Source organism: Pantherophis guttatus, chromosome 18, assembly GCF_059756535.1.
Source record: "Pantherophis guttatus breed Tessera chromosome 18, ASM5975653v1, whole genome shotgun sequence".
Classification (NCBI taxonomy): domain Eukaryota; kingdom Metazoa; phylum Chordata; class Lepidosauria; order Squamata; family Colubridae; genus Pantherophis; species Pantherophis guttatus.
The window spans coordinates 14,695,341-15,266,329 of NC_142080.1; the positions used below are offsets into that span (position 1 = coordinate 14,695,341).

Here is a 570,989-nt window from a genome sequence, read left to right on the forward strand (position 1 = left end):
AACAATGATTGGAAAGTAATCAAGGAGAGAAGCAATTAAGGAGAAACTTCCTAACAGTGAGGACAATTAACCAGTGGAACAACTTGCCACCAGAAACCGTGGGTGCTCCATCACTGGAGCTTTTTAAAAAGAGACTGGACAGCCACTTGTCTGAAATGTTTTAGGTTCTCCTGCTTGAGCAGAGGGATGGACTAGAAGATCTCCAAGGTCCCTTCCAGCTCTATTCTAATTCTAATTCAGTTGCCAAGGTTGAAAATCACTGGATAGACTCTGGCTCCTTGCAGTGAGGCTGGCTCTTGCTCTCTTTCAAATCAAGAGAAGGAGGGACTGTCCTACGCTGGGGACCCCGGGGTCTCTCTTGTCCTGATGCTGCTTAACATCTTCACACAGGTGCTGGCAGGAGTCACTCCTCAAGCTAATTCCGAGACAAGATTTATCCACATCTTGTTTACAACTTGTTTCCGCTTCTCTTACCAGCTATGTTTGAAGAACACCTGGAAATGTGTCCAGAAATTGGAACTGGTGGGGGACATCCGTAGGGAGTCGACCTCCAAAGCACCAGAAGGCAGGACAAGAACTAACAGGTAGAAGGTCATTAAAGAGAGAACCCAATCTGGAACTAAGGAGAAATTTCCTGAAATTTACAACAATCAAAATCGATGCAACCGCTTCCCTCCAGAAATCGTGGCTGCTCCAACACTGGAGGTTTTCAAGAAGACTTTGAACCACCATTTGTCTGGAATGGTATAGGGCCGTGATGGCAAACCTATGGCACATGTGCCAGAAGTGGCACCCAGAGCCATCTCTCCGGGCACGCGAACCATCGCCCGTTGCTCTTCCGGGTTCCAGCGCGCCTGCCGGCTGGTCTTCATGCATGCGGGAGCACCAGAAACTGAAAGAGAGAGCAGCTGCCTGATGTGCATGCGCATGCCAGGAAGATCTTCCGGTTTCTGGCATGCACATGCGCAACTGCCAGATGTTCTTCATGCGCACATCCGTGCCAGAAACCAGAAGACAGGGTGGCCGGCGCACATGCGCACACTGGAAACTGAAATATCATCTTCCCGGCGTGCGCATGTGCACCATGCGGCTGCTCTTCCGGTTTCTGGCATGTGCCCCCGTTTTGGCACTCGGTGCCGAAAAGGTTCACCAACACTGGTGTAGATTCTCCTGCTCAAACAGGGTTGGACTAGAAGACCTAAGAAGGCTCAAACATAGGATGAACGGTTGCAGGAACTGGGCCTGGCTAGTCTAGGGAAGAGAAGGACTAGGGGAGACAGGAGAGCATCTTCCAGAATTTGAGGGGCTGCCCCAGAGAGGAGGAGGGGGGTCCAGCTGTTTTCCAAAGCCCCCGAAGGCCAGACAAGGAATAATGGATGGAAACTGAACAAGGACAACCTAGAAATAAGGAGAAATTTTCTGACAGCGAGAACAATCAACCCATGGAACAGAAGTTGCCTTCACAAACTATGGGAGCTTCATCCCTGGAAGCTTTCAAGAAGAGAGTGGGCTGCCAACTGTCAGAAATGGTGTAGGGTCTCCTGCTTGGGGGGGGGGGTTGGATTAGATGACCTCCAAGGTCCCTTCCAATTCTGTTAATCTGTAATCTGCAATATGAAGAATGGTTGCAAGAACTGGGCATGGGTAGTCTAGCAAAGAGAAGGACTAGGGGAGACAGGATAGCCATCTTCCAATATCTGAGGAGCTGCCACAGAGAGGAGGAAAGAGGTCAAGCTATTTTCTAAAGCACCTGAAGGCCAGACAAGGAATAATGGATGGAAACTGACCAAGGAGAGATTCAACCTGGAAATAAGGAGGAGTTTCCTGACAGTGAGAACAATCAACCCATGGAACAGAAGTTGCCTTCGGAAGTTGTGGGAGCTTCATCACTGGAGGCTTTCAAGAAGAGGCCGGACTGTCAGAAATGGTGTAGTAGGGTCTCCTGCTTGGGTGGGGGGTTGGACTAGATGGCCTCCAAGGTCCCTTCCAACTCTGTTTTTCTGCATTCTGAGGCCAAATGCCACTGCCACACAGCTGGTGCCAGGAGCCCATGATGCTCTCCTGAAAGATTTGCCCAGGGTGCCAATGGCCAGCGGGTGCAATTCAGAGGGTTGATGCTTCTTAGGAACCACCTGCCTTCAGGAGAAGGCCTTCCGAAGGTGCACCCATGCCCTGAAGGTTGGCAGGTGAATGGTGCAGGTGAATCTTCTGTCAGGGAGATGCCGGGCTCTGGAATGCAGACTGTCATGGCAGCCGCTCTGTTCTTCTGCTCCCTTCCCTAGTCTTGGCCTCGCAAGCTGTGTTGAGTGTTGGAAAGCAGAGGTCCTCAACTTACGGCCACAATTGGGGATCAGAGTTTCCATTGCCAAGCAAGCCGGTTATTAAGTGAGTTACTCCCAATTTCACCTTTGTTAAGTAAGTCTCTGCCGCTGTTAAGTGAATCACACGGTTGTTAAGTGAATTCAAGTTTCCCCATTGACTTTACTTGTCAGAAGGGGAGGAGGGGCAAGGTCGCAAATGGCAGTCACGTGACCCCAGAATGCTGTGATCGTTGTAAACATGCGCCAGGTGCCAAACACCCGAATTTTCATCCTGTGACTGGGAATGGTCATAAGCAGTGGTGAAATCCATTTTTTTTTCACTACTGGTTCTGTGGGCGTGGCTTGATGGGCGTGGCAGGGGAAGGATACTGCAAAATCCCCATTCCCACCCCACTCTGGGACCAGCCAGAGGTGGTATTTGCCAGTTCTCTGAACTACTCAAAATTTCCGCTACGGGTTCTCCAGAACCTGTCAGAACCTGCTGGATTTCATAAGTCATTTTTTTCAGTGCCATAATTTCAAACACTCTCTCAAAGCAAGGTTGTAAGTTGAGGACAACATAAATGGCCGAGTATTATTTCAATAAAAAATGAATCAAATGTCTCACTTCTAACAGTTTTTTTCTGACATGGGTTTAAATCAGATTTTATTTATTTATTCATTTGGTTTCTATAGCCGCCCGTCTCAGTCCTGACTCTATGAATCATTCACCATCTCCCGTATATAAAAACAGACATATTATTACCCAAAAAAAGAAATATGCTTTTTAGGTGTGAATGAGGAGGGGTTTGGGGATTCAACCCCCTGATCGCTTAATGCCTGCTGGGTGTCTTTTGTGCTCGTTCCCACAATCCGAGGCTACACAATGAAGGGAGAACTGTTCGTGTTTCCTGCTCTGTTCCTTCGCGAGTCTCTCCCACATTTCTATCACTGTGAGTCATCTTTTTTCAGCCCCAAAATGTTTTTCCAGGTAAAAAAAATGCCCTGAGAGAGCTGATCTCCAGTGTTTACTCAGGGTAAATTTTTTGGAAGCTGCAAACTCACTAACCGGCTGTGCAGACGGGCACCCAAGTCCTTTGATTCACAGCCACAATGGGGATCAGAATCTGTGTTGCTGAGCGAGGCGGTTGTTTAGTGAATCACTTGGTCCTTAAGCAAATCCAGTTCCCCTCCCCCCGCCCCCGATTTTGCTTGCGGGGAAACCAGCTGAGAAAGTCCCAAAATGGGGATCATGTGATCCTGGGAAGCTGCAACTGTTAGTGTAGACACATGCTGGTTACCAGCTGCATGAATTTTGACTGCATCTGTGGGGAATGCTGCGACAGTCGTAAGGGTGAGGATCAGCCACAGGTTGACATTTTTCAGTGGTCTTCAGATGGTCAATAAATAAATGGTTGTAAGTCAAGGACTTCCTGTACAGTACATGCAAGGTGGAGAATTCTGGGAGTTGAAGTCCACCCGTCTTAAAGTTGCCAAGATTGAGATTTATTGTGTGATCCATTTTCACAATCCACAAAGTGGCTGCAATCCACAAAAATGCCCTGCAAACACACACACACACAGGGTTTTCCCTTCTTCTGGGGTTTTCAGCTTCAGATTATTTTATGTACACTGAGAGCGTATGCACCAAGACACATTCCTCGTGTGTCCAATCACACTTGGCCAATAAAAATTCTATTATTCTATTCTATTCTATTCTATTCTAGATTCAAACTTTGCTCTGTTCCTGCAGGTTGCAGATGGCTTCATCTGCTCTTTGGTGGGGAGGGGGCCACCCCACGCATTGGAAACCTATCCAGGCACTCCCTGGCTGAAAAGAGGGCCCAGGGAATTTGGGGGGAGGACGCCAATCAGTGGAGCTGCTTGCCTCCTGGGGTTGTGGGTGCTCCTATCACTGGAGGTTTTCAAGGACAGCCGTTTGTCCAGTCTGAGATGGAATAAAGTCCCCTGAACAGGGGGTTGGACTAGATCACCTCCCAGGTTCCTTCCATGATTTTATGATATACGAGATCTTATTTATTTGTATTCATTTCTTTCGTTCCTATCCATATTTATATTTATATCTGCTATCTTGTACATGTTTAACAAACTAATAAATACAAATCTTCTCTCCTCTCCTGTCTGGATCAGGGTTCTCCAAACTTTAACCCTTGTGAACTTCAACTCCCAGAAGTCCCCAGTCAGCTGCGGGTCTAAATCATCTATGCGGGTCTCCAGTCCAGGCTTGGCCCCGCCCCATGACCAGGGAGGGGCGGCCTGCCACGCCCCCCTCAACTAGCCAATGCGCGGCCGGAGAAAGCCATTGGGAGAGGCGGAGGGGGCGTGGCTTCCTCAAACTGGCCAATCGCGCGGCGGCCCGGGCTCCATTCATAGTTTTTCAAGCGACTTTCCGCTGCAGGGAAGGGAGCGGACGCCGCAGCCCTGATTTGCAGGCACCTTCGCCCGCAAGCGCCCCCTGGAGGTCAGCCGCAGATGATGCGGGGCGCTCGGCTGCCCACAGGGGCCGCGTCCAACTGGAAGGTCCCCCGTCCGGGCGGCCCCGGACCCTCCAGCGGGGGGGGGGGTCCTGCCTTCCCGGAGGGCGCGGAGTGGGGTGGACCGGCCGCGCGTGGCGCTCCCCTCCTCAACACGCGTGCGGCGTGGAAGCCGTGGGGCGAAGCCGTCGCTCTTCCCTGCCTCGGGCTCCTGGCCGGCCAGAGGCTCCCACGAGCCTGATCCACGCGGGGTCGCTTCCTCCGGCTTTCTGGTTCACCCCCGGCGGCAGATTGGGAATCGCAGGGCTGGAAGGGACCTTAGAGGTCGTCTAGTCCAACCCCCTACCCAAGGCAGGAGACGTTATTCCGTCGCGGACAACTAAATGGCCCTCCACTCTTTCCTTAAAGAGGAGTCCAGCCCCACGGCGGTGCCGCTTCCCCCTGGGCTTTTAAAGGGGTTCCCCCATCTAGGGGTAGATGCCACCATTTCTTGGCCTTTGCGGCTGCCTCCAGACGGTCTGGGGGTCGTTGACAAAAACCTAACCAAGGGGGAGAGAAATGAGTCACATGCCCCACTCCCTTCTCCCCAGGGCCGGATTTAGATTGAAAGAGGCCCTCGGCTATTCCACTTACGAGGCCCTTTCACCAGTGGTGGGATTCAATTATTTAACAACAGGTTCTGTGGGCGTGGCTTAGTTGGTGTGGCTTGGCAATCATGTGACTGGGTGGGTGTGGCTAGCTGGTCACGTGACTAGGCGTGGGTAGCTCGTCATGTGACCGGGTGGGCGTGGCTATGTGCATAGACTTTTTTCAGAGGGCTGAAAAAAGTCATTTCTGACTGGGCCTCGCACTTTTGACCGGTCCTCACACTTATGACCATCCTCACATTTATGCCCGTGCAGCTTTCTTAACAACCATGTCACTCATTTCACAACTGCTTCTCTTCACCATGGTGACAAGATAGGGCAAAAACGTAAAATGTGAGGACAGTCGTAAGTTCGAGGACTGGTCAAAAGTGCGAGGACCAATCAAAAATAACTTTTTCAGCCCTCTGAGTAGTCCATATGCACAAAAGGATACAGCAATAGAGAGGGATGAAGGGAAATTAGAGTAGGAGTGAGGGTAAGAGAGGGAGGAAGAGAGGAGGAGAAGGAGAAAGGAAGAGGAAGTAGGGAGGAGAAGAAGAGGGGGAGGAAGAGAAAGTAAGAAGGAAAGAAAAGAGAGAGGTGGTAGGTTTGAGGAGAAAGATGGCTGTACAATAAAAAAGATGAAAGGGAAGAAAGCCAACCCCAAACAAATATAAAGATATTAAGATAAAGAATGAATTGTTAAACTTTAAAGAATAAAAAAGAACAAATATGAATAAATAACAATAATTAGAAATACACATACAAACATACAATGTATTTTCTTTGAACAGAGTATTTGGCCGGTTCACAAATTTAAACTGTTTAGTCATTTCAATTAAATTTACAATTTCTATATTTCCTTTTTGCCATATTTATTCCTCATCTATTTTTGTAAAAAACCAATATTACCCTTTATCCTCATCTCTAATCTTAATCAAATTCAATTTTTCCCTTCTATTCTATATTATACCCCTTCCCATTGTCATCTATTTTTATATCCATCCTCACATTGGTTAATTATGTAATATTACAATTGTTTAATACAAATTCAACATTTTAATATAAATCAATTAGTTATATAACTACCTTTTTTGTATATTAATCAATATGAACATGAATATTCCAATTATTTCCATGCAATCCACTTTCTTACAAATCCATTAATTATATTTACCAATAATAATAAACCAAATAATTTCCCCCATACATTCCTCCAAACAACTTAACCATTTCTGCTTTCAACACAATATACAATTAATAGTATCTCAATTATCACAATTCCCTAGTTAAATAGAGCTTTTTTTCTTTTGTGTTTTAAAATCCTGAACTCTCCTCTTTTTCCCTAAATTTCCCATTGTTTGCACCTACCTTTTTTGGTGAGGAAAAAGAAAAGAATTCTGCCTGCCTAATTTTCCAACCTTGCAGCAACAGCAAAGCAGTTTCAGTTTCGTTTCTCAGCATAGCTAGGGGGAAAAAAATCAGCACTCTTTGCAAGGAAGCAAAGAGCCGGGAGGCCAATTAGCCTATGCTGAAGCTCCGTGGGCCAATAAAATTACAAAAAAAAGCACCGAACCCTTTGTTAAATTGCTGGCTCCCCCGCCCCTCGCCCACCACTATTTATTGGCAATAAATAGTGGTGCGGAGGGGCGGGGCAAGCCAGCAATTTAACAAAGGGTTCAGCTGCACCACTGGCTCTAGGGCGGCCCTTTGAAGCCCCGTGGCAAGAATTTGAAGTTTTTTTTTCCTCTAGCCATCGGAAGCAGCAATAGATGGGGAGTGGGCGGGGTAAGCGAACGGCCGGCGATCCAACAGAGCAGAGAGTGAGGGTGAGTGAAGGCGTGGAAGCTGCTTTCTCCATCCTACTCCCTTGTGTCCGGAGCCGGTGGGGAACCACGTGGCAGCCCACGTGGATCCCAGGCAGCGGAACTCAGGGTAGGGAAGGGGTGGGCAATTGTGGCTCTTTTACAACCTGTGGACTTCAACTTCCAGAATTCCTGAGACAGCTTGGCTGTCTCAGGAATTCTGGAAGTTGAAGTCCACAGGTTGTAAAAGAGCCACAATTGCCCACCCCTGGCTACGGTAGGCTGGCGCCGCGCGGGTGGGAGTCAAGGGGCGGGCGAGCCAGCAATTTAACAAAGGGTTCAGCCGAACACCCTAGAACCCCCAGAATCCCACCACTGTGTAGGCCCCTCTTGATCTTGAGGCCCTAGGCTGAAGCCTAGTTAGCCTATAGGAAAATCCGGCCCTGCTTCTCCCCTATTGATCTGCCAAGCTTTTGCCCTGCCCTTCCTAAACTGTGCTTTCGCAGGAGGGGGGGGCTAACTAATGGCACCTGGGGTGCCTGTAACTTCTACCAATTTTCTGGGAAACCTTCATTAGTTAAAATTTAGAACAGGGCTTTCCAATCTTGGCAAGGGGTGAGCTTCAACTCCCAGAATTCTCCAGCCAGCATCCTTGAAGAGTGGTGGGCTCCAGGGCTGGCTGGGGAATTCTGGGAGTTGAAATCCCCCCACCCCCCTTCAAGTTGCCAAGGGGTGAGAAATGCTGCTTTAGTCTAGAAGGAGAAAAAAAAACTACATCCCCCATCATCCCCCGAGCACCAACAATACCCACACTGCAACGGATGGACCCATTGCCTCCCGCTGCCGACTTCTCCCTGACCGCAGGAGAGGTGCCAACTTTTTCTGGCAGATGAGAAGTTACTCCCTGGCTGAATTCGAAAGCACTTCTTCTTTGACCAGGCCCAAAATGCTGCCTTGATGTCCCGTGTTTGGGCAGAAAGGCGGGGCACCTCTTGACACGCTCATGAAAACAGTAATCATCATTTCAGGCAGAGAAAATTCCTGCCAGCCCAGCTGGGCAAGACCAGGCATGACAAGAACTCTGCCTGCCTCCTTTTGGCTCTGCTGTTAGCAACCATGGCTCCCCTGGGCCAGATCCTAGAAGGCTCCTTGATCCTTGTAGGGGGGCAAAACAAACCCAGAGTCCTGCATCCAGTTTTGGTCACCACACTATAAAAAAAGATGTGGAGACTCTAGAAAAAGTGCAGAGAAGAGCAACCAGGATGATGAGGGGACTGGAGGCTCAAACATATGATGAACGGTTGCAGGAACTGGGCCCGGCTAGTCTAGGGAAGAGAAGGACCAGGGGAGACAGGAGAGCATCTTCTGGTATTTGAGGGGCTGCCCCAGAGAGGAGGAAGGGGGTCCAGCTATTTTCCAAAGCACCTGAAGGCCAGACAAGGAAGAATGGACGGAAACTGACCAAGGAGAGATTTAATTAAGGAGGAATTTTCTGACAGAACAATCAACCCATGGAACAGAAGTTGCCTTCGGAAGTTGTGGGAGCTTCATCCCTGGAGGCTTCCAAGAAGAGACTGGACTTCCATTTGTCAGAAATGGTGTAGGGCCTCCTGCTTGGGTGGGGGGTTGGACTAGATGACCAACAAGACCCCTTCCAAGTCTGTTTATCTATCTACACATTATGGCCCGTCCATTGGGCTTAGTTTGAAAGTTGAATTCTGGGTGCTTCTGCATGAAATCAATTTCCACGCCAAATTTCTTCAGCATGCGAACTGTAAAGTAGATCTGATTTTTTTAAAAAAAGAAACATTCACTTTGATGCGGTCCAGCTCTAAATGACTCAGTGGGGTTCCCAGTACATTAGACGAGGTGTGTCCAACCCTGGCAATGTTAAGACTTGCGGACTTCAACTCCCAGAATTCCCCAGCCAGCACACTGAAGGGGAGTTGAAGTCTGCAGGTCCTAGCATTGCCAGGATGGACATCCCTCCACCAGGCAATATAGAAACCAAATAAGAACCAACCTAATGGAATCTCCCCAAGCGTGCAAAAGTGGGACTTTGGGCCAATCACCAGGAGACAGTGAGTTCTAGTCCCGCCTTGGGCATGGAAGTCAACCGGGTGACTTTGGGCCAGTCCTTCTCTCCACCTCACAGGGTTGCTGTTCTGAGGAAAATTGAAGGAGGGAAGAGTATATATTCACCCCCTTGAGTTCTTTGTAAAAAAAAAATAAAGCCGGAAGATCAATAAAACCAGAAAGGTTGCATGTAAAGGTGGGTGGGATTCATAGCTGTTCCCTGGGGTTTGTGCACAACCTGGTGCCTGAAAGCCGTAGCCCTGCCCTCGTCTTTCCTCTGCCCCCGGCACTTGCAGCTCTCCCGGTTTCCCCCCCCTCCTCAAAATCTTTGCATGTCAGAGGCGGAAAGTGCAAAACACTTTATAATGACTGGGATAAACGTCATCATGTACAGGGCTCACAGGCAGCCTCTGGATTAATAGTCCCGGTGCAGCAGGGAGCCTCTCTTGCCTCCACCGCCTCCCTTTCCTAGAGGAGCCCAACAAAAGCTGGATCTTTGCCCAGCATTTCCCGTAGGAGAGCCCTGGAGATCTACTCCAACCTGCTCCACCGAAAAATGTGGGGAGCCAAGTTAGACGTTTGGCAGTGGAAGAGCCTTTGCAAACAGCCTCTCCAAATCTTCTTGATTCTTACAGATACAGATGAACAGAGTTGGACGGGAGCTTGTAGGTCAACTGGTCCAACCCCTCACCCATGCAGGAGACCCTACACCATTTTTGACAGATGGCAGCCCAGCTTCATCTTGAAAGCCTCCAATGATGAAGCTCCCACAACTTCCGAAGGCAGCTTCCGTTCCATGGGTTGATTGATCTCACAATCAGAAAATGTCTCCTTATTTCCAGGTTGAATCTCTCCTTGGTCAGTTTCCATCCATTATTCCTTGTCTGGCCTTCAGGTGCTTTGGAGAATAGCTTGACCCCCCTTCCTCCTCCCTGTGGCAGCCCCTCAAATACCGGAAGATGCTCTCCTGTCTCCCCTGGTCCTTCTCTTCCCTAGACTAGCCAGGCCCAGTTCCTGCAACCGTTCATCGTATGTTTTAGCCTCCAGTCCCCTCATCATCCTGGTTGCTCTTCTCTGCACTTTTTCTAGAGTCTCACCATCTTTTTTATAGTGTAACAACCAAAACTGGATGCAGGATTCTAGGCATGGTCTTCCTAGAGTGGTATTAGTACCTTACTTGATCTGGATTGAATCCCTCAGTTAATGCATTTTAGGATTGCATTGGCTTTTTGGCTGCCGCTGCACACTCTTGGCTCCTATTTAGCTGCTTGCCCACTAAGACTCCCAAGATCCCTCTCACAGTCACTGCTTTTAAGCCTGGTTTCACCCAGTCTGTATGTGCACTTCGGGTTTTTCTTGCCTAAGTGTAGGATTCAGTCTTCTGCTGGGCTGGAGTGGCACACAGGGAGTCCTTGACTTAAGTTACAACCATTCATTTAGCAGCCACTCGAAGTTACAACAGCACTGAAAAAGGGGACTTACAACCAGTCCTCGCACTTTCAACCGTCGTAGCATCTCTTTGGTCATGTGCTCAGAACTTGCTCACTTGGCAACCAGCGTATGTTTATCATGGTTGCAGCAGCCCCAGATCACGTGATCTCCATTTGCGACCTTCCCAGCCAGCTTCTGACAATGGGGGAAGCCAAATTCACTTAATGGCCACATGATTCGCTTAATAACAACAGTGATTTGCTTAACAACCATGGCAAAAAAGGGTCATAAAATTGGGCGCGTCTGACTAAACAATTGCCTTGCTTACCAATGAAAATGTACCAAATTTTACCAGACTTTATTTCTGCAGACGGTGGTGTTTTTGGTTCTGTTCACCCCAGGAGGCAGTACAGACCAGTTTTCAGAGGTTGGGGCAGAGTTTCCAAACCTTGGACCAAAAGGGCTTTTTTCAGGAGGCAACTGGACTTTCTTCTTTTTCCTTGAAGACATTTTGCTTCTCATCCAAGAAGCTTCTTCAGCTCTGATTGGATGGTGGGGGGGGGATGGAAGGGTTTATATCCCTTGAAGCAGAGGAGGGCTTCACGTAATTTAACAACTGGTTCACCCAGTATTAAATATGTGAACGTGCGCATGTTCACTCTCGTTTCACTCTCGTGCGCGCCTTCTGTGCATGTGCTTTGCTCATGTGTGCAGCTTAAAACTGCAGCTAAATAGGATGTCATAGCACCTGGGCAGGGGCCCACCCACACACAGATCGCAACTATCAGGTCGCCCGAACCGGCTGAATCCGGCCTTGAAGACAGCTGGTCAGTTGCATCCTTTAAGAGCAGGGTGTCAAACTCAAGGCCCTCAGGCCGGATTCGGCCTGCGATGTGGTTGGATCCAGCCTGCAGGGCCATCCTGGTCCACCACGTCACTTCAGCCCAGGCTACCCAATGCAAAGAGGAAATATGCCAGCAGTTTGGGGAGTGGCGTCAAGCTGGTCACGCCTACTCATCTGGCCACACCCAACCCAGTGGTGGGATTCTGCCGGTTCTAGGGGGTTCGGCAGAACTGTTTGTTAAATTGCTGGCTCACCCGGCCCCTTGCCCCGCCCCTCCACACCACTATTTATTCCCACCACTATTTAGAGCCAGCAATTTAACAAACGGTTTGGTGTTTTTTTGTAATTTTATTGGCCTGCGGAGCTTCAGCATAGGCTAATTAGCCCTTGATTAGATCGGCCTCCTGACTCTCAGCTGATTTGCTCTCAGCTGTTTTGCTCAGGGCTCTGCTGCTTGCTGGAGCAGATTTTTCCCCCCTAGCTATGCTGAAAAACGAAAGTGAAAGTAAAGCAGGCTGTTGGCTTTGCTGTTGCTGCAAGCGTTGGAAAATTAGGCAGATTTCTTTTCTTTTTCATCACCAAAAAAGGTAGGTGCAAACAATGGGAAATTTAGGGCAAAAGAGGAGAGTTCAAGATTTTAAAACACAAAAGAAAAAAAGCTCTATTTAACTAGGGAATTGTAATAATTGAGATACTATTAATTGTATATTGTGTTGAAAGCAGAAATGGTTAAGTTGTGGTTTGGAGGAATATATGGGGGAAATTATTTGGTTTTTTATTATTATTGGTAAATATAATTAATTGATTTGTAAGAAATTGGATTGCATGGAAATAATTGGAATATTCATGTTCATATTGATTAATATACAAAAAAGGTAGTTATATAACTAATTGATTTATATTAAAATGTTGAATTTGTATTAAACAATTGTAATATTACATAATTAACCAATGTGAGGATGGATATAAAAATAGATGACAATGGGAAGGGGTATAATATAGAATAGAAGGGAAAAATTGAATTTGATTAAGATTAGAGATGAGGATGAAGGGTAATATTGGTTATTTACAAAAATAGATGAGGAATAAATATGGCAAAAAGGAAATACAGAAATTGTAAATTTAATTGAAATGACTAAACACAGTTTAAATTTGTGAACCAGCCAAATATTCTGTTCAAAGAAAATACATTGTATGTTTGTATGTGTGTTTCTAATTATTGTTATTTATTCATATTTGTTCTAATTTCCCTTCATCCCTCTCTATTGCTGTATCCTTTTATGCATATGGACTACTCAGAGGGCTGAAAAAGTTATTTCTGACTGGTCCTCGCACCTTTGACCAGTCCTCGAACTTACGACGGTCCTCACATTTTACGTTTTTGCCCTATCTTGTCACCATGGTGAAGAGATGCAGTTGTGAAATGAGTGACACAGTTGTTAAGAATGCCGCAACGGGCATAAATGTGAGGATGGTCATAAGTGCGAGGACCGGTCAAAAGTGCGAGGACCAGTCAGAAATGACTTTTTTCAGCCCTCTGTAGTCCCTATGCAGATAGCCACGCCCACTGGTCACATGACCAGCTAGCCACACCCACCCGGTCACATGACCACCAAGCCACACCCCAACTAAGCCACGCCCACAGAACCGGTTGTTAAAAAAATTGAATCCCACCACTGACCCAACCAGTCAGCCATGCCTGGTCAGTCCCCCTTGCCCCCGAGCTCAACCACAGCCCTGATGTGGCCCTCAATGAAATTGAGTTTGACACCCCTGTTTTAGAGAGTCGTTGAGGCCGTTTGGAGGTTCATCTGTGTCCTCAGGGTCACCCGAGTGGTGCAAAAGAGTGTTGAGCCTTCCTGGCTGCAGGATGGACACCCTTCAAATGGTGCAGGAGTATGAACGGAGTTCCAGAAAAGTTTCAGACTATGGGAATTATTTGCGCTTCAGTTTGAGATGCAGACAACACAGACTCATCCCCAACAGCCTCTGCCGACTTCAACAGGGCAGAAAAAGCAGCCAAGAAGGCTCCACACCCATTTGCACTACTGCAAGAGATTTAAAGCCTTCCCTTCCCCACCATCCAGCCAGAGCTGAAGAAGCTTCTTGGAAGAGAAGTGAAAGGTCTTCAAAGAAAAACAAGGAAGTCCAGCTGCCTCCTGAAAAAGCAATCTTGACCTGGATGACAGAGAATCACCGTCAGAGGTGGCAGGTTCTGACCAGTTCTGGAGAACCTGTAGCGGAAATTTTGAGTAGTTCAGAGAACCGGTAAATATCACCTTTGACTGGTCCCACCACCATCTATTCCCAGCTGATCGGGAGGAAATGGGGATTTTGCAGTAACCTTCCCCTGCCACGCCCACCAGGCCAGTAGTAAAAAAAATTTGAATCCTACCACTGATCGCCATAGACATTTAACCTTGGACCTTTGAAGAAATGTGGACTTCGGTACCCAGAATTCCAGGCTGGGTGGGGGAACTCTGGGAGTTGAAGTTCGTAAGTCTTAAAGTTGGCAGGTTTGGAGACCCCAGATTTAATTGGAGGTCTCTTCTTGCTGTTTAATTCCAGACAGTGTTTTATTGACCAAGTTTAGGATTCAACATGCTGTGTGAATGCACCAAAACTCACAATTTTAAAATGTTATATATTATAATCTGTCTTTCGTAGCCTCCGTTAAAATTATTAGACTTAGCACTCGCATTTACTTAAGTAAAACCTACTTGGTTTAATTACCTATAAATATGGCCCTACAAAACTCAGAAAAATTCTTTTCTCTGGTTTTGCTTTTCCCACTAGGTGGCGCCAGCCTCCATGTTTTGGGGGGTTCTGCTTTTTTTAAAAAAAATATTATTTAATTCATAAATATTAAATATATAGAAAATATATTAAATAAATACGAGGGATTTCATGGCGGCCATATGTGTGATCTCTGGATGAAAAGACACAATGGTCTTTTTTTTAAATTTATTTATATCCCACTTTTATTATTTTTACAAATAATTCAAGGCAACGAACACACCTTCCTCCTATTTTTCCCACACCAACAACCCTGCCAGGTAGGCTGGGCTGAGAGAGAGAGAGAGAGAGAGGGACTGACCCAAAGTCACCCAGTTGACTTTTATGCCCAAGGCAGGATTTGAACTCAGCGCTTTTGAACGCGCTGTTTTAACCACTAGAACAAACTGGCTCTCTTTAAATATAACATGTATTGCAACGAGCCTGCAGAGTAGACCACTATGAGAGTCTTGCCTTGCTGCTTAGTAGGAAGAAACTAGGAAAGACAAATTTGCCTTCAAAAGTTAGGACAAAATACATTTGATGAGACCTAGTCAAACAAAGAGGGGGATCAGAAGGAAGGGGGGGCACGATAACAGTGTTCCTATACTTGAGGCACTGACCCAGAGAAGATGGGGTCAGCCTCTTCTCCATACAACCTCCACCTGACCATACAAGAAGTAATGGCTGGCTGCTTCCGGTTGGCACCGCAGGCTCCGTGGACGGTCTTTTAAGACCGCCAGCCCTGCATAAAAGCCGCTTTGACAGCACAAATCAGCTGTCTAGTGGCTGAAAAACTCTCCTTCGGGAAAAGAAGGAGAGGAGAGCCGGTGGGCGAGAGTCAGGGCCGGATTTAGATGAAAAGAGGCCTTAGGCTATTCCACTTATGAGGCCCTTTCACCTATAGTGAAAGTGTAATTTTAATTTTGCTAACAATTTGAATGTAGGCCCCTCTTGATCTTGAGGCCCTAGGCTGAAGCCTAGTTAGCCTATAGGAAAATCCGGCCCTGGCGAGGGTAGAGCTCCCCGAAAGTCCTCTGGAACATTTCCAGAGGCTTGGAGGGTGAGAGCTCCTCAGCCAGCCCGCCAAGAAGCTCCAGAGCCAGGACGACTCTGCGAAAGCAGAGCGAGAAGCCATGATCCGATCCTGCTTTTAAAAGTGAGTTAGATTGATTTCAAGCGCAGGCAGAGCGGAAAACAGGAGAACAAGCCTTAAAAGTACAGAGCTTAACTCCGAAGATACTTTGTTTCAATTTGAATCTTAAGCTGGAGCGGAAGATGGCGTCTTTGTTATGGTTTTGAAAGTGAAAGCCAGAAACAAAAGTGCTTGAGAACTTTGCGCTGGGAGAGTGGATTAGCTGCCTATTAACTGCTGGGAACTGAGAGTTTGTGGAGGAAAGAGGAAAAAAAAACTACTCTGCCTGGCAAATTAGAGACTATAAATTACAAACATCTTTAAAGATTTTGTGGCTTTTAAAGAAAAAAAGGAGGGGAGGGGGAAAAAAGGCTTCTAGACAAGTGAAACCAGGAGTTGTTAAAGGAGGGGGAGGTTCTCCAGTTGTGTCAGTGATGACACAGAAAGCACAACTTCCGGCTGATTCACAGAGCCAGACTCAGAGTCAAGATGCAGCACTTAATGATTTTAAAGAAGTTATGAAAGAAGCCATGAATAACCAAGCCACAGCAATGAATAACTTAACACTACTTGTGGAAGGGAAATTTAAGAAAATTGAGGAGGATATAAGTTCGATCAAGGAAGCGGTTGCAGAGGAACATGATAAAATAAGAGATGATATTGTTTTTGCTGTATCAGGATTATCAAACCTTGTTATCCAGCTTGATGGGAAAGTTGAAGAAATTAATGAAGCCAACTTAAATTTGGAAAGCAAAATGGGTGATGTCATGACCAGAACAGAGAAAGTGGATGATGAATTGGTAATGTTACAATACAGATCCATGGAGTTTGCTCTGAGATTGAGAGGCCTGAAGGAAAATAGCAAAGAAAATTTAAAAGACATTTGTGCTGATGCTATGGCAGAGATAATTAAAGAAAGACCAGAAGATGTGGCAATCCAAATTGATAAAATTTACAGGGTTAATTCCTGGTTGGCAAAACAAAGACAGCTGCCAAGAGATGTGGTGATTTATTTTACAACTAGGAGGATCAGAAATGAAATCCTACAAGCTTCTTACAAGAATAAAGTTCAGGTGGCTGGGCAAGAGGTGGTGGTTTTGAAAGAGATTCCTCCAAAGATGGTGAGAAGTAGAAAAGACTTTGGCTTCCTGGTAAATGAGTTGAGAAATCAACAAGTGGCATACAGATGGGATGTTCCAATTGGTCTAATAGTGACTTATAATGGAGAAAGATACCGGTTAAGCACAGTTTGGAAGGCAAAAGATTTTTATGTAAATGTTTTAAAGGCTGGATACCCACCCTCACCGGGGGGGAGGAAAGGAAGAAAATGGAGATGTTACAACAAGAAAAAGATGGAAAACAGATACAAACCTACGCTGAAGTTGCAGCTGGAGGAATTATCATGGAAGAAGATTTGGATCTTGGGGGTTTACCCCCAACTTTGGAACCACCTAAGAAGGGAGAGCCGAAAGTACAACGACTGACCCGATCAACTTATAAATTGCAACAACAACAATCAAAAAGGCAACAATCTCAAGATTTATCTCAAGAAGTCCAAAAAACAGAAGCAGTGGGGGGGGCTAGACCGAAGAGTAAGGTGGAGGAGGAGCTTCAGCTGATGCTCACAAGGCTTCGAAAGGCTAAAGATGGCAACTAAATTCCTATCTTGGAATGTCAATGGCCTAAACTCATCACAAAAAAGAAAGAAAGTATTTCATTACTTGAAACAATTTAACAATGATGTTATTTGCTTGCAAGAAACACATGTTAGAATATCAGACCAAAAATATTTGATAAATTCAAGATTAGGTACAAATTTTGTGGCATCAGCGCCAGAGAAGAAAAATGGACTAGTCATATATGTAAGGAAAGGACTATCAGCTAATTTAATTGAGGCAGATGATCAAGGGAGATATATTGCAATTGAATTATTAACACAGACTGGAAAAATGCTTTTTATTGGAATATATGCCCCTAATCAGCAACAAGACAAGTTTTATAAATTTTTACATACTAAAATAATACAATGGGACTATAAATCTTTTATATTAATGGGTGATTGGAATGGAGTAATTGACACGCAGAAAGATAAAAAAAGCTTATCAAAGATTTCAACACGTGCAAAACTACCTAAATCTTTTTTTGATATGATGGAAGATATAGAACTGAGAGATATCTGGAGAGAACGTAACCTGGAGGAAAAAGATTTTACTTTTTTTTCTGATAGACATCAATCCTTCTCCGGGATTGATTTTATACTAACCACAAATGATTTTATTTCCAGGGTGAAGAAGACGAAGATATGTCCAAGAACTTTAACTGATCATAGTCCGGTTTGGGTGGAATTTGAACAGGAGAGGGGAGAAAGGAGGTCTTGAAGGTTAAATGAAAACTTATTCAGATATGAAGAAAATGTAAAAGAGCTTAAAAAACAAATGAAATATTTTTTTGTTATGAATAAGAGTACTCCTATGGAAATGGTCTGGGATGCTAGCAAGGCTTATATGAGGGGTATCTTAATACATATGAACAATAAATATAGACTAAAACAACAAAAGAAGCGTAAAGAGATAGAGGAAGAAATAAAAAAGAAAGAACAATTACTTATATCTAATCCAGGAGATAAGAAAGTAAAAGAAACAATAAATATACTGTGAGGGCAATTTAATATGTTAATGGCTGATCAGGTGGCAACTAGTTTACAATATGCTAAACATAATACATTTTGTAATTCCAATAAACCAGGTAGGTGGTTGGCCTACATGTTGAGGAAAAAACAGAAATCACGAGTCATTAGTAAGATAGAATATAGAGGTAAGAAAGTTTACCAACAGAATATAATTAAAAAGGCTTTTTTTGAATTTTATACAAAGTTATATGCTAGTGACTCAATACAAGGTATAGATATAGATAGATATTTAAAGGAAGGGAATATTTTGGAATTAACGTTGGAACAGAGGGAAGGATTGAATCAACCAATAACTTCTGAGGAGATCGTTGCGGCAATTAAGCAGTTAATTTACAACTTGAAATAGTAGAGCCGCTTAGAGCTCTATTTTGTAAAATTCAATTAGGGGGAGGAGTTCCACCCTCCTGGAGAACAGCTTTTGTTTCATTGATTCCGAAGGAAGATCAAAACTATCAAACCTGAAAATTTTAGGCCAATTTCACTTTTGAACACGGATTATAAAATCTTTGCTAAGATATTAGCGAATAGATTAATGCCAGTTATGCAACAAGTTATTCACAATGACCAATCAGGTTTTATAAAAGGGAGGCAGATGAAATATAATGTTAGACAAATTATAAACTTATTGGAATATTTGGAAAAAAATAACCAGGTCCCTGCAGCGTTCATATTCTTGGATGCAGAGAAAGCATTTGATCGATTGAACTGGCAATTCCTGTTTAAAATAATAGAAAAAATGCACTTTGGGGAGTATTTCATACATTCACTTAGAGCAATATATCAGGAACAAATAGCACAAATAATAATTAATGGAGGTTTAACAGATGTGTTTAAAATTGAGAAAGGTACGAGGCAGGGTTGTCCCTTGTCGCCATTGTTGTTTATTTTAACTTTAGAAGTTTGTTGAATAAGTTACGTGATTCTGATAAAATAAAAGGAATTGTAATTAGACAGCAGGATTATAGACTAAGAGCGTTTGCAGATGACCTGGTTCTTACTTTATCTCAGCCTATAGAAGCGGCTTCCTATATGCTGGACATAGTAGCTCAATATGGCAAAGTATCTGGATTTAAAGTAAATCTTCACAAGACAAAGATGATAACTAAAAATACGTCCATAACTCAAAGAGAAGATTTAGGGAGAATAACGGGGTTTGAAGTAGTTAAAAAGGTTAAATATCTAGGAGTATATATTGCAGCCTCAAACACGAAATTGTTTAAAAATAATTATGAAATTCTTTGGCAAAAAGTACAGAAAGAAATGGAAAAATGGAAAAAGTTACAATTATCATTACTGGGAAGGATAGCAGCAATAAAAATGAATGTACTACCTAGGTTTTTATTTTTATTCCAAATGATACCAGTGCTTAAAAAAGATGGAAATCTGATGGAATGGCAGAAAGGGGTTAATACTTTTATTTGGGCTGGGAAGAAACCAAGAGTGAAACTGAAAATTATACAGGACGCCTAATTTAAGATTGTATTATGAAGCAGCAGCTTTATCACAAATTAGTGATTGGTTTAACTTAACTGAAGAAAGAATGTTAAACATAGAAGGTTATGATTTGTTATATGGATGGCATGCTTATTTGTTATATGAAAAAAAAGTGGATAAAGTGTTTAAGGGTCATATACTCAGAAATGCATTGTTGAGGGTTTGGAAAAAGTACCAATATAAGCTGAACTATAAGATACCTATATGGGCAAATCCCAGACATGCAATAGAAAATATAAGTATAGAGCAAAAAATAGAGGTGATTACTTATAAAGAGCTTCTTCTTTTGGAAAGGGGTAAGTTTAAGGTGACCAGACGTCCCGCTTTTGGCGGGACAGTCCCGATTTTTAGCAATTTGTCCCACGTCCCGTGGCGTTTTAAAGAAGTCCCGATTTTTCATTCTGCCTCCTGAGTCCCGGCTGCCTCCTGAGTCCCAGTTGATGGCTAGAGGAAAAAAAACTGTTTAAACTCTTGCTGTGGGGCTTCAAAGGGCCGCCCTACAGCTGTTCTGTGTTAAAAGAAAACAAATGAGTAGACCCATGCCTGCAAAAATAGAAAAAACAGCCCCTTACAGCTTCCGTGTAGGTCAATTAGCACGTTGATTAGCTCAGCTTCCCCACTCTCAGCTGATTTGCTCTCAACTGTTTTGTGCAGGGCTCTTGCTGCTTGCTAAATTGCTGCAGCAGATTTTTTTTTCTCCTTGTGCAAACCAAGCTCAAAACAAAACTGAAAGTGAAACAGGCTGTTGGCTTGTTTGCTGCAATTTGGAAAATTAGGCTGCAGATTTCTTTTCTTTTTCCGCACCAAAAAAGGTAGGTGCAAACAATGGGAAATTTGGGGCAAAAGAGGAGAGTTCAAGATTTTAAAACACAAAAGAAAAAAAAACTCTATTTAACTAGGGAATTGTAATAATTGAGATACTATTAATTGTATATTGTGTTGAAAGCAGAAATGGTTAAGTTGTGGTTTGGAGGAATATATGGGGGAAATTATTTGGTTTTTTATTATTATTGGTAAATATAATTAATTGATTTGTAAGAAATTGGATTGCATGGAAATAATTGGAATATTCATGTTCATATTGATTAATATAAAAAAAGATAGTTATCGTTGTATTTTATTGTTGTGAGCCGCCCTGAGTCCATTGTGAGATAGGGTGGCATATAAGCCGAATAAAATGAATAAAATAAATAAATATAACTAATTGATTTATATTAAAATGTTGAATTTGTATTAAACAACTGTATTACATAATTACATAATTAACCAATGTGAGGATGGATATAAAAATAGATGACAATGGGAAGGGGTATAATATAGAATAGAAGGGAAAAATTGAATTTGATTAAGATTAGAGATGAGGATGAAGGGTAATATTGGTTTTTTACAAAAATAGATGAGGAATAAATATGGCAAAAAGGAAATATAGAAATTGTAAATTTAATTGAAATGACTAAACACTGTTTAAATTTGTGAACCGGCCAAATACTCTGTTCAAAGAAAATACATTGTATGTTTGTATGTGTGTTTCTAATTATTGCTATTTATTCATATTCGTTCTCTTTTATTCTTTAAAGTTTAACAATTCATTCTTTATCTTAATATCTTTATATTTGTTTGGGGTTGGCTTTCTTCCCTTTCATCTTTTTTATTGTACAGCCATCTTTCTCCTCAAACCTACCACCTCTCTTTTCTTTCCTTCTTACTTTCTCTTCCTCACACCCTCTTCTTCTCCCTACTTCCTCTTCCTTTCTCCTTCTCCTCCTCTTCCTCCCTCTCTTACCCTCACTCCTACTCTAATTTCCCTTCCCTTCCTTCATCCCCCTCTATTGCTGTATCCTTTTGTGCATATGGACTACTCAGAGGGCTGAAAAAGTTTTTTTGACTGGTCCTCGCACTTTTGACCAGTCCTCGAACTTACGACTGTCCTCACATTTTACATTTTTGCCCTATCTTGTCATCATGGTGAAGAGAAGCAGTTGTGAAATGAGTGACATGGTTGTTAAGAATGCTGCACGGGCATAAATGTGAGGATGGTCATAAGTGTGAGGACCAGTCAAAAGTGTGAGGACCTGTCAGAAGTGACTTTTTTCAGCCCTCTGGTTAGTCCGTTTGTGCATATGGACTACTCAGAGGGCTGAAAAAGTTATTTTTGACTGGTCCTCGCACTTTTGACCAGTCCTCGAACTTACGACTGTCCTCACATTTTACGTTTTTTGCGCTATCTTGTCACCATGGTGAAGAGAAGCAGTTGTGAAATGAGTGACATGGTTGTTAAGAATGCTGCACGGGCATAAATGTGAGGATGGTCATAAGTGTGAGGACCAGTCAAAAGTGCGAGGACCTGTCAGAAGTGACTTTTTTCAGCCCTCTGAGTAGTCCCTATGCACATAGCCATGGCCACCCGGTCACATGACCAGCTAGCCATGCCCACCCAGTCACATGAACTCCAAGCCACGCCCACAAAATAAGCCACGCCCACAATGGTGTCCCTCTTTACCAATGTTAAAATCTGGTCACCGTAGGTAAATTGCAACTGAAATCTCTAGATGAATTAAAAGAAGAAGGGATAATCTACACTTGGTTTCAGTATGGTCAGCTTCAAGCTAGATGGAGGGAGGATCAAAAAATTGGGGTTATGCAAAATGAGGAAAATCTGGTGAAACAGATTAGAGATCAAAGTCAGATGCATATTAAAAGGTTGTATAATGCATTATTGGAAATAGATTCAGAAACGGAATTGGTTAAGGATTGTATGATTAAATGGGCACAAAAATTTCAGGAACCAGTGATGATGGAAATGTGGGAAAAGATTTGGGTCAGAAACGTTAAATTTACGCAAGCACAAAATCTGAGAGAGAATTTTTATAAAATGTTTTATAGATGGCACTTAGATCCTAAAAAATTATCATGTATGTACTCGAATTTGCAAGCTAGATGTTGGAGATGTGAATGTAATGATGCAACCTATTAATATATGGTGGACCTGTAAGAAAATCAAGGCATTTTGGATAAAAATTTGGTGGGTGATGCAGAACATTTTGAAAAGAAGGTTGAAATTTACTCCTCAATTGTTTCTATTGGGCATAACTACGGACTGCACAGTATCAAAGACTAAATTGACTTTGAACTTAATATCAGCAGCTAGGCTGTTGGTACCTCAATATTGGAAGAAGGACTCTTTGCCTACTATTGAAGAGTGGATATTGAAAGTAACAAACCTAGCAGAAATGGCGAAAATCTCAGCGTATTTGAAGGATCACACGCAAGAAAGATACGTATCGGAATGGAGAAGATGGATTGATTATATTCAAAATAAGTATCAGACAAGAAAATATCAAATAGCTTATGAATGAATGTTAGTATTAGAAGTATTAGGTTATCTATAGTGGAGTTAAGGTTTCAGGGGGGGAGTTAGTACTTTGAGGATAAGTAGATTAATCTAGTTTATGATTGATTAAATGAAATACCTTGTATTTTGCTCTGGGAAGACTGGGGGGGAGGGTGGAATGAGGGGGGGAAAGGGTGGGGGGAACATGGGGGGGAAGAAAATTTTTGTATTTTTTTTGTAAAACTTTTTAATCATAAAAGAAGTAATGGCTGGAAGCTCACCAAGGAGAGAAGCAACCTTGAACTAATAAGGAGAAATGTCTTGACAGTGAGAACAATTAACCAATGGAAGACCGGCTTCCCTCCAGAAGTTGTGAGTGCTCCCAGCACTGGAGATTTTGTGACAGAACAACAGGGAGGGACCTTGGAGGTCTTCTAGTCCAACCTCCTGCTCAAGCAAGCGATCCTATACCAATTCAGACCAATCTCTTCTTAACAACGCATCTACAACTTCTGGAGGGAAGCTCTTCCACTGATTGATTGTTCTCCCTGTCAAGAAATTTCTCCTTAGTTCAGGTTGCTTGTCTCCTGATTAGGTTCTATCCGTTGCCTCCAGGTGCTTTGCAGAACAGGTTGACCCTTTTCTCGGTGGCAGCCCCTCAAATACTGGAATACTGCTATCATGTCACCTAGTCCTTCTCTCTTTTTTTTTTTTTATTGCAAAAGTTTTACAATTACATTTTCACCCCTTTTTTTCCACCACCCCCTCCCCAAACTTCCCATCCTCCCTAACCCTCCCTAACCCTCCCCCCCCAGACTTCCCTATTATGTACTCATAACTAATAACACTGATATATAAGCTTGAACCCATCCCTCCCCCTGTATAATTTTTCCTCTTTGTCTCTTTACATTAAAATATTTCTAATACATTATTTTCAAATAAAAGCTATTTGATACTTTCTAGTTTGGTATTTGTTCTGAACATATTCTATCCACCTTTTCCATTCCCATTCATAAGTCTCTTGTGAACAGTCTTTTAAATATGCTGAAATCTTCGCCATCTCTGCAAAACTAGCCATCTTCAAAGTCCATTCCTCGATAGTGGGCAAAGCTTCATTCTTCCAGTATTTACCTATCAACAATCTTGCTGCTGTTATCATATACAATATCAGTTTTGTTTCACCCCGTGTAAAACCCTTAACTATACCCAGTAAAAACAACTGTGGAGAAAATTGAATTTTTTTCCTCAAAACATTCTGCATGACCCACCAAATTTTTATCCAAAAAGCCTTAACTTTCCTACAGGTCCACCAAACATGATAATACGTAGCATCCAAACATTCGCATCTCCAACATTTTGGCTGAACATTAGGGTACATACATGACAACTTTTTAGGATCTAAATGCCATCTATAAAACATTTTATAAAAATTTTCTCTCAGGTTTTGCGACTGTGTAAATTTAACATTCTGAACCCAAATTTTTTCCCAAGTTTCCAGCATCACTGGTTCTTCAAAATTCTGTGCCCACTTAATCATACAATCTTTAACTAATTCCGTTTCTGAATCTCTTTCTAACAAAACATTATAAAGCCTTTTAATATGCATTGGACCTTTCTCTCTTATATGTCTAACCAATTCTTCCTCATGCAACATAATACCAGTTTTTTGGTCCTCTTTCCATCTCAGTTGTAGTTGATTGTATTGTAACCAAGTTAAATTAAACCCTTCATCCAACAGTGTCTGTAATGTCTTCAGCTGCCATCTGCCCGCATCTGTAAAAAGAACCTCTTTATATAAAAACCCCCCGAGTGACATTATATTTGTATTCCACAAAGTATGACCAAGATCCAGCCATAGCGGTATTTTGTAATCCCATTTGAGTCGGTGCTTCTTCCAAACTCTCATCAAAAAGTCTCTAAGTATATGACTTTTAAATACTTTATCTACTTTATCGTCGTAAAATAAATAAGCATGCCATCCAAATTCAAGATCAAAACTTTCTGCATTCAATATTCCAGTCTTTTTACTTCCAAACCAATCACTTGTTAAAGTTAAAGCTGCTGCATCATAATATAACTGTAGGTTTGGGAGTTTAAGGCCTCCTCTTTCTGGAACATCTTGCATAATTTTCAATTTCACTCTCGGCTTCTTCTCGTTCCAGACAAACTTATTCACACCAGACTGCCAAACTTTCAGTTGTTTATCACTTTTAAGCACTGGAATCATTTGAAACAAAAACAGAAAACTTGGCAAAATATTCATCTTAACTGCTGCTATTCTTCCAAGTAGAGACAGCTGCAGTTTTTTCCAAGTCTCCATGTCTTTCTGCACCTAGTCCTTCTCTTCATTAAATTAGACATACCTAATTCCAACAACCGTTCTTCAAATGTTTGAGCCTCCAGCCCTTCATCCTCTTGGCTGCTCTTCTCTGCACTCTTTCCAGAATCTCAACATCTTTTTTGCATGGTGATGACCAGAGAGGTCAAGGGCAAGGGTGAAATCCAGCAGGTTCTGACAGGTTCTGGAGAACCGGTAGTGGAAATTTTGGGCAGTTCGGGGAACCGGCAAATCTGGCTGGCCCCCGAGTGGGGTGGGAATGGAGATTTTGCAGTATCCTTCCCCTGCCACGTCCACCATGCCACAGCCACAGAACTGGTAGTAAAAAAAATTGGATTTCACCACTGGTCAAGGGGGTCCTAAGCGATGGGCAGGGAGGCAAACCTCTTGCTTTCACACCCAGCCCTCTCCCTCAGTCTCCAGCTGCCACACACACCCCAACTCAGTGGTGAAATGCAAATTTTTTTGCTACCGGTTCTGTGGGCGTGGCTTGGTGGGCGTGGCTTGGGGGGGTCATATGACTGTGTGGGCATGGCTAACTGCTTTTTCTACTTTTTAAAGCATATTTACTACCTATTCGCCCGAACCGGTAGTAAAAAAATGCTTTAAAAAGGTTTTTAAAAGGTTCCAACGATCATGCAGCACAGCTGTGATCATCAGAACCTCTTTTTTTTTACTTTTTAAAGCATTTTTAAAACCTGGGGGTGCAGAACGGATGGCCCGGCCTTGTCTCCCTTTGCCGAGATCCCCAGCGCTCCAGACCAGGTGGGACAGCCCTTTGCGCCTGGGTTCCGCAGGGGTCTCCGTGGCAATGGAGGCAGAGGTCACAGAGGGAGAGAGCCGGACATCGGCCCCCCAGCCCCAGAAGCACCATCAGCCATGGCCAAGGGGAGAGAGATGGCGCGGGTCAAACAGGCAGGCCCACAAAAGACCCCAGGTCAGCCCTCGCCAGGGCGGGGGGCACCAGGGCCTCTTGGGGAGGTTGGCACCAGCTTTCCCAGCCCCAGTAGTGGGCAGACCAGCGGCCCAGGACTGGGGGGCCAAAGTCCCAGACAATTGGGGCGGAGGCTGGGACCCTCGGGGTCAAGGGCAAGCCAGCTCTTGAGCTTGTCAGCTTCTCCGAAGGGGCGAGAAGGGCTTCTTCTGTTTCTCAGAATGGAAGGGTACTTCTGGGGTCCCCCATTATTTCAAACCATGCCCCTTCCAGACGTCTCCCCTTGGGCAGCTGAAGACTCTTGAGGGGAGGCAGGGAGAGGGGAGATGGCGCTTCTCGGCATGAGTTGCCAGCAAGACAGCCATAGCACTTGGACTTATATACCTCTTCACAGTGCTTTGCAGCCCTATCTAAGTGGTTTTACAGAGTCAGCAGGTTGATAATCTGGGTCCTCTTTTATCAACCTGGGAAGGATGGAAGGCTGAGTCAACCTTGAGCCAGTCAGGATCGAGTTGCTGGCAGAGTCAGCCTGAAATACTGCATTCTCACCACTGCGCCACCACGGTTCAAGATGCCCACTTAGCAGTGGTGAAATCTAAAAATTGTCGCTACCGGTTCTGTGGGCGTGACTTGGTGGGCTTGATGGGCGTGGCAGGGGAAGGATACTGCAAAATCTCCATTCCCACCCCACTCTGGGACCAGCCAGAGGTGATATTTGGCAGTTCTCCGAACTACTCAAAATTTCCGCTACCGGTTCTCCAGAACCTGTCAGAACCTGCTGGATTTCACCCGTGCCTCTTAGGGAAGACATCCCTATTCTGCTTCATCCATGCCATATGCCTGGAGATCTGGCACAGAAAGCACCATAAGGAATCCAGGTTCCCATGCTCCCCAGCCAAACAGTAGCCTGGCTAGGCAGAGAGAGCTGAATGGGGCTCTCTGGGCAACATTCGGTGGCATTTATGCCCCCTCTCAACCTTGCTATGGTGTAGGGTCTGCTTGGGTGGGGGGTTGGACTAGATGACCTACAAGGTCCCTTCCAACTCTGTTAATCTGTATCTGTATCTGCTAGCTCTGCCTTGATCCAGAGCAGGGCTCTCCAAACTTGGCAACGTTAAGACATGTGGACTTCAACTCCCAGAATTCCCCAGCCAGCATAGTTGGCCGTATAATTCCCCATTCCAATTCTAGGAGTCGAAATCCACACGTCTTCAAAGTTGCCAAGTTTGGAGAGTCCTGCTTCAGAGCATCACCTGCTGGGTGGGATAGTGCCTAGGAAGGTGGAGGGGTGGGATGGATTACAGTGACGCAGCAATTTCCCAGGAAGAAGGGAGCAGGTGACAAGGAGGAGGGCGAGACGAGAGGCAGCACAGCCCGAAGACGAAGCGGCTTAGGAGAGCCACTCCCTAGAATCTCCCAGAGTAAACTTTAGAGTAAAAGGTCTGTAAAAATTCTCAGTCCTCCAGGTCCTGGTTGTCCCAAAGGTGCTTTTTCAGGTTTTTTTTTTTTTTTTTTTGAAAACTATCAGAGCTGAAGACATTTCTTGGATGAGAAGCAAAATGTCTCCAAAGAAAAAGCAGAAAGTCCAGTTGCCTCCTGAAAAAAGCTCCTTTGGGACAACCAGGACCTGGAGGACCGAAAATCTCTATAGATTTTTAGTTATGCAATTTGGGATGGACACTCTTGGAATGGTGTGGGAACAGGAATGGATTTCCAGAGGAAAAAAATTGCAGACTACAGGAACCGTTTGCACCATTCAGGTGACCCTGAGGACAGAGACAAACCTCCCTCAATGACCGCCTAAAAGGATGCAAACGGCCAGCTGTCTGCAAGGGCTATAAATCCTTCCCTTCCCCACCATCCTGTTAGAGCTGAAGAAGCTTCTTGGATGAGAAGCGAAACGTCTTCAAAGAAAAAAACCAGAAAGTCCAGTTGCCTCCTGAAAAAGCCCCTTTGGGATATCTTAGAGTAGTAAAAGTTTAATAGCAAAGGAACCCTGGTGGCACAGTGGTTAAAGTACTGCATTGCAGACAAACTCTGCCCACAGTCTGGGTGTTTGATCCTGATGGGGTTCAGGCTTGCCTCTGCCTTCCATCCTTCCGAGGTCAGTAAAATGAGGACCCAGATTCTTGGGGGCAAGATGCAAATAAAGCTTTGACATTGTCAAAGCCCAGAGAGTCTCTAAAGCACTAGGGGGCGGTATAATCCAAGCCTACAATGCTATTGCTATTTAGTCCGGCAAGAGTCTGCCAATTGTGTGCAAGGAAATAAAGAACCAGAGCCCGGATGGACTGTCCTCTGTCGTTCTTGGGCTGGGCCCGGCTCCTGCCCTCTTCCAATCGCTGCCCCCTCTTCCCAGGCAGGCCTGGAAGGAGCCAAGGTGATGGAAGCACCCAAGGCCCCCAAGAACCCCACCAGCGGCCGAGGCCTCTTCAACACCAACATGGGACCACTGCAGCGCCAGCTGCGCCTGGGCGAATACAACCTGCTCAAGTGCGCTGCCATGTTTGAAAGCGACTTCGTCCAGGTAAGAGGGCAGGGGGCAGAAGCAGCCGGGGAGGTAGCCGTGGCCCCATCCAGCCCCCCAGGAAGCAGCCATGCTCAGGAATACTGGATTTAGGAGCATTCGTTTAGCAACCTTTCAAAGTTAGGACGGTGCTGAAAAATGTGACCAGTCCTCCCACTTACAACCGTTGCAGTCTTCCAATATCTAAGGGGTTGCCCCAAAGAAGAGAGGGTCACCCTATTCTCCAGAAGGCAAGATGAGAAACTAATCAACCGGGAATTAAGGAGAAACTTCCTAACAGTGAGGACAATTAACCAGTGGAACAGCTTGCCACCGGAAGTTGTGGGTGCTCCAGCACTGGAGGTTTTTAAGAAGAAACTGGACATCCACTTGTCTGAAATGGTCTAGGGTCTCCTGCTTGCACAGGGGGTTGGACTAGAAGGCCTCCAAAGTCCCTCGCAACTCTGTTCTGTTCTCTTCATTGCAGTGTCCCCACACTCACCTGATCACAATTTTTGCACCTGGCCTGCATTGATGGCATCCCAACATCCCAACATCCCACCCAGCCGCTGGGTGAGATCATCCGTGGTTTTGGGGTGCGATGCCATCTGTACGCTGATGACACTCAGCTGTACATCTCCACCCCAGACCACCCCAATGATGCCCTCGAAGTGATGTCCCAGTGTCTGGAGGCCGTGCGGGTCTGGATGGGGAGGAACAGGCTTCGGCTCAACCCTTCCAAGACCGAGTGGCTGTGGATGCCGGCGTCCCGGTATAGCCAGCTGGTGCCATCGCTGGCTATTGGGGGTGAATCATTGGCCCCCACGGAAAGGGCCCGCAACTTGGGCGTTCTCCTGGACACACGGCTGTCTTTAGAAGAGCATATGACGGCCATGGCCAGGGGGTCTTTTTATCAGGTTCGCCTGATACGCCAGTTGCGCCCCTTTCTGGACTCCTTGTGCACAGTCACTCATGCCTTGGTTACGTCACGCCTGGACTACTGTAACGCTCTCTACATGGGGCTCCCCCTGAGGAGCACCCGGAGGCTCCAGCTGGTGCAGAATGCGGCCGCGCGGGTGATTATGGGAGCGACGTGGGCTCCCACGTAACACCTCTCCTGCGCGAGCTACATTGGCTCCCGGTGGTCTTCCGGGTGCGCTTTAAGGTGTTGGTTCTCATCTTTAAAGCGCTCCATGGCTTAGGGCCAGGGTATTTGCGAGACCGCCTGCTGCTACCTATAACCTCCCACCGGCCAATACGCTCTCACAGAGAGGGCCTCCTCGGGGTGCCGTCGGTCAGGCAATGTCGGCTGGCGGCCCCCAGGGGGCGAGCCTTCTCTGTGGGGGCACCCGCCCTGTGGAATGAGCTGCCTCCTGGAATACGATTGATCCCGGACCTCCGGACCTTCCGTAAAGCCCTGAAGACATTTTTATTTCATCAAGCCGGCCTAGCCTAAATGGTTTTTAATTGGGATTTTAAATTTTATGGATTTGGGGTTTTAAATTTGGGTAGCCAATGATTTAATTCTTTTAATTATCTTAACTTTTGCATTTGTATGTTTTTTAATTTTGGCTGTTCACCGCCCTGAGTCCCTTCTGGGAGAAGGGCGGTATACAAATTAAATAAATAAATAAATAAAATAAATAAACATCCTGGAATCACATGATTCCCCCAATTACTGGTTTCCAACAAGCAAAGTCAGTGGAAAAAATCAGATTCATTTAATGATGGCATGATTCACTTAACAACATTATAAAAAAAATTCTAGTGCAGTCACACAATGACTCACTTTAACAATTTCATCACTCAGTGACGGAGGTTCCCGTTGCGGTCGTAAGTCAAGGACTATCTGCAGAGGGAGCCACAATTCCCCACTTGCCATGGCCAGATCCCGTCACTTCCTTCCGGCTGCTCTCCCTCCCCACAGATAGCAGTGATCCTCCATGAGGTCTCCCAGGTGATCTCTTAGCTTCCCCAACCTGCAGGACAGGGATCCCAAAGGAGCAGCTCTCCCAAGGAAAGGACAGCGAGGGGCCAAGGATGCCTCACGGAAAGGGGTCCGAGAGGGGCCATGTTGTGACCGAGGCCCAAATAGTGATTACTTTTATTAAAACAGCTGAGAATTAATTCATTCTCAGCTTAGTCCAAAACAAAATTCTTAATAACCAGTCTGTCAGCCTTATCACCAACTTTTCATGTCTTTGGCCACCGGCCAAAGCTTTTCTTGGCAAAAACTCCACAAAGTTCAAGAGACGCTGACAAGAAGCACTGGAATCAACGTTGCTTTTCTACAAAGAACCCAATGGCTCATTGCTGCTCTTTTAAGCCTTATGGGAGGGGCCAATCATCTCCTGGCTTTACTCCCGAGTCGTCCTTTTTGCTTTAGCTGCTCTTGCCTTCTGGCAGCTCTTCGCATGCGTGCACTAGGAACAGGCTCCTCTTGTTCCTCTCCCTTTCTGCTATCCGCCTCTGGAGGCTCCGGAAGCCGTGCATCGCTCCCAGATGGCCCTGGCCCCACCTCTGCCTCTGACGCAGAGCCCTCATCCGGGCCTTCCCCAGCCTCCAGGACTGGCTCATTGTCCTCCCCAGCCTCCTTACTGTCCGCTGCCAGGTCCGCAGGTTGCTGGTGGACCACTAGAAGCCGATGATACCAGGCATTCTTGGCAAACTGCTTGGCAAGTGTGGGCAGGGAGACGGGTGAATCCTGCCCTGCCAAGGTTGCAACTGGGGTTACCCCTTGAGCCAGAAAGCAGGAAAATTTGGGACTGATCCAGGGAGGTTTTTGGGGGTTTTTTACATTAGAATAAGTTGGGCTGCAGAACAGATTGCCACTGGATATGAGGCTGGCATTCCCTGGGGTGGTTTTGAAGGAGGTTTCCTTGCTTCCAGGATGGGAGATTGTCAGAATGCCATCCGGGGGTGGAGGGGGCTTGTTTACCCTGAAACCTAGCCTGGACCCCTGAGACCCTCTGGGACCCCGGCTCAATCATGGCATTTGTGCAATGTGAATTTTAGTTTTAGTTTTAGTTTGACTTTTTTCTTCTTTTGATGGAAAACAGGACAGGACAGTGCTAAGTTGCATTAACAGAGGGATACAATCAAGATCAAGGGACGTACTAACTCCACTCTATAAAGCCTTTAGTAAGGCCACACCTGGAATCCTGCATCCAGTTTTGGTCACCACACTATAAAAAAACAACCAACCCATGGAACAGAGGCTGCCTTCGGAAGTTGTGGGAGCTTCATCCCTGGAGGCTGGACTAGAGGACCTCCAAGGTCCCTTCCAACTCTGTTATTCTGTTATTCAGAAGTTGTGGGAGCTCCATCCCTGGAGGCTTTCAAGAGGAGACTGGGCTGCCCTCTGTCAGAAATGGTGCAGGGTCTCCTGCTTGGGGGGGTGGGGGTTGGACTAGATGACCCACAACTCTGTTAATCTGTTAAATCTGTTAAGGTAGTCCTCAACGTATGACCACAAGTTAGTCTGAAATTTTTAGCAGTTGTTAAGTGAGTTTTGCCCCATTTTATGACCTTTTTCACCACCGTTGTTAAGCAAAACTGCAGTCGTTAAGTGAATCTGGCTTCCTCACTGACTTGGCTTGTCGGAAGCCAGCTGGGAAGGTTACAAAGGACGACCAGATGACCCCAGGATGCTGCAACCCTCCCAAATCCATGCCAGTGGCCAAGTGCCCTAATTTTGATCATGTCAGCCATGGGGGATGCTGCAATGGTTGTGTGGAAAACAGGCATAGAGGTCCCTGTTTTCAATGCTGTTTTAACTTTGGTCACTAAGCGAATGGTTGTAAGCCGAGGACTACCTGTTCTGTGTTTCTCAACCTTGGCCACATGGGCGGACTTCATCTCCTACTCAGGAAGGCAAGAAAAAAAAGGGGATGATTCCAACCACGGTTTGCAGGCCGCCCCCCTCTGTGTCTTTCAGGTCAGCAAGCAAGGTGGCATTCTCGATGTGCACAATCAGGTGCAGCAGGTGCGTGTCGCCATTGCAGCCACCAGCCCGGGCCTTCCGGTGCCCGACATTCTCCTGCTGGCCCGGCCGGTCCTCCTCCCTCAACAGCTGCCACCCAACCTGCAGCACAGGTATCGCCCCCGTGCTCGGAACAGGAAGTTTGAGCTCACCAGGTAAGGCTCTCCGGCCATCTCTCCCCTCCCTTCTTTGGGCTGGGCTGCGTTTTCGTGGTCCCTCCCTTGGCCGTGCCTTCGTTGTACTCCGAAGCAATTAGGACCGGCTTTGGGAAGAGATGCTCACCACGCCTGGCAGGAAAACTCTTCGGCCAGCTTTGCCAAAGCTTGGAACTCCTGGAGCTTGTTAAGAGGGACTCAAACGCTAGTGGACTCGCTACTTGTAGGGGCTTTGGACAGCATAATGCTGTGGTCATTTGGAACGGTCACTCACCAAATGGATGCAAGTCAGGGGCTGCCTGTGGGGTCCCTGGGGCTCTCTGAGATTGGTGGTTTTCTTTTGCAGGCGTTTCATTGCCAAAGTAGGTAACTTCATCAGTGCAAGAAGGGAGTGGGGTTTGTGGAGAGGAGGAGGAGGAGGAGGAGGACTATGGGATCCTTATTATTCTTGATTGTTTTCTTGCAGACGTTTTAGGACCCAACTAGTGAACAACATCAGTGCTAGAAGGTAGAGGGATTTGTTCTCTCAGTGTTGGCAGGAGTGTTACTTTCTTCTTGGTGATTCTTTCATCTGAGTTGGTAGTTCCTTGATTGGGGTAAAAAAGAGTAAACACCCCTCAATTCCAGTACGATGTTATCTTAGGTTAGGTTATGAAACCACTAAGCTCAGAGAGCACCCAGGACCTCACAATTGCTGCCATCCTCCTCCTCCTCCTCTCTGCCAACCCCCCTCCCTTCTAGCACTGATGATGTTCCCTAGTTGGGTCATGAAACGACTGCAGGAAAATAGCCCAGCTCAGAGAGCACCGAGGACCCCAGAGTCCAATCCTGAGCTACAAAGACTCTCTTTACCACAGCATCTAAGCCCCAGCAAATAAATCAATGAGATAAACAGGATGGAGGGAGGTGGCCCAGGGCAAGCCCCCCCCCCCCCGTTGCATGAGCCAGTTGCAGGCCCCTCCCCACAGTCTTCCCTCCCCCCTTAGGCTCCTTCCGTTGTGCTTCGTCAAAATCACCATCCACGACCAGGAGAAGAAGCAGCTGCGATTCAAGATGGTGACCGGCCGCACCTTCTACCTCCAGCTTTGTCCCCCAGCAGACAACCAGAAGGACAACTTTGACTTGTGGGTCAAGGTGGTCCATCTCCTTCGGCCCCCCTCGGACATTAACCAGGATAAGTGGCGCCAAGACCCATGGAAGTCTGGGGATTTAGCCCCCCAAGCAACCATCGTGAGTTGGCAAACTGGCTGGGGAGTTTTGGGAGATCTGGAGGGCGCCTGCTTGGAGAAGGCTGCTCTGGACCAGCCCTCTTGGGGGGAGGGTCCCCCCCACCACATCACTTCTCTTCTGCCCTGACAGAGTTCTGCCACCCAGGCCTCGGAGGAGAGGGAGATCTCCATCGCAGAAGTGCTGAGCACCCTGCAGGAAGAGATCCTGGACAGCCCTGGCAACACAATGGACTTCCTGGACACTCCCAGCGTCTCCACAAGCCCCACCCCGACCTTGGTGGCCATCCAAGAGAGGCTGGAGAGCCCTTTCCCTCTGGAGGCCCACAGCTCCATGGAGGAGCCCTGGAGGGAAAGGAAGAAGGAGAACTCCATGGCGCTGTTACCCATCAGCAGAAACGAGACCAAAGATGCTCCGAAGGAGACCCCGGAGGTGGCCCACGGGGCAGGAGCTCAAAGGTACCTCATGGAAACTGCCAGATGAGGGTCAAATGCGGGGGGGGCGGTGTCCCCCTCGGGGCACTCTGGCTGTTTTCCTGCAGACGTTTCATAACCCAGCTAGGTAACAACATCAGGCCAGAAAACATAACCTTTAATGGGCAAGCAGGGATTAAGACCAGACAAACAATCCTATGGAAAACAATACTCCAATCAAGGAACTCCCAAGGAGAAACAACCCCACCCCAATACTGGCAGGGCAAGGTACTGTCATCTAAACAGCTAAAGAGGCAACAAATCCCACACTTAATAGCACTGATGATGTTACTTAGTTGGGTAATGAAACGTCTGCATGAAAACAACCAAGTTCAGAGAGCACCAAGGACCCCACAGTCCTCCTCCTCCTCTTCCTCCCTTTCTCCTCCTCCTTCACTCCAGACACCCCACTCCCTTCTAGCACTGATGATGTCACTTAGCTGGGGAATTCTGGGAGTTGAAGTCCACATACCTTGCAAAGCTGAACCTTTTGCTTCGCATTCTATTTATTCTCTGTGTGCATTTATTTCCATTATTCCTGCTCTTCCCCCCTTCAGCAATCAGCTTTCAACTCAGAATTCAAACCATCAACCTTCCCTGTTTCAGCAAAGCCTCCCACCATCCCTTACCCTGCGTCTGTCCTAACTCCACAAATGAGCAGCAAACCTTTTTTTCCCTCCGTGTGTTTCGGAACGACACGATGAAGGGCAAAAAGGGCACCGTCCACTGCACCCTGGCTGGATGTCCGGCAGCACCAGTGGGCGAATTGGTGAGTGGGCCAGCATGGGAACGAGACGGGTGGGAGTTCTGATGAAAACCGTTCCTCTTGCAGAAAAAGCAAACCCCGAAGCAAGTCGAGCCGATCTCGCCGAAGCCATTCGTCCAAGAGAGGTAAGCAAGGCTGCCGGACTCAGAATCGCAGAATCACAAAGTTGGAAGGGGGCTTGGAGGTCTTCTAGTCCAGCCCTCTGCTCAAACAGGAGACCCTGCACCAGGGATGGTTAACCTTTTTGGCACTGAGTGCCAAAACTGGAGTGCGTGCATGGGCACGTGCCGGACTGCCGGACCCCGGAAGAGAGCAGCTGGCCGGTGCATATGCACGCCTGACCAGCTGTCCAGCGCATGCGCATGATGGAACCCAGAAGAGCACCTGGCGATGGCGCACGTGCATGCCACCTCTGGCATGCACACCATAGGTTCACCATCACGGCTCCACACCAGTCATGGAACCACCAAGGAGAAAACCACAGCCCACTAACACTGGCAGGGCAAACAATTGGATATAAACAGGGAGCAAACTCCACTCCTTTCTAACACTGAAGATGTTACCTAGTGGGGTAATGAAACATCTGCAAGAAAGCCACCAAGTTCAGAGAGCACCAAGGACTCCACAGTCCTCCTTCTCCTCCTCCTCTTCCCTCCTTCACTCCACTACACTCAGCCCCAAGGATAGCACAGTTGTCCTCTTCCTCTCTTCAAACCCCACTCCTTTCTAGCACTGATGATGTTACCTAGTCAGGTAATGAAAGGTCTGCAAGAAAACCACCAAGCTCAGGGAACACCAAGAAACCCACAATCTTCCTCCTCCTCCTCTGTCAGAGTTTGTTGCAAAATCAAATCCAGAAGCACACACAGATAAACTGATGCAGCAGGATTCATTAAGTTCTTTATATACACAATAACACATGAAGTAAGTTTACAATGCCAACAACAGATTCACAGTCTCATTTCAGCTCAGATCTGCAGACAAGTTCACACACACACACTGGTTTCAGTTTCTCTTTTCTCTGCACAGACTCAGAAGCTGCAGACTAAGACACGCCCTGGCTCCAGTCTGTCTCAGCTTCCAATTGGCTGATTTAGTTACTATGCCTATTCATTGGCTGACCTTGTTACCATGTCTTCCCAGTCATTAATATTCTGACTTTCTCCTCCTCCCCCTCCCTCTCCTCCTCTCCACATATCACACCCCCTTCTAGCACTGATGATGTTATCTAGTTGGCTCATGAAAGGTCTGCAAGAAAACAGCCAAGCTCAGAGAAGACCAAGAACCCCACAATCTTCCTCCCTCCCTCCCTCCCTCCCTCCCCTACAAACCCCACTCCCTTCTGGCACTGATGATGTTACCTAGTTGGGTCATGAAAGGCCTGTGAGAAAACAGCCAAGCCCAGAGAGCACCAAGGATCCCCCAGTTCAACCTGGAGCTACAGATCTTCTCTTCTCTTGTCTCTTCTCTTCCCTTCCTCTCCAGTTGTGAGCCAGGCTTCCAGGAAAATCTCCTCCCTCATGGGCTCCTTCTCTGGGACCAGCCAGAAGGTCCCCAAGAGTTCCCGCAGCAGCCGGAAGCCCTCTACCAGCAAAGAAAGAAAACGCTGAGCAGCCCCCTCCCCACAATCCCCTTGAGAAAAACCAGAGGCCTGAACCAGACAAAAAACCAGGCCTCTTTCCTTTCTTGAATAAAGGAAATCATTAGTAAAGATGATGGCTAGAAACACATTGCGGATACCTTGTCGATGGTCCTGTCTTGTAGAGCAGTGGGAGTTGAGTTCTGGGAGTTGAAGTCCACCTGTTTGAAATTTACCCAATTTGAAGAACACAGACTTAAAAAACAGCCTGATGTCTGATGTGGGAGTCAGGCATCACTTCCTGTTCTTAAGCAAAGGGGGTGGGCTGTGTCCCCCAAACTTTGAGGGTTTTGCTTGCATCCCACCCTCAAGATGAGCAACCTTTTCTCTGTGCTTTGCCCTAGTTAGTAAGGGTCAGGCAACACCTTTGTTAGTACAATAGGTCAGCTCAACAGAGCAAGCATCCCACTTGATTTACACTGAGCCCAGAAATCTGGAAATCCAGCATCTGTCCCGGCCAGTTTCCCTGACTTTTGACCTCAACGACCTCTCGCTAGTACCCTGGCACTTCCAGGTGAGGCAGCTGCCCTCTTAGAGGAACGCAAAGTGAACAGACATTTTTGTCCTGGGATTTTCGTTGGCCGAGAGCTACCGAAAGCAGCTTGCTCTGTCCGTCTGTGAAGGCCACTTAAGCACAAAGGAGCCAGGTTGGATGTGATGGAGGCGCCCAAGCTGTCGCCTCCCAGGAAGTGGGTTGCCACCGGGCAAGATCACAATGCCCTCCATATGTTGCGGGACGATGGACGGGCCCCACCACAATGGGCACCACAGACGGGCTGGGGAAAGCGACAGCATGTTCACACTTTCCCCCCTGATTAATCGGCCTGCTCCCTCTTACAAACACACACAGACGGCCTCAGACCCCCCCTCCGGTCGGGAATGGGGAGGGGGAGACAGTGAGGGGTGGCGAGCAGCAGAAGGAGAGGCTGCGGCAGCCTGGAACTGGCCTTCTGGCGGGTCCCCAGAGCCCTTTCCATGGGGGGGGGAGGAGGAATGGGGATCGATTCCCTGCGTCCCCAGGAGGCTGTCCAAATGCAGAGCAACTAAGTGATCCTGGATTTTGCAGCAGCAGCAGGGCATTTGGGGGAGGGGGGGCTGTCTTTCTAGGAAAGGGTGGGGTGCTTTTAAGGGTGCAGATACAGACCATCAGGTCCCCCCCCCACCTTCTTGGAAAAGCTCTTTTGCCCATCAAAGTAGTGGCAGTTTCTCAGGAACAGTCAGCCAGATCAATTGGGCAGCTCAGCTTCACAACATCGTCTCTGGCAAAAATCTGAAAATGGACAAACCCCAATTTGGATCCCTGGTGCATTGGATGAATTTGGTGGCGTAATCTCCATCTTCAAGGTTTTTAAATCCTGCCAATCTGGAGAATGGCAGGTTTACATCTTTGGTTACTCGGCCCACTGACACCACCGGATGGTTTTCTGTAAAACGTCACATTATCCTAGCCTATGAATCATAAATACAAAGACCTCCAAACAGAAATAGAATGGCTGTGGCAAAGGAAAGCAAAGGTAATCCTGATAATATGTCATCATAGATGCCTTGAGTGCAATCGCAGCACATCTGGAGCACCACTTGAACATTTTCGACATTGACAAATTCACTTATTAGTCAATTGCAAAAGGCAGCTGTCAACTTGCAAAGCTTTCAAGTTGCCATGAGCAGGAGGGAGGGAGGGAGAACTGAGATCTTTCGGAAACTTGACAGCAGCTTTATTAGAACATACCTGTAATACTGTCAAAGATCCCCATCAGCCTATCCCAGCTCCTTGGGAAGGACTCAATGGGTGGACAAAAATACCAAATCCAGCCTGAACATCTGGGTGATTGACCGACAATAAATAATAATAATAATAATAATAATAATAATAATAATAATAATAATAATCCAAAGTGTACAATTTATTGATATCGCTGTACCAGTAGACGCCAGAGTCGAAGAAAAAGAACTGGAAAAAAATCACAAAATATGATGTTATTATGGATGAAACATATGACAGTGATACCCATTGTCATCGGGGCACTTGGTACCATGTCCAAGAATTTTACAAAACACATCAAGAAATTGCAGCTTCCTGCAATAAAACCAGCAGAACTGCAAAAAAAAGTGCACTACTCGGAACATCATATATTTTAAGAAGGTACTTGCTTGATCCCTAGGATGCTGGCAGCAACCCATATCAACCATTAGCACCAGTCAATGGTATTTGTGACCCATTTTTAAATGTTCATTTGACTGAGTTTCATGTTTAATGAATAAAAGAGATAAAATAATAATAACAACAACAACAACAACAACAACAACAACCTTACATCCTTCAATGATGCCTTTAATACCCTTGTACACCAACATCCATCTGTTTGAGATCCTTGGGAAGGACATGAAAAATGAACAAAAGTGCAAAACTCAGTCTAAACATCTGGCTGACTGTGCAACAAACCATAATAATACTGATGATTTAAATGAGATGTTATTGGCAAAAATGGAAGGAAAAGACTTAACTTCATGACATTTCTTCACCTCTTTTAAAGTCTGCATCAGAGGATTCCAGTGGAATCCTTTCCTTCTTGCTGACCCACAAATAATAGCGATAGCAGTTAGACTTATCTACTGCTTCACCGTGCTTCACAGCCCTCTCTAAGCGATTCACAGAGTCAACCTCTTGCTCCCAACAATCTGGCTCCTCATTTTACCCACCTCGGAAGGATAGAAGGCTGAGTCAACCTTGAGCGGGTCAGGATCGAACTGCTGGCAGTCAGCAGATTTAACCTGCAATGCTGCATTCTAACAGGAAGGAAGGAAAGGAAGGAAGGAAGGAAGGAAGGAAGGAAGGAAGGAAGGAAGGAAGGAAGGAAGGAAGGAAGGAAGGAAGGAAGGAAAATAGCAGTAGCTTTCCAGCCCTCTCTAAGCAGTTTACAGAGTCAGCATATTTCCCCCCAACAATCTGGGTCCTCATTTTACCGACCTCAGAAGGATGGAAGGCGGAGTCAACTTTGAGCCTGGTGAAAACTGCCGAACTGCTGGCAATCAGCAGTCAACAAAAGTAGCCTGCTCAACTGCACTCTAACCACTGCGCCACCACGGCTCAAATAGTGCTCAACGTTTTAAAATATTTATATTTATAACTTTCTATTTCTACCGATAACTTTCTATGGCACTTTAGATGTTCTGCGTGCCTTTGCTTGTCATGTTTTCAAAAGATTTCATAAAGCGCCAAAATTCATTATCTCCGTCTTGCTGTTAAAATATTTCCACATTCGCCAACGCAGTTCACCAGGTCAGTGCAAGACCCCACTGTGTCATTCACACAACCTGATGAAAGTGTGAGCTGCCTATCCTGTTGGCCTCTGAAAGATACCGGGGCATTTAGAGGCACTGCGTATAAAAGGGAATTTGGCCACATGCTGATAGCTGGAGATGCTTTGCGCATGGACCGTTGTTGTGCACACTATCGCAACAGCTTAGACAGACAAACAGCCACAGAATTTGGATACTGTGTTTAACAATTCAGCTTTGTTCTGTTTTCATAGTAATAATAATAATAATAATAATTTTATTTCTATACCGCCCTTCTCCCGAAGGACTCAGGGCGGTGTACAGCCTATTTAAAAACACAGACAAAACAATGATATAAAATTTAAAATAATTAAATAAGTGGCTCAAATTTAAAACCCCAATAAATTTAAATACCCCAATTTAAAACTATTGTGTTGATAGTCCGGCCTGGCGGAACAACAGGGTCTTCAATGCGCAGCGAAACACCCGGAGGTCGGAGATCTTACGAATTTCCGGGGGCAGTTCATTCCACAGGGCTGGGTCTCCCACAGAGAAGGCCCTCCCCCTGGGTGTCGCCAGCCGACATAACTTGGCTGATGGCACCCTGAGGAGGCCCTCTCTGTGGGAACGGACTGGTCGGTGGGAGGCTATTGGTGGCAGAAGACGGTCTCGGAGGTACCCGGGTCCTATGCCATGGAGCGCTTTAAAGGAGGAGGAGGCGCTTTAACCACCAGGAGCCAGTGCAGCTCGCGCAGGAGGGGTGTCACATGGGCATAACGGGTTGCGCCCATAACCACCCGCGCGGCCACATTCTGGACCAGCTGGAGCCTCCGAGTGCTCTTCAAGGGGAGCCCCATGTAGAGAGCATTACAATAGTCCAACCGGGAGGTGACAAGGGCATGAGTGACCGTGCGCAAGGCGTCCCGGTCCAGAAAGGGCTGCAACTGGCGAATCAGGCGAACCTGATAAAAGGCCCCCCTGGCCACGGCCGTCATGTGCTCTTCTAAAGACAGCCGTGCATCCAGGAGGACACCCAGATTGCGAGCCCTCTCTGTGGGGGGCAAAGATTCACCCCCAATAGTCAGCAATGGCACCTGCTGACTATATCGGGGCGCCGGAAGCCACAGCCACTCGGTCTTGGAGGGGTTGAGTCTGAGCCTGTTCCTCCCCATCCAGACCCGCACGGCCTCCAGGCAGTGGGACATCACATCAAGGGCATCGTTGGGGTGGTCTGGGGTGGAGATGTACAGCTGAGTATCGTCAGCGTACAGATGACACTTCACCCCAAAACCACGGATGATCTCACCCAGCGGCTTCACATAAATGTTGAAGAGGAGGGGCGAGAGGACCGACCCTTGCGGCACTCCCCATGCGAGATGCCTCGAGGTCGACCTCTGCCCCCCTGCCAACACGAACTGCGAGCGGTCGGAGAGGAAGGAGGAGAACCACCGCAAAACGGTGCCCCCTATTCCTAACCCCCTCAACCGCTGCAGCATGATACCATGGTCGATGGTATCAAAAGCCGCTGAGAGGTCTAATAGGACCAGGACAGAGGAACAACCCCTGTCCCGAGCCCTCCAGAGATCATCCACCAACGCGACCAATGCCGTTTCTGTGCTGTACCCCCGCCTGAAGCCCGACTGGTACGGGTCTAGATAGATAGCTTCATCCAGGTGCCGGGGAAGTTGTCGTGCCACCACGCTCTCAACAACCTTCGCCACAAAACGAAGGTTGGAGACTGGACGATAGTTGGCTAATTCAGCCGGGTCCAGGGAAGGCTTCTTGAGGAGGGGCCTCACTACTGCCTCTTTCAAGGCAGCAGGAAAGGCACCCTCACCCAGAGAAGCACCTATAATCCCCTGGAGCCAGCCTCGTGTAACCTCCCGGGAGGCCAGTACCAACCAGGAGGGACACGGGTCCAATAAACACGTGGCGGCACTAATCTTACCCAGGACCCTGTCCACATCCTCAGGAGTCACAGGATCAAACTCCTCCCAGATAACATTCTCAAGACCTGCCCCGGTCTCCTCCCGTGGACTCATCCAATCGGAGTCCAAGCCATCCCGAAACCGAGCAACTTTATCGTGCAGGAATTGCACAAAATCCTCAGCACGACCCTGCAAGGGATCTTCCCGCACTCCCCCCCGAAGAAGGGAGTGGGTCACCCTAAACAGGGCGGCTGGGCGGTTCTCTGCAGATGCGATAAGAGCGGAAAAATGGTTAGATTTTGCCGCTTTTATCGCCACTAGGTAGGTCTTGATATAAGACCTCACCTGTGTCCGGTCGGAATCGGATTGACTAGTCCTCCAAATGCTCTCTAGGCGTCTTTTCCGACGCTTCATCTCTCTCAGCTCCTCAGAGAACCAAGGAGCCAACTGAGATCGGCATCGGGTCAGAGGCCACAAAGGCACGACGCGGTCCAAAGCTCCAGCGGCCGCCCTTTCCCAGGCGGCCACCAGCTCTTCAGTCGAGTCGTGTGTTAGAGTCTCAGGAAACGGCCCAAGCTCCGTCAGGAACCTTTCAGGATCCATCAGGCGCCTGGGACGGAACCATCTGGTCGGTTCCGTCTCCCTGCGGTGGGGGGAGGCGGTAGGAAAGTCTAGTTGAAGGAGTGAATGATCTGTCCATGACAAGGGTTTAATATCTAGGTCCCCTCTACCAAGATCATTCAACCACTGACCAGAGATAAAAATCAGGTCCAGAGTGTGTCCCCCTATGTGAGTGAGGCCTTGAACTAACTGGGTCAGGTCCAAGGCCGTCATGGAAGCCATGAACTCCCGAGCCACCTCTGACGCCTCACCTGCGGATGGGAGGTTGAAATCCCCCATGACAATAAGTCTGGGGGTATCAACCGCCACCCTGGCAATGACGTCGAGTAGCTCGGGCAGGGTCGCTGCCACGTGGCAGGGAGCCAGGTATGTAGTCAGCAAACCCATCTGCACCGCACGGCCCCACTTCACACAAAGGGACTCACATCCGGCTATCTGAGGAACAGTGGTCTCCCTCGGACAAAGACTCTCCCTAATGATCACCGCCGCGCCCCCACCCCTCCCCTGGGCCCTTGGCTGATGAAATGCACGGAAACCTGGCGGGCACATCTCTACGAGGGGGACCCCCCCCTCTTGGCCCAACCAGGTCTCCGTAATACCTGCCAGGTCTGCACCCCCCTCCAAAATAAGATCACAGATGAGGGGGGGTGTCGAGTCCTGCCGGAGCTCGCCATCAATGGGGTGTGTGGGAGACGAAGGAGTGGAGATAAGCAGCCGCAGAGAACACACAAACAGTTCCTGGATAGCAGCATTCAGGGCAATGATTGATGACGTTGCTGGGCCTCTCCGATTCTGCTGTCCTCGCTGCTCGCAGGGGGCTTATTAACCACCGACCTGGCATTACATAACATCAGCCGCGGACCCTGGGCCTGAGGCTCTACACAACCCAGGACACGAGTCACACATTGGGGGCCGGAGTGCGCAATCGCTCGGAGACAGCGCGTGCGCACCCCCAACACTTGATATGACCCCCTGCGCCCGTCATACCTGCCCCTCCCACTCATGATTTCAATTACACAGCCCTTTCTATCGTCCCCCTGCCCCCCAGTTAAATTTCCTTTCGCGACCCCTCTGCTGCAGCTAACCAACCCATCATCCCGCACAGTCGCTATCTGGACCCCCCCAGGTCCACTTTTACAACCCCCACCCGTCCTCCCGGGTCCCCTTAAAATTTTCCTTAAAAATTTAGCTAAAAAACCCCTCAGCCCCCTCTTTGCTGCATGCCATCTCTCGGGGTCCCAAAGCCCGTCATCAAGATAGGCCCTCGATAATGTGGAGGGCCAGGCCTGCGAGAGGGGGGAGTCTCGCAGCGCAAGAAGGTCGGTTTTTTGGAGCATCAACCGAGCCAAAGATGGGAAAAGAAAAGCCAGTCCGGGAATCTGTCATAGTCCAAGGGATAACTGAGCGTAAAGGTCACAAAATATCCATTTATAGGGCTGGACTCCACTGTCCTCTCACGACAGGGAGAAGGTCCATGTTCTAGTAGAGCAAAGAGGAAGATTTTTCAAGCAACTTGCTTACATTTCTTGGCGTTTTCATTTTGTTTTTGTTTTTCTCATTTTAGTTTAACAGATTAACTTCCGAAGGCAACTTCTGTTCCATGGGTTGATTGTTCTCACTGTCAGAAAATGTCTCCTTATTTCCAGGTTGAATCTCTACTTATTCAGTTTCCATCCATTCTTCCTTGTCTGACGTTCAAAAGTGCCTTGGAAAATAGCTTGACCCCCTTCCTCCTCTCTGGGGAAGCCCGTCAGATATTGGAAGATGCTCTCCTGTCTCCCCTGGGCCTTCTCTTCACTGGACCAGCCAGGCCCAGTTCCTGCAATTGTTCCTCGTATGTTTTAGTCTCCAGTCCCCTCATCATCCTGGTTGCTCTTCTCTGCACTTTTTCTAGAGTCTCAACATCTTTTTTATAGTGTGGTGACCAAAACAAGATGCAGGATTCCAGGTGTGGCCTTACTAGGGCTTTCTAGAGTGGTATTATGACCTCCCTTGATCTTGATTGTATCCCTCAGTTAATGCAATTTAGGCTTGCATTGGCTTTTTTGGCTGCTGGCTCCTATTTAGCTGGTTGCCCACTAAGACTCCCAAGATCCCTCTCACAGTCACTGTTCTTAAGCCTGGTTTCACCCAGTTGATATGTGTACTTTGGGTTTTTCTTGCCTAAGTGTAGGACTTTGCTTTTCTCTACATTGAATTTCACTTTGTTATTTATTTGTTTGCTTATTTATTGTGATCCCACCTTTATTATTTCTATAAATAACTTATTTTCTCACAAAAACTCTGTGGTACCCAGGCATTGTTTACTTAAGACAATCTCCCAGGATTTAATCTTACAGAGACAGGATAAAATATAAATGCATTTCAAACTGCTGTAAAGATGGCCGGAAGTCACTTCTTTATAATTTTTTTTAAAATTTCTTCTTTCACTTCTTTCGTTTTTACTTATCACTTTCCTCTTCTCTTTTTCTTTAGATGTGTATGAATTTTACTTTGGGGGGAAAAAACTCCTTCTTTAATAAAAAAATAATCATTTTAAAAATCATCATCTGCCAGAACATGAGAGCTGTTTCCACCAGTCTTTTTTTAAAATACTGAAATCCAGTAAATGCAAACATTAGCAGCCAAATTGGGCTGTCTAATTGTACTCTACAGTTGTTGCCCAAACAGGGGGTCTGACTAGAAGACCTTCAAGGTCCCTTCCAACTCTGCTAATGTGGGGAGTTGTTAAAGAAGATGTTAAGTAATATTATTATATTATTATATATCAATATTATATTATAATATATTATAATATATATATCAATATATTATATTATAATATATTATTATATTATCAATATTATTGTGATGAATGCTATAACAAATAAGTGGATTATTTATTTATTTATTTATTTATTTATTTATTTATTTATTTATTTATTGAATTTCTATACCGCCCTTCTCCCAAAGGACTCAGGGTGGTGAACAGATTAAGATTTCATATTCATATTATATATATATATATATATATATATATATATATATATATATATATATATATATATATATTTTTATAAACAGTAAATAATAAATTGAGTCAACTTGGTGTATCTGCTAAGACCTTGGCATAGAATTTAGATGTTTATGCTAGCCCTGCTTGTTGAAACAGAAAGGTCTTCAGGGCATGTCGGAAAGTGCGAAGATCTGGGATTATTCGTATTCCAGGGGGTATTTTGTTCCAAAGAGTAGGTGCCCCCACAGAGAAGGGTCTCTCCCTTGGAACTACTAGACGACATTGTTTTAATGATGGTACTATGAGTAGGCCTACTCTGTGAGAGCGTATTGGTTGGTGGGAGGTTATCGGTTGCAGCAGGTGGTCTCATAAGTACTCAGGTCCTAAGCCATGGAGCACTTTAAAGGTAAGAACCAACACCTTGAAGCGGACTCGGAAGGCCACCGGAAGCCAGTGCAGCTTGCGTAGAAGAGGTGTTACATGTGAGCGCCATGTTGCTCCCATAATTACTTGCGCGGCCGCATTCTGGACCAGTTGGAGCTTCCAGGTGCACTTCAAGGGGAGCCCCATGTAGAGAGCATTGCAGTAGTCAAGTTGGGAAATGACGAGGGCTTGAGTGACTGTGCGTAATGAGTCCCGGTCTAGAAAGGGACACAATTGGCGAATCAGGCGAACCTGATAGAAAGCTCCTCTGGCCACGGCTTATGACTGTTTAAAAACAACTGTACCCAGATCACACACTGTTTGATGGAAATTGAATGTTATATAAATAAAATAAATAAAAGTGGGGGAGACCCCTTCCAATTCTGCTAATCTGTATTCTGGTCACTGCACGTTATATTTTTACCGGGGTCGCTTTCACCCTGTTGCAAAGAGCCTTGAAATCCACAGACTCACAATGAGAGGAATACAGGGAGTTGTTACTTGCAACAGTTTGTTTAGTCACCATTCAAAGTTACGATGACATTGAAAAAAGTGGCTTATGATCATTTTTCACATTTACAACAGTTGCAGCATCCCCATGGTCACATGATCAAATTTCAGACCCTTGGCAACTGGCATGTACTTATGACGGTTGCAATGTCCCAAAGTCATGTGAGCCCCTTTTGTGGGCAAATCATTGGGGAAGTCAGATTCACTGAACAACCGTTTTGCTAACTTAAGAGCGGCAGGGATTCACTTAACACCTGTGGGAAGAAAGGTTGTAAAATGGGGCAAAACTCACTTAATAATTGTCTCGCTTAGCAACAGAAATGTTGGGCTCAATTGTGGTCGTAAATTGATGACTCCCAGTACATAACACTGCACCATGGTGGCGAAGTGGTGAGAGTGCAGTACTGCAGGCTACTTCTGCTGACTGCCGGCTGCCAGCAATTTGGCAGTTCGACTCACCGGCTCAAAGTTGACTCAGCCTTCTGTCCTTCCAAGGTCAGTAAAATGAGGACCCAGATTGTTGGGGGCAAGAGGCTGACTCTCTCAATTTCTTTTTTTGTTTATCAGTCATATTTTTTTAACTAATATCTTAGTTTTGTCTTTATTTATTTTCATCTCTGCCACTTCTCCATATTCCTCAATTTTCCTTATCAATTTAGAACCAGTTTCTAAGGGTTCTTCTAATATAAATACTAGGTTGTCAGCAAATGCTTGGAGTTTATACATTTCATTTTTAATTTCCAGCCCCTTTATCTCTCTGTCAAGTCCAATATTCCTGGCTAGAACTTCTAATGCTAAGATAAATAGTTATGGGGAGAATGGACAGCCTTGTTTATATGCTGCCCTGAGTCTTCAGAGAGGGGCGGCATATAAATTGAATTAATTAAATTAAATTAAATTAAATTGTTTTGTTCCTTTTTGTATACTAAAGCTTTCTGTCACTTCTCCATTTTCCATCATTTAGCTTTCTGTTGAGAGTAAATTGCCTTTACTGTGTTTATAAATTTCCCACCAAATTCCATAAAGTTTATTTGTTGCAGCATAAATTGCCAATTTATATTGTCAAATGCCATAGAAAGTTATCAATATAAATATTTTAAAACGTTGAGCATTATTTGAGCCGCAGTGGTGAGAGTGCAGTACTGCAGGCTACTTCTATTGACTGCTGATTGCCAGCAGTTTAGCAGTTTGAATCTCATCAGGCTCAAAGTTGACTCATCCTTCTGAGGTGGGTAAAATGAGGACCCAGATTGTTGGAGGCAAGAGGCTCCGCTTAGAGAGGGCTGGAAAGCACTTATATAAGTCTAAATGCTATTGCTATTTTTCCTTCCTTCCTTCCTTCCTTCCTTCCTTCCTTCCTTCCTTCCTTCCTTCCTTCCTTCCTTCCTTTAAAATGCAGCATTACATACTAACTCTGCCCACAATTAGGAGTTCAATCCTGACCAGCTCAAGGTTGACTCAGCCTTCCTTCCTTCCTTCCTTCCTTCCTTCCTTCCTTTAAAATGCAGCATTACATACTAACTCTGCCCACAATTAGGAGTTCAATCCTGACCAGCTCAAGGTTGACTCAGCCTTCCTTCCTTCCTTCCGAGGTCAGTAAAATGAGGACCCAGATTACTGGGGACAACAGGCTGACTCTGTAAACTGTTTAGAGAGGGCTGTGAAGCACCGTGAAGTGGGATATAAGTCTAAGGGCTGTTGCTATAAACTCCCCCAGCCATGCTGCAACCACCGTTTTGGCAGGATCCGCCAGCAGGTTGGACGGGCAGCCTCAGTCTGACTCGTGCGCCTTCAGCTCAGAAGGAGCCAGGAGGGAGGATGGCTCGGCCTCCTCCCTTTCTTTAAAGCGTGTCCAGGCATGTCCCCGTGGGCCCTCCTCCACCTCCCCCCAGAACTACCATCCCCATCCGTCATAAACAAGAGCGCAGCTGTTGCCATGGCCGAGTATCAAAAGCATTGCAGCCTTTGGCCCTTTGAGATGGTCGGGGCTGCCAGGAGGGGGCGGTGGAAGAGGATGGGGCTCCTGGGGGCAGAGGAATGGTGGCGGGAGTGGGGGGGGGAATGACAAAACACATGCAAAATGCACAGCCTTCCAGAGGGTCTTTTCATCAGGGCTTCGTCCTTGGGAGCAGCTGGTTGCCAAGCTTCTCTGGCGAGGAAGCAGCGTGTGGCAAAGACAGCATCCAACGCAGCTCGTGGTGAAGTTTCTCTGGGGTGCCTGCACAAAATGGACTTGTCTCTTTTGCCAAGGGGCTGCTACTCTCCCTTCCTGGCACATTCCTGGGTTATGCCTCCCTTTTGATCTCCTTCTATGCTGGGCCCAATGGGTTGACACCCGTGTTTTTTCAAACATGGCCACTTGAAGATGAGTGGACTTCAACTCCCAGAGTTCCCCAATCAGCCTGGAGTTGAAGTCTATACCTCTTAAAGCATGCTGAGTAGGGAATTCTGGGAGTTGGAGTCCATCCATCTTCTGGCTGGGGAATTCTGGGTGTTGAAGATCACTTGTAGGAGATGACCAGGTGGAGGCAGAGGGAGGGGCCAAACAAGTCATAAGTCTCGACTCCCTTCGGGCCCACAAGAGATCTAAGTCCGGCCCTCCTTGAATTCCGTCTTATCTGCCGCCAGTTTGCTTTGACCGTTACGAGTTCAGATTCTTGTAGAGAACTTGAGCTTGCAATAAATCTTTATGTTCATTTGAACTGCCTGGATTTCCTGATTTAACAGATTAACAGAGTTGGAAGGGACCTGGTAGGTCATCTAGTCCAACCCCCTGCCCAAGCAGGAGGCCCTACACCATTTCTGACAGATGGCAGCCCAGTCTCTTCTCGAAAGCCTCCAGGGATGAAGCTCCCACAACTTCCAAAGGCAGCTTCTGTTCCATCAGTTGATGGTTCTCACTGTCAGGAAATTCCTCCTTATTTCTAGGTTGAATCTCTCCTTGTTCAGTTTCCATCCATTCTTCCTTGTCTGGCTTTCGGATGCTTTGGAAAATAGCTTGACCCCCCTTCCTCCTCTCTGGGGCAGCCCTTCAGATACTGGAAGATGCTCTCCTGTCTCCCCTGGTCCTTCTCTTCACTGGACTAGCCAGGCCCAGTTCCTGCAACCGTTCATCGTAAGTTTTAGCCTCCAGTCCCCTCATCATCCTGGTTGCTCTTCTCTGCACTCTTTCTAGAGTCTCAACCTCTTTTTTATAGTGTGGTGACCAAAACTGGATGCAGGACTCTAGGTGTGGCCTTACTAGGGCTTTTCCTGCCCTTGACACCATTCATCTTCAAGTGGACAAATTTGAAAAACACCACATTCGCTTTTAAAGAATGTGACAGATAGTCTTTAGTGCTCTTGAATGACTTACACGTAAGTCCTCGACTTACGACCACAATTGAGCCCAAAATGTATGTTGTTGAGTGAGACATTTGTTAAGTGAGTCTTGCCCCATTTTACAGCCTTTCTTGTCACCGTTGTTAAGTGAACCATTGCAGTGGTTAAGTTAGTGACACGGTTGTTAAGTGAATTTGGCTTTGCTTGTCAGAAGGCCGCAAAAGGGGATCATGTGACCCCAGGACACTGCAACCGTCATAAATATGAGTCAGTTGCCAAGCATCTGAATTTGGATCACGTGACTGGGGATGCTGAAATGGTCATAAGTGTGAAAAATGGTCATAAGTCAGTTTTTTCAATGCTGTTGTAATTTTGGCAGTCACTAAATGAACTGTTGCAAATAGAGGACTGCCTGTAATGATAATTGTTTGGTAGTGGAAATGAGGAAGGTCATAAATTAGAATAGAATGAAATAATGGAATGAAAATAGAATAGAAATAATGGAAGGGAGGAGAGGAGAGAAGAGAACTAGAAGGGACCTTGGAGATCTTCTAGTCCAGCCCCCTGCTCAAGCAGGAGAACCTATACCAGGGGTGAAATCTATTTACCTTTCTTACCAGTTCAGAAGTGCATGTGTGCACGCAGATCTTCTGCGCATGTGCAGAGGGTAAAAAACAGGTTACTTTCTGGTTAAAACCAGGAAGTAATGACGACCAGGCAGGTGGGCAGAGCCTCGTGCTGCCATCGCTACCAGTTCTCCGCACCACCCACCACCATTGCTACCAGTTTAGTCGAACCAGTCCGAACCGGTAGCATTGCACCCCTGACCTATCCCATTTCAGATAAGTAACTGTCCAGTCTCTTCTTAAAAACCTCCGGTGTGTTGTGGCCCGCCAGCGGCCTGCGCAGATTGTTGCTGATCCCGATGACGAGGAGGCTGGTGTGGTGCTGCGCTAGCAGCCTGTGCAGCCGGCGCTCGAGTCGGACAGTGAGGAGGCTGGAGAAGATGTGGTGCCAGAGGCAGAGATTCAGCCAGGCCCTTCAGAACCTCCAGAGGCTCCTTTAAGTGAAGAAGATGAAGAGGAGGAGCCTCTTCTCAATGCACGGGTGCGCAGAGCTGCCAAAAGGCAGGAGTGGCTCCTCAGGAGGAGGCCTTCTCGAGAGTAAGGCTTGGGGCTAATTGGCCACGCCCTTAGCCTATTTAAGAAAGAACGCAGCTTGTAACAAGCTGCAGGAAACAACTTTAGTTCGCTAATTATCGCATTGGGATTTCTCTGCAACCTTGCTTCTGGGCTTTCGGCCAACTCCAGTAAGACTCTGACTATCTTATCTGTGGAATTGTGGCAGGCTATTAAGAACGCTTATTAACAGCCGGCATTTGCTAAAACTGCGTTATTTGAGTAAACTAAGTTTTGTTCAGAGTTTGTGTGTGCTGTGTTTTTTGGGATCCATAGCTGGGGCAGGAGACGGTGTTGGAGTGCCCATGATTTCTGGAGGCAAGCTGCTCCACAACAGGTTTAGCAACAGAAGCACAAGATGACGCTGGAAAGGCCTCCATTCTTCACAAGAGTTTCCCAACTGCGCCAAGGAGTGATAGCAGACCCGCAACCCTGCCAGCCCCTCCTGCCTTTAGTGGTGTGGTTTGTGGCAGGAAAAAAAACGCAATGTCCTTGCTGTATCTCTGGGGCTGAACCGCGTTTCTTATGGCCTTTGCTGGAACCAAACTCTGAAAGATAGCACCCATGGAGGTGTGTGTGTGTGTGTGTGAGAAGGGCGGCATATAAATTGAACCAATAAATAAATAAATAAACTACAATGGGTAGCTTCCCAGAAAGTAGGGAGCACATTTCAAGGAGGAGAGGGGGACCAAGACAAGAGGCAGCATAGCCCAGAGCTGAATCAAAGAAAAAGAGGAAAAAAGATGGGATAGACACCAGGGGTGAAACCGGTTTGGACCGGGTCGCCCAATCCGGTAGTGATGGCAATGGGTGGTTCAGAGAACCAGTAGCAAAAATCCCCCCCCCCACCATGCCCAGCTGAGCTGCACAATCATCAGAGGCTTTTTTTTTTAAACTTTTAAAAGCATTTTTTTTACAACCTCTTCGGCCAAAAAAATGTTTTTAAAAGTTAAAAAAAAGCCTCTGACGATCCCAGCTGAGTTGCCTGATCGTCAGAGGCCTTTAAAAGAAAGAAAAACCTCTTTGGCCAAAGAGGTTGTAGAAAAAATGCTTTTAAAAGTTAAAAAAAAAAAGTTGGCCATGCCCATCCAGTCACATTACCCCATCCCCACCCCCAAGCCACGCCCACAGAACCGGTAGTAACAAATTTTACATTTCACCACTGATAGACACTACCGAGAATCTCCCAGGTGTAGGTCTGTTAGGGTAAGAAAAATAAAGATTTAGTCTGGCAAGATTCTGTCTGTGGGGTCCTTGGTGCTCTCTGAGCTTGGTTGTTTTCTTGCAGACGTTTCATTACCCAACTAGGTAACATCAGCAGTGCTAGAAGGGAGTGGGATTTATGGAATGGAGGAGGAGGAGGAGCACGATGGGGTCTCTGGTGCTCTCTGAGGTTACTGGTTTTCTTGCGGACATTTCCTTACCCAACTATGTACTGGTAACATCATCACTGTTAGAAGGGAGGCAGGTTGTGGAGAAGAGGAGGAGGAGGAGGAGGACTTGTGGCTCGGTGATCTTTGAGCTTGGGGTTTTCTTGCAGACATTGCATTACCCAACTATGTAACATTATCAGTGCTAGAAGGGAGTGGGGTGCACAGAGCGGAGGAGGACCTAGCGGTCCTTGGTGCTCTCTGAGCTTGGGTTTTCTTGCAGATGTTTCATTACCCAACTATGAAACATCATCAGTGCTAGAAGGGAGGGGGGTTGTGGAGAGGAGGAGAAGGAGGAGGACTGTAGAGTCCTGGTGCTCTCTGAGCGTTAGTTTCTTGCAGATCTTTCATTACCAAACTAGATAACATCATCAGTTGCAGAGATGAAGTTACCTAGTTTGGTAATGAAAGATCCACAAGACAGCAACCAAGCTCTGAGAGCACCAGGGACCCATATAAATATGTCTCCACTGACCTGGAAAGGAAGGAGCTGTGTGTGTGTGAATGGCAACAACAAGTGGAAGAAAATACTCACTCAGACGCTATGAGGAAAAGGGGGCACACTTGCTTGGAAGGATTCTTGAGATCCAACAATTCATTCTACGTGGCCTGTTCTCCAATTGTACATTCAGACTTATGACCTGTTGCGCCTCCATCAGACAAACCGGTAGCTCTCATATGACCTCTAATAACACTAAAGTTGAGTTCTGGTGGTCCTGGTGGTCTGGAACTCAGCAGGTTCTATCTAGCGGCAGTCGTGGTCTGTAGGCCGTATCACGGCTTCAGCTCTTGACGTTCATTCCATAAATCTGATTCAACGAATCAAGGTTTTGCATAATGTCTAAAGCAGGGTCGACTTCATGCCTTGGGGAACCATCCCACCCTTAGCATGCCTTTTTTCCCAACCAGGTACCCTCCCAATTTTGGACTGCCTGTGCATTATGGATGTTGTCACCCTATGGCACCTGGAAAACAAGATCCAGATACAAAGCAAGGTGAATTAAATACTGTTGCCAGGGGGAAGACTCTTCAAGAAGATCTTCCTCAGTGTTTTCTCAACCTTGGCAGCTTTAAGATGCGTGGACTTCAACTCCCAGAATTCTGAAAATTGGACTCCACCTAGGGAGTCAAGGTCAGCATCAGGGCAACCTGAGAGCTCCGAGGGGGAGGAGGAAATGGAGCTGGCAGAGAGAGAGAGAGAGGCAGAGGCTGAGCCTGGGCCGGCCGTCAGCCCTCAGATGGAGAGTCAACAGTCCCCAGGTCTGGAGGTGGCTGATGAGGAAGAGGAGGAACAGCTGGGTCCAGTGCCTGACGCACCAATGCGCGGAAGGCAGAGGAGAGGAGAGCAGTGGAAATCTATGGGCCGGTCCTTGGGACGGAAGAGTCACCGCTGCTAGCGAAGCCCCACCCTAGTTCTGGGGATAAAAGGCAGGGGGTGGAGAGGAATAGATGTGGCAGACAACTATTCATCTTTTGGCTGGACGGACTTGCTAGCCGGCGTTGAGAGAGAAACTTTTTGCCGGGGCTGCTGGCGCTCCTAAAAAAAGGAATCTTTGAGTTCACTTCAGAGGGTTTGTCGTGTTTGGGGAGCTGGGTCAGAACACACTGGTTCTGGATAATAACGGTACGATGATGCCTTCCGTGGCACCTTGGTTACATTCAATAGCATCTCATCGTGTTTAAGGATGGAACGGGCCCAGGTAACTTCAGGACACACCTGGGCAGAGAAGAAGCAGCTCACCCCTGGCTTGATGGAGGCTGGCGGAGCGGCAGAGGCCTCCTCCAGGCCTATTTTTCCACTCCTGCGATTTCTTCACGCTTTGGAGTGCGAGATTTGATTAGGCTGCTCGTAACGGGCGTGTGACTATCCATTACTGCTCAGGAAATTACCAGCTGCCACCCAGCGCCAGAAATAAAATGGGTGGAGGGATTTTTAAGGAGAGGGGGGAAACTGCAGGGGGGGATTGTTGTCTCTCGCCGCCCACCCCTTTGGCGATCAAATTAGGCTCATCTGCATGGAAGAGTTTAATATTTTGCCAGTCCGGCTTACAAAATAAATAATAAATAGCGATCGAATCTGCTCTGCACTCACCGAACAAGAGACGTACACGAAAATGCACACATACAGAAGGGCATGTTTTCCTTTCTTTTTCCCACCCTCCTGAAACCTTCTTCCCCAAACCAAAGTGCATCAACACTGTAAATAAATAACATCTTGAAAAAAAATAAATACATCAAATAAATACATCAATAGAGGGTGGGTCTTGATGTCAAGAAGGTGGGCTCCATTGTGCAGCTAGAAACGACGACGAATTCGGCTTTGCGGTGGGACTGCCATGATTTCAGCGGTGGGATGAAGGCCAGGGTGTTTGGGGGGGGGCTGCAGGATCGGGGTGCAGTCTCTCGGGTGGGCCTCAGTGTGGGAATTGGGGCACCCCCAGCCCCCTTGTGGCTCCTGAACTACCACGAATAATGCAACCAATGATGGAAGCGCCTTGCCTGAAATTAGTTACTTGAACAGAAATTAAGTTTAAATGAAACCAAATCAGAGTTAATTCTCATCCAAGCTTCATTCCTTTCTTAGTCCCAACCCTACCTCCAATCTCTTGAGAGAAACCTGTAACTTAAGGAGGAGCTCCCCAACCGCCACTCATAGTCTTCGACTTACAACCACAATTGCAGCCAGAGTTTCCATTGTTAAACAAGACAGTGGCGCCACAAGTGAGTTACACCTGATTTTACAACCGTTCTTTTTTAGCAACTCACTGCAGTTGTTAAGTGGATTATGAGGTCATTAAGTGAATCCCCTATTGAAAAGCCTGTTGGAAGCCTGTTGGGAAGGTCATGTGACCCCAGGATGCTGCAGCCATCATAAATACATGCGCCCAGAGCTTGGTCACATGACTGTAGGGAAAATCCTCTGATGGTCGTAAGTGCAAGGACCAATCATAAACCACTATATTTCAATAAACTCAAACAGCTGCTAAGTGAATGGTCATAAGTCAAGGACTACCTGGACTTGCAGACAGAAGGCCCTCAGCCTCTTAAGGGCTGGGAAAGCCTCTCCCATTCTCCACCACCACCACCCACCACAGGCCACCTGCCCTAAACGAGCAAAGGGGTCACCTCAGATTGAGGCAGCACTAGTAAGTGTGTTTGTGTGCATATGTGTTGTGTTGTTAAAAAGGCCAAAGGCCCTTGTGGCAACTTCAAAACCAACATCTTGCACAGGGAGATTTGTGCCGTGATTAGAAGATCTGCAAGAATAAAGTCAGAGGGTTCTTCTGCTTTGTCTGTGTTGGTTTCTTTGACCCCCAAGTAACCCATTTTTAACGCTATAACTAAATCCACCATCTAGGGACACTTTCCCAACCCTGCTCACTTAAAGATGGGTGGACTTCAACTCCCAGAATTGAAGAGAGAATTGAAGACTTCAACTCTGGGAGTTGAAGTCCACCGATCTTCAAGTGAGCAAGGTTGGATAATGTTGATCTCAGAGATACAGGAAGCTTCTCTTTAAATTTCTGGATTTTTTCCCCCACTTGCTAATTTCCACATTATTATGTTCAAGTATTAAAGATATGCACACAATGACAGAAGGTTGTTTAGGCTGCGTTTCAACACACTGGAGATGGAGAGCAATCAAAACTCCAAATGTGTAGAACCCATCAGGAGATGCTTCGCAACCCAGCATCTTGAGGGAATGACAATGTGAGGGCCTTGATTACAGATTTCTGGGGCGAAAGGAAACCAAAGTCCTTGTCTCCTTTAAGTTCATGGTGGAACTGGAGAATTCTGGGCAGCTTCTTCTCAAGCGGAAGGTGGAGAAGGTCCATTGAGTTAGGATCACTCCAGCACTTATGAGAAGCTCCATTTAGTAGCTGGAACGGGAAGGCAGAAATGATGGGAGAGAGAGAGCCAGAAGTGGGTTCTCCTAGAAGGTTGTTCTGTAGACCAAAATCCAGAGAGAGCATTCATGATTTACTTTTGACGATGTGGGTCACACAGGCAAGCCTAATCCCCAAGGTGCCTGAGACTCAGACATCCAGGACGTGGTTCAGATACGAGATGTAGCAGATAGCCAGCCGCAAAATCTCAATTTTGGACAGCTTCTTATCTGGAGGGAGGGTGGGCAAGAGCTTCCGGAGTTCGGCAAAGGCCATGTTGAAGGCCTCAACGCGGATCCTCTCTCGCGTGGCGTGGGCCGTCCGATACTTAGCCGTGGCTCGCCGCCGACGCCGTCGTTCCTCACGGCTGAGGTGCTGAAGGTCCTTCTTCATGTGATCACTGGACTCGGCCCCCCGGGATTGGCCACACAGACTGAGGGACCCGGTGTCTTCTACAGGTCCACCCCGGCCACCCCCACAATCGCTGAAGACCGACTCCGTCTCCGAATGGGTGGGTTGGAGGTCAATCTCGGTCTGGTCTGAATTGAGCATAGTGGCTGAGAAGACCAAGGGGCAGCCTGGTTGTGGGGTGAAGAGAGAGGAGAAGGGAAGGGAAGGGCTTTGGATAATCCCTACAGGAGGATAGGCAGGATGGGCTTTGGAATCCACCTCAAATTTTCCACGCGATTCACTCTCATGAAATTATGGGAGCCCACCAGAGATATTTGGATGGTGCAGAAATTCTGGATTGATCTGGGCACTTTGACCGTCTACCTGAAAGGATGAGAGAAACAACATGGCAGCAATAATATACATATACTGTACATATTGAAACCTATGCCTATTGAAAGCAATGTCACAGGGCCACCATTATGTCAGTTTGCTCACACAAGTCCCCTTGAGGTGAACAGGGTTTATACATATATAAATAATGCCAATCTCAAATAGATCCACAGTTGGAGTTGATCCTTTGACCTAAGAATCCTGGATCTCTGTGATCCACCTCTCTACAAGAAAATGACACCAGTCCTGAAAATGGAACCCAGCTTGGTGGGTGTCCCAACTTTCAAACCTGCTGCGATGCTTCGAAACGTTCTTCAGAAGACACACAAACACCAGAACATTCACGACACAAGCGATGGTGGCTTGTCCTTCCATAATCTCTGTCTCTAACCCAGTGATTCTCAACCGTGGCAACTTTAAGAAGTATGGACTTCAACTCCAGGAATTCTAATATTTTGCCTAATCCCAACACTGTCACAATCGCTTCTTTAATATCAAGGATGGGGCAGATCTGATTGGCCATTGTCCTTGATGGAAGCAACCCTACCTGGTTCCTCAGTCTCCAGGTTTTAATGATAATATAAGATAAAGCAGGGGTCTCCAACCTTGGCAAGTTTAAAACCTGTGGACTTCAACTCCCAGAATCCCAGACTTCAACTCCCAGAAGCAAAGCTGGCTGAGGAATTCTGGGAGTTGAAATCCACAGGTCTTAAACTTGCCAAGGTTGGAGACCCCTGAGATAAAGGACGGAACACTCCCTGAAACAGAATGGGGAGGAAGGCACAACCCATAAGCTGCCAATGGAGGAGGACCAAGGTGGCCACCCTTCTTCATTGTAAGAAAGTACAGGAAGTCCTCGACTTACGGGCCACAGTTGAGCCCTAAACGTCTACTGCTGAGCCAGACAGTTGTTAAGTGATTTTTTTCCCCTCTCCATTTTATGGTCTTTCTTCCCACAGTTGCTGCGGGAATCACTACACTTGTTAAGTTAGCAACACGGTTGTTAAATGAATCTGTAAGTTTTGAATGGTCACTAAACAAACTGTTGTAAATTGAGGACTACCTGTGAGAAGACATGAACGTTTCTGACAGCTGCTCTGGTTCCTGGGAGGCCCTCTCCAGCGGCTCAGCTCTTAACTGCCCAACTGTTGCTTGAAACCCTGCCTAGTGGGCGGAGATGTTGACGAGAGCCGGGCATGTTTGTGCAGCAGGTGAGAAAGGAGAAGGCCGGCCCAGGGTGGGGGGTGGGGAGTGGCAATGGCGACCAGGTGTCCCCTGGACTGGAAGACACCGTCCTCCTCGTTTCCTCCACCGTGACAAATCCCCATCTTCAGGTCTGAGCATGGGAAGGACCCTTGCTTAAAAGTCTAAGTGGGCCTTGCTGCATAATTCACCTCCCATCTTTTGAGCTCCAGGAATTGACTTCAGAAATTGAACAATTGTCGCATCTCCTTTTCCACCCAACCTTCTCCTTCTCTCTCCCTTTCCTCTCTCTTTTTCTCCCATTCTCTCTTTCTTTCTCCCTTTCCCCCCTTCTCTTTTTCTCTTTCTCTGTTTCTTCTCTCTCCCTCTCTCTTTCTCTTTCTTTCTCTCTCTTCCTCTCTTCCTTTCTTTCTTTTTCTCCCTCTTTTTCTTTTTCTTTCTCTTTCTTTCTCTCTCCTTTCTCTCCCTTTTTCCATCTTGTTTTCCCTCTCTCCCTCTCTTTCTTTCTTTCTCTTTCATTTTTCTTTCTCTGTTTCTTTCTCTCTCCTTTCTCCCTCTCCCTCCCTCCCTCTCTCTTTTTCTCCCTTTCCTTCCCATGCCTATTCACAGAAACGCAGACCTCCCTATCCCATTTTCCAAACAGTTCAAACAACCGTCACCAACATGTGATTCTTAATGGATCTTCTAGATCTACAAAAGCCCAACGCTGGTCAACATTTTCATAAACAAGCTAGATGAGGGGACACAAAGGATCGCCATGCAATCTGTGGATCACACACAACTGGACAACTGTGGATCACACACAACAGCATTGCTAATACCTCAGAAAAGGGGTGCAGGATTCAAAAGGATCTTGATAGAATTGAATTTTGGATCCTATCCAACAAAATGCTTTCAAGAAATGTGAAGTTTGACTGTAATGGGCAGGAAAAACCAGACTCCAGGTACAAACCCCCAAGCCCCCAAAATTTTAATCTTAGATTGTCTACTGTTGACCTCACCCCATTCCTAAGAGGTCTGTAAGGGGCATAAGAGCACCAGCGTGCCTCCCATCCTGTCCTAATATTCCTTTTTACTTCCTCTTTTCATGTATTCAAATTATGTTTATACTTTGACCTGTTATCTTATATATGCTTGACAAATGAACTTATGATTATGAAGTTGGACAATCATCATCTTAGCACATCTCCACTTTAAGGGAGGTCAGGCTGTCCTGGAAGACCATTTAAGCCTCAGCCAGGAATACGTGACAGCTGCCAAAATTGGGATTTGGGTATGGACACACCTGGTCGCCACAACACAAAAAGGACACTGAGGAACTAGGGAGAGTGCAGAAAAGAGCAGCAAAGATACTAAACCATTTGGAGGCTAAATCCTACAAAAATACAGCTAAGAGAACTTGGGGTGTTCAACTAAAAGAATAGGCTGATCTTTGGCCACAAGAAAGATTTGATCCATAGAAAGAAGAGAAGGCTAAGAGGGGGCCTGAGATTCAGTCTTCCAGTCCTTGAAGATCTGGTCCAGAAAATGGGGGAGGGGATTTATTCTCCACAGCCCCCCAAGAACAAGATAAGAACCACTGGATGGAGAAAAAAACTTTTTGACTGGGAAAACACTGAATGGTGGAACAGCCGCTCTCTTTGAAGACACAACGCTTTGGTCCCTGGAGGTTTTCAAGAAAAGATTTGATGGCTCTTTGGAGAGGGTTGGATTAGATGACCTCCGAAGTCCCTTCCTGCCTTAAGAGTCTAAACGTGTTTGGAAAGGTGGCCGGTTCAGTGCATGCCTCGGCTTTCAAAGCAGCGCAGGAGGTACACAAGCCACAGATCAAAGGGGAGCCAGAACAGGGACCGCAAAAGAGGGGAGGGGTTGTTTAGGGGTCTACAACATGAATTAGGATAACGGCAAGTAGAGTTGACTCCTCTGAATAGCTGGGAGAACTGCTTGGCCTCTGATCTCAAATGTGGGTGCCGGGACGTTTGCATTTATGGTGGTGTAGATTTGAAGATATTCCCTTTCTGGCATTAGAGAATAGCCAGCATTGAGCTTGGACAGAATTAAGCTCCATAAGGCGCACAAAAAATTGAGCTGAAATGCCATTTTTTTGCCAAATCTCTCCAAAGGGAGTATGTACTAGTCCCTGGGACTTAGTTTTTAATACACCAAAGTCTGAAAATGATCTTTAGTTGTGTGAAAGTTTACCCATAAGAAGGGGAGGGAAAGGAAAGGGGGGGGAAGGAAAGGGGAAAAAAGGAAAGGAAAGGGGGAGGAGGGAGGAATTAAGGAGGGAGAAGAAGGAAGGAAGGAAGAAAGGAAGGAAGGAAGGAAGGGAATGGAAAAGAAAGGAAAGGAAAGGGGAGGAGGGCGGAATTAAGGAGGGAGAAGAAGGAAGGAAGGAAGGAAGAAAGGAAGGAAGGAAGGGAATGGAAAAGAAAGGAAAGGAAAGGGGAGGAGGGCGGAATTAAAAAGGGAGAAGAAGGAAGGAAGGAAGGAAAGGGGAGGAGGGAGGAATTAATGAGGGAGAAGAAAGGAAAGGAAAGGAAAGGAAAGGAAAGGAAAGGAAAGGAAAGGAAAGGAAAGGAAAGGAAAGGAAAGGAAAGGAAAGGAAAGGAAAGGAAAGGAAAGGAAAGGAAAGGAAAGGAAAGGAAAGCTCAGATACTCTACTGAATTTCAGATTAATTCCCTAGTCCAACTTCTGCGTTTTGAATCAGAACTAAAAATCTAGCTACAATTTGCTCTGCTCTGACTGCTTTTTGCTTCTTGGGTAAGATTCTGCAGAATGGTGGCACCAACCTGGCATCCTGCGTTGGGCAGGAAGTAAAGGCACCCAAAGGGCTTATCACCCATCTCCTCCACAGAGAAATGACCCCCCTCCCCCAACTCTTTCAATACATTTATTTAGGCACCCCCTTGCCTCTCACTCACTCAAGGCACCCAAGAGCCAACCCCTTGCCCATCGGCAGGACGAGCCCAAAGTAAACCCACCAGAATGTAGAACTCCCGCCTTCTCCTGAAACCAGGCAAGAAAATTTGGACCTTTGTACTTTTACATCCTTCCAGGCTGAAGACCCCGCATCCTCACCGGGGTGGGGGGGAGAGATGCCCCTAGGGCTAGTGAGGGGTCTTCCTCGCCTGTGCTGCCATCCTGCTCAGCACAAAAAAACGGGGCAGCCCTTGGTGGCTTTCAAGACGCTCCCAAGTGCAGAGTTTGCCCAGTTCTGGAGCTTGTTGGGAGAAAACTGATGAGGCCTCTGCTCTCCATCCGGGCTGCCTCTCGGCCTTGGGGGTGTTAGAGTTCAAAGGAGAGCTAGCAGAGAGCCCAGGCCCCGTTGCCTTCTCTTCCTGCGCCCGATTCAGTTCCTTTTGCCCGTTGCCCGGTCTTCCCCCAGAAGGGCCAGCAAGGGGATGGCTGCTCGCTGGCGGATTCAGCTGCTCCCCTGGAAAGGTCTAGTAAACCAAACAGCTGCCTCTTCTTTAGACTTCTCTTTTCTTACCTCTCCTGCCCCTCCGTCTGCACACAGGAGTCAATTAGCAGGGTGGGCATTCAAGGGATCAGCTTTCCCTTAAACGGCTGCAGAGCTCTCTCACTAGCAACCCCAGAGAAAGGGGAAGGAAGGAGAGAAGAAGGAGAAGGGGGAAGAAGGGAAGGGTTCGGGTGGAAAAGAAGGGTAGCCGGCCACGTACCTAAATCCTAACGGAGTCGCCGCCTTCCATTCACTACCTCGGTGAGATCAATGAACGGGGCTTTTCCCCCGCTCTTCCTTCTGAACGCGTCAAAGGGGAAAGCGGGTTGTTTCGATTCAGATTTTTCTCTCTCTCTTTTGCCTTCCCGACAGCTATTTTGGGTGCATTTGGTTCTACCGAACCGGAGCGCGAGGTTTCTCCGACGGTCTCCCTTTTGCAAAAGTACCGAGAAGAAAACTTCTTGCTCTGCCTGTTGCGGTGCGCGCTGGCTCTCCGCTGCCCGTCCTGCCTCTGTTTCCCTGCTGGGGAGCCCGTGGCATCCTCCAGATGTGCAAGGAAGGAAGAAAAGGGAGGAAAGGAGGGAGGGGGGAAGGAAGGAAGGAAGGAAGGAAAGAAAGAAAGAAAGAAAGAAAGAAAGAAAGAAAGAAAGAAAGAAGAATGAGAAGTAGGGATGGAAAGGAGGTAGAGAGGGAGGGAGAAAGGAAGGGAGGGAGGGACGGAGGAAGGAAAGGAAGGAAAGGAGGAAGGGAGGAAGAGAAAGAAAGAAAGAAGAAGTAGGGATGGAAAGGTGGTAGGGAGGAAGGAAGGAAGGAAAGGAAGGAAAGAAAGGAGGGAAGGAGGAAGGGAAAAAAGCCGTACCGGGGTGGGCAGCGGGGAGAAGCGCAATTCCAGCCTTACCTCCGCGCTCCGCTCTCCTCCTCCGAGGTAGATCCGGGGCCGGGCAGCGGCTGCCGCTCCTCACGCCCTGCTGGCCGGTCCTGCAGCGCCGGGCGGTGGGCGAGCGCCTTGGCCCCGGGGCCGTCCGGAGGCGGCCTCCATCGCGCCAGCCGCCCCGCGCCCTCCGGCAGGTGCTCTGCGCGGACACCGGGGGCGCACCTGGAGGCGCGCGCCATTTATCGGCCGCCTGGCCGCGCGCGGGCCCGGGGGGCCGCTTCCCATTGGACGCCCGGGTGACCCCCCCCGCCCCAACCCGGGATGCCATTGGCTGCGGGAGGGGCCCGGGGCGGGGTAGGGGCCCGCGGGGAGCCGAGACAGCTGGTCCCCATGCATTTTTCATGCGGGGGGCGCCGCGCCTGGCCTCGCCTAGTCTGGGGGGGGGGCGCTGGGGAGGAGGGCAGGTTTCCGCGAGCTTTTCCACCCCCCCTCAGGGAAGCCCCTCCGCCCCCCCACCCCCTCCCACTCCTCTGCTGGCTGCTGCTCCGAGGCCGCCTCTGCAAGGGAGACCCCTTGATTCCACCCCCCCACCCCCACCCCGGACGGAGCTCCAGAAGGTACGGTAAGAAGGGCTAACAACAGCCCTGCAAGGGAGCTCTGGGGTGCTTGGACGCCCTGGATGGGTGAAAGGGCACGTGATGCCCCCTTGAGTTTAAAGGCGGTGCCTTGTAACCGCTTAGCGGCTGCCCCGCTGAACGACCCAGGAAGCGGCAAAAGCGAAGGCAAAAGAGCCTTGGACTGCGGAGGGAAATTGCAGGATAGAACAGAATAACAGAGTTGGAAGGGACCTTGGAGGTCTTCTAGTCCATCCCTCTGCTTAGGCAGGAAACCCTTCACCACTTCAGACAAAGGGTTACCCAACCTCTTCTTAAAAACGCCCAGGGTTGGAGCCTTCGCAACTTCTGCAGGCAAGTCGTTTCACTGATGAATTGTTCTCACTGCCTTCCTTGCCTTCCTTCTGCTCCTCCGCCATCTCGAGCAACTCACAACTTCCAAAGCGCACAGCATCACAATACATGTCCCAAAGAACAGGTGTGGCTCCCTCCAGCCTTTGATCCCATCTGTAGGCTGAAATTGGTTCAACTTCTCCAATGCATTGAGTTGGCATTGCCTGTTGCTCTGTCTGTCTATCCACCCTTCCTTCCTTCCTTCCATCCATCCCTCCAAGTAGGGATTACCTTATCTGTCTGTTTACTTACCTACCTACCTATCTTCTTATCCCACATATTACTTTAACCTTAAACCAGTTTCCTTAAGGGTCCCTCGCCTCCAGCCCTCAAAATGGGACCGTCCTCACATCGGAGGTAGCTGAGGCGTCTCCCAAGCAATTTTAATTCCAATTTCTACTTCTCCTAGCCCAGCACTTTCGTGAGATGTTTTGCAAATAGAATGAATAAATGCTCTTTCCCCCGCTTTTTAGTTGCTCCGTGTTCCGTGCAACCCTTGTTTCCTGCAATCCCCGGAAAAGACACAATACAGTAAGAAACAAGGTTAAAACAGCCCCGGAGAAAAAATTCTCAGCCCACCTTAAATATCCTGTGATGCTGAATTGTTTTTTTAGCTGTTCAAATAGTCCTCATCTGTCGTTCCTCGCTGCCTTAGTGACATTCAGGGGGTCGATTTTGACAACTTTTTAGCCAGTTGAGTTTCCTGCTTCTTTGCAGAAATGTGTGAGTTTAACCATCTGAATGTCTCTGTGTTATTATCTTCTGTTAATTCCAGGCATCAGATTTTTTTAAAAAAATAAAGATTAATGTATTTTTTAAACGGAAGGATTACAAGCCACCAAAAACCAAGGTGTAGGAGAAACTGAAGAAAGGAGAAGGAGAAACCTGGCGGAGAAGAAAGCAGGTTAGCTGCTCAGTAGGGGGAAAAGAGAACTAGGATCAAAGCATATTTCCCATAAGATTCAAGGGAGTCCACTGAAATTTCCAATTCCCAGGATGTAAATCGGGAAGCTGAATTGCAGGGTTGCAAAAGGCTGGTATTACATCACCCGTATTAGTGTGTAAAAAAATCACCAACACTGTTGGGGGCGGGGGTGTCCCAGCCCGCTCTCTATTTTACACAGCAGCCTGGTCTCCAAATATCAGCTGCTGCAATTTGCACTTGTATATTTTTTTACTAGAGGTTAAGAAGTTGTACACCGAGTACCCAACTCATTTCTCTATTGCTCAGCGACCAAATGGGGCTTGTTGGTTCGGTTCACACAACATCCAGTCAAAGCTAGAAGGGGGAAAGGGTCATGATGTGTCTGGAATGGTATAGAATCTCCTGCTTGAGTAGGGGGCTGGACTAGAAGACCTCCGAGGTCCCTTCCAACTATGTTATTCTATAATCCCACATCAATTCATCGGTGGAATGGCTTCCCTCCCAAAGTTATGGGTGCTACAACACTGGAGGCTTTTAAGAGACTGGAAAGTCACTTGTCTGGAATGGTAGGGTCTCCTGCTTGAGCAGGGGGCTGGACTAGAAGACCACCCAGGTCCCTTCCAACTTTCTTATTCTATAATCCCACATCAATTCATCGCTGGAATGGCTTGCCTCCAGAAGTTGTGGCTGCTCCATCACTGGAGGCTTTGAAGAAGAGATTGGACAGCCATGTTTCTGGAATGGCGTAAGGTCTCCTGCTTGAACAGGGGGCTGGACTAGAAGACCTCCGAGGTCCCTTCCAACCCTGTTATTTTATTCTAGCTCTACTGTTGGATTCCCTAAGCCATTATCTTAAACCACAGTGCAGCTGATTTGGTGCAGCATTGTGTGTTCTCTGAATGCCAAAACTCAGCACGGTTAATCTGGATTGAGGGTTTAGCTCATTTCATGGATTTATCCAGGATGATCAAATTGGGGTCAGAGGTGAATTAGGTATGTAAGTGAGCTTCCCATAACCATGTTGCCTTTGCTTGTGAAAGCCACAAAACTTTCCTTTTTGCAAAGGATAATTACAGCAAGATTATTATACGCCCAAAGGTGGAAAGAATTCACACGACCCACAATAGAGGGATGGTTGGTGAAGGTGATGGAACTTGCTGGCTTCTTTGATCAGACAAAAGCCAATATCTACATTTATTGCTAACTGGAAACTTCTTATAGACTTTTAATGTTAAAACAGAAAACAATGAACTTTTGATTTAAGATGATTAGACAGAAATTGAGAGGCATGTTGTAACTGAGTAGCAAGCAGTAAATTTTATAATTCTACTTATAACTGCTCTAAAGGAGATCAGAAGCTGTTTCTTTGCACTTTTTCTTTTTTAATTTTCTTTTCCTTTGTGGGCCCTCCATCACTGGGGGGTTTTAAGAAGAGACTGGAATGTTATAGGTTCTCCTGCTTGAGCAAGGGGCTGGACTAGAAGACCTCCAAGATCCCTCCCAGCTCTATTTTTATTCTATTCTATTCTATTCCTTGCACTTTTAACTTCCTCTCTGATTTCTTTCCTCTGCTTTGCTTTTTCACTTTGCATTCATTTTTAAACTTCTTTTAAAAACAAATCTTTAATTAAAAAAAATTCAAAGCTGCAGAACTTCTCCATGACTGCTTTGTTTATTTGTTTACCTCCCAGCTTTATTAATTGCTCTGGAAATGCAGCCTCCTGTGGCATTTTTGTCTTAATAAGAGTGTTGCCCAGCTGTGGGTTTTGGATCCATTTCTCCCATGCCCACAGGCTACCTTGGCTTGGTTTTAGTTCAAGCGCACACATCCAACAAGGAAAAGCGTCCTGTCTCCCCAGATAAGGGTGTCGGATTTCTAAAGCTGCAGACCAGTCAGTGCAGCTTGCTTTCGAGTAACCCCATTGGAGGGTGCCCAGTCCATACTGCTGGCCTTCCATGGACGGGAGCGATTCCATTTGGAGGAAATTTGGGGCATTGTGCCTCTCCATCTGAGAAGGCCCCGTGCGCGTACCTAATGGTGTGGCAGCCGACCGTGTGGCAATTGTGCCCACACAAATGCCATCTGCCTTTAGAACACAACTCCTATTTATACCTTGGAGCTAAATTTGCTGTCCTGGTGGAGAGGCGCCCATCGGCAGAACCCAGAGGGCCTCATCCTGCTTGCGATTCTCTCGTATCTTAGGGAAGGCAGAGGAGGAGAAGGCAGGGAGGGGGCAGGGAGGGATGGCACCAGAGAGGGAACATTTGGCAAGAGACGAGATGACATATTGTCGGTCCCACCAGGGACCTCGGCTGGCCTGGTCTTGTCAGGCAAAGCAGACGGCATTAACCCTCCAAGGACTGGCGGTGCCTCCCTCTTCAAGCCTTGAACCTCCTTTGAAATTCAGGAACAGCAGCTGGGAGGGAATCCGATTATTACTCTCACCATCATCATCATTATTGATCTGGGTTCATATTAATAATAATAGTTCGTTTTTATCGTGTGGTATGGAAGATGACCAACCTCAAATCATTTGTCCAGAGTTTCATCGTGTCTCCTGCCTGAGCAGGGGGTTGGACTAGAAGACCTCTGAGGTCCCTCTGTTAGTCTGTATTCTACTCAATAGAGACCTCTTGGCTTCACTTTCACTCTGAATTTCGGAGAGCTGTAAAAACTGGGTTGCTCTGCAAAACATGGAAGCGCAAAGTGGATCTAGCTACGGGATCTGGAAAGGCAGGGCGTAATAAAACCAAATTATGATGGGGAGAGAACTTAGAAGTGACCGCAAAACAGGTCGCCCCCCCCTCCAAAGCTGGGTTCAAATGTAGTCATAAATCACTGTCAGACGGGGGGGGAGAGTTTGGCACGCTCTGTCAGAGTGTGGCAAGGCCATCTAACATCTTCATTAATGAGTTGGGGGCTGCAGGAGGGGGGGAGGGAGGAGGAGCTGGAGAATAAGCTGTCAAAACATCCTGTTGAGACATAAGAGGCGCAAGCTGGATCAAGAGGAAGAGGAGGAAGAGGAAGTTTGCCCCATTAAGTCAGTTGTTGAGACGCCCTTAACAGAATAAAAGAAGAACAGAATTGGAAGGGACCTTGGAGGTCATCTAGCCCAACCCTCTGCTCAAGCAGGAGACCCCACACCACTTCAGACAAGTGGCTGTCCAGTCTTCTTCAAAGCCTCCAGGGATGGATCTCCCACAACTTCTGGTGGCACAACTTCTGATGAATGGCTCTCACTGTCAGGAAATTTCTCCTTAGTTCCAGGTTCCTTGATCAATTTCCATCGTCTCTTCTCTTCCCTTCTGCTGCTTTGGAGAATATAGGTTGAGCCTCCTCTTCTGTGGGGCAGCCCCATAAATATTGGAAAGCTGCTATCCTGCACCCCGGGTCCTCCTTTTTCACTAGACTGACCACACCCAATTCCAGCAACCCTTCTTCATAGGTTTTCCTTTCCAGCCCTTCTTGCGATGGGGAGATCTCAAGCCAACCTTGAAGAACAGAGTTGGAAGGGACCTTGGAGGGCATCTAGTCCAGCCCCCTGCCCAAGCAGGAGACCCTACGCCATCCTGGACAACTGGCTGCCGTTCTCTTCTCGAAAGCCTCCAGCACGGAGCCCTGGGGCGCGTGGATCGCCCCCGAGGACCCAGCCGCCTCGTCTGCTCGCTTGGATGGCTTTGCGGGAGCGGCGGGCGGGCACCTCCAAAGCCGCCGGCGGGCCTCGGGACGGGCCTCGGGGCTCTGCCTTACACAAAAAAGGGGGCGCCCCCCTCAAGAGAGCCGCCCCGCCCACAGAGGCCTCTGCCCCGCGGACTCGCATTCGCCCCGGGCTTGGTCCGCTTGGACCGGCTCTCCCACTCGCTCAGGCGGCCGCCCGGCTCCGGCTCCGGCTCCGGCTCCGGCTCGCCCCAATCTGTTGCGGGCGCTGGGCCGCCGGCTGGGTGGGCGCGCGGCGACCCCTCCTCCCCCCCGTCCCCGGTCGCCCCCGGCCTCGGGCGCTTTGTTCCCGCCGCAGCCCCGGAGCGGGAGCTGCTCCCCCCCGCCCCCCTTGAGCCGGGCATAATCGGATCCGGGCTAATTAGGCGGGGTCTCCTCCTCCTCCTCTCGGCCAGCGGCGGGGGTCCCTCTCCATCTGTCCCGCCGCCTTTGTGGCCGCCCATCTGTCGAGCGCCAGGCCTGCGCCGGCCCGGGGCTCCCCCCGCCCCCCCCGCCCGTCTGCTCGGCTCCCTCTCCAGGAGAACCCCCCCCCCCACGGCCGCCCCTCGCCCGGCTCCGGCGGAGGAGAAGCCCAAGGGGGGTGAGGGGTCGGTGGACCCCGAAGTCCTTGGTAGCCAGGACACCCAGAGGCCGGCCAAACGGGCCCAGCCGGGGGGGGGAGGGAGGGGGAGAGAGGGAGGGTGCTGAAGGAAAATGATTCAGGCTGAATTGAATTAGTAACTTTATTTTACTTATTGTTTTATTTTATTTCTTATTTATTTTATTTTATTATTTACTGTATCTTATCTCGTCTTATTTTATGTTATTATTTTATTTTATTTTATTATTTTATTTATTTCATTTCATTTATTTTATTTATTTATTTTAGCTTAGCTTAGTTTCGTTTAACTTCTCTTCCCTTCTCTTATTGAATGTTTTATCATTCTTTATTTTGATTGGACCACCGTTTGTCTGAAAGGGGTTTCCTGCTTGAGGAGGGGGTTGGACTAGAAGACCTCTAAGGCCCCTCTCCACTGTTATACTGTTTCTATTGTGGTTTCTGCAGAATGGTTTACATTGCTTAGCATAGAACAATTGACCAGTGGAACAGCATGCCACCAGGTGTTGTGGGTGCTTCATCCCTGGAGGCTTTCAAGAAGAGACTGGACAGCCACTTGTCTGAAATGGAATAGGGTCTCCAGCTTGAACAGGGGGTTGGACTAGAAGACCTCCAAGGTCCCTCCCAACTCTGTTATTCTGTTATTTGGCCAAGGGTGATTAGACACCCGGGGTATTTGTCTTCATAAGGCATCTCCTGGACACCTGGCAGGTTGGGTTTATGCCAGTGCTTCTCAAGTTTAGCCATTTTAAGAGGTGTGGATTTCAATTCCCAGAATTCCCCTCCCCACATTCTGGGAAGTAAAATCGCTGAGCAAGGCTGGTTTATTCGTCTCTTCGCTGGGGCAATTCTTATTCCTGCAGATCAAGCTTGTTGGCGTCCAATTCATTCTGCTGCTTTTTCCCTGTCACAACAACCCTGTGGGGTAGGCTGGGTCCAGAGAGGATGACCAGAACCATCAGGAATATTTTCATGGTCAAGGATGATCATTTTGGCTTAGAGATGGGCCTTAATTGAGCCCTTCCTTCCTTCCTTCTTTCTTCCCTCCCTCCCTCCCTCCCTCCCTCCCACCCCTCCCCCTTCCTTTTCTTCCTTCCTTCCTTCCTTCCTTCCTTTCTTTCCTACTTTTCTTTATTCTCCTTCCTTCCTTCTTTCCCTCCTTCCTCCCTTCCTTTTCTTTACTCTCCTTTCTTTCCTTCCTCTCTTCTTCCCTCCCTCCCTCCCTCCTTTTCTTTACTCTCCTTCCTTCCTTCCCTTTTTCGTCACTTTGTTTTCTTTCTCCTCCTTCTCCTTCTCCTTCCCTTTCCCCTTCCTTCCTTCCCTCCTTCCGCCCTTTTTCTTTTCCTTCCTTCCTTCCTCTCTTCTTTTTCTTTATTCTCCTTCAACTCCTTCAACTCCTACCCTCAAAAGACGCTATAGAGCACTGCACACCGAAACAACTAGACACAAGGACAGTTTTTTCCCAAACACCATCGCTCTGCTCAACAAATAATTCCCTCAACACTCTCAAACTACTTACTAAGTCTGCACTACTAATAATCTTCTCATCGTTCCCACCACCCATCTCCTCCCACTTATGACTGTGTGACTGTAAGTTTGTTGCTGGTGTCCTTACGATTTATATTGATATTCTTTCCTGATTGCTTATTTGTACCCTATGACATCATTAAGTGTTGTGCCTTATGATTCTTGATGAACGCAACTTTTCTTTTATGTACCCTGAGAGTATATGCACCAAAGACAAATTCCTTGTGTGTCCAATCACACTTGGCCAATAAAAAATTCTATTCTATTCTTCCTTCCCTTTTTCCTCCCTTTGTTCCCTTTCCCTCCCTCCCTCCCTCCCTCCCTCCTTCCTTCCTTCCTTCCTTCCCAGTCTGCAAAGCCAAGATTCAACAAAACGCCTGCTGGATTATTAACCATCCCCTTCCCCCTCCTCCTCCTCCTCCTCCTCCACCACCACCGCCCCCATATGTTCCCCCTCAGGGCAAAGGGGGGGGGCAGCTGCCGCTTTCTCTCCACCCCACTTTTCTTCTGCCTCCAGGGAAGCAGCTGAGTTCAAAGGTGGGGGGGGAGGGCTGCACCTTGGCCAGTTTCATACAACCACAAATGCCCAACTAGCATCCTTTGGCGGCTTCTCCAAAGCATCCCGGTGAGAACCTGGTTTGTTTTGCATTAGGCAAACGGGGGGGTGGTTTTCAAACAGTTAAGAGCTGATTTCACCCCTAAAAGTACCCTAAGGCCACCCTTCACCTGCCTAGTGTGCAAAGCCTGGCATCTCTCTTAAACCCGGGTTAAACAACCGAAAGGCTGTATTTATTATTATTTATCAATGCAATTTGTATTTGCATCCCATGTTCCACCTAAGCCAGCCTTTCTCAGACTGACCTGGGGAGTCACACAGGGCTCTTCTGCGCTGGGGCAGAGATTTTGACTAGGAAAACAGGATGGGAGATCCATGGGACCCCCAACGAGGCCCCTCGGATTATCTACCCACACAAACCACCTTTGACCAGGATCAGATGTCAGCAATTCAGGTAGCCCTCGACTTACGACCATTCATTTGGTGTCCTTTCCAAGTTACAACGGCACTGAAAAAAGTGACTTATGACCTGTTTTCACACTTAGTGACCATTGCAGCATCCCTGGGATCATGTGATGAAAATTTGGATGCTTGGCAACTGGCTCATAATTATGACGGTTGCAATGTCCCAGGGTCACATAATCCCCTTTTGTGACTTTCTGATAAATAAAATCAGTAGCTCAAGGGAGGTCCTAACTAACACCACTCTATAAAGCCTCCGTAAGGCCACACCTAGAGTCCTGCATCCAGTTTTGGTCACCACACTGTAAAAAAAGATGTGGAGACTCTAGAAAAAGTGCAGAGAAGAGCAACCAGGATGATGAGGGGACTGGAGGCTCAAACATACAAAGAACGGTTGCAGGAACTGGGCCTGGCTAGTCCAGTGAAGAGAAGGCCCAGGGGAGACATGATAGCAGTGCTCCAATACTTGATGAGGTGCCACAGAGAGGAGGAAGGGGGTCAACTGATTTCTTAAGCACCCAAAGGCCAGATAAGGAAGAATGGATGGAAACTGACCAAGGAGAGATTCAACCTGGAAATAAGGAGGAGTTTCCTGACAGTGAGAACAATCAACCCATGGAACAGAAGTTGCCTTCAGAAGTTGTGGGAGCTTCATCACTGGAGGCTTTCAAGGAGAGACCGGACTGCCATCTGTCAGAAATGATGTAGGCTCTCCTGCTTGGGCAGGGGGTTGGACTAGATGACCTACAAGGTCCCTTCCAACTCTGTTAATCTGTTATCTTAACAATCGTGTTAGTAACTGAAGTGATTTATTTAATAACCGTCTTGCTTACCAATGGAAATTGTAGGCTCCATTGTGGTCGTAAGTCAAGAACTATCTGTGCCCCAAACAGAAGTATAGGAATCAGAGCTTGAGGTAAGAACTGAGCCACCATCCCGGGGACAAAAGAAAACTAGGTTTGCCAGCCATCTGAGGTGAGGCTGCCAGTGATCTCCCCCCTGCAACCTCCAGGGACCTGTCCTTCCTTCCTCTCCTCTGGAGACCCCACAGGTGGTGAGCAAAAAGACTTGTTTACTTTCAAGGTAACTTTTGCTGAAAGTTGCATCATGGCCAGGTGTGGATGGGGGAGGCCTGGGGGGGGGAGAGCGGGCATTGTGACTGTATTTCCCGAATTTTCTTCCCCTTGTGGAAATGGGGATTGGAACAAACCTGTTAGATCACAGTTAGAGTGATCCACACAGAGGAATTCAGCCTTTGGGACTGTATTTGGGTGAGGAAATAGGGAAACTGATTCAGATTATATACCACTTCTTGGAAAAAAAATAGCCTACTGAACCATCGCAGTCAGCTGCTGACTTCATCAAGATGCGAGAAACGAGAGCAAGTGAACAATTTCACAGCTGTGACTCAGGAAAAATGAATCTAGAGCTTGCACTGAATTGGAAAGGAGTCCGTTTCACTTGGAGCGCTTACGTTTAGATGAATTTTTGTAAAAAGTTTGGCAATTTTTTTTTATCCAAAAAGAAGCATAAAATATTCAGTTTTAACTGCCTAATGCACGAAAGCCAATCTGTTTTCTTTAGGTTTGTTTCTTTGCTGGGAAACAAGCAAACTTTTTTTTAAAGACATAGAGAAATAATATGATTTAAATCCTTTCTTTTAGTACTGCAGTACTGAAAAAGAAGAAGAAGAAAAAGTGGCGGAAAACTAACCATCCATCTAGCATATATTAGAATGTCTTCTGATGATGGATTTCTTCCCGAGGGATTTGAACAGAAAGCATACAAGTTCACAATAAATAACTAATGCTCTCGATTAGGTGAACAGATTATAAATACAGGGATACATAGAAGATAAAATGGTTCCTCAAATTCAGTATAAATAAATATAGATTGATGCCGAAATCATGATTTTTCAGTGGCTGCAGTTCCCTTAAAATTTGGGAGCCCTCTCCATATATTTAATAATTTAGAATAACAAAATAACAAGTGTTGGAAGGGACCTCGGAGGTCTTCTAATCCAGGGTTTTCCAACCTTGGCAACTTTAAACCTGGCGGACTTCAACTCCCAAAATTCCCCGGCTGGGGAATTCTGGGAGTTGAAGTCCGCCAGGCTTAAAGTTGCCAAGGTTGGAAAACCCTGTTCTAGTCCAACCCCCTGCTGGAGCAGGAGACCCCGTATCATTCCAGTCTCTTCTTAAAAACCTCCAGTAAATTTGATTTAATCTCACGTTTTATCTTGTTATTTTACTTGGTTGTAAGCTGCCTACAGGTGAGTCTTGCTGAGATGGGGAGCATATGCATTATAAGAAAATATATATAAAATCTGTAAATGCTTTTTCTCATCCAAAACATTCCACAAAGACAGAAGCGATTCTATTTTCTTTTTTTCAAAGCGAAAGGAAAGGATTTCTCCAGTGCCTGTGTCCCGTCCACCTAACCCTCTGCCCCCCCCTCCCAGCGCTGGCACTTTGTCTCAAAGGTTTTATTTCCTTTCCTTTCTCGTCCTAAACAGCAGAAGGCCTTGACAGGTTGCAAGAATGGGCTTCGCAGCCTTTTGTAAAGAAAATTGTTGACTTTCTGCCTCCTCCCCCCCTTCCCAGCCTATAATTCTTGCTGCCACTGCTAATTATCCAAGCAGAGCCAGCCGGGATGAAGGGAATTCTCCCTTGAGCCCCAGTACCGGGTCACAGAATTATGTGAAATGGCAGGAGGAGGAGATGGAGGAAAAAGCGTGCAAAAAGCCAGTTAAATTAGATTGTGTGTCTTTGCGAAGGAGAGAGCGAGAGATGTAAATATAACCACTTGCTAGTTGCATGTTACACAACCTTCCATTGATCCCAGGAAGTGGAAACAGTCCGTAGTCCAGAAAATGGAGTTGTTGGACATTTGGAGAGCTTTTGCAAAAAATAAAAATAGAGCAAATTTGCCAAAAGGAAGGATTTGCAGCAGACTGAAAATGAAATTGCAATCATAGCTGTGCTAATCCATTGCAAGGGTGGAGGGGAGGCGGGATTATAAAAATCTGAGTTTTTGTTTTTCGATTGGGATCAACTAAAGTAGCACAACAGGATATGGCAGATTTGCAGCCCCCGAGAAATCGTTTGGAGAATTGAGATCAAAAATTAAAAGCTTGGCTTGGTTCACACCGAGGATGTTTGCAAACTGGGTTATCGAAACACAAGTGTGTGTTGAACTTGCTGTATGGAAAAAACAGAAACTCTCTTCTTCAGGGGGTCCTCAAATGATGGAGCCCTAAACTTCTATTGCTGAGAGACAGTTGTTAAGTGAGTTTTGCCCCATTTTAGGACCCTTCTTGCCACAGTTGTTAAGTGAACCACTACAGTTGTTAAATTAGTCACATGGTTGTTAAGTGAATCTGGCTTCCTAAATGACTTTGTTTGTCAGAAGGTCTCAAAAAGGGAATCACAGGATCCCCAGGATGTGGCAACCGTCATAAATACATGCCAGTGGCCAAGCATCTGAATTTTCATCACTGAATTCTCATGGGGATGCTGCAGCAGTTGTACAATGTGTAAAACGGTCAAAAGTTACTTTCTTCAGTGCTGCTATAACTTAAAATGGTCACTAAATGAATGGCTGTAAGTTGAGGACTACCTGTATTAAAAATGGAGGGATTCCAAGGAAAGAGAGAGACACAGAATCAATGGTAGGTTTCAAAAAATTTTACTACCGGTTCTGTGGGTGTGGCTTGGTGGGCGTGGCACAGGAAGGATACTGTAAAATCTCCATTCCCACCCCAATCCAGGGGAAGGTTACTGCAAAATCCCCATTTCCTCCCAATCAGCTGGGACTCGGGAGGCAGAGAATAGATGGGGGTGGGGCCAGTCAGAATTTTTACTACCAGTTCTCTGAACTACTCAAAATTTCCGCTACTGGTTCTCCAGAACTGGTCAGAACCTGCTGAAACCCACCTCTGCACAGAATCGCTTTTAAGTGATTTGATAGAGACCAGCAAAGACATTCAAGTCCCTCAAGGAGCGTTAGACCAAACATGGTGTTTTTTCCTACAAGATTCTACCTGGATCTGGGATTGTTGCAGTGTTCAACACAGCCTCTAAATCTTGTTGAGAGCAATAGCAAGAAAATTTAGACTTATATCCCACTTCACAGTCCTTTTACAGCCCTCTCTAAGCGGTTTGCAGAGTCAGCATATTTCCCCCCAATAATCTGGGTCCTCATTTCACCGACCTTGGAAGGGCGGAAGGCTGAGTCAACCTTGAGCCGGTCAGGATTGAACTGCTGGCAGTCGGCAGATTTAACCTGGAACACTGCATTCTAACCACTGGGCCACCATGGTCTCAAAAGCTCCAAGCTCCGGACCTAAACCAGGATTAATGACGCCACTCATGTGGGGGCTAACACATGATTCTTTTATGTTATTTTAGTTCATTTTATTTTAATTCATTTTATTTTAGTTCATTTTATCTCAGTTCATTTTATTTAGTGTCATTTAAATTCCGCCTTTATTATATTTCCTGCCTGAGCAGGGGATTGAACTAGAAGACCTCCAAAGTCCCTTCCAATCCTATTGTTCTATATTCTAAGAGTCTAACTTTGTTCACCATGAGTGCATTTGATGGAAGAATCATACAGGGTCAACCTAATCTCCAAAGCACCTGAGGGCAGGAGAAGAAGTAATGAACGGAAACCTATCAAAGACAGATCCAATCCAGAAGTCAGGAGAAATTTCCTGCAACAATTGATCAGTAGAATAACTTCTCTCCAGGAGTTGTGGGTGCTCCCTCACTGGACTTTACAAGAAGAGAATGGGCAGGCATTTGTCTAGAATGGCATAGGGTCTCCTGCATAGAATAGAATAGAATAGAATAGAATAGAATAGAATAGAATAGAATAGAATAGAATAGAATAGAATAGAATAGAATTCTTTATTGGCCAAGTGTGATTGGACACACAAGGAATTTGTCTTTGGTGCATACGCTCTCAGTGTACATAAAAGACAAGATACATTCATCAAGAATCATAAGGTACAACACTTAATGATAGTCATAGGGTACAAATAAGCAATCAAATCATACTAGGAAACAATCAATATAAATCAGCAACAAGTTACAGTCATACAGTCATAAGTGGGAGGAGATGGGTGATAGGAACGATGAGAAGATTAATAGTAAATATTTTAAGTATATATTTTGTATAAATATACAAAAGTATGAAGGCTATTGCTTAACGCATTGTAAGCCGCCCTGAGTCTCCGGAGAAGGGCAGCATATAAATAAAAATAAAATAAAATAAATAAAATAAATAAATAATAGTAGTGCAGCCTTAGTGAATAGTTTGACAGTGTTGAGGGAATTATTTGTTTAGCAGAGTGACGGTGTTCGGGGAAAAACTGTCCTTGTGTCTAGTTGTTCTGGTGTGCAGTGCTCTATAGCGTCGTTTTGAGGGTAGGAGTTGAAACAGTTTATGTCCAGGATGTGAGGGGTCTGTAGATATTTTCCCAGCCCTCTTTTTGATTCGTGCAGAATACAGGTCCTCAATGGAAGGCAGGTTGGTAGCCATGGTTTTTTCTGCAGAGGGCTTTGGGCAGGGGGTTGGATTAGAGGACCACCAAAGTCCCTTCCAACTCTGTATTCTATTCTGTATGTTGCTGTGACCAAAACACTCTTTAGATTCACACATCTAGAAGCACACTCTAGCCAGGCATGCAGACTGGGTCCTTACTACCAGGGTAGAAGGTAACCAGCTTGCTTGTAGCTCAGGATATTTGGTGAACCTAGCCTGAAAGTACCAATTTGCCACCCTTTTCAAGATGCCAACCCCAGGCACCCACAGAGCCATCTCTTGAGGCCGAGGGGTAGCATCTGGTCGGTGACTGAGTGAAGGCAGCAGTGAGACAAAATGGCTCCTCACCTGGGACTCACCCAGCAGCTGGTCTCAAGTTAAAGGCAACTCCCCCAGGAAGCCGAGACAGCACACATGGGCCAGGAATCCTCAGCAATTGATATTTACCCAGAAATATCAGGAAGACCCCAATTCTTGTAAAATTGTGCCCCTTGCAGCTGTTGAGGGAAAGGAGCTTGGAGAAGAGGTGGTGTGAAGTAAGGGTCAAGTAGTCTATAGAGCTTCTCCATCATCCAGGTCTTGGTTGTCTCAAAGGTGCTTTTTCAGGAGGCAACTGGACTTTCTTGGTTTTTCTTTTGAAGACATTTCACTTCTCATCCAAGAAGCTTCTTCAGCTCTAACTAGGATGGAGGGGAATGGAATGGTTTATATCCCTTGCAGACAGCTGGTAATCTTTTAGAGCAGGGGTGTCAAACCCACCCTGAGGACACAGATAAGCCTTCAAGTGCTTCAACAACCCTCTGGAACAGGGGTGTTGGGCTCACATCGTCACGTGACATATCACGACTTTCCCCCCCCTTCGCTAAACTGGGCGTGGCCAGCGCATGGCACATCCAGCCCATGGGCCATGGGTTTGACACCCCTGTTCTAAAAAGATGCAAAGGACTCAGCTGTCTGCAAGGAATATAAACCCTTCCATTCCCCCACCATCCAGTCAGAGCTGAAGAAGCTTCTTGGATGAGAAACAAAACGTCTTCAAAGAAAAAAACAAGGAAGTCCAGTTGCCTCCTGAAAAAAGCCCCTTTGGGTTAAGAGTAGTTTCCCACCCCCTCTTCACTCCTTCTAAACTGCTGGTTTTCAAACTTGGCCATTTGAAGAGGCATGGACTTCCCCATGGGGGAATTCTATGAGTTGAAGTCCACACACATCTTTAAGTGGCCAAGTTTGAAAGACCGCTTGAAAATAAATAAATTGGCAGTCATGCAAGCTGGGTCTATCCATCATTAAGTCAGGTATGGTTAGCGAAGGAGCAGTTGGTTGGCTTCACACTTCAAAATTATAAATGACCACAGGGTCATTAGGCCAGAACTGGACAAGGTCTACGATGGCTCAGCATGGTTTTTGTGGTCAGCCAAGAAGACCACAGCTTGTCCACCAGTTAAGAAAGTCCACATCATGGGGAAACTTGTGGTTTCACTCAAAGATTGGGCAATCATTTGTCTGAAATGGTATAAGCTTTCTGCTTAAGCAAGGGGTTGGATGAGGAGACCTCTAAAACAGGGGTCTCCAACCTTGGCAACTTTAAGACTGGTGGATTTCAACTCCCAGAATTCCCAGCAAAGCTGGCTGAGGAATTCTGGGAGTTGAAGTTCACCAGTCTTAAAGTTGCCAAGGTTGGAGACCCCTGCTCTAAAATCCCATGCAACTCTCTGTTATTCTGTTATCTCACCCCCTCCCTCAGGTCTCAAGGGGTGAAGTTCTTCTCTGGCATGATGGAGACATCTTTCCAGCTTTCTGTCTGAGGAAAGACACCCCGAAATCATTCCTTCTGAAGGGGAAACTGAGATAAATGAATTCAGTGATGAAAAGATGTGTAACACGAATCACCGCAGCCTCCATCTTCTTGCACCTCCATGATCGATTTAGCTCTCACGCTCTTAACCAACCAAACAAATGAAAAAATTATAAGCGTTTATGGGAATAAGTAGAAGAACAGGACTCTCTTCCTGCCTTCCTTCAGCTTGGCCATTTAGCTCAGCCTGGCCTTCAACCAGCTTTTGGGCAACTGCCCACCCCAGCACTCCAAAAGCTGGAAACGCCAAACCCTTGTGTAGAAGCCCTTGTGCTCGGCCACCCTCCGATGCTGAACAAGGATGGGGCCACCATCCATAAAGTGCTCGTCCTTCAGAAGAAAGTCTGGGAGGGAGGGAGAAGCAACCGAATCTGCTTTGGGGTCTGTTCCAGGCCTGGCCACTTTTCAGCTTCAGCCTGTCCCTCCTCTGTTGTGGGGCTTCCAGCCGGGGACAGAAGCTACCGAGCAGTCCGTGGGGAGGCCGCTTGGCCTTGGTTGAGTGTGAGAGGAACGGGCAGCAGCTGCTGCTTCCCATCCTTGCCAGCAACTGGATCCAAGAGAAGGAGGGAGCTGCAGAGCGGTGAGAAGGACGAGGCTGTAGCTCCAAAGGAAGGGAACCTTGGTCTCTTCCCTCCAAAAGCCATCGTATCTGAGGACATCGTGAATAAGGAAAGATTGCAGAAAGGAGAATGAAGGAGAAGGGTTGAAGGGGAGGGCCAGGGGCGACAGAATAATAGAACAAGGGTTGGAAGGGACTTTGGAGGTCTTCTAGTCCAACCACCTTCTAAAGCAGGAGACCCCATTCCAGACCAATGGCTGTCCAATCTCTTCTTAAAAACCTCCAGTGGTGAAGCACTCACAACTTCTGAAGGCAAGTCTTCCTAACCCTAACTTTGGATAGATTGACTCCAGGACCATAAGCTTGAGGAACTCCACTGCCAATGTCAAGATGGCCTCCTGAAGGTAGCTTGGGCAGGGAGGATGGTACAGTAGCAACACCCCAACTGATTCTACAAGCCAGTTTTGGGAACAGGTGTTGTGGCTTATCTGCTGCCAGCCCCTCCAGCAGCTGAATCAGAGGAGGAGGAGGAGGCGGCGGCGTGGGAGTCAAGGTCACCATCAGGGCAACCTGAGAGCTCCGAGGGGGAAGAGGGAGTGGAGCTGGCAGAGAGAGAGAGAGACAGAGAGACAGAGACAGAGAGACAGAGACGGAGCCTGGGCCGTCTGTCAGCCCTCAGATGGAGAGTCAACAGTCCCCAGGTCTGGAGGTGGCTGATGAGGAAGAGAAGGAACAGCTGGGTCCAGTGCCTGACGCACGGATGCACAGAAGGCAGAGGAAAGGAGAGGAGTGGAAATCTATGGGCCGGTCCTTGGGACGGAAGAGCCACCGCTGCTAGTGGAGCCCCGCCCTAGCTTTGGGGATAAAAGGCAAGGGGTGCAGATGAATAGATTTGGCAGACAACTATTCATCTCCCAGCTGGCTAGACTTGTTAGCCAGCACTGAGAGAGAAACTTTTTGCTGGGGCTGCTAGCACTCCTAAAAAAGCAATCATTGATTTAACTAAAGAGGGTTTGTCGTGTTTGGGGAGCTGGGTCAGAACACAAGGTCTCACAGCTGGAGACTTCGGGAACATGGTCCCTGAAGGTCAGGATTCTTCAATGACCACTGCCGCCCAACTACCCTGCCATGAATACTCGGTGCCAAACAAACAAACACAACTGGACACATCTCTGAGAAGTGGGGGGGGGGCACAGTAGCTTTCAACCTGGTTTGTGGTTTAGCATGGGGGAAATAGGCAAGCTATTACGGTTTGCTCAAGGAATCAAGGCAACCATTGAATGCAGTCAACTCTCTCTCCAGTTCTCACGTAGATGTCACAGATCGATCTTGCCATGCTGACCATGTTGGTTCTGGCTGCAGAAGGATGCCAATAAGCCAGCTAACTCACATCCTCACAATCTGAGGTACAGAAAACTACCCATGAGTTGCAACATACCTCCCCAGAGAGACTTACGATCCTTTTGAAGGTCCGATGACCGTCCCACCCCCTGGGGTCACGTGATTGCATTTTGGGGGGCTTGGCTACTGACCCACATTTATGGCTATTTGTAGCATCCATACTCATGTGATCGTGTTTTATATTTTTTTGCAGGAAACAGACATTTATTCTGATTTCTGGGGAAAAAAAAGTCTATTGGCTAAAATGGGCTCGCTTAACAACTGCCGCAAAACAGGTTGCAAAATCAGGCAGGGCCATCTGGTGATCCACTTAACAGCAGGCACGACTTTCAACTGTAACTCCAGCCTCAATGGCGGTCGTAAGTTGAGGACTACCTGTCTCTCAAGAATCCGGAGCCCAATTCCTTTCCAAACACAGACTCAGCTAGCAATATAAAATAATATGGACTTTCAAATGGTTAAGTCTTTAAAGCTAAATTTCGGCATTGTTGATGGGTTTAATCTAATTTGTCCTCTTCTTCAGCAAAACCAGCCAGCCACATTTAAACGAGCACGTTGGGCACACACTCCGTTTAATTGTGGAACGCCAGAACATTGGCACAGAAGTACGCACTTCCTGCAAACGTTGTCTCCAAGAAATACGGGCACAGTCACAACTGGACCAATGGGCCACGGGCAGAAATGGCTTGGCCCAGCAGTGTAATGGGTCAGGATATCACCTGTTCATTTTCAACACAGAGAAATGTATGTGTCTCCATATTAGGCAGCCTTCCCCTTTCTCAGTGTTTCTCAACCTTAGCTGCTGGAAGACGGGTGGACTTCCACTCCCAGAATTCCCGAGCCAGCCATGTTGAAGTCCACCCAGCTGGCTGGGGAATTCTGGGAGTGGAAGTCCACCCGTCTTCCAGCAGCTAAGGTTGAGAAACACGGCTATCTGCTGTTTTCCAGATGTGCCAGGTTGCATTGGAAGACGACTTTTACAGATTAACAGAGTTGGAAAAGACCTTGTAGGTCATCTAGTCCAACCCTCCCCCCCCCAAGCAGGAGGCCCTACACCATTTCTGACAAGAGGGCCGTCCAGTCTCTTCTTGGAAGCCTCTAGTGATGAAGTTCCCACAACTTCTGAAGGCAACTTCTGTTCCATGGGTTGATTGTTCTGTCAGAAAATTCCTCCTTATTTCTAGGTTGAATCTCTCCTTGTTCAGTTTCCATCCATTATTCCTTGTCTGACCTTTGGGTGCCTTGGAAAACAGCTCCTCACACTCTCTGTGGCAGCCCCTCAAATACCGGATCTCCTGTCTCCCCTGGTCCTTCTCTTCACTAGACCAACCAGGCCCAGTTCCTGCAACTGTTCATCGTCTGTTTGAGCCTCCGGTCCCCTCATCATCCTGGTTGCTCTTCTCTGCACTCTTTCCAGAGTCTCAACCTCTTTTTTATAGTGTGGTGACCAAAACTGGATGCAGGATTCTAGGTGTGGCCTTACTAAGGCTTTACAGAATGGTATTAGTACCTCACTTGATCTTGATTGTATCCCTCTGTTAAACTGACTGCGGTAGCACCTCCGCAGATGAAACCCCCCCTCCCCAAAATCTCTCCACCCCCAGCCCCCAAATTCTTAAACTTCTCAGGTAGCCGAGCAAATAAGTGGGAGGGATCAACAAATTTAATCTGTAAATTAAGGGGTGGGTGACGGTTTTCAATCAAAACAGGCTATTTATATTGTATGTACAAAAAAAACAGAACCCAAGTTTTCTTTAAAAAAAAAAAAAAGGATAGTTTACACCCATTTCCAACTTTCCTGCATCCCCCGGGTTGTTTTTTTTTCCACCTTGATCTATGTAAATCAAAAGAGTCAAGCAAATTTATCCAGACCTTCAAAATTAAAAAAAAAAGGAAAAGTGAGAAAATACAAGGTTGAAGGTCCACAAATGCTCCGCAGAGAGTCTCCTTGGATGGCCAACTCTTCGCCGCTCTCAAGAGGGTGTCGGGACCCCCGTGCTGTGTGCCCCATTTGTGCTGGGCCGCTGGATGGAGGAGGGTCCGAGAGACCAAAGAAAGCCCCCCCTCCCCCAATTAATCCGTGCCTTGCCAGCATTGTGTTTCGCTACACCCGCCATGCGTCTCTCTCTCTCTCAACGGGGTGATGATGAACGTGTTCCTTCAAGACCCACAACTCCACGGGACTCAAAGAGAGGGTCCGGCTGTGCCAAATTCAATATTTTTCTTGTTTGCAGCGCTTAAGAGTTCCCGGCACAGGTTTATCAATAGGCCACTGCTTCAGAGTCCCCCGGCGTGGAAAACAGCACGTGGGCTTTGGCGTTGATGAAGTAGGTGGCCACGAATGAGACAATGAGGATGACCAGGCCCAGCATCAGCGTGATGATCTGCAACAAGGTTACAGTCATACAGTCATAAGTGGAAGGAGATGGGTGGTGGGAATAATGAGAAGATTAATAGTAGTGCAGACTTAGTAACTAGTTTGAGAGTGTTGTGGGAATTATTGGTTGAGCAGAGTGATGGCATTCGGGAAAAAACTGTCCTTGTGTCTAGTCGTTCTGGTGTGCAGTGCTCTATGGCGTCATTTTGAGGGTAGGGCTAGAGCAGGAGTCCTCAAACTACGTCCTGCAGAAGCCATTAATCCATCCCGCGTGGGACCATGAGGCTGCCCCACCCACATCTCCCCACCTACCCACTTGCTCCCACCCGCCTTCTGGAGGACGAGGCCAAAAACGGGCCCATTTTTGGGTGGCAGAGTGGTCCTGTTACTCTCCCCAGCCTCCAGAGAGAGAGAGAGAGAGAGAAGGAGGGAGGGGGGAGACACACACACCCAAACAGAAGTGCCTCCCCTGCCCCCAAGGCAGCCACATCCCTTCACTAACTTGCTCTCCATCCCCAGGAGCAAAACAAATTGAAGTTTAATTTGTGCATATTGCTTAATGGATTGCTAAATTGGCCACGCCTACCCAGTCACATGACCACCTAGCCACACCCACCCAGCTGGTCTGCTGGTCCCCCAACAGTCTGAGGGTCCATGAATTGGCCCCGTTTAAAAAGTGTAAGGACCCCTGCTTTATAGAGCATCCCAAGTTGCGATGGCACTGAAAAAATGTGACTTATGACCGTTGCAACCTCTCTATGGTCACGTGACTTATATTGGGATGCTTGGGAACTGGCTCACACTTGTGACGGTTGCAGGGTCTCCCCGGGGGGGGGGGGGTTTGTCATGTGGTCCCCTTTTGCGACCTTCTGACAAGCAAAGTCAATGGGGGAGCCAGATTCACTTAACAACTGTGTCATTAACTCAACACCTGCAATGATTCACTTAACAACCATGGCAAGAAAGGTCGTAAAATGGGGCAAAACTCACTAAACCACCATCTTGCTTAGCGATGGAAATTTTGGGTTCAAGTGTGGTTGTAAGTCTGTATACGCATTTCTATGACTGCAACTGAGAAGCACCGAGATTCCCTTCTATAGGAGCCGTGGGTCAAGGCCGACATGGCCAGCCCGATCTCAAAAAAGCATCCAAAACCCCCAAGCTCAAATCTGCTCCCACCCTTTGGCCTTCTGAGAGGTCTTGAAGACGGGGCGATGCCAACTAACCCAGAGCCCCAGGGGGTGTGGCCCATTGGAGGTGGCTGATGGAATGAGAGGATGCCCTCCCTTCTCCCTGAACGCCCTTGGCTCCCTCCCTCCTTCCCTCCCTCCCTCTTTTTAAGCGGTTTCTTAAATTTAAGATCTTGATTGTTTTAATGTTTTCTGTAAGTCACTTAGAGTTGCTTATGAGTAGCATCAGGGGTGAAATCCAGCAGGTTCTGACAGGTTCTGGAGAACCGGTAGCGGAAAGTTTGAGCAGTTTGGAGAACCGGCAAATACCACCTCTGGCTGGCCCCAGGAGTGGGGTGGGAAGGGAGATTTTGCAGTATCCTTCCCCTGCCATGCACACCAAGCCACGCCCACCAAGCCACACCCACAGAACTGATAGTAAAAAAACTTGGATTTCACCACTGGATGGCATGCAAGATAGATACATTAGGTAGGTAGGTAGAGAAAGAAAAAGAGAGAGAGAGCATAGATAGAGAGACAGATGAAATAAATGATGGGGCAGAGATAGAGATAGAAAAAGATAAAATAGATTATAGAGATAAATTAAAAAAAGAGCTAAAGATAAGGGATAAAGATATAGATAAAATAGAGACATACACTCAGAGATATGATGATACGGGATGGATGGATGGCTACATATAGATAGGTAGGGAGGGAGTGAGAGAGAGAGAGGGAGGGAGGGAGGGACGGGCGGACAGGCAGGCAGCCAGACAGACTCAAGGGTTAGAAAGCTCCTATATTTTAGCAAACCGACCAATCCAACCCTGTTTAGCACCTCACCTCCAGTTCTTTGCTGGCGATCAAGAAGATGCGTCCATGAAGCTCCTTCCAGCGACTCTCCGTCCAGGTTGAAAACTCGGTGGATCCCCACTGTTGGAGCTCAAAGGCCGGAGAGGAGGCCACCGTGCGGCGGACAGTCGACCTGACGCAGAAGGGCTTGCGGGGAGAGCTGGCATTGGGGTACGGGGAGCCCTGCACCCACATGTATTCGTACAACTGCGGGAAAGAAAACACAGGAGGAATGGAAGCAAAGCCCGGTTATTCACGTGTCACTTTGAACATGAAAGCTTTAGCATTAAAGTTTGAGCCTTGATAGTACAGGGGTTTAGTGCACCCTGTTATTAACACAGCTGCCTGCAATTTCTGCTGGTTCGAATCTCTCCAAGGCTCAAGGTTGACTCAGCCTTCCATCCTTTCTAAGGTAGGTGAAATGAGGACCCAGTTTGTGGGGGCAATAAGCTGACTTTGTATAAAATATACAAAAGAATGAAGGCTATTGCTTAACGCACTGTAAGCCGCCCTGAGTCTCCGGAGAAGGGCGGCATATAAATCAAATTAAAAAAAATAAAATAAAAAATAAAATAATAAAGGGTTCTGCTGATTTCTTGTTGTCGGTTTCTATTTTCCATTGTTTTGAACCTCAGCTGCTGAATGGGGGTGTGGTTTTATAGCTCTGATTTTGTTTTTACTGTTCTTAGCCACCGAGAGTCAGAAATTTGGGAGAGGTGATATAAATGAAATAAATGAAATGCATGAATGAATAAATGAATGAAAGCCAAGCAATTGCTTTGGTATTAATCTTCCATAGATAGATTTGCAAAAATTGCCTTTTTCCAGATAAACCCTTAAGGTGCATGCAGAAAAAAACCACCATGCCTGCAGAGCCAGACTTCTTAATGTTTATACAGGTGGATCTCAGATTCAGATGAACAGAGTTGGAAGGGACCTGGTAGGTCATCTAGTCCAACCCCCCGCCCAAGCAGGAGGCCCTACACCATTTCTGACAGATGGCAGCCCAGTCTCTTCTTGAAAGCCTCCAGTGATGGAGCTCCCACAACTTCTGAAGGCAACTTATCTAGGTGCTTATTATCATATGTGGTGGGCATGTATGAAAGCAAGAAAATATTGTACGAAAACACATGCATGATTGGAAAAGATGATTAAGCAGCACATAGATTTAAAACTAGAAATATTTTTTTAGGTGTAATACCAGGAAGCTGTGACAAAGGGACTATATCCTATGGCACACGAACTATGGCACGTGTGCCACAGGTGGCACGCGGAGCCATATCTGTGGGCACACGAGCGTTGCCCTAGCCCAGGTCCAGCCAGCTGATTTTTGGGCCTTCCGGAAGTCAGGAAATGGGCCATTTCTGGCCTCCAGAGGGCATCCAGGGGGGTGGGGAAAGCCATTTTCACCTTCCCCAGGGTCTTAGAAAGCCTCTGGAGCCAGGGGAGAGTGAAAAATGGGCCTTCTGGTCCCACCGGAAGTTGGGAAATGGGCTGTTTCTGGCTTCCAGAGGGCCTCCAGAGGGTGGGGAAGGCCCTTTTTGCCCTCCCCAGGCTCCTAGAAAGGCTCTGGCGCCTGGGGAAAAACGGGCCTACTGGGCCCACCATGCCATTGCGTGCCAAAAGTGTGCGGGGGGGTGTCACACGCATATGCACAGGGGGTGGGGGGTTGGCGGACGCATTGAATTATGGGTGTGGGCACGCCCCACCACTTTTGGCACGCGACAGCAAAAAGGTTAGCCATCACTGGACTATATATCTAATGCTGCATGTATGGACAGCAGCAAGAATTGTATTTGCACAATATTGGAAAAAACAAGAACACCCCACCAGGTGAAAACATAATTCGGAAAACATTGGATTGTGCAGAGATGGATAGATTGACATTGAAAATAAGAGAGATACAGAGTATTATTTAACGTGGAATAGGTTTTATCAATGGTTAGAGATAAGAGGTAGAAATTAGATGAAGAAAGAGCATTGTGATGTTCAAGTAAAATATGAATGTTGTTTATAAGGGTGTCAATATAATCAATAGGATTATAAATAAGCTAATATAATTATAAATATGATTAGAATTATTTTGTTGAATTATTACCAACAGTATATGTGTTACTTTTCCTTTTTTCCTTTTGTAAAATGGTATGCCCGGACAACATACTGTATTCAAAATACTTATATATAAATTTAAAAAAACTTGATATAAAAACTGGCTGTGTGGTATTAACAGCCTCACCTGAGACCTTCTCCAGATGCCTCCAAATCTTAGGGTGGTGGCATCTGAGGAGGTAAGAGGTGGGGCAGCCTTCCCCAAGGTTTCACCATTAAGTTTTCACCAGACGGCTTGTTTATTTTCCAGATTTTTTTAAAAAAACAGTATATGTTTATTTATTTTTCCTGGTGATGATTTTATCTAGTGCTGGATGAGGAGACTCACATCTTCCTTGGAATCTTTGCAATGCTCCTTGGTGATGTTGTCTCCCAGGCGAGTCCCAGTGAGGTTGGCCAAGACATACTGGACCAGGCTGGTGGCGTTGACAGGACTGGAGACGGCAATGTAGTACTGGAGGGGCTCATCGCCTGGGGAGGGGACAGAAAAGGGTGGGGGAAGTCCAAAGGGTACCCTCAGGCGGTAGCCTTCACCCCTGAAGATATCCCCCCTCCCTCTCTCATTCTCTTTTTCTCTTTCGTTTTCTCTCTCATTCTCTCCCCTCCTTTTTCTCTCTTTCATTCTCTCTCTTGGTTCTTTCTCTCTCATTCTGCCCCTCCCCCTCTCATTCTCTCTTTTCTTATTCTTTTTCTTTCTTTCTTCTTTCTCTCTCGGTCCTTTTTTTCTTCCCCTCCCCCTCTCATTCTCTCTTTTCTTTTTCTTTTTCTTTCTTTCTTCTCTCTCTTGGTTCTTTCCCTCTCATTCTTCCCCGGCCCCTCTCATTCTCTCTTTTCTTATTCTTTCTCTTTCTTTATTCTCTTTCTTGGCTCTTCTCTCTTTCTCCTCTCTTTCTTTCTTTCTGTCATTCTCTCTCTCTCTCTCTCTCTCTCTCTCACGGACACACAGACAGGCCTCACCCAGAGGCCCTTTAAAATCTGGCCTCGTGATGGCCTGGAACCAGGAGTTGTTGGACTGGATCAGGAAACCATACAACATGCGAGTGACCTGGAAGACAAAGGCAAATTGTCCAGCTGGGAAGGTTCAAAGAGCAGCGCCTACTAAACAGTAGTAAACTACTAAACTGTAAACTACTCCTGTAAACTTACTACTGTAAACTACTCGTAAATTTTTTTATTACTAGTAAAAATTGGAGGAAATTACTCAACAGAAGCAAAAGCTGTTTGTTCAAGATGCAATAAGATCTCCTCCCTTGAGCAGAGGGTTGGACTAGAAGACCTCCAAGATCCCTTCCAGCCCTCAGATTCTATGAGATCCGGCTATATATTAAGTGGCCCCATGGATCCTGACGAGACGGGTGGGGTACTCAAGTGTCCCCCAACACCCAAGGAAAGGGGGCGGATGGGTGGCAGGAGAGTGGGCATTCATCAGACGCCGGGTGACCTACCCAGAGAGCGGAGGGAAGGGCATGCCAACTTAGGACCGGCCCCTTCCGTGCCTCCCCCTCCAGAGACCCCATCAGCACCTACCGTGAGTGGATCTGCCTGAATTGACGAGGCGTCGCCCCCTCCTCCGGCCATCTTGTAGAGCGTGCGGCCCACCACGGTGGCTACGGCAGCTAAGGACTGGGAGAAAGAATGGAGGGTCAAGGCAGGCTGGACAGCCCTCCCCCTCTGGGCCCTTCCTTCACACAGCGGCTGCTGCGGCCGTCAGTGCCAAGACAACCACAGCCAGCCAGAGAATCCGAGTTCGCTCCTCCCAGCGCTCCCCACTTGACAGAGGGGCCCAGCCCACCTTCGCTGTGTCCGTCACGTAGTTCAGGGCCTGCTCTGGGCTCAGCCCCTGGGGGTAATTCAGCCGGATGTTCTCGGGGGTGTCGTAGAGGCTCTGGTAGTACCTGCGGGAGGGAGGGAGGGAAGGAGGAGCTGCGATGGTCTGGGGAAGGGGGCAGGGAGGAGGGGAGATTGGGGTCCTTGGGGGAGCAGGTTTGGGGAGGGATCCCTTGGGGTTGGAGATGGATCTGGGCTTGGGCAGAAACCCAGCCTCCCCCCCCATCCCCCTCCCTCCGGCAACCCCTCCTCAAAGGACGATTCACCCCCTTCCTTCTTCGTGGCAGGAGCATCATTATTAAAATTTTAATTTTAATTATCGTAATTAACTTGGCCCTTTGGTGGCTTTGCCTGTTTGATGAGCTGAGGCTTTTTATTAGAAAGCAAAAGGGGGGGGAAGGGGCGAGAGACTTTGGCAAACAACACCCCCAAATCTGACAAGGAGGCCAGTCCCAGGTCCTACCACCTTGCTGGCTGGGGAATTCTGGGACTTCAGCTCCAGGAGTCTTGAAGTCGCTAAGATTGAAAAAAAACATTGCCCACCTAGACATACAGGTAGGCCTTGACTTATGACTGCAATGGACTCAAATTTCTGCCGCTAAGCAAGACAGTCGTTAAGTGAGCTTTGTGCCAGTTGACAAATGTTCTGCCGTAATTGTTAAAGCGAATCACTGCGGTCGTCAAATTAGCCTGACGTACACCATTAAGCGAACCCAGCTTCCCCCATTGACTTTGCTTGTCAGGTCACAAAAGGGGAACACGTGACCCGTCCCACTCCCCTGGGGACACTGCAACCGTCATAAAGGTGAGTTGGTTCCGAAGCCTCTTAAATTTTGATCATGTGACCAGTGGGGGAGGGGAGGCTGCAACAGTCATAAGTGTGAAAAAAGGGCCCCAAGTCCCTTTTTTCGGGGCCACTGTGACTTTTGGTCACCGAGGGAACTGCCGTAAGTTGAAACCACCTGTAGCCAGCATCTGGATTTTACACACAGAGACAGAGGGAGCCAGACCCCCTTTCCCCTCCCCTCTTTTGCTTTGTTTCCCAGCGGCCCTGCAAGAGCAGCTGCTCCTCCCTTCTGCAGGCTTGCTAACCCCTGGCTGCTGGCCAGCCGCCGGAGACGTTGTGCGAGGCGAAAGTGGGTTTCTCCCGCTTGTCAGAACAATTACGCTGCGGCCCTTTAACTGCGCTGTCTGTCTTCCCTCTGCCCCCCCCCCAGCAACCCCCCCCCTCTCCCCCAGTGGCTGCTACCTTCTTCTCCGGCACCCGCCCCTCTCGGGCTTTTGCTGAGCTCCAGGTAAATTGGGGTCTCGGCTTCACCTCCGTTAGTCAAGACTGCGAGGATCCCCCAAATGGGGAAACTGGAGGTTTTTTAAGAAGAGGCTGATATTCCACAGGGCCTCCTGCTAGAGCAGGGGGTTGGACTAGAAGACCTCCAAGGTCCCTTCTGGCTCTATTCTGATTGCAACCTATTCCCCAAGCCACCTGAAGGCAGAAGCAGCAGCAACCGATGGAAACTCATCAAGGGGAGAAGCAACCTAGAACTAAGGAGAAACTTCCTGACAGTGAGAACAATTAACCAAAGGAACAGCTTGCCACCAGAAGTTGTGGGTGCTCCATCATTGGTCTGATATTCCACAGGGCCTCCTGCTAGAGCAGGGGATTGGACTAGAAGACCTTCAAGGTCCCCTCCGGCTCTATTCTGATGGAGAGGCTTCTGAGTTCTGGCCTTCTGCGTCTTGTCTCCAGCTTGGCCACAAGTGTGGACTCACTTCTACACTCACCAGTTCTTAGTTACCAGTTCTTAGTCACATACTCCCCCCGCGCTTACGACGACAAGAAGTTCTCATTCAGGAGTATAGTAAGATCCTGTTAAATTCCTCTCTACCATACATGGATACATTCCTGATCTCTTAAGATGCCGATTAAAGTCAAGAAACCCACCAATCTTGACAGCGCGTAAGTTGATGGCCGATCATCAGAACACCACACAAAAGTGGATGGAGGCGTGGAACAACTGTTCCCCCCAAGATGTCTCCGAGCATATCAGTCCTAGTAGTAGACCTCCAGGATTTAGCCTACCCCGACACATATGGGTGACATATAATAGAATTCGAACAACTCATGGGGTGTGTGCTGACTCCCTGTATAAATGGGGAAAGACACCTTCAGCACAATGTGATTGCGGGGCCCCTCGACAGACTATCCAGCATATAGTGAGGGAATGCCCTAACAGAAGGTATCCAGGAGATTCTAGGGACCTCCTCTGCATAACAACGGCAGCTACTGACTGGATCTCCAAACTCGACATTAAACTTTGAAATGTTATTTCTGTTTTCCTTTTAGGTTTTCTTACTGCTTTTTTATTGTTTTAATTGTTTTTAACCTGTAAAAATGAAGTGTTTTAATACTGTGTGTGACCAACCATACGCTAAATAAATAAATCTACACTCACCTGCCTTCTATGGGTTTCATAGATTTCAGGTACTCCTCGACTTACAACCAAACACTTAGTGACCGTTCAAAGTTAACAACGGTGCTGAAAAAACTGACTTATGACCGATTTTCACAGTGACCATCTTCCCAGCATCCCCACGGTCATGTGATCAATATTCAGATGCTTGGCCACTGATTCCTACTTATGACGGTTGCTGTGTCACGGGGTGTGTGTGTGTGTGTGTGTGTGTGTCTCGTGATCCCTTTTGTGACGTTCTGATGGTGTGGAAGACAGATTCACTTTACAACCAGGCTACTAACTTATTAACTGCAGTGGTTCACTTAACAACCAAGGCAAAAAAGGTCGTAAAACAGAGCAAAACTCACTTAACAGCAGAAACGTTGGGCCCAATTGTGGTTGTGAGTCGAGGGCTGCCTATACAGCCGGGGTTTCCAAACTCGGCAACCTTGAAGACCTGCGGACTTCACCTTCCAGAATTCCTCGGCCTCCAGCCAGAGCCTTAAAAAGTTGCCACGCTTGGAGATTTCTGGACTGCTGAAAAGGATCCCTGGTTACCTGTTCTCGAAGTGGGAGGAGTGGTCAGCCAGGACGATCCCAGGAATCTGTTGGGCCCTCAGGAATCGCTGGAAGGAGGAAGGCGGGAGGGGCTGGCTGGCTTCGATCCCACTCATCACCACACTGGTGTTTTTGCTGCTCTTGTTCAAGGCTTCCATCATCCTCTGGACGTTTTGCTAAGAGCACCAGGGAAAGAGCGGCTCAGTTACGCCACGAATTCAGAACGCAGACAAAGTTTTACTTTTACAAGTGGAGGCAAAGATCCCAGGATAATGTTGCAGGATCCAATCTGACTCAGTTTCACAGCTACTCAAGATTGTTGGCCAAACAGGGACAAAAACAGCCGGGGGGAAAAAAAGGAAAAGATTGAAGTCTGGGAAATGGACTCCTTGTCAGTCAATAAGAGTGCTGATTTACTGCCAGTTTACGAGGTACTTATTAATGACTTCATAGCCAGCCATCAACACCTTATTTAACGAGAGAGGGGGGGGAGGGAGGGAGGGAGGGGAGAGAGAAGGAGAGGGAGGGAGAGTGTGAGAGAGAGAGAGAATGGGAGAGGGAGAGGAGTTCTTCAAGGAGGACTCCAGCACAAGCCCGAAAACTTGGTAGAATAAATCTTTGGTCCTTGTGACTGACTCAGATTGCATCATGAAATTTTCCTTACTATAGGGGAAAAAAACCATCCCACAGCCCCCTCTGGGGCAGTTTACTGATGCTTTATTTAAGATTTTCACGTTCACCCAAATGGGCAGTCTTGAAGACATGGTGCCAAGATAGGCTGCAGCCCAACCCGAGTGTTGCTGAGCACCACGGAGGGCTCCCAGACAGAAGTTCTCAAGGGCCATTCAGAACGGAGGATGGTGGGGAGGCAGAGCTAAGAGCCGGCGGCTGCCGGAGCGGCGGCTGTGACAATGCAGTGGCGGTGGCCATGTGGTACCCTCAGCGGGACTTCACTGGACCCTGGTGGTGGCAGGGACTGCCTGCGGAGGCCAGTGGTGGACGGAGTCGGTGCTGAGGAGGTCGATGGCGGTGTCGGCGTCCGGAATGGCGGCTGCTAAGGCGGCGGCAGTGGGAGCGGTGGAAGCCAGAAGGCCGTGAGCGAGAGAGCAGGGGCTTGCCTGGCAGCTATTCCAGCTGAACTCCCTGGGTGACCGCAGGGTGCTGACCCATTTTGTGAGGGTCAGCCTTAGGCCGTCCCTGAGGGCCCCCTCCCTGTTTTGGGATTGGGAGGGCTGAGCCGGAGGTGTTGCGGACTATGGAAGAGCTGAGGGTGGCTTAAGGGGACTGAAAGATGGCTGTGGTGACTACCTTGGGGTGTTTTGCCCTGGATACCTCACTGCTTTGCTCCCCCCCTCTCCTTATTTCATCTCTTCTGCCCCTGTTTTGGCCTGGTGTCAGGCCTTACTGTGATCGCCTGCCATCCAGGTTTCTTTCCTGTTTGCCAGAAAGAGTCCTCCTACTTTTGTGTCATCTTGGTCTCTCTGGACTTGTCTACTGTGGGGCCGCCATGGACTGCCCTTGTTCCTGAATTTAATGACTGGTTTATTCCATCTGTCCCTCCTTACAGTATGGAGAGATGCGTCCTAGCCATGGACTATTTATTTATTTATTTACTTATTTTATTGAATTTATATACCACCCTACTCCCGAAGGACTCAGGGCGGTGAACAGCCATAGAATAAAACATATAAATACAAAATTTAAAATAAGATAAAATAAATAATTTGGCTGAACAAATTTAAAACCCTAATAATTTAAAACCAAATTTAACATTTCCATTTAAAAAGGGGAAAGACTTAGGTCAGGCCAGGCCTGGGCAGACTATACCCAGTTACTGAATGTATTTGTCGGCAGAACTCCTTAAACTGCGAGATTCCCCCCAACTCTATTGAGGGCCTACCTCGATGACGGGTTTTGGAACCCCGAGAGATGGCACGCAACAAAGAGGAATTTGAGGGGTTTTTGGCAAGAGGGTGTTAGGGTTTTAAAGAAAAAGGCTTTGCATTCTTTTTTAACCAGGTTATTAGGGGCACCAGGGAGGGGGTGGGGCGTGGGTTTGGGGGGTAACCCACAAGGGACTGGGCTTAGCCCGACAGAGGGCTCTGTGATTGGGGGTGCGGGGTCGGGGGTCGAGGAGGGGGCTAGTTTCTGTACTAATGAGGGCTGTTCCATCGGCACTGTGTGTGGGAGGGGCAGATACGGCGGGAGCAGAGGGCCATATCATGTTAGGGGAGTGCGCACTCGCTATCTTCGAGTGATTGCGCGCTCCAGCCCCCAATGCTCTTCTTATTCCCTGGGTTGCACAGATCCTCAGGGCCTGAGCCTTCGGTTGATGTTGTGCAATGCCAGGTCCGTGGTAAATAAAGCCCCGCTCATTTGTGATCTTGTTCAGGAGGGGGGAGCGGACCTGGCGGGTATTACGGAGACCTGGTTGGGCCTGGAGGGGGGGTCCCCCTCATTGAAATGTGCTCACCAGGTTTCCGGCATTCCATCAGCCGAGGTCTCAGGGGAGGGGCGGGGGGGTGACGGTTGTTATCAAGGAAGGTCTTGGTCCGAGGGAGACCACTGTGCCTCAGATAGCCGGATGTGAGTCCCTCCTTGTGAAGTGGGGCCGTGGGGGGCAGATGAGCTTGCTGGTCACGTACCTGGCTCCCTGCCATGTGGCAGTGGCCTTGCCTGAGCTGCTCAACGTGATAGCCGAGGTGGCGGTTGATACCCCCAGGTTTATGGTCATGGGGGATTTCAACCTGCCATCTATCGGTGAAACGTCTGAGGCGGCTCGGGAGTTTATGGCTTCCATGACGGCCATGGACCTGACCCAGTTAGTTCATGGCCCCACTCACACGGGGGGACACACTCTGGACCTGGTTTTTGTCTCTGGCCAGTGGTTGATATAGGGGATATTGTGATCGAGCCCTTGTCATGGTCAGATCATTCTCTCCTTTGACTTGACCTTCAAACCGCTACACCCCGCCGCAAGGAAGCAGAACTGATTAGGTGGTTCCACCCCAGGCGCCTGATGGACCCAGAGAGGTTCCAGACGGAGCTTGGGCCATTCCCTGAGGTTCTGGCTCATGACGTGGCTGAAAACCTGGTGGCCGCCTGTGATAGGGTGGCCGCTGGAGCTTTGGACCATGTCATGCCTTTGCGGCCTCTGACCCAGTGCCGATCCCAGGTGGCTCCCTGGTTCTCCGAGGAGCTGAGGGAAATGAAGCGCCGGAAAAGACACCTAGAGAGCGGTTGGAGGGCCAGCCGGTCCGAATCTGACCGAACACTGGTGAGGTCTCATATTAAGACCTACCTAGTGGCAATAAAAGCGGCAAAGTCTGACTACTTTTCCGCTCTTATTGCGTCTGCAGATAATCGCCCAGCTGCCCTGTTTAGGGTGACCTGCTCCCTGCTCCATCTGGGAGTGCGGGAAGACCCCTTGGAGGGTAGAGCTGAGGATTTTGTACAGTATCTGCATGAAAAAATCGCTCAGATTCGGGAAGGCTTGGACTCTGACGGGACAGATTCAGATGGGGTGATGGAGGAAGGTCTTGAGAGTGTTATCTGGGAGGAGTTTGACCTGGTGACTCCCGAAGACGTGGACAGGATTCTGGGTAGACTTAGCACGGCCACATGTTTATTGGACCCATGTCCCTCCTGGTTAGTGCTGGCTTCCCGGGAAGTGACACGAGGCTGGTTCCAGGGGATTATAAATGCTTCCTTGGGTGAGGGTGCCTTTCCCGCCGCCTTGAAAGAGGCGGTGGTGAGGCCCCTCCTCAAGAAGCCCTCTCTGGACCCGGCTGCTTTAGTGAATTATCGTCCAGTCTCCAACCTTCGCTTTGTTGTGAAGGTTGTTGAGAATGTGGTGGCGCGACAGTTCCCCCAGTACCTGGATGAAGCGGTCTATCTTGATCCATTCCAGGCAGGTTTCAGACCTGGGCACAGCACGGAAACGGCATTGGTCGCATTGGTTGATGATCTCTGGAGGGCTCGGGATAGGGGTTTTTCCTCTATCCTGGTCCTATTAGATCTCTCAGCGGCTTTTGATACCATCGACCATGGTATCATGCTGCACCGGTTAGAGGGGTTAGGAGTGGGAGGCACCATGTTGCGGTGGTTCTCCTCCTTTCTCTCTGACTGGTCGCAGTTTGTGTTGACGGGAGGCCAGAGGTCGACCTCGAGGTGCCTCATGTGTGGGGTGCCGCAAGGGTCGGTCCTCTCGCCTCTTCTGTTCAACATTTATGTGAAGCCGCTGGGTGAGATCATCCGTGGTTTTGGGGTGCAGTTCCACCAGGATGCTGATGACACCTAGCTGTACATCTCCACCCCGAACCACCCCAACGATGCCCTTGAAGTGATGTCCCGGTGTCTGGAGGCCGTGCGGATCTGGATGGGGAGAAACAGATTCAAGCTCAACCCGTCCAAAACCGAGTGGCTGTGGCTTCCGGCGTCCCGATATAGTCAGGTGGTGCCATCTCTGACTACTGGGGGTGAGTCATTGGCCCCCACGGAGAGGGCTCGCAACTTGGCTGTCCTCCTGGATGCACGGCTGTCCTTAGAAGAACACGTAACGGCCATGGCCAGGGTTTTTTTTTATAAGGTTCGCCTGATCCGCCAGTTGCATTCCTTTCTGGATTGGGACTCCCTACGCACGGTCACTCATGCCCTCGTCACTTCCCACCTGGACTATTGTAATGCTCTCTACATGGGGCTCCCCCTGAAGAGCACCTGGAGGCTCCAACTGGTCCAGAATGCGGCCGCACGGGTGGTTATGGGAGCGTCATGGCGCTCCCATGTAACACCTCTCCTGCGCAAGCTGCACTGGCTTCCTGTGGTCCTTCGGGTGCGATTCAAGGTATTCGTTACCACCTTTAGAGCGCTCCATGTCTTAGGATCCGGGTATTTACAAGACCGCCTGCTGCTACCAATAGCCTCCCACTGGCCAACTTGCTCCCACAGAGAGGGGCTCCTCCGGATGCCGTCGGCCAAGCAATGTTGGCTGGCGACCCCCCAGGAGGAGAGCCTTCTCTGTGGGGGCTCCTGCCCTCTGGAACGAATTGCCCCCTGAGATGTGGAGGATTCCCAACTTGCGCACCTTCCGCCGGGCCCTCAAGACGCTTTTATTTCAACAAGCCGGGCTGGCCTAATTTTTAAATTTTATTTGTTAATTCTTTTTTAAACATTTAAATTGGATTGTTTATTTTAATTATGGGCTAAACTATTTAATATTTTTAAACTGTTTTTTAAATTTTATATTTGTGGGTTTTATGCTGGCTGTACACTGCCCTGAGTCCCTTTGGGAGAAGGGTGGTATATAAATTAAATAAATGAATGAATGAATGAATGAATGAATAAATAAGAGTAGAAGAGTACCATCTCCCCAAGGTTCGTTTTGGCCAAAGATGAGAAGTAAGGAACGGTCCCAAAGACCTCTTGGAAAATGTGGGAACTGAGAAAGTTTGGAGGAAAGCAAGGGGAGGGGGCATTGGATGGCTGTTGCCCGGGAGAAGGGATGCAGCCCCCGAGAGGAAAGGAAACACAAGGGCTTGGGAGACACAGGAGAAGGCCACCCTGGTTGGAAGGTGCTGGTGAGGAGCATCAACTGGATCTGACCAGGAGCAGAAAGGCAGCCTTTGCATGTTGAGGAAGAAGGTCACAGGTTCTCCCACTAGCTGAGGGAGCAAAGGCAGCAGCACAGCAGAGGGGACCACCTTCAGGCAGGAAATGGCCTGGGAGGAGGAGGAGGAGGAGGAGGAGGAGGAGGAGGAGGAGGAGGAGGAGGAGGAGGAGGAGGAGGAAGAAAAGGACCGTGGAGTTCTTGGTGCTCTCTGAGCTTGGTGGTTTTCTTGAAGATGTTTCATTACCCAACTAGGTAATATTATCAGTGATAGAAAGGAGGTGGAGGAGGAGGAGGAGGAGAACTGTGGGGTCCTTGGTACTCTCTGAGCTTGGCTGACATTTCATGACCCAACTAGGGAACATCATCAGTGCTAGAAGGGTTTGTGGAGGGAGGGAGGGAGGGGAGGAGGAGAACAACTATGGGGTTGTTGGGGCTTTCTGAGCCTGGTGGTTTTCTTGCAGATGTTTCATTGCCCAAGTAGATAACATCTTCAGTGCTAGAGGGGTGTGTGTGGAGTGGAGGAGGAGATGCTGACCCTCGGGTGAGGGACACTTTCTACAGTGGCAAAAAAAAAAAGAAGAAGAAGAAGAAAGAGGAAAGCCAGTGTCTGTCAACGTGTCCTCAGTGACGTGAGGAGCAGAACGGGCCATGTGGCGTTCAGCAGAGATGCCAGGGACATCAGAGCCGAAGCTGGCCGTGCTGGATCAGACCCCTGGCCCACCTAACCCAGCCATCTGCTCCGGCCGTGGCCAACCAACTGTCCGAGGAAGCCCACGAGCCTCCCAGCAGATGGCCGTCGGACACTGTCCTGCTGCAGTCAAGGCCCGGAGCCATGGATCCATAAGGACCCGTCGGAAGCCAACATCACCATCTTTCTTGTGAGCAGGGAAGGAAGGAAGGAAGGAAGGAAGGAAGGAAGGAAGGAAGGAAGGAAGGAAGGAAGGAAGGAAGGACGGACCAGGCAGCCAAGCAAACTCCCCTACCTCAATCTCGGGGGTCTTTCGCGAGACGGGATCCGTGTGCATCCACAGGGAGGCGTTACTCCGGAGCGCAACCTGCAACAGACGGAGCACGATGAGCACATGTGCAAGATTGCCTGGGATTTTTTTTTCCCAACGGAGCCTCCCACGGGCAGCAAAGGCAGAGCCAGAGACAGGCTGGAAGTCCTCACTGAGGGAAAGCAACTTCCCCAGGTTAACAGGGGGCGGCAACTTTTTTAAAAAATCAGCTGTTGCCAAATCTGACACACAACACACACGGATGCATCCACACACTGCGATTTGCACTGAATTGGCACAAGGAGGAGCAAAGGTAAACCATTTATATTACCCTATTTTTTGGATTATAAAACACACTTTCCCCCCCCCTAAAAGAGGCTGAAAATTTGGGTGCATTTTATACTCCGAATGTAGCTTTTTCAAAGCTTTTTTTCAGTCCTAATGAGATGCTAGCGAGTGAAGCGATCTCCGTGGTTTGCCTGCTTTTCTCATTGCTGCTCCCTCTCAGCTGTGCTTTAGAAGCTGATTTTTATCCCCAAGTAGGGGATAAAAAGTGCACAAGTGTGCTCACAATCAGCAAACTAATGTGCTGAAGCTGACCAGACTAAGGACGCTAGCCAGATGAATACCTGGTAGGCAGATTTTTCCCCCTATTTTCCTTCCCAAAAACTAAGCTGCGTCTTATACTCCGAAAAATACAGTGCATGTGTGTAAATTCCTGGCATATATTTTGAAATGAACTCAAGAGTTTGCTCTGTTGGGGCAAGCAAGGCACGTTCGGTTGGAAGCTCTTTTGTTTCAACTGAATCATTCTGTGGTGGGTAATGCTGGAATCAAAAACGCTAAATAATCTCCCGTGAATTATCCCAAAACAGAGCCAAAGAGAGACGACGGCTAAATCCCTTAATCTACCTAATCTGCAGTAAATCTAATCTCCTGTCGCCTGTTTTTCCCAAAACAACATCCCTGTGAAGTGGGTTGGGTCGAGAGAGAGGGACCGGCCCAAAGTCACCTACATGGATTTCATGCCTAATGCTGGACTAGAACTCCCAGTCTCCTGGTGATTGGCCCAAAGTCATCCAGCCGGCTTTCATGCTTAAGGCTGGACTAGAACTCCCAGTCTCCTGGTGATTGGCCCAAAGTCACCCACTTGGATTTCATGCCTAAGGCTGGACTAGAACTCCCAGTCTCCTGGTGATTGGCCCAAAGTCACCCAGCCGGCTTTCATGCTTAAGGCTGGACTAGAACTCCCAGTCTCCTGGTGATTGGCCCAAAGTCACCTACATGGATTTCATGCCTAAGGCTGGACTAGAACTCCCAGTTTTCTGGTGATTGGCCCAAAGTCACCCACTTGGATTTCATGCTTTAGGGAGGACAAGAACTCACAACCTGTTGCTTTCTAGGCCAGCGCCTAGAAGGACCAAGACCCTATCGGAGGCCTTAGATTTACAAGCAGAAGTGCCATGCTGGTTCTAAATTTAAGACACTGTCATTTGCAATGAAGATATTCTGCACTCTATTCTGTGAGGCTTCCACCCGTCTCCCGTCTGGGCATTGTCATGTTTCAAAGACCCAACTCTCTGTGTAGCTCTCTTCCAGTCCCAGGTTCCAAAATTGGGAAATGACAGCCAACACCCCAAACACAGCCAGGTGAAGACACCAAACAGCCTCGGCTGGGCTCTTCTCACCTGGCTCAACTCCAGGAAGGAGTCGATGTTCTCCAGCTTGATGGGAAAGCGGTCGTTCTGCATATCATACACCATGCGGGAGCTGCCGATGTAGTCGAAGGTCTCCTGAGGAGGGGAGGGAAATCCAGAAAGGGTCCTCTCAAAAAAGGGACAGAGTAATCCAGCCACAGCAAGGAACGGCCCCGTTAATCTGCCACGTTTATTTATTTCTATCCTGGCTCCATTATTTTTGCAAATAACTCAAAATGGTGAACAGAGGCATAGAATCAGGATCACGTGAAGTGCTAATGTCACTTTATAAGGTCTTGGTAAGGCCACACTTGGAATCCTGCATCCAGTTTTGGTCGCCATGATATAAAAAAGAAGTTGAGACTCTAGAAAAAGTGCAGAGAAGAGTAACCAGGATGATGAGGGGACTGGAGGCTCAAACATACAATGAAGAACGGTTGCAGAAACTGGGCCTGGCTAGTCTAGTGAAGAGAAGGACCAGGGGAGACAGGAGAGCATCTTCCAATATTTGAGGGGCTGCCATAGAGAGGAGGAAGGAGGTCAAGGTATTTTCCAAGGCACCTGAAGGCTGAATAAGAAGCGATGGATGGAAACTGATCAAGGAGAGAAGCAACCTGGAACTAAGAAGAAATTTCCTGGCAGTGACAATAATCAGTGGAAAGACTTGCCTCCAGAAGTTGTGGATGCCCCATCTATGGAGCTTTTTAAGAAGAGATTGGATAACCATTTGTCTGAAGTGGTGCAGGGTTTCCTGCCTAAGCAGGGGGTTGGACTAGAAGACCTCCAAGGTCCCTTCCAACGCTGTTATTCTATATTCCATATTCAACACACCTCCTTACTCCTATTTTCCCAATAACGACAACCCTGTGAGGTGGGCTGGGCTGAGAGGCAGTGACTGACCCAAAGTTACCCAGCCAGCTTTTGTGGCTAAGGTGAGACTAGAACTCACTGTCTCGCGGTGATTGGCCAGGATTTCTGTTGCTAAGCAAGAGGGGGGGGGTTCTTAAGCGAGTCACACCAATCCAGTTTACGACTTCTTCTTCTTGCACAATCACAACTGTACAAGGCCAAATTGTGCGGCCCTCTCAGGAAAAGCACCACTGCCAATCCCCCAACACATCAGTGGTGGAAACAACAGGAGGAGGAATTGTTTTACAGAAGCTCCTGTAAAGTTGACAGCGCTGCTCGAACTCAGCTCCCCCACCCACCCACCCAACTCATGCCTGGAGGGGGACATCAGCTGCTAACCACCCCCCTCCTCCCCCTCCCCCCTCCCCTCTTCAAATATCCTCTTGGCTTTCGGCAGCTGCCGTTGCTCCAAATTAACTGCCTTTTTGCTTCAGTGTGCACATATATTTTTAATCCGCTCCACGTGACTCCGTGTTTGGAGATGGAGGGCCTGCGTGTGCCAGTTGCTAGGGGGACGGGCGAGGGAGAAGGGTCTTTTCCTGCCCCCGTGGGGATACCGCACTGCCCACAGCTGCTGCCCACGGGCTGCAGGAAACGGCCTTTCCGGCTACACATTCTGAAAAGTCCAACTGGCTTTGGCTCGTCTGCCTGCTGCTCCCAGGAATGTTCCTTTCCCCAAAACAAGTGGCTTTTCCTCAATTGTTTCAATTGTTGTCCCAGCACCCTCAAATGAAGAAATCACAGGCAGTCCTTGAGTTACAACCACTCGCTCAATGACCAAAGTTACAGCAGCACTTTAAAGGGTTGTGCTTGCGACTGTTTTTCACATTTACGACCGTTGCTGCGTCCCCGTGGTCACCGGATCAAAATTTGGAAACTTGGCTACTGACTCATATCTATGACAGTTGCATGATCTCTTTTTGTGACCTTCTGACCAGCAAAGTCAATGGAGGAACCCGGACTCGCTTAACGACCGTGTTGCTTAACAACTGCAGCAGGAAAGATCATAGGCGGCCAGCAAAGGCGGACTTAGCTGTCTTGCTAAGCAATGGAAACGTTGGGCTCAGTTGTGGTCGTAACTTGAGGACTGCCTGTACCCACTTTTTCCCCCCAGGGTTAGGATGCACAATAAACCCTCAAGCTTCCCTTCCAGAGAGATCCGTCTCTTGCACTCTGCCCCGATTTGCTGCAGCCCGAGATGCTCTCAATGAGCCGGGCTTCCATTTCCCAGAATCCCCTGGGCCTGCCTGCCAGCTGCTGGGAATTCTGGGAAGTGAAGTTGGGCATTTCCTGTTTCAGGAAAGCTGTGATGCCTCTTTAAGATATCGATGCACTTCCCACGTTTGTTTCCCAGATGTTATGCAAGGTGGAGAATGTAGGTTGAGATCTCTTTAAGGCAGCCGGCGTGGCTGGCTGGGGAATTCTGGGAATGGAAGTCCGCCCATCTTAATAGGTGCTGGGGTTGAGAAACGCTGCTCTAAATATCGAGATTTGTTTTGGAGCCTAACAGTTTTCTCAAGCTGAGCTATTTAAAGGTGGGTGGATTTCAACTCTCAGGTTAATATTGCTAGTTTCTGGGCAAGATCTGTTTAATTTGCATATATTTTAACTTTGCGTTTTATATTTTAAAGTTTGTCATATGGTATGCTTCATTTTGTGATGCTTCTGGTAGAAATTAACAAACTCCCCATGCGGCCTGGGGAATTCTGGGAGTTGAAGTCCATCCCTTTTCAAATTGCCCAGGTTGAGAAACGCTGATTTCAACCATCTCCCCCAAAAACCCTGCCAGCTCTTCCTATTTACTTACTCCCGAACCTTCTCACCCATCCCTGGCTAATTCTGCAGTGGAGCTGGGATTAGCGGCATCTGCCTCTCTCTCTCTCTCTCTTGAGCTGTTTCATTCATTTCCCAGGGGAAATTCTGCCCTTGCCGAGCGTGATATTTCCTAGCTGAGAGCGACAAAGCCCTCCAATGCAAATCTTATTTCCCAAGTCAGCTTTCTCTGCTTTGCAAACACCATGGAAATTGGTTCCAACGAGACGTGCAACGGTGGACGGGGCGCATGGTCACTCCACGAGATTTCAGAAAAGCAAGACCTTCCAGGTCCAGCCACAGGTTCCAGGGACTGAATCATTTTTATCTGCTCTGGGTTGTTGTTTTTTTTATGATCAATGACGTTAATGTTTTAATAAGAAGAGCAACAAAAATGATTAGTGGGCTGGAGGCTGAAACATATGAAGAGCGATTGCTGGAATTGGGTATGTCTGGTCTAATGAAAAGAAGGAGTAGGGGTGACATGATAGCACTCTTCCAATATCTGAGGGGCTGCCACAGAGAGGAGGGGGTCAAGCTATTTTTCCAAACACCTGAAGGCAGGACAAGAAGCAATGGATGGAAACTAACAAAGGAGAGAGGCGACCTGGAGGAGGAATTTCCTGACAGTTAGAACAATTAATCAGTGGAACAGCTTCCCTCCAGAAGTTCTGAATGCTATTAAGAAGACTGGACAACCATTTGTCTGAAATGGTGGGATTCAAGTAATTTAACAACTGGTTCTCTGCCCTAATGATTTCCTCCAACAATCAGTTTTCCAAACTGCTCATAAAGTTAACAACTGGTTCTCCCGAAGTGGTGCGAACTGGCTGAATCCCATCACTGGTGTAGGGTCTCCTGCTGGACTATATGACCTCCAAGGTCCCTTCCAACTCTGTTCCTCTGTTATTATTTTGAAACTGCCCAGAGTTGTTGGATACGAGATAGGCAGCAAATAAATTTCATAAACAAACAAAACAAATAAATCAGAGATCTGTTTCAAACTGCAGAGAGCAGGAAAAAAAAGAGAGAGAGAGAGGGAGAACTTACCCCCTGGAAGAAGGCAAACATGATGTTTTTGGGCAGCGACTGAACATCAGGGATTTTATGGATGGCTTCAGCTGCAGCGAGGAGGGTGACAAAGGAAGCCACGGCACTCTCTGCCCCGGGGGCCACGTTCCAGAAAAAAGAGTGGCTGTCGATCTGCCAGGAAGAAAAGCAAAGAAGACGGTCCGGCCAGTTCGGAGACTCTGCCAGCGTTTCTCTCCCCAAAGTCAGCCTGGCAGTTTCTGTGCCTGGTTCAAAGCGCCGGCTTCATGCCCAGATGGCAGCCGTTCAGCCCCCAAATCTATTTTTCATTCGTTTGCTGGAAGTATAGGGTCGAAATCCACCCGGCAGGTTATGCATTTTGGACCCGTTTCGCAAAGGGAGGGGAAAGCTATTATTGTTGCAATAGATATGTCAGGATAACGTGTGTCTTTGTTTTTCATCCTTTAAACTTACTTTCTTTTTTTAATGTGTTCGTTTAGTTTGTTTTATCTTTGCAATTTCCCCCCATTTGGGGTTTTTGTATTTTAATTTTCTGAATCAAATTGAAATTAAAAATTTATCCGGCGTGTCGAAACGAGCTCATGTAGATTTTCAGAAACGGCAGCTGGTGCCTGAAGAGACTGACCTCTGCACTAAGACTTCCATTGAGTCCTCAGAGGGCCACGGCTGGAGGGAGCTGCCCCTCCTTCTAGTCACCTCATCAAGCAAGACCTGGGGGAAAATGGCCCCCCAGCTGTGCCTTTTTGAGCTCCTCCTCTTTATATAGATGGGGACCGGAGGCTAAAATGTTTGAATTATGCTTGCAGAATTGGGCATGTCTAGTTTAATGAAAAGAAGGTGACATGATAGCAGTCTTCCAGTATTTGAGGGGCTGCCATAAACAAGAGGGCAGTCAAACTATTCTTCAAAGCACCAGAAGGAAGGACAAGAATTAATGGATGGAAACTCATCAAGGAGAGAAGCAATCTGGAACTAAGGAGAAATTGCCTGACAGTGAGAACAATTAACCAGTAGAACAGCTTGCCACCAGAAGTTGTGGGTGCTCCAACACTTTAAAGAAGAAATTGGAGAGACATTTGTCCAGAATGGTGTAAGGTTCCCTGGTTGACTAAGGGGTTGGGCTAGACGACCTCCAAGGTCCCTTTCAGTTCAGCTATTTTTCTGCTTGCTTTTTCAACTTAAAACACTGCCCTGCTCCACATTGGCTCGTTCCTGGCATAAAAAAAAAGAAATACAGGCAGTCCCCAATTTACGACCACAATTGAGCCTAACATTTCTGTTATTCGGTGGGACATTTGTTAGGTAGGTTTTGCCCGTTTTTGCAATTCTTCTTGCCTCCGTTAAGCGATTCACTGCAGTTAAGATGTGTGTCTTAACAACATGGGTTGTTAAGTGAATCTGGCTTTTTCCTGTTGACTCTGCTCATCAGGTCGCCAAAGGGGATCACGTGACAGCCCCTCCCTCCAGGACTCTGCAATATGTCAATATGAACCCATTACCAAGGGTGCGGATTGTGATCACGTGACCCGGGGGGTGGGGGGCTTAAGTGTGAAAAGCAGTCAGAAGTCACTTTTTTTCCAGTGCTGTTGTAACTTCGAAAGGTCACTAAACTGTTGTAATTTGAGGACTCTCTGCATGATGTTTATAATCTGCGTAATTTGTCATTTTAGGCCAGCCTTGCTCAATCTCCTTGAGGAACTAGAAGTCCCACTTCCAGAATTCCTAAATCATGCTGGCTGGAGATTTCTGGGGGTGGGCTGTCTGGAAGGTGCCCAGGCTGCCAAAAACTATTTTGGGCGTTTTAAATTGACACCCTATTTCCACCTCCTTTTTGGAATCTGGCCTTCAAAGCAGTTCCAAGTGGGGGTAAAAAATACACCTTCCAAGTTATATTAAAACAAGGAAAAGAAAAACAAAGGAGCGCGATCATTTCACGCAAGAATTCCCGAATTCCCCAAGGCTGCCTTTGCTTCCCAATGCAGAAAAGAGGGGGCTTCCTGCTTTCTCTCAGCCCAGCCCACCTCACAGGGTTGTTGTTGTACGAAACATAGGAAGAGGAAGGCGTATTAGATTGTGTTCGCTGCCTTGAATTGTTCACAAAAGAAATAAAGGCGGGATATAAATAATAAGTAAATGAAAGAAGAAAATTAAACTGGATTCCCCCGGCCCAGCCCAGCCACACTTACTCGAGAGGAAGCAATGATGACACTTTTCGGATCCAGCTTCTCTGAATTGTTCACCGGCCGCACCGTGCTCCAGATGTTATAATCGGCGAGAGGATCACAGACCACTTCTGAATAGAATAGAATTCTTTATTGGCCAAATGTGGTTGGACACACAAGGAATTTGTCTTCGGTGCATAAACTCTCAGTGTACATAACAAAAAAGACATTCATCAAGAATCATAAGCTACAACACTTAGTGATAGTCATAGGATACTAAATAAGCAATCAAATCATACTAGCAAACTAAATAAAATAATATAAAGGGTAAAGATACAAGCAACAAGGTTACAGTCATAAGAAGAGAAGGAGATGGTGATAGGAAGGCTGAGAAGAAGAATAGTAACAGTCTTAGTGAATAGTTTGACAGTGTTGAGGGAATTATTCGTTTAGCAGAGTGATGGCGTTGGGGAAAAAACTGTCCTTGTGTCTAGTCGTTCTGGTGTGCAGTGCTCTATAGCCTCGTTTTGAGGGTAGGGGTTGAAGGAGTTTGTGTTCAGGATGTGAGGGGTCTGTAGGTATTTTCCCGGCCCTCTTTTGGATTCGTGCAGTAGACAGGTCCTCCATGGAAGGCAGCGAGCGTGACACCACTGCCCATTTCATGAGCCCGGGAAGTGCCACCCACCCAGCACCAGCCATGGGGGACTTGTGGGGCTCCACTTTAGCTCTTCAGCGAGAGTTTTGCCAGCTGCCCAGAGTGCCACAAGCAGAAAGGCCATCCGGAAATGCTGAAAACAGCCAGCTCGATCTTGTTCCCCAAAAGCCAGAAATCATGGCAAACAGGGTGCAGGGAGTGCTTGACATACAACCACAACTGAGACTGGAACCTCTGTCACTAAGTGATGCGGTCATTAAGCGAGTCATGTCTGATTTTAAGGTTATTGTGCAGTGATTAAGTGAACTTGGCTTCCCTCATTGATTTTACTTGTTGGAAGCCAGAACAGAACAGAACAGAACAGAACAGAACAGAACAGAACAGAACAGAACAACATGGTTATGGGAAGTTTCATCTCTGGCCCCAATTTGATCATCCTGGACATACTGATGTGTTCATGAAATGAGCTAAACCCTCAATTCAGATTAAGTTTTGGCATTCAGAGAATACACAATGCTGCACCAAATCAGCTGCACTATGGTTTAAGATGATGTCTTAGTTCATCCACAGGGAATCCAACAGTAGAGTTAGAATAAAACTACAAGGTTGGAATGGATCTTGGAGGTCTTCCAGTCCAGCCCCCTGCTCAAGCAGGAGAGCTTACGCCATTCCAGATACATGGCCGTCCAAGCTCTTCTTCAAAGCCTCCAGTGATGGAGCAGCCACAACTTCTGAACAACCCAACAATTCTGAACAACTTCCAATAACTTTGAAAGGTTGCTAAGTGCAATAGATAAGGCAGAATATCCCCAAGAATAGGGGTCTTCTAAGAAAGAATGGCTTGACTCAGGGCAGCCCCGGAATTTCGCTTCGACTTCCAGAGTCCCTCCAGGTGTGGTATGGAATTACAATTTAATACAACAGAAGAGAGACCTTCCTAAAACCACTGGCTACAATCCTATAATCCCAATTGGATGGATGGCTCCATCTCTATTTAATCTATACATTTCTGATATACCACCCATGATATCAAAAAAGTTATCTTATGCTGATGACCTGGCATTAGCATATAGCCACAAGGACATCGAAACTACAGAAGGCGTACTTACAGCTGACCTTACAACTTTGAGCACATACTTCCACCAATGGAGGTTAATCCCAAGTGTAAGTAAAACAGTTACATCATGTTTTCACCTCAATAACAAATTGGCAAAAAGAGAACTCAATGTATACCTAAATAACAAACTGCTCCCATACGAGGCAACACTAAAATACCTGGGGGTCACCTTAGGCAGGACTCTGTCATTTAAGAAACATATCCAGAATATGGCTGCCAAGGTTAACAGCAGAAATAACATCCTACAAAAACTATGCGGAACAACTTGGGGAGCTTCAGCCCCAACTCTCCGATGTGCAGCGGAATACTGGGCACCTGTATGGATAAACAGCTCACATACAGGACTTATTGATATTCAACTTAATCATACGATGAGGCTAATTACTGGGTGCATAAAATCTATACCTAGTTACTGGTTACCAGTTCTTAGTCACATACTCCCCCCGCGCTTACGACGACAAGAAGCTCTCATTCGGGAGTATAGTAAGATCCTATTAAATTCCTCTCTACCATACATGGATACATTCCTGATCTCTTAAGATGCCGATTAAAGTCAAGAAACCCACCAATCTTGACAGCGCGTAAGTTGATGGCCGATCATCAGAACACCACACAAAAGTGGATGGAGGCGTGGAACAACTGTTCCCCCCAAGATGTCTCCGAGCATATCAGTCCTAGTAGTAGACCTCCAGGATTTAGCCTACCCCGACACATATGGGTGACATATAATAGAATTCGAACAACTCATGGGGTGTGTGCTGACTCCCTGTATAAATGGGGAAAGACACCTTCAGCACAATGTGATTGCGGGGCCCCTCGACAGACTATCCAGCATATAGTGAGGGAATGCCCTAACAGAAGGTATCCAGGAGATTCTAGGGACCTCCTCTGCATAACAACGGCAGCTACTGACTGGATCTCCAAACTCGACATTAAACTTTGAAATGTTATTTCTGTTTTCCTTTTAGGTTTTCTTACTGCTTTTTTATTGTTTTAATTGTTTTTAACCTGTAAAAATGAAGTGTTTTAATACTGTGTGTGACCAACCATACGCTAAATAAATAAATATAATCCCAATGAAAGAATGCTAAAACCTATTTCTGCCTAAGCTTCCCCACTCTAGGGAGTTCGCCCTCGGCATGCTTGAGCAGCCCTTTATTATTATTATTATTATTATTATTATTATTAATTAAATTTGTATACCGCCCGACTCCCGAAGGACTCAGGGCGGTGAACAGCCATAAAATAAAACATATAGATACAAAATTTAAAATAGAGATAAAACAGATTAAATAAATTTGGCTGAACCATTTTAAAACCCCAATAATTTAAAACCAAATTTAAAATTCCCATTTAAAAGAGGAAAATTCAGGTCAGGCCAGCTTGATGAAATAGGAAGGTCTTGAGCGCGCGACGGAAGGAGCGCAGATCCGGGATCCTCCGTATCTCCGGGGGGAGCTCATTCCAGATGGTAGGTGCCCCCACAGAGAAGGCTCTCCCCCTGGGGGCCGCCAGTCGACACTGTTTGGCTGACGGCACCCGGAGGAGTCCCTCTCTATGAGAGCGTACTGGTCGGTGGGAGGCTATTGGTGGCAGCAGGCGGTCCTGCAAATAACCAAGTCCTAAGCCATGGAGCGCTCTGAAGGTGATAACCAAGACCTTGAAGCGCACTCGGAAGACCACCGGGAGCCAGTGCAGCTCGCGCAGGAGGGGTGTTACATGGGAACGCCAAGTCGCTCCCATCACCACCCGCACGGCCGCACTCTGCGCCAGTTGGAGCCTCCGAGTGCTCCTCAAGGGGAGCCCCATGGAGAGAGCGTTACAATAGTCCAGACGGGAGGTGACGAGGGGACGAGCCCTTGGTGCGAGGTAGGCTGGACATTCTTGCCTTGAGTTCGAGGCCCGGCCCACCCCAACCTCCACCCTTCTGGGCTCACCTGGGTTGAGGCTGAAGGTGCTCTGAATGAGGCTGCGGCGCATACAAGTTACGGTGCTGGTGACGGCGTGCATGTGGGAGGACAGCTGCATGGCGCAAAGTGGGTATTCCGGCCCAGAACCGTTTTGAGGAGTGTTGTATTTCCGGTAGCACTAAGAAGCAAGCAGGGAGATTTCAATTGGTAGAAAAAGCAGGGTGGATTTGATTTAAATCGAGTTGATTTAAATCACAATTTAAATCATGATTTAAATCACTAGTAAAAAGGGTTGATTTAAATCAACTCAATTTAAATCATAATTTTTAAAGAGCAACTGTCATCTCTGCTCCTCCTTTGACCCACCGTTGACTCACCGATAGTCCCAGGGTTGCAGAATATACAGCCTCCTGCTACAGAACCAAGCTCCATTTCATGCTGAATAAACTAAATTATTTATGTATCTTAAATAGAAAACTATCTTACGATAGATTTTTACCCCAAAAGTTTTTTATTAAAATAAATTCGATAAAAATCAAAAAAATCCAATTTAAATAAAAAAAATTAGATTTAAATAAAAAAAATCTGATTTTTTTGATTTTTTTTTTAAAAAAAATCATTGATTTTTATCCACCCTGAGAAAAAGGCAGTTAAACACGCAATTAAGTATCAATTTAGTACAGGTAGTCCTCGACTTATGACCACAATCGAGCCCAAAATTTCTGTTGCTAAGCGAGACCATGGTTGAGTTTGGCCCCATTCAACAACCTTTCTTCCCTCAGCTGTTAAGTGAATCTCTTGCAGCTGTTAAGTTAGCAACACGGTTGTTAAGTGAATCTGGTTTCCCTATGGACTTTACTTGCCAGAAGGTCGCAAAAGGGGATCATGTAACTCCAGGACAGTGCCGTCATAAATAGGAATCAGTTGCCAAGCTTCTGAATTGTGACCACGTGACCATGGAGATGCTGCAACCATTGTTCAGTGTGAAAAATGGTCATAAGTCAATTTTTCAGTGCCATTGCAACAATAGCAATAGCACTTAGACTTAGGCTTCACAGCCCTCTCTAAGCGGTTTACAGAGTCAGCCTCTTGCCCCCAAAAATCTGGGTCCTCATTTTACCAACCTCAGAAGGATGGAAGGCTGAGTCAACTTTTAGGAAGGAAGGAAGGAAGGAAGGAAGGAAGGAAGGAAGGAAGGAAGGAAGGAAGAAAGAAGAAAGAAAGAAAGGAAGGAAGGAAGGAAGGAAGGAAGGAAGGAAGGAAGGAAGGAAGGAAGGAAGGAAGAGCAGTGGCACTTAGATTTATACGCCTCTTCACAGTGCTTTCCAGCCCTTTCTGAGCAGTTTTACAGTCAGCCTATCACCCCCAACAATCTGGCTCCTCATTTTACCCACCTCGGAAGGACGGAAGGCTGAGTCAACCTGGAGCCTGGGGAGATTCGAACTTCCAAACTGCAGGCAGCCGGCAGACAGCAGGAGGAACCTGCGGTACTGCACTCTAACCACTGGGCCCATTGTAACTTCAAACAGTCACCAAATTCTTCTAAGTTGAGGACTACCTATACTAACTTCAATACTTTACTTGCCTGCTTTAAAACATTCCCCCCGTCCATCCTGCTGCAGGGAAGTTGGGCAGAGTTTCCACGAAATCCAGTACCTGCTTGATAACCTCGCTTTCGTTTCCATCTTGAAGGAGGAAGATGGGGAAGCCAAAGTCCAGGTACGAGAGGCTGTTCCCCAGGTAGTTCCACTTGGTCATGCTGCAGTGGGCGTACTCTGGGCCGTAGCTGCTGTTGTAGACCCCTGAAGGAAGGAGAGGAGAGGCAGAGGAGGGGGGTTAACCCGTGAAATCACGGTCGCCTGAAAAGCGGCTTCTGGGACAAGGAGAGCCATCTGTGCCCAGATGTGGAAATCATGGCCTGGCTCTGAGCTAGGAAGATTTCCCGAAGACTTCTCCACGTTTGACTGAAAAATTAAGTCAAGTCTCGGGGAGGGCCAGTAAAACGAATTAAAAGTCAGGGGCTGTGAAGAAAAAAGAGGAATGGGCAGAAGTGAGAGTGGAAAGGAAGTAGGAAAACTGGGAAAGGGGCAGGAATCAAAGCAAGTGGAGACCATTGAAACCAAAGCCTGCTAGTGGCACACACGGCTACAGGCATCCCTCGGAAGGCAGCAGAACCCAGAACTAAGCGAGGTTACGGTGGCAGACCTCGGGTTTACTGCATAGGAATGATAAACACCTGCTCTTCACCGGATCTTTTTTTCCCATTCTGCTTAAATTTTGTGTCTTTTATAATATTTTTATTATTATTTTTTAATATTAATAACAGGGGAAGGGAGGGAGGGAAGGAAGAGAAAGAGAGAAAGAAAAAGGAGAAAGATGGAGGAAGGAAGGAAGGGACAGGGAGGATGGAAAGGGGGAGGGAATAAGGGAAGGAAGGAGAAAGACGGAGGGAGGGAAGGAAGGGAGAGAAAGAAAAAGGAAGGAGAAAGACAGAAAGGAAGGAAAAGAGGAAGGAAAGGGGAGGGAGGAGAGATAGGGAGAAAGGAAGGAGAAGAGGAAAGGAAGGAGAAAGTGACAGGGAAGGAGGATGGAAAGGGGGAGGGAGGGAGAGAAGGAAGGAAGGAAGGAAGGAAGGAAGGAAGGAAGGAAGGAAGGAGAAAGAGACGGAGGGAGGAAGGAAATATTGTGAATCATGCTGTGTCTTCTATAGCTGGGATACTTTCCTGTGGTGTCCTTAACATTCCTCCAAATTAGTGTGACTCTATTCCTACATGCAACACCAACATCATGTGCCTTAACAATGGCGCTGTTTGTGGCCTTTCACAGCAGAGGGAGAACAAGAGCCCCCTTGTTGTTTTCTGTCTTTTTTTCCCAGGCTCACATTCCCAACTGCCTGACACTTGCCCACCAGGCTTCCTCACGCATCCCTGAGCCTCTTCTGGCATCCTAAACCTCCGCAGCCCTCCAAACAACACGAGGACAAATGGACACGGTCTTAAAAGAAATCCCCCCAAGGGTTTCTGAATGGGTTCGATTCCTCTTAGCAGCAGCAACACTTTTTCAGCCCAAATCTCTGCAAAAGAAGGACCTTTCTCACTTTCTCAGTTTAAGAATATAAAACGCCAATGAAAATAATAGGAAAGTGGCGAAAGGAAGGAGAGAGAAATGGGAAGAAGTAAAGCATCGACTTCCAAGTGTTTTTCAGCACAGTAAAATGCAGAATAGAATTATAGGCTTTTACTTTCCCAGCTTAAAGAAGACCGGCCATTTCTATAAAAGCAGATTAACAGTAAAACCCAAAGACAAATCCCCCCCCCCAATTCTGGAGCACAAAGTCCAGGAAGCAGTTTCCAGGTAGAAACGAAGCTGGGGGTCTGCTTTTCTCTAAATCAGGCAACCCTGGCAATTTTAAGACCTGTGGACTTCAATTCCCAGAATTCCTCAGCCAGCCCTGATGGCTGGGGAATTCTGGGAGCTGAAGTTCATGAACACTGGGCCCTACCTAAGAAAATGAAATTCAATGTAGAGAAAAGTAAAGTCCTACACTTAGGCAAGAAAAACCTAAAGTGCACATACAGACTGGGTGAAACCAGGCTTCAGACCAGTGACTGTGAGAGGGATCTTGGGAGTCTTAGTGGGCAATCAGCTAAATAGGAGCCAGCCGTGTGCAGCGGCAGCCAAAAAAGCCAATGCAATCCTAAATTGCATTAACTGAGGGATACAATCAAGATCAAGGGAGGTCATAATACCACTCTATAAAGCCCTAGTAAGGCCACACCTAGAGTCCTGCATCCAGTTTTGGTCACCACACTATAAAAAAGAGGTTGAGACTCTAGAAAGAGTGCAGAGAAGAGCAACCAGGATGATGAGGGGGCTGGAGGCTAAAACATACGATGAACGGTTGCAGGAACTGGGCCTGGCTAGTCCAGTGAAGAGAAGGACCAGGGGAGACAGGAGAGCATCTTCCAGTATTTGAGGGGCTGCCCCAGAGAGGAGGAAGGTGGTCAAGCTATTTTCCAAGACACCTGAAGGCCAGACAAGGAATAATGGATGGAAACTGAACAAGGAGAGATTTAACCTGGAAATAAGGAGGAATTTTCTGACAGTGAGATCAACCCATGGAAGAAAAGCTGCCTTCGGAAGTTCTGGGAGCTTCACTGGAGAGATGAACTGCCATGTCTCAGAAATGGTGTGTGTGTGTGTGTGTGGGGGTGGACTAGATGACCTCCCAGATCCCTTCCAACTCAGTTATTCTATATTCAATGGAACAGAAGTTGCCTTCAGAAGTTGTGGGAGCTTCATCATTGGAGGTTTTCAAGAAGAGATTGGACTGCCATCTGTCAGAAATGGTGTAGGGTCTCCTGCTTGAGCAGGGGTTAGACTAGATGACCTATGAGGTACCTTCTGTTAATCTAATCTAATCTAATCTAATCTAATCTAATCTAATCTAATCGTATCATTTAAAGAAAATCCATTTAAAGAAGGATTTAGAGTCATTAAGGGACCGCTCTCCTTGAGTTGGATCAGAAGTCAGCCAGCCCAGAGCCCACCCAGGGAAGGACCTGAGAGGCGAGCTGGAAGGGCCCAGAGAGACCAAAGCTGGCTTCCTCCTCACCGTAGCCATCATTGGGACACTGAAGACCAGGAGAAAAGCCTTCGGCTGGGCTGGTCTCAGAGACGGCCACGGCTACGCCTGCGATCCGAGTGCTGCCCTTCAGTTTCTCCATCACCTGCCTGTTAAAAAGAACCACGTTGTGAAAAGATATAACTGGACAGTGTTGCATGTAGTCCTTGACTTACAACAGTTCATTTTAGTGTAACTTATTCAAAGGTACAACAGCACTGGAAAAAAGGGACCTATGGCCGTTTTTCAGTTACAATTTTGGTGTCCCCCCACAGCCACGTGATCCGAATTCAGGCACTTGGTGATGGACTCATATTTATGATGGTCACTGCATCCCCTTTTGCGACCTTCTGACAAGCAAAGTCAATGGGGAAGCCAGATTCGCTTTACAACTGTGTTACTTAACAATGGCAGTGATTCACTTAACAGCGGTGGCGAGAAAAGTTGTAAAATGGGGCAAAACTCACTTAACAATGGTCTCACTCAACAACAGAAATTTTGGACTCAATTGTGGTCATAACTCGAGGACCGCCTGTATTTATCGGCTACCATAGCACCAAGGGGATGAAAGATAACAATGCAGAATTGTTTTCCATAATGTGGAATAAATCACAGGTTTCCAAGTGTATTTTCCATCTTTGACTTTTGCCCAGCAGCGTTTTCAAGGGACTGGAAAGAGAGAATTGGTGCCCACGCAGGTAGTCCTTGACTTACAGCCTGTTTAGTGACTGTTGGAAGAGCCCTGAAAAATGTGACTTATGACCGTTTTGTCACACTTAACGGCCGTTGCAGCATCCTCATGGTCACGCAATCCAAATTCGGATGCTCGGCAACTGGTGCATATTTTATGACGGTTGTCTTGTTAGCAACAGAAATGTTGGGCTTGATTGTGGTTGTAAGTCGAGGGCCACCTGTATACCCAGTTCTCACACTTACGACCTTCATAGCATTCCCCATGGTCACAGGATCAAAATTCGGACGCTTGGCAATCAGCAGGCATTCAAGGCAGCATCCCGGGGTCACGTGATCGCCACTTGCGACCTTCCCAGCCGACTTCCAACAACAAAGTCAAGGGGGGGGGGAATGGATTCGCTTAACAACCTTGTGACCTGCTTAACAACCGCAGCGGTTTGCTTAACAAAGGTGGCAAAAAAGGTGCTAAATTGGATGCGGCTCACTTCATGACCGCCTCACTTAGCAGTGGAAATTCTGGTCCCAAATGTGGGCATAAAGCAAGGACGACTTGTATCTTGTATGCTGCATCCTAAAAGGGCAGCAGCTGAACTCAACTATTCAGCGACGCCAAGCCCAGATTCATGGCTTGTATTCACCCCAAAGCGTGGCAGAGCCCAGCTAAGAAATCGGGAGAGAGCTCTATTCATTTATCGCAGGCGTCTGCTTGGAAAAGTAGAAGAACACAAAGAGAAGTTCTTCAACCAAAACAGCAGGTGCCAAGGGATAAGAAGCCATGTTTTTCTTTACAGCTGGCAAGTATCTCCTGGGGCTGAGAGGCTGAAGTCAAACGATGTGTTTGGTCACTGGGTACCAGAAGAGCATCTGGCCAGATGTTTTCTGCAGAAGCTGCAGATTCAGGGGAAAAAAAGAAAATTCGTTCTTCCCGGAATGGTGGGTTTTTTTGTGGGTGGGAAGAGGGAAATTCCCACTTACCCTGTAAAAAGCTTCCCATCCAGCAGTACCATGTAAGGGGAGTGGAGGCCATCTGACAGCACCCACTTCAGGTCAGACTCCTTCTCTGCCACGTGGATGACTCCGGTGTCTCCGAACATAGAGGCTGTGAGGAAAGAGAGGCCGAGGACATTGGGGGGGGGGGGAACAAATAACACACCCCACACCCAGAACCAGCAGCCTCTGAACTAGCAGCTCCCTCCTTCCAGAACAAGTTCTATAGCACCCAGAGCCATTTCGTGATGGAGAGGCCTCTTTTCAGGGTCCTGCAAGCTTAAGGTACTCATGTATCGCCCCACAGGGCAGTCTCCCCAAACTTGGCCAATTGTCCCCATTTAGGGGCGAAGGATAAAATAGCTGCCCTTAGTGTCTGCAAATAACCCATTTGGTTTTTGAATACAAATCCAGAAAATGAACCACGGTTGTTGGTACCACCCCTTTTATCGATGTGGCACCGTCCCAGCTATAACCCAATCACCCTCCGAGCCCCTGAATGACTAAATAAAGACTGGTTTTGTCCAGCCCCAAACAATACAGTATCTTGAAGACTTTCAGGGCAGTGGTGGAGTTCAATTTTTTTAACTACCGGTTCTGTGGGTGTGGCTTGGTGGGCGTAGCAGGGGAAGGATACAGCAAAATCTCCATTCCTTCCCCACTCTGGGGCCAGCCAGAGGTGGTATTTGCTGGTTCTCTGAACTATTCAAAATTTCCACTACCAGTTCTCCAGAACCTGTCAGAACCTGCTGGATTTCACCCGTTTCTAGGGATGACCTCTCTATCTCCACTCCTGCACCCCTCTACAAACACGCTTCTAAAAATCGGCAAATTTTCACTACAAAACATTTTACAGGTGGTTCTTGCCTTAAAAGTATTTGTTTAGCGACCATACAAAGTTACAACATCCCTGAAAAAAGTGACATGGTATCCCCCCATGTCACGCGATCAAAATTCAGATGTTTGGCAACTGGTTCATATTTATGACGGTCTCAGTGTCCCGGGGTCACGTGATCCCCTTTTGCAACCTTCTTGACAAGCAAAGTCAACGGGGAAGCCAGATTCACTTAACAACCGGCTCACTATCTTAACAACTGCAGTTGTAAAGTGCAGTTGTGCAACTTCACAACTGTGGCAAGAAAGGTCATAAAAAGAGAACAGAAGCACTGAGGTCATACATTGACTCAGTGTTTTGGAACTGTGTTGGCATGACGTAGAGCAGGGCTCTCCAACCTTGGCATCTTTAAGACTTGTGGACTTCAATTCCCAGAGTTCCTCAGCATAGCATAGTTGGCTGGAGAATTCTGGGAGTTGAAGTCCACAAGTCTTAAAGATGCCAAGGTTGGAGACCCTTGACGTAGAGGGCTCTGGGGACCAGCAAAACGGGTTTGGAGCTGCAGGTAGCCTATCTGTGTCCCATACCTGCCTGGCCTATTTACTAGATCTGGGTGTCTGGGTGACTGGGAGCCCCCCCCTCCCCCCCGCAGAAATATTCCTTCAACATAGCACTCACACTGGCAGCCTATTTGATGAGTGGCATTCAGGAGACGGACGCAGGTGGCTGTTCTGTTCAGCGGGATGTAGATTTTCGTCTCCACAGAATTGCACCAGCCTGAACCTGTACAAAAACAGTGATGGATTTAATGGGATTTTTGTGTTTTTTAGAAAAAAGAAAAAAAAGGGCCTAGAAAACAGGAATATCCTGCTCTGGTGCTGGCAAGGCAGACCAGATCGACCAAGGTTCATGCAGGCTTGGTGGATTTCAACTGCCAGCATTTACAGCAGCTGAATGCAAAGTCCAATGCCTTGCCCTAGGCCCAACTTCCATTCCTTAGTGAGTTTGAAGCAAGGAGACGGGTGGAAGGAAAGGTCCAGGCGGGGTGGAGGTGGAAGGGAAAATAGGACAGTCATGTAAAGAAAAGTATCACCAGCATAAATACATTAGTTGCAGTCATTTGGCTAAGGGAGACTTCGGCTTTAAGTCAACCATTAAACCTCGTTTCATAACTCTCTGGCTCCAAATTGAGCAATGAAGGTTTCTGAGATTCTGCCCAGATTGAAGGCATAAAACTGGAACTGAATCGGAGTGGAATTTCTTCCATGACAGAAATCATGTATCAAAACAACTGAGTGCAGTACAAATACCCCAAGTTGTGCAAGTTGTAACTGACACCAGCTGCCTTTTCCTCATTATTTACATTCTACTTAGAGTATTAAGTACAGTATTAAGACTCACTATTTACATTCTACTTACAGTATTAAGGCCATCTCTTTACAAAAAAAGAAAGTTAAACCTCAGTCTGTTACCAAGATACAAGTTTGTGCTCAACCAATTTTCCTTTATCTTCCTCCTAAGAGAAAATGAATTTTAGAGCAAAGGTCTCCAACCTTGGCAACTTTAAGACTTGTGGATTTCAACTCCCAGAGCAAAGCTGGCTGAGGAACTCTGGGAGGTGAAGTCCACAAGTCTTAAAGTTGCCAAGGTCATAGAGTACTTCCCTAAGATACTGAAGCTAGGAAACCTCTCCTCTCCCCCACTGGGTTCTTATGATGATAAATAGAAATGGAGGTGGCTCTAATCACTATCATCACCTCCCTATTACATCACAGTAAACTCCTGGGAAGAAAGGATATAATACAATAATAAAAATCATATTAAAAATGAGCCCATGTTTATAAACTTAGTAAAAATCCACATATTGCAAGGAGACCATTTGCAAATACAACAGCAAATCTGGACCCAAAAAGAAAAAAGAAAAAAAAAAAAGAAGAGGAGGGGCACTGCTAAAGACCATTATTTTTATCCCATCTTTATTAGTTTATAAGTAACTCAAGGCAGTGAACTTACTGCAGAGAATACTGTTTCATCCTTTCTCCACAATAACAACAACCCTGTGATATACCCTCCCACCCGCAACAGCCCTGCGAGGTAGGCTGGCCCGAGGGTGTGTGTGTGTGTGTGTGTGTGTGTGTGTGTGAGAGAGAGAGAGAGAGAGAGAGAGAAGGACTGGCCCAAAGTCACCGTTTGCCCCCTAGAACCAGACCCCGTAGAGACCCTCGCTCGTTGCCTTGTTCAACAGCCAGACCGCTCCGGCTGTGCATCATGGGAGCTGGAGTCCAGCCCCTCCGGAGGGCAACTGCTCCGCCACCCAGAGTTCCGGCCCTCCGGGGCCCCCCATTCCGTCCCACCAGGCCCGGGTCGCCTCACCGGGCGCCAGGGCGCACAGGACGATCCCGCGAAGGAGCCACAGCCTCGCCGCCGCCTTCATCCTCCGGCCGCTGCAAGGGGCCGCTTCCTCCTCCTCTTCAACAGCCGCCATCTTGCCGGCAACTTCCGCTTCCTCTCCGAGCGGGCTCTCTAGGGCGGCGGGCGCTTCTCTATGGTCCCGGGCGGCGGTTCTTTCCGGTTCCCGTGAGAAGAGCGTCGACTTGGCGGTCTTCCTCCTCCTCCTCCCGCTAGGGGCCGCAGAGCCGCGCCGCTCTTTCCCCGTCGCTGGTCCCTAGCCGGAAGCGGAAGTGGGGGAGTGAGAGCCGTCCCGGCAGCGGTGACGTGGAGGCGGCGGCAGCTGAGGAGGCGACGGGGCGCTGCGGAGATGCTCACCAAGTTCGAGACCAAATCAGCCCGCGTGAAAGGTAGGCCGAGCGTCCGAGGGGTGGCCTGAGCGGCGTTAGGACGGAGGTCTCCCACTGGCTTGGAAAACCGCTATGGGGGTCCCAATCAGGGCCCTGCGGGAGGGACCGTTGAACCCTGAATTAGGACTCTCCTTTTATCTTCGGGTATTCCAGGGTTTGAAGATGGGTGGACTACAACTCCCAGAATCCCCCAGCCTGCATGCTTTAAAATGGGTGGACTACAACTCCCAGAATCCCCCAGCCTGCATGCATTAAGATGGGTGGACTACAACTCCCAGAATCCTCCAGGCAGCTATGCTGCAAAAAGGGTGGACTACAACTCCCAGAATCCCCCAGCCTGCATGCATTAAGATGGGTGGACTACAACTCCCAGAATCCCTCAGCCTGCATGCTTTAAAATGGGTGGACTACAACTCCCAGAATCCCCCAGCCTGCATGCATTAAGATGGGTGGAATACAACTCCCAGAATCCTCCAGGCAGCTGAGCTGGCTGGGGGAATTCTGGGAATTGCAGTCCACCCATCTTCAAGGAGCCCAGCTGGAGAAAGACTGGGTTATTCAGGTTAAATCTCCCCGTTCCCCTCCCCAGAGGGCTCCGGAAGGCTAGCTGCAACAGAGCAATGAACAAAGCATCAAAATCATCTAAAGCAGGTTTTACAGAGGATTGGAAACCCCTAAGCTTCATGCATAGAAAGGTTTTGTGGGAGGAGGGTTTTGTAGTCAGAAGGCCGCGTTCTTGGTTGAGTTTCCCAAGGCCAAAATGTTGCTTTTGTGCATATGGATTCAATAAATGCCTAGCATGGTAAAACCTTTATTTTCGTCAATGTCTATTGCCGCTGATGTGGCAGCTTATAATGGCAAAACTATACAACCATTAAAACATTGAAAAACATTAAATAAATTAATAAAGTGTTCCTGCTTTTTTTTTTTTAATTTGATTTATATGCCGCCCTTCTCCAGAGACTCAGGGCGGCTTACAATGCGCTAAGCAATAGCCTTCATTCTTTTGTATATTTATACAAAGTCAGCTTATTGCCCCCACAAACTGGGTCCTCATTTAACCTACCTTAGAAAGGATGGAAGGCTGAGTCAACCTTGAGCCTTGGCGAGATTCGAACCTGCAGTAATTGCAGGCAGCTGTTCTTAATAACAGGGTGCATTAGACCACTGTACTACCAAGGCTCTTCTTTGACACCTGCTTCCACAGGTGTCAAAGTAGGTGGAAAGTTATGGGGATTTGGGGCATCAAACTTATCTGTAGACTGAAGACACTGTAATTTTGCAAAGATACTGTCAGCCGTCCCAACGTGCCTAGCTAGCAAGAGGCCATGGCTACAAAGAGTGTATTTTACTAAGCAAATTGGTTACAATATAGCCCAGGGATCTGCAACCTTAAATACTCAAAGAGCCATTTGGACCCCTTTCCCACAGAAAAGAAAACACCGGGAGCCACAAAACCTGGGTGGGTTTGGCCGACTCGATGTCACTCACTTCCACCAGTCACATGACACCGTAGCTACGCCTACCCAGCCAGTCATTAGAGCAGAGAACCAGTTGTTAAAAAACACCAGGAACCACAAAATCATTTTGACATATCTCTGTCTCCCCTCCCTCCCTCTCCCCCCCCTCTCTATATCTCCCTGTCTCTGCCCTGGCCGCTTCTCCATCCCCCACTGTTGCCCTTACCTTCTCAGGCCAGGCGAGGAGTGACTGGGAGGGGAAGGCGAGGGGCAGAGCCAGCCAGTGGTGGGATCACCTGACAGGGAGCCACAGCTGAGGGCCAAAGAGCCACATGTGGCTCCAGAGCCACAGGTTGCTGACCCCTGGCATAGCCTAAAGGTTCCTGCCCAAAAGCATCTGATTCACTTTTCCATTTCTCCCCCCTTAGTTATCTGTTGCTGTTAATCACATTCAGACAGATTGTTTTGGTAACAGTCCCTGGCTTGGCAGGCAAGATAGTGTTGCATTCCGTGATGTGACCTTGGAACTGTCGGTGGCTCTCGCAGGATGGCACGAGTGATTTCGATTATGACAGACTGGCATGTAGCAAAGCCTAGCTTGCAGGTTGACAAATATGCCCTGATGGAGAGTTAAAGAATTCTTATAACTGGATTCACAAACTATACGAGATCTGTTGCTCCCCACCTGACCTGTGTTGTGGGAATTCAACCTCAGTCAAGACTTGGCACAGATTGTAGGAAATGCCAGTACTGTATTAACAGATGCAAGGCTCTTAACCCGGTGTTCCTTTGGATCCAAGCTGGAAAGATAGATTAGTATCTCTTTATCTATGCATAAGAGAGGTCTCCCATGGATACAAGGTAAAAAAACCCACTTTATATACAGGTCACTTTATATAGAGTTCAAAGTTGCGTACAGATCTTGCCTCTGGCCATCTTCAGATCTTGGAGTATAGTTCTTATCAGAATGTCACATTCTTGCTTGTTATTTCAAAGAACTAGAATCATTAATCAAAGGTGCTGCTAGCTACTGAAAAAAGCTAGCAGCACCCCTCTCCTGCTCCCATCAGGTTTCTTCTCTTTCTTCATAGAAAAGTTGTATGTTTATCCTTGGCTTACCATCACTCATTTAGTGACCCCTCAAAGTTAGAACAGAGCCGCCCCCAAAGGTGCTTCTGACCTGTTTCTGATGTCCAGAGGACCTCCCCCCCCCCACTCACATAGAGAGTTACGAAGGTGCTTGACAACCAGCCTGCATTTATAGCTGTATGCATACAATTATGGTCCAATAATTATGCTTTTATGATATTTTTGCTCAAAACCAGCATTTTCTTCTGGTTTTCAGCAAAAATGGCCCATTGCAAATAATGGATTCACTTTACCATCACGACGGCCGCTTAGCAAGTCAACACTGCTGCAAAACAGGTCATTAAAAATGGGTCCAGTCATGTGACCCCACGTTGCGACCATCACAAATTACAACTCTAGTGGGAAGGCTCCATTACGATCATAAGTCAAGGACTACCCGTACTTTATATTAAATGTTGTACAGGTTTTCTGCGTGCATGTGGAAGATAAAGACAGCAGCCGACTTCCAAGTAACAAGTATTGTTTTCACCTCTGTTTTCAGGGCTGAGCTTCCACCCTAAGAGGCCTTGGATCCTCACGAGTTTGCACAATGGAGTGATCCAGCTCTGGGACTATCGGATGTGCACCCTCATTGACAAATTCGACGAACATGATGGTAAGCACTGGCTGTGTGCATGTAAGCCGGGCCGCTTGCCTGTAAAACGTGAGAGGCTGCCCTAAATTTGCCATGCAACAAATACATTGCATGTTTTGCTATTGGGGACCTCATTTTCTTTTTTCAGTAGCTTTTCAGTAGCAATATCGTTGCTTCCAATTCTCTCTTCTTCTTCTTCTTCTTTTTTTTTTTGTATTTTAATTTACTGATAATCTTTTTAGTGTAAGAAAGGAACACAAGCCAGACTCCTTATGGATTGGAATAGTACCGTATTTTTCGAAGTATAAGACACACCTACCTTTTTTAGTGAGGAAAAGAAGAAAAAGAAATCTCCTTTTGCCTCCTTCCAGCAAACAGGAAACAGCCTGCTTTACTTTCATTTTCGTTTTCAGCATAGCTTGATTAGCACAAGGAAAAAAAATCTGCTCCAGCAATTTACCTCTTTGCAGCAAGCTACAGAGCCCTGCGCAAAACAGCTGAGAGCAAAACAGCTGAGAGTTGGGAGGCCGATCCAATCAACTTGTGCTAATTAGGCTGTGCTGAAGCTGAAAGGAGCTGTTTTTTCTTGTTTGCTTGCAAAGAGGTAAACTGCTGGGAGGCAGAGGCCAAAGGATGGGGGCCACTGGGTGGGAGGGGCTACATTCGGTGTATAAGATGCACCTAAATTTTCACCCCCTTTTAGGGGGGGGAAAGGTGCGACTTATACTCCAAAAAATACGGTATATAAACTTCAGTAAATAATACTTTATAAATAAATACTTTAGCTTTTTGTTATTTTTTTTGGTATACCACTGACAACCAGAATTGATCGAACCAATGAAAAACCTAATCACAGCCCAGAGTTCTGTTTATAATAGATTTTGTTAAAAAGCCAAATTTAATAGCTCTTCTAAATTCATTAATTAAGGAAATTTATATGGGCATCTAATTCATAGTGACTCCAGACACATCCAAAAATAAAATCCCAAATACAAAACCTGATGAACCCAATGAACATAACATAATAGAGTTGTAGATAGTTAAGAGCCGTGGTGGCACAGTGGTTAGAGTGCAGTACTGCAGGCTACTGCTGCCTGCTGCTTGCAATTTGGCAGTTCGAATCTCACCAGGCTCAAGGTTGACTCAACCATCTGAGGTGGGTAAAATGAGGACCACTTAGAGAAGGCTGTAAAGCGGTTTATAAGTGTAAGTGCTATTGCTAGATAATCTGATTTTAAGAGGAACTTTTTGCAAGCTATTTTAAAGATGAAGGCTGCTCTTTGGGCCCCATAAATGACCCCACCCCCCCAGGATAGGGAGCTGACATCAGCCTGCCTTGCTGGGTCTTATTGGATGGGATCAAGTCTGGCCAAGATTGAGTCTGCAGAACTGGAGAAGTAAACTACTGTAAGCAAAGAAGACCCTGTAATAGATGAATTTCATTCTTCTTTATTGAGTTTCATTCAGCAGAGAGAAGGAGTGAGCAAGACGATGCCAGAAGAAAAGAAAAATCACAAGATCACAAAAACAAGGGGGAGAATATTACTATTGTAAGATTAAGCTAAGCAATTTTTTCCCTTCATAGAGAAAACAGTGAAAAGTTTTATCGCATCCCTTGATTCCTCGGTGACTCTGAGTATTTTATGTTTGCCTTCTAGGACCTGTCAGGGGGATCGATTTCCACAAGCAACAGCCGCTCTTCGTCTCTGGAGGGGATGACTATAAAATCAAGGTAATTTTAGGTGGGGGCAGTTGTTGGGGTTGGAATGGTTTACGAGGGGATGGAGAATTCTTTAAAAATCGGTTGAAAGAAAACAGGATGGTGGCCTGAAGAAACAGAAGCTGTGGTGGCGCAGTGGTTAGAATGCAGGATTGCAGGCTGAGTCTGCCGACTGCCAGCAGTTCGATCCTGACCGGCTCAAGGTTGACTCAGCCTTCCGTCCTTCCGAGGTGGATAAAATGAGGACTCAGATTGTTGGGGGAAATAGACTGACTCTGTAAACCACTTAGGGCTGTGAAACACTGTGAAGCGGGATATAAGTCTAAGGGCTATTGCTATTTCTGATCGACCCCCTAAGTTGACCAATTCAGCTGCTGCTTTCCCTTGAGTACAGGTAATCCTCAGTTTATAACAGTTCATTTAGTGACCATTCAAAGTTAACATTGACACTGACAAAAGTGAGATGACCATTTTTCACATGACCGTTGCTGCATCCCAATAACCATATGATCAAAATTCAGATGCTTAGCAACGGGCTCGTATTTATGACGGTTGCAGTGTCCCTGGGTCATGAGAATCCCCTTTTGCGACCTTCTGACAAAGTCAATGAGGAAGCCAGATTCACTTAATAATGGTGTTACTAACTGCAGTGGTTCGTTTAACAACTGTGGCAAGAAAGGTGGTAAAACAGGGTAAAATTCACTTACAGTCAGGTCCAGAAATATTGGGACATTGACACAATTCTAACATCTTTGGCTCTATACACCACCACAATGGAGTTGGAATGAAACAAACACAATGTGCGTTAACTGCAGACTGTCAGCTTTAATTTGAGGGTATGTACATCCAACTCAGGTGAACGGTGTAGGACTTACAGCAGTTTGTATATGTGCCTCCCACTTGTTAAGGGACCAAAAGTAATGGGACAATTGGCTTCTCAGCTGTTCCATCATGGTTCCATGATATTCCCTCAATATCCCAATTACAATGTGCAGATAAAAGGCCCGGAGTTCATTTCAAGTGTGCTATTTGCATTTGGAATCTGTTGCTGTCAACTCTCAAGATGAGATCCAAAGAGCTGTCACTATCAGTGAAGCAAGCCATCATTAGGCTGAAGAAACAAAACAAACCCATCAGAGAGATAGCAAGAACATTAGGCATGGCCAAAACGACTGTTTGAAACATTCTCAAAAAGAAGGAATGCACCGGTGAGCTCAGCAACACCAAAAGACCTGGGAGACCACGGAAAACAAGTGTGGTGGATGACCGAAGAATTCTTTCCCTGGTGAAGAAAACACCCTTCACAACAGTTGGCCAGATCAAGAACACTCTCCAGGAGGTAGGTGTATGTGTGTCGAAGTCAACAATCGAGAAGACTTCACCAGAGTGAATACAGAGGGTTCACCACAAGATGTAAACCATTGGTGAGCCTCAAAAACAGAAAGGCCAGATTAGAGTTTGCCAAACAACATCTAACAAAGCCTTCACAGTTCTGGAACAAAATCCTATGGACAGATGAGACCAAGATCAACTTGTACCAGAGGGATGGGAAGAGAAGAGTATGGAGAAGGAAAGGAATTGCTCATGATCCTAAGCATACCACCTCATCAGTGAAGTATGGTGGTGGTAGTGTCATGGCGTGGGCATGTGTGGCTGCCAATGGAACCGGTTCTCTTGTATTTATTGATGATGTGACTGCTGACAAAAGCAGCAGGATGAATTCTGAAGTGTTTCGGGCAATATTATCTGCTCACATTCAGCCAAATGCTGCAGAACTCATTGGACGGCGCTTCACAGTGCAGATGGACAATGACCCAAAGCATACTGCAAAAGCAACCAAAGAGTTTTTGAAGGGACAGAAGTGGAATGTTATGCAATGGCCAAGTCAATCACCTGACCTGAATCCCATTGAGCATGCATTTCACTTGCTGAAGACAAAACTGAAGGGAAAATGCCCCAAGAACAAGCAGGAACTGAAGACAGTTGCAGTAGAGGCCTGGCAGAGCATCACCAGGGATGAAAGCCAGCGTCTGGTGATGTCTATGCGTTCCAGACTTCAGGCTGTGATTGACTGCAAAGGATTTGCAACCAAGTATTAAGGGAAAGTTTGATTTATGATTATTATTCTGTCCCATTACTTTTGGTCCCTTAACAAGTGGGAGGCACATATACAAACTGCTGTAAGTCCTACACCGTTCACCTGAGTTGGATGTACATACCCTCAAATTAAAGCTGACAGTCTGCAGTTAACGCACATTGTGTTTGTTTCATTCCAACTCCATTGTGGTGGTGTATAGAGCCAAAGATGTTAGAATTGTGTTGATGTCCCAATATTTCTGGACCTGACTGTAGCAATCTCTTTTGCTTAGCCATGGAAATTTCATGGTCAATTGTGGTCGTAAAGCAAGGACTACCCTGTTTCCCCAAAAATAGGACATCCCCTGATAATAAGCCCAATTGGGCTTTTGAACGCATGCGCTAAAATAACCCCCCGAAAATAAGGCCTCCCCAAAAATATTTAAATACAGAGCTGGAAATCAGGTAAGATGGCAAGAGGAGCCCCATCTTGCTCCATGTGCCCCAAAATAATATAGACCTCCCCGAAAATGAGGGCAAGCACTTATTTTGGGGTTCAAAAAAATATAAGACAGGGTCTTATTTTTGGGAAAACACGGTACATGTATCCACAAAGATTGAGACAGGTATGTAAGGAGGAAGTGTAGGTAGAACATTTCTTGAGGGACTGCGTGGAATCATGTGATATCTATAATTATTTTTTGGAGTATAAGAGACACTTTTTCCCCCCTAAAAGAGGATGAAAATTTGGGTGCATCTTATACACCAAATGTAGCCAAAAACGTGAGGCACAGAGGCAGTGATGGTCTGTGGCCATCGCTGCAGCCTGGAACAGCTGATTGGGGGTATTCTGGGAGGCCGATCCAACCGCCAATCAGCTGCTTGTGCTGAATCAGGCTGCAACAATGTGCTGAAACTGACCTGGCTGTTTGCTGTTTGCTGCTTGCTGCAAGGACTCAGAGTTTGCAGCAGCAATCACCTCCAGAAAGCACACACAAGTAACTGATTCAGCAGGATTCAATAACTTCTCTTTATATATAATATACAGTTGCAAGAAAAAGTATGTGAACCCCTTGGGATTACGTGGAGTTTTGCATGAATTGGTCATAAAATGTGCTCTGAACTTCATCTAAGTCACAACAATAGAAAAACACAGTCTGCTTAAAATAATACTACACAAACATTAGATGTTGCCATGGTTTAATTGAACATAACATGTAAACATTCACAGTGCAGGGAGGAAAAAGTATGTGAACCTTTGGACTTAATAACTGGTTGACCCTCCTTTGGCAGCAATAACCTCAACCAAACGTTTCCTGTAGTTGCAGATCAGACCTGCACAACGATCTGGAGTAATTTTGGACCATTCCTCTTCACAAAACTGTTTCAGTGTAGCAATATTCTTGGGATGTCTGGTGTGAATCGCTCTCTTAAGGTCATGCCACAGCATTCCAATCGGGTTGAGGTCAGGACTCTGACTGGGCCACTCCAGAAGGTGTATTCTGTGCTGTTGAAGCCATTTTTTTGTTGAATTACTTGTATGCTTTGGGTCATTGTCCTGTTGCATCACCCATCCTCTGCGGAGCATCAGTTGGCGGACAGATGGTCGTACGTTTTCCTGCAAAATGTCTTGATAAACTCTGGAATTCATTTTCCCATCAATGACAACAATCCGTCCAGGCCCTGAGGCAGCAAAGCAGCCCCAAACCATGATGCTCCCTCCGCCATGTTTTACAGTGGGGATGAGGTTTTGATGTTGGTGTGCTGTGCCTTTTTTTCTCCACACATAGTATTGTGTGTTCTTCCCAAACAACTCAATTTTGGTTTCATCTGTCCACAGTATATTTTGCCAGTAGTGCTGTGGAACATCCAGGTGCTCTTTTGCAAACTTCAAACGTGCTGCAATATTTTTTTTGGACAGCAATGGCTTCCTCCGTGGTGTCCTCCCATGTACTCCATTCTTGTTTAATGTTTTCCTTATTGTAGATGTGTCAACAAAAATGTTAGCATGGGCCAGAGATTTCTGTAGGTCTTTAGCTGACACTCTAGGATTCTTCTTTACCTCATGAAGCATTCTGCGCTGTGCTCTTGCAGTCATTTTTACAGGACGACCACACCTAGGGAGAGTAGCAACAGTGCTAAACTTTCTCCATTTGTAGACAGTCTGTCTTACTGTGGACACATGAACATCAAGGCTTTTGGAGATACTTTTGTAACCCTTTCCAGCTTCATGCAAGTCAACAATTCTTGATCGTAGGTCTTCTGAGAGCTCTTTTCTGCGAGGCATGGTTCACATCAGACAGTGCTTCTTGAAACCAGTAAACCCAAAACAGGTGTGTGTTTTTAAAGGGCAGGACAGCTGTCAGCAACACATCCAATATCTTCACACTGATTGGAGTCAAGGTTGGCTCACTCCTGGCTCCAATTAGCTCTTGGAGAAGTCATTAGGCTAGGGACTCACATACTTTTTCCTCCCTGCACTGTGAATGTTTACATGTTATGTTCAATTAAACCATGGCAACATCTAATGTTTGTGTAGTATTATTTTAAGCAGACTGTGTTTTTCTATTGTTGTGACTTAGATGAAGTTCAGAGCACATTTTATTACCAATTCATGCAAAACTCCACGTAATCCCAAGGGGTTCACATACTTTTTCTTGCAACTGTAACACATGGGGTAAATATACAATACCAAAAGCAGGTTTTCCAACATGGTAGTAAATACAAGCAAAACACAAGCAGAGGAGAGGCGTTTCAGTTTTGAGCAGCAGACTAATTTAGAGCTCAGCACAGACTCAGAGCTGCAGAGCTAAGCCACACCCAGGCTTCTTGCTGTCTCCTTCCTTGTTGCTCACACAGCAAATCCTGTTTCAGTTTCCCAACAGCCTTCAACTCTCTCACACACTGACAGGACACTAGCCAGATGAATACCAATGAATGGTGGTAGGCAGAGGCAGATTTTTTTTTTCTCCTCCCCAAAAACTAAGGTGCGTCTTATACTCCGGAATGTCTTATACCCCGAAAAATACAGTAATTAAATAATGAAGAAACGGCAATCTAGGATTCACTCTGTTCACGTCTCTGCTTTTCTCCTCAAGGTCTGGAATTACAAACTGCGCCGTTGTCTCTTCACTCTGCTGGGGCACCTGGATTACATCCGCACCACCTTCTTTCACCACGTGAGTCCAGTTGAGGCTGCCGTCCTGTTTATGCCATTTTCTCCCTGAGCTGAGCTGCTGCGTTTCAGAAAGCACCAGAGGCTGGGAGGCTCCCTTGCTGTGGTCCTGCCTGCTGACCGAAAGAAAACTGCCTCCTGTCCCTTCTTTCTAGGAATATCCCTGGATCCTCAGTGCGTCCGATGATCAGACCATTCGGGTGTGGAACTGGCAGTCCAGAACCTGCGTTTGGTAAACTTCAGCCCCAAACAATCATTTCCAAATTAAAATTGTTTTTGTTAGGTGGTTCGCGGATGTTTCTCTTGCCCCCTCCGGCTGTTGTTGGTCAGCACATCACATGTCCTAAACAGCAGAATGGTTGTGTGAGGACTGCAGCTAGGGAGGGTGGAAATGTGTTAATACCACTTGGTAAGGCCACACCTAGAGTATTGCATCCAGTCTTGGCTGCCATAATGTAAAACGTTTGTTGAGATTCTAGAAAGAGTGCAGAGAAGAGCAACAAAGAGTGATGCTGGTGAGCCAATTGCCAAGTTCCCAAAATGCAGTCACATCACTGTCTGGGGTAGGGGGGTGGGATGCAGCCATTGTAACTCTGGGACCTGGTCATAAGTAGCTCTTAAGATATCCGTCATAACGTTGACCGACTGCTTAGCAACCAGTCAGTAAATGAGGACTGCCTCTACTACCTTAGCTTTCCTAACGCTCCTTTCCAGTGTCCAGAGCTTACCAGGTGTACGGTCTCTGACCTGCAGCTGCTTTGAAGGGAACTCCCGAGGATGTGAGGTCCTTGGTGCTCCCTGAGCTTGGTGGTTTTCATGGGCGATGTTTCCTCGTTTTGCTAATGAAACATCTGGAAGAGTACAGCCAAGATCAAAGAACACCAAGGACCCAACAGTTCAATTCTGAACTACAAAATGTTCTCTTCTATTCATGATGTTTGCCTTGAATCTCAAGAGGACCAATTGCTGCATTTTTTCCCCTTTCTGTCTAGCGTATTGACCGGACATAACCATTATGTGATGTGTGCCCAGTTCCATCCTTCCGAGGACCTGGTCGTGTCTGCCAGTTTGGACCAGACTGTGCGAGTTTGGGATATTTCTGGTGAGCTGCTCAGGTCAAGGCGGGTATCCAGCAGCGGGACTGTGCTAAGAACTGCAGTTGCTGTGAAACCAGAGCGAGACTGGAGCGAAAGAGAAACCGGAGGGGAGATTGACAGCAGGGGTATAGCAGGGCTCCCAAATTAGCTAGAGGCTGGAGTTTTACTGAACTTCCTTTCTTGACCCTGTGGGAGGGGTTGGTGAGCCCCCTCAATGTTAGGAAACTTAAATTTCTCACTGATTGTAGGATGACCGCTCTCCAATTCACGATGAAACAGATTTTAAAAAGACGGAGTGTGTGTGAAGAAGGAAATTGGAGTTCAGATGTAGAGTAAAAAAAGTGAAAAAATGGGGGTGGGCAGTCTAGAGGGGGAGAGAAAAATGGTAGATCTTTTAGAAATACCTCTCTTTTTTTCTGCAGGGTTAACTATAGAGCTTTCTATCAGGAAGAGATTCTGGTTAAACCAGTCTTCCCGAAACTTGGCCATTTTAATGTATGTGGATGTCAGTTCCCAAAATTCCCCCAGCTAGCATGAATTCTGGGAGTTGAAATCCACGGACCTTAAAATCACCAAGTTTGCGAAACAACACCAGGTAACGCAGACAATAAACACCACTGTCCTGGGTGATATGTAAGATGGCTGGGTGGATTTGTCTGGTGGGAAAACTTTGTCCCTGTGTCAAAGGAGGATGGAAGGTATTCTGAAGTTGATCTCCTTTTGATCAACATTTGTCCAGAATGGCATGGGATCTTCTGCTTGAGCAGGGGGTTGGACTAGAAGACCTCCAAGGTCCCTTCCACCTCTACTCCTCTGTATTCCTTTGATCAGCAACAACCCCAGACTTAGACTGTGGTGCAGTCTTGTGGAGACAGAGCCTATAGGCCTTTTGGCTTCGACATCTGTTGCACCTGGAGGTTTCCAGGATGGGTCCAGCTCTTCTTGAGAGGACAGTGTTCTCTTAACAGTGTCAGAGAAGAGTTGAAATCAGATTGCTGGAGAGGACCCTGGCTGGCCTGGCTTCCCAGGGATATGTGAGCACCCAGAATGCTCAGCAAATCTAAGCGTGGGAATTCCCAACCATGGCAATTTCCAGGTGGGTGGACGGACTTCAGCTCCCAAAATTCTCATCAATGATTATGCTGTAGATTAGAATTCTGGGATTTGAAGTTGCCAAGTTTGGGAAATGCTGTGTTGTGGCCTGTTGGTGGCTGGCCCCTCCAGCAGCCGAATCGGAGGAAGAGGAGGAGGCGTGGGAATCAGGGTCAGCCTCAAGGCAACCTGGGAGCTCCCAGGGGGAAGAGGGAATAATGGAATTGGCAGAGAGAGAGAGACGCAGGCAGAGAGAGGTGGAGCCTGGGCCGTCTGTCAGCCCTCAGATGGAGAGTCAGCAGCCCCCAGGTTTAGAGGTGGCTGATGAGGAAGAGGAGGAACAGCTGGGTCCAGTGCCTGACATGCAGATGCACAGAAGGCAGAGGAGAGGAGAGCAGTGGAAATCTATGGGCCGATCCTTGGGACAGAAGAGCCACCGCTAGCAAAGCCCCACCCTAGCTGTGGGGATAAAAGGCAGGGGGTGGAGAGGAATAGACGGGGCAGACAACTATTCCTCTCCCTGCTGGAGAGATTTGTTAGCCCGCGGTGAGAGAGAAACTTTTTGCCGGGGCTGCTGGTGCTCCTAATAAAGGAATCTTTGAGTTCACTGCAGAGGGTTGGTTGTGTTGGAGGAGCTGGGTCAGAACATGCTGATTTAGAGGGAAGGAGATTTAGTCCTCGGTGAGTTTGTGTGTGTGTGTGTGTGTGCTGCCTGCTGCTTTCTCAACTGCAGTTCTTGGCCTAGTGGGTTGCTGGGGTTTTTGTGGCACACATTCAGAGATGACCCAGCTGTGTCGGGGGAGGGGAGGGGGTGGCGAAGAGGCTGCGCTTGGCATGAGTCCGTCGCTTCCTCCGCCAGCACCCATGCGGTGAGCTTTGCCGGTTCTCTCAGCAGAGCCCAAACCCCTGAAATGGCTTCAAAGGCCTGGAAATGTTTCCCGGGGTTTTCGCACTTCTGGAGTTGCTGAATTGATGGATGCTTTCACGGTCTTTGCACCCCGAACTGGGTTCAACCGAGAGTATCCATACAGCAGCTCTTCTAAAAAGTCTCTGGAGTTTTCCAGTCATCCAGGTCATGGTTGTCCCAAAGGTTTCGCTCCTCATCCGAGAAAGTTCTTCAGTTCTGAAGCTTCTGGAACTGAAGAAGCTCCTTAGATGAGAAGCGAAATGTCTTCAAGAAAAAACGAAGTCCAGTTTGGGACAGTGTCTCTTCTAAGCAGGAAGGTCTTGTGTGAAAATCAGCTTGATAGAAGCTTCCTATAATTTTAATTCCTGGCTAAATAAAGCTGGAAGCATCACCGTTTCAGCTAACGGGGGTGTTTGGGACTGAGTCTCAACCATGTGATTCGCTTAACGACGGCAGTAAAAATGGTAAAGATAAAATCAGATCAACTCATGTGATGATTCCACTTACGACTGGACAAACTTACGATGGAAATTCTAGTTCCAATTGTGATTGTAAGTTGATGGCTGCCTATAATTTTTTTCAGCTAAGTTAGCATCAGGATGGGGGGGGGGCACAACCCAACCCTATCGGAACCTGTAAAATTACTGCCAATTGGCAACACTGAATGAGCTGGGGAGTTTTAAAAACCATCCAGTGGAAGTCACTCCATTCAGGGTGTTTCATCATTACTTTTCACTCGATGTTTTCATCTGGGCCTCGTTTCCTGACATGCCGTTCGACAACCACCAAAAGGGTTGATGCCCTCCTTTTAGGATACAGGTAGTTCTCAACTTACAACCACAACTGAGCCCAATGTTTCTGCTGCAAAGCGAGACATTTGTTAAGTGAGTTTTGCCCCCATTTTATGACTTTTTTTGCCACAGTTGTTAAGTGAATATGGCTTCCCCATTGACTTTGCTTGTCAGAAGGTTGCAAAAGGCGATCTCTTGATACCCTCCCACCCCCGGGATGTTGCAACTGTCATAAACGTGAGTCAGTTGCCAAGAATCCAAATTCTGACTGCGTGACTGTGGAGATGCTGCGAACAGTTGTAAGTGTGAAAAAATGGTCCCAAGTGACTTTTTTTCCAGTGCCTTTGCAACTTCAGTCATTAAATGAATGGTTGTAAATTGAGGACTATCTGTATTTTATTCTGCAATAAAAAAGCTACTCTCTTAGATTCATGGCACTTTGCGCCCCATTCTGAAGTCTCTTGAGATTTCCAAAACTTTCGGTCTATCTTGACAAAAGAGACCAGTTAGAACAGAGTTCCCCAACTTTTCCGGGTTGGCGGCCAGGAGCGGGGGAAGGAGGGGATGATTTTGTGTGCGTGTACGTGCATGTGTGCCCACGACATTCATGGCGATGCTCGCACAAGGGGACATGTGTGCACACTAAAGCACCCACCGCACATGCACTGGCCAGCCCCTCACGCGTCCCAGTGGCAATTGGCCCGTGACCTGGTAGTGGGCCGTGGTCCACAGGTTGGAGATCCCTGAGTTAAGACGATTGCAATGGCTCAGACCAGCTCTCCACTTCACTCGTAGGGCCGGGGGGGGGGGGCTGCTCCTGCTGAGAGAGACGGTAAAGAAAACCAATTTGAGTCTGTCTTCCGGGGGCCTTTTGCATGCAAAATTGTATGCAACGTAACAATGAAGCCGTTTGCTTGTCAAACTAACTGTGACTTTCCAGGATTGGTGAAATAACCTCTTTTAACTCTCTGCATTCTTTCCTCTAATCCCGAAGTTGGTCCTTCCCTTGAGCGGGAAGACAGGCGGAGTGACATCCCAGCTGTTAAAAACAAGCAGGGTGCTTTCCTTCGTAACAAAACGGCTGGACCTCCGCGGCTGCGATCTTAACCGAGAGCTTCTGGTCCTGAAGATCTGGGCTTGGCGTCATTCGATTGGGCTGGGAAAGAGGGACGTCCTGCAAGCTGGGCATTATGGGGCAGGGGTGCCCAATCTTGGCCGCTTGAAGACTTGTGGGCTTCAACTCCCCGCTTGGCTGGCTGGGGGAATTCTGGGAAGTCTCCCAAGTGACCATGGTTGGACACCCCTGACCCCCCAAATAACGAAAGGAGCCTGGTGGGGTGTGGCCTAACCCTCTCTCTGGCTCTAACCTTCTGCTTTGGTCTGAGATTTTAGCATTGCTTTTAACATCCTCTGACTATCTACAGGCCTGGCTCATCCGTCTCCTCTTAACAGCTCCACCCCTGTCTAATTTCTTCCCGTCCCCCCTGTCCTCCGCCTTGTATCTGCCCCTTTTTCTCTCTCCCTCCTCTCTCCCTCCTCGTTCATCCAACCCCCACCCCCACATGCCAGAGCTGGTTCATTCTGTACGTGTTTCCATTCCCTCTTGATTTGTGTAGTAACCTCAGAAATTTTCCATCCGTTGCTCAGTTCTCTCGGATCAACCTGACAGCTTTTACGTGCCTTGATTTCTCCCAGAGCAGGTATCTGTGTGGTTCCTCCTACTCTTGACTCTGCTTCTCTGTGGATCCTGGATTTGCACAATCCCTTCTTGGAAGGGCCTCTCTGATACATTCACCCCCACCATCATGTTCACAGTAAACCCTTTCCTTCTCTTTTTTTCTCCTCTCAATGTCTGGAAGCTTCGTTGCACTTGGCATCCATCAACTGCCCATAGTGGTTTATCTTTTCAGCCTCCTCCTCCAGGGGATTCAACCTCACTTGAGCCTAAATTGGGGGCTTCCCTTTCCTGATTGCAGGGGTTGAGTGGCTTTGCTTGGTGAATTTCAAATCCACTTAGAAACCCCTTTTCCCTTGGACAGAGGTTCATTCGAGCGATTCGGTCGGGGACCTCTCTTCTCCATTGTCTGTTCAGAAAGAAAATGAGCATTTCCTTCCATCCTTCGCTACTTTCATCTTTATTTATTAACGTGATCTTTACTTCCTCTGCCCCACAAATTCCCTCTCCTGCCTCAAGGTCTAAGAAAGAAGAATTTATCTCCCGGAGCTGTGGAGTCCGAGGTCCGGGGCATCACCGGCGTGGACCTTTTTGGCACCACGGACGCTGTGGTGAAGCACGTCCTTGAGGTACTCTGGGGTTGGAGATAGGGTGGGTGGGGGAGGAGGAGGAGGGTACCCTCCTGTTAGAATTATTTATATATAAAAAAGCGAAAACCACTCACGCATCATCACGAAATCTCCAGAACCGTAAAGCCTACAAACTTGAAATTTGCCACGTATGTTCCTCTTGGCTTCTAGGTGCTCACTAAGAAAGGATTTTTCGAAATGACCATCAGAGCATTTGTATTTCCTATATTATTATGATAACACGTTCTGATGCTAATTAGTTAGACGTTCTACTCCCCCTCCCGACTTGAAAATAACTCTGGAGAGAATGGGATAGCATAGAACAGGCTTCTGTGGGGCACGGCTGAGGGAGAGAAGGTGAGAGGAGAGGCCTCGTAACTACTCATTCATTTTCAAGCTGTAAGCGTTGATTTATGAAGCCTGATCACATAGTTCCGTAGCGAAGCACGGATATCTAGCTAGTTGGGAAATAAAAGGAATCGTTGACAGACCTTTTTTGAGTGATTGACGTTAGGGGTGGACCTCAAAGGCTAATCAGGAATCCAGCTGTGTTGGTACCAACCCATTGGGTAGGGAATCTGCACACCTGCAGTTTTGGGGAGAAGATGAACTCAAGGTCTTAGACCAGGGGTGTCTCACAGCGGCCATTTTAAGATTTTTGCCCGAATTCTCCAGCCGGCAGCGATAACTGCGTATCTTACGTAGCAGTCCTGCTTTGCAGCATGGTTTATGAGATCTGCTCCCCCATCCAACACCCTTATTTTGAAGCTCTCTTTCTGTGTATCTTGTTTTAGGGACACGATCGTGGAGTCAACTGGGCGGCTTTCCACCCCACCATGCCCCTCATTGTCTCAGGGGCTGATGACCGGCAAGTCAAGATCTGGAGGATGAATGGTAAGCCCATGTCGTCATCACCCCCCCGTTTCTCCCCCCCCCCCAAAGTGCAGAACGTAAGGCTCCAGATCTGTGGGCACGTCTACCCTTCGCCACTCAGCTGGGCTCTTGCCTCGTTTCAGTCTCAAGAGAGTCTGGGGATTTGGGCATTCGGCCGTGGTCTGCGTGAGGAGGAGGAGGAGGAGGAGGGCTCAGCTGCTGCAGAACAAACCTGGTCTGGTGTTGGGGGGAGGGGGGGAAACAAACACTGCAAAATTAGTTTTTCTGCTCCCCAAAAGCGTGTGAAGGTAGCCTTCGACTTAAGAACCTCTGTTTGAAGTTACAATGGCACTGAAAAAAAATAGCTTACAGGCCAGTCCTCACCCTTACGACTATCACAATGTCCCCAGTGGTCATGTAGTTGCCGTCTGTGAGTTTCCCAGCTGGCTTCCGACAAGCAAACTCCGTGGGGAAGGTCCCAGGTTGTGGTTCCAGGATGCCTGATTAACCAGGGGGATCTGCTTAACAGCTGCTGCAAAGAAGGTGGTAAAATCTGTTTTTCAGTCTATATTGTGGTTGTAAGTCAAGGTCCACCTGTAGGAGCTGCTTGTGCTACAGGCAGCCCTTGACTTACGACCACAATTGAACTCCAAATTTCCATTGCTGTGGGGTTTGCTCCACCTTAACGACCCTCTTTTGGCGCAGTTGTTAAGCGAATCAGATGGTCATTAAGCGAACCCAGCTTCCTCCGTTGAGTTTGCTGGCTGGAGGCTGCCTGGGAAGGTCCCAGACGGTTATTACATGATTCTCCCCCTCCCCCCCCCCCCAGGGCAGTGCCACCGTTGTTAAACACATGCCGGTTGTTGAGTGCCCCAATTTTGATCACGTGACTGTGGGAGAATGCTGAACACCAATCCTAAATCAGTTTTCTCAGTGCCGTTGTAACTTCGAATGGGGGGATAAGTTGAGGACTACCTGTACTGGAATTGAAAGGATGGAAGGAAGGAACTCTGCCCAAAACTTGTCCTTCTCCTTTAGCTGGTGGCTGGGGAACTCTGGGAGTTGAAGTCCGCCAGGCTTAAAGTTGCCAAGGCTGGAGACCCCTGCTTTATGGAATCTGGAAGTCCTGCAGAAGTAGCGGGCAGGGCAGGATGGGGGTTCCCACGTACCTCTTACCAGAACAGTCCAACATAGCTTCCCAACTGCTGGGCATCACAGCCCTTCTTTGCCTTTCCCTTCACGGTCTTCCACTGACCGCTGTCCTTCCCTCCCCCGTCAGAGTCCAAAGCCTGGGAAGTGGACACCTGCCGCGGCCATTACAACAATGTTTCCTGCGCCGTCTTCCACCCTCGGCAGGAGCTCATCCTGAGCAATTCAGAGGACAAGAGCATCCGAGTCTGGGATATGTCCAAACGGTAAGCGCCCTTGGCATCCGGGCCCTCTCCCCCGTGCCATCCCATCCCATGGGGACCCCAAACTGCTGGACTACTTAGGATCTGCAGGTGGACTTAGCAGAAGAGGGCCTCTGGGCAAAGAGCTGGTGGCTGTTCAGCTGTGAGTAGCGATTGGGTGGGTAGTGAATGGGGAAGTGGTTAAGGTGCTGGCCTAGAAACTAGGAGACGGTGAGTTCTAGTCCTGCCCATTCACCAGGAGATAGTGAGTTGCAGTCCTGTTTTTAACATGACAGCTGGCTGGGTGACTTTGGGCCACTCACCAAGAGATGACTAGGAGACTGTGACTTCTTCTCCTGCCTTGGACATGAAATCCCAGCAATTCTTCCTGGCCAATGGGCTTCTAACCCTTTGCCCCTTGCCCTTCAGCTTGGCCTATTTGCCGAGAAACCGTTTATTTCACCCCACCACCATTGCCTCCACACCTGGACTCCGAGCTGATTCCTCATGGACAGTTCGGCTGCTGCCTGCCCCCGATCCTGTCTGCTTGATGCCGAACGGGCAGTTTGGCTGCCTCCCCGCCAGCCTCTTGCCCCCTCCCTCACCGCCAGGAGCTACACACAGACAGTGTTTGCCTGCCTGCCTCCCAATTGGTCTCTTCCGTAACTTGTCAGCAATTATATCCCCCTTCCAGCCCCCTTGGTCACCCTTCCCAGCCCCATCGTTGCCACCTGCCACTCGATTGGCTGGCGGCTTTTTATCCCGTGGAGTGAAACTCCGGGACAAACGGTGTCTCGGCGAATGGGCTGAGCCAAAGGGCCAGAGGCCCATTGGCCAGGGAGAATTGCCGGGGGAGGGCCAGCGGAGGAGGAAAGCTGGCTGGGAATGGGCTGAGACTGGAGGCGAAGGAGACATGGTCAAGGGTGGGAGCCTGAAGGTCCTAGACCCACCAGGAGATGGTGACTTCTAGTCCCACGTTAGGCCTGAAAGCTGACTGGGTGACTTTGGGTCCAGATATCTTTAAAAGTGGCTAATTTTGAGAAACACTTGATCAAGATCAGTTTCCAGCCCTTGAATCCTGAAACTTCATTGGCTTTCGAGACCGTCATTCCCCCCACAGATCTGGAGAGGCTAATGGATGCTCTTGGTCCATCTTCTTTGCTCCTCCTTTTATCCATCCCTAAATCCCAAGCCAAACCATTCACTGCCAGTTTGTTTTTCTCTGCTTCCTTCCCTCCATCGCCAGAACGGGCGTTCAGACCTTCCGCAGGGATCACGACCGCTTCTGGGTGTTGGCAGCTCATCCGAATCTCAACCTCTTCGCGGCAGGTAAAGGATCTGTGGGTGGCCCTCAGGTGGGGCGGTGAGCCTGAAAGGGAAGTCCGGGGGGGTTGCCACACCTGTTCCCCACATTACAGAAGCCCTCGACTGAACAACCATTTGTTTAGTGACCAGAGTTATGACGGCGCTGAATAACTGGAACTTGCTCTTACGACCTGGTGCCTAGCAACCGCCCACATTTATGACGGTTGTAGCGTCCCATGTCCTGTAATCATCGTTTGTAACCTTCCCAGCCAACTGACAACGTCAATGAGGACACTGGCAAAAAAGATTGCAAGTTGCAGTCACATGATGTCTCATTTTACAATGCTGGCAAAAAAAGGATGTAAAATCAAGTGTGGTCACATGACGCCTCACTTAATGACTCTAACCCACTGAACAACAAATATTCCTGTACAATTGTGGTTTGTAAATCGAGGGCTACCTGAGGAAGAGGAGGACTCGGGGGTCCTTGTTGCTCTCTGAGCTTGGTCATTTCCTTGCAGACTTCATTACCTTACTAGGTAACATCATCAATGCTAGAAAGGAGAGGGGCTTCCTCTCTGCCCTGTCAGTATTGTTCAGGGTGTCCTTGGTTCTTTGGTTAGACTGTTATTTACTATTCAGTTGTTTATCGGATCTGGTAGTTCCTTGATTGGGGAAATATCTCCAGCTCCCAGAACGTGACAAACCTTCTGTATTTAAATCAATGATCCCTTTATTAGGAGCGCCAGCAGCCCTGGCAAAAAGTTTCTCTCTCAATGCTGGCTAACAAGTCTGTCCGGCCGGGAGAGGAATAGTTGTCTGCCCCATCTATTCCTCTCCGCCCCCTGCCTTTTATCCCCACAGCTAGGGTGGGGCTTCGCTAGCAGCGGTGGCTCTTCCGTCCCAAGGACCGGCCCATAGATTTCCCCTGCTCTCCTCTCCTCTGCCTTCTGCGCATCCACACATCAGGCACTGGGCCCAGCTGTTCCTCCTCTTCCTCATCAGCCACCTCCAGACCTGGGGGCTGTTGACTCTCCATCTGAGGGCTGACGGACGGCCCAGGCTCAGCCTCTGCCTCTCTCTCTCTCTCTCTCTCTCAGCTCCATTCCCTCTTCCCCCTCGGAGCGCCCAGGTTGCCCTGATGCTGACCCTGACTCCCACGCCTCCTCCTCCTCCTCTGATTCGGCTGCTGGAGGGGCCGTCAGCCAATGGGCCACAACAAAGTGTTTACTGCTGACCCTCTTCCCTCCCAGCATGGGTGATTTTATCTTGTTTGGGTAATGAAATGTTGGTTAGCAAACAGCCAAGCTCAGAGAGCACCAAGGGCCCCCGCAAACCTGGCTGAAGAGACTCATGAAGGCTGTTGTGTTCCTTACGTAAAGTGGCAGCCATTCACGGCCCTTCTGGAAGTTTCTATGGTTGTTGGAAACTCCTGTTGTTCTCCAGGTCATGACGGAGGGATGATCGTCTTCAAGCTGGAGCGCGAGAGGCCGGCTTATGCCGTGCATGGCAACATGCTCTACTACGTCAAGGACCGCTTCCTCCGCCAGCTGGACTTCAACAGCTCCAAAGATGTGGCCGTGATGCAGTTGAGAAGGTGAGGGGGGAGGGGCGTCTTTCCTTCCTTCCTTCCTTCGTCAGGGGTCTTCCTCCTCCCTTGAGGACAGAGGAGGGGGATTCCCTGCCCCCTTTTCAGCCCTTTTGTTTCCCATCCTTTTCGCCCGTCTGGGACCCTCCTTGCGCCTTGATGAGTAGAAGGTGAGTAGAATTTCCAGCTGCTGGGATATAGAATGCAAGTAGTCCTCGACCTACGTCAGTTCATTTAGTGACCGTTCAAAGTTACAACAGCAATGGGAAAAGTGACTTATGACCATTTTTCACACTTACAACCGTTGCAACATCCCCAGGGTCACACGATTTACATTTGGATGCTTGACAACAACTCAACATTTATGACGGTCACAGCATTCTGGAGTCCTGTGACTCCCTTTTGTGACCTGACAAGGGAAGCCAATGGGGAAGCCAGATTCACTTAACAACCAGGTTACTATCTTAGCAATGGCAGTGATTCATTTAACAGCTGTGGCAAGGGAAGTCGTAAAACGGGACAAAACTCACTTAACAAATGTCTCACTTAGGAAGGTAAATTTTAGGCTCAGTTGTTGTAACCTGAGGACTAACGCATAAAAAATAGTCTTGTAGGACTTTGACTCAGAATGACTCAGCCTGGAATTAAGGCATTTTTAATAGAAGGAAGAGCAGACAGAGAAAAGAAAATGATAAAACCACAGACAAAAATGCCGTGTATTGCAGCATGTATTGCAAGTAGTCCTCAACTTATGGCCGTAATGGAGCTGGCCTGCTTATGGTCATAAGTCATGACAGTGTATAAAGCTGGTCGTCCTGCGACCGGCTTGATTTTATGACCTTTTTTGTGGCAGTCGTTAAGTAAATCAGCAGGATTGTGAAGTGAACAGCGTGATCGTTCAAACAACCCTTTTTTATTTTTGGATGAAAATCAGATATAAATAAATGCTGTTTTAGGGCAAAAAAGGCCCTGGGATGATGCCCACAACCGTAAATATGTTCTGGTTGCTGGGGTTAAAATGCAGCCAGGTGACCGCAGGAGGGGGGGTGGCTGATGGGACTTTGGATCCTGATCATAAGATACTTTTGGAGGGCCCATCGCAGCTTCTAAGGGCCCCTGACTGATGGTTGTAAACTTGACTTCCTTTGTTTAATGGCAGGCTTTAGGGTTAGGCCTCAACAGCACTGAAAAAAGTGATTTATGACTTTAGCATCAGACCCCTAATTGTCTCTGTTGCTTTTCTCTGCACACCATCCGTGGAAAACCCATCCTATTCTTCCCCAAAGCAAAAAGTCCAGAATTTCTATTTCCTAATTTGGGGGGGGGGGAACTCTCTTCCATAAATAGGCAGGGAGGCAGTGCTCTCTCTCTCTGTGTGTGTGTGTACATATACACAGCACTGCTGTAATGTGTATGCATGTGTATGTGTATATATATATATGTATATGTGTGTGTGTATATATGTGTGTGTATGTCTATGTGTATGTATATGCATGTATATAGATATGCTGTTTGTGTATGTGTGTGTGTATATGGTATATATATATAGAGAGAGAGAGAGAGAAAGAGAGAATAGAATAGAATGCAGGATAGGATAGGATAGAATAGAATATTCTTTATTGGCCAAGTGTGATTGGACACACAAGGAATTTGTCTTTGATGCATTATTTATTTATTTATTTATTTTATTTATTTTATAAAATTTGTATGCCGCCCTATCTCCAAGGACTCAGGGCGGCTCACAATGACAATCGACCAAGTGACTGTTAAAAACAAAAAATAAAAAAGTTTTTTTAAAAAATTAAAATATACTACCCCATCAGTCCAGAATGTACTTTTATGTACACTGAGAGCATACTCTCTCAGTGTACATAAAAGAAGAAAAAAGATACATTCGTCAAGAATCATAAGGTACAACGCTTAATGATAGTCAAAGGGTACAAATAAGCAGTCAAATCATACTAGGAAACTAAATCAAACAATTTAAAATGTAAGGATACAAGCAACAAGTAGAAAAGGAGAAGGGTAATAGGAAGGATGAGAAGAATAATAGTAACACAATCTTAGATAGATATGCATACAGACACACATGCACATAGTGCTGTATATGTACTGTACACATACAGAGCCTCCCTGCCTATCCACGGAAGAGGGTTTTATATTTCCCTGAACCTTTTCATCTCTGGATTGCTGTAGAAGCCCCCAGAGGACGGCAGCTGAAAGGCGATGAGGGAGGGTGGGCCAGGCTGGAGGAAGAGCAGATGCTTAAGCGGTTCTGAGTAGGCAGATGGGAGCCCAGCTGAGGCTCCGGTCTGGCTCTGTGCCCCCCGTCCTCTTCCCCAGCCAACCAGGAGATGCTCTTTCTGGAGCGTGTTCAGCCCAGGGGGCTTTGTCCTCCTTCCCTTCCCAACATTCTGTTTGGGTGGGGGTCCCCTAAAATTGTCAGTCTATCTTGGGGAGACGAGAGCGCAGATTTATGACTTATTTGTTTATTAAACTTTTATGCTGCCTGTCTTGCCTAGAAGCAATTCTAGGCTGCTTACAAATTAAAAACAACAAAATGAAACATTTTAAACATTAAAACCATAAAGATTAACAGTAACGTTGAGTTAAAATTGACAAAAGATGGGCAGGAAGGGAGCCTTCTGCCTAGCTGTGTGTGTGTGTGTGTGTGTGTGTGTGTGTGTGTGTGTGTGTGTGTCTTAGTTCATTAAGCACATTCAGAGTGACACCTCCCCATCATGACCTCCGGCCTGTTCTGACCCAGCTCCCCAAACACGACAAACCCTCTGAAGTGAACTCAAAGATTGCTTTTTTAGGAGCTCCAGCAGCCCAGGCAAAAAGTTTCTCTCTCACCGCGGGCTAACAAATCTCTCCAGCAGGGAGAGGAATAGTTGTCTGCCCCGTCTATTCCTCTCCGCCCCCTGCCTTTTATCCCCAGAGCTAGGGTGGCGCCTCGCTAGCAGCGGTGACTCTTCCGTCCCAAGGACCGGCCCATAGATTTCCACTGCTCTCCTCTCCTCTGCCTTCTGCGCATCCACACATCAGGCACTGGGCCCAGCTGTTCCTCCTCTTCCTCATCAGCCACCTCCAGACCTGGGGACTGTTGACTCTCCATTTGAGGGCTGACGGACGGCTCAGGCTCCGCCTCTCTCTCTCTCTCTCTGCCAGCTCCATTTCCTCCTCCCCCTCGGAGCTCTCAGGCTGCCCTGACTTCCACGCCTCGTCTTCCTCCTCTGATTCGGCTACTGGAGGTTTTTAAGAAGAGATTGGACAGCCACTTATCTGGAATGGTCTAGGGTCTCCTGATTGTACAGGGGGTTGGGCTAGATGACCTCTGAGTCCCTTATAACTGTGTTCAGTTCTAAATTGGCATCTTGAGGCCCGTGCTCCCACCTAGAGCAGGCTCCACTTCTGATCTTCGTCTCCTCTCTCTCTCTCTCTCTCTCTTTCTCTTTCTCTTTCTCTTTCTCTCTCTCTCTCTCTCTCTCTCTCTTTCTCTTTCTCTTTCTCTCCTATAGTGGCTCCAAGTTTCCCGTCTTCAACATGTCCTACAACCCAGCTGAGAATGCTGTGCTCCTCTGTACGGTAGGTGGGAGACATCCGGCTGGGCAAGATGGCTTAACAACTGTCTTGGTCAGCACTGTAAATGTTTGCCTGAATTGTGGTCGTAAGTTGCCCTGTCCAAGCACTCTTCTCTAGGCGGGAGTGCTCTGAATTGGATGGACTACAACTCTCAAGAGCTCCGGCTTTTTGAAGATTTGAGATCCTCCTCCACCTTTTTCAAAACTTACGTGACCTTCATTCTCCAATCCAAGTGGATTATATTTTTCTGCAAAACATGGATAATAAATTCATTAACGGAAATCGGCAAGGTTGGAAACCAACTCTGGCCATGCTGGTCCTCTTCCATTGAAAACTGAATGGAGAGTCACCCCTTGCTGCTGTTTTATTCATTTAGTCACTTTTTTAAATTTGTTGGCTGCCCATCTCGTTTCCAAGAGACTACATAAAAAATATTTAAAATCATCAGAGATAAAACCCTCCTGAACCCAATAAAGCGAATTTACCGACAGTGTTTTCTCTCCGCAGAGGCCGAGCAACCTGGAGAACAGCACCTACGACCTCTACACCATTCCCAAGGATGCGGATTCCCAGAACCCCGATGGTGAGCTCCGTCTGTGCCATGCCGTCTATTCCCTCCCCCCCACCTCAATAAAGCTTTTCCCCTCCCCTCCCACTCGCCCCCGGATCCCGGGGAGCCCAAATGAGATTGGCAGCCCGTCGGACGTGAAAAATTCATGCCCGTCTCTGTTTTTTTACGAGGGGGAAATATATATTTTATAAATCCGTTATTAAGCAGCGATCTGTCCTGCCTTGTCACCCAGCAGGCTGTTCTGCTGGCCTGCTTCCCTCGGCGGATTTCTTCACAAGGCCCCACAAATCTCTCCCAGGCAGGGGCTGGAGGCTTCGGAAGCGGCTGTAAAAGTGCCCAGTCTTCATTTTGCTCCCTTCTGGCAGCTTCCGGATCAAACCTGCCCGTCTGCAAATCAAAATGAGTTGCTGGAGCGTCTGCCTAATCAGCAGGCCATTCCACCAGGGAGTTCCCGTCCCACCTGGGTCCCCCCTGCCTCTGACGTCAGCACAGGAAACGCTGCTGCAGCAGGGACCCAGCCGGGCCCTTCCCTCCCTTTCCCCAGATTTAGAAAACCCAGTCATGCCAATAGCTGTCCTTGGGTCTCTTCTCCCATCTTTTCCTCCCCCCCCACCCCCGTTTCTCTTTATCTCTCTGTGAAGGCACAAGACTGTTTTAATTTATTTTAATTTACAAAAGTCCTATCCCATTTTTTCTCCTCCCGCCCCGCACAAAACCTCATTTTATTTTATATTAGCAATAGCCCTTAGACTTGTATACCACTTCGCAGTGCTTTTACAGCCCTCTCTAAGCGGTTTACAAAGTCAGCACATTGCCCCTAACCATCTGGCTCCTCATTTTACCAACCTTGGTAGGATGGAGAGCTGAGTCAACCTTGAGTCTTTACTCAAGTCTTCCTCCCACCTTCTCCCCCCCCCCCCCCGTGAAGGCACAAAACCTAATTTTATTTTTATCTTATTTTATTGAAGTCCTTTTCCTATCTTCTCTTCCCACCCCCTCTTTCCCCCCCCCCACTCTCTTGGCACAAAACCTTATTTTACTTTTATTTTATTGTATTATGGTATTTTCTCCCATTTTTCTCACTCCCATCTGTCTCCCTCTCTCCCTCTCCCTCTCCCTCCCTCTCTCTCTCCCTTTCTGTGAAGGCGCAAAACCTCTTACTTTATTTTTTGCACGTTGGCCTTGCTCACAGCCAACTGGGGCCTCTGGCGCAGGTTTTGAGAGTGCTTTTGAACCTCATCCCTGTCCTGGGGTGATTGTGGCACGCGTGACATGAATGTTTGGCCGGATTCAACCCATGCAGATGCCAGCTCCTTCCCCCTTCAGTCTGAGGAGTCAGTCGGTCTCGTGGCTCCGGCTATCACGCCTGCAAAATAGCAGCCTGAAACCGAACAGCTGTGTGTGTGTGTGTGTGTGTGTGTGTGTGTGTAGGCAGCAGGGGCCAGACCTTGTGTGACTGCCTGTTCCTTGCTTGCCTTTCCAGCACCGGAAGGGAAACGCTCCTCGGGGCTGACAGCCGTCTGGGTCGCCCGGAACCGCTTTGCCGTCTTGGACCGGATGCACTCGGTAAGGGCTGAGCTCCCAGGGGATCCCAAGATTCCTCCTGGGCAGAGCAGCGGCTCCCTCTTCTGCCTAAGTCCTCCACTTACGACTGTTCATTTAGACATCGTTTGAAGTTACAAAGGCACCGACTTACAACCAGTTTTTAGAGCTATGGCCATTGCAGCATTCCCACGGTCACCAGGTCCAAATCTGCTTGGCAACTGACTTCTATTAATGACGGTTGCAGATCCCAGTGTTCTCGGGTCATGTGATCCCCTCTTGTGACTTTCTGTCAATGGGGACGCCTGATTCGCTTAATGACAGCATGATTCACTTAACAACTGCACTGATTCGCTTAACAACCAGGACAAAGATCATAAAATCGGGCACGGCTCCCTTATCATCCACCTTGCTTAGCAATGGAAAATCCTGGTCCCAATTTGGTTGTAACTGGAGGACTACCCGTATTTAGGCTGTTGGTTTGAGCTCCGAGCTTGGCAAATTGGTTGCAAATGTTTTGTCACCTTTTGAGGAGATGTCAGTGCGTTTTGAGTTGTGTAATTGCGAAGCTCGGAGCTCAAACCAACAGCCTAACTACCAACCTGAGCTACTAATATTGAAACACATTTTGATGACCTGCATAGCTCATATTTTGTTCCACCTAGTTTATGCTTAAGTGTTTTGTGGGCAGAAGGGTTTGTTCCTGCTTGCCTTCCCATCCCTCCTATGTGGCCCTCTTCACTGTTGTGACCCAGCTCCCAAACACGACAAGCCCTTTGTATCCATCTAAACGTTCCCTTTATTAGGAGCACCAGCAGCCTCTCTCTCTCTCTCTCTCTCTCTCTCTCATTCTCACAGCAGGTCTCTAAGTCCTGTGAAAAGTGTAGCTCGCTCCCTTTCCCCCTGAACTGGCCCAATACACCTGGAGTCTCTCTCTCTCTCTCTCTTCTCCTCTCCCCCACCCCCATTTGCAAAGGTCCTGGAAGGTGCGCTCGCTTTCTTCCAGCAGCAGACACACACGCACGCACGGGCTTGGAAGGCACTGCAGATTCCAAGAAGAATTCTGATAATTTCCAGACAGGATTCGGAAGTGCAGGCTATCAGTCGCTGTCCGGCAGGGAGAGGAATAGTTGTCTACCACATCTGTTCATCTCCGCCCCCTGCCTTTTATCCCCAGAGCTAGGGTGGAGCTTCACTAGCAGCAGTGGCTCTTCCGTCCCAAGGACCAGCCCATAGATTTCCCCTGCTCTCCTCTCCTCTGCCTTCTGCGCATCCACATGTCAGGCACTGGGCCCAGCTGTTCCTCCTCTTCCTCATCAGCCACTTCTAGACCTGGGGGCTGTTGACTCTCCATCTGAGGGCTGACGGACGGCCCAGGCTCCGTCTCTGTCTCTGTCTCTGTCTCTCTCTCTCTCTCTCTCTCTCTCTCTCTCTGCCAGCTACATTCCCTCTTCCCCTTCGGAGCTCTCAGGTTGCCTTGATGCTGACCTTGACTGCCATGCCGCCTCCTCCTCCTCTGATTCAGCTGCTGGAGGGGCTGGTGGCCAATGGGCCACAGCATTCACTTTCTTCCTCTGCTCAAACCGTGACAGATCCTCATCAAGAACCTAAAGAACGAAATCACGAAGAAGGTCCAGGTGCCCAACTGCGATGAGATCTTCTACGCCGGCACCGGGAATCTGTTGCTGAGGGATGCCGATTCCATCACTCTCTTCGATGTCCAGCAGAAACGGTGAGAGACCTTCAAGGGGAGACCTGGGAGTTGACAGCGAGGTAGATTTAAGGGGGTAGATCAAGGTTTCTCAGCTTTAGCAACTTTAAGATGTGTTTCGATCATTCGCAGCATCGTCCCAGGGGACCTTCAGATCTTTCTAATGTACCAAGTTTCCCAAGGCCCTCCACGTTCCCTCTTTTCTCCAGGGGGTATCCAGCCTGGTGCAATTTTTGGATGCCGGACTTTAGGCATACGTTGAGATGTAGCCAGCAAGCCGCAATCGACATCCGTTCACAGCTGTTCCAAATCTGATTTTTGTAGTACCTCTTCATTAGTGATGAGGTCACAGTATGAGACACAGGATTCTTCTCAAGCAGACTTGTTGGAAATCATTTAATTATTTAATTGTCTTGGTTGTACATTTCCATGTTTCACCAGCATTTATTGCATGGAATGGGCCATCTTGCCACAGGACAATTTAACAATTCAATTTAATTATTTAAATTGAATTAACTAGACACAAGGATAGTTTTTTCCCCGAATGCCATCATTCTGCTTAACAACTAATTCCCACAACACTGTCAAATAATTTACTAAAAGTGTATTACTATTATTCTTCTCTTCCTTACTAGTATCTATCTCTTCCCACTTATTACTATAACCATGTTGCTTGTATCTTTCAATTTATATTGCTTTTACTTATTTCCTAGTATGATTTGATAGCTTATTAGTTACCTTGACTATCAGTAAGTGTTGTATCTTTTTATTCTTGTATTTTATTCTCCTTATTTGCACTGAGAGCACATACACCAAAGACAAATTCCAATAAAGAATTCTATTCTATTCTATTCTATTCTATTCTATTCTATTCTATTCTATTCTATTCTATTCTATTCTATTCTATACTATACTATACTATACTATACTATATATAAAATACATGACAAACATTTTATTTTTTGTCATTCACATTTCACTCTGGTCTTCCTTTTGCGCCCCCCTCCTTTTTTTTAAAATGATTCTATTCCTCCATTTCTTTGATATTAGTGTAACTCTTGTCTTATGGCCACCACAAATCATCATAGCCTCTATATTGCAGTGGGTATAACCAATTGGATTCAGCGACCTTAAAATATCAGCAATGCTTTCATTTGAGTTTGAAGCCTGGCGAGGGGAGCTCTGAGTAACCGGGGACTTGTGCTCGGTCTGTAGAGAGAGATTGAAAAAGCTTGTTTTGAGCAGAAGCAGAATTTAGCTGCCCGAGACTCAAGGCTGTCTTCAGAGTAGTAAGGAAAGAGACGTTCTGTGCTTCTCCTGGTAAGGCAGAAAAGGATTCACGCCTCCGTACTAAGAGCCTCTTCTGGCTTTGCAGGACTCTGGCTTCGGTTAAGATCTCCAAGGTGAAATACGTCATCTGGTCAGCAGACATGTCCCACGTGGCTCTCCTGGCGAAGCACGGTAAGAGGAGGCCTTGCCTGCCTCTCAGCAACCAGGCTTTAAAAAGTAGAATAACAAAGTTGGAAGGGACTTTGGAGGTCTTCTAGTCCAACCCCCCTGAAGCTCAAGCAGGAGACCCTTTCAGGCCAATGGCTGTCCAATCTCTTCTTAAAAAAACCTCCAGTGATGGAGCAGCCACAACTTCTGGAGGGAAGCCGTCCCACTGATTGTGGCTTCACGCAGTGCCTCTAGCCAGAAAGACAGACAGCCCCATGATGGCCCCTGAAGCTCACCTGCCTGGAAGTGGGGGCCTCCCCACTGTTTTCAGATTGTTATCCTTGACACAACGGTAGGAGGCAGGACCACTTCGGGAAGGCTTCTGGAGACGATGGTAATTTTTCCAGGAAATTTCTCCTTAGTTCTAGATTGGTTCTCTCCTTGATTAGTTTCCATCCATTGCTGCTTGTCCTGCCCTCTGGTGCTTCGGAGAATAGGTTGGCTCCCCTCTTCTTTGGGGTAGCCCCTCAGATATGGGAAGGCTGCTATCATACCTAGATCAAGCCTGATCTAGGGAAATGGCTGGTTATAATTTTGATGAATGCATACAAATATATACTCACCTTGGTTGGATACAATCCAGTTACCATATTTTTCAGACTATAAGACGCACTGGACTATAAGACACACCTAAGTTTACAGGAGGAAAACAAGAAAAAAAATAGTTTTTGGCCTCCGCATGTCAGATTTTCGCCTTCCCAGCCCCCCAGAAGCCCTCTGCAGTGCTCTGCACGGCCCATTTTTGCCATAAACGCGCCTGTTTTTAGCCTCTGGGAGCCTGGGAGGGCAAAAACACGACGCACGGAGGGTTCGAGAGGCCAAAAACACCCATATTCGGTCTATAAGACGTACCTAAATTTTCACCCACTTTTAAGGGGAAAAAAGATGTGGCTTATACTCCAAAAAATACGGTATTTATTCTCTGCTCTGTAAGTGGCTAGGAATCTACCTTCCCCTCCTGCTGGTCGGGCCTGGAGAATTCTCTGCCAACCTGGAGGGCAACCGGGCAATGTCAGAGGCTTGGCTTGATTTCCTCTCTCTCTCTCTCTCTCTCTCTCTCTCTCTCTCTCTCTCTCTCTCTCTCTCTCTCTCTCCCCCCGCGTGGGCTTTTTCTCCCCCAGCGATCATGATCTGCAACCGGAAACTGGAGTCACTGTGCAACATCCACGAGAACATCCGGGTCAAGAGCGGCGCCTGGGATGAGAGCGGCGTCTTCATTTACACCACGAGCAACCACATCAAATATGCCGTCACCACCGGGTAAGTGCCCTGTGCAAAGTGTGTGTACACACACACACACAAACACACATACACCAGGCTGGCCTCCTCTCTCAGGTCCCCCAAAGCAGCGTCTTCCAAGGGGCCACACTGATACAAGATTTGCCTTGGACAGGGGGCTGGACTAGAAGATCTCCAAGGTCCCTTTCAGCCCTGGGATTTCACAGGTAGTCCTCAACTTACAACCATTTGTTTAGTGACTGTTCAAAGTTGCAACAGCCCTGAAAAAAGTGACTTATGACCTGTTTTCACACAACCAACATCCTTGTGGTCAGATAATACAGGTGGTCCTCCCCCTATGACCATAACGGAGCCCAAAATTTCTGTTGCTAAGTGAGGCATTTGTTAAGCGAGTTTTGCCCCATTTTATGACCGTTCTTGCCACAGTTAATAAGTGAATCAATGCAGTTGTTAAGTTAGTCACCCGGTTGTTAAGTGGTTTCCCCACTGACTTTGCTTGTCAGAAAGTCATAAAAGGGGAATAGGTGACCTTGGGACACAGCAAAGGTGAGAAATATGAGCCAGTTGCCAAGCATCTGAATTTTGATCACATGGGGATGCTGCAAAGGTCGTAACTGTGAAAAACGGCCATAAGTCACTTTTTTCAGTGCCGTTGTAACTTTGAACGGTCACTAAAAGAACTGTCGTAAATTGAAGACTACTTGTAAAAATTCAGGCGCTTGGCAACTGGCATGTATTTATGACGGTTGCAGCATCCTGATTTCACACCATTTGCAACCTTCCTAACTGACTTTGAACAAGCCCAAATCAACGGGAAAGCCAAATTTGCTTAACAACTGCATGATTCACTTAACAATGGTATGATTCACTTAACAACTGTGGCAAAAAAAGGTTGTAAAATGGGGCAAAATTCCCTTAACAATTGCTTTGTTTGAGCCCTGCTGGCCCAGTGGTTAGAATGTAGGATTGCAGACTAATTCTGCTGACTGCCAGCAGTTTGATCCTGACCAGCTCAGGGTTGACTTAATCCTTCCGTCCTTCTGAAGTTGGTAAAATGAGGACCCAGATTGTTGGGGGAAAATATGCTGACTCTGTAAACTGCTTAGAGTGGGCTGTAAAAGCACTGTGAAGCGGTGTATAAGTCTAAGTGCTTAGGAGTGGAAATTTTTGGCCTGATTTGTGGTTGTAAATCCAGGATTACGTATATAAGATCTCCCGCCTTGGGCAGGGGGTTGCACAAGAAGACCTCCCAAGTCCCTTCCAGCCCTGCGACTCTATGACTGTGCCTCGCTTCCCTCCTGGGAGAAATAATTCTCCCTCTCTCTTCACATCAAAGCCATGTCTTCCCTTCCTTCCTCCTTCCAGGGACCACGGGATCATCCGCACGCTGGACCTGCCCATCTACGTGACACGCGTGAAGGGCAACAATGTTTACTGCCTCGACCGCGAATGCCGGCCCCGCGTCCTCACCATTGACCCCACGGAGTTCAAGTTCAAGCTGGCCCTGATCAACCGGAAGTACGACGAGGTGGGTTGGGGAAGGACGATGGTTTTGTAGAATTTGCCTTTCCCCCCCCCACTTCTTTGTCTACTGTGTTGTATTTCAGTGGGGCTGTTGGGGTCCCAAGGTGGCTTTTATAGCCCAAAGTGACTCACAGGATTCTGAGAATCTTAGTAAGGCATCTTAGACTCCTGGAGAAAATATAAGTCTAGCAAAGAAAGTAACTTAATACGCTAAAGCAGTGTTTCTCAACCTGGGCAACTTTAAGATGTGTGAACTACAACTCCCAGAATTCCCCAGCCAGTATAGTCCACACATCTTAAAGTTCCCCAGGTTTAGAAACACTGCACTAAAGAATGACTTTTGGGGGGGATGATCGTTAGAATTAAGGATTTTAAATCCCTCTACCACATGTCAAGCCAGGAATTTATTTTAGAACTGGTTTCACACACACAAAATCCATTCCTGCTTTCTTGATCAAACTTCTTTTAATCACCTAATTTAGCTAATTTGGGAGGAAAAGTCCCGTTTTGTCTTTGCTTTATTAAACCATTTGAAGGGATAAACTCTTGATGGATTTTCAGATAACCCACCTGTGACCTCAGTTTATTGGACGAAATATAGAGCGAGGTGTAAAATCTAAACCTAGATTTTTGGTTTCACTCTGTAGGTCCTGCACATGGTGCGTAACGCCAAGCTGGTGGGCCAGTCCATCATCGCCTACCTGCAGAAGAAGGGCTATCCCGAAGTGGCGCTGCATTTCGTGAAGGACGAGAAGACGCGGTTCAGCCTGGCTCTGGAATGCGGCAACATTGAGGTGGGTTTCTGCGCCCTGATCCCTCTAGGCATCTCCACGGAAGAGAAGGGATGGCAGGCGTAAAAGGCAGAGGGCTGACAGGTGCCTCTGTTTCCATCAGGATTCTTGGGGGTGGGCAGTGCTCCGCTTCAGGGCTTGTGCAAGCAAATTATAATAGCTTAATTTTAATCTGCTTTTATAATAGTTTTTATATCTCTGTTTTTACTGTATTGGGGAGCCAGTTTGTCTCGTGGTTAAACCACCAGGCTAAAAGCCAGGAGACTGCGAGTTCTAGTCCTGCCTTTTTCCTGCTTGGTGACTTTGGGCCAATGAAAGGGAAGGGGAGGGGAGGGGAGGAGAGGAGAGGAGAGGAGAGGAGAGGAGAGGAGAGGAGAGGAGAGGAAAGAAGGGAAGGGAGGGGAAGGGAAGGGAAGGGAAAGAAAGGGAAGGGAGGGAAGGAAAGGAAAGGAAAGAGGAAGGAAAGGAAGGAAGGGAAGGAACAGGAGAGAGGAAGAAAGAAGGAAACGGAGGGAGGCAGGAAGTCCTTCTCCTACTCTCAATTTTGCTTGTCCTAAAACCATTGACTTCATCATCCCCAGCCCACCATTTAAGGTCAACCATCCCACCTGGTTTGCGCAGTAAAAAAGGGGCTCCTGGAACATTTCTTTTCTCCAAGAGTATAATTTACTAGACCAACATGGTTACAGAAGTAACAAAGCCAATTCTGGTATTTTCACGCACAAATAGTGTAGTTAACTTTCCCTTTTCCCCTTGCCTTCCCCCCTGCTATTATTTACTGTCCAATCAGCTGCATGGGAAACTGGGCTCTTCATCTCACAGCCATTCCCGGGAGGCCGGCATTGTCTCGGGCTCCAAGCTGGCGTTCTTTGCATTCCTTTGCCCCCCTCTCCTCACCCCCCCCCCCACATTCCTACCCATTCCCTCCCACCTTTGCTATTGTCAGGCTTTGAAGTGAGCTGAATTGCAGCCATGACAGCCCGGGTCATTTTTCCTTTCATCCTGGGTGGAGGGGCCATGACTTTAGCAAGGCAGGCATTCCCTGCGCCCCCTTCTGAGGCTTCCCCCGTGTCTCCTCAGATTGCTCTGGAGGCGGCCAAAGCTCTGGACGACAAGAACTGCTGGGAGAAGCTGGGAGAGGTGGCTCTGCTCCAAGGGAACCACCAGATCGTGGAGATGTGCTACCAGCGCACCAAGAACTTCGACAAGCTCTCCTTCCTCTACCTGATCACGGGCAATCTGGAAAAGCTGCGCAAGATGATGAGGATCGGTGAGTTTTGGGGCCTTGCGATGCTCCTCCCACTGGCCATGCGGGCTAGAAATTGGGAAGGGGGGGTTGGTTTCATGGGGGGGTTATAATGCGAGGTTTCTTAACCATAGCCATTTGAAGATAGGTGGACTTCAACTCCCAGAATTCCCGCGCCCCCATCAGCATATTTTGAGAGTTGAGAATGCTGGGAGTTGAAGTCCACCCATCTTGAAGTGGCCAAGGTTGAGAAATACAGTCTAATGCCTGGCTGTAATGGGCCATGCTAGCCACCAACTGGCTGCCTCCCAGGAATCTGACAACCTTAGGAGATGCCATGGCATCCAGGAATTTCTTAGCATTTTGTGCTGCCTTAGTGAGGGGTTCCAACGATAAAGAGCATCAGGCTGCCCATTGCTGAAAAACTTGGTTCCCTTTGCCCAGCCTGGCAGAGGGCATGGAGGGCTTGGAGCAGAGCAGGAGGGGAAGACGGGCAGCCTTGCCCCAAAGGAGCCGAAGGGGGCTCTGGCAGACAGGCAGGAGTCCTGACCCTCTTTTTCCTCGCAGCCGAAATCCGGAAAGACATGAGCGGCCACTACCAGAATGCCCTCTACCTGGGCGACCTTGCCGAAAGGGTGAGGATCCTGAAGAACTGTGGGCAGAGTAAGTAAGCCAGCGACCCTGGTTGGGCTCCTCACCCCAAGTGGCTCCCGGGTGCCCCCACACTCTTCCCTCACCCGGCCTCCTGCTTCCTGGCTTCCCCTGCAGAGTCCCTGGCCTACCTCACGGCTGCTACCCACGGCCTGGAGGAGGAAGCGGAGAGCCTGAAGGAGACCTTTGATCCCGAGAAGGAGGTGGTGAGTGGGGGGCTGGGGGGTCGGGGGAAGCGGGAAGGGGTTGCTGCTGCTGCCCCAGAAGAGCCCAGGCAGGTTGCAGCTGAGGAGGGGGTGGCTTTCTTCTGGGTGAAACGCTCTCTGTGGCTTTCTTAGCTCCATGGGAAGGACCTTCTCAAACAGCTCTTTCCAGGCAGTCCTTGACTTACAACAGTTCGCTTAGTGACCGTTTGAAGTTACAACGGCACTGAAAACAGTGACCACCATTTTTCACATAACTAGCATCCCTGTGGTCACATGATCCAAATTCAGACGCTTGGCAACTGACTCATATTTATGCAGACTCATGCAGAGTCCCCGGGGTGTGTGTGTGTGTGTGTGTGTGTGTGTGTGTGTCACATGACACCCTTTTGCAACCTTCTGACAAGCAAAGTCCGTGGGGAAGCCAGGTTCACTTAACAACCATGTCACTAACAACGGCTGCGATCCACTTAACAACAGTGGCAAGAAAAGTCACAAAATGGGGCAAAGCTCACTTAACAAATACCTCACTTAGCAACATAAATTTAGCTACATCAGTTGTGGTTGTAAGTTGAGGACCACCTGTACTGATTTATTTATTTATGGGTGGGGGGGAACAGGTGGGAGAAAATGTGTTGGATCTCTTTGCCGCCTTTGAGTTTTTTGTAAAAAATGATAAAAATGGGATACAAATGAACAAATTAAATAAACCGCGAGCTAATAAATTTTACAACCTCTTTTTGCAGCAGTCACTAAACGCTACGGGATGTTTTTCCCCCCAAAAAAACGAATATAAAGACCAATTTTTTGGCCAAAACATCCTTATTAAGGTCACCTGTTTATGGGAATCTGCAAATAGCCGTCAAGACAGGCTGGTTGCCAAGCACCCAAAATGTCCTGTGGGCCCCCCCCTCAATAATTCATAGTTGCAACAGCACTGAAAAAAGTGACTTATGACTCTTTTTTCATACTTATGACCATTGCAGCGTCCCCAGGCTCTCGTGATCCCCATTGGCAACCTTCTGACAAGCGGAATAGGTGGGGAAGCCAGATTCACTTAACAAGCGTCTTACTAATTTAGGAGCTGCAGTGAGTCGCTTAACAACTGGGGCAAGGAAGTTCGTATAGTGGAGCAAAACTCACTCAACAACTGTCTTGCTTTGCAACAAATTTTGGGCTCAATTGTGGTCGTGAGTTGAGCAACACCAGTACCTATTGGAGGGGTCTGTCGTAACTTCAAAGAGTCGCTAAGTGACCGGTCGTACGTCAAGGACTATCTATAGCTGGACATGGGTGGTGTTATAACCCAGGTGGTCAAGGCAAGTCTTTAGAGCAGGGGTCTCCAACCTTGGCAACTTTAAGTCTGGCGGACTTCAATTCCCAGAATTCCCCAGCCAGGCCTAAAGTTGCCAAGGTTGGAGACCCCTGCTTTAGAGAGTCCTTTATTGCTGTGGCCCCCAAAACCTTTTGGGCACCATGTTTTTTTCGCGGACCGGAGGGTGCCAGGTTTTGTATGCTGCTTGCATCCCGTGAATGGGCTTCATTTGTTTGCGTGGCCCAGTTGCTGGCATGCCACAGCCCGGTGCCAATCCATGGACCGGGGGTCGGGGACCCCTGTTTTATTGCTGTTATGTATTTATTTAATTTTTTATCCTGCCCTTCGCCCGAAGGACTCAGGGCGGTGAACAGTCAAAATAAACATATATATAAAAATGTGAAATAGAAGCAATTTAAAATAATTAAGCCAATTTGGCTCATCAGTTAAGTTAAGATCTTCAGAATAAAATTTACACAATTAGAAAAAAAAAGTTATGCCAGCCCGGCTTGGTGAAAGAGGAAGGTCTTAAGTGCACGACGGAAAGTGCGAAGATCTGGGATCATTCGTATCCCTGGGGGTATTCTGTTCCAAAGTGTAGGTGCCCCCACAGAGAAGGCTCTCCCCCTGGGAACCACCAGTCGACATTGCTTTAGTGACGGTACCCTGAGAAGGCCCACTCTGTGGGAGCGTACTGGTTGGTGGGAGGTTATCGGTTGCAGAAGGTGGTCTCGTAGGTACTCAGGTCCTAAGCCATGGAGCACTTTAAAGGTAAGAACCAACACCTTGAAATGCACTCAGAAGGCCATTGGGAGCCAGTGCAGCTCGCGTAGGAGAGGTGTTACATGTAAGCGCCATGTTGCTCCCAATATCACCCGCGCAGCCGCATTCTGGACCAGTTGGAGCCTCCGCGTGCACCTCAAGGGGAGCCCCATGTAGAGAGCATTACAGTAGTTATGTTAGTAGTTTGTTCAACAAACAGCCTTACAATGACCAGTAAGGCTCCACCTCACGCTCCCCTGAAGCCAGCCACCTTCAGTCCCCCAAAGAACAGCCCAAGTATTAGCCCAAGTCCACAAGGCAAAGTCCAGGCACAAGACAAATGGCCGTCCTCGGGGCCAAGACAAGATACCAGGCAAAGGCAGTTCTGAAGGTAGAGCAAAGCAGAGGGCAAAGGGCAGTCTGCAAGGCCAGGGCAAGACTAACGGCAGCCCTCCAAGCAAGGCAAAAGGCACGAGTCGAGGTGGGGGAGCATAATCCAAAACAAACCATGGTTCCTGGCCAGGACTAAACTCCCCATGGCTTCTCCTTTTAAGTCACTCCACTCCGGGTGCTCCTCGTGAGGAGGGGGGGGTGGCCTCCTCCCGAGTAGCCTTGCAGCCCTTCTCTGGCCTTGGCCAAACTCTGCTCTCTGTGCTCTCGGATCAGTGGAGGAGGCAGCTGTTCCTCATCGGAGGGTATCAGCCTATCAGCACCACTGCCTGTCCAGGGGTGGGATTCAACTGGTTCGGGCAAACCGGATGCTAATTTTACATCTGGTTTGTTGAACCCTTAGTAGCAAGGACTGGCCAGCCCCGCCCTGCCCCGCCCTTCCCAGGAGTCTCCACACGGCCCGTTTTGGATGCTGGGTAAGTGCAGAAGCTCTGGGAGGGCGAAAAACGGGGCTTCCGGAAGTCTGGAAACGGGCCCGTTTCTGGCCTCCGGAGGCCAGGGGAGGCTGTTTTTGCCCTCCCAGAGCTTCAAAACCTCCGGAGCATGGGGAGGCTGAAAACGCTCCCCTCCTTCCACCCAGCAACCGGGCAGAGAACCTGTTACTAAAATTTTTGAATCCCACCCCTGTGCCTGTCAGCAGCGATTGTCCCCTGTGTCTCTGCAGGCAGGCAGCTCTCTGGTCGACCACCTCCCACAATGCCTGAGGGGCCTGGGGCAGCATCGTCCTCAGCCCCTGGCCTCTGCAAATGTGCCAAGGGAGATGTGTCACCTCTGTCGGACGATCCGGTTCCAACTCCTCCTCCTCCTCCTCCGGACCGGGCTCTGATGGGACCATGATAGCTGCCCCCTCTAGGAGCTCTGAAGGTCCTCCTGTTCCTTCTTCCTTCAGATCCCAGAGATTGACCCCAACGCCCGCTTGCTCCAGCCGCCAGCTCCCATCATGCCCTTGGACACCAACTGGCCTCTGCTGACTGTCTCCAAGGGCTTCTTCGAGGGCACCATCGCCAGCAAAGGTCAGCAGGTCCAGCCCCCTCTCCCAATCCTCGCGGGCCACCCGCAGCTTATGGGCCGAGGGGGGTTGTGGCCGCTTTTGGCGGCCCAGATGCCTGAGCTGCTCTCTTCCCCCCTCCCCAGGCAAAGGAGGCGCCTTGGCGGCCGACATCGATATCGACACCGTGGGCACCGAAGGCTGGGGAGAAGATGCCGAGCTGCAGCTGGATGAAGGTGAGGGTGAGGGGGGCACGTCTCGGGAAGGAACCCCAAATTCTGGCCATGGACTGGGCATCTGGACACGTGCAAAGTGCATTTCTTCTTATGTCGGTGGCTGTTTCTTAATTGCAATCATGAAACTACTGCTGGTGTTTTCCTCAAGTTTGGAAGGAGTTCGTATGCTGACAAACGTAAAAGTGGAAAGGAATACGGTATCTGTTTGCATGTATTTTGGATGTCAATATTGCCATGTTTTTCTCCGGTTAGAATGGATTTTTCCCTCCTAAAATGATAGCATAATATTTAGCCTACTGGCAAAAGGTGTAGGTGACAGTTTTAAATTTACATTAAATAGTTTTTTTTATTTTTACTGAATTTATTTCTACAGAAATAGTCTATGGATTAGACTATTCCATTAGCAGTAATTTTAAATAAAAATACATACTAAAAGTAAATAATGTGCCATTAACATGTATTATGTATGATCAGTAACATATCAGTAGCATACATGTTATTGTCATTAATATATATATATTTTAAAAGTTTTCATGAAGTATTTTCTGTGAGACATCTTTTAATTGGGATCTTTTGACTGACTAGTTCAGTGTTTCTCAAACTGCCACTTTCAGAGGGGTGGACTTCAACTCCCAGAATTCCCCAGGCAGCTGAGCTGGCTAGGGAATTCTGGGAGTTGAAGTCGACCCATATGAAAGTGGCCAAGTTTGAGAAACACAGATCTAGTTCTTTTGAACCATATTTTCCACAGCAGAAACAGTCGAGATTCATCCTTTAGTGCAGCCTTGAAAATCTGTTTATTTTAACTGCAGAGACGTAGCCCTTAATTATTATTTTTAAAATCCCTTTCTTTTTTTGTGTTCAGATGGCTTTGTGGATGCCGGAGAAGGCTTTGGCGAGGACGGCTTGGCCAAAGGCCAGGAGGAAGGAGGCGGATGGGATATTGAGGAAGACCTGGATCTTCCTCCGGAACTGGTAAATTAGCCCAGTTGGTACAACGGGGGGATCTGTGGGCTACACTTTCCTAAGGCCACATGTGATCGTGATCTTAGTGGATTGTTTTTAAAATCCTCCTCCCTCTTCAAGGGTTCGGACTACAATCCCCATCTTCCCCAAGAGCCGGGACAAGGCAGGACTCTGAATGACGACGTCCTCATTGTGTGTGTTTGTGTGTACGTGTGTGTGGGGAGTGTTGCTTGGTGATAGACACATGGGGTATTGCTGCAAGAGCAGCTGTCGGCATTACTCCTTCTAGCTCTTTTCTCTTACTGGCTGTTTTTCCTTTCTTTCCTTTCTTTTCTTTTTTCTTTTTGTTATTTTCCAGTTTTATTCAATTGTTATTGCAAGACAAAAGAACACAAAAGAAGGGTCAGAAAATTGAGAGGAAGAAGGAGAAGGATGGGAAGAGAGGAATAGGAATAGAATAGAGCAGGAAGAGACCTTGGAGGTCTTCTAGACTAGCCCCCTGCTCAAGCGATACCATTTCAGACAGGTGACTGTCTAGACCAGGGGTGTCAAACGCGATTTCATTGAGGGCCGCATCAGGGTTGCGTTTACCTCGTGCCGGGGTGGGCGTGGCTGGAGTGGGTGTGGCCGGAATGGCGTGGCCAGCTTGACGTCACTCGTGTTGGGGGCATCTGTGGTGGCCCGAGTGCTCTGCCAGCAAAAACAGGCTGCTGAGCTCCATTATCAGCTGCGACGGCCTCCTGCTGCCCTCTGCCAGTGAAAACGGAGCTCGGGGATGGGAGGGGCGCACACGCCCCCCCCCCCGCCCCCCAAAGCTCTGTTTTCACTGGCAGAAGGCGGCAGGAGGCCGTCGCAGTCATAAACAGAGCCTGGGATGGCCACACACGGTCCATCCGAGCTCCATTTTCACTGGCAGAGGCACCCTAGGCTGGTCCTTTGCTATTTCCAGGGTGGCCCCACAGGCCAGTCCTAAGCACCCCCGCGGGCCAGATCCACCCCCCCGACACCCCTGGTCTAGACTCTTCTTAGAAACCTCCAGTGATGGAGCGCCCACAATTTCTGGTGGCAAGCTGTTCCACTGGTTAATTGTCCTCACTGTTAGGAAGTTTCTCCTCAATTCTAGGTTGCTTCTCTTTTTGGTTAGTTTCCAACCATTGCTTCTTGTCCTGCCTTCTGATGCTTTGGAGAATAATTTGACCTCTTCTTTGTGGAATGCTGCTGTCATGTCCCCCCTAATTCTTCTTTTCTCTGGACTAGCCAAACCCAAATCCTGCAGCCGTTCTTCGTATGTTTTAGTCTCCAGGCCTTTGGTCATCTTAGTCGCTCTTCTCTGAACTTTTTCCAAAGTCTCAACATCTTTTTTGTAGTGTGGTGACCAGAACTGGGTGCAGTACTCCAGGTGTGGCCTTACTAAGCCTTTATAAAGCGGCACTAAAGGCTTCATGTGATCTTGATTCTATGCCTCTGTTTATACAACCCAGGATTGCATTAGCAAAAACACCTGCAATTTCCAACTTATTTCAGTGCCGTAACTACCAGTCCTTGACTTACAACCACAATTGAGCCCAAAATTTGTTAGGCATTTATTAAGCGAGCTTTGCTCTATTTTACAACCTTTCTTGGCACAGTTGCTAAGTGAATCACTGCGGTTGTTAAGTTAGTGACAAGGTTGCTAAGTGGATCATGACCACATGACCGGGGGATCATCATAAACACGAGTCACTTGCCAAGCGCCCGAATTTTGATCATGTCATCATGAAAAGGCTGCCACGGTCGTAAGTGTGAAAAACGGTCATAAGCCACTTTTTTCAGTGACATTGTAACTTCAAATGGTCCCTAAATGAATGTTGTAAGACGAGAATTATCTGTAAGTACCAAAGTATAAGTATAAGTATAAGTATAATTTTATTTCTATACCGCCCTTCTCCCGAAGGACTCAGGGCACTGTACAGCCATCTTTTTTCCTCCTCCTAGGATGTCCCTGCAGGTCCCACGGGCGAAGCGGAAGAGGGATTCTTCGTACCACCCACCAAAGGCACCAGCCCTGCCCAGGTGGGAAAACTCTTGGCAGATCCAGGGAGCCCCTCTTCCCCCCCCCCAAAGCGGATTTAGAACCACCATAGATCCCACTGAGAAACCCCAGACGGAGCTGGGGAAAATTGGTCCCTGCAAGAGGAGATCCTGTCTCAGACCAAGGCTTGGAGGGTCCCTGCCTTTCTCAGAGCCCCTCATCTTCCTCCAGATGGATTCGGCAGCTGCTGGCTTGTTTAGGGGTTTCAAAAGGCTTTGGCCATGGCAGAGGAGTCCAGAGTCTTAACTGGGGGGTTCCGAGGGCTCTCTGGGCTGGGTGGTTTTCCTGAAGACTTGCCTCTCTCCTCAAGAAAGCAGAACTCTTGAAACAGGCAGCATTATTTCAAAAGGAACTTTTAATGGGAGAGAGGATAGCAAGAAAAGCAAGGCAGGATCTTGCCCTGTCTTTCGGACTATAAGACGCACCAGGTTTTTGAAGAGGAAAACAAGGGGGGGGGGAAGTTCTTGCCCTCCCCAGCCGCTGGAGCACTCTGCAGGCCTCCCAAACCCTCTGGGTGCCCCGTTTTTGCAAAAATGGGCCTGTTTTTGGCAAAAATGGGACATGCAATGCACAGTTTTGGGAAGCCAAAAATGGCTGTATTCGGAGTATAAGACGCCTCAACATTTCCACCCTCTTTTAGGGGGGAAAAAGTGCATCTGAAAAGTACGGTAAATTCCAGCTCAAAACCATTAGGTTAAAAGTTGTAGGAAACCCCCCCCCCCGCCCTTCTGTCCAGTCCGAGGTGAGCCAGTCTCCAGGTGCGAAGTTGTGGTGGGAACCTTGAGCTGAGAAGGTAATAAGCCGTTTTGAGGTGCCGCTTGCTCATTTCTCCCGAGCTGAGGCAAAACAGGTGGTCCCAGGCCTATCCCTTCCCCCTCCCATTCCCAGGAAGGTACCTCAAAGCAAGAGAAGGACCAGAGACAGGGAAAGGTTGTAAACTGGCATTGGGGAGGGGAGGCCCTCCCACTAGAATGGCAGCATCCCATTAGGGATCTATGGGGACCTGACAGTGGGGTCCTGAGGGCTTTCGGAGCTGGGTTGTTTTCCTGAAGACGTTTCATGACCCAACCAAGTAACATCATCAGTGCTACTAAGTGTGGAGCTTGCTCCCTGTTTCTGTACTTGTTAGTACTGATGATGTTACCTAGTATAATAATGAAATGTTTGCAAAAAAAACAACTAAGTTCAGAGAGCATCAGTATTGAGGGAGGGAGGGAGGGAGGGAAGGAAGGAAGGAAGGAAGGGAGATCACTGATGATGTTACCTGTTGAGTAATGAAATGCCTGTAAAAACCCCACAGTCTCCTCCACCGCCTCCTCCATTTCACAAACCCCCCTCCCTTCTAGCACTGATGACATTCTCTAGTTGGGTCATGAAATGTCTGCAAGCAAACCAACAAGCTTGGAGAGCACCAAACACCGCACGGTTCAGTCCTGAACTACAACTATTCTCTTCTATTAGAATTTTAACTTTCTCTGCCAAGAATAAATCTTATTTTTTTAAGATTGAGTTATAGAGCTGGTTTTCCTGAAAATGGTGTATTTCTAACCTCTTTTTTTCTCCTTCAGGTCTGGTGCAACAATTCCCAACTGCCGGTGGATCACATCCTGGCCGGCTCTTTTGAGACCGCCATGAGGGTACGTTCTCTAGGGTATTTATCCAGGTTGGGTGGAAATTGGCCATTCTGGACTTGTGCAGTGCGTTGATATTTGTAAGTGGGGTTTGGATGTTGTCTTCATTGGAAAAAACTTTTGAGGCAAGAACTCAGTGATGGCTAACCTTTTTGTCATTGCGTACCAGGAGGGGAGGGGACAGGGGAGGTGTGTGTGTGTGCGTGCCAACACCCATAATTCTATGCACCCCCGCCCTGCACATGTGCGCACAACCCCTTCTCCCTCCCCCCCCCCCCCTGGCACGTGATGGCTATGTAGGCCCGTTTTTCTTTCTCACTTGGCTCCAGCTCCTCTCTATGCATCTGAGGAAGGCGAAACAACCTTCCTTCCCGAGTTGGGAAATGGGCCATTTTAGGTCTCCAGAGGGCCTCCGAGGGAGTGGGGAAGGCTGTTTTCGCCCTCCCCAGATGCATAGAGAGGAGCTGGAGCCAGGTGAGAAAGAAAAACGGGCCTTCCCCACCACCCCCAGGCCCTCTGGAGGCAGGAAACAGCCTGTTTCCCTACTTCTGGTGGGCCCAGAAGGCCCGAAAATCAGCTGACCGGCGCGCACATGCACCCCAGAGCTTAGCTGGCATGCCAGGTGGCACACTTGCCATAGGTTCCCCATCACAGCAAGAACTAGATGATTGTCAAACTACTCATGCTCCTTAAGACTTGTGGACTTCAATTCCCAGAATTCCCCAACCAGTTTAGCTGACTGGGGAATTCTGGGAGTTGAAGTCCACACGTCTTACAATCACCAAGTTGGACAAACACTGCCCTCTGGAGGCTGGGGAGGACTCCTAGTGAGGCAGCCTTGAGCTGCACCAGTGATATTCCCGTCTGTTTTCTCCACAGCTCCTCCATGACCAGGTGGGCGTGGTCACATTCGAACCCTACAAGCAGCTCTTCCTGCAGACCTACGCCCGGGGCCGAACCACCTACCAGGCTTTGCCCAGCCTGCCCTCCATGTATGGATATCCTCATCGCAACTGGTACGTGGCAAGCCGAGCGCCCGGCTGTCCTGGCATTCTTTGGGGTGCCAGCTGGTGGTTGCAGGGCCTGCTCTTTGCATCAGGAGACAGAAGGAAAATGGGGTGTGTTTGTCCTGGACTGAAGACCCCACCGGCCTTTTGGTTTTATTTTATTTTCCAGGTAGTCCTGGACTTATAACAATTCATTTAGTGACCATTCAAAGTTACTAAGGCACTAAAGTGGGGAACTGGGAACCGTTTTGGATTCGGGGAGAAGATTGCAGCGCTTCAGGAAGAAAAGCATTTTCAGGCGGAAGAGCTGCAATCCTCTCCCTGAATCCAAAACGGTTCCCAGTTCCCTGCTGCACATTGCAGGGGAACTGGCCACCCGCCACCTGAAACGCGGCTCTGATTATTACGTTGGGGAACCCGGGAAGCGGTGGCTGGAAAGGAGGGGCGTTTTTCTTTAGAAGCTCTCGTTCGGCTCACTCGGCTCCTGGGCGCAGAGGGCTTAGGCAGCAGCTCCTACATTGCGGGGGAGTGAAGTCATTGTGGCCATTGCCTGCCCTAAGCTGCCTGCTGGGTGGCCAGAGGGGTGACCAGCCGCAAATCGTGGCACCTGCCTTGTTCCCCGAAACTGACAGGCAGATTCCCCCCCCGGACCGTCCCGAAGAGGGTTGTTCCTGACCCAGATCCCTGCCGCCTGGAACTGCCCGAAAATGGCCGAAGGGTGGGGGCCGGCGGGTGGGTGGGGCTACATTCGGTGTATAAGATGCACCCAGATTTTCACCCCCTTTTTTGGGGTAAAAAGGTGCATCTTATACACTGAAAAATATGGTAATCAAAGTTCAGATGCTTGGCAACTGACTCATAGTTACGATGGTTGCACGGCTCCGGGGTGCGATCTTCTCACGAGCAAAGTCAATGGGGGATGTATTAAGTTAACAATATCTGCTATGATTCATTTAACAACTGTGGCAAAGAGAGGTTGTAAAATGAAGCAAAATCCACTTAACAAATGTCTCATTTAGCAGCAGAAATCGGGGGTTCAATTGCGGTCATAAGTCAAGGACTACCTGAGCATTAGTTTTTGTTTGTGAGGAACCTGTTCTTGGCAGAATTTTAGGACTGAGATTGTTCCAACCCTTTTTGAGCCTCCCGGCTTCTGTACGGGGCCAGCGCTCACCTCCCTCTTTGCAATGTCCCCCCTCCAGGAAAGATGCCGGGGTGAAAAACGCCGTCCCGGCTGTGGGCCTGAAGCTGAACGACCTGATCCAGCGCCTGCAGCTCTGCTACCAGCTCACCACGGCCGGCAAGTTTGAGGAGGCCGTGGAGAAATTCCGCTCCGTCCTGCTCAGCGTTCCGCTGGTGGTGGTGGATAACAAGCAGGAGATTGCCGAGGTGCCCATCGCTCCCTTTCGCCAGTCGGGCTATTACCTATTAATACTTAATAAATTTAAGCCAGCCGTGTGCTGCAGCTGCCAAAAAGGCCAATGCAATCCTAGGCTGCATTAATCGAGGGATAGAATCAATATTACATAAAGGGTTAATACCACTCTATGATGCCTTGGTAAGGCCACACTTGGAATTCTGCATCCAGTTTTGGCCGCCATGATGTAAAAAAGACGTTGAGACTCTAGAAAGTGTGCAGAGAAGAGCAACAAAGATTAAAACAAAAAACAAAGGGACTAAAATATACGATGAACGGTTGCAGGAACTGGGCCTGGCTAGTCTAGTGAAGAGAAGGACCAGGGGAGACATGGGAGCATCTTCCAATATCTGTGGGGCTGCCCAGAGAGGAGGAAGGGGGTCCAGCTATTCTCCAAAGCACCTGAAGGCCAGACAAGGAACAATGGATGGAAACTGAACAAGGAGAGATTCAGCCTGGAAATGAGGAGGAATTTCCTGGCAGTTACAATTAGTGGAACAACTTGCCTCCAGAAGTTGTGGGAGCTCCAACAGTGGAGGCTTTTAAGAAGAGACTGGTCAGCCACTGAAATAGTATAGGGTTTCCTGGTTGTGTAGGGGGTTGGACTAGAAGACCTCCAAGGTCCCTTCCAACTCTGTTATTCTGTTCTATAAAATGGGGGAGGGGGAAGGATGTCCAGCAAGGAGGCCAGGTGGTGCCCATCGTCTCGGCCTGGAGACGATGTGCTGTCTTTCAAAATTGCCCAGCAGCAAGATCATCCAATGGATGTTTTGCAGTGCCAACCAGGTGCCATGGACATTTGTCACTCAGCCACAACCTTCACACAGCCATGACCTCCATCGGTCTCTGCCAAATCATCTGTGACCCAGCTAGGAATGGGGGTCCCGTCCCCAATTTGGTGTTCTTGTTGAAGCAGAGCTTTCGTGGTCTGGAAGTGGGACCTGTCAGATCAGTCCAACCCCAGAGACTGATGGACCCTGAGGATCATAAGAACATCTGTGTAGTCCTGCTGAGACCCCAGTTGCTGACTGGAATGCCGTGTTTCCCTGAAAATAAGACCCTGTCTTAAATTTTTTTGAACTCCAAAATAAGCACTTGGCCTTATTTTCAAGGAGGTCTTATTATTTTGGGGAGCATGGAGGAAACCAGAGGAAATGGCGGGACCGGCTGCACATGAGTTTAAATAGTTTTGGGGAGGGCTTATTTTCAAGGGAGGGCTTATTTTAGTGCATGCGCTCAAAAACCCAATTGGGCTTATCATCAGGGGAGGTCTTATTTTAGGGGAAACAGGGTAGTAGGCAAATGTGAACTGGGGCAAACTTGTCTGTTAGATCCATTAAAATGGTTGCAACAATTATAAATCCTAGGGCTGGAAGGGACCTTGAAGGTCTTCTAGTCCAACCTCCCCTACTCAAGCAGGAGATCCTAAACCATTCCGAACACATGGCTGTCTAATCTCTTTTTAACAACCTCCAGTGAAGCAGCACCTACAACCTCTGGAGGCCACTGGTTAATTGTCCCCATTGTCAGGACAATTTCTCCTTAGTTCTAGGTTGGAGCTCTCTCTGATTAGCTTCCACCCATTTCTTCTTCTTCTTGTCCCTGTGAAATCCCCTCCCCTCCCCAAGACAAAGAGGTCCTTCACCTGCTGGTATCTCATTTCCCCCTCCCCTCCCCTCCCCCCAAGGCTTGTGACAGAAGCACCCCCTCTTTGCAGATTTTCATTCGTTGTGACTCTCTTGCCTTGCAGGCCCAGCAGCTAATTGCCATCTGCCGGGAGTACATTGTGGGGCTGTCCATGGAGCTGGAGAGGAAGAAGCTGCCCAAAGATACCCTGGAGGAACAGAAGCGCATTTGTGAGGTGGGTGCAGGGCACAGGTGTCCACAAGTCTTAAAAGTTGCCAAGTTGAAAAACACTGATCCAGAAGAGCAGGCAGAGCTGAGGGTGGAGTTAAGCGAATCATCAGCCTAGAATCGTTGAGTTCCCATCAAACGGTCTAAACCCAACCCCCATGAATTGTGTTGATTCTTATCTGGCATCAATTGAGCGTTGAACCTTAGTTGACTAGATCCTCATGTAGAAGCTCAGGCAATAAATCTTTTAAACCGCAACTTCATGGATGGTCCTGATCCTTTGCGCCTGACAGTCAGTTGGCTGGCCAACGTGGGGTTCCCAAGGTGGGAGGGGTCAGGTCTCCAGCTGCTTTGGGGGATTCTGGGGCTGTTGGACTCCTCTTCCTGGCCAAAACTATGGAGAAGCAGATCCTGCATTGATCCTGGAGCCTCTGCATCTGAGACCCCCTCCCCTTTCCTGCAATCATCCCCTCCCCTTTCTGAACACATGCTGTCCCCTGCAGATGGCCGCCTACTTCACCCACGCCAACCTACAGCCTGTCCACATGATCCTGGTCCTCCGAACGGCCCTCAACCTCTTCTTCAAGCTCAAGAACTTCAAGACGGCCGCCACCTTCGCTCGCCGTCTCTTGGAGCTCGGCCCCAAGCCCGAAGTGGCCCAGCAGGTGGGTGCCCCAAGGGAAGGGGCGATAAGTAAGAGGCCGGCGGGGGTCTCCAGAGGGAAGTGGGAAGCCTCTCGGGTGTCAGGGTTCCGACCGATGCCCTAATGAAAGCAGGAGCCTCAAGCCAGTTTTCAAGAAAAATCCAGTTGTTTCTTAGGAGCGCCATGTCTGCAGGGACCTAGTGAAGGCAGCTCTGACCCCACTCAGTTCGTGCCTTGCCTCTGACCCTGTTCCCCCCTTCCCCCAAAGTGTGTCATCAGTCACATTCCCCAATGAAGCAATTTCACAGGGTCGTAGAAGTCACTCCCTCCGGCTGTTATGGGTCTCTGTGGAGATGGCCTTGACTTTGGCTGGCTAGGATGTATTTTGTTTTGACTGAGGTGTAAATTCCTCGATGCAGCTGCGAAGCTCGATCCCCCCCCCCATCCCCCTGCCTATGGCAACTTGGGAGCAGGTTAGGGAAGCTTTGCGAGTTGACATGGGGGGCTTTTCTTTCAACTCATGGAAGGTACTTGAGTGGGAGGCCTAGAAGGGGAGCGTGTATGTGGGAACGGAGAATCTCACGTTATTCCGAAGAGGGATTGCGCAGCTAAAAGAGGTGAAGTGGGGATCACATTCCCCCCACCATGTTCTGGCAGATTAAAGCGTGGGTGGGTGGTTTGCATGCCTCCCAGGCTCACTTTCTGTGAGAGAAGTTTGATCTGAATTAGGCAGACGGGCAGCTGTAGACGGAGATACAAGGAAATAGAAACCAACAGACATAATAGAAAATATTTGTAGCCCGGGTTTTAGATTTTGGCAGAGGTTTGTTCACCAAGCTTGCTTCAGTTTAATTTCTGATGAAGTTACCTACTCTGGTAACGAATCTTTTAGAAACTACTGTATTTTTCAGAGTATAAGACACACTTTTTTCCCCCTAAAAGAGAGTGAAAATTTGGGTGCGTCTTATACACCGAATGTAGTCCTGCCCACCCACTGGCCCCCACCCTTTTGGAGCTTTTGAAGGCTGCAAATGCAGCCTCCCAAACAGAGAGCCTCTCAAGCAGAACTTTTTTTTTTTTCTTATTTTCCTCCCCTAAAAATAAGGTGCATCTTATACTCCGGAGTGTCTTATACTCTGAAAAATACAGTACATTGAAACAAACTTGGAAAGCAAACCACCACCACAAACAGACATAGATAGATGATATGGAAGGATGGATGGATGGATGGATGGATGGATGGATGGATGGATGATAGATAGATAGATAGATAGATAGATAGATAGATAGATAGATAGGGGGTAGGTTGATGGATGGATGATGGTGGATAGACAGAGAGACTGACTGACTGACTGACTGACAGACAGACAGACATAAGGGAGGGAAAGAAAGAATGAAAAAGAAAGAAAAAAGGAAGGATGGAAGGAAAGAGAAAGAAAAAGAAAAAAAGTTGGAGGGAGGGAAGGAAGGAAGGAAGGAAGGAAAGAAAGAAAAAGAAAGAAGAAAGAAAGAAAGAAAGAAAGAAAGAAAGAAAGAAAGAAAGAAAGAAAGAAAGAAAGATTCTCTTTAAAAAGGGCTCTTCCAAGCAAAGTGTTCCAGTGTTCCAGGTACCCTTCTCAGTCACCCCATCCCAAAAGGAGAATCCTGTCAATCCTGTGCAGCACCCCTTGCTGGTGGGAGCCCCACTGGGTAGCGAATGAGGGTGGGTAGTGGAGGAACGCAGAGCAGCCGCCATTTCAGGGCCCCCTTTTCACCTCCCACCCTCCTCCAGACCCGGAAGATCCTCTCGGCCTGCGAGAAGAATCCCAGCGACGCTCACCAGCTCAACTACGACATGCACAATCCTTTCGACATCTGTGCTGCCTCCTTCCGGCCCATCTACCGGGGCAAACCGGTGGAGAAGTGCCCGCTCAGCGGGGCCTGCTATTCGCCCGAGTTCCGTGGCCAGATCTGCAGAGTCACAACTGTAAGTTGTTTGCTTTTTCTATCATCTCTTTGGACACATCCCTCGGGGCGGGGCTTCTCAGCTTTGGTGCCTTTCAGGCCTCTGGACTTCAACTCCCAGAATTCCCCATCCAGCATGATTTATGATCCACAGAACTCCTCAATCAGCATGATTTATATATCTCTGTAAGCTGTCCGGAGTCACTGACTTGGCTGTTCTGATCCGGATCCTAAATACAACAAACCCTCTGAAGTGAACTCAAAGATTGCTTTTTTAGGAGCTCCAGCAGCCCAGGCAAAAAGTTTCTCTCTCACCGCGGGCTAACAAATCTCTCCAGCAGGGAGAGGAATAGTTGTCTGCCCCGTCTATTCCTCTCCGCCCCCTGCCTTTTATCCCCAGAACTAGGGTGGGGCTTTGCTAGCAGCGGTGACTCTTCCGTCCCAAGGATCGGCCCATAGATTTCCACTGCTCTCCTCTCCTCTGCCTTCTGCGCATCCACACATCAGGCACTGGGCCCAGCTGTTCCTCCTCTTCCTCATCAGCCACCTCCAGACCTGGGGGCTGTTGACTCTCCATTTGAGGGCTGACGGACGGCTCAGGCTCAGCCTCTCTCTCTTTCTCTCTCTCTCTCTGCCAGCTCCATTCTCTCTTCCCCCTCAGAGGTCTCAGGCTGCCCTGATGCTGACCCTGACTCCCACGCCTCCTCCTCCTACTCTGAGTTGGCTGCTGGAGGGGTCTGCAGGCAACAACAACAGACATGTAAATTTTCTTAAATAAACTAACTCCCAGAATTCTCCAGCCACCATGCTTAGCACATTTATAAGTCTTAAAGTCGCCAAGGTTGAGAACCAGCCAGCCAGCCCTGCCTTAAAAATGAGAAACATTGCACTTAAAGCATCTTCTGGCTTACTACCAGCTTGCAAGTCATCGATTGTGGCCTATATTACAAACCAGAAGGGAAAGTATTGTAACACCTTCCACTGGATGGTCTAAATGGCCTCTGAGTAATTCTCTCACCTCTTCTCGTGACTTGAACATGCAGGCAAAATCTGATATTTTGAAAAAAATTGCCAGCTTCCCTTCCTGTAATAATCTTTGGAGGCTAAAGCATATGAAGGGCCTGGCTAGTCTAGTGAAGAGAAGGACCAGGGGAGACATGAGAGCATCTTCCGATTTGAGGGGCTGCCACAGAGAGGAGGAAGGGGGTCAAGGTATTCTCCAAAGCACCGGAAGGCCAGACAAGGAACAATGGATGGAAGCTGATCAAGGAGAGATTCAACCTGGAAATAAGGAGAAATTTCCTGACAGAATAATCAACCCACGGAACAGAAGTTGCCTTCGGAAGTTGTGGGAGCTTCATCCCCGGAGGCTTTCAAGAAGAAATTGGAATGCCCATTTGTCAAAAATGGTGTAGGATCTCCTGATTGGATGGCGGGTTGGACTAGATGACCTACAAGGTCCCTTCCTTGTAGGTCATCTACTGTTTGAGTCCTTCGCTCTACCCACCTAGGGTAGAGTTTAGCAGGTGGGGACTCTCAACTAAACCCCTATTTTGGTATCACCAGAGATTTAACTTCAGAGACACACAATTGTGTTAATCCACAATTGGCAGCCCTCTCCATCGCACCAAGCTAAAACCAATGCATGATGTAGGCTGGTGGGTGAACTACATCAATAGCATCCATATTGTAGGAAGGTTACCCCTAACAAGATTTACCCTCAACGTTACATGCCTTCGGGGTTCAGAGAAGAAGGTTGCCAAATCTGTAAAGGGAGAATTTTTAAAAAAATTGGGGGACCACTAACAATGCCTCCTTTGGTTGCAGGTGACGGAAATCGGCAAAGATGTCATTGGCTTGAGGATTAGCCCTCTGCAGTTCCGCTGAGGTTGACCCAGTCTTGCAGCCCCCCCTCATTTCCATCTTGGGCGGTTGTCCAGTGGCCCCCCCACCCCCCGAATGTTCGCTTTTTCTATCATCTCCTGTAGCATTTCAGATGGGACCCGGTACCTTCTGGGAGATCGAGATATTGAGCCTGTTCCACCATTTTCCAGTTATAACATCTTCTCAATCTTGACAACTTGAAGATGTGTCAACTTCGATAGTCCACACATCTTGAAGTTGAGAAACATTGATTTAGATGCCTGTTGGGCTTAAAGCTGGAAGAAACTCCCCAGGTATGGTCTTAGGAAGAGACAGAAAATTTGGGGGTGTCTTGTTTCGTATGCTGAACGGGCCCCAAACCCCACTGCTTCTTCCATCTTTTGTTATTTTCCTCTCCTCCCACACCCATCCTGCTTCTTTTTACGTTTTCAGACTCAATAAAGACAAACTAGTTAAGGAAAAAAGAGTGTATTTGTTTGCTTCAGAGCGGTTCCATCTGCGTGAAAAAGCTGCACAGATTTGGACAAAACTGGAAGAAAAGACCCAAGTTTTTCCCAATTGATCCACCACCACCCCCTTCTTCCTCCCCCCCCCCAATGGGGTAACATGGACCATTCCTTCAGGGTTTGGCCCCAGGGTTTCTCCAGAAGCCGAGGATGAGGGGATTTTCCTGCAGTTCTTCTCCACACCAAACAACCAGGTGGGGTAGCGTAGCCGGAAGAGAAAGTCTCCATGTCACTAGTGAATGTCCATGATGGGAGAGTGGAGATTTTTAGCGGAGGAGTGGCCTAAATTCAACACCGTCACCTTGTTGGTGTTCCCCTTGTGGAGGTGGACAACATCAGAAGAAGCAGGCTTGATGGCATTTGTGGTCTCAAGGCACAAAAACCAACTGTTGGCTGTGTGTTTGCCAATAAAGTGGTGTAACACATTCATCACAGCTAGCCTTAATTGCAAGATTGTCCTTCCCATGTAGCTCTCGTCTGTTGTGAACTTGTGTGTGTGGGAACCCTCTATTCTGTAGTGACCTTCACGAGAACTTAACTGGGTTGGGTGTGGGAATGGGGAAAGCTACAGGACAGGGAATTCCAGAAGTGCTCCAGTTGCGACATTTCCGGACATCATTCTGGGTAACCTAAGAGAGAGGAGAGCTTTAAACGGTCCAGTCTCTTGTCAAAGCAAGTTAGATGGTGCCCTCCTGCTACCTGGGTAGAAGGTGGCAGACTGTCCGAACAGAGGGAGTCCTCATGGTGCCTCCTTCCCTCGTCCTCACTGAGACTGGTCACCAAAGGCGGGCACTGTCTTGTCAGTCTGGGGGTTTTCCACCTCGAGGGACTGGTAGGGGGCTTTGCGGATGCATTCCACGAAGAGCAGGAAGGACATCAAGAACCAGAAGAGGAAGTTCACCCAAGCAGTTGCCTGAAGGCAGGGAAAAGAGAAGAGTTGGTGGTGGGAACGGAAAGGAGGAGAAGATCGGAGGAGACCTTGGAGGTCCACCACTCCAACCGAAGGCCTCCGGTTCATTTAGCTCCCCTGAAAGTGGGTGAGTCCTGGTGGATCTGCTCCATCCCAGGTCTCAGGCTTTGGATGGCTTCCTAAAATGAGAAGGATGTTCCAGAGTGGGATCGCCAACCTTGACAACTTTAAGACTTGTGGACTTCAACTCCCAGAGTTCCTCAGCCAGCAAAGCTTTAAGACTTGTGGACTTGTTCCTGGGTGAGAAAAGTTGGCTGAGGAACTCTGGGAGTTGAAGTCCACAAGTCTTAAAGTTGCCAAAGTTGGAGACCCCTGTTCTAGAGAGGAAGGTTGGATCCCAGTTGTGGAGGGACCCTTATTCAGACAGAGGAATACTGGCTAGGCAATACAGATAGTCCTCGATTTACGACTACAATTGAACCTAAAATTTCTGTTGCTAAGTGAGATTGTTGTTAAGTGAGTTTTGCCCCATTTTACAACTTTTCTTGACACAGTTGTTAAGCGAATCACTGCAAGTGTTGTGTTAGTAACATGGTTGTTAAGTGAATGGGGCTTCCCCACTGATTTTGCTCGTCAGGCGGTCGCAAAAGTGAGATCACGTGACCCCCGAGACACTAACCGTCATAAATAGGAGGTTCCACGCATCTGAATTTTGATCACATTAACCATTGGGATTGCAATGGTGGTTGTGTGTCAAAGAATGGTCATTTTTTTTCAGTGCCGTTGTAACTTTGAACGGTCACTAAAAGAATGGTTGTAAGTCGAAGACTGCCTATAGTACTCAAGACAACAATGATCGCAATTCTATATGAGGGCTCAGGATGAAGATGGATGGACGGATTGATTTATATGCAGCCCATCTCATGTCAAGTGAGCGGGCAGCTTACAAACATTAAAAAGCAAAGGGTACAAAATATTAAAATATCAAATAAACAACTGAATCTAGAGGCGGAGCTCTCGCCTCACAATCAGGAGGCTGTGAGTTCAATCCTAGGTAGAGGCAGATATTTCTCTCTGGGCACACTGAGATGAGAATATATCTGCTGAACAAAACTCCGCATTGGTGACAGGAAGGGCAGCCGCCAGTAAACATTTTGCTAGCTCCATTCAGTTGCCCAGATTCTACCCCGCAAGGGATGATGGGGTCGTTAAAAGATGATGATGAATTGAAATAAATTTCAAAAACAATAGTTAATTTTCAATATACCACCACCATTTAGCCCAAAATTCCTGTTGCTAAGTGAGACAGCGGTTCCGAGTTCTGCCTCTTTTTCCAACTTTTTTTTTGCCACTGTTGTTAAGTGAATCACTGCAGTTGTTTATTTAGTAGCATGGTTGTTAAGTGAATCTGGCTTCCCCATTGACTTTCCTTGGGCAAAGGTCACAAAAGGGGGATCACTGCAACCATCATAAGTACATGCCAGTTGCCAAGCGTCCGAATTTTGATCAGGTGACCACGGGGAAGCCATCTTTTAAGCCTTCTAGAGCAGTGGTCACCAACTGGTGGTCCACAGAAAAATTATTTGCATTTTTTTATATTGCACTAAATCAGGGATCCTGAAACTACGGCCCCTGGACAGGATACGTGCAATGAACGTTTGTGTTGCTGCAGAGAGTCTCCCCCTTTCGGGATCTTTTTGTGTGGGTCGGAGGGGGGCAGAAATTCCGACTCGGGGTCTGCTTCGGCCTCCTGGTGTGGGGCTTTGGGCGAAGGCTGGAGGGAAGTGCCTCTGGTGGCAAAGAGCCGGAGGGCCTTGTTCCAGTGGGACTGCCTCATGGCCTGGAACTGACTGACCATCTCAGCCCACTGAGCCTCCAGGCGCCGGTACCTGGCCTTGCACTCCCGCAGGTCTTCCCTCTGCTTGGAAAGCCTATGCTCCTAGTCCTCAGTGAGGTGCTTCTTCTTGGTCAGATGCAATTTGAACTGAGCAGCTGTTTTGCCAACTCTTTCTCGTGGTGGCTGCTTAGCTCCAACAATTGCTTCCTGTTGGGGCCCTAAGGAGCCCGGGCAGGCAGGCAAGGAGGGGCTGGGAGGGGAGGGGCGAGTAGAGGCTGGCAAAGTACCCCTCGATGTGAGTGACATATAATTGGCCACACCCACTCAGTCACATGACCACCTAGCCACGCCCACCCAGCCGGTCAACAGGCAGATCATATTAGTGATCCATTGGATTTAAAATTATGAATTTAGTGGTCCCTGAGGTCCGAAAGGTTGGTGACCCTTATTCTAGAGGGCATGAAAACCCGCCTATTCCCCACACGGTGGGCTGAGGATGGGGGTCCCCGGCATGGGTGGTCTGGCACATGGTGGGCACGATCTGATTGGTTTTATATTCTTTTTGTTATAGTTGTGAACTGCCTGGGATTACGGGGCGAGACAGGCAGCCTTTTAAGTTTTGAAAAAAATAAGACATTTTGGATGTTCAGGTGAGGCCTTTGTGTTCTCCTGCACAGAGGAAGCAAGGACAGGTGCAAGGGGATGAATTAAGAAATCTGCTTACCTGGGCAGCGTAGAGGTTGTTGTAGAACTTTCCAGGATGATAAGGCTTGACCCAGGGGCGTTGCTGAGCCTCTTGGCAGCTGGACAGAAGGAAATAAGGGGTTTACAATGTACTCTTTCTGGACTACAGGTAAGAACAGGCCTTTGAGGTTGAACGACTACTCCTGCTCCAACTCTCCAATGCACCCGAGGGAAGGCAAGACAAGAAGTAATGAGTAGAAGATTATTAAAGAGAGAAGCAACCTGGAACTAAGGAGAAACTTCCTGACAGTGAGGACAATTAACCAGTGGAATGTGTTGACTTCAGAAGTTGTGGGGGATCCATCACTGGAGGTCTGTAGAGATTCTCAAGTCATCTACTTATCTACTCAGGTGACCCTGAGGACACAGATAAACCTCCAAGTGCTTCAACGACCCTCTAAAAGGATGCAAACAACCAGCTGTCTGCAAGGAATATAAACCCTAACCCAGGGGTCTGTAATCTTAAACACTGAAAAGAGCCATTTGGACCCATTTCCCACATAGAAGAAAACACCGGGAGCCACAAAAACCCTTCCCGTGCCTGACTATTTCTTGAGCGGCCACAAAACTAGCATATATAGTTGAATTAAACATTCCGTTTTCTTCTGAAATTTTTATTTTCTTGGCTTTATCCATGGCTGGCCTACCGGGGGTTGAAAAGCTCAATAAATTGTGTGCCGGTGGGTATCATATACTGGCGGTTGTGACGCATATTGAGTGACAGGGAGCTGCAGCAGAGGAGTGAAAGAGCCACATGCGGCTCCAGAGCTGCAGGTTGCTGACCCTTGCCCTAACTCTTCCATTCCACACCAGCCAGCCAGAGCTGAAGAAGCTTCTTGGATGAGAAGAGAAACGTCTTCAAAAGAAAAAAACAAGGAAGTCCAGTTGCCTCCTGAAAAAGCACCTTTGGGATAACCATCACTGGAGGTTTTTAAGAAGAGACTGGACAACCGTTTGTCTGAGATGGGATAAGGCCGGGGTGTCAAACTCGAGGCCTGCGGGCCAGATCCATCCCACGGGTTGCTTAGATCTGGCCCATGGGGCCGGCCTGGAAATATCAAAGGACTGGCCCTCGGTGCCTTCCAGGAGCTGCAGTGGGAACAGCTGCCGGCCAGAGAGTGGCTCTGGGAGCAGGAGCCTGCAGCCTCGGCAGGCCAGTGGCTGCCGGCAGAAAGGCCCTGGCGCCTTAGTGACGGCCTATCTAGTCAACAACAACCGGGGGAAGCACCAATGCACTCTTGGTGGGCGGGCTGGACTTTGGGGCGCGGAAAGTGGGCGTGTGTTGGGCTGCTTCTTCTCAGGGAAACCTGGTGGCCCTTTGCCTCCCCTGGCTTCTCTCCCTTCCCTCTCCCAGGTGCAATGGCCTTTGCTCCTTTGAACAAGCCTTTCTTTGCCTTTCCCCGGGCAAAGGTTGGAGATGCATATAAGCAGGCGCCTCGTCTCTTTGGGGCGAGGGGAGGAGTGGCTGGGAGGGGAGGGGAGGGGCGATCAGTGGTGGGATTCAGCCAAACTGCACAAAAAGTTAGCTACTGGTTCTAGTGAACCGGCTGAATCCCACCCTTGCATCTGGAGAAGTTGTCAGTTCATTTATGCTCTGCTTCTGTACTAAAGAGTTGAGCCCCACAGCAGCTCTACGTGTCTTTATCTCTACATTATGGAACTGAGACTATTTGTGCCAGGAAGTAAATCTCCCTTTGTCTGGAATAGCTGTTGTGAATGCAAAGGTTGGCGCCGCAGGGACAGAGACGGGGAAATGGCGAGCTCCGCTGAGCCCTGCCAAATCCCCTCTGCTAAGCTGCCGCCGATAGGTCTGCGAACCTCCGCTGTCTTGTAGGGACAGGGGGACAAGAAGGAACGCCTTGGGCGGCCGAGAGGAACAGGCAGGTTCCTCGGGGCCGGAGGCTTCTCCTTCACGCCAGCGGCAGCGGAACAGCAGCCATGGCGGCTGCCCTGAAACCGCGGCAACCAACTCTGTTATTCTATTACGACTAGTAGTACTACCGTACTACTACTGCACTATTTGATGACAATCACTGCATCCTCACAACACAGGTAACCAGGTCAGCTAAAGGCCTACCAGGACCATTTCCACCACAGGCAAAGCTCCGTTAGCTTTCTTTGCGGTTCAGCAGGCGGGGCAAATAATCCGACCTGTTTGCTTGCTTAATGGTCAAGGTCCTATGTGAAGCCAGGAAAAGGGTTTGTTCCCTAATCAGGTAAACATGTTGTGCGAATGCAGCCCAAAGAAATCCTCGCTTCTCGCTCAGCCCCTCCTCTGCCTGGGTCCTTACCTTGCTGCCGCTTTGGATTTCTGAATGGAGCCACAGAAGAAATCCATGCCAACGCGGAGAATGCAGGCGGAGACGAGAAGGAAGAAGAGGAGGGTGGCTGAGACCACCAAGGAGGTCCTGATCCAGGTGTGGACCCTGCAGGAGAGCAGGAGAAGCAGCGTCAGGACCCAGGATGCCGCCCTGCCCCCCTCCCCGTCCCAGCCCCCTCCCGGCCCCTCACTCACAAGTGCCCATCACCGAAGCACAAGCTGTAGAGGCCGCGGAGCAGAGAGACCAGGTTGAAGATGGCCGTCAGCCCAGAGATGGCAGAAATGAAGTAGCAGAGCGAGGGAGGGCTGGAACTCAGGAGGATCAGCGTCCCGTTGTAGTCCACTGAACCGTACAGAATGCACTTGCCGCCAAAGCCCCCCTGAGAAAGAAAGAGGGGGGGGCAGAAGAGGGGTGACAGGTCTGCTGGCCGAAAAAAGGGAGTCCTGGTGTTGACCCCCCGTCCCAGTAGAGGGTGGGCAGCCACAACCCAACACTCTGGAGAATGGAGAATGGCTGGAGGTGGTTGCTCCATCCATTCTTTTTCTATTTTTGTTTTTCTTTTATCCTGCCTTTCTTATTTGTATTAATAACTCAAAGCAGCGAGCATATCCATCACACCTTCCTCCTCCAATTTTCCCCACCACAACAACCCTGTGAGGTGGACGGAGAGGGAGAGCTGGCCAGTCACCCAGCTGGCTTTCATGCCCAAGGTGGGATCAGAACTCACAGCCGCCTGGTGATAGGCCCAAAGTCACCCAGCCGGCTTTCATGCCTAAGGCGGTACTAGAACTCACTATCTCAGAGCAGAGCTGGCTGGGGAATTCTGGGAGTTGAAGTCCTCATGTCTTAAAGTCGCCAAGGTTGGAGACCCCTGCCCTAGGCAAAACAAATCCTATGTTTTCAACTCCCCACCCACCTCCGAAGGCCCTTAATAAAGGTAACATTATGCAGGTAGTCCTCGAGTTAGAACAGTTCACTTAGTGACCATTCAAAGTGAACAACGGTGTTGAAAAAAGTGACCTTTGTAGCAGCCACACATGATCATGTGATTAAAATTTGGGCGCTTGGCCACTGGTTCATATTTATGACAGTTTCAATGTCATGTGGTCCCCTATTGTGACCGTCTGATGAGCAAAGTCAGTGGGGAAGCCACTTTGCAACCGTGTGACTAACTTATCCACTGCAGTGATTCACTTAACAACGGTGGCAAGAATGGTCGTAAAATGGGGCAAAAACTCACTTAAGAAATATTTCACTCAAAATCAGAAATGCTGGATTCAATTGTGGATGTAAGTCAAGGGCTGTCTGTACTTTCCCCAGACCTGAACCCAGAGCCCCTGCCTGTCTTCCCCTGTGCCTTAGCAGGGGTCTCCAACCTTGGCAACTTTATGACTTGTGTACTTCAACTCCCAGAATTCCTCAGCCAGCATGCGCCTTAGAGCATGGCACAGCCTGTGGGCTAGACCAGAGCCCCCCAACCTTTGGGGGAAAAGAGGGGATGGTTTTGTGGGAGGGGCAGGCAGGTGTGCGTGGACACGCCCATGACATTCACAGCAACACTCACGTGAGTATGGGGTGGGGCCCCCAGGTTGGGGACCCCTGGGCTAGACCTCCCTGGCCAGGTGGCCTGAAATAAATTCCCCCCCTTGAGGGGGTTTCTGCATTTCTCCCCTCCAGGGAGGCTCTGAGCCACACCTGGGGTCTCTCCAGCCTCGAGGGTACCTGGCTGGGAGGGGAAGGAGGTCTGGGGGGGAGGAACAGGTAGGATCACCCAAACCTTGGTAAATAAAGAGCCTTGGTGGTGCAGCGGACTAAAGTGCTGTTAAGTAGCACCAGCTGCCTGCAATTACTGTGAGTTCAAATCTCACCAGGCTCAAGGTTGACTCAGCCTTCCATCCTTCCAAGGTAAGTAAAATGAGGACCCGGATTTTGGGGGCAATAAACTGACTTTGTATTAAAAAGAACACCGCTGGGGGGGGGAGGGGGGGCGAAAGCCCTACTAAGCAGTTATATACAAAAGGATGAAGGCTGTTGCTTAACGCATTATAAGCCGCCCTGAGTCTCCGGAAAAGGGCGGCATATAAATCGAACCAATAAATAAATAAATAAACCTTATGACCACAAAGGAGTCCACAATTTCCACTGCTAAGCGAGACAGCTGCTCAGCCCATTTTGCTCCCTTTTCCAACCTTTCTGGCCACAGTCAGTCGTTAAGTGAAGCACCGCAGTTCTTAAATGATCACACAGTTGTTAAGGGAGTCTGGCTTCCCCATTGACTTTGCTTGGCGAAAGAGGGCAAAAGGGGAACACGGGACCCAGCCCGCAGGGAGCCTGGAGAGATGCCGCGACCGTCGTAAGTGTGAAACATGGTCCCAGTCCCTCCCCCCGTCCCCCGGGGCCCTTGTAACTTGGAGCGGGGGCTAAAGGAAGGGCGAGCCGGCGGGGCGGTCGGTTCTCCGGGCCCCGTGGGCGGCGCTGCCCTCGAGCGAGGAAGGAGAGCGCGAGAGGCGGGCGGGGCCCGGCTTGCTTCCCACCCTCCCCTGCCCACCCCGGGACGGCGGCGGCCCCCCTGGCGGCTGACCTGGGCGAGGCCGAGGGCGGCGGCGCAGCCGAGGGCGGCGAGCAGGGCGGCGGCGTTGAGCGCCACCTCCAGCAGCAGCCAGCCGGACGGGCGCGCCATCTTCGCGCTGGGACCGGGGCCAGGCAGCGCCCCGCCTTCCGCGTCAGCAGCGCCCCGGCCACTCGGAGCTCAGCTGCCCCTGCGGCGCCCTGGCGGCGGGTTTTGTCCGACGGGCGCCCGCTTGCCCCGCGGCTGGGATCCGCTGCGCGCCGCGAAGGTCCCGGGTTTAGGGGAACCCCGACTTCCGCGGGTGCAAAGGCCGCCGGCTGGACAAAGGATGGCTTGGCCATTGGCCCCGGGAAATCAGGAGGGATTTTTCTGACCGTCAGAACCGTCCACCCGTGGAACAGAAGCTGCCTTCGGAAGTTGTGGAGCTTCACTGGAGAGATGGACTGCCATGGTGGAGGGCCTCCTGCTTGGGTGGGGGGTTGGACTGGATGACCTCCAAGGTCCCTTCCAACTCTGTTATTCTATATTCAATGGAACAGAAGTTGCCTTCGGAAGTTGTGGGAGCTTCATCCCTGGACGCTTTCAAGAAGAGATTGGACTGCCATCTGTCAGAAATGGTGTAGGGCCTCCTGCTTGGGGGGGGGGGGTTGGACTAGATGACCTCCAAGGTCCCTTCCAACTGTTAAATCTGTTTGAAAAAAACCCAGGGCTTGGCAAACTACTTAGGTAGAACAAATCAGGGTTTGGCAGGAGAGACCAGCCTGAGCCTATCCAAAGGGGGCCAGTGGAGGTGGGTGGGAAAGCATGCAACTGTAGGAGCTGGAGAAATCCCATTTTGTTGCCAAAAAAAAGCTTCATTTTGCTCACTTCTGTTTTTCTGACGTTTTTCTTTTGAACCATCCTTGCCCTAAAATTCCCAGAAGATTTATGGAGAACTCCAACCAGGCCAGGGTTTGACTTCCCTTTTTCTGTTGCAGATAAATTAGCTAGAAAGTTTTGCATACTTAATTGCCAGCCTTCTCAGTTAGGGACAGGGCCAGAGGCTGGAATGCTTTAGTAACGAACGGATTGGCTGGGAGGGCCATTCTTTACTAGCGGTATTCTATTTATTTATTGCTCCTTTAATCCCCATGGTTTGCTAATGACCATGGCTTAGTTTTGCAAATGTGTATAAAAGCTGCAACAGCAATTGGTGTATTGGGTGGCTCTTGATTTGTGATTTAGTCCGGAGAACACATTTCTCTGTGTTGCATTTAATAAAGAGGTTGCAATTTATACAAGATTTGTAGCTCAGTGTTGAACTGTGGGGTCCTTGGTGCTCTCTGTGCTTGGTGGTTTTCTTGCAAATGTTTTATTACCCAACTTGGTAACATCATCAGTGTTAAAAGAAAGCGTCTTCAAGAAAACGAAGCTGAGAGAACACCAAGGACCACCCAGGTTGCAATTTCCCAGCTTGTGTGATAAATGGCTACTCTGCACCAGGGAAAAATCAGATCCAGTATTCGTGGTTTGGCCAATCCAAACACCTCTGCAATTTCAATCTTTCTCAACCTTGCAACTTTAAGATGGACTTTTAAGAATTTTGCAACTTTAAGAATTTTGGGAGTTGAATTCCTCCCCCTCCCCCTCCCACCAATCTTAAAGTTACCAAGTTTTATAAATGCCAAACTAGATCTCGGACAGGCTATAGAAGGGGGTGAAAATTGCAAAGATAAAAGGATCGTAAGCTACTCCATCTGCATTTTAGCCTATCAGGCAGTCTGGAATATATTCTAACTGGCTTCCTTAAATTCCCAGTCAGCAAGGCCTGTCCATTTTAGCAGCATCTTTTGCAAACAGGCAAGAGTGACAGAAAAGGAGAAACCGCATCTCCTGCCCCACCCCCAAGCCTTTTCCTAGCACAAACAGGAAATTCAATTTCTCTTATTTTTCTTTGCAAAACTGCTCATTCAAAGAAACCGTTTCCGTTTTACAACTGGAAGAAGAAACAGGTTCAAATGATTCCCATCGTTTATTTTTAGTGTACTTTCCAAACGGATCAAGGATTGGCCTTGGCCCATCCGTGGCTCTTTCTGACCCCCTCTAAAATACCCACAATTTTCAGAGTCATTATTATTTCAGACAACGTTCAACTCTTCCTCCTGGGTTTTAGCAAGTAATACAAAAAAATGTAAAATCTGCCTAAATGAGAAGACTGATATAATTTGATTTGATCAATTTGGTGTGATTTCTGTTACAAAATTCCTGGATATGCATCTATAATAATAGCCTGTAGAATTGATTGTGATATGTCTGGCCAGCCTGCAAATTAAGTAAACATCTGGGCTTGGAGCTGTGGGAAACAGAAAGTAGTTAGGGCCCACAATCATATTTATGATTTAAACTGCTCTCTGAGTTTTCCCACTGCTTTAAGAATAAGCTATAGGTTGCCCAAGGAAATAAAAACAAAAAACAACCTCCACAGGTCTGGAAATGTTTGATGGTATGTGTGTATGTATGTAATCATTTCCAAACCTGCAGGAAGGATGAGACCCTCTAACAACAGTACACAAAAAGTTATTTAGAAAATGGAGCTCATTGGCTTGTGAAAAGCTCCCTGAAATAATTTGGTTTGCATGGAGGAAGCATTAAATGATATTTTTATATGTGAAATTGGTGTATACAAAAAGTCTGATTGCAATACAAAGGTGAATGTGTGTGTGTGAGATGTCCCGAAGCTCATAAGGAGTGATAAGGCGAAGTGATCTTGAGACCTGTGAATGCCTGTGTGTTGAGGATGTGGGAGATGAATTTGTGGGGAAAAATGACTGTGAGTTGTTGAGACTAGAGAGAAATGCAGAAGGTTGTGTTGTTGAAAGGATGCTGAGAGGTGAAAGGAGGTGAGAATTCCATGATATAGAATGGATCTAGCCCAATAACTCAAAAGACAAGTAATTATAAGTTTCAGGTATCTTTTATTTCTAGCCTGGCTTGTTCCAGACCTATCACGCATAGCACTTACTGACATCAGATCTTTTCATTTACAGGTACGTTCCTGGATCTCCACGTGGGGAGAGATCTTATACCCAGGGGGAGGAGCCTAAAGGTAAGGTGTGGTTAAGGGGATGATGGGATGTGTGATCGATTAACCCTTGCATGGCCCTGGGCCTGTGATTATGGTGAAGTTAGACATTTACCCTGACAAAACCCCCTCTAAATGTCTAACAGGGTACGGGTACATGGTATTTACATACATACACGTCATATACATAATTACGTATGAACACATATTTTAGACATGAAATATGAGTGTTGCTTATGCGGTAGGGGTTTAGTTAGTATTGCAGAATTTGCTCCTCGGTATCACAATGAACAGCCTTAATGAAACCTATCTCTGAGAATTGCCTTACATGTTTGCACTTGATATCAATGTGCCTCGATCGTTGACCCACGGCATCAGCTTTTGATATCTCTATAGCTGCCTTGTTGTCTTCGTGGATGATTATTGGGTATGATGGCTCATCCCAAATGTTACTAAGTAAGTTGTCAAACCACACCAGGTTATTTGCGGCCTTGGATAGGCAGACGAATTCTTCTGTGGTGGAAGTGGCCACTAGTTTCTGCTTTCCTGTGTACCAATGAATGGGACTTCTATTGAGGAATAGTACATAACCTGAGGTGCTCTTTCTGCTTTTGATGTCCCCCGCCCAGTCAGCGTCGGCAAAGCAGGTCAGTCTTGGTTTAGTGGAAGTCTCTGGTTCAAGGCATAGCTGTGCATTGATGCTGTATTTGAGGTATCTGAGCAACTTCTTGATGGCGTCCCAGTGAGAAATAGTGGGCTTGCTTACGTGTCTGGATAGTAAATTGACCGCCAGAGCAATGTCAGGTCTAGTCCAATTAGCTATGTACAATAGTGACCCAATGGTAGACCTGTACAATTTGTTGTCGCTGAAGGGTTCGGACTCATCATACATACTTTTCAGAAAGTCTGGCTGCATGGGTGTATCACTGGGCTTTGCCTCTGACATGTTGCATTTGGACAGTAGCTCAATGATCTTCTCCTTTTGTGAAAGTCTGAATCCTTTATTAGTCTTAGCTACGTGGACTTCTAGGTACTTGTCAATTTTACCTAGCGATTTTAATGAGAAGTGACTTCCCAATTCAGAGGCAAACTTATTGCATTTTTCTTTGTGTTTGCCCATGTACAAAATATCGTCCACGTACACAAGTATGCCCTCGAATAAGTCATTTTCTCTTTTTGTAAAAAAACATTTGTCAGCAGAGGTGGCTGTAAAGCCCATGGAGTTGAGGGCTTTGGCTAAGCAGTCGTACCACCTCTTGCCTGATTGTTTGAGTCCATACAAACTTTTATTCAGGAGCCAAGTGTTGCTTTCTCCCTTGTTGTACCCTGGAGGTGCCTTAATGTATATTTCTTTGTCCAAATCAACATGGAGATATGCAGTCTGCACATCGAACTGGAATACTTCAAGTCCCAGAACAGTTGCTATTACTAGTGCGCTTTTAACACTTTCAGCTCTGACGGTAGGTGAGTATGTGTCCGTGTAATCCTCTGGGTACTTCTGAGCAAACCCCTGTGCGACCAGCCTCGCCTTGTATAGAGCTTTGTTGTTTTCTAGTGTTTTGATTCTGAACACCCATTTTGTCCCAAGTGGTTTCTTGTTTTCTGGAACTTGGGCCGGTGAGTACACATGGAGGTCTTTGAGGCTGTCCATTTTCCTTTCCATGGCTAATTTCCATTTTTCTCTTTCTTCTTGTGGAAGATTGAGTATGTCTTTATAGGAGTTAGGTGTGGCGTTGTTGCTATGAATGGTCATTACGTAATCCTCTAGCCTTTTTGGTAGCTTATTTCTATTTCCCCTTACAGGCCTACTTGGGGGGGGGGGTCTGCCTCGTGCATGAGCTCGGCCTCTTTGTTCGTTAGGCTGTCTAGTTTCAGAGTGGGGTGTCTGTCCTTCCACTCTTTTTTTTTTTTATTGAAAAAGTTTTTCAAATACAGATTTTTCCCCCTTTTTTTCTCCCCCCCTTCTCCCTAACCCCCCTCTCCACCCCTCCCCCTGTGACTTCTTCAAAGTAAGATCCAAATTCATAACAGATTATATAGTACTTTACCATCCCCTTACTCCATCGCATGCTGCGAAGAGGGGGTTGAGGGGTTTTTTATTTAAATTTTTAAAGAAAATTTTAAGGGGACCCGGGAGGAAGGGAGGGGGTTGTGAAAGTGGACCTGGGGGGTCCAGATAGCTACTGAGCGGGGTGACAGGCTGATTGGCTGCAGCAGAGGGGTCGGGAAAGAAAATTTATCTGGGGAGCAGGGGGATAATAAGAAGGGCAATATAATTGAAATAATGAGTGGGAGGGGCAGGTATGACGGGCGCAGGGGACCATATCATGTGCTGGGGGTGCGCATACGCTGTTTACGAGCAATTGCGCACTCCGGTCCCCAATGCGCGCCTCGTGGCCTGGGTTGTGCAGAGTCTCAGGCCCAGGGTCCACGGCTGATGTTATGTAATGCCAGGTCGGTTGTCAATAAAGCCCCCCTCATCTGTGATCTTACATTGGAGGGGGGTGCGGACCTGGCAGGTATTACGGAGACCTGGTTGGGCCAAGAGGGGGGGTCCCCCTCGTTGAAATGTGCCCACCAGGTTTTCGTGCATTTCATCAGCCAAGGGCCCAGGGGAGGGGTGGTGATTATTAGGGAGAGTCTTTGTCCGAGGGAGACCACTGTTCCTCAGATAGCCGGATGTGAGTCCCTCTTTGTGAAGTGGGGCCGTGGGGTGCAGATGGGTTTGCTGACTGCGTACCTGGCTCCCTGCCACGTGGCAGCGACCCTACCCGAGCTACTCGACGTCATCGCCGGGGTGGCAGTGGAAACCCCCGGACTTGTTGTCATGGGGGATTTCAATCTTCCATCCGCGGTTGAGACGTCAGAGGTGGCTCGGGAGTTCATGGCTTCCATGACGGCCATGGACCTGACCCAGTTAGTTCAAGGCCCCACTCACATAGGAGGACACACTCTGGACTTGATTTTCATCTCTGGTCAGTGGTTGAATGATCTTGGTAGAGGGGACTTAGACATTAAACCCTTGTCATGGACAGATCATTCGCTCCTTCACTTGGACTTTCCTACCGCTTCCCCCTGCCGCAGGGAGATGGAACCGACTAAATGGTTCCGTCCCAGGCGCCTGATGGATCCAGAAAGGTTCCTGACGGAGCTTGGGCCGTTTCCTGAGACTCTGACACATGACTCGACTGAAGAGCTGGTGGCCGCCTGGGAGAGTGCGGCCGCCAGAGCTTTGGATCGTGTCGTGCCTTTGCGGCCTCTGACCCGATGCCGATCTCAGTTGGCTCCTTGGTTCTCTGAGGAGCTGAGAGAGATGAAGCGTCGGAAAAGACGCCTAGAGAGCATTTGGAGGACTAGTCATTCTGATTCCGACCGGACACAGGTGAGGTCTTATATCAAGACCTACCTAGTGGCGATAAAAGCGGCAAAATCTAGCCATTTTTCCGCTCTTTTTTATCGCATCTGCAGAGAACCGCCCAGCCGCCCTGTTTAGGGTGACCCACTCCCTTCTTCAGGGGGGAGTGTGGGAGGATCCCTTGCAGGGTCGAGCTGAGGATTTTGTGCAATTCCTGCACGATAAAGTTACTCGGATTTGGGAAGGCTTGGACTCCGACTGGATGAGTCCGGGGGAGGAGACGAGGGTAGGTCTTGAGAATATTATCTGGGAGGAGTTTGATCCTGTGGCTCCCGGGGATGTGGACAGGGTTCTGGGTAGGATTAGTGCCGCCACATGTTTATTGGACCCGTGTCCCTCCTGGTTGGTACTGGCCTCCCGGGAAGTTACACGAGGCTGGCTCCAGGGGATTATAACTGCTTCTCTGAGTGAGGGTGCCTTTCCCACCGCCTTGAAAGAGGCGGTGGTGAGGCCCCTCCTCAAGAAGCCTTCCCTGGACCCGGCTGAATTAGTTAACTATCGTCCGGTCTCCAACCTTCGTTTTGTGGCGAAGGTTGTTGAGAGTGTGGTGGCACGACAACTGCCCAGGCACCTGGATGAAGCTATCTATCTAGATCCGTACCAGTCGGGCTTCAGGCAGGGGCACAGCACAGAAACGGCATTGGTCGCGTTGGTGGATGATCTCTGGAGGGCCCGGGACAGGGGTTGCTCCTCTGTCCTAGTCCTATTAGATCTCTCAGCGGCTTTTGATACCATCGACCATGGTATCATGCTGCAGCGGTTGAAGCGGTTAGGAATAGGGGGCACCATTTTGCGGTGGTTCTCTTCCTTCCTCTCCGGCCGCTCGCAGTTCGTGTTGGCAGGGGGGCAGAGGTTGACCTCGAGGCATCTCGCATGGGGAGTGCCACAAGGGTCGGTCCTCTCGCCTCTTCTGTTCAACATTTATGTGAAGCCGCTGGGTGAGATCATCTGTGATTTTGGGGTGAAGTGCCACCTGTACGTTGACGACACTCAGCTGTACATCTCCACCCCAGACCACCCCAACGATGCCCTTGATGTGATGTCTCGCTGCCTGGAGGCCGTGCGGGTCTGGATGGGGAGGAACAGGCTCAGACTCAACCCTTCCAAGACCGAGTGGCTGTGGTTACCGGCGTCCCGATATAGTCAGCAGATGCCATCGCTGACTATTGGGGGTGAATCTTTGCCCACCACAGAGAGGGCTCGCAATCTGGGTGTCCTCCTGGACGCACGGCTGTCTTTAGAAGAGCATATGACAGCCGTGGCCAGGGGGGCCTTTTATCAGGTTCGCCTGATCCGCCAGTTGCAGCCCTTTCTGGACCGGGACGCCTTGCGCACGGTCACTCATGCCCTTGTCACCTCCCGGCTGGACTATTGTAATGCTCTCTACATGGGGCTCCCCTTGAAGAGCACTCGGAGGCTCCAACTGGTCCAGAATGCGGCCGCGCAGGTGGTTAAGGGCGCACCTCGTTGTGCCCGCGTGACACCCCTCCTGCGCGAGCTGCACTGGCTCCCAGTGGTCTTCCGGGTGCGATTCAAGGTGTTGGTTACCACCTTTAAAGCGCTCCATGGCACAGGACCCGGGTACCTTCGAGACCGTCTTCTGCCACCAATAGCCTCCCACCGACCAGTCCGTTCCCACAGAGAGGGTCTCCTCAGGGTGCCATCAGCCAAGTTATGTCAGCTGGCGACACCCAGGGGGAGGGCCTTCTCTGTGGGAGCCCCAACCCTGTGGAATGAACTGCCCCCGGAAATACGTAAGATCTCCGACCTCCGGGTGTTCCGCTGCGCACTGAAGACCCTGTTGTTCCGCCAGGCAGGGCTGTCAATATAATAATTTTAAATTGGGGTATTTTAATTTTGGGGTTTTAAATCGGCCAAATCTATTTAATTATTTTAATTTTTAATTATTGTTGTGTCTTGTGTTTTTAAACTGGCTGTACACCGCCCTGAGTCCTTCGGGAGAAGGGCGGTATAGAAATAAAATTATTATTATTATTATTATTATTATTATTATTATTATTATTATTATTATTATTATTATTATTATTATTATTCCCCAAATACTGACGCTTTCTTTCTAATAATATTATTATATCCCCCTTTTACTATACATTTCAAAATAACATTCTACTATAACATTATGTGATAACTTCTGGTTTAGCATAGTAATATTATTATAACTCCCCATTTAGCAATAATCTGCCCTTTTTCTCCTCCCCATACATATTTCTCTTAAATCAAAACTTATATGTATATTAATATAACATTTCAAAACAACCTTCCACTTTAAAACTATATAATAAATCCTAATTTAACGTTTAATCTTTTGTGTATATTAATATAACATTTCAAAGCAGCCTTCAACTATAAAACTATATAATAAATCCTAATTTAACATTTATTCAGCTCATAGTCTATCCATTTCCTCCACTCCCATAAGTATATCTCTTAAACATCCCTTTTCTTAAACTAAACAATCAGTAAACTAACCTGTCTCCACCCACTTCCCTACAAAATTTCCATACATAACAATTCTTAATATCTTTATTCTTCTGCCCACCCTACTAAAAAAAAATTATTCCCTTATATAGATAAAATCAATAGCTTTAAACTTGTAATCCAAACCTACAATCTGGAACGAGCTCCCCCCGGAGATACGGAGGATCCCGGATCTGCGCACCTTCCGCCGCGCGCTTAAAACGTTTTTATTTCATCAAGCTGGCCTGGCCTAAATCTTCTCCCTTTTAAAATTTTAAAATTTAAATTTTAAATACTAATTTTAATTTGTTTAATTATGGGATATTTTTAAAATTGAGCTAAATTGTTTAATCTGTTTTAATCTATTTTAAATTTTGTATTCCTGTGTTTTATCCTTTGGCTGTTCACCGCCCTGAGTCCTTCGGGAGAAGGGCGGTATAGAAATCTAATAAATAATAATAATAATAATAATAATAATAATAATAATAATAATAATAATAATAATAATAATAATATAATGTCTTCTTTGATGTCTTTCCACTGGATTGTTAACTCCATCACCCATATTAGGGTAACATAACATCCTAATTCCAACAGAATGTTCAGAATCCTCAGTTATCATCTGCCCCCATCAATAATAAATATCTTCATGTATATAAAAAAAAGAAAACAACCACCCGAGTGACATTATAATTGTATTCCATATAGTATCTGTAGTAGTGGCTTTCTTCAGGATTATTAATTCCCACCATCATAATGGGGTAACAACCAGATCTTCTGCGTGCCCCAGCGTAGCTCTCTTGCCATATAACTCAGCATAAACGTAATACATTTATCAAAGAATCCAAAATAGATAATTCCAATCCAACAATTTAAGGCCCTTTTCACATCCCAAAATTACGGCATTGTAGAGGTCTGTCACTCTCCTCAGGATAATATTAACCAATACTTCGCCTCAACTGTCTTTTCATGTATTCAGTCATCTTTTAGATAACTGGCTTCACTGTTGCCTAGTTTAAAAAATTTTGTTTTTGTGAGACCTATTTCTTTTTTTCTTGACTTTTTGTGGGTTTGATCTCCATCCTAATTTCCTTTCTACGAGTTGTATATCAGCTGTTCGGTTTTCATTCTGATTTATGACTTGATCTTGTTGGTTTTGCTTTTGTGGCTTAGATTGCCATTCATATTTCTTTTCTATAAGTTGTGTATCAACTAATTGATTTCCTTGCTTGTCTGTGATTGATGAGTCATCACATTAGAATCCGATACCGCTTCTCTCTTATTTATAGGTAATCCAACTGAGACATCTAAAGAATCCAAAGGCGATTCATCTACAAAGGCCTCTGTAGCTCGATGTTTTTCCTTTATTTCCAACTCCTTCTGCTTATCTTGTGTTGTGCATAAGAATGTTGAGCTCATTTTCAGAATCTTATGATGAAATTCTTCCGCTTTTTCAACAGTATTTAATTGGTATCTTTCTCCTTGATATCTCAATATTATGCCAACTGGAACATCCTACCTAAATAAAATATTTTGTTTTTTAAGCTCAGTCACCAGGAATCCAAATTTCTTTCTATCCAATAACATCTTGGGCGGTAACTCTTTATATATCCAAATCTTTCTTCCAAACAGTTGCAAAGTAGAGTTAAAGGATTTTTGCACAATATTATTTCTTATTTCTTTATCTGTAAAGTAAATCACCACATCTCTGGGCAGTTGCCTTTGCTTTGCAATCCAAGAATTTACTCTATAGACTCTGTCAATCCTGCAAAATACTTCCTCAGGGTGAACCTTTAAGATCCCAGCCAGAATTTCAGCAGATATTTTCCTTAAATCATCTCTGTTATTTTCCTGTAATCCTCTCAGTCTAATCGCAAATTCTGTGAAACTATGTTGCATCATTAAAACTTCTTTTTCAATCCGTTGTTTTATATTTTCTACATTGCAAGTCTTATGATCAGCTTCCATTTTAGATTTTTCTTCTAAGCTATTGTCTTGGGTGTTTATCAAATCATTTTCAATTCTTTGTATTTTATTGTCCAAATTATAAATCTTGTCATCAATTTCCTCCATTTTAGACTCTAATAAATTAATATTTGTATCCAACTTCATAGCAATTTCTGAAAAACCGTTAGTCACTTTTACAATCTTTTGTTGCAAATTATCATACTTTAATTGTACCAATTCTTTAATTTCCTGCTTAAATTTTTCAAAATTCTGGTTCACAATCTCATCCCTTCTTACAATCTCCTCCAAAAGAAATTCAATTATATTAAAATCAGTTTTCTGAGTCTGTAGGTTTAAAACTTGTTCATGTAGTTTGTAGATGGGGGAATCCCCCCCCCCCACTACTTGTTTGTCTGGCTTTGTTAGTCTAAACGCCATACTTCCACACAGACAAACTCTTTTTTAAGAAAAGAAAAGAGAAGAAAAGAAAGCTTCTTTCCAAACAAGATCAGTATCAAATCTCCAGGAAAAAGAAAACATAAAAGTAGAACTTTTTCTTCAATTGTAGCCAGCAGTATTTATTCCGCTACTTTGTGGCTTATTAAGAAACAGAAGGACTTTCCCTTTCAGCTTTCCCTGCTCAATCCTCGGCAGTTGCCATTTTAAAATTCTTTTTTGCTTTCTTCAATATCTTTTATAAAGTAACTGAAAATACTTGCGATTTAGGGTCACAGGTCCAGATCTCATCCTCTTTAATTAATCTGTTAATTTTCTTTAAAAGGCTTGTTCTCGTTGCCTGGCTCTGCAAAAAAGCAGAGGTCTCCCAAAGCCCGGAGCAGCGGCGAGGGAAATAGGGAGCCTCATCCGCTTCGCCCCCAGGAGTAAAAAAAAAAACTCTGGGGGCTTCGCGGAGAGCTCTACCTGCCCTCACCTGCTCTATCTCACATTTCCTTATGGAAATGGAGTTTTTTGAGCCGCCTTTCCGTTGTAAAGGCGGCTCTTTACAGGCGATGGGGCTGGCGGTCCCAAGGGACCGTCTGGCAGCGACGGAGAGCCCTTCCTTCCACTCTTTTGTGCTTATTTTGTGATGTTTGGTTTTGTCTGTTTTAGCTTCCTTTGTTTTCTCTGTGGTTAGTTCCTCTTCCCTCTGACCATGGCTGTGTGTGTCTTTGTTGATGAGGATGTCATTGGAGTGGAGCTTTGACCAGTTTGAGTTTTCGTGAAAGTCAGCGGATCTGGAGACTATAAACCTGTTGTTGTTATCTATGAACCTATATCCTTTAGTCCCTGGCTCATACCCCACGAATTTCAGTCTCTTAGAAATTTTGTCCCCTTTCCTTCTCAGTTGCCTAGGTATGTGTACATCTGCTGGGGCGCCAAATATATGTAGGTGAGCCAGATTAGATTTTCTCTTATACAGCATTTCATATGGTGTTTTGTTAATGGAGCTTGACCACAACCTATAGTTAGAATAGAATAGAATAGTGCAGCGCCTCTGACCAAAAAGATTGTCCCAGTTCTGCGTCCTCCAAAACGCACCTCATCATAGTTTGGAGCATCCCGTTTTTCTTTTCTACGACCCCATTCTGGAATGGCGAAAAAGACGAAGAGGAGTAATGCACTATGCCCTGCTCCCTTAACCATCTTGTGAATTCCTTGGCCATAAACTCTGACCCCCTGTCGGTCATTATCTGTTTTATTTTTGTGTTGTGCTGTAACTCTATTCTTTTGTGGAATTCCTTGAATCTTTGTGATACCTCGCTGTTGTGAATAGACGTACCCATATCTGCTGTAATCATCCACAATAGTTAGAAAGAACCTCTTTCTATGTCTGATAGAAGGCCTGAATGGCCCTATTAAATCCATATGTATCAGTTGGAAAGGAGACTTGGTGGTTCGTTCTGACCTTTTTGGCCTAGCCTTGACCTTAATCTTTGAGCACTTACAAACTGAACACTCTAGATAGTTTGCACAATTTTTTAATTTGAGTCCTTCAGTACATTCTAGCATCTTCTTTACAACAGGGAAGCTGATGTGTCCCAGCCTCCTGTGGAGGAGGTGGGCACAGTTGTCATGCATGGGCTTCCCAATAGATACAACATTCTTGCTGGGTTGTTTACAGTTGGTGATTCCCTGGTGTACCCCCTCTGACTCTGTGTTTCCCTCTTCCTCATTGACCGTGTTCATGTTAATGCTCCCTTCGTTGCCCGTGTCAGGTGTGAAGTAGGGTAGGCCCTCTAGTATGGCCACCTTCCCGATCTTATTTCCTTGCTTGAGCACATGTACTTTCCCATCCCTGAACACTACCTCACTGTCTGTGTCACGTGTGAGTTTGGTGGTGGCTAACACGTTATAGGATATCTCAGGTACATACAATACCCCCTCTATTTCTCCAATTTGTGGAATGTGCACGTTCCCCTTCCCTACTACTTGGACACTACTCTGATTGGCTACCTTTAGCTTGAAGTCTGTCTCAGTGAGTGAACTAAATAGTTTCGGGTTACATGTGGTGTGGTTAGTGGCCCCTGAGTCTAGGAGCCACATGTCCCTTCTTGTCTTTTGTCTGGTATCTGGGTTATCACATCTAAAACCATACATGTAGCCTGGGTGACTGTCCCTAGAGCTATCCCTACGTTCATGTTGTCTTCTGGGGTTGGGTGACCACCCACGCCCTCGCTCTCTGAATGGTCTGCGCTCTGGTGACCGCCTCCCTCTGCTGTCACTATAACATCTGTCTCTGTTGTTCCTGGGGCAGTCCCTCTTTAAATGGTTCCTGGACCCACAGGAGAAACACTCTGGGTTGTTTTTTGACCTATCCTGAAATTCAACTCTTTATTGGTCTGGGTTCTCTCCTGGATAGGTGGCGGTCCCTTCTCAGGCTATCCTCAGCTATTAACCTGTTTGTTAGTGTGCCTAGCGATATGTGTTCTATGCTGAGGCTATCCAACTGGGTTACGAAGTTGTTCCAGCTGCTATCTAATGAGTTGATAATAATACTCATCATACTTTCTTCTGTTATTATCTCTCCTCTTTGCATGAGCTCAGCCCTGGTTGCATTTAACTTCAATGTGCTCGCTCATGGGAACCCCTGGTCTATGTCTGGCTGAGTGGAATTCCCTAGATATCCTAGTTCCGTGATGGCGAACCTATGGCACGCGTGCCACAGGTGGCACGCGGAGCCATATTAGTGGGCACGCCAGCTCAGCTCTCGGGCGCATGCGCGCGCTAGCCAGCTGATTTTTGGGCCTTCTGGGCCCACCAGAAGTAGGGAAACAGGCTGTTTCCTGCCCCTGGGGGGGCGGGGAGGCCCGTTTTTCTTTCTTACCTAGCTCCAGATCCTCTCTGTGTATCTGGGAACGGCGAAAACAGCCTTTCCCACTCCCTTGAAGGCCCTATGGAGGCTGAAAGGGCCCATTTCCCCACTCCCGGTGGGACAGGAAGTGACGTTTTTTCCTGTCCCCAGCCTCCAGAGACTCCTAGAGAGGCTCCTAGAGAGGCTCCTAGAGACTCCTAGAGAGGTTCTGGAGGCTGGGGACAGCAAAAAATGTCACTTCCTGTCCCACCGAGAGTTGGGAAATGAGCCCTTTCAACCTCCGTAAGGCTTCCAAGGGAGTGGGAAAGGCTGTTTTCGCCGTTCCCAGATACACAGAGAGGATCTGGAGCCAGGTAAGAAAGAAAAACGGGCCTACCAGGCCATCATGTGCCAAGAGGGGGGGGGGAGGGGGTTGCACACACATGCGCGTGGGCACGTGCGCGCGCAACCCTCCCCCGCCCCCCCTCTCCTGGCACGCGTTGGCAAAAAGGTTAGCCATCACTGTCCTAGTTGTTGTGGCTCTACTCTGGCTGTAGAACAAACTATACAATTTTTGAATTACCTCAGACACAGTTAGGTTATTACCAATGGTGGGTACCATAGTTGAAGGAATGGTAGTTAACAGTATATAAAAAGCTTTATGGTGAACACAGTCAATTTCTAAGGACCAAGGCTTTTGTGGAGGTCTGTTAATTAGAAAGAGTGCATTTTCCTTCATAAAAGCAACTTGCAACTGTTAACTCCACTCTGTAAGATTACCTCCATCAATTTGTAATTTTGGTAGATTAATAGACATTGTCCCTGAATTGCTATAGTAAGTACTTACTGGAGGCAACTGTCCATGGTCCAGGATGTGAGCAAACTCACAATAAGGCAATGGTATGTTTGATGCTAGTCTGAACTGACTTGTCTCTATGTTCCTTGCTTCTCTTGTTACAGGAGGCGATTGAGCATGCGCGAAGCCCATTTCATGCCGGAGGCCGTCGGAGGAGGAGTTCGCTGCTGTGGCTCCCAGGCCTAGGCCTGCTGGTGGGAGGCTGCACTCACCCCTGGTGGGTCCGAAGTCTTCCCTGGACGGTGGGCACCATTGCTGGGTGGCTGGATCCCTGGCGAAGAACGGGAGAAGATTGGGAGGCGAGGCGGTCGCAGGTTGAGGATCCCTGAAGCTCGGCAGTGCGGTGATGGCGGCAGACATAAGTCGAGGATCTCCGGGACTCGGCGGCGCAGCGGCGACAACGGTGGGTCCTGGTCCGTGTCCGCTGGTCTCCGAGCGAGCAGGGAAGCCTGGTGGTGGTCGTGGAGCTGGTAGGTAGCCGGTTCGCCCTTCCACTCTGGGGCCTCGCGTTGTTGGTGTGTTGGGTGGCGAGTTCGAATCCTGCGGTTGAGTAATCCTGTAGGTGGTCGGGTTTTGGTGCTCGTTTCCGGAGCGTGTCGGTTCTCTGAGGCTTGGCTGGGTCGATGCTTCGACTCTGGTGGCCAGCCCATTGTTTTGCGTGTCGGTGTAGTTTGTGTTTGGCGCGGGAGGCTTGAATGCGGAGTCAAATGCTGCCGCTAAAGTCTCTATTGCCTTTTCTACTTCGAGCTCACTGGGTGAGCTCCTGTGGGCTTGGGTTCTTTCTTCTAGGTTGTCTTCAGGTTGTTCCCCATTTGTTTTGGGGTCCTCGTTGTTTCGCGCCGTTAGGTTTAAATCTCGGCTTCCCATTGGCTGCTGGCCATCCCAAGATGGCCACCGGGAGCATGGCGCAGAATTGAAATAGTCCATGTCCGGTGCTTCAGCTTGGGAATCCCTCTCCCTTACCGGACTGGCGTCTTCATGGTTTCGTTACTGGCTGATCATCGCTGCTCCATGGCTGTCTAGGAGGCCTTGGAGTTTCGTGATGAGCTCCATTTTGCTGCTCCATTTCCATCACCTTCAGTATGGTTGCCCTGAATTCGTCTCTTTCTGGTGGCTCCTCTCTTTCACAGTTGCTTGCTTTTGCTCATGGCCTTTCGCTTCTGATGAGTGGGTCCGGATTGCAGTCCTGCTCATCCTCAGTTGTCTCCATCATTGTTGTGGCCTTTTCAATTGCTTGCAGCCATCTGTTTGGAATGGGATCTCGTGATTCTTCTGTTTTCAGCTTCAGGATGAATCACTGATTCTGCCATTAATCTGAGTTATGGGCAACCATCCTCTGCTACCATACTGATATAGAATGGATCTAGCCCAATAACTCAAAAGACAAGTAATTATAAGTTTCAGGTATCTTTTATTTCTAGCCTGGCTTGTTCCAGGCCTATCACGCATAGCACTTACTGACATCAGATCTTTTCATTTACAGGTACGTTCCTGGATCTCCACGTGGGGAGAGATCTTATACCCAGGGGGAGGACCCTAAAGGTAAGGTGTGGTTAAGGGGATGATGGGATGTGTGATCAGTTAACACTTGCATGGCTGTGGGCCTGTGATTATGGTGAAGTTAGACATTTACCCTGACATTCTATGTAGTTTAAACATTTTTTCTCCCTGTATTTCCTTTCCCCCATCTCCCTTGGAGGAGAGAAGCAGGAAAAAGGGGGGCTGCGGGCTGGTTCTCTGCTGAACCAGCCTGAGAAAGGCGGGATAAAGGGTGATATCTGATACCTGCCTTTGCAGTTTCACTGTTTTTGGCTCAGAATGCAAAAACCATCTCTGCTGTGAACCAAATCTTTACCCTTGCCTTGCCAAATGATGTTTGGATTACCACGTTTGGACAGAATGGGGGGAAATTCCAGAATATGAAACTAAAGACATGTTTGTAAAGAACTGTATACATGGCCTCTATTCTTCTTTATCTTACCTCAGAATCAAAGGACTCCTAGCTCAAACCCTACCTCTCGATTTTGCTGTTCATAAGTTCCAGCCTGGTGATTGGGTCCTGATAAAACCTGATGTGAGGACAAACTTAGCCAAGCCTGGGACAAGTCCTACCAAGTCCTGCTGACTACTGAAACAGCAGTCCAACCTAAAGACAAAGGGTGGACCACTACACCCGTGTAAAAGGACCAGTGGGAGAACTTAAAGAGTGGCAAGTGATTCCTGAAGAAGACCTGCTGAGAATAAACTTTTCCAAAAACTGGTGTGGTCATTGTGGTATGAATGGGTTTTGTTTGATTTTTCTTGTTGCAGGAGTAGCAACTTTTTGGACTTTCCAGCCTGAGTGGTGGCCTCTCTTATTCCATCTGAAGATCCCAACAGCAGCTGTGCAACTTCACACTCTCCAGATTGTGTTGGTCCCGTGATTGTAACTGTATCACTGAATGTTATTGTTATTCTTGTTGTAATGGTGAACTTATACACACCTGTGGGGAATAATGGGACACTGTGCTTGTGTAAATGTGCAAGGGATGGCTCCCCATAGAAACTCTATTCCTATGTATATATCTATCCTACACTGGAGAATTGAGGCATTGAATCAGATCAGCCTGACTTGAATACAGTAGTCCTAGGAGATAGTGATATCATGATCCCTGAAGAGATAGAATGGATTGATTTAATGCAATGGTTCAATATTTGGGACTAATTTTCTTATGCATAGGACTAATATGAGAATATAATGCAATGATCAGTGTGAAAAATTATATTACACGTAAGGGTGTTTTCTTTGCTTATTGTTACTTTTCAGTCTGAATTAACCTGACACAACCTAGTAACCCATTTGAAAATATACCTAGACTGAGTGGGTTATGGATAATATAAGTGGCTTATATTGGATAAATGGAAAATTTGCCTATGTGCAGTTGCCTAGCCGATGGTATGAAGCATGTGTACTAGGAACTGTGAAATCTATTTTTCTTCCTTTTTCTACTGCCCATACCACAAGGTGAAAGACTGGGTGTACCTATTTATGTAGATGTAGGCCACAGAAAGATGAGTGGCCTCCAGAAATAATAGTTCAGGTATACGGACCAGCCACCTGGGCAGAAGATGGTATAGAACTCCCTTTATATGCTGAATAGAATTGTAAGGTTACAGCCAATGATTGCAATGATACCTAATACAACTGTTAGTGCTCTAAATTTCTTAGTTAAACAGCACTCTGTTGAAAACAGCAATATCCCAGAATAGACTTCCTGTACACTATTTGTTAGCAAAAGTAGATGTGTGTGGAAAAATTAATCTCACAAATTTTGTTTGCAAAATTGATGATTGTTAACTCTTGGAGGTCTCCTTCTTCTCCCTTGTCTCATTCCTTTAATCCAAAGAATAGTCACATGATTCCCGCGATGGAAAGCATTCCATTATTTAAATAAAAAGTGTGGAATGAAGGGAAACAATAATAAGGATATAATAAATAATACTAGAATATGATATACTGGTATACTAGATTCTGTAACCATTAGGTTCCTGTAATACATATATGCCTTTATATTTGTATCTCCTGTAACAAACATATTCTGTTATTAGGCCTCTGTAATGTATCTGGTATTTGTCAAACCCTTGCCATTTGACCTGAACCCATATCGATCTTCTCCCTGTTTTTTCTTGTGCCATCTAAAAGCATGGTACGTATCTCAGTTGAAACTAGCCATCAACAAAGGGATAATTTACACCTCAGCCCTAATTTATGTTTGATCTGGATAGACTCCTACTTTCCAGGGCCAGGGGGCCAAAGTGGCCAATTGAGTAAACAAAGAAATGCTCAAGATGACTAATTGGGAAGTTTCTATTCCCCCTTGCAGGGCAACAAGGAATGCACGGGCCTGGATTGGGAGGCCAGAGTTGGGTACTAAGCTGACGTCTCTGAGGGTATAAAAGGACGCCATACCTTCCCCAAGGTGTGGCTATCTCCTCGCATGCATTGTATCTGTATGTTCTGGATATAGTTCCACCCAGTATTTTGTTTTTGGCCATAAATAAAAACTGATTTTTTGCAAGCCTCGTCTTGAGTCTCTCTCTTTGGCATTCTGGGGACTCAAGTATATTTTGGGACCTTACACTCCAATGTTGGGAACTGAATTCCAAGAATAAATTCAGGAAATATTTTTTTATCTTTCAGCAGGAAGGCAAAAGCAAAACTGCTGTGGTTTTGAATCTAGTTTTTTTCTTTAAAAAAAAAATGATTTATATGCCGCCCTTCTCCGGAGACTCAGGGTGGCTTACAATGCGTTAAGCAATAGCCTTCATACTTTTTGTATATTTATACAAAATCAGCTTATTGCCCCCACAAACTGGGTCCTCAATTTACCTAACTTAGAAAGGATGGAAGGCTGAGTCAACCTCGAGCCTTGGCGAGATTCGAACTTACTGTAATTGCAGACAGCTGGTGTTAATCACAATGTTATCAGTCTGCTGAGCCACCAGGCCCGTCTTTTGGGGGGAAATCAGCAGAGAATGGGCCCCCCCTTATTTCAACTGGATCTCTTTCCAAAGTTTTTCAAGTCAATTTAGCTTAGCTAAAAAGGTTTCCATTAGCAAATCACACATATTTCCTGTCCCTTAAAAAATAAAACACTAAAAGCCAATTCTTTTGCTTTTTCTCCTTCTGCCCCACAAAAATTCAAACAATGACCCAAACCTCCAGCAAAAATCCTGCCTCCCTCCACCCCCACCCTTTTTTTTTTTTTTTGGCAGGTTGGGCTTCTGGTCAACATATGAGAGTTTTATTGGTTAAGTACCAATCTTATCATTCCATTTTATTACAAAATTGAGAGAAGGACAAATAAGCACATGGCTGGGGAATTCACTCCCTCTGAATTTTTAAAGGGGCTTGGTTATTCCAAGGGGGTAGCCTCAGATTTCCATGCTGCAATCTCTCGGGGGCCCTTCCAACGGATTGGGGACAAGTCCTGGATGGAAGTGGCCCCAGGGTATTGGTGGTGGGTTTCTGGGTGTGGGGCACCAGGAGCTCCCAAACAGATGTTCCTGCTTGGAAAAAACCCATTGCTCAGAGAGGTAAGTAGAGGGAATAGTCCGAGTGGCCCCACTTTTTCGCGGGCTTGCTGGTCCGTCCAATCATGGGCAGCTTCTGGGCGTAGCGCGAGACGTGGGTGGGGCCATGGTGTTGTAAGAAACAGGTCTGGAAGAGGCGCCCCTGGCACCGGCGCTCCACTTGGCGCCCCGCGATAACAAAACTGAAGTGGGGCGCCCCCTGCAGGGAAAACCGGCACTTCTGGAAGACATCCCGGGCGACGGGCCGGTGACCCTGCTGGCGCAGGGCACTGCGGGAACGGGCCAGACTGGTTGAGTGATGCAAGGCAGGCCGGCTGGCTGAAAAGTCCACGCGGGGGCTCTCCTCTTCCCGAGGACTGACAGTGGCGCTGGCGGTCAGCTGGGGCATCTTGCGCACGGCGTCCCCGGTGCCGAAGGCTGGCTGCTCCTTCTTGGTGTCATTGGTCTTGGGAGGGCTGGCGGGCATTGGCCCCGCTGGGCACAGCCCCGAGCCGGTGCCGAAACGGGTGGCCAGGCTATCCCCGAAGAAGTAGTAGAGCTCCTGGTAAATCTCATTGAGCGAGACAGCCGGGGGGCTGGCAGGGATGCCCACCCCAACCTGCGGCCCCCCGCTGCCCAGCTGCAGCAGGTGGCTGGCAATGCCGAAGCCGAACTCCACCTGAGCATCCTGGAGGGGGCTGAGCCAAGGCACACCGTCCCGCGGGCGCCCCTCGGGACCTGCACCGTCAGCCTGGACGGGGACCGAGAGGGCCTGGGCCTTCATCTTGAGAAGCCGCTCGACGGCCACCTGTGGGGAGACCCAGGATTGGCATAATTTAAACACCATAATTGCCCCCCAACTCCAGGCACTAGTTCGTTCTCAAGGCATCCAGTTTATGCACCGTTCTGCTGAAAAGAATTCAAGGCAGCCCCTGATTTGTTTAGCATGTGGCATTTCATACATCATGGGTGGCATGTCATACTTTTCGACCTGTAGACTTCAACTCCCAGAATTCCTGAGCCGGCATGGCCCTTTGAATGGCTGCCCCAGGAATTCTGGGAGTTGAAGTCTACGGGTCGTAAATGGGCTGTAATTCCCCACCCTTGTCCTGTATGGATGTGCGATATGTATTAATTTAGATTAATATTAGATTAAAAAATTAATTTTTAATATATTTAATAACTAATATTTAATATATTAATATAATATAATATAATATAATATAATATAATATAATATAATATAATATAATATAATATAATATAATATAATATAATATAATATATATTTAATAATAATAATTATTATTATTATAGTTTATTGAATAGCCCGAAGGCCTTTTCAAACAAAACAGAAAAGAAAAAGGGAAAAAGATAAAACAGTTACAAAAATAGCAATCTAAAAATATATGATAGATGACATTAAAATTTTACAATATCAAATTTCAATAGCTAAGTTGTCAAGACTAGATAACCCAAATAGGATAGCTCCTCTCTAACTCAGCTCATCTTCCTTACAATCGATAAATTTTTTTTTGATATAACTGGCTCGTATTGCCGTCATTCTTTTAAGGTATCGAGTGATCGCTCTTACCAGGGGAGGAGAGTCAGCCCTCAACAGAAATGCTAATTTTTGGTTTATATTCCAGTGGGGAAATTTATTTATAATTGGGGACAGATATTGTTTTCTTACTTCTTGATAGAGACTACATTCGAATATTATATGTGCCGTGTCCTCCACGACGTTTACCCCACATATGCATATTCTTTTGTCATACGGGATTTTCCGATAACGGCCGAATCTAACGTTGGTATCTAGAAGTTCGAATCTAAACTTAACAAATAACTGTCTCTCCACTGATGGCATTTCTAAATGTAAATACTTTTCCAGAGTGAAAGTTGTTTTAACTGCTGTCAGCAGTTTAAGGGAATGATTAGTTGAAAGGGTTGCCATGTCTATTTGCCCATGTATATCTTTAATCCGTTACTTAACTTGGTTCAGTGTGTCACACAACGGGAACCCTACGCCATATCGGTTCAATATTTCTGACAGCCGGGTTAGCCAGGTATTTAATAATAAAACTAAACCCTTAGATTAAAAACAACAACAACAATGAAATAATTCAGATACCAACGTTTAGGGCGTCTAATCATTGAAGCACCGCATCGTTTATATGAACAAAATCAGATGCAGCCAATGTGTTCTGACCCAGCTCCTCCAACACAACCAACCCTCTGCAGTGAACTCAAAGATTCCTTTATTAGGAGCACCAGCAGCCCTGGCAAAAAGTTTCTCTCTCACCACGGGCTAACAAGTATGTTCGGCCGGGAGAGGAATCGTTGTCTGCCCCGTCTATTCCTCTCCACCCCCTGCCTTTTATCCCCACAGCTAGGGCGGGGCTTTGCTAGCAGCGGTGGCTCTTCCGTCCCAAGGATCGGCCCATAGATTTCCACTGCTCTCCTCTCCTCTGCCTTCTGTGCATCTGCATGTCAGGCACTGGACCCAGCTGTTCCTCCTCTTCCTCATCAGCCACCTCCAGACCTGGGGACTGTTGACTCTCCATCTGAGGGCTGACGGACGGCTCAGGCTCCGCCTCTCTCTCTTTCTCTCTCTCTCTCTGCCAGCTCCATTCCCTCCTCCCCCTCGGAGCTCCCAGGTTGCCCTGATGCTGACCCTGACTCCCACGCCTCCTCCTTCTCCTCCTCTGATTCGGCTGCTGGAGGGGCCAGAGGGTGACAAGCCACAACACAATGATCCCTTTTTTACAATGATCCCTCCTTCCCTCCCTTGACTAGATCAAGCAAAAAACTAGTCCCCAACATATGATGCTTTATTTAAGGACCATTGGAGATTACAGTGTTGCTGAAAACAGTGACTTGTGAGATCCTCTCACATTTACAGGTATTTCTTGACTTACAACTAGTGACAGTTCAATGTTACAACAGCATAGAAAAAGTGACAATAGCGATAGCACTTAGACTTATATACCGCTTCACAGTGCTTTCCAGTCCTCTCTAAGTGGTTTACAGAGTCAGCCTCTTGACCCCAACAATCTGGGTCCTCATTTTACCAACCTCAGAGGGAAGGACGGAAGGCTGAGTCAACCTGGAGCCTGGTGAGATTCGAACTGCCAAATTGCAGGCAGCTGGCAGTCAGCAGAAGTAGCCTGCAGTACTGCACTCTGACCACTGCGGCTCAAAACAATATGACCATTTTTCACACTTATGACCGTTGCAGCATCCCTAGGGTCACAGGGTCAAAATTCAGGCGCTTGGAAGCTGGTTCGTATTTATGACGGGAGCAGCATCCTGAGATTACGTAACTACCATTCGTGACCTTCCCAGCCAGCTCCCGATAAGCAAAATCAATGGGGAAAGTTGGATGCATTTAATGACCACAGCAAAAAACGATTGTAAAATCAGGTGTGTCTCCCTTATTAATTGAATCCCTGAGCCATGGCAATTGTAGTTGTAAATCGAGGACTGCAGTTCTTGTCTGCTTAGAATAATCCTCTGGCTGGGAGAGGGCCATCGGAACTTGTAATGGTCACTAACCAAATGGTCTTAAGTCGGGGACTACCAGCAAATGTTGCAGTTCTTACAAAACACTCTGGCTGCAGTTGCCACCATGAGACTCACCAGAATGGCCCCGTAGACCTTGTGTCCATCAGCCTTGACCTGAGCGTTGGACACCGAATAATCATCCAGCACCACCTGCAGGTTGGACCAATAGGTCGAGAGATGGGGGTACAGGACCCGTTGCACCGCCTGAAGGGGGAAGAGGCCCATAAGAGATCAGCACCCACCAGGGAGGCACCCCAAAACCACCAATGAGGCAAGCAACAACTTACCTCCCATCCCAAGGCATGGAGCCCCACCACGGCCCCATAGTGTGAGCAGAGGGGTCGGACAGGGTCAGCCAACACCTTCTGGAGGGTGAGCAGGATCTGATGGTACAAGCTGCTCACCAGATCCCCGTGAGTCCTGAGAAAGTGGGAAGAAAATCCAATCTTAATTAGCCAGGCTTAATAGCAGGAACTGTGAGAGGGATCTTGGAGTCTTAGTGGACAACCACTTAAATAGGAGCCAGCCGTGTGCAGCGGCAAACTGAATGACCTGCGTAGATCATTCAAGAGCACTAGAGAATAATTGCCACATTCTTTAAAAGTGAGGACACATCATTCAAAGTGGTGTTTTGCAAACTTTACAGACCCCTCACATCCTGGACATAAACGGTTTCAACTCCTGCCCTCAAAACGACACTATAGAGCACTGCACACCAGAATGACTAGACACAAGGACAGTTTTTTCCCGAACGATTACTCTGCTAAACAATAATTCCCTCAACACTGTAGAACTATTTACGAAGTCTGCACTACTATTAATCTTCTCATCGTTCCTATCACCCATCTCCTCCCACTTATGACTGTATGACTATAACCGTTGCTAGTACCCTTATGATTTATATTGATATTGTTTCCTGATTGCTTATTTGTTCCCTTAATGACTATCATTAAGTGTTGTACCTTATTCTTGATGAACATATCTTTTATTTTATGTACACCGAGAGTGTATGCACCAAAGACAAATTCCTTGTGTGTCCAATCACACTTGGCCAATAAAAATTCTATTCTATTCTATTCTATTCTATTCTATTCTATTCTATTCTATTCTATTCTATTCTATTCTTCACTTGAAGATGAATGATGTCAAGGGCAGGAAAAGCCCTAGTAAGACCACACCTAGAATCCTGCATCCAATTTGGTCACCACACGATAAAAAAGATGGTGAGACTCTAGAAAGAGTGCAGAGAAGAGCAACCAGGATGATGAGGGGACTGGAGGCTAAAACATACGATGAACGATTGCAGGAACTGGGCCTGGCTAGTCTAGTGAAGAGAAGGACCAGGGGTGACATGATAGCAGTGCTCCAATACTTGATGAGGTGCCACAGAGAGGAGGAAGGGGGTCAAGCTATTTTCCAAAATACCCGAAGGCCAGACAAGGAATAATGATGGAAACTGAACAAGGAGAGATTCAACCTGGAAATAAGGAGGAATTTCCTGACAGTCAATCAAGCGATGGAACGGAAGCTGCCTTCGGAAGTTGTGGGAGCTTCATCCTTGGAGGCTTTCAAGAAGAGACTGGACTTCCATCTGTCAGAAATGGTGTAGGGCTTCCAGCTTGGGCAGGGAGTTGGACTAGATGACCTACCAGGTCCCTTCCAACTCTGTTAATCTGTTATGCACAATCTAAATAACCTTGGCTTAATCCTGGCTGCCTCCCATTGGTGAGTTGACACACAGCCTCAAACCAGGATTTCTCAACCGTGGCGGCTTGAAGAAGCGTGGACTTCAACTCCCAGAATTCCCCAGCCAGGCTCGCCAAGAAGCCTCCTCAGCTTCCCAGCCTTCTCAGCAGTGTTTTCTCAACCTTGGCCACTTTAAGATGTTTGGACTTTAAATCCCAGAATTCCCCAGCCTGCTGGGAGGGCCCTTGGTGCTCTCTGAGCTTGGTTGTTTTCTTGAAGACATTTCATTACCAAACTAGGTAACATAATCAGTGCTAGTACTGCTTTCACTATGTATTTGTTAAGTATCACCGCCTTAAACTACCCTGTTTTCCTGAAAAAAAAGACCTATCCCCCAAATAAGCCCTACTTAAGAGTTTGCACAGCCAGGTGGCTGCCCATTCCATCTGGATGCTTGCGGTACCATGGCCAGAAGGCAAGGTGCGGGGGGAGCTGCCCCACACACACTGCACCAGCTTACCTCAGGGCCCCCACAGCCAGGCCATCCATGCCACTATCTATCCACTAGCAGTCGTGTGCAGCATTAGCCCACATGGCCGCTGGCCCACTCCTTCTGGCTTGTTCGTGGCCACCACGGAGCAGGCGGTTGAGTGGTGTGTTGGTGCCACACCTGCTAGGCAAGGCAGGTGTCAGGGCAAGGATGGCCTGGATGAGGAGACCCTGAGGTAAGCCGGTGCAGGGCGCATGGGGCAGATCCACTCTCCCTTCCTTGCCTTGTGGCCCTGGCATCGTTCCGTTGTGGCTGTGAGCCATCAGAAGAAGTGGGCTGGTGGCCACGTGGGGTCCTGCTGGATGGGGCTGCTGCCTCGAGGTGAGGGAAGTGTTAGAGCATGGGTGGCCTGGCTGCGGGGGCCTTGAGGTAAGCAGTGTGGGGTGCATGGGGCAGCTCCACTCCCCTGCCTCGTGGTGGCACTGGGGTGCCACGCGGCTCCTGGCCTGCCACGAGTAAGCAGGAGTGGGCCTCCCGTACATGGAAAAAAATAAGACACCCCCCCAAAAAATAAACCCTAGTGTTTATTTTGGGGCCCAAAAGAAAATAAGACTCAGTCTTATTTTCAGGGAAACACGGTTATCGAGCTTGAATTTGACATATTTTATTTAGCTCTCTTATTATACTATTCTATCTACTATTCTATCAGGTTCGCCTGATACGCCAGTTACGTCCCTTTCTGGATGGGGACTCCCTATGCACGGTCACTCATGCCCTTGTTACCTCTCGCCTGGACTACTGCAATGCTCTCTACATGGGGCTCCCCTTGAGGAGCACTCGGAAGTTCCAGCTGGTCCAGAATGCGGCCGCGCGGGTAATTATGGGGGCGACATGGTGCTCCCATGTGACACCTCTCCTGCGCTAGCTGCACTGGCTTCCAGTGGTCTTCCGGTGCGCTTCAAGGTATTGGTTCTCACCTTTAAAGCGCTCCATGGCTTAGGGCCCTGTTATTTATGAGACCACCTTCTGCCACCGATAACCTCCCACCGGCCAACTCGGTCCCACAGAGAGGGCCTCCTCAGGGTGCTGTCGGTCAAGCAATGTCGACTGACGACCCCCAGGGGGAGACCCTTCTCTGTTGGGGCACCCGCCCTCTGGAACGAGCTACCTCCAGGAATACGACTAATCCCACACCTCCATACCTTCCGTCGAGCTTTGAAGACCTTCCTATTTCAGCAAGCTGAAATAGGAGCCTTGATAGTACAGGGGTTTAGTGCACCCTGTTATTAAGACCAGCTGCCTGCAATTTCTGCTGGTTCGAATCTCTCCAAGGCTCAAGGTTGACTCAGCCTTCCATCCTTTCTAAGGTAGGTGAAATGAGGACCCAGTTTGTGGGGGCAATAAGCTGACTTTGTATAAAACATACAAAAGAATGAAGGCTATTGCTTAACGCACTGTAAGCTGCCCTGAGTCTCCGGAGAAGGGCGGCATATAAATCAAATTAAAAAAAAAAAAAAAAAAAGCTGGGCTGGCTTAAAATTTTAATGGGTTATTTTAAGGGTAATGGGTTTTAATTTTGGGGAAGCCAATTCGATTTAATTCTGCTTTTAAATTATTTTAAATTTTATATTGTATGTATTTTAATTTTGGCTGTTCACTGCCCTGAGTCCTTCGGGAGAAGGGTGGTATACAAATTTAAATAATAAATAAATAAATAAATACCCATTTATACCTTTCCTTTCTCTTTCCTATGTAAGGGGGTTTTTCGCGCTCGCTACATTCTTAAGGTGGGGGGAAGAGATAGTGAGGATTGTTTTGACCAGGTGACTTTCTTTCCCGTGGGAACAGAGGCTGCTCCTGGTGAGAATGGAGGGTGGAGTTTGAAGACACCAGGAAATGTGGATTCAGTGTTTATTGGAGAACGTGACTTTTGTGGGAAGTTTCTAACTTGCAATATTATGTGGTGTAATTCCCGTTTGTGTCAGATCCAGAATTACAACAGACTTTGCCAATTTGATGACTACCCAAATAAAAAAAAATCATTTTATCTAAATAAAAGAAATTTGTTTTGGAAGATGGACTTTGCTTATTTCTTTTTGAATGGGTTTCATCACTTGGAAACCTGACATTGGTATAACTTGCTAAAATCTCCCCTGGCAGAATTTTACATCCACCAGGTTACAACATTCGCCACTGGCTGAATTCCCCAGCTTGGGCCGTCATAAACTGTGAGATACTGAATCACCTTGAAATTATGGCCCCAGCCTTAATCTTTACAGCAACCTGTGGTTGCCCACAGCTTTGGCATAGCCCAAGAAATCTTCCCCAGAGAGAGGACAAATAAATTCATATTTGTTTGCAAAATTTCATTCACCGATGATGTTTCCTACTTGGGTCATGAAATGTCTGCAAGAAAACAAGCTCAGAAAGCACCAAGGACTCCACAGTCCTTCTCCTCCTCCTCTCATTATCTAGCACTGATGATGTTACCTAGTATGGTAATGAAACGTCTGCAAGAAAACCACCAAACTGGGAGAGCACCAAGGGCCCCACAAACAGCAATGAGTCAGATGGACTCCAGGACAATGGGCATAGTGTTGAAAGAAATTTAAAGCATATTGTTTGCAAACCCTATTCCTTTCCAGCACTGACGGTGTAACCTAGTTGGATAATGAAATGTCTACATGAAAACAAGCAGAGAGCACCAAGGACCCCACAGTTTAACCCTGAGCTACGGAGAATTTTCTTCCAATTTTGATTTCAGGCCTTCTACTGAGGCCTCCGACCCTCTGTGGTCTGTGGCCAGCAATTGCAAGCATGGGGCTCCAAGTCAGCTGGACCAGTGGTCTCGGGGACATTACCAGAAGATCTGGCCCAAGAGCAGGGCCGCATAGTCACGCAGAGTCCAGTGGTCGTTCAGGGGGTTGATGGAGGCTGCCAAAGGTTCCAGGACACAGTACATGACGCTGGCGATGAGGCTCTTGACGTAAGACCCCAGGCACAAGTAGGGGTTCTGGATGAGGCTCTTGGCCATGTGCAGAAGGCGGTTGAGTTGCTCCAGGTCGTGGCTCACCGACTTGACCTGTAAAGGAAGCCAGAGAGCAAACATCTCACCCAAGGCAGACTCCAGAAGCCTTCCCGAAGTGGTCCTGCCTCCTACCGTTGTGTCAAGGATAACAATCTGAAAACAGTGGGGAGGCCCCCACTTCCAGGCAGGTGAGCTTCAGGGGCCATCATGGGGCTGGCTGTCTTTCTGGCTAGAGGCACTGCGTGAAGCCACAATCAGTGGGACGGCTTCCCTCCAGAAGTTGTGGCTGCTCCATCACTGGAGGTTTTTTTAAGAAGAGATTGGACAGCCATTGGCCTGAAAGGGTCTCTTGCTTGAGCTTCAGGGGGTTGGACTAGAACAGGGGTCTGCAACCTTATATACTCAAAGAGCCATTTGGACCCGTTTCCCACAGAAAACATTGGGAGCCACAAAACCTGGGTGGGCGTGGCCAACTCAATGTCACTCACTTCCACCTGTCACATGACCCTCCCCAAGCCACGCCTACCCAGCCGGTCATTAGGGCAGAGAACCAGTTGTTAAAAAACACCGGGAACCACAAAATCCTTTTGACACATCTCTCTCTCCCTTCTCTCCCTCTCTCTCTTCCTCTCTCTCTGTATCTCCCTGTCTCTGCTCTGGCCACTTCTCCATCCCCCACCGTCACCCTTACCTTCTCAGGCCAGGCGAGGAGTGACTGGGAGGGGAGGGCGAGGGGTGGGGCCAGCCAGTATTGGGATCACCTGACAGGGAGCCACAGCAGAGGGCCCAAAGAGCCACATGCGGCTCCGGAGCCGTAGGTTGCTGACCCCTGGACTAGAAGATCTCCAAGACCCTTCCAGCCCTATATAATTAAATCTTTAAAGCAATTTAAATACAAGAGTAACCACAAAGGAGGCTGCATGCTATTGATTTATTTCCTCCAAGGGATATGGGTATAAATGATCTGGAATCGGAGATAAATTATCTTCCAGAATAGTTGAACCTCACACTAGTGAGCGTAAAAGATTGGTCGGTTGACTTTCTCCACAAAGAGTCTCTTTTCTGTTTTAAGGCCACCTAAGCACCCATCGTTCCTGTCAAGATTGAACTGCTTTGCTTCTTTCAATATTCCTTATTTTGGGTTCACTAGATGGACAGTTGACATCTTGATCCTTACGGAAATATCGGGTTGCATCCCATAATTTTCTATAAAACAGAACACTATTGGTGGCTAAAGTCAACTTCCAAAAAGTCGTGTTATGTGTATAAAAAAGGAAACATTTCTGATTTTCGATACTGCAAAGTTAAACTAAAATGGTAAATGATCTTGGTCAGGTCCTCATGAATGGAGAAGGAGGAGCAATTTATAAATGAATGAATGAATGACGCAGTCTTCACTCACCCCACTCACGATGTAGACAAAGTAAGGCAGGAGAGCCGCAATCTTTGAATTGGTCTGTAAATCCTGGAGGGCAACCTAGGCAGGAAGGAGAGAGAAGGGTTCAACTTGTTGGCATTGGTCAACATTTGTAACAGATTAACAGAATTGATCCAACCCCCCACCCAAGCAGGAGACCCTACACCATTTCTGAGAGATGGCAGTCCAGTCTCTTCTTGAAAGCCTCCAGGGATGAAGCTCCCACAACTTCTGAAGGCAACTTCTGTTCCATGGGTGGATTGTTTTGTCAGAAAATTTCTCTGAGAACTGAATGTTTCACGGGTGGGTCCCCAAAATGGCCGCCCAGTAGAGGTGGGATCAGCCACGGGGACCAATTTGAGGGTTGTTGCAGATGGGCCCACCATCTGCAAATCCCTTCGTTTTCCTCCGACTCCTGTCCTCTCGTATCAGCAGAAGCCCCTGACTCACCTTCATCAGCTGAGGGTCATCGCCCAGTACGGCTCGAGTCACATGCTGGTAATATTTCAACAGGTCGTCTGTCAGCACGGAGACGGCATTGGGCACTGGAAACAGAAACGAAGAGGAGATCTTGGAACCCCAAAAAGGAAGTGATAGGGTAGAGTGGGAAACCAATAGACTCTACCAGTTGAATTACAGTTCCCATGATCCCCCATCTCTTCACAGAGGAAGCTGCTGAGAAATATTCTGAGATTCTCCATTTGTGCAATAAAGCATTCACTGCACACCTGAAGTATCCCAGTTTTATATATCTGGTCACACAACTCACCAATGTTTTTCAACCCAGGCAGCTTTAGGATGTATGGACTTCAACTCCCACAATCCCCCAGCCAGTATGCTTCAAAATGGGTGGACTTGAACTCCCAGAATTCCTCAGTCAGCCCAATGCTGGGAGTTGAAGTCCACACATCCTAAAGTTGGCTAGATGGAGAAATGCTCCAATAAATGACCTCTGATGAACGACGTAAAAAAAATTTGCAATTGTTGCTCTCAGACTCTGGAAAATAAATATTGTCATCCCTGATTGTGCTGGCCCATTTCAAGAAGTACAACCAAACCCGTGTTAACAATCCTTACCTGAGCCTTGTGCCTCAAGGTTACCTTTCCCATCCAGGTAAGAGACGTGAACTAGGAGAGAAGAGAGAACCAGTAGCAGAGACGCTGCCCAGAAACAGACGGGAAGTTAGCAAACACCGTCCGAGTGGGTGGCAGAGACGTTTGAACCTTTGATGAGATGCGTTCAGAGGCCAGCAGGGGATTGGGACCCCTGGCCCATTAAACCCCTTTCCTTTGACAGCAGGGATGTCCAACCTTGGCAACTTTTAAGACCAGTGGACTTCAACTCCCAGAGTTCCCCAGCCTGCATATTAAAAAAAAATCCCTGCAGTTATTAAGAGAATCACACGGTCGTTAAGCAAATCCAGCTTCCCCCGCTGACTTTGCTTATCAGACTGGACAGCCCCTTGTCTGAAATAGTATAGGTTTTCCTGCTTGAGCAGGGGGTTGGACTAGATGATCTACAAGGTCCCTTCCAACTCTGTTATTCTACTCTATTCTATAACCAGTGGAACAGTTTGCCTCTAGAAGTTGTGGGGGCTTCATCACTGGAGGTTTTTAAGAAGAGACTGGACAGCCACTTATCTGAAATAGTACAAGGTCTCCTGCTTGAGCAGGGGTTGGACTAGAAGACCTCCAAGGTCCCTTCCAGCTCAATTCTGATTATCAGAAGTTGGCTGGGAAGGTTGGAAATTCATTAAAATGCTGACTGCCGAGCGCCCAAGTGTGGATCATGTGACCAGGGGATCTTGCGATGGTAAGTCTGAGGACCATTTATGCCTTTCCAGTTGTAGCTTTGAATAGTTCCCTGATATTTTCAAAAAAAATTTTTGCATTTTATATTGACAAACTAGTAAAAAATGTAAACGGCAACCATGAACAGTCGCTAAATGAATGATTGTAAGTTGGTGAAATCTGGTTTTATCAACAACCCAGACATATTTTACTAACCTTTTGTTCCTGGGCCACCCACGTAATGAAGCACACCTTGAGCTGCGATCTAAGCTAGACAAAGGGGAAGGCAAGGCCGTTTCACCCCAGGAAGACGGTTCCATAGTCAGTAAGTGACCGGGAGATCACCAGATGGCCTCCCATCCCCCTTCTGTTCTGACCCAGCTCCTCAAACACGCAAATCCTCTGAAGTGAACTCAAAAAAACGGCTTTATTAGGAGCGCCAGCAGCCCCGGAAAAAAGTTTCTCTCTCATCGCAGGCTAACAAGTGTGTCCGGCAGGAGATGAATCGTTGTCTGCCATATCTATTCATCTCCGCCCCCTGCCTTTTATCCCCAGAGCTAGGGTGGCGCCTCGCTAGCAGTGGTGGCTCTTCCATCCCAAGGACCGGCCCATAGATTTCCCCTGCTCTCCTCTCCTCTGCCTTCTTTGCATTTGTGCGTCAGGCACTGGACCCAGCTGTTCCTCCTCTTCCTCATCAGCCACTTCCAGACCTGGGGACTGTTGACTCTCCATCTGAGGGCTGACGGACGGCCCAGGCTCTGCCTCTGTCTCTCTCTTTCTCTACCAGCTCCATTTCCTCCTCCCCCTCGGAGCTCTCAGGTTGCCCTGATGCTGACCCTGACTCCTACGCCTCCTCCTCCTCCTCCTCCTCCTCCTCTGATTCGGCTGCTGATGGGGCCAGTGGCCAACAGGCCACAACACCTTCTTTCTCCCCCTGGCCTACCTCTCACCGCTGTCTCCACACAATCCTTTGGTATGTTGGTGGCCAACGCGACCTCTACCAGGTTGACCTCACGGTCTTCTTGGAAGTAAAGTTCTCCTTCCTTAATGGCCCGGAAGGGCAGAGGGTCCGGAGAGCCATGGCCACACACCACCTGCAACAGCCACAGCCACATGCTCAGCATTGCTCCAGGTCAGGGGTCTCCAAAGTTGCTCACTTTATGACTTGTGGATTTCAACACCCATGGCTGGCTGAGGAATTCTGGGTGTTGAAGTCCACAAGTAGTTTGGAATTTTACTGCCTAGGCAGGTAGACTTCAACTTACGACCACAATCGAGCCCAACATTTCTGTTGCTAACCGAGACAGTTGTTAAGTGAGCTCTGCCCTGTTTTACGACCTTCCTTGCCACAGTTGTTAAGTGAATCACTGCAGTTGTTAATTTAGTCACACGGTTCTTAAGCGAATCCGGCTTCCCCGTCGACTTTGCTTGTCAGAAGGTCACAAAAGAGGATCACAGGATCCCTGGACAGTGCAAGGGTCATAAATACAAATCAGTTGCCAAGCATCTGAATTTGGATCACGTGACCACGGGGCGACTGCAACGGTCATAGGTGTGAAAAAGGGTCAATTTTTTCCACTGCCTTTCTAACGGTCATTAAATGAACTGTTGCAAGTTGAGAATCTACCATGTTTCCCTGAAAATAAGACCCTGTCTTATATTTTTTGAACCCCGAAATAAGCGCTTGGCCTTATTTTTGTGGAGGTCCTATTATTTTGGGACACATGGAGGAAACCAGAGGAAATGGCGGGGACCGGCTACGCGTGTGTTTAAATATTTTCGGGGAGGGCTTATTTTCAGGGAAACCGTGTATGTGTCCCTTACTATGGTAGAATGCAATTTGGCATCTGTGTGGACAAATCCCCTCCCGTGGCCCCGGAGCCCAACTCACTTCCACGTTGCTCCATCGGAGAGACCGGTTGAAGTCTTCCACCGTCAGCTTCCGCCGTTTGGTGTGTTTCATGAACTGGGAACTGTTCTAAAGCGAGGCAAGGAGGAGTAGGATGTAAACACAGAGCCTCCCACCATGCAGCCCGTCAGGTTAAGCACTGCACAGTTGCCCTTCGTGAGGGCTCCTGCCTTCCAGATGTGCCGATGAGCAATCAGAAAGCGATCAACAGGTGGGCCAGCTGTCAGGTCCCATAGATCCCCATCGGAATGCTGCCATTCTGTTGGGGAAGCGGCCTGGGTGGGGGAGGGGCATCTGTTTTGTCTCAGCTCCGGAGTCTCCAGCAAGAGACGCCTGGGAACAACTTCTTATTGGCTGCGTTTCTCAAAACATCTTCACACCTGCGGATTGGCTTATTCAACATCAGACTGAGGGGAGGAGTTTCTAACTGTTTTAACCTAACGGAATTGCGCAGGAATCTTCAGATCCTGTTTCCTTTGCCTTGCTATCACTTTCCTTTCAATAAAAGTTTCCTTCTGAAATGCCAGTTGTTTCAAGAGTTCCACTTTCTTGAGTGGAGAGGAGAGGCAGGACCTTACAAGTCCTTGCTGCTCCGAGCTATGATATTCCTGTCCTATTCTAGGACGTGGCCTTGCAGCCAGATGGGTGGCAAAGAAATGAAAGAAAGAAATAGCTAAATAAATGCAGGTAGTCCTTGACGTACAACCACAATTGTGACCGAAATTTCTGTTGATAAGCGAGACAGTTGTTAAGTAAATTATTTTGGCCCATTTTATGACCTTGCCACAATTGTTCAGTGAATCATTGCAGTTGTTAATTTAGTAACACGGTTGTTAAGTGAATCTGGCTTTCCCCCTCGACATTGCTCATCAGAAAATCGCAAAGGGAGATCACATGACCCTCGGACACCACAGACGTTGTAAATAGGAGTCAGTGGCCAAGCGCCTGAATTTTGATCATGTGACAGTGGTCATTAAGTGTGAAAACAGTCATAAGTCACTTTTTTCACTGCTCCTGTAACTTTGAACGGTCACTAAGTGAACTGTTGTAAGTTGAGGACTACCTGTAAGAGCATAAAACACACTCAGCTTGTTTCTTCTGGGGATCATTAAAGGAAAATACCCTAAAAAGATTAAATATTTGATCATTTATATTACTACAGCAGCGAGAATTGTACTCGCACAAGCCTGGAAAATGTCCACTACACCGGACAGATGGTGTAATAATCCGGAAAAGTTTTGAATGTGCAGAAATGGACAAACTTACTATAGAATTAAATAATAAGGAAGACTCGGAATATTACTCAGCTTGGGAAAACTGGTATCCATGGATAGAAATTAAAAATAGGAAATGTATAGAATAAAATAAGATATAAATTGTGTTTATATATATCTGATTAAGTAGGAATATTTGGGAATATATGAACAAAGTTAAGAATTGTGTACTGCCAGAATGACGTTAAATTACTACAGATGTATTTTTGTCATAGATGTATTTTTACTTGCATTTTAATATTTTAAATATTAATAAAGGTTTATTTTAAATTTTAAAAAAAACACTCAGCTTGCGTTAGCAGAGGACTTGTGTTCATAGCATGCAACACCTAAATAAAAAAAACCCATATTATAGGCAGTAATATTACAAGTGTTCCTTAACTTAAAACCATAGTGGAGCCTGCCCACTACAGTCACAAGTTGTCATGGTGGTAACACAACTCACGTAAAGTAAAGACTGTGGTCATAAAAGGAATCCACTGTTCACGGTCGGCTGATTTTGTCAAAAACCCAAAGTAAAATCAAACTGCAGGACACTAGAAACAGCAGAAGTGCAGGCCAGATGCTGAGCCCTAGGTAGACAGGCATAGGACTGTGGGGGGACAAGTGGTGGCTATAAGTACTTTCAGAGGTTTCTGTTGTAAATTCAAATAGTCATTAATAGCAATAGCCCTTAAGACTTATATACTGCTTCAGTGCTTTATAGCCCTCTGTAAGCGGTTTATAGAGTCAGACTCTTGCCCCCAACAATCTGGGTCCTCATTTTACCAACCTCGGATGGAAGGAGGGAAGGCTGAGTCAACCTTGAGCCTGGTGAGATTCGAACTGCCAAACTGCAAACCGCTGGCAGTCAGCAAAAGTAGCCTGCAGTACTGCACTCTAACCACTGCGCCACTGCAGCTATCATTTTAATAGAATAGAATAATGATAGAATATAAGGAACGCGGTGGCTCAGTGGCTAAGACGCTGAGCTTGTCGATCAAAAGGTCGGCAGTTCAGCTGTTCGAATCCCTAGTGCTGCGTAATGGGGTGAGTTCCCGTGACTTGTCCCAGCTTCTGCCAACCTAGCAGTTTGAAAGTTCGAAAAGCACATAAAAAATGCAAGTAGAAAAATAGGAAGCACCTTTGGTGGGAGGGGAACAGCGTTCCGTGAGCCTTTGGCATTGCCGGCCACATGACCACGGAGACGTCTTTGGACAGCGCTAGCTCTTCGGCTTTAAAACAGAGATGAGCACCGCCCCCTAGAGTCGGGAACGACTAGCACAGATGTGTGAGGGGAACCTTTACTTTTACCATTAATGATAGAATAATATGGGGTAGGGGTAGGGGTAGGGGTAGGGGTAGGGGTAGGGGTAGGGAATGGAATGGAATGGAATGGAATGGAATGGAATAGAATAGAATAGAATAGAATAGAATAGAATAGAATAGAATAGAATAGAATAGAATAGAATAGAATAGAAAATGTGGAATAGAACAGAATAGAAAGAATAGAATAGAATAGAGAATAGAATAGAATAGAATAGAATAGAATAGAATAGAATAGAATAGAATAGAATATGCGGAATAGAACAGAATAGAATAGAAAGAATAGAATAGAATAGAATATGCGGAATAGAACAGAATAGAATAGAAAATGTGGAATAGAACAGAATAGAATAGAAAGAATAGAATAAAATAGAATAGAATAGAATAGAATAGAATATGTGGAATAGAACAGAATAGAATAGAATAGAAAGAATAGAATAGAATAGAATAGAATAGAACAGAAAATGTGGAATAGAACAAATAGAAAATGTGGAATAGAATAGAATAGAAAGAATAGAATAGAATAGAATAGAATAGAATAGAATAGAATAGAATAGAATAGAATATGCGGAATAGAACAGAATAGAATAGAATAGAAAATGTGGAATAGAACAGAATAGAATAGAATAGAAAGACTAGAATAGAATAGAAAGACTAGAATAGAATAGAATATGCGGAATAGAAAGAATAGAATAGAATAGAAAGAATAGAATAGAATAGAATAGAATAGAATATGCGGAATAGAACAGAATAGAATAGAATAGAAAATGTGGAATAGAACAGAATAGAATAGAATAGAATTCTTTATTGGCCAAGTATGATTAGACACACAAGGAATTTGTCTCCAGTGCAGAAGCTCTCAGTGTACATACAACAATAGTCATCGTAAAAACACATTCAACATTAGATACAATACTTAGTCATGGATACTAAATAAGCAATCAACATAAATCATACTAATGTGCTTCCCCGAAAATAAGACTGGGTCTTATAATTTTTTGGACCAAAAGTCCCATTAGGTCTTATTTTCGGGGCATGTCTTATTTTGCAGCCACCTGTTTTTCTTATTATGTCTTATTAAGCAGCCGGTCATAAATCGAGGACTACCTGTTCCTTCTAACAGGTAGGTTCCTTCTAACCCAATTACTGTAGGTTCCTTCTAACCCAATTACTGTATCCTAGAACTGCGGCCCTCACCTGGGTTGCTTCTCGCAGACGGTAGCAGACATCTTCTGCCAGCAGAGCGGCCACCTCGTCGGTCAGCTCCACGCCCGCACTTTCAGCCATCAGCCGGACTGATTCCCGCGGGATCTCCACAAAGCGCCGTTCTTCCCGTTCAGACATGATGTCGGTCCTGGGAGGAAGGAGTGGAGCCCCACAGCTGTCACACAAAACAGAAGTTGGACACCGCTTTAAAAAAATGCTTTAGTAAGACCACAGTTGGAATGCTGTGTCCAGTTTTGGTCGCCACAGTGCAGAAAAATGTTGAGATTCTAGAAAGAGCACAGAGAAGAGCAACTAAGGATGATTAGGGGGCTGGAGGCTGAAATATATGAAGAATGGTTGCAGTAACTGGGTATGGCCAGTCTAGAGAAAAGAAGGACTAGGGAGGGCATGATAGCCTTCTTCCAAAGAAGGGGGTGGGGGTCAACCTATTCTGCAGACCAGGAGTCACCAACTGGTGGTCTGTGGACCACTGGTGGTCCACGAGAAAATTTTGGTGGTCCACAGAAAAATTATTTGCATTTTTTATATTGCACTAAATCAAGGGTCCTCAAACTATAGCCCCTGGGCCAGATACGTGCAATGAACGCTTGTATTATTGCAGGGAGTCTCCTCCTTTGGGGTCTTTTTGTGCGTGTCGGAAGCAGCAGAAATTCCGACTCGGGGTCTGCTTCGGCTTCGTGGTGTGGGGCTTTGGGCGAAGGCTGGAGGGAAGCGCTGCTGGTGGTGAAGAGCCGGAGGGCCTCGTTCCAGTGGGACTGCCTCATGGCCTGGAACTGGCTGACCATCTCAGCCCACTGAGCCTACAGTCACCAGTACCTGGCCTTGCATTCCCACAGGTTTCCCTCTGCTTGGAAAGCCTATGCTCTTAGTCCTCAGTGAGGTGCTTCTGCTGAGCCTCCTTCTTGGTCAGATGCAATTTGAACTGAGCAGCTGTTTTGCCAACTCTTTCTCGTGGTGGCTGCTTAGCTCCAACAATTGCTTCCTGTTGGGGCCCTAAGGAGCCCGGGCAGGCAGGCAAGGAGGGGCTGGGAGGGGAGGGGCGAGTAGAGGCTGGCAAGGCGTCCCTCGACGTGAGTGACATATAATTGGCCACACCCACTCAGTCACATGACCACCTAGCCACGCCCACCCAGCCGGTCAACAGGCAGATCATATTAGTGATCCGTTGGATTTAAAATTATGAATTTAGTGGTCCTTGAGGTCCAAAAGGTTGGGGACCCCTGCTCCAGAGCACCTGAAGGTAGGACAAAAAGCAACATGTGGAAACTAATCAAAGAGAGAAGCAACCTGGAACTAAGGAGAAACTTCCTGAGAGGGAGAACAATTAACCAGTGGAACTGCTTGTCTCCAGAAATTGTGGGTGGTCCATCACTGGAGGATTTTTTTTAAAGAAGAGACTGTCTGAAATGGTACAGGGTCTCCTGCTTGAGCAGAGGGTTGGACTAGATGACTTCCAAAGTCCCTTCCAGCCTTGTTAAAATCACTCTGTGGGAAAGATGGACTGGGTGCCACAATGTAATTTTCACATTCATGCAAAACGAAGCAGAATTCTCATTCTTAACTCCCCTGTTCCCAGACATCTGGTGACAAAGAAGACTCAGGACTCTGGACTCTTGGCTGAGCAAGCAGGAGCTGCAGGCCTACTGGAGGAAATGGTGTTTACCCCTCACAAATGCACAAAGACTGAAAATGAAAGCTTCCATCCCATGAGGATATTTTTTAACACAACAATGTCTGCCCATCCCAAGTCCTTGGGAGGGACTCGATAGATGGATAAAAATGACAAATCCAATCTGAACACCTGGCTGACTCGGCAACCAACCACAATGCAGGCAGTCCTCAACTGACGACCATAACTGGGATCCTTGCTAAGGAAGGCAGTTGTTAAATGAGTCATAAAATCTGATTTTATGATCTTTTTTTGCCCTGGTCGTTATGTGACTCACTGAGGTTGTTAAGCGAACCAAGTGGTTGTTGAGCCAATTCGCCTTCCCCAAGTGACTTGGCTTATTGGAAGCTGGACGGGAAAGTCACAAATGGCGAGCAAGCGATTCTGAGACCCTGCGACCATCCTCAATACAGGCCAGTTGCCCAAATTTGGATGCTGAAATGGTCCTAAGTACAAGGACCGGTGACTGTTTTCCATGCCACTTCAAAGAGTCACTAAATGAGTGGTTGTAAATTCAGCACTACCTGCGTTACACCTCTCAGCTGCTGTCTCCCAAGGACAGAGAGGGGGGAGAAAGAAAGAAAGGAGAGAAAGGAGGGAGGGAGGAAAGAATAGAATAGAATATTCTTTATTGGCCAGATGTGATTGGACACACAAGGAATTTGTCTCTGGTGTAGAAGCTCTCAGTGCACATACAAACACCAAGTGATAAATCATGATCATAATCATAAAATACAGGAGGAACAGAGAAAAAAGAAAGAGAGAGAGAGAGAGAGAGAGAGAGAGAGAGAGAGAGAGAAAGAAAGAAAGAAAGAAAGAAAGAAAGAAAGAAAGAAAGAAAGAAAGAAAGAAAGAAAGAAAGAAAGAAAGAAAGGCTGGAGAGGGGGGATCACATCCCTCCCAAATGCGATGGGGAAATGAAATCCTGGCGCAAAGCCAGCAAGGGGGCAGCAATTGGGGGTGGGGGGAGCAGGAAAGAGGCGCCACTCACCTTCAGCCCCGTCGGGGCGGCTCCAGCAGCAGCAGCAGCAGCGCCAGCCGCGAAGAGGGCTCGCTGATCCCCGCGCTCCGATTGGCCGATTCTGGGAGACTTACGGCCACGTGATCAGGTAAGGGCAGAAGCCGCCTCTGCCAGAAGTTTGTCACGTGTCAGTTCCTCTTAAAGGGGCAGGGCGCTCCTCAACTAACCTATCTGTGTAAGGCAGCGTTTCCCATCCTCCTCTACTTTAAGATGGCTGGGGCGTTCTGGGAGTTGAAGTCCACCCATCTTAAAGCGGCCTTGATGGGGAATATTGGTAAAAACAAAGTATTTTTCACTGTCTCCCCATCTTTCCAATTAGTCAATCATTTTAATTGCATTAGATCGTTTAATCTTCTCCTCCAACCAGACCTGGGGCAGAAACGGAACAGGCTCCAAAGGCCATAGAGACTCCACCGGGCGCCTAGAACGCCCCCAGAGCCGTAGAGAAAGCGAGGCCGTCGGAAGTCCAGAGCGCCCTTTCTCCTCGGTGCTTTAGCGCGCTTAAAGCCGCCGCCCCCCGCGACCCGGAAGCAGACTCGCGGATTGCGCGGGAGCGACGGTTGGAGCGCGAGTAGGTGAGAGTCCGGGGGGGGCGGGCGGCGGGGCTGTCGCGGCCGCTGGGGCAGGGGGCGCCTTCGCGGGGTCAGAGGTCAAGAGGGAAGTGTGGGGGAGGGAGAGCGCGGGCGCGGGAGGCCGAGCTCGTCACTAAAAGAGGAGGGGGGGGAAAGAATCACGTCGATGGGGTCTTCTATGGGGAATCGTCCCACAGGCCCCGATAATAAGTAATTTTTATAGAGTATTATAAAATTATACTATGCAATTCTGTGCGATGATGATGTATAAGCATATATGCAAGAAATATATTTAGAAATATAGGCCTATGTATGTGTGTGTGTATGTATAATATTTAAAATCTTATATATATGCTTATACATATGTCTGGGTTTGTGTTTATATTTAATTTAATGATTTAAACTTATTTGTCGCCTTTCTTGCCGCGGGGCTCACCACACCGAAAGGAAGAACTCAAAAGTGGAAACTAAGCAGAAGTAAAATAATAAGAGCAATAAAATAAACAATGACAAAGAAAATATGAGAATACCTCAATACAATGATAAAAAGACGTATGTGATATGTGTGTGTACATATATAATTAGTAATGTGTGTGTGCATATGTATAATATATACGTATACACACACAATATCTAACTTTGTATATGCGTGTGGGTGTATAATATGTGTATGTGGGGGTGCATAATAATTGCATATATGATGTATATATATAATTAATATAATTATGTGTATAATGATAATGATATATATAATTATGTGGGTGATTATAATTATGTGGATAGGGATATACAGTGGGGCAATAAAGTATTCAGTCAGCCACCAATTGTGCAAGTTCGCCCACTTAAAAACATGAGAGAGGCCTGTAATTGTCATCATACGTAGACCTAAACTATGAGAGACAAAATGAGAAAACAAATCCAGACAATCACATTGTCTTATTTGGAAAGAATTTATTTGCAAATTATGGTGGAAATAAGTATTTGGTCACCTACAAACAAGCAAGATTTCTGGCTCTCACAGACCTGTAACTTCTTCTTTAAGAGGCTCCTCTGTCTTCCACTCATTACCTGTATTAATGGCACCTGTTTGAACTTGTTATCAGTATAAAAGACACCTGTCCACAACCTCAAACAGTCACACTCCAAACTCCACTGTGGTGAAGACCAAAGAGCTGTCGAAGGACACCAGAAACAAAATTGTAGACCTACACCAGGCTGGGAAGACTCAGTCTGCAATAGTCAAGCAGCTTGGTGTGAAGAAATCAACTGGGAGCAATAATTAGAAAATGGAAGACATACAAGACCACTGATAATCTCTCTCGATCTGGGGCTCCATGCAAGATCTCACCCTGTGGGGTCAAAATGATCACAAGAACGGTGAGCAAAAATCCCAGAACCACATGCCTAGTGAATGACCTGCAGAGAGCTGGGATCAATGTAACAAAGGCTACCATCAGTAACACACTACGCCGCCAGGGACTCAGATCCTGCAGTGCCAGACGTGTCCCCCTGCTTAAGCCAGTACATGTCCGGGCCCGTCTGAAGTTTGCTAGAGAGCATTTGGATGATCCAAAGAGGATTGGGAGAATGTCATATGGTCAGAAGTAGAACTGTTTGGTAGAAACACAACTCGTGTTTGGAGGAGAGAGAATGCTGAGTTGCTTACAGAAAAAGTTTGACCTCTGTCATTGCCAACAAAGGATATATAACAAAGTATTGAGATGAACTTTTGATATTGACCAAATACTTATTTTCCACCATAATTTGCAAATAAATTCTTTCCAAATCAGACAATGTGATTGTCTGGATTTGTTTTCTCATTTTGTCTCCCATAGTTGAGGTCTACGTATGATGACAATTACAGGCCTCTCTCATCTTTTTAAGTGGGAGAACTTGCACAATTGGTGGCTGACTAAATACTTTTTTGCCCCACTGTATGTGTATATATAAAACTGTGTGCATTGTGTGTGTGTGTGTGTGTGTGCATGGGTGGGTAGACTCTTTAAGGTGGCCGGGTTTGTAGAACCTCCTTGCAAAAGGTAAAAGGGAAGAATCCTTGCAAGAGAAGCTGCCTAAAGTTATGCAGGGTGAAGAAAGTCCCGGGTGGAGCTCTATCGATGGCCCAGGGGAGCTAATACGGCAGTGGGGAGAGTTTGGAGGAAAGCCACGGACCCCGCAAGGACCAGGGCGGTGCCTGAGGGTACCCTGGGAGGCCATAGGAGAGCCTTGAACCAGGTGGCAGAAGCCACATTGCTCTGCACTCCGACCATTAGACTAAGGGGCCCTTTGAAGCTTCTGGTTGCCTCCAAGGGCTGCCCCAGGTAGAGAGTGTGATACGTAAACTTGACTTTCAGGAGACTTTCCACAAGGGTTATGTAAATGGCCATCGCTGTGGTGATTGTCATAAGTCACTTGTGTCCGCCTTCATTCTTTGAAGGGCGAGAGCAAGGAAAGGAAATGTAAGCTTAATGCTGAACATTATTCTAATCTATTTAGTAATGAATGCTTTAATGTCTTAATTACTTTTTATTTGTTTCATATCTTATAAGCCATCCAGAGTCACCTAGTGAGCCAGATGGGTGGGACAGGAGTTCAGTAAATAAAATGAAATGAAAAAAATACTTGTAAGATGAATAAAACCAAGAGGAAACAAAGCCAGCTCAGGAGGGATGGCCAGAGGCATCTGACCCATTTCTTAATTTGTTGCAGCCCCGTTAACTGGTTTGGCCCTGAAGGCATCTGTGCGAGGTCAGAGCTTCACTTTTACAGTTAATAAAAAACATTCATGATCGTGTTTATCTATGGGGAGAAAAACATTCAGCCACAGTAGCACAGAGCAGGGGTGGGCAACTAGGACGCCTTTCTGTGGGCTTCTTTTTTCAGCCTTGCCCGCCAGCCCCATGGCCGGATTAAGGATTGTCCCATGGCATGGGTTTTCTGTCCTTCCCACCAAAGTTGTGCAGTGAACTGGCAGTCCTCGACATACAACCATAATGGAGCCTTCCTATTACAGTTGCATGTCATAACAAGCAATCCATCAGGTCTTATGACCTTGTTTTGCAGTGGTTTTAAGCAAATCTCTGTAGCTGTTAAAGCTAAGGGATGCTGTTTTGCCAAAAACCAGAAACACAGGAAGTCCTTGATTTGCGATCACAATTGAGCCCCAAATTCCTGTTGCTAAGTGAGACAGCTATTAATTGAATTTTGCCAATTGTACAACCTTTCTTGCCGTGGTTGTTCAGTGAATCACTGCAGTTGTTAAGTAACACAATTAAATGACTGTCAGCTGCCACCTCACTCGCTTGTGCAGTGACAGTCTGCCATCAGCTGTGGGGAGGGTGGATGCTTGGGGGGGAAAGTGAAAGTAACATCTGCTTGGGGAAAGCAAAAGTAACTGCTGTATCCCTCCCCCACCCCAAAGATGCTGTTTCAAGGCCACCTGGCTGGGAGAAGAATGCAGCTACATACCAACCTCCGCTTGAAGTGACCGTTCTCAAAACATCTTGCTTGAACCTGATTGGTCGGGGGGGGGGCAACTGATGGGAGGTAGCTAAGGGAGGGAAAAATTGAGTTTAGGGATTCTGGTGCACAATTCTCAGGTCTGGCTATGCACCACTGCAACACCCTTGACTTCTAATCAAGCTGTACCTTTCTCAACAAATGGAGCCAAGGGTCGTTTCTGTTTAGAGGTTGAAATGCTGGCTGGTCTGACGATCTGGCTTCCCCATTGATTTTGCCTTGTCAGAAGGTCACAAAGGGGGTCACGTGACCCTGGGGATCCTGCAACCCTCATAAATCCATGCCACTTGCCAAGCGTCCAAATTTTGATCACGTGACCACGGGGATGCTGCAACGACTGTGAAAACGGTCATAAGTCACTTTTTTCAGTGCTGTTAACAGGATCGCCTGTAAGTGCCTGTTTTCGGCAACACTATTGTAGAACACAGTCACCTGACTGCAAACCACTTTAAATGCCACCGGGTTCCTGAGTTCACATGACCAGAGAGGGTGCCCGACTATTAGAACTTTGAATCTTGGTTGTCGGTCCCCTTTTCTGGGCCAGTTGTGGTCATAAGTCGAGGACTACTGTAATTGATCGCTCTTGCCCTTAAACAGAAATTGCCCAATGAGATTTGCAAAGTAGCCGGACTAGCCTTATAGTAACTCCACACCAGAGTTTCTCATAGTAACGGACGTAGGGAGATGTAATAGGATATCTTGAAACAGTTTCTAGGTGCTTCTTCCTTACATGAGCTTTAAACTTCATTATGCTTGGCTGGAAGAAGTGAGGAGGAGACTGGCAAATGCACAGGGTAGGAAGAAATTCCACTTACCTTACCTACCAGTTGTTCTTGCATATTTCTGGCAGCTGCTCTTAGTATTATTGTAGGCAACTTAGTCTTCGATTCGGCTGCATTGAGTCTGGCTAGATGTTAGAAAATCCAAGTACCATTCCCAGGTCATTGCACTTGAGGGATCTAGCACCTATGCTAGATCCCTCAAGTTTCAGGAGGCAACTGGACTTTCTTTTTTTTTCCGCTTCCCATCCAAGAAGCTTCTTCACCTCTGACTGGATGGTGGGCAACTCTGCCCCCTTTACGACCCATGGCCTTCAACTCCCAAAGTTCCTGCTGGCTCAGGAGCTCTGGGAGTTGAAGTCCACAGGTCGTAAAGGGTCCTTCCATTCCCCACCATCCAGTCAGAGGTGAAGAAGCTTCTTGGATGGGAAGCGGAAAAAAGAAGAAAGTCCAGTTGCCTCCTGAAAAAGCCCTTTTGGGACACCCACGACCTGGATGATGGCCGAGAATCTCCAGAGATGCCCATCCCTGATGCAGCAGATGGTGCTGTTGTGTTACTTTGCTATCTCTCCTGACCACAACATTGCTTTGTTTAGTTGCATCTTAATGTATAAACACACACACACACCCTTGGAAATAATCCTCTTCTCAGAAATGAGAGCAGCCATGCAGGAATCCCCACAAGGCTGCTGCTCTTTCTGATACGGGGTTAGAGCTTCGTAAAATGAAAGTGTTCGGAGACCAGATTTTCAGAAGTTGGCATTAATTTTATTTTGATGCTTTTTTTTATAGCACCCGTATTTTGCCAAGCCCAGGTGAATTGTTGCATCATGCACTGAAGTGGCTTATGACCGTTTTTCACACTTGCAATCCCCGTGATCTGCTGATCAAAACCCAGGCCCTTGGCAACCAGCTCGCATTTATGACGGTGGCAGAGTCCTGGGGCCGTGGTGATATTCAGCCGCTTTAGACCGGTTCAGGTGAACCGGTAGCAGTGGGCCCACCCCACCCACCCGCCCAGGCGCTATGCTGTCCTATTTAGCCACGTTTTCTAACTGCGCTCTTGTGTGCAAGCCACCCGCGCAAGCAAAGCGCCACCTCACATTTTCAGCACACAGCGAACCGGTAGTAAAATTCTGTGAAACCCAGCTCTGTCCTTGGGTCCTGTGATTGATTCCCTTTGTGACCTCCTGCCAACAAAGTCGACGGGGAAGCCAAATTAATTAACAGCCACGTTACGAACTTTGAACTACGGTGATTCGCTTAACAACTGTGGCAAGAAAGGGCCTAAAATGATGCAGAGCTCACTTAACAGCTGTCTTGCCAGCAATGGACATTTTGGGCTCAATTGGGGCCGTAAGTCGAGGACTGCCTGTATGCACAATGGATGGGTTGATTCTGCATAGGATGGCTGGTCCTGCAGCTGCAGGTAAATCTTCAGTTTACAATGAGAATTGAGCCCAAAATCTCTGTTGCTAAATGAGACTGAAGTGAATTTTGCCCATTTTTATACGACTGTTCTTGCCACGGTTGTTAAGTGAATCACTGCAGGTGTTAAGTTAGTCACACGGTTGCTAAGTGATTCCACCTTTCCCGTCAATTTAGCTTGTGAGAAGATTGCCAAAGGGGATCACGGGACTCTGACACTGCAACCGTCCTAAAGATGAGTCAGCTGCCAAGCACTTGAATTTGGATCACGGGACTGAGGGAATGCTGCAATAGTGGTGAAGTAAGAAACGGTCGTAAGTCACTTTTTTTAGTGCCATTGTAACTTTGAGCGGTCATTTAATGCCCTGTTATAATTCAAGGACTACTGTACTTAGCTGCTAAGTAACAGAAGGATTTCTAGGGCATTGTCAGCATCTTTTTTTTTTTTTTTTTTTATTGTAAAAGTTTTACAATTACATTTTCACCCCATTTTCACCCCCCTAACCCATCCCAAACTCCCCAACCCACCCTCCCTAACCCCCCCTAACCCTCCCCTCCCCCCCGGACTTCCATAGAGTATACCCCATCATTGTCCCCTTTATATAAAAAAAAACCTTGAACTTTAAACCCCCCCATCCCCCATATCATTTTTCATCTTCACATAGTTCAAATATTTCTATCTTAATGTAATATAATACTATCAGTAAAAAGCTATTTGATACTTCCTAGTTTGATATTTGTTCTGCACATAATCTATCCATTTTTTCCATTCACATTCATAAGTCTCTTGTGAGCGGTCTGCACTGTCAGCATCTTGATCTGGACTTCAAAGCCCCTTGCGTGAGTCTGGCGGAGAGAGAGAGCATCAGTTGCATTTTCCACTTAGTTTCCAAATGCAACCCCTTGTAAATTGCCATGTAGTAGCCTCACACCTTAGCAGGATCGCTTTGCTTTTTTCTCACACGATCTGGCTTCCGTCTGCGGAAAGGTTCCCATTCTTCCTTCAGATTGTGAATCAACTTGTCTAATTTTCCCTTCCTCAAAGGGAAACCAGTAAAACCGGTTGAGGAGACAAATCTCGCCTGTGTAAACTCAAGTCAGTGACAAGAGACACGGTGCAGCCTCTGTTACTAATATGCTAGAGTGAGTAACCGTGTCGCTGCCAGTGTTTAAAGTTTGAAAGTAGTTTGTTTTTCCAGCTTCTAAAAATCATAAAATTGGAAGGGACACCTACTGCAACCCCCTTGGCTTAGTGCAGGATCTTAACCAAAGCAGGGGCGGGGTCTCCAAACTAGGCAACTTTTAAGACTTGTGGACTTCAATGCCCAGAATTCCTCAGCCAACAAGGTCTTAAAAGTTGCCGAATTTGGAGAGAAAAATAATTTGATTTATGCTCAGGGATAGTCATTAAACTCTTGCTATTTCTCATTACAGGTAGTCCTCGACTTACGACCACAATTGAGCCCCAGATTTCCATTGCTAAGCAAGATAGTTGAGTGAGTTTTGTCCCGTTGTATGACCTTTCTTGCCACAGTTGTTAAGTGAATCACTGCAGGTGTTAAGCGAGTCACACGGTTGTTATGTGAATTCAGCTTCCCCGTTGACTTTGTCCAAAAAGGGGGTGCTATGACCCCAAGACACACTGCAGCCATCATAACTATGAGTCAGTTGCCAAACATTTTAATTTTGATCACGTGATCCTGGCGTTGCTGTAGCAGTTGTGCGAAAAGTGTTCATAAATCACTTTTTCTTTAGTGCCGTCGTTAAGCTTGAACGGTCACTAAAGGAACTATTGTAAGTGAAGGATTACCTGTGCTGTATGGCAGCCAGCTTCCTAGTAGGGCAGGGGTGTCAAACTTGATTTCATTGAGGGCCGCATGTGTTTGACCTGGGTGGGGGGGCAGGTGGACTGGCCAGGGTGGGCGTGGCCAGCTCGATGTCATTCAAGACTCCCATTTTTTGCCACAACGGCCTCCTGCAGCCCTCTGCCAGTGAAAATGGAGCTTGGGGAGGCTGTGCACAGCCCGCTTGGGCTACATTTTAGGCCGTGATGGCCTCCTGCAGCCTTCAACCAGCGAAAATGGAGCTCAGGAGTGCCACGCACAGCCTCCTGAGCCCCCTTTTCTCCGGCAGAGAGTTGCAGGCTGTCGCAACTCAAAACAGAGCCCAGGAGGGCTGCACATGGCCCTCCCGAGCTCCCTTTTCTCTGGCAGAGGCCCCGCGGGCCGGTCCTTCAGTGTTTCCAGGGCGGCCCCCCCCCCGGGCCTTGAGTTTGACACCCCTGGAGTAGGGGGATGCACCCTTCATCAGACAGCCTGTTCTTGTCAACTCTTGCTGGCAGGAATTTTTCCTAGCATCTGATCCAGATCTCCTCCCCTGTGGTTCAGCCCATGGGGCCTGGGTGTGCCCTTTCCTGTCGGCTGCTATCGGCCTTTCCTTCTGCTGCTAATCCTGCCCAGGTCCTTCAGCTGTTCCTCGCGGAACCTGGTTTTCCGTCTTCTCGCCATCTTTGGTGTGGTAGCTCTTGGCTGCACAAGCTTCCGCTTGTTAATGTCCTTGTGTAGATCGCAGTGCCCCAACCTGAAGTGAACAGGCAGGCCTTGACTTAACAACCGCACTGGAACCCAAAATTTCTTTTGCTAAGTGACAGTCGTTAAGTGAGTTTTGCCCCGTTTTACAACCTTTCTTGTCACAGTTGTTAAGTGAATCACGGCAGCTGTTAACTTAGTAACATGGTAGATAAGTAAATCTGGCTTCTTCCATTGGCTTTGCTTGTCAGAAAGCTGCAAAAGGGGGAAAATATTGGATCACGTGACTCTGGGACCCTGCAACCTTAATAATGCCAAGCATCCAAATTTTGATCACGTGACCACAGGGATGCTGCAATGGTGGTCAGTGCAAAAAATTTTCATGGGTTACTTTTTTCAGGGCCCGTTGTAACCTCGAACTGTCACTAAAGGAACTGTTGTAAGTCAAGGACTGCCTGTATAAGTAGAGCCTGGTCAAGAGGTTCCTAAGTCCCTTTAAAAATTGTTAGCAATATTTATCTTACAGTTTGAATGTTTTTTAATGCTGTAAGCCAGGGGTCTCCAAACTTGGCAACTTTAAGCCTGGTGGACTTCAACTCCCAGAATTCCCCAGCCAGGCTTAAAGTTGCCAAGGTTGGAGACCCCTGCAGTGTAAGCCACCCAGAATCACTTAGAAATGAGATGGGCGGCAAATAAGTTTAATCAATAAATTGTGAAATAAATGACAGAATAGAGCAAAACTATTTCAGGTGAATCAAATCAGCCTGAATGGGTATTGGAATGCAGCTGTTGCATATGGGATGGGCTCTTACCTGTCGGAACATGCTCCCTTCCCGCTCAAGCAGATGATTATTAGTAAAGTTGTGAATAGCGCAGAGCTTAGGACAGAGCTGAACTGGGACTCCATTGTGGAGATAATTAGGATCTATGTGTGTGTCAGCCTCCGCTTTTATATTACTTGCTTGCTACGGCTGCCATTGTAACGGGGGGAGGGGGGACTGTCTGGATGTCGGGGGGGGGGGAAGTGAGCTGGTGGAGTGAATTGGAGAAAGTTTTCCTCAGCGCTTTCTCTGCAGCTGGGAGGCGTGCTGATAACCAGTCAAGGTCAACCATCCTGGCATACCAGAAGGATGGGGCCATCGGAAGCTGCACCCCACATGACACCCTGGGGGGATGTGGATTGGATAATCCTGACTGGACCTTTGGGGGGAGGGTTTTAGGGATGTTTTCTATATGTGATTTTCACACCTATTGCCTCAGATCTTGCTTTTCTTCGGTTGCATTCAGTTCATACTCAGTAAAAGTACCTCTCTCTATGAAAATGGAGTTGGGGGTTTTCTTTCTTGAGTACTGAAAGGAGGCATACCTGACAGTGTTTTGGATGCTTTGCTGATGTCCAGGTATATTATGTCCATGGCATACCCTCAATCAAAGTAGCAACTGTATAGATAAGACAGTTGGGTTGTCCTGGGATCACCAACATGATGTTTAATCATCTGCTGAAGGATCTGACCTAAAAGAGACTTCAAGCTGACATACTTTTCCTGGTCCTCTTCCTTTCTGTTTTTAAAAATAGAGATATTGTATTTGCTCTCCTTTAATCCTCTCACAAGTTCTCAAAGGTTATGCTTGGCAGATTGGCTGACACTTCTACTAACTAGCTCCTTCAGGTTGACATTCATCTGGCTCTGGAGACTAGAATTTGTTTACAGTCACTACATTAAATTAGCTAAATTCTCCTTGCCCGTCCCGAACTGCTCCTGTCCCTCTCTTACTAATGGCACAATTGCATCCAGCAAAGCTTTGTTTCTGAGATTAGGCATAAAATAGGAATTAAGTCCAACCTGTAGACTTTCAAATCCCACTATTCCTGAGCCAGCACCAGATGTCACGGCTGCCATTCGGCTGAGCTACGCCTCGCACACTGACAGCCTGACTTTAGTAATGGGGGAAGGAGGCAGGGAGGGAACCACGAGGAATCCAAACCAAGCTGTGCTGGTCCTGTGAGAAGGAACCATGTTACCAAGGACGTGCCGAAGGAATGCAGAATCAGCAAGCCCTCAAAATGAGGGACTATCACCCAAACAATTTGTTAAAACCTCATTGGACTGTCACTGTGGCCGGGGGAAAGGGAAAATTAACTGTAATGTTTGCACGCGAAAACCTCAGATCCAGCTTTGCTTCTGCTTAGGGTGGATAAAAATCAATGATTTTTTTTTTAAAAAAAATAAAATCGGATTTTTAAAAAATTTAAATCAGATTTTTTTCTATTTAAATTGGATTTTTTTTTATTTTTATCAAATTTATTTTAATAAAATGCTTTCGGACTAAAAATCTATCTAAAGATAGATTTTTAAGTTACATTCATAATTTAGTTTATTCAGCATGAAATGGAGCTTAGTTATGTAGTATGAGGCTGTATATTCTGCAATATTGGGACTGTCAGTCAATAGCAGGACAGAGGAGGAGCCACTGTGGGACAGAGACGACAGTTGCTCTTTAAAAATTATAATTTAAATTGAGTTGATTTAAATCAAGCCTTTTTACTAGTGATTTAAATCATGATTTAAATCAACTTGATTTAAATCAATTCCACCCTGCTTCTGCTGTAATCACTTTGGTTCTAATAGTTAGTTTATTTGATTTGTATACCGCCCTACTCCCGAAGGACTCAGGGCGGTGAACAGCCAACAATAAAATACATAGATACAAAAAATTTAAAAACCAGATAAAATCAAATTAAATCATTTTGGCCCAGACAGATTAAAACACTCCAATAATTTAAAAACAGATTAAAATTTACATATTTAAAAAGGGAAGAGATCAGGCCAAGCCCGCCTGATGGAATAAAAAGGTCTTCACAGCACGGCGGAAGGTGCCCAGATCCGGGATCCTCCGTATCTCCGGGGGGAGCCCATTCCAGATGGTAGGTGCCCCCACAGAGAAGGCTCTTCCCCTAGGGGCCGCCAGTCGACACTGTTTGGCTGACGGCACCCGGAGGAGTCCCTCTGTATGAGAGCGTACTGGCCGGTGGGAGGCTATTGGTGGTAGCAGGCGATCCCGTAGATAACCAGGTCCTAAGCCATAAAGTATGTTCTGGGCTAAACATGAGTCTTTCTTTTCTGACTGACACTCGATCTCTTGCTTCCCAGCCAGGGCAAGGCAGCAGCCGACATGACAACCAGCCAGAAGCACCGGGACTTTGTGGCTGAGCCGATGGGCGAGAAGCCGGTTGGCACGTTAGCGGGGATTGGAGATGTCCTTGGCAAGAGGCTGGAAGACAAAGGGTTTGACAAGGTATCCTTTGAGCCCCTAAATCTGAAAGCCAAACCAGGATCGTAGCTGCAGAGAGGCCGATGCCGTTTTCGTTTCCTGGGTAAATCATTCTGAGCCCTTGAGAAATGTTAGTGGGGTCCCTGTAACTTTGGGGGAAGCAGCCTCGCTTTTCTACGGTCTGTCCCAGGGGAAGAGCCGATCGTGGCCCAACCGGAAGAGCCAGTCTGGAGAGACCTAGAACTAAGCCAGAGACAAGAGGTTGGTCAATGCTTCGCCCATCCTGTTCCCAGGCTGCCCCCAGGAGACCCGGGGTAAAAGTGTAGTGCCTCCATTTCCAGTGCAAACTCACTTATTTGATAAATTCATATAGCCACACATAGCTGACTCTGGGTGACTGAAAACCTTTATAAAAAAAACTCTGCATAATAAAGACCTGTTTTTTAAAAAACCAGCCACCCTGCAAGGCGGCAACAGCACAATCAAATCAGTCACTTGATTGGCTCCTCTCCATTTGGGGCCCCAGGGGACCACCGGTAGAACCACGTTTTTAGAGCCTCGGAAAAAGCAGCAGGGTGGGGGCCAAAGTGCCTACAGCAGGACTAGAACTCACCGTCTCCTGGTGATTAGCCCACAATCACCCAGCTGGCTTTCATGCCTAAGGCAGGACAAGAACTTGCCGTCTCCTGGTGATGGAGCTAAAGTCAGCTTGCCATCTTTCATACCTAAAGCAGAATTAGAACTCACGATGAAAAGCGGAGATCTTCACAGTTCTGGGGTACCAGAACCTTTATTTGCTTTATTCATTGTATTTATTGACCTACTAAATTCCTGCGCTGCCCATCTCGCTATCCAACGACTCTTTAGCCTCCCCGTGGCTTTGTTTTACATCAGGGGTGTCAAACTCGATTTCATTGAGGGCCGCATCAGGGTTGTGTTTGACTTCGGGGGGGGCATGGCCAGCTCGATGTCACTCATGTGGGGGGCACTTGTGGTGGCTGAGGGATCTGCAGCCCTCGGCCAGTGAAAACAGAGCTCAGGAGGGCCACATACAGCTCTCCCGGACTCCGTTTTCACTGGCAGAGGCTCCGCAGGCCGATCCTTCACTGTTTCTAGGGTGGCCCCACAGGCCGGACCCAGCCCGAGGGCCTTGAGTTTGACACCCCTGTTTTGCGCTCTGACACCAATCCCTTTTGCTCACTGCCTTCCCTTTCTTTCCTTTCCCTTCCCCTCCCTTGCACCCAGGCATACGTAGTGCTGGGCCAGTTCTTGGTGCTGAAGAAGGACGAAGACCTCTTCCGCGAATGGCTGAAGGATACGTGTGGAGCCAACGCCAAACAATCCAGAGACTGTCACGGGTGCCTGCGCGAGTGGTGTGACGCCTTCTTGTGAAGGTGGCGGGTCAAAGCCGGGTGGGGGCTCTGAGGGCTTCTGTAGGTAGCTGACCGTTGATCCATTCCCTGATCCTCTTCCGCAGAAACTCCCTCTCGGCTTTGCAGCATGCCCCAGGCTCCTTTCGGGATCTCCCTCTGAAAACTAGACAAAAACGATTGCGCCTTTTTAATCCCCCTCAACCCCGGCCCCTCCAAAGAGGGAATCGAGAAGGGCACCGTGTTCCGGTCTTGACCCCTGACTGGTTTTCCCCTTTTGTAGCTTCGTCTGTTGAATTCTTCCTTAGCACTTCCCTGCTGAATTCTCGCCTTTCCTGGGCTTGCAGTTTAAAACTCCTGGTTCCAAAAAAATTGAGATTTGTATTATGAAAATTGGGCAGAGGTTCTTGGTCTCTTCTCAGATCTCTGGGTAACTTGACACCAGTGTGGTTGAACGTCAGGAACCCAAATAACATTGCCATGTTTTTAAATCAATAAAAATCAGCTGTGTTTAAAATCCGGGGTGCTTGAAAAGTTATTGCGGGGGGGGGGTGTCTGCTTGTCAGCAGCATGCCTGAGGGTTACTGGAAGAGGTGTGGGTTGGGGGTAGATCCCATGTAGGGGTGTGTGGCAAGTCTGCCCCCCCACTCCCGGTTGCATCAGTCGCTGAGTTGAAAGAAAATTTGGGAGTTGCTCTCTTAATCTCACTATACAATAGGGGTGATCAACCTTTGCAAGATCTGTGGACTTCAACTCCCAGAATAGCTGGTTGGGGAATGCTGGGAGTTAAAGTCCACAAGTGATAATATTGCCAAGGATGGAATGACATCCACATGGAGGGAAGTAGGCAGTGGGGTGCCACAAGGCTTTGTCTTAGGTCCAGGACTCTTCAATATCTTCATAAACGACTTCGAGAAAAGAAGAGGAACTCATCAAATTTGCGGATGACACTAAGCTGGCAGGTATAGCCAACACCCCAGAAGACAAGCTCAAGGTCCGGATGGATCTCGACAGACTTGGAACACTGGGCCCTTTCTAACAAAATGAAATTCAGTTTAGATAAAAGGGAAGTCTTATTCTTGGGCAAGAAAAGCCAACTGTGTAGATACAGACTAGGTAAAATTTGGCTTAACTGTGGAAGGGACCTTGGAGTCCTAATGGACAAGGATTTAAATAGGAGCCAGCCGTGTGCAGCAGCTGCCCAAAAAAGCCAACACAGTTCTAGGCTGCATCAACAGAGGGATAGAATCAAGATCACGTGAAGGGTTAATACCGCTCTATAAAGCCTTGGGAAGGCCACACTTGGAATTCTGCATCCAGTTTTGGTCGCCATGATGTAAAAAAGATGTTGAGACTCTAGTCTAGAAAGAGTGCAGAGAAGAGCAACAAAGAGGATTAAGGGACTGGAGGCTAAAATATACGACGAATGGTTGCAGGAATTGGGTATAGGTAGCCTTGTGAAAAGAAGGACCAGGGGAGACAGGAGAGCAGTCTCCCAACATTTGAGGGGCTGCCACAGAGAGGAGGAAGGGGGTCCAGCTATTCTCCAAAGCACCAGAAGGCTGAATAAGCAGCAACGAATGGAAACTGATCAAGGAGAAGCAACCTAGAACTAAGGAGAGATTTCCATACAGTGAGTAGAATTAATCAGTGGAAAGGTTTCCCTCCAGAAGTTGTGGGGGCTCCATCACTGGAGAGAAGCGACAACCATTTGTCTGAAATGGTCTAAGGCAGAGGTCTTCAAACTTGGCAGCTTTAAGACTTGTGGACTTCAATTCCCAGAATTCTCCAGCCAGCTATGGTATGCTGGCTGGAGAATTCTGGGACTTGAAGTCCACAAGTCTTAAAGTTTGAAGACCTCTGGTCTAAGGTCTCCTGCTGGAGCAGGGGGCTGGATAGAAGACCTCCGGGGTCCCTTCCAACTATTATTCTACAGCCCCTCCCTCCCGGGAATCCGGACTACATGCATTTCACCGCAAAGAGGCTTAGCCCGGTTTCCGTCCCTCCTGCCTTTGCACGTGCAAAGGATCCCAACAGCCGCATTTACGCAAGACAGGCAGCTTCACAAAATCAAACCAGGGTTAACACAGAATCGGGGTTGGACCTCTCCTAGCCCAACCTTGCTCCAGCAGGAGACCTTATATAAGCGTTGCAATTGACCAGGTCGTTTGGAGGCGAGCCGGCGGGGGGGTTGCATCCCTCCCCAGAGCCGGCCGCTTTTGCGCGCAGGGAAGCCGAGCTCGCAAAGGCTACGAGCGGTGAGGACTGCAGCGGGGCGCCCGGGGGCGCCTGAGCTGCGTGCCGAGCACTGACCCAACAAAACAGGGGGCGGGCGGAAAGGAGGCCCCGCCCCCTTTCCCGGGTGGGGAGTGGGCAGCCGGGGGGGCGGGGGAGGCGCTGCAGCTTGTCGGTGCCGCCGGCGGCTCAGTCGCTTTGGAGGATGGCGGCGGCGACGGCGACCGCGCTTCTCGGGCTGCTGCTGCTGCTGGCGGCGCCCGCCGCGCTGGCGGCTCCGGGCTGGGCTGTGCCGGTGGACGTGCGCGGGGACTCGGTGCGGGAGGCGGCCCGCTTCGCCCTGGCCGAGGCTTTCCCCCAAGGGCATCCCCGAGGACTGTGGGCGCTGCGCGGAGCCAGGACGCAGGTCAGCCGCCGGGACAGCGCTTGCGGGGGGCGCCAGGTTGGAGTTGCGCGCAGCCCAAGCCGGGGAAGGAGGGGAGGGGGGGAGGGGGCGACTACTGGACGGGCTAGGGGGGGGTCTTTCCCCCCTCTTAGAAAATGGCTCTCCAAACTAGACCAGGGGGAGCCCCTCAATCTGGGCATTGCGGACTACACTTTCCATGAGCCCTTGCCAGCGCTTGAGCTGGTGGGAGTTGCGGTCCAAAGGGCCAGGCTCCCTTCCCTTCCAAGGCACCGAGACCCTTCCCTTGCTCCAGGATCTGCCTGGACCCCCATCCGGCCTAAAGTCTATTCAAAGCATGGGCAGAAGAATATGAATGTTCTCCTCTTTGCCCCCCACCAAGTACATTCTAAATCGGGGGTGTCCACTCTGGGGAGCTTGAAGAGCTGCAGACTTCAACTCCCAGAGTCCCCCAGCCAGCCAAGCTTGGCTGCCTGGGGAATTCTGGGAGTTGAAATCCTCAGGTCTTCAAGTTCCCCAGAGTGGACACCCCTGCTCTTGAGGAATTAGAGCCAATATCATTTGCATCCTTAGTGATGCAGGACGGAGAAGTTTTGCATCTGAAAAAAAAGTGCCGTCTCTTAATAGCCTGATGCTGAAGCCATACCGTATAACTTCGCACACCCCTGGTCTCCACAGAACTTGGATTCCAATGCCCATCATCTTTGGATCAGCCTCTTGGAATTAGAAGGCTTGTGACCCCCGTTTATCTGGCGAAAGCTCCTTGGAAAAGAGAGAGGGAAGAGGGTGCCAGGAGCTTCCTGCCCCCCCCCCTCCAATTGCCTGAAATGAAGCCCGGGATTCAGAATAATGTTGCTGGAGCTGTTGACTCCAATTAACGTTGATTTGGGTTCAGAGCTGAGCCTGGAGGATGGCCTTTTCACGGGCTTTGGATGTGTTATGTAAGAGGATTAAATCATTGACTAAATGCCACATGCGCCTCAGCTGACCAGCCAGCCAAAGAGTCCCTAAGCTGGTTGACCTCCTTTTTCTCTTCTTTTTTTTTTAGGGCAGGATTCCTGAGGTTCTGTTTTGTTTTATGGATTTTATTTTACTATATTTTATTATTTTGTGCTGTTTCATTTTAGTTCATTTTAGCAATAGCCCTTAGATATACCGCTTCACGGTGCTTTTACAGCCCTCTCTAAGCGGTTTACAGAATCAGTCTCTTGCCCCCAACAATCTGGGTCCTCATTTGACCCACCTCGGAAGAATGGAAGGCTGAGTCAACCTTGAGCCAGTGAGAATTGAACTGCTGGCAGCCGGCAGAATTAGCCTGCAATACTACATTGTGCACCAGGGCAGAGAAGGGAAGGGAAGGAAAGGGAGGAAGGGAAGGAAGAAAGGAAGGAAGGAATACCAATAGTACTTAGATTTATATACCGCTTCACAGTGCTTTTACAGCCCTCTCTGAGCAGTTTACAGAATCAGCCTCTTGCCCCCAACAATTTTACCGACCTCAGAAGGACAGAAGGCTGAGTCAATTTTGAGCTGGTGAGAATGTATGCTCAGTCTCTGAGCAGGGACTGAATTCCCCCCGTACCTTTGATAGTAGAGCTGGAATCATGCCTTAATTTTTTTTAAAAAATGGGTGTCTTTAGATGATAGCCTTTGTGTGCGGTCCCCTGAGCATGGACAGAGTGCTTTCCCCCTTGACTTTGAGCAGTTGTGGATGAGCAACTGGCACTGGAGGATTAGACCAAACATGGTGTTTTTTTCTGCAAGATTCTACCTGGATCTGGGATTGTTGTAGTGTTCAACACAGCCTCTAAATCTTGTTGAGAGCAATAGCAAGAAAACTTACTTATCTACCGCTTCACAGTGCTTCACAGCCCTCTCTAAACAGTTTACAGAGTCAGTATATTTCCCCCCAACAATCTGATCCTCATTTCACCCACCTTGGAAGGGCGGAAGGCTGAGTCAACCTTGAGCCGGTCAGGATCGAACTGCTGGCAGTTGGCAGATTTAACCTGCAATGCTGCATTCTAACCACTGGGCCACCATGGTCTCAAAAGCTCCAGGCTCCAGACCTAAACCAGGATTAACGACGCCACTCGTGTGGGGGCTAACACATGATTCTTTTATGTTATTTTAGTTCATTTTAGTTCCTTTTATTTTAGTTCCTTTTCTAGTTCATGTTAGCTCAGTTCATTTTATTTGGTGTCATTTAAATCCCACCTTTATTATATTTCCTGCCTGAGCAGGGGGTTGGACTAGAAGACCTCCAAGGTCCCTTCCAACTCTGTTATTTTATGTTTTTAAAAGCTGCTTGAGGTTGCAAACATACCTAATACTCCTTCCTCCTCCTATTTTCCCCATAAAACAACAAAAACAACTCTGTGAGGTGGACTGGACTGAGACAGAGAGGGACTGGCCCAAGGTCACCCAGCCAACTTTTACGGCTAGGGCAGGACTAAAACTCATGGTCGCCTGGTGCCTTATGCATCTAGCATGAGAGCCTTGCAGGCACAGAAACAACCTATTCAGTGACTGCATTTTACAACTGGATCCCAAAGATCCAGTTCTGGGCGGGAATGTCAACATCTTAATGGAGGTGAAATCGCAGCATTTTCTCTCTGGCTTCTCCCAGGTTTCTGCTGGTCTTTGCAAAAGTTGTGAGCTCTTTAAAGCTCCCAGAAGAAGGGATGGAGGAGGCCAGAGGGGGAGGGGGAGCAAAACAGTCTTGGGCAAGAACAGCCCCTCCTGTTCAATTCTTACCAAACCTGCTTCACCTCCTTTTTCCAAAGCTTTGGTTCTTTCTCAGAATAACAAAAGTTGGAAAGGACCTTGGAGATCTTCTAGTCCCATGATGGCGAACCTATGGCACGCGTGCCACAGCTGGCACACGGAACCATATTTGTGGGCATGCGAGCATTGCCCTGGCTTAGCTCCAGCGCGCATGCACATGCCGGCCAGCTAATTTTCGGGCCTTCCGGGCCCACCAGAAGTCAGGAAACGGGGCATTTCTGGCCTCCGGGGGGAGAGGGGGGAAGGCGGTTTTCACCCACTCCAGGCTCCAAGAAAGCTTGGGCAGGGCTACCTTTTTGCCATCGTGTGCCAAAAGCGGAGGGAGTGTAGGGGGGAGCACACGCATATGCGGGGGGCAAGGTGTGGGGGGCATTGAATTATGGGTGTGGGCACGCGTGCGAGTCCCCCACCACATCATATTCTGTCCTAGACAAGTGGCTGTCCAGTCTCTTCTTAAAAGCCTCCAGCGGACTCACAAATTCTGGATAGAATAAATAAGAATAAGAATAGGAATGGAATGGAATGGAATAGTATAGAATGTTGGAAGGGATCTTGGAGGTCTTCTAGTCCAACCTCCTGCTCAAGCAGGAGACACTACACCATTCCAGACAAATGGCTGTCCAGTCTCTTCTTAAAAGCCTCCAGTGATGGAGCAGCCACAACTTCTGGAGGGAAGCTGTTTCATTGATTGATTGCTTTTGATCTCAGAAAACTTCTCATTAATTTCTTAATTCCCGGTGTTTTTTCTTGAGAACAGGTGGTGAATGGAGTCAAACACTACTTGGATGTCGTCCTGCTCCAGAGTCTGTGCAAGAGGGGTGAGATTGCAGGCTGCAACAATGCTTCGGGGTCTCATCCTCTAGGAAAACCAGAACACGTGGTAAGCAGGGACCCTCCCAAAGCATTCGATTTCAATTAAGAGGATGGCTATGATTATATAAATCACCTTATCAGCGTGATAGGCACTGTATAAATTTAGTAAATAAATAACAGTTTTCATAATAGTACTTATCATTAATAGTCAAAACTATTTTGACATAACAGTCAAAAATAATAGTGTTGACTAATTTTTCAAAGCACCAAGTTTTTGCATCGTTCCATTGAAAATGGTTTGGGCTGGTCAGAAGTTAGGGCAGCCCTGATTGCTTTTGCAGAAGGACCAGGGGTGACATGATAGCACTCTTGAGGGGCTGCCCCAAAGGAGAGGGGGGGGTCAACCTATTCTCCAAAGCCCCTGAAGGCAAGGCAAGACAAGCAAAGGATGGAAACTAACCAAGGAGAGAAGCAACCTGGAATTAAGGAGAAACTTCCTAACGGTGAGAGCAATTAACCAGTGGAACAGCTTGCCACCAGAAGTTGTGGGTGCTCCATTATGGCAGGAGGTTTTTAAGAGACTGGACAGCCATTTGTCCAGGATGGTATAGGGTCTCCTGCTTGAACGGGGCTGGACTAGTAGACCTCCAAGGTCCCTTCCAACTCTGTTATTCTGTATTCTGTAACCTTCACACTTCTATGGACAGGGCATTAGATATAGAGCATAGAATCCTAGAATCAGAAGGGACCTTGTAGTCCAGCCCCCTGTTCAATCTCTTCTTTAAAATCTCCAGTGATGGAGCACCCATAAATTCCATTGATCAATTGTTCTCACTGTCAGGACATTTCTCCTTACTTCTAGGTTGGATCTCTCTTTGATAATCTTCCGTGAGGTGAGACTCATGGATCTCGGAGAAGGTCCAGCATATGCTGCGCAAGGATTCCGAGCTAGGGCCTCGCTTGGCTCCTCCTTCCAGGCTAGCTGACAGCCTCCCAACACCCAGAGAGTCAGGACGTTGGACGAGAGAGAGTTCCCACCAAGGCTTCCCTGGGTGGCTGTGATGAAGTTGAGCAACCCTGATTTGGATTGTTAGTAAATCCAATTTCCAATTCCGCCCCTTGTGCATTTCTGACTCATGGCTCTTCTCGCCACCCAGTCCTGCCACTTCGAGGTTTGGAGCCAGCCCTGGGCAAGCAACAAGAATCTGCTTAAGCAAGACTGCCATCCCACCGGTAAGTCAGCTCTCAGGCTGCCTGCAGCACCAAGCGGGCGCCAGATCTCTGCCAGCCTCAGCGGATTCCCCGAGCGTCTGCTTTGCCTCACAAATCAGGGCTGGGAAAAGAAAGGGGAAAGTGGGAAATTGCCTGAAGGCATTCAGAGCAAGAGAGAGAAGTTGGGATCCTGCATCAGGCCAGGTGGTTTTAAACCCTGGCTTGCTAAACAAGCCCTTGTGGCTCGGGCGGGCTTGCACATTGTGCTGACCCACAATACGGGTGGTGAATTTGGGCTTAGTGCATGGTGAATTCCTGTAATTTTGGTTCGCTCGATAGGTAGTCCTTGACTTACAACCATTCATTTAGTGATGGTTTGAAGTTACAACGGCACTGAAAAAAATGACTTTAGGACCATTTTTCACACTTACGACCCTTGCAGCATCCCTGTGGTCACATGATCAAAATTTGCACGCTTGATGGGTCACGTGATTCCCTTTTGCGACCTTCTGAGAAGTAAAGTCAATGGGGAAGCCAGATTCACTTCACTTAACCGTGTTATTAAGCTAACAAACTGCAGTGGTTCACTTAACAAGTGTGGCAAAAAGGTCATAATATGGGGCAGAATTCACCTAACAACTGTCTCACTCAGCAATAGAAATTTTGGACTCCATTGTGGTCATATGTTGAGTGCATAAGTCTTACGTCATGAGGTCATGTCACTTTTTTAGTGCTGTTGCAACCTCGGTCACTTAGCGAATGGTTATATGTTGAGGACTCCCTTTACTGGGCCTCTGATAGGGGTCAGAAGGATTTGCCCTAAAGCTGGAGTGGTGATGTCCAAGCTTGACCACTTTAAGACCTGTGGACTTCAACTCCCAGAATTCCCCAGCCTGCATGCCTGGCTGAGGAATTCTGGGAGTTAAAGTCCCCAAAGTTATCAATGGTGGACAACCCCCTCCCCCCGGCTGTAACGGCTGTTTGGCCGAAGGGTCCCGCTTTGACCTTGGTGAGGGGGGCTGTTTGGGGCAAAAGAGAATGACAACCAAAATTTCCTTTTGTAATATTTCTCCCCTCCCCCTCCGTTCTTCCCGGCAGAACCATTGGCTGAAATCCAGGCGTCCATGCTGGGTCCATGGGAGACGTTTCCTCTGACCGGCCCTTTTGTGGGCGCAGCTGGGACACCTTTGAGGCAGATGGAATCTCTCCAGGTGGGCGATGCTTTTCCCCTGGAGAATACACTAGAGACTTATGACCGCACCCGGGACATCCTTAGGGCATCATTAAGCAAGGCATCACGAGACCACCGGACCTGATTTTATTACTGTTTTTTAAAAGGGGCATTAAATGAATCATGCCTCTTTCTGGGCACAGTGAAAATATATCTGCTGAACAAAAACTCCGTATTGGTAACAGGAAGGGCATCCGGCCAGTAAACATTCTGCTAGCTCCATTCAATTACCCAGACACCACCAAGCAAAGGATTATGGGGTCGTTAAAAGGAGATGACGATTAAATGAATCATGCATTCATTAAATAAATTGCATGATCATTAAGTGAATCCAGCTTCCCCCATTGATTTTGATGGTCGGAATCTGGCTGGGAAGATCATACATTGGGATCATGTGATTGTGAGATTCTGCAACCGTTGTAAATATAAATTTTGCCTGGCACCCAAATCTTGATCATGTTAATCACGGGGTGGTACAACAGTCGTAACTTTTGAGGATGGGTCAAAAGTCACTTTTTCCTGTTGTAACTTTGAACTGTCGTAAAACAAACGGTCGTAAGTCGAGGAGCACCTGCATCAGCATGGCTTGCCAGACTGGCTTCCTCCGAGGACAGGACTCTGCTCTCTTTCTCCCTTTGGCTCCCAAAAAGACGGAGGAGACTGTCCACTGAAACTGGAAGGGGTGCATGGGCTATGTTGTCTTTTCTTCTGCTGAATTTTTCCTTTTGCAGAGGAGACTGGGAGGGGGAGGTGTCTGGTGTAGCAGATCCTCCTTCGCGAGGAATTCAGTTCCTCCACACCCCATTTGTGCCCCCACCCCCCAAATTGTCAAGGCTACAATCTTTGCTGCTTTGGGGCGAGGTAGATTTTCAAATTTTCAGCGTTTAAACCCCAGTGGCTCCTTCCCAGCTCAGGCCAGTTTCTCCCATTGGAAGGCATCGTACAACAAATCAAGGACTTGGAAGTCCGTCTGCCAACCTCTTCTTGAGGGTCCCAGAGTCCCCTGTTCTCTGGTGACATCACAGCCCCACCCTTTACGCAGGGTGGGAAACCTGAGGGTGGCCCCCAGCCCAGGCCAAAAAATGGCTGCTTGCTCTCCCTCTTTGGAGCCTCCGTTCCCTTAAATTTCTGCCAAGGGCTGGCCTGCTGCAGCCGGGGTGTGGCCAGGCCCGTGGTGGGGTCAGTAGTGGTTGTCCTCCATGTCTCTGGTTCTCATCCTGGGGGTCTCTTCCTTCCACAGAACGCCTCCGCCCACCTGGTCTCCCTCTTCAAGGACTTTCTGACAACCTACAAGAAGAGCTACCTGGACGAAAGAGGTGATTTCCGAACAGGGGGCGTTGGGGAGGGACTGGTTACCCTTTGCAGTTGGGGGGCGGCAGGCCCCATGGCACAATTTCAAGTGCAGGCATGTGCAGTGCATGACCCACTTTCAAAACAGAACTCCAGTCATGTCCAGTCACGCCCAAATCTCTAAATCAGTGAGATGGACAGCATAAAAAACCAGAGAGATGATAGAGATGGATGGATGGAGACAGAGAGACAGAATATAGCTAGATGATAAAGAAAGTGAAAAGGAAGGAAGGAAGGAAAAAGAAAGGAAAGAGAAGAAGAAAGAAAGAAGAAAAATAGAAAGAAAAAGATAGATAGAAGATAGATAATGTGACGGTAAAGGTTCCCCTCACACATATGTGCTAGTCGTTCCTGACTCTAGGGGGCGGTGCTCATCTCCATTTCAAAGCCGAAGAGCCAGTGCTGTCCAAAGACGTCTCGGTGGTCATGTGGCTGGCATGACTCAACGCCAAAGGCACACGGAATGCTGTTCCCTTCCCACCAAAGGTGGTCCCTATTTTTCAACCTAGCAGTGCTTTCGAACTGCTGGGTTGGCAGAAGCTGGGACAAGGAACGGGAACTCACCCCGTTACGCGGCACTAGAGATTCGAACCGCCGAACTGCCGACCTTTCGATCCACAAGCTCAGCATCTTAGCCACTGAACCACCGTGTCCCTAAGAAGATAGATAGATGATAGATAAAGTGAAAGAGAAAAATAGTGAGGATAGAAGGAAAGATAAAGACAGACGATATAGATGCTAGAAGTGAAAGAAAGGAAAAGAGATAATAAAGACAGAATATAGATAATGAAAAGGAAGTGAAAGAAAGATGATAGATAGATAGATAGATAGATAGATAGATAGATAGATAGATAGATACATAGATAAAAGTTTTTTGAAGTGAGGCTCGATCAGCCCCGAGAGCCAGTTTGGTCTAGTGGTTAAGGCACCAGCTTAGAAAGCAGTGGGACATGAGTTCAAGTCCTGCCTTAGCCCCGAAAGCCAATCACTAGGAGACTATGAGTTCTAGTTCTGCCTTTAGGCATGAAAGCCAGCAGAGTGACTTTGGGTCAGTTCCTCCCTCTCAGCCCAGCCTACCTCACAGGGCTGTTGGGGTGGGGAAAATAGGAGGAGGGAGGTGTGTTGGATAGGTTTGCCACCTTGAGCTATTTGTAAAGATAATAAAGATCAGGCTCCAAATATATAAACAATATTTGGGTGCTTGTGAAGCAGCAGGTATTTATAATGGTCGGAGCATCCCAGTTTGCTAGCTGACTTCCAACAAGCAGCGGCAATAGGGGTAGCTGGATTCACTTAGCGGCCATGTGATTCGTTTAGCAATGATTCATTTAGTGATTCTCTTGATAACCATGGCAAAAAAAGAAACAGTAAAATTGGGCACAGAGTGCTTAACTAAGTACTGAGTAACTCAAAATTCTGATCCCATTTTGGTCGTAAGTCGAGGATGATTCCAGGGGGTCATGGGCTCTCTAGTCCAGGGGTCTTCAACCGTGGCAACTTGAAGACTTGTGGACTTCAACTTAAAGTTAAAGTCCACAAGTCTTCAAGTTGCCACGGTTGGTCTAGTCCTAATTAGGGGCTGTTTCCACGGGCTGCTTTGTTTCAGAGACCCAAAGGCGCTTCCGCATTTTTGCCGAGAACCTGGAGAAGGCCCGTCTCTATCAGGAACTGGATCAGGGCACCGCAGAATACGGAGTCACCAAATTTAGCGACCTGACAGGTAGGTGAGAAGTTTGCTTTCTGGTTTCTTTTCTGGATGGCAAAAGTTGCTGGTAAAGTGGACGAATATTTTGCATGTGTATTAGGGGTGAAATGCTCCCGGTTCGGACTGGATTGCCCGATCCGGTAGCGATGGTGGCGGGTGGTTCGGAGAACCAGTAGCAAAAATCCCTGCCCCCCCCCCCCCGCCACACCATGCCCAGCTGAGCCGTATAATCATCAGAGGCTTTTTTTTTTTTTTTTACTTTTAAAAGCATTTTTTCTACAACTACTTCCCCCGAAAAAATACTTTTAAAAATAAAAAAAAAGCCTCTGATGATCGCGCGGCTCAGCTGGGATTGTCAGAGGCTTTTCAAAGCATTTTTTTCTGCAACCTCTTCCCCGGAAGAGGTTGCAGAAAAAAAATGCTTTAAAAGTCTCTCTGACCATCCCAGCTGAGTTGACTGATCGTCAGAGAGACTTTTCAAAGCATTTTTTTCTGCAACCTCTTCTGGGGAAGACATGGTTAAAAAAATGCTTTGAAAAGCCTCTGACCATTCCAGCTGTGTTCCTGATCGGCAGAGGCTTTTCAAAGCATTTTTTTGCATTTGCAGAAAAAATGCTTTGAAAAGTTAAAAAAAAAAAGTTGGCCATGTCCACCCTGTCACATTACACCCCCCACCAAGCCACGCCCACAGAGCCGGTAGTAACAAATTTTACATTTCACCCCTAATGTGGATCCAAATGTACTCCGTGCGAAACTGCCCATCTCATCTGCAGGCCATTATTTCTCAATCAAAACAGCCAGGAATGGTATACATTGTGGATGTAACATAGAATAGAATGAATGAGCTGGAAGAGACCTTGGAGGTCTTCTAGTCCAGCCCCTTGCTCAAGCAGAAGAACCGATACTATTTCAGATAAGTGACTGTCTAGTCTCTTCTTAAAAATATCCAGTGATGGAGCAGCCACAGTTTCTGGTGGCGAGCTGTTCCACTGGTTAATTGTCCTCACTGTTAGGAAGTTTCTCCTTAGTTCCAGGTTGCTTCTCTCTGGTTAGTTTCCATCCATTGTTTCTTGTCTTGCTTTCTGGTGCTTTGGAGAATAATTCGACCCCGTCTTCTTTGTGGCAGCCCCTCAAATTTTGGAAACGCTGCCATCATATTCCCCCCAGTCCTTCTCTAGACTGGCCAAACCCAAATCCTGCATAGTTCTTCATATGTTTTTGTCTCCAGACCCTTAATTTTTTTAGTTGCTCTTCACTGAACTTTTTCCAAAGTCTCAACATCTATTTTGTAATGTGGGGACCAAAACTGGATACGGTATTCCAGGTGTGGCCCTTACTAGGGTTTTATAAAGCATTACTAATACTTCATGTGATCTTGATTCTATGCCTCTATTTATACAATCCAGGATTGTATTCGCTTTTTTGGCTGCTGCTGCACACGGCTGGCTCGTGTTTAAGCGATTGTCCACTAGGACTCCAAGGTCCCTCTCACAGTTCCTGTTTTTGAATTCCTGTTGCTATTTTATTCAGCATTTTTTAAAAAAACTTTTGGGCTGGCTGCAGTTGATCTGTCCAAATAGGATAGAAATAATAGAAGAACACAGAATAGAATACTTTATTTGGCCAAGGAATTTTTCTCCAGCGCAGGAACTCTCAGTGTACATGCAAAGCAACAGAGTACAGCTAGTCCTTGACTTACAACACTTCACTTAATGACCGTTCGAAGGTACAACGGCATTGAAAATGTGACCTATGACCATTTTTCACACTTATGACCTTTGCAGCATCCCCATGGTCATATGATTGACATGTGGATGCTTGGCAACTAACTCACATTTATGACGGTTGCAGTGTGCCGGGGTCACATGATCCGTTTTGTGACCTTCTGACAAGCAAACTCAATGGAGGAAGCCAAATTCACTTAACAACCATGTCACTAACTTAACAATTGCAGTGATTCACTTAACAAATGTGGCAAGAGAAGTCATAAAATGGGACAAAGCTCGTTTAACAAATTTCTCACTTAGCAACAAATTTTGGGCTCAATTGTGGTCGTAATTTGAGGACTGCCTTTAACAATAACTGTCATAATAATACCAATAAGAGGGAACACTTTAATTATGCTGTCAGCCTCATTTTAGTCCTGTCTATCAAGACTGTGGTGCTTAGTTGTGGCTTTGTGTGTTGTGTGTTGGATAGATCCCTTAATTGTAGATAGATGCACCTACGTAGTCTGTTTCTGGGGAAAAAATAAACAGGTAGTCCTCGAATTATGACCAGTTACTTAGCCTCAATGTATGGCCTGCCATTTGCAATGTCCTGTGGTCGTGTGATTTATGATGTTTTTATCAGAAATTTCTGGTTTCTGGCATAAAATATCCCATAGGGAAAATACGTTCATTGAATGACTCCCACATTCACTTTACGGCCACTGGAAAATAGGTCATAAAATCAGGCACAGTAATGCATTGTAAGCCGCCCTGAGTCTCCGGAGAAGGGCGGCATATAAATTGAACTAATAAATAAGTAAGTAAGTAAGTAAATAAGTAAGTAAGTAAGTAAAAGGATGACCACTTAACAACCACGGACACTTAGGACCAAAACCGCAGGCTGAATTAAGGTCATAATTGATTGATTCTTGAGCCGGAAATCACAAAGGATTCCGGTTGAGTTTCAGGAAATGTTAGTTAAATTTGTTTGCTGTCCAACTGGCCGCGAGGTTAATTATTTAATTTTGGCAGTTTGGAGATGTCTCTCTCAGAGAAGCTGTGCCAAAGTTGGGGTCTCTTTCCAGCATAATCCTGCAATTCATTTTGGTCGTCCCCCCACTCATAACATGTAACAGTAACAGAGTTGGAAGGGATCTTGGAGGTCATCTAGTCCACCCCCTGCTCACGCAGGAGACCTGTACTAGGGATTCAAACTGCCAACCTTTCTGATCGACAAGCTCAGTGTCCTAGTCACTGAGCCACCTAGTCAGGGTTGAGTGGATCTCTTCAGCCGCTGACTCCACTTATTATTCCTGCCTGGCATGTTTTAAATTTGCTAAGTCAATATAATGTCGGTCCACGATGACCTGGAGTCATGATTTGATTGAAAAGTAAGGCCTGACTTCCTTTCCAATGAGAAGGTGGAACTTTTGCTGTTGAAAATGTTTTAGAGATTCACAAGCGTGAAGTGGAAATCCTCTAGACTTCCTTGGAGATTTTTAAATGCCTGCCTTGTTTTTTTAAAAAAAATCTATTTCAAATTAAGGTGGCTCAGACTCTTGTCTTATTCTTATTTAGAATGAGAACAAGATTTATTCATTAAACCAGTGTTAGGCAAATCATGACACTGAGTGCAAAACCCAGTCTAAAAGATATAAGTTGCAGGTATATGTAGGAACAGGATTTGGGAGAGCAAAAGGCAGAGTTTTCTACTTTTATCAGGAAGAACAGATTCAGTATGTTTCCCTTTGGTACAGATGTCAAAGTCTTCGGAGAAAGGCGGCATACAAGTTGAACAAATAAATAAAATAAAGAAATGTCATGGTCATTTTGCAAACTTTTGTTTTGAGACATGTGGACATTTTCTCATGCTTTTAATATTTGATATGCCTCAAGGGTTGATATTTTCCTGCTTTTGTTTTGCTTGTTATTGCTTGCTGTTATGTTCTTCTAATTTTCAATTATTATTTTTTTGTAATTTTTGTTAATTTGTTTTTGGTAGATAGTTAGGTTTGAGGGATCTTTTGTAGTTTTTATCTTTTTTAAAAAATACCACTTTCAATAAAATAAACCTTAAAAAATAGTCGTAGCATAAATGGGTGGAAGAACATTAAAGAGAGAGCCAACCGAGAATTAAGGATAAATTCCCAGACACTGAGAACAACCAAATGGTGAAATGGCTTCTCTCAAGAAGTTGGGGTGCTCCATCACTGGAGGTCTTCAAGAAGAGACTGGACAGCCATTTGTCTGGAATGGTATAGGGTCTACTGTTTGAGTAGGGGGTGGACTAGAAGACCTCTGGATCCCCTTCCAGCCCTAGATTTAGATCAGGGATCTGCAACCTTAAATACTCAAAGAGCCATTTGGACCCGTTTTCCCACAGAAAAGAAAACACTGGGAGCCACAAAACCCTTCCCGTGCCTGACTATTTCTTGAGTGGCCACAAAACTAGCATATGTAGTTGAATTAAACGTTCTGTTTTCTTCTGAAATTTTTCTTTTCTTGGATTTATCCATGGTTGGTCTACCGGGGATTGAAAAGCTCAATAAATTGTGTGCCGGCAGGTTTCGCAAATTGGTTGTGATGCATATTTTGAGTGACAGGGAGCCGCAGCAGAGGGGTGAAAGAGCCACATGCGGCTCCAGAGCCGCAGGTTGCTGACCCCTGGTTTAGATAGATAGATAGATAGACAGACAGACAAAGTAAAGGATGGATGGATGGATGGGTGGATAGATGGATTGTCTGTCTATCTATCTACCCATCCATCCATCATTACTTCATCTGCTGTCTATATCTATCTATCTATTTTATCTGTTTGTCTGACGTGATAGATGAGAGAGATGATGGGTGGCTTGCTTCCTGGAGTTGTGGACAATGGATGGTGCAGGGTCTCCTGCTTGAGCAGGGGGTTGGACTAGAAGACCTCCAAGTTCCTTTCCAACCCTATGATTCTATCTTCTATGGAAATGGAGAACGAGGTTTGGGGCAGGATTCGTCACTCATGGTCTGCTTCTCTTCTTCCAGAGGAAGAGTTCCGTTCCAGGTACCTGAATCCACTGCTGACAAAGCTACCTGGCCGGCCCATGAAAGTGGCCTCCATCCCAAATGGTTCGTTTCCTGAGGAATGGGACTGGCGGGATCATGGAGCTGTCACAGGGGTCAAAAACCAGGTGGGTCTTCCTAGGCTAGGTCCTCTGGACAAACAGTTGGATGGATTCTGAGATGGGGTCCTGGGTGGGGCTGGTGGTCGTTCTGCCTAGGTGGTGATGCCTGTCTGTTTGGTCAATAGGGCGTCCAACCTTGGCAACTTCTTGTGGACTTCAACTCCCAGAATTCCCTAACCTGAACAGCTTGATCCTCCTTGAATTAAGCTCGATGTCTCTTTAGGACCGTGTTTCTAAACCATAGCAACTTCAAGATGGGTGGACTTCAATTTCTCTAGCTTTACTGGCTGGGGAATTCTGGATGTTGAAGTCCACCTGTCCTCCAGTGGCCTTCTCCTGCTTGAGAAACACTAGTGCCAAAATTGAAACGTGGGCAGCTACGTGCCTCTTCATTTCAACTTGTCATTAGAGTTAGGAGAGTGGGGATGTTGACTACTAATGGGTTACTTCGGAGAAATGAAACTTAATGCAGTTCCATGAGAGTTTGTGAGACTCTGGAAACCTTTCAAGGTCAGATCAAAAGGTGTGCAGAAGAAGTCAGATGGTTCCCACAACAAAGAGAACTTTTTAATACTGTCTACATCAGGGGTGTCAAACCTGCGCCCTCACGATGGCGTCACATGACATATCGAGACTTCTATCCCCTTCGTGAAACTGGGCGGGGCCAACACGTGACGCATCCGGCCCGTGGGCTGCAAGTTTGACACCCCTGGTCTACAAGGAAGCCTGGGGGTTGGGCTGGGAAAATCATTGTTTAATACTGGGGGATTCTGGGAGTTAAAGTCCACCCGTCTTTCAGTGGCTAAGGTTGAGAAACATGGTTCGGGCTGGAGAATTCTGGGAGTTGAAGTCCACCATTTTCAAGTGGCCAAGGTTTAGGAGCACTGCTTCTAAAGCTTGGATGGGGCTTTTCTGATGCTGTTTGTGTTGTCTCTTCTTCTCTCTGCAGGGCGAGTGTGGCTCCTGCTGGGCCTTTTCCGTAACGGGCAACATAGAAGGACAGTGGTACCTTCACAAGGGTAACTTGCTCTCCCTCTCTGAGCAAGGTAAGTGAGGAGTTGGGTTCACAATCTGCTGGGGGGGGGGTTGCCCTGTTGGAAAAGATAGATCCACCCCAGTGCCGTGCTTTGTGGCAGCTTCTCACCTCGACTGGTGATGTTCACCCATACTAACAGGCAGTGGTGAAATCCAATTTTTTTTTACTACTGGTTCTGTGGGCGTGGCTTGGTGAGGGGAAGGATACTGCAAATTCTCCATTCCCAGCCCACTCCGGGGAAGGATACTGCAAAATCCCCATTCCCACCCCAGTCGGGGGCCAGCCAGAGGGTGGTATTTGCCGGTTCTCCAAACTACTAAAAATTTCTGCTACCGGTTCTCTGAACTGCTAAAAATTTCCGCTACCAGTTCTCCAGAACCTGTCAGAACCTGCTGGATTTCACCCCTGCTAATGGAGAAATGCAATTAAAGAATCCAATATTTAATGTTACATGTAATAACAGCGGCTAGAATTACGTATGCACAAAATTGGAAAAATGGAATACCCACAGAGGAAATGGTAAGAAAGAAAACATTAGATGGATTAGATGGAAGTTAAAGACAAAGGAGAAGTATGTTACAACCATGGATACAATAGATACAAGTATGTTGTATAATATCAAGTTTTTATTCTTTTTTCTATAGACTATACTGTATGAGTTCCAGGTATATTTGTAAAGAAAGAAACAGACATTCTGCGAGCTCCGGTACTAGGAACTAGATTTCCTTCAACCGGGTATTTTCCTACGTAAACCAAGTTTTTCAAATTGCAGCAGAGCTCAGTGAAATCATAGTGGATGTGATTTCACTGAGCTACGGCTGCAATTTGAAAAACTTGGTTTACGTAGGAAAATACCCGGTTGAAGAAAAATACATACCGTATTTTCTGGCGTATAAGACGACTTTTTAACACATGAAAATCTTCTCAAAAGTCGGGTGTCGTTCTCCTGTAACCAGGCAGACCAGCCCGAAAGGCTCTGACGAGCCTTAAATGGCTCTGGTGATCCAAGCTCTGACGATCTGCTAATCAGGCAACTCAGCTGGGATCGCCAGAGCCATGGAGAAGGGAAAAACTTTTCCCCCTCCAGCTTGCTTACCTTAGCTCAGTGGTTGGGGGTCAAACAACCCTTTCACAGGGGTCGCCTAAGACAGTGGTCACCAACCGGTGGTCCTTTGGTGGTCCGCGGAGAAATTTTTGTATTTTTGCATTTTTGCAGGTGGTGCAATACAGAAAAACGAGCGCAGCCCTCGCCATCCGGAATGAATGGTGCTGTTGTGGCGGTGGGGGAGGGGGCGGCAGAAGCGGGAAGAAGCGGCGTTTGCGATGGCTGGAAGCTGTGGGAGTGAAGCACTACTTTCATTTGTACGGCAACAGCATTCCGCCTTGGTATATTTGTGCCAGCCAGTGGCGCAAGGCAGCCCTCCTCTCCTGCTGCCTGGGACTCAGAGTGGTAAATGGCGTCTGATCCGGAGAGCAGCTGGATTTTGCTCCCTAATCCGGATGCCAGATCGGCCCCCTGCAAGCTCTCGTCTCTCGAGGAGCGCTCCCTGAAGCGGGGCTGGAAACTTTGGTTGGGCTGCTTGAGAGAGGAAAGCTTGCAGGGGGGCGATCTGGTGTCTGCAATGGAGAGCAAAATCCGGCTTCTTCTCTCTGCTGAAAGTGCAGCATCAGGATTCTGCCTTGGTATATTTGCGGCGCCTTGGTATATTTGCGGTGCAGCCCTCCTCTCCTGATGCTTGGGACTCGGAGCGGTAAATGGTGACTGATCCGAGGAGCAGTCGGATTTTGCTCTCCATTGCAGATGCCAGATCGGCCCCCTGCAAGCTCTCATCTCTGGAGGAGCCCAACCAAAGTTCCCAGTGCCACTTCAGGGAGCGCTCCTCGAAAGATGAGAACTCGCAGGAGGCCGATCTGGCATCCGCAATGGAGAGCAAAATCCAGCTGCTCCCCAGACTAGTCACCATTTACCGCTCTGAGTCCCAAGCAGCAGGAAACGAAGGCTGCCTTGCGCCGCAAATATACCAAGGCAGAATCCTGATGCTGCACTTTCAGCAGAGAAATGAGGGCTGCCTTGGCCATCGGCTGGCGCAAATATACCAAGGCGAATGCTCATGCCACACAAGTTCAAGTAGTGCTTCGCTCCCACACTTCTTCCGGCCCTCAGTCTCTCAGGGAGATGCTTGACTTCCTCTCAGCCCCAAGACACCGGCTGGCCCATGAGATGAAAGAGAGAGAGAGAGAGAGAGAAAGAGAGAGAATCAGAATGAGACAGAGAGAGAAAGAGACAAAGAATGAAAGAGAGAATGAGAGAGAGAGAATCAGAATGAGACAGAGAGAGAAAGAGACAAAGAATGAAAGAGAGAGAAAGACAGAATGAGAGAAAGAGACAGAGTGAATCAGAGAGAGAGAGAGAGACAGAAAGAGACAGAGAATCAAAGAATCAGAGAGAGAGAGAGACAAAATGAAAGAAAATCAGAATGAGAGAGAGAGAGTGGGGAGAGAGAGAGAGAAAGAGGGGGAGAGAGAAAGAGAATGAGAGAGAAAGAGTGGGAGAGAGAAAGAGAAAGGGGGAGAGAAAGAGAAAGAGTGGGGGGAGAGAGAGAAAGGGACAGAGAAAGAGAGAATGAGAATGAAAAAAAAAAAAGGAAAGCACATATTTTTGATGGTTTTAGGAATAACTTTATCGTTGGGGGTCACCACAACATGAGGAACTGTATTAAAGGGTCGCGGCATCAGGAAGGTTGAGAACAGGAATTTTATTTTAACAGGAAAATTCGGGGGTCATCTTATACGCCCAGTTGTCTTATACGCCGGAAAATACGGTACTTTTAAAACCTACGACAAGAGGTTTAATTCTGAGGTTTTCGCAGGTATTTGTATGTAGGTTTTTGGTTATTTGGGTTTTCTCCCGCGTAAAATTGGAAGTCGCCAAAGTACTTCCAATTTTACACAGGAGAAAACCCAAATAACCAAAGACCTACACACATACGCACATATATATATTATATATATGTATAATATATATACACACACTGCTCAAATAAAGGGAACACAAAAATAAGATATCCTAGATCTGAATGAATGAAATATTCGTAGTAAATACTTTGTTCATTACATACTTGAATGTGCTGACAACAAAATCACACAAAAATTATCAATGGAAATCAAATTTATCAACCCGTGGAGGTCTGGATGTGGAGTTACACTCAAAATTAAAGTGGAAAAAAACACTACAGGCGGATCCAACTTTGATGTAATGTCCTTAAAACAAGTCAAAATGAGGCTCAGTAGTGTGTGTGGCCTCCACGTGCCTGTATGACCTCCCTACAACGCCTGGGCATGCTCCTGATGAGGTGGCGGATGATCTCCTGAGGGATCTCCTCCCACACCTGGACTAAAGCATCCTCCAACTCCTGGACAGTCTGTGGTGGAACGTGGCATTGGTGGATGGAACGAGACATGATGTCCCAGATGTGCCCAATTGGATTCAGGTCTGAGGAACGGGCGGGTCAGTCCGTAGCATCAATGCCTTCATCTTGCAGGAACTGCTGATACACTCCAGCCACATGAGGTCTAGCATTGTTGTGCATTAGGAGGAACCCAGCATATGGTCTCACAAGGGTTTGAGGATCTCATCTCGATACCTAATGGCAGTCAGGCTACCTCTGGCGAGCACATGGAGGGCTGTGCGGCCCCCCAAAGAAATGCCACCCCACACCATTACTGACCCACTGCCAAACCGGTTATGCTGGAGGATGTTGTAGGCAGCAGAACGTTCTCCACGGTGTCTCCAGACCCTGTCATGTCTGTCACATGTGCTCAGTGTGAACCTGCTTACATCTGTGAAGAGTACAGGGCACCAGTGGCGAAGTTGCCTATCTTGGTGTTCTCTGGCAAATGCCAAACGTCCTGCACGGTGTTGGGCTGTAAACACAACCCCCACCTGTCGGGCCCTCATACCACCCTCATGGAGTCTGTTTCTGACCATTTGAGCAGACACATGCACATTTGTGGCCCGCTGGAAGTCATTTTGCCGGGCTCTGGCAGTGCTCCTCCTGTCCCTCCTTGCACAAAGGCGGAGGTAGCGGTCCTGATGCTGGGTTGTTGCCCTCCTAGGGCCTCCTCCACATCTCCTGATGTACTGGCCTGTCTCCTGGTAGTGCCTCCATGCTCTGGACACTACGCTGACAGACACAGCAAACCTTCTTGCCACAGCTCGCATTGATGTGCCATCCTGGATGAGCTGCACTACCTGAGCCACTTGTGTGGGTTGTAGCCTCTGTCTCATGCTACCACTAGAGTGACAGCACCGCCAGCATTCAAAAGTGACCAAACCATCAGCCAGAAAGCACAGGAACTGAGAAGTGGTCTGTGGTCACCACCTGCAGAACCACTCCTTTGTTGGGGATGTCTTGCTAACTGCCTATGCTTTCCACCTGTTGTCTATTCCATTTGCACAACAGCATGTGAAATTGATTGTCAATCAGTGTTGCTACCTAAGTGGACAGTTTGATTTCACAGAAGTGTGATTGACTTGGAGTTACATTGTGTTGTTTAAGTGTTCCCTTTATTTTTTTGAGCAGTGTGTATACATACACACACACACACACACACACACATATATATATGTATATATATATTAGTATATATTATAGTGTGTGTTTGTGTGTACATAAATATATATATATATATGTACACACACACATCTTTAGGCAGGTTCTTCCTACGTAAACCAAGATTTTTATGCAGCCCTAGTTCAGTGAAATCCCAATCCACTAGTTTCTAGGCTTTTTTTTTCCTCCAGCAGCCAGCAAGCTCCCAATGGGTCTCCCAATGGGCAACAGGGAGCTTGCTGGCTGCTGGAGGAAAAAAGAAAAAGCCTAGAAACTAGTGGATTGGGATTTCACTGAACTAGGGCTGCATAAAAATCTTGGTTTACGTAGGAAGAACCTGGCTAAAGAAAAATACACATAAAAACCTACGAAAAGAAAAGAAAACATATATATATTATAGTATATATTATAATATATATATATATATATATATAAGGAAGCTCTGTGTCCTGAGCAGCCATTGGGCAACAGGCTTTGTGAAGACTCAGCAACTCTTTCGGGTCATGTCATTGCTACTGACAACAAATGTTGCTGTTGTTAGTGTTGGTCTGACGTGGAGGACCTAAAGAAGGTCTCAGAGCCAGAGGCAACAAGAATGGGATTCAGTTGCCTTCAGCCTGAGGGAGAAGGACCATCTGAGGTCACCCAGGTGTCTTCTGTATCTGGAACTTGAGTTCCCACCCTGCTCAGAGGCCAGCCCCTTCCCCACTGGACCCCCTTGGAGTCTGATGGGGCAAGAATCCCCTAGGAAACCTCTAGACTGGAGTTCTGACCCAAATCTGGGTTTCCAGCTGTGAAGCCTGTCCCTTCCCCATTACACCATGTTGGCCCTGATAATCATTAACAAAATAAATGAAGCCCTTCTCCACCCTTCTTGGCCTTCTTGACATGTTCAGAAGCTCTACAACCTTATGCCCTTTGAGCAATGGCTAGGTAGGCCCGTTGCAGCTCCCCATAGCTTAGAGCCCCCAAGGTGTAAGCTCAGCCCTTATAGGAAAGGCCATGTTGGATGTAGCTGTCTCCCCAGCAGAGTTCCTGAACCATAGCAGCTTTAAGGTGGGTGGACTTCAACTCACAGAATTCCCCAGCCAGCTGAGCCATCTTAATTCACCCAAATTGTTGAGATATTCAGAAACATTGCCTAGGAGGTAGTCCATTTGCCTGCACCCATCTCCAGCATCCACTTGATCTTCATCCGACCTTCTCCCTCTACAGAGCTGGTGGACTGTGACCTTATAGACAAAGCCTGTGGAGGCGGCTTGCCTTCTAACGCCTACGAGGCTATTGAGAAGTTGGGTAAGTCTGTGGGGTCCTTGGTGCTCTCTGAGCTTGGTTGCTTTCTTGCAGATGTTTCACTACCCAACTGGGTATCATCAGTGCTGGAATGGACTGGGATTTTAGGAGAGGAGGAGGAGGAGGAGAGCTGTGGGGTCCTTGGTGCTCTCTGAGCTTGGTGGTTTTCTTGCAGACATTTCACTAATTATGTAACATCATCAGTGCTGGAAGGGAGTGGAATTTTAGGAGAAGAGGAAGAGAAGGACTGTAGGGGCCTTGGTGCTCTCTGAGCTTGGTTGCTTTCATGCAGATGTTCCATTGCCCAACTGAATATCACCAGTGCTGGAAGGGATTGGGATTTTAGGAGAAGAAGAAAAAGAGGAGGAGGATTAGGGTGTCCTTGGTGCTCTCTGAACTTGGTTGTTTTCTTGCAGATGTTTCATTAACTGTACTGGGAGGGGAGGCAGTTTGAGAAGTAGAACAAGAGTAGGAGGAAGAGGCTAAATTGGCCTTTGCTTCAGCCCGAACTCTGGGACTTTTTAAGCAGAGAACAAGGCCAGGCTTTCTGGGCAACTCAGTGAAACAGGTTTAGGTTTAGGTTTAGGTTTATTTGATTTGTATACCGCCCTACTCCCGAAGGACTCAGGGCGGTGAACAGCCAACAATAAAATACATAAATACACAAAATTTAAAAACCCGATAAAATCAAATTAAATTATTTGGCCCAGACAAATTAAAATGCCCCAATAATTTAAAAACAGATTAAAATTTACGTATTTAAAAAGGGAAGAGATCAGGCCAAGCCCGCTTGATGGAATAAAAAGGTTTTCACAGCACGGCGGAAGGAGCGCAGATCCGGGATCCTCCGTATCTCCGGGGGGAGCTCATTCCAGATGGTAGGTGCCCCCACAGAGAAGGCTCTCCCCCTAGGGGCCGCCAGTCGACACTGTTTGGCTGACGGCACCCGGAGGAGTCCCTCCCTCAAATTGTTTTGTGTGGTGTTTTGCTGAGTGGGCAGTCCTGGACTGGTGATTTTGAGGCCATCAACTTGTGAAGCTTCTGCTACCCAGTTTTTTCAAGCAAAAGTCTGCTTTGTCCTTTTGGGTATCATGTGAGGTTAATAGTTGGTGGGTCAAAATTAAGGGGGGGGGGGTAAGGATGAGTATTTCACAACCACAATTAAGCCCAAAATTTCTGTTGTTAAGTGAGACATCTGTTCAGTGAGTTCTGCCCCCATTTTACGACCTTCCTTGCCACACTTGTTAAGTGAAACGCTGCAGTGGATAAGTTAGAAACAAGGTTGGTAAGTGAATCCGGCTTTCCTCGTTGATTTTGCTTGTCAAAAGGTCGCCCAAGGGACGCAGCAACGGTCATAAGTATGAGCCATTTGCCAAGCAGCTGAGCTTTCATGTGACCTTGAAGATGCTGTAATGATCATCAGGGTGAAAAACAATCATAAGTCACTTTTTCCAGTGCCGTTGTAACTTTGAACGGTCACTAAATGAACTGTTGTAAGTCGAGGACTAGCTGTATTCTAGTGTATTGCGCTTTTTTCTTCTCAGACTTAAAAATAAGAATTGCATGACAACCTTTGGAAGCTGGATCCAAGACCTGAGGTTGTTCAAATGTTTGGGACTTGGTTTTCCTAATGATAAGGGAAGAATTTTCCCTGTTTTCAACATGGCTCTAAAGCAGGGGTCTCCAACCTTGGCAGCTTTAAGCCTGGAGGACTTTAACTCCAGCTGGCTGGGGAATTCTGGGAATTGAAGTCCTCCAGGCTTAAAGTTGCCAAGGTTGGAGACCCCTACTCTAATGTCTGTTTGCTTCCCAACTGTAGCCTCTGTTTCCCCTCTGATTTTCCCAAGTTCCTTCTGGAACCTTCCTTGATGAGGTTTCTGCCTTGCATTCCTCCAGGGGGCTTGGAGACCGAGGGAGATTACAGCTACCAAGGTTTCGAACAAAACTGTGGCTTCTCCAAGGAGAAAGTGGCCGTTTACATCAACAGCAGCGTGGCCATCTCCCAGGACGAGAGCGGTGCGTTCTACGTCTTTTGCTTAGTTAGCTTTTGGGAAAGAAATTGTTTACAAAGTAAAAACAGTACAATCTTTTTTTTAAAAAAGAAAGTAAAGTAAAAGAAAAATGATAAACAGAATAGAAATGGAAAGGAAAGGAAAAGGAAGGAGAAAAGGAAGGAAGGGAAAGGAAGGGAAAAGGAAAAAGAAGAAGAAAAAGGGGAAGGGAAGGAATTAAAAAAAGGAAGGGAAGGAAAGGAAAAAGGGAAGGAAAATAGAAAGAAGGGGGGAAGGGAAGAGAAGTGAAGTGAAAGGAAAGGAAAGGCTTAACTTATGATTACAATATCATTATAATTCCGTTCACAATTTTGATCATAAATTGAGGACTACCTATATAAGTGATGTAACCCCTGCAGTGCACGTATATCCACACTTGTAAGGAGTTTTCACTTGAAATGAATGATGTGTGAGAGATTTTCTGTTATGGGGGAAAGGGTGGGACCTCAGGCAGCCCCCTCCCCTTCCTTAGGTGCCCCTCCGTCTTACCTATGCTCCTTTCTTCTTGGACAGAGATTGCAGCTTGGCTGGCCAAGAACGGTCCCATCTCCATTGCTCTGAACGCCTTTGCTATGCAGGTGAGAGACTCCCAATCAATCAATCAATCAATCGATCAATCAGAATAGAGCTGGAAGGGACCATGGAGGTCTTCTAGTCCAACCCCCTGCTCAAGCAGGAGATCCTATACCATTTCAGACAGGTAGCTGGTCCAGTCTCTTCTTAAAAACCTCCAGTGTTGGACCACCCACAACTTCTGAATGCAAGCTATTTCACTGTTTTAATTGTTCTCACTGTCAGGCAATTTCTCCTTAGTTCCAGGTTGCTTCTCTCCTTGATTCGTTTCCATCCATTGTCTTGCCTTCTGGTGCTTTGGAGAATAAATAGACCCCCTTCTCTCTGTGGCAGCCCCTCAAATATTGGAAGACTGCCATCAAATCCCCCCTAGTCCTTCTCTAGACTGGCTAAAGCCAAATCCTGCAGCCGTTCTTCATATGTTTCTGTCTCCAGGCCCTTTATCTTTTTAGTCGCCCTTCTCTGAACTTTTTCCAAAGTCTCAACATCTTTTTTTAGTACGGTGACCAAAACTGGATGCAGTATTCCAGCTGTGGTCTTACTAAGACTTTAAAAAGTGGTACTAATACTTGGCGGCGGCTGCAGACTGCTCATTTTTAAGTGATTGTCCACTAGGACTCCAAGGTCCCTCTCACCAGTTATTGTTTTGAGCCAGGTCTCGCCTAATTTGTACTTATACCTTTGATTTTTCCTGCCTAAATGTTAAACTTTGCTTTTCTCCTCATTAAAATTCATTTTGTTGGATAGGGCCCATTGTTCAAGTCTGTCAAGATCTTTTTTGGATCCTGAGCTTGTCTTCAGCACCAAAAGATGCTGAGACCCTAGAAAGTCTGCAGAGAAAATAGTTAGATGGTTAGGGGACTGGAGGCTAAAACATATGAAGAACAGTTGCAGGGAATGAGTATGTCTAGTCTAAGAAAGAGAAGGATTAGGGATGAGCTCATAACTGTGTTCCAATATTTGAAGGGCTGCCACAAGAAGAAGGGGCCCACCTATTCACCAAATCTCCAGAGGGCAGGACAAGAAATAATAGGTGGGAGTATTTTTTTTAAAGACATATCCAACCTAGAATTAAGGAGAAATTTCCTAACAATGAGAACAATTAACCAGTGGAACGGCTTGCCTTGGGAAGTTGTGGGTGCTCCATCTTTGGAGATTTTAAAGAAGAGACTGGACAGCCACTTGTCTGGAATGGGGGGTAAAGGTGTGTAACCTTAGGAACTTTTAAGACTTGTGGACTTCAACTCCCAGAGTTCCCCAGCCAGGGAAGTTGAAGTCCACATGTCTTAAAGTTCCAAGGTTGGACATCTGCTTGAGCAGGGGATTGGAGTAGGACCTCCAAAGCCTTCCAACTCTCGGTATTCTGTGGTCTCGCTTGTCATAATTACATGTTAATTTGCTTTTTTCTTCTTTCTCTCTCTCCAGTTCTACCGTAAAGGCATTTCCCACCCCTTCTTCGTGCTCTGTAATCCCTGGATGATCGACCATGCCGTTCTCTTGGTGGGCTACGGCACACGTGAGTGGCTGTTTTGGGTTGAGAAAATCCTGTGGGCCGTCTGTGTTCGTGTGTCTTTATTTCTGCTTCTTTATTCTGGATTTTTCTTTCTGAACCTCCTTTTTTTTTTTTTTAACTCCTCCTGTGTGCTTTTGATTCTCTTCCCTGAGATGGCAGAACTGGGCCACCCCTTTGGAAATGATGCTTCGGAGGAGCTGCCCAAGCTCGTTTGGAGCTGATAGATTTGAACAAAGCATTTCAGGGTGGAAAAACACAAAATGGCCCTTCCTCTCCTTCCCCTGGCAGATGGAACCCAGAATAAATTAAAATGTTTATTTTGAAACACGTGAGTTTATTTTTGGAGCATGAATGCTACTGAACAGAAGTGGATTCCTTTCATGCGATTACTTTGGACATTGCATTCAATACGGAGGAAACCATTTTCACCCTGAATGTATGTCAGCTATCTGCAAAACACAGTAGGAAGATCCCTTTCGGAGTAGGATCTCTTTGATTCAGTGTTTCACAATCTTGGCAACTTTAAGAAGGGTGGCTTTTAATTCCCAGAATTCCCCAGCTAGCATGCTTCAAGATGCCTGACTTCAACTCCCAGAATTCCCCAGCCAGCCGTTCTTCCTGGGGGATTTGAGAGTTGAAGTCCACCCCTCTTAAAGTTGCTATGGTTGAGAAACACTGTCTAGTCCAACATGTTGAATTCTGGATGGGATTTCTACTTCTCACAACTCCATTTGGCTCATTTGAGGATTATGGGAGTTGTGATCAGCCTTTCCCATGAGCCTGCTCTGCTTTCTTCTCTGAGTCGGTCCCTGGAAGCAAATAGCAGGCAGGGCCATTTCTTGACAGTTGTGTCTTCTTCCCACAGGTGGCCGAATTCCCTTCTGGGCGATCAAGAACAGCTGGGGTGGAAACTGGGGGGAGAAGGTATGGGACCCCTCCTCTTCCCCGTCCTTATCAGTGGAGGGAAGGGTGGGAGGAGAGAGTCCTCCAATGGGACTCTGCTACTACAGGTAGCCCTCAACTTACAACCATTTGTTTAGTGACTGTTCAGTTACAACGGCAGTGAAAAAAGTGCCTTATGACCGTTTTTGACAGGACCACTGCAGCATCCCTGGTCAGAATTCATATGCTTGGCAACTGGCATGTACTTACGACAGTTGCAGTGTCCGGGGTCACGTGATCCCCTTTTGCGACCTTCTGGCAAGCAAGGCCAGATTCACTTAACCAAACGTGTTACTAATTTTAACCATGGCCATGCTTCGCTTAACAACTGTTGCAAGACAGTCGTAAAGTGGGACAAAACCTTACTCGACAACTGGTTTGCTAAGCAGTGAAAAAGTTGGCCGTAAGTCGAGGACTACCTGGCTGTAGGCCACTCCTCCTTCTGAGCTTTGAACCGCTTGTCTCCTCTCCTACAGGGCTACTACTACTTGTACCGTGGGAGCCACTCCTGTGGCATGAACACCATGTGCAGCTCTGCGGTGGTAAACTAGCCAGCTTCGTCCTCTCAGTCGCCTCTTTAGTGCTGGTAATGGTATCTGGGCAGCATCTGCTGTGGAGTCCCACCAGTTCCGGCAGAGCCTGGCAGGCGTCCCCCGTGGGAAGCTGCAGCCCAGAGAAGTGGAGCTGATGCCACAGGATAGAACCTCCACACCACACCCACTTCTCCTGGGTCCAGAATCGGCAATGGCGTATTTCTCGACTCTATACCTGTGTGGAATACGCATCGCCCCTCTCCGTGAATCGGCCTTTGACCTCTTCTCTCACCACTTCCACCAAAGTGATTTTTCAATCGTTTTTCTCCTTGTGGGCTGCAGACCTGCAAGATCCTAAGTTTGCTTTGTTTTAACTTTGATTAATGTGTGTGTGTCAGCAAGTGATTATGATTCTGTGTATTGTTTGAGCAAAACAGGATTGAAAAGGCAGCTAATCCTTGACTTACAACCACAATTGGGAACTGATTTTTCGTTGCTAAGTGAGACAAATGTTAAGCGAGTCATGCCTGATTTTACTAGCTTTTTGCCCAGGGCTGCTTAAGCAAAACACTGTAGTTGTTAAATGAATCAGGTGGTCATTAAGTGAATCCAGCTTTCCCCCTTTAACTTTGCTTGTTGGAGGCTGGCTGGGAAAGTCGCAGATGGCGATCACAGGACCCTGAGCTGCTGCAACCGTTGTAAAAATGGACCCAATTTGGGTGCCACAGACCCAAATTTTGATCACATGACCCCGGGGATGCTTGCAGCATGAATAAGACACTTTTTTTCAGTGTTTTGAGTGGCTGCCACACAAATGGTCATAAGTCGAGGACTACCCACAGCTAAATTTAAGAGTTCCTATAAGACGAGTTGGGTGTCAAACAAATCTATTAAATAAATACATTAAAATAGTATTAATGCAAACTTTTGGAACTCTGAGCTGATCCTTGGAGCTCCAACCTCAACAATTATTTTTCATTCATTTAAGTTTTCAGATGACAGTTCCTGCTTTTGTGCAGGAAGGTGACTTAATAAGTTATGGAGGACAGAATAAATTATATTCTCATTTAATTACAGGGGAGAGTCCTGATTGAGAACTTCTGCCAGAAGTATAGAGGTGTCTGTAGTGTGCTAGTTGAACGTGTGGTCTGACTTCTTGTAATTTAACTTAAAAAAAAAATCTGTATTAGAGGGATGTTCTGAGAAATTCCTCTTCCTTGCGAGAGCCCCTTTTAGGAGCTCTGTCAGTAGGTCAACATCAGTATTCTTTGCTTTGCTTTGAGACCCAATAAAATGCACTTGTAACAAAAATATCTTAATCAAAACACCGGCCTCCTTTTTTCCTTCTACTCCTTTCTTACCTTCTGCTGCAATCATAAACGGGGTAGTTTCCTGAGCCTGAAGAGCTACGAGATATTTGCAAGGTGTTTGCAAGGTGCCTGGGGTTGTGTTGGGGTGTTGCCTGAGCTGTCCTTGCAGGACTTGGAGAAGAAGAGGTTTGGGGACCTACAAAAGGTCTCCAAGTTCTTATTTTTAGTCCTGGTATCCCCAGGCTGTCAACCTGCTCAAGAAAATAATTTTGGCAGTATTGCAATTTAAAGTAATCTAAAATTGGTCGAGCTCAACTTGGGCAATGGATGTTTCTTTTCTTCTGGGCCTCTGCAGGATTTCCCCCCAAAACAGAGCCTGTTTCCAGCTGTTTCTTAGTAGGATCTCCAAGGACCATTAAGTCTGCCTTAAGTGAGACTCCAGCGTTTGCACGTAGAGTAACTGACACAGTGGCAACTGCCAAACATGTATGCACTGAACCATCCCAGAAGGGCTGTGACGGTGGAATCTTGACTTAATCACTGTTACTCTTACTATAATTTGGTTTGCACGATCTAGATCCAGAGGGTTGTCTTTTGGCTTTTAATTTTGGCTTTGTTGAACCAAGCAAAATATCACAGATGAAAGGAAGAAAAGATAGAGAACAAAAATACAAATCTTTTGTGGTCTTAAGAAGAGATACCTTTTAAACATCCATAAATTATGAGATTCTTTAAAACTCAGAACAATGCTCCAAATTTTGAAATACCATTAAAGCAAATAGATGTACCCTGTTTCCCTGAAAATAAGCCCTCCCTGAAAATATTTAAAGGCAGAGCTGGAAATCAGGTAAGACGGCAAGAGGAGCCCCATCTTGCTCCATGCGCCCCAAAATAATAAGACCTCCCTGAAAATAAGGCCAAGTGTTTATTTCGGGGTTAAAAAAAAGTTTTATTTTTGGGGAAACATGCTATTAGTTATTTCACTCGGCCTTCCATCCTTCCAAAGTGGGTAAAATGAGGACCCAGATTGTTGGGGGAATATGCTGACTGTAAACAGCTTAGAGGGGGCTGTAACAAGGCAATGTAAAGCGGGATATAAGTAAGTGCTATTGCTATATGATGAAAGCATAATGTACATCCCAAATCAAGTGACAGGTGATATTGTCCCCAAAACTGGTCTCTTGCTTGGTGTCGAAGCTGATAGGTCCCCGGACACAAGGTGTGATACAGAATGATACTTTTATTTTGATACCAAGATAAAAGGACCCTGATTCGAAAAGCTAACCAAAGGCCCAGATTAGAATCTTACAGCAATTTTTATAGTGAAGGGATGGTCACATTCAACCCTTTGCCCTTCCCCTTGTAGGAAGTTAGCACCCTTTCCCTTTCCTGGAAGAGTGAAATATTTTAGGAAATATGAAAAAGGCGGAATATTATATTTCCCTGGGATAAGCATGTTTTGAAGCAGCTCCCATCTTCCTGCCCCCCACCCTTTGTCAATGGGCCATTAAGGCCTGGGCCAGTCTATTCTACATAACAAAGATCTGCCTCCTTCAGGCAGAGCCATAGTAGGAATTGCCAAAGATCCAACAAAGATAGGATTAGCCCTCTACACAATAGCAGCAGAAACTCACCACATGTGACCTGGGAAGCACATGTGACCATCAGACAGCAAGGCTAGCTAAGACCCCAACCCCCCTGGGAGTCTGACAACCAATCAGGATACTCTTTTGGGGCCCCAAGAAATGCAGAGCCAGAGAGAGCATAAAAACCCGAGGATTTACTGTATCTGCCCCTTTTCTGTTCAGGAACTCAAGCCATGTGATCCTGTCCACCATTAAACCATCTTTCCAAGCAGTCTCCATGTTTCCAGTGTCTTTTTCCCCACTTGGAGCAGAACCTAGAAGGATGTTTCTTCCAACACCCTAATAATGCATGCATAACAGATAATATTGATTGGTTATTTGGATTTCAGCCCCCCTAACCTTTTATGCTAAATAGCTAAATGTTGCATCACCTGTTTTTCACTCCAGGTCACGGGTATTTTGCAAAGTGTGCCAGATATTTGGTTTTCGGGTTTTTTCTTATAAGTGAGCTATTCTTGTGTCTAATATCCTGGCTAGTGGTCTTCTAACAGGTAAAGTGCTATTACAGAGCAGCTCAAGGCAGTACCCCCACCCACCCTCCCTCCGCATAGAAAAGTAAAAGCAGTTTTAAGTCTTTGTCTGAGGCAGCACCCCCGCCACTCCCCGTGACCCCCCCCCTTCTGCAGTGAGAGAAGACAGGAAAGAGCAAAGCTCTTAATTGTTTGTTGTAAGGCAAAGAAATGAAGACAAGAAAAAATGTTTTATCAGAATTCATATTCCTCAGTCTCCTGTCCATTCCATCCACACCTGGGTCCTATCTCCACATGTGACCTTTCCTCTGATCCCCAGGGCCTCATCTGGACATACATTCAATCACCTGATCCTTCAATCCTCTTGGGTTGGGCAAGGAACAAGGAACAGGAGTTGAGTTCAAAGCGTGAAACGTTTATTACATGCAACCTATACATAAGAATCTGATCTACTAACAGGGAAGCCAATTGGTGCTAGATAAGGTGTTATGTATGTATCTATTTTATGCGGGAAATTCAAATGTGCAGTGAATTCTGATTGGTTCATGGTTGCCTCTGAAAAATATATAAAGAGGGCTGTTGCCTGTGTTTCTTTGCTGAAGTCTCACCCGGAATTAAAGAGCTGTTGTCACTAGCTTGCTTGTGCCTCTCGTTATTCCCGCGCTACAACATTGGCGACGAAGGTGGGATTGAGGCCACAAGAAGCAAACTAAAAGAGCTCGGACTTCCAGCCAGGATAACGAGTGGACTATGGAGACATATTGCGATGTCTGCCTACGTCCCGCCCAAACCTTTCGATCCGACCCGAGAGAAGGGATCGTATCTGACCAGGTTCAAGTGCTCCCTGGAAGCAAGCGAGATGCAAGGGCTCTCAGTGAACCGAAAAAGAGCCCTGTTCTTAAGCCACTGCGGGCCAGACGTTTTTGAGATGGCCGAGTCCCTCTGCGAGCCAACCCCAGTCCAGACGGTCTCCTGGGACGTCCTTCAAGCAAATCTGAAAGCCCACTACGCTCCAGTTCCTTCGAAATTTGTACAGTGCTACGAACTCCGGCAACGTGTACAAAGGGAAGGAGAACCGGTCAGCGCATATGTGGCCGCACTTCGAAAAGCCGCAACACATTGTGACTACAGAGATCTAGACGATGCGCTACTCGAGCAATTGATTTGTGGCGTTAGAGACACTCGACTACAGAGGCGCTTACTGGCCAAGCCAGATCTAACGCTAGACGGTGCGCTTGACGAAGCCAGAGCACACGAAGCGTCTACAAAAGCCTCTGAAGCACTACAGCGGCCATTGCCAAGCAAAGACGGCCCGAAAACAGCCCCCGTCCACAGAGAGGAGGCGCGAACCAGCACGGAGGAAGAGTCGGACAAGGACGTCTTCCACACGGAGAAGAAAAAGAGTGAGCAAAGCTGCCGCCACGAGAACTGTTCTAGCTGTGGCGGGGATCACGAGAGACAATAGTGTAAATACAGAGACGCCATTTGCAGGCGTTGCGATAGGAAAGGCCACCTAGCACGAGTTTGCAGAGCTCAATTTCCGCGTAGTCGCAAGCCACGTGACTACCGCGACCAACCAGAACCGGCTCATTCAAAACAGCCAATCAAAGATGACAGAGCGAGAAAACAGCGCGAATCTCAAAAGCGGGAGACCTACAGCACGCGAATCGGCCAAGCCAGCACAACCGACGATGAGAAAGTCTACACAAAAGTAGAAATCGAAGGCAGACCGTGCGAAATGGAAATCGACACCGGGTCTACACTGTCAATCAAATGTCCTGGACAACACTCAAAGCGCTCCTGCCTAAGTTCCAGAAAGCCCAGCTGTCTCGACAGAAAGTTCGCCTCCTCGGCTACCAGGGAAACCGAGTTCCCGTAGAAGGCGTGGGCACGTTCCGGGTCACCTACGGTGAGTTCCAGAAAGAGCTGCCCCTGACCATCGTAAGCAAGCCACTACCAAGTCTTCTGGGCATGGCATGGTTCCGAGCCCTCGGCATGGGCTTCACGGGCGTCCACAGCATCGGTGGGCCATCCCTCAAAGAAAACCTTCTTCACGAGTTTCGGGACGTTTTTGAGGAGACGCTAGGCAAGTACGTGGGGACCCCTATCTCCTTTAATTTAGACCCCAACGTAGCGCCAATCAGGCTAAAATCAAGACGGGTTCCATTTGCTTTAAAGCCCAAAATTGATGCAGAGATCGACAAGCTCATTAAGCAAGGGGTGTTAGTTCCCGTAGATCATGCTAAGTGGGAAACCCCAATAGTCACACCAGTTAAATTGGACGGATCAATTAGAATTTGCACTGACTATAAGTGTTTGATCAATAAGGCGTTGCAGCAGAGCGCCTATCCCGTTCCGATCGTCCACCATCTACTACACTCCCTGGGGCCTGGCAAGCTGTTCGCAAAATTAGACCTTGCGCAGGCGTACCAGCAGCTGCCAGTAGATGACGCTACGGCAGAATCGCAGACCACAGTAACTCACAGAGGTGCCTTTAAATGCACTAGACTACAGTTTGGGGTTAGCATCGCCCCAGGGCTCTTCCAGAGTACCATGGAGCGCCTTCTACAAGGCCTCCCAGGAGTCGTCCCTTATTTCGACGACATCCTAATTAGTGGCCAAGACGAGACACAGTTAGGAAATAGGGTTAGACAAGTTCTAACCAGATTCAGAGAAGCGGGACTCAAACTCAAACGAGCAAAATGCAAAATAGCAGTTCCATCAGTGGAATTCTTAGGCTACCAAATCGACGGCACAGGCATTCACCCCACAGAAAGCAAAGTCAGGGCCATCCAGAACGCGCTCACCCCTAAATCGAAGCCCAAACTGCAGGCCTTCTTGGGGCTTCTTAATTTCTACACCATGTTTTTAAAACACAAAGCCACCATTGCGGAGCCACTGCACAGGCTCCTTGGAAAAAATGTTCCCTGGGTGTGGGGCAAACGAGAAGCGGCTGCATTCGACGCAGTAAAGAAACTTTTGTCTGAGGACAGTTTCCTCATCCAATACAATTCAGAACTACCTCTAGTATTGGTGTGTGACACTTCCCCCTTTGGTATAGGTGCAGTTTTAAGCCATAGACTGCCGAATGGGTTAGAGGCGCCCATCGCCTATTACTCTCGCAGTTTATCTAGTGCTGAAAGGAACTACAGCCAGCTGGACAGGGAGGCATTAGCGGCTGTAGCTGGGGTCAAAAAATTTCACGAATACTTGTTTGGCCGAACTTTTGAACTCATTACGGACCACCAGCCTCTTTTGGGACTTTTGGCTGGAGATAAACCGACCCCGGCTGCTCTTTCTCCCTGGATGACCAGATGGTCCATTTTCTTAGCTGCCTAGTCCTACAGACTGCTCCACCGGCCGGGCAGAACTCTGGGACATGCTGACACCCTCAGCCGATGCCCCTTGCCCGAACTGTTAGACAACCTGACTCCAGAAGCCCCAGTTTTACTCATTGACGTTGTGTCCCCGGGCCCCATTTCTTCAAGCGAGGTGGCAAAGGCTTCTGCCAGGGACTCTGTTTTGTGCACTGTAATGGGCTGGGTAATGCGGGGTTGGCCTACCAAGGTGACAGTGGGGATTTTCAATTGTACTTTAACAAGAAAAATGAACTGTCATTGTTGGGGTGTTGCTTATTGTGGGGAGACAGGGTGGTCATTCCTTCGCGGTTAAGGCACAGGGTTTTAGAAATGCTGCATGAGGGACACCCTGGTATTGTTCGCATGAAAGGCCTAGCTTGTAGTTATGTTTGGTGGCCACATCTCGACCAAGATGTCACTGAGTGGGTGGGGAAGTGCAGGCCCTGCCAGGAATCCCGTCCAGATCCTCCTATAGCTCCCGTTTGGGAATGGGAAAAAACAAAGGGACCGTGGGGGAGGATTCACATCGATTTCGCTGGCCCGTTCCATGGCCAGAACTTTCTAATCATTGTAGATGCATATTCTAAGTGGCTCGAGATTGCCTTAATGCCATCTACCACTTCTGAGGCCGTAATTAAAGTACTCAGAAAACTGTTTGTAACACACGGGTTGCCGGACACCCTGGTATCTGACAATGGGCCCCAATTCACGGCGACTCAATTTGAGGGCTACCTGGCCGAGTTAGGCATAAGACATGCATTATCCGCTCCTTTTCATCCGGCTTCAAATGGCCTTGTAGAGAGATTTGTGAGAACGGCCAAGGAAGCTCTTTCCCGGCTCGATGCAGGGGACTGGTAGGCTAGGATAGATGAGTTCTTAGCTGTACAGCACGCCACCCCGTGCCCCACCTCGAGCCGCAGCCCAGCCGAGATTTTAATGGGCCGAAAGCTAAGGTGCATTCTCAATCGATTGCATCCCAATTACTCCCCCGATGGCTTCAAGGGGGAAGGGGGAGGACTAAGACAATTCCAAGTGGGAATACCAGTATTTGCCAGAAACTACATCAACTGGGCCATTGTGGGTAGAGGGAACCATCGTAGGAATTACCAGTCCAAAATCATACACAGTAGATATAGGGCATGGTAAAATTTGGAGGAAACATATAGATCAATTGCGTAAACGATTACAACACGAAAACTCATTTACTGTGAGTCCTAACTACCAAAGTTTTCCTGACACAGCTACCTCAAGCCCGAGTAAGCCGGAATACTTATCTGGCAACCCAGAGTTCCAGCGCCGCCCCAGCGAGTCAACACTCCCAGCCGGGGATAGCCACACCTCCGGAGAAATCCAGGAGGTTCCATTGGCGGAGCCGGGAGAGATGGGAGGTCCCTCTGACTGGCTCGACGCCTCGCCAACAACTGAACTGCGCAGGTTAACCAGAACCAAGAAATGCCCTAGTCACCTGCATGATTTTGTATGTAAATATGTAAATAGATAGGATAAGTGCCTTCTGGGAGTGGAGGGGTGTTATGTATGTATCTATTTTGTGCGGGAAATTCAAATGTGCAGTGAATTCTGATTGGTTCATGGTTGCCTCTGAAAAGTATATAAAGAGGACTGTTGCCTGTGTTTCTTTGCTGAAGTCTCACCCTGAATTAAAGAGCTGTTGTCACTAACTTGCTTGTGCCTCTCGTTATTCCCGCACTACAACATAAGGATCAATGAAATTAGTGGTTTATATGTAACATTTTTGAAGGCAGCTCAGAATCTGATAAATCCAATGAAACTCTGAACACAAGGCTACTGATAATCAGTTTTTATTTTATGCAGAAAGCAAAAAGACTGGACGGCCTTTTTGTCTCTCACCATAACAGAGCAGGCAGAGAGAAAAGAAGGTGTGCGCAACAAAAACTTTTTTCAGTTACAAGCAAGGTTACTTGGCAGAATTATTTTTCACAAGAAGTTACTTTGCTAGGCTAAGCTTGGCAATTCGCCTAGAAGTTTTATCTCTACAGTTGGCACCTTAGAATGGCGCTTCTTTCAACAGCAATTAAGAAAAGCTGAATTAGGTTACACTCTGTGTATGCTCTAAGCCTTTCAGCTCTTTCAGCTTCAGGGACCCTTTCAGTTTATAGTTTAAAGCAATGTTTCTCAGCATTAAGAATGTGGACTTAAATTCAGAGCAGGCTGGGGAATTCTGGGAGTTGAAGCCCCCCTTCCCCACTCTTAAAGCATGCTGGCTGGGGGATTCTGGGAGCTGAAGTCCACCCATCTTAAAGCATGCTGGCTGGGGGATTCTGGGAGTTGAAGTTCTCCCATCTTAAAGCTTGCTGGCTGGGGAATTCTGGGAGTTGAAATTCTCCCATCTTAAAGCATGCTGGCTGGGGGATTCTGGGAGTTGAAGTCCACCCATCTTAAAGCATGCTGGCTAGGGAATTCTGGGAGTTGAAGCCCCCCTTCCCCACTCTTAAAGCATGCTGGCTGGGGGATTCTGGGAGCTGAAGTCCACCCATCTTAAAGCATGCTGGCTGGGGGATTCTGGGAGTTGAAGTTCTCCCATCTTAAAGCTTGCTGGCTGGGGAATTCTGGGAGTTGAAGTTCTCCCATCTTAAAGCATGCTGGCTGGGGGATTCTGGGAGTTGAAGTCCACCCATCTTAAAGCATGCTGGCTAGGGAATTCTGGGAGTTGAGGTCCACCCATCTTAAAGCATGCTGGCTGGGGAATTCTGAGAGTTGAAGTTCTCCCATCTTAAAGCTTGCTGGCTGGGGGATTCTGGGAGTTGAGGTCCACCCATCTTAAAGCATGCTGGCTGGGGAATTCTGGGAGTTGAAGTTCTCCCATCTTAAAGCTTGCTGGCTGGGGGATTCTGGGAGTGGAAGTCCATCCCTCTTGAAATGGCCCGGAAACTCTGCCTCCAGCCACCTCAGAAAGGGCTGCTCCATAACTACAACTCCCCTCCCAACCAGACCCCCACCGTCCCGTATTAGCAACTGGCTGAGCCTCCCCGGGGTCCTTCACCCGAGGCGGAACGGCTCCCTCTGCAGCCCTGCGGCCCGGCAGGACCGATTAAACCGCTGTACCCGGAAGTAGGTCCCTCAGAACCGGAAGCCGGAAGTCACGCTTCTCTCGTTTCGTAGGAGACGCGAGGCGGTGGTCCCTAAGCAGGTACGGTGGGCAGAGCCGGGCTGGGGGGGGGGCTGGGAGGCCGGGTATTTTCACGGGGATTGCGGGTGGGGCTCCGCGGGGCTGTTGGCCGCCCGTGAGCCGGTTTGGAAGCCGGGGAAGTCCAGGGATATGGGAAAGGGGGCTTCCGCTGTGCCTGCGGGACTCGCTGCTACTTTGATGGGGCCCGTTTGGAGTCGGGATGGTCGGATAATTGTTAGGAGAGTTCGGGTCCCGAAGACGGTGAGGAAGGGGAGCTTGCCCTCTGCACGTGTCCTTGGCCTCCTTTGTTGTTGTTGCTATTCTTCGTGAACCAATTCTAACAAATCCTTAATAAATTCTAATCCTAACTGAATGGCAAATACCATGGACTGGTGCTGATGGTTGCTGCCAGCGTCCTAAGGATCAACCAAGTACCTTCTTAAGATGTACCATGTTCCACGCAGTTTTTTGCAGTTCCGCTGGTGTTATTGCAGGAAGCGGCAATTTGTTGATGTATCTTATAAAATTCTTGGACATGGTATCAAGTGCTACGATGACAACGGGTGTCACTGTTACATGTTTCAGCCATAGCCGTGTAGTTTCGATGGCCAGGTTGCGATAGTTCATGATTTTTTCCAGTTCTTTTTCTTCGACTCTGGTGTCTCCTGGTACCGTGATGTCAATAAATTGTAATTTTTATTTTTATTTTTACTTTTACTTTTATTATTATTATTTTGCTTTGTACACTCAGTGCTTTTGTAGCTGAGACAAATTCCTTGTGTGTCTAATCACACTTGGCCAAATAAAATATTCAATTCAATTCATTGGTTAATCCATTCTTTGTTGTTGTATTCCTGTACTCTCAGGTTATGTAAAACTGGTACAAAAAATGTGGAAAATGTCATTAACAGAGCAATGACTCAATGGTGATTAAAAAGTAATCATAATCATCATGGGGAATATGGGGAATAACATCTCTTTCTTAAAAAAAAATGATTTATATGCCGCCCTTCTCCGGAGACTCAGGGTGGCTTAGAAGGCGTTAAGCAATAGCCTTCTAGACTATTGTATATTTTATACAAAGTCAGCTTATTGCCCCCACCATCTGGGTCCTCATTTTACCTACCTTAGAAAGGATGGAAGGCTGAGTCAACCTTGAGCCTGGTGAGAATTGAACTCACAGTAATTGCAGGCAGCTGGAAGTTAAATGCTACCTTTAATAGTAGCATAATCTGCTGCGCCACTCAGACTCTCTTAATGATGAGGCTTTTAAAAATCTAATAATTTCCTCTTCATCCCCATCCCCCAGCTCCTCCACAAGTGTGAATGAACCAAGGAGTGAAATCAGCACTGGATCCACATTCCTTCATCTGCAACGACATTGGCTGGTCCTGGAAACAGGTCTGTCTCTTGAATCTCCAAACTGAAGGAATGTCTACAGGTAGTCCTCGATTTACAACTGTAATTGAGCCCAAAATTTTGTTGCTATGCGAGACATCTGTTAAGAGAATTTTATGATCTTTCTTGCCACCGTTCTTAAATGAATCATTGCTGTGATTAAGTTAGTCACAGTTGTTAAGTGAATCTGGTTTCGCTATTGACTTTGCTTGTCAAAAGGTCAGGAAAAGGGATCACGTGTCCTTGGAACACTGCAACCGTCATAAATACGAGTCAGTGGTCAAGTGTTCAAATTTTGATCATGTGACCATCAAGCTGCTGCCCAGTCATATGTGTGGGAAATGGTCCTAAGTCACTTTTTTCACTGCCGTTGTAACTTTGAAGATCACTAAACGAACTGATGTATGTCAAGGACTACCTGTATTTCTTTATCTTTTTAAAAAAATTATGTATAGGCTTGAATAAATCTTTGCTGCGACAACATAAGGTTATGATCCTTTGCTCCTGCAAATAGAGGGCAGAGCTCCTTACCTTTAAGCTCCAGAGAAACAACCGGAAATATTCAGTGGAGCCTGAGGAGCAGCTCTAAAAGTTGCCATCAACATATTACTTTTGTTGCATACTACATATTATTTTTTAAAAATGGAGCTGCCTTTTAGTGTGATTTTAGTTTAATTAAAGGATTTTTTAAATTAATTAAAGAATTAAAGAATTTTTTGCCCTGACCTTGCCCAATGTAAGTAGTGAGCTGTCTGCAGGTCAGGTCAAGTGTCCAAAGCTGCTTGCTTTCTCCCTTTCGAAAGTCAATTTTTAATGGCATTTTGCAGCCTTCAGCATTGTGGACGCATCCTGGAAGCAATTCATTTTGGCACAGAAATTCTTTACGGTGGCTAACAGAACATCATGTCCCAGGCGACCAAACGCAAACACGTGGTCAAAGAAGTGCTAGAGGAATATGTGATTCCTTCAGAGAGGCAGCAGATTGTCCGGGTAAGACTGTTTAACCTAACCTAGTTAGCCGGAATCTCTCAAAGCTTTATGTAGACATCTTTATGTAGACACCCAGAGCAGGGGTGTCAAACTCAAGGCCCGGGGGGGTGGATCCGGCCCACGGGGTGGTTAGATCTGGCCCACAGGGCCACCCTGGAAACAGTGAAGGACCAGCCCACGGTGCCTCTGCCAGCAAAAATGGAGTTCAGGAGGGCCGCGGGCAGCCCTCCCGAGCTCTGTTTTCAGAGGCTGTTACAGCAGAAAACTGAGCTTGGGAGCCTGTTTTTGCTGGCAGAGCGCTCGGGCCACCACAGGCATCCCCGACACAAGTGGCATTGAGCTGGCCATGCCCACCCAGGCCACACACCCACTGGCCCCCCAAGGTGAGTAAACAATCCTGATGCGGCCCTCAATGAAATCGAGTTTGACACCCCTGGTCTAGAGGCTGCATAAGAGCCCACTAAGATTTTCCCTCGGCCTCTAAAAATTTTGTAAGAATTGGGTGTGCTTTCAAGAATAGTTGCTGTCTGGTGTTGTTGAATGCCAGTGTGTCACCCGATATTGTGGCATGTCATCCTTGACACGTGTCATAGATTCACCATCCGTGGTCTAGCTGGGTCTCAATGTGCCATGCGAATAGCCACAAACCAGTCCTGAGTTCTTACTGGCAAGTTTGCTCTGTCCCTCCAGGTGCTCGGGACACCAGGAAACAACCTCCATGAAGTGGAGACCCCTGAGGGGACGCGGTTCCTGGTCAGCATGCCCAACAAGTTCCGTAAGAACATCTGGATCAAGAGAGGTGAGTGGCTGGGGGTCCTGGCATTTGCAGGAGGGAAAGTGGACCTCCCTGTTCCCCTGTTCCCCCTGTCACAGCTGTCTGTCTTTCCTCCCTCCCTCCCTCCCTCCCTCCAGGAGATTTCTTACTGGTTGATCCCATCGAAGAAGGGGAGAAAGTAAAAGCAGAAATCAGTTTTGTCCTTTACAAGGACCACGTTCAGTACCTTAAGAAGGAAGGATATTGGTGAGTAGCTATATTTTGTAAGACTCCCACAGTTGCCTTATTGAAGTGATGGGTGATGAAGTGATGAAGAAATAAAAATAAATAAATAGAGAGAGTACAGTCTTGTTCAGGTACTTAGTAAAGAAAGACCCTTGATTCCATTTGGCTGAAGTGATTTTACTAAGGCTAATTGGTTGCAGTGAAAGAATGGCTAGATCTGAATATTCCTGTGCAAAAGGTTATACTTTTCCCCTTTTCCCTGGCCTTCCCACCCACCCACCCTGACCAGTTCATCACTGTCCAGTAGTCATTTAGATCAGGGGTCACCAACCTTTCGGACCTCAGGGTCCACTAAGTTCATAATTTTAAATCCCGCGGACCACTCATGATATGCCTAATGACCGGCTGGGTGGTCATGTGACTGGGTGGGCGTGGCCAACTCCTTACCTCCCCGTCCGGGCTCCTTAGGGCCCCAACAGGAAGCAGTTGCTGAAGCTAAGCAGCCACCATGAGAAAGAGTTGGCAAAACAGCTCAGTTCAAATTGGATCTGACTGAGAAGGAGGCTCAGCAGAAGCACCTCACTGAGGACTAGGAGCATAGGCTTTCCAAGTAGAGGGAAGACCTGTGGGAGTGCAAGGCCAGGTACTGGCACCTGGAGGCTCAGTGGGCTGAGATGGTCAGTCAGTTCCAGGCCATGAGGCAGTCCCACTGGAACAAGGCCCTCCGGCTTCTTCCCCACCAGTGGCACTTCCCTCCAGCCTTTGCCCAAAGCCCCACACCAGGAGGCTGAAGCAGACCCCAAGTCGGAATTTCTGCCCCCCTCCGACCCACACAAAAAGACCCCAAAGGGGGAGACTCTCTGCAGCAATACAAACATTCATTGCATGTATCTGGCCCAGAGGCCATAGTTTGAGGACCCCTGATTTAGTGCAATATAAGAAATGCAAATAATTTTTCTGCAGACCACCAAAACTTTCTCGTGGACCACCAGTGGTCCAAGGACCACTAGTTGGTGACCGCTGATTTAGATGGTTTGGGAATGGCTTGGGTGTTTGGCACAATCGGGACTTCCTAAGCACGGTCACTCAGGCACTCATCACTTCCCGCCTGGACTACTGCAATGCTCTCTACATGGGGCTCCCCTTGGGGTGCACCCAGGGGCTCCAGTTGGTCAAGAATGTGGCTGCGCGGGGGATTATGGGAGCGACGGGGCGCTCCCATGTGATACCTCTCCTGCGCGAGCTGCACTGGCTTCCTGTGGTCTTCCGGGTGCGCTTCAAGGTGTTGGTGACCACCTTTAAAGCGCTCCATGGCTTAGGGCCAGGGTATTTACGAGACCGCCTTCTGCCGCCAATAGCCTCCCACCGGCCAGTTCACTCACACAGAGGGGGCCTCCTCAGGGTGCCGTCGGCCAGACAATGTCGGCTAGTGACCCCCAGGGGGACAGCCTTCTCTGTGGCGGCACCTGCCCTCTGGAACAACCTACCCCCAGAGATACGCACGATACCAGACCTCCGGACTTTTCGTCAGGCCCTGAAAACACATCTATTCCATCTAGCCGGGCTGGCTTGACCCCATCCTTACGCTCAAATCCCCCTGCAACTCAGACTAAGCTGAGCATAACCAAGCCCCCACCCAAACAGAACACACCCCCAGCCAATCAGAGCACAACCAACCCCCCATCCAATCAGAGCACAGCCAAGCCCCTAACCAATCAGAACACACCTCCACCCAATCAGAACACAGCCAAGTCCCCACCCAATCAGCTCACACCCCCACTAGCAGTTAAAAGGAAGAGACAGCTGAGATCTCACATTGCTCCTGGAAGCACGAAGCCGAGAACACCAGCCTGAAGATGACGAATGAGACTTCGTCGAAACGTCGCCAAGACACTTCCAATTTTACGTGGGAGAAGACCCGAATAACCAAAGACCTACATACAAACACCTGCGAAAACCTGAGAAAACAAATATATATATATATATATATATATAAATTCCACATTCCATTCTCAAGCCAGGTGTCCTTGAAGCCTGGCATTTTCTAGTACTGGCACCTCTGGTTTCCATCAAGGCTGTTACCTCCCCTCCCCTCCCCCCCTTCCCATTCTCATCTCTATTCTCTACATTCCATTACTCCTTCCTTCCCCCTTGCATCTTAAGACAGGATGCCAGCAAAGCGGAGAAGTTGAAGGTGGCAGATCTGACAGGCATCTTCTGGAGGGAAAGGAGAGGAAATAGTTTATGTGCCCATTTTCCTTATAACATCTTTGAGTGGAAGGATCTGTTTTCTTAATAATTTTATCAAAGGAACAGAACAGAAAGCGTTGGAAGGGACCTTGAGCAGGGGTGAAATGCTCGCAGTTTGGACCGGATCGCCCAATCCGGTAGCGATGGCGGCGGGTGGTCCAGAGAACCGGTAGCAAAAATTCCTCCCGCCCCAATGAGTCGCACGATCATCAGAGACTTTTTTTTCTTTAAACTTTTAAAAGCATTTTTTTTACAACCTCTTCCGACCAAAAAATGCTTTTAAAAGTAAAAAAAAAGCCTCTGATGATTATGCGGCTCAACTGGGATCCTCAGAGGCTTTTCAAAGCATTTTTTTCTGCAACCTCTTGGCCGAAGAGGTGGTAAAAAAATGCTTTGAAAAGTCTCTGATGATCCCAGCTGAGTTGCCTGATTGCCAGAGGCTTTTCAAAGCATTAGAAAAAATGCTTTGAAAAGTTAAAAAAAAAAAAGTTGGCCACACCCACCCAGTCACATTACCCTCCCCACCAAGCCACGCCCACAGAACCCATAGTAACACATTTTACATTTCACCCCTGCTTTGGAAGTCTTCTAGTCCAACCCTCTGCTAAGCAGGAAACCTTAAATAAAAAGAATATAAGGGATCTTCACTCCAGCTTCTCGGTTTGAGACATGGAAATTCTGAAGTGTGAAATAATTTTTACAAACCATCCTACCACATTATGTTGACACTTTATATATTTTTTTCCCCCTGCAGGCCTGATGCTTTCTTAGGAGACGTAAAAGGAACTCAAAGCAATACTAAAGAAAGGTAAAGGTGAACAAGATGGGGATGAGAACTGGTTAGGGGTAGTGGTTATGATGGTGGTCTAGAGACTAGGAGATGGTGAGTTCTAGTTCCACCTTAGCCATGAAAGCTGGCTAGGTGACTTTGGGCCAATCACCAAGAGACAGGGAGTTCTAGTTCCACCTTAACCATGAAAGCTGGCTAGGTGACTTTGGGCCAATCACCGGGAGACAGGGAGTTCTAGTCCCACTTTAGGCATGAAAGCCAGCTAGGTAACTTTGGTCCAGTCTCTTTCTTAGCCCAACCCACCTCACAGGGTAGTTGTTACGTGGAAAATAGGAGGAGGAAGGATTGTGTATATGTATATATATATTTGTTTATGTAAGTTTTCACGGGTATGTATGTGTGTATATTTAATATTTCGGGTTTCTTAAATATTAAATATTGAGTTTTTGTGTTCCTTGATGCGCAATACAAAAACAAGAACACACATCATCATTAGTTCAACACATAAATACAACAGGACACAATATTAATTTTAATAACACAAAAACAGTTGCAAAAATAGAACATCTCAATGGCAGAATAATCAGAGAAGCAATTGAAATAAAAAAAGACCATATTGCATGAATAAACGGGATGACACTTCACGTCTGCCTACTATTTGGAAACCTGCTCTCATAGATAGACGAATCTTAACACCAAATATAAAACATAGACCAAACATTAATCAAAAAACAAATCCCAACCAAATCATATTCAAACCAGCCACAAAGATGAAGCCCTGCCACCTAGTGGAGAAAAACTGACCATACACCCGAAGCCAAGCCAATAAACACATATTGGGACTCCCAACCAATCAGAATGAAAAGGTGGAGCCATCCCAGAATACCAGCACCAGATTTGAAATAGCAACGGCAGTTACTGCAAAAGACTGCTGACATAAGCCTGATGATGGCAGATGGGATTCTGTCGAAACGTCGCTTCTACCCTTTTAGGGATATATCCACAATTACACAGGAAGAAACCCGAAATATTAAATACACACACACACACACACACACACACACACACATATATATATATATATGTAGGTCTTTGGTTATTCGGGTCTTCTCCCACGTAAAATTGGAAGTGTCTTGGCGACGTTTCGACGAAGTCTCATTCGTCATCTTCAGGCTGGTGTTCTCGGCTTCGAAGCCGAGAACACCAGCCTGAAGATGACGAATGAGACTTCGTCGAAACGTCGCCAAGACACTTCCAATTTTACGTGGGAGAAGACCCGAATAACCAAAGACCTACATACAAACACCCTTCTCCGGAGACTCAGGGCGGCTTACAATGCGCTAAGCAATATGTTCATTCCTTTGTATTGCTTATCAAGTAATAAAGTAATATCGAGTAATAAAGGCAGGATAAAAATTCCAATAAATAAAATGGGAGACCTGGACATGTGGGGATGGCACATGCCCAGAAGGGAAGAAATTGCTGAAAATTATCAATATTTTATGTTAAGATTTTGAAAAAAGACACTTCAGGATTCAGGAGGTAGCCTTGGTATTTAGAACAATGTAGCAATAACTGACGTTTTATTTCAAATGCCGATGCTCAATTGTTTAAAAACCCTTAAATCTCCATTGATGGATTTCTGATTAGTATGATCTTAAGCTTAATTATTATAATAATCATAACCTAAAGTAGTTTTACAATTCTGCCATTTCTCTTTATCCTCCACTGCCTAAGTCTGTGGTGAAAATTTGGCAGAAAGTTGCCTATTTTAAGTAGCTTTTGCTCTTAAAGTTATTAAACCTGAAAAACAATACACTAGCATGGTAAAATTATTATTAATATTGCTTGCTTTAAGATCGGACATTTAAAAATCTTTCGCCTGAATTATAATTGGATGAAATTTAACTCACTTTAAAAGTGTGATAGAAATAATTGAGATGGAATGTTTGAAGGGTTTTTTTTCCCTTCCTCCCCCAAACCACACTCCCCCCCCATCTTTCTAGTAGAGAGGGGGTACAAAGCACCCCTCAGTCATCTGGAGAAGAGGATTCTGAAGATGATGATACCGACCTGTTTGTGAACACAAACCGAATAACTTACAACTTTATGGAGAGCGAGGAGAGCAGCGACTCGGAGGAAGAAGAAAAATAACCACCCGATTTACTGAGCAGAGCAAACCCTGAAATCCTGGTGTAGCCGGAAGGAACGTGGCTTGAGGGTCTCAGCCAAAGTGAGCATGGACTATTAGATGGTGTTCCTTTAGGGCAGGGGTCTCTAAAGATGGCAACTTTAAGACTTGTGGACTTCAGCTGGCTGAGGAATTCTGGGAGTTGAAGTCCACAAGTCTTAAAGTTGCCATCTTTAGAGACCCCTGCTTTAGGGGTTTAGGACCCCCAACTCAGCCTCCCAACGGACTACCAGAGACCCTCTGGTGAGATGACATTAACATCAGAAGGGGGCGTAGTTGAAATTCTCTGGTTCATCATTTTATTTTATTTTTGCATTCTTCTTCTCAGGGTTTTTGAGAATGGGTTACTCCAATTCCCACAGTTAAAAGTGCTGCCTCTAAAGTGCCCTCCAATTTTTGACTCTCGGGGCCAATTTTGGGCTGTTTGGGGTTTGAAGGCTTCGATTTTTTAAGTGCTGGAGGTGGCCGCGTGAAATGTGCAACAACCTGTTGCAGATTTAAAGAGAGGAAGGTGTTCCTCGTTCAGTGCATTGGCTTCTCTCTACTGGCTGTGTTGCCTGTACTCTTAATTCTCTCCATTTCTCTTGCCTTTATTTAATAAACGCGTACTCCAAATGCAGCGAGCAAATAAATCCGTGATTTTATTCCGCCATTTTTGTGGGAACGGGCGTGAAATCTCTCCAGTTTACAAAAGGGGGAAATGATTTGGCTTTCATTAGTCCTGTGGTTAAGCAGCTTAATCTTGGCATCATTGAGCTGCATAAATACCTATTTTCTATTTTTTTCTTAAAAAAATAATCTCTGAATTGGAAAATGAAAGGACAGATAGTCCTCAACTTACGACCATAATAGCTCCCGCTGCCTTAAGAAAGTTCAAAACGTTCTTAAGGATCCATTTCATCCTGGGCACCCTTTTTTTGAACTATTACCATCTGGCAGACGGTACAGGACAATAAAAACAAGGACAAATAGGCTGAAAAACTGCTTCTATCTCAGAGCAGTATCTATATTGAATTCTACTGTAGAGTGCAATATTAACGCAATATCGGGTTTTCAATTCAATTGCATACAGGAAGTGTTTTTGTTTTATTTTTATAGTTATAATGTACACTGAGGATGGCATTTAATTTCATTGTACCAGGTGCAATGACAATAAAGTTAACTAACAATCGAGCCCAACGTTTACGTTGCTAAGTGAGAAATTTGCCAAGTGAGTTTTTGCCCCATTTTATGACTTTTCTTGCCACATTTATTAAGTGAATCGTTGCAGTTCTTAAATTGGTAACGTGGTTGTTAAGTGAATCTGGTTTCCCCATTGACTTTGTCAGAAAGTCGCAAAATGACCCTGGGACACTGCAACTGTCATAAATGTGAGTCAGTTGTGAAGTACCCCAATTTTGTTCATGTGACCATGGGGATGCTGCAACAGTCATTAAGTGTGAAAAATGGTCATTAAATCACTTTTTTCAGTAGTGTTGTAACTTTCAACGGTTACTAAATGAACTGTTGTAAGTCAAAGACTACCAGTAAAAGTTCCTTGCCTTACAGGTAGTCCTCAACTTACAACCATTCATTTAATGACTGCTCGAAGTTACAACGGCACTGAAAAAAGTGACTTATGACCGACCCCCATTACGTGATCAAAATTCAGGTGCTTGGCATGCAGGTGTTTCAAGATGGAGTCACATGACCAGCATTTGCAATCTTCCCAGCCAGTTTCTGACCAACAAAGTCAATGGAGAAAGCGGAATTCGCTTAACCACCACATGAGTCACTTAACAAAAGTGATTTACAACTGGCAAAAAAAGCCAGTTGTAAATTCAGGCACATCTCAGTGCTTTGCTTAGCAACAGAAATTCTGGTTTGCAATTGTGGTTAAATTGCAAACCTGTAAATTACCTGTAGAACAGACACGAGGACCCAGCTATTAAAAGTTGTAAATGGCAGCGGTGATTTGTTTCACCTTTTCTCCAAGTATTCCTAACAGCAGAATAATTTTCTTGACATTTCTAACCACTAGAAGAGAATACTTACAGCTCAGGGCTGAATTGTGGGTGCCTTGGTGCTGAGTTTGGTGGTTTTCCTGCAGAAGTTTCATTATCCATCCGAAGCACTGATGATGTTACCTAATTGGGTAATGAAACGTCTGCAAGAAAACCACCAACCTCAGAGAGCACCAAGGACCCCTGTACTATACAGTATATATAAATCCATTTAATGTGGAGTGATGTGAAACACAATTGGTTGTGTTTGCATAATGCTAACTCAGTTACGTGAATCAGTTTATTCAGTTAACCCAGTTTTCTGCTTTCACACAGTAACACAAACCTGCCATGAAATTGGGTAACTCATCCCTCCAGCCAAACAGCCACTAGAATCCAGGCTGCAGAAAAAGCTGTAGTTCCTTCTTTAACCTCACAGGAAAAGTCCGCTCAATGTATTCTCTCCCGCACCCCAAAAACTTCAAAACTATTCCTCCGCTGAATGCAGAAAGAAAAGGCTTCGACATAATGAGGTCTCGGCTATTTTTATTACAGCGATTTGGTTTCACACAGAGATACAAAAGTTGCTTTAAAACTCAGCCCCACAACTATATACACGGAAGGCCGGTGAGTACAGGCCCGGTGAACAAGATTCCCACCGAGAGCAACAGATGGAGACGATCTTTGCGCATCCCGCAAGGAGAACGGCATCCAAAGCGTTCCCACCAGCGACAGGAAGTTGGTGCTTCACTTTGTGATGGTGTTTCTGGAGAGAAAGAACACAATTAGTGAAAGTCTTCTCCACCCACCCAACCGGGAAAGATCCTTCGGTTGAGTTTCTTCTCAGGATGTCCTAACCAAGAGTGTCCAACCCTTGCCATTTTTAAAGACTTGTGACTTCAACTCCATGTCAGCTGGGGAATTCTGGGAGTTGAAGTCCGTAAGTCTTAAAAGTCTGTAGAGATTCTCCATCAACCGGATCATGGTTGTCCCAAAGATGCTTTTTCGGGAGGCAACTGGACTTTGTTTTTTTTCTTTGAAGACGTTTCGCTTCTCATCCAAGAAGCTTCTTCAGTTCTGACAGTCTTCAAAAGAAAAAACAAAGTTCAGTTGCCTCCTGTAAAAAGCACCTTTGGGACATAAGTCTTAAAGTTGCCAAGATTGGAAACTTCTGGCTTAGAACATCATCCTGAAGGTGGTTCTCTCCAGGGATGTGAGAACCACATCTGGAGTCTTGGACCAACCAGTGAGGAACCCACAAAATTGGGAGAATCTAGTTTGGAAGATGAGTAGAAAGAGATGAGATCCTGAGATGTCAAGTTAGAGGAATGACTAGAAGAGATTCCAGATGTAAATAGACGTCCCTCAAATTCCTTTTCCTGCAGGGGGGCCTTAACTAAATTAAAGGAGGAATAAGCACCACCTGGTATGGTCTTTTCCCCATAATTTTCTGCTTCACTCCCAACAAAAGCAAATTCAGGAAGGAATGGTAGAGGGCACCCAGCCAGCCATCTGATGGCTTGACTTTGGAGAAGACCATCGCTTCTCAGGGACTATTAAAACCAGCCCCCTCATACGTGCTCCCCACACATCCTTACGCGTTCATGCTCTTCCCACTGCCACTGAGCACGATGTACGGCGTCTTCTGGGCTTTCTGCTTCTCCTGTAGCAAAGCCACCGTCCCCAGTGGGGTGTCGCTAGAGCTCATCTTCTTCAAGAGCTGGAAAACACAGAGAGAGCATGGCAACTGATATTCCCTGCATCCTCACAGCTAATGTTGACTTTGGCACGCAACCCAGGAAGGTGTAAAAAGAGTTCTCCTTCTCAACTTACGAATGAGTCCAGACTGAGCCCTCAACTCCTCGGGGGTGGACTTGGTGCTCTTTGCATCACGTTTCTTAACCTTTTAAGAGGCGTGGACTTCAACTTCCAGAAATCTGGGACTTGAAGGCCATACGTCTTAAAATTGCCAAAGATGAGAAACTGTCAGGTCCCTTGGCTTCAAGAAAGTCCTTAAGAAGAAGATGGTTGTTTCATCAGGCCATGAAATCCGTCACATTAGGGCTGCTCCCTCTGTCACGGAATGGGGCTTCCCTTTGGAGCTCAGGATGCTTGTACTCCTGATGGCCCAAAGATGATTTTTAAAGAGCAACTGGACTTTCTTATTATTTTTTTTTCACTTGAAAATGTTTCGCTTCTCATCCAAGAAGCTTCATCAGTTCAAGGAAAAGATGCCTTTTGTCCAGTTGCCTTTTGAAAAGCACCTTTGGGACAACCATGACCTGAATGATGGAGAACCTCCGCAGACAGACATGTGCTCCGGATGCTTACAATTTAGTGCTTAGATTAATGGCCTCTTAATCTGAATTTTTGAAAGCTGAGAATGGTACTGTTGTGACCTGTGGCCCTCCAGCAGCCGAATCAGAGGAGGAGGAGGAGGAGGAGGAGGTGTGGGAGTCAGGGTCAGCATCAAGGCAACCTGAGAGCTCCGGGACTTCTGGTTGGCGCCACAGAAATATAGACAGGGAATTAGCAGACTCTTCGGAGCCCCATGAAAACCCCATCTGCCAAGCTCCCGCCGGTAGGTCTTTGGACCTACCCTGTCCTGTAGGGACAGGGGGATAGAGAGGGACCCCTCGGACGGCCGAGAGGAACGGGCAGGTTCCTCGGGGCCGGAGGCTTGCCCTCTGTGCCGGTGGAATGGCGGCCATGGCGGCTGCCCTGAGACTGCAGCAACTGGGATACAAGAATGTGCAAGAGGAGAAGCGGAGAGCGGAGCCGGGAGTTTGTATGCCGGGTGAGTGGACATCAACCGAGGCAGGAACTACCCACAAACGCTGAATTACAATTAGTCTGCCCCAGCCTTAACAGCGGCTGAGAACTATTGGGGCACAAAGACAAAAGACCTGTTGGTGGATAACATAAATTACTGACTTTTTGGAAATGTTTGATCACAGATCTGGATATATTTTTTCTTTACTTTTTGGTGGATAAATGAGATTGGACTGTTTGGGAGAGAGGAAGGAGAAGAGGAAATAATTATGCCTTCAAAAGCAAAGGAAAAAGACAAACGGAGACGGAAAAAATGGTTGCCAGATGAAAAGTGAAAGTCTAAATTCCAGGCTGCTTGTTACTTGAAAAGAGAAACTTTGTTGCTTGTTATTTAAACTTGACTATTTTGAGGAAAAGATTTAGAGAACTTGATTTAGGATACATAATATGTTCACTGGAGGATTTATTGAAGATTAGAAAGAAATTAAATGGAACAATGAAAACTGAACTAATAAACATGGCAACCAAAGAAGGGTGTGGCAACAGAAGATGGACATGATGATACCATATATGGAATAGCTTCAGAATTAACTTTGTAGAACTCATAACTTTGATGACATTGAAATGGAAAAGATACATATTTGGACAGACTGGAGAAAGGAATAATGGAATATATTATGTAAAAAGAATATATTATGTAACAAGACAACAAAATATTATATTTTGATTTAAATGAATGTAACGGTTTCTGGGTGGTTGAATAATGCTAGGAGATACTTTTTTTCTTTTTCTTTTTCTTCTCTATGCTCTCTATTTCTTTCTTTTAGTATCTTTCTCTTTGTTTCTTTTCCCCTCTCTATTTTCTTTTTTAATCCATTTGACTTCTTTTGTTATATTTCTACTCTCTTCCTTTTTTCTTTTCCTTTTTTAGTGTTGCCTGTTTTTTGTATTTCTTTTATTGTAATTATTATTATAGCGATTACTCTCCTTTTTATTCTATTATTATTCTCATATAAATATCTAAACAATTTGATTAAGAAATAAGAGCATAAATGATTGAAGAAAAACATGTTTTTGGATGTTCTAATGCCTTTCTTAAACTTTGAATTTTTAACTAGCACTACCTACAGATTTAATAATCTGGAAGAAAATGTTTACCTTTAAAGGCGCTGGATGTTAAAAAGAATTATTTATAGAATTAAGAACCATAAAAAATTTATTTTAAAGTGTTTCAAAATGTTTCCTATTTAAAATAAGAAATAAGCATGGAATAGGAGAAAACTTAAGAGAGAATAGGAGATAAGATATTTATTGAAATATACTTTTATCTTAAATTGGTAAGAGATATGGAGGAGAATAGATTGGAAAACAATATTGGTAACACATTCCGAGGTAATTTGGAGCTAAACAACTGAATAAGAGATAAATGTTATGAATTAGTTAAATAAAGGATTTTAGGAGTGGAGGAAAGCATGATTCTGGAAATCAGTGAAAGCAAAGTTGTGACCCAGTTTTACAAATAAGGTAGGAGAGGAGGAAAGCATCATACTGGAGAACAGTTAAAGTAAACTGGGAACCAGTTAAAAATAAAAATAAGAGTTAAGAGTGGAGGAAAGCATACGCTGGGTAACAGTTAAAGCAAAACTGAACTAGCCAAAAATAAAAAGTTAGGAGTGGAGGAGACTATACCTGGGGATCAATTGAAATAAAGTTGTGAACCAGTTTTATAATAATTTAGGAGAAGTTAAGGAGAAAGTTGGTGTGCAGTTAAAATTATACTGTGAACCAGCTAAAATAATTAAGGTAAGGAGTGGAGGAAAGCATTGCTGGAAAGCAGCTGATTAAGATGCGAACCAGCTAAAAAATAAATTTAGGAGGAAGTGGAAGAGATTTTACTGGAGAATAGTAGCTAAACTGTGAACCAGTTTATTATTTATTTATTTATTTATTTATTTATTTATTTATTTATTTTTTATTTTATTTATTTTATTTTATTTTATTTTATTATTTTATTTTATTTTATTTTATTTTATTTTATTTTATTTTATTTTATTATTTTATTTTATTTATTTTATTTTATTTTATTTTATTTTATTTTATTTTATTTTATTTTATTTTATTTTATTTTATTTTATTTTATTTTATTTTATTTTATTTTATTTTATTTTATTTTATTTTATTTTATTTTATTTTATTTTATTTTATTATTTTATTTTATTTTATTTTATTTTATTTTATTTTATTTTATTTCTATACCGCCCTTCTCCCGAAGGACTCAGGGCGGTGTACAGCCTAATTAAAAACACAAAGACAGACAAAATTTAAAAATAATTAAAATTATTAAATAATAGGCCCAATTTATAAAACCCCAAATTTAAAACTTATTTTTTTTTATTTTATTTTACTTCAAATTTATATACTGCCCTTCTTCCTGGGAACTCAGGGCGGTGTACAGCCAGATTAAAAACATATAATATAAACATTAAGAACAGATTAAAAGGAAATATCTCAATTTGTCCAAGAATTTAAAAAAGATACAAATTTAAAATCATTTAAAAGGATTTGTTAGGCCAGCCCGGCTTGTTGGAAAAGGAAAATTTTAAGGGCCCGGCGGAAGGCACGGAGGTCTTGGATACTCCTTATCTCTGGGGGCAGCTGATTCCAGAGGGTGGGTGCCCCCACAGAGAAGGTCCTCCCCCTGGGGGCCACCAGCCTGCATTGCTTGGCTGATGGCACCCCGAGGAGGCCCTCTCTGTGGGAGCGCATGGGTCGATGGAAGGTCGTCGGTGGCAGAAGGCGGTCTCGGAGATCACTAGGTCCTATGCCATGGAGCGCTTTAAAGGTGGTAACCAACACCTTGAAGCGCACCCGGAAGACCACTGGGAGCCAGTGCAGCTCGCGCAGGAGCAGTGTTATGCGGGAGCGCCATGCAGCTCCCGTAATTACCCGCGTGGCCGCATTCTGGACCAGTTGGAGCCTCCGGGTGCTCCTCAAGGGGAGCCCCATGTAGAGAGTGTTGCAGTAGTCCAGGCGAGAGGTGACGAGGGCATGAGTGACTGTGCACACGGAATCCCGATCAAGAAAGGGACGCAACTGGCGAATCAGGTGAACCTGACAAAAGGTCCCCCTGGCAACAGCCGTCAGATGTTCCTCCAAAGACAGCTGCGTATCCAGGAGGACACCCAGATTGCGCGCCCTCTCAACGGGGGCCAAAGACTCGCCCCCAATAGTCAGCGATGGAGTCAGCTGACTATATCGGGATGCTGGGAACCACAGCCACTCAGTCTTGGAAGGGTTGAGCTTGAGCTTGTTCCTCCCCATCCAGATCCGTACAGCCTCCAGGCACTGGGCCATCACTTCAAGGGCATCGCTGGGGTGGCCTGGGGTGGAGATGTACAGTTGGGTGTCGTCAGCGTACTGGTGGTATCTCACCCCAAAGCCACGGATGATCTCACCCAGCGGCTTCACATAAATGTTGAACAGAAGGGGCGAGAGGACTGACCCTTGCGGCACTCCACGGATGAGAGGCCTCGAGGTCGACCTCTGCTCCCCTGCCAACAAGAACTGCGACCGGTCTGAGAAAGGAGGAGAATCACCGTAACACGGTGCCCCCCATCCCCAACTCTTCCAACCGGTGCAGCATGATATCATGGTTGATGGTATCAAAAACCGCTGAGAGATCTAATAGGACCAGAACAGAGAAGCAACCCCTGTCCCGAGCCCTCCAGAGATCATCAACCAACGCGACCAATGCCGTTTCCGTGCTTTGCCCACCAGGCCTGAAACCCGACTGGAACTGGTCTAGATAGGACGTTTCCTCCAGGAATTGTGGGAACTGTCATGCGACCACACTCTCAACAACCTTCGCCACAAAGCGAAGGTTGGAGACAGGACGATAGTTAGCCAATACTGCCGGATCCAGGGAGGCCTCACCACCGCCTCTTTCAAGGTAGCGGGGAAGTGACCCTCACTCAACGAAGCGTTGATAATTCCCTGGAGCCAGCCTCGTGAGACCTCCCGGGAAGCCAGTACTAACCAGGAGGGACACGGGTCCAGTAAACATGTGGTCACATTAAGTCTCCCCAAAATCCTGTCCACGTCATCCGGAGTCACAGAGTCAAACTCTTCCCAGATAACATTCTCAAGACTATTCCTCATCATCCTGCCCGGATCTACTCAGTCAGAGTCCAAACCCTGCCGGATCTGAGCGATTTTGTCATACAGATATCGTCCGAAATCCTCAGCCCTGCCCTCCAGAGGGTCCTCCCGCACTCCCGGTTGAAGCAGGGAGCGGGTCACTCTGAACAGGGCCGCCGGACGATTCTCTGATGACGCAATAAGAGCGGAAAAGTAATTGGACTTCGCCGCTTTTATCGCCACTAGGTAGGTCTTAATATGCGACCTTACCAGTGTTCGATCAGATTCGGTGAGACTGGCCCTCCAACCACTCTCCAGGCGTCTTTTCCGGCGCTTCATCTCCCTCAGCTCCTCAGTAAACCAAGGAGCCGCGAGGGATCGGGACCGGGTCAGAGGCCGCAAAGGCATGACTCGATCTAAGGCTCCGCTAGCGGCCTGATCCCAGGCCGCCACCAGGTCCCCGACCGAGTCCTGAGCTAGAACCTCAGGAAATGGCCCAACCTCCATCTGGAATCTATCAGAATCCATCAGGTGCCTGAGGCAGACCCATCTTGTAGGCTCCGCCTCCCTGCGGCGGGGTGTAGCAGTTCGAAGATCTAGGCGAAGGAGCGAGTGGTCAGACCATGACAAGGGTTCCATGTCTATATCCCCTATAACAAGGCCACTCAACCACTGGCCAGAGACAAAAATCAAGTCCAGAGTGTGACCCCCCCCCCCCCGTGAGTGGGGCCATGAACTAACTGGGTCAGGTCCATGGCCGTCATGGAAGCCATGAACTCCCGTGCCATCTCAGACATCTCACCAACGGATGGCAGGTTGAAATCACCCATGACCATAAGCCTGGGTGTATCAACTGCCACCGTGGTTATCACGTCGAGTAGCTCGGGCAGGGCCGTTGCCACGCGGCAGGGAGCCAGGTACGTGAGAAACAGGCCCATCTGAACCCCATGACCCCATCTCACAAAGAGGGTTTCACATCCGGCAATCTGTGGCACAGTGGTTTCCCTCGAACCAAGATCTTCTTTAATGATAACCGCCACCCCCCCGCCCCTCCCCTGCGCCCTCGGCTGATGAAATGCTCTGAAGCCCGGTGGGCACATCTCAACCAGGGGAACCCCTCCCTCCGGGCCGAACCAGGTCTCGTTCCCCCCTCCTCTATAAGATCATAAATGAGGGGGGCCTTATTAACCACAGACCTGGCATTGCATAACATCAGCTGGAGGCCCAGGTCCTGAGTATCTAAGCCACCTAGTATCTGAGTGGAGTCTTGGGGACCGGGGTGCGCAATTGCTCTCAAATAGTGAGTGCGCACCCCCAACACATGATATGGTCCCGTACTCCCGCCATATCTGCCCCTCCCATTCACCGTGCTGATGGAAAATTCCTCTTCCGGATGGTCCTCCAGCCCCTCCTCAATCCCTCGACTCGCACCCTCCAGGCCGTCCCCCTGTGCTGGGCTCGGCTCTGACCTTCGTGGGTTCGTCCCTCCAAACCCCTTGGTCTTCCTCCCAGTTCCCCTTAAAAAATCATTTTTTCCATCCCTCCTCCCGGGTCCCCTTAAAAATTTCATTAAGAATTTGCGTAGAAAACCCCTCAACCCCCTCTTTGTGCATGCCATCTCTCGGGGTTCCAAAGCCCGTCATCAAGATAAGCCCTCGATAACGTGGAGGGCCAGGCCCGCGAGAGGGGGGAGTCTCGCAGTGCGAAATCCCATTTAAAACCAATTAAAATCTTTACATTGATAGCCCAGTCTGGCGGAACAGCATGGTTTTGAGGGCACAGCGAAACACACAGAGATCAGAGATTTTACAAATTTCTGGGGGCAGATCATTCCAAAGAGCAGGGGCTCCCACAGAGAAGGCCCTCCTCCTGGGTGTCGCCAGCCGACATAATTTGGCCGATGGCACCCTGAGGAGACCCTCTCTGTGGGAGCGAACTGGCCGGTGGGAGGCTACTGGTTTAAATAAATACAGACAGGAGTATTGGAAAATACAGCTGGGAAATAGATATTTAAACTATGAACCAGTTAAAAATTAGATTCAATAAAATATGAGAATAAACTTGAAGTAAAAAAAAATAAAGTATTGTGGAAGTAACAAACTATAGAAGGAAATGTTGATTGTTTATGAAATGACTTTAAGAGAGGAGGAAAATACTTTTTGTTAAGATTATGGATATTAGATGTCATTTAAGAGAAGTAAAATATAGATTTGAGGTAATGGGTTTTAGGATTGAGGAATATATATGAAATATTGATTGTTAAAATGATAAAAGATTTAGAACGGTGTTTATTGTTTGAATTTTGGGTGTAATAGTAGAATGATAAATGTTTAGAATAAGATTTTTTTTTCTTTTTTTTTAAGATGTAAATGGATAAAATTTGGAGCAAAATTGATTGAGGGAATGTGAATAATTGTACTCAATTTATGCCGGATCAAACCCTTGCTCTAAAAAGATGTATTTTATGTTTTATGTTTAAAAAAAAAAAAAGAAAAATAATTTTGGGGAAAAAAAAAAGGCAACCTGAGAGCTCCGAGGGGGAAGAGGGAATGGAGCTGGTAGAGAGAGAGAGAGACAGAGGCAGAGCCTGGGCTGTCCGTTAGCCCTCAGATGGAGAGTCAGCAGGCCCCAGGTCTGGACGCGCCTGATGAGGAAGAGGAGGAACAGCTGGGGCCAGTGCGTAGAAGGCAGAGGAGAGCAGTGGAAATCTATGGTCTGGTCCTAAGGATGGAAGAGCCACTGCTGCTAGCAAAGCTCCACCCTAGCTCTGGGGATAAAAGGCAGGGGCCGGAGGTGTGGCAGGCAACTATTTATCTCCCTGCTGGACAGACTTGTTAGCCTGCAGTGTGAGAGAGAGAGAGACTTTTTGTTCGGGCTGCTGGTGTTCCTAATAAAGGAATCTGTTGAGTTAACTTCAGGGGGTTGGTCATGTTTGGGGAGCTGGGTCGGAACAGGTACTCTGTTCAAAGCCACCTTCAACTGGAGAGAGTCTGTCTGGATGAAGGGATGGATACGACTGGCTGCTCCACAGAAAGACTTCACCTGCCCCTTCCTCCCCATCACTCACCGCTTCCTCGTCCAGTTTCTTCATGCGCCGTTCGGTCTTCATCTTCCCAGAACCTTTGCCGTGGAAGCGGTGAGACAGCTGGCGGAAGGCCTGGGACACGAAGACACCCGGTTAAAAGGAAGACAGAGCCCCCTGCAACCTCCAGTAGCGTGGGCATTGAGGCAAAGGAAAAAGGCTACGGCTTTTGGTCTACATAGTGACATGATGAATTTGGTCTAAGGGTAAAGGCAATGGGCTACAAACCAGGTGATGTGGGTTCTAGTCCTGCCTTAGGCATGAAGTGGGCCAGTGGTGGGTTGCCCCCGGTTCGCACCAGTTCTATAGAACCGGTAGTAAAACCGGCGGGAGGCTCCACCCACCGACCCGATCAAAATGCTTCTGCGCATGCGCAGAAGAGCATGTGGCTCCGTTGCGAACCGGTAGTAAAGGTAAGTAGAACCCACCCTTGCTTTGGGCCACTCACTAGGAGACATGAGATCTAGTCCAGCCAACTGGATTGATTTTGTATGGAAAATAGGCCGAGGAAGCTGTGTTAGGTATGTCTGCCAGCTTGAATTAGTTGTGAAGTAATAAAGGCAGGATAAAAATCAAATAAGAAACACAGATAAATAGACAGCTCCAAACCATTTTGATCTTTTAAAGAAGTATCCACGAAGTCCTAAAAATCTGATTCTTACAATAAGAGTGGATTCATTTGGAATAAAAACAACAAAAACAACAGCAGCAGCATTATAGGAGCAGAGGTTCTGCCCTGGGAGGAAGGGAAAGTGTTAAATCCACTCTCCTTTGGAAAAGACCCCTGGGGTGGGGGTGGGGGGTTCCCAGTACCTCCTTGGGTGTGAGTTTGCGTCCTGTCTCGTCCACGTATTCGATCTTCACGTCCGGTTTGTAGCCATCTTTTTCCTTGAAGTCCTGAGTGAATCCCCGATATTCCTCTCGCCGGCTGTATTTATCATCGATGGCCCTGGGGATGGGACGATAGTCAGCCGTCTCAACTTCCCTGGCCATCCCATTGGTTGAGCCAAGGCAAAGGAGGGAGCAGATGCTGGATGTAACACTCCCTCCGCATAATACACCTCTCATTTCTGTACACACAACGCAGGTATAGTCCTCGACTTACGGCAACAATTGGGAAGAAACTTTCTGTTGCTAACCAAAGGAGGTTTAAAGGAGCGACACCTGATTTTACAACATTGTTTGCAGTGTTTTTTTTTATTGCAAAAGTTTTACAATTACATTTTCACCCCTTTCCCCCCCCCACCCACCCCAAACTTCCCAACCTCCCTAACCCTCCCCTCCCCCCAGACTTCCCTATATTATACTCATATCTGGTAAAAAAAACAAAAAAAAACCCCTTAATATAAAACTTGTGTAAAAACTTGAACCCCTCCCTCCCCTTTATAATTTTTCTTTTTACCCTCATTACATTAAAATATTTCTAATACATTATTTTCAAATAAAAGCTATTTGATACTTTCTAGTTTGATATTTGTTCTGAACATATTCTATCCACCTTTTCCATTCCCATTCATAAGTCTCTTGTGAACAATCTTTTAAGTATGCTGAAATCTTCGCCATCTCTGTAAAACTGGCCATCTTCAAAGTCCATTCCTCAATAGTGGGCAAAGCTTCATTTTTCCAATATTTACCTATCAACAATCTTGCTGCTGTTATCATATACAATATCAGTTTTGTTTCACCCAATGTAAAACCCTTAACTATACCCAATAAAAACAATTGTGGAGAGAATTGAATTTTTTTCTTCAACACATTCTGCATGACCCACCAAATTTTTATCCAAAAAGCCTTAACTTTCCTACAGGTCCACCAAACATGATAATACGTAGCATCCAAACATTCACATCTCCAACATTTTGGCTGAACATTAGGGTACATACATGACAACTTTTTGGGATCTAAATGCCATCTATAAAACATTTTATAGAAATTTTCCCTCAAGTTCTGCGACTGTGTAAATTTAACATTCTGAACCCAAATTTTTTCCCATGTTTCCAACATCACTGGTTCTTCAAAATTTTGTGCCCACTTAATCATACAATCTTTAACTAATTCAGTTTCTGAATCCCTTTCTAACAAAACATTATAAAGCCTTTTGATATGCATTGGACCTTTCTCTTTTATATGTCTAACCAATTCTTCCTCGTGCAACATAATACCAATTTTTTGGTCCTCTTTCCATCTCAATTGTAATTGATTATATTGTAACCAAGTTAAATTAATCCCTTCGTCCAACAGTGTCTGCAATGTCTTCAGCTGCCATCTGCCCGCATCTGTAAAAAGAACCTCTTTGTATAAACCCCCCCCGAGTGACATTATATTTGTATTCCACAAAATATGACCAAGATCCAGCCATAGCGGTATTTTATAATCCCATTTGAATCGGTGCTTCTTCCAAACTCTCATCAAAGAGTCTCTAAGTATATGGCTTTTAAATACTTTATCAACTTTGTCATCATAAAATAAGTAAGCATGCCATCCAAATTCAAGATCAAAACTTTCTGCATTCAATATTCCAGCCTTTTTCCTTCCAAACCAATCACTTGTTAAAGTTAAAGCTGCTGCATCATAATATAACTGTAGGTTTGGAAGTTTAAGACCTCCTCTTTCTGGAACATCTTGCATAATTTTCAATTTCACTCTCGGCTTTTTCTCGTTCCAGACAAACTTATTCACTCCAGTTTGCCAGACTTTCAATTGTTTATCACTTTTAAGCACCGGAATCATTTGAAACAAAAAAAGAAATCTTGGCAAAATGTTCATCTTAACTGCTGCTATTCTTCCAAGTAGAGACAGCTGCAGTTTTTTCCAAGTCTCCATGTCTTTCTGCACCTCTCGCCACAACACCTCATAATTATTTTGAAACAATTTCATGTTTGATTCTGCAACCTGAACTCCTAGATATTTTACCTTTGGTACAATCTCAAAACCTGCCCTCCTTTCAAGCTCATGTTTACGATCTTGTGTCATGTTTTTAGCTATCATTTTAGTCTTTTTTGGATTCAGTCTAAAACCTGAAACTTTACCATAGTCTTGTATAATGTCCTTCATCAGGATTATTGATTCCATTGGTTGTGATAGGGTAACAACCAGATCGTCTGCAAATGCCTTTATTCTGTAATCCTCTTGTCTAATCATTATACCTTTCAGGATTATTAGAGTCCCGTATTGTATTTAGCAAGACTTCTAGTGTTAAAATAAATAAAAGTGGGGACAACGGACATCCCTGTCTTGTTCCTTTTTCAATTTTGAACTCTGTTGTCAAACTTCCATTAATAATGATCTGTGCCTTTTGCTCTTGGTAAATTGCTGAAATCGCCTGTATAAATTGATCCCCAAAGTCCATCTTTTTTAAAGTCTTTAGTAGAAAATTCCAATCCACTCTATCAAAGGCCTTCTCTGCATCCAAAAAGACCAGCACTGCAGGAATCTGTTTATTCTTCTCAAGATATTCCAATAAATCTATTACTTGCCTTGCATTATCCTTCATGTATCTGCCCTCGATAAATCCCGCTTGATCATCATGAATCACCTTTTGGATTACTGGCATCAACCTGTTGGCTAATACTTTTATAGTCTGTATTCAAAAGAGATATTGGTCTGTAGTTCTCTGGTTTTTTAGGACCGACTTGTTCTTTTGGTATCAAAGATATATAAGCTGTTGTCCATGATGGGGGTATTTTACCCCCTTGCTGAATATTGCAAAATAAATCTCTGAGTTGTTCCACCATTTCAGCTTGCAAAGTTTTGTAATACACTGCGGTCAAACCATCCGTGCCAGGAGCTTTGGCTGTTTTTAACTGTTTAATTGCTACTATTATCTCCTCCTCTGTTATAGGATAATTCATTCTTTCCTTTTGTTGAACAGTAATTTTTGTAACTCTTTTATCGTTTAAATATTTTTCTATAAGTCCATTCTGCACCTCCTCTTTGGCATATAGTTTGGTATAATAGTCCACAAAAGCTTCTTTAATTAATTTTTGTTGAAAAATTTCTTTCCCTCCAATATCAATACTATCAATAGCCGTATACTCTGTCTTTTCCTCAATGTGTAAGCCAACCATCTGCCCGGTTTATTAGCGTTACAAAATGTATTGTGCTTCGCATATTGTATGTTTGTTGCAACTTGTTCCGCCATAAGCATTTGGAATTGGTCTTTCAAGAGTTTTATAGCACCGCATATTCTTTCATCTGTTGGATTTTTAATAAGTAACTGTTCTTTATTCTTTATTTCTATTTCCAATTCAGATCTTTTCTTTTGTCGAATCAGTCTATGTTTAGAGTTCATATAAGCACCCCTCTCATATAAGCTTTACTTGCATCCCACACAATTTCTATTGGGGTACCTTTATTCAAATTTATTTCAAAAAATTCTTTCAAGTGCTTTTTAAGTTCTGTTGTGTTTTTTTCATATCTGAACAAGTTCTCATTTAATCTCCAAGAACGTCTCTCAATCTTATCCATCTCAATTTCTATCCATACTGGGCTATGGTCAGTCAAAATTCTTGGAAAAATCTTTGTTCTTTTTGTCTTGACAAGTAAATCATCTGACAACAAAATGAAATCAATCCTAGAGAAGGATCTATGTCTATCTGAAAAAAAAGTATAGTCCAGTTCTTTTGGGTTATGTATTCTCCAAATATCTTTTAGTTCCAAATCTTTCATATCAAAAAAGGTCTGAGGTAACCTAATCCTAGATTTCGCTGAACTCCTTTTGTCTAATTTAGAGTCTATTACTCCATTCCAGTCTCCCATGATTAAAATAGATCTATAGTCCCATTGTAGTATTTTAGTATGTAACATTTTATAGAAATAATCCTGTTGTTGGTTGGGAGCATAAATTCCTATCAAAAGAATTTGGCCATATGTTGTAAGTAATTCAATTGCTACAAACCTACCATCTTCATCTGTTTCTATAACTTTAGTCGTAAATTTCTTATTTACATAGATAACCACACCATTCTTTTTTTGCAACGTTGAAGATATAAAATGTATTCCTAGTTTGGAGTTTATCAAGTATTTTTGATCTTGAACTGTAATATGCGTTTCTTGTAGACAAATTATATCATTATTAAATTGTTTCAAATATGTAAATAATTTCTTCCTTTTCTGTGCTGAATTCAACCCATTCACATTCCAAGATAAACACTTAAGCGTCATCTTCATCTTTCTGGAGCAAAGAGCAGAATAACCGAATATCATCCAAAATCTTCGGAGTCGCTCCCCCCATGGCTCCAGTCTCTTGTATAGTAGTCTTAGCTCCCTTCTTGTCTTGTCTTTCCTGTTGTTGTTGTTGCTTTTGTTTAAGTAACTTAGATTGAGCTCGAGTTATACGTTGATCCTTAACTTCGATCATCCGAACCGGGTCCAAGATTGGAGAAGATTCCAGCAAAGGCTCATCCAGAAAACCTCCTTCTGCGCCTTGCATTTCCTCTGGTTCCTGCTTAGACTGTTCTTGCAATTCTCGTTGAGGTTGCTTCTCATCACTCTCCTTAATCTCCAAAACTGTAGATGTACGTGGGGATGGTGTTCTTTCCTTAAGAGTAGTAGTGTAGAAGTGCTCTGCCTTCTCCACGGTGTTCAAACGATATCTTTCTCCCTTGTATCTCAAAATTATACCAACTGGGGCGTCCCACCGAAATGGTATCTGTTGATTTTGCAATTCTTTAACAAGAAAGCCAAATTCTTTTCTGGTTTTCAACATTTTAGGAGGTAATTCTTTATAAATTCCAATTCGTGAGCCCCCCACTTGCACAGAGGTGTAAAAGGATTTTTGCAGGATGTCATTTCTTATTTCTCTGTCTGTAAAATATATGACCACATCTCTGGGCAATTGTCTTTGTCTGGCCACCCAAGAATTCACTCTGTAAATTTTATCTATTTTGTGAAAAACCACATCAGGATTAACTTTTAAAATCTTAGCCAGAGCCTCAGAACAAACCTGTCTCAAATCCTGTCTATCCTCTTCTCGAATTCCTCGAAGCCGTATTGCAAACTCCATTGCCCTGAATTGTACCATCACGATTTCGTTTTCAACTCTCTGCATTTTATTGTCAACATCAGCAATTTTATAATCATTATCTTTCATCTTAACATTAACTTCTGATTTAAATTCTTCAACTTTAGAATCAACTTTAATAATAAATTCTGCCAGGCCAGACGCGACTTCTGATATTTTTTGGGTCACCTTGTTTTGATTCTGTTTCACCATATCTTTAACTTCATTAATTTCCTGCATAAATTCCTGGTGTGACTTTTGAAGTTTATCATCCAAAATTTTAGAAATAAATTCTTTTAAATCTCCCACGTCAAAATCTTTTTTCTGAGTCTGTGTCTGTTGTTCAGGGGGAGGCTGTGTTTTATGTGTGGGAGATCCACCTCCTGTTGCCTTCGCTTCCTGCTTCTTTGAGGCCATCCTGCCACGTAGGCTAGTTTTACTAAAAAGGGAAGTTCTTCTTCCTCTCCCACCTCCACAAAGACTTCTGAAAAAGTCCCCCAGATTTAATCAAATAAGAACTAAAGTAAAGCAAAGTCCAGTATTGAAAAAGGAGAAATTTCTCTCTTATTTCTCTTGTTACAAGCGAAGCAACTTCGTAACAGTTTAGAAACTTTGTGACAAAGCAAGATGAGTTCAGCAATCCACACTCGCCAGCTCGTTAACTCTGAGGCTAAGCGCCATGTTTTTACAGTTCACTTTCACTCATCCGCATTTTTTCACTCAGATTAGAAAGCCAAAAAAACTCTAATACTTGCGATTCCGAGTTTCAGGGTTCAAATAAAAATATGCTGCTTATTAAGGCTGGTTCCTTTCCTTTCAGTTTGAAGTTTCCTGTAGCCGGCTTGTTCTGCAAAGCAGACTTGTCCCACGCCGCCCGGAGTTCCAGCAGGTTGAACGGGAGCCGCTCCTGTTCCCTCCCCTATTCCCTGGGGGGGTTGCAGGGGCTCAACCTGTGCCCTGCGATCTCTCTTCAAAAATCCTAAGGATTTTGAAGTTTTCGAGCAGCTTCTTAGTCGCGAAGCGGCTCTACAAGCGGTGGGGCTGGCGGAGCTTCAAAAGGCACCGCCGCCGCCGAAGACGAGGAAACCGGAAGTCAACATTGTTTGCAGTGTTGTTAAAAGTCAGTCACTGCAAGTGAGTCATGGGGTCATTAAACGAATCCGGCTTCCCCCACTGACTTTTTCGGTTGGAAGCTGGCTAGGAAGGTCACAAAAGATGATAATGTGACCCCGGGATGGATGCCGCCACCGTTCTAAATACATGCTGGTTGCCGAGCATCTGAATTTTGATCCTATGAAGACTGTGGAGATGCTACATCCAATCTAAGTGTGAGGACCAGTTGTAAGCAGAGGTGGGCTGCACATAATTTAACAACCAGTTCGTCTAGTGCAGAACCTAAAATGTGAGCGTGCGCCTTCCGTGCTGCTTCAAACATACAGCAATTTCATGCATGCAGCTTCCAGCACACCTTCTCGGGCAGCTGCGGTGACTAAAGCGGGCAAGGCGCGGAAATCAGCTGGGCTGCGTGGGCAGGGCGAGCGAGCCAGAAAGTGAGATATATAGAACGGGATAGTGCTGGGACAGGTGGGTGTGCCCAGCCGGTGGTTGGAACTACCGTTTCGCTTGAAACGGTCCAAACCGGCAGCAGCCCAGCTCTGGTTGTAAGTCCCTTTACTCACTGCTGTTTTTAACTTTGAATGGTCCCTAAATGAAGGGTTGTAAGCCGAGGACTACTCCTGGTCCAGCGAGAACCATCTCTGCCCTCTACACTTAACTGTTTACTTAGTTATTTGGCCAAGTGTGGTTAGACACACAAAAGGAATTTGCCTTTTTGTGGAATGACAGAACAGAATAAGCGTACAGCCAATAAAAGGGAGAAGTAGAAAATAATAAAAGAGATAAGTAATAATATCGCATAAATAATAAATGATAAAATAATTTTAAATAATGAAATAATAAGTGAATGAATAATGAATATAAATATGAAATGAAATATGAGATGTATGAATCATAAAACGGTGCCAGGAAGACCTTCTCTCTCTATGCCCACTTACATCTTGTCCTCAATGCAATAAACGGCCGAGGGCAGCGACTTGTTGGGCGCCTTCACCCGTGCCACCTTCTGCACCGTGGTCTCCAGCAAGCCTGGTGAAAGAAGACCAAGGGAAAAAACCAGCCAGTATTCCATCCATCCAGCAACGGATCAACCAAGGGAGGGTGGGTGCAGGTTGAGAGAAGGCTGAGCAAGGAAGGGCCTTCTCCTGGTCTGAACCCAGGGCATCCTCCTGCTTACCTTTGTTCTGGCACAGCAACAAAGCGGCAGCCAGGCCCCGGTTGACGATGGGTTCCTCATCCAGGATGGTGGTGGACGAGGTGGAGAACTGCAGACCAGAGGAAGACAGGTTTGATCATGGGTAGCCCTTTAAACAAGCCAACATCAACCTCCAGGTTTCCTTGGCCAGCTGGACCATGGTTGAGGACTCTGAGAGTTGAAGCCATGCATCCGGAGCAGCGTTTCTCAATCTTGGCAACTTGAAGGTGGGTGGACTTCAACTCCCAGAGTTCCCCAGGCAGCAGCAGAGAATTCTGGAAGTTACTCAGCTTAAAGGGGGTGAGATTGAGAAGCAGTGACCTTTAATCTAGCCTGGTGTTTTTCAATCTTGGCAACTTGAAGGTGGGTGGACTTCAATTCCCAGGCAGCCTTTGAGACCCCCCCCCCAAACCCCACTTACATCCTGCTGGTGCTTCTCTTCATCCAGGTTGACCATGCTCCAGCCAATGTTCTCCTCGCCATCCGAGTCGGAGCCTCCGGTGGCTGACCTCTCGTCGTCACGTTCAAAGTCCTGGGAGGGGGGGGTGAGGAAGGGAGACGTGAGGAAGGGCTGTCGCAAGGACCCTGGCTGGCCACGCAAGGAAACCACTGGTTTGAACCAGCTGGAGCTTCCAGATCCTTTCCAAGGGCAGCCCCATGTGCCACTCACTGCAGTAGTCAAGATGGGAGGTGACTGTGACTAATGCCATGCCGCTTAAAAATGTATCCCTCAGCCCTGCTTTTTAACCTAGTTTCCCCACTCCAGAAGGTTTTACCAGAAGTTCTTCCTGCTCCTCCCGGTTCCCAGCCAGCCCGTAGGTGGGGATCTCTCCCAGTGTGCGGCAGAATTCAGAGGTGGCGTTGAAGACAATGGCCCCCTTCTTCTCGAGCTCAGCATCATCCTCCTGGCTCCGGCTGCGCCCCAGGGTCCGCACGATTTCGATCACCTGGAAAGGCCAGGAAAGGGAGGTTAGCTTCCCTTTGTGGATCATCACAGTGTGTTGTAGTCTGTCAGCCGCCAGCCCCTGCAGCAGCCAAATCAGAGGAGGAGGAGGAGGAGGCGCGGGAGTCATGGTCAGCATCAAGGTAACCTGGGAGCTCCGAGGGGGAAGAGGGAATGGAGCTGGCAGAGAGAAAGAAGCGGAGCCTGGGCCGGCCATAAGCCCTCAGATGGAGAGTCAACAGCCCCCAGGTCTGGAGGTGGCTGATGAAGAAGAGGAGGAACAGCTGGGCCCAGTGTCTGACACACAGATGTACAGAAGGCAGAGGAGAGGAGAGCAGTGGAAATCTATGGGCCGGTCCTTGGGACGGAAGAGCCACCGCTGTTAGCAAAGCCCCACCCTAGACAGCCACTGGTAGCCTGCACTTCTGAATCGTGTCTGGAAATTATCAGAATTCTTCCTGGAATCTGCAGCGTCTTCAGTGTGTGTGTCTGTCTGTGTGTGTGTGTGTGTGTGTGTCTGCTGCTGGAAGAAAGCGTGTGCACCTTCCAGGACTTCCTTTGCAAATTGGGGGGGGGGAGGGGGGAGGGAGAGAGAGACTGACTGACTGACTGACTCACTCACTCCCGGTGTGTTGGGCCAGTTCAAGGGGAAAGGGAGCAAGCGTCACTTTCCAAAGGACTTAGAGACTTTGCAGCCTGCTATGAAAGAGAGAGAGAGAGAGCGGCTGCTGATGCTCCTAATAAAGGGAACGTTTCATTAATTACAAAGGGTTTTCTGACCCGGCTCCCAAACACAACAAGCTTGTCAACCAACAGGTCCAACGCACACTTGGGGCAGTTTGAAATATTGAGAAAAAGGCTCAGGACCGGTGGGAGGGAGAGCCACTTCATTGTGCCCCCACTTCACATGGCAAAGGCACCAGTGACTGCCCCACATGGGGGCAGAGCTGTGGCCTTCTTTGCAGGCCCCTCACCTTTTCACCACTGTCCTTCAACTGCTGGATCTGCCTCAGCTTCCGCCCCTTCTCCAGCTGTTTCTGCAGCTCCATCTCGGCCTCATCTTCCTCCAGCACAGGGGGAGAGTCGGGGCCTTCCATGGCATCCTCTGGCCACACAGGGAAAGACAGTCCGGTTTGAACTCAACTCTCTTCTCTCCAGCCCTAGAGGGCTACTCCTTTTAAATCCAGGCCAGACCCAGGTTCCTTGTTGGTTTAAAACCAGCAATGCTCAACAAGGGCTGCCAGAGAGATAATCGTGGTTTCCCCAACAGTGGTGGGATTCAAAAATTTTTACTACCAGTTCTGTAGGCGTGGCTTGGTGGGCAAGGCAGGGGAAGGTTACTGCAAAATCCCCATTCCTTCCCGATCAGCTGGGACTCAGAAGGCAGAGAATAGATGGGGGCGGGGCCAGTCAGATGTGGTATTTACTGGTTCTCCAAACTACTCAAAATTTCTGCTACCAGTTCTCCAGAACTTGTCAGCACCTGCTGAATACCACCTCTGGTCCCCAGTACTTCCTGAGCTTGGCTGTTTTCTTCCAGACATTTCATTATCCAACTAGGTAACACCATCAGTGTGAATGAGTGGTGAGTTTGTCCATTTATATATAGTAGCTTGCCCCGCCAATGTTGGGGGTCGGGGTTGGTTTTTCTCCTTGGAGGTTCCATGTTTAGGCTACTGTTTTCTGCCTCTTTGTCTGGTGTTAACCCCTGCTTATCTAGGTAGGGATATTTCTGGTCTGATGATGTTACCTAGTTGGAAATGTTTGCACAAAGACCAGCGACCTCCAGGGACACCAAAGTTCAACCACAGTTTAACCCTGAGCTACAGAGATTGTCCTCTACCAAAAATAGAAGACAATGCCTCCTTCCTTCCCACTAATCAATCATCCTCATCATAGCACTTAGACTTATATCCCGCTTCATGGTGCTTTACAGCCCTCTTTAAGCGGTTTACAGAGTTGGCCTCTTGCCCCCAATAATCTGGGTCCTCATTTTATCCACCTCGGAAGGACGGAAGGCAGAGTCAACCTTGAGCCGGTCAGGATTGAGCTGCTGGCAGTCGTCACAGTCAGCCTGCAATCCTGCATTCTAAGGACTGCGCCATCACGGCTCTTACATCAAGATTTAATCCACTCCAGGTGCCGTCTTGGTTCCCCAAGCATTTTAATTTCAGCGATCCTCACCATCCTCACTGCTGATCTCCATTTTTTCTACACGGATGTCATCTGACTGGATCAGCTGCTCTCCTGCTCCATTTCTGCTGGGGACCAGGGATCCCTCCTCTTCCTCCTCCTCCTCTTCTTCTTCCTCTTTCACAGGCGCCCGCCGCTTACCCCGGCCCCGGGTCCTAGGGAGGCAGGACAAAGTGGGTCAGGCCTGACAAGAAGGGGCCGAAGAAACTTCCCTCCCATGATCAAGATGGGGCTGACCTGGGTTAAGGTCTTAACACCGTAACTGTTCTGACCCAGCTCCCCAAACAGGACAAACCCTCTGAAGTGAACTCAAAGATTCGTTGGTCAGGAGCACCAGCAGCCCCAGCAAAAAGTTTCTCTCTCAACGCAGACTAATAAGTCTGTCCGGCCGGGAGAGGAATAGTTGTCTGCCCCATCTATTCCTCTCCGCCCCCTGCCTTTTATCCCCACAGCTAGGGCGGGGCTTCGCTAGCAGCGGTGGCTCTTCCGTCCCAAGGACCGGCCCATAGATTTCCACTGCTCTCCTCTCCTCTGCCTTCTGTGCATCTGCATGTCAGGCACTGGACCCAGCTGTTCCTCTTCTTCCTCATCAGCCACCTCCAGATCTGGGGGCTGTTGACTCTCCATCTGAGGGCTGACGGATGGCCCAGGCTCTGCCTCTGCCTCTCTCTCTCTCTGTGCCAGCTCCATTCCCTCCTCCCCCTCAGAGCTCCCAGGTTGCCTTGAGGCTGACCCTGACTCCCACGCCTCCTCCTCCTTCTCCTCTGATTCGGCTGCTGGAGGGGCCGGGGGCCAACAGGCCACAACAGTAACACCTTAACTGCAACCCACACTGGCTCAGGAGGTTGTGTGAACACAGCTGCTGGGATCAAGCATCCACGTGTGTGCAAGGGAGAGAATGGCATGGAGACACAACTGTTCCCTGCTGCCAGCTTTCTGGCCTGAAGCAACACAACAGCAGGCGTGAAAGGGCAGCTACATAATGGCTGTGTTCACACAGGTTTCACTGTTTACTGAAGATGAGATTATCTCGTGGTCCGATTGTGCAAACTCGAATGTGGGTGAATTTCCAAGACAGGGAGTGGGATTTCAAAGCAGCAGATCCTGGGACTGTTCCTCTGCCCCCCCCCCTGCCCCCCAGGCAGCCACGTAGCTGACCCTGACCTGGACCCGAAATCCCGCTCATTGCTCTCGATGCCGAAGGGCAGCAGCTCGTCAGCCTTGACCGGCTTCTCCTTCTTGCGTATCTTCTTCACCCGTCGCCTCGTCTTCTTGAAAGTGGTCTGCAGGCCGGAGGAGGGAGTGGGGGAAAAGGCAGGCTAAGAGTCCAGCAGGACGGTCCCTTTGGCTAGGCCTACTGCTACCCAAACGGCCCCACTGGCCTCCCAGCCCCTCCAAGGTAGGGAACCCAGGCAGCCCGGAACCCCATCCAGGCTGGGCCCCTTTCCCAACCCCACCAGCCCAGGGCTTTTCCTCTGGCTGTCAGCCTCTGGAGTCTGCCTCCCCCAGCACGGGGGTCTCACCCACCCTACCATCTCTTCGGGGGTGTAGTACTCCGAGGCCAAGTGGACGCTGGGCAGGTCCAGCGACTGGGCCCGACTCTGCAGGCTGTCCCGGATGTTCTGCAGCTCCCGTTCCCGGGAGCCGTCCGCCATGCCCACCGCGTCCAGCTTGAAGGACTTCTTCCTCTCCCCTTCGATCTCTTCGTCGTACTTGGAGAGGACGCCCCTGTGCTTGAACTGAGGGAAGAAAGCGAGGGTCACAGAGGGTTTGGGGCGAGGGGCCCAAGGCAACCAGCCGGGCTCTGCCTTTTTGCCCCAAACATGACTGCAAAATGGCGGCTCGGCTGGACATGCAGGCCCTTGGCTGGGCTCACGTAGCAGATCCAGCGAGAAACCACAATTTGCAAACCCCAAAGGCCGGGTTCACACCCAAATTAAACAAACCATGTTATACGCAACAATGAATGTTTGACTGTCCCATTAGATCCTGGCAGACGGGATTGGCTGTGGGTTCCCTCTGTGAGGGGCTTACGTTTGAGCCGTTGTGGCGCAATGGTTAGGATGCAGGACTGCAGACTAACTCTCGGCTCACTGCCAGCAGTTCAATCCTGACTGGCTAAAGGTTGACTCAGCCTCCCGTCCTTCCCAGGTCGGTAAAATGGGGACCCAGATTGTTGGGGGCAAGAAGCTGACTCTGTAAACCACTTAGAGAGGGCTGTAAAAGCACCATGAAGCGATAAATAAGTCTAAGGGCTACTGCTATTTTCTTTCCTCCCTCCCTCCCTCTCCTGTCTATCAGGGGAATTGTGGGAGTTGAAGTCCACACGTCTTAAAGCGGTCGAAGTGGAGAAACATGATTTACTCCATCAAATTTGTTGAAGCTGCCGGGGACCCTAGGAAGAGGACGGAGGGGGACTTACAACCACCATGTCGTCCACGCTCTCCTCTTCTTCGTAGGGTTTGTACTCCGGCTTCTTTTTGCGCAGCTCCACATTCTTCTTGGCCTTCTCCTTGTCCACCATGTTGACGTTCACCAGAATATCGCCACCTTTCTCCTCCAAGACACCTAAAGGGACGCCAATCCTAGTCAGCTGGAGGAGACCACCAGGTGCCACACCTGCAGGGTCAGCTCTGGAGTGGGGAGGAGAGGCTCTGAGGGGTTCCTACCTTTGTCTTTGAGGGTCAGAATGACCGTCTGCCCTTCCTGGAAGGAATCAATGGTGTGCTCCACAGTCAGGCCTTTGAGATCCTGGGCGCTATAGCCCATCTGTTGGGAGTCAGAGAGTAGAAACAGGCATCAGAAGGCATGGAGGGAAATCCCCAGCTTGGGGAAGGATAGAAACGGTGGTGGCAAATCAAGGAGCTGCCCAAAAGACGTCCTCAAAAGATTCTTCAGCAGGAAGAATTTATTTTTTAATTTTTATGAATGAATGGTCTTTGTTGGCCAAGTGTTGTGACCCTGACTCCCAAGCCTGTCCTAACAGAGGAAGAGGACTCAGCAGGTGATGGGGAGGAACTGACAAGGCCTCCCTCTCCAGGACCCAAGAGGAAGGCCAAGAGGAACAGCCTGGGATATGCCAGGAGGAAAGCATATCGGAACAACAACAGATAGGGAGCGAGGATGATGAATCCTGGTTTGATCCCAGGCAGCGTCGGAGGGAGAAGCGTGCGCAGCAACGAAAGAGGCGTGGGAGGGCCAGAGATTGAGCTGAGTCACTGAGCCACACCCCACAAGGAATAAAAGTGGGTGGGATTGCTCTTCAGGCTTTGTGACGGTCAAAGTTAAAAACCTGAGAGTCACATCGCGTTACCTGAAATCTGGCTTGTGCATATTTGGATTGGACCTTGGCTAACTCTTGCTTGGTGGATTACTTTTTGCTACTGAACCGGACTGAGGATAAACTCTCTCTTACTGACTGTGAGTGAAAACTGACTTGGCAGGCATTTCGCAGTTTACTGCCAAAACTCTTACTTGCAAGGGTTTCTAGTCTGATTGCTCAATAAAATCTTGGCAGGTGTGCCTGGTTGTGTGTTTGCCTGTGTGAGGAAGGGGGACAGAACACCAAGTGTGATTGGACATACAAGCAGTGGTGGGTTGCCCCCGGTTGCGAACTGGTAGTAAAACTGGTGGGAGGCTCCGCCCACTGACCCAGACGTCATCATGTGTGATCTGCACATGCGCAGAAGAGTGCCTGCGGGTGCAATGCGAACTGGTAGTAAAGGTAAGTAGAACCCATCCCTGCATACAAGGAATTGGCCTCTGGTGTATAAACTCTCAGTGTACGTACAAACAACAAAGTAATAGATCACAAGACACCAATAGGAGAAGGTATTAGGAAAGAGGAGAAGGATAATAGTGATACAACCCTACTACATGAGTAAAAATCCTTAGGCTGTTGGAAGTAGGTGTTCAGCAGAGTGATGGTACGGAGGGAAAAAACTGTCTTTGTGTCTCGTATCCCACCTTAATTATTTTTACAAATGACTCAAGGTAGCGAATATATCCAACACTCCTTTCTATTTTTCACACAACAACCCTGCGAGGTGGGTTGGCCAAGAGAGGCGTTCTTCACGTCTGACAGGTAGATTGTAAACACCATTCTGAGGCCTCCTGTCTAAAGCATATCTGGAACGGCTCAAGCTGCCCTTTATTTGTCCCTTGGATCTAGAGAGCGGACAGCAAGAAGGAGAAAGCCTTCTTTTCTTCGCAGAGGTGAAGGCGAAAAGCGCCTTTGCCAACTGAAGAGTCAATTCAATCCAGATTTTTGCTTAGCGTCATGGTCGCTAAGCGGATCGCACTTGACTTGACTCGATTTTACAATGCCGGTGTCATCGTGGTCATTGAGTGAATCACGATGTCAATAAGCAAAAAGGACACAAATTGCAGTAACATGACCGTGAGATGCTACCACCAGTTGTAAAGGTGGAGCCACTTGTCAGGTGCCCAAAATATGATCATGCAACCACTTGGGCCATGTGAGTGTAGGGCGTGTGTGTGTCAGTTGCCACTTGGAGGAAGGGTTGCAAGTAACTTTTGGGAGGTCCATCGTAACTTTGAACAGTCGTTAAGCGACCATTCGTTAAATGAGAACGGGGTTTTCTTCCACTTCTTACCTTCTTCTTCTGCCCAAATTCCTCCTCCACGAGGTTGCTGATGCCGAATTCCTGGTCCATCTCCTCCAAGAGCTTGGCCTGTTTGAGGAACACAAAACATGAGTGGTGGGGAGGGGCTGTTCCAAGCATCCTGAGGAAGGTGTTGCAGTGCGTGCTCGACTTAGGATCACGATTAGGACTGGGACATCTATCACTCAAGATGTCAGCTGCCCCAGCTTGATTAGTTAAGAAAAGAGAGGCTTTCGAGGCCGTGCTTTGCCAAATGTTAAACTGTGCTAAAGCCAAGTGGTTGCAGTAGAAGCAAAGCCGGATCTAAGGTTTTCGCGTCCAAAGCATCTGGTTAACTTTTCCCTTGTTTCCACCTTCAGCCTGTTCCTGTCTTTGAGGGCTGTTTGGTTCTGCATTCCACAGTGAGACCCTGGAATGGCCGGCTTTCATGGTGGGGGGGTGGTAGTTCCGATGCTTAGTTTTGATTCCTCTCATGCTGCTAACCCCTCCCCCCCTTATCCCACCCTGCAGCTCTCCCTGCACCCCGCAAGGATGGAAGGCTGCTAGCAGGCAATGCACAGTGTAGGAGGATGGCAGTCCTGACAAAGGCGAAGTGCTAAAGTGAGTCATCAGCTAAACGGATCTCATTTTATCATCTGTTTTTGCCACGGTCATTAAGTGAACCACACCAGTCATTAAGTGAATCATGCAGTCGCTAAGGAAAGTCGGCTTTCCCCATTGACTTTGCTTGTTGGAAGCCGGCTGGGAAGTTGAATAATCATGATCCCAGGTAACATTGGGATGCTGCAACGGTCGTAAATATATGCAGCGGACAAACCTCTGAAGTTTGCTCAGGTGGCCACAGGGATGCTGCAACGGTCGTAAGTGTGAGGAATGGTCATACATTCCTTTTTTCAGCACCGTTGTAACTTCAAACAGAAGCTAACTGAATGATTGTTAAGTCAAAGACTGCCAGTAGGAGTTTAATTTGGGGAAATGCAACAGAGGCAGTCCTTGACTTACAACAAACAGTTCCTTTGGTGACCGTTTGAAGTTCCGACGGTGCTGGAAAAAAGTGATCAGTCCTCCCACTTAAGACCCTTGCAGCATCCCCATGGTCATGTGATCCAAATGTGGGCGCTCGGCAACTGGCATGTACTTATGACGGTTGCAGTGTCCTGGGAGGGTCATGTGATCCTGTTTTGGGACCTTCTGACAATCAAAGTTGGTGGGGAAGCCGGATTCACTTAATTGTGTCACTAACTTAGCAGTGATTCACTTAACAACTGTGGCAAGAAAGGTGGTAAAATAGGGAAAAACTCACTGGACAACTGTCTTGCTTAGCAATGGAAATTTTGGGCTCATTTGTGGCCATAGGTCGAGGATTACCTGTGGATAAGCAATTCTCGGTCCTGGGGCAGAGCGCTGACCCGTTCTGGGTTCCTCACCCCATCTAAAGCGGAGAACAACATGCTGCCCCCCAAGTTCCTCAGGAATGGCTGAAAGTGACACTCCTGAAGGACACTCAGCCCTCACTTTCAAGACTGATGGCAGCCACTATAGAACAGGGGTCTCAGCCATAGCTACGTTAAGACTTGTGGACTTCAACTCCCAGAATTTTGGGGGTTGATGTCCACAAGTCTTACAGTTGCCATGGTTGGAGACCCTTGCTGTAGAACAGGGGTTCCCAACCTTTTCTATACCCCTAGAACACTTCTGATATATTCTCGCACCCCTTTGCAAAAGTAACCACCAGGTATGAGTTATGCATATGCACTTTTATGCATATATGAATTATGTATATACATTATAATTTTGAAACTTCTAAGCCCAAGTTTTTGCACCCCCTGGAATCTTGTCTCACACCCCCGGCTGGGCACCCCTGCAGTAGAATCATAGAATCCTAGGGCTGGAAAGGGACCTTGGAGGTCTTCTAGTCCAACCTCCTGCTCAAGGCAGGAGACCTCATACGGTTGTCCAATCTTTTCTTGCAAACCTCCAGGGATTAAAAAAGCTACTGACACCCACCCTCTTCTCTGCCATCTCTTTCTCCAACTGCAGCTTCCGGCTTCTCTCAATCCAGGCAGCCGTGTCGTCCAGCCAGGGGTCATCTTCGCCCAGGGATTTGACTTTCCTAAAGACACAAAGAGAGCAGCCTCTTACGGAAAGCTCTGGTCCTGGCACTGAGATGACCAGGGAAGACCCAATTCCAGAAAACAGATCTGGATAAGAAACAACATACGTAGAGTAAGCCAACCACAGGCAGTCCTCCACTTACAGCAGCTTGTTTAATGACCGTTCAAAGTTACAACGGCACTCAAAAAAGTGGCTTACAACGGTTTTTCACACTTATGACCATTGCAGCATCCCCTCCATGGTCATGTGATCAAAATTCAGGCGCTTGGCAACTGACTCATAGTTATGACTATATGTCCCGGGGTCGCATGACCCCCTTTTGCAACCTTCTGACCAACAAAGTCAATGGGGAAGCCAGATTCACTTAACAACCATGTGACCAACTTAACAACTGCAGTGATTCACTTTACAACCGGGGCAAGAAAGGTTGTAAAATGGGGCAAAATTCCCTTAACTAATGTCTCGCTTAGCCACATAAACTGTGGGCTCAATTGTGGTCGTAAGTTGAGGACTGCCTGTAATTTAGAAGCCGTTTTCAAATAGTCAAATAGTGAAGAGTCGAAAGGCTACCCAAGTTTCTGGTTTAAAAGCCGCTTCTCCTTGGCGGCGGCTAGTTTCTCCCGGATCTCCTCTCGCTGCCTGAGGGCGATCGGGTTGATGACCTCCGCAGCCACCGGGTCCTCCTTGCTGCCAGTCTCTGCAGGGGGAGGAGAAGACAATAGGGAGACCAAGACTTTACTCTGAGCTGGACCAGCTTAAAGGAACACTAAAGCCAGTGGCGGGACTCAGACGGTTCAGGCAAACTGGTGGCTGGCCCCGCCTCTCCCCTCCCCTTCCAAGAGTCCCCACGTGCCCCATTTTGGTTCCCAGGTAAGTGCAGGGAAGCCTCCTAGGCCCAAAATGGGGCGTGGGGGTGGACGACAGGTCCCCCCGCCACGGCCCATTTTTCCTCCGTGTGTGTGTGTGTGTGTGTGTGTGCAGGAGGCCGAGTGCTGCATGTCACACACCCACCATGGCCATGCCCACCCAGCTGGTCCTTAGGGCAGAGAACAGGTTGTTAAATTATTTGAATCCCACCACTGGATGGAACCCAGCACTGTCCAAACTCCACGAGACGCAAAGACACAAGCTGTTAGGCTCAAGGACAAAGTAAGTCAACCAAACTCTGTTTTTATAGCAGCTGTCTCTGCAAACGCCCAGGCCCTTAACTGTGGCTCTGTTCACTCTCCCAAACAAGGAAATCAGTTTTGCCTCAGCTGCTTTGTGAACTCAGCTTGCATCCTCCGCCACAGGGCAAAGAGGTGAGGTGGCCATTTAACAGGAAACGGGATATGGAGACTTCTAACCTTCTGTCGAGAGGTTTTCTTCTTTGCTTTTACTTCCTTGCCTTTCCACTTTAAAGCGGGCATCACAACGGTGCTATTTTCAAAAAAGCACCTGGACTTTCTTGCTTTGCTTTGAAGATGTTTCGCTTCTCATCCAAGAAGCTTCTTCAGCTCTGACTGGATGGTCACTTCTTGGATGGGAAGCGAAACGTCTTCAAAGCAAAACAAGGAAGTCCAGTTGCTTTTTTGAAAAAAGCACCTTTGGGACCTGGATGACAGTGAATCTCCATAGACATTTAAAGTGAGCAGTTAAAAAAAGAGAACACTGGCAATTCTAGAAGCCCTTGACTGATTTTACAAGGAAAGCAACTGAAAGCAGAATGAAGCTGTCCAGCCCAGACCCAAAGTTGTTCCCAGTTTAGTGAGAAAATCTGTTAAATGGCTGCTGAAGCAGAGAAAATACCCCATGAAAAAATTCCTACAAGCTCTAAAGGAAGATTTTAGCTACCACACAGTAAAAAAAATCAGGGATACTCCATCTCGGGTTAGATGAAATAGTGCAGAATTTGTCACAGGCATCTGAAGAACATAAGCAAAAGACAAATGAACCGAAGTTTCAGTGGCAAAGGACAGAAGATGGAAGGCCAACCTACCTTTTTTGATTGTGTGGATCTCCAGAGGCTTCAACCCAAGTTTAGCTCGAAGTTTACTATCGGGAGAGAGAGAGAGGGAGAAAAAAGCAACAAAATGCATGTAATTTTGTGTACTCGTTGTTGAACCAGACAACAGAATCTCTGTGGGGTCCCTGGTGCTTCCTGAGTTGGGTTGTTTTCTTGAAAACATTTCATTTCCCAACAAGGTAACACCATCAGTGCTAGGAGGAGGTGGGGTTTCATCAAACACATGCACAAAGCGAACCGGTAGTAAAGCCAGTTAGAACCCGCCACTGCCTTCAAACACTGATGATGTTCCTTAGTTGGGTCATGAAATGTCTTCAAGGAAACAATCAAGCTCAGAGAGCATCAAGGACACCCACAGTCCTTCTCCTCTCCTCCGCAAACCCCAGTTCTAGCATTGATGATGTTACCTAGTTGGGTCATGAAATGTCTGCAAGGAACCAACCAACCTCAGAGAGCACCAAGGACCCACAATCCTCCTCTTGTCCTAAACCTACCCTCCCTTCTAGCACTCATGATGTTCCCTAGTTGGGTCAGGAAATGCTTGCAAGAAAACCACCAAGCTCAGAGAGCACCAAGGACCCCCCAGTTCAACCTTGACCTACGAATCTTCTCTTCTATTGGAACAGAATCTCATCAGCAGATGAAGACAGATCTCAAGGTGACTAAAGGAGCTAGTCAGACTTTTTTTTTTTATAAAAAAGTAACAGATTTCTGTGAGAAAATCCAAGACCATTCTTACGGTCTTTCAGGAAAAGGATTGAGCTTGGAGGTGGGAAGTACCGTATTTTTTGGATTATAAAACAGCCTAAGGACGCTAGCCAGATGAATTCTTGGTAGGCAGATTTTCCCCCCATTTTCCTCCTCAAAAACTAAGCTGCATCTTATACTCCGGTCGGCAGCCGCTTTTCCGAAGTGCAGATAAGCAGCCTCTGCTCCCCTCTTCTCTTCCTCCCATTGCCACCAACTGCACCCCAGACTGACCCATTCCTGAAGCCCCATGTGGATTTGCTGCCAGCCTGATCCCCGCAGCCCCCGTAAGCTTGCAGAGAATTTAGCTACAAGAAGGATGCCAGAGATATAAACCTGGTGGAATGCCAATTTCCCAATGAATTTAATTCACTCACTTTGTCTCCTCAATGCTGAGCGAAGCGTCTCCTCCGGAGGATGACTTTGAGCTAACAGCTATTTGGGAATGAAAACAGGAAGTGAAATTAGTCAGCACCCAGTAAGTGAGTTGTGAGTTGGCAACTATCTCATGGTGGGTTTTTTGCATAACTTGATCCCCAAAACAATCAGATTTCAGTTTCTTTTGGGAGTTTTGAGAATGAGCTAGTCTGAAGAGAAAACCACAATGCTTGCACAGTTGGCACCTTGGATACATCCACCAAGGAAACCATTCTGAAACAGATGTCCTACCTGAGGAATTACAATGCAATTTGAATATTCAATTTTAAAGGCTAGGAATATTCTCAGTTCAGCAACCTCTTCCACAGTTTAATTAATTTAATTTATCAGCACACCAGTTTTGATTGCACGCACTGATTTGCTCAAATCCACTTTGGCTGTCAATTTAGATCTTGCAGTATAAGCTGGAATTTTCGCAGCACGGAATGTTTTAAGCTGACAAAGGCAAACTCAGGGATGAAAATAGGTCCCACCCCAAAAAAACAGGACTGGGGAAGGGTGGGAGGGACTTTACAACCCGTGGACATGGCTGGCTCAGGAATTCTGGGAATTGCAGTCCACTATTATTTATTTATTTATTTATTTATTTATTTATTTATTTATTTATTTATTTATTTATTGAATTTGTATACCGCCCTACTCCCGAAGGACTCAGGGCGGTGAACAGCCATGGAATAAAACATATAAATACAAAATTTAAAACAGATTAAAACAAATTAAATAATTTGGCTGAACAAATTTAAAACCCCAATAGTTTTAAAACCAAATTTAAAATTTCCATTTAAAAAGGGGAGAGACTTAGGTCAGGCCGGCTTGATGAAATAGGAAGGTCTTGAGCGCGCGACGGAAGGTGCGCAGATCCGGGATCCTCCGTATCTCCGGGGGGAGCTCATTCCAGATGGTAGGTGCCCCCACAGAGAAGGCTCTCCCCCTGGGGGCCGCCAGTCGACATTGTTTGGCGACGGCACCCGGAGGAGCCCCTCTCTATGGGAGCGTACTGGTTGATGGGAGGCTATTGGTGGTAGCAGGTGGTCCTGTAAATAACCAGGTCCTAAGCCATGGAGCGCTCTAAAGGTGGTAACCAAAACCTTGAAGCGCACCCGGAAGACCACCGGGAGCCAGTGCAGCTCGCGCAGGAGAGGTGTTACATGGGAGCGCCACGTCGTTCCCGTCACCACCCGCGCGGCCACACTCTGCGCCAGTTGGAGCCTCCAAGTGCTCCTCAAGGGGAGCCCCATGTAGAGAGCGTTACAATAGTCCAGGCGGGAGGTGACGAGGGCATGAGTGACTGTGCGTAAGGAGTCCCGATCTAGAAAGGGACACAACTGGCGAATCAGGCGAACCTGATGAAAAATCCTCCCGGTCACGGCCGTCACATGCTCTTCTAAAGACAGCCGTGAGTCCAAGAGGACACCCAAGTTGCGAGCCCTTTCCGTGGGGGCCAATGATTCGCCCCCAATAGTCAGCGATGGTGTCAACTGACTATATCGGGACATCGGAAACCACAGCCACTCGGTCTTGGATGGGTTGAGCCTGAGCCTGTTCCTCCCCATCCAGATCCGTACGGCCTCCAGGCACCGGGACATCACTTCAAGGGCATCGTTGGGGTGGCCGGGGGTGGAGATGTACAGCTGGGTGTCGTCAGCGTACTGATGGTACTCCACCCCGAAACCACGGATGATCTCACCCAGAGGCTTCACATAAATGTTGAACAAAAGGGGCGAGAGGACCAATCCTTGTGGCACCCCACATATAAGGGGCCTCGGGGTCGACCTCTGCCCCCTCATCAACAGACTGCGACCGGTCGGAGGGAAAGGAGGAGAACCACCGTAGTACGGTACCTCCCACCCCCAACTCTTCCAACCGGTGCAGCATGATACCATGGTCGATGGTATCAAAAGCCGCTGAGAGATCTAACAGGACCAGGACAGAGGAGCACCCCCTGTCCGGAGCCCTCCAGAGATCATCCACCAACGCGACCAATGCCGTTTCCGTGCTGTACCCAGGCCTGAAGCCTGACTGGAACGGATCTAGATACGTCGTTTCATCCAGGTACTGGGGGAGCTGTCGCGCAAGCACACTCTCAACAACCTTCGCCACAAAGCGGAGTTTGGAGACTGGACGATAGTTAGCCAATACTGCCGGGTCCAGGGAAGGCTTCTTGAGGAGAGGTCTCACCACCACCTCTTTCAAGGCGGCGGGAAAGACACCCTCGCCCAATGAAGCAGTTATAATCCCCTGGAGCCAGCCTCGTGTCATCTCCCGTCCCAAAGGAGCCATAGTTGCCCACCCCTTTTCTTCCCTCAACTGCCTTTGAGCACAGCCTCAATGACTTAAAACCACTTTCCCATTATGGGATTTGGCTCATGGGAGAAAATGAGTATTTGCCACCATCATTTTTAATGCAAAAACAATTTTTTAAAAAAGAATTACAGTAGAATGAGCTGGGTGGGACCTTGGAGGTCTTCTAGTCCAGCCCCCTGCTCAAGTAGGAGAACCTATGCTATTTTAGATAAGTGACTGTCTAGACTCTTCTTAAAAACATCCAGTGTTGGAGCACCCACGATTTCTGGAGGCAATTTAATTTAACATAGCAATAGCATTTAGACTTATATAAATGCTTTCCAGCCCTCTCTAAGCAGTTTACAGAGTCAGCCTTTTGCCCCCAACAATCTGGGTCCTCATTTTACCCGCCTGGGAAGGATGGAAGGCTGAGTCAACCTTGAAATTTAATTTAATATAGTGTACAACAGAGACAAGTGCAGACAGTCCTTGACCTATGACCACAATTGAGCCCAAAATGTCTGTTGCTAAGTAAGACTGTTGCTAAGTGAGTTTTTCCCCATTTTACAACCTTGCTTGCCGCAGTTGTTAAGCGAATTACTGCAGCTGTAACGTTAGTAAAACGGCTGTTAAGTGAATCAGGCTTCCCACATTGACTTTGCTTGTCAGAAGGCCGCAAAAGGGGATCACTTGACCGCCCACCCCCTCCCCTGGAGATACTGCGACCGTCATAAGTACACGCCAATTGCCAAGCGTCCAAATTTTGACCATGGGGATGCTGCAAAGTCATGTGAAAGACGGTCGTAAATCACTTTTTTTCAGTGCCGTGGTAACAGTCACCGAACAAACTATTTGTACCTTGAGGACTACCTGTAACCAGAGGTGGTAATCAGCAGTTTGTACTGGTTAAGCTGAACCGGTAGCGGAAATCGCGTGTGAGCCCGCCCACCTGCCCCGGCTCTGTGCCATCTATTGAGGCACGTTTTTGAGGCCGGGCGCAGGTGTGGAAGGCGTGCAAGTGCACCGAACTGGTGGTAAGAATATTGGAAACCCAAAGCTGCCTGTAACATCCTGGAATATTTACAGATAGTTCAACTCCTGTTAACCTCCAAATCAGAGGTCTTCAAACTTCAAGCTACGCTGATTGGAGAATTCTGGGAGTTGAAGTCCACAAGTCTTAACGCTGCCAAGTTTGAAGACCTCTGCTCCAGATTAATCTGGCTCGTTCAAAATTCAGGAATTCTGTGGAAAATGGGAGCATAAATCCTCTGATTTATTTATTTATTTATTACATGTATTTATATGCCACCATTCTCCCGAAGGACTCAGGGTGGCGAACACAAGTTACGAAACAAGTACAATAAAATCATTATTTAATCCAAATAATTAATTAGTAGTAAATAATAAAGCTCGGAATCAGTCTCAGCCTATTTATTTGAAAAGCCAAGTCTTCAAGTCCCAGCCATCCGGAGCTCAGTAGGTAATTCATTCCAGAGGGTGGGAGAACCCACAGAGAACGCCCTACCCCTGGGCACAGCAAGGCGGCATTGGCTCACCGTCGGAACCCTGAGGAGAGCGGCCCTATGTGAGCGAACAGGACGGTGAGAGGCAGGCAGGCAGAAGGTCATGCAAATATCCCGGACGTAAATCATGAAGGGCCTTATAGGTGAGGACTAGCACCTTGAAGTGGACCCAGAGAACCACTGGTAACCAGTGCAGCTCACTTAGGAGGAGTGTTATATGGGAGTAACGAGGAGCTCCAGTAAAAACCCGTGCGGCTGCATTCTGGATCAGCTGGAGTCTCCGGGTGCATCTCAGGGGCAGGCCCATGTAGAGGGAATTGCAGTAATCCAAGTGGGAAGTAACCAGGGCATGAGTGACTGTGCGAAGGTCATCTCAGTCCAGGAAAGGGCGCAATTGGCGCACCAGGCGAACCTGTGCGAAGGCCTCCCTGGTCACAGCCATTAGATGGTCTTCTAGGGACAGCCGAGCATCCAGGAGGTCACCCAAGTTGCGAGCCCTATCAACGGGTGCAAGTTTTTCCCCATCTATCAAAAGTGATGGAGCCTCTGAAACCCGAGATGCCGGCATCCACAGCCACTCAGTCTTAGAGGGATTGAGTTTGAGTCTGTTTCTGCCCATCCAGGCTCGTACCTCCTCCAGGCAACGGGACATCACGGAAAGGGCATCTCTGGGCTGGTCTGGGTGGAGATGTCTAATTGGGTATCATCAGCATATTGATGATATCTCACTCGAAAGCCATCATAAATCCTCTGATGCCACCTGTCTGAAGTCAGAAGCGAGTCCTTGTGCATTTCCTGGGAAAAGAAGGGGAGGGAGAGCCCTCTGGCATCCCAAGTGCCAGGCACTTACATCCTGGTCAATAATTCATGAGCATCTTTGCACACAAAGGCATAATGGAGTCTCCTCTAAGATAATGGAGGCTCCCAAGAGCTTGTCTCAGGGGGAGAAAAGCGAGGCTTCAGCAAGTAGCTGGAGAAAGACGACTCGGCTGCTTTCAATAGGATTTGCAGAAATAAATCCATTTGGAAAGCTTGCAACTCAATATGTTGTGGGAACTCAACTAAGTCCTGGATAGTAAGGACTTTAAGGCTAAGCAGGTGGTGTGAACCTGGGATCCGAAGGAAATACAAGAAGTCCTCGACTCACACAATGGCAATTGAGCCCCAAATTTATGTTGCTAAATGAAACATTTGTGAAATGAAATTTCAGGCCCTTGGGGCTGCCCTGGAAACAGCAAAGGACCAGCCTGTGGTACCTCTGCCAGTGGAAACAGAGCCCAGGAGGCTGCGAACTGCCCTCCCGAGCTCTGTTTTCGGTGGCAGAGGGTTGCAAGAGGCAGTTGCAGCTGAAAATGGAGCTCGGGAACTCGTTTCTGCTGGCAGAGCACTTGGCCCACCACAGGCACCCACGACACAGGTGACATCGAGCTGGCCACGCCCACTCCAGCCACATCCACCCCGAGTTCAAACACAACCCAGATGCGGCCCTCAATGAAATTGAGTTTGACACCCCTGATGCACAATGACTCCGAGCAGTGTACAGCAATTAAAAGCCACAATTAAAAGCCACAAAGCCACAAAGAAAAATCATGGAGTGTGTGGAAATGGATAAGCTTACGAAGGAGATACAAAAAAAAGAGGAAACAGAACACTACCTAGTCTGGGAGAGATGGTTTAAATGGTTGGAGGAAAAGGGAAAAAAGGACATGGAAAGATTAACTAACGGTTGAATTATGAGGAGAAATATAAGAACAAATGGGAAGAAACAAAAATTGTGGAAAGGAAATTGGGGACACGTTTATGTCTAATGTAAATAAAACAATTAGAATAATAAAATATATTATAGTGGTATATATTAGAAATATATGTGTAAAAGATATACTAGGATAAGAGAGAGAAAATGTATAAGTATGGATTACCGATGTGAAATTGTTAAAAAGAAGAAAGGGTTAATATTTCTTTTTTTTTTTTTTAAAAAAGCCACAATTAAAACTCCCCACCAACCTCACCTGCCTCTTTCAAACAAGCCAGTTGATTGGCTCCGTATCAACCGTGTATGAGTGTGTCTGTGTGCGTTCATAAATCTGCTGACAGAGCACGGTGGGGGCCATCTTATCTCTGGGGGAGGGACATGCCAGAGGGAGGGAGCCACTATGGTGAGGACCCTCTTTTCTTGCCCTATGAGATGTGTTTCTTTAATAGGGGGGACCCTCAAGGCATCCTGCCTTTGTGCTCAGGTGAGCCAGGCCTAGAGGCAATTCCTCAAATAACCTGGCCCCAAGACACATAGGGCAGGGGTGTCAAACTCACAGCCCATAGGCCAGATGCGTCATGCGCTGGCCACGCCCACCCATTTTAGCGAAGGGGGGGGAATCGCGATATGTCATGTGACGATGTGAGTTTGACACCCTGGATGTAAGTAGGGCTTTAAAAGTGATAAATCAGCACCTTAAATTGTACCCAGAAGCAAACTGGCAACCAGGGTGGATAAAAATCAATGATTATTTTTTACAAAAAAATAAAAAAAATCAGATTTTTTAAAAAATTAAATCAGATTTTTTTTATTTTAATCAAATTTATTTTAATAAAATGCTTTTTAGAGTAAAAATATTTAAAGAATAGTTTTCTATTTAAGATACATTAATAATTTAGTTTATTCAGCATGAAATGGAGCTTAGTTATGTAGCATGAGGCTGCATATTCTGCAAAATTTACAACTCATTCAATGAATCCAAACTCTGCAAGCTAAATAGGAAACCTTAATTTTGTTTGCAAATAATAATATTAAAGATTCTAGGTATCAGCAAGAATGAGTCCTTACATTTAAAGAGCACCTGTCATTTCAGATCCATCATGGCGGTGCCTGTTAGTGGGCATCCACTCACCTGCTGCCTGCCATGTGATGCCCTCAGCTTGTTGTGTCACTGCCACAACACCCGCTGTCCCATTAAAGTGAATGGGACTGTTGGTGAGTCAAATCAAGCCTTTTTACTAGTGATTTAAGTCACAATTTAAATCGTGACTTAAATCAACTTGATTTAAATTTAAATTGGTTGCTGGCAACCAATACAGCTCCCTCTAAAGAAGTGCAAATTTGGGACTCGCAAAAAACTATGCCAGATGCTGCATTTTGAGCCAACTGAAGCTTCCGGATACTCTTCAAGGGCAGCCCCAGGTAGAGGGCATTATAATAGTCCAAATGAGAGATCATGGACCTATTGGCCCAGCTAAGAGTTACAGCTAAAGCACTTTCACCAGGCCTCGTATGCACGAGAACATTTTTCTCCGTGAGTCAGCCAATTCATTCATGCGTCAGCACCACCGGAGAGCAGTCAAATCAACATATGCAAAGCAGTTAACAATTATACCTGACCAGAAAAATGGCAAGCAACTTTCTTGCAATTGCAGTTCCTAATGATGCCTTAGGGCGGGGATCCCCAAACTTGGCAACTTTTAAGACTTGTGGAGTTCAACTCCCAGAATTCCTCAGCCAGTGCAATCTGGGAGTTGAAGTTCACGAGTCTTAAAGTTGCCAAGCTTGGGGTCCCTGTTGCCATGGGGCAACCCCTAAATCTTTCTTCCATCAGCCACTTTTTGATCTATCTATTCATTGCTGATTCTCAGCCATTGATCCTCTTGCTTTCCAAATAATAATAATAATCATCACAAAGAGCAAACGCAAGAAAAAAGTCATTCTCACAGCTTTGAAATCAGGGGAGGGTAGAGCAGCTGCAGCCCTCCCCAAGGAGCAAGGCTGGCCGGGGAATTCTGAGAGTTGAAGTCCATCATCTTAAGGTTGCCAAAGATGAGGAAAAAGGGCTGTAGGCAGTGCTTCATAGGGCACCAACAGAAGAGGGCCATCAATCTAATAAATCACACACAGGTAGTCCTTGACTTACAGCAGGTCGCATAGTGAACGTTCAAAGTTACAACGGAGCTGGAAAAAGTGACTTATGACCTTTTTCACACTTACGACCATTGTGACATCACCATGGTCCCGTGATCAAAATTAAGACACTTGGCAACTGATTTGTATTTACAATGGTTGCAGTTTCCTGGGGGTCATATGATCTGCCTTTGCGACCTCCTGGCAAGGGAAGTCAGTGGGGGAAGCCAGATTCATTTAAAAAATCATGCTATTAACTTAACAATTGCATTGATTCACTTAACAACTGGGGCAAATTAACAAATGTCTCACTTAGCAGAAATGGTGGGCTCCATTGTGGTCGGAAGTTGAGGACTACCTGTATAACCGATGACAATTCCAATCATCCCTCGAGGCAAAGCAACACTAACACACAAGCCATTTGGATAGGTACAACAATTCGTTTAGTGACCATTTGAAGTTGCAATGGCGTTGAAATGACTTCTGACTGTTTTTCACAGTTACCACTGTTGCAGCATCTACATGATCAGGTGATCAAAACTCACGACATTTAGCAACTGACTCATGCAGTGTCCCGGGATCTTGTGATCCCATTTTGTAATCACCTGAGAAACTAGATTCACTGAACAACCAGGTTATTGACTCATCAACGGCAGTGATTCACTTTACGACAGTGGCAGAAAAGGTCGTAAAACAGGGCAAGACTCAACTTATCCACTGTCTCGCTTAAGGATCAAAACGTTGGGCTCAATTGTGACCTTAAGAGGAGGATTGCCGATACTCCCTGCCCGTTCACGTCACCCCTGCGAGGTAGGCCGCCCCCCACTCTTCCCCCTCCAGAGTCGCACCTGCGCCCTCGTGGCCCTCCTCCCGCTTCTCTCTCTGGCTCCGCCGCCCCGTCTCGCCGTCCTGCCCGGCGGCGGCGCTGCTGCGGCTGCCCCGGGCGGAGGAAGAGGAGGCGGCCTCATCCCCGCCGCCGCCCCGCCGCCCGCTCCGTTCGCCCCGGCTCCGGCTCCTCTTGCTCCGCCGTTCGCTGCCGCCGCCTCCGCCGCCGCGGTGCTTGTGCTTCTTGTGCTCCCGGTGGCGGGACGAGGAGGAGGACGCGGCGCCGGCCGCCGAGGAAGACGAGGCCGCGGGCGGCGCGGAGTCTTCGGTGGCCTCGCTGCGGTCGCGGTGCCGCTTGGAAGAGCCCATTGCGAGAAAATGGCGGCTCCTCCTCCCGCACCCCACACACACACCGCCGAGGACCGCGCAGAACGGCGCTTCCTCGTTGCCGGCAGACCACTTCCGGGGCCAGAGTGCCACTTCCGGTCCGTGCGGAAACGCCTTCCGCCGGCGGTCTTGTTCCCTAAATAATGGGTTCCTACGCAAGGCTTGGTTCCTCTTTTGCTGCCTCTAAGTCTCCGCTGAGTGTTTCGGGGGCAGGCGGGAAGATTTTCTTTAAGAAGGAATGGGATATTAGCCTAATTCCTCCTTCGTTTTCTGTGTTGTTTCTCTGTGTCATATATACGCAATTTATTTTTTTATTTATGTATCTATCTTGTCATGTTTATGTGGTGTAATATTGGAGGTGGTAGCCCTTTAAGAGCTGTATGCAAGAAATTTCACTTTTAATATATGCCAATTAGTGTACATTCAAAGTGACAATAAAGTTATTCTGTTCTGTTCTGTTCCCTTCCCTTATTCTTATTCCATTCCATTCCATTCCATATTTATTCTCTCTTCTCTTCTTTTCTCTGCCTTCTTCTGAATTGAATACATTGAATTCCAACTCTATTGTTCTATTTTCTACTCTGAATCATAGACTCGGCACTGTTTTTTAAAACTTGCCCACTTTAAAATGGACTTCAGTTCCAAGCATGGTGGCTGGGAGATTCTTGGGGGTTGAAATCCATACATCTAAAAGTTGCTAAAGTTAGAAAAACATTGAGGTAGAGGCAAATGACAATAAAGTTTATTTATTTATTTATTTTATTTAAATGGGCTGTGTTGCTGTAATATGATAATCTGCAAAAAAAAAATCTCAGTTCTGAGATTAATGAAAGTTTAGCATTTTCTGACACTGCATCTGCTAACCTTGTACCAGACACAGGTAAAGCTGGTATGTGAATGCAATCTTTGTTTGATTTATGTTCACATTTCATTGGGAGCAAGCATGAACTAATTAGAATGTGAGAGTATATGGTTAATTGAACACCAACAGATGAGAATATTGGCAGCTCAGGGTTGAGCTGTGGGAACATTACTAGTGTTAGAAGGAAGTGGGCTTTACAAAGGGAGAGGAGGAGGACTGTGGGGTCCTTGATTCTCTCAGAGCTTGATGGTTTCCTTGCAGATATTTCATTACCCAACTAGATAACATGAATGCGTACAGGACACCAGAATAAAAATGCGGTTGATTAGTTGGTGCTTTTCAGAAGGCTGTTGAACTCGGCCACTGAAATTTATTTTGAAGGTGAATTTTCACTGGACAGAAGTATAAATTCCACACTCTAATTCTCTTTCCTTTAAATATGTCCAACTAAAGACACAGATGATCTTCATTAATCTTGTTACAGGGTTTTTCCCTCTGTAGGAAGTTAGCACCCATCCCTTTCCTGGAAGAGTGAAATATTTTGGGAAATATGAAAAAGGCAGATTATATTTCCCTGGGTGAGAAATATGAGAAGCATATTTTGCAGACAGGGCAGCTCCCACCTTCCTGCCCCCCACCCTTTGTCAATGGGCCATTAAGGCCTGGGCCAGTCTATTCTACATAACAAAGATCTACCTCCTTCAGGCAGAGCCATAGTAGGAATTGCCAAAGATAGGATTAGCCCTCTACACAATAGCAGCAGAAACTCACCACATGTGACCTGGGAAGCACATGTGACCATCAGCCAGCAAGGCCCCCACCCCCTGGAAGTCTGACAACCAATCAGGATACTCTTTCGGGGCCCCAAGAAATGCAGAGCCAGAGAGCATAAAAACCCAAGGATTTACTGTATCTGCCCCCTTTTCTGTTCAGGAACTCAAGCCATGTGATCCTGTCCACCATTAAACCATCTTTCCAAGCAGTCTCCATGTCTCCAGTGTCTTTTTCCCCACTTGGAGCGGAACCTAGAAGGATGTTTCTTCCAACACCTCCTTTCAGTGGTTAATAGGTCAAGCCTGTGCTTAAAATGGATGAAGGAAGGAAAATGAAGAGGTCAAAGATCACTGCCGAGTGGGAAGGAGTCTAAACAGGAGTGTCCAAATTTGGCCATTTTAAGACTTGCGGACTTCAACTCCTAGAATTTCCCAGCCAGTTTTAAAGTCGCCATTGGGCATCCCTGTTCTAGAGGTTTATTTTTATGCAATAGGCTGTATTTTAGTCTTGTAAGGACTTTGGAAATTTACTCTGAAAAGTGTGATATAAATTACTGCAAAAATGTTATTTTATTTAGAAGACACCACAAGACTCTTGAGTTATTTTAATGTTTTTGCATGCAACACCTTGTAAGTATTCCAATAAATTAATCAGCTACCATTAGTGGCACTCCTGCCCTTAAAGCCCCGCCCACTCCTGCAGAAAATAACGTCATCGGCCCCGCCCACCCCGGGAGATTCCAGGAACCCCGGAAGAGTTGCGGGGGCGAGGGGGAGGAGTGGCACGTGGCGCTTGGGCGGGGTTGCTTGTTTTGGGGCTGGTAGTCCAGGATGTTTATTTTACACTCTGTCCACGCCCAGAGGCACCTCTCCCAAAAACGAGGCGGCACTTTCTTTCCTCCCTCTCCCCACCCACTCACGTGTGTGTGGGGGGCGACTCTCCCCTCTTGCCCACTTCTCGCCCAAGATGCCCGCCAAGGCATTCCAATAGCCGCGACGCCAAGCACCTGCCCTTTCCCAAGATGGCCGCGGCTCCGAGCTCCATTAGCCGCGCCCAGCGCCCTTCCTGAACATGGCCGCCGCGGCGTTCAATAGCCGCGACGCCCGCCCGTCCTCAATATGGCCGCCGCAGCGTTTAATAGCCGCGACGCCCAACATGGCGTCCACTCGGGCGGCGCCTCTCCGGTTCCAGTCACAAAGATGGCGCTTTCCGCCTCGCCGCGCCCACGGGTTGGAACGGGGTCGGTAGGTCAGGGAGGCCCGGATGTCGCCTCTCTCTCTCTCTCTCTCTCTCTCTCTCTCTCTCTGGGTAGGAGGCGCCGGTTGCCCGGATGTTCCTGTTGCTGCGGCGGCGGCGGCGCCCGTGGTCGGGTCGTCACCGGGGGGGCGCGGAGCGGCTGGGCCCAATATGGCTTCCCCGGCGGCCCTGAGGAGAAAGTGAGAGGGGGCGAGGCGGGCGGGGTCGGAAAATGGGAGGAGCCAGAGGCCTAATTGGGGAGGGGGCGTCCGAGGAAGGGAGGGGCCGGCCCCGCCCCGTGGCCCTGGGGCAGGCAGGCATTCCTCGGGGGGTGCGGGGGAGAGGGCCGGACCCCCCCCCCCGTGGCTTGAGCTGCTGCGGGTGGGGGGAGGGGGGCTGGAAAGGGTCTGGCACATTCCTAATTGGGAAGGGGGAGGTCCACCCTCCCCCATATTGAAGTTATCCCTTCCTTGCAGGGCGGGGCGGTGCTTCTCCGGCTCTCCCCAGGGAGGGGCTGCGGGGTGGTGGTGGTGGAGGAAGACCTCGGGGGGTCTTTGGGGCTGGAGGGGAGGGGGCGTATTGCGGGGGGCGTGAGCTTCGCAGGCCTGCCTCTGAGCCCTCCAGGTGGGTCAGGCCAGACTGAATGGGGGAGGGGGGGAGAGGCTGCTGGGTCACGGTGGGCACAAGAGGCCTGGTCTCCACCAGTTGTCTGCCTTGCCAGACAGTCCTCTGGACCCCCAAAGCCAGGAAATGGACTGGGTGGGTGGCAGGACCGAATTTGGGGATTCTCAGAGGGGATTTGTTGCTGGGGGAGGGGAGGAAAGCTGTGAGAGGGAGGAAAATAATCACAATATTTTAAGCCAGGGGTCTCCAACTTGGGGACTTCATTCCCAGGATTCCCCCATTCAAGCGATAGATAAGTCCTCGACTTAACAGCCACGGTTGAGCTCAACATTTCCGTTGTTAAGCCAGACAAGGGTTAAAGTGAGTTTTACCCTGTTGTGTGATCTTCCTTGCCACAGTTGTTAAATGCGTCATTGCAGTTGTTAAGTGAGAAACGTTGTTAATGTGAATCTAGCTTCCCCCTTGACTTTGCTGGTTAGAGGGTCGCAAAAGGGGATCGCGTGACCCCAGGACACTGCAACCGTCATAAGCATGTTGTCGAGCGTCTGAATTTTAATCACGTGACCATGGGGGATGCTCCAGTGGTCATTAAGTGTGAAAAACGGTCATAAGTCACTTTTTTCAGGGCCGTTGTAACTTTGAATGGCCACTAAGTGAACGGTTGTAAATCGAGGACTTCCTCTGTGCTGGCTGGGGAATTCTGAGAATTGAAGTCCACAAGTCTTAAAAGTGGCCAAGGTTGGAAATGTCAGTTTTAGATCATTGATCTCTTAGCCGATCAAACGGTAGATCAGCTGCCTTGATGAATGCAACCGGGCCCATCGTTTGCAGGTCTAGTTTTCTTGGTTGGGTGGTTGGGAAAGGTTTGTTTCAGTGGGTTTCTGTTTTAAATCAATTGGAAATTGTTTCGGGTTTAAAGAAGAGTTCAGCATTTAGAGAGGCATCTTGTGGAAAGGGGAAATAGGGTTTTGTCAACACACAGCCTCTTGCACTGATGATGTTACCTAGTTGGGTCATGAAATGTCTGCAGCAAAGCAAGCAAGTTCAAGGATCCCACAGTCCTCCTCCTCCTCCCCTCTTCTAGCACTGATTGTGTTATTTAATTGGTTAATGTTAGTTGCGGCACCAAGGACTCCACAATTCTTCCTCCTCCCCCTCCTCCCGATAAACCCCCCCTCTCTTCACTGATGATGTTCCCTACTTGGGTCATTAAATGTCTGCAAGAAAACAACTAAGCTCAGAGAACAAGGACCCCAAAAGCTGCACAATTAAGGAGGCTCCTGTAAGCAAGAAAAGTTTTTGAATACCCTTTATGAAATATTCTTTACAGACTGATACATAAGCCAACCGCTACCATATTCTAAATACAGTAGCCTCAATTATCTTCATTCTTACCCTATGATTATCCCTTCAGCTACTTTTGAGTGACTGAAAAACTTAGCCTACATTCAGCCTGGGGAGAGGGACTCTCTTGCCTGTGGTCAGGGGAGAGGAAAGAAAGAATAGAATACCAAAGTAAAAGAGTTGGAAGGGACCTCGGAGGTCTCCTGCTCAAGCAGGAGATCCATTCCAACTGTCCAATATCTTCTTAAAAACCTCCTGTGGTGGAGCTCCTATAACTCCAGGAGGTAAGAAACTCAACTGAAGTTTGCAGATCAATTTGGGGGCTCTTATTCATACCATTTTTTCTTTTTTGCAGCATGAAAGAGAGAGTGAGGACACCTGTTTTGGCTGTGAGGCATGGACTGAAATATAACTCTAGGAGAAATCTTACACTATTAAGAGCCACATATGAAATCTCTTTGCCGGGGCAGGGACTATTCTCTTTAAAAAATGATTTAAAAATTTGTGTGTTCATACCTGATCCTTTGTGCCCTATCACTTATGCAAGACATGGCCAAGCAGGAATCTCAGAGAATAACAAAGACATAAGGTTAGTGTGCCATAGTTCTCATAAGCTAAAGTATCTCAAGGGCTGCTATATAACACAAGAGGTCTTCAAACTTGGCAGCTTTAAGACTTGTGAACTTCAATTCCCAGAATTCTCCAGCCAGCTATGCTTTGCTGGAGAATTCTGGAGTCGAAGCCCCCAAGTCTTAAAGCTGCCAAGTTTGAAGACCTCTGATATAACATAACCAGTGATTCATTAACATAAATAGAGCACAATGCTTGCCTTTACCTTCCTGTTGACTGACCTGCCTTAGAGACGAATTGAGTTTTCAGGGCTGTGGAGAAGTTAAGTCTCTAACAGGAGATCTCTTTGAGAACTTTTGAGAGAGACTTTTAAAATGACACCTTGATCACCTTAACTGAAACATGTGGAATGCAGTTTGTGGCTTGCTTTTTAGCTTCTTGTGCATATTTGAAGAAAATGATTTGGGTTAAACGGGGGATTCTCGGTGCTCTCTGAGCTTGGTTGTTTTCTTGCAGACGTTTCATGACCCAACTACCCTGTTTCCCCCCAAATAAGACATCCCCTGATAATAAGCCCAATCGGGCTTTTGAGCGCATGGCAATAAGGCCAAGTGCTTATTTCAGGGTTCAAAAAAATATAAGGCAGGCTCTTATTTTTGGGGAAACACGTTAGGTAGCTTCATCAATGCTGGAAAGGAGTGGGCAGGGGTGCTATTCAGCAGGTTCTGACAGGTTCTGGAGAACCGGTAGCGGAAATTTTGAGTAGTTCGGAGAACCGGCAAACACCACTGGCTGGCCCCAGAGTGGGGTGGGAATGGGGATTTTGCAGTATCCTTCTCCTGCCACACCTACCAAGCCACGCCCACAGAAGCGGTAGTAAAAAAATTTGAATTCCACCACTGGGAGGGGGAGTTGTGGAGAGGAGGAGTAAGAGTAGGAAGAGGAGAACTTGGTGCTCCCTGAGCTTGTTTCTTTTCTTGAGGACATTTCATGATCCAACTAGGGAACTTCATCAGTATTAGAAGGGAGTGGGTTTACAGAGTGAAGGAGAAGGGGAGGAGGAAGGAGGAAGGGAGAAGAAGGGAGGAGAGTGATGGGAGAATGAGGAGGACTGTGGGGTCCTTGATGCTCTCTGAGCTTGGTTGTTTTCTTGCAGACATTTCATGACCCAACTAGGTAACATCATCAGTGCTAGAAGGGAGTAGGGTTTGTGGAGTGGAGGAGGAAAAGGAAGATTGTGAGGTCCTTGCTGTTCTCTGATCTCGGTTGTTTTCTTGCAGGCGTTTCATGACCCAACTAGGTAACATCAGTGTTCAAAGGGAATGGGGTCTCATCTCTGTTTATATACAACTGGCAAGGCAAACCAGTGGAAACATCTGCCAGAAAGCAACTGACCTCAGGGAGCCCCTGCTTATTTGAAGACAGGCCTGTTTGGTGAAATGAGAGTTTTTGGACCCTTCCGTGAACTAGGGACATTGATTGGAAAAACCTCTGCGATTCATTGCAGGGAATTTTAAACTAGGCGTTTTCAAAGGCCAGCTCACCACACAGAAATATTGTGACTTTTTGGCATGTAAGTGTCCTTCCTCCAGTTCTCAGTATGGCCCTGCACGACCCACCTTTTTCTCAGGCGTACCGTAAACCTCGTTTCAAAGAATTGCGAAGATGCACAGTGTCAAAAGGGGAGCCTCCTCTTTGGTGTGCGAACATGTCGGATCCATTGTCCTTTCTTGCCAGAGAAGTGAATCTGGAACGCTTGTTAAGAGTGGGTAGGAAGGCTGCTTGAAAAAGACTGAACTATTTTGAGTTTAGATATATTATCTCAGTAATCCTGCAGGCAGATTGGCATAATTGGCATAATTACCTCTTGCTCGGAGTGAAGGGCCTTAAACTTTAAAGTGTAGGCCATTTATTTTTTAAAATGAAACCATAACATGAAACCATTTCATAAAATGAAATACATATTTGTTTGTGAAACAGACGGATTATTTGTATTCACCGGTGACTGTTTGGCACTGAAAAAAGTGACTTAGAACCATTTTTCACAGTTACGACGGTTGCAGCATTCCCGTGGTCACATGATCAAAATTCGGCCTCTTGGTGATTGGCTCATATTTATGATGGTTGCAGTCTCCTGGGGTCATGTGATCCCCTTTTGCGACCTCCTGACAAGGCAGATTCATTTAACAACTGTGTGACTAACGGGGAAATATTTACACAATCTGAAGAGAAACCAGAGTTTGCAAATGGCTCTTATATGTGGTGACTTGTCTGGAAGACTGGAGAAGGACCTCCACACGGGCTGTGGGAACGCGACCTGGAGCATTTGCTGATACGGCTGATATGTGGGGAACTTATCAGCACAGGGTGCTGTTGGAATCTGCTCCCGGGGTCTCCTCCTTGAGCAAGGTCCCTCCCAGCTCTATTCTGATTCAAATGTGTGTGAAATGGTTGAACCAAGCAGGCAGGTCCCTGGCCCGGAATTCTTGCTTGTATTTTTTCAATTAAAAAAAAAAAAATCAGATTTTTTTGAACAAAAATCTTTATTTTTCTGTTCCTGGCTTCTCCCTCCCCCTCCCCAAAAGTATTTTTAAACTTACTCCTTAAGTGCCTTTGGCACCAAAAGAGCCGTTCCTGTCCAAGAAATATTCTTCAGCATGTCAGTTGGGCCTTGATCCAAGAAAAATGGTAATAAAAGAGTCGTATTTTAATTGCATTCAAAAAACTTTCTAGGGTTGGCCTTTTCCTGCCTTCTCCTTACCAACTTAGAGCCTTGGAGGGTCTTTCTTCCTGCTTTCCCCAGAGTCCTAGAACCCCCGTCCCCAAACGAGGCCGGGGAACAGAAGACAGGAGGTAATTGTGGGGCCCTTGGTGCTCCCTGAGCTGGGCGGTTTTCATGCAGACGTTTCATGACCCAATTAGATAACAACATCAGTGCTAGAAGGGAGAGGGGTTTGAGAAGGAGGCAGAGGACAACAACTCTGGGATCCTTGAGCGTTTGTTTCCTCGCACACATTTCATTGCCAAACTAGGCAACTTCATTAGCGCTTAAACAGAGTGCCAACCTCCCCTCTCTTCTAACATTGATAATGTTTCCTAGTTGGGTCATGAAACGTCTGCAAGAAAATCACCAAGCTCAGAGAGCCCCAAGGACCCCTCAGTCCTCCTCCTCCTCTCTGCAAACTCCGCTCCCTTCTAGCACTGATGGTTTAGGGGCCTCCAACCTTGGCAACTTTAAGACTTGTGGGCTTCACTCCCAGAGTTCCTCAGCCAGCTTTGCTTTGCTGCCTGAGGAATTTTGGGAGTTGAAGTCCACAAGTCTTAAAAGTTGCCAAGGTTGGAGACATCTGCCCTAGTTGGGTCACAGAACATCTGGAAGAAAACCACCAAGCTCAGTTAGCCACCGAGGACTCCACAGTTTCAACCCCGAGCTACACATTATCCTCTTCTGGAGAGAACTCTGAATAGTTCACGGGCGTCCCTTGCTTCAGAGGAAGTGGAGGGAAATCCGCCAGTTGCACTCCATGCCAATTGGCTCCTGAGTGCAGCCTTTGACAGTGCCATCTGCCATCTGTGAAGGCTTTGTGATGGCATCAGGTATCGGGCCCACTTTGCTCCAGTTGTTCTTGTCCGTTGAAATGCTGGTGGGTTGGATTGCCGTTGGTTCTGGCAACGAAGCTGTCCTTTTGGGGGGAGGGGTCTCTGCAGGTCTGTTCAGATGTCTGCAAGGAAGCAACCGTGCTCAGAGAGCCCCAAGGACCTCATCTTCCTCCTCCTCACAAACCCCACGCGCTTCTAGCACTACCTAGTTGTGTCATGAAACATCTGCAAGAAAACCACCAGGCTTAGAGAGCACCAAGGACCCCACAGCCCTCCTCCCCACTCTGTCTCTCTGTCTCTCACTGTTTGACTCTGTCTGTCTCTCTGTCTCTCTTATCTCTCACTCTCCCTTTGTCTGTCTGTCTCTCTCTCTGCAAACCCCCCTCCCTTCTAGTTCTGACGATATTACCTAGTTGGATCATGAAGCATCTGCAAGAAAGCCACCAAGCTCAGAGAGCCCCAAGGACCCCACAGTCGTCCTCCTCCTCCTCTCTGCAAACCCCCCTCCCTTCTAGTTCTGATGATATTACCTGGTTGGGCCATGAAACGTCTGCTTGGCTTACCAAGCTCAGAGGGCACCAAGGACCCCACAGATTAAGTCACTATTACGCAAAACAATTCAGGGCAGCCAGTTGGCTCTTCTTACCCCTGTTCAGCCCGAATTGCAGCCTAAGGTGCTACCAGGGGCCCGTGGCTCTGATCCGAACTTGCTTTCCTCTCTTCCAGTGCCCCAGGTGAAGGAAACCCGCCATCCCCTCAGTTCCCCTGGATGCTGGGCGGCCGAGGCCGGTTCTCGCAGTCGCTCAAGATGGCGACCTTGAAACGGAGCCACCAGCAAGCCTGGCCGGAGGAGGAGGGGGACCAGGAGCACGGCCTCTACAGCCTGCACCGCATGTTTGACATCGTGGGCACCCACCTGACTCACCGCGACGTCCGAGTGCTGTCTTTCCTCTTCGTGGATGTCATCGATGACTATGAACGGGGCATGATCCGCAGCGGGCGGGACTTCCTCCTGGCGCTGGAGCGTCAGGGCCGCTGCGACGAAACCAACTTCCGCCAGGTGCTGCAGCTGTTGCGGATCATCACCCGCCACGACCTGTTGCCCTACATCACGTTGAAGAGGAGGAAGGCTGGTAGGTCGCCTCCTGCTTGGCTTTCTAAGGGTGGGTGTGCGTGTAGACCAGACATGTCGAACACAAGCCCCGCGAGCCAGATCCGGCCCGTGGTGTGTTTAGATCTGGTCCGCAAGCAGTCAAGTAGGAGGAAGTGATTGAGTAATTACCTCCTCACTTCTTTGGGGGACTTCTCAGTGGCAGCAGCGCCAGGAGAGGATGAGCACTGGGAGCCACTCTAATGCATGGAGCCGTAACCTCAGGGGGGAGGGTTTGGGGGGGCAGGCATGGCTCAAGCGCCCTCCGCCTGAGAGCCAATGACTGGTGAGAGAAGGAAAGTGAAAGGACAGAAGGCACTCAGGACGTGGGCTTCTTCAGTTCTCGCCCCTCCCTGCCTCGCCGCCTTTCCCTCCTCCTCCTCTTTTGTCTCTGCGGCACTTTCTTTCAAGTAGCCGCTCGCCTTGCAGACTTTTCCCCAAAGATGGGAAGAAACGCAAGACGGGAGTCTGGCACACGGCAGGCCTGGGTCAAAACTAATCAAGAAACCTGAGCTAATATAGCAATAGCAATAGCCCTTAGACTTATCTACCGCTTCACGGTGCTTTTACAGCCCTCTCACAGAGCAGAGATATTACATGGGTGTAACAAGGGATGTCTTTAACTCTGCTACTTCGCTTTAGACCAACTGAAGCTTCCAGAGGGTCCTCAAGGGCAGCCCCTCTCTTGCAATAGCAACAGCCCTTAGACTTACCCACCGCTTCACAGTTCTTTTACAGCCCTCTTTAAGCGGTTTACAGAGTCAGCCTCTTGCCCCCAGCAATCTGAGTCCTCATTTTACCCACCTCGGAAAGGATGGAAGGCTGAGTCAGCCTTGAGAATTGAACCTCTGGCAGTCGGCAGTCAGCTTGCAATCCAGCATTCTAATCACTGTGAAGGAAGGAACAAGGAAGGAAAGGAAGGAAGGGTGGAAGGAAGGAAATGAAAAGGAAGGAAACAGGATGGATGGATGAATGATGGAAGGAAGGAAGGAAGGTGCTTTCCAGCCCTCTCCAAACAGTTTTCAGAGTCAGCCTCTTGCCCCCAACAACCCGGGTCCTCATTTTACCCAGCTTGGATGGAAGGATGGAAGGCTGAGTCAACCTGGAGCCTGGTGAGATTCGAACTGCCAGACTGCTGGCAGCCGGCAGTCAGCAGAAGTAGCCTGCAGTACTGCATTCTAACCACTGTGCCACCACGGCTCAGTTACATGCAACTGGCCCTTTGAGGGCAACCATAATGCTGATGCGGCCCTCAGTGAAATCGAGTTTGACACCCCTGGTGTTAAAAGCAGCTCTGTTCGTTTGTGGATGTCTGCAGGGAGTCCTCCATTTACGACTACAATTGGGAACGGAAACAGGACGGCTCTTAAGTGAGTCGCTCACCTGATTTGGTGAACTATTTATTTATTTATTTATTTGTTTATTTATTTGTTTATTTATTTTATTCAATTTGAATCCCGCCCTTTTCCTAGTGGACTCAGGGCGGTGCACAGCCAGAACTAAAACACATACCAATGCAAAATTTAAAATTTTTAAAAGAATTATATGACTTTGGCCAAAATTTAAGCATTCAAACTAAAACCCATTGACAATTTAAAAGGCTAAAAAAAAGGGGGGGGGTTCACGCAAGCCCTGCTTGATGGAAAAGAAAAGTTTTTAGGGCACAGCGAAAGACCCGGAGATCCGATATCCTTCATATCTCCAGGGGCAAATCGTTCCAGAGGGCAGGAGCTGCCACAGAGAAGGCCCTCCCCCTGGGGTCGCCAGCCAAAATTGCCTGGCTGACGCACCCTGAGGAGTCCCTCTCTGTGGGAGCGTACTGGTCGGTGGGAGGCTATCGGTGGCAGAAGGCGGTCCTGCAAATACCCAGGTCCTATGCCATGGAGCGCTTTAAAGGTGGTAACCAACACCTTGAAGTGCACTCGGAAGACCACTGGAAGCCAATGCAGCTCACGCAGGAGATTATGGCCCCCTCGCTCCCATAATCCTCCGCGCGGCCACATTCTGCACCAGTTGGAGCCTCCGGGTGCTCCTCAAGGGGAGCTCCATGTAGAGAGCATTACAATAGTCCAGGCGGGAAGTGACGAGTGCCTGAGTGACTGTGCGTAAGGAGTCCCGATCCAGAAAGGGACGCAACTGGCGAATCAGGCGAACCTGATAAAAATCCCCCTGGCCACGGCCGTCACATGCTCTTCTAAAGACAGCCGTGCATCCAGGAGGACACCCAAGTTGCAAGTCCTGTCCATGGGGGCCAATGACTCGCCCCCAATAGCCAGCGATGGCACCAGCTGGCTATATCGGGACGCCGGAAGCCACAGCCACTCGGTCTTGGAAGGGTTTGAGTCGAAGCCTGTTTCTCCCCATCCAGATCCGCACGGCCTCCAGGCACTGGGACATCACTTCAAGGGCATCGTTGGGATGGCCTGGGGTGGAGATGTACAGCTGAGTATCGTCAGCATACTGATGGAACTCCACCCCAAAGCCACGGATGATCTCATCCAGCGGCTTCACATAAATGTTGAACAGAAGGGGCGAGAGAACCGACCCCTGCGGCATGGTTGTTAAGTGAATGCCTGAAGCTGTTAGGTGACTCGTGGTCATTAAGCGGATCTGCCTCTCCCCTTGGGCTTTGCTTGTGGAAGCTGACTGGGATGGTCAATCACATGACCTTTGAACTCTGTAACCATCCTAAATACATGCTGGCTGCCAACTCCCCGTATTTTGATTATGTAACTATGAGGACGTTGCGACGGTCACAATGCAAGGACCAGTTGTAAGTAACTTTTTTCTGTGCCGTTATAAGTTTTGAATTGCAACCATTGCTAAAGTAATAGTTGTAACTCGAGGGCTACCTGTGCAGCATTGACCAAGCTGGCTGGGGAATTCTGGGAGTTGAAGTCCAGAGAAGTTAAAGTGGCCCAGGTTGGGAACCGTTGCACTGAGCCATTCATGGAGATTTCTTGCAGGTTTGCCAAGCAGACAAATGGCCATGTGTAGCCACCCAAAAGGCGTCGGGCAACTTGTGCAGTGACATTTTTGCGTTATTTCACTGTGTTAGACAACTTACTCACCCATCTGATCCTTCAGCTGAATTCCACCCCACTGCTTTTAAGAAACTTAAAAAAAAAATAACCCAATCCTGTGAAGTTTGGTCTATTGCAGGGGTCTCCAACCTTGGCCACTTTAAGACTTGTAGACTTCAACTCCCAGAGTTCCTCAGCCAGCAAAGCAGGGGTCTCAGACAAAGCTGGCTGAGGGATTCTGGGAGTTGAAGTCCACAAGTCTTAAAGTGGGCAGAGTTGGAGACCCCTGATCTATTGCTTCATCCAGGGCCGGATTTAGATGAAAAGAGGCCCTCGGCTATTCCACTTATGAGGCCCTTTCACCAGTGGTGGGATTCAATTATTTAACAACAGGTTCTGTGGGCGTGGCTTAGTTGGTGTGGCTTGGCAATCATGTGACTGGGTGGGTGTGGCTAGCTGGTCACGTGACTAGGCGTGGGTAGCTCGTCATGTGACCGGGTGGGCGTGGCTATGTGCATAGACTTTTTTCAGAGGGCTGAAAAAAGTCATTTCTGACTGGGCCTCGCACTTTTGACCGGTCCTCACACTTATGACCATCCTCACATTTATGCCTATGCAGCTTTCTTAACAACCATGTCACTCATTTCACAACTGCTTCTCTTCACCATGGTGACAAGATAGGGCAAAAACGTAAAATGTGAGGACAGTCGTAAGTTCGAGGACTGGTCAAAAGTGCGAGGACCAGTCAAAAATAACTTTTTCAGCCCTCTGAGTAGTCCATATGCACAAAAGGACTAACCAGAGGGCTGAAAAAAGTCATCTTTTCTACAGCAATAGAGAGGGATGAAGGAAGGGAAGGGAAATTAAAGTAGGAGGGAGGATAAGAGAGGGAGGAAGAGAGGAGGAGAAGGAGAAAGGAAGAGGAAGTAGGGAGGAGAAGAAGAGGGGGAGGAAGAGAAAGTAAGAAGGAAAGAAAAGAGAGAGGTGGTAGGTTTGAGGAGAAAGATTGCTGTACAATAAAAAAGATGAAAGGGAAGAAAGCCAACCCCAAACAAATATAAAGATATTAAAGAATGAATTGTTAAACTTTAAAGAATAAAAGAGAACAATTATGAATAAATAACAATAATTAGAAACACACATACAAACATACAATGTATTTTCTTTGAACAGAGTATTTGCCCGGTTCACAAATTTAAACAGTGTTTAGTCATTTCAATTAAATTTACAATTTCTATATTTCCTTTTTGCCGTATTTATTCCTCATCTATTTTTGTAAAAAACCAATATTACCCTTCATCCTCATCTCTAATCTTAATCAAATTCAATTTTTCCCTTCTATTCTATATTATACTCCTTCCCATTGTCATCTATTTTTATATCCATCCTCACATTGGTTAATTATGTAATATTAGTTGTTTAATATAAATTCAACATTTTAATATAAATCAATTAGTTATATAACTACCTTTTTTGTATATTAATCAATATGAACATGAATATTCCAATTATTTCCATGCAATCCAATTTCTTACAAATCCATTAATTATATTTACTAATAATAATAAACCAAATAATTTCCCCCATACATTCCTCCAAACCACAACTTAACCATTTCTGCTTTCAACACAATATACAATTAATAGTATCTCAATTATCACAATTCCCTAGTTAAATAGAGCTTTTTTTCTTTTGTGTTTTAAAATCCTGAACTCTCCTCTTTTTCCCTAAATTTCCCATTGTTTGCACCTACCTTTTTTGGTGAGGAAAAAGAAAAGAATTCTGCCTGCCTAATTTTCCAACCTTGCAGCAACAGCAAAGCAGTTTCAGTTTCGTTTCTCAGCATAGCTAGGGGGAAAAAAATCAGCACTCTTTGCAAGGAAGCAAAGAGCCGGGAGGCCAATTAGCCTATGCTGAAGCTCCATGGGCCAATAAAATTACAAAAAAAAGCACCGAACCCTTTGTTAAATTGCTGGCTCCCCCGCCCCTCGCCCACCACTATTTATTGGCAATAAATAGTGGTGCGGAGGGGCGGGGCAAGCCAGCAATTTAACAAAGGGTTCAGCTGCACCACTGGCTCTAGGGCGGCCCTTTGAAGCCCCGCGGCAAGAATTTGAAGTTTTTTTTTCCCTCTAGCCATCGGAGGCAGCAATAGATGGGGAGTGGGCGGGGTAAGCAAACGGCCGGCGATCCAACAGAGCAGAGAGTGAGGGTGAGTGAAGGCGTGGAAGCTGCTTTCTCCATCCTACTCTCTTGCGTCCGGAGCCGGTGGGGAACCACGTGGCAGCCCATGTGGATCCCAGGCAGCGGAACTCAGGCTAGGGAAGGGGTGGGCAATTGTGACAGCTTGGCTGTCTCAGGAATTCTGGGAGTTGAAGGCCACAGGTTGTAAAAGAGCCACAATTGCCCACCCCTTGCTACGGTAGGCTGGCGCCGCGCGGGTGGGAGTCGAGGGGCGGGCGAGCCAGCAATTTAACAAAGGGTTTGGCCGAACACCCTAGAACCCCCAGAATCCCACCACTGTGTAGGCCCCTCTTGATCTTGAGGCCCTAGGCTGAAGCCTAGTTAGCCTATAGGAAAATCCGGCCCTGGCTTCATCCCAGGTTTATCTGCATGGCTGGAAGTGTTTTCTCAGCCCTGGTTCTGCTTAATAGACATTTATTTACTCTGTTTTTGCAGTTTAAAGCTTGAATATAATGAAAAATTCTGCATCTGATCTTTTTTTTTAAAAAAAAGAAGTGTAATTTAAAACTCACTTCTCTTCCTCTTCTGGGGTAGAAACTTCCTATTGGCATTCCCAGAAGGCATCCACATTAAAGCTTCTAGGTATACAGGTAGTCCTCGATTTACAATGGTTCATTTACTGACCATTCAAAGTTGCAATGGCCCTGAAAAAAAGTGACTTATGACCATTTTTCACACTTAACAACCGTTGCAGCATCCTCCATGGTCACCTGAGTTACATTCAGATGCTCGGCAACTGGTTCACATTTATGACGGTTGCAGTGTCCCGGCCTCACGCTTTTGTGACCTTCTAACAAGCAAAGCCAATGGGGAAGCCCGACTCGCTTAACAACCAGTTTACCCACTTTATCAATTGCAGTGATTCACTTAACAACTTTGTCAAGGAAGGTTGTAAAATGGGGCAAAACTCACTTAAGGACTGTCTCACTTAGCAACAGAAATGTTGGGCTCAATTGTCGTAAGTGGAGGACTACCTGTGTTTCAAATTATATTTTTATATTGTTGACAGTTTGTCTTTCACACGTTGTTTTTTCCTTTCTCCCTCTTCAGTATGTCCGGACCTTGTAGATAAGTATCTCGAAGAGACTTCGATCCGCTATGTGACACCCCGAGCTCATAGCAATACGGAGCATGTCCCTCTGCACCAACACAAATCTGGTGAGATTTTCATACGTGTCCCCACCTTCCAAAGCTGCATCTCTGGATGCTGAAATGTTTGTACGCTTTGGTTTGTACATCTTGGCTTAAAAGGTCACCTCTTGCAGTGGTGAGACCAGACTTGGTCACCACAATAAGAAAAAAAAAGATGTGGAGATTCTAAAAAGAGTGCAGAGAAGAGCAGCAAAGATGATTAGGGGGCTGGAGGCTAAAACATAAGATGAACAGCTGCAGCAGGGGTGAAATCCAGCAGGTTCTGACAGGTTCTGGAGAACCGGTAGCGGAAATTTTGAGCAGTTCGGAGAACCGGCAAATGCCATCTCTGGCTGGCCCCAGAGTGGGGTAGGAATGGAGATTTTGCAGTATCCTTCCCCCAGAGTGGGGTAGGAATGGAGATTTTGCAGTATCCTTCCCCCAGGAGTGGGGAGGGAATGGGGATTTTGCAGTATCTTTCCCCAGGAGTGGGGAGGGAATGTGGGTTTTGCAATATCCTTCCCCTGCCACACCCACCAAGCTACGCCCACAGGACCGGTAGTAAAAAAAATGGATTTCACTACTGGGCTGCAGGAATTAGTTTTGGCCAATCTAGAGAAAAGAAGAGTTAGGGGTGACTTGATAGCAGCATTCCAGTACCTGAGAAGCTGCCACAAAGAAGAGAGGGTCAAGCTATTTTCCAAAGCACCAGAAGGCAGGACAAGAAGTAACGGATGGACACTAATCAAGGAGAGAAGCAACCTGGAATTTAGGAGAAACTTCCTAACAGGGAGGACAATTAACCAGTGGAACAGCTTGCCACCAGAAGTTGTGGATGCTCCAACACTGGAGGCTTTTTAGAAGACATTTGGACAACCACTTATCTGAAATGGTAGTATAGGTTCTCCTCTTCGAGCAAGGAGTTGGACTAGAAGACCTCCAAGGTCCCTTCCAACTCTTATTGTTATTGTCTATGGTGACAATAGACAATATTGTCTCCCATAGGTGTTTGGTTTATATAGCCATTAAACGAATGGTTGTAAATTGGGGACTCGCCTCTAGTTAAATTTTGGGGTGTCTGCCTATATTTGTATGTTCTGGTTCTTACGGAGGTTGAAGTTTTTTGAAGATCTTGAATAGGAAAGTGAGGCTTTCAGTGTCGAGCCCTAAAGCCAAAGTTCCATTGCCTCTTGAGCTCCTTAATCTCCATAATACAAAATCTAGGACATTAATTTGCAGTATTGTTATGGGGGATTGTTGTGTGTTGGACCCGGTCTTTGGGTGTTAAGTGAATTTCGTTGATTGGGTATACTGTGTATACACGTACAATGACAATAAAATTATTATTATATTTATTATTTAATAAATGGGAGGGGGTCTTTAATTGGTTTGTCCTGTGGTTATAGTAATCAGTTGTGTTTGAGAGGTTTCTGATGTGTGGCAGTGTCATCCTTTAGGTTGATAAAGTTACCTGGGCATCCATTTTGTGGGAAGATGCCATCCAGGTGGTCTGTTTCCTTGTCTCTGTCTATTAATAGGACTTAGAGGAAACTCTGATTGCCACTTGTTCTGTCATGGGCAGGAAAACACTTGCAGGGAAACTCAAGCAAAATATTCCTTTCCTTTCAGCAGAAACGAGAGAGAGAGAGAGAGAGGAGAATTGGGAAGGGGAGGAAAGGAAATGGGAAGGAACAAAATTGGAGAGAGACAGGATGAAGGAATAAGGTGACTGAACAGGGGAGAACAGGGGAGATTGTTATGGCGTATGTGTGTTAAATTGTGGACGCAAACAGGACCTCCCAACCAGGCACTACAGTCTCCAAGAAGGAGACCCGCATCCATTTGCAACCCCAACCCAATTTCTAGGTAACTATTCAATGGTTAACGATGCCAGCTTGCCAGCTGGCTCACCCCGTTGTGTGCCACGGAGGCCCAAGCACTGCACAATGGGGTGAGTTCCTGTCCTCGCCTCAGCTCCTGCCCACCTAGCTGTTTGAAAGCAAGCAAATGCGAGCAGATCAACAGGTACCACTTCAGTGGGAGGGTAACAGCGTTCCATGTGCCTTTGGCGTATAGCCATGCTGGCCATGGAAATTTGTCTTTAAACATTGGCCCCCTCGGCCAAGAAACAGATATGACCACCACGCCTGAGAGTCGGACCCAACTGGACAGGGAAGCCTTCACCTTTATTTAGGAAATAAAATCCTGGCTCCTCCTGAGTACACCTGGTCCACATTGGGACAGACTCTGCAGTAGGTGCCTGCGTCTGTCACTTTTTTAAATCTGTGGATTCCTGGATGCAAAACCTCCCATTTGAAGAAAATGTTGTTGAAGGTTTCTGGGAATCATTAGTTCTGTGTTCCAGTGATAGTGGCTGAAAAATGGGGCTCCGGGGGGGGGGGGGGGGAGGTGTTTGCTCACCACTGAAGGTGGCCGATGGGGTAAGAAGACCCCCCCACCCTCCATCCCATCCGGCTCTCAGCCCTCTTGGTTTTGCTTTAGAATGGTTCTTCATAGTATTTTAACTCCGTTGTTTTAGCCTTAATCTATTTTCTTCTTTGCTTGTTTTAATTTTAATCGATTTTTTTGTTGCTTCTTTTATAACTTCTAAGCCAAACGAGATCACCTTGTAAGGAGGCACGAGTGGCATAAAACTTTAATAAATAAATAAAAAATTGGGTGAAGTTGGTTGTTGAAAGCGGCTTCTCCCATGTTTGTTATGACTTAGATTGTTCTCAGGTGACCAATTTTGATTTGGTTCTTTTATTTTACTTTTACTCTTTATTTTACTTTGGTGGGTGATACAGACGAGAACAGCATGGCTGAAATTTGCGTAGGGATTTCTATCTGATAAGCCTCCCTCCCCCCCCCCGCATGCACCTTTCTTTTTTGGGGGGGCAGTTCCTGGAGTCCCCTGCAACGATTTAACCAGGTTTGAGAAGCAGTGCTCTTAAGAGTGCTGGTCTCAGTGAACGGGCACTGTCAACCTGGGTGTCTTTCTTGTTGATTTCACCCACATCAGCAATAAACCGTGCATCCCCTTTTACAAACGTGATGAACCTGGCTAGTTTTAGATTATTGTGGGTAACCTGTTGTTCCGATCGAAGTCATTCCCAAATCCTGAACTTGGTCTTCTCTGGTGCATTAACTGTTGCTAGGACAAGCAGTCCTTCACAAAGGGTTGTGTGGTCTTATTTATTTAACTAAAGGATTTGTACGGACATACCATAAAACAGAATCCTGGGCAGCTCACGACCACAATAATAAAAAAAGAAGCCAGATTACGAAACCCATAAAACGCAACCGCAAGCCCTGAATCATCCTGCTTGAGCAGGGGGTTGGACTAGAAGACCTCCAGGGTCCCTTCAGCCCTATGATTCTAACGGTATGTTCTACATTGCCAGCTTTCAGCAGTATATTTGCCAAACTGCCTTCTTGTCATTTTTTTTAGGTAGGAAATACATGCAAATTTTTTTTAGTGCCCCTTTAAAAAAAAAAAAAAACAGTGTCCAAGACACCTGGGCAGAAAAACCATTGCAATGGTATGTGAGAATGGCCCGGGAAGGCTCAGCTTGGAAAACCGGCATGTAAGGGTATTTCAGCCCATAAAATTAAGGGGGTGTGGGGATTGTTTTGGAAGAGACCTAACTTGGTTTTCCAAAGAGTAAAAGGAAAGGAAAAGAGGGCTTTTCAGTCTTGCAAAATTCTGTTAATATAATGCGGTGTTTCTTAACCTTAGCAATTTTAGGATAGGTGGACTTCAACTCCCAGAATTCCCCAGCCAGCAAAGCAAATTCTGGAAGTTGAAGTCCACCCACCTTAAAGTTGAACAAGGTTGAGAAACTTAGTGCTATACTCCTGAACTACACTGGACTATACTCTGGACTACCTCACAGGGCTAACAGGAATGACTATACTATAAAGCCTGGCCCCAAGTCACCCGACCTCTTCCATGCCTTTGGGAGAACTAGAACTCATCCTCTCCCAGTCTGTCTCTCCTCTACAGTAGTGGCCAGAATTGTGGGAACCTTTTGGGAAAAGTGTATTTTCTAAAACTAGCTAAGAACACCACTTTTTTTGTAGTAGTAGTGCCATAAAATTATATATCAATGAAAAGATAATTGAATCAAGAATGTAATGCAATAACTTTTATGAAGGATTTGCTAATAGAATAGCAGTTACAATATAAAGAAGAAAAGTGAAACATGTAGAAAAAATGAGATATACAAAAATTATCACCATGTCAGTTAATCCTTAGTTGGGTAACCTTTAGTATGAATGACGGCTTACAACGTCTTCCCATGGAGGGAACCAAGTCTTTGAGTTCTGCAGCTGTTACAATATGAAACCAAGATTGAATGATGGCTTCTATTAACTGGGTTTTATTGCTGGGTCGCTTCTGACTAACAAGTTTCTTTAGTCGGCTCCATAGATTTTCAATTGGGTTAAGAAGGTCTGGGCTATTCCCAGGCCATTCCAGCAGTGGAATAGGATTATCTTGAAACTCCAAAAAAAAAAAAAAAAAAAAAAGTGTTATTATCCATCAAACCTCAAAAATACACTTTTCCCAAGTTTTCCACAATTTTGGCCACTGCTGTATATCACCTTAACCGCTAAATCAGACCATCCAACTTAATTTCCGTGTCACCCAAAGCAAACCTCGCCTGGCTTTGAACTCTCTTACATTTGTTTTTGTTTGTTTTTTTAAATAAAGTTTTATTACACACATATTAAAACATTGGACACGGTGTAACCGTCCTGGCATTCTTTTTGCCATACATACTAAAATGAAAAATAATTATCATATATACCTTATTACTTATATACAATTTCTGTTCAGTATTTACATATCTAAAGACATCCTCCTCCTATCTATATTAGTTATACATTTGTTTTATCCATTATCATTCTATTGTAGTTACATAACTTTAATTCTCCATTTTATGAATTCTAGTCAGTTCTTGTTTTTCGACCCTCTTTTCTGTTCCAACCATTGATACATTTTGTTCCATCTCTCGTGGTATTCTGACTCGCCTTTATTTTTCAATTCCAAGGTTAATCTATCCATTTCCGCACATGTCAAAAAAATTTTCATCACTTCATCTTCTAGAGGAGTTTCCTTATTTTTCCAATTTTGGGCAAAACTCATTCTTGCTACTGTTATAATATGTCTTATTAAGTAAGTTACCCCTTTATTGTATTTCCCATTTATGATTCCCAATAGGAATAGTTCTGATTTATATTCTATTTCGTCTCCAAGTATTTCCACCAACCATAAATCAATCTTCCGCCAATACTCCTGTGCTTTTTTTACATAACTATCATATGTGGTGGTTATGTAAGCTCTTTGACGTTTGTGTGTCCCACAGTGCCTCCCCACCACCCGTTGGTCTGCTGCTCCTCTTCGGGTCCCCAGATCTGCACCAAGAGGTCCGGCCGGGGAAGGGCGCTGCTCAGCAACCAGCGGAAAAGGAGGAAGTCCGTCACGCCGGATCCGAAGGACAAACAGACCTGTGGTGAGGTTCCCGACAACCACACTTTACGCGGGACCCTCAGGGCTGCACACCCATTTGCCACCAGATCCATCAGCTTCCTCAAAACGGCATAGAATCATGGGGCTGGAAGGACCCCGCTGGTCTTCTAGTCCCAACCCCCTGCAGATGACAGAGCTCAGTATGGGGAAAGGCTAAGCATGGCTGCCAACAAGTTGTTGCTACACCTCCCAGCGTGTAGGAACCCAGCGTGAAGCAGGAGGAGCCCTTCTTCCCTCTCTCCCTTTCCAGGATTCTCTCTCTTAAAAAAAAAAAAAGACTTTATTAAGTTTCAGCAAAAAAATAAAAGAGAAGAAAATAGCAAAAGTGAGAGAGAGAGAAAAGAAAGGCAGGAAAGAAAGAAGGTTAGGAGTGCGAACAAGGAAAAGGAAGGACAACATAGGAGTGACTCCTGATTTTCTTCAGGTGAGGTTCAAATAGCCACTGTAGAAACCTGTTACTTTAAGGGGAACGATGGTACGCCAGTAGTTCCATAATCGTAAACACTTCTAATCGTCAACTCCTGAAATTAAAAGTTTTGTTTCTTTCTGTTTCAAATTTTAAAAAATGGTTTTTTCAAGTAAGATCAAAGCTAGAGAAAGTCTTTAATCAAAATTAAAGAGATTATCCGCCCAGACTAATTTGCTGAGAAGGGTGGTTCTAGAAATCAAATAAAATAAATTGCCAATTTTGCCATCTCTGCTAATTCCATTAACTTTACCATCCATTCTTCCATTGTGAGAATAAGTCCTTCTCTCCCTCCAACAGTTCTGAAAGCAAAATAAAATGCTGGAGAAAACCACAGAGAAGATTTGATGGCTGGTGTTGTGTTCATAGCATGGAGTACATACTAGACTAAATTAAAGTATTTTTCAGTAGAGAGCTAGTTTGGTCTAATGGTGAAGGTGCTGGCCTAAAAACAGGGAGATTGTAGTTCTGCTTTAGGCATGGCCCAGTCTCTCTCAGCCCAACCCACCTCACAGGGTTGTTGTGCAGAAAATAGGAGGAAGGAACATGTTCACTGCCCTGAGTTATTTATAAAAACAATACCAGGTAATCCTCGACTTACGACCACAATGGAGCCCCAAATTTCCATTGCTAAATGAGACAGTTATTAAGTGAGTTTTGCTCCAGTTTATGACCTTTCTTGCCACAATTGTTAAATTGTTAAGTAAGTAACATGGTTATTAAGTGAATCTGGCTTCCCCATTGAGACTTGGCTTGCAAGAAGGTCGCAAAGGGGAATCACCTGACGCTGGGAGACACTGCAAACGTCATAAATACAAGTCAGTTGCTAAGCATCCGAATTTTGATCACATGATCATGGGGATGCTGCAAGTGTCGGGTGAAAAATGGCCATAAATCATTTTTTTCAGTGCTGTTGTAACTTTGAGCAGTCACTAAAGAAACCAGGGGTGGGCTTCAAAAATTTTAGCAAGGGGTTCTCTGCCCAGTTGCTGGGTGGGCGTGGTCATGGTGGGTGTTGCCTAGTCAGCCTGCACCACGACCGTGTGTGTGTGTGTTTTTGCCCTCCCTGGGCTCCAGAGGCTTTCCTTGAGCCTCCAGGAGGGCGAAAACAGCCTCCCCAGGCTCTGGAGGCCCTCTGGAGGCCAGAAACAGGCCCATTTCCGGCCTTCCCAAACCTCCAGTAGGCCCGTTTTTCCCCTCCCCGAGCCCCTGCACGCACCCAGCACTGCATCCAAAATAGGCCACGGGACTCCTGGGAGGGGTGGGATGGGCGGGGCCAGCCAGGAGTGGCATTTTGGGGTTCTCCAAACTGCACAGAATCTTAGCTAAAGTTTCTCCCAAACCCCAGCAAACCCCCAGCAGCCCCACCCCTGAAACAAACTGTTGTAAATTGAGTCTAGAAATTAGGAGACTGTAGTCCCGCTTTAGGCTGTTCTTCCCAGCCCGGTTGCCACTTAACGCTCCTGCCGGTGTCTCCGCCCCCCCCCCCTGCAGATATCCGCCTCCGAGTCCGGGCCGAATACTGCCAGCACGAGACGGCCCTGGAGGGCAACGTCTTCTCCAACAAGCAGGACCCCCTGGAGCGCCAGTTTGAACGTTTCAGCCAGGCCAACACGATCCTGAAGTCGCGGGATCTGGGCTCCATCATCTGTGACATCAAGTTCTCGGAGCTGACGTACCTGGACGCCTTCTGGCGCGACTACATCAACGGCTCCTTGCTGGAGGCCCTGAAGGGCGTCTTCATCACAGACTCGCTCAAGCAAGCCGTGGGCCACGAGGCCATTAAACTCCTGGTCAACGTGGACGAAGAGGATTACGAGGTGGGCCGGCAGAAACTCCTGAGGAACTTGATGCTGCAGACGGCCCCTTGAACCCCGGCGGTGGATAATTCATTGTGGATTTTTTTCTCCTTTTTCTTCCTTCCCTGCCTTTCCTCAGGCTCTCGTTGGGAGGAATATTTTTCTTTCTTTCTTTTATTTTCCTTAAAAAAAAGAAGAGAGAGGGGGGGGGGGGATAATATCTCCGAGGAACGAAATCGGTCACGGATACTGAATAAGTCTTTTCCGTAGGAGGATACACTGTTTTTCCCCTTCTTCCCCCAGGGGGGAACTGGAAACGAGGAGCCGGAGAGGCCTGTCTCGCACCCCTGCCTCGAAGGAGCCCCCTTTTCCTGGGCTCGCTGAGCAATTGGGGGACCCCCGAAAGGTGCTCGGCGGTTCTTTTCTTATCGCCTGCCCTCTTGTGCTGTCCGACTTTTCTGTTGTTTCGGTATTGTTGCCATCGATTCGCTCGCCCGCCGTCGCCCCCTCCCAGTGGATCTCTACACGAAACCCCCGAAGGCAGGCCCTTAATTCCTCCCTTCCTATTAAAGAAGCTGTTCTCGTCATTAGGTCCCCGTTCCTGTCTCTCTGCGAGGGAAGGGGACGGAAAGGGAGGCCTTGGCTCATGGGGAGGGGAGGGGGCTCTGCCTCCCCATCCGTGGTCTTTTGTTTTCTAATTTCCACTCGGCTGCTTCCCCTCTGTAACAATGGTTTTAAAGCAGGGGGGCTCCGATTTAATCACAGTTTGGCAAGGGGTAGGGCTGGGAACGTGTTTCGATGGAGGGGGTCTCATGTGAAGCTCAGCCAAGGTAGGGCACGCGATGTGGATCCAAAGACGAGGGTGAGCTACAGCTGCTGCTCTGAACCCCACTTCGGTGGGGTGGGAGATTTCCTTGTGGGTCAAATAGGACGGGGCTCTCCAACCTTGGCAGCTTTTAAGACGAGCGGACTTCAACTCCCAGGATTCCCCAACCTTAAAGTCGCCACGGTTGGAGAGCCCTGAGATCGGGGACCCCCCTCTGGCTAAGGAGCTCCTCCGAGACCCTCTCTTGGCTCTGCCCTCCCTGCCCTCCATCCCGCCTGTGCCTTTTCCTCTCACTCTGCGGCCTCCAGAGATGAACGAGAAGGGCCTTCCCTCCTCAGCCAGGCAACCTCCGAGGACAGCTGCCCACCTGGGATGGAAAGGAAGACCTCTGCCAGCTAGAGAAGAAGAGGGGGCCGAGCTTAGGAGGGAGGAACACCCCTGTGTGGCCGGGCCCAACTTTTGTGGGATCCTGTTGGTTTAGCTCAGCGGTCTTCAACTTTGGTAACTGTTAAGCCTTGTGGACTTCAACTCCCAGAATTCCTCAGCCAGCTGCTGGCTGAGCAATTCTAGGAGTTGAAGTCCACAAGTCTTAAAGTTACCAAGGTTGAAGATCCCTGGTTTAGCTGACTGGTCTGTTTCTCCGGTGGTTTCTCCCCCCACCCCATCTTGACTTCCCCACCAGTGGGGCAAAACCAAATAGCTCGGAAGACGCTTGGAGTGGGGACAGACATACACCAGCCCTTGCTTCCCATGGTGCTGAGCGCTGGTTACATCTAAATTTTCGCTTTCTTTGGGGAGACGGCCAGGTAGTCAGCTGTGGGGGTTACGTTTTTGGTAGCCCCACAGGCCTTGGCAAGGGGTCTCTTATCCCCCCCCCCCCACCCTCCAGGCCTGTCTCTCTTTTCCCTATCAGCTGCAGGGAGGCTGGGGATATGCTGGGGCTCCATCAGTTGGGAAAATAGAACAACCTGGGAGGAAGGAATCGGTTCTTTGGTTCATGCTGGATTTCTTTCTATCGGGTGCTCACACTTGCCATGTGTCATTTCCGTTTGGCCCCCTTAAATCATGCGAAAGCTTTGGCAAGCAGCAGCCAAGCCCCCTACCTGCCTCCCTTTTCCCAGTAAGACCCCCTTGGCTGACTTCTTCAAGAGGGCGGAGGGGCCGCTTTTGACACCTTCTGGCTAGGGAAGGAACTGGGAGCCGCCCAGCAAGCGTCCAGTTTATCCAGCCATAAACTCAGGTGGCCCTTGAGCATTTCACGGGGAGGGAACGGACAGGGAAAAAGTGGGTTTCCCATCCTGCAGAGCAGAGAGAGAGGCCATTTAATTCACCCAGACCTTCAATCGCTTACGAGTTTGTGTTAACGATTTGCCTCTTGGCTTCTCTGCATTTGCCGGAAACGGCTTTTTTCACAAAGGTTTGTAACGGCGCTTCGGATTTGATTCGGAAGCGAAGGCCCCTCCTGCTTTGTGCACAGAAGAGCCAAATGCGATGCCTTCGTGTGACCCAACCAAGCGGACGCCTCTTCTTTCCAAAATTGCACAGTTGCCAACCTTAAAATTGCACAGGCCGTTTTTTGTGGTATCTGCTTCCGTGAGTTTTTCTAAATCTAAACGCAGGGCAACTCTTCTCAATTTTGCCCCCATTTTTTTCCCCTATAACAATCCGCTTCTTGTCCAAAGCGAGTCCAGGAAAAGTTATGACCCCTGACTCCATTGGCTGCATAAACTGGCGCCAAAACCTGGGAAAACAGAGCAAGTGACCCTTTGCTTGGCTTAAAATGGTCCAGTCGGACTTCGGAGGCTTTTTCTGTTTTCCTCCGGCTGCCTCGCAAAGTACACAAAAGTCTAATCATTGCAAATCCTTGTTGTTTCATGATAATCCTGGCACAAATTTGTGTAAAATCGGTGACTTATTATTATTTTTTTTTAAGGAAATGCCAGTGTGACTGGGCATGTTCCCTAATGTACCTTTGGGTTTTTTTTTTTTCCTGAAATGATGATGATGATGATGATAATAAAAAAAATCTTCTGCCTTTGTTCGGTGCAGCTGTTGGGGTCGGTGGCTCCCTGGAAGAGTATGTGCCAACCAACCAAAGTTTTCTCAGAGTCCGTGTAAGTCAGTTGATGCCCTGGAAAAGATTTTTGACAAGAAGAAATAAGTGTTTCCTCCTCAAAGCATAGGTGGGTGAGGGGTCTCCAACCTTGACCACTTCATGACTTGTGGACTACAACTCCCAAAATTCCTCCCTCTGCAACTTTACAACTTATGGACTTCAAATCCCAGAATTCTGCGAGTTGAAGTCCATAAGTCATAAAGTTGCAGAGTGAAGAATTCTGGGAGTTATAGCAGGGGTGAAATCTAAAATTTGTTACTACAAATGTTCTGTGGGCGTGGCTTGGTAGGGGGGTAATTGACTGGGTGGGCGTGGCCAACTTTTTTTTTTTTACTTTTAAAAGCAGTTTTTCTACAACCTCTTCGGCTGAAGAGGTTGTAGAAAAAATGCTTTTAAAAGCCTCTGACGATCCCAGCTGAGCTGCGCGATCATCAAAGGCTTTTCTTTTACCTTTAAAAGCATTTTTTCGGCCGAAGAGGTTGTAGAAAAAATGCTTTTAAAAGTAAAAAAAACAGCCTCTGATGATCGTGCGGCTCAGCTGGGCATAGGGATGGGGGGAGCACAGAGATTTTTGCTACCGGTTCTCTGAACCACCCGCCTCCATCGCTACTGGATCGGGCGATCTGGTCCGAACTGGGAGCATTTCACCCCTGAGTTGTAGTCCACAAGTCGTAAAGTAGCAGAGTGAGGAATTCTGGGAGTTTAAGCCCATAAGTCGTAAAGTTGCAGAGTGAAGAATTCTGGGAGTGTAAGTCCATAAGTCATAAAGTTGCAGAGTGAGGAATTCTGGGAGTTTAAGTCCATAAGTCGTAAAGTTGCAGAATGAGGAATTCTGGGAGTTATTTTATTTTATGCAATTTATATGCCGCCCTATCTCCGAGGACTCAGGGCAGCTCACAACGGTAAAATGCACAATTCCTCATAAAAGCCAGTATAAAATTTAAATCCCAATTTAAACAATTTAAAATTCATTAACCCCCCCCCAATCAGTCCAGGCTGCGGAACAACCAGGTCTTCAACTCACGGCGGAACTAGCAAAGGTCAGGGGCCATCCGGAGCTCCAAAGGAAGCTGGTTCCAGGGGGTGGGTGCGCCCACAGAGAAAGCTCTCCCCCTGGGGGTCGCCAGCCGACACTGTCTGGCTGACAGCACCCTGAGGCCCTGTCTGGAAACGCAACGGGTGATTGGGAATTGTCACTGGCTGCAGGGGGTCCGACAAATATCCCGGGCCTAGGCCATGCAGGGCTTTATAGGTAATAACCAGCACTTGAACCTCACCCGAAGGGCAACTGGTAACCAATGCAAGTCGCGCAGGAGGGGTGTAACATGGGAGTGTTGGGACGCTCCCATCACAACCCGCGCGGCTGCATTCTGCACCAGCTGAAGCTGTCGAGTGGTTTTCAAGGGCAGCCCTAGGTAGAGCGCGTTGCAGTAGTCAAGATGGGAGGTGACCAGCACATGAGTAACAGTGCGTAGGGCATCTTGGTCCAAATAAGGGCGCAACTGGCGTACAAGGCGAACCTGGGCAAATGCCCCCCTGGCCGCAGTCGTTACATGATCTTCCAGAGACAACCGTGAATCCAGGACGACACCCAAGTTGCGAGCCATATCCACAGGGGGTAACACCTCACCCCCGATGGTCAATGATGGAAGATCTCGATCGGACCAAGATGCCAGTACCCACAGCCACTCAGTCTTGGCAGGGTTGAGTTCCTGGATGGGGAGCCTGTTCCTCCCCATCCAGCTCCGTATTGCTTCCAGGCAGCGGGATGTCATGTCGAGGGCATCACTGGGCTGGTTTGGGGTGGATATAAAAAGCTGGGTATCATCAGCATACTGATACCGCACCCCAAAACCACGGATGATCTTCCCAAGCGGCTTCATATAGATGTTGAACAGGAGAGGCGAGAGGACCGACCCCTGGGGCACCCCACAAGTGAGGGGCCTCATAGCCGACCACTGCCCCCCTGCCAACACCGCTTGCGTACGGCCCGAGAGATAGGAGGAGAACCACCGTAGAACAGTGCCTCCCACTCCCATTCCCTTGAGCCGTCGCAGCAAGATACCATGGTCGATGGTATCAAAAGCTGCCGACAGATCCAAGAGGACCAGAATAGAGGAGTATCCCGTCCCGAGTCCTCCAAAGATCATCCACCAGCATGACCAATGCCGTCTCTGTGCTGTATCCCAGCCTGAAACCCGACTGGTATGGATCGAGGTAGTCTGTATCCTCCAGGGCCAACGGGAGCTGCCGTGCCACCACGCTCTCAACAACCTTTGTAGTTGTAGTCCATAAGTCGTAAAGTTACAGAGTGAAGAATTCTAGGAGTTGTAGTCCTCAAGTCGGCAAGTTTGGAGACCCCTAGATTAGGCTATAGGCTATTAGACCCCTGGTACATCCTGAAATAACTTTATGGTCCTAACCTCTGTGTACAGGTAGTCCTCGACTTACGACCACAATTGGGACCAGGATTTTCATTGCTAAGCAAGGCGTCCATTGAGTTGCGTCCAATTTTATGACCGCCTTTGCATTATTTTGAGGGGACAGGACATTTACACTGTTATACAAGCTGTATACCCACTACTTTACATTGTAGACAAGTGTCATTTCTTCAGTGTTGTCACATGAAAAGATAATAGAAGAAAAAATAGAGAACATTAAGATGTACTTAAATACTTACAAAATGTGAGGGGGTGTACTGTGATATATTGTATATGTATATGTACACCTGCATATCACAAAAAGTGAACATACTTTATTTGGGGGGTGACTCTGCCTAGAGTCCCTCTTTGAGGGAGATGGGGGGGTTCAAAAATGTGAAAAATAAAATTTAAAAAGTAAAAATACATACAAGCTGAATAGAAAATCCTGTTCTGGCAGAGAGAATGTTAACTTCTGAAGATGATGTACCCCTTTTTATTTTATCAAAACCAGCAGTCTCCCAACTTTAGAAACTTGAAGATCTGTGGACTTCAACTCCCAGAATTCAACTGTGCTGCCTGGGGAATTCTGGGACTTGAAGTCCACAAGTCTTAAAAGTTGCCAAGGTTGGACATCTCTGATCCAACAGAAATAAAAGAGTCTTGAGCTGCTTAGAAAATCTGGATTATTAAAGTGAAGAAAGGAAAGGCGTGTGGCTGAAATACAAATTTATATCAGGAATGGAGGCCCTCTCGAGGAAAAGTGAGTGACTGGACCCCATGCCAGTCTGAACCCCAAATGTCTGAGTAGCCAAAACCAAACATCGGATGCTCCCAGGAGGGGGAATTGTGTTGAAATGCCTCCCTCCCCATCTCAGAAGTTGTCTGCATTCTATTTCTCTCCTTCCCGTTTTCTCTTGGCCCCTTTGGACAGCAGCTACTGGAGGGCCAGAGCCCCTGCAGAGTCCAGCTGCAGCAGCCAAGCCCTCTCCGTGGGGCAGCTGAGCCCATCAAGGGGGCGCAAAGCCCCATTCAGCAGCTGCCCGGCCATAGAGGCGGGGCTGGCGGTGGGCAAAGATGGGCATCTCCTGGCGGAGGTGGTGCAGGTAGGCCAGGTCGATTTCGGCATAGCAGAGGCTGGGCCCCTCCTGGCACTGGGCCACGATGCTGCCCCAAGGGTCCACCACCATGCTGTGGCCGAAGGAGGTGCGGCGTGGGTGGTGCTGGCCGGTCTGGGCCGCGGCCACCACATAGCACTGGGTCTCTACGGCACGGGCTCGCAGCAGGACCTGGGAAATAGAACAGAGTGAATCAGCTGGAAGGGACCATGGAGGTTTTAGATTAGATTAACAGAGTTGGAAGGGACCTTGGAGGTCATCTAGTCCAATCCCCACCCAAGCAGGAGACCCTACTACACCATTTCTGACAGTCCGGCCTCTTCTTGAAAGCTTCCGGTGATGGAGCTCCCACAACTTCCAAAGGCAGCTTCTGTTCCATGGGTTGATTGTTCTCACTGTCAAGAAATTTCTCCTTATTTCCAGGTTGAATCTCTTCTTGTTCAGTTTCCATCCATTATTCCTTGTCTGGCCTTCAGGTGCTTTGGAGAATAGCTTGACCCCCCTTCCTCCTCTCTTCCATCATGTCTCCCCTGGTCCTTCTCTTCACTGGACTAGCCATGCCCAGTTCCTGCAACCGTTTGTCTGTTTAAGCCTCCAGTCCCCTCATCATCCTGGTTGCCCTTTTCTACACTCTTTTTTATAGTGTGGTGACCAAAGCTGGATGCAGGATTCTAGATGGGGCCTTACTAAGGCTTTAGAGTGGTATTAGTACCTCAATACAAGGTCTTCTAGTACAAGCAGGAGAATCTATACATTTCAGATAAGTGACTGTTTGGATCTGTGATGGCAAACCTGTGGCACCCGGAGCCATATCTGTGGGCACGCAAGCGTTGCCCTAGCTCAGCTCCAGCGTGCCCAGTTGATTTTTGTGCCTTCCGGACCCACCAGAAGTCGGGAAACGAGCTGTTTCTGGCCTCCAGAAGGCCTCTGGGTGGGTGGGGAAGGCTGTTTTTGCCCTCCCCAAACTCCAAGAAAGCCTCTGGGGCCTGGGGAGGGTGAAAAACGGGCCTACCGGGCCAGTGTGTGCCAAAAGCAGGGGGGGGGGCGCAGGGGGTCGCATGTGCATGCATGGGGGGACGGGGCACGGGGACATTGAGTGTCCCCCCTGCTTTTGGCACGTGACGGCAAAAAGGTTAACCCTCACTGGTCTAGATTCTTCTTAAAAATATCCAGCGATAGAGTGCTCACAATTTCTGGTGGCAAGCTGTTCCACTGATATAAGAAGGAAGAGAGGGAGAGAAGGAAGCTGTGAATGTAATACAAGCAGTCCTTGACATACTACCACAATTGAGTCCCAAATTTCTGTCACTAAGTGAAACATTCATTAAGTGAATGTCCCATTTTACAACCTTTCTTGCCACAGTTATTAAGCAAACTATAGTTGTTAAGTTAGTAACACAATCATTAAGGCGTCCCCTATTGGCATTACTTGTCGGAAAGTTGCAAAAAAGGATCACATGACCCCGGGACATTGCGACTGCCATAAACATGGGTCACTTGCCAAGCGTCTTGAGTTTTGATCATGTGATCCTGGGGAGGCTGCAGTGGTCGTAAGTCACTTTTTAAAGTGCTGTTGTAACTTCGAACGGCCACTAAGCGAATTGTTGTTAAGTGGAGGGCCCCCTATAGCAAAGGCCGAGGGACTTACCTCCCAGTGGGCAGCGCCGGTTGTCACAGTGAAGGCTGATGGGTAGGTGAGGATCTCGGCCCCCGCCTGGGCCAGAGCCAGGGACATTTCTGGGAAACGGAGATCGTAGCAGATGGCCAGCCCCACCTGCAAAGGGGGCAGAACCGGTGAGAAATGTCCAGAACTGAGGAGATGTTAAGTAGCACAGCTAGTCCTCGACTTACGACCACAATTAGGATTGGAACCCCCATCCCTAAGTGAATCAGGCCTGATTTTACGACCTTTTTCCCCATGGTCGTTAAGCAAATCCATCTTCCCCCATTGACTCTGCATGTCAGAAAGCCTCAAGGAAATCACAGGATGCTCCAAGCGCTGTAAATAACATGTTAGATACAGATTAATAGAGGAAGAGACCTTGTAGGTCATCTAGTCCAATCCCCTGCCCAAGCAGGAGACCCTACACCATTTCTGACAGATGGCAGTCCAGTTCCTTCTTGAAAGCTTCCAGGGATGAAGCTCCCACAACTTCTGAAGGCAACTTCTGTTCCATGGGTTGATTGTTCTCTCTGTCAGAAAATTCCTCATTTCCAGGTTCAATCTCTCCTTGTTCCATCCATTCTTCCTTGTCTGGCCTTGGTGTCTTGGAAAATAGCTTGACCACCTTCCTCCTCTCTGGGGCAGCCCCTCAAATACTGGAAGATGCTCTCATGTCTTCCCTGGTCCTTCTCCTCATTAGACTAGCCATGCCCACTTCCTGCAACTGTTCTTCATTGTATGTTTTAACCTCCAGTCCCCTCATCATCCTGGTTGCTCTTCTCTGCACTCTTTCTAGAGTCTCTTCATCTTTTTCATAGTGTGGATGCAGTATTCTAGGTGTGGCCTTACTAATTAGTTGCCCAGGGTCTGAATTTTGTTCCGTGTTTTTTTATTTTTATTTATTGTTCACATTTTGGAACTGCCCATCTCCCTGAGAGAGGAAATCTGGATGGCGTGCCATCAAACATTAAAATATATAAGAGGATTTAAAAGTTAAAAATTTAGAAATAGTCAAGGATGATTAACCCCCATACAAGGAAATTACAGGTGGTCCTCAATTTACAATGGTTCATTTAGTGACCGTTTGAAATTACTAACAAAAAGTGACTGTGTTGAAATTTACAACTGTTGCAGAGTGGTGAAATTCAAACTTTTTTACTACCGGTTCTGTGGGCATGGCTTGGTGGGCACGGTGTGGCTTGATGGGAGTGGCAGGGGAAGGATTCTGCAAAATCTCCATTCCCACCCCACTCAGGGGCCAGCCAGATATGGTATTTGCCAGTTCTCCAAACTGCTCAAAATTTCCACAACTGGTTCTCCAGAACCTGTCAGAACCTGCTGGATTTTACCCCTGCCGTTGCAGCATTCCCATAGTCACGTGATTGAAATTCTGGCAACTGACTCGTATTTATGACAGACGCAGTGTCCCGGGAGGGTCACTGTGATCCCCTTTGGCGATCTTTCCGACGAGCAAAGTCAAGGGGGAAAGCCTGATTCACTTAACAGCGGTGTTACTAATTTAAGAACTTCAGTGATTCACTTAAAAGCTATGGCAAGAAAGGTCGTAAAATGAGGCAAAACTCACTTAATGAGTGATTGATTTAGTGATGGAAAATTTGGGCTCACTTGCGATCATGAGGACTTACCTGTACATGGAAATTCATTGTAAAGGTGAAAGGAGGGCTAGGTGCTCCTCAGCCCCCCCCCCAGGCGAGGCCGCAGAGCCCCGTTTCGAACCCCGTACCTTTCCAGCCGGGGTGGGCACAGGTGGCACTATCTCTGAGCCGGGGTTGGTGAAGGCGCTTTCTTTCAGAGAGACCCTCCCTTCCAGCTCCACATCAAACAGGTGGATCTTCCGATAAGTAGCCACAACATACCCTGAGACCAGCCTCGCCAAGGAGAAAGGAAGGATCCGGTGGATTAGGAGCAGATAAAGAGACTGGGAATAAAATCTACGAAATTACAACCTCATGTATGTAATATTCATGCCAGCTAAGAGGTGATCCTCGGCTTGTTTAATGACCCTTCAAACAATAAACTACTAAAAAAACGTTTTTCCCACTTACGACTACACGCTGGTCAGGTGATCAAAATTCAAATGTTTGGCCACTGGCTCTTATTTATGACGGTTGCAATGTCCCGGAGTCATATGATCCCCTTTTGCAACCGTCTGACAAGCAAAGTCAATGGGGAAGCCAGATTCACTTAACAACCGGGTTAATGATGTAACAACTGCATGATTCACTTAACTGTGGCAAAGAAGGTTGTAAAATGGGGGCAAAACTCATTTACCATATTTTTCATAGTATGAGATGCACTCCCCCCCTAAAAGAGGGTGAAAATTTGGGTGCGTCTTATATACTGAATGTAGCCCCACCCACCCACCGGCCCCCACCCTTTGGCCTCTGCCTCCCAGCAATTTACCTCCTTGCAGCAAACAGCAAACAGCCTGTTTCAGTTTCAGCATAGCCTGATTAGCACAAGCAGCTGATTGTCGGTTGGATGGGCCTCCCGACCCTCAGCTGTTTCAGGCTGCAGGGATTGCCATTGCCTATTGCCGCGCGGGCCTCCACTGTTTGCTGCAAGGAGGCAAATTGCCGGGAGGCAGATTTTTTTTTTCTTGTGCTAATCAGGCTGTGCTGAAAATGAAACTAAAGCAGCCTGTTTGCTGTTTCCTGCAAGGAGGCAAATTGCTGGGAGGCAGAGGCAGATTTTTTTTTTCTTGTTTTCCTCCCCAAAAAAGGTACCGTATTTTCCGGCGTATAAGACGACTGGGCGTATAAGACGACCCCCTACTTTTCCTGTTAAAATATAGGGTTTGGGCTATACTCGCCGTATAAGACTACCCCTCTTCCAACGCACACCAAATAAAAATTAAAAAACATCAGATTTGATTTCAATATGGTAATTTTAATTCAAATGCTTATGACACGCAGGTACTTAGCAGGAAAACTGTCACTTATAAACATAAGGCTGTTTGTCATCAAACATGTCAACATAAAACAGTGCAATTGGATTAAACTTTTCCTAATTCACTCTAAAGCTGAAAGGAAGGATAAGACAATAAACCCATGGGAGCTGCCATGCTGTTTGTTTTCTAAGCTGTCAACCAAACTGGAACTGATGATGATAGGAGGAAGATAACAAACAATAGAGAGCCAGTGCCGGGCAAGTCCCTGGCGAGTCAGTAACGCCCATCATAACTGCAAGCTATTTTTACAGGTTTTGCTGGCGTGACAGTTTCCCTTTAAAAGCCTTCAAAATCCTCCTGTTCGTCATCTGATATCATAAGTACATCAAGGACATCTTGTGATACATTTGTAAGGCAGTCATCATATGGATCTAATTCCGTATCAGATGGTGTGGTCTCAGCTTCGGCTTCCTCTTCATCTTGCCACAAGTAGTCGTCCTCCATACCATCTAATGAATTTGATATGCCACACTTCTTGAAAGACTTGATTACTGTTTCTGCATCAATATCATTCCAGGCTTTTATGACAAACTTGCACAAAACATCCAACTGTGGAGCACGCATGTTTCCTCCTTTTGTGAATGACTTTTCACCGCTAACCATCCACTCATTCCACTGTTCTCGAATGCGATCTTTAAATGGCTTGTTTAGGCACACATCCAGTGGCTGTACCAACGATGTCAATCCTGCAGGAATAACTGCCGCATCTGTGTTTATTCTTGCAAGCCTTTGCTTGGTGCTGGGAGTTAAATGAGCCCTGAACATATCCCACACCAGTAGACTACGTTTTTGAATAAGTCCACCTGGTCGCCTGCTCCATATATTATCAAGCCATAGCTTTACCCCTTCTTCATCCATCCAGCCTTTTTCATTCACATGTACAAAACAACCAACAGGGAACTTTAGTTTCGGCATTGTTTTTCTTTTAAAAATAATCATTGGTCTCAGTTTGGAGCCATCAGCTGTGCATGCTAGTACCACTGTAAAACTGGACTTCTCATGTCCTGTTGTTTTAATTAAAATTGTTTTTTCACCTTTTGGATGGACAGTTTTATTTCCAATCATATCAAAATTCATTGGAGTTTCATCCATATTTCCGATACTACTTAACGCATAGCCATGTTTCTTGCGCTGTTTTATTACATATCGATGGAAACTATTTACTTTGGCATCAAGATCTGCAGGTAATTTTTGTGCAATTTTTGTCTTTTGCCTCAGAACCAAATTATGCCTTTCCAAGAATCTAGTACACCAGGATACAGTGGCCTTAAATCTGTTGCTGTGATCTGGGTTAGATTTGGCCCACTGAAGTGCAAACAAACGTATTTTATTTCGTGTAACTACATAACCGTTTTGGCGATGCTCATTCACCATGTCTGCTACATGTTTTTCGAGTTCTGGCCAATGTGGGGTGCCTCTTCTTAATGCACACTTACCCCTTGGCATACTCTTTAATGCTTTTACATTTGCTTTCCAGTCCCGAACCATCTTTTCTGTTACTCCATATTGTCTTGCAGCAGCACAGTTATTATGTTCCATGGCAAAGTTTACAACTTTAAGTTTAAAACTGGCTTCATATTTCTTTCTTCTTGCTGGTGGAGCCATGATGGGGTCTTGACTGTTATATTTGTATACTATACTGTATGTACTGTTGCTGTACTGTATGTATTGTTGCTGTACTGTAGAGAAAGGTAATGGGCTACGCTATGTGTAGTGGCAAGAGGGCTATTTTGTACCAGGTTTTTTTCCTTCACCCATGCAGCCTTGTCGAGATCCGCACAGCTTCATGAATCTGAATTGCTGGCACTGACTGATGACGCTACGGAAGCGCCGACAACATTGACAGGAAGCTGTGCCGATCTAGTCAAGGCTGCATGCTGCTGAATGCTGGAACCAGCTGGTTGCTGAGCGGAGCTTCTCCCAGGCATCTAGGGGGATATTACCCACGCTCCGACTTCCCCAGCTGATCCCCACTGATGGCGAGCCCCACCGGTCTGGGGAAGTCAGAGCGTCGGTAATATCCCCCTAGATGCCTGGGGAAAGCTCCGCTCAGCAACCAGCTGGTTCCAGCATTCCAAGGCGATTCCAAGGAGGTCCACGGTGAAAGTGGCGCCGCGGTCGACCTGGGCCAGCGCCTTGCACACCTGGCTCTGCGTCTCCATTATGAGAAGCCCCATGCGACTTCACATGTCTCCGCCCAGTCGCGCAGCTCTCGCAATCCGCTCACCGGAGGAGCCATGAAGTGCCGCACCGCCTTGCCAGATCTTCCTTGTCCTCCTTTCCCCACAGCTTTTCCCGTTGTAATTGCTGCTGCTGCTACCGCCGAGGCTGCTCCTTCATCTCCGCCCACCGCACCAGACCCAGCCCGGCCAGCACCGCCGTGGCTCCCGCAGTCCAAGCGGATCGGCGCCTGGGCTCGCAGGCGAAGGGTGGGAGTGCGCAGCGATCGACGCCGATCGCTGACACCCACCATCGCCCCAACGGGAAGAACCGCCCAGCAGCGATTCCAAGGAATCGAACATCCTGGAGCAGCGCAGGCCGGCCCGGAGGCTTAAACCCCGGGAGCCCAGGTGCCAAACCCCGCACAGCAGAAAAGACATGACAGCCGGTGCCCAGTTCCTTCTGCAGCCATCTGAATCAGCGCCCGGGCTCGCAGGCGAAGGGTGGGAGTGCGCAGCGCACTTTCCTGGCTTGGCGCCGATCCGGACGGCTGCAGAAGGAACTGGGCACCGGCTGTCATGTCTTTTCTGCTGTGCGGGGTTCGGCACCTGGGCTTTAAGCCTCTGGGCCAGCCCGTGCTGCTCCAGGATGTTCGCTTCGGGCTCCTTGGAATCGCTGCTGGGCGGTTCTTCCCGTTGGGGCGATGGTGGGTGGCTGCGAGCCTGGAAGAGGTGGTGAAATGCAGAGCAATACCTCGTGGGGAAGGAGTCCGCCGTGGCTCCCGCAGTCCACTCACCATCGCCCCAACGGGATGAACCGCCCGGTAGCAATTCCAAGGAGCCCGAAGCGAACATCCTGGAGCAGCACGGGCTGGCCCAGAGGCTTAAAGCCCAGGTGCCGAACCCTGCACAGCAGAAAAGACATGACAGCCGGTGCCCAGTTACTTCTGCAGCCGTCCGGATCAGCGCCAAGCCAGGAAAGTGCGCTGCGCACTCCCACCCTTCGCCTGCGAGCCCGGGCGCTGATCCGGATGGCTGCAGAAGGAACTGGGCACCGGCTGTCATGTCTTTTCTGCTGTGCGGGGTTTGGCACCTGGGCTCCCGGGGTTTAAGCCTCCGGGCCGGCCTGCGCTGCTCCAGGATGTTCGCTTCGGGCTCCTTGGAATCACTGCCGGGCGGTTCATCCCGTTGGGGCGATGGTGAGTGGACTGCGGGAGCCACGGCGGACTCCTTCCCCACGAGGTATTGCTCTGCATTTCACCACCTCTTCCAGGCTCGCAGCCACCCACCATCGCCCCAACGGGAAGAACCGCCCAGCAGCGATTCCAAGGAGCCCGAAGCGAACATCCTGGAGCAGCACGGGCTGGCCCAGAGGCTTAAAGCCCAGGTGCTGAACCCCGCACAGCAGAAAAGACATGACAGCCGGTGCCCAGTTCCTTCTGCAGCCGTCCGGATCGGCGCCAAGCCAGGAAAGTGCGCTGCGCACTCCCACCCTTCGCCTGCAAGCCCGGGCGCTGATTCAGATGGCTGCAGAAGGAACTGGGCACCGGCTATCATGTCTTTTCTGCTGTGCGGGGTTTGGCACCTGGGCTCCCGGGGTTTAAGCCTCCGGGCCGGCCTGCGCTGCTCCAGGATGTTCGATTCCTTGGAATCGCTGCTGGGCGGTTCTTCCCGTTGGGGCGATGGTGGGTGTCAGCGATCGGCGTCGATCGCTGCGCACTCCCACCCTTCGCCTGCGAGCCCAGGCGCCGATCCGCTTGGACTGCGGGAGCCACGGCGGTGCTGGCCGGGCTGGGTCTGGTGCGGTGGGCGGAGATGAAGGAGCAGCCTCGGCGGTAGCAGCAGCAGCAATTACAACGGGAAAAGCTGTGGGGAAAGGAGGACAAGGAAGATCTGGCAAGGCGGTGCGGCACTTCATGGCTCCTCCGGTGAGCGGATTGCGAGAGCTGCGCGACTGGGGCGGAGACATGCGAAGTCGCATGGGGCTTCTCATAATGGAGACGCAGAGCCAGGTGTGCAAGGCGCTGGCCCAGGTCGACCGCGGCGCCACTTTCACCGTGGACTGCTGGGAAAGGAAGGAAGGTGACCCGAATTCCGGGGTAGAGTGGGGACGCATTCCTTTCTCGTGGGCTCTGCACTGCCTGGCACCTCTTGTAGGTTGGAACTCAATGTTGCCGACGCTCCCAAAGTGTCAACGGTCAGCGCCAGCAACTCAGATTCGGGTACCCGGCGTATAAGACGACCCCCGACTTTTGAGATGATTTTCCTAGGTTAAAAAGTCGTCTTATACGCCGGAAAATACGGTAGGTGCATTTTATAGTCCGGAGCGTCTTATACTCTGAAAAATACGGTAAGTGACTCTTAGCAATGAACATTTTGGGCTCAATTGTGGTCATGAGTCCAGGGCTCCCTGTATCACATCCTCTGACATTATGCTTTCAGAAAGTAATTACCAATGTCCAATTTTTTATTTTCAGGATATATTTTTTCCTGCCTGCCTATAATTTAAGACCTCCATTTTCCAACCTGGGATGAAGCTCATACCGGTAATAATTTATTGGGATCTTTCCATAAAATAATTTTCCATACTTCAGGAAAAAAAATTGTTAGAATAAATTAAAAGAATATCTTGCCAGTCATTTGGATGACCCAAGATCTGATATTATGAGAATAAAGGGTGACACCTCAGTTTATTTAATTTTCTTAACAGAACTACTAAGGATGATGAGATAGCATCTTCCAATATTTGTGGGGCTGTCATAGGGAAGAGGGAGTCAAATTATTCTCCAAAGCACCAGAAGCCAGAACAAGAAGCAATGGATGGAAACTCATCAAAGAGAGAAGCAACCTGGAATTAAGGAGAAACTTCCTAACAGTGAGAACAATTAACCACTGGAACAGAAGTTGCCTTCAGAAATCGTGGGTGCTCCATCACTGGAGGTTTTGAAGAAGAGATTGGACAGCCACTTGTCTGAAATGGTATACGGTCTCCTGCTTGAGCAGGGGGTTGGAATAGAAGACTTCCATGGTCCCTTCCAATTCTCTTATTCTGTTAATACATGGCTTTCTATATTCGTGGAGTCCTTGGTGCTCTGTGAGCTTGGTTGTTTTCTTCTAGCACTGATGATGTTACCCAACTGGGCCATGAAACGTCTGGGAAAAAACAACCACGCTCAGAGACCACAAAAAAACAAAACCACCATGCTCAGAGACCACCAAGAACTCCACAGTTCTACCCCGACCTACAAATCTTCTCTTTTTCAGAAATATATTTCACAAACTCTTGCCTTTTCTGGTACGGTTTCTTTCTTACCTCTACACAGCCTTTCTTTCACCATGTAATTTCAGCAATGTACCTAAGATTCCAAGTTTAATTTAACCTTAGATTTATCCAAAGGCTTTTCTGTATGGCATACAGCTTTAAACAGCTGCTTTTCCTCGCCCTGAGTCCTAAACCAGTGTTTACAGATTACAATGTCTTTGTCCCACAAAAAAACCAACCACCTGTTGGTTGAACATAACAGTGTAAACTCAAGCCATCCTGGGTGCTTTGTGTTGACTTAAGAAGTTGTGTAAACACAGCCACTGTACTTCATCAACAGGCTTTATATCTTAATTTGATGTGTGAAGTTGAATGTTTCCAACTATCACCACTGCAAAGTAGAATTTTTTAAGGAAACATGGACAATCCAGATACAGACACAGATTAACAGAGTTGGAAGGGACCTTGTAGGTCATCTAGTCCAACCCCCCGCCCAAGCAGGAGACCCTATACCATTTCTGACAGATGGCAGCCCAGTCTCTTCTTGAAAGCTTCCAGGGATGAAGCTCCCACAACTTCTGAAGGCAACTTCTGTTCCATGGGTTGGTTGATCTCACTGTCAGAAAATTTCTCCTTATTTCTAGGTTGAATCTCTCCTTCAGTTTACATCCATTATTCCTTGTCTGGCCTTCAGGTGCCTTGGAGAATAGCTTGACCCCCTTCCTCCTCTCTGTGGCAGCCTCTCAAATATTGGAAGATGCTCTCCTGTCTCCCCTGGTTCTTCTCTTCACTAGACCAGCCATGCCCAGTTCCTGCAACCGTTCTTCATATGTTTTAGTCCAATCTGACTCAGCACCTGTGTGACTGTACTCTCTTGGTGCAGGAATATTGGAGGAAGGGCGCAAAAATTTAAGGCACCTAATTTAAGGACGTTTCGTTACCTTTGGGATCCACAAGAAGGTGGCAGTTGTAGATCCGTTGCGTGCTTTCCCAGTCTTTGCCCCTCTCGTGGAAACCTCCAAGGGACAGCCACACTGCACACTCCCTGTCCGGAGAGAAGCAAAGATTTGTTTCCACCTGGGTGGGCCTGGCTGAGGTTCTCCTCCTCCCCATTTGGTGGCACCTACAGAAGATGGAGCCATTCTCTGCATCTACTACAAGAACGAAGATCTTTTATTTTATTTGTTCCGCCAGGCCGGGCTATCAACATAATAATTTTAAATTGGGGTATTTTAAATTTTCGGGGTTTTAAACCGGGCCAAATCTATTTAATTATTTTAATTTTTAATGATTGTTTTGTCTTGTGTTTTTAAATTGGCTGTACACCGCCCTGAGTCCTTCGGGAGAAGGGCGGTATAGAAATAAAATTATTATTATTATTATTATTATTATTATTATTATTATTATTATTATTATTATTATTATTATTATTATTTCTGAAAGAATCTTAGGCTAGGGTTTCTCAGAAACTTTAAGAGGTGTGGACCAACTCCCAGAATTCCCCAGCCAATCATACTGGGGCTGGGGAATTCTGGGAGCTGAAGTCTGCATGTTTTAAAGTTGCTAAAGTTCAGAAACATCATCTTAAGAGATGAACGCATTTTTTAAAGATGTTTTATCTTGCCTTTATGATTTTTATAAATAACTCTAGATGGCAAACACACCTAACAGACCTTCCTTCTTCTATTTTCCTTACAATAACAACCCAGTGAGTGGGTTTAGCTGAGAGAAAGTGAATGGCCTAAACCAGGTTTTTCACCCAATCAGGTTTCATGCCTAAAGCAGGACTAGAACTCACCATCTCCTGGCGATTGGCCCAAAGTCACCCAGCTGTCTTTCATGGCTAAGGCAGGACTTGAACTCACAACCTCCTGGTTTCTAGCCTGGTGCCTTAACCCTAGACCAAACTGATTTGTTCTGTGGCCATTTTTATTATTCATCTTAGTTGTATGTTGATAGGCCCCCATAAGGATCCAAATTCGTTGAGAAGCCATTCTGGCACCCTGCACGTCCCACCTGGCCAGGCTGACATAGCGCTGAAGATAATCCCCCTCCAAGGGCTCCGCCAAGCTGAGGGTCTCTTCCATGCAGCTGCCAATGAAGTCAAAGGCTTCCGGGAGGAAGACAACGCAAGCATCCCTCCGAGTTGCCTCTCGGACCAGCTGTGAACAAGTCGTCCAGTTGTGTTCTCGATCCGGCGTCGAAGTCACCTGGCAGACAGCAATGAGAGGCTTTGAGCCTCTGGCACCTGTTGACATGGCTGGGAAACTGGAGAGAAAATATGGAGAAAGGATCAGAGGAAATCTATGCAGAAATCATCAACCCCCGAGATGAGACAGAAAATTTACTTAGCGTTTAACTTCTCGGTTTAGGTTTAGATTTTTGGGTTGCTGGGGAAGAAAACGTTTGTTTTCTATCCCTGCATTAACCTGAAAGTGGAAGGTAACAACTGAGTTTTTTGAAAATCCCTACATTTCAACTAGATATAAAATGGCAGACCTCCTATTTTAAAATTATTAATCGGCATTCTTAACGCCCAGAGTGTTGAATAGCAATCAATAGACAGAAGATTGCATCCACAGCAAATGCCGAATCGCAAACTAGCGCACCATATTTTAGCCTAATGTGTCTTGTGTACTCAATATACTGGATGGATGGTTGATCTCTCTGTTATGCAAATCCCCAAAAATGGACTCAGTTGTGCAAACCATGGATTAACATGGTGCAAAATTCTAGGAGTAAACAGAACCCAATTCTGGGCCAGGATACCTACAGAGTTGCAATGAAAATAAACAAGGGAAGGCCACATACCAAGTTGTAAAAAGCACCAGAAATCAGTGTTTTTAATAGATTAACAGAGTTGGAAGGGACCTTGTAGGTCATCTAGTCCAACCTTACACCATTTCTGACAGATGGCAGTCCAGTCTCTTCTTGAAAGTTTCCGGTGATGAAGCTCCCACAACTTCTGAAGGCAAGTTATCCTTCAGATATGGCTGAACTGTAACTCGCAGTTCAGAATGCTGGAGCTTCACATCAACTTTTTCCATTTTCCTACCCTGTCTTATTGCTCTGAGGGTGTGGTGCAAAAGCGGCCCTGAGGCGAGTTACCTGTGGCCAGGTCCCTGGCTCTGGATCCTTCTAAACTGTTTCCCAGCACCACACAGGATTTGCAAGGTCTTCTGGACAAGCCCTCTCAACCTGGAATAGTCAAAAGGATGAAAAGTCTTTTGTTTCTAAGCTTCCAAACCATGGAGGAGGTTCATGGTTTTAATAGAAGAGAATATTTGTAGCTCAGAGGTGAACAGTGAAGTCCTTGGTGATCTCTGAGCTTGCTTGATCTCTTTGGTACTTGGACAAATCAGCCATCAACAGTCACGTAGAGATAAACCATCTACCTGTATTTTATTGTCACCTCTTCTCCACCAGTCCCTGCCCTGCCACATCGATTAACTCTTTTCCTACACTGTGATTCATTGGCAGCTTCATACGACTCTTTGAACCCAGCTGAAGAACTAATACTGTGTTTTTTCAAGCTTGGCCACTTGAAGATGGGTGGACTCCCAACTCCCAGAATTCCTCAGCCAATGTTTTAAGACGGGTGGACTTCAACTCCCAGAATTCTTTGCTGGCTGGGGAATCCTGGGAGTTGAAGTCCACCGCTCTTAAAGGGGCCAAGCCTGAAAAGCCTTGCATTTGCATTTGCATTTGCACAACTTGCTGCAACCGGGTTACTGACACCCCATACCCAGACCCCGCCCCCCATGAAAATGGGCTAATTGGGGGGTGGGGCTCGTGCCTCCAACCTCCCAGCCAGCCTCCCTCCCTCCCAGCCCTGCAGCTGCAGCGCCCCACATTCCGCTCCTGCCTCCGGCCCACGCGCGCCCCGAGGAGCTTCCACGCCAGCGGCAGGCAGCTGCATCCCGGAAGTCCACTGAGCCCCTAACAAAGATGGCGGCACCGACGCTCAACAGCCCGCCCCATTTCCGCTTCCGCTTGCCTGATTTGAATAACGTTCGTCCTTTCGCCGTTTTTCCCTCGCGGGCCGGTCACGTGGTGGCGGCGAGCAGCCCCCTGGGAGGTGTCAGCCGCGCCCTTAACAAAGATGGACACCTCAGGATGTTAGCAGGCTGAAATAAACCGCCCGAGCTCGACTTATGTTCACGTCCCCTTCACTCTCTGTGGCAGAACTTTGGTTTTCAATGTGGCTACTGTTATATTTCCCGGAGAAAGAGGCGAGGAGGGGAAGATGCCCGTCTCAAAGATGGCGGACGAAACGGCGCCAACGGCCGCTTCCGGTCCCCGTTCGAAGAACCCGGCAACCCGGAAGTCGTCTTTCTCCCAGCCCGGAGGGAGGAGGGCGAAGATGGCGGAGGAGAGCAAGAGCAAGAGCGGCCCGGCGGCGGCTCCGGCGGGTCCTGCCGGCGGTGGCGGGGCGGCGAAGCCCTTGACTCCCGAGCAGGTACCGCGGGGGGCGGGCCGGGAGCGAGTCGAGCGGCGGGCTTCTGGGCATGTGCAGAGCGCCCCGCCGAGCAGAAGGATGCGGTTGCCACGGGCGACGGTGCCGCTTCTCTCCCCAGAGCATGTGCAGAGCGCCCTGAACCCGTTTCCTCGATCCCCACCAGGCCCATCACGAGGCTCTTAGGAGACCTTCCTCATTTCTTTTATTCTTTTTTCATTTTTACTTTTTATTCACTATTAATTTTCTGTAGCTGCCCCTCCCAGTCGGTGACTCTGGGCGGTTTAGGATTCGAATCCTGATCTGGGCCTGGAAGGTTCCTGAATCCACTGGGGGGAAGGGCGGGGGGAGAGTGTCATAGAAATACAGGTAGTCCTCGACTTACAACCATTCGCTTAGTGACCGTTCCAAGTTACAACGGCACTGAAAAAAGGGGCTTATGATCATTTTTCACACTTAACGGCCGTTGCAGCGCCCCCCTTCCCAGTGGTCAGGTGATCAAAATTTGGCCATTTGGCAACTGTCCCATATTTATGACGGTCTCCCCGGGTCACGTGATCCCCTTTTGTGACCTTCTGATAAGCAAAGCCAACGGGGGGAGCCAGATTCGCTTAACAGCCGCCTGACTAACTTTAACAACGGCAACAATTCGCTTAAAAACTATGGCAAGGAAGGTGTTGAAATGGGGCCAGATTCACTTAACGACATGTCTCGCTTAGCAACATAAATGTTGGGCTCGTTTGTGGTCGTAAGTTGAGGACTACCTGTATAAGAAAACTTGAGGGCAGAAAAGACCTAGTCATCTATTGAGTCTGCTCTTTGAGGGGTTTTTTGGTCTTACTTTTAATTTATTATCTTTAATTTAATTTAATTTTAAAATGTCATATGATGGACATGTGCTTATCCCAAGAACGTTTAAACTCAGTAACTGATGACTGACCTGCTGCCTCCGCTGGAAGTTGGGGTCAATCAGAGGTAAAACAAAGCGAGCTTAAAAGATAACGTGCGAATGCAGACCTGGGTCTGGGCTCAATTTCACGTTCAGGAGGTGTGTTTCCCTCCTGAATTATACTGAGTTTGCAAGTGACTAGAGCTCAAATCTTTGCAGACCTTGTTTCTGGCTGGTTTGAACTGGTTCTTAGAGAATCCACATTCCACATGGAGAAGATGATGTTAATTCAAAGGAATAGAATTCAATTCAATTCAATTCAATTCTTTATTGGCCAAGTGTGATTGGACACGCAAGGAATTTGTCTTGGTGCATACACTCTCAGTGTACATAAAAGAAAAGATACATTCGTCAAGAATCATAAGGTACAACACTTAATTAACTTATGTTAATTATCATTAACTTATGACTTAATGAAAGTCATAGGGTACAAATAAGCAATTAGGAAATAATATGAATATAAATCGTAAGGATACAAGCAACAAAGTTACAGTCATGCAGTCATAAGTGTCATTAAGAATCATTAATCAAAGACATTCCTAAAACATTACACAAAGACACCCCCCCCCTCGCAACAGGGGCTTCTGATCAAAGTGGCCATGCTAAGCCAGCCAGATTCATTCTGGAAAGTGACACAGATGGCATATACATTTAATATGTGATGGTTACCTTCCCTCCTGTCATCAGGAGGAAGGGAGGGTGGGAAGGGGGGACAAGGGGGGAACAAACAAGGGGGGAACAAACGGTCAGGTTGCTGTATACTTTTTTGATGGGAAATTGGGAGGGGGGAATTGACAGGTGACGAAAAACAGAAGGCAGGCAGGAGGCAATTGGACTTTCTTTTTTCTTTTGAAAACGTTTCACTTCTCATCCAGGAGGCTTCTTCAGCTCTGACAGGATAGCGGGGAATGGAAGGATTTATATTCCTTGCAAACCCTAAAAGGATGCAAAGGACCAGCTCTCTGCAAGGAATATAAACCCTTCCATTCCCCTCCATCCTAGTCAGAGCTGAAGAAGCTTCTTGGATAAGAAGCAAAACGTCTTCAGAGAAAAAACAAGAAAGTCCAGTTGCCTCCTGAAAAAAGCACCTTTGGGACAACCAGGACCTGGATGATGACTGAGAATCTCGACAGATACACAGGCAGAAGTGGTATTCAGCCGGTTCGTACTGGTTCAGGCGAACCGGTAGCAGAGATCACGGGTGGGCCTGCCCACTTACCCGCCTCGACTCTATGCCGTCCTATTTAGGCACAGTTTTGAGGCCAGGCGCATGCGCGGAAGACACATGCACAAGCAAAGCACATGTGTGGAAGGCCGGGTGCATGCGTGTGGAGAACCGGTACCAACAAAATGTGAAACCCACCTCTGTACACAGGGATGGTTGTCACAAATCCTCAGTGCACTCCACTAGTTGAGGAAAGCAAAGATGGTGGCTGTTTACCATCTCAAATTTATTCACAAAAGACAGGATGTGGGGGGGCCTAGAAAGAAGAAATAAGAGGGGTTCTCCTTTATCAACGTAAGATGTCATTTTCCCTTCCAGGTGGTAGCAGGATTCAACCGCCTCCGCCAGGAGCAGAGAGGTCTGGCTTCAAAGGCGGCTGAGCTGGAGATGGAGCTGAACGAGCACAAGTATGTCGTGGCCACAGATGGAAAGCGGGGACTCTTGGCAGAGAAAAAAGCCTGCTGTTTTTTCTGCTTTGATTGCAATTCCATTAGGGTAGCCCAGATCCACCTACTACAGGTAGTCCTTGACTTACGACTACAAATTGAGACCCGAATTTCTGTTGCTAAGTGTGACCGTTAAGTGAGCCTTGCCCCATTTATGACCTTTCTTGCCCCGGTTGTTAAGTGAATCACTGCACTTGTTAGCTTAGCAACATGGTTGTTAAGTGAATTTGACTTCGAAATGAACCTTGCTTGTTGCAAAAGGGAAGCCCTTGACCTGTCATAAATATGAGTCAAAATTGCCCAGCGTCTCAATTTTGATCACTGACCAGGGGGATGTTGCAACGGTCATAAGTATGAAAAACAGTCAAGGCACTTTTTTCCAGTAACTTCAAATGGTCACTAAATGAGCAGTTGTAAGTTGAGGACTACCTGCGTTCAAAATATGACGCCACTGGGCAGCAACGAGGCTTCAAGTCTTGCCAACCAATTTACGGGTTCCTTGATTTCTAGATTCTTTCCTTGTGTTGCCTGATGCTGAACCAAGCTTGCAATTTTCATCCCCTCTGCAGGTTGGTTATTGAGACCCTCCGAGAGGTCGACCCGACCCGGAAGTGTTTCCGCATGGTAGGGGGGGTGTTGGTGGAGCGCACAGTCAAGGAAGTCCTCCCAGCCCTGGAAAACAACAAGGAGCAGGTAAGACAGAGTCGCTTGACGGGAAGATGGATGGCAGATGGCAGGGGAAAAAAAACCCCATACATAAATAAATAAGGCTGTTCGGACATTGCGTAGCCTCTCCAACTCTCAGTGAGGTCTCTTTGGCACTTTTAACGAAGACTTAGAATAGCTTTATTGTCACTTTGAATGTCCACTAATCGGCATACATTAAAATGAAATTTCATTGCATAACAGCTCTCCAAGACTCACCCCCTCCAATATACACTACACAACCATGACAAAATAAATAAATGGAGCCCCAAATTTCCATTGCTAAGCAAGGCGGTTGTTAAGTGAGCCGTGTCCCATTTTACGATGTGTTTTTGCCACAGTTGTTACGCAAGTCGCTCTGGAGCAGGAGTCTCCAACCTTGGCAACTTTAAGCCTGGAGAACTTCAACTCCCAGAATTCCCCCAGCCAGCTGCCAAGGTTGGAGACCCCTGCTCTAGTGAGTTGTGCTCTATTTCATGATAATTTTTTGCGTACATTCCTTACATTCCTGTAAGGAAAAAATAATCCCCACTCCACCACTTTAACATGACTTCTTATGCCCCCTGTTGGAGGAGGGATTCTCGAGTTGGACAGGGCTGCCACGGTTCTTCCAGTTCCCAGGCTTCTCCGAGGCACAGAAAGTCACTGCAATTTGGGAAGAAGCAAACCCAAATATAACACTGCCATTTGACATCGGTTCTCTCCCAGCCTTGTCAGTTTTTCACTGCCAGCCTGTTATGGCATGAATAACAGATCCCAGCCTCCCAGTTCAGTTCAGGTTGGACATAATTCTATGTTAACTACAGGGAGTTATTTTTCTGAGCCTAGATCCGCCCAAATAGACATCCCTGCCTCTTCAACGAAGGTGAAAAGAGAGTCTTCCTTCCTTCCTTCCTCCCTCTCTCCCACCCCTCCCCTCCCCTCCTTTCCCTCTTTCTCTTTCCTTCCATTCTTTTCTTTACTCTCCTTCCTTCATTCCCTTTTCCTCCCTCCTTCCTTCCTTCCTTCCTTCCTTCCTTCCTTCCTTCCTTCCTTCCTTCCTTCCTTCCTTCCTAACCCAAGGCGGCAAACATACCTAATCCCCCTCCTATTTTCCGTACAGTAACAACAACCCTGTGAGGTTAGCTGGGCTGAGAGAGAATGACTGGCCCAAGGTCATCCAGCCAGATTTTGTGGCTAAGGCGGGACCTGAACTTCCAGCCGCCCCATTGGCTAACTCTTGCCACTTCTTCCTTCTTTGCCCCCCTGCAGATCAACAAGATCATTGAGACCCTGAGCCAACAGCTGCAGACCAAAGGCCGGGAACTGAACGAGTTCCGCGAGAAGCACAACATTCGCCTGATGGGCGAGGAAGAGCAGAAGCCACCAGCCAAAGACAGCCCGGAGGGGGCGGCTGCCAAATCCAGTTCAACTGGGGTCCTGGTTTCTTAAAAAGAAGAGTGGACTTGTATGGAAGGACTTGACCCCACCCTCCCTCAGCCCACAGTTGCAGTTTGGATCTCAAGAGACCCCCATCGATGTTACAGGGTCATATCCTCTGTGTTTTGTTAAATAAATGTTGGTTTGTTGTGAAATTTAGGCAAGCATGCAAGTGTCCGGTTATCTTTATGGCATGGGAGTAGGGCGTGTCTGTGTCCGGGGCAGTGTTTCTGAACTTTAAGATAAGTGGATTTCCAATTCTCAGAATTCCCCAGCCAGCAATTCCCTGGTGATTCCTAAGACATTCCTTTTGATGTCTGAATACCTGCTTGCTCTCTTGGGATCCTTTTCTCTGCAATCTCTCCATTGTAAGGATTGAGCGACAGAAAATGGGCATGGCTGGCAGGGGAATTCTGGGACTTGAAGTCCACTCATCTTTAAAGCAGCCTAGGTTGAGAAATATTTGAGGCCACTCCATCTAAAACACATTTTGGTTCCTTGACTTATTTAACAATGGAGAAAGGAGGACAATTGCTAAGGTGAAATTCTGGACAGTGTCTGTGGAGCTTCATTTTCTCAACGCTGGCAAAATACGCATGGCAATTGCTGTCCTGTAAACATGGGTATTGGTTTGGGAAAGCTGTGCCCCAGATCATCTCTAAGACAAATCCCACCGCAGAATGAATTGTAAGAAATACGGTAATTTTGAATTAATGGGCGGCATTGATTCAGTTCTTTATGAAAAATGAAAAAAAACATGCTTGGTTTCTCAGGTAACACATTTTTAACGTGAGCAAAGTGACTATTTGAACTCTAGTAGCATTCAGAAATGTGTTTCTCCTCTTGTCACAACTGGGGAAGTTGACCAGAACTTCCTGCCCTCCCCCAAAATGCAGCAGGAACATGGTCTGATTTTTTAAAAAGATGAGAATCTGAATCTAGAACTCTGGGAGAAATCTTTTCATTCCCTCTCTTAAAAACCCCTTTTCTACAAAATTTATATTCATGTGAAAATATATTTGCTTTAATTCATACATTAAAAGCCACGGCAGGCAGTCCTTGACTTATGACAATTATTGAGTCCAAAACTTCCATTTAGCCCCATTTTATAAGCTTCCTTGCCACAGTTGTTACTGTTAATTGTTACGTTAGCAACACAGCTGTGAAATGAATCTGGCTTCTCCCCCCCCCCCCGACTTTGCTTGTCAGAAGATTGCAAAATGGGATCACAGGACACTGGGACCGTCATAAACATGAGTCGGTTGCCAAGCATCCGAATTTTGATCCCGTGACTACAGGAATGCTACAAGTGTGAAAAACTGTCTTTAAGTCACTTTTTTCAGGGCCGTTGTAACTGAATGGTCACTAAATGAATGGTTGTAAGTCAAGGACTACCTATATGTGGCTGATCTTGATCAAACCTTTAATGGGACCAGAACCATTAAAAAATAAGTTGAAGATTCCACTTTTTGCAATAGTGGCGGGTATCTGTAGCTTGGATGTACACTTGGTTGACACTCTTGAGCTTGTAGGTTGGTTTCCAAAATGTTTCGTTACCAGGCGAGGTAATGGACATCCCCTAAACTCCACTGAAGACATTACCTCGCCTGGTTAACCAAATGTTCAGAAACCAACTCTAAAGCTCAGAGAACGGACCTCCACCCTCATTCTATTTTTATTTTATTTTTAGATTTTGCTTTACAACGGGGGTCTCCAACCTTGGCAACTTTTAAGCCTGGTGGACTTGAAGTCTGCCAGGCTTAAAGTTGCCAAGGTTGGAGACCCCTGCTTTAAAAGATAGATCAAAACCAGACTTTTTGGAAAGGTTACAACAATGGGGGAAGTCCACTTTTATTTTTAAATTGGGCAAAACTTTATTCATAAACGGGGAACACATCTCAAGGAGGTAACTTCATGCTGGCATTTTCGGTTTAAGTCAGATATTTGTATGCACAAAGAGACGTATTTCTGACATGCTCGGGTGCATTTACTGCATCATAGCAGGCCAACTCTCGGCAGCCAAAAGACACTCCTTCAGGAGTGATGGAAGAAGCATTTGGCGGTCCCAGCTGGCGAGCAAGATCCTCTGTTTCATGGTGAGATCCTTAAGCTGCAGATCTCTGGGCAAGGGGTCTTCCCATCGGCTCCAAACCCACCCACCAGGTAAAGCGTGTTGTTCCAGAAGCATGTTCGGTGGCCGCATCTCTTCTGTGCATGGGTCGAAGAAGGAAAGTGGAACCAGTTGGCTGGCGACGCCCCTGCAAGAACGAAACAGACACGCCTAAATCCTTGACTTAACGACCGTTCTCTTAGCAAATTGTTCAAAATTACAACAGCCCAGAAAAAAAGGGACTTAGGCCAGCCGGCCTTCACACTTAGCAACTGTTGCATTGTTCCCCCGCACTGACACGATTGCAAATCAAGAACTTGTCAACTATTGTGCATTTATCATAAATCGAATGCAGGTTCCAATCTTGGATGGCCAGGCTGCTAATTGCAATTTTCCTGAGTTGAAGTGGGCTCTTTGGAATCCCAATTTTCTTGTGACCGGGACTGGTAAGGGTTGAGTGGACAGGACAAGTTGTGTGACAGAAAACTGAGAAGGATCTATTTGTGTTCTGTCAGTTGCACAGTTGTCACCTTAAGACTTGTGGATTTCAACTCCCAGGATTCCCCTGCCTGCATTTAAGTTTACAAGTCTTAAAGTGACCCAAGTTTGGAGGCCCCTGGGTTAGAGGAAGAGAAAATATTTTTTTAAGAACTCTTACTGGCGTCGTAGATGTAAAGATCATTGCAGATGGCATCTCGGCCCCTCGCTAGGGTCTCTCCCCCAAAGATGACCGCAAAGGGCCCAACCACCGTGCAGGAATGGTGCCTTAGGCCTTTGGGGGCCTGCGGGGACCCCTTTTCAGTGGCCACTAAGTGAGAGAGCTGCTCGGTCAGCTCTGGGGCTTGGGCGGACTCTACCTGCAAAAGAAAAGGCAGAGACGGATTGGCTTGGACCTGACCTCAAGGATGCTGCACCTTTTGATTGACTTCCTTTGAACTAATGTAAACTTATGCATACATGCAGCTGTGAACCCTGCTGGCTAGGGAATCCTGGGAATTGAAGTCCATCTTCTGATGACCAAGATTGAGACACACCGCCCCTAGAGCCAGGGTTAGCATGCTAAAAATATTGCTGACCATCCTTGATTTCAGATGAATTTTGGAGGAGCCCTATGGATTTCCTCCTTGCTAGCAAGATTTTTATGGGGGGGGGGCGCTTATTTATTTATTTATTTATTTATTTATTTATTTATTTATTTATTTATTTATTTATTGCGATTTATATGCTGCCTTTCTCCCTAGGGACTCAAGGCGGCTTACAAAATGACAACTTCAATACAAATCACAATACAATACCAAATTAAAATCAAAATTAAAATACCCAATTAAAAAACAATTTAAAATTATACCAGTGTACCCCCAAACAGATCAGTTTAATTGGCGGAAGAGCCACTTCTTCAGCTCGCGACGGAAGGAAAGAAGGTCGGGGGCTGTCCTGAGCTCAGTGGGCAATCCATTCCAGAGGGTCGGGGCTCCCACAGAGAACGCCCTCCCCCTGGGGGTCGTCAGCCGACATTGTTTGGCCGACAGCACCCTGAGGAGGCCGACTCTGTCAGAGCGCACAGGACAATGGCAGAACGGCTGGAGATGGTCCTGCAAGTACCCCGGGCCTAAGCCATGAAGGGCTTTATAGGTGAGCACCAGCACCTTGAAACTTATCCGGAGTGCCACTGGTAGCCAGTGCAGCTCACGCAGGAGAGGTGTTACAAGGGAGTATCTAGATGCCCCCGTAACTACCCGCGCGGCTGCATTTTGGACTAGCTGAAGCCTCCGGACACATCCCAAGGGCAGCCCCATGTAGAGGGTGTTACAGTAGTCCAACCTAGAGGTAACAAGGGCGTGAGTGACCGTGGCGAGGGCATCCCGGTCTAGGAACGGGCGCAACTGGTGCACAAGACGGATCTGTGCGAAGGCCCCCCTGGTTACGACCGTCAGATGGTCATCTAAAGACAGCCGAAAATCTAGGAGGACACCCAAGTTGCGGACCCTATCGGAGGGAGCAAGGGTTTCACCTCCGATCATTAAGGATGGAACCTCCAGATCCGGGATGCCGGCATCCACAGCCACTCAGTCTTGGAAGGGTTGAGTCTAAGCCCATCCAAACCCGCACCGCTTCCAGGCAGTGGGACATCACGGAAAGGGCATCCCTAGGGTGGTCAGGGGTGGAAATGTAAAGCTGGGTATCATCAGCATATTGATGATACCTCACCCCAAAACCACAGATGATCTCACCCAGCGATTTCATATAGATATTAAAGAGCAGAGGAGAGAGAACCGAGCCCTGAGGCACCCCACAAGTGAGAGGCCTCTGGGAGGATCCCTGACCCCCCGCCCAAACAGACTGCAGACGGCCCGAGAGATAGGAGGAGAACCACTGTAAAACAGTGCCTCCTAACCCTATGCCCCTGAGCCGCTGCAGCAGGATACCATGGTCAATGGTATCGAACGCCGCTGAGAGGTCAAGAAGGACCAGGATGGAGGAGCAACTCCCATCCCTGGCCCGCCAGAGATCATTTACTAGGGCGACCAATGCCGTTTCTGTGCTGTGGCCACGCCTGAAACCAGATTGGTAAGGATCCAGGTAGTCAGTTTCCTCCAGGAATTGAGGGAATTGCTGTGCCACCACGGACTCAACAACCTTTGCTAAAAAGCGAAGGTTGGAGACTGGACGGTAGTTGTTAAGTACGTCAGGATCCAGGTTAGGCTTCTTAAGGAGGGGTCGAACCACCGCCTCTTTAAGCGCAGCGGGAAAGACCCCTTCCTTTAGTGAAGCGTTGACAATAGCCTGGATCCAGTCTCCAGTCACCTCCCTGGCTGCTGAAACAAGCCAGGAGGGACAAGGGTCCAGTAAACATGTGGAAGACCCCAGCCTACTCATAATCCTGTCCACGTCATCCAATGAAACAGGCTCAAACTCAACCCAGATGTCTCCACCGAGACTAGGCCCTGTCACCTCAACGGACTCTGTCCAGTCGGAGTCCAACCCGGTCCGAATCTGAGTGATTTTATCTTGCAGAAACTGTGCAAAGTCCTCAGCACGGCCCTGTAAGGGGTCCTCCCTCACTCCCTGATTAAGGAGGGAGCGGGTCACTCTAAACAGGGCTGCTGGGCGATTTTCTGCAGATACAATGAGAGTGGCGAAATAGTTACGTTTCGCTACTTCCATCGCCACAAGATAAGACCTAATATGGGTTCTTAGTTGTGTTCGGTCGGACTCGGATCGGGAGGATCTCCAACCACCCTCCAGGCATCTTTTCCGACGCTTCATTTCCCTGAGCTCTGCGGTAAACCAAGGAGCCGCCCGGGATCTGCGTCGGATCAGAGGCCACAAAGCGCGATTCGATCCAGGGCCCCCACCGCAGCCTGTTCCCAGGCCGCAACAAGGGTCTCAGATGAATCGTGGACTAAGGAGGCGGGAAATGACCCAAGCTCCATCAGGAAACTTTCGGGTTCCATCAGGTGCCTGGGGCGGAACCATCTTACTGGTTCCGCACCCCTGCGATGGGGGATGGCAGAGGAAAAGTCGAGTCTAAGGAGGGAATGATCGGTCCATGACAGAGGGTCAATAGATAGAGTCCCCTCCCCACGATCATTTATCCACTGTCCAGAGAGAAAAATAAGGTCGAGTGTGTGTCCTCCAATATGAGTTGGGCCCTGTACAATCTGGGTCAGGTTCATGGCCGTCATGGAGGTCATAAACTCCCGCACCAACTCAGATGACTCACCGGCCGATGGCAGATTGAAATCTCCCACAACCAAAAGGTTGGGGAGTTCCACCGTCAATTCGGCTAAGACATCAGGTCCCCTGGCCAGCAGGTCCCGTTTCATACCCCTCTCATAATTTAGCCCATCTTCCCATCAAGCGGCTCAGTGCACCCCCTCTCGCTTTCTGAATTACTGTGTAATTTTGGAAAAAGGTGGCAAGGGACAGAAAGGACCCCTTCAAACTCAAAGAGCCATTTGGACCCGTTTCCCACAGAAAAAGAAAACACCGGGAACCACCAAACCCTTCCCGTGCCTGACTATTTCTTGAGCCTACAAAACAAGCCTATGTAGTGGAATTAAACGTTCTGTTTTCTTCTTAAACTTTTCTTTTCTTGGATTTATCCATGGTTGGCCTACCAGGGGTTGAAAAGCTCAATAAATCATGTGCTAGCGGATGTCGTACGTTGGCGGTGGTGACATATATTTTGAGTGACAGGGAGGGGTGAAAGAGCCACATGCGGCTCCAGAGCCACAGGTTGCAGAACCCTGGCCTAGGCTGACCCTAAGGGGTGGGAACCATTTCCACCGGGGTCTTGGCTTTCCCAGTCTTTGTCCAGAATGACATAAGAGTCTTCTGCTTGAGCAGGGGGTTGGAGTAGAAGACCTCCAAGGTCCCTTCCAACTCTGTTATTCTGTGTTCTTTTGAGCTACCAGACTGTAGTCCACGGATTGGCATCTGACTCACATGGAGCTTTCCTTTGCTCCAATGTCCAGCCACATCGCAGTCTGCAGAATCACGCCCTCCAAAGACCAAGAGTTTGTAGCCGCTGATCTTTCCAAGTGGGCCATAATCCTGTAGCAGCATGGCAGAGTGTCCGGCTCGGGAGGCTGTCCGTGATTCCTCTTCTTTGTACCTTGGAGGAGGAGGAGGAGAAGGAGGAAGAAGAAGAAAAGAAGGAAAAAGGAAGAAGAAGAGGAGGAGGAAGAGGAAGAGGAAGAGGAGGGAAAGAAGGAAGAAGAGAAAAAGAACAGGGAGAGAAGAAGGAGGAGGAAGAGAAGGGAAAAGGAGGAGGAAGAGAAGAAGAGAAGAGAAAGAAGGAGGAAGAGAAGAAAAGGAAAAGGAGAAGAGGAGGAGGAGAAGAAAAAAGAGAAGGCAAAGATTTTGATTTTCAATGGATCAGATTTTTCTGCCTGCTTTTAAAATATCATTTTTGGTTCTGCTGAGAATAAGCTTTGACATAAACTGTGTCATTTAAACAATGCAAAATGCAAATGTATCGTCTACAATTGTATAATCGCATTCACATTTTGTATTCCTTATCTACCTGTACACTTAGCTTGTGCTCAATCTTGGTTTACAAAACAAACAATTCTTTACAGGTGCATTGGATGCAGTGGCTTGCTTTGGTTTACCACATCTGTGGAGAGCTTCCCACAGGTCCTGGTTGTCCCAAAGATGTTTTTTCAAAAAGCAACTTGGCTTTCTTGGTTTTTCCTTGAAGACATTTCACTTCTCATCCAAGAAGCTTCTTCAGTTTTGAAGTGAAGCTGAAGAAGTAAAAGAACTGGAAGGAGCCTGGATAGCTCAACAGACAGAGCACTATAATTTAACACCAGCTGTCTGCAATTACAGTAAGATCGAATCTCTCCAAGGCTCAAGGTTGACTCAGCCTTCCATCCTTTCTAAGGTAGGTAAATTGAGGACCCAGTTTGTGGGGGCAATAAGCTGACTTTGTAAAAATATACAAAAGGATGAAGGCTATTGCTGAATGCACTGTAAGCCGCCCTGAGTCTCCGGAGAAGGGCGGCATATAAATCAAATTAAAAAAAAAAAAAACTGAAGAAGCTTCTCGGATGAGAAGCGAAACATCTTCAAGGAAAAACCAAGAAAGTCCAGTTGCCTTTTGATAAAGCATCTTTAGGAATATTTGGTTTAATCCTGATTGTTTTTCTAACTCTTCTATTTGTTTTGCTGTTAAATTTTTAGTTAATATTTTAGTCTTATCCTTATTGACTTTTAAACTTGCCACCTTACCAAATTTCTCTATTTCTTCTGTTAATTTTAATTGTTTCTAGTGGATCCTCTATGAAGAATACAAGGTCGTCAGCAAACGCTTGGACCTTGTATTTTTCTCCTTTAACCTTGAGTCCTTTTATATTTTTGTTGAGTCTGATTCTTCTAAGTAGATTTTCTAATGTTAGAATAAAAAGTAGTGGTGAAAGTGGGCACCCTTGTCGTACTCCTCTACCTATTTCAAAAAAATTTGTTAGTTCCTCATTGACTAATATCCTTGCTTTCTGTTTTGTGTATATTGAAACTATCATCTTTTTGAATTTCTCCCTGAATTTCATATTCTTTATTTGTTGTGTCATGAATCTCCAGCTGACCCGATCAAATGCCTTTTGTGCATCCAGGAAAATCAGGGCTACCTGTTTCTCTGGATCCATCTCATAGTATTCTATTACATTGATCACTGTCCTTAGGTTGTTTTTAATTTGTCTTGCCGGCAGGAATCCGTTCTGGTCCGAATGTATTCTATGTGGATAAAATATTTAGGTATTAATCTGACAACTAGGAATGTGGCCATAAAAGATAATAATTACGGAGAATTAGTACAACAAATTAAAAATGATTTAGAAAGATGGGGGAAACTAAAGTTATAATTGCTGGAAGAATTGGGGCGATAAAGATGAATATACTCCCGAGGCTCCTCTACTTATTTCAAACTATCCCAGTTAAATTAGAGAAAAACTTTTTTATAAATTTGAATAAAATAACATCAAAATTCATATGGGAGGGAAAAAAACCAAGAATAAATTTAAACATATTACAGGATGATAGATCTAGAGGGGGTTTTGGCTTACCAGCGTGGGAAAAATATTATAAGGCAGCGAGTTTAACATGGGTTAAGGAGTGGGTCAATTTGGACAATTACAGACTATTAAAACTGGAAAGCCACGATCTATTAAAGGGGTGGCATGCCTACTTGTGGAACGCCGGGAACAAAACCTATAAACATTTTAAAAACCACATAATAAGAAATTCACTGATTGGCACTTGGTTTGAAATTAAAAATAAACATTATACTGGATCCCCAAGGAAGATTAAAAACACGGCAGGAACTCAGGGAACAAGGTATAGAAATAGATTGGTGGCCCTACCTACAAATACAAACTAGATACAATAAAGATAATGAGGAAGGAGGAATCGAAATAAATCCCAACCGACTAGACAAATTATTAGGAGCCAAAGATGGAAATTCGATTTCAAAGATTTATAAATTCTTATTAGAGTTTGACCTAGCAGAAAATCTAGTCAAAGGACAAATGATAGCTTGGGCAAGGAATATTGGCAAAAATATATAATTGGAAGAATGGGAAAGGGTATGGGAAACCAACTATAGAATAACAAAATCCATAGCATATAAAGAGAACCACTACAAGATGTGGTACAGATGGTATCTAGCCCCTGTGAGATTGGTGAGGATGTATGCAAATCTTAATCCAACATGTTGGAAATGTAAGCAAGCACAGGGAACCTTTTTTCATGTCTGGTGGCTTTGCCCAAAAATTAAGAAATATTGGATAAAAATCAAAATTTGGATATCAAAAATAATTGCGGAGGATATTGAGTTAGAACCAGAATTTTTTTTGTTAGGAATGCTTAAACAAAACATTAGAAAGTAAAAAAAGCACCTAATATTACATATAATCACGGCAGCTAGGTTAGCCCTAGCACAAATCTGGAAAACAGATCAATTGCCAACGGAGCAGCAAATAATTCAAAAAATTTACACATGTGCAGAAATGGATAGACTAACGTTGAAATTGAAAGATAAGGAAGACTCACAGTATTTTAAGATATGGGACAGTTGGTATGAGTGGATAAACCAATGGAAAAGAAGGTAAAGTCAAAATTTAGTAAGAAATTAAAAGTAATAATTATACACCGTCACCGACATAAAGCTGCTAGTTGGAGCATGCGCAAGATGGCGGCCACATGGTGAAATGCTGCACTTAGATGGAGGGTATTTTGGGACCCTAGAGGACACCGCAGGGGCGCTTGTTCATCAGCTACCCCCTGTTTGGTCGGATGGGCCCGGGGCGAGGGTTTTGAGATCTTCCCCGCCCCTGGGTGTTTCCGGAGTCAGAAACGGCAATGGAGAGCTGAAGCCATGCCGCTTCTGACGCTGCCGAGAGCGGAGGTATGGTGGCTTATCGGCGGCGGCGGCGATTTTGGTTGGTGGAGCTCTGGGCGAGTTTTTGGGACCTCCCTCGCCCCTGGACATGCCTAGAGCCGGTGGCATTTGGCAGAGAGCTGTGGCTGTGCTGCCCCAATGTTTTTTGACGCTGCCGAAAATGAGGATATGGTGGTTAGTTCGGCAGCGGCTCGTCGGAAGCAGCAGCGTCGATGATGAAGGAGAAGGTGGAAGTGTGGCAGTGAGGTGGCAAGTGGCAGGCAGTCCGCTGAATTTCCATCTGCCCCACTCAGAGACTTCCCGGTGGCCCCTTGGAACCGGGAATGGTGGTTTGGACATCAGCGGGGGTGGTGAGGCCGGCCCTGATATTAAACTGGGCCGTGGCACACCCCACTGAAAGCTGTTGGACGCTGTTGTATTGGACGCTGTTTTTTCATCTCCATTGCCGGCAGAAGGGGCTTGCTGGGGGTTGAGAACTGAGAGGGCATAAGTGGTCTGCTGAGTCCGGAGATGAGAGACTCCTTCCCGGAAGACCTGTGTGGCTGCAGAGGACCTGGAGGCCCCTATGGCATCTAATGGGGGCTGGGGCTCAGAAGCAGGTTGTTATCCCGGAAGAATCTGAGGAAGATAGGGTTGGTGGGCGACGGAGGGGTTTTTCCCCGTTGTATGCATACCAACCTTCTTCCTCCTTCCCCCTCTTGGGACTTTGTTTACCAAATAAAGGGCTTGTTATCCGCCCTGACTGAAGGAGTCCGCCCTCTTCTCCACCCCATTTCCTTCCTTCCCCTTCCCTTCTTTTTTCCCTTTCATTGGGACTTACTAGGATACGATCTGGAGCATAAGACTTTGCCAAGGATTTCCGTCTTTGCCCCTGGCATGACTCACGCACTGACTGACTGATAAACTTGGTACTACAGTGGTTTAAAGCACCCTGTTATTAACACAGCTGCCTGCAATTTACTGCTGGTTCGAATCTCTCCAAGGCTCAAGGTTGACTCAGCCTTCCATCCTTTCTAAGGTAGGTTAAATGAGGACCCAGTTTGTGGGGGCAATAAGCTGACTTTGTATAAAATATACAAAAGAATGAAGGCTATTGCTTAACGCACTGTAAGCCGCCCTGAGTCTCCGGAGAAGGGCGGCATATAAATCAAATTAAAAAAAAAAAAAAAAAACTATCTCCCTCTGACCATGGGTCAGTTAATTGATGCAACTGCTGAGGGGTTCTTTATTACATCAGGACTTTCGCCACTGGGAGAAGTACTTTTCGATCTATGACCCTTCGAGGGTCCCGCCGTGAGAGGGCGGACTGGACGCTGTTCCCATTGGCTGAAATTGTCAGAACCCTCCTACTGTCGTGGGAGGACAGTAGAGATACCAATGGTACATCAATGAACAATATGGCCCCATGATACATTTTGAGACCCCTGATTAAGTTCCCTTCCTCCATCGCTGCACTTGGAGATGTACACAACTGCGGATCTTCTTGCGCTGCGAGATTCCCCCCTCTCGCAGATGTGGCCCTCATCGTTATCAAGGGCCCACCTCAATGACGGGCTTTGGGACCCAGAGAGGTGGCATGTGAAAACTAGGGGGTTGAGGGCTTTTTAATCAAATTTTTAAGTTAAATTTTTAAGGGGTCTCAGGGAGGGGGAGGGTCAAATTAGAACTCAGGTTGTGGGTTTGGGGGAAAACCCACAAGGGGGAGGGTCGGGGTTGGGTCTGGCTGCAAAGCACGGTGGGGGTGGGTGGGCCCGGGATCGAGGGGGGGGTTAGAGCTCATCCGGATAGTGTTTTGAATATCAATACTATGAGTGGGAGGGGTAGATATGGTGGGAGCAGGGGGCCATATCGTGTTAGGGGAGCGCGCATTCGCTGTTTACGAGTGATGGCATGCTCCAGCCCCCAAAGCTCCACCCGTCTCCCAGGTTGCATAGATCCTCAGGGCCCGGGCCTTCGGCTGATGCTGTGCAATGCCAGGTCCGTAGTAAATAAAGCCCCCCTCATTTGTGATCTTATTCAGGAGGGGGGTGCGGACCTGGCAGGTGTTACGGAGACCTGGTTGGGCCAGGAGGGGGGGTTCCCCTCATTGAAATGTGCCCTCCAGGTTTCCTTGCCTTCCATCAGCCGAGATCACAGGGGAGGGGCGGGGGGGGGTAGTGGTTATCATTAAGGAAGGTCTGAAACCGAGGGAGGCCACTGTCCCTCAGACGACCGGCTGTGAATCCCTCCTTGTGAAATGGGGCCACGGGGTTCAGATGGGTTTGCTAACGTGGTTCCCTGCCACGTGGCAGCAGCCCTGCCCAAGCTACTCAACGTCATCACCGCGGTGGCGGTTGATACCCCCAGGCTTATGGTCATGGGGGATTTCAACCTACCGTCTGTGGGCGAGGCGTCTGAGGTGGCTCGGGAGTTCATGGTTTCCATGACAGCTATGGACCTGACCCAGTTAATTCATGGCCCTACCCACACGGGGGGAAACACGCTGGATCTGGTTTTTGTCTCTGGACAGTGGTTGAGTGATCTCGAGATAGGGGATATAGTCACTGAGCCCTTGTCATGGTCTGATCACTCTCTCCTTCGTCTCGACCTTTGAACCGCTACACCCCACCGCAGGGAGGCGGAGCCGGTAAGATGGTTCCGCCCCAGGCGCCTGATGGAACCTGACAGGTTCCAGATGGAGCTTGGGCCATTCCCTGAGGCTCTGGCACACGCCTCGACTGGAGACCTAGTGGCCGCCTGGGATAGGGCGGCCGCTGGAGCTCTGGACCGGGTCGTGCCTTTGCGGCCTCTGACCCGGCGCCGATCTCATTTAGCTCCTTGGTTCACTGAGGAGCTGAGGGAGTTGAAGCGCTGGAAAAGAGGCCTAGAGAGTAGTTGGAGGGCCAGTCGTTCTGAATCTGACCGGACACTGGTAAGATCTCATATTAGGAATTACCTAGTGGCGATAAAAGCAGCAAAATGTAGCTACTTTGCTGCTCTTATTGCATCATCAGATAATCGCCCGGCCGCCCTGTTTAGGGTGACCCACTCCCTGCTCCACCAGGAAGCGCGGGAGGACCCCTTGGAGGGTAGAGCCGAGGATTTTGTTCAATATTTGTATGACAAAATCACTCAGATTCGGGGAGATCTGGACTCCGACTGGGTAGTCTCAGGGGGAGGGACTGGGGCAGGTCTTATTTATTTATTTATTTATTTTATTTATTTAAATTTCTATACCGCCCTTCTCCAGAATAGGACTCAGGGCGGTGAACAGCCAGAATAAAAAACAATACATACAAAATTTAAAAACAATTTAAAATAATTAAATATTATTGGCCGTAAATTAAAATAACCCAATTTAAAATCAATTTAAAATTAACTCAAGCCAGCCCCGCTAATTGAAATAAATGGGTTTTCAGGGCCCGACGAAAAATCCGGAGGTCTGTTATTGTACGTATCTCCGGGGGGAGGTTGTTCCAGAGGGTGGGCGCCGCCACAGAGAAGGCTCTCCCCCTGGGGGTCGTCAGCCGACATTGTCTGGCGGACGGCACCCTGAGGAGGCCCACTCTATGCGAGCGTACTGGCTGGTGGGAGGCTATTGGTGGCAGAAGGCGGTCTCGTAAGTACCCCGGCCCTAAGCCATGGAGCGCTTTAAAGGTGGTCACCAACACCTTGAAGCGCACCCGGAAGACCACCGGGAGCCAGTGCAGCTTGCGCAGGAGAGGTGTTACGTGGGAGTGCCTCGTCGCCCCCATAATCCCCCGCGCGGCCGCGTTCTGGACCAGCTGGAGCCTCCGGGTGCACCCCAGGGGGAGCCCCATGTAGAGAGCATTGCAGTAGTCCAGGCGGGAAGTGACGAGTGCCTGAGTGACTGTGCGTAGGGAGTCCCGATCTAGAAAGGGGCGCAACTGGCGTATCAGGCGGACTTGATAAAAAGCTCCCCTGGCCACAGCCGTCAAATGATCTTCTAACGACAGCCGTGCATTCAGGAGGACGCCCAAGTTACGAGCCCTCTCTGTGGGGGCGAGTGATTCGCCCCCACTAGCTAGCGATGGCGTCAGCTGGCTATATCGGGACGCCGGAAGCCACAGCCACTCGGTCTTGGAGGGGTTGAGTTGGAGCCTGTTTCTCCCCATCCAGGCCCGCACGGCCTCCAGGCACTGGGACATCACTTCAAGGGCATCGTTGGGGTGGCCTGGGGTGGAGATGTACAGCTGGGTGTCATCAGCGTACTGATGGAACTCCACCCCGAAGCCACGGATGATCTCACCCAGCGGCTTTACATAAATGTTGAACAGAAGGGGCGAGAGGACCGACCCTTGTGGCACCCCACAAGCAAGGTGCCTCGGGGTCGACCGCTGCCCCCCTGTCAACACAGATTGCGACCGGTCAGAGAGGTAGGAGGAGAACCACCGCAGAACGGTGCCCCCCACCCCCAACCCCGTCAACCGGTGCAACATGATACCATGGTCGATGGTATCAAAAGCCGCTGAGAGGTCTAACAGGACCAGGATAGAGGAGCAACCCCTATCCCGAGCCCTCCAGAGATCATCCACCAACGCGACCAATGCCGTTTCCGTGCTGTGCCCAGGCCGGAAGCCGGACTGGAGCGGGTCTAGATAGACAGCTTCATCCAGGTACCGGGGAAGCTGTTGCGCCACCACACTCTCAACAACCTTCGCAACAAAGCGAAGGTTGGAGACTGGACGATAGTTAGCCAAAACAGCCGGATCCAGAGAGGGCTTCTTGAGGAGGGGGCCTCACAACCGCTTCTTTCAAAGCGGCCGGCAGGACCCCCTCACTCAAAGAAGCGTTAACAATCTTCTGGAGCCAGCCTCGTGTCACCTCCCGGGAAGCCAGTACCAACCAGGAGGGGCACGGGTCCAATAAACATGTGGTTGCGTTCAGCCGTCCCAGGACCCTGTCCATGTCCTCGGGAGCCACAGGATCGAACTCCCCCCAGATAACACTCTCAAGATCTGTCTCAGTCATCCCGTCCGGACATACCCAGTCAGAGGCCAGCCCTTCCCGAATCTGAGCGATTTTGTCATACAGATACTGCACAAAGTCCTCAGCTCGGCCCTGCAAGGGGTCATCCCGCACTTCCAGATGGAGGAGGGAGCGGGTCACCCTAAACAGGGCGGCCGGGCGATTATCTGATGACGTGATAAGAGCGGCAAAATAGCTAGATTTCGCCGCTTTTATCGCCACTAGGTAGGTCTTAATATGAGACCTCACCAGTGTTCGGTCGGATTCGGAACGGCTGGTCCTCCAACTACTCTCCAGGCGTCTTTTCCAGCGCTTCATCTCCCTAAGCTCCTCGGAGAACCAAGGAGCTAGGTGAGTTCGGTGCCGGGTCAGAGGCCGCAAAGGCACGACACGGTCCAAGGCCCCGGCAGCCGCACTATCCCAGGCGGCCCCAGGTCTTCAGCCGAGTCATGAGCCAGAGTCTCAGGAAATGGCCCAAGCTCCATCTGGAACCTATCAGGGTCCATCAGGCGCCTGGGGCGGAACCACCTGGTCGGTTCCGCCTCCCTGCGGCGGGGTGCAGCGGTTAGAAAGTCCAGTCGAAGGAGCGAGTGGTCAGACCATGACAAGGGTTCGATGGCTATATCCCCTATATCAAGGCCACTCAACCACTGACCAGAGACAAAATCTAAGTCCAGAGTGTGTCCCCCTGTGTGAGTGGGGTCATGAATTAACTGAGTAAGGTCCATGGCCGTCATGGAAGCCATGAACTCTCGAGCCACCTCAGACGTTTCACCGATAGATGGCAGGTTGAAATCCCCCATAATAACAAGTCTGGGGGTGTCCACCGCCACCTCGGCTATAACGTTAAGCAGCTCAGGCAGGGCCGTTGCCACATGGCAGGGAGCCAGGTACGTGACCAACAAGCCCATCTGTACTCCACGACCCCACTTTACAAAGAGGGACTCACATCCGGCTATCTGTGGAACAGTGGTCTCCCTTGGATCCAGACCTTCCTTTATAATAACCGCCACCCCCCCGCCCCTGCCCTGAGCCCTTGGCTGATGAAATGCACGGAAGCCTGGTGGGCATATATCCACGAGGGGAACTCCCCACTCCTGGCCCAACCAGGTCTCCGTAATGCCCGCCAGGTCCGCCTCCCCCTCCTGAATAAGATCATGAATGAGGGGGGCTTTATTAACAACGGACCTGGCGTTGCATAACATCAGCCGAAGGCTCTGGCCCTGAGAATCTGGACAGCCTGGGGAACGAGAAAAGCATTGGGGACCGGAGTGCGCAATCGCTCTAAAATAGCGAGTGCGCATTCCCCGAACATGATGTGGTCCCCAGCTACCGCCATATCTGCCCCTCCCACTCACTATGCTGATGGAACAGCCCTCTTCAAATCGAACTCCAACCTCCAATCTTGAGAATGTTATCTGGGATGAGTTTGATCCTGTGACCCCTGAGGACGTGGACAGGATTCTGGGTAGACTGAACGCGACCACTTGTTTATTGGACCCGTGTCCCTCCTGGTTAGTGCTGGCTTCTCGGGAGGTGACACGAGGCTGGTTCCAGGGGATTATAAATGCTTCGTTGGGTGAGGGTGTCTTTCCTGCCGCCTTGAAAGAGGTGGTGGTGAGGCCTCTCCTCAAGAAGCCTTCCCTGGACGCGGCAACGTTGGTAAATTATCGCCCGGTCTCCAACCTTCGTTTTGTGGCGAAGATTGTTGAGAGTGTGGTCGCGCAACAGCTCCCACAGCACCTGGATGAAACGACGTATCTGGATCCGTTCCAGTCGGGCTTCAGGCCCGGGTACAGCACGGAAACGTCATTGGTCACGTTGGTTGATGATCTCTGGAGGGCTCGGGACAGGGGGTGCTCCTCTGTCCTGGTCCTGTTAGATCTCTCAGCGGCTTTTGATACCATCGACCATGGTATCATGCTGCACCAGTTGGAAGAGTTAGGGGTGGGAGGCACTGTGTTGCGGTGGTTCTCCTCCTTTCTCTCCAACCGGTCGCAGTCTGTGTTGACAGGGGGACAGAGGTCGACCCCGAGGTCCCTCATATGTGGGGTGCCGCAAGGGTCGGTCCTCTCGCCTCTCCTGTTCAACATTTATGTGAAGCCGTGGGCGAGATCATCCGTGGTTTCGGGGTGGAGTACTATCAGTATGCTGACAACACCCAGCTGTATATCTCCACCCCGGATATCCCAACGATGCCCTTGAAGTGATGTCCCGGTGCCTGGAGGCCGTACGGATCTGGATGGGGAGGAACAGGCTCAGGCTCAACCCATCCAAGACCGAGTGGCTGTGGTTTCCGACGTCCCGATATAGTCAGTTGACGCCATCACTGACTATTGGGGGCGAATCATTAGCCCCCACGGAGAGGGCTCGCAACTTGGCCGTTCTCCTGGATTCACGGCTGTCTTTAGAAGAGCACTTGATGGCCGTGACCAGGAGGATTTTTTATCAGGTTCGCCTGATTCGCCAGTTGCGTCCCTTTCTGGATCGGGACTCGTTACGCACGGTCACTCATGCCCTCGTCACCTCCCGCCTGGACTATTGTAATGCTCTCTACATGGGGCTCCCCTTGAGGAGCACCCGGAGGCTCCAACTGGCGCAGAGTGCGGCCGCGTGGGTGGTAATGGGAGCGTCATGGCGCTCCCATGTGACACCTCTCCTGCGCGAGCTGCACTGGCTCCCGGTGGTCTTCCGGGTGCGCTTCAAGGTTTTGGTTACCACCTTTAAAGCGCTCCATGGCTTAGGACCTGGTTATCTACGGGACCGCCTACTACCACCAATAGCCTCCCACCGGCCAGTACGCTCTCATAGAGAGGGACTCCTCCGGGTGCCGTCAGCCAAACAGTGTCGGCTGGCAGCCCCTAGGGGGAGAGCCTTCTCTGTGGGGGCACCTACCATCTGGAATGAGCTCCCCCCAGAGATACGAAGGATCCCGGATCTGCGCACCTTCTGCCGCGCTGTGAAGACCTTTTTATTCCATCAAGCGGGCTTGGCCTAATCTCCTCCCTCTTTTAATATGTAAATTTTAATCTGTTTTTAAATTATTGGGGTGTTTTAATCTGTCCGGGCCAAAATGACTTAATTTGATTTTATCTGGTTTTTAAATTTTTTGTATTTATGTATTTTATTGTTTGGCTGTTCACCGCCCTGAGTCCTTCGGGAGTAGGGCGGTATACAAATCAAATAAACTAAACTAAACTAAACTAAGTGGAAAAAAAAGGAAAATAAGTTTTTGTATATATGTGTATTTATATACATTATATATACTTTGTTGTTTGTTGATACTGTTGATTGTATTTTAAGGCTGTGAGTGTTTTATACAATTTTATCTTTTTTAAAAATCTAATAGTTTGTTTTTTAAAATGAAAAAAAAAGGAATATTTGGTTTAGCATTAGGGAATGCTTAGGGAAACATTGATATGGTGGTTTGTTAACCATGATACTCTAGCTAGCACACTACTGCAATTCCTGGGGATTCTGCGAGTTGTAGTCAACACATCTTTAACTGGCTATGGTTGAGAAACACTGTCATAGATCAGGGTGTCAAACTCAAGGCCCATGGGCCAAATCCAGCCGGTGGGGTGCTTAGATCTGGCCCGGGGGGCCCCCTGGAAACAGCAAAGATCAGCCCATGGTGCCTCTGCCAGCGCACACCCCACCCCTCTGCCTGGGCTCGGTTTTCACTAGCAGAGTGAAAACAAAAAACAAAACAAAAGGAGAAATGTTTCCCCTTTTGTATTTGAGCATGCAAGAAAAGACAGGAAAGGAGAAAGGAAAAGAAGAAAGAAAAAGAAAAAGAAGGGAAGAGAGCAAGGAGGAAAAATAAGGAAAGAGGGGAAGGAAGAACAAAGGAGAAGAAAGAGGTAAGGAAAAAGAAGAAAGGGAAGGGAAGGGAAGGGAAGGGAAGGGAAGGGAAGGGAAGGGAAGGGAAGGAAGGAAGGAGATTATAATGAGAGTGAGCAAGGGTCCCAGGGAAGTCCTGCCTTACCACTTGGTACCATAGGTGCCCCCGACACAAGTGACGTTGAGCTGGCCACATCCACCCTGCCCCCACCCCAGGTCAAGCATAACCCTGATGCGACCCTCAATGAAATCGAGTTTGATACCCGTCATAGATGAACCCAGCCCTATGTCTCCATTGGCCATGCCAGGCACTAAGTGGGACCTTACCAGTAGGTCTTGCTGCTAGGCTGCAGGTGCAACGTGAAGATGCTGGCATAACGCCGCTGGGTGCGCAGGCCACCCTCCCGGCCCACCACCAGCAATTCATGCTCCGTCAGCTTGGTGCAAGTATGGCTGCTCAGCCCCACGGGGGTCTCGGATGTCCTGGCTGCCCAGCCTTCCCACTGCTTCTTCTCCGCATCGAAACTGCAGACATCGGAGACCCTACGGGATCCATCCCACCCACCCACCACACACAGCAAGTGGTCACCCAGGACCACCGCCTCGTGGTGACTGCGACGGTAGCCGTGTTCTGAAGCAAGCGTATGGACGGTCTGGACAGCTGGGTCAAAGGCCACCACATCTCCCAAGGGGGGCTCCTGAGAGGCCTGTGTCTTTAGCCCCCCAAAAATCAGGAACTTTCCTTGCACCACATTGCAGGAATGGAAGGCCCGAGCCAAGAGGTCGCTGCGGACCACCGGCTCCCATTCCCAGCGGCTTCCACCCGAGGTGGACATTCTGGTCTTCAGGCGTTGGGACAGTCACAGGCCAGATGAAGGCTGAAGAGGATGACATGGAAAATGGGTGTCACCATATTGGAACACAACAGCAAACTTCATTAGAAGAGTAGCAAGCTTTGGGTTAGAACACAGAATAATAGAGTTGGAAGAGATCTTGGAGGTCTTCTAGTCCAACCCCGTGCCCAAGCAGGAGATCTGCCCAACCTCCTGCCCGAGCCTGGTGGGAAACATTCACACCGAAATGTTTTCAACCCTGGATAAAGAGCGAAAGTATGGAGGATTAACACGGCAGGAGAATTTCTAACAAATTATAATGAAAGAGCCGTTTTAAGCCATGGTTTGTGAACCAAACTGTAATTGGCTGAATTCTCATATCCTGGTTAGGGTGACCAGGTATCCTTTGTTATAAAGGACAGCCTTTTTTTTCACAAAGCTGTTCTTTAGGTTGATTTCTTTTTCAAAAAGGGAACTTTTATCCCTTATTTTGCTCATTCAATTTTTACGGTGCAGATACTGTACAACGCAGAATCTTTCACAATATAAATTTTACATTGTAAAATTTCACAATTTTTCAATATCCTCTTTTTAAAATAAATTCCCCTGCACTTCTCAATTTCAGATATTTTTATTCGAATTCACCTTTCTGTAAAGTTTTTCTTTTTTTAAAAAAAAAGATTTGTATTCAATTTCAAAGAATAAAAAAAAGTTTAAAATACACAAAGGTTTTCTCATGATGGAATTTTCCTTTACAAACCCCTTTGTAAACATCCACAATATATATATTTTAATCCTTATGAACCTCTTTCAGATTTGCTCCTTTTTTTCAAAATCAGTGCTTTATTTTTCCCCCCCAAAATAGGCTCACCATATCCATACTAAACCAACAGCATAATTTTAACAAATGATAGCTTAATTAACACAAGGGATGCAATAGCTAATTTGCAGAACTGCCAAGCCAAAATAAAGCCATTGCTGTGTTTTGCGAATATTGCCAGGAAAAAAAATCCAACCTATTGATCGCAACAATCATGTTTTCTAGCTAAACATAAAGGAAAAAAACCAGCCATCCGCTATAGAGAAATATTGCATCAGAGAGGTGGGGAAAACAGTGCAAAAATAAATTCTTGCTCAGGGCAAACGGGATGCCTCTTGCCAGCTGGACTGGGTCTGCCCCAGTGACAAGTGTGCAAAAGCCCCATGTGCACGCACGCTTCCTGTTTTGCACACTCAGCCTGCCTCATCTCTCCCCCCACCCCCCCATGCAGGAGGCAGCGTCCCTGGAAGTGTGTATGTGGGTCTGGCGGCTTCCCCACCTTTGCAAGCTGCCCTGAGGCCTACCTTGCCATAGGGATTCCTGCAGTGGTGCAGAGCCTGGTTGCTAGGCAACCGCAGCCAGCCCAGACAAGGAGGAGGCAGGCAATGGAGGCCTGGCTTGGGTGGGGCAGACTGCAATGATTGGAAGGGGTAGGGAGCCCCACTTTCCGCCCCAAATCTTTGCTTTCAGGGGTGTGGACTTCAGTCCCCTCTCCCAAGCGCAGGAGCTGGGGAGCATGGGAGTTGTAGTGCAAGGGGCACGACTGCATTAATGCCACTGCAGATCACTGGCAAAAGTGGCCATGCAGGGAGACAAGCTGATGGAGTAGGATGGAGGTGTGGGTGGGTGATAATGATAATCTGGGAGTCTCTGGGCATATGCAGAGAGGCTTTTCAGACTGGAGCCCTCCAAGGCAGCACAGCATTGCCCTGTTTTTGCAGGCCTCCTGTTTTTATTATTATTATTTTCCAGGAAGTGCCAAAGGCTGATTTTGAGCCCTTCTCTCTTTTTGTTTGCCATGGAAAACAGGCCCTGCTCAGTTAGTTAGGGAGCCTCCATGCAAAATGTGTTGGTGTTCCAGTTGTGGGTGTAATGTAGGTAGGTAAATGCGAGTCCAGCTGGATGATCACTGAAGGGCCCTCTTTAAGAAAGGAAATGTGCTTGTTTGAGGGAAGCCAATTATCTCCAGTTGAAAGGAGAGAATTCCTTTGAAGTAGAAACATTCAGAAGGGGCCCCTCAGTTGTCAGAGATAAGAGACATTTGGTGATATACAGTATGAAGGTTAAAGAGATCAAGTATGACCACATGTAATATTAACAAGAGATAATTTGAATCTATGCTTCAGTAATTGGCAAAAAGAATTATGACTGTTGGCAAAGAATAAAATGAAACGGTAATTGAGAAGTGTCAATATGACAATATGACAAATGTATATGATCACATAAACTGCTGAGTTAACAGAATCCTTTGTCTAGAAGGGTATAAAAACCATTGTACCTAATTTCTGTCTTTGTTCAATGCTTCATGTACAGAGCTTTTAACCTATTGCGCAATATACATTGTCTCTGATTAACCCAGAAAAGTTGTGTTGGTCTTATTAAATCCACAACAGGTGTGCAGAAGCGGAGAGGGGGGACTGTCCTGCGTCTCTGAGCATGTGGGGAGGTTTTCCCCCCCTCATATTTTTGCTTTGAGACGCAAATGACAGCAGTGTTTTTCAGCTTCAGCAGTTTTAAGACCGGTGGACTTCAACTCTCAGAATTCCCCAGCCGACATGGTCAGCTGGGGAATTCTGGGAGCTGAAATCCATACAATTAAATCATGCTGACTGGGGAATTCTGGGAATTGAACTCCATACAATTAAATCATGCTGACTAGGGAATTCTGGGAGCTGAAGTCCACCCATCTTAAAGCAAGTTGGTTGGGGAATTCTGGGAGCTGAAATCCATACAATTAAATCATGCTGACTAGGGAATTATGGGAGTTGAAGTCCACCCATCTTAGAGTGGCCAAGCTTTGAAACACTGAAAATAAAGCAGAAGTGGGAAACTATTTTTGACCGATGGGTTTTGGTGTGATCCTCTTGGTAGATTTACATTAAACAAATCATAAAGGTGTCAGAATGCTAAATATTAAAACTTCCTCTCCTTGTCTCTTCTAGAGGATGAAATGCCATTAGAATCCTGCGTCGTTGCAAAGCAAGGATCTCATTTCTCCCTCTGGTTTGTACCCTAATCAGCTGCTCCTCATTTGTTATTTTTCCATGCTTTTACAAAATAGGCAAAAATGTACAAATATGCAAAGCCACCCAAGGCTCAGAAACCAGCTTCTTTTCTTTCCTCCTGTGGCTAAAATGGCTTCAGGACAGATGCCAGCTGAATCACAAAAAATAAAATAAAATAATATGCCATTTGTTAGAAAAAACTGGATTTTTGTTTGTTTGCTCTAATACAGTCTCCATAAACAGTGTAGGTTTAAGAGTCACCTTGAACAGACATTCTCTGCCAAATTTGACATTCTCCTGCCTTACAATACCAGAAAAAGCTGCCTCTGGCTGAAATCATCCCTTAGGGTTACTTCCCCCCCCCCCGCCATGTTTTATTAAAGTGTGTTGTAGAATAAAATACAAATACAAACAGAACTTCAGCAAATTAAAAGAGAACAAGAAAGGTGCAAAGAGAGATAAAAAGAATGAAAAAAAAATGTGGCTTCTGATTCTTTTTTCAGTGCAGTAGAATAAAAAAAAGAATGAGACCCTAAACCTTTTGCTCTACATTTCTAAATATTTCAAGCCATTTAGATTCACTGAATCCTAGAGGTGGAAAGGACCTTGGAGGTCATTTAATCCAACCCCTTCCCAAGGAAGGAGATCTCATACAAACCTGGTCAAATGGTTGTCTAGGCTATTTTTGAAAACCACCAGTGATTTCTATAACATAAGGTGACCAGACGTCCCGCTTTTGGCGGGACAGTCCCGATTTTTAGCAATTTGTCCCGCGTCCCGCGGTGTTTCAAAAAAGTCCCGATTTTTCATTCTGCCTCCTGAGTCCCGCTGCCTCTTAAGCCCCAGCTGATGGCTAGAAGAAAAAAAAACTGTTTAAACTCTTGCTTCAAAGGGCCGCCCTACAGGCAATCAGTGTAAAGAGTTCCTGAAGCAGTTTTTTTTCCCCCTAGCTAAGCTGCAGAAACGAAACCGAAACCAGGATCTTTGGTGCAACGTGACAAAATGAGGCAGAGAGAGATTTATTTTTATTTTTATTTTTCCTCCCCAAAAAAGGTAGGTGAAAAACTGCAAACAATGGGAAATTTAGGAGGAGAGTTCAAGATTTTAAAACACAAAAGAAAAAAAAGCTGTATTTAACTAGGAAATTGTAATAATTGAGATACTATTAATTGTATATTGTGTTGAAAGCAGAAATGTTTAAGTTGTGGTTCAGAGGAATATATGGGGGAAATTATTTGGTTTATTATTATTGGTAAATATAATTAATTGATTTGTAAGAAATTGGATTGCATGGAAATAATTGGAATATTCATGTTCATATTGATTAATATACAAAAAAGATAGTTTTATAACTAATTGATTTATATTAAAATGTTGAATTTGTATTAAACAACTGTATTACATAATTACATAATTAAACAATGTGAGGATGGATATAAAAATAGATGACAATGGGAAGGGGTATAATATAGAATAGAAGGGAAAAATTGAATTTGATTAAGATTAGAGATGAGGATGAAGGGTAATATTGGTTTTTTTAAAAAAATAGATGAGGAATAAATATGGCAAAAAGGAAATATAGAAATTGTAAATTTAATTGAAGTGACTAAACACTGTTTAAATTTGTGAACCGGCCAAATACTCTGTTCAAAGAAAATACATTGTATGTTTGTATGTGTATTTCTAATTATTGTTATTTATTCATATTTGTTCTTTTTTATTCTTTAAAGTTTAACAATTCATTCTTTATCTTAATATCTTTATATTTGTTTGGGGTTGGCTTTCTTCCCTTTCATCTTTTTTATTGTACAGCAATCTTTCTCCTCAAACCTACCACCTCTCTCTTTTCTTTCCTTCTTACTTTCTCTTCCTCCCCTTCTTCTTCTCCTCCCTACTTCCTCTTCCTTTCTCCTTCTCCTCCTCTCTTCCTCCCCCTCTTACCTTCACTCCTACTCTAATTTCCCTTCCCTTCCTTCATCCCTCTCTATTGCTGTATCCTTTTATGCATATGGACTACTCAGAGGGCTGAAAAAGTTATTTTTGACTGGTCCTCGCACTTTTGACCAGTCCTCAAACTTACGACTGTCTTCACATTTTACTTTTTTTGCCCTATCTTATCACCATGGTGAAGAGAAGCAGTTGTGAAATGAGTGACATGGTTGTTAAGGATGCTGCATGGGCATAAATGTGAGGATGGTCATAAGTGTGAGGACCAGTCAAAAGTGCGAGGACCTGTCAGAAATGACTTTTTTCAGCCCTCTGGTTAGTCCTTTTGTGCATATGGACTACTCAGAGGGCTGAAAAAGTTATTTTTGACTGGTCCTCACACTTTTGACCAGTCCTCGAACTTACGACTGTCCTCACATTTTACATTTTTGCCCTATCTTGTCATCATGGTGAAGAGAAGCAGTTGTGAAATGAGTGACATGGTTGTTAAGAATGCTGCATGGGCATAAATATGAGGATGGTCATAAGTGTGAGGACCAGTCAAAAGTGCGAGGACCTGACAGAAATGACTTTTTTCAGCCCTCTGGTTAGTCCTTTTGTGCATATGGACTACTCAGAGGGCTGAAAAAGTTATTTTTGACTGGTCCTCACACTTTTGACCAGTCCTCGAACTTACGACTGTCCTCACATTTTACATTTTTGCCCTATCTTGTCACCATGGTGAAGAGAAGCAGTTGTGAAATGAGTGACATGGTTGTTAAGAATACTGCACGGGCATAAATGTGAGGATGGTCATAAGTGTGAGGACCAGTCAAAAGTGTGAGGACCTGTCAGAAATGACTTTTCAGCCCTCTGAGTAGTCCCTATACACATAGCCATGGCCACCCGGTCACATGACCAACTAGCCACGCCCACCCAGTCACATGGCCTCCAAGCCACGCCCACACAATAAGTCACGCCCACAATGGTGTCCTTCTTACCAATGTTAAAATCTGTTCACCTTACCCTATAGACATAGCCATGGCCACCCGGTCACATGACCAGCTAGCCATGCCCACCCAGTCACATGACCAGCTAGCCACGCCCACCCGGTCACATGACCAGCTAGCCACGCCCACAAAATAAGCCACGCCCACAATGTCCCTCTTTACCAATGTTAAAATCTGGTCACCTTACTATAACAACAAAACCATCCTAATCTTAAAGAGAAGAATTTATTTAGTTTTGTTTGCAGCTGGACTTTTTCCTTCAAACTGAAAAAAATATATGAAATTTTCATCTTAGTTTTTGAAGATTAGAAGGATTAACCCTGATCAGGACACCTTCATCATGTCATGACAATCCAGTTGGTTATTAGATTACAGTTCAGGATTTTGTGCGAGCCCCAAAATAAATTAATTATTTTAACTGGGTTCAGCAAGCTGGGAAGAAGAGATCTGACAGCCATTTGTCCAGAAAGATCTAGAATTCTCCTGCTCTACATGGGGGTTGGACTAGGAGACCTCCAAGGTCCCTTTTAACTCTGTTATTTTGTATTCTGCATAACCTATCCTCTCCTTTGCTTGAAATACCTGCATGCAGAAATGTTATTTCTCTTTCACAAACAGGTGTAGGAAAAGGTTCCCTTAATGGGGAAGATTTGAAGGTCAGGGTTTCTGCTGTGGTGAAGTATGCCATAGGAGGCCAGGTTGTTGACACTACACACACAGGGAGTGGTTTTCTGTTGCCGAGAAAGCTTGGTTGTGTCTCTCTCTTCCAGTGCCCTCCAGCCCCTTCCAGATCCTGGGTGCCTACTAAGGTCAGAACTGGCTTGGAGGAATCGGCAAGTCCCTTATCCTCCATCAGAACCCCTCTGCTTCCTGCTGAAGACAGAGCAGGCATCTCACCTTACTTAACTGCTGGAGGAAAGGAAAGCACATACCGAGCAGGTGGTGCCAACTCCCAGAAAAATTTCCACCTTCCTAATGGTAAGATGAGCTTGACTTAAGAAGGCAAAGCAAGGCTGGAGGAAAATCAGACTTTAATGGGCATTATTTCCTATAATTCCATTTCTTATGCATTCACTCAGGATGATATACTGTGTCCAATTTGGTTACCACGATATAAAAAAGATGTTGAGACTAGAAAGAATTGGGTATGTCTAGTTTAATGAAAAGAAGGATTAGGGGTGTCATGATTGCAATCTTCCAGTATTTAAGGGGCTGCCACAAACAAGAGGGGGTCAAATTATTCTCCAAAACACCTGGAAGCTGGACAAGAAGTAACGGGTGAAAATTAATCAAGGAGAGAAGGAACCATAGAACTAAGGAGAAATTTACTGGACAACCATTTGAATGGAATGGTATAAGTTCTCCTGCCATGAGCAAAGGGTTGGGCTAGAAGGCCTCTGATGTTCCTGACCCTCTGAGACTCAGAAGCTCCAAAATTTGGCCACCCAAATCACAAACTAGGAGTCCTTGGGGGGTGGGGTTGGTCCCTTCACTGAAAGAAGAGTAAGAAAGTTTTTTTTTAAATCCTCCTGTTTTCATTGCCTTATTTTATGTCTGATGGTTTTTACTACAGAGCTTGCAGTCGTCGTAGAACTGGGATCAGGCTGCCTTAATTGACCCACGGGAGCGATGGATTTCTCTGAGCTTCCCAAGATTGGGGATGCGGAAAAGGAGAATGAACTGGGGTTTGTCCATGGCGTCTCTGGGCCTGGTAGGTTGGCTGAGAACCAAAGAAGCCTTTTAACTATCTGCAGTGGAAAAATGGTGAATGAGAACAAGGAGTGAGTAGGACTAGGGGTGACATGATAGCTGTTTTCCAGTGCTTGAGGGGCTGTCACAGAGAAAAGAAGTTGACCTGAGGGCACCTGAGGGCAGGACCAGAAGCAGTAGAAGGAAACTTGAGGGGTCCTTGGTGCTCTCTGAGCTTGGCTATTTTCTTGCAGATGTTTCATGTCCCAACTAGGTAACATCATCAGTGCTAGAAGGGAGTGTGGCAGGAGGAGTAGGACTGATGCTCTCTGAGTATGGTGGTTTTCTTGCAGACCAAGTAACATCATCAGTTAGGCTAGTCAATTATGTTATCTAGTTTGGATAATAACATGTCTGCAAGAAAGCCATCAACACTGAACTACAAATATCCTGTGTTATTGGATGAAAAATTATCAAGGAGAGATCCAACATGGAATGAAGGAGAAATTTCCTGACAGTGAGAACAATCAACCAGTGAAATGTCTTCCCTCCAGAAGTTGTGGGTGCTCCCTCACAGGAGGCTTTTAAGAAGAAGTTGGACAGCCATTTGTTCAGAATGCAGTGAGGTCTCCTTCATGAGCAGGAGGTTGGACTAGAAGACCTCTGAGGTCCCTTCCACCCCTGTGAGTCTATGTTTGATGTTCTCATTTTTCATTACCTGCTTATTTCATTTCTTATCCTGCCTTTCAATGCTGCAGCAGGGTCAAAAGTGTTAAACTGACCTTAAATCACATTCTCATAAAAATTGCAATGAGGCTGTTTCATCCCATCTCTGGCATGAGTTATAACATCCTATCAGCTAGCTGGAATTTTCTCAAAGGTTTTCCTAATCCAGGACAGATATATTACATCCCCCCCCCACACACACACTTTGCAAGGATTAGAAATCTTTTCAGCTAGTTTTAAATTTGTTTTTGGTTGAAAACCCACTGGGATTAGAGGCTGATTACATAGAATATATAGTAAGGGAAAAGGGATTTTTGGAGACCCCAGTACCAAATCATAATCTATTGCTTAAAGGCAGCTGCCTAGATTTTACCTAAACAGTAACAGTAACAGAGTTGGAAGGGACCTTGGAGGTCATCTAGTCCAGCCCCCTGCTCAAGCAGGAGACCTTATACCATTTCAGACAAGTGGCTGCCCAGTCTCTTCTTAAAAGCTTCCAGTGGTGGACCGCCCACAATTTCTGGTGGCAAGCTGTTCCACTGGTTTATTGTTCTCACTGTTAGGAAGTTTCTCCTTAGTTGCTTCTCCCCTTGATTAGTTTCCATTCATTGCTTCTTATTCTGACTTCAGGTGCTTTGGAGAATAGGTTGACCCCTCTTCTTTGGGGCAGCCCCTGGCTGGAATGCTGCTATCATGTTAGCAGCATTATTAACCTAATTCTTTTTTTCTCTAGACTGGCCCAACCCAAATCCTGCAACTGTTCTTCAAATGTTTTACTCTCCAGACCCTTAACCATCTTAGTTGCTCTTCTTTCCACTTTTTCTAGTCTCAACCTCTTTGATGCAAGCAGCAAGCAGATGCAAGCAGAAGTCAATTTTGTGTGTCGTTTTGCATTATTATTAAGCTGCTTCCCTCCCACACTTTTTACTAGCATTTCTAAACTGCAAAGAGTGCAAATTTAACGTAGAGATTGGGTAAGAATTGGCTACCAAAGACTTGAAAATTTTCTTAATTTTTATTTCTTTAAAATAAAAGAACAGAGGCTCCTGAGTGCCATCTAGTGGTCTTTGAATCTTCCCTGTCTGTTTGGGTGCTGGGTTTAAACCCTCAGTTTATTTACAAAAATCAAATCTAAAATCCAAAAAAACTATATATAAGAATACCATACTAGAGGATTTTGGAGAAATTAAGATGAGATATAAATCTAACGGACAGTCCAGGGGGATAAACAGAGATTCCATACAAGAAGGAGAATAGTCTGAAAATAGTTGAGATTCTTTAAGTAGTTTTAAAGAAAATTAAGGATGTCACTACCCCTTGGACCTTGAAACTGTTTAAAATAAAATCTTGGACACAATTTCTCAAGCATGGTTGGGATAGTCTAAGAGCGACTGCTAATTTATTGCTGGGTTTTGAATGTTGGTTAGAAGTCAGCCTGATGAAGGTGGAGGCTGAAATGTAGATAATCCCTATTTAGATGTTGGCTAATGTCTGTGTTTCTCAACCTTGGCTACTTGAAGATGGGTGGACTTCAACTCCCAGGATTCCCCAGCCAGCTGGCTGGGAAATTCTGGGAGTTGAAGTCCACCCATCTTCAATTGGCTGAGAAGCACTGGTAAGTTTATCCTGTCTCCAATAGATTATTTTCTCTTCTGCAGCATATTCAAGTATCTTATTTTGTCTGCTAAAAATACCTATTTTTAAAAATTTCCCAACAGTCGTGATTGCCTGCAAGATGGCCGGTGCTGCGATGTATGAGCTGGTCCGTGTTGGCCACTTCGAATTGGTGGGCGAGATAATCCGGCTGGACGGAGACCTGGCCACCATCCAAGTGTACGAGGAGACATGTATCCTTCTGGGGAAATCTCGTTTTCCTTGTCCAATTTTGCTAACTCTTCATTTCCAGGGTCTCCCTTTCTTGCAGTAGGTAGAGTTGTAGGTGCTCCATAGATTAGAATAGAATAACAGAGTTGGAAGGGACCTTGGAGGTCTTCTAGTCCAACCCCCTGTTTAGGCAGGAAACCCTATAGCATTTCAAAAAAAATAGTTATTCAATCTCTTCTTAAAAATTTCTAGTGTTGGAGCATTTACAACTTCTGGAGGCAAGTTGTTCCACTGATTAATTGTTCTAACTGTCAGGAAACTTCTTTTCAGTTCCATCCTTGGAGGTTTTCAAGAGTTCATTTGTTACATGCCTGGAAACGAGATTGAAATCCTCTTTTTAAAAGAGAGTTTTATTAACGTTTATTACAAGATAAAATACAAAGAGAAGCAGAAGTCAAGAAAGATGGATGATAACAAAGGGTAAAGGTGCAAAGATTAAAAAAAAAAGAATAAGTCTAATTTTTTTCCCGTGCAATAGAAGGCAAGGAAAGTTGCAACCTTTTGGCTTTAAATTTCTAGCAAATTCAAACCATTTCTCTAACAGCCAAGTCAATCTAATTGTCAAAACCTCAAGAAAGATGGAAAACCTCAGGTGTCTCAGCTTTCTGCTCTTGCATGACAAGACAATCTCTGTAGACAGGGTTTAAGCCAGGATTAAACCAGGATTAAGCCAGGATGTGGCCTTCCCCTCCCCAAAATGTCTCGTTTCCCTACCAGAGACTCTTTCCAGAGAATCTTTCTCCTTTTTTCCCCTGCCGTGCACGCCTCTTTTTCCTGAGCCGTCCCTGTAGCGGGGGTCTGCGTGGGGGACCCTGTGCTGCGAACGGGGAAGCCGCTCTCCGTGGTTCTTGGCCCTGGGATCATGGGCTCCATCTTTGATGGGATCCAGCGTCCTCTGAAGGACATCACCGACCTTACCAAGAGCATCTACATTCCCCGAGGGATCAACATCTCCGCTTTATCCCAAGACCTGAAGTGGGACTTTAAGCCGAGTTCCAACATCCGGGTACGAGACAAACAGCCGTGCAGGGAAGGGGCATTTGGGATCCTCCATCCATGTTGGCTTCAGATCTATTTCAGGGAAAGCAAACTGCTCAAGCCAGACCATACAGGTCCTCAACTTACAACAGTTCATTTAGTGAAGTTAGTTCGAAGTTACAGCAGCACTGAAAAAAACGCCATAGGATACGATCGTTGCAAGAATCCCCATGGTCAAAATTCAGACACTTGACACGTATTTATGACAGTTGCAGTGTCCCGGGGTCATGTGATCCCCCTTTTTGCAACCTTCCATCAAGCAAAGACAGTGGGGAAGCCAGTTTCACTTAACAACCATGTTACTATAGTGATTTGCTTAACAACTGTGGCAAGAAAGGTCGTAAAATGGGGTGAAATCACTTAACAACAGGAATTTTGGGATCAAATTGTGGTTGTAAGTCAAGGACCAGCTGTCATTGGCTTTTTAGAACCTGGGAAAAGGGATGGAAATTTGCAAAAAAAATAAAATCACAAATGGAGAAGTGCTTTCTTTCATCCGTAGAAAAATGGTTAGCTGCTTCTCCAGAGCAGGGGTCTCCAACTTTGGCAACTTTAAGAATTGTGGACTTCAACTGCCGGAATTCCTCAGCCAGCGAAGCAGGGGTCTCCAACCTTGGCAACTTTAAGACTTGTGGACTTCGATTTCCAGAATTCCTCAGCCAGCTTTGCCACAAGTCCACAAGTCTTAAAGTTGCCAAGGTTGGAGACCCCTGCTCCAGAGCATCAAAAGTGTTTAAAGCAGCGTTCCTTTTCTTTTTAGGTTGGGAGCCATTTAACTGGAGGGGACATTTATGGGATGGTGCATGAAAATTCCCTCATCAAGCATCTAATCATGGTGCCACCCCGAAGCCGTGGCACCGTCACTCACGTTGCCCCGGCTGGGAACTACGACATTTCGGTAAGTGGTGTCTCTGCAGAGTGATGGTTCAGCCCCAGGTGGAGAGAACAGGATGAGAACAGATTAACAGAGTTGGAAGGAACCTTGTAGGTCATGTAGTCCAACTTTCCACCCAAGTAGTAGAACCTACACCATTTCTTGCAGATGGCAGCCCAGTCTCTTCTTGAAAGTTTCCAGCAATCTCAAGGAAGGGGATCTGAATTGCCAGCAAACAGGGCCCTGATAGGATCGCTTTATGCTGCACTGGTCAGATCACACTTAGAATACTGTGTCCAGTTCTGGTCACCATGATACAAAATAGATACTGAGACTCTAGAAAGAGTGCAAAGAAGAGCAAGAAGGGGGCTTGGGGCTAAAACATATGAAGAACGGTTGCAGGAATTGGGTATATTTAGTTTAATAAAAAGAAGAATTGGGGGGACATGGCAGTGGTCTTCCAGTATTTGAGGGGCTGCCCCAGAGAAAGGGGGGGGGGTGTTTCAAAGTATTATTTTGAGCACCAGAAGGCAAGACTAGAAACAATGAATGGAAGGATATTAAAGAGAGATTCAACCTGGAAATAAGGAGAAATTTCCTGACAGTGAAAACAATCAACCAGTGGAACAGAAGTTGCCTTCAAAAGTTATGGGTTCTTCTCCATCACTGGAGGTTTTTAAGAAGAGACTGGACAGCCACTTTTTTGGAATGTATAAGGTGTTCTGCTTGACCAAGGGGTTGGAGTAGAAGACCACCAAGATCCCTTCCAACTATATGATTCTATGTTCTATAAAGTGATTTCACCCATCCCCCTGGGAGAACGCTATCTCAGACTCTGAAAATACGTGGACTTCAGCTCCCGGAATTCTGGCCGTTGAAGTCCACCTATCTGTAGTCCACCAAGGCTGAAAAACTAAGGACAAAATTAGATTTGGTCAAGGAAAGCTGTCTTTTTCAGGGAGTTGAGTCAAAACAAGATCTGAACCCTTGGCAAACACTTCCTGCCCATAACCCCTTGTTCTTCTCATCTGGGTCTTCCTCCCCAAAAGGACATAGTGTTGGAGCTTGACTTCGAGGGTGTCAAGGAGAAACTGACCATGATGCAAGTCTGGCCCGTCCGGCAGATCCGTCCGGTGTCCGAGAAGCTCCCGGCCAATCATCCACTGCTTACTGGCCAGAGAGTTCTGGATGCGCTCTTTCCGTAAGCCATCATTTTTGTGAAAAAGGGAAGGTTCGGCATGGGTGGGCTACTCTGACCCCTTTATGACCTGTGGACTTCAACTCTGCTTCAACTCTGAGCTCTGCTGGCTCAGGAATGCTGGGAGTTGAAGTCCAGAGTCATCAAAGGACCATAGCTGCCCATCCCTGTTTTTCAAGATCCTTGAAATGAAGGAGGACTTCAAATCGAACTCCGATTGCTAAATTTGCAAGAGATTCTAAAGTTATGCAGGGAGTCCTCAACTTACGAGCAAAATTGGGACTGGAATTTTGGTCGCTTAGCGATGCATTCACTAAGTGAGTAATCACTGACCAGATCAAATTTTCTGCTCCGTTTCACCGGGGTTGTTTAACCCAAGTCATGTCGTTGTTAGATGAATCAGACAGTCATTAAAGCGAATCTGACTTTGCTTGTCTAAAGGTCGCAAAAGGGGATCACATGACCTTGGGACAATGGAACCGTCATAAATGTGAATCAGTAGCCAAGCGTTTGAATTTTGATCATGTGACCATGGAGATGCTGCAACAGTTGTCAGTATGAAAAATGGCCATAAATTGTCACTTCGAATGGTCACTAAATGAATGGATTTAAGTCAAGGACAACCTTTGCCATAGGAAGTACATAGAAATTCAGCCACTCTCTCAGAAGGGCCCATTGGTTGTGTTAACCATGGTTTAACCAATAAATCCTAGTTGCAGGAGAAACTGGATTCCTTTGTCCAAGGGTGTGGTTGGTTCTTTATGGTTCAGTGGTTGGATGAATCCAGTCATTGGCTGAATGGATCTCATTAAAAGTTGAATGAGGGGTCCCTCCTTCTGCCCTCCTCTTCAGGTGTGTCCAAGGTGGCACCACAGCCATCCCAGGTGCCTTTGGATGTGGGAAGACGGTCATCTCCCAGTCTCTGTCCAAATACTCCAACAGTGATGTCATCATCTATGTGGGCTGCGGAGAGCGTGGGAACGAGATGTCTGAGGTGCTCAGGGACTTTCCCGAGGTGAGGATGGCAGGGACATCAGCAAGAAACTGTCAAGGTTCCAACTGATGAATCTAACCCAACAAGCGCTGACGAGACAATCTGATCTCTTAATGCAAAGCTTTATTGAATACATGATTACATAAGCACAGCATGAAAAGAAAACCAGCTCTGGCTAATTCCCGGGCAATTCAATATAATTAAAGTATAGAATCATCCCTCCCGCCATTAGTGCAGGTCACATTGTCCAATTAGGCGTCCAGGAATTGTTATTGGAAAACCTCCACCACTCTGGCAGATACCTGCTGGAACGTCCTTGGTTCCCATTAGACAGTTCCTTGTTATCGTCTGGAATGCACATTGCAATCTCTCTCTCCCTAATCCCCCAAGCTTGACAGAACCACTGTTGTTCTTCATCTGGGTGCAGGACTCCCTTTTCCTTGGTGGAAATGGTGGATCATGGGCTGGAAGGACAGGGGGAGGCTTCGGAGGAAAACAATTCTGCTCTTCTATCAGTTCTCATGGATCAGCTTAAAAAATCATATAGGATCAAGATCATGTGAATTGTTAATACCACTCTATAATGCCTTAGTAAGGCCACATCTGGAATCCTGCACCCAGTTTTGGTCACCACACTATAAAAAAGATGTTGAGACTCTGGAAAAAGTACAGAGAAGAGCAACCAGGATGATGAGGGGACTGCAGGCTCAAACATAGGATGAATGGTTTCAGGAACTGGGTCTGGCTAGTCTAGAGAAAAGAAGGATTGGACCGGGGTGACATGATAGCAGTTTTCCAGTATTTGAGGGGTTGTTACAAAGAACCTATTCTCCAAAGCACCGAGGAATAATGGATGGAAACTGAACAAGGAGAGATTCAACCTGAAAATAAGGAGAAATTTCCTGACAGTGAGAACAATTAACCAGTGGAACCACTTGCCACCAGAAGTTGTAGGTGCTCTGACACTGGAGGTCTTCAAGAAGAAAATTGGACAGCCATTTGTCTGAAATGGTATAGGGTTTTCTGCCAGAGCAGGGGGGGGTTGGACCAAGGTTCCTTCCAACGCTGTTATTCTGTTATAATTATTTTTGTCTTTAAGAAAGATATGCAAAGTATTTGGAGATCAAAATGTCATGATCCAAATTTTTATTTGTGATCATCCTAGGTTTTTGGGTTTTAGGGATAGCATATAATGTTTTATATAAGAATATTAGATATCAGTGTTTCTCAAATTGTTGTCATTTTAAGATGGGTGGACTTCAACTCTCAAAATTCCTCAGCCAGCATAGATGGACTTCAACTCCCAGAATATCCCCTTTCAATTTTGGAAAGCTAGCTCAGTGTTTCTCAACCTCTGCATCTGTAAATGGGTGGACTTCAGCTCCCAGAGTTCCCTTCAACTTCCCAGAGTTGCAGAGTATGCTGGCTGGGGAATTCTGGGAGTTGAAGTCCACATGCCTTAAAATGGCTCTGGCTGAAAAATACCGCTGTAAGCCATGGCTTTTCTTTGGCCTTACCTCCCTTGACTTCCTCCTCACCCGCCCCCATCTCTCCCCCCATTTCCCATTATTCTGCTCTCATCCTCCTAGCTCACCATGGAAGTAGATGGGAAGACGGAGACCATCATGAAAAGGACCTCGCTGGTGGCCAATACCTCCAATATGCCCGTGGCTGCTCGGGAAGCCTCTATTTACACGGGTGAGGGGCTTTTTCAAGCCACCCCCATTCCCCTCCCCCCCCCCGAGAACCACAACCATGGGAAGGGCTTCCAAAGCAATTTTTAAAACTTAAAAACTTCATGAATTAAAAATTGTCCTGTTTTTTGCTAAAAGATTCTCTTTGGATCAAAGTTGGTTCCCCACTGCTAAATCCTAAAAAACAGATTAAGAAAGAGAAATGGTTGGATCTACAACTTGTTAAGACAGTTTAAGGCTGAATTCCCACAGTGTATTTTCAATGGTCCTCGACTTACATTTATTTGTTCAGTGACCATTCCAAGTTACAATGGCCCTGGAAAAAATGATTTACTTATGACCACAATTGGGGCCAGAATTTCTGGTTGTTAAGCAAGGGAGTGGTTAATGGGTCATGCCCAATTTTACGACCTTTTTTTCCCATAGTCATTAAGCAAATCACTGCAGCTGTTAAGCAAACCCCCAATTTACTTTGCTTGTTGGCTGGGAAGGTTGCAAGTGGCCATCACACGAACCTGGGACCTTACAGCTCTCCTAAAGATATGGCTGAATTTTGATCATGTAACCACAGGAGTGCTGTGACGGCCATAGGTGCGAGGACCAGTCGTAAGTGATATTTTTCAGTGCTGTTGTAACTGGGAATGGTCTTTCAATGAACATTTTCTAAGTCAAGGACTATTCATATCCCTCTTGAAACTTTCAGGGGATTAATATTCCTGCCCAAATATTAATAGCTTTTTCAAGATCAGCCAAGGAAAGCCAGGTGCCGCTATCTTAAGATGGCCAATGTCACAAAGTGAGAAAATTGTCTCCCTTTCCAGGATTCACATATACTTTTGATAAAAATCACAGCATACAAAGCAGGGGTGAAATGCTCCCGGTTTGGACCGGATCGCTCGATCTGGTAGCAATGGAGGCAGGTGATTCGGAGAACCAGTAGCAAAAATCCCTGCCCCCTCCCCCCATGCCCAGCTGAGCCACACGATCATCAGAGGCTTTTTTTTTACTTTTAAAAGCATTTTTTCTACAACCAGAAGCTGTAGGAAAAAAATGCTTCTAAAAGTCTCTGACGATCCCAGCTGAGTTGCCTGATCGTCAGAGGCTTTTAAAAGCATTTTTTTCTGCAACCTCTTAAGGTTGTAGGAAAAATGTTTTTAAAAGAAAAAAAAAGTTGGCCACGCCCACCCAATCACATTACCCCCCCAAGCCATGCCCACAGAACCAGTAGTAATAAATTTTACATTTCACCATTGATACAAAGGTAGGAAGGGACTAGCAAAGATTCTTTACTGTATTTTTCGGACTATAAGATGCATCGGAGTATAAGACGCACCAAGATTTCCAAGAGGTAAACAAGAAAAAAAAATTTTTTTGCTCTCCCCGGCCCCCAGGAGTACTCTGCAGGCCTCCCAAACCCTTTGCGTGCCCCGCTTTTGTGAAAAACAGGCTTGTTTTTCGCACGGGGCAGGGTTTTGGGAGGCCAAAAATGGCTGTATTTGGTGTATAAGACACACCAACATTTCCACCCTCTTTTAGGGGGGAAAAAGTGCATCTGATACTCCGAAAAATACAGTAATTTGTTTTAGAATCTTCCTGTAATTTGTTTTGGAATCTTCCCTTTCTTCCCCATTCCCCATCCTTTTTCTCTCCCCAGGAATCACCCTCTCGGAATATTTCCGGGACATGGGATACCATGTCAGCATGATGGCCGATTCCACCTCCCGGTGGGCGGAAGCCCTTCGTGAGATTTCTGGACGTTTGGCTGAAATGCCTGCAGGTTGGTTTTTTCATACATTTCTTGGACTTCTTAACCAGTGTTTCTCAGCCATGGCTATTTGGAAGATACATGGACAGAATAACGAACCTGGAAGAGACCTTGGAGGTCATCTAGTCCAAACTTTTGCTGAAGTAGGAGACCCTGTACCATCACAGACAAATGGTTGTCCAATTTCTTCTTTAAAATGTCCAGTGGTGGAGCACCCACAACTTCTGGAGGCAAGTTGTTCCACTGATTAATTGTTCTAATTGTCAGGAAATTTCTCCTTAGTTCTAGGCTTCTCTTCTTGATTATCTTCTATCCATTTCTTCTTGTCCTGCCTTCTGGTGCTTTGAGGAATAGATTGACCTCCTCTTCTTTGTGGCAGCCCCTCAAATATTGGAACCTATCACTCCTAATCCTTCTTTTCCACAGGCTAGACTAGGGGTCTCCAAACCTGGCAACTTTAATTCCCCATGCTGGCTGGGGAATCCTGAGAGTTGAAGTCCACAAGCCTTAAAGTTGCCAAGGTTGGAGACCCCTGAACTAGATAAATCCAGTTCCTGGCCTTCCCATTGAACACAGGGTTGATACTGGGAGTGTCAAGATTGAACCGCTTTGCCTCTTTCAACACTAAATGCTTTTCAATTTGCCAATGAACTGGGGTGGGGGGTAGGGAAGGGGGAAATCGAATGCTGAGAATGTGTGTGTGTGTATGTGTATTCTTGCAGGCAGGCAGTTCGATTCTTTCCTCAGGAAGGGCAGTATCAACAGCGATCAGCCTTTCAAGGTCAATTCCTACAGCAGGACAGGCAGTCCTTTCATTTTAGGGGTCGCCAGGGCAGCCCTCAGAGACGTTCCTTCCGTGGGACTGATGGTTGCCAGTTCCGCAAGCAACACTGACACATCAGCTGCCCCTATAGGAGGTCGCTTGAGCCTCTTCGTAGACCAGTGGGAGAGAACAACCCTGAGAGCCTGTGCAACCATCAAGGTCACTGCTGTAGGTGCTTGAAAAAGAGACGGACTGTTCCCATAACAAAAAGACATCTCATAATTGGACAATGTGACCACTCGGGTGGGGAGAAAGGGAAGCTATTGTTTAACTAAGAGAGCATTTGTGCAGGAAAAACCAGAGCTGGTTTTGATTCTTCAGTACCAAAATTGTGTACCCAATAAAGTTTTACTTTCGGGAATTCAACGTTCCTGAGAACGTTTCCTTATTTTGGGTTCACTAGTCGGACAGTTGACAGAGAATTGAAGTCCACATATCTTAAAGATGCTGAGCTCAAGAAGCATTGATCTGGACTTCCGGTTTCCTTGTCTTCGGCGACGGCGGCGCTCTTTGAAGCTCCGCCAGCCCCGCCGCCTGTAGAGCCGCTTCGCGATCGAGAAGCGGCTCGAAAACTTCAAAATCCTGAGGATTGTTGGAGGAGAGATAGCAGGGCACAGGTCGAGCCCCTGTAACCCCCCAGGGAATTGTTTCTGGGGAGGAAACAGGCGCGGCTCCCTTCCAACCTGCTGAGACTCCGGGCGGCGTGGGACGATTCTGCTTCTGCAGAACAAGCCGGCTGCAGGAAACTTAAAGCGAAAGAACCAGCTTTAATAAACAGCGAAACTACCTGAATCCTGAAATTTGGAAACGCAAGTATTAGCACTTTGTTGACTTTTCAATCTGAGAAAATGCAAATGAGTGAAAGTGCTTTGAAAAAACATGGCGCCTAGCTTCAGAGTTAACGAGCCAGCGAGTGTGGATTGGTGAAGTTACTTTGTTTTGCTACAAAGTTTCCAAGTTGCTACTAAGCTGCCTTGCTTGTTATAAGAGAAATAACTGGGAAATTTTTTCCCTTTTCAATATTGGACTTTGCTTTATTTTAACCCTTGTTTGATCAAATCTGGGGGACTTTTTTAGAAGTCTTTGTGCAGGAGGGAAAGGAAAAGGAACCTCCCTCTTTAGAAAAACTAGATCACGAGCCAGGATGGCTTCAAAGAAGCAGGAAGGGAAGGCATTAGGGGGGGGGATCCCCCACACACAAACAGCAAACGCAACTTCCCCCTGCTCAACAGTTACAAACTCAGAAAAAAGAATTTGATGTGGCAGATTTAAAAGAATTTATTTCTAAAACTTTGGATGATAAATTTCAAGAATCACAACAGGAACTTCAAAAATCACATCAGGAATTTTTGCAGGAAATTAATGAAATTAAAGACATGGTGAAACAGAATCAAATTATGGTGACCAAAAAAATATCAGAAGTGGCGTCTGGCCTGGCAGATTTTATTGGGAAAGTTGATTTTAAAGTTGAAGAATTTAAATCAGAAGTTAATGTTAGGATGAAAGACAATGATTATAAAATTGATGAAGTTGACAATAAAATGCAGAGAATTGAAGATGAGATTGTTATGATACAATTCCGGGCGATGGAATTTGCCATACGGCTTCGGGGAATTCGAGAGGAGGAAAGACAGGACTTGAGACAAGTTTGCTCTGAAGCCCTGGCTAAGATTCTACAAGTTAATCCTGATTTGGTATTTCATAAAATAGATAAAATTTACAGAGTGAACTCTTGGGTGGCCAGGCAAAGACAATTACCCAGAGATGTGGTCATATACTTTACTGAGAGAGAAATTAGAAATGATATCCTGCAAAAATCTTTCCACACCTCTATACAAGTGGGGGGCTCACGGCTTGTAATTTTTAAAGAGTTACCTCCTAAAATGCTGAAAGCTAGAAAAGAATTTGGTTTTCTTGTTAAGGAATTGAAAAATTTACAGATACCCTTCCGGTGGGATGCACCAGCTGGGGTAATTTTCAGATATAAGGGAGAAGGATATCGGTTGAATACCGTGGAGAAGGCGCAACACTTTTACAGTACTATTCTTATGGAAAGAACACCATCTCCACGTACATCTACAGTTCTGGAGATTAAGGAGAGTGAAGAGAGGCAATTGAAAGAACAGTCTAAGCAGGAATTAGAAAACGTGCAAGGTGCAGAAGGAGGTATTCTGAGTGAGCCATCGCTGGATTCTTCTCCAATTTTGGATTTGATTCAGTTGACTGAAGTTAAAGATCAACGTATAACTAGAGCTCAATCCAAGCTACTTAAACAGAAGCAACAACAACAACAGGAAAGACAAGACAAGAAGGCAGTTAAGAGCACTGCACAAGAGATTGGCGCTATGGGAGGAGCGAGATCGAAGCTTGTGGATGAACTTCAAGCATATTGCTCCGCGCTCCATGAAGAGGCTAATGACCTTTAAGTGTTTATCTTGGAATGTCAATGGGTTGAATTCAGCACAGAAAAGGAAAAAATTATTTACATATTTGAAACAATTTAATAATGATATAATATGTTTACAAGAAACGCACATTACAACTCAAGATCAAAAATATTTGATAAACTCAAAACTAGGAGCACATTATATATCTTCAACTTCGCAGAAAAAGAATGGTGTGGTTATTTATGTAAATAAAAAATTAACAGCAAAAGTTATAGAAGTAGATCAAGACGGTAGATTTGTAGCAATTGAATTGTTTACAGCAAATGGTCAAATTCTTTTGATTGGAATTTATGCTCCCAACCAACAACAGGATTATTTTTACAAGATGTTACATACTAAAATATTGCAATGGGACTACAGATCTATTTTAATTATGGGAGATTGGAATGGAGTAATTGATTCTAAATTAGATAAAAAGAGCTTGGCAAAGTCTAGAATTAGATTACCACAGACCTTTTTTGATATGAAAGAAGATATGGAACTAAAAGATGTTTGGAGAATACATAACCCAAATGAATTGGATTACACTTTTTTTTCTGATAGACATAGATCTTTTTCTAGGATTGATTTTATCTTGTTGTCAAATGATCTACTTGTTAAGACAAAAAGAACAAAGATTTTTCCAAGAATTTTGACTGATCATAGTCCTGTATGGATAGAAATCGAGATGGATAAGGTTGAGAGACGTTCTTGGAGATTAAATGAGAACCTGTTTAGATATGAAAAAAATATAATAGAACTTAAAAAGCATTTGAAAGAATTTTTTGAAATAAATTTGAATAAAGGTACCCCAGTTGAAATTGTTTGGGATGCAAGTAAAGCTTATATGAGAGGGGTACTTATCTACATGAATTCTAAACATAGACTGTTCCGACAAAAGAAAAGATCTGAGTTGGAAATGGAAATAAAGAATAAAGAACAGTTACTTATTAAAAACCCAACAGATGAAAGAATACGAAGTGCTATAAAACTTTTGAAAGACCAATTCCAAATGCTTATGGCGGAACAAGTTGCAACAAGTTTACAATACGCGAAGCATAATACATTTTGCAATGTTAATAAACCGGGCAGATGGTTGGCTTACACATTGAGGAAAAAACAAAGTATACGGACTATTGATAGTATTGATATTGGAGGGAAAGAAATCTTTCAACAAAAACTAATTAAAGAAGCTTTTGTGGATTATTACACTAAACTATATGCCAAAGATGAGGTGCAGAATGGACTTATAGAAAAATATTTAAAGGATAAGAGAGTTACAAAAATTACTGATCAACAAAAGGAAAGAATGAATTATCCTATAACAGAGGAGGAGATAACAGCAGCAATTAAACAGCTAAAAACAGCCAAAGCTCCTGGCACGGATGGTTTGACTGCAGTGTATTATAAAACTTTACAAGCTGAAATGGTGGGACAACTTAGAGATTTATTTTGCAATATTCAACAAGGGGGTAAAATACCCCCATCCTGGACAACTGCTTATATATCTTTGATACCAAAAGAACAAGTTGGTCCTAAAAAACCAGAGAACTACAGACCAATATCTCTTTTGAATACAGACTATAAAATTTACGCGAAGGTATTAGCCAACAGGTTGATGCCAGTAATCCAAAAGGTGATTCATGAGGACCAAGCGGGATTTATTGAGGGTAGATACATGAAGGACAATGTAAGGCAAGTAATAGACTTATTGGAATATCTTGATAAGAATAAACAGATTTCTGCAGTGCTGGTCTTTTTGGATGCGGAGAAGGCCTTTGATAGAGTGGATTGGAATTTTCTACTAAAGACTTTAAAAAAGATGGGCTTTGGGGACCAGTTTACACAGGCAATTTCAGCAATTTATCAAGAGCAAAAAGCACAGATTATTATTAATGGAAGTTTGACGACAGAGTTTAAAATTGAAAAAGGAACAAGACAGGGATGTCCGTTGTCCCCACTTTTATTTATTTTAACATTGGAAGTCTTGCTAAATACAATACGGGACTCAAAAATTTTGAAAGGCATAATGATAAGGCAAGAGGATTATAGAGTAAAGGCATTTGCAGATGATCTGGTGGTTACCCTATCACAACCAATGGAATCAATAATCTTGATGAACGACATTATACAAGACTATGGTAGAGTTTCAGGTTTCAGAGTGAACTCAAAAAAGACTAAAACGATAGTCAAAAATATGACACAAGATCGTAAACATGAGTTTGAAAGGAGGGCAGGTTTTGAAATTGTACCTAAGGTAAAATATCTTGGAGTTCAGGTTGCAGAATCAAACATGAAATTGTTTCAAAATAACTATGAGGTGTTGTGGCGAGAGGTTCAGAAAGACATGGGGACTTGGAAAAAGCTGCAACTGTCTTTACTTGGAAGAATAGCAGCAGTTAAGATGAACATTTTGCCAAGATTTCTGTTTTTGTTTCAAATGATTCCGGTGCTTAAAAGTGATAAACAACTGAAAGTTTGGCAAACTGGACTTAATAAGTTTGTCTGGAACGAGAAAAAGCCGAGAGTGAAATTGAAAATTATGCAAGATGTTCCAGAAAGAGGAGGCCTTAAACTTCCAAACCTACAGTTATACTATGATGCAGCAGCTTTAACTTTAACAAGTGATTGGTTTGGAAGTAAAAAGGCTGGAATATTGAATGCAGAAAGTTTTGATCTTGAATTTGGATGGCATGCTTACCTATTTTATGATGACAAAGTTGATAAAGTATTTAAAAGTCATATATTTAGAGACTCTTTGATGAGAGTTTGGAAGAAGCACCGACTCAAATGGGATTATAAAATACCGCTATGGCTGGATCTTGGTCATACCTTGTGGAATACAAATATAATGTCACTCGGGGGGTTTTTATACAAAGAGGTTCTTTTTACAGATGCGGGCAGATGGCAGTTGAAGACATTGCAGACACTGTTGGACGAAGGGATTAATTTAACCTGGTTACAATATAATCAATTACAATTGAGATGGAAAGAGGACCAAAAAACTGGTATTATGTTGCATGAGGAAGAATTGGTTAGACATATAAGAGAGAAAGGTCCAATGCATATTAAAAGGCTTTACAATGTTTTGCTAGAAAGGGATTCAGAAACGGAATTAGTTAAAGATTGTATGATTAAGTGGGCACAAAATTTTGAAGAACCAGTGATGTTGGAAACATGGGAAAAAATTTGGGTTCAGAATGTTAAATTTACACAGTCGCAGAATTTGAGGGAAATTTTTTATAAAATGTTTTATAGATGGCATCTAGATCCTAAAAAGCTGTCATGTATGTACCCTAATGTTCAGCCAAAATGTTGGAGATGTGAATGTTTGGATGCTACGTATTATCATGTTTGGTGGACCTGTAGGAAAGTTAAGGCTTTTTGGATAAAAATATGGTGGGTCATGCAGAATGTTTTGAAGAAAAAAATTCAATTTTCTCCACAATTGTTTTTATTGGGCATAGTTAAGGGTTTTACACGGGATGAAACAAAATTAATATTGTATATGATAACAGCAGCAAGATTGTTGATAGGTAAATATTGGAAGAATGAAGCTTTGCCTACTATCGAGGAATGGACTTCGAAGATGGCTAGCTTTGCAGAGATGGCGAAGATTTCAGCATATTTAAAAGATTGTTCACAAGAGACTTATGAATGGGAATGGAAAAGGTGGATAGAATATGTTCAGAACAAATACCAAATTAGAAAGTACCAAATAGCTTTTATTTGAAAACAATGTATTAGAAATATTTTAATATAAAGAGACAAAGAGGGAAAATTATGTAGGGGGAGGGATGGGTTCAGGTATATATATCAGTGTTATTAGTTATGAGTACATAATAGGGAAGTCTGGGGGGGGGAGGGTTAGGGAGGGTTAGGGAGGACGGGAAGTTTGGGGAGGGAGGTGGGGGGGTGAAAAAAAGGGGTGAAAATGTAATTGTAAAACTTTTGCAATAAAAAAAAAAAAAAAAAAGAAGCATTGATCTAACTTTCCAAGATGCAGTGGGGGATTCTGGGAATCAAAGTTCGACGTCAAAGCTGTCCAGGTTGAGAACCACATTCAGAAGAAACAGATCTTCCTGCGTCTTCATTCCTGTCTCAACTTTCACAGACTTTTTCCAAGCCACGAGAGATGAAAACTCTCTTTTTCCTTTGCAGACAGTGGGTACCCAGCCTACCTGGGCGCCCGCTTGGCATCCTTCTATGAACGGGCTGGGCGTGTCAAGTGCCTGGGCAGTCCCGAGCGAGAGGGGAGCGTCAGCATCGTTGGAGCGTAAGTTGCCAGATTCTTTTTCTTGTTTCTTGCTAGAGATCTTGAAGATCAGTGGATCTCTTCATTTTTGCAAGCCAATCATGGGTTGTGTTGAAATCTGCCAATGTTCTCATCAAGACCTTGAACGCAGCTGATGGGAAAGTTTGTAAACAAACTTCAGCCGTTCGTAGGAGGGAGAAATCATCAGATATTTGGGATTTCTGCCTTTGACCAACCTTCCCGTGCCTGTTTCTCATAGGGTGTCCCCTCCTGGTGGGGATTTCTCAGATCCGGTGACCTCTGCAACCCTGGGGATTGTCCAGGTGAGTCAGGTTTTACTGCTTCCATGCCCTTAAGCACTCCTAGGAACATCCAACCCTTTCCTGGACCAACCATCCCATGGCAAACAAATCCACGCCTTAGTCACCTCCCGTCTTGACTATGGCAATGTACTCTACATGGGGCAGCCCTTGGAAAGCATCCAAAAGCTCTATAGTCAGTTCAAAATGTGGCATCCCACATGTTTATGTGCAAGCCTAGATTTGCACATGTGTCACTTCTCTTGCGGGAGCTGCCCTGGCTGCTGATTTGCTTCCGAGTCCAATTCAAGGTACCAGTTGTTGCCTCCATGGCTTATTTGAAAGACCTTCTTTTCCCAGTCACCCACCCAGAGTGGGGAGACGGGGGATGTTATGTTATCCTCCTGGTAGGATCCAGAAGAATGGCCTTCTCTGTGGTGGCTCCCTCCCCATGGAACATCATAGAGATAAGACTGGCCCCCATTTTGTTAGTCTTTTGAAAAGCCCTAAAAACATGGTTCTACCAGCAGGCCTGGGAGCCAGCAGGAAACAGAGCCCATCCAGGGGCTGGTTTGATAGTTGTCCTTAGACAGCCCTCTCTAAGCGGCTTACAGAGTCAGCCTCTTTCCCCCAACAATCCGAGTCCTCATTTTACTGATTTCGGAAGGCCAGAAGGCTGAGTCAACCTTCAGCCGGTCAGGATCAAACTCCTGGCAGTGGGCAGAATTAGCCTGCAATCCTGCACTTTAATTGTTGCACTACCTGGGCTCCTATATACATTTTCAAAAAATAAAATAAAATAAAATAAAATAAAATAAAATAAAATAAAATAAAATAAAATATTGAATTAAAAAATTAAAAGAAATAAAATAATAAAATAAAATAAATAATAAAATAAATAAATAAAAATAATAATAAATAATAAAATAATATAATATAATAATTGATAATAATTTATTCATAATTTATAATAATAAATTAATATTTTTAAAATTAAATTTATTATTTAATAACAATAAATTAATAATAAAAAGTGATACCCATTGTCATCGGGGCACTTGGCACCATGTCCAAGAATTTTGCAAAATACATCAATAAATTGCCTCTTCCTGCAATAACACCAGCAGAACTGCAAAAAGTGGCGCTACTTGGAACATGGTACATCTTAAGAAGCTACTTGGTTGATACCTAGGATGCTGGCAGCAACCCCTATTAACCATCAGCACCAGTCAATGGTATTTGTGATGCATCTTTGAATGTTCAGTTGACTGAGTTTCATATTTAATGAATAAAGTATACAATAATATTAATAAATTAAACCCATGTGAGACTTCCTTTTCTGCTCCCCATCCAGGTCTTCTGGGGCCTGGACAAGAAGCTGGCTCAGCGGAAGCATTTCCCGTCTGTCAACTGGCTGATCAGCTACAGCAAATACACGCGGGCGCTGGACGAGCACTATGAGAGGCTCTACCCAGAGTTCATCTCCCTGCGAACCAAGGCCAAGGAGATCCTGCAGGAGGAGGAGGACCTGGCTGAGATTGTCCAGCTGGTGGGAAAGGTAGGATGTCCGAATCACAGGGTTGGACCTTAGAGGTCTTCTAGTCCATCCCCTACTTAAGCTGGAGACAAAGAAACACGAAACCATACTGTAATCCAGAAACCTCCAAGGAGAAAACCACACCCCACCAACACCGATGGAGGAAGCGGCTGTATGTGAACAGGGAGCATGTAGCACTGATGATATTACCTAGCTGGGTTATGAAACATCTGAAGAAAATCACCAAGCTCAGAGAGCACTAAGGATTCCACGGTCCTCCTCCTCCTCTCTACAAACCCCCTTCCCCTTCCAGCACTGACAATGTTTTCTAGTTGGGTCATGAGATGTCTGCAAGAAAGTCACCAAGCTCAGAGAGCACTGAGGACTCCACAGTTTAACCCCGAGCTACAAATCTTCTAAAGGTGACTCTTCCTGAGACAGAGCAGGAAGGGTGTGCCTTCCTTTCTTCTGCTGCTATGTCCACATACACACCACCCTCTCTTCTTCCTTTTTGTTGTCCAGGCATCTCTTGCTGAAAGCGACAAGATCACCCTGGAGGTAGCCAAGCTGATCAAAGACGACTTTTTGCAGCAAAATGGTTACTCTTCCTACGACAGGTAATTTGAGGGCTCCTTACAACCTCTCAGCCCAGCCTTTACCCAGGGCAGATCTCCTCAAGGACACCCATTGAGTCTGCAGGGCATTCTTTGCGTTTCAACAGTGAGCCACAAAATGTGTGGCTGTGTGTTATTGTTAGTACAGTTGTCCCCTCAACTTAGGACCAAATTTCTGTTGCTAAGCGAGAGGTTTATGAAATGAATTTTGCCCCATTTTGTAACCTTTCTTGCCACATTTATTAAGTAAGTCACTGTAGTTGTTAAGTGAATAACATGGTTGTTAAGTGAATCCGGGCTTCCCCACTGACTTTGCTTGTCAGAAGGTCGCAAAAGGGGATCACGTGACCCTGGGAGACTTTGCGACCGTCATATATAGGAGCCAGTTGCCAAGCCTCCAAATTTTGATCACGTGACCCCGGGGAATGCTGCAATGGTCATAAGTGTGAAAAATGGTCATAATTCCCTTTTTTCCACTGCTGTGTAACTTGGAAAGGTCACTAAACGAACTGCCATTGTAAGTGGAGGACTACCTGTATGTAGTTATGAAACAAATGTATTTGGCGACTTCATTTCCATTCAGGGTCCCCAGGAAACCAAATTGACCAAACCCCATATTTAGGGCCTTTCACCACCTCCAGGGGAATGATGTTCCACAGAGAAGGGGCCATCACCGAAAAGGCCCTTTTTGGTGGTCCCACCAGAAGCACATCCCCGATTGAGGGGACCCGTAACATGCCCTGACTTTCTGTCCTAGGGGCAGTGGTGGGATCCAAATAATTTAACAACCGATTTTCTGCCCTAATAACTGGCTTGGTGGGTATGGCCATGGTGGGCCTGGCCAGGGGGTGTGACAGGCAGCATATGGCCTCCTGCACCCTCCTGGGAGCAAAAATGGGCCGCAGGTGGGGAGAAACACCCCCGGTTTGGAGCCTAGTAGGCCTCCCTGCAGCCTCCTGGGAGCAAAAACCGGGTTCCTGAAGTGCCGCTAGAAATGGAATGGACCTATTTAATTATTTTATTGTGTATAAAATTTGTTATGTTTAGATAATCCTTGACAAATTGGGAGGTTCTATCTACTCCCCATCTCCCTTGGAATTTTTCTTCGCCTTCTCATTTCTGAGGAAAAGCAATACAAACAAGAGAAAAGCCTGGGCTGAAGGTCTGGGGGCGGTGGCTGTCCCGAAGCCCCCCCGGGGAGGACCAGGTGGGCTGAGTGAATTAGGATCTGTTGGCTCTTTGCTGCTTCAGGTTCTGCCCTTTCTACAAGACGGTGGGCATGCTGCAGAACATGATCACTTTTTACGAGCTGGCTCGCCACGCCGTGGAGTCGACAGCCCAATCGGAGCACAAGATCACCTGGGCCATCATACGGGAGAACCTGGGTGACATCATGTACAAGCTCAGCTCCATGAAGTTCCAGGTGAGTTGAAGGGAGGGTTCAACTCAGAACTAAGGAAGAATTTCCTAGCAGAAGAATTAATTACGATGATATTTGAATAACACACCAGAAAGACCTTTTTTATTTCCAAAGCAAGAGGCTTGACTCCAGAAGTGCCTCCAGAAGTTGTAGATGCTCCATCACTGGAGGTTTTCAGGAAGAGATTTGACAGCCACTTGTCTGGAATGGTAGAGGGTCAGAGGGCTGGGCTTGAAGACCTCCAAGGATAGATAGATAGATAAATGATAGATAAATAGAAAGATAGATAGATAGATAGATAGATAGAGGGATGGAGGGATGGACATATAGATGATAGATGGATAGATAGACAGACAGACAGACAGACAGACACAGATAGATAGAAGAGAGAGAGAGGGAGATAAAGGGATAGATGATATCAGCTTTCTTCCTGGAGTTGTGGCTGCTCCATTACTGGAGGTTTTCAAAACGAGACTGGACAGCCATTTGACCGAGATGATCTAGGCTCTAGGCCTAGGGTCTCCTGCTTGGGCAGGAGGTTGGACTAAAAGACCTCAAGGCCCCTTCCAAGTCTGTTATTCCGTATTCTGTACAGGATCCAGGAAAGGATGGTGAGGCCAAGATAAAAGCCAGCTACGCTCAGCTGAATGAGGAGATGCAGAACGCCTTCCGTAACTTGGAGGACTGAATCTGGAGACTGGGAAGGGACGAAGCCTGCAAAAAGGGTTCCCGTCAGTCCTGGTTTAGAGCTGCTTTTCCTGTGCTGGATCTTTCTGGAGAGGGCTGACCGCCTCCTGCAACGTTTGGGAGTTTGCACACTGCTAGCCAAAGTCTCCAAGGCAAATTGTTCTATTTTCCAGATGTAGAATTCCAGGATTAGTGTCTCTTGAATAAATTGTTTGACTTGTTTATTGTTCTTTATTTTTGTGTAATAACACGAGAATGCCAGGGGAGGTCCCTTCCTTCCTTCCTTCCTTCCTTCCTTCCTTCCTTCCTTCCTTCCTTCCTTCCTTCCTTCCTTCCACCCTCCCTCCCTCCCTCCCTCCCTCCCTCCCTTCTTCCTTCCTTCCTCCTTTTCTTTCTTTCTCTTTCTTTCTTTCTTCCTTCCTTCTTCCTTCCTTCCTTCCTTTCTTTCTTCCTCTCTTCTTCTTTCCTTTCCTTTCCTTTCCTTTCCTTTCCTTCCCTTCCCTTCCCTTCCCTTCCCTTCCCTTCCCTTCCCTTCCCTTCCCTCCCTCCCTCCCTCCCTTCCTTCCTTCCTCCCTTCTCCCTCCTTCCTTTCCTTTCCTCCCTCCCTCCTTCCCTCCCTTCTCAGTGCTTACTTAAATACTGGTATACCATGTGCTATTTAAGTTCCAGCAGGGTGGCACATTGCCCTGCTAATATTTCTATGGACAGAACATTTAAAACAGCTCCCCCCTCCCCCGATCTCCAACTGCTGAGGAAGAGAAACAGCCATTCCAGCAGAATTCCAAGTTGGACTAAAATGACGAGGAGTGTTTTCACCATTAGTCCTGATTTGTGTTGGGGGGAGTGGGGGGAATAGAAAGAAACAGATATTTCTTCCTCAAATGAAAGATCCATCAACGTCATAACTCAACCAAAGCAGCAGGGATTCTGCTGGGGCTGCTCTGGAAGTTGTTTTTATACAGAGAGAAAGAGAGAGGCGCACACAAACTTTATTTATTTATTCAATTTATATGCATATACACTTCATCAATAAATACAGGTAGTTCTCGACTTACAACAGTTCATTTAGTGACCATTTAGAGTTACAACGGCACTGACATGTGACTTATGACCGTTTTTCACACTTATAACCATTGCAGCATCCCCATCAATGGTGGGTTTCTACTAGTTCAGCCCAGTTTGGGTGAACCAGCAGTGGCGGTGGTGGGAGGCTCCACCCACCCACCCGGACATCATCACAGACGTGCTGTGCATGTGCAGAAGTGCTGCGGGTGAGCGAAGCGAGCACGCGCATGCATGCACTCGCAGTTCTGAACCAGTAACGAAGGTAAGTGGAACCCACTTGTCAGCCTCAGCTTGCCTGCTTCAGCTGCCATAAGAAACGGGGAGGGAATAGTTATGGAGCAAAGGGGGGGGAAGGGAGCAGGAGGTGGTTTTGTAGGATGGGACTTCGTGAGAAACGAAACTGAATCTTCAAAAGGGGACGGCTGACCAACTGCCCTACATTCCTGATGAATGACGCTGCCAGACGTGTTGCCACCTGACCTTTGGAAGACCTTTGGATTGGCTGATGATTTATGAACACGAGGGGGGGGGGAGAAGCTTAGTAGATGCATTTCGCGCGTTTTGCTCACTTCCAGCTTTAACTGGGTTGCTATTCATTTCATATTCAGTAAAAGTACTAAATTCTTCAAAATGCTTGAGTTTGGATTTTCCTTTCCTGGATACTGAAGGAAGCATACCTGACATTAAGCTGGAAGTCACAACCAGTCATCCCGGACAAAAACCGAGGGGACTGAAAATCCAAAGTATGTCAGATCGAGGGAGTGATGAAGAAGGGAAGATGGGGGCAGCGAGTTCAACCGCCCTCCAGTCGGAAAGAGAAACTGCAGAATGGTTGGAAAAACTCCGTTTGGAGCCGGAGGAAGCTAGATGGTCCAAAGGAGTGGGGAGACTGCCGGACTGGGGGGAGAACCCCCGGGGAGTGACGACTTCCAGACCCCGTAAAAAGGAGGCAGTGTGGATGCAACAGCAGAAGGAACGTCTCATGATAGACCAAGCCTTGCAGCTTATCCGTGATGTAGAAGAAAGCAGAAGAAACCGTGAGTCTTTTGAAATTCCTGTGAAGAAGGGGGAAGCAGACCCCAGGGGGGAGCCCGAAGAGACAGCCTACGGGGGAGAGGAAGAGTTTGAGGAGGGAACATCCCAGGCTTCGGCAGCTTGAGGGAGAGATGCAGCCGGCCAGAGAACCCCAGCCTTGCAGGGCCCCCCCCCGCAGACGTAAAAAGCCAAAAATCCCCCCCCTTCCTGGGAAGTTTGATGGGAATCCTAAAGCCTTGGGATTTTTCCTGACCCAAGTGTGGAACCACATGCAGGATTGGGGGGAGGACTACGAAACAGAGGCGGCAAAAGTCAGAAGCGTTGCGAATGCCCTAGAGGGAGTAGCGGCTGAGTGGATGGTGGTTCTCCACAATAACAACTCCCTCTTGCTGAGAAATTACAACCAGTTCATGAGGGCCCTTAGAAGGCGTTTTGAAGACCATTTAGCTGAACGAAAGGCGAGACTCAGAATGAAGAGCATTCAGCAGGGCCGGAGGCCGGTGGCAGAGTATATCCAAGAGTTTCGTGAACTGGCACCCTATATGACAGGCTGGTCAGAAATGGCTCTTTTGGAGAGTTTCAAGGATGGGCTGAATGAAGAGATATATCGGGACTGCAGAAGCATGGGGGTCCCCGATGATTTGGATAGATGGTACATAGTAGCTGAGGACGTAGAGATCGAGCTGAGATGGAGCGAACTCCGAGGCAGGCGGATGGGGGACCAGTCATCTTCTTTCCACCGTAAGGGGGCACCCAAGATGACTGGTGGGAAGACCGAATTCAAACCCAAGTCAAAGCCCTTCACCTGTTTCAAATGTGGGAAAGAGGGTCACCGGGCTGCCGAATGTTTCTCCAAGCCACCGTCAAAAGTTTCCGGGGCCGGCCAAAAGAAAGGCGACAAAATACCCGCCAAAACCCGCGGCACCGCCCTGAAAGGAGAAGTTGAGTTCACTCCCCAAAACCAGAGTGAGTTGGGAACTCCGACCAACGATGACGACAGCGAGACGGACTCCGACTCCGACGATTGGGTGAGTCACACGGAAGAACCCTTACTCATTCCCGTAGAAATAAGAGTGCCCTCCACAGGGGCTCACGCGCAATTGTTAGCCCTGTTGGACTCGGGGTGCACTAGGTGCATAATTAGCCCCAAAGTAGTGGAGGAAATTGAACCGAGACTAAAAACTTTAAAAAGACCCATTGCATTTTGTCAATTAGATGGGTCGATTGCAGGAGGGGGCCCAGCTAGCTTTATGACTGAACCCCTTGAATTGCAGTTGGGGAACCATGTAGAGAATCTCAGATTTATTGTAGCTCCTGGTATGGAAAGACCCCTCATTCTAGGACTGCCCTGGCTTCGCAAATGGAACCCACGAGTAAATTGGAAAACGGGGGTCCTACACATCCGCACGGCAGAACCAACTCCGGGAAAGGAAGCCCCCCCCGAGGGACGACATAAGACCAGAAAGGGCGGCAGTAGCCATTAACTATATTGAGGGAGAAGAGAAAATTCCAAAGGAATATTGGGACCTCAAGGAAGTGTTTAGCGAAAAAGCATCGGATGCTCTGCCTTCCCACAGGGCCACTGACTGCACCATTGAAATACTCCCAGGGGTGAAGCTTCCCAAACCAAAAATTTACCCCATGACACCTCGAGAATTGGGGGAATTGCGAAATTTTATTGACAAAAACTTAGAACGGGGATTCATCGAACGAGCCAAACCCAAGGTGGCAGCGCCAGTAATGTTCCGCGAAAAGAAAGATGGATCCTTCAGATTAGTAGTTGATTATAGAAACATGAACGCCATTTGCGTAGAAAATGTCTATCCCCTCCCACTCATGAAGGACATGTTCGCCCATTTAGGGAAGGGAAATTTTTTTTACCAAACTTGATTTAAGAGAGGCATACTACCGAGTGAGAATAAAAGACGGAGATGAATGGAAGACAGCATTTAATTGCCCACTGGGATGTTTCCAGTTTAGAGTACTCCCTTTTGGACTACAGGGGGCCCCGGCTGTATTCATACAGTTGATCAACGAAGTGTTGCATGAGCACCTATATAAGGGGGTGTTGGTCTATTTGGACGATATTCTAATTTATTCTGACAACATGGCCGACCATGTAAGATTGGTTCGAGCGGTCTTGAATAAACTCAGAGCAGCTGAACTCTATGCCAAACTTTCTAAATGTGAATTCCACCAAGACAAAATCGACTATCTTGGATATCGTATATCGCATGAGGGAATAGAGATGGACCCGGAAAAGGTCCGGGCAGTGATGGAATGGGCCGCACCACGCACCTGTAAACAGTTACAGAGTTTCTTAGGGTTTGCTAATTTTTATAGACAATTTATCCCCTCTTTCACGAAAATCGCACTGCCAATTACAAACTTGCTAAAAACCAAAGGGGACGTAAAACCCAAACCCTCGAAACCACTAGAATGGACTATGGACTGTCAAGCTGCTTTCGAAAAACTGAAACGACTGTTTGCAGCTGAACCTGTGCTCAAACACCCCGACATAGAACAACCTTTTGTAGTACAAGCTGATGCTAGCGACGTCGCCGTAGGAGCAATACTCTTGCAAAAGAATAAGCATGGAATATTACAACCCTGTGCTTACACATCCCGTAAACTATCAGAGACGGAAAGGAGATGGGCCATATGGGAGAAAGAAGCGTTTGCAGTTAGATGGGCGCTGTTAACATGGAGACAATTTTTAGAAGGGGCGAAACACCCTTTCGAGGTGTGGACTGATCATATGAATCTAGAAGCATTAAAAACACCACGCAAACTATCACCCAAACAGGCGCGCTGGGCCCAACATTTCAAGCGTTTCAATTTCACTTTACGTTACCTTCCTGGGGGAAAAAATTTCATGGCGGACGCACTTTCCAGATTGCCACAGTACAACAGCATAAAGAAGGAAGTGGTTCAACCAATGATCCCCTTAACGCAATTGGCAACACCTGTCACTACCAGAGCGCAGAGTAAAACCGAACCAGAACTCTCGGGGGATTTACTCGAAAAATTACGAGAAGTGCTAAAAACTGACGAGTAGTTTAAGACCCACTCAAATGAATGCACACTTCGCGACGGACTAGCTTGGGTTGGATCGAAATTGTATGTTCCAACCGCATTAAGACCAACCGTATTGAAATATGCTCATGATGCCAAGGCCGCAGGACACTTTGCGTTTGTCAAGACTTTACATCTTGTTAAGAGACAATTTTGGTGGCCTGCACTTAAAAAGGACATAGAGACATATGTGGCTAGCTGTCCAGTATGTGCCTCGGCTAAAAGACCTCCAGGAAAATCCCCTGGATTACTGCAAAGTGTGGCTAGACCGAACGCCCCATGGAAGGAAATATCTATGGATTTTATTGTGGACTTACCAGACAGTGAGGGCTGCACTGTCATTTGGGTAGTAACTGATTTGTTTTCCAAACAAGTACATTTCATCCCTTGCTCAAAGATCCCTTCAGCAAAAACCCTCGCAAAACTGTTTATTCGGCAGATTTACCGACTACATGGATCTCCGAAAAGAATAATTTCTGACAGGGGTGTGCAATTTACTTCCAGTTTTTGGAGGGAGTTTTTGAAATTGATAGGCTCCGCACAGGGGTTGAGTTCCAGTCACCACCCTCAGACAAATGGGGTTTGTGAAAGAACCAATGGAGTACTCGAACAATACCTTAGGTGTTACGTAAATTACCAGCAAGACAATTGGGTAGACTTGTTGCCATTTGCAGAAGTGGCATATAACAGTAGCACCGGATTCACCCCTTTTAAGGTCGCATCGGGCCAGGATTTTGTACCCATTCCCGAGCTACCTCAAGATGATCCCCAAAATCCCTCCTTGATGGATTGGATTGAACAATTAAAGAGCACCTGGGCAGGTGCTGGGAAGGCATTAGATGAGGCACACCGGGCTCATAAGGCGCAAGCCGATAAGAAAAGGTCCCCAGCTCACATTTATAAAGTGGGGGACAAAGTCTATTTGTCTACCAAATACTTACAAACCACCCAGAAGTCCAAAAAGCTGGGGCCTAAGTATGTAGGACCATTCCGTATGATTAGACTGATTAATCCAGTAACAGTTGAATTGGAATTGCCAAAAACGTTGAGACGTATACATCCTGTATTTCATGTTAGTTTATTGAAACCTGAACACTCATCTCCCCTAAGGGCTGATCAAAGCACCCCTCCAATTCCCATTCTCATAGAGGGGGAGCAACATTTTGAGGTTAAGGAAATCTTGGACTCTAGAAAACACCATGGTAAAGTCCAATATCTGATTGCCTGGAAACATTTTCCTTTATCTCAGGCTGAATGGGTGAATAAACGGGATGTCCGAGCTCCCAAGAAAGTACAATTCTATACCAAATACCCAGATAAACCATAATTATTGTATATATTCTGTTTCTCTCTCTTTTCTTTCCTTTTATTTAGGACTAACGTCTCTTTTGCAAGGGGGGCCGAATGTCAGCGTCAGCTTGCCTGCTTCAGCTGCCATAAGAAACGGGGAGGGAATAGTTATGGAGCAAAGGGGGGGGGGAAGGGAGCAGGAGGTGGTTTTGTCTTTGTAGGATGGGACTTCGTGAGAAATGAAACTGAATCTTCAAAAGGGGACGGCTGACCAACTGCCCTACATTCCTGATGAATGACGCTGCCAGACGTATTGCCACCTGACCTTTGGAAGACCTGACACCACTACTGATCCCCATGGTCATATGATCAGAATCCAGATGCTTGGCAACTGGCTCATATTTATGAGTTTGGGTCAGGCGATTCCCTTTTGTGACCCTCTGATGAGCAAAGTCAATGGGGAAGCCAAATTCACTTAACAACCGTCTTACTAGAGATGTGCAGAGGTTAGAATGCATACTGCAGGCTAATTCACGGCCTATTGCGAGCAGTTCAATCCTGACCGGCTCCAGGTTGACTCAGACTTCCGTCCTTCCAAGGTTGGTAAAATGAGGACCTAGATTGTTTGGGGGCAAGAGGCTCTGTAAACTGCTTAGAGGGGGCCATAAAGCACTGTGAAGTGGTATATAAGTCTAAGGGGTATTGCTATTGCCCTTCCTTCCTTCCTTCCTTCCTTCCTTCCTTCCTTCCTTCCTTCTTCCTTCCTTCTTTCCTTTCTTCCTCTCATTCATCCACCCATCTTCCTTCCTTCCTTCCTTCCTTCCTTCCTTCCTTCCTTCCTTCCTTCCTTCCTTCCTTCCTTCCTTTACTTAAAATGCAGCATTGCAGATGAAGACTGCCCAGTGAGGTGTTCGATCCTGACTGGCTCAAGCTTGACTCATCCATCCTTCCGTGGTGGGTAAAATGAGGACCCAGATTGCTGGGGGCAAGAGGCTGACTCTGTAAACTGCTTAGAGAGGGCTGTGAAGCACTGTAAAGTGGTATATAAGTAAGTGCTATTGCTACAAATTTAAGAACTGCAGTCATTCATTTAACAAACGTGGTGTCGAGTAGCAAATCTCCTCGACACACATGTGATGAACCTGATGGCAAGAACCTTACCCATGCAGGGAAGGGGTGTTCAAGAATACATCCGGATTCAGCAACAGAGCACGGTGGAGGGGGATGCGTGTATAGGAAACACATTGATGGTGATAGGTGGTGGAAGAGGAAACCAAGGGGGGGGGGGAAACCCAGGCAATCTGAAGCAAAAGCGGTGATGACAGCTGATAACATCATTCACCAGCATTCTCAGTCTTCAAATGGGAGGGGCGGGAGCTGGCGGTATATTCAAAGATGCTACAGCTGTAAACTCATTTACAATGCCTATAAAACCGCAGCGACTGAGCAGCCAGCTAACTCTGTCTTTGAGCTGAAGTCATGGTGCCAGCGTTTTTTGTAAGACCGTCGTGTTAACCGAGATTAAACCCTGGGTTGTATTAGCCAATTCCGTGTGTGTGTTGTGCTTTACCCAACTTCGGACAGACGGTTCCTGAAGCGCTGAGAGAAAGACGGAGTTCCTTGTGATTTCTTTGCTCTCCGTTGGGGCGGAACGACAGCAGGCAGCTGATAGGAGCGATGGCAGAAGGGGCAACGGACGGAGTGTCTATGCCAGATTTGGAGATGCTGGAGGGGGCTGAGAAGACAGAGGAAGGTGCGGAAGGGACGGTGGAGTGTGAATTGCCGGTAGTTCCCCCCTAAACAGCGAGTGGCTCAAGCAGAAGAGAAGAAAGGGGCCCAGGACTCTTTGGGAGGAGAAAACGCTCCCACCTCTTCTGGACATTGGTGGCACAGCTCCGTCTTACTTGGGAAGCAGGGTTTACGAGCACCAACCCCTCCCCCATTGGGGGTGCAGTGTCAAGGCTGGAGAGAGAGACAGTGGGGAGATGAAGAGGAGGGAGATTGGAGTTATTCTGCTCGTCCTGGAGCTACCACAATGGATAGATTTAGGGATAGATTCGGAGAAGCTAGTTTTAGAGACACTCCCTCCTGGCCACCATGGGCACCTGGAGCAGACACAGGGGCATGGCAAGGAGTGGGAAGTGGTTCATCAATGGGAGGCCCTTCCGAAACCAGATTCCGTCTCGCTAGCTCCAAATTGAGATTAGACCAGGCAAGATATCGCACCAGGGGAGAGGAGTCTGTAAACCCTGAACCAACATCTTCGCTGGGGGGAGCAATGAGAAGTGGGGCTCACCCGAAGAGACAAATCCAATGTGAGAGGGAGGGGGACCCAATAGGTAGGTCCCGGACTGGAACGGGTAGGAGAGCCCATGATGGTGATGGAACCGTTCAAGGCAGAGATCAAGGACCAATGTGGGTGCCAGGCATGTGGCCAACGCAGCTACCATGGGCCCCACCCTGGTTGCAAGCTACTTTGATGGGAACTCTGAATGTGTAGCCCTTTTTCTCAGTCAGGTGATAAGTCATATGGACACCTATGGGCATTTTTACCCCTCTCAATGGGCAAGAGTAGTAGCTGTCACTACGGTCTTGACGGGTGAAGCAGCAGACTGGCTGGCTGGCTTGCATAATAAACACGCTAGGGATTTAGCTGACCTTGGGCCTTTCTTGGAGGCCCTTCGTAGATGGTTTGAAAATGACGCCTGTGCCCAGGCTGCTACCGAGGAAGAGTTGATGTAATTGAGACAAAGGGGCCATGCAGTGAAGGACTACGTACAGGAGTTCCACAAAATAGCTGGATGATTGAGAGGCTGGCCCGAACGCATGTTAGTACATCAGTTCCACATGGGCCTCGATAGGGAATTATGGCAAGCCTGTGTGTACCGAGGATTGGGGACCAGTTTAGAGGAATGGTATAGGTCTGCAGTAGAGCTTGACATCGGCCTGAAAGAGTTTCGTCCCAATGTGGAAAAGCTGAGTCAACCCCGTAGACTGTTAGAAAGACCACCAGCAGGGCGGAGGGTGGGTAGACCCTACATACCGACAAATATCAGGCCAGCAATCAATCAACAATGCACATTTTGCTGTTTTCAATGTGACCAGGAGGGTCATCGAGCAGTGGACTGTCCCCTTTCCCCCATTCGGGTGTCAACCCTGCAAGCAGCAGCGCCAGGGAGACGACCAAAGCCACAAGCACAAGTGACCCAGGAGAGGTCTTGAATAGCAGCCCAATTGCCGGGCATTGAGCCGGAGGTACGTGAGAGAGGCGGTTACCATTCCGGACCAGCTCGATTACCAACCCAGATGGAAGCTGCAGAGGAAGAAGAGGAGGCACAAGACCCTATGGTATGTGCTCCCATATGTCCTTTCATAATTCTGATGACGTTAAAAAATACCCAAACGGGTAAGGAGGTACAACAGGGAGCATTAATAGACACCGGGTGTACACATTGTTTGTTAAGGTGGTCGATAGCGGATAACCTGGGTCTTCGTATTGTTCAGTTGCGAAAGCCCATAGTGTTTGAACAAATGGATAGCTCAGTACTAGGAGGACAACCAGCCACCCATGTCACTGAACCAGTACGACTTGAATTCGGACAACATTGGGAATTAATACGGTTTGTAGAGGTTGGGGCCATGATTGAACCCCTCATTTTGGGACTCTCCTGGCTGGATAAATGGAAACCCACTATTTGGTGGGAGGATGGGTATCATAAAGTAAGGATTGCAGTGGGTCCTGAACCCTTAGTACTCACGGAGCGGTTGGGAAGGAAATGCCTCTGCCACTTCCAATAGGGGTTCCAGATATATTCAAGGATTTGGTGCGAGTATTCAGTGAAAAGGAGTGTGAGTCCCTTCCACCTCATCGCAACACTGACTGTGCCATAGAATTAAAACTGGGTGCCAGGCTTCCAAAGCCACGGATGTATTTGATGGCCCCTCATGAACTGAAAGAGTTAAGAAGCTATATTGATAAAAACCTCGCCAGAGGGTTTATTAAACCCAGTAGGTCTCATATGGCGGCACCAGTATTATTCAAGGAAAATAAAGATGGTGGGTTGCAATTATGCGTTGATTTTAGAGGATTGAATGCTGTTTGCATGGAGCTGCTATATCCGTTACCACTCATGATCGATTTGATGGTGGCCTTAGCAACTGGTAAGATTTTTACCTAGACCTGAGAGAGGCATATTACAGGGTCCGTATCCGTGAAGGTGATGAATGGAAGACCACCTTTAACTGTCCTCTTGGCAGTTATATGTTTCAGGTGATGCCGTTCGGTCTGCAGGGCACCCCTGCTGTTTTTATGCAGCTTATCAACGAAATGCTCCATGACCATTTGTATCAGGGCGTTCTTGTTTATTTAGATGATATCTTAATTTATTCTAATACGATGGAGGAACACGTACACCTAGTAAGACAAGTCTTGACTAAATTATTGAGGGCTCGACTGTTTGTGAAACTGTCAAAATGTGAGTTTCACAAAACAGAAATCAATTATTTGGGCTTTAGGATTACAGGTAAAGGTATAGAAGTGGATCCCAACAAGGTTAGAGCAGTGTTGGAGTGGCAGGCACTGAGAACCCGGAAGCAGTTACAAAGCTTTCTGGGTTTTGCCAATTTTTACAGGCAATTTATTCCATCTTTTGCCCAAATAGCTTTACCTCTGACTGATCTTTTGCGAACCAAACATTCCAAACCAGGAAAACCAAACCCAAAGCAGATCATAGAATGGACACAGGCCTATCAAATAGCATTTGAACAGTTAAAATCCTTATTCGCCCGAGAACCTATCCTGAAATATCCTGACACGTCACAGCCGTTCGTGTTGCAGGCCGATGCCAGTGACGTAGCGGTAGGAGCAGTATTATTACAGAAAGATAACCAGGGGGTGCTTCATCCCTGTGCATATACCTCCCGAAAATTAACAACCACAGAACGGAATTGGACTGTATGGGAAAAGGAGGCTTATGCCATCAAATGGGCACTCCAGACCTGGAGACATCTTCTAGAGGGCACTAACATACAGTCCGAAGTCTGGACTGATCATAAAAACTTGGAAGCCCTCCATACTCCCTGTAGATTGTCACCAAAACAAATCAGATGGGCACAGTATTTTCGTCGCTTTACATTTAGGTTGAAGGTCGTGTCAGGGGGAAAGAATTATTTGGCTGATTCCCTATCCCATATGCCTCAATATGAGAGTAAAAGAGATAATACAACACAAGCTCTAATACCCCACCCCCGACAAATTGGACATCAGTTAAGAGATTCTGGTCTTGGGAGGTCTCCATGGATAGATGAATTAAAGCAAGAATTGTCAACCGATAGCTGGCTTACAAATCATCAAACATTAATAACACATAAGGGAGGACTCGCCTGGAGAGGAGATAAATTATATATCCCTTCTGCTCTAAGGAATAAAGTGCTAAAGCAGTGTCACGATGTGAAAACTGCAGGGCACTTTGGCTTTGTAAAAAAATGTTTTTGCATCTGGCACGTTGGCAGTTTTGGTGGCCAAAGATGGCCAAAGATGCGGTCTCAAATAGAAGCCTATGTATGAGGTTGTCCCATTTGTGCACAAACTAAACCGGCCCCAGGTAAACCCTTCGGTCTTTTCCAAAAGGTAGCAGATCCACAGCATCCATGGGATGAGGTAGCAATGGACTTTATCGTCGAACTACCAAAGAGTGATGGGTGTACGGTTATATGGACCATACTTGATCTGTTTTCAAAACAGGCACATTTTGTACCATGTTAAGGCTTACCTTCAGCGAGGCGTCTAGCAAAACTATTTGTACAACATGTGTACCACAAACATGGTGCACCCAAAAGAATCATATCAGATAGGGGACCCCAATTCACCGCTCGTTTTTGGAGAGCATTTTTGCAGCGGATAGGTACCAATCAGGGACTTAGTTCAGCCTTTCACCTGAGCACTAATGGGGTAGTCGAACGGACCAATGCTATGATAGAAAGATATTTACGATCATACGTCTCATATCAGCAAAACGATTGGGTCGACCTTCTTCCGTTTGTGGAAGCAGCATACAATAACACTATATGCAGTAGTACAGGGCACACACCTTTCCAAGTAGTATCGGGTAAAGAATTTCCTGCCATTCCCGAACTAGATAGCCAAGTACAAACCCCCTGATTGGATAGAAAAAATAAACAGAAACTGGCCAAGTACAAACCCCCTGATTGGATAGAAAAAATAAACAGAAACTGGCCACACATAAAAATTGCTTTAACCAAGGCATCCAAAGAATATAAAAAATATGCTGATAAAAGGAGACATGATACCCCACCCTTCCGGGTGGGAGATGGAGTATATTTGTCCACCAAATATATTAAACTGCGAATACCAAGTAGGAAAATGGGTCCGAAGTATATACTATTATTAAAATAATAAACTCAGTAACAGTACAGTTAAAACTACCACCTTTGTTAAGTCGAATACACCCCGTATTCCATAGTAGCCTCCTTAAACCAGCAAATAACATACAGATAACAGCTAATTGTCCAGGACCTATAACAGGTAACACGTATGAGGTGGAAACTATACTTGATTCAAAAATAAGACATGGAACACTTATCTATTTAGTGAGATGGAAAGGATATCCTGATACAGATGCGTCATGGGTATGTAGCGAGGACCTAAACGCTCCACGATTGTTAAAACAATTTCATAGAAAGCACCCAGACAAACCAGGAAATGCGGCAGGTAACAGATAATCAATGTCTTTGTTCTCACCCCTGCAGGAGGAAACCTGGTGGGGGGGGGGCAGCATGTTGAGTAACAAATCTCCTCGACACACAAGTGATGAACCTGATGGCAAGAACCTTACCCATGCAGGGAAGGGGTGTTCAAGAATACATCCGGATTCAGCAACAGAGCACGGTAGAGGTGGGGTGCGCGTATAGGAAACACATTGACAGTGATAGGTGGCGGACGGTATAGGAAAGAGGAAACCAAGGGGGTGGAAAACCCAGGCAATCTGAAGCAAAAGCGGCGACGACAGCTGATAACATCATTCACCGGCATTCTCAGTCTTCAAATGGGAGGGGCGGGAGCTGGCGGTATATTCAACGATGCTACAGCTGTAAACTCATTTACAACACCTATAAAACCACAGCGACTGAGCAGCCAGCTAACTCCGTCTTTGAGCTGAAGTCACGGCGCCAGCGTTTTCTGTAAGACCGTCGTGTTAACCGAGATTAAACCCTGGGTTGTATTAGCCAATTCCATGTGTGTGTTGTGCTTTACCCAGCTTCAGACAGACGGTTCCTGGAGTGCTGAGATGTGGCAAGAAAAGTTGTAAAATGGCGCAAAACTCAGTTAACAAATTTTTCATCCAGCAACATAAATTTTGGACTCTGTTGTGGATGTAAGGATGAGGACAACCTGTACACACACACACACACACACACACACACCTATATAATTGAAGAAAAGCTACAGAAAAATGAAAAAAGTTATAGAAAAAAGATATAAAAAGAAAAGATAGGAAGAAAAAATGAATGACAGTCCCAGTCAAGAAAAGACAAAGAAACAGAAACATTCAAAGAAGCAATCCCCCCCCCCCAACAATCTGGGTCCTCATTTTAGCGACTTGGGAAGGACGGGAGGCTGAGTCAACCTTGAGCTGGTCAAGGCAAGTGAACCGTGAGTTAGCCTGCAGGGCTGCATTCTAAGCACTGTGCCACCTTGACTTAAATGTTTAAACATCTTATTAGGCTACAGAATAAAGTACAAAATACATAAGTAAATAGGAAGACAGTAGCGGGGGGGAGGGGAGAGGGGAAAGAGAAGTGAGGAGGGGCTGGGGAAAAGTTAGCCTGTAGTAAAATAAAGCATTAACATCAAACCACAACATTTGCTTTTCCATAATAATATAAACTAGCAGTTTTTATAAACACATATCAATCTAATCGGTGAAACCCAAAATCAAAGTTTATTTTTTTTTTCCACCTCAAGCACAAAGTTCAGGAGCGCTCTTCATGTGGCAACAAAAGTACTTATATTCTTTTCTTTAGTCGAAACAGTCAATTTAGCCATTTCTGCCAACTCCATCAGCTTCTGCAGCCATTTGTGCCCCCATTTTGGCTTAGCAGGCTGCAAAAGGGGATCATGTGAGCTTGGGACACAGCGACTGTCCTAAGTTGCCAAACTTAGGTAAGAAAAGCCCAAAGTGTACATACAGACTGGGTGAAACCAGGCTTCATAGCAGTGACTGTGAGAGGGATCTTGGAGTCTTAGTGGACAACCAGCTAAATATGAGCCAGCCGTGTGCAGTGGCAGCCAAATGCAAGCCTAAGCTGCATTAATAGAGTAAGTTATGGGGCGGGGGGGTGGCGGTCATTATAAGAGAGGGTCTTGATCCGAGGGAGACCACTGTGCCTCAGATAGCCGGATGTGAGTCCCTTTTCGTGAAGTGGGGTCGTGGGGTGCAGATGGGTCTGTTGATCACGTACCTGGCTCCCTGCCACGTGGCGATGACCCTGCCCGAACTCCTTAATGTTATAGCCGAGGTGGCGGCTGATACCCCCAGACTTCTGGTCATGGGGGATTTCAACTTGCCATCCATTGGTGAAACTTCTGAGGTAGCTCGGGAGTTCATGGCTTCCATGACGGCCATGGACCTGACCCAAGTAATTCACGGCCCTACTCACATGGGGGGACACACTCTGGACTTAGTTTTTGTCTCTGGTCAGTGGTTGAGTGGCCTTGATATAGGGGATATAGATACTGAACCCTTGTCATGGTCTGACCACTCGCTCCTTCGACTTGACTTTCTGACCGCCGCACCCCGTCGCAGGGAGGCGGAGCCGACCAGGTGGTTCCGCCCCAGGCACCTGATGGATCCTGATAGGTTCCAGATGGAGCTTGGGCCATTTCCTGAAACTCTAGCTCACGACTCGGCTGATGACCTGGTGGCCGCCTGGGATAGTGCGGCTGCCGGGGCTTTGGACCGGGTCGTGCCTTTGCGGCCTCTGACCCGGCACCGAACTCACTTAGCTCCTTGGTTCTCCGAGGAGCTGAGAGAGATGAAGCGCCGGAAAAGACGCCTAGAGAGCGGTTGGAGGGCCAGTCGTTCCGAATCCGACTTGACACTGGTAAGGTCTCATATTAGGACCTACCTAGTGGTGATAAAAGTGGCGAAATCTAGCTATTTTGCCGCTCTTATCGCGTCATCAGATAACTGCCCAGCCGCCCTGTTCAGGGTGACCCGCTCCCTTCTCCATCTGGGAGCGCGGGAAGACCCCTTGCAGGGCTGAGCTGAGGATTTTGTACAGTATCTGGTTGATAAAATAACTCAGATTCGGGAAAACTTGGCCACTGACTGGGTTAGTTCAGACGAGATGACTGAGGCAGGCCTTGAGAATGTTATCTGGGAGGAGTTCGATCCTGTGGCTCCCGAGGACGTGGACAGGATCTTGGGACGGCTGAACGCCACCACATGTTTATTGGACCCGTGTCCCTCCTGGTTGGTGCTGGCTTCCCGGGAGGTTACACGAGGCTGGCTCCAGGGAATTATCAACGCTTCTTTGAGTGAGGGTGTCCTGCCGGCCGCCTTGAAAGAGGCGGTGGTGAGGCCTCTCCTCAAGAAGCCATCCCTGGATCCGGCTGTTTTGGCTAACTATCGTCCAGTCTCCAACCTTCGCTTTATTGCGAAGGTTGTTGAGAGTGTGGTGGCGCGACAGCTTCCACAGTACCTGGATGAAGCTGTCTATTTGGATCCGCTCCAGTCCGGTTTCAGACCTGGGTACAGCACGGAAACGGCATTGGTCGCATTGGTGGATGATCTCTGGAGGGCTCGGGATAGGGGTTACTCCTCTATCCTGGTCCTGTTAGACCTCTCAGCGGCTTTTGATACCATTGACCATGGTATCATGTTGTGCCGGCTGGAGGGACTGGGAGTGGGGGGCACCGTTTTGCGGTGGTTCTCCTCCTATCTCTCTGACCGGTCGCAATCCGTGTTGACAGGGGGGCAGCGGTCGACCCCGAGGCCCCTTGTTTGTGGGGTGCCACAAGGGTCAGTCCTCTCGCCCCTCCTGTTCAACATTTATGTGAAGCCGCTGGGTGAGATCATCCGTGGTTTTGGGGTGGAGTTCCATCAGTACGCTGATGATACTCAGCTGTACATCTCCACCCCAGACCATCCCAACGATGCCTTGGAAGTGATGTCCCAGTGCCTGGAGGCCGTGCGGGTCTGGATGGGGAGAAACAGGCTTCGACTCAACCCTTCCAAGACCGAGTGGCTGTGGCTGCCGGCGTCCCGGTATAGCCAGCTGACGCCATCGCTGGTTATTGGGGGTGAATCATTGGCCCCCACGGAAAGGGCTCGCAACTTGGGCGTCCTCCTGGATGCACGGCTGTCCTTAGAAGGGCATATGACGGCTGTGGCCAGGGGGGCTTTTTATCAGGTTCGCCTGATACGCCAGTTGCGCCCCTTTCTGGATCGGGACTCCCTACGCACAGTCACTCAAGCACTCGTCACTTCTCGTCTGGACTATTGTAACGCTCTCTACATGGGGCTCCCCTTGGGGTACACCCGGAGGCTCCAACTGGTGCAGAATGCGGCCGCGCGGGGGATTATGGGAGCGACTGGGCGCTCCCATGTGACTCCTCTCCTGCGCGAGCTGCATTGGCTTCCGGTGGACTTCCGGGTGCGCTTCAAGGTGTTGGTGATCACCTTTAAAGTGCTCCATGGCTTAGGGCCAGGGTACTTACAGGACCGCCTTCTGCCACCAATAGCCTCCCACCGGCCAGTTCGCTCCCACAGAGAGGGCCTCCTCAGGGTGCCGTCGGCTAGACAATGCCGGCTGGCGACCCCCAGGAGGAGAGCCTTCTCTGTGGTGGCACCTACCCTTTGGAACAATCTATCCCCAGAGATACGAGTGATCTCTGACCTCCGGACCTTTCGTCGGGCCCTAAAAACTCATCTCTTTCAGTTAGCCGGTCTCTCTTGATTTTATGATTTTATGGTTGGTTTTAAATTTTGATATGGATTTTAAATTGATAAATTTTAAACTATGGGCCAAATTTAATTATTTTAAATCTATTTTTAATCGTATTTATGTATAAATGTTTTTATTTTGGCTGTTCACCGCCCTGAGTCCGAAAGGAGAAGGGCGGTATAGAAATTTGAATAATAAATAAATAAATAAATAAATAAATAAATAAAGAGGATTCAGGGACTGGAAGCTAAAACATATGAAGAACGGTTGCAGGAACTGGGCATGGCTGGTCTATTGAAGAGAAGGACCAGGGGAGACATGACAGCAGTCTTCCAATATTTGAGGGGCTGCCGCAGAGAAGAGGGGGGTCAAGCTATTTTCCAAAGCACCTGAAGGCCAGACAAGGAATAATGGATGTAAACTGAAGGAGAGATTCAACCTTAAATTAGGTGCCTTAAATTTTTGCGCCCTTCCTCCAATATTCCTGCACCAAGAGAGTACAGTCACACGGGTGCCGAGTCAGATTGGACTAAAACATACGAAGAACGGTTGCAGGAACTGGGCATGGCTGGTCTAGTGAAGAGAAGAACCAGGGGAGACAGGAGAGCATCTTCCAATATTTGAGGGGCTGCCACAGAGAGGAGGAAGGGGGTCAAGCTATTCTCCAAGGCACCTGAAGGCCAGACAAGGAATAATGGATGGAAACTGAACAAGGAGAGATTGAATCTGGAAATAAGGAGGAATTTTCTGACTGTGAGAGCGATCAACCCATGGAACAGAAGCTGCCTTCGGAAGTTGTGGGAGCTTCATCCCTGGAAGCTTTCAAGAAGAGACTGTCAGAAATGATGTAGAGTCTGCTGCTCAGGCAGGTGGTTGGACTAGATGACCTACAAGGTCCCTTCCAACTCTGTTAATCTGTAATCTTTAAACATCTGAAATTTTATCATGTGACTTCAAAGGTTGCAATTGTGAAAAACGGACGTAAGTCACTTTTTTTGTTGCCGTTGTAACTTTGAATGTTCACTTCATGAACTGTTGTAAGACGAGGACGACATGCATTTCCAGGGCTGGATTTTAGAGCCATGGGGGTGGGGGTTGGGGAAACAGCAGCTCTCAGCCCAGGGATGGGACCTGCAGCCCCAAAACAATGCAATCCGTGATCTCAGAGGATTTGCTGGCTCCATTGACCCTTGCCGCAATTCCATTTACTGGGCCTCCTGCATCAGCAAAAACCCCGGCAGGAGGGGGTCGATGCTTGGCAACCGGTGGGTGCGAGATGCTTCTACCCCATTGTCAGCCTTATCACCTGGTAGACAATGTGCTGCGCTGAGGGCTCTATAAAAGTTGAGTCGTCTCAGCATTTTCGGCTGATGTTGCGTGCTGCTTGCGGCGGCTGTGGTGGGTGACAGGCGCATGGAAGAGCAAGCCAAAGGCATCCAGGGGGAATCAAGCAGCACTTGCCACGGGCTTCTCCCTCGGATCATGGTGGGTCCCTGGACCAACTGCTGAAGGTAAGTGTGAGAGAGAGTTTCACAGATTGAGTTGGAAGGGACCTTGCAGGTCATCTAGTCCAATCCCTGCCCAAGCTGGAGACCCTACACATGACAGTCCAATGAAAGCCTCCAGTGATGAAGCTCCCACAACTTCTGAAGGCAGCTTCTGTTCCATGGGTTGATTGTTCTCACTGTCAGGAAATTCTTCCTTATTTCCAGGTTGAATCTCTCCTTGGTCAGTTTCCATCCATTCTTCCTTGTCTGGCCTTCAGGTGCTTTGGAGAATAGCTTGACCCCCCTCCTCTCTGCAAAAGCCCCTCAAATATTGGAAGAGGCTCTCCTGTCTCCCCTGGTCCTTCTCTTCATTAGACCAGCCAGGCCCAGTTCCTGCAACCGTTCATCGTATGTTTGAGCCTCCAGTCCCCTCATCATCCTGGTTGCTCTTCTCTGCACTTTTTCTAGACATCTAGAACATGTCAACATCTTTTTTTATAGTGTGGTGACCAAAAGGCTTACTAAGACATGTGGAGTTGGGTTGAAGTCATGAAGGCTTAGTTTACACCAAAGTCACTTCATATGGCTTGAAGCCATCGTTGTGTTATCAACTGCAACACTCTAAGCCAGGGTTCTCCAAACTTGGCACTTTAAGACCTGTGAACTTCAACTCCGAGAATTCCCCAGCCAGCTTGGAGGTTGGAGACCCTTGCTCTAAGGCTAAGCTAAAACCGAGCAAGCCACTTTCTGCCTTGGATCAGGGTTTCCCAAACCATTTCCTTTGTTATCCCAAACCGCTGATCAGAAAGTCCTCATTTTAAATGTCCAGGTTCTGACTGAGTTGGTATAATTAACCAAAAAACCCCAACTTTCATCCAATTTTATCCAAGTTTGGGAAGCACAGGCTTAGAGTGATATGTGAGGCTGGTTTTTTAGCAGTCTGAATAAGGAAGTTTCTTAAGACAGTGAGAAGCTCAGAACAGGAACATATCCATAGAAGAGAATATTCGTAAATCAGGGTTGAATTATGGGGTCCTTGGTGCTCTCTGAGCTTGGGGGGTTTCTTACTTTTAGACCTCTGATTCCCAACCTTGGTGGCTTGAAGATGTGTGGACTTAACTCCCTGAATTCTTTGCTGGCTGGGGAATTCTGGGAGTTGAAGTCCACCAATCTTCAAGTCGCCAAAATTGAGAAACTCTATTTTAGACGATGGTGCTTTTCAAATTTGAAAGCTCGTCCAGTAAATTCTTCTGCATTAATTAGATTTTACATTTTATTTGGGTGGTTTTTATGGCCACAGCAGGACATGTTTAAATCAGCACCACATATTCAACCATCAACTACCCCAAATGACTATGGTTGTGCTCAAAAATCTCATCAAAGCAAACCAACCATAACATCTTGTCTGAAAGCAACATAACAGGTAGTCCTTGACTTACAACAGCTTGTTTAGTGACCTTTCAAAGTTACGGCACTGAAAAAAGTGACTTTTGACCGTTTTACACACTTACTGGTATGACCGTTGCAGCATCTCCATAGTCACATGATCAAAATTCATACGTTTGGCAACTGGCATGTACTTATGACAGTTGCAGGGTCATATGATTCCCCTTTTGCAACCTTCTGACAAGCAAAGTTAATGACCGTGTTACTAAATGAACAACTGCTGTGATTCACTTAACGGTGGCAAGAAAGGTCGTAAAATAAGGGAAAATGCACTTAACCAATGTTTCATTTAGCAACAGAAATGTTGGGCTCAATTGTGGTCGTATGTCGAGGACTACATGCACTCTGTTTTTAAGAATGGGACCATTGGAGACAATGACGTAGCTTGGTATTTCTCTCCTTGCCAGGACAGAGCATCTGTGACTGGGATACTGCATTAATTCGGAAAATACAGTTCTCCCAAAGGTGAGGAAAAATGTGATTATTATTGTGTAAGTATGATGAGCGTGCAACAGTGTGAGAATCACTAATGTAGGGTCTGGTGATCTTTTTGCAAAAATTTGTTCTAGCAAAGGACAAAGGAAGAATTTCCCCTCATGACCAGTAATCATTTGGATTGGGGATTGGGTGATATGTAGATTAAAATTATTGTTAAGCAGGGAGTGGTTATGCAGGGGCTAAAGGAGTATTGGTCCATCTACCTCTATAACTTTAGAACAGGTAAACTTCAAGTCCCAGAATTAGCCAGCATTCTCCGCAACTCTGGGTAGTTAAAGAGAACTCTGGGAGTTGAAAAGTGTACATATCTTACTGAGGTTGAGAAACACTGAGCTAGCTGTCCAGATCAAACGGGGGATTCTGGGAGTTGAAGTCCACCCATTTTAATGCTGAGGTTGAGAAACACTGACTTAGCTGGCCAAGATCAAAGGAGGGAATTCTGGGAATTGAAGTCCATACATCACTTAAAGTTTCAGAGGTGAAGAAAAATGGAGCTAGCTGTCCAGCTCAAACAGGGTATTCTGGGAGTTGAGGCCAGCCATGAGGGGAGAATTCTGGGAGTTGAAGTCCACCCATCTTAAAGAGACTGAGGTTGAGGAACACTGAGCTAATTTGCCAGGACGTAAGGGGGGATTCTGGGAATTGAAGTCCATGCATGGAGAACTGAACCACTCTTGCCTAGCTTTTTATGAGCAGCAAAACCAAATAACAATGGTTGCCCCCATTTCACCAGGGGTGAAATGCTCCCGGATCGGACCGGATCACTCGATGGTAGCAATTTTTCCCTGTGGTTTGGCGATCTGGTAGCGATCGCCGCCCGGGTGTCATTACTTCCTGGTTTTAAAGAAGGTGCACACCTTTCTGCACACCTTCTGTGCATGCAGAAGATGTGCACGTGCATGTAATGCATGCAGCATATGCGCTTCCAAACCGGTAAGGAAGGTAAGTAGATTTCACCCCTGCCCCCACCCCATCAAAAGTCAAGAGGAGAAAAAAATATATGCCTCGATTAGGCTGATTTTTCCAGTTTGCAGAATTCTCCCCCAGCTCTTTCTTCTTCCAAAGGAGATCCGGCTGGAGCATCTTCAACACCACCAGGGTCCACGATGTTCGGTTGGATGGGAGGGGCCCTGATGTGTGCCGTTTCTGGGCTGGTCCTCCTCATTGTTGCCACAGCGACGGACTTTTGGATGCAATACCGATACTCCGGCAGTCTCAGCAATCAAGGGCTCTGGCGCTTCTGTGTGGGGAACAAATGTCACCCGCACACCATTACCCTCGGTGAGGACCCCACAGTTGGGGGCTGGAAGAGGGGGCTGTTTTCAATGCATTGTCCTAAGAGTCCCTCTGGCTGGTTTAGTGCAGGGGTGTCCAACCATGGCAACTATAAGACCTGTGGACTTCAACTCCCAGAATTCCCCAGCCAGCATGTCTTAAAGCATGGCTGGCTAGGGAATTCTGGGAGTTGAAGTCCACAGGTCTTGAATAGAATGGAATGGAATAGAATGGAATGGAGACTAGAATAGGATAGGATGGGATGGGATAGAGAATAGAATGGGATAGAGAATAGAATAGAATAGAATAGAATAGAATAGAATAGAATAGAATAGAATAGAATAGAATAGAATAGAATAGAATAGAATAGAATTTGGAAGGGACTTTGGAGAAGGTTCAGACCTTGGAGATCTAGTCCAGTCCACTCCCCAACCAGGATAACCTATACCACTTCAGTTGCCAAGGTTGGACATCCTCTGAGCATCTATACAGGTAGTCTTCAACTTACGACCATTCATTTAGTGACTGTTCAAAGTTATAACGGTGCTGAAAAAAGTGACTTATGACTAGTCCTCACACCTACAACTATGGCACAGTTCCATGGTCATGTGGTCAAAATTTGGGCACCTGTCACTCACCATGTATTAATTAATTTATTTAATTTGTATATCCCACCTTTATTACATTTGCAATTACTCAAGGCGGTGAACATATCTAACACACCTTCCTCCTCCTATTTTCCCAATAACAACAGCCCTGTGAGGTGGGTTCAGCTGAGCCCAAAGTCACCCAGCCGGCTTTCATGCCTAAGGCGGGACTAGAACTCACTGTCTAGCCTAGTGTCTTCTCCACACAGTTGCAATGTCCTAGTATGACATTTGCAATCTTTCAAGCTGGCTTCCCACAAGTACAGTCAATGAGGGAGGGCAAATTTGCCCAATGACTGCACTTAATTCACTTAACAACGGCAGCGATTCATTTAGCAAGAAAGATGGTGACTATCAGAACTCTGGGTTGTAAGTAATTCTGGGAAAGACCGTCCTGACTTTGAATGGTCGTTCAAAGTGACTGGTCGTTAAATGAGGACTAATTGTACTGACTTTCTTAACTTGAAGCTAAGCATTCAAGTTAAAGAACCAATGGCTCTTGCTCCCCACACAGCTTTCTGGGATGCCACGAGAGCCTTCATGCTCATTTCCATCCTCTCCTCCTTTGCTGGGATCATCCTGGAACTGATGACCTACTCTGGCACCAACCGGTTCTCCCGCAGTCGCTCTGCAGGGGTCACTCTCTTGATTGCAGGTAAGTGAGGTTGGCTGGGGGATTCAGAGAGATGAAGTCCACCTATCTTCAAGCTGCCAAGCCTGACAAACCACCACTCTATCCAGATAAGCAGTGTAGCTTTGAGCACCTAGAAATAAACAAGGGGATTGCATTAACCAAAGGATACAATCAAGATCAAGGGAGATACTACTACCACTCTCTAAAGCCTTAGTAAGACCACACCTAGAGTACTGCATCCAGTTTTGGTCACCACACTATGAAAAAGATGTTGAGATTCTAGAAAGAGTGCAGAGAAGACCTTGGGCAGAGGATTGGACTAGATGACCTACAAGATACCTTCCAACTCAGTTAATCTGTATCTATCTGTATCTGATTACTAGAAGCCAGCATGAGTTTGTCAAAAACAGATCATGCCAAACAAATCTTGTTTCATTCTTCAACAAAGTGACTAATTTAGTGGATCAGCGAAATGCCGTGGACATAATATACTTGGACTTCAATAAGGCATTTGACAAAGTAGACCACTACTTCTTGGTAAGCTAGAAAAATGTGGGATAGACAGCATCACCACCAGATGGATTTGTAACTGGCTGACAAATCACACTCAACATGTAGTCTTTAATGGAGGTACATCTACATGGAGGGAAGTAAGCAGTGGGGTACCACAAGGTTCTGTCTCAGGCCTAGGACTCTCCAACATCTTCATAAACAATTTAGATGAGAGGATAGAAGGGGAACCCATCAAACTTGCAGAGGATACCAAGATGGTAGGAATAGGCAACATTTTAGAAGATAGGCTCAAGATCCAGAATGATTTTGACAGACTTGAACACAGGCAAGACAAGAAGCAACAGATGGAAACTAACCAAGGGGAGAAGCAACCTAGAACTAAGGAAAAATTTCGTGACAGTGAGAGCAATCAACCAATGGAACAGAAGTTTCCTCCAGAAGTTGTGGCTGCTCCATCACTGGAGGTGTTTAAGAAGAGATTGGATATGTGTCCAGAATGATGTAAGGTTCCCTGCTTGACTAAAGGGTTGGGCTAGAAAACCTCCAAGGTCCCTTCAAACCCTCCTATCCTATGTTCTATGTCAGGGGTGTCAAACTCAAGGCCCCGGGGCTGGATCTGGCCCGTGGGGTGGTTACATCTGGCCCTCAGGGGCAAAGGACCGGCCCACAGTGCCAGCAAAAATGGAGCTTGGGAGGGCTGTGTGTGGCCCTCCCGAGCTCCGTTTTCACAGGCAGAGGGTTGCAGGAGGCCATCCCAGCCGTAAACGGAACTCGGCAGCCTGTTTTTGCTGGCAAAGCTGTGTCCACCACAGGTGCCCCTGACACGAGTGACGTCGAGCTGGCCACACACCCCCTTGGCCCCCCCAAGGTCAAACACAATTTTGATGTGGCCCTCAGTGAAATCAAGTTTGACACCCGTTCTATGTTCTAAGCCTAGTTTGATATTTCCCCTTCAATAAAATCATCGTTTTGTTCCCAGGACTCTTCGCCTTGCTGGGCCTCTCCGTCTACACCGGCGTGACTGTGAATTTCTATGGCAAGCGTTACGCTGATTGGCGTTTCTCCTGGTCGTACATTCTGGGATGGATCGCGGTTCTCCTGACCTTCTCAGCAGGTATTGGTGCTCTGTGAGGTGCAGTGAGGTCCCCCTTGTCTTCCAGATCCTGAGATCTGCAGTGCGGCTGAGGGTCTCTCAATGCTGAATTCCTGAGTCCTCGTCCTATTGTACAGGACTCAATTTACAACCGCAATGGAGCCCAAAATTCCATTGCTAAGCAAGACAGTTGTTAAGTGAGTTTTGCCATCATTTTATGACATTTCTTAGCCATTGTTGTTAAATGAATCACTGCAGTTGTTAAGTTCGTAACATGGTTGTTAAGCAACTCTGGCTCCCCCACTGATTTTGCTTGTCAGAAGGTCATAAAAACAGATGCCATGACCCCGGGACACTGTGACTGTCACAAATATGAGTCAGTTGACAAGCGTCCAAATTTCAATCATGTGACTATAAGGCTGCTTGCCATACTCATAAGGGTGAAAAACGGTCCCGTTGCAATGTCAAATGGTCACTAAACGAATTGTTGTAAGTCGTGGACTACCTCTGCTGTGTGTTTGTGTTGCCTACAGATTGTGTCCTTGGGAACTCCACTGGTCACCCAGTAGAATAGAATAGAAGGAAGGGAAGGGACCAGCGAAGGGACCTTGGAGGCCTTCTAGTCCAGCCCCTGCCCAAGCAGGAGAACCTGTATACCATTTCAGAGTTAAGATGTTAACCAGTTAAGATGCACAAACTTCAACTCCCAGAATGAGAAACACTGGGAAATTTCTCCATAAAGCCAAATAAAGTGATGGCAATTCTGGTGAAGGATAAGCAGGAAAAAGAAGGCATCAACCAACAGCTGGAACAGACCTATTGGTATAGTTTCAGGGGTATCACACTCAATTTCATTGAGGGTCACATCAGGGTTGTGTTTGACCTCGAGGGGGGGGCAGGGATGGGCATGGCCATGATTGACATGGTCAGCTTGACGTCATTCGTGTTAGGGGGCACCTGTGGTGGCCAAGTGGTAAGGCAAGACTTCCCTGAGAGCCTCTCTCAATCTCATTATAATCTCCCCCCTCCCTCCCTCCCTCCCTTTTCTTCTTTTTCCTTCCCTCTTCTTTCTCCTTTCTTCTTCCTTTCCCTCTTTCCTTCTTCTTCCTTCCTTCCCCTCTTCCTTTCCTTTTCTTTGTCTTTCCTCTTTCCCTTTCTCCTTTCCTGTCCCTTCTTGCTGAAATACAAAAAGGGAAGAAACATTTCTCCTTTTGCTTTGTTTTTAGTTTGTTTTGCTAACCCTCTGCCAGTGAAAACCGAGCCGGAGGGGTCCGTGCTGGCAGGGGCACTGTAGGCTGGTCCTTTGCTGTTTCCAGGGTGGCCCCACGGGTCAGATCGAAGGACCCCATGGGCCAAATCTGGCCTCCTGGCCTTGAGTTTGACATCCTGGTATAGTTGTTTACCAATAATGCCAATAATTGGGTTAATTCCTCTAATTATTTCTATTTCCTCTACCTTGGAAAAATAGTGAGAAATTTGGGCTAAGTTCAAATTACAAGCAAAATGCCCCAAACAGCCACGTCTGGACAGGAGTAAAGGTGGGATATAACTGACCCTAACCCTCTCCCCTTTCTCTCCCCAGCTCTGTTCCACTTCTGTGCTGTCCGTAGAAATTTGTCTACTGGTGGATCTGGCGGGACGAGTGGTTGACTCCCCTTTGTGGCACCCTCTTGGCTCAAGTCCATCCCAGCCGGACTCCAACGATCCCCCCTTGTGCAGCCACGTGGCCCCCTCATCTGTGTTCTTCCTCCTCTGCCAGGTGCCCCCAGTGGGCTGGCTAATGCCGAGAGGCCACTAGGGCTAGTCCTTGACTTACGAACAGAATTGAGCCCGTTGCTAAGTAAGCCTGTTGTGGTTTTTTTGCCTCATTTTACGACCTTTCTTGCCACTGTTAAGTGAATTATTGCAGTTGTTAAACGAATCATGCCATTGTGAAGTGAATCTGGGCTTCCCCATCAACTTTACTTGTCACACAGGTCACAAAAGGGGAATCCCCTGACCCCGGTGACACTTGCGTCCGTCGTAAATATGAGCTAGTTGCCATGTGTCTGAATCTTGATCCTGTGACCATAAGGATGCTGCCAATGGTCATAAGTGTGAAAGTCACTTTTCTCAACTTTAAACGGTCACCAAGCAAACTGTTGTAAGTCGAGGACTACCAGTAGAAAGACTAAGGAAATGCAACACAATTTTTTCACTTTCACTTAATGCACAAAATCACAATCTCCAGTCCACGAAGTACGATGGTTAGGTTCACATAGCAATTCAGGCAGGGGGAAACATCTGGATTCACCCATCTTCTGGGGCTGCTCAGCAGGTTGAACCATGAAGGAAGAGACCGGGTGGGTGGTGCTCACAGAAGACCCACAAAATGTTAACTCAGTTTAGAATATTGTATCCACCGGATGAAGTACGTTGTGAGAATCCAACTGTGGGGCTGTGCCAATTCCCTGCCCTTCCTCCTAAAACTCTCTGTTCTTTCGGTCACTCTCTTCCTCTTCCTTCTCCCTCACTCTGGAGAAGATGCTTTGTGTGTGTAATGACGGGAAGGCAATAAATGAGTTCGATCCAGTAGATCACATTTGTGTGTGTCAGCAGTATTTTTCCCTTTGCTTAAAAAGGGTGGCCAGATGCATAAGAGAGGAGAACGGTTGCAGGAGTTGGATGTGTCTAGTCTAATGAAAAGAAAGAGCAGGGGGGACATGACAGCCATGTTCCAGTATTTGAGGGGCTGCTACAAAGAAAAAAAAAGGGGGAGGGTTGTCAACCTGTCTTCCAAAGCCCCTGAAGTCAGGAGAAGAAACAATGGAGGGAAACTAATCAAGGAGAGAAGCAACCTGGAATTAAGGAGAAATTTCTTGATGGTGGAAACAGTTTCCCTCCAGAAGACCTCCAAGCTCCCCTCCAGCCCTATGATTCTATGATTGTGTGAGCTTGGGCATAGGGGGATGGAGCAGAAGACCTCCAAGCTGCCTTCCAGCCCTATGATTCTATGACCTCCAAGGTCCCTTCAAGCCCTATGATTCTATGACTTTGGGCAAGGGGATGGAGTAGAAGACCTCCAAGCTCCCTTCCAGCCCTATGATTCTATGATTGTGTGAGCTTGGGCATAGGGGGATGGAGTAGAAGACCTCCAAGATCCCTTCCAAACTTATGATTCTATGATTTTGGGCAGTGGGGGAAGTGGACTAGGAGACCAATGAGCCCGCAATGTGCGGCAGCATCCAAAAAAGCGAATACAATCCTTGGTGGTATAAACAGAGGCATAGAATCCAAATCACATGAAGTCTTAGTAATGTGGTAAAGTAACAAATAAAGTGGTAAATAAAGTAATAAATAAAGTAAAAGCGGGTCCAGCTAGATGATCACTGAAGGACCCTCTTTGTTCATAGTATTGTAGAAGAGAAATTGTGCTTGCAAATGTATCCAGTTGAAATAAAAGGCAGACACATTCCTTCTTTGATGTAGAATCAGCGAGGAGAGGCCCCTCAGTTGCCCCTCAGTTGCCCCTCAGTTGTCACAGATAAAGACAGTCTGGTGATTTACATTTTTAAGGTCAGAGAGAGGAGATGTCCATATTATTGTTTCAACAAGAGATAATTTGAATCTATGCTTCAGTAACTTCTAAGAAGAATTATAATTGTTTGGCAAAGATAGTAATTAAGGTATGTCATTTTGTGTAACAAATGTCTTGTGATAATAAGAAAATGCTGATTTCACAGAATCCTTTGTTTGAAACTGTATAAATGCTTTGAGCTGAAAATCATAGGTTGTTCAGACCTCCTTTTTGGTAGCGATACCAGGTTTGATCCTTTATTGCAATAAATAAATAAACTGATTCTGTCTGCCCTAAAGGGATGTTTCTTTAATTCCTTATTCCACAACATTAGTACTGCTATATAAAGCCTTGGTAAGACCACACTTGGAATACTGCATCCACTTTTTGTCCCCACGTTTTAGAAAAAGATCTTGAGACTTCAGAAAAGGTTCAGGAAAGAGCAACTAAGATGATTAAAGGCCTGGAATAAAAAACATATGAAGAAGGGTTTCAGGAATTGGATTTGGCTAATCTAGAGAAAAGAAGGACTAGGGGTGACAGGATAGCAGTGTTCCAATATTTGAGGGGCTTCCCCAAAGAAGAGAGGGAGTCAAGCTATTCTCCAAAGCACCTGAAGGCTGAATAAGAAGCAATGGATGGAAACTCATCAAGAGAGAAGCAACCTGGAACTAAGGAGAAATTTCCTGACAGTAAGAACAATTAACCAATGGAACAGCTTCCCTCCAGAAGTTGTGGGGGCTCCATCACTGGAGGCTTTCAAGAAAAGACTGGACAGTCACTTGTCTGAAATGGTATAGGATCTCCTGCTTGAGGAAGGGATTGAACTAGAAGACCCCCTCCCAAGATCCCTTCCAGCTCTGTTCTGATTTGTTGGACGAGAAAACCTCCAAGATCACTTCCAGCTCTATAATTCTGTGAGCTTGGGTCATAGGGTGGACTAGAAGAGGGTGGACTAGAAGGCCTCCAAGGTCCCTTGCAGCCCTATATTCTATAATTCTAACCAGGGATGGGCTTCAAAAATTTTAGCAAGAGGTTCTCTGCCCGGTTGCTGGGGGGGGGGGCTTTTTGCCCTCCCTGGGCTCTGGAGGCTTTCTTTGAGCCTCCGGGAGGGTGAAAATGGCCTCCCCAGGCTCTGGAAGCCATCTCGAACTTCCGGTAGGCCTGTTTTTCGCTCTCCCCGAGCCTCCGCGTGCACCCTGCACTTACCTGCTTGCAAAACAGGCCGTGTGTGGACTCCTGGGAGGGGAAGGGTGGGGTGGGCATGGCCAGTCAGGAGTGGGATTTGGGGGTTCTCCGAACTGCACACAATCTTAACAAAAAAAAAAAAAATCAGCCTTGATTCTAACTCACTGGTTTAAGAATTAGTTCTGATTGAGCTTCTGCTCCAGGTCTGAGAGACTGAGGAGAAAGGAGATCCTTTCACACAGGCAATCCTCAATTTACGACCATTTATGTAACAACTGTTCACAGTTATGACAGCACTAAAAAAAACCCAGACCTTATAACCAATATTGCACTTTTTTGAATTCATTCTCCCTCCCTCCCTCCCTCCCTCCCTCCTTCTTTCTTCTTTCTTTCTTTCCTTCCTATTTTTTGTCAATCTGTGCTTATTTTAATGCAAAATTCTGTTATTTTTTTAAGAGACACTCACTGACAAACTCTATGCCAAAAAGTAGCTTGCTAGGTTGAAGCTGGATGGCTGCACTTCCCTTTCCTTGGGGCTGCCTGTAAGGATCGCCTCTCCTTCCAACTTAAGAAAGTGAGAACTCTTGAAACGTAGTTGTTCAAAAGGATCCTTTTATTAAGCAGAAGTGACAGCCACCCAGTTAAAGCAAGAGTTGAATACCCTTAGGCAAGACAAGTAGGATTAAAGCAGTAGAGACCCCTCCCTTTAAATCAGAATGCAGATTTTAACTAATACACAAGTGTAAAGATGCTTTCTTTCCCAGTTTCCCTGAGAACCCGAACAAACATGCATTCACACTGTTATCCTTTAAAGTGAAACAACCCACATGGCTATCATAAACATTCCTCCACATAAAGAGGATCTCAGGCTCTTTGGCGCCAGGATATAGGTTGTCAAATATCTGTTGACACAGGCAATGCTAGTAAATTGAATCTAGGTCTCCCCCTTCTCCCAATTGAATGGCAGTATCACTTTTAGGGATCTGACATGCTACCCTCCTTAGAAAACGAAAGGGTCCACCTGTAAAAAAACCAAATATATACAAGATTTCATTATTCTTGTTTGTTAGGGTATTGGGAGTGAAATTTTCTCAGTAAGATTGGAGCCCTAACATGGTGTTTAGCGACTCATTCATTGTATGCTGATGGTAAATGTTTCCAAGCAACTAAGTATTGGATTTTCCCTCTGTGGATCCTAGAGTCAAGGATTTCCTTGATTTCAAAGTGTTGTTCACCTTCAATCATGATGGGCACAGGTAGTGTAGATGCAGGTGGTCTGAGGGATGTGATTACTTCTCACTTGAGTAAACAGATAGGGAATACTGGGTGGACTTGCCTGAGTGTCTTTGGAAGGAGTAGTTCAACTGCTACTGGATTGATGACTCTAGTGATGGGGAAAGGTCCAATGAACTTTGGCCCTAGTTTCTTTGATGGTTGTAATGATTTCAGGAATTTTGTAGATAAGTATACTCTGTCTCCAATATGAAAAGGTTTGGGTTCCATCCAGTGGTGGGATTCAATTTTTTTAACAACCGGTTCTGTGGGCATGGCTTAGTTGGGGGTGTGGCTTGGTGGTCATGTGACTGGGTGGTCATGGCTAGCTGGTCATGTGACCGGGTGGGCATGGTTATGTGCATAGGGACTACTCAAAGGGCTGAAAAAAGTCATTTCTGACTGGTCCTCGCACTTATGACCATCCTCACATTTATGCCCATTGCGGCATTCTTAACAACCGTGTCAGTCATTTTACCACTACTTCTCTTCACCACAGTGACAAGATAGGGCGTAAAACGTAAAATGTGAGGACAGTCGTAAGTTCAAGGACTGGTCAAAAGCGCAAGGACCAGTCAAAAATAACTTTTTCAGCCCTCTGAGTAGTCCATACGCGTAAAAGGACCACCCAGAGGGCTGAAAAAAGTGATTTCTGACAGGTCTTTGCACTTTTGACCGGTCCTCACCCTTATGACTGGTCATCATTTATGCCCATTGTAGCATTCTTAACAAACGTGTCACTCATTTCACAACTGCTTCTCTTCACCATTGTGACAAGATAGGGTGAAAAACGTAAAATGTGAGGACAGTTGTAAGTTCGAGGAGTGGTCAAAAGTGCGAGGACCAATCAAAAATAACTTTTTCAGCCCTCTGAGTAATCCATATGCACAAAAGGATACAGCAATGGAGAGGGATGAAGGAAGGAGAAGAGAGATGGAAGAAGGAAGGAGAGAGAGGGAAGGAAGAGAAGAGAAGAAGGAAGGGAAGGGAAATTAGAGTAGGAGGGAGTGTAAGAGAGGAAGAAAGAGAGGAGGAGAAGGAGAAAGGAAGAGGAAGTAGGGAGGAGAAGAAGCGGGGGGGGGGGGGAGAAAGTAAGAAGGAAAGAAAAGAGAGAGGTGGTAGGTTTGAGGCGAAAGATTGCTGTACAGTAAAAAAGATGAAATGGAAGAAAGGCAACCCCAAACAAATATAAAGATATTAAGATAAAGAATGAATTGTTAAGCTTTAAATAATAAAAGAGAACAAATATTGCTGAGCACATTGTAAGCCGCCCTGAGTCTCCGGAGAAGGGCGGCATATAAATTAAAAAAAAAAAAAAGAATAAATAGCAATAATTAGAAACATACATACAAACATACAATTTATTTTCTTTGAACAGAGTATTTGGCCGGTTCACAAATTTAAACAGTGTTTAGTCATTTCAATTAAATTTCCAATTTCTATATTTCCTTTTTGCCATATTTATTCCTTATCTATTTTTTTAAAAAACCAATATTACCCTTCTTCCTCATCTCTAATCTTAATCAAATTCAATTTTTCCCTTCTATTCTATATTATACCCCTTCCCATTGTCATCTATTTTTATATCCATCCTCACATTGGTTAATTATGTAATATTACAGTTGTTTAATATAAATTCAACATTTTAATATAAATCAATTAGTTATACAACTATCTTTTTTGTATATTAATCAATATGAACATGAATATTCCAATTATTTCCATGCAATCCAATTTCTTACAAATCAATTAATTATATTTACCAATAATAATAAACCAAATAATTTCCCCCATATATTCCTCCAAACCACAACTTAACCATTTCTGCTTTCAACACAATATGCAATTAATAGTATCTCAATTATTACAATTCCCTAGTTAAATAGAACTTTCTTTCTTTTGTGTTTTAAATTCTTGAATTCTCCTCTTTTTCCCTAAATTTCCCATTGTTTGCACCTACCTTTTTGGTGAGGAAAAAGAAAACAAATCTGCCTGCCTAATTTTCTAAGGTTGCAGCAACAGCAAAGTCAACAGTCTGCTTTACTTTCAGTTTCGTTTTTCAGCATAGCTAGGAAAAAAAATCAGTTCAGCACTCTTTGCAAGCAAGCAGCAGAGCCCTCCACAAAACAGCTGAGAGTAAATCAGCTGAGAGTCGGGAGCCAATCTAATCAAGGGCTAATTAGCCTATGCTGAAGCTCTGTGGGCCAATAAAATTACAAAAAAACTCCGAACCCTTTGTTAAATTGCTGGCTCGCCTGCCCCTCACCCACCACTATTTATTGGCAATAAATAGTGCTGCGAAGGGGTGGGGCAAGCCAGCAATTTAACAAACGGTTCGGCCGAACCGCCTAGAACCGGCAGAATCCCACCACTGGTTCCATCCTTTTCTTGTCAGCTTGAATTTTAAAAGCTTCTCTAGCTTCCTTTAAGGCTAATCTAACCACTGGCCACGTGTTTTGCAAATTATCCATCCACTTCTTAAGTGAGGGGATGGTGGGTTCTTCTATGGGTAGTTCAGGCATGGGGCTGAAATCCTGGTCTGTCGCTACTCTAAAAGGGATAAAACCAGTGCTAGAGTGTACAGCATTATTAAATGCAACTTCAGCAAAAGGCAAAAGCTCGATCTAGTTATCCTGTTGAAAATTAATGAAACATCTTAAATATTGTTCTAGGACCGAGTTCAAAATTTCAGAATTGCCATTAGTAGCTGGATGATGGGAAGAGCTCAACCCCTAGCCAGTACCAAGTAAATCCAAAAATGCCCTCCAAAATTTGGAGGTGAATTGAACCCCTCTGTCGGAGATGATCCTTTGTGGAGCTCGTCATGTGAGCGGGTGGGCGTGGCTATGTGCATAGGGACTACTCAGAGGGCTGAAAAAAGTGATTTCTGACAGGTCCTCGAACTTTTGACCGGTCTTCGCACTTATGACTGGTCATCATTTATGCCCATTGTAGCATTCTTAACAACCATGTCACTCATTTCACAACTGCTTCTCTTCACCGTGGTAACAAGATAGGGCAAAAACGTAAAATGTGAGGACAGTCGTAAGTTCGAGGACTGGTCAAAAGTGCGAGGACCAGTCAGAAATAACTTTTTCAGCCCTCTGAGTAGTCCATATGCATAAAAGGATACAGCAATAGAGAGGGATGAAGGAAGGGAAGGGAAATTAGAGTAGGAGTGAGGGTAAGAGAGGGAGGAAGAGAGGAGGAGAAGGAGAAAGGAAGAGGAAGTAAGGAGGAGAAGAAGAGGGGGAGGAAGAGAAAGTAAGAAGGAAAGAAAAGTCTCTCTTTTCTTTCCTTCTGGTAGGTGGTAGGTTTGAGGAGAAAGATTGCTGTACAATAAAAAAGATGAAAGGGAAGAAAGCCAACCCCAAACAAATATAAAGATATTAAAGAATGAATTGTTAAACTTTAAAGAATAAAAGAGAACAAATATGAATAAATAACAATAATTAGAAACACACATACAAACATACAATGTATTTTCTTTGAACAGAGTATTTGCCCGGTTCACAAATTTAAACAGTGTTTAGTCATTTCAATTAAATTTACAATTTCTATATTTCCTTTTTGCCATATTTATTCCACACCTATTTTTGTAAAAAACCAATATTACCCTTCATCCTCATCTCTAATCTTAATCAAATTCAATTTTTCCCTTCTATTCTATATTATACCCCTTCCCATTGTCATCTATTTTTATATCCATCCTCACATTGGTTAATTATGTAATATTACAGTTGTTTAATATAAATTCAACATTTTAATATAAATCAATTAGTTATATAACTACCTTTTTTGTATATTAATCAATATGAACATGAATATTCCAATTATTTCCATGCAATTCAATTTCTTACAAATCAATTAATTATATTTACCAATAATAATAAACCAAATAATTTCCCCCATATATTCCTCCAAACCACAACTTAACCATTTCTGCTTTCAACACAATATACAATAGTATCTCAATTATTACAATTCCCTAGTTAAATAGAGCTTTTTTTCTTTTGTGTTTTAAAATCCTGAACTCTCCTCTTTTTTCCTAAATTTCCCATTGTTTGCACCTACCTTTTTTGGTGAGGAAAAGGAAAAGAATTCTGCCTGCCTAATTTTCCAACCTTGCAGCAACAGCAAAGCAGTTTCAGTTTCGTGTTTCAGCATAGCTAGGGGAAAAAAAATTGCTCCAGGACTCTTTGCAAGGAAGCAGTAGAGCCCTGAGCAAAACAGCTGAGACAAATCAGCTGAGAGCCGGGAGGCCAATTAGCCTATGCTGAAGCTCGGTGGGCCAATAAAATTACAAAAAAACACCGAACCATTTGTTAAATTGCTGACTTGCCCACCCCTCGCCCACCACTATTTATTGGCAATAAATAGTGGTACGGAGGGGCGGGGCAAGCCAGCAATTTAACAAAGGGTTCGGCTGCACCACTGGCTATAGGGCGGCCCTTTGAAGCCCCGCGGCAAGAATTTGAAGTTTTTTTGACTCCGGAGGCAGCAATAGATTGGGAGTGGGCGGGGTAAGGGAACGGCCGGCGATCCAACAGAGCAGAGAGTGAGGGTGAGTGAAGGCGTGGAAGCTGCTTTCTCCATCCTGCTCTCTTGCGTCCGGAGCCGCTGGGGAACCACGTGGCAGCCCACGTGGATCCCAGGCAGCGGAACTCAGGCTAGGGAAGGGGTGGGCAATTGTGGCTCTTTTACAACCTGTGGCCTTCAACTCCCAGAATTCCTGAGACAGCCAAGCTGTCTCAGGAATTCTGGAAGTTGAAGTCCACAGGTTGTAAAAGAGCCACAATTGCCTACCCCTGGCTAGGGTAGGCTGGCGCCGCAAGGGTGGGAGGAGGGGCGGGCAAGCCAGCAATTTAACAAACGGTTCGGTGTGCTGCGGGACCAATAAATTACAAAAAAACACCGAACCGTTTGTTAAATTGCTGGCTCGCTCGCCCCATTTATTGGGAATAAATAGTAGTGCGGAGGGGTGGGGCAAGGGGTGGGGCGAGCCAGCAATTTAACAAAGGGTTCGGCTGAACCCCCTAGAACCCCCAGAATCCCACCACTGAGTCTATTAGTATATGATTACTAAAGTCTCTTAGTATTTGTGTCTCTTAGTATATGATTACTAAAATATTTATATGTTTTCTTCCTGGTGTTCCATAAGAAGGCGTGCCACCCCATCCTTCTAATTTTAATAGTCTTTGATTTTTCAAGCTCACTCATTCTCTAATCTATGTCAGACTTGTTGCTTTATAGTATGTTTCCGATGCTGGCAATCCAAATCCACCTCTGGTTCTATCGTCTTGTAAAATACTTAATTTGATTCTTGGCTTTTTCCCTTCCCACACAAATTTTGTAGTTATTTTATTCAAATTATTGGAAAAAAAAATTATCCAATTTTACCGGAATTGTTTGAAATAAATAAAGGAGACTCGGCAGTACATTCGTCTTTATCGCTGCAATCCTCCCTAATAGTGATAATTTCAATTTCCCCCATTTTTCTAAATCTTCTTTTATTTGTTGGACTAAGGTTCCATAATTGTTCTCCTTTATGGTTGCACATCTAGCCATCAAATTTATACCTAAATATTTCACCTTTTTTACTACCTGTAATCCTAATTCGTTAACTAATTCTTCTATTTGTTTCCTGTTATATTTTTTGTTAACATTTTAGTCTTATCTTTATTGATTTTTAAATCCGTTACTTTTCCAAATTCTCTATCTCTTTTATTAATATTGGTCCTGTTTTTAATGGTTCTTCTAAGAAGAATACAAGGTCATCCGCAAGTGCTTGGACCTTGTATTCTTCTCGTTTTACATTTAGTCCTTTTATTTCTTTATTTGATCTAATTCTTATAAATAAATTTTCCAATGTTAAAATAAAAAGTAAAGGTGAAAGTGGACATCCCTGCCATACTCCTTTATTTATTTCAAAGAATTTAGTAGAGTCTCCATTTACTAATATACTTGCTTTTTGTTTCGTATATATAGAGGCTATAATTTTTTCAAATCTCTCCCCAAATTTCATCTTTTTTATTTGCGGAATCATAAATTGCCAATTGACCTGATCAAAAGCTTTTTGTGCATCCAGAAACACCAGTGCTACTTGCCTCTCTGGATGCACCTCATAATATTCTAATACATTAATTACTGTTCTTATGTTTTTTATTTGCCTCATTGGTAAAAACCCATTTTGATCTGAGTGTATTCTATAATTCAATGATTTTTTCATCCTATTTGCCATTATATTCATAAAAATTTTGTAATCAGTGTTTAATAAAGAGATCGGTCTATAATTTTTTATTTGTGTTATATCTTCTCCTTCCTTTGGTATCAGCAAAATGTATGCTTCCCTCCATGAGTCTGGTAGCTTTGCCTCTGTCAATGCCTCATTACACGTTTCTAGTAGTATCCAATTCAATATTTCTCCTAATCCTTTATAAAATTCAATTGGTAATCCATCTGGGGTTTTATTATTTTTTTGCTTCTTGATCGCTTCCTTTAGCTCTTCTATGATGATATCCCTATTTAATATCTCTTTTTCTTCCTCTGTTAATGCCGACATTCCCTCCCCACTCAGATATTGATTTATTTCTTCGGCTGTCACTTTATCTTGCTCATAAAGCTCTTGAAAAAATTGAATTGCTATCTCCTTTTTCTTTTCTAAACTATGTTGCATTTTACCCCTATTGTCCTGTAGTTGTTGAATTATTCTTTTCTCCCTTTCTTTCCTCAATCTATAAACAGGCCACCTCCCTGGCTTATTCACGTGCTCAAAATGATTCTGTTTTATTAATTTCAATGCCTTTACATAATTTTCCTGTTCTAATATATTCAATTTATGTTTAGCTGCTATCCATTTACCTCTAATTTGCTCATCCCCAGGATTATCTTGTAATTTTCCTTCCCAATTTTTAATCTCTTCTTGTACTATTATTATATATTCTTTTTCCCTCTCCTTTTTTCGTTTTACATTATAAGATATCGTTAATCCTCTCACATAAGCTTTTGTTGTGTTCCATAAATTCTGAAGGGAGGTATGATATTTTGTATTATCTTTAAAAAACAATTTTAATTCCTTTTCCATTTGTTCAATATATTCCTTTTCCTTCAATATCTGTAGATTCATCGTCCATCTACTCTTTTTCCTCTGCTGTCCTTTCCATATCAACATTACTGGGTTATGGTCAGCCCAATTGTTTGACATTATTTCTACTATTTCTACTTCTTGTATCAGTATTTTGGTTACCTCTGCCATGTCTATTCTAGACCAGGACTTATGGGGATTGGAATAATATGTAAAATTCTTTACCTCAGGGTTATAAAATCTCCAACTATCTACTAAATTTAGTTCTACTAGATCCATAAAAGTTCTAGGCAGTACATTTTTCTTTTTTTTTATTGCTCTGATCACTTTTATAATCCTTTTTTACATCTACAATTGTGTTGAAATCGCCAATCAAACATACATTCTCCATTTTTTGTTCTATTATTTTTTGGTGTACTTTTTTGTAAAATTCTGTTTGTCCGCTGTTCGGCGCATATATGACCACCAATAAAATATTTTTATATATGTGAAGCCGCTGGGCGAAATCATCCATGGTTTCGGGGTGGAGTACCACCAGTACGCTGACGACACCCAGCTGTACATCTCCACCCTAGACCACCCCAACGATGCCCTTGAAGTGATGTCCCGGTGCCTGGAGGCTGTACGGATTTGGATGGGGAGAAACAGGCCCCCCACAGAGAGGGCTCGCAATCTGGGTGTCCTCCTGGACGCACGGCTGTCTTTAGAAGAGCATATGACAGCCGTGACCGGGAGGATTTTTCATCAGGTTCGCCTGATCCGCCAGTTGCGTCCCTTTCTAGATCGGGACTCCTTACGCACAGTCACTCATGCCCTCGTCACCTCCCGTTTGGACTATTGTAACGCTCTCTACATGGGGCTCCTCTTGAGGAGCACTCGGAGGCTCCAACTGGCGCAGAGTGTGGCCGCGCGGGTGGTGACGGGAGCGACGTGGCGCTCCCATGTAACACCTCTCCTGTGCAAGCTGCACTGGCTCCTGGTGGTCTTCCGAGTGTGCTTCAAGGTTTTGGTTATCACCTTTAGAGCACTCCATGGCTTAGGACCTGGTTATTTACGGGACCGCCTGCTACCACCAATAGCCTCCCACCGACCAGTACGCTCCCATAGAGAGGGGCTCCTCTGGGTGCCGTCGGCCAAACAATGTCGACTGGCGGCCCCCAGGGGGAGAGCCTTCTCTGTGGGGGCACCTACTATCTGGAACGAGCTCCCCCCAGAGATACGGAGGATCCCGGATCTGCGTACCTTCCGTTGCGCGCTCAAGACTTTCCTATTTCATCAAGCCGGCCTGACCTAAGTCTCTCCCCTTTTTAAATGGAAATTTTAAATTTGGTTTTAAATTATTGGGGTTTTAAATTTGTTCAGCCAAATTATTTAATTCGTTTTATTCTATTTTAAATTTTGTATTTATATGTTTTTATTCTATGGCTGTTCACTGCCCTGAGTCCTTTGGGAGTAGGGCGGTATACAAATTCAATAAAATAAATAAATAAAAGGTATGAAAATCCGAAAAGAAGAATACAAATTGCATTTCGCAGATGACCTGGTCTTTATTATTGAAGAACCATTAATCAATAAACAAACTGATAGAAAATATTGGAGAGTTTGGGAAAGAGCTCTGGTGGCGCAGCAGACTAAAGCACTATTATTAACATCAGCTGCCTGAAATTACTGCAAGTTCAAATCTCCCCAGGCTTAAGGTTGACTCAGCCTTCCATCCTTTCTAAGGTAGGTAAAATGAGGACCCGGATTGTGGGGGCAATAAGCTGACCTTGTATAAATATACAAAAGTATGAAGGCTATTGCTTAACGCATTGTAAGCCGCCGTGAGTCTCCAGAGAAGGGCAGCATATAAATCAAATTAAAAAAAAAAGTAGCTGGTTTGAAAATTAATAAAGATAAGACAAAGATAATGACTAAAAATATGTTGAAAAAGCAGAAAGAAGAATTGATGGAGATCTCAAAGATGCAGGTCACAAATAAGGTAAAATATTTGGGGATACAATTGACAGCAAGGTGTAGCTCACTTAAAGAAAATAATTATAATAAGCTTAAGCAACAGATAGGACATGATTTAGTGAAATGGGGAAATTTGCAGTTATCTTTGATTGGTAGGATTGCAACTATCAAGATGAATATATTGCCTAGAATTTTGTATTTATTTCAGACAATTCCAATAAAGTTAGATAAGGAATTCTTTGCAGACTTGAATAAAATGATGTTGAAATACATTTGGCAGGGAAAGAAGGCAAGAATAAAACTTAAGTTGCTACAAGATGCTAAAATGAGGGGTGGTTTTGGTCTACCTAACTTTGAACTTTATTACCAAGCAGCTAGTTTAACGTGGATTAAAGAATGGATATCTTTGAAAAATACTAGATTATTGAATCTGGAGGGACATGATTTGTTGATGGGGTGGCATGCCTTTTTATGGTATAAAGCAGTGGTTCCCAAAGAGGGCGGTACCGCCCCCTGGGGGGGCGGTAGGATGCCTTAGGGGGGCGGTAAGAGGCAAGGGGGGTGGCAGGGGGTGCTAGAGGCAAAAGGGGGCGGCAAGGGGGGCGCTAAGTGGCAAGGAGGGTGGCCCCCACCCTTTGGCCTGTGCAGTTACCTCCTTGCAAGCAAACAGCAAGAAAAAACAACTTTCAGCTTCAGCATAGGCTAATTAGCCCGTTGATTAGATCTGCGACTCTCAGCTGATTTGCTGTCAGCTGTTTTGCGCAGGGATCTGCTGCTTGCTACAAAGAGCTAAATTGCTGGATTTTTTTTTCTCCTTGTACAAGTCAAGCGGAAAACGAAACCGAAAGTAAAGCAGGTTGTCGGCTTTGCTGTTTGCTGCAACATTGGAAAGGTAGAGTTCTTTTTTTTTTTCTCATCAAAAAAGGTAGGTGCAAACAATGGGAAATTTAGGGCAAAAGAGGAGAGTTCAAGATTTTAAAACACAAAAGAAAAAAAGCTCTATTTAACTAGGGAATTGTAATAATTGAGATACTATTGTATATTGTATTGAAAGCAGAAATGGTTAAGTTGTGGTTTGGAGGAATATATGGGGGAAATTATTTGGTTTATTATTATTGGTAAATATAATTAATTGATTTGTAAGAAATTGAATTGCATGGAAATAATTGGAATATTCATGTTCATATTGATTAATATACAAAAAAGGTAGTTATATAACTAATTGATTTATATTAAAATGTTGAATTTATATTAAACAACTGTAATATTACATAATTAACCAATGTGAGGATGGATATAAAAATAGATGACAATGGGAAGGGGTATAATGCAGAATAGAAGGGAAAATTGAATTTGATTAATATTAGAGATGAGGATGAAGGGTAATATTGTTTTTTAAAAAAATAGATGAGGAATAAATATGGCAAAAAGGAAATGTAGAAATTGTAAATGACTAAACACTGTTTAAATTTGTGAACCGGCCAAATACTCTGTTCAAAGAAAATACATTGTATGTTTGTACTTTGTGTTTTTAATTATTGCTATTTATTCATATTTGTTCTCTTTTATTCTTTAAAGCTCAACAATTCATTCTTTATCTTAATATTTGTTTGGGGTTGCCTTTCTTCCATTTCATCTTTTTTTATTGTACAGCAATCTTTCTCCTCAAACTTACCACCTCTCTCTTTTCTTTCCTTCTTACTTTCTCTTCCCTCCTCTTTTCCTCCTGAAGGGAAACAATAATAAGGATATAATAAATAATACTAGGATATGATATACTGGTATACTAGATTCTGTAACCATTAGGTTCTTGTAATACACATATGCCTTTGTATTTGTATCACATATATTATGCCTTTATATTTGTATCTCCTGTAACAAACATATTCTGTTATTAGGCCTGTAATGTATCTGGTATTTGTCAAACATATGTCCCTGCCATTTGAGCTGAACCCATATCAATCTTCTCCCTGTTTTTTTCTTGTACCATCTAAGAGCATGGTACGTATTGTTGGAAGAAACATCCTTCTAGGTTCTGCTCCAAGTGGGGAAACAGACACTGGAAACATGGAGACTGCTTGGAAAGATGGTTTAATGGTGGACAGGATCACATGGCTTGAATTCCTGAACAGAAAAGGGCAGATACAGAAAATCCTCGGGTTTTTATGCTCTCCCTGGCTCTGCATTTCTTGGGGCCCCAAAAGAGTATCCTGATTGGTTGTCAGACTCCCAGGGGGTGGGGGCCTTGCTGTCTGATGGTCACATGTGCTTCCCAGGTCACATGTGGTGAGTTTTTGCTGCTATTGTGTAGAGGGCTAATCCTATCTTTGGCAATTCCTACTATGGCTCTGCCTGAAGGAGGCAGATCTTTGTTATGTAGAATAGACTGGCCCAGGCCTTAATGGCCCATTGACAAAGGGTGGGGTGCAGGAAGGTGGGAGCTGCTTTGTCTGTAAAATATGCTTCTCATATTTCTCATCCAGGGAAATATAATATTCTGCCTTTTTCATATTTCCTAAAATATTTCACTCTTCCAGGAAAGGGGTGGGTGCTAACTTCCTACAATCCCTACTTTTTTTTTTCAAAACGTGAGTTTTGAAACAAGTTCTTGGCAAAAGATTAAAATTGATCAGGTCAGGGAGGCTTGATGAGTGCTTTTAATTGCTCCAATGCAAAGGGGAAAGACATTGATAGAGGCAACAGAAAAGGATTCCTTCAGTGGCTCTTGAAAGCTTTCAACCATGAAGGTCTAGCAGCCAGGAGAAAAGTTCTTTCAGGAGAAAAGAATTTTACAGTATCCAATTTCTATGCCAATTAATTTCAGATTTCAAATTCTATGCCAATTAATTTCAGATTTCAGATATTACTTTCTGTGAGCTTCCAGTCAGGTTTCAAGCAAGCACATGTCCCAAAATTACAGAGCAAAAATCAATCTAGGAGAAGCTTTGTGTGGAGGTAAGTGAAGGAAATAGTTTCAATCTAATTCTGAATAGTGTGTCTCTCTGTGTGTGCATGTGTATGCAGCTACTTTTACAATACAGGCAATACAAACATTTTGGACATATTTCTCCTCTCCACCAGACAGAAATCTAGAGTGTACGTAACTTGCTGTGGCAATCACTCTCAAATACAATTCTTACAATAAACTGATTACAATATAAATGAGACAAGAAAGAAAACCTTACAATGAATTTCCACCCTCCCCCCCATAGTCTTTCCAGCTGTCTTCTGAGGATTGAAAAGAGTCTTTTGGTCTTTACTTGTACATCTCAGGGTCTTTTCTTTCATGTCTGCTGGGTAGCATGCTTGATGGTAAGGCTGGGAAAGTCTGCTCCACTCTGGTTGCTGTGCTGACTTTCAGCACCAATTCCTGATTCAAACAGATGGAAGGTCTCCTTTGGAGGCAGCATCTGGATCCATGTGCTCTGCTTCCACAGGTTGCAGAGTCCTTTGTGCAGGGCTGAAAGACATTAGAACAGGGTCCCCTCCCCCTTTTTGTGGGTAATCTTCCCAGGAAAGGCATTGTAACAGGATTATAGATGGGGTGGGGGGTAGATAGCTTGCAGAGTTTGAAAAGAAAGAACACAACAGAATTGCAGTTACTAAACAGATAATGCAGTTTCAACAAAATGGAGACACAACAAAGAAAAAACTGGATTCACATGCTTCAGGAAAGAGATGAACAGGTAAAACCCATTTAAACACATACAGTAAATGCAAGACTGATTTTTTTCCTTGTAAACAAACTTAAAATGTTTCCTCATAAACTTGAGTTGTTACTTTAAAATACAGAGAGAGGAGGAGAAAAAAAACAGAAATGAAATGAAATGCTCTCTTTAATCTGTGTTTGTTGGCCAGACAAACACAGGGCAAAGGCTCTTTCTTTCTTTTTTCTCTCTCTCCCCCATTTTCATTGCTTCAACCTTTTTTTTTCCCCTTTTCTAACAATTTAAAATTCTTGTCTCTAGAGATCAGATACATTTTACAGTTACAATTATCTCGAGGGCGACAAAGACTTAGACACACACACATAAAACAAGGAAGACAAAGAGAAGAAAACAGAACTCTGAGATTTCACACACACTGATCATTCCCACATAAATCTCAGTTAAATTAGGGAAGGCTAATATAATATATTATATTAATATATTATATCTTAAACATACCATGTGGTTACATAGAAGACAGAGAGACAAACAAACAAACAAAACAAACAAAAACCCCAACATTCCTATTTATATATTTCCCTTTTCTTTTAAGTACCTTTATTTAGCCAAATTTGTCTCCTGGTGTTATCTCTTAGCAAAGCCCACTTTTGACACAATTTTCCCGCTCGTTTCCGATCCATGCCATTTAAAATGGCATCTGCCTGGCATCCCAGGCCTCGAGCACTTTTTCCAATCGGGGTTCCTGCCACCCGCGAACTACCGCTACCCATGACCCTGTCTTTTCACCTGAAGGATCACTTCGGCTTAGCCGGGTGGCCCGCCTCAAGTTTGCAGAGAAAAAGCTCTGGGAAGGACTTCGATTCCCTTACGAAGTACGGGCCCCTTCCATAGGGAACTCGCCACAGTTTTCAGATCCAAAAAGGGGATCCGGGAGGACCTGCTGACCCCAGCAGTGAGTACTGGCAGGTTGAAATCACCCATGACCATAAGCCTCGGTGTGTCAACTGCCACCGTGGCTATCACGTCGAGTAGCTCGGGCAGGGCCGTTGCCACGCGGTAGGGAGCCAGGTACGTGAGCAATAGGCCCATCTGAACCCCATGACCCCATCTCACAAAGAGGGTTTCACATCCGGCCGTCGGTGGCACAGTGGTTTCCCTCGGACCAAGATCTTCTTTAATAATAACCGCCACCCCCCCTCCCCTCCCCTGGGCCCTCGGCTGATGAAGCGCTCTGAAGCCCGGTGGGCACATCTCAACCAGGGGGACCCCTCTCTCTGGGCCCAACCAAGTCTCAGTAATAGCTGCCAGGTCTGCTCCCCCCCTCCTGTATAAGATCATGGATGAGGGGTGCCTTATTAACCACAGACCTGGCATTGCATAACATCAGCCGGAGGCCCAGGTCCTGAGTATCTAAGCCACCTAGTATCCGAGTGGAGTCTTGGGGACCGGAGCGCGCAATTGCTCTCAAACAGCGGGTGCGCGCCCCCGGCACATGATATGGTCCCCTACTCCCGCCATATCTGCCCCTCCCATTCACCGTGTTGATAGAAAATTTCTCCACCGGATAGTCCTCCAGCCCCTCCCCAATCCCTCGACTTGCACCCTCCAAGCCGTCCCCCTGTGCCGGGCTCGGCTCTGACCTTAGTGGGTTCGTCCCCCCAAACCCCTTGGTCTTCCTCCCGGTTCCCCTTAAAAAAATCATTATTCCCATCCCTCCTCCCAGATCCCCTTAAAAATTTCATTAAAAATTTACGTAGAAAACCCCTCAACCCCCTCTTCACTGCATGCCATCTCTCGGGGTTCCAAAGCCCGTCATCGAGATAGGCCCTCGATAACATGGAGGGCCAGGCCTGCGAGAGGGGGGAGTCTCGCAGCGCAAGAAGGTCGGCTTTTTGGAGCATCAACCGAACCAAGGACGGGAGAGGAAGGCTTGTCCAGGAGTCTATCATAGTCCAAAGGGATGACTGAGCATAAAGGTCACAAAATATCCATTTGTAGGGCTGGACTCACTGTCCTCTCACGACAGGGAGAAGGTCCAAAGTTCTTTTTCTCCAACAGAGGCTAACAACCAGCCATTCTCTCACAACGGCTGGTCCCGTTACAGATGGTTATCGGGACTGATGTTATGTCTTCTCTGTTGGGATATAAAATCCCTCAGCTCCCTCATAATAGTGTTCAGTCTTTCCTACCAGCATTTTACCTTAAATGCCTCCCTTACTTTTTGAAACATCTCCCTTAGTGTCTCATATTCATCCTCCCAATTCTCCATATTTTCAATTTTAAAAGGCTAGGATTTTTAAGCTTATTTACATATGTGTGTGTGGGGGGGTGCTTTTCAAGGAGCCACAAGGGGAGCTGAGAGCAGAGTCATTCTGACAGTATCTTTTAAAAATTTTTGGAAGACCCATTTTTTCCCTAACAATAATGGTTCGTATACTTTGGAATAAAACATATACCTGGAAAAAGTATTTGCAAAACTTGGACAGAAGGAAAAGAAAGGCAGAACTGGACTCATTATCAGTAGCTAGTTAGTTCATTGTTATCAGTGACTCCCACTGAGTCTAAACTCATTTTAAGTCTGGGATTGGTGACTACTGAAATTTAAGCATTCAACATTGGTCTCAGAAATCTCTGATTTGAACTATCAAATCTTTGATTTGAACTTTGATTTGAACTATGGCAAGAAAAATCGTAAAATGGGGTAAAACTCACTTAACCATAATAATTTCTAGATATTTTAAGTGTAGAGAATTCAAGTGTTGAGAATGACCCATTATTTCATCTCTTTTTCCACACTAGGTACCACTATTTGATTTCTTTTCATTTTATTCAAATAACAACAGAAAACCCAATACGATTCAGTATGAATTGGCTTTCCAGTCCTTCCTTGCTGCATTTTTTCACATTGGTTATCTAGTTTAAATGCCAAAGAAAAATCAATGATATATTTTTCAATTCACACTGTCAATTGTTTACATTTGCAAGCAAAATTAACAGGTGTGAATTAAGTTTTAGCTAAGAAATGGAGCTTTAATTCCAGAAGTCGATTCTTTAAACTTGGACTTCTGGAATTAAAAGGCTCTGGATTAAATGGTACTCCAGACAAAAGATGGAGAAGAGTATCTTGCTTTTAGACATGATAATAGCTGTCTAGAAAGGTGAGTTATGAGCTATTTTGACATCATCAGAAATTTAATTTATTACCTGTTAAAAATGCAAAGATAAGGAGTACAAGGAGCAAATAAAAGACCTTCATGTTGGGGTTGGTTCTGGACCAAATCTTACTTGTGGGACAGAAACCAGCTCTCAGCCCTCCTTGTGACTTCTTGAAAAGCATTCCCCCGCCCCAGCTCCACCGCCTGAGGAGGCAGGGCAGGGCTGCAGGTTGATCCCAAGGGTGTCTGGGAATGGGTGTGAATTCATCCCACAGCCCTCTCCATCCCCTCCTCTGTGAAATTGCTTTCTCCCACTCGCTGCTGGTCAGCAAATTCAAAAGGAACCCCCAGCTGAGAATCACTGCTCTAGATTGGTTGATTCAGGGGATTTCTTTAGTGTTAACTAATAGTGTTAGTTATTTTTGTTACAGGCATAGATTTGTATTGGAGGAGCCTGCAGGCCTCCCAAAGGCTCTGCACACCGTTTTTTCGAAAAACAGGCTCGTTTTTGCGAAAAACAGGTCCATTTTTCACAAAAACGGGACATGCAGAGCAAGGCTTCAGGAGGCAAAAAAATGGCTGTATTCCGTGTATTTTACTGTTACTCTCTTCCTTAGTGGGTCGTGCAAACCGCTATTCCAAACAATGCTATTTATAGGGGGTGGGGATGGGGGCAGTGGTGGGTTGCCCCAGTTCTCACTGGTTCTATAGAACCGGTAGTAAAACCAGCAGGGGGCCCCGCCCACCGACCCTGACATCACCAAGACGCTTCTGCACATGTGCAGAAGAGCGTGTGCATGCGCAAGTGAAGTGAGTGCGCGCATGTGGCCCCACTGCAAACTGGTAGTAAAGGTAAGTAGAACCCACCCCTGGGTGGGGGGCACTGAGGATGAGTGCACTGAGGGGGCGGTGGACTGAAAAAGTTTGGGAACCACTGATATAAAGGAACTGAAGCACAGTATTTTAGAAGACATCAGATACGTGAAGCTTTATGGTTGAACTAGGAGAAGGTTAAAAATACCACAATTTGAAGATTCCAGTCTGGGTATCTACAATTGAAGCTTTTTCATATCCAGAAAATATGGAATATTTTCCATATCCATTTAGAAGGGAACAAATTATTAGATATAGGGAATTATTGGATGAAAAGGGTGAACGTAAATTAAAGCAGGAAATAGAAGATCAGGGATGTAAAATGGACTGGTTTTCATATATGCAAATATTTTCTAGATATCGAGAAGATCTCAAACAAGGTTTTTACAATGTTTTGACTAATTTAGATAAGATCTTATTGGGTTCTGATGACCACGTAATTAAAAAGTTATATGGATACTTACTAGAGGTAAAATTGGAAGAAGAACAAGTTAAAGAATCAATGATAGCGTGGGGAAAGAATTTTGGTTATGGTATTGAAATGGCAAAAATTGTGGTCACATAATTATAAAATGACAATGTCTACAGCATATAAGAATTTGTATAAGATGTTTTACAGGTGGCATCTACCCCCCCAACGAGGATAGCCAGAATGTTTAAGAATAAATTGGAGAAGTGTTGGAAATGTCACCAGACTCCAGGATCCTATTACCACATGTGGTAGACATGCGCAGAAGCAAAGAGATATTGGACCAAGATACACACATGGTTGGAATAAATGATAAAGATACATATTGACTTTAAACCAGAGATATTTTTATTAGGGATCTTACCAGAGACATATAATAAAGAATTGCAATATTTAATTGTGAACGTTTTAACACCGGCTAGAATTGTATTTGCCAAAAACTGGAAAGGAGAAAAGATACCTACTGATGATGAAGTTATTAAGAAAATGATGGAATGTGCTGAAATGAATAAACTGACATTTGAAATAAAAGAACAGGAAGATAAACAATATTATTTGATATGGGATTTATTTTATCAATGGATGGATAACAAATTTTGGAGATAATTATGAAATAAGTGGAACTGAGATAAATTAAGTGAAAAATGTTTATGGAAATAAACTGGGATGTTTAGTGATAATTTGAAGAGAGGAGCACAAAAAAATGTCACCGATCGACATACTGTCTGTAATTGTTTGGTATGATAATGCTTTTATATTTTGTTTTTGTTTTAAAAAATAAAAAAATTGTTTAAAAAAAAGAACTGTTTCATTTAGCAACAGAAATTTGGGGCTCAGTTGTGGTTGTAAATCGAGGAAAACCTTTAGAAGGAAATCACTGAAAGATCTGGTTTATCCTAAATATTCGACCACGGCATTGGCTTAAGGACTCGATCACTTAGTGACCACTGGAGGTTGTCCTCCCTCCCTCTGCTTCCTTCCTTCCTTCCTTCCTTCCTTCCTTCCTTCCTTCCTTCCTTCCTTCCTTCCTTCCTTCCTTCCCTCCCTCCCTCCCTCCCTCCCTCCCTTTGCTTCTTTCCTTCCTTCCATCCTTCCTTTCTTCTTCCCTCCCTCCCTCCCTCCCTCTCCATCAACAACTTCTGGAGGGAAGCCATTCCACCGATTAACAGACTAGCAGAAGACCTTGGAGGTCTTCTAGTCGAACCCCCTGCTCAAGCAGCAGACCCTCTACAACAGGCACCCTCAAACTACGGCCCACGGGCAAAGAATACGGCCCGCGGAGTGGTGTGATTAAGCCCCGCCCCTTGCCCCGCCCCTAACTGCCTTATCTCCCAGCGAGCCAGCTGTAAGGCCAGCTGAGGGCCAGCTGAGGGGTGATCTCACCAGTGCAGCCTCGAAAAGCAGCTCTGGGCTTGTAAAGTACTCCTTTAAATTAAAAGTCTTTAAAAACAATTTAAACGGGGGCTTAGAAGGAGAAAAGCCAGAAAATGGACAGTTAAATTGGCCATGCCCACCCAGTCACATGACCACCTATCCATGCCCACCCACCCAGTCCGGTCCCCCAACAGTCTGAGGGACTGTGAATCGGCCCCCTCTTTAAAACGTTGGAGGACCCCTGCTCTACAACCTCAGACAAATGGCTGTCCAGAATATTGGGGTGCATCCCAAGGTCTGCTCACCTCTGAGAAGAAAAGCTTCCCGATGGTCTTCTCTCTTAGATCGGGATGGGGCAGGTAGGTGTTGGCCTCTCTGAACATCACCTTCAGCTCCAGTTTAGAGTAGCTGAATAAGTTCCTAAAAGAGGAAACACGGAGAGCTCAGACAAGATCTGCTGGTTAGGGAGAAGAAAATCACCAAGCTAGAGAAATCATGATCTCAATTCAATTACTCAATGAATTACTCCATTTAGAGAATTTCTCACCCTCCCTCTCTTTCCCTCTCTTTCTCTCCCTCCCTCTCTCTCTCCCTCGCCCCTCCCTCGCCCCCTCCCTCTCTCTTTCCCTCTTTCTCTTTCTCCCTCCCTCTCTCCTCTTCCTCTCTCTCCCCCTCCCAGTTCCTCTCTTTCTGTCTCCCTCTCCCCTCCCCTCCCTCTCCCCTCCCCTCCCTCTCCCACCCGCTGCCACTTGTAGCCAACCTCTTTTGACTTTTAATTTCTTACAGGATCAGGAAGAAAATGGCTTCGAACAAACCATCAGGAGTCACCATCATGTCCCAGCATCTAACCTTCTCCAACTGACTGAACTCCTCCTTATAGCCGGCACATAATATTAAATTTTTGATGGCTTGCACTGCATTGCTAAATCAAAGAAAGGAGGAAGAGTTGGTGCCAATCATTCAGCCGAGGCCCCCTGCAAAGCCCAGGCTTGCACTGACACCGATCGGCCTCCCGCTGCTGTTCAGGATAGCACTTGGCGGCTTGTGCAGCAACCACAAAACACAATGCAAAACAAACAAGCATCAGCAACAAATCGGCCTCCCATTTTCTCTTCCCCCTCAAATAATAGAGTGGATTATTAGAGCTCACGCTGGTTTGGTTAATTCCACGTTTCCTTGGCCTGCATCACCAAGAATGGGACAAAGTCAGTGGTGGGATTCAATTTGTTTAACAACCGGTTCTGTGGGCGTGGCTTAGTTGGGGGTGTGGCTTGATGGTCATGTGACCGGGTGGGCATGGCTAGCTGGTCATGTGGCCAGGTGGGTGTGGCTATGTGAATAGGGATTACTCAGAGGGCTGAAAAAAGTCATTTCTGACTGGTCCTCGCACTTATGACCATCCTCACATTTATGCCCGTTGCGGCATTCTTAACAACCATGTGAGTTATTTCACCACTACTTCTCTTCACCACGGTGACAAGAACATAAAACGTAAAATGTGAGGACAGTCGTAAGTTCGAGGACTGGTCAAAAGTGCGAGGACCAGTCAAAAATAACTTTTTCAGCCCTCTGAGTAGTCCATATGCACAAAAGGACTACCCAGAAGGCTGAAAAAAGTGATTTCTGACAGGTCTTCACACTTTTGTCCCCACCCTTATGACTGATCATCATTTATGACCATTGTAGCATTCTTAACAACCGTGTCACTCATTTCACAACTGCTTCTCTTCACCATGGTGACAAGATAGGGCGAAAAACGTAAAATGTGAGGACAGTTGTAAGTTCGAAGAGTGGTCAAAAGTGTGAGGACCAGTCAAAAATAACTTTTTCAGCCCTCTGAGTAGTCCATATGCACAAAAGGATACAGCAATAGAGAGGCACAAAGGAAGGAGAAGAGAGATGGAAGAAAGAAGGAGAGAGAGGGAAGGAAGAAAAGGGAGGAAGGAAGGGAAGGAAAATTAGAGTAGGAGTGAGGGTAAGAGAGGAAGGAAGAGAGGAGGAGAAGGAGAAAGGAAGAGGAAGTAGGGAGGAGAAGAAGGAGGGAAAGAAAGTAAGAAGGAAAGAAAAGAGAGAGGTGGTAGGTTTGAGGAGAAGGATTGCTGTACAGTAAAAAAGATGAAATGGAAGAAAGGCAACCCCAAACAAATATAAAGATATTAAGATAAAGAATGAATTGTTAAACTTTAAAGAATAAAAGAGAACAAATATGAATAAATAGCAATCATTAGAAACACACATACAAACATACAATTTATTTTCTTTGAACAGAGTATTTGGCCAGTTCACAAATTTAAACAGTGTTTAGTCATTTACAATTTGTATATTTCCTTTTTGCCATATTTATTCCTCACCTATTTTTGTAAAAAACCAATATTACCCTTCATCCTTATCTCTAATCTTAATCAAATTCAATTTTTCCCTTCTATTCTATATTATACCCCTTCCCATTGTCATCTATTTTTATATCCATCCTCACATTGGTTAATTATGTAATATTACAGTTGTTTAATATAAATTCAACATTTTAATATAAATCAATTAGTTATACAACTATCTTTTTTGTATATTAATCAATATGAACATGAATATTCCAATTATTTCCATGCAATCCAATTTCTTACAAATCAATTAATTATATTTACCAATAATAATAAACCAAATAATTTCCCCCATATATTCCTCCAACCCACAACTTAACCACTGCTTTCAACACAATATGCAATTAATAGTATCTCAACTATTACAATTCCCTAGTTAAATAGAGCTTTTTTTCTTTTGTGTTTTAAAATCTTGAATTCTCCACTTTTTCCCTAAATTTTCCATTGTTTGCACCTACCATTTTGGTGAGGAAAAAGAAAAGAAATCTGCCTGCCTAATTTTCTAACGTTGCAGCAACAGCAAAGCCAACAGCCTGCTTTACTTTCAGTTTCGTTTTTCAGCATAGCTAGGGGAAAAAAAATTTGCTTCAGCACTCTTTGCAAGCAAACAGCAGAGCCCTCCGCAAAACAGCTGAGAGCAAATCATCTGAGAGTCGGAAGGCCGATCTAATCAATGGGCTAATTAGCCTATGCTGAAGCTCCGCGGGCCAATAAAATTACAAAAAAACACTGAACAGTTTGTTAAATTGCTGGCTCGCCCACCACTATTTATTGGCAATAAATAGTGGTGCGAAGGGGCGGGGCAAGGGGCGGGCGAGACAGCAATTTAACAAACGGTTCGGCCGAACCGCCTAGAACCGGCAGAATCCCACCACTGGTCGAAGTTCACTTTATGAACTTCAGCAGCAGAAATTTGGTGCTCCGTTGTAGTCTTAAGTCAACTTGGGGAAAACCTGTAGGCATCTCCTGAGCTTTGCAGAAATGGAGAAAGGATCCAGATTGGGCCTAGGAGATTCCTTACCCCAAGTGGTTGGTTTCACTCTCCATCGCTTTCTTCCTAGACCCTCTCTTTCCTGTTCCCAGCAGAAAATAAGTCTGTGTTATGCAGGCTGGAGAACTTGTTCTTGACCATGTCTCCTGCCTCAGGAAGGGAGAGGAGGAAAGAGAGCGCATTGGTGGCCTAGAAACAGGATGAAAGGAAAGTCAGCTCCAGCTCATCAGGTTACCTAGATTCATCATCATCTTCTTCTTCTTTTAACAACCCCATAATCCCTTGCGGGGTGGAGTCTGGACAACTGAATGAAGTTGAGTGTTTGCTGGCCAGATGCCCTTCCTGTCGCCAGTGTGGAATTTTGAATGGATAACTTTGAGAAACACCAGTGAAGTGGTTCGGGAATAACGAGAGGCACAACCAAGCAAGTGACAACAGCTCTTTAATATACAGTGAGACTTCAGCAAAAACTCAGAGGTTGCAGCCCTCCTTATATACAATCGTGGAGGGACTGTCAGCCAATCAGAAACTTAGGCAGGTTTGAATTTCCCGCTGAAAAGTATCAATACATAACACCCTTCCCTTCCCAGAAGGCACTAACATTCAAATATTTACATAAGTACACACAAAATCTCGCAGGTGCCCAGGCCGAGTTCTCGTCCTAGTTGACCTGCGCAGTTCAGTGTTTGGTGGGGCGTCGAGCTGGTCGGAGGGGACTTCCTGTCTCTCCCGGCTCCGCCAATGGAACCTCCTGGATTTTGTCCGGGGCGTGGTTATCCCCGGCTGGGAGTGGCGACTCGCTGGGGCAGCGCTGGAACCAGGGCTTGTCAGCTAAGTATTCTCGCGAACCCAGGCTTGAGTTAGCTGTTTTGGGAAAGTTGTTGTAGTTAGGTTCGGAGATGTCTAAATTGATGTTTGCTTCGCCAACTACCCTTTTTCTAAGTTGGTCTATGTGGCGCTTCCAGAGTCTGTCTACCCCCACGTCTACTGGGTAGGATTTGGGGCTGTTATGCCCACTATGGTTCCTGCAACCCATAGAGGTCCGCTGGCATAATTGTGAGCGAACACCAGGGACCCCACCTGAAACTGTCTTAGCCCAGAGGTCTCTCCCTTGAAATTTTCGTGCGAGTAGTTAGGGTGAAGCCTATCTAACACGCACCGAAGCTTCCTGCCCATGAGGAGCTCTGCAGGGCTTCTCCCTGTGGCGGTGCATGGTGTGGCATGCTGGACAGCTAAAAATTGGTCTATCCTGGCCTGCCAATCCCCGTTATCTAGTCTGGACAGTGCTTCTTTGGCCGATCTTACAAAACGTTTGGCCAATCCGTTAGAAGCCGGGTGGAACGGGGCCGATAGGGCATGGCGGATGCCCAGTCCAGCCAAGTAGCCCTCAAAAAGGGTTGCAGTGAATTGTGGCCCGTTATCAGATACCAGGGTATCCGGCAGGCCGTGGGTGGCAAACAGCTTCCTTAGGACCTTGATTACTGCCTCGGCTGTGGTTGAAGGCATTAAAATTATTTCGAGCCATTTTGAGTAGGCATCGACTACGATTAAAAACGTTTGCCCATGAAAGGGACTGGCAAAATCAATGTGGATCCTCCCCCATGGCCCTTTTGGTTTCTCCCACTCTCGGATGGGCGCTACTGGGGGATCGGGGCGAGACTCCTGGCAGGGTCTGCACTTCCCCACCCACTCGGAGATAACTTGGTCCATGTTGGGCCACCAAACGTAGCTGCGGGCTAAGCTTTTCATTCTAACAATGCCCGGATGCCCTTCATGCAGCAATTCTAAGACCCTTGTTCTTAGCTTCGATGGTACTACCACCCTGTCGCCCCACAACAGACAACCCCCTTGCGTAAACAGTTCGTTTCGTTTGTTCACAAAACCTTGGTAGTCCCCTCCATCCACCTTGACCGGCCACCCCTTCAGAACCCAACCCATCACAGTGCGAATGATTGGGTCCCTGGCTGAGGCTTTTGCCACCTCGGCAGAGGAAATAGGTCCCAAAGTTAAAGTGTCCAGTAGAAGGACAGAGGTTTCTGGCGTTGGGTTGGTCAGTAAGTCAGGTAGGGGGCAGCGGCTGAGGGCATCCGCGTGACCCAGGGTCTGTCCGGGTCGATGGACAAGCTGATACGAATAGGCCGATAGAAAAATAGCCCATCTGGTCAAACATGGAGAAAGAGCAGCGGGGGTGGGCCTATCGCCTGCCAAAAGTCCTAGCAAGGGCCGGTGATCAGTCACAAGTTCGAATTGCCGGCCATAGAGGTATTCATGGAACTTTTTAACCCCCGCAATTGCAGCCAGAGCTTCTCTGTCCAATTGACTATAGTTTCGCTCTGCGCTTGACAGGGTGCGAGAGTAAAACGCAATGGGCACCTCTAGGCCGTTCGGCAGTCTATGGCCTACGACGGCACCAACTCCTACGGGGGAGGCGTCACAAACCAATACAAGCGGTAGCGCTGCGTTGTATTGGATTAGGAAACTGTCTTCTGATAGAAGTCTCTTTACTGCCTCAAAAGCGGCTGCTTGTGGTTTCCCCCAGACCCATGGTACGTTCTTCCCCAGTAGTTTGTGTAGGGGATCTGCGACGGTGGCCTTGTCTTTCAGAAACATTGAGTAAAAATTGAGCAGTCCAAGGAAGGCTTGGAGCTCTGCTTTGGTCTTGGGGGTAGGTGCACTCTTAATAGCTCTCACCTTGCTTTCGGTAGGGTGGATGCCTGTGCCGTCCACCCTGTACCCCAAAAATTCAATGGAGGGGACTGCAATCATACACTTGGTTTTTTTTAATTTGAGTCCCGCTTCCCTGAATCTGAACAGGACGTTTCTAACCCTGTCCCCTAGCTGTTGTTCGTCCTGAGCGCTGACTAGGACGTCATCAAAATATGGCACCACCCCTGGAAGCCCTTGCAGAAGGCGCTCCATGGTGCTTTGAAATAGGCCGGGTGTGACGCTCACCCCAAACTGGAGCCTGGTGCATTTAAATGCACTCCTATGGGTTACTATTGTTTGCGCCTCTGCCGTGGCATCGTCAACTGGAAGTTGTTGATAGGCCTGAGCCAGGTCTAGTTTGGCGAAAATTTTTCCGGGCCCCAGGGAGTGTAGTAGATGATGCACGATCGGCACCGGATAGGCGCTCGGCTGCAAAGCCTTGTTGATCGTGCACTTGTAGTCGGCACAAATTCTAATTGAGTCATCCGACTTAACTGGGGTCACTATGGGGGTTTCCCATTTTGCGTGGTCAACGGGAACCAAGATCCCTTTTTTAATTAATTTGTCCAGTTCCGCATCGATCTTTGGTTTCAATGCAAAAGGCACCCGTCTTGCTTTAAGTCTTATTTGGGCTACGTTGGGGTCTAGATTAAGAGAAATAGGGGTCCCCACATACTTGCCCAATGTGTCCCCGAAAACTTCCTGGAACTCGGTCAGGAGACTGTCCTTTAATGATGACTTGAGCATCTGGTGGACGCCGGTGAAGTCCATGCCGAGGGCTCGGAACCACCCCATGCCCAGAAGGCTAGGGAGCTGCTTCGTGACGATGGTCAGCGGCAGGTCTCTTTCGTAGTCTCCGTAGGTGACTCGGAACGTGCCCACACCTTCAAGGGGGACTCAGTTCCCCTGGTAGTCTAGGATGCGCAGTCTCTGCTTGGAGAGCTGGTCTTTCCGGAACGACGGCAGGAGGGTCTTTAGGGTTGCCCATGACATTATGGAGAGAGCTGATCCGGTGTCGATCTCCATCAAGCATGGCTTGCCATTGATTTCAACCACCGTGCTGACCTTGTCCTCGATCGCCGTGCTGGCCTGGTCTATGTGTATGCTGTGGCCATCTCGCGGTTCAATTTCGCGCCGTTTTTTCGCGCCGCCATCTCTCATTGGATGCTTCTGGCACGTCACGTGGTTGGTGTTTTCTGGGCAGAATGGCTCTACAGACTCGCGCCAGGTGCCCTTTTTTCTCGCAACGCCTGCAAATAGCCTCTCTGTATTTGCAGGACAGTCTATCATGGTGCCCTCCACAGCTGGGACAGCTTCACCGAGGGCTGCCTGTGTCTCTCTCCTCTGGTGCTCCGTTCGGAAGACGTCCTCATCTGACTCGGACTCCGAGCTGGATCCGGCGTCTTCTCTATGCACCGGGGCAGACTTGGGACTGTCTTTGCTGGTCAGCGGACGTTGCAGCGTTTCTGCGGCTTTTGTTGAGGCTTCATGAGCCCTAGCCTCGTCTAGGGCTCCAGCAAGTGTTAAATCAGGCTTGGTGAGCAGGCGCCGTTGTAGCCTAATGTCCCGAATGCCACAGATTAGTTGCTCAAGCAACGCATCGTCCAAGTCCCTATAGTCGCAATGAGTTGCGGCTTTTCTCAGGCTGGCCATGTACGTGCTGACCAGTTCTCCCTCTCGTTGAACGCGCTGTCTGAGTTGGTATCGTTGCACGAACTTGGAGGGCACGGGAGCGTAGTGAGCCCGGAGCGTGGCCATCAGGGTGTCCCAGGAGATGGTCTGGACCGGCGTTGGCTCACACAGTGACTCTGCCATCTCGAACACGTCCGGTCCGCAGTGGCTTAAGAAGAGGGCTCTCTTCCGATTAGCGGAGAGCCCTTGCATGTCGCTGGCTTCGAGCGAGCATTCAAACCTCATCAGGTACGAGACCCATTTTTCGTGGGTCGGCTCGAAAGGCTTGGGCGGAACGTAGGCAGACATGTTCGGTATGCCTCCTGTAGTTCGCCTCGTCGCCTAGCTGAAGCTCGTGGTCTCACTGGTATGCTTCTTGTGACCTCAATCCCACCTTCGTCACCAATGAAGTGGTTCGGGAATAACGAGAGGCACAACCAAGCAAGTGACAACAGCTCTTTAATATACAGTGAGACTTCAGCAAAAACTCAGAGGCTGCAGCCCTCCTTATATACAATCGTGGAGGGACTGTCAGCCAATCAGAAACTTAGGCAGGTTTGAATTTCCCGCTGAAAAGTATCAATACATAACACCCAGATTGAATTTGGAGGGACATGATTTGTTGATGGGGTGGCATGCCTTTTTATGGTATAAAGGAACAAAAATGCAAGGGTATTTTAGAAAGCACCAGATACATGAAGCCTTATGGTTGAATTGGGAGAAGGTCAAAAAATATCATTATTTGAAGATTCCAGTTTGGGTATCTACAACTGAAGCTTTTTCATATCCAGTAATATTTAAAAGGGAACAGATTGTTAGATATAGTGAATTATTGGATGAAAAGGGTGAATTTAAATTAAAGCAGGAACTAGAAGATCAGGGATGTAAGATGGATTGGTTTTCATATATGCAAATATTTTCTAGATATCGAGAAGATCTCAAGAAGGTTTTTATAATGTTTTGACTAATTTAGATAAGATTTTAATGGGCTCTGATCATGTAATTAAAAAGTTGTATGGATATTTGTCAGAGGTAAAACTGGAAGAAGAACAAGTAGAATCAATGATAGCATTGTGGAAAAATTTTGGTTATGGTATTGATTTAGAGAAATGGCAAAAATTGTGGTCACATAATTATAAAATGACAATGCCTACAGCATATAAGAATTTGTATAAGATGTTTTACAGGTGGCATCTACCCCAAAGAGGATAGCCAGAATGTTTAAGAATAAATTGGAGAAGTGTTGGAAGTGTCATCAGACTCCAGGATCTTATTACCATATGTGATGGACATGCATAGAAGCAAGGAGATACAGGACTAAGCTACACGTGGTTGGAAAATATGACAAAGACAAATGTCAAAGATACATATTGACTTTAAACCAGAGATATTTTTATTAGGGATCTTATCAGAGACATATAATAAAGAATTGCAATATTTAATTGTGAACGTTTTAACAGCAGCTAGAAAGCCCTGGTGGAGCCGCAGACTAAAGCACTGTTATTAACATCATCTGCCTGCAATTACTGCAAGTTCAAATCTCACCAGGCTCAAGGTTGACTCACCCTTCCATCCTTTCTAAGGTAGGTAAAATGAGGAGCCAGATTGTAGGGGCAATAAACGGACTATATAAAAATATACAAAAGTATGAAGGCTATTGCTTAACGCATTGTAAGCCGCCGTGAGTCTCCGTAGAAGGGCAGCATATAAATTAAAAAAAAATTGTATTTGCTAAAAATTGGAAAAGAGAGAAGATACCTATTGATAATTTCTTCAATTATTAAGAAAATGATGGACTGTGCTGCAATAAGTAAATTGACATTTGAAATAAGAGAACAGGAAGATAAACAATATTATTTGATATGGGATTTATTTTACCAATGGATAGATTGGTAAACATGGAGATAAATATGAAATATGAAGTGGAAGTTGAGATAAAATAAGGAAAATTAATAATAATAATAATAATAATAATAATAATAATAATAATAATAATAATTTATTTCTATACCGCCCTTCTCCCGAAGGACTCAGGGCGGTGTACAGCCTATTAAAAGCACAAGACAAACATTAATTAAAATAATTTAAAATTATTAAATAATTCGGCTCAATTTAAAACCCCAGAAATTTAAAACACCCAATTTAAAATTATTATGTTGATAGCCTGGCCTGGCGGAACAACAGGGTCTTGAGTGCACAGCGAAATACCCGGAGATCGGAGATCTTACGCATTTCCGGAAGCAGTTCATTCCACAGGGCTGGGGCTCCCACAAAGAAGGCCCTCCCCCTGGGTGTCGCCAGCTGACATAACATAGCCGATGGCACCCTGAGGAGACCCTCTCTGTGGGAGCGAACTGGCCGGTGGGAGGCTATTGGTAGCAGAAGTCGGTCTCGAAGGTACCTGGGTCCAATGACATGGAGCGCTTTAAAGGTGGTGACCAACACCTTGAATCGCACCCGGAAGCTCACTGGGAGCCAGTGCAGCTCGCACAGGAGGGGTGTCACGTGGGCAGAACGAGTTGCGCCCACAACCACCCGTGCGGCCCCATTCTGGACCAGTTGGAGCCTCCGAGTGCTCTTCAAGGGGAGCCCCATGTAGAGAGCATTACAATAGTCCAGCTGGGAGGTGACAAGAGCACAGTGTCCAGAAAGGGCTGCAACTGGCATATCAGGCGAACCTGATAAAAGCCCCCCCTGGCCACGGCCGTCATATGCTCTTCTAAAGACAACCGTGCATCCAGGAGGACACCCAGCTTGCGAGCCCTCTCTGTGGGGGGCAAAGATTCACCCTCAATAGTCAGCGATGGCACCTGCTGACTATAACAGGACGCCGGAAGCCACAGCCACTCAGACTTGGACGGGTTGAGTCTGAGCCTGTTCCTCCCCATCCAGACCCGCACGGCCTCCAGGCAGTGAGACATCACATCAAGGGCATCGTTGGGGTGGTCTGGGGTGGAGATGTACAGCTGAGTATCATCAGCGTACAGATGACACTTCACCCCCAAACCACGGATGATCTCACCCAGCGGCTTCACATAAATGTTGAACAGAAGGGGCGAGAGGACCGACCCTTACGGCACTCCCCATGCAAGGCGCCCCGAGGTCGACCTCTGCCCCCCTGCCAACACAAACTGTGAGCGGTCGGAGAGGAAGGAGGAGAACCACCACAGAACGGTGCCCCCTATTCCTAACCCCCTCAACTGCTGCAGCATGATACCATGGTTGATGATATCAAAAGCTGTTGAGAGATCTAATAGGACTAGGACAGAGGAGCAACCCCTGTCCTGAGCCCTCCAGAGATCATCCACCAATGCAACCAATGCCCTTTCTGTGCTGTACCCCTGCCTGAAGCCCGACTGGTACGGGTCCAGATAGATAGCTTCATCCAGGTGCCAGGGAAGCTGTCGTGCCACCACACTCTCAACAACCTTCGCCACAAAACGAAGGTTGGAGACCGGACGGTAGTTGGCTAATTCAGCTGGGTCCAGGGAAGGCTTCTTGAGGAGGGGCCTCACTACCACCTCTTTCAAGGCGGCAGGAAAGGTACCCTCACTCTTATAATTCCCTGGAGCCAGCCTCGTGTAACCTCCCGGGAGGCCAGTACCAACCAGGAGGGACATGGGTCCAATAAACACGTGGCGGCACTAATCTTACCCAGTACTCTGTCCATATCCTCAGGAGCCACAGGATCAAACTCCTCTCAGATAACATTCTCAAGACCTTCCCTCGTCTCCTCCCCTGGACTCATCCAATTGGAGTCCAAGCCATCCCGAATCCGAGCGACTTTATCATGCAGGAATTGCACAAAATCCTCAGCATGACCCTGCAAGGGATCTTCCCGCCCTCCCCCCCCCGAAGAAGGGAGTGGGTCACCCTGAACAGGGCGGCTGGGCGATTCTCTGCAGATGCGAGAAGAGCGGAAAAATGGTTAGATTTTGCCGCTTTTATCACCACTAGGTAGGTCTTGATATAAGACCTCACCTGTGTCCGGTCGGAATCAGATTGACTAGCCCTCCAAATGCTCTCTAGGCGTCTTTTCCGACGCTTCATCTCTCTCAGCTCCTCAGAGAACCAAGGAGCCAATTGAGATCGGCATCGGGTCAGAGGCCGCAACGGCACGACGCGGTCCAAAGCTCTGGCGGCCGCACTCTCCCAGTCGGCCACCAGCTCTTCAGTCGAGTCGTGTGCCAGAGTCTCAGGAAACGGCCCAAGCTCCATCAGGAACCTTTCGGGGTCCATCAGGCACCTGGGACGGAACCATCTGGTTGGTTCCGTCTCCCTGCGGCGGGGGAAAGCAGTAAGAAAGTCCAAGTGGAGGAGCAAATGATCTGTCCATGACAAGGGTTTGATATCTAGGTCCCCTCTACCAAGATCATTCAACCACTGACCAGAGACAAAAATCAAGTCCAGAGTGTGTCCCCCTATGTGAGTGGGGCCTTGAACTAACTGGGTCAGGTCCATGGCCATCATGGAAGCCATGAACTCCCGAGCCACCTCAGACACCTCACCTGCAGATGGAAGGTTGAAATCCCCCATGACAATAAGTCTGGGGATATCAACTGCCACCCCGGCAATGACGTCGAGTAGCTCGGGCAGGGTCGCTGCCACATAGCAGGGAGCCAGGTACATAGTCAGAAAACCCATCTGCACCCCACGGCAGGGACTAACATCTGGCTGAGGAACAGCGGTCTCCCTTGGACAAAGACTTTCCCTAATAATCACCGCCACTCCCCCACCCCTCCCCTGGGCCCTTGGCTGATGAAATGCATGGAAACCTGGTGGGCACATTTCAACAAGGGAGACCCCCCCCTCTTGGTCCAACCAAGTCTCCGTAATACCTGCCAGGTCCGCACCCCCCTCCAAAATAAGATCACAAATAATATCTCTTTATGAAAATAAGCTTTGGTCATATATTGATATTTTGAAGATGGGATTGCACAAAAGGATGTTAACCGATCGATATACTGTCTGTAATTGTTTGGAATGATGATGTTTTTATCTTTTATTTTTGTTTTAAAATAAAAAAAATGTTTTTTAAAAAAGAAAAGTTGAAAAATATCTTTAAAAGGTCATTCTCCTCTCCTCCCTCCCTCCCTCTCTCCCTTCCTTCCCCCTTCCTTCCCTCCCCCCCCTCCCTCCCTTCCTTCCTAACTCAAAAACTGTTTCTTACTCAACAACTGCAGTGGTTCACTTAACAATCGTGGCAAGAAAGCTCGTAAAATCGGGAAAAATCCACTTAACAACTATCTTGCTTCAGAATAGATACGTTGGGCTCAGTTGTGTTGTAAGTCGAGGACTGCCCATATATTTCTCTGGGTTAGTATCTCCCTGTGAAGGATCAAGGATTGCCCACTGATCTGATTGCACGGAGCCTACGTTGCTCCTGGGCCTTTGCAGCTTTTTATCTGCAGCAATGAAAGCCTTCCGAAGCACGGAAACCCTGGTCCACTTCCAAAGTTTGCTTTTCAAGGCACAGGAAGCCCAGGCAGGTAAAACCTTTCCCTGCCACATCATCTGAGGAGTTGGCAAGCCACACCATACTCTCCGTGGCTGAGAGTTCAGTTGGCCGTCCCTCAAGTAGGGCCTCTGAGCCACCGGAAGTGCCAGGGAACGCAGAACGGATCAAGGGAGGGGATGTTTCCAGGAGCAGCGTGTCTACAGAATTAACCCAAAGGTGCTTTTCACAGAATAAGCGAAGTTGGAAGCAGTGGTGGAAATTGGAGCAGTGGTGATTGGATTGGTGGGCATATGACCAGGTGGGCATTGCATGGACACAATGTAAAAGCAACTGGATTTCACCCAATGAGGGAAATACCATCAGCACGGTGGTTGGGAGGGGCAGATATGGCGGGAGCAGGGGCCACATCATGTGTTGGGGACGTGCACTTGCTGTTTGAGAGCAATTGCGCGCCCCGGCCCCCAAAGCTCCCCTTGGATACTAGGTGGCTTAGATACTCAGGACCTGGGCCTGCGGCTGATGCTGTGCAATGCTAGGTCTGTGGTAAATAAGGCCCCCCTCATTCACGATCTTATCCAGGAGGGGGGAGCGGACCTGGCTGGTATTACGGAGACCTGGTTGGGACCGGAGGGAGGAGTCCCTCTGGTCGAGATGTGCCCACCAGGTTTCAGAGCATTCCATCAGCCGAGAGCCCAGGTGAGGGGCAGGGAGGTGGCGGTTATTATTAAAGAAGGTCTTGGTCCGAGGGAGACCACTGTGCCTCAGACTGCCAGATGTGAGTCCCTCTTCGTGAGATGGGGTCATGGGGTTCAGATGGGCTTGCTGCTTGCGTACCTGGCTCCCTGCCGCGTGGCAGCAGCCCTGCCTGAGCTACTCGACGTGATAGCCACGGTGGCAGTTGATACATCCAGGCTTATGGTCATGGGTGATTTCAACTTGCCATCCGTTGGTGAAACGTCTGGGATGGCTCGGGAGTTCATGGCTTCCATGATGGCCATGGACCTGACCCAGTTAGTTCATGGCCCCACTCACGGGGGGGGGGACACACTCTAGACTTCATTTTTGTCTCTGGCCAGTGGTTGAGTGGTCTTGTTATAGGGGATATAGACATGGAACCCTTGTCATGGTCAGATCACTCACTCCTTCGTCTGGACCTTCGTACTGCTACACCCCACCGCAGGGAGGCGGACCCAATTAGATGGGTCCGCCCCAGGTGCCTGATGGATCCTGATAGGTTCCAGACAGAGCTTGGGCCAATTCCTGATGATCTGGCACACGACTCGGCCGAGGACCTGGTAGCTGCCTGGGATCGGGCGGCTGGTGGGGCCTTGGATCGAGTCGTGCCTTTGCGGCCTCTGACCCGCTGTCGATCCCTCGCGGCTCCTTGGTTCACCGAGGAGCTGAGGGAGATGAAACGCCGGAAAAGACGCCTAGAGAGCGGTTGGAGGGCCAGTCGCGCTGAATCTGACCGAACACTGGTAAGGTCGCATATTAAGACCCACCTAGTGGCGATAAAGACGGCAAAGTTTAATTACTTTTCCGCCTCTATTGTGTCATCAGGGAATCGTCCGGCAGCCCTGTTCAGGGTAACCCGCTCCCTGCTCCATCTGGGAGCGCGGGAGGATCCCTTGGAAGGCAGGGCGGAGGATTTCGGACAATACCTGTATGACAAAATCGCTCAGATCCGGGGGGACTTGGACTCTGACTGGGTAGATCAGGGCAGGGTGACGAGGAATAGTCTTGAGAATGTTATCTGGGAGGAGTTTGATGCTGTGACTCCCGATGATGTGGACAGGATTTTGGGGAGACTTAGTGCGGCCACATGTTTACTGGACCCGTGTCCCTCCTGGTTGGTACTGGCCTCCCGGGAGGTTACACGAGGCTGGCTCCAGGGTGTTATCAACGCTTCATTGAATGAGGGTCACTTCCCCGCGGCCTTGAAAGAGGCGGTGGTGAGGCCTCTCCTCAAGAAGCCGTCCCTGGATCCGGCAATATTGGCTAACTATCGTCCTGTCTCCAACCTTCGCTTTCTGGCGAAGGTTGTTGAGAGTGTGGTCACGCAACAGTTTCCGCAATTCCTGGAGGAAACATCCTATCTGGATCCGTTCCAGTCTGGTTTCAGGCCTGGGCACAGCACGGAAATGGCATTGGTCGCGTTGGTTGATGATCTCTGGAGGGCTCGGGACAGGGGTTGCTCCTCTGTTCTGGTCCTGTTAGACCTCTCAGCGGCTTTTGATACCATCGACCATGGTATCATGCTGCACCGGTTGGAAGAGTTGGGGATGGGGGGCACCGTGTTACGGTGGTTCTCCTCCTTTCTCTCCGACCGGTCGCAGTTCGTGTTGGCAGGGGGGCAGAGGTCGACCTCGAGGCCTCTTATATGTGGAGTGCCTCAGGGGTCGGTCCTCTCGCCCTTCCTGTTCAACATTTATGTGAAGCCGCTGGGCGAGATCATCCGTGGCTTTGGGGTGAGATACCATCAGTACGCTGATGATACTCAGCTGTACATCTCCACCCCAGGCCACCCCAATGATGCCCTTGAAGTGATGTCCCAGTGCCTGGAGGCTGTACGGATCTGGATGGGGAGGAACAGGCTCAAGCTCAACCCTTCCAAGACTGAGTGGCTGTGGTTCCCGGCATCCCGATATAGTCAGTTGACTCCATCACTGACTATTGGGGGCGAGTCTTTGGCCCCCACAGAGAGGGCTCGCAATCTGGGAGTCCTCCTGGATACGCAGCTGTCTTTGGAGGAACATCTGACGGCTGTAACCAGGGGGACCTTTTATCAGGTTCGCCTGATCGGCCAGTTGCGGCCCTTTCTTGATCGGGATTCCCTGTGCACAGTCACTCATGCCCTCGTGACCTCTCGCCTTGATTACTGTAACGCTCTCTACATGGGGCTCCCCTTGAAGAGCACCCGGAGGCTCCAACTGGTCCAGAACGCAGCAGCGCGGGTAGTGACGGGAGCAGCATGGCGCTCCCATGTAACACCGCTCCTGCGCGAGCTGCACTGGCTCCCAGTGGTCTTCCGGGTGCGCTTCAAGGTGTTGGTTATCACCTTTAAAGCGCTCCATGGCATAGAGCCTAGCTATCTCCGAGACCGCCTGCTGCCACCGACGACCTCCCATCGACCCGTGCGCTCCCACAGAGAGGGCCTCCTTGGGGTGCCATCAGCCAAACAATGCAGGCTGGTGACCCCCAGGGGGAGGGCCTTCTCTGTGGGGGCTCCCACCCTCTGGAATCAGTTGCCCCCAGAGATAAGGAGAATCCATGACCTCAGTGCCTTCCGCCGTGCCCTTAAAACCTTCCTTTTCCAACAAGCCGGGCTGGCCTAATTCTTTTTAAGTGTTTTTAATTGTTTTGTTTATTGTTTTAATTAATGGGGCCAAATTTATATATATATTTTTAACTGTATTTTAATATTTGTATTTGATGTTTTTATTTGGCTGTTCACCGCCCTGAGTCCTCAGGGAGAAGGGCGGTATACAAATTCAAAAATAAAATAAAATAAATAAAATAAAATGGCCCCTGCAGCAAGCAGAAACCTCACAAACATTCAAGCACAGTTGATTTTCTCACAGCTGATTGGTGTGCTTTAAAAAAAAGAAAAAAAATTCCGACATTGCCTGGTACAGCTGATTGTCGTACTTTTCAAAGCATTTTTTTACTACTGGTTTGGGCAAACAGTAGCAATTATTACTATCATTTCGGGTGGACCTGCCGAAACTGGTAGGATTTCACCCCTGCCTTGGAGGTCTTATACTCCAAACCACTTCTTAGGCACTTCTCAAGTCTGAACCCTGAAGGGTTGTTACATACAAGTTTATATATTCTTTTCAGTCAGTATATTCATTTCCAGATGTACACATGATTACCATATAACCGTATAACATGCTCACTTCCTTGGTCCTGCTGGAGTAGCTCAGCACAGGTGAGATGTCATGTATACCATTAATCCCATCAATCCTCTCATTCCACAATGTCACGTAGACACGTAGGCATTGCGAGCAAGGACTCAATCCCATCAGTCTACTTTATTCCCCCCTCTGGAACTCTTCTGACTTCTCAAGAGGAGTTTCATAATTGTCAGTGTCAATAATTCTCTGATATTCCCACATAGCCATGACCTGGGTGACTGCTTCCCTTTTTGCCAATAAAGACAAACTATTTGACATATTTCTAACAAAAAATGGCAGAACACATGGTAAGATGATACATCTGGCCGCAATTAAACCTATTAATGCCACGATCGCTTGTAATCCTGGAAGTTTAGGGAACCAGCCACTAAAGATGACTTTGAAATTGAATCTATTCCATTCCTGGTCAGCATTGTGGGTGAGCTGTCTCATTTCAGTGGTTAATTGCTTAATAACTTTCCCTGTTTCATCAGTTTGTAAGCAACAATTAGAGAGGTTAAATTTTCCACACACCTCTCCTTCCTTAGCCAAGATGTAATCCAGAGCCAACTGTCAGGTGTGCTTCCTTCAAAGTCCAGGAAAGAATGACCCAAACTCCATTGTTTATAGAGAAAGGTGCTTTTACTAGAAAATGAAGTGAACGCAACCAAAGGAAAGCAGAATCTAAGGCAACAAGCGCGAAAATTGCATATAGAAAGCATCCCCTCCCACTGTCCACCGAAAATCATCCAAACCAAAGGTCTCTCAGGGGTCAGGTGGAAGCACACGTTTGGCATCAATCAGGAATGCCACGACCGTTGACCCGACAGCAGCTTCAAAGATAGAGTCCAGTGGCTTAACTATCACTTTCGATTCCTCCAGATTCCTCCAGATCCAGCACGCTTCCCCTCCCCATGCTACCTAGCTCTTCCCCCTCCTGTTACTATGGCAGCCAAAGCAGTAAAGGCAGAGGCTGACATTCGGCCCCTCTGCAGAAGAGATGTTAGTCCTAAAGGGAAAGAAAAACAACACAATACAGAAATTAGGGTTTATCAGGATATTTGGTGTGAAACAATTGAACTTTCTTTGGTGCCCAGACATCACGTTTATTCACTCATTCAGCTTGAGATAATGGAAAATGCTTCCAGGCCACCAGATACTACACTTTACCATGATGCTTCCTAGAGTCCAAAATTTCCTTAACTTCAAAATGTTGTTCCCCTTCTATCAGTATGGGGACCGGAGGAGAGTTCTGGTTCGGACGTAAAGGGGACGAATGTTCCAGTTTCAGCAAGCTAACATGAAACACAGGGTGGATTTGTCTTAAATTTTTTGGTAATTCCAATTCAACTGTGACTGGGTTGATGAGTCTAGTGATTGGGAAAGGCCCCACATACTTTGGTCCGAGTCTGTAAATATTTGGTGGAAAGATAAACCATATCACCCACTTTGTAAACGTGTGCCGGGCATCTCTTTTTGTCAGCTTGGGCTTTATGTGCTCGGTGTGCTTCATCTAAAGCTTTTCGAGTTACTGCCCAAGTACCCCGTAGCTGTTCGATCCACTCAATCAAAGAGGGGTTCTATGGGTTATCCTGTGGTAGCTCTGGAATTGGCACAAACTCTTGGCCAGAGGCCACCTTAAATGAAATGAAACCGGTGCTGCTATGTATGGAGCCACCTCCGCAAATGGCAATAAGTCCACCCAGTTGTCTTGCTGGTAATGTATGTAACATCTCAGGTTCTGTTCTAACACGGCATTGGTTCTCTCACAAGCCCCATTTGTCTGAGGTGGTGAGTGGAGCTTAACCCCTGGGTGGAGCCTATTAACCCTAAAAACTCCTTCCAAAAGTTGGAGGTAAATTGCACACCCCTGTCCGAGATTATACGTTTTGGAGCCCCATGTAATCGATAAACATGTTGAATAAACAATTTTGCAAAGGTTTTAGCTGAAGGAATTTTAGAACAAGGGATGAAGTGCACTTGTTTGGAAAACAAATCTGTTACTGCCCAAATGACGGTGCACCCCCCACTCTCCAGCAAGTCTACAATAAAGTCCATGGATATCTCTTTCCAAGGGGCATTTGGCCTTGCCACACTCTGAAGTAAACCAGGTGGCTTCCCCGGAGGTCTCTTAGCTGAGGCACACACTGGACAGCTAGCTACATATGCCTCTATGTCCTTTTTGACTGCAGGCCACCAGAATTGTCTTTTAACGATATGTAGAGTTTTAAGAAATCCAAAGTGTCCCGCCGCCTTGGCGTCATGAGCGTGCTGCAACACCATTACTCTTAAACTGACAGGAACATTATTTAATATTTTAAAAATTGTTTTAATTTTTGTATGTTGTATTTTTACTTTGGCTGTCCACCGCCCTGAGTCCTGCTGGAGAAGGACGGTATACACATCAAAATAAATAAATAAATAAATAAATAAATAAATAAATAAATAAACATTCAATTTGTCCCCAATCCAAGCTAGTCCATCATGGAGTGTACATTCATTCGAGTGGGTTCGAAACCACTCGTCAGTCTTTAGAGCTTCTTGTAGTTTCTGAATCAAATTGCCCGAGAGGGCTGGATCGGCCCTCGTCTGCGCTCTGGTAGTCACTGGCGCTGCTAGTTGTGTCACAGGTATGATAGGCTGAACCACTTCCTCCTCTGTGCTGTTGTATTCAGGCAATCTGGAAAGTGCATTCGCCATGAAGTTCTTTCCACCAGGAAAGTAGCGTAAAGTGAAATTAAAACGGTTGAAGTGTTGAGCCCAACAAACTTGCTTTGGTGACAGCTTTGGTGACAGTGTTTTCAAAGCCTCCAAGTTTTTATGGTCAGTCCAAACTTCAAAAGGATGCTTAGCTCCTTCAAGAAATTGTCTCCATGTTAACAATGCCCATCGCACTGCAACAGCTTCCTTCTCCCATATGGTCCATCTCCTTTCGGTCTCTGACAATTTGCGGGACGTATAGGCACAGGGTTGTAATTTCCCTTCTGCATTCTTCTTCAGAAGTACTGCTCCTACTGCCACGTCGCTCACATACTACAAAAGGCTCTTCCATGTCCAGATGTTTGAGGACTGGGTCAGCAGCAAACAACCGTTTCAACTTTTTGAGTGCTGCCTGACAGTCCATAGTCCATTCAAGAGCCCTTGAGGGTTTTGGTCTTACTTCACCTTTTGTTTTCAGAAGATTTGTTATTGGCAGTGCGATTTTGGCAAACGAGGGGATAAACTGTCTATAGAAGTTAGCAAATCCCAGGAAACTTTGTAGTTGTTTACGGGTGCGTGGTGCTGCCCATTCCAATACTGCCCGAACTTTTCCAGGGTCCTCTGGGCTCTGTCTTATTACCAGGAGAGATCCAGCTTTTAAACTCCTAGGTATATTATACTACTCGGCAGTTTGGAAGTTCATTTATTTTGAGATAGCATCGAAACCTGACACCTACACAGATTCCTACAAACTTCCAAATTTCCGGGCCCTTTCTCTAGGCACATTATTGAGACATGTATATCAAAAGTTGTCGGATCATCACAAGGTTGGGGCCACTTATCCTCCCAGTATGCTGGGTCTGGCCGAATTATGTTGTCGATCTCACACTTTGTCCTTCCTATCGGCTCTCTAAAAATAATGCTTTGCCTAGGGCCCCACTCGCCTAAATTTTCAATACACACTACAGTACTTTCCCCTAGTGCACAATACCCTAATACCATGATTAGGAGTACTAGTCCCAGTTCCATTCTTCTGCTGTGAGTAGAGGGTCAGCTTCTGTGTGACCCAGCAAAGCTCTTCAACACTGTGCGCAGGGAACCTATTGCCTATTAAGGTTCAACAGAGTGTTCTTTTCAGGATGCAGACAAGTAAAACCACTACCAATGTCATTACTTCAATTGAAAAGTTTATATGGTTCCAATTCCATGGTTTAAACTTTAGGACCAATGGTTTCTCGGGGGGTTGTGCCTCCCATTGGACCGGGTCGCTATTACCATTGCCTTTCAGTCTGGTCCGATGGATCCACGATTTGGATTCCACTGTTTTTACTGCAAGGGGAGAACACATCACTACGGTATCTGGCCCTTTCCATTATGGTTTAAGAGGTTCATTTTTCCAGTGCTTTACCCACACTCTATCCCCTGTTTTAAAGGGATGGCATTTTGTACTTAATAAAGGTGGTGTTTGTTCTCCTACATATGTCCTTATACATGTATTCAATCCTTGCAATTGCTCAATTAATTAATTTCCTATTCCCTATGCCCCCCTTCATGGGACAAGTCTGGCCAGCACATCACATCTCTTCGTACAATCGTGGGGGGTCTTCCATGATGACTGTATGGGGTGTAGTCTTTAAATACTTAGTGATAAGTTTCTGAATGGACTCAGTGGCTTCTGGGGTATAGTATCTCTGTTTAACTGTACAGGGCAGACACCAAGCTTTACGTCTACCACCTGTCAGCATCAGCTTTCCTGCTTTAGCTGCCATAAGAAACGGGGAGGGATTAGGTATGGAGCAAAGGGGGGGGAGAGAGCAGGAGGGGGTTTGTCTTTGTAGGAGGGGACTTTGTGGGAATCGAAACTGGATTTCAGAAGGGGATGGCCGACCAACTGTCTCGACATTCCTGATGGATGACGCTGCCAGACGTGTTGCCACCTGACCTTTGGAAGACCTTTAGATTGGCTGAGAAACTATAAACACGAGGGGGGGAAGAAGCTTAGTAGATGCATTTCGCGCGTTTTGATCACTTCCAGCTTTTCACTGGGATGTTAATCTTTTCATATTCAGTAAAAGTACCAGATTCTTCAAAATGCTTGAGTTTGGGGTTTTCTTTCCTGGATACTGAAGGAAGCATACCTGACACCACCACAGGAGGCTGGAATCATGTATATCCCGGAGGATTGTCTTCCGCCTATACCCCAGAGACATCAAATTCTTGCCATTTCCCAGATTTCGGAGTCTCTCTAATAACCATTAGGTGCCAGGTGTTATCTGGGTGATGGTTCATTACCATTGGTTGTAAATGTGACCGTCGCCCTTAATTCAGTAAGTAAATCTCTCCCTAAAAGCGGGATTGGACATTCTGGCATATATAAAAATTGATGGCTGAGAGTCAATTAGGTAATAACCTAATTGACATAAAATAGGTTGTAGTATAGGCCTTCCAAGCACTGTTCCTGACACTCCCTGAATTTTTACTTGAGAACCCAAAGGGTTGGTTTATTAATTACTGACCGGTTTATTAATTACTGACCGACTTGCCCCAGTATCCAACAAGAAAGTCGTATCCTTCTTTCCCACCTTTACTGAAACCAATGGCTCTGTGGGTGGGTCCTCTAAGCCTGGTCCCTGTCATTTAGTCCAGTCCATCTCCCCTAATCCAATCAGCTCCCCTCTCTCCGGGGGGGTGCCTCCCTTGTCCTCTTATCCCATAACCTCCTCTTCCTCTCATCTCGTTTCCTCTCATGGTGGGAGAAGGCAACGCCCTCCCTCCTCCTCTTCCTCTCATGGCGGGAGGAGGTAATGCCCTGCCTCCTCTTCTACCCCAGGGTCCCAATCGCCGTGGGCATTCCCGCTGCCAGTGTCCCTCTTCTTTACACAGGGCACACTGGTTGGGTCCAAGAGGCACTCCTCCTAATGCGGCAGCAAGTAATTCTGCCTTCCTTTGCATTCGTCCCTTTCTCTCCTTCTTCTCTCCTTTGTCTCTATTTACAAACACTTTCCTTGCTATTTCCACTAACTGACTGGTATTCATTCCCAATGCTCCTTCCTGTTTTTGTAGTTTCCACCTAATATCCTCAGCACTTTGGGCAATGAATTTCTCATTTAACATAGCCAAATTTTGTGATTGTCTTATGTCAATTTAGGCATACTGCTCATACGCTTCAATTAGCTGCTCTAAGAAACTTTCCGGGCTTTTATCAGGCTTTTGCAACACTGTGGCAGGTTTTGAAAAATTGACAGGTTTTCCTGCCCTGATCAGCGCTTCTATGGTGAGGGCACAGAAGTCCATCAGGCGAGTCCTATGAGTTGCATCATTAGGATCCCAATGTGGATTGACTTCAGTAGCCCTATGTCTTCTTTCGGCTTGAAGGGCTTGATCATTCTCATTAGGGAATCTTTCCTTCAGGATTTTATCCCTGATCGCCTTCCATTTTTCTCAGTCCTCAGATATGAGAAGGGTTCCCAGGAGTTGGTGTATGTCATTCCATGTGAGCATATGGGTCTGCATTATAGTTTAAATGCAAATCCACAACTTCTCTAGGTTTTTGATTAAATGGGCCATAATGTTGTTTCCAATTTAATAGATCCGTAGTAGTGAAAGGAGTGTATCAAAATATAGAGGCTATATGGGGCTGACCTTGAGCATCTATAAATTGCTGGACCACTTATCTTAATGGGGCAACTAGATTGGGTGGATTGCCCTTACTACGGGTTCGTTGGGCTACTGGGGAGTCCCCTTTGATTCTGACTCAGAGGAGGAAAGCTGCTTTTTCTCCTTCTTTATTTGTTTCTTCTCCTTCGGTCTTACTGATTGACCTCTGGAGTGAACTACCACAGCTCCCCCTTGTGCCTGTAAAGGCAAGGACAGATATCGGGGCACATATGGAGAGGCCGTAGTTTCTTCCTCCATAAGTTCCTTCCATTTTTGTATTTGGTTTAAAAAAACAAATTTGGCTTCAAAAAACATTTTGGTTCCTGGGCAGCATTTTTCCTGACCGCGGAGTCACACATTTTCTTCCCCAGGCACCAAAATGGCTCGATTTTTAAAAAGTGGAAGCAACACCATTTTTAGTCATGGAATTTCATCCCGAAATTCACCCTGGTTTCCATTTTTGTATTTGGTTTAAAAAAACAAATTTGGTTTCAAAAAACATTTTTTTCCTAGGCAGCATTTTCCTGACCGCGGAGTCACGCGTTTTCTTCCCCAGGCACCAAAAAGGCTCGATTTTTAAAAACTGGAAGCAACACCATTTTTAGACATGGAATTTCCTCCCGAAACTCATCCTGGGGTCCGTATTTGCATTTGGTTTAAAAAAAAAATTGACTTCAAAAAACATTTTGGTTCCTGGGCAGCATTTTCCTGAACGCGGAGTCACGCGTTTTCTTCCCCAGGCTCTTAATCCTCAGATTAAGAGAAGACGTTTAGAATTTAAGATTAAAAGATATTCTCCTGACATACTTTTTATGCAAGAAACTCATCAGAAATCTGAGGATATAAACAGGATGTATTTAAAAGGGATGCAGGTTTATGAAAAAGGTTTTGGGTCCTCAAAATCTAGAGGTGTTGCAACATTAATATCAAATAGAGTCCAATTTGAAAAAAACAAAGTAATAGCAGATATTGATGGACGATATTTGATAATAACAGGATGTATTAACGAGGAAAAAATAACATTAGTTAATTTATATGTACCAAATGTGAATCAAGAAGATTTTTTGAATAAGATTACCGATTTGTTGCAAACTGAAAGGGTAGGGAAGGTAATTATTGCTGGTGACTTTAATTTAATTAGAAACCAGATGGATAGTACCAATCCTACCCGATATGGTGGAATAAGAAAAATGGGGATACTTGATAACTGAATGTTGCAAAATGGTGTAGTAGATGTTTGAAGGGAGATTAAAGGTAACGAAAGAATGTATACTTTTCACTCAAAGGTATTTAATTCATATTCAAGAATTGACTATATTTTTGTATCCAAGAATCTGATGGATAACGTGGATAATATGGATGTTGGAATATTTAAAGACTCTGACCACACAGAATTGTTACTAGAATTAGATATGTTTTTGGAGAAAAAAGAAAATTGTTGGAGATATGATGAAAAATTGAATAAAAACGAGGAAGATAAGAATCGTATTCTTAAGAAATGGGAAGAAAATTGGGATTGGAATGATAATGGGAAAGTCAATTATGGAACAGTTTGGGACACAATGAAAGGAATTTTTAGAGGAGAAAGTATTAAATTATCAAGTAGGAAGTATAAGAATTATAAAGTAAAAACAGAGGAAAAGAAGAAATTGATAAAAGAACTGGAAAATAGATTTCTAGAGACTAAAGATAGGAAATTATGGGAGGAACTTAAAAAATTGAAAAATAAACAAATAGCAGAAGATACAGAAATAGTTAAAAAAAATTAAGCTATTTAAAAAGAGAATTTTTTGAATATGGTAATAAAAATTCAAAATTATTAGCAAGAATGGTGAAAGATAAAAAAGAAAAAAGAGAAATAGGTGTCCTAATAGATGAAAAAGAGATGTTATAAAAAATTAGAGAAATGTGAAATTGTTAAAAAGTTTTTTCAAGAATTATATCTTAAAAAAGAAATTGATAATTGTAAATTAAAAAATTTCTTAGAAAAATATGGTCAGAAGAAAATTGATAATAAATATAAAGAAAAAATGGAAAAGGACATTACCTCTGAGGAAATTAAAGGTGTGATTCAGAAGCTAAAACTTGGAAAATCTCCAGGTGAGGATGGGTTACCAGCAGAATTTTATAAAGAGTTTAAAGAAACTTTGATCCCAAAATTACAGAAATTGTATAATAAAATATTACATGGAGATTCCCATGTCCTGGAATAGAACAATTATATCCTTAATCCCGAAACCAGGTAAAGATTTAGAAAAGATTGAATCCTATCGGCCCATTTCCTTGATTAACCAAGATGCTAAGATATTTACTGCAATTATAGCAAATAGATTGAATAATTTTATAGATAAATATATAAACCATAATCAAGTAGATTTTGTTAAAGGGCATTATATGTGTGATTTAGTTAGAAGAGTATTAAATGTTATTGATATTGCTGAGAATAATGGTGATAAAATAGGTATTCTTGCCTTGGATATTTTTAAAGCCTTCCCATTCTATACAATGGGATACTATAAAAGAAATGATTTCTGCATTAGGATTTGGTAATAAATTTATTCATATTATTTCCAAATTGTACCAGAGGGGTACGGCAAGAGTGAAGGTAAATGGTATATGTACACAAGATATAAATTTGGAAGCAGGGACAAGACAGGGTTGTCCCCTGTCTCCAACCCTATTTTTATTAGCAATGGAAATTTTAGCAACTTTGATTGAAGAGGATTCAGAATTAATAGGTTATAAAGGCGTCAAAGTTAATTTATATGCAGATGACACTCTTATCATTTTAAATAATATTACAAATGATATAAAAAGAGTTCAAATACATTTGGAAGAATTTGAAGATATGTGGTTTGAAAGTAAATTGGGCAAAATCAGAATTATTAATGGAAATTGATAGGGAAAACAAATTAGAAAAATTACAAAATCAATTTGGAATTAGGATAAAGGATAATTTAAGATATTTAGGTATTCTACTTTCACTTAAAATTAAAAATTTAAAGAAACTAAATTATGACATAGTAATAAAAGAAATTGAAGAGAAAATTGGGAAATATAAAAAACGTAAGTTATCTTGGTTTGGTAGAGTAGCTTTATGTAAAATGATGTTACTTCCTAAATTTAACTTTTTATTCGAGATGCTTCAGATTTTTTTAACAGAGTGTGTTATACTTTAACACATTGAAGTATATAAAAAAAAATTAGATAAATTTTGTAATGGGGATAAAAAACCAAGATTGATTAAGAAAATGTGGTATCAGAACCAAAAACAAGGTGGTTTAGGAATTCCAAAATTATTAAACTATTATAGAGCATTAATATAAAAACAGTAGTAAAAATTTTAAAAGGAGATGTTAAACTTTGGGGTAATTTGGAAATGAAGGAAATAAAGAAGTTTGGTTACAAATGGTTTTTGGAAAATTTTAAAGGTAAGGTTAAAATTTGTAATTATTGGTTAAATAGTTTGACTAAAAATTGGGACAGAGTAGCAAAAAAATTAATACCAGACACATTGTATTTAGGTAAACTGAAAGAGAATTGCCCAATGAAATTAAATAGTAACAGAGAGAGGATTATAATAGAAGAGAAAGTGGAAACAATTAATGAATGGTTGAAATTTATAGAAAATGAAATGAGGAAAGAGGAAATTTATGGAAAATTAAACATTAATTGGTTTGAAAGAATTCAAATGAATAAATGGAATAGGAAATGCAAAGAAAGGAATGATGAGAGTAGAAAGGAAACGGAATTTGAAAATTTGACATCTCGAATAATAAAAGATGAAATTGGGCCAAAGGGATTAGTTAGTAAAATTTATAAAATTATTAACTTTGATAATAATTCACAAAGGGTAATGAAAGAGAATTGGGTAAAAGAACTGGGTATTGAAATTTCTGATCAAAATTGGAATATGAATTGGGTTAGCAGAATAATGAGGACATTATCAATAAGGATTAAAGAACATAACTATAAAGTCATTTGGAAGTGGTATTTGACCCCAATAAGACTTTTTCAAATGGATAATAAAGCGGATAAAATATATTGGAGATGTAAAGTGGAACTCGGGACATATGCTCATATGTGGTGTAAATGTGGGTTGAACTTTTTTGGTCTAGGATAGAAAATGAAATATTTGAAATAATTAAGAAGAGGGTCAAATTGAAATTGGAAACCATATTATTATTAATATTGAATGAAACAACATTAACAACTGGAGAAAGAGAATTGGTGAGAATTTTGGTTATAATTGCTAGATATTGGAAATTAAATGTTGACTTAAAATTAGAAGAATGGTACAATGAAACATGGAAATTTGCATTACATGATAAATTGACTTGTGATATTAAAATTAGAAGTGGTATATATAAATAAAATGTTTTTTGGAACACTTGGCAACCATTTGTGGACTTTGCACTTAGGAGATTGGATGAATCGGCACCAGTACCTTATCAAAGAGATTTCTGGAAGAATTGAAGACTTCAATTTCCTAAAACTTCCTTTCCGTTTGTTATAGCACGTTGGGGGAAAAATTTTTTTCTTTCCTTACTATTGATTTTTTGTATTGATTTTTTTTCCTTTCTGTTATTCTTTAACAATAAAAATATAATAAAAAATTTAAAGAAACAAAACATTTTGCTTCCTGGGCAGCATTTTCCTGACCGCGGAGTCACGCGTTTTCTTCCCCAAGCACCAAAAAGGCTCGATTTTTAAAAAGTGGAAGCAACACCATTTTTAGACATGGAATTTTATTGCGAAACTCATCCTGGGGTCCGTTTTTGCATTTGGTTTAAAAAAAAATTGACTTCAAAAAACATTTTGCTTCCTGGCAGCATTTTCCTGACCGCGGAGTCACGCGTTTTCTTCCCCAGGCACCAAAAAGCCTCGATTTTTAAAAAGTGGAAGCAACACCATTTTTAGACATGGAATTTTATCCCGAAATTCATCTGGGGGTGCCTTTTGCATTTGGTTTTAAAGAAAAATTGACTTCAAAAAACATTTTGCTTCCTGGGCAGCATTTTCCTGACCGCGTAGTCACGCGTTTTCTTCCCCAGGAACCAAAAGGGTTCGATTTTTAAAAAGTGGAAGCAACACCATTTTTAGACATGGAATTTCACCCCGAAACTCATTCTGCGATCCGTTTTTGCATTTGGTTTAAAAAAACAAATTTGGATTCAAAAAACATTTTTTTCCTGGGCATCATTTTCCTGACCGCAGAGTCACACGTTTTCTTCCCCAGGCACCAAAATGGCTCGATTTTTAAAAAGTGGAAGCAACACCATTTTTAGACATGGAATTGTATCCCGAAACTCATCCTGGGGTCCCTTTTTGCATTTGGTTTTAAAGAAAAAATGACTTCAAAAATATTTTGCTTCCTGGGCAGCATTTTCCTGACAGCGGAGTCACGCCTTTTATTCCCCAGGCACCAAAAAGGCTCGATTTTTAAAAAGTGGAAGCAACACCATTTTTAGACTTGGAATTTCACCCCAAAACTCATCCTGTGGTCCATTTTTGCATTTGGTTTAAAAAAACAAATTTGGCTTCAAAAAACATTTTTTTCGTGAGCATCATTCTCCTGACAGCGGAGTCACGCCTTTTGTTCCCCAGGCACCAAAAAGGCTCGATTTTTAAAAAGTGGAAGCAACACCATTTTTAGACTTGGAATTTCACCCCAAAACTCATCCTGTGGTCCCTTTTTGGATTTGGTTTAAAAAAGCAAATTTGGCTTCAAAAAACTTTTTTTTCCTGGGCATCATTTTCCTGACAGCGGAGTCACGCCTTTTGTTCCCCAGGCACCAAAAAGGCTCGATTTTTAAAAAGTGGAAGCAACACCATTTTTAGACTTGGAATTTCACCCCAAAACTCATCCTGTGGTCCCTTTTTGGATTTGGTTTAAAAAAGCAAATTTGGCTTCAAAAAACTTTTTTTTCCTGGGCATCATTTTCCTGACAGCGGAGTCACGCCTTTTGTTCCCCAGGCACCAAAAAGGCTCGATTTTTAAAAAGTGGAAGCAACACCATTTTTAGACTTGGAATTTCACCCCAAAACTCATCCTGTGGTCCCTTTTTGGATTTGGTTTAAAAAAGCAAATTTGGCTTCAAAAAACTTTTTTTTCCTGGGCAGCATTTTCCTGACAGCGGAGTCACGCCTTTTGTTCCCCAGGCACCAAAAAGGCTCGATTTTTAAAAAGTGGAAGCAACACCATTTTTAGACTTGGAATTTCACCCCAAAACTCATCCTGTGGTCCCTTTTTGGATTTGGTTTAAAAAAGCAAATTTGGCTTCAAAAAACTTTTTTTTCCTGGGCAGCATTTTCCTGACAGCGGAGTCACGCCTTTTGTTCCCCAGGCACCAAAAAGGCTCTATTTTTAAAAAGTGGAAGCAACACCATTTTTAGACTTGGAATTTCACCCCAAAACTCATCCTGTGGTCCCTTTTTGGATTTGGTTTAAAAAAGCAAATTTGGCTTCAAAAAACTTTTTTTTCCTGGGCATCATTTTCCTGACAGCGGAGTCACGCCTTTTGTTCCCCAGGCACCAAAAAGGCTCGATTTTTAAAAAGTGGAAGCAACACCATTTTTAGACTTGGAATTTCACCCCAAAACTCATCCTGTGGTCCCTTTTTGGATTTGGTTTAAAAAAGCAAATTTGGCTTCAAAAAACTTTTTTTTCCTGGGCATCATTTTCCTGACAGCGGAGTCACGCCTTTTGTTCCCCAGGCACCAAAAAGGCTCTATTTTTAAAAAGTGGAAGCAACACCATTTTTAGACTTGGAATTTCACCCCAAAACTCATCCTGTGGTCCCTTTTTGGATTTGGTTTAAAAAAGCAAATTTGGCTTCAAAAAACTTTTTTTTCCTGGGCATCATTTTCCTGACAGCGGAGTCACGCCTTTTGTTCCCCAGGCACCAAAAAGGCTCGATTTTTAAAAAGTGGAAGCAACACCATTTTTAGACTTGGAATTTCACCCCAAAACTCATCCTGTGGTCCATTTTTGCATTTGGTTTAAAAAAACAAATTTGGCTTCAAAAAACATTTTTTTCGTGAGCATCATTCTCCTGACCGCGGAGTCACGCGTTTTCTTCCCCAGGCACCAAAAAGGCTCAATATTTAAAAAGTGGAAGCAACACCATTTTTAGACATGGAATTGTATCCCGAAACTCATCCTGGGGTTCCTTTTTGCATTTGGTTTTAAAGAAAAAATGACTTCAAAAATATTTTGCTTCCTGGGCAGCATTTTCCTGACAGCGGAGTCACGCCTTTTATTCCCCAGGCACCAAAAAGGCTCGATTTTTAAAAAGTGGAAGCAACACCATTTTTAGACTTGGAATTTCACCCCAAAACTCATCCTGTGGTCCGTTTTTGGATTTGGTTTAAAAAAGCAAATTTGGCTTCAAAAAACTTTTTTTTCCTGGGCAGCATTTTCCTGACAGCGGAGTCACGCCTTTTGTTCCCCAGGCACCAAAAAGGCTCGATTTTTAAAAAGTGGAAGCAACACCATTTTTAGACTTGGAATTTCACCCCAAAACTCATCCTGTGGTCCCTTTTTGGATTTGGTTTAAAAAAGCAAATTTGGCTTCAAAAAACTTTTTTTTCCTGGGCAGCATTTTCCTGACAGCGGAGTCACGCCTTTTGTTCCCCAGGCACCAAAAAGGCTCTATTTTTAAAAAGTGGAAGCAACACCATTTTTAGACTTGGAATTTCACCCCAAAACTCATCCTGTGGTCCCTTTTTGGATTTGGTTTAAAAAAGCAAATTTGGCTTCAAAAAACATTTTTTTCCTGGGCATCATTTTCCTGACAGCGGAGTCACGCCTTTTGTTCCCCAGGCACCAAAAAGGCTCGATTTTTAAAAAGTGGAAGCAACACCATTTTTAGACTTGGAATTTCACCCCAAAACTCATCCTGGGGTCCCTTTTTGGATTTGGTTTAAAAAAGCAAATTTGGCTTCAAAAAACTTTTTTTTCCTGGGCAGCATTTTCCTGACAGCGGAGTCACGCCTTTTGTTCCCCAGGCACCAAAAAGGCTCGATTTTTAAAAAGTGGAAGCAACACCATTTTTAGACTTGGAATTTCACCCCAAAACTCATCCTGTGGTCCATTTTTGCATTTGGTTTAAAAAAACAAATTTGGCTTCAAAAAACATTTTTTTCGTGAGCATCATTCTCCTGACCGCGGAGTCACGCGTTTTCTTCCCCAGGCACCAAAAAGGCTCGATATTTAAAAAGTGGAAGCAACACCATTTTTAGACATGGAATTGTATCCCGAAACTCATCCTGGGGTCCCTTTTTGCATTTGGTTTTAAAGAAAAAATGACTTCAAAAATATTTTGCTTCCTGGGCAGCATTTTCCTGACAGCGGAGTCACGCCTTTTGTTCCCCAGGCACCAAAAAGGCTCTATTTTTAAAAAGTGGAAGCAACACCATTTTTAGACTTGGAATTTCACCCCAAAACTCATCCTGTGGTCCCTTTTTGGATTTGGTTTAAAAAAGCAAATTTGGCTTCAAAAAACATTTTTTTCGTGAGCATCATTCTCCTGACAGCGGAGTCACGCCTTTTGTTCCCCAGGCACCAAAAAGGCTCGATATTTAAAAAGTGGAAGCAACACCATTTTTAGACATGGAATTGTATCCCGAAACTCATCCTGGGGTCCCTTTTTGCATTTGGTTTTAAAGAAAAAATGACTTCAAAAATATTTTGCTTCCTGGGCAGCATTTTCCTGACAGCGGAGTCACGCCTTTTGTTCCCCAGGCACCAAAAAGGCTCTATTTTTAAAAAGTGGAAGCAACACCATTTTTAGACTTGGAATTTCACCCCAAAACTCATCCTGTGGTCCCTTTTTGGATTTGGTTTAAAAAAGCAAATTTGGCTTCAAAAAACTTTTTTTTCCTGGGCATCATTTTCCTGACAGCGGAGTCACGCCTTTTGTTCCCCAGGCACCAAAAAGGCTCGATTTTTAAAAAGTGGAAGCAACACCATTTTTAGACTTGGAATTTCACCCCAAAACTCATCCTGTGGTCCATTTTTGCATTTGGTTTAAAAAAACAAATTTGGCTTCAAAAAACATTTTTTTCGTGAGCATCATTCTCCTGACCGCGGAGTCACGCGTTTTCTTCCCCAGGCACCAAAAAGGCTCGATATTTAAAAAGTGGAAGCAACACCATTTTTAGACATGGAATTGTATCCCGAAACTCATCCTGGGGTTCCTTTTTGCATTTGGTTTTAAAGAAAAAATGACTTCAAAAATATTTTGCTTCCTGGGCAGCATTTTCCTGACAGCGGAGTCACGCCTTTTATTCCCCAGGCACCAAAAAGGCTCGATTTTTAAAAAGTGGAAGCAACACCATTTTTAGACTTGGAATTTCACCCCAAAACTCATCCTGTGGTCCGTTTTTGGATTTGGTTTAAAAAAGCAAATTTGGCTTCAAAAAACTTTTTTTTCCTGGGCATCATTTTCCTGACAGCGGAGTCACGCCTTTTGTTCCCCAGGCACCAAAAAGGCTCGATTTTTAAAAAGTGGAAGCAACACCATTTTTAGACTTGGAATTTCACCCCAAAACTCATCCTGTGGTCCCTTTTTGGATTTGGTTTAAAAAAGCAAATTTGGCTTCAAAAAACTTTTTTTTCCTGGGCATCATTTTCCTGACAGCGGAGTCACGCCCAGGCACCAAAAAGGCTCGATTTTTAAAAAGTGGAAGCAACACCATTTTTAGACATGGAATTTTATCCCGAAACTCATCCTGGGGTCCCTTTTTGCATTTGGTTTTAAAGAAAAAATGACTTCAAAAATATTTTGCTTCCTGGGCAGCATTTTCCTGACACCGGAGTCACGCCTTTTGTTCCCCAGGCACCAAAAAGGCTCTATTTTTAAAAAGTGGAAGCAACACCATTTTTAGACTTGGAATTTCACCCCAAAACTCATCCTGTGGTCCCTTTTTGGATTTGGTTTAAAAAAGCAAATTTGGCTTCAAAAAACTTTTTTTTCCTGGGCATCATTTTCCTGACAGCGGAGTCACGCCTTTTGTTCCCCAGGCACCAAAAAGGCTCGATTTTTAAAAAGTGGAAGCAACACCATTTTTAGACTTGGAATTTCACCCCAAAACTCATCCTGTGGTCCATTTTTGCATTTGGTTTAAAAAAACAAATTTGGCTTCAAAAAACATTTTTTTCGTGAGCATCATTCTCCTGACCGTGGAGTCACGCGTTTTCTTCCCCAGGAACCAAAAAGGCTCGATATTTAAAAAGTGGAAGCAACACCATTTTTAGACATGGAATTGTATCCCGAAACTCATCCTGGGGTCCCTTTTTGCATTTGGTTTTAAAGAAAAAATGACTTCAAAAATATTTTGCTTCCTGGGCAGCATTTTCCTGACAGCGGAGTCACGCCTTTTATTCCCCAGGCACCAAAAAGGCTCGATTTTTAAAAAGTGGAAGCAACACCATTTTTAGACATGGAATTTTATCACGAAACTCATCCTGGGGTCCCTTTTTGCATTTGGTTTTAAAGAAAAAATGACTTCAAAAAACATTTTTTTCGTGAGCATCATTTTCCTGACCGCAGAGTCACACGTTTTCTTCCCCAGGAACCAAAAGGGTTCGATTTTTAAAAAGTGGAAGCAACACCATTTTTAGACATGGAATTTCACCCCGAAACTCATTCTGCGATCCATTTTTGCATTTGGTTTAAAAAAACAAATTTGGATTCAAAAAACATTTCTTTCCTGGGCATCATTTTCCTGACCGCAGAGTCACACGTTTTCTTCCCCAGGCACCAAAAAGGCTCGATTTTTAAAAAGTGGAAGCAACACCATTTTTAGACATGGAATTGTATCCCGAAACTCATCCTGGGGTCCCTTTTTGCATTTGGTTTTGAAAAACAAATTTGGCTTCAAAAAACATTTTTTTCGTGAGCATCATTCTCCTGACCGCGGAGTCACGCGTTTTCTTCCCCAGGCACCAAAAAGGCTCAATTTTTAAAAAGTGGAAGCAACACCATTTTTAGACATGGAATTGTATCCCGAAACTCATCCTGGGGTCCCTTTTTGCATTTGGTTTTAAAGAAAAAATGACTTCAAAAATATTTTGCTTCCTGGGCAGCATTTTCCTGACAGCGGAGTCACGCCTTTTATTCCCCAGGCACCAAAAAGGCTCGATTTTTAAAAAGTGGAAGCAACACCATTTTTAGACTTGGAATTTCACCCCAAAACTCATCCTGTGGTCCGTTTTTGGATTTGGTTTAAAAAAGCAAATTTGGCTTCAAAAAACTTTTTTTTCCTGGGCATCATTTTCCTGACAGCGGAGTCACACCTTTTATTCCCCAGGCACCAAAAAGGCTCGATTTTTAAAAAGTGGAAGCAACACCATTTTTAGACATGGAATTTTATCCCGAAACTCATCCTGGGGTCCCTTTTTGCATTTGGTTTTAAAGAAAAAGTGACTTCAAAAAACATTTTGCTTCCTGGGCAGCATTTTCCTGACCGCGGAGTCACGTGTTTTCTTCCCCAGGCACCAAAATGGCTCAATTTTTAAAAAGTGATAGCAACACCATTTTTAGACATGGAATTTTACCCCGAAACTCATCCTGCGCTCCGTTTTTGCATTTGGATTCAAAAAACAAATTTGGCTTCAAAAAACATTTTTTTCCTGGGCATCATTTTCCTGACCGCAGAGTCACGCGTTTTCTTCCCCAGGCACCAAAAAGGCTCAATTTTTAAAAAGTGGAAACAACACCATTTTTAGACATTTAATTTTACCCCGAAACTCATCCTGGGGTCCGTTTTTGTATTTGGTTTAAAAAAACAAATTTGGCTTCAAAAAACATTTTTTTCCTGGGCATCATTTTCCTGACCGCAGAGTCACACATTTTCTTCCCCAGGCACCAAAATGGCTCGATTTTTAAAAAGTGGAAGCAACATCATTTTTAGACCTGGAATTTTACCCCGAAGCTCATCCTGGGGTCCGTTTTTGCATTTGGTTTAAAAAAACAAATTTGGCTTCAAAAAACATTTTTTTCCTGGGCATCATTTTCTTGATTGCAGAGTCACGCGTTTTCTTCCCCAGGCACCAAAATGGCTCGATTTTTAAAAACTGATAGCAACACCATTTTTATACATGGAATTTTACCCCGAAACTCATCCTGCGGTCCGTTTTTGCATTTGGATTCAAAAAACAAATTTGGCTTCAAAAAACATTTTTTTCGTGAGCATCATTCTCCTGACCGCAGAGTCACGCCTTTTGTTCCCCAGGCACCAAAATGGCTCGATTTTTAAAAAGTGGAAGCAACACCATTTTTAGACATGGAATTTTATCCCGAAACTCATCCTGGGGTCCCTTTTTGCATTTGGTTTTAAAGAAAAAATGACTTCAAAAATATTTTGCTTCCTGGGCAGCATTTTCCTGACAGCGGAGTCACGCCTTTTATTCCCCAGGCACCAAAAAGGCTCGATTTTTAAAAAGTGGAAGCAACACCATTTTTAGACTTGGAATTTCACCCCAAAACTCATTCTGTGGTCCGTTTTTGGATTTGGTTTAAAAGAGCAAATTTGGCTTCAAAAAACTTTTTTTTCCTGGGCATCATTTTCCTGACAGCGGAGTCACGCCTTTTGTTCCCCAGGCACCAAAAAGGCTCGATTTTTAAAAAGTGGAAGCAACACCATTTTTAGACATGGAATTTTACCCCGAAACTCATCCTGCGCTCCGTTTTTGCATTTGGATTCAAAAAACAAATTTGGCTTCAAAAAACATTTTTTTCCTGGGCATCATTTTCCTGACCGCAGAGTCACGCGTTTTCTTCCCCAGGCACCAAAATGGCTCAATTTTTAAAAAGTGGAAACAACACCATTTTTAGACATTTAATTTTACCCCGAAACTCATCCTGGGGTCCGTTTTTGTATTTGGTTTAAAAAAACAAATTTGGCTTCAAAAAACATTTTGCTTCCTAGGAAGCATTTTTCTGACTGCGGAGTCACGCGTTTTTCTTCCCCAGGCACCAAAAAGGCTCGATTTTTAAAATTGGAAGCAACAACATTTTTAGACCTGGAATTTTACCCCGAAGCTCATCCTGGGGTCCGTTTTTGCATTTGGTTTAAAAAAACAAATTTGGCTTCAAAAAACATTTTTTTCCTGGGCATCATTTCCCTGACCGCGGAGTCACGCGTTTTCTTCCCCACGCACCAAAATGGCTCGATTTTTAAAAAGTGATAGCAACACCATTTTTAGACATGGAATTTTACCCCGAAACTCATCCTGGGGTCCATTTTTGCATTTGGTTTAAAAAAACAAATTTGGCTTCAAAAAACATTTTTTTCCTGGGCATCATTTCCCTGACCGCGGAGTCACGCGTTTTCTTCCCCAGGCACCAAAATGGCTCGATTTTTAAAAAGTGATAGCAACACCATTTTTAGACATGGAATTTTACCCCGAAACTCATCCTGTGGTCCGTTTTTGCATTTGGATTCAAAAAACAAATTTGGCTTCAAAAAACATTTTTTTCCTGAGCATCATTTTCCTGACAGCGGAGTCACGCCTTTTGTTCCCCAGGCACCAAAAAGGCTCGATTTTTAAAAAGTGGAAGCAACACCATTTTTAGACATGGAATTTTATCCCGAAACTCATCCTGGGGTCCCTTTTTGCATTTGGTTTTAAAGAAAAAATGACTTCAAGAAACATTTTTTTCGTGAGCATCATTTTCCTGACCGCAGAGTCACACGTTTTCTTCCCCAGGAACCAAAAGGGTTCGATTTTTAAAAAGTGGAAGCAACACCATTTTTAGACATGGAATTTCACCCCGAAACTCATTCTGCGATCCATTTTTGCATTTGGTTTAAAAAAACAAATTTGGATTCAAAAAACATTTTTTTCCTGGGCATCATTTTCCTGACCGCAGAGTCACACGTTTTCTTCCCCAGGCACCAAAAAGGCTCGATTTTTAAAAAGTGGAAGCAACACCATTTTTAGACATGGAATTGTATCCCGAAACTCATCCTGGGGTCCCTTTTTGCCTTTGGTTTTGAAAAACAAATTTGGCTTCAAAAAACATTTTTTTCGTGAGCATCATTCTCCTGACCGCGGAGTCACGCGTTTTCTTCCCCAGGCACCAAAAAGGCTCAATTTTTAAAAAGTGGAAGCAACACCATTTTTAGACATGGAATTGTATCCCGAAACTCATCCTGGGGTCCCTTTTTGCATTTGGTTTTAAAGAAAAAATGACTTCAAAAATATTTTGCTTCCTGGGCAGCATTTTCCTGACAGCGGAGTCACGCCTTTTATTCCCCAGGCACCAAAAAGGCTCGATTTTTAAAAAGTGGAAGCAACACCATTTTTAGACTTGGAATTTCACCCCAAAACTCATCCTGTGGTCCGTTTTTGGATTTGGTTTAAAAAAGCAAATTTGGCTTCAAAAAACTTTTTTTTCCTGGGCATCATTTTCCTGACAGCGGAGTCACGCCTTTTATTCCCCAGGCACCAAAAAGGCTCGATTTTTAAAAAGTGGAAGCAACACCATTTTTAGACATGGAATTGTATCCCGAAACTCATCCTGGGGTCCCTTTTTGCATTTGGTTTTAAAGAAAAAATGACTTCAAAAATATTTTGCTTCCTGGGCAGCATTTTCCTGACAGCGGAGTCACGTGTTTTCTTCCCCAGGCACCAAAATGGCTCAATTTTTAAAAAGTGATAGCAACACCATTTTTAGACATGGAATTTTACCCCGAAACTCATCCTGCGCTCCGTTTTTGCATTTGGATTCAAAAAACAAATTTGGCTTCAAAAAACATTTTTTTCCTGGGCATCATTTTCCTGACCGCAGAGTCACGCGTTTTCTTCCCCAGGCACCAAAATGGCTCAATTTTTAAAAAGTGGAAACAACACCATTTTTAGACATTTAATTTTACCCCGAAACTCATCCTGGGGTCCGTTTTTGTATTTGGTTTAAAAAAACAAATTTGGCTTCAAAAAACATTTTTTTCCTGGGCATCATTTTCCTGACCGCAGAGTCACACATTTTCTTCCCCAGGCACCAAAATGGCTCGATTTTTAAAAAGTGGAAGCAACATCATTTTTAGACCTGGAATTTTACCCCGAAGCTCATCCTGGGGTCCGTTTTTGCATTTGGTTTAAAAAAACAAATTTGGCTTCAAAAAACATTTCTTTCCTGGGCATCATTTTCTTGATTGCAGAGTCACGCGTTTTCTTCCCCAGGCACCAAAATGGCTCAATTTTTAAAAAGTGATAGCAACACCATATTTAGACATGGAATTTTACCCCGAAACTCATCCTGCGCTCCGTTTTTGCATTTGGATTCAAAAAACAAATTTGGCTTCAAAAAACATTTTTTTCCTGGGCATCATTTTCCTGACCGCAGAGTCACGCCTTTTGTTCCCCAGGCACCAAAATGGCTCGATTTTTAAAAAGTGGAAGCAACACCATTTTTAGACATGGAATTTTATCCCGAAACTCATCCAGGGGTCCGATTTTGCATTTGGTTTTAAAGAAAAATTGACTTCAAAAAACATTTTGCTTCCTGGGCATCATTTTCCTGACTGCAGAGTCACGCGTTTTCTTCCCCAGGCACCAAAATGGCTCAATTTTTAAAAAGTGGAAACAACACCATTTTTAGACATTTAATTTTACCCCGAAACTCATCCTGGGGTCCGTTTCTGTATTTGGTTTAAAAAAAACAAATTTGGCTTCAAAAAACATTTTTTTCCTGGGCATCATTTTCCTGACCACAGAGTCACACATTTTCTTCCCCAGGCACCAAAATGGCTCGATTTTTAAAAAGTGGAAGCAACATCATTTTTAGACCTGGAATTTTACCCCGAAGCTCATCCTGGGGTCCGTTTTTGCATTTGGTTTTAAAAAAAAATTTACTTCAAAAAACATTTTGCTTCCTAGGCAGCATTTTCCTGACTGCGGAGTCACGCGTTTTCTTCCCCAGGCACCAAAAAGGCTCGATTTTTAAAAAGTGGAAGCAACACCATTTTTAGACCTGGAATTTTACCCCGAAGCTCATCCTGGGGTCCGTTTTTGCATTTGGTTTAAAAAAACAAATTTGGCTTCAAAAAACATTTTTTTCCTGGGCATCATTTCCCTGACCGCGGAGTCACGCGTTTTCTTCCCCAGGCACCAAAATGGCTCGATTTTTAAAAAGTGATAGCAACACCATTTTTAGACATGGAATTTTACCCCGAAACTCATCCTGTGGTCCGTTTTTGCATTTGGATTCAAAAAACAAATTTGGCTTCAAAAAACATTTTTTTCCTGGGCATCATTTTCTTGATTGCAGAGTCAAGCGTTTTCTTCCCCAGGCACCAAAATGGCTCGATTTTTAAAAAGTGATAACAACACCATTTTTAGACATGGAATTTTACCCCGAAACTCATCCTGCGGTCCGTTTTTGCATTTGGATTCAAAAAACAAATTTGGCTTCAAAAAACATTTTTTTCCTGGGCATCATTTTCTTGATTGAAGAGTCACGCGTTTTCTTCCCCAGGCACCAAAATGGTTCGATTTTTAAAAAGTGGAAGCAACACCATTTTTAGACATGGAATTTTATCCCGAAACTCATCCAGGGGTCTGTTTTTGCATTTGGTTTAAAAAAACAAATTTGGCTTCAAAAAACATTTTTTTCCTGGGCATCATTTTCCTGACCGCAGAGTCACGCGTTTTCTTCCCCAGGCACCAAAATGGCTCAATTTTTAAAAAGTGGAAACAACACCATTTTTAGACATTTAATTTTACCCCGAAACTCATCCTGGGGTCCGTTTTTGTATTTGGTTTAAAAAAACAAATTTGGCTTCAAAAAACATTTTTTTCCTGGGCATCATTTTCCTGACCGCAGAGTCACACATTTTCTTCCCCAGGCACCAAAATGGCTCGATTTTTAAAAAGTGGAAGCAACATCATTTTTAGACCTGGAATTTTACCCCGAAGCTCATCCTGGGGTCCGTTTTTGCATTTGGTTTAAAAAAACAAATTTGGCTTCAAAAAACATTTCTTTCCTGGGCATCATTTTCTTGATTGCAGAGTCACGCGTTTTCTTCCCCAGGCACCAAAATGGCTCAATTTTTAAAAAGTGATAGCAACACCATATTTAGACATGGAATTTTACCCCGAAACTCATCCTGCGCTCCGTTTTTGCATTTGGATTCAAAAAACAAATTTGGCTTCAAAAAACATTTTTTTCCTGGGCATCATTTTCCTGACCGCAGAGTCACGCCTTTTGTTCCCCAGGCACCAAAATGGCTCGATTTTTAAAAAGTGGAAGCAACACCATTTTTAGACATGGAATTTTATCCCGAAACTCATCCAGGGGTCCGATTTTGCATTTGGTTTTAAAGAAAAATTGACTTCAAAAAACATTTTGCTTCCTGGGCATCATTTTCCTGACTGCAGAGTCACGCGTTTTCTTCCCCAGGCACCAAAATGGCTCAATTTTTAAAAAGTGGAAACAACACCATTTTTAGACATTTAATTTTACCCCGAAACTCATCCTGGGGTCCGTTTCTGTATTTGGTTTAAAAAAAACAAATTTGGCTTCAAAAAACATTTTTTTCCTGGGCATCATTTTCCTGACCACAGAGTCACACATTTTCTTCCCCAGGCACCAAAATGGCTCGATTTTTAAAAAGTGGAAGCAACATCATTTTTAGACCTGGAATTTTACCCCGAAGCTCATCCTGGGGTCCGTTTTTGCATTTGGTTTTAAAAAAAAATTTACTTCAAAAAACATTTTGCTTCCTAGGCAGCATTTTCCTGACTGCGGAGTCACGCGTTTTCTTCCCCAGGCACCAAAAAGGCTCGATTTTTAAAAAGTGGAAGCAACACCATTTTTAGACCTGGAATTTTACCCCGAAGCTCATCCTGGGGTCCGTTTTTGCATTTGGTTTAAAAAAACAAATTTGGCTTCAAAAAACATTTTTTTCCTGGGCATCATTTCCCTGACCGCGGAGTCACGCGTTTTCTTCCCCAGGCACCAAAATGGCTCGATTTTTAAAAAGTGATAGCAACACCATTTTTAGACATGGAATTTTACCCCGAAACTCATCCTGTGGTCCGTTTTTGCATTTGGATTCAAAAAACAAATTTGGCTTCAAAAAACATTTTTTTCCTGGGCATCATTTTCTTGATTGCAGAGTCAAGCGTTTTCTTCCCCAGGCACCAAAATGGCTCGATTTTTAAAAAGTGATAACAACACCATTTTTAGACATGGAATTTTACCCCGAAACTCATCCTGCGGTCCGTTTTTGCATTTGGATTCAAAAAACAAATTTGGCTTCAAAAAACATTTTTTTCCTGGGCATCATTTTCTTGATTGAAGAGTCACGCGTTTTCTTCCCCAGGCACCAAAATGGTTCGATTTTTAAAAAGTGGAAGCAACACCATTTTTAGACATGGAATTTTATCCCGAAACTCATCCAGGGGTCTGTTTTTGCATTTGGTTTAAAAAAACAAATTTGACTTCAAAAAACATTTTTTTCCTGGGCATCATTTTCTTCATTGCAGAGTCACGCGTTTTCTTCCCCAGGCACCAAAATGGCTCGATTTTTGAAAAGTTATAGCAACACCATTTTTAGACATGGAATTTTATCCCGAAACTCATCCAGGGGTCCGTTTTTGCATTTGGATTCAAAAAACAAATTTGGCTTCAAAAAACATTTTTTTCCTGGGCATCATTTTCCTGACCGCAGAGTCACGCGTTTTCTTCCCAGGCACCAAAATGGCTCGATTTTTAAAAAGTGTAAGCAACATCATTTTTAGACCTGGAATTTTACCCCGAAGCTCATCCTGGGGTCCATTTTTGCATTTGGTTTTTAAAAAAACAAATTTGGCTTCAAAAAACATTTTTTTCCTGGGCATCATTTTCCTGACCGCAGAGTCACGCGTTTTCTTCCCCAGGCACCAAAATGGCTCAATTTTTAAAAAGTGGAAACAACACCATATTTAGACCTGGAATTTTACCCCAAAACTCATCCAGGGGTCCGTTTTTGCATTTGGTTTTTTTAAAAAAATTGACTTCAAAAAACATTTTGCTACCTGGGCAGCATTTTCCACCCTGCGGAGTCATGCGTTTTGTTCCCTGGGCACCAAAAACGCTCGATTTTTAAAAAGTGGAAGCAACACCATTTTTAGACCTGGAATTTTACCCCGAAACTCATCCTACGGTCCGTTTTTGCAGTTGGATTCAAAAAACAAATTTGGTTTCAAAAAACATTTTTTTCCTGGGCATCATTTTCCTGACCGCAGAGTCAAGCGTTTTCTTCCCCAGGCACCAAAATGGCTCAATTTTTAAAAAGTGGAAGCAACACCATTTTTAGACCTGGAATTTTACCCCGAAGCTCATCCTGGGGTCCGTTTTTGCATTTGGTTTTAAAAAAAAATTTACTTCAAAAAACATTTTGCTTCCTAGGCAGCATTTTCCTGACTGCGGAGTCACGCGTTTTCTTCCCCAGGCACCAAAAAGGCTCGATTTTTAAAAAGTGGAAGCAACACCATTTTTAGACCTGGAATTTTACCCCGAAGCTCATCCTGGGGTCCGTTTTTGCATTTGGTTTAAAAAAACAAATTTGGCTTCAAAAAACATTTTTTTCCTGGGCATCATTTCCCTGACCGCGGAGTCACGCGTTTTCTTCCCCAGGCACCAAAATGGCTCGATTTTTAAAAAGTGATAGCAACACCATTTTTAGACATGGAATTTTACCCCGAAACTCATCCTGCGGTCCGTTTTTGCATTTGGATTCAAAAAACAAATTTGGCTTCAAAAAACATTTTTTTCCTGGGCATCATTTTCTTGATTGAAGAGTCACGCGTTTTCTTCCCCAGGCACCAAAAAGGCTCGATTTTTAAAAAGTGGAAGCAACACCATTTTTAGACATGGAATTGTATCCCGAAACTCATCCTGGGGTCCCTTTTTGCATTTGGTTTTAAAGAAAAAATGACTTCAAAAATATTTTGCTTCCTGGGCAGCATTTTCCTGACAGCGGAGTCACACCTTTTGTTCCCCAGGCACCAAAAAGGCTCGATTTTTAAAAAGTGGAAGCAACACCATTTGTAGACTTGGAATTTCACCCCAAAACTCATCCTGTGGTCCCTTTTTGGATTTGGTTTAAAAAAGCAAATTTGGCTTCAAAAAACTTTTTTTTCCTGGGCATCATTTTCCTGACAGCGGAGTCACGCCTTTTGTTCCCCAGGCACCAAAAAGGCTCGATTTTTAAAAAGTGGAAGCAACACCATTTTTAGACATGGAATTTTATCCCGAAACTAATCCTGGGGTCCATTTTTGCATTTGGTTTAAAAAAACAAATTTGGCTTCAAAAAACATTTTTTTCGTGAGCATCATTCTCCTGACCGTGGAGTCACGCGTTTTCTTCCCCAGGAACCAAAAAGGCTCGATATTTAAAAAGTGGAAGCAACACCATTTTTAGACATGGAATTGTATCCCGAAACTCATCCTGGGGTCCCTTTTTGCATTTGGTTTTAAAGAAAAAATGACTTCAAAAATATTTTGCTTCCTGGGCAGCATTTTCCTGACAGCGGAGTCACGCCTTTTATTCCCCAGGCACCAAAAAGGCTCGATTTTTAAAAAGTGGAAGCAACACCATTTTTAGACTTGGAATTTCACCCCAAAACTCATCCTGTGGTCCGTTTTTAGATTTGGTTTAAAAAAGCAAATTTGGCTTCAAAAAACTTTTTTTTCCTGGGCATCATTTTCCTGACAGCGGAGTCACGCCTTTTGTTCCCCAGGCACCAAAAAGGCTCGATTTTTAAAAAGTGGAAGCAACACCATTTTTAGACATGGAATTTTATCACGAAACTCATCCTGGGGTCCCTTTTTGCATTTGGTTTTAAAGAAAAAATGACTTCAAAAAACATTTTTTTCGTGAGCATCATTTTCCTGACCGCAGAGTCACACGTTTTCTTCCCCAGGAACCAAAAGGGTTCGATTTTTAAAAAGTGGAAGCAACACCATTTTTAGACATGGAATTTCACCCCGAAACTCATTCTGCGATCCATTTTTGCATTTGGTTTAAAAAAACAAATTTGGATTCAAAAAACATTTCTTTCCTGGGCATCATTTTCCTGACCGCAGAGTCACACGTTTTCTTCCCCAGGCACCAAAAAGGCTCGATTTTTAAAAAGTGGAAGCAACACCATTTTTAGACATGGAATTGTATCCCGAAACTCATCCTGGGGTCCCTTTTTGCATTTGGTTTTGAAAAACAAATTTGGCTTCAAAAAACATTTTTTTCGTGAGCATCATTCTCCTGACCGCGGAGTCACGCGTTTTCTTCCCCAGGCACCAAAAAGGCTCAATTTTTAAAAAGTGGAAGCAACACCATTTTTAGACATGGAATTTTATCCCGAAACTCATCCTGGGGTCCCTTTTTGCATTTGGTTTTAAAGAAAAAGTGACTTCAAAAAACATTTTGCTTCCTGGGCAGCATTTTCCTGACCGCGGAGTCACGTGTTTTCTTCCCCAGGCACCAAAATGGCTCAATTTTTAAAAAGTGATAGCAACACCATTTTTAGACATGGAATTTTACCCCGAAACTCATCCTGCGCTCCGTTTTTGCATTTGGATTCAAAAAACAAATTTGGCTTCAAAAAACATTTTTTTCCTGGGCATCATTTTCCTGACCGCAGAGTCACGCGTTTTCTTCCCCAGGCACCAAAATGGCTCAATTTTTAAAAAGTGGAAACAACACCATTTTTAGACATTTAATTTTACCCCGAAACTCATCCTGGGGTCCGTTTTTGTATTTGGTTTAAAAAAACAAATTTGGCTTCAAAAAACATTTTTTTCCTGGGCATCATTTTCCTGACCGCAGAGTCACACATTTTCTTCCCCAGGCACCAAAATGGCTCGATTTTTAAAAAGTGGAAGCAACATCATTTTTAGACCTGGAATTTTACCCCGAAGCTCATCCTGGGGTCCGTTTTTGCATTTGGTTTAAAAAAACAAATTTGGCTTCAAAAAACATTTTTTTCCTGGGCATCATTTTCTTGATTGCAGAGTCACGCGTTTTCTTCCCCAGGCACCAAAATGGCTCGATTTTTAAAAACTGATAGCAACACCATTTTTATACATGGAATTTTACCCCGAAACTCATCCTGCGGTCCGTTTTTGCATTTGGATTCAAAAAACAAATTTGGCTTCAAAAAACATTTTTTTCGTGAGCATCATTCTCCTGACCGCAGAGTCACGCCTTTTGTTCCCCAGGCACCAAAATGGCTCGATTTTTAAAAAGTGGAAGCAACACCATTTTTAGACATGGAATTTTATCCCGAAACTCATCCTGGGGTCCCTTTTTGCATTTGGTTTTAAAGAAAAAATGACTTCAAAAATATTTTGCTTCCTGGGCAGCATTTTCCTGACAGCGGAGTCACGCCTTTTATTCCCCAGGCACCAAAAAGGCTCGATTTTTAAAAAGTGGAAGCAACACCATTTTTAGACTTGGAATTTCACCCCAAAACTCATCCTGTGGTCCGTTTTTGGATTTGGTTTAAAAAAGCAAATTTGGCTTCAAAAAACTTTTTTTTCCTGGGCATCATTTTCCTGACAGCGGAGTCACGCCTTTTGTTCCCCAGGCACCAAAAAGGCTCGATTTTTAAAAAGTGGAAGCAACACCATTTTTAGACATGGAATTTTACCCCGAAACTCATCCTGCGCTCCGTTTTTGCATTTGGATTCAAAAAACAAATTTGGCTTCAAAAAACATTTTTTTCCTGGGCATCATTTTCCTGACCGCAGAGTCACGCGTTTTCTTCCCCAGGCACCAAAATGGCTCAATTTTTAAAAAGTGGAAACAACACCATTTTTAGACATTTAATTTTACCCCGAAACTCATCCTGGGGTCCGTTTTTGTATTTGGTTTAAAAAAACAAATTTGGCTTCAAAAAACATTTTGCTTCCTAGGAAGCATTTTTCTGACTGCGGAGTCACGCGTTTTTCTTCCCCAGGCACCAAAAAGGCTCGATTTTTAAAATTGGAAGCAACAACATTTTTAGACCTGGAATTTTACCCCGAAGCTCATCCTGGGGTCCGTTTTTGCATTTGGTTTAAAAAAACAAATTTGGCTTCAAAAAACATTTTTTTCCTGGGCATCATTTCCCTGACCGCGGAGTCACGCGTTTTCTTCCCCACGCACCAAAATGGCTCGATTTTTAAAAAGTGATAGCAACACCATTTTTAGACATGGAATTTTACCCCGAAACTCATCCTGGGGTCCATTTTTGCATTTGGTTTAAAAAAACAAATTTGGCTTCAAAAAACATTTTTTTCCTGGGCATCATTTCCCTGACCGCGGAGTCACGCGTTTTCTTCCCCAGGCACCAAAATGGCTCGATTTTTAAAAAGTGATAGCAACACCATTTTTAGACATGGAATTTTACCCCGAAACTCATCCTGTGGTCCGTTTTTGCATTTGGATTCAAAAAACAAATTTGGCTTCAAAAAACATTTTTTTCCTGAGCATCATTTTCCTGACAGCGGAGTCACGCCTTTTGTTCCCCAGGCACCAAAAAGGCTCGATTTTTAAAAAGTGGAAGCAACACCATTTTTAGACATGGAATTTTATCCCGAAACTCATCCTGGGGTCCCTTTTTGCATTTGGTTTTAAAGAAAAAATGACTTCAAGAAACATTTTTTTCGTGAGCATCATTTTCCTGACAGCGGAGTCACGCCTTTTGTTCCCCAGGAACCAAAAGGGTTCGATTTTTAAAAAGTGGAAGCAACACCATTTTTAGACATGGAATTTCACCCCGAAACTCATTCTGCGATCCATTTTTGCATTTGGTTTAAAAAAACAAATTTGGATTCAAAAAACATTTTTTTCCTGGGCATCATTTTCCTGACCGCAGAGTCACACGTTTTCTTCCCCAGGCACCAAAAAGGCTCGATTTTTAAAAAGTGGAAGCAACACCATTTTTAGACATGGAATTGTATCCCGAAACTCATCCTGGGGTCCCTTTTTGCCTTTGGTTTTGAAAAACAAATTTGGCTTCAAAAAACATTTTTTTCGTGAGCATCATTCTCCTGACCGCGGAGTCACGCGTTTTCTTCCCCAGGCACCAAAAAGGCTCAATTTTTAAAAAGTGGAAGCAACACCATTTTTAGACATGGAATTGTATCCCGAAACTCATCCTGGGGTCCCTTTTTGCATTTGGTTTTAAAGAAAAAATGACTTCAAAAATATTTTGCTTCCTGGGCAGCATTTTCCTGACAGCGGAGTCACGCCTTTTATTCCCCAGGCACCAAAAAGGCTCGATTTTTAAAAAGTGGAAGCAACACCATTTTTAGACTTGGAATTTCACCCCAAAACTCATCCTGTGGTCCGTTTTTGGATTTGGTTTAAAAAAGCAAATTTGGCTTCAAAAAACTTTTTTTTCCTGGGCATCATTTTCCTGACAGCGGAGTCACGCCTTTTATTCCCCAGGCACGAAAAAGGCTCGATTTTTAAAAAGTGGAAGCAACACCATTTTTAGACATGGAATTGTATCCCGAAACTCATCCTGGGGTCCCTTTTTGCATTTGGTTTTAAAGAAAAAATGACTTCAAAAATATTTTGCTTCCTGGGCAGCATTTTCCTGACAGCGGAGTCACGTGTTTTCTTCCCCAGGCACCAAAATGGCTCAATTTTTAAAAAGTGATAGCAACACCATTTTTAGACATGGAATTTTACCCCGAAACTCATCCTGCGCTCCGTTTTTGCATTTGGATTCAAAAAACAAATTTGGCTTCAAAAAACATTTTTTTCCTGGGCATCATTTTCCTGACCGCAGAGTCACGCGTTTTCTTCCCCAGGCACCAAAATGGCTCAATTTTTAAAAAGTGGAAACAACACCATTTTTAGACATTTAATTTTACCCCGAAACTCATCCAGGGGTCCGTTTTTGTATTTGGTTTAAAAAAACAAATTTGGCTTCAAAAAACATTTTTTTCCTGGGCATCATTTTCCTGACCGCAGAGTCACACATTTTCTTCCCCAGGCACCAAAATGGCTCGATTTTTAAAAAGTGGAAGCAACATCATTTTTAGACCTGGAATTTTACCCCGAAGCTCATCCTGGGGTCCGTTTTTGCATTTGGTTTAAAAAAACAAATTTGGCTTCAAAAAACATTTCTTTCCTGGGCATCATTTTCTTGATTGCAGAGTCACGCGTTTTCTTCCCCAGGCACCAAAATGGCTCAATTTTTAAAAAGTGATAGCAACACCATTTTTAGACATGGAATTTTACCCCGAAACTCATCCTGCGCTCCGTTTTTGCATTTGGATTCAAAAAACAAATTTGGCTTCAAAAAACATTTTTTTCCTGGGCATCATTTTCCTGACCGCAGAGTCACGCCTTTTGTTCCCCAGGCACCAAAATGGCTCGATTTTTAAAAAGTGGAAGCAACACCATTTTTAGACCTGGAATTTTACCCCGAAGCTCATCCTGGGGTCCATTTTTGCATTTGGTTTAAAAAAACAAATTTGGCTTCAAAAAACATTTTTTTCCTGGGCATCATTTCCCTGACCGCAGAGTCACACGTTTTCTTCCCCAGGCACCAAAATGGCTCGATTTTTAAAAAGTGATAGCAACACCATTTTTAGACATGGAATTTTATCCCGAAACTCATCCAGGGGTCCGATTTTGCATTTGGTTTTAAAGAAAAATTGACTTCAAAAAACATTTTGCTTCCTGGGCATCATTTTCCTGACTGCAGAGTCACGCGTTTTCTTCCCCAGGCACCAAAATGGCTCAATTTTTAAAAAGTGGAAACAACACCATTTTTAGACATTTAATTTTACCCCGAAACTCATCCTGGGGTCCGTTTCTGTATTTGGTTTAAAAAAAACAAATTTGGCTTCAAAAAACATTTTTTTCCTGGGCATCATTTTCCTGACCACAGAGTCACACATTTTCTTCCCCAGGCACCAAAATGGCTCGATTTTTAAAAAGTGGAAGCAACATCATTTTTAGACCTGGAATTTTACCCCGAAGCTCATCCTGGGGTCCGTTTTTGCATTTGGTTTTAAAAAAAAATTTACTTCAAAAAACATTTTGCTTCCTAGGCAGCATTTTCCTGACTGCGGAGTCACGCGTTTTCTTCCCCAGGCACCAAAAAGGCTCGATTTTTAAAAAGTGGAAGCAACACCATTTTTAGACCTGGAATTTTACCCCGAAGCTCATCCTGGGGTCCGTTTTTGCATTTGGTTTAAAAAAACAAATTTGGCTTCAAAAAACATTTTTTTCCTGGGCATCATTTCCCTGACTGCGGAGTCACGCGTTTTCTTCCCCAGGCACCAAAATGGCTCGATTTTTAAAAAGTGATAGCAACACCATTTTTAGACATGGAATTTTACCCCGAAACTCATCCTGTGGTCCGTTTTTGCATTTGGATTCAAAAAACAAATTTGGCTTCAAAAAACATTTTTTTCCTGGGCATCATTTTCTTGATTGCAGAGTCAAGCGTTTTCTTCCCCAGGCACCAAAATGGCTCGATTTTTAAAAAGTGATAACAACACCATTTTTAGACATGGAATTTTACCCCGAAACTCATCCTGCGGTCCGTTTTTGCATTTGGATTCAAAAAACAAATTTGGCTTCAAAAAACATTTTTTTCCTGGGCATCATTTTCTTGATTGAAGAGTCACGCGTTTTCTTCCCCAGGCACCAAAATGGTTCGATTTTTAAAAAGTGGAAGCAACACCATTTTTAGACATGGAATTTTATCCCGAAACTCATCCAGGGGTCTGTTTTTGCATTTGGTTTAAAAAAACAAATTTGACTTCAAAAAACATTTTTTTCCTGGGCATCATTTTCTTCATTGCAGAGTCACGCGTTTTCTTCCCCAGGCACCAAAATGGCTCGATTTTTAAAAAGTTATAGCAACACCATTTTTAGACATGGAATTTTATCCCGAAACTCATCCAGGGGTCCGTTTTTGCATTTGGATTCAAAAAACAAATTTGGCTTCAAAAATCATTTTTTTCCTGGGCATCATTTTCCTGACCGCAGAGTCACGCGTTTTCTTCCCAGGCACCAAAATGGCTCGATTTTTAAAAAGTGTAAGCAACATCATTTTTAGACCTGGAATTTTACCCCGAAGCTCATCCTGGGGTCCATTTTTGCATTTGGTTTTTAAAAAAACAAATTTGGCTTCAAAAAACATTTTTTTCCTGGGCATCATTTTCCTGACCGCAGAGTCACGCGTTTTCTTCCCCAGGCACCAAAATGGCTCAATTTTTAAAAAGTGGAAACAACACCATATTTAGACCTGGAATTTTACCCCAAAACTCATCCAGGGGTCCGTTTTTGCATTTGGTTTTTTTAAAAAAATTGACTTCAAAAAACATTTTGCTACCTGGGCAGCATTTTCCACCCTGCGGAGTCATGCGTTTTGTTCCCCGGGCACCAAAAACGCTCGATTTTTAAAAAGTGGAAGCAACACCATTTTTAGACCTGGAATTTTACCCCGAAACTCATCCTACGGTCCGTTTTTGCAGTTGGATTCAAAAAACAAATTTGGCTTCAAAAAACATTTTTTTCCTGGGCATCATTTTCCTGACCGCAGAGTCAAGCGTTTTCTTCCCCAGGCACCAAAATGGCTCAATTTTTAAAAAGTGGAAGCAACACCATTTTTAGACCTGGAATTTTACCCCGAAGCTCATCCTGGGGTCCGTTTTTGCATTTGGTTTTAAAAAAAAATTTACTTCAAAAAACATTTTGCTTCCTAGGCAGCATTTTCCTGACTGCGGAGTCACGCGTTTTCTTCCCCAGGCACCAAAAAGGCTCGATTTTTAAAAAGTGGAAGCAACACCATTTTTAGACCTGGAATTTTACCCCGAAGCTCATCCTGGGGTCCGTTTTTGCATTTGGTTTAAAAAAACAAATTTGGCTTCAAAAAACATTTTTTTCCTGGGCATCATTTCCCTGACCGCGGAGTCAAGCGTTTTCTTCCCCAGGCACCAAAATGGCTCGATTTTTAAAAAGTGATAGCAACACCATTTTTAGACATGGAATTTTACCCCGAAACTCATCCTGCGGTCCGTTTTTGCATTTGGATTCAAAAAACAAATTTGGCTTCAAAAAACATTTTTTTCCTGGGCATCATTTTCTTGATTGAAGAGTCACGCGTTTTCTTCCCCAGGCACCAAAATGGTTCGATTTTTAAAAAGTGGAAGCAACACCATTTTTAGACATGGAATTTTATCCCGAAACTCATCCAGGGGTCTGTTTTTGCATTTGGTTTAAAAAAACAAATTTGACTTCAAAAAACATTTTTTTCCTGGGCATCATTTTCTTCATTGCAGAGTCACGCGTTTTCTTCCCCAGGCACCAAAATGGCTCGATTTTTAAAAAGTTATAGCAACACCATTTTTAGACATGGAATTTTATCCCGAAACTCATCCAGGGGTCCGTTTTTGCATTTGGATTCAAAAAACAAATTTGGCTTCAAAAAACATTTTTTTCCTGGGCATCATTTTCCTGACCGCAGAGTCACGCGTTTTCTTCCCAGGCACCAAAATGGCTCGATTTTTAAAAAGTGTAAGCAACACCATTTTTAGACCTGGAATTTTACCCCGAAGCTCATCCTGGGGTCCATTTTTGCATTTGGTTTTTAAAAAAACAAATTTGGCTTCAAAAAACATTTTTTTCCTGGGCATCATTTTCCTGACCGCAGAGTCACGCGTTTTCTTCCCCAGGCACCAAAATGGCTCAATTTTTAAAAAGTGGAAACAACACCATATTTAGACCTGGAATTTTACCCCAAAACTCATCCAGGGGTCCGTTTTTGCATTTGGTTTTTTTAAAAAAATTGACTTCAAAAAACATTTTGCTACCTGGGCAGCATTTTCCACCCTGCGGAGTCATGCGTTTTGTTCCCCGGGCACCAAAAACGCTCGATTTTTAAAAAGTGGAAGCAACACCATTTTTAGACCTGGAATTTTACCCCGAAACTCATCCTACGGTCCGTTTTTGCAGTTGGATTCAAAAAACAAATTTGGCTTCAAAAAACATTTTTTTCCTGGGCATCATTTTCCTGACCGCAGAGTCAAGCGTTTTCTTCCCCAGGCACCAAAATGGCTCAATTTTTAAAAAGTGGAAGCAACACCATTTTTAGACCTGGAATTTTACCCCGAAGCTCATCCTGGGGTCCGTTTTTGCATTTGGTTTAAAAAAACAAATTTGGCTTCAAAAAACATTTTTTTCCTGGGCATCATTTTCTTGATTGTAGAGTCAAGCGTTTTCTTCCCCAGGTACCAAAATGGCTCAATTTTTAAAAAGCGATAGCAACACCATTTTTAGACATGGAATTTTACCCCGAAACTCATCCTACGGTCCGTTTTTGCAGTTGGATTCAAAAAACAAATTTGGCTTCAAAAAACATTTTTTTCCTGGGCATCATTTTCCTGACCGCAGAGTCAAGCGTTTTCTTCCCCAGGCACCAAAATGGCTCAATTTTTAAAAAGTGGAAGCAACACCATTTTTAGACCTGGAATTTTACCCCGAAGCTCATCCTGGGGTCCGTTTTTGCATTTGGTTTAAAAAAACAAATTTGGCTTCAAAAAACATTTTTTTCCTGGGCATCATTTTCTTGATTGTAGAGTCAAGCGTTTTCTTCCCCAGGTACCAAAATGGCTCAATTTTTAAAAAGTGGAAACAACACCATTTTTAGACCTGGAATTTTACCCCAAAACTCATCCAGGGGTCCGTTTTTGCATTTGGTTTTTTTTAAAAAATTGACTTCAAAAAACATTTTGCTACCTGGGCAGCATTTTCCACCCTGCGGAATCATGCGTTTTGTTCCCAGGGCACCAAAAACGCTCGATTTTTAAAAAGTGGAAGCAACACCATTTCTATTCATGGAATTTCATCCCGAAATTCATCCTGCGGTCCGTTTTTGCGTTTGGTTTAAAAAAACAAATTTGGCTTCAAAAAACATTTTTTTCCTGGGCATCATTTTCTTGATTGCAGAGTCACGCGTTTTCTTCCCCAGACACCAAAATGGCTCGATTTTTAAAAAGTGATAGCAACACCATTTTTAGACGTGGAATTTTACCCCGAAACTCATCCTGCGGTCCGTTTTTGCATTTGGATTCAAAAAACAAATTTGGCTTCAAAAAACATTTTTTTCCTGGGCATCATTTTCCTGACCGCAGAATCACGCGTTTTCTTCCCCAGGCACCAAAATGGCTCAATTTTTAAAAAGTGGAAACAACACCATTTTTAGACCTGGAATTTTACCCCGAAACTCATCCAGGGGTCCGTTTTTGCATTTGGTTTTTTTTAAAAAATTGGCTTCAAAAAACATTTTGCTTCCTGGGCATCATTTTCCTGACCGCGGAGTCACGCGTTTTCTTCCCCAGGCACCAAAAAGGCTCGATTTTTCAAAAGTGGAAGCAACACCATTTTTAGACATGGAATTTTACCCCGAAACTCATCCTGTGGTCCGTTTTTGCATTTGGATTCAAAAAACAAATTTGGCTTCAAAAAACATTTTTTTCCTGGGCATCATTTTCCTGACCGCAGAATCACGCGTTTTCTTCCCCAGGCACCAAAATGGCTCAATTTTTTAAAAGTGGAAACAACACCATTTTTAGACATGGAATTTTACCCCGAAGCTCATCCTGCGGTCCGTTTTTGTATTTGGTTTAAAAAAAAAATTACTTCAAAAGACATTTTGCTTCCTGGGCAGCATTTTCCTGACTGCGGAGTCACACGTTTTCTTCCCCAGGCACCAAAATGGCTCAGTATGAAAAGACCAAAAACACACAATTTTCAAATCTGAGCTTTCCCTGAGGATTTGTATCTCAGAACAGGCAGTAGGACTGCATTCAACCAGAAAACAAATCTTTTGACACAGAGCTTAGATATGGGAAACAAATATATATTCATGTACCCCACAGTCTGAAACGCCCAAAAACAGTCAATTTTTTTCAAATCTGAGCGTTCCCTGAGGAGATAGACCAAAGTGCCTCTCAGAATGGGCAGTAGGCCTCTATTCAGCCAGAAAACTTAACTATTGACACACAGCTCAGATATGCAAAACAAACACATGTTCATGTGACGCAAAGTATGAAAACACCAAAAACACACAATTCTCAAATCTGAACTTTACCTGAGGGTCTGTATCTGCGAATAGGCAGTAGGACTCAATTCAGCCAGAAAACTTAACTTTTGACACACAGCTCAGATATGGAAAACAAACATATATTCATGTACCACAGTCTGAAAAGCCCAAAAAACAGTCAATTTTTTCAAATCTGAGCTTTCCCTGAGGAGATAGACCAAAGCGCATCGCAGAATGGGCAGTAGGGCTCAATTCAGCCAGCAAACTTAACTTTTGACACACAGCTCAGATATGCAAAACAAACATATATTCATGTACCACAGTCTGAAAAGCCCAAAAAACAGTCAATTTTTTCAAATCTGAGCTTTCCCTGAGGAGATAGACCAAAGCGCATCACAGAATGGGCAGTAGGGCTCAATTCAGCCAGCAAACTTAACTTTTGACACACAGCTCAGATATGCAAAACAAACAAATATTCTTGTACCCCACAGTCTGAGAAGCCCAAAAAACAGTCAATTTTTTCAAATCTGAGCTTTCCCTGAGGAGATAGATCAAAGTGCATCGCAGAATGGGCAGTAGGCCTCAATTCAGCGAGAAAACTTAACTTTTGACACACAGCTCAGGTATGCAAAACAAACGAATATTCATGTACCCTACAGTCTGAGAAGCCCAAAAAACAGTCAATTTTTTCAAATCTGAGCTTTCCCTGAGGAGATAGACCAAAGTGCATCTCAGAATGGGCAGTAGGGCTCAATTCAGCCAGAAAACTTAACTTTTGACATACAGCTCAGATATGCAAAAGAAACACATGTTCATGTTACGCAAGGTATGTAAACACCAAAAACACACACTTCTCACATCTGAACTTTACCTGAGGATCTGTATCTCAGAATAGGCAGTAGGACTCAATTCAACCAGAAAACATATCTTTTGACACACAGCTCAGATATGCAAAACAAACGTATATTCATGCACCCCACAGTCTGAGAAGCCCAAAAAACAGTCAATTTTTTCAAATCTGAGCTTTCCCTGAGGAGATAGAACAAAGTGCATCACAGAATCGGCAGTAGGGCTCAATTCAGCCAGAAAATTTAACTTTTGACACACAGCTCAGATATGCAAAACAAACCTATATTCATGTACCCTACAGTCTGAGAAGCCCATAAAACAGTCAATTTTTTCAAATCTGAGCTTTCCCTGAGGAGATAGACCAAAGTGAATCTCAGAAAGGGCAGTAGGGCTCAATTCAGCCAGAAAACTTAACTTTTAACACACAGCTCAGATATGGAAAACAAACATATATTCATGTACCCCACAGTCTGAAAAGCCCATAAAACAGTCAATTTTTTCAAATCTGAGCTTTCCCTGAGGAGATACACCAAAGTGAATCTCAGAAAGGGCAGTAGGGCTCAATTCAGCCAGAAAACTTAACTTTTGACACAGAGATCAGATATGGAAAACAAACATATTCATGTACCACACAGTCTGAAAAGCCCAAAAAACAGTCAATTTTTTCAAATCTGAGCTTTCCCTGAGGAGATAGACCAAAGTGCATCGCAGAATGGGCAGTAGGGCTCAATTCAGCCAGAAAAGTTAACTTTTGACACACAGCTTAGATATGCAAAAGAAACACATGTTCATGTACCCCACAGTCTGAAAAGCCCATAAAACAGTCAATTTTTTCAAATCTGAGCTTTCCCTGAGGAGATACACCAAAGTGAATCTCAGAAATGGCAGTAGGGCTCAATTCAGCCAGAAAACTTAACTTTTGACACAGAGATCAGATATGGAAAACAAACATATATTCATGTACCCCACAGTCTGAAAAGCCCATAAAACAGTCAATTTTTTCAAATCTGAGCTTTCCCTGAGGAGATACACCAAAGTGAATCTCAGAAAGGGCAGTAGGGCTCAATTCAGCCAGAAAACTTAACTTTTGACACAGAGATCAGATATGGAAAACAAACATATTCATGTACCACACAGTCTGAAAAGCCCAAAAAACAGTCAATTTTTTCAAATCTGAGCTTTCCCTGAGGAGATAGACCAAAGTGCATCGCAGAATGGGCAGTAGGGCTCAATTCAGCCAGAAAAGTTAACTTTTGACACACAGCTTAGATATGCAAAAGAAACACATGTTCATGTTACGCAAAGTATGAAAACACCAAAAACACACAATTCTCAAATCTGAACTTTACCTGAGGATCTGTATCTCAGAATAGGCAGTAGGACTCAATTCAGCCAGAAAACTTAACTTTTGACACACAGCTCAGATATGGAAAACAAACATATATTCATGTACCCCACAGTCTGAAAAGCCCATAAAACTGTCAATTTTTTCAAATCTGAGCTTTCCCTGAGGAGATAGACCAAAGTGAATCTCAGAAAGGGCAGTAGGGCTCAATTCAGCCAGAAAACTTAACTTTTGACCCAAGCTCAGATTTTCAAAAGAAACACATGTTCATGTTACGCAAAGTATGAAAACACCAAAAACACACAATTCTCAAATCTGAACTTTACCTGAGGATCTGTATCTCAGAATAGGCAGTAGGACTCAATTCAGCCAGAAAATTTAACTTTTGACACACAGCTCAAATATGCAAAATAAACCTATATTCATGTACCTACAGTCTGAGAAGCCCAAAAAACAGTCAATTTTTTCAAATCTGAGCTTTCCCTGAGGAGATAGACCAAAGTGCATCTCAAAATGGGCAGTAGGGGTCAATTCAGCTAGAAAACATTATTTTTGACACACAGCTCAGATATGCAAAAGAAATTTATATTCATGTACCCCAGAGTCTGAAAACACCAAAAACACACAATTCTCAAATCTGAGCGTTCCCTGAGGAGATAGACCAAAGTGCATCTCAGAATAGGCAGTAGGACTCAATTCAGCCAGAAAACTTAACTTTTGACACAGATATGCAAAATAAACATATATTCATGTACCCCACAGTCTGAGAAGCCCAAAAAGCAGTCAATTTTTTCAAATCTGAACTTTCCCTGAAGAGATAGACCAAAGTGCATCTCAGAATGGGCAGTAGGGCTCAATTCAGCCAGAAAACTTAACTTTTGACACACAGCTCAGATATCCAAAACAAACCTATATTCATGTACCCTACAGTCTGAGAAGCCCAAAAAACAGTCAATTGTTTCAAATCCGAGCTTTCCCTGAGGAGATAGACCAAAGTGCATCTCAAAATGGGCAGTAGGGTTCAATTCAGCTAGAAAACATTATATTTGACACACAGCTCAGATATGCAAAGGAAATTTATATTCATGTACCCCACAGTCTGAAAACACCAAAAACACACAATTCTCAAATCTGAGCGTTCCCTGAGGAGATAGACCAAAGTGCATCTCAGAATAGGCAGTAGGACTCAATTCAGCCAGAAAACTTAACTTTTGACCCAAGCTCAGATTTTCAAAAGAAAGAAATGTTCATGTTACGCAAAGTATGAAAACACCAAAAACACACAATTCTCAAATCTCTACTGTACCTGAGGGTCTGTATCTCAGAATAGGCAGTAGGAATCAATTCAACCAGAAAATTTAACTTTTGACACACAGCTCAGATATGCAAAACAAACATATATTCATGTACCCCTCAGTCTGAAAATCCCAAAAAACAGTCAATTTTTTCAAATCTGAGCTTTCCCTGAGGAGATAGACCAAAGTGCATCTCAGAATGGGCAGTAGGACTCAATTCAGCCAGAAAACTTAACTTTTGACACACAGCTCAGATATGCAAAAGAAAGACATGTTCATGTTACGCAAAGTATGAAAACACCAAAAACACACAATTCTCAAATCTCTACTTTACCTGAGGATCTGTATCTCAGAATAGGCAGTAGGACTCAATTCAACCAGAAAATTTAACTTTTGACACACAGCTCAGATATGCAAAAGAAAGACATGTTCATGTTACGCAAAGTATGAAAACACCAAAAACACACAATTCTCAAATCTCTACTTTACCTGAGGATCTGTATCTCAGAATAGGCAGTAGGACTCAATTCAGCCAGAAAACTTAACTTTTGACACACAGCTCAGATATGCAAAACAAACCTATATTCATGTACCCCACAGTCTGAGAAACCCAAAAAACAGTCAATTGTTTCAAATCTGAGCTTTCCCTGAGGAGATAGACCAAAGTGCATCTCAAAATGGGCAGTAGGGGTCAATTCAGCAAGAAAACATTATTTTTGACACACAGCTCAGATATGCAAAGGAAATTTATATTCATGTACCCCACAGTCTGAAAACACCAAAAACACACAATTCTCAAATCTGAGCGTTCCCTGAGGAGATAGACCAAAGTGCATCTCAGAATAGGCAGTAGGACTCAATTCAGCCAGGAAACTTAACTTTTGACACAGAGGTCAGATATGCAAAACAAACGTATATTCATGCACCCCACAGTCTGAGAAGCCCAAAAAACAGTCAATTTTTTCAAATCTGAGCTTTCCCTGAGGAGATAGACCAAAGTGCATCTCAGAATGGGCAGTAGGGCTCAATTCAACCAGAAAACTTAACTTTTGACACACAGCTCAGATATGCAAAACAAACATATATTCATGTACCCCACAGTTTGAAAAGCCGAAAAAACAGTCAATTTTTTCAAATCTGAGCTTTCGCTGAGGAGATAGAACAAAGTGCATCTCAAAATGGGCAGTAGGGGTCAATTCAGCTAGAAAACATTATTTTTGACACACAGCTCAGATATGCAAAGGAAATTTATATTCATGTACCCCACAGTCTGAAAACACCAAAAACACACAATTCTCAAATCTGAGCGTTCCCTGAGGAGATAGACCAAAGTGCATCTCAGAATAGGCAGTAGGACTCAATTCAGCCAGAAAACTTAACTTTTGACCCGGGCTCAGATTTTCAAAAGAAAGACATGTTCATGTTACGAAAAGTATGAAAACAGCAAAAACACACAATTCTCAAATCTCTACTGTACCTGAGGGTCTGTATCTCAGAATAGGCAGTAGGAATCAATTCAACCAGAAAATTTAACTTTTGACACACAGCTCAGATATGCAAAACAAACATATATTCATGTACCCCTCAGTCTGAAAATCCCAAAAAACAGTCAATTTTTTCAAATCTGAGCTTTCCCTGAGGAGATAGATCAAAGTGCATCTCAGAATGGGCAGTAGGACTCAATTCAGCCAGAAAACTTAACTTTTGACACAGATATGCAAAACAAACATATATTCATGTACCCCACAGTCTGAGAAGCCCAAAAAGCAGTCAATTTTTTCAAATCTGAACTTTCCCTGAGGAGATAGACCAAAGTGCATCTCAGAATAGGCAGTAGGACTCAATTCAGCCAGAAAACTTAACTTTTGACACAGAGGTCAGATATGCAAAACAAACGTATATTCATGCACCCCAGAGTCTGAGAAGCCCAAAAAACAGTCAATTTTTTCAAATCTGAGCTTTCCCTGAGGATTTGTATCTCAGAACAGGCAGTAGGACTGCATTCAACCAGAAAACAAATCTTTTGACACAGAGCTTAGATATGGGAAACAAATATATATTCATGTACCCCACAGTCTGAAACGCCCAAAAAACAGTCAATTTTTTTCAAATCTGAGCGTTCCCTGAGGAGATAGACCAAAGTGCATCTCAGAATGGGCAGTAGGCCTCTATTCAGCCAGAAAACTTAACTATTGACACACAGCTCAGATATGCAAAACAAACACATGTTCATGTGACGCAAAGTATGAAAACACCAAAAACACACAATTCTCAAATCTGAACTTTACCTGAGGGTCTGTATCTGCGAATAGGCAGTAGGACTCAATTCAGCCAGAAAACTTAACTTTTGACACACAGCTCAGATATGGAAAACAAACATATATTCATGTACCACAGTCTGAAAAGCCCAAAAAACCGTCAATTTTTTCAAATCTGAGCTTTCCCTGAGGAGATAGACCAAAGCGCATCGCAGAATGGGCAGTAGGGCTCAATTCAGCCAGCAAACTTAACTTTTGACACACAGCTCAGATATGCAAAACAAACAAATATTCTTGTACCCCACAGTCTGAGAAGCCCAAAAAACAGTCAATTTTTTCAAATCTGAGCTTTCCGTGAGGAGATAGATCAAAGTGCATCGCAGAATGGGCAGTAGGCCTCAATTCAGCCAGAAAACTTAACTTTTGACACACAGCTCAGGTATGCAAAACAAACGTATATTCATGTACCCTACAGTCTGAGAAGCCCAAAAAACAGTCAATTTTTTCAAATCTGAGCTTTCCCTGAGGAGATAGACCAAAGGGCATCTCAGAATGGGCAGTAGGGCTCAATTCAGCCAGAAAACTTAACTTTTGACATACAGCTCAGATATGCAAAAGAAACACATGTTCATGTTACGCAAAGTATGAAAACACCAAAAACACACAATTCTCAAATCTGAACTTTACCTGAGGATCTGTATCTCAGAATAGGCAGTAGGACTCAATTCAGCCAGAAAATTTAACTTTTGACACACACCTCAGATATGCAGAACAAACCTATATTCATGTACCCTACCGTCTGAGAAGCCCAAAAAACAGTCAATTTTTTCAAATCTGAACTTTCCCTGAGGAGATAGACCAAAGTGCATCTCAAAATGGGCAGTAGGGCTCAATTCAGCTAGAAAACATTATTTTTGACACACAGCTCAGATATGCAAAGGAAATTTATATTCATGTACCACACAGTCTGAAAACACCAAAAACACACAATTCTCAAATCTGAGCGTTCCCTGAGGAGATAGACCAAAGTGCATCTCAGAATAGGCAGTAGGACTCAATTCAGCCAGAAAACTTAACTTTTGACCCAAGCTCAGATTTTCAAAAGAAAGACATGTTCATGTTACGAAAAGTATGAAAACAGCAAAAACACACAATTCTCAAATCTCTACTGTACCTGAGGGTCTGTATCTCAGAATAGGCAGTAGGAATCAATTCAACCAGAAAATTTAACTTTTGACACACAGCTCAGATATGCAAAACAAACCTATATTCATGTACCCTACCGTCTGAGAAGCCCAAAAAACAGTCAATTTTTTCAAATCTGAACTTTCCCTGAGGAGATAGAACAAAGTGCATCTCAGAATGGGCAGTAGGGCTCAATTCAGCCAGAAAACTTAACTTTTGACACACAGCTCAGATATGCAAAACAAACCTATATTCATGTACCCTACAGTCTGAGAAACCCAAAAAACAGTCAATTGTTTCAAATCTGAGCTTTCCCTGAGGAGATAGACCAAAGTGCATCTCAAAATGGGCAGTAGGGGTCAATTCAGCTAGAAAACATTATTTTTGACACACAGCTCAGATATGCAAAGGAAATTTATATTCATGTACCCCACAGTCTGAAAACACCAAAAACACACAATTCTCAAATCTGAGCGTTCCCTGAGGAGATAGACCAAAGTGCATCTCAGAATAGGCAGTAGGACTCAATTCAGCCAGAAAACTTAACTTTTGACACAGAGCTCAGATATGGAAAACAAACATATATTCATGTACCACAGTCTGAAAAGCCCAAAAAACAGTCAATTTTTTCAAATCTGAGCTTTCCCTGAGGAGATAGACCAAAGCGCATCGCAGAATGGGCAGTAGGGCTCAATTCAGCCAGCAAACTTAACTTTTGACACACAGCTCAGATATGCAAAACAAACAAATATTCTTGTACCCCACAGTCTGAGAAGCCCAAAAAACAGTCAATTTTTTCAAATCTGAGCTTTCCCTGAGGAGATAGATCAAAGTGCATCGCAGAATGGGCAGTAGGCCTCAATTCAGCCAGAAAACTTAACTTTTGACACACAGCTCAGGTATGCAAAACAAACGTATATTCATGTACCCTACAGTCTGAGAAGCCCAAAAAACAGTCAATTTTTTCAAATCTGAGCTTTCCCTGAGGAGATAGACCAAAGTGCATCTCAGAATGTGCAGTAGGGCTCAATTCAGCCAGAAAACTTAACTTTTGACATAAAGCTCAGATATGCAAAAGAAACACATGTTCATGTTACGCAAGGTATGAAAACACCAAAAACACACACTTCTCAAATCTGAACTTTACCTGAGGATCTGTATCTCAGAATAGGCAGTAGGACTCAATTCAACCAGAAAACTTAACTTTTGACACACACCTCAGATATGCAAAACAAACGTATATTCATGCACCCCACACTCTGAGAAGCCCGAAAAACAGTCAATTTTTTCAAATCTGAGCTTTCCCTGAGGAGATAGACCAAAGTGCATCACAGAATCGGCAGTAGGGCTCAATTCAGCCAGAAAACTTAACTTTTGACACACAGCTCAGATATGCAAAACAAACCTATATTCATGTACCCTACAGTCTGAGAAGCCCATAAAACAGTCAATTTTTTCAAATCTGAGCTTTCCCTGAGGAGATAGACCAAAGTGAATCTCAGAAAGGTCAGTAGGGCTCAATTCAGCCAGAAAACTTAACTTTTAACACACAGCTCAGATATGGAAAACAAACATATATTCATGTACCCCACAGTCTGAAAAGCCCATAAAACAGTCAATTTTTTCAAATCTGAGCTTTCCCTGAGGAGATACACCAAAGTGAATCTCAGAAAGGGCAGTAGGGCTCAATTCAGCCAGAAAACTTAACTTTTGACACAGAGCTCAGATATGGAAAAGAAAGACATGTTCATGTTACGCAAAGTATGAAAACACCAAAAACACACAATTCTCAAATCTCTACTTTACCTGAGGATCTGTATCTCAGAATAGGCAGTAGGACTCAATTCAACCAGAAAATTTAACTTTTGACACACAGCTCAGATATGCAAAACAAACCTATATTCATGTACCCTACAGTCTGAGAAGCCCAAAAAACAGTCAATTTTTTCAAATCTGAGCTTTCCCTGAGGAGATAGACCAAAGTGCATCGCAGAATGGGCAGTAGGGCTCAATTCAGCCAGAAAAGTTAAATTTTGACACACAGCTTAGATATGCAAAAGAAACACATGTTCATGTTACGCAAAGTATTAGAACACCAAAAACACACACACCTCAAATCTGAACTTTACCTGAGGATCTGTATCTCAGAATAGGCAGTAGGACTCAATTCAACCAAAAAACTTAACTTTTGACACACAGCTCAGATATGGAAAACAAACATATATTCATGTACCCCACAGTCTGAAAAGCCCATAAAACAGTCAATTTTTTCAAATCTGAGCTTTCCCTGAGGAGATAGACCAAAGTGAATCTCAGAATGGGCAGTAGGACTCAATTCAGCCAGAAAACTTAACTTTTGACACACAGCTCAGATATGCAAAAGAAAGACATGTTCATGTTACGCAAAGTATGAAAACACCAAAAACACACAATTCTCAAATCTCTACTTTACCTGAGGATCTGTATCTCAGAATAGGCAGTAGGACTCAATTCAACCAGAAAATTTAACTTTTGACACACAGCTCAGATATGCAAAACAAACCTATATTCATGTACCCTACAGTCTGAGAAGCCCAAAAAACAGTCAATTTTTTCAAATCTGAACTTTCCCTGAGGAGATAGAACAAAGTGCATCTCAGAATGGGCAGTAGGGCTCAATTCAGCCAGAAAACTTAACTTTTGAGACACAGCTCAGATATGCAAAACAAACCTATATTCATGTACCCTACAGTCTGAGAAACCCAAAAAACAGTCAATTGTTTCAAATCTGAGCTTTCCCTGAGGAGATAGACCAAAGTGCATCTCAAAATGGGCAGTAGGGGTCAATTCAGCTAGAAAACATTATTTTTGACACACAGCTCAGATATGCAAAGGAAATTTATATTCATGTACCCCACAGTCTGAAAACACCAAAAACACACAATTCTCAAATCTGAGCGTTCCCTGAGGAGATAGACCAAAGTGCATCTCAGAATAGGCAGTAGGACTCAATTCAGCCAGAAAACTTAACTTTTGACACAGAGGTCAGATATGCAAAACAAACGTATATTCATGCACCCCACAGTCTGAGAAGCCCAAAAAACAGTCAATTTTTTCAAATCTGAGCTTTCCCTGAGGATTTGTATCTCAGAACAGGCAGTAGGACTGCATTCAACCAGAAAACAAATCTTTTGACACAGAGCTTAGATATGGGAAACAAATATATATTCATGTACCCCACAGTCTGAAACGCCCAAAAAACAGTCAATTTTTTTCAAATCTGAGCGTTCCCTGAGGAGATAGACCAAAGTGCATCTCAGAATGGGCAGTAGGCCTCTATTCAGCCAGAAAACTTAACTATTGACACACAGCTCAGATATGCAAAACAAACACATGTTCATGTGACGCAAAGTATGAAAACACCAAAAACACACAATTCTCAAATCTGAACTTTACCTGAGGGTCTGTATCTGCGAATAGGCAGTAGGACTCAATTCAGCCAGAAAACTTAACTTTTGACACACAGCTCAGATATGGAAAACAAACATATATTCATGTACCACAGTCTGAAAAGCCCAAAAAACAGTCAATTTTTTCAAATCTGAGCTTTCCCTGAGGAGATAGACCAAAGCGCATCGCAGAATGGGCAGTAGGGCTCAATTCAGCCAGCAAACTTAACTTTTGACACACAGCTCAGATATGGAAAACAAACATATATTCATGTACCCCACAGTCTGAGAATCCCAAAAAACAGTCAATTTTTTCAAATCTGAGCTTTCCCTGAGGAGATAGACCAAAGTGAATCTCAGAAAGGGCAGGAGCTTTTCTTTTCGACCAAAGTGCATCTCAGAATGGCCAGTACGGCTCAATTCAGCCAGAAAACTTAACTTTTGACACAGAGCTCAGATATGGAAAACAAACATATATTCATGTACCACACAGTCTGAAAATCCCAAAAAACAGTCAATTTTTTCAAATCTGAGCTTTCCGTAAGGAGATAGAACAAAGTGCATCTCAGAATGGGCAGTAGGACTCAATTCAGCCAGAAAACTTAACTTTTGACACACAGCTCAGATATCCAAAAGAAAGACATGTTCATGTTACGCAAAGTATGAAAACACCAAAAACACACAATTCTCAAATCTATACTGTACCTGAGGATCTGTATCTCAGAATAGGCAGTAGGAATCAATTCAACCAGAAAATTTAACTTTTGACACACAGCTCAGATATGCAAAGGAAATTTATATTCATGTACCCCACAGTCTGAAAACACCAAAAACACACAATTCTCAAATCTGAGCATTCCCTGAGGAGATAGACCAAAGTTCATCTCAGAATAGGCAGTAGGACTCAATTCAGCCAGAAAATTTAACTTTTGACACACAGCTCAGATATGCAAAACAAACCTATATTCATGTACCCCACAGTCTGAAAACACCAAAAACACACAATTCTCAAATCTGAGCGTTCCCTGAGGAGATAGACCAAAGTGCATCTCAGAATAGGCAGTAGGACTTAATTCAGCCAGAAAACTTAACTTTTGACCCAAGCTCAGATTTTCAAAAGAAAAACATGTTCATGTTACGCAAAGTATGAAAACAGCAAAAACACACAATTCTCAAATCTCTACTGTACCTGAGGGTCTGTATCTCAGAATAGGCAGTAGGACTCAATTCAACCAGAAAATTTAACTTTTGACACACAGCTCAGATATGCAAAACAAACCTATATTCATGTACCCTACAGTCCGAGAAGCCCAAAAAACAGTCAATTTTTTCAAATCTGAACTTTCCCTGAGGAGATAGAACAAAGTGCATCTCAGAATGGGCAGTAGGGCTCAATTCAGCCAGAAAACTTAACTTTTGACACACAGCTCAGATATGCAAAACAAACCTATATTCATGTACCCTACAGTCTGAGAAACCCAAAAAACAGTCAATTGTTTCAAATCTGAGCTTTCCCTGAGGAGATAGACCAAAGTGCATCTCAAAATGGGCAGTAGGGGTCAATTCAGCTAGAAAACATTATTTTTGACACACAGCTCAGATATGCAAAGGAAATTTATATTCATGTACCCCACAGTCTGAAAACACCAAAAACACACAATTCTCAAATCTGAGCGTTCCCTGAGGAGATAGACCAAAGTGCATCTCAGAATAGGCAGTAGGACTCAATTCAGCCAGAAAACTTAAGTTTTGACACAGAGGTCAGATATGCAAAACAAACGTATATTCATGCACCCCACAGTCTGAGAAGCCCAAAAAACAGTCAATTTTTTCAAATCTGAGCTTTCCCTGAGGATTTGTATCTCAGAACAGGCAGTAGGACTGCATTCAACCAGAAAACAAATCTTTTCACACAGAGCTTAGATATGGGAAACAAATATATATTCATGTACCCCACAGTCTGAAACGCCCAAAAAACAGTCAATTTTTTTCAAATCTGAGCGTTCCCTGAGGAGATAGACCAAAGTGCATCTCAGAATGGGCAGTAGGCCTCTATTCAGCCAGAAAACTTAACTATTGACACACAGCTCAGATATGCAAAACAAACACATGTTCATGTGACGCAAAGTATGAAAACACCAAAAACACACAAATCTCAAATCTGAACTTTACCTGAGGGTCTGTATCTGCGAATAGGCAGTAGGACTCAATTCAGCCAGAAAACTTAACTTTTGACACACAGCTCAGATATGGAAAACAAACATATATTCATGTACCACAGTCTGAAAAGCCCAAAAAACAGTCAATTTTTTCAAATCTGAGCTTTCCCTGAGGAGATAGACCAAAGCGCATCGCAGAATGGGCAGTAGGGCTCAATTCAGCCAGCAAACTTAACTTTTGACACACAGCTCAGATATGGAAAACAAACATATATTCATGTACCCCACAGTCTGAGAATCCCAAAAAACAGTCAATTTTTTCAAATCTGAGCTTTCCCTGAGGAGATAGACCAAAGTGAATCTCAGAAAGGGCAGGAGCTTTTCTTTTCGACCAAAGTGCATCTCAGAATGGCCAGTACGGCTCAATTCAGCCAGAAAACTTAACTTTTGACACAGAGCTCAGATATGGAAAACAAACATATATTCATGTACCACACAGTCTGAAAATCCCAAAAAACAGTCAATTTTTTCAAATCTGAGCTTTCCGTGAGGAGATAGAACAAAGTGCATCTCAGAATGGGCAGTAGGACTCAATTCAGCCAGAAAACTTAACTTTTGACACACAGCTCAGATATCCAAAAGAAAGACATGTTCATGTTACGCAAAGTATGAAAACACCAAAAACACACAATTCTCAAATCTCTACTGTACCTGAGGATCTGTATCTCAGAATAGGCAGTAGGAATCAATTCAACCAGAAAATTTAACTTTTGACACACAGCTCAGATATGCAAAGGAAATTTATATTCATGTACCCCACAGTCTGAAAACACCAAAAACACACAATTCTCAAATCTGAGCATTCCCTGAGGAGATAGACCAAAGTTCATCTCAGAATAGGCAGTAGGACTCAATTCAGCCAGAAAATTTAACTTTTGACACACAGCTCAGATATGCAAAACAAACCTATATTCATGTACCCCACAGTCTGAAAACACCAAAAACACACAATTCTCAAATCTGAGCGTTCCCTGAGGAGATAGACCAAAGTGCATCTCAGAATAGGCAGTAGGACTTAATTCAGCCAGAAAACTTAACTTTTGACCCAAGCTCAGATTTTCAAAAGAAAAACATGTTCATGTTACGCAAAGTATGAAAACAGCAAAAACACACAATTCTCAAATCTCTACTGTACCTGAGGGTCTGTATCTCAGAATAGGCAGTAGGACTCAATTCAACCAGAAAATTTAACTTTTGACACACAGCTCAGATATGCAAAACAAACCTATATTCATGTACCCTACAGTCTGAGAAGCCCAAAAAACAGTCAATTTTTTCAAATCTGAACTTTCCCTGAGGAGATAGAACAAAGTGCATCTCAGAATGGGCAGTAGGCCTCAATTCAGCCAGAAAACTTAACTTTTGAGACACAGCTCAGATATGCAAAACAAACCTATATTCATGTACCCTACAGTCTGAGAAACCCAAAAAACAGTCAATTGTTTCAAATCTGAGCTTTCCCTGAGGAGATAGACCAAAGTGCATCTCAAAATGGGCAGTAGGGGTCAATTCAGCTAGAAAACATTATTTTTGACACACAGCTCAAATATGCAAAGGAAATTTATATTCATGTACCCCACAGTCTGAAAACACCAAAAACACACAATTCTCAAATCTGAGCGTTCCCTGAGGAGATAGACCAAAGTGCATCTCAGAATAGGCAGTAGGACTCAATTCAGCCAGAAAACTTAACTTTTGACACAGAGGTCAGATATGCAAAACAAACGTATATTCATGCACCCCACAGTCTGAGAAGCCCAAAAAACAGTCAATTTTTTCAAATCTGAGCTTTCCCTGAGGATTTGTATCTCAGAACAGGCAGTAGGACTGCATTCAACCAGAAAACAAATCTTTTGACACAGAGCTTAGATATGGGAAACAAATATATATTCATGTACCCCACAGTCTGAAACGCCCAAAAAACAGTCAATTTTTTTCAAATCTGAGCGTTCCCTGAGGAGATAGACCAAAGTGCATCTCAGAATGGGCAGTAGGCCTCTATTCAGCCAGAAAACTTAACTATTGACACACAGCTCAGATATGCAAAACAAACACATGTTCATGTGACGCAAAGTATGAAAACACCAAAAACACACAAATCTCAAATCTGAACTTTACCTGAGGGTCTGTATCTGCGAATAGGCAGTAGGACTCAATTCAGCCAGAAAACTTAACTTTTGACACACAGCTCAGATATGGAAAACAAACATATATTCATGTACCACAGTCTGAAAAGCCCAAAAAACAGTCAATTTTTTCAAATCTGAGCTTTCCCTGAGGAGATAGACCAAAGCGCATCGCAGAATGGGCAGTAGGGCTCAATTCAGCCAGCAAACTTAACTTTTGACACACAGCTCAGATATGGAAAACAAACATATATTCATGTACCCCACAGTCTGAGAATCCCAAAAAACAGTCAATTTTTTCAAATCTGAGCTTTCCCTGAGGAGATAGACCAAAGTGAATCTCAGAAAGGGCAGGAGCTTTTCTTTTCGACCAAAGTGCATCTCAGAATGGCCAGTACGGCTCAATTCAGCCAGAAAACTTAACTTTTGACACAGAGCTCAGATATGGAAAACAAACATATATTCATGTACCACACAGTCTGAAAATCCCAAAAAACAGTCAATTTTTTCAAATCTGAGCTTTCCGTGAGGAGATAGAACAAAGTGCATCTCAGAATGGGCAGTAGGACTCAATTCAGCCAGAAAACTTAACTTTTGACACACAGCTCAGATATCCAAAAGAAAGACATGTTCATGTTACGCAAAGTATGAAAACACCAAAAACACACAATTCTCAAATCTCTACTGTACCTGAGGATCTGTATCTCAGAATAGGCAGTAGGAATCAATTCAACCAGAAAATTTAACTTTTGACACACAGCTCAGATATGCAAAGGAAATTTATATTCATGTACCCCACAGTCTGAAAACACCAAAAACACACAATTCTCAAATCTGAGCATTCCCTGAGGAGATAGACCAAAGTTCATCTCAGAATAGGCAGTAGGACTCAATTCAGCCAGAAAATTTAACTTTTGACCCACAGCTCAGATATGCAAAACAAACCTATATTCATGTACCCCACAGTCTGAAAACACCAAAAACACACAATTCTCAAATCTGAGCGTTCCCTGAGGAGATAGACCAAAGTGCATCTCAGAATAGGCAGTAGGACTTAATTCAGCCAGAAAACTTAACTTTTGACCCAAGCTCAGATTTTCAAAAGAAAAACATGTTCATGTTACGCAAAGTATGAAAACAGCAAAAACACACAATTCTCAAATCTCTACTGTACCTGAGGGTCTGTATCTCAGAATAGGCAGTAGGACTCAATTCAACCAGAAAATTTAACTTTTGACACACAGCTCAGATATGCAAAACAAACCTATATTCATGTACCCTACAGTCTGAGAAGCCCAAAAAACAGTCAATTTTTTCAAATCTGAACTTTCCCTGAGGAGATAGAACAAAGTGCATCTCAGAATGGGCAGTAGGCCTCAATTCAGCCAGAAAACTTAACTTTTGAGACACAGCTCAGATATGCAAAACAAACCTATATTCATGTACCCTACAGTCTGAGAAACCCAAAAAACAGTCAATTGTTTCAAATCTGAGCTTTCCCTGAGGAGATAGACCAAAGTGCATCTCAAAATGGGCAGTAGGGGTCAATTCAGCTAGAAAACATTATTTTTGACACACAGCTCAAATATGCAAAGGAAATTTATATTCATGTACCCCACAGTCTGAAAACACCAAAAACACACAATTCTCAAATCTGAGCGTTCCCTGAGGAGATAGACCAAAGTGCATCTCAGAATAGGCAGTAGGACTCAATTCAGCCAGAAAACTTAACTTTTGACACAGAGGTCAGATATGCAAAACAAACGTATATTCATGCACCCCACAGTCTGAGAAGCCCAAAAAACAGTCAATTTTTTCAAATCTGAGCTTTCCCTGAGGATTTGTATCTCAGAACAGGCAGTAGGACTGCATTCAACCAGAAAACAAATCTTTTGACACAGAGCTTAGATATGGGAAACAAATATATATTCATGTACCCCACAGTCTGAAACGCCCAAAAAACAGTCAATTTTTTTCAAATCTGAGCGTTCCCTGAGGAGATAGACCAAAGTGCATCTCAGAATGGGCAGTAGGCCTCTATTCAGCCAGAAAACTTAACTATTGACACACAGCTCAGATATGCAAAACAAACACATGTTCATGTGACGCAAAGTATGAAAACACCAAAAACACACAAATCTCAAATCTGAACTTTACCTGAGGGTCTGTATCTGCGAATAGGCAGTAGGACTCAATTCAGCCAGAAAACTTAACTTTTGACACACAGCTCAGATATGGAAAACAAACATATATTCATGTACCACAGTCTGAAAAGCCCAAAAAACAGTCAATTTTTTCAAATCTGAGCTTTCCCTGAGGAGATAGACCAAAGCGCATCGCAGAATGGGCAGTAGGGCTCAATTCAGCCAGCAAACTTAACTTTTGACACACAGCTCAGATATGGAAAACAAACATATATTCATGTACCCCACAGTCTGAGAAGCCCAAAAAACAGTCAATTTTTTCAAATCTGAGCTTTCCCTGAGGAGATAGACCAAAGTGCATCTCAGAATGGGCAGTAGGGCTCAATTCAGCCAGAAAACTTAACTTTTGACATACAGCTCAGATATGCAAAAGAAACACATGTTCATGTTACGCAAGGTATGAGAACACCAAAAACACACACTTCTCAAATCTGAACTTTACCTGAGGATCTGTATCTCAGAATAGGCAGTAGGACTCAATTCAACCAGAAAACTTAACTTTTGACACACACCTCAGATATGCAAAACAAATGTATATTCATGCACCCCACATTCTGAGAAGCCCAAAAAACAGTCAATTTTTTCAAATCTGAGCTTTCCCTGAGGAGATAGACCAAAGTGCATCACAGAATCGGCAGTAGGGCTCAATTCAGCCAGAAAACTTAACTTTTGACACACAGCTCAGATATGCAAAACAAACCTATATTCATGTACCCTACAGTCTGAGAAGCCCATAAAACAGTCAATTTTTTCAAATCTGAGCTTTCCCTGAGGAGATAGACCAAAGTGAATCTCAGAAAGGGCAGTAGGGCTCAATTCAGCCAGAAAACTTAACTTTTAACACACAGCTCAGATATGGAAAACAAACATATATTCATGTACCCTACAGTCTGAAAAGCCCATAAAACAGTCAATTTTTTCAAATCTGAGCTTTCCCTGAGGAGATACACCAAAGTGAATCTCAGAAAGGGCAGTAGGGCTCAATTCAGCCAGAAAACTTAACTTTTGACACAGAGCTCAGATATGGAAAACAAACATATTCATGTACCACACAGTCTGAAAAGCCCAAAAAACAGTCAATTTTTTCAAATCTGAGCTTTCCCTGAGGAGATAGACCAAAGTGCATCGCAGAATGGGCAGTAGGGCTCAATTCAGCCAGAAAAGTTAACTTTTGACACACAGCTTAGATATGCAAAAGAAACACATGTTCATGTTACGCAAAGTATTAGAACACCAAAAACACACACACCTCAAATCTGAACTTTACCTGAGGATCTGTATCTCAGAATAGGCAGTAGGACTCAATTCAACCAAAAAACGTAACTTTTGACACACAGCTCAGATATGGAAAACAAACATATATTCATGTACCCCACAGTCTGAAAAGCCCATAAAACAGTCAATTTTTTCAAATCTGAGCTTTCCCTGAGGAGATAGACCAAAGTGAATCTCAGAAAGGGCAGTAGGGCTCAATTCAGCCAGAAAACTTAACTTTTGACCCAAGCTCAAATTTTCAAAAGAAACACATGTTCATGTTACGCAAAGTATGAAAACACCAAAAACACACAATTCTCAAATCTGAACTATACCTGAGGATCTGTATCTCAGAATAGGCAGTAGGACTCAATTCAGCCAGAAAATTTAACTTTTGACACACAGCTCAGATATGCAAAACAAACCTATATTCATGTACCCTACAGTCTGAGAAGCCCAAAAAACAGTCAATTTTTTCAAATCTGAGCTTTCCCTGAGGAGATAGACCAAAGTGCATCTCAGAATGGGCAGTAGGACTCAATTCAGCCAGAAAACTTAACTTTTGACACACAGCTCAGATATGCAAAAGAAAGACATGTTCATGTTACGCAAAGTATGAAAACACCAAAAACACACAATTCTCAAATCTCTACTTTACCTGAGGATCTGTATCTCAGAATAGGCAGTAGGACTCAATTCAACCAGAAAATTTAACTTTTGACACACAGCTCAGATATGCAAAACAAACCTATATTCATGTACCCTACAGTCTGAGAAGCCCAAAAAACAGTCAATTTTTTCAAATCTGAACTTTCCCTGAGGAGATAGAACAAAGTGCATCTCAGAATGGGCAGTAGGGCTCAATTCAGCCAGAAAACTTAACTTTTGAGACACAGCTCAGATATGCAAAACAAACCTATATTCATGTACCCTACAGTCTGAGAAACCCAAAAAACAGTCAATTGTTTCAAATCTGAGCTTTCCCTGAGGAGATAGACCAAAGTGCATCTCAAAATTGGCAGTAGGGGTCAATTCAGCTAGAAAACATTATTTTTGACACACAGCTCAGATATGCAAAGGAAATTTATATTCATGTACCCCACAGTCTGAAAACACCAAAAACACACAATTCTCAAATCTGAGCGTTCCCTGAGGAGATAGACCAAAGTGCATCTCAGAATAGGCAGTAGGACTCAATTCAGCCAGAAAACTTAACTTTTGACACAGAGGTCAGATATGCAAAACAAACGTATATTCATGCACCCCACAGTCTGAGAAGCCCAAAAAACAGTCAATTTTTTCAAATCTGAGCTTTCCCTGTGGATTTGTATCTCAGAACAGGCAGTAGGACTGCATTCAACCAGAAAACAAATCTTTTGACACAGAGCTTAGATATGGGAAACAAATATATATTCATGTACCCCACAGTCTGAAACGCCCAAAAAACAGTCAATTTTTTTCAAATCTGAGCGTTCCCTGAGGAGATAGACCAAAGTGCATCTCAGAATGGGCAGTTGGCCTCTATTCAGCCAGAAAACTTAACTATTGACACACAGCTCAGATATGCAAAACAAACACATGTTCATGTGACGCAAAGTATGAAAACACCAAAAACACACAATTCTCAAATCTGAACTTTACCTGAGGGTCTGTATCTGCGAATAGGCAGTAGGACTCAATTCAGCCAGAAAACTTAACTTTTGACACACAGCTCAGATATGGAAAACAAACATATATTCATGTACCACAGTCTGAAAAGCCCAAAAAACAGTCAATTTTTTCAAATCTGAGCTTTCCCTGAGGAGATAGACCAAAGCGTATCGCAGAATGGGCAGTAGGGCTCAATTCAGCCAGCAAACTTAACTTTTGACACACAGCTCAGATATGCAAAACAAACAAATATTCATGTACCACAGTCTGAGAAGCCCAAAAAACAGTCAATTTTTTCAAATCTGAGCTTTCCCTGAGGAGATAGACCAAAGCGTATCGCAGAATGGGCAGTAGGGCTCAATTCAGCCAGCAAACTTAACTTTTGACACACAGCTCAGATATGCAAAACAAACAAATATTCTTGTACCCCACAGTCTGAGAAGCCCAAAAAACAGTCAATTTTTTCAAATCTGAGCTTTCCCTGAGGAGATAGATCAAAGTGCATCGCAGAATGGGCAGTAGGCCTCAATTCAGCCAGAAAACTTAACTTTGGACACACAGCTCAGGTATGCAAAACAAACGTATATTCATGTACCCTACAGTCTGAGAAGCCCAAAAAACAGTCAATTTTTTCAAATCTGAGCTTTCCCTGAGGAGATAGACCAAAGTGCATCTCAGAATGGGCAGTAGGGCTCAATTCAGCCAGAAAATTTAACTTTTGACACACAGCTCAGATATGCAAAACAAACCTATATTCATGTACCCTACAGTCTGAGAAGCCCAAAAAACAGTCAATTTTTTCAAATCTGAACTTTCCCTGAGGAGATAGACCAAAGTGCATCTCAAAATGGGCAGTAGGGCTCAATTCAGCTAGAAAACATTATTTTTGACACACAGCTCAGATATGCAAAGGAAATTTATATTAATGTACCCCACAGTCTGAAAACACCAAAAACACACAATTCTCAAATCTGAGCGTTCCCTGAGGAGATAGACCAAAGTGCATCTCAGAATAGGCAGTAGGACTCAATTCAGCCAGAAAACTTAACTTTTGACCCAAGCTCAGATTTTCAAAAGAAAGACATGTTCATGTTACGAAAAGTATGAAAACAGCAAAAACACACAATTCTCAAATCTCTACTGTACCTGAGGGTCTGTATCTCAGAATAGGCAGTAGGAATCAATTCAACCAGAAAATTTAACTTTTGACACACAGCTCAGATATGCAAAACAAACATATATTCATGTACCCCTCAGTCTGAAAATCCCAAAAAACAGTCAATTTTTTTAAATCTGAGCTTTCCCTGAGGAGATAGACCAAAGTGCATCTCAGAATGGGCAGTAGGACTCAATTCAGCCAGAAAACTTAACTTTTGACACACAGCTCAGATATCCAAAAGAAAGACATGTTCATGTTACGCAAAGTATGAAAACACCAAAAACACACAATTCTCAAATCTCTACTTTACCTGAGGATCTGTATCTCAGAATAGGCAGTAGGACTCAATTCAACCAGAAAATTTAACTTTTGACAAACAGCTCAGATATGCAAAACAAACCTATATTCATGTACCCTACAGTCTGAGAAGCCCAAAAAACAGTCAATTTTTTCAAATCTGAACTTTCCCTGAGGAGATAGAACAAAGTGCATCTCAGAATGGGCAGTAGGGCTCAATTCAGCCAGAAAACTTAACTTTTGACACACAGCTCAGATATGCAAAACAAACCTATATTCATGTACCCTACAGTCTGAGAAACCCAAAAAACAGTCAATTGTTTCAAATCTGAGCTTTCCCTGAGGAGATAGACCAAAGTGCATCTCAAAATGGGCAGTAGGGGTCAATTCAGCTAGAAAACATTATTTTTGACACACAGCTCAGATATGCAAAGGAAATTTATATTCATGTACCCCACAGTCTGAAAACACCAAAAACACACAATTCTCAAATCTGAGCGTTCCCTGAGGAGATAGACCAAAGTGCATCTCAGAATAGGCAGTAGGACTCAATTCAGCCAGAAAACTTAACTTTTGACACAGAGGTCAGATATGCAAAACAAACGTATATTCATTCACCCCACAGTCTGAGAAGCCCAAAAAACAGTCAATTTTTTCAAATCTGAGCTTTCCCTGAGGATTTGTATCTCAGAACAGGCAGTAGGACTGCATTCAACCAGAAAACAAATCTTTTGACACAGAGCTTAGATATGGGAAACAAATATATATTCATGTACCCCACAGTCTGAAACGCCCAAAAAACAGTCAATTTTTTTCAAATCTGAGCGTTCCCTGAGGAGATAGACCAAAGTGCATCTCAGAATGGGCAGTAGGCCTCTATTCAGCCAGAAAACTTAACTATTGACAAACAGCTCAGATATGCAAAACAAACACATGTTCATGTGACGCAAAGTATGAAAACACCAAAAACACACAATTCTCAAATCTGAACTTTACCTGAGGGTCTGTATCTGCGAATAGGCAGTAGGACTCAATTCAGCCAGAAAACTTAACTTTTGACACACAGCTCAGATATGGAAAACAAACATATATTCATGTACCACAGTCTGAAAAGCCCAAAAAACAGTCAATTTTTTCAAATCTGAGCTTTCCCTGAGGAGATAGACCAAAGCGCATCGCAGAATGGGCAGTAGGGCTCAATTCAGCCAGCAAACTTAACTTTTGACACACAGCTCAGATATGGAAAACAAACGTATATTCATGTACCCTACAGTCTGAGAATCCCAAAAAACAGTCAATTTTTTCAAATCTGAGCTTTCCCTGAGGAGATAGACCAAAGTGAATCTCAGAAAGGGCAGGAGCTTTTCTTTTCGACCAAAGTGCATCTCAGAATGGCCAGTACGGCTCAATTCAGCCAGAAAACTTAACTTTTGACACAGAGCTCAGATATGGAAAACAAACATATATTCATGTACCACACAGTCTGAAAAACCCAAAAAACAGTCAATTTTTTCAAATCTGAGCTTTCCGTGAGGAGATAGAACAAAGTGCATCTCAGAATGGGCAGTAGGACTCAATTCAGCCAGAAAACTTAACTTTTGACACACAGCTCAGATATCCAAAAGAAAGACATGTTCATGTTACGCAAAGTATGAAAACACCAAAAACACACAATTCTCAAATCTCTACTGTACCTGAGGATCTGTATCTCAGAATAGGCAGTAGGAATCAATTCAACCAGAAAATTTAACTTTTGACACACAGCTCAGATATGCAAAGGAAATTTATATTCATGTACCCCACAGTCTGAAAACACCAAAAACACACAATTCTCAAATCTGAGCATTCCCTGAGGAGATAGACCAAAGTTCATCTCAGAATAGGCAGTAGGACTCAATTCAGCCAGAAAACTTAACTTTTGACACAGACCTCAGATATGCAAAACAAACATATATTCATGTACCCCACAGTCTGAGAAGCCCAAAAAACAGTCATTTTTTTCAAATCTGAGCTTTCCCTGAGGAGATAGACCAAAGTGCATCTCAGAATAGGCAGTAGGACTCAATTCAGCCAGAAAACTTAACTTTTGACACAGAGGTCAGATATGCAAAACAAACGTATATTCATGCACCCCACAGTCTGAGAAGCCGAAAAAACAGCCAATTTTTTCAAATCTGAGCTTTCGCTGAGGAGATAGAACAAAGTGCATCTCAGAATGGGCAGGAGCTTTTCTTATCGACCAAAGTGTATCTCAGAATGGCCAGTAGGGCTCAATTCAGCCAGAAAACTTAACTTTTGACACAGAGCTCAGATATGGAAAACAAACATATATTCATGTACCACACAGTCTGAAAATCCCAAAAAACAGTCAATTTTTTCAAATCTGAGCTTTCCCTGAGGAGATAGAACAAAGTGCATCTCAGAATGGGCAGGAGCTTTTCTTATCGACCAAAGTGCATCTCAGAATGGCCAGTAGGGCTCAATTCAGCCAGAAAACTTAACTTTTGACACACAGCTCAGATATGCAAAAGAAATTTATATTCATGCACCCCACAGTCTGAGAAGCCCAAAAAACAGTCAATTTTTTCAAATCTGAGCTTTCCCTGAGGATTTGTATCTCAGAACAGGCAGTAGGACTGCATTCAACCAGAAAATAAATCTTTTGACACAGAGCTTAGATATGGGAAAGAAATATATATTCATGTACCCCACAGTCTGAAACGTCCAAAAAACAGTCAATTTTTTTCAAATCTGAGCGTTCCCTGAGGAGATAGACCAAAGTGCATCTCAGAATGGGCAGTAGGCCTCTATTCAGCCAGAAAACTTAACTATTGACACACAGCTCAGATATGCAAAACAAACACATGTTCATGTGACGCAAAGTATGAAAACACCAAAAACACACAATTCTCAAATCTGAACTTTACTCTAGGGTCTGTATCTGCGAATAGGCAGTAGGACTCAATTCAGCCAGAAAACTTAACTTTTGACACACAGCTCAGATATGCAAAACAAACAAATATTCTTGTACCCCACAGTCTGAGAAGCCCAAAAAACAGTCAATTTTTTCAAATCTGAGCTTTCCCTGAGGAGATAGATCAAAGTGCATCGCAGAATGGGCAGTAGGCCTCAATTCAGCCAGAAAACTTAACTTTTGACACACAGCTCAGGTATGCAAAACAAACGTATATTCATGTACCCTACAGTCTGAGAAGCCCAAAAAACAGTTAATTTTTTCAAATCTGAGCTTTCCCTGAGGAGATAGACCAAAGTGCATCTCAGAATGGGCAGTAGGGCTCAATTCAGCCAGAAAACTTAACTTTTGACATACAGCACAGATATGCAAAAGAAACACATGTTCATGTTACGCAAGGTATGAAAAGACCAAAAACACACACTTCTCAAATCTGAACTTTACCTGAGGATCTGTATCTCAGAATAGGCAGTAGGACGGCATTCAACCAGAAAACTTAACTTTTGACACAGAGCTCAGGTATGCAAAACAAACGTATATTCATGTACCCTACAGTCTGAGAAGCCCAAAAAACAGTCAATTTTTTCAAATCTGAGCTTTCCCTGAGGAGATAGACCAAAGCGCATCGCAGAATGGGCAGTAGGGCTCAATTCAGCCAGAAAACTTAACTTTTGACACCGAGCTCAGATATGCAAAACAAACATATATTCATGTACCCCACAGTCTGAAAATCCCAAAAAACAATCAATTGTTTCAAATCTGAGCTTTCCCTGAGGAGATAGAACAAAGTGCACCTCAGAATGGGCAGTAGGACTCAATTCAGCCAGAAAACTTAACTTTTGACACAGAGGTCAGATATGCAAAACAAACGTATATTCATGCACCCCACAGTCTGAGAAGCCGAAAAAACAGCCAATTTTTTCAAATCTGAGCTTTCGCTGAGGAGATAGAACAAAGTGCATCTCAGAATGGGCAGGAGCTTTTCTTATCGACCAAAGTGTATCTCAGAATGGCCAGTAGGGCTCAATTCAGCCAGAAAACTTAACTTTTGACACAGAGCTCAGATATGGAAAACAAACATATATTCATGTACCACACAGTCTGAAAATCCCAAAAAACAGTCAATTTTTTCAAATCTGAGCTTTCCCTGAGGAGATAGAACAAAGTGCATCTCAGAATGGGCAGGAGCTTTTCTTATCGACCAAAGTGCATCTCAGAATGGCCAGTAGGGCTCAATTCAGCCAGAAAACTTAACTTTTGACACACAGCTCAGATATGCAAAAGAAATTTATATTCATGCACCCCACAGTCTGAGAAGCCCAAAAAACAGTCAATTTTTTCAAATCTGAGCTTTCCCTGAGGATTTGTATCTCAGAACAGGCAGTAGGACTGCATTCAACCAGAAAATAAATCTTTTGACACAGAGCTTAGATATGGGAAAGAAATATATATTCATGTACCCCACAGTCTGAAACGTCCAAAAAACAGTCAATTTTTTTCAAATCTGAGCGTTCCCTGAGGAGATAGACCAAAGTGCATCTCAGAATGGGCAGTAGGCCTCTATTCAGCCAGAAAACTTAACTATTGACACACAGCTCAGATATGCAAAACAAACACATGTTCATGTGACGCAAAGTATGAAAACACCAAAAACACACAATTCTCAAATCTGAACTTTACTCTAGGGTCTGTATCTGCGAATAGGCAGTAGGACTCAATTCAGCCAGAAAACTTAACTTTTGACACACAGCTCAGATATGCAAAACAAACAAATATTCTTGTACCCCACAGTCTGAGAAGCCCAAAAAACAGTCAATTTTTTCAAATCTGAGCTTTCCCTGAGGAGATAGATCAAAGTGCATCGCAGAATGGGCAGTAGGCCTCAATTCAGCCAGAAAACTTAACTTTTGACACACAGCTCAGGTATGCAAAACAAACGTATATTCATGTACCCTACAGTCTGAGAAGCCCAAAAAACAGTTAATTTTTTCAAATCTGAGCTTTCCCTGAGGAGATAGACCAAAGTGCATCTCAGAATGGGCAGTAGGGCTCAATTCAGCCAGAAAACTTAACTTTTGACATACAGCACAGATATGCAAAAGAAACACATGTTCATGTTACGCAAGGTATGAAAACACCAAAAACACACACTTCTCAAATCTGAACTTTACCTGAGGATCTGTATCTCAGAATAGGCAGTAGGACGGCATTCAACCAGAAAACTTAACTTTTGACACAGAGCTCAGGTATGCAAAACAAACGTATATTCATGTACCCTACAGTCTGAGAAGCCCAAAAAACAGTCAATTTTTTCAAATCTGAGCTTTCCCTGAGGAGATAGACCAAAGCGCATCGCAGAATGGGCAGTAGGGCTCAATTCAGCCAGAAAACTTAACTTTTGACACCGAGCTCAGATATGCAAAACAAACATATATTCATGTACCCCACAGTCTGAAAATCCCAAAAAACAATCAATTGTTTCAAATCTGAGCTTTCCCTGAGGAGATAGAACAAAGTGCACCTCAGAATGGGCAGTAGGACTCAATTCAGCCAGAAAACTTAACTTTTGACACAGAGGTCAGATATGCAAAACAAACGTATATTCATGCACCCCACAGTCTGAGAAGCCGAAAAAACAGCCAATTTTTTCAAATCTGAGCTTTCGCTGAGGAGATAGAACAAAGTGCATCTCAGAATGGGCAGGAGCTTTTCTTATCGACCAAAGTGTATCTCAGAATGGCCAGTAGGGCTCAATTCAGCCAGAAAACTTAACTTTTGACACAGAGCTCAGATATGGAAAACAAACATATATTCATGTACCACACAGTCTGAAAATCCCAAAAAACAGTCAATTTTTTCAAATCTGAGCTTTCCCTGAGGAGATAGAACAAAGTGCATCTCAGAATGGGCAGGAGCTTTTCTTATCGACCAAAGTGCATCTCAGAATGGCCAGTAGGGCTCAATTCAGCCAGAAAACTTAACTTTTGACACACAGCTCAGATATGCAAAAGAAATTTATATTCATGCACCCCACAGTCTGAGAAGCCCAAAAAACAGTCAATTTTTTCAAATCTGAGCTTTCCCTGAGGATTTGTATCTCAGAACAGGCAGTAGGACTGCATTCAACCAGAAAATAAATCTTTTGACACAGAGCTTAGATATGGGAAAGAAATATATATTCATGTACCCCACAGTCTGAAACGTCCAAAAAACAGTCAATTTTTTTCAAATCTGAGCGTTCCCTGAGGAGATAGACCAAAGTGCATCTCAGAATGGGCAGTAGGCCTCTATTCAGCCAGAAAACTTAACTATTGACACACAGCTCAGATATGCAAAACAAACACATGTTCATGTGACGCAAAGTATGAAAACACCAAAAACACACAATTCTCAAATCTGAACTTTACTCTAGGGTCTGTATCTGCGAATAGGCAGTAGGACTCAATTCAGCCAGAAAACTTAACTTTTGACACACAGCTCAGATATGCAAAACAAACAAATATTCTTGTACCCCACAGTCTGAGAAGCCCAAAAAACAGTCAATTTTTTCAAATCTGAGCTTTCCCTGAGGAGATAGATCAAAGTGCATCGCAGAATGGGCAGTAGGCCTCAATTCAGCCAGAAAACTTAACTTTTGACACACAGCTCAGGTATGCAAAACAAACGTATATTCATGTACCCTACAGTCTGAGAAGCCCAAAAAACAGTTAATTTTTTCAAATCTGAGCTTTCCCTGAGGAGATAGACCAAAGTGCATCTCAGAATGGGCAGTAGGGCTCAATTCAGCCAGAAAACTTAACTTTTGACATACAGCACAGATATGCAAAAGAAACACATGTTCATGTTACGCAAGGTATGAAAACACCAAAAACACACACTTCTCAAATCTGAACTTTACCTGAGGATCTGTATCTCAGAATAGGCAGTAGGACGGCATTCAACCAGAAAACTTAACTTTTGACACAGAGCTCAGGTATGCAAAACAAACGTATATTCATGTACCCTACAGTCTGAGAAGCCCAAAAAACAGTCAATTTTTTCAAATCTGAGCTTTCCCTGAGGAGATAGACCAAAGCGCATCGCAGAATGGGCAGTAGGGCTCAATTCAGCCAGAAAACTTAACTTTTGACATACAGCACAGATATGCAAAAGAAACACATGTTCATGTTACGCAAGGTATGAAAACACCAAAAACACACACTTCTCAAATCTGAACTTTACCTGAGGATCTGTATCTCAGAATAGGCAGTAGGACGGCATTCAACCAGAAAACTTAACTTTTGACACAGAGCTCAGGTATGCAAAACAAACGTATATTCATGTACCCTACAGTCTGAGAAGCCCAAAAAACAGTCAATTTTTTCAAATCTGAGCTTTCCCTGAGGAGATAGACCAAAGCGCATCGCAGAATGGGCAGTAGGGCTCAATTCAGCCAGAAAACTTAACTTTTGACACCGAGCTCAGATATGCAAAACAAACATATATTCATGTACCCCACAGTCTGAAAATCCCAAAAAACAATCAATTGTTTCAAATCTGAGCTTTCCCTGAGGAGATAGAACAAAGTGCACCTCAGAATGGGCAGTAGGACTCAATTCAGCCAGAAAACTTAACTTTTGACACAGAGGTCAGATATGCAAAACAAACGTATATTCATGCACCCCACAGTCTGAGAAGCCGAAAAAACAGCCAATTTTTTCAAATCTGAGCTTTCGCTGAGGAGATAGAACAAAGTGCATCTCAGAATGGGCAGGAGCTTTTCTTATCGACCAAAGTGTATCTCAGAATGGCCAGTAGGGCTCAATTCAGCCAGAAAACTTAACTTTTGACACAGAGCTCAGATATGGAAAACAAACATATATTCATGTACCACACAGTCTGAAAATCCCAAAAAACAGTCAATTTTTTCAAATCTGAGCTTTCCCTGAGGAGATAGAACAAAGTGCATCTCAGAATGGGCAGGAGCTTTTCTTATCGACCAAAGTGCATCTCAGAATGGCCAGTAGGGCTCAATTCAGCCAGAAAACTTAACTTTTGACACACAGCTCAGATATGCAAAAGAAATTTATATTCATGCACCCCACAGTCTGAGAAGCCCAAAAAACAGTCAATTTTTTCAAATCTGAGCTTTCCCTGAGGATTTGTATCTCAGAACAGGCAGTAGGACTGCATTCAACCAGAAAATAAATCTTTTGACACAGAGCTTAGATATGGGAAAGAAATATATATTCATGTACCCCACAGTCTGAAACGTCCAAAAAACAGTCAATTTTTTTCAAATCTGAGCGTTCCCTGAGGAGATAGACCAAAGTGCATCTCAGAATGGGCAGTAGGCCTCTATTCAGCCAGAAAACTTAACTATTGACACACAGCTCAGATATGCAAAACAAACACATGTTCATGTGACGCAAAGTATGAAAACACCAAAAACACACAATTCTCAAATCTGAACTTTACTCTAGGGTCTGTATCTGCGAATAGGCAGTAGGACTCAATTCAGCCAGAAAACTTAACTTTTGACACACAGCTCAGATATGCAAAACAAACAAATATTCTTGTACCCCACAGTCTGAGACGCCCAAAAAACAGTCAATTTTTTCAAATCTGAGCTTTCCCTGAGGAGATAGATCAAAGTGCATCGCAGAATGGGCAGTAGGCCTCAATTCAGCCAGAAAACTTAACTTTTGACACACAGCTCAGGTATGCAAAACAAACGTATATTCATGTACCCCACAGTCTGAAAATCCCAAAAAACAATCAATTGTTTCAAATCTGAGCTTTCCCTGAGGAGATAGAACAAAGTGCACCTCAGAATGGGCAGTAGGACTCAATTCAGCCAGAAAACTTAACTTTTGACACACAGCTCAGATATGCAAAACAAAAGTATATTCATGCACCCAACAGTCTGAAAATCCCCAAAACACACAATTCTCAAATCTGAGCGTTCCCTGAGGAGATAGACCAAAGTGCATTTCAGAACAGGCAGTAGGACTGAATTCAGCCAGAAAACTTAACTTTTGACACAGAGCTCAGATATGCAAAACAAACATATATTCATGTACCCCACAGTCTGAGAAGCCCAAAAAACAGTCAATTGTTTCAAATCTGAGCTTTCCCTGAGGAGATAGAACAAAGTGCATCTCAGAATGGGCAGTAGGGCTCAATTCAGCCAGAAAACTTAACTTTTGACACACAGCTCAGATATGCAAAACAAAAGTATATTCATGCACCCAACAGTCTGAAAATCCCCAAAACACACAATTCTCAAATCTGAGCGTTCCCTGAGGAGATAGACCAAAGTGCATTTCAGAATAGGCAGTAGGACTGAATTCAGCCAGAAAACTTAACTTTTGACACCGAGCTCAGATATGCAAAACAAACATATATTCATGTACCCCACAGTCTGAAAATCCCAAAAAACAGTCAATTTTTTCAAATCTGAGCTTTCTCTGAGGAGATAGAACAAAGTGCATCTCAGAATGGGCAGTAGGACTCAATTCAGCCAGAAAACTTAACTTTTGACACACAGCTCAGATATGCAAAAGAAAGACATGTTCATGTTATGCAAAGTATGAAAAGACCAAAAACACACAATTCTCAAATCTCTACTTTACCTGAGGATCTGTATCTCAGAATAGGCAGTAGGACTCAATTCAACCAGAAAATTTAACTTTTGACACACAGCTCAGATATGCAAAACAAACCTATATTCATGTACCCTACAGTCTGAGAAGCCCAAAAAACAGTCAATTGTTTCAAATCTGAGCTTTCCCTGAGGAGATAGACCAAAGTGCATCGCAGAATGGGCAGTAGGGCTCAATTCAGCCAGAAAACTTAACTTTTGACACACAGCTCAGATATGCAAAACAAAAGTATATTCATGCACCCAACAGTGAAAATCCCCAAAACACACAATTCTCAAATCTGAGCGTTCCCTGAGGAGATAGACCAAAGTGCATTTCAGAACAGGCAGTAGGACTGAATTCAGCCAGAAAACTTAACTTTTGACACAGAGCTCAGATATGCAAAACAAACATATATTCATGTACCCCACAGTCTGAGAAGCCCAAAAAACAGTCAATTGTTTCAAATCTGAGCTTTCCCTGAGGAGATAGAACAAAGTGCATCTCAGAATGGGCAGTAGGGCTCAATTCAGCCAGAAAACTTAACTTTTAACCCAAGCTCAGATTTTCAAAAGAAACACATGTTCATGTTACGAAAAGTATGAAAACAGCAAAAACACACAATTCTCAAATCTGAACTTTACCTGAGGATCTGTATCTCAGAATAGGCAGTAGGAATCAATTCAACCAGAAAATTTAACTTTTGACACACAGCTCAGATATGCAAAACAAACATATATTCATGTACCCCACAGTCTGAGAAGCCCAAAAAACAGTCAATTGTTTCAAATCTGAGCTTTCCCTGAGGAGATAGACCAAAGTGCATCTCAAAATGGGCAGTAGGCCTCAATTCAGCTAGAAAACATTATTTTTGACACACAGCTCATATATGCAAAGGAAATTTATATTCATGTACCCCACAGTCTGAAAACACCAAAAACACACAATTCTCAAATCTGAGCGTTCCCTGAGGAGATAGACCAAAGTGCATCGCAGAATGGGCAGTAGGGCTCAATTCAGCCAGAAAACTTAACTTTTGACACCGAGCTCAGATATGCAAAACAAACATATATTCATGTACCCCACAGTCTGAAAATCCCAAAAAACAGTCAATTTTTTCAAATCTGAGCTTTCCCTGAGGAGATAGAACAAAGTGCATCTCAGAATGGGCAGTAGGACTCAATTCAGCCAGAAAACTTAACTTTTGACACACAGCTCAGATATGCAAAAGAAAGACATGTTCATGTTATGCAAAGTATGAAAAGACCAAAAACACACAATTCTCAAATCTCTACTTTACCTGAGGATCTGTATCTGAGAATAGGCAGTAGGACTCAATTCAACCAGAAAATTTAACTTTTGACACACAGCTCAGATATGCAAAACAAACCTATATTCATGTACCCTACAGTCTGAGAAGCCCAAAAAACAGTCAATTGTTTCAAAACTGAGCTTTCCCTGAGGAGATAGACCAAAGTGCATCTCAAAATGGGCAGTAGGGCTCAATTCAGCCAGAAAACTTAACTTTTGACACACAGCTCAGATATGCAAAACAAAAGTATATTCATGCACCCAACAGTATGAAAATCCCCAAAACACACAATTCTCAAATCTGAGCGTTCCCTGAGGAGATAGACCAAAGTGCATTTCAGAATAGGCAGTAGGACTCAATTCAGCCAGAAAACTTAACTTTTGACACAGAGCTCAGATATGGAAAACAAACATATATTCATGTACCGCACAGTCTGAAAAGCCCCAAAAACAGTCAATTTTTTCAAATCTGAGCTTTCCCTGAGGAGATAGACCAAAGTGCATCGCAGAATGGGCAGTAGGGCTCAATTCAGCCAGAAAACTTAACTTTTGACACACAGCTCAGATATGCAAAACAAAAGTATATTCATGCACCCAACAGTCTGAAAATCCCCAAAACACACAATTCTCAAATCTGAGCGTTCCCTGAGGAGATAGACCAAAGTGCATTTCAGAATAGCCAGTAGGACTGAATTCAGCCAGAAAACTTAACTTTTGACACAGAGCTCAGATATGGAAAACAAACATATATTCATGTACCCCACAGTCTGAGAAGCCCAAAAAACAGTCAATTGTTTCAAATCTGAGCTTTCCCTGAGGAGATAGAACAAAGTGCATCTCAGAATGGGCAGTAGGGCTCAATTCAGCCAGAAAACTTAACTTTTAACCCAAGCTCAGATTTTCAAAAGAAAAACATGTTCATGTTACGAAAAGTATGAAAACAGCAAAAACACACAATTCTCAAATCTGAACTTTACCTGAGGATCTGTATCTCAGAATAGGCAGTAGGAATCAATTCAACCAGAAAATTTAACTTTTGACACACAGCTCAGATCTGCAAAACAAACATATATTCATGTACCCCACAGTCTGAGAAGCCCAAAAAACAGTCAATTGTTTCAAATCTGAGCTTTCCCTGAGGAGATAGACCAAAGTGCATCTCAAAATGGGCAGTAGGCCTCAATTCAGCTAGAAAACATTATTTTTGACACACAGCTCATATATGCAAAGGAAATTTATATTCATGTACCCCACAGTCTGAAAACACCAAAAACACACAATTCTCAAATCTGAGCGTTCCCTGAGGAGATAGACAAAAGTGCATCGCAGAATGGGCAGTAGGGCTCAATTCAGCCAGAAAACTTAACTTTTGACACCGAGCTCAGATATGCAAAACAAACATATATTCATGTACCCCACAGTCTGAAAATCCCAAAAAACAGTCAATTTTTTCAAATCTGAGCTTTCCCTGAGGAGATAGAACAAAGTGCATCTCAGAATGGGCAGTAGGACTCAATTCAGCCAGAAAACTTAACTTTTGACACACAGCTCAGATATGCAAAAGAAAGACATGTTCATGTTATGCAAAGTATGAAAAGACCAAAAACACACAATTCTCAAATCTCTACTTTACCTGAGGATCTGTATCTCAGAATAGGCAGTAGGACTCAATTCAACCAGAAAATTTAACTTTTGACACACAGCTCAGATATGCAAAACAAACCTATATTCATGTACCCTACAGTCTGAGAAGCCCAAAAAACAGTCAATTGTTTCAAATCTGAGCTTTCCCTGAGGAGATAGACCAAAGTGCATCTCAAAATGGGCAGTAGGGCTCAATTCAGCCAGAAAACTTAACTTTTGACACACAGCTCAGATATGCAAAACAAAAGTATATTCATGCACCCAACAGTCTGAAAATCCCCCAAACACACAATTCTCAAATCTGAGCGTTCCCTGAGGAGATAGACCAAAGTGCATTTCAGAACAGGCAGTAGGACTCAATTCAGCCAGAAAACTTAACTTTTGACACAGAGCTCAGATATGCAAAACAAACATATATTCATGTACCCCACAGTCTGAGAAGCCCAAAAAACAGTCAATTGTTTCAAATCTGAGCTTTCCCTGAGGAGATAGAACAAAGTGCATCTCAGAATGGGCAGTAGGGCTCAATTCAGCCAGAAAACTTAACTTTTAACCCAAGCTCAGATTTTCAAAAGAAACACATGTTCATGTTACGAAAAGTATGAAAACAGCAAAAACACACAATTCTCAAATCTGAACTTTACCTGAGGATCTGTATCTCAGAATAGGCAGTAGGAATCAATTCAACCAGAAAATTTAACTTTTGACACACAGCTCAGATATGCAAAACAAACATATATTCATGTACCCCACAGTCTGAGAAGCCCAAAAAACAGTCAATTGTTTCAAATCTGAGCTTTCCCTGAGGAGATAGACCAAAGTGCATCTCAAAATGGGCAGTAGGCCTCAATTCAGCTAGAAAACATTATTTTTGACACACAGCTCATATATGCAAAGGAAATTTATATTCATGTACCCCACAGTCTGAAAACACCAAAAACACAAAATTCTCAAATCTGAGCGTTCCCTGAGGAGATAGACCAAAGTGCATCGCAGAATGGGCAGTAGGGCTCAATTCAGCCAGAAAACTTAACTTTTGACACCGAGCTCAGATATGCAAAACAAACATATATTCATGTACCCCACAGTCTGAAAAGCCCATAAAACAGTCAATTTTTTCAAATCTGAGCTTTCCCTGAGGAGATAGAACAAAGTGCATCTCAGAATGGGCAGGAGCTTTTCTTATCGACCAAAGTGCATCTCAGAATGGCCAGTAGGGCTCAATTCAGCCAGAAAACTTAACTTTTGACACACAGCTCAGATATGCAAAACAAAAGTATATTCATGCACCCAACAGTCTGAAAATCCCCAAAACACACAATTCTCAAATCTGAGCGTTCCCTGAGGAGATAGACCAAAGTGCATTTCAGAATAGGCAGTAGGACTGAATTCAGCCAGAAAACTTAACTTTTGACACCGAGCTCAGATATGCAAAACAAACATATATTCATGTACCCCACAGTCTGAAAATCCCAAAAAACAGTCAATTTTTTCAAATCTGAGCTTTCTCTGAGGAGATAGAACAAAGTGCATCTCAGAATGGGCAGTAGGACTCAATTCAGCCAGAAAACTTAACTTTTGACACACAGCTCAGATATGCAAAAGAAAGACATGTTCATGTTATGCAAAGTATGAAAAGACCAAAAACACACAATTCTCAAATCTCTACTTTACCTGAGGATCTGTATCTCAGAATAGGCAGTAGGACTCAATTCAACCAGAAAATTTAACTTTTGACACACAGCTCAGATATGCAAAACAAACCTATATTCATGTACCCTACAGTCTGAGAAGCCCAAAAAACAGTCAATTGTTTCAAATCTGAGCTTTCCCTGAGGAGATAGACCAAAGTGCATCGCAGAATGGGCAGTAGGGCTCAATTCAGCCAGAAAACTTAACTTTTGACACACAGCTCAGATATGCAAAACAAAAGTATATTCATGCACCCAACAGTGAAAATCCCCAAAACACACAATTCTCAAATCTGAGCGTTCCCTGAGGAGATAGACCAAAGTGCATTTCAGAACAGGCAGTAGGACTGAATTCAGCCAGAAAACTTAACTTTTGACACAGAGCTCAGATATGCAAAACAAACATATATTCATGTACCCCACAGTCTGAGAAGCCCAAAAAACAGTCAATTGTTTCAAATCTGAGCTTTCCCTGAGGAGATAGAACAAAGTGCATCTCAGAATGGGCAGTAGGGCTCAATTCAGCCAGAAAACTTAACTTTTAACCCAAGCTCAGATTTTCAAAAGAAACACATGTTCATGTTACGAAAAGTATGAAAACAGCAAAAACACACAATTCTCAAATCTGAACTTTACCTGAGGATCTGTATCTCAGAATAGGCAGTAGGAATCAATTCAACCAGAAAATTTAACTTTTGACACACAGCTCAGATATGCAAAACAAACATATATTCATGTACCCCACAGTCTGAGAAGCCCAAAAAACAGTCAATTGTTTCAAATCTGAGCTTTCCCTGAGGAGATAGACCAAAGTGCATCTCAAAATGGGCAGTAGGCCTCAATTCAGCTAGAAAACATTATTTTTGACACACAGCTCATATATGCAAAGGAAATTTATATTCATGTACCCCACAGTCTGAAAACACCAAAAACACACAATTCTCAAATCTGAGCGTTCCCTGAGGAGATAGACCAAAGTGCATCGCAGAATGGGCAGTAGGGCTCAATTCAGCCAGAAAACTTAACTTTTGACACCGAGCTCAGATATGCAAAACAAACATATATTCATGTACCCCACAGTCTGAAAATCCCAAAAAACAGTCAATTTTTTCAAATCTGAGCTTTCCCTGAGGAGATAGAACAAAGTGCATCTCAGAATGGGCAGTAGGACTCAATTCAGCCAGAAAACTTAACTTTTGACACACAGCTCAGATATGCAAAAGAAAGACATGTTCATGTTATGCAAAGTATGAAAAGACCAAAAACACACAATTCTCAAATCTCTACTTTACCTGAGGATCTGTATCTGAGAATAGGCAGTAGGACTCAATTCAACCAGAAAATTTAACTTTTGACACACAGCTCAGATATGCAAAACAAACCTATATTCATGTACCCTACAGTCTGAGAAGCCCAAAAAACAGTCAATTGTTTCAAAACTGAGCTTTCCCTGAGGAGATAGACCAAAGTGCATCTCAAAATGGGCAGTAGGGCTCAATTCAGCCAGAAAACTTAACTTTTGACACACAGCTCAGATATGCAAAACAAAAGTATATTCATGCACCCAACAGTATGAAAATCCCCAAAACACACAATTCTCAAATCTGAGCGTTCCCTGAGGAGATAGACCAAAGTGCATTTCAGAATAGGCAGTAGGACTCAATTCAGCCAGAAAACTTAACTTTTGACACAGAGCTCAGATATGGAAAACAAACATATATTCATGTACCGCACAGTCTGAAAAGCCCCAAAAACAGTCAATTTTTTCAAATCTGAGCTTTCCCTGAGGAGATAGACCAAAGTGCATCGCAGAATGGGCAGTAGGGCTCAATTCAGCCAGAAAACTTAACTTTTGACACACAGCTCAGATATGCAAAACAAAAGTATATTCATGCACCCAACAGTCTGAAAATCCCCAAAACACACAATTCTCAAATCTGAGCGTTCCCTGAGGAGATAGACCAAAGTGCATTTCAGAATAGCCAGTAGGACTGAATTCAGCCAGAAAACTTAACTTTTGACACAGAGCTCAGATATGGAAAACAAACATATATTCATGTACCCCACAGTCTGAGAAGCCCAAAAAACAGTCAATTGTTTCAAATCTGAGCTTTCCCTGAGGAGATAGAACAAAGTGCATCTCAGAATGGGCAGTAGGGCTCAATTCAGCCAGAAAACTTAACTTTTAACCCAAGCTCAGATTTTCAAAAGAAAAACATGTTCATGTTACGAAAAGTATGAAAACAGCAAAAACACACAATTCTCAAATCTGAACTTTACCTGAGGATCTGTATCTCAGAATAGGCAGTAGGAATCAATTCAACCAGAAAATTTAACTTTTGACACACAGCTCAGATCTGCAAAACAAACATATATTCATGTACCCCACAGTCTGAGAAGCCCAAAAAACAGTCAATTGTTTCAAATCTGAGCTTTCCCTGAGGAGATAGACCAAAGTGCATCTCAAAATGGGCAGTAGGCCTCAATTCAGCTAGAAAACATTATTTTTGACACACAGCTCATATATGCAAAGGAAATTTATATTCATGTACCCCACAGTCTGAAAACACCAAAAACACACAATTCTCAAATCTGAGCGTTCCCTGAGGAGATAGACAAAAGTGCATCGCAGAATGGGCAGTAGGGCTCAATTCAGCCAGAAAACTTAACTTTTGACACCGAGCTCAGATATGCAAAACAAACATATATTCATGTACCCCACAGTCTGAAAATCCCAAAAAACAGTCAATTTTTTCAAATCTGAGCTTTCCCTGAGGAGATAGAACAAAGTGCATCTCAGAATGGGCAGTAGGACTCAATTCAGCCAGAAAACTTAACTTTTGACACACAGCTCAGATATGCAAAAGAAAGACATGTTCATGTTATGCAAAGTATGAAAAGACCAAAAACACACAATTCTCAAATCTCTACTTTACCTGAGGATCTGTATCTCAGAATAGGCAGTAGGACTCAATTCAACCAGAAAATTTAACTTTTGACACACAGCTCAGATATGCAAAACAAACCTATATTCATGTACCCTACAGTCTGAGAAGCCCAAAAAACAGTCAATTGTTTCAAATCTGAGCTTTCCCTGAGGAGATAGACCAAAGTGCATCTCAAAATGGGCAGTAGGGCTCAATTCAGCCAGAAAACTTAACTTTTGACACACAGCTCAGATATGCAAAACAAAAGTATATTCATGCACCCAACAGTCTGAAAATCCCCCAAACACACAATTCTCAAATCTGAGCGTTCCCTGAGGAGATAGACCAAAGTGCATTTCAGAACAGGCAGTAGGACTCAATTCAGCCAGAAAACTTAACTTTTGACACAGAGCTCAGATATGCAAAACAAACATATATTCATGTACCCCACAGTCTGAGAAGCCCAAAAAACAGTCAATTGTTTCAAATCTGAGCTTTCCCTGAGGAGATAGAACAAAGTGCATCTCAGAATGGGCAGTAGGGCTCAATTCAGCCAGAAAACTTAACTTTTAACCCAAGCTCAGATTTTCAAAAGAAACACATGTTCATGTTACGAAAAGTATGAAAACAGCAAAAACACACAATTCTCAAATCTGAACTTTACCTGAGGATCTGTATCTCAGAATAGGCAGTAGGAATCAATTCAACCAGAAAATTTAACTTTTGACACACAGCTCAGATATGCAAAACAAACATATATTCATGTACCCCACAGTCTGAGAAGCCCAAAAAACAGTCAATTGTTTCAAATCTGAGCTTTCCCTGAGGAGATAGACCAAAGTGCATCTCAAAATGGGCAGTAGGCCTCAATTCAGCTAGAAAACATTATTTTTGACACACAGCTCATATATGCAAAGGAAATTTATATTCATGTACCCCACAGTCTGAAAACACCAAAAACACAAAATTCTCAAATCTGAGCGTTTCCTGAGGAGATAGACCAAAGTGCATCGCAGAATGGGCAGTAGGGCTCAATTCAGCCAGAAAACTTAACTTTTGACACCGAGCTCAGATATGCAAAACAAACATATATTCATGTACCCCACAGTCTGAAAAGCCCATAAAACAGTCAATTTTTTCAAATCTGAGCTTTCCCTGAGGAGATAGAACAAAGTGCATCTCAGAATGGGCAGGAGCTTTTCTTATCGACCAAAGTGCATCTCAGAATGGCCAGTAGGGCTCAACTCAGCCAGAAAACTTAACTTTTGACACACAGCTCAGATATGCAAAAGAAATTTATATTCATGCACCCCACAGTCTGAGAAGCCCAAAAAACAGTCAATTTTTTCAAATCTGAGCTTTCCCTGAGGATTTGTATCTCAGAACAGGCAGTAGGACTGCATTCAACCAGAAAATAAATCTTTTGACACAGAGCTTAGATATGGGAAAGAAATATATATTCATGTACCCCACAGTCTGAAACGTCCAAAAAACAGTCAATTTTTTTCAAATCTGAGCGTTCCCTGAGGAGATAGACCAAAGTGCATCTCAGAATGGGCAGTAGGCCTCTATTCAGCCAGAAAACTTAACTATTGACACACAGCTCAGATATGCAAAACAAACACATGTTCATGTGACGCAAAGTATGAAAACACCAAAAACACACAATTCTCAAATCTGAACTTTACTCTAGGGTCTGTATCTGCGAATAGGCAGTAGGACTCAATTCAGCCAGAAAACTTAACTTTTGACACACAGCTCAGATATGCAAAACAAACAAATATTCTTGTACCCCACAGTCTGAGAAGCCCAAAAAACAGTCAATTTTTTCAAATCTGAGCTTTCCCTGAGGAGATAGATCAAAGTGCATCGCAGAATGGGCAGTAGGCCTCAATTCAGCCAGAAAACTTAACTTTTGACACACAGCTCAGGTATGCAAAACAAACGTATATTCATGTACCCTACAGTCTGAGAAGCCCAAAAAACAGTTAATTTTTTCAAATCTGAGCTTTCCCTGAGGAGATAGACCAAAGTGCATCTCAGAATGGGCAGTAGGGCTCAATTCAGCCAGAAAACTTAACTTTTGACATACAGCACAGATATGCAAAAGAAACACATGTTCATGTTACGCAAGGTATGAAAACACCAAAAACACACACTTCTCAAATCTGAACTTTACCTGAGGATCTGTATCTCAGAATAGGCAGTAGGACGGCATTCAACCAGAAAACTTAACTTTTGACACAGAGCTCAGGTATGCAAAACAAACGTATATTCATGTACCCTACAGTCTGAGAAGCCCAAAAAACAGTCAATTTTTTCAAATCTGAGCTTTCCCTGAGGAGATAGACCAAAGCGCATCGCAGAATGGGCAGTAGGGCTCAATTCAGCCAGAAAACTTAACTTTTGACACCGAGCTCAGATATGCAAAACAAACATATATTCATGTACCCCACAGTCTGAAA

The 570,989-nt window shown here is 45.8% G+C and overlaps 16 protein-coding genes and 2 long non-coding RNA genes across 55 annotated transcripts; 10 read left to right on the top strand and 8 right to left on the bottom strand.

The window, feature by feature from the left end:
• The first annotated feature begins 25,819 nt into the window (after positions 1-25,819).
• On the top strand, positions 25,820-37,112 carry LOC117670833 (Golgi-associated RAB2 interactor protein 1A-like). 8 transcript variants are annotated; one of them, XR_015730412.1, is made up of 7 exons: positions 25,820-26,104; positions 28,637-28,800; positions 32,717-32,916; positions 33,903-34,146; positions 34,276-34,601; positions 35,174-35,507; positions 36,868-37,112. XR_015730412.1 is itself a non-coding variant. In XM_034426298.3 (7 exons), exons 2-7 carry the CDS (start codon positions 28,657-28,659, stop codon positions 36,990-36,992), a joined length of 1,098 nt encoding a protein of 365 aa, XP_034282189.1. In that variant the 5' UTR covers positions 25,820-26,104; positions 28,637-28,656; the 3' UTR covers positions 36,993-37,112. The 8 variants fall into 8 exon arrangements, 3 of the variants coding, with proteins under 3 accessions (XP_034282189.1, XP_034282187.1, XP_060541528.2); XM_034426298.3 differs by having other exon boundaries at positions 35,449-35,507; XR_015730411.1 differs by lacking the exon at positions 25,820-26,104 and adding an exon at positions 26,132-26,276.
• Positions 37,113-54,718: 17,606 nt separating this feature from the next.
• On the bottom strand, positions 54,719-64,910 carry NHLH1 (nescient helix-loop-helix 1). 6 transcript variants are annotated; one of them, XM_034426333.3, is made up of 2 exons: positions 64,504-64,910; positions 54,719-57,367 (listed from the first exon to the last, which is right to left on the bottom strand). In XM_034426333.3, the coding sequence occupies exon 2, from the start codon at positions 57,143-57,145 to the stop codon at positions 56,744-56,746; it is 402 nt and encodes a 133-aa protein (XP_034282224.1). In that variant the 5' UTR covers positions 57,146-57,367; positions 64,504-64,910; the 3' UTR covers positions 54,719-56,743. The 6 variants fall into 6 exon arrangements, with proteins under 6 accessions (XP_034282224.1, XP_034282226.1, XP_034282222.1 ...); XM_034426335.3 differs by lacking the exon at positions 64,504-64,910 and adding an exon at positions 62,942-63,114 and having other exon boundaries at positions 54,719-57,363; XM_034426331.3 differs by lacking the exon at positions 64,504-64,910 and adding an exon at positions 62,942-63,114.
• Positions 64,911-82,714: 17,804 nt separating this feature from the next.
• NCSTN (nicastrin) lies at positions 82,715-120,180 on the bottom strand. 2 transcript variants are annotated; one of them, XM_034426329.3, is made up of 17 exons: positions 119,842-120,180; positions 118,147-118,251; positions 116,622-116,745; positions 114,945-115,063; positions 111,986-112,131; positions 110,357-110,507; positions 106,672-106,778; positions 104,486-104,638; positions 100,706-100,810; positions 99,003-99,074; positions 92,412-92,587; positions 89,366-89,468; positions 89,101-89,196; positions 88,531-88,618; positions 87,902-88,044; positions 85,456-85,671; positions 82,715-83,453 (listed from the first exon to the last, which is right to left on the bottom strand). In XM_034426329.3, the coding sequence occupies exons 1-17, from the start codon at positions 119,951-119,953 to the stop codon at positions 83,331-83,333; spliced, it is 2,139 nt and encodes a 712-aa protein (XP_034282220.1). In that variant the 5' UTR covers positions 119,954-120,180; the 3' UTR covers positions 82,715-83,330. The 2 variants fall into 2 exon arrangements, with proteins under 2 accessions (XP_034282220.1, XP_087737275.1); XM_087881149.1 differs by having other exon boundaries at positions 106,672-106,775; positions 119,842-120,008.
• COPA (coat protein complex I subunit alpha) lies at positions 119,995-173,960 on the top strand. The gene is made up of 33 exons (XM_034426328.3): positions 119,995-120,266; positions 123,357-123,470; positions 125,108-125,181; positions 130,344-130,424; positions 130,576-130,652; positions 131,413-131,522; positions 136,502-136,611; positions 137,406-137,505; positions 138,764-138,899; positions 140,122-140,204; positions 141,627-141,777; positions 145,290-145,356; positions 145,861-145,936; positions 147,408-147,490; positions 149,059-149,198; positions 150,553-150,638; positions 151,796-151,934; positions 153,279-153,441; positions 154,085-154,231; positions 155,309-155,498; positions 156,042-156,137; positions 156,243-156,331; positions 159,745-159,868; positions 159,990-160,079; positions 160,945-161,054; positions 163,020-163,097; positions 164,685-164,753; positions 165,627-165,763; positions 166,957-167,143; positions 168,922-169,032; positions 169,529-169,690; positions 171,440-171,634; positions 173,440-173,960. Exons 1-33 carry the CDS (start codon positions 120,227-120,229, stop codon positions 173,497-173,499), a joined length of 3,675 nt encoding a protein of 1,224 aa, XP_034282219.1. The 5' UTR covers positions 119,995-120,226; the 3' UTR covers positions 173,500-173,960.
• Positions 173,949-182,573, bottom strand: TMEM179B (transmembrane protein 179B). Its single transcript, XM_034426330.3, has 5 exons — positions 182,396-182,573; positions 180,009-180,193; positions 179,785-179,919; positions 177,474-177,552; positions 173,949-174,915 (listed from the first exon to the last, which is right to left on the bottom strand). Exons 1-5 carry the CDS (start codon positions 182,492-182,494, stop codon positions 174,766-174,768), a joined length of 648 nt encoding a protein of 215 aa, XP_034282221.1. The 5' UTR covers positions 182,495-182,573; the 3' UTR covers positions 173,949-174,765.
• LOC132710097 (uncharacterized) lies at positions 182,398-201,490 on the top strand. Of its 3 annotated transcripts, none has more exons than XR_015730430.1 (5): positions 182,398-183,002; positions 185,410-185,468; positions 197,537-197,902; positions 198,916-198,974; positions 199,419-201,490. It is a non-coding gene; the product is annotated as an uncharacterized LOC132710097 (long non-coding RNA). The 3 variants fall into 3 exon arrangements; XR_015730431.1 differs by having other exon boundaries at positions 182,450-183,334; XR_015730432.1 differs by having other exon boundaries at positions 182,461-183,173.
• Positions 201,491-202,200: 710 nt separating this feature from the next.
• TAF6L (TATA-box binding protein associated factor 6 like) lies at positions 202,201-223,146 on the bottom strand. The gene is made up of 11 exons (XM_034426325.3): positions 222,836-223,146; positions 220,146-220,329; positions 216,352-216,438; positions 215,404-215,554; positions 213,747-213,797; positions 213,120-213,214; positions 212,655-212,729; positions 211,086-211,306; positions 206,336-206,468; positions 206,124-206,252; positions 202,201-203,292 (listed from the first exon to the last, which is right to left on the bottom strand). The coding sequence occupies exons 2-11, from the start codon at positions 220,290-220,292 to the stop codon at positions 202,501-202,503; spliced, it is 1,881 nt and encodes a 626-aa protein (XP_034282216.1). The 5' UTR covers positions 220,293-220,329; positions 222,836-223,146; the 3' UTR covers positions 202,201-202,500.
• A 167-nt stretch (positions 223,147-223,313) lies between these two features.
• BANF1 (barrier to autointegration nuclear assembly factor 1) lies at positions 223,314-236,851 on the top strand. 9 transcript variants are annotated; one of them, XM_087881151.1, is made up of 5 exons: positions 223,379-223,440; positions 229,341-229,477; positions 230,598-230,659; positions 234,844-234,988; positions 236,210-236,851. In XM_087881151.1, exons 4-5 carry the CDS (start codon positions 234,866-234,868, stop codon positions 236,354-236,356), a joined length of 270 nt encoding a protein of 89 aa, XP_087737277.1. In that variant the 5' UTR covers positions 223,379-223,440; positions 229,341-229,477; positions 230,598-230,659; positions 234,844-234,865; the 3' UTR covers positions 236,357-236,851. The 9 variants fall into 9 exon arrangements, with proteins under 9 accessions (XP_034282218.1, XP_087737277.1, XP_087737278.1 ...); XM_087881152.1 differs by having other exon boundaries at positions 229,341-229,464; XM_087881153.1 differs by lacking the exon at positions 223,379-223,440 and adding an exon at positions 226,152-226,185.
• A 1,909-nt stretch (positions 236,852-238,760) lies between these two features.
• Positions 238,761-266,808, top strand: CTSF (cathepsin F). Its single transcript, XM_034426326.3, has 14 exons — positions 238,761-238,975; positions 242,517-242,639; positions 243,730-243,805; positions 244,883-244,995; positions 246,256-246,331; positions 247,972-248,085; positions 252,804-252,949; positions 253,893-253,989; positions 259,808-259,888; positions 261,782-261,901; positions 262,450-262,514; positions 263,935-264,025; positions 264,888-264,946; positions 265,441-266,808. The coding sequence occupies exons 1-14, from the start codon at positions 238,775-238,777 to the stop codon at positions 265,513-265,515; spliced, it is 1,437 nt and encodes a 478-aa protein (XP_034282217.3). The 5' UTR covers positions 238,761-238,774; the 3' UTR covers positions 265,516-266,808.
• An 8,541-nt stretch (positions 266,809-275,349) lies between these two features.
• On the top strand, positions 275,350-284,668 carry EIF1AD (eukaryotic translation initiation factor 1A domain containing). Of its 4 annotated transcripts, none has more exons than XM_034426320.3 (7): positions 275,350-275,451; positions 276,740-276,831; positions 277,656-277,818; positions 278,509-278,617; positions 278,731-278,839; positions 281,823-281,876; positions 283,865-284,668. In XM_034426320.3, exons 3-7 carry the CDS (start codon positions 277,732-277,734, stop codon positions 284,010-284,012), a joined length of 507 nt encoding a protein of 168 aa, XP_034282211.3. In that variant the 5' UTR covers positions 275,350-275,451; positions 276,740-276,831; positions 277,656-277,731; the 3' UTR covers positions 284,013-284,668. The 4 variants fall into 4 exon arrangements, with proteins under 4 accessions (XP_034282211.3, XP_034282215.3, XP_087737156.1 ...); XM_034426324.3 differs by having other exon boundaries at positions 283,868-284,668; XM_087881030.1 differs by having other exon boundaries at positions 275,446-275,691; positions 283,868-284,668.
• Positions 284,669-286,560: 1,892 nt separating this feature from the next.
• On the bottom strand, positions 286,561-326,403 carry SART1 (spliceosome associated factor 1, recruiter of U4/U6.U5 tri-snRNP). The gene is made up of 20 exons (XM_034426319.3): positions 325,941-326,403; positions 317,340-317,397; positions 316,189-316,244; positions 314,781-314,907; positions 314,103-314,208; positions 312,087-312,164; positions 310,140-310,239; positions 309,893-310,038; positions 309,003-309,209; positions 308,635-308,753; positions 307,462-307,625; positions 306,252-306,382; positions 305,111-305,281; positions 304,756-304,866; positions 304,317-304,404; positions 304,078-304,168; positions 296,836-296,971; positions 296,008-296,097; positions 287,630-287,751; positions 286,561-286,797 (listed from the first exon to the last, which is right to left on the bottom strand). Exons 1-20 carry the CDS (start codon positions 326,284-326,286, stop codon positions 286,779-286,781), a joined length of 2,466 nt encoding a protein of 821 aa, XP_034282210.2. The 5' UTR covers positions 326,287-326,403; the 3' UTR covers positions 286,561-286,778.
• Positions 326,404-329,165: 2,762 nt separating this feature from the next.
• Positions 329,166-353,524, top strand: DEDD (death effector domain containing). 5 transcript variants are annotated; one of them, XM_087881159.1, is made up of 7 exons: positions 329,277-329,376; positions 331,500-331,733; positions 332,995-334,402; positions 336,041-336,447; positions 342,782-342,889; positions 348,232-348,378; positions 350,356-353,524. In XM_087881159.1, the coding sequence occupies exons 4-7, from the start codon at positions 336,084-336,086 to the stop codon at positions 350,730-350,732; spliced, it is 996 nt and encodes a 331-aa protein (XP_087737285.1). In that variant the 5' UTR covers positions 329,277-329,376; positions 331,500-331,733; positions 332,995-334,402; positions 336,041-336,083; the 3' UTR covers positions 350,733-353,524. The 5 variants fall into 5 exon arrangements, with proteins under 5 accessions (XP_034282207.2, XP_034282203.2, XP_087737285.1 ...); XM_034426312.3 differs by lacking the exon at positions 332,995-334,402 and having other exon boundaries at positions 329,187-329,376; XM_034426315.3 differs by lacking the exons at positions 329,277-329,376; positions 332,995-334,402 and adding an exon at positions 330,980-331,082.
• Positions 347,548-353,590, bottom strand: LOC148111639 (uncharacterized). The gene is made up of 3 exons (XR_015730433.1): positions 353,457-353,590; positions 350,541-350,842; positions 347,548-348,655 (listed from the first exon to the last, which is right to left on the bottom strand). It is a non-coding gene; the product is annotated as an uncharacterized LOC148111639 (long non-coding RNA).
• Positions 353,591-356,734: 3,144 nt separating this feature from the next.
• On the bottom strand, positions 356,735-371,162 carry NIT1 (nitrilase 1). Of its 4 annotated transcripts, none has more exons than XM_034426308.3 (7): positions 371,048-371,162; positions 370,304-370,393; positions 369,212-369,463; positions 368,137-368,240; positions 360,548-360,681; positions 358,789-358,914; positions 356,735-357,311 (listed from the first exon to the last, which is right to left on the bottom strand). In XM_034426308.3, coding segments are annotated over exons 1-7 (987 nt in total). In that variant the 5' UTR covers positions 371,050-371,162; the 3' UTR covers positions 356,735-357,032. The 4 variants fall into 4 exon arrangements, with proteins under 4 accessions (XP_034282199.2, XP_087737287.1, XP_034282200.2 ...); XM_087881161.1 differs by having other exon boundaries at positions 371,061-371,145; XM_034426309.3 differs by having other exon boundaries at positions 370,591-371,125.
• Positions 371,163-371,267: 105 nt separating this feature from the next.
• On the top strand, positions 371,268-376,554 carry PFDN2 (prefoldin subunit 2). Its single transcript, XM_034426311.3, has 4 exons — positions 371,268-371,654; positions 374,144-374,232; positions 374,841-374,964; positions 376,228-376,554. Exons 1-4 carry the CDS (start codon positions 371,442-371,444, stop codon positions 376,405-376,407), a joined length of 606 nt encoding a protein of 201 aa, XP_034282202.2. The 5' UTR covers positions 371,268-371,441; the 3' UTR covers positions 376,408-376,554.
• Positions 376,555-378,244: 1,690 nt separating this feature from the next.
• Positions 378,245-397,535, bottom strand: KLHDC9 (kelch domain containing 9). Its single transcript, XM_034426307.3, has 5 exons — positions 397,397-397,535; positions 395,547-396,097; positions 382,955-383,123; positions 379,164-379,362; positions 378,245-378,653 (listed from the first exon to the last, which is right to left on the bottom strand). Exons 2-5 carry the CDS (start codon positions 396,053-396,055, stop codon positions 378,487-378,489), a joined length of 1,044 nt encoding a protein of 347 aa, XP_034282198.2. The 5' UTR covers positions 396,056-396,097; positions 397,397-397,535; the 3' UTR covers positions 378,245-378,486.
• Positions 395,062-426,178, top strand: LOC117670836 (V-type proton ATPase catalytic subunit A-like). Of its 5 annotated transcripts, none has more exons than XM_087881164.1 (18): positions 397,439-397,522; positions 397,902-397,970; positions 399,035-399,095; positions 402,652-403,011; positions 403,607-403,744; positions 406,167-406,295; positions 407,124-407,338; positions 408,131-408,268; positions 409,294-409,445; positions 410,295-410,457; positions 412,026-412,134; positions 413,785-413,907; positions 421,306-421,420; positions 421,659-421,722; positions 423,053-423,256; positions 423,758-423,852; positions 425,101-425,272; positions 425,865-426,178. In XM_087881164.1, exons 5-18 carry the CDS (start codon positions 403,663-403,665, stop codon positions 425,955-425,957), a joined length of 1,854 nt encoding a protein of 617 aa, XP_087737290.1. In that variant the 5' UTR covers positions 397,439-397,522; positions 397,902-397,970; positions 399,035-399,095; positions 402,652-403,011; positions 403,607-403,662; the 3' UTR covers positions 425,958-426,178. The 5 variants fall into 5 exon arrangements, with proteins under 5 accessions (XP_087737289.1, XP_034282194.1, XP_087737291.1 ...); XM_034426302.2 differs by having other exon boundaries at positions 402,804-403,011; XM_087881163.1 differs by lacking the exons at positions 397,439-397,522; positions 397,902-397,970 and adding an exon at positions 395,062-395,239 and having other exon boundaries at positions 402,804-403,011.
• Positions 426,179-444,745: 18,567 nt separating this feature from the next.
• On the top strand, positions 444,746-454,836 carry LOC117670835 (lens fiber membrane intrinsic protein). The gene is made up of 6 exons (XM_034426299.3): positions 444,746-444,900; positions 446,730-446,787; positions 447,886-448,101; positions 449,257-449,397; positions 450,869-451,003; positions 452,565-454,836. The coding sequence occupies exons 3-6, from the start codon at positions 447,927-447,929 to the stop codon at positions 452,630-452,632; spliced, it is 519 nt and encodes a 172-aa protein (XP_034282190.1). The 5' UTR covers positions 444,746-444,900; positions 446,730-446,787; positions 447,886-447,926; the 3' UTR covers positions 452,633-454,836.
• The last annotated feature ends 116,153 nt before the right edge of the window (positions 454,837-570,989 follow it).

Coding starts and splice junctions, on each gene's coding strand:
- LOC117670833 (XM_060685545.2), top strand. CDS start 26,151: ATGGAGGCAGAGGTCACAGAGGGAGAGAGCCGGACATCGGCCCCCCAG. Junction 26,277..28,632: donor AGGCCCACAAAAGACCCCAG/GTCAGCCCTCGC, acceptor CCCTCTTCCCAG/GCAGGCCTGGAAGGAGCCAA. Junction 34,602..35,448: donor CACGGGGCAGGAGCTCAAAG/GTACCTCATGGA, acceptor TTCCTCTTGCAG/AAAAAGCAAACCCCGAAGCA.
- NHLH1 (XM_034426333.3), bottom strand. CDS start 57,145: ATGCTCAATTCAGACCAGACCGAGATTGACCTCCAACCCACCCATTCG.
- NCSTN (XM_034426329.3), bottom strand. CDS start 119,953: ATGGCGGCTGTTGAAGAGGAGGAGGAAGCGGCCCCTTGCAGCGGCCGG. Junction 115,064..116,621: donor GATGGGAAGCTTTTTACAGG/GTAAGTGGGAAT, acceptor TCTTTTTAACAG/GCAGGTGATGGAGAAACTGA. Junction 100,811..104,485: donor TGTTTGCCTTCTTCCAGGGG/GTAAGTTCTCCC, acceptor TCCCCTCCTCAG/GAGACCTTCGACTACATCGG.
- COPA (XM_034426328.3), top strand. CDS start 120,227: ATGCTCACCAAGTTCGAGACCAAATCAGCCCGCGTGAAAG. Junction 141,778..145,289: donor GCCGTGATGCAGTTGAGAAG/GTGAGGGGGGAG, acceptor TCTCTCCTATAG/TGGCTCCAAGTTTCCCGTCT. Junction 167,144..168,921: donor ACAAGCAGGAGATTGCCGAG/GTGCCCATCGCT, acceptor CTTGCCTTGCAG/GCCCAGCAGCTAATTGCCAT.
- TMEM179B (XM_034426330.3), bottom strand. CDS start 182,494: ATGGCGCGCCCGTCCGGCTGGCTGCTGCTGGAGGTGGCGCTCAACGCC. Junction 180,194..182,395: donor CCGCCCTCGGCCTCGCCCAG/GTCAGCCGCCAG, acceptor TTTCTTTCTCAG/GGGGGCTTTGGCGGCAAGTG. Junction 179,920..180,008: donor TGCTTCGGTGATGGGCACTT/GTGAGTGAGGGG, acceptor GCTCTCCTGCAG/GGTCCACACCTGGATCAGGA.
- TAF6L (XM_034426325.3), bottom strand. CDS start 220,292: ATGTCTGAACGGGAAGAACGGCGCTTTGTGGAGATCCCGCGGGAATCA. Junction 211,307..212,654: donor TTGTCTACATCGTGAGTGGG/GTGAGTGAAGAC, acceptor CTTCCTTTACAG/GTCAAGTCGGTGAGCCACGA. Junction 206,253..206,335: donor TCCATGCCTTGGGATGGGAG/GTAAGTTGTTGC, acceptor TTCCCCCTTCAG/GCGGTGCAACGGGTCCTGTA.
- BANF1 (XM_034426327.1), top strand. CDS start 234,866: ATGACAACCAGCCAGAAGCACCGGGACTTTGTGGCTGAGCCGATGGGC. Junction 234,989..236,209: donor AAGACAAAGGGTTTGACAAG/GTATCCTTTGAG, acceptor CCTTGCACCCAG/GCATACGTAGTGCTGGGCCA.
- CTSF (XM_034426326.3), top strand. CDS start 238,775: ATGGCGGCGGCGACGGCGACCGCGCTTCTCGGGCTGCTGCTGCTGCTG. Junction 246,332..247,971: donor GAGCTACCTGGACGAAAGAG/GTGATTTCCGAA, acceptor GCTTTGTTTCAG/AGACCCAAAGGCGCTTCCGC. Junction 264,947..265,440: donor GTGGAAACTGGGGGGAGAAG/GTATGGGACCCC, acceptor CCTCTCCTACAG/GGCTACTACTACTTGTACCG.
- EIF1AD (XM_034426320.3), top strand. CDS start 277,732: ATGTCCCAGGCGACCAAACGCAAACACGTGGTCAAAGAAGTGCTAGAG. Junction 277,819..278,508: donor AGAGGCAGCAGATTGTCCGG/GTAAGACTGTTT, acceptor CTGTCCCTCCAG/GTGCTCGGGACACCAGGAAA. Junction 278,618..278,730: donor GAACATCTGGATCAAGAGAG/GTGAGTGGCTGG, acceptor CCCTCCCTCCAG/GAGATTTCTTACTGGTTGAT.
- SART1 (XM_034426319.3), bottom strand. CDS start 326,286: ATGGGCTCTTCCAAGCGGCACCGCGACCGCAGCGAGGCCACCGAAGAC. Junction 314,209..314,780: donor CTTTTAAACCAGAAACTTGG/GTAGCCTTTCGA, acceptor TTGTGTCTTTAG/GAAAGTCAAATCCCTGGGCG. Junction 287,752..296,007: donor AGAAACTGGACGAGGAAGCG/GTGAGTGATGGG, acceptor TGTGTTTTCCAG/CTCTTGAAGAAGATGAGCTC.
- DEDD (XM_034426312.3), top strand. CDS start 329,204: ATGTCGCCTCTCTCTCTCTCTCTCTCTCTCTCTCTCTCTCTCTGGGTA. Junction 336,448..342,781: donor GTTGAAGAGGAGGAAGGCTG/GTAGGTCGCCTC, acceptor CTCCCTCTTCAG/TATGTCCGGACCTTGTAGAT. Junction 348,379..350,355: donor GAAGGACAAACAGACCTGTG/GTGAGGTTCCCG, acceptor CCCCCCCTGCAG/ATATCCGCCTCCGAGTCCGG.
- NIT1 (XM_034426308.3), bottom strand. Junction 360,682..368,136: donor CCTTCTTGTGGATCCCAAAG/GTAACGAAACGT, acceptor GGCTGGTCTCAG/GGTATGTTGTGGCTACTTAT. Junction 358,915..360,547: donor TGCCCACCCCGGCTGGAAAG/GTACGGGGTTCG, acceptor CCCCCTTTGCAG/GTGGGGCTGGCCATCTGCTA.
- PFDN2 (XM_034426311.3), top strand. CDS start 371,442: ATGCCCGTCTCAAAGATGGCGGACGAAACGGCGCCAACGGCCGCTTCC. Junction 374,233..374,840: donor ATGGAGCTGAACGAGCACAA/GTATGTCGTGGC, acceptor TCCCCTCTGCAG/GTTGGTTATTGAGACCCTCC. Junction 374,965..376,227: donor TGGAAAACAACAAGGAGCAG/GTAAGACAGAGT, acceptor GCCCCCCTGCAG/ATCAACAAGATCATTGAGAC.
- KLHDC9 (XM_034426307.3), bottom strand. CDS start 396,055: ATGTCCACCTCGGGTGGAAGCCGCTGGGAATGGGAGCCGGTGGTCCGC. Junction 383,124..395,546: donor CCTAGCAGCAAGACCTACTG/GTAAGGTCCCAC, acceptor TCCTCCTCCAAG/GTACAAAGAAGAGGAATCAC. Junction 378,654..379,163: donor TCTTTACATCTACGACGCCA/GTAAGAGTTCTT, acceptor TCGTTCTTGCAG/GGGCGTCGCCAGCCAACTGG.
- LOC117670836 (XM_087881163.1), top strand. CDS start 403,663: ATGGATTTCTCTGAGCTTCCCAAGATTGGGGATGCGGAAAAGGAGAAT. Junction 408,269..409,293: donor CTGGGAACTACGACATTTCG/GTAAGTGGTGTC, acceptor CCTCCCCAAAAG/GACATAGTGTTGGAGCTTGA. Junction 421,723..423,052: donor CAACCCTGGGGATTGTCCAG/GTGAGTCAGGTT, acceptor CTCCCCATCCAG/GTCTTCTGGGGCCTGGACAA.
- LOC117670835 (XM_034426299.3), top strand. CDS start 447,927: ATGTTCGGTTGGATGGGAGGGGCCCTGATGTGTGCCGTTTCTGGGCTG. Junction 448,102..449,256: donor CCCGCACACCATTACCCTCG/GTGAGGACCCCA, acceptor CTCCCCACACAG/CTTTCTGGGATGCCACGAGA. Junction 451,004..452,564: donor TCTCCTGACCTTCTCAGCAG/GTATTGGTGCTC, acceptor TTCTCTCCCCAG/CTCTGTTCCACTTCTGTGCT.